Source organism: Puma concolor, chromosome A3 (genome assembly GCF_028749965.1).
Source record: "Puma concolor isolate L17-30 chromosome A3, mPumCon1.1.hap2, whole genome shotgun sequence".
NCBI lineage: Eukaryota > Metazoa > Chordata > Mammalia > Carnivora > Felidae > Puma > Puma concolor.
Genome location: NC_141669.1, coordinates 117,605,722 through 118,071,452, shown reverse-complemented (window position 1 = coordinate 118,071,452; position 465,731 = coordinate 117,605,722). Strand labels below are relative to the sequence as shown.

General features: G+C 42.7%; 13 protein-coding genes, 5 non-coding genes and 2 pseudogenes across 43 annotated transcripts; 12 read left to right on the top strand and 8 right to left on the bottom strand.

Moving 5' to 3' along the window:
- Nucleotides 1-13,174: 13,174 nt before the first annotated feature.
- On the bottom strand, nt 13,175-39,523 carry LOC147582717 (uncharacterized; annotated as a pseudogene).
- Nucleotides 39,524-40,263: 740 nt separating this feature from the next.
- Nucleotides 40,264-105,999, bottom strand: CNBD2 (cyclic nucleotide binding domain containing 2). Of its 7 annotated transcripts, none has more exons than XM_025932390.2 (13): nt 105,739-105,999; nt 103,154-103,207; nt 87,294-87,431; nt 84,787-84,840; nt 80,434-80,597; nt 74,890-75,046; nt 74,244-74,395; nt 71,295-71,433; nt 62,526-62,637; nt 56,384-56,561; nt 54,025-54,145; nt 47,575-47,738; nt 40,264-40,606 (listed from the first exon to the last, which is right to left on the bottom strand). In XM_025932390.2, the coding sequence occupies exons 1-13, from the start codon at nt 105,997-105,999 to the stop codon at nt 40,288-40,290; spliced, it is 2,013 nt and encodes a 670-aa protein (XP_025788175.2). In that variant the 3' UTR covers nt 40,264-40,287. The 7 variants fall into 7 exon arrangements, with proteins under 7 accessions (XP_025788175.2, XP_086558214.1, XP_086558215.1 ...); XM_086702088.1 differs by having other exon boundaries at nt 80,434-80,504; XM_086702089.1 differs by having other exon boundaries at nt 87,390-87,431.
- A 216-nt stretch (nt 106,000-106,215) lies between these two features.
- On the top strand, nt 106,216-107,012 carry SCAND1 (SCAN domain containing 1). The gene has a single exon (XM_025931911.2). The coding sequence runs from the start codon at nt 106,216-106,218 to the stop codon at nt 106,756-106,758; it is 543 nt and encodes a 180-aa protein (XP_025787696.1). The 3' UTR covers nt 106,759-107,012.
- Nucleotides 107,013-108,009: 997 nt separating this feature from the next.
- Nucleotides 108,010-280,760, bottom strand: PHF20 (PHD finger protein 20). 6 transcript variants are annotated; one of them, XM_086702082.1, is made up of 18 exons: nt 280,647-280,760; nt 232,363-232,477; nt 201,880-202,051; nt 199,598-199,682; nt 190,032-190,111; nt 185,779-186,166; nt 181,239-181,352; nt 179,915-180,103; nt 179,209-179,388; nt 154,896-155,174; nt 138,144-138,242; nt 136,647-136,811; nt 135,503-135,681; nt 127,554-127,653; nt 124,429-124,624; nt 118,138-118,543; nt 115,972-116,155; nt 108,010-110,574 (listed from the first exon to the last, which is right to left on the bottom strand). In XM_086702082.1, exons 2-18 carry the CDS (start codon nt 232,443-232,445, stop codon nt 110,432-110,434), a joined length of 3,042 nt encoding a protein of 1,013 aa, XP_086558208.1. In that variant the 5' UTR covers nt 232,446-232,477; nt 280,647-280,760; the 3' UTR covers nt 108,010-110,431. The 6 variants fall into 6 exon arrangements, with proteins under 6 accessions (XP_086558208.1, XP_086558210.1, XP_025787500.1 ...); XM_086702084.1 differs by having other exon boundaries at nt 280,651-280,737; XM_025931715.2 differs by lacking the exon at nt 280,647-280,760 and adding an exon at nt 255,365-255,490.
- Nucleotides 119,582-119,688, bottom strand: LOC112869725 (U6 spliceosomal RNA). The gene has a single exon (XR_003224389.1). It is a non-coding gene; the product is annotated as a U6 spliceosomal RNA (small nuclear RNA).
- Nucleotides 127,086-127,192, top strand: LOC112869794 (U6 spliceosomal RNA). Its single transcript, XR_003224440.1, has one exon. It is a non-coding gene; the product is annotated as a U6 spliceosomal RNA (small nuclear RNA).
- Nucleotides 186,834-188,189, top strand: LOC112868996 (transmembrane protein 256 pseudogene; annotated as a pseudogene).
- On the top strand, nt 225,107-225,237 carry LOC112869761 (small Cajal body-specific RNA 20). Its single transcript, XR_003224417.1, has one exon.
- On the top strand, nt 248,789-248,892 carry LOC112869792 (U6 spliceosomal RNA). The gene has a single exon (XR_003224438.1). It is a non-coding gene; the product is annotated as a U6 spliceosomal RNA (small nuclear RNA).
- LOC112869727 (U6 spliceosomal RNA) lies at nt 256,877-256,980 on the top strand. The gene has a single exon (XR_015249628.1). It is a non-coding gene; the product is annotated as a U6 spliceosomal RNA (small nuclear RNA).
- A 132-nt stretch (nt 280,761-280,892) lies between the features above and the next one.
- RBM39 (RNA binding motif protein 39) lies at nt 280,893-312,246 on the top strand. 4 transcript variants are annotated; one of them, XM_086702095.1, is made up of 17 exons: nt 280,894-281,207; nt 281,826-281,889; nt 283,665-283,714; nt 288,283-288,477; nt 290,828-290,893; nt 290,990-291,043; nt 293,041-293,158; nt 294,760-294,912; nt 297,370-297,507; nt 298,612-298,677; nt 301,148-301,352; nt 302,369-302,446; nt 306,168-306,200; nt 308,507-308,588; nt 310,481-310,586; nt 311,101-311,179; nt 311,269-312,246. In XM_086702095.1, the coding sequence occupies exons 2-17, from the start codon at nt 281,839-281,841 to the stop codon at nt 311,367-311,369; spliced, it is 1,575 nt and encodes a 524-aa protein (XP_086558221.1). In that variant the 5' UTR covers nt 280,894-281,207; nt 281,826-281,838; the 3' UTR covers nt 311,370-312,246. The 4 variants fall into 4 exon arrangements, with proteins under 4 accessions (XP_086558223.1, XP_086558221.1, XP_086558220.1 ...); XM_086702094.1 differs by having other exon boundaries at nt 306,150-306,200; XM_086702097.1 differs by lacking the exon at nt 290,828-290,893 and having other exon boundaries at nt 280,893-281,207.
- A 2,035-nt stretch (nt 312,247-314,281) lies between these two features.
- ROMO1 (reactive oxygen species modulator 1) lies at nt 314,282-315,914 on the bottom strand. The gene is made up of 3 exons (XM_025932107.2): nt 315,777-315,914; nt 315,459-315,589; nt 314,282-314,474 (listed from the first exon to the last, which is right to left on the bottom strand). The coding sequence occupies exons 2-3, from the start codon at nt 315,587-315,589 to the stop codon at nt 314,366-314,368; spliced, it is 240 nt and encodes a 79-aa protein (XP_025787892.1). The 5' UTR covers nt 315,777-315,914; the 3' UTR covers nt 314,282-314,365.
- On the top strand, nt 315,902-338,252 carry NFS1 (NFS1 cysteine desulfurase). Of its 2 annotated transcripts, XM_025931994.2 has the most exons (13): nt 315,902-316,036; nt 316,680-316,789; nt 317,512-317,628; nt 318,442-318,525; nt 323,926-324,078; nt 327,726-327,819; nt 328,494-328,628; nt 332,501-332,658; nt 333,084-333,189; nt 333,269-333,350; nt 333,979-334,062; nt 334,594-334,683; nt 337,585-338,252. In XM_025931994.2, exons 1-13 carry the CDS (start codon nt 315,940-315,942, stop codon nt 337,646-337,648), a joined length of 1,374 nt encoding a protein of 457 aa, XP_025787779.1. In that variant the 5' UTR covers nt 315,902-315,939; the 3' UTR covers nt 337,649-338,252. The 2 variants fall into 2 exon arrangements, with proteins under 2 accessions (XP_025787779.1, XP_025787780.1); XM_025931995.2 differs by lacking the exon at nt 323,926-324,078.
- A 2,205-nt stretch (nt 338,253-340,457) lies between these two features.
- Nucleotides 340,458-341,888, bottom strand: LOC147582716 (serine/arginine repetitive matrix protein 1). The gene is given in 6 exon segments (XM_086702081.1): nt 340,458-340,736; nt 340,739-340,828; nt 340,831-341,034; nt 341,037-341,156; nt 341,159-341,210; nt 341,213-341,888. Coding segments are annotated over 6 exon segments (810 nt in total). The 5' UTR covers nt 341,519-341,888; the 3' UTR covers nt 340,458-340,698.
- On the top strand, nt 340,877-375,722 carry CPNE1 (copine 1). 5 transcript variants are annotated; one of them, XM_086702075.1, is made up of 17 exons: nt 340,939-341,020; nt 346,741-346,793; nt 370,561-370,689; nt 370,789-370,968; nt 371,125-371,199; nt 371,281-371,352; nt 371,487-371,567; nt 371,737-371,826; nt 371,934-372,020; nt 372,162-372,248; nt 372,342-372,401; nt 372,481-372,614; nt 372,719-372,773; nt 373,020-373,071; nt 374,669-374,802; nt 374,955-375,191; nt 375,391-375,722. In XM_086702075.1, the coding sequence occupies exons 3-17, from the start codon at nt 370,561-370,563 to the stop codon at nt 375,529-375,531; spliced, it is 1,614 nt and encodes a 537-aa protein (XP_086558201.1). In that variant the 5' UTR covers nt 340,939-341,020; nt 346,741-346,793; the 3' UTR covers nt 375,532-375,722. The 5 variants fall into 5 exon arrangements, with proteins under 5 accessions (XP_086558200.1, XP_086558199.1, XP_086558201.1 ...); XM_025932058.2 differs by having other exon boundaries at nt 340,976-341,020; nt 346,709-346,793; XM_086702074.1 differs by lacking the exon at nt 346,741-346,793 and having other exon boundaries at nt 340,877-340,979.
- On the top strand, nt 349,705-354,849 carry RBM12 (RNA binding motif protein 12). Its single transcript, XM_086702072.1, has one exon. The coding sequence runs from the start codon at nt 349,705-349,707 to the stop codon at nt 352,534-352,536; it is 2,832 nt and encodes a 943-aa protein (XP_086558198.1). The 3' UTR covers nt 352,537-354,849.
- A 3,301-nt stretch (nt 375,723-379,023) lies between the features above and the next one.
- SPAG4 (sperm associated antigen 4) lies at nt 379,024-384,264 on the bottom strand. Of its 5 annotated transcripts, none has more exons than XM_025932310.2 (12): nt 383,109-384,264; nt 382,497-382,601; nt 382,143-382,209; nt 381,864-381,925; nt 381,607-381,650; nt 381,264-381,289; nt 381,033-381,141; nt 380,704-380,779; nt 380,417-380,532; nt 379,909-380,076; nt 379,303-379,392; nt 379,024-379,190 (listed from the first exon to the last, which is right to left on the bottom strand). In XM_025932310.2, the coding sequence occupies exons 1-12, from the start codon at nt 383,416-383,418 to the stop codon at nt 379,041-379,043; spliced, it is 1,323 nt and encodes a 440-aa protein (XP_025788095.1). In that variant the 5' UTR covers nt 383,419-384,264; the 3' UTR covers nt 379,024-379,040. The 5 variants fall into 5 exon arrangements, with proteins under 5 accessions (XP_025788095.1, XP_025788096.1, XP_086558203.1 ...); XM_025932311.2 differs by having other exon boundaries at nt 383,128-383,333; XM_086702077.1 differs by having other exon boundaries at nt 381,607-381,925.
- Nucleotides 384,265-386,252: 1,988 nt separating this feature from the next.
- LOC112869521 (fer-1-like protein 4) lies at nt 386,253-420,937 on the top strand. The gene is made up of 45 exons (XM_086702069.1): nt 386,253-386,760; nt 387,023-387,078; nt 387,445-387,533; nt 387,634-387,733; nt 388,869-388,960; nt 389,156-389,197; nt 389,494-389,658; nt 390,162-390,222; nt 390,349-390,480; nt 390,743-390,805; nt 390,886-390,970; nt 391,198-391,357; nt 391,478-391,661; nt 391,739-391,925; nt 392,532-392,890; nt 393,201-393,309; nt 393,501-393,675; nt 393,794-393,914; nt 394,340-394,440; nt 399,259-399,346; nt 399,420-399,536; nt 399,902-400,054; nt 400,933-401,086; nt 401,212-401,336; nt 401,752-401,886; nt 402,013-402,186; nt 402,638-402,754; nt 402,865-403,026; nt 409,827-410,025; nt 410,168-410,226; nt 410,303-410,434; nt 411,038-411,080; nt 411,174-411,280; nt 411,357-411,494; nt 411,590-411,706; nt 415,774-415,901; nt 416,101-416,271; nt 416,692-416,846; nt 417,426-417,586; nt 418,147-418,232; nt 419,032-419,130; nt 419,370-419,611; nt 420,053-420,330; nt 420,427-420,527; nt 420,624-420,937. The coding sequence occupies exons 1-45, from the start codon at nt 386,682-386,684 to the stop codon at nt 420,826-420,828; spliced, it is 6,006 nt and encodes a 2,001-aa protein (XP_086558195.1). The 5' UTR covers nt 386,253-386,681; the 3' UTR covers nt 420,829-420,937.
- Nucleotides 420,938-421,159: 222 nt separating this feature from the next.
- On the bottom strand, nt 421,160-436,710 carry ERGIC3 (ERGIC and golgi 3). Of its 3 annotated transcripts, XM_086702068.1 has the most exons (14): nt 436,559-436,709; nt 436,352-436,422; nt 436,156-436,243; nt 435,826-435,945; nt 430,820-430,913; nt 429,831-429,996; nt 429,652-429,709; nt 425,515-425,529; nt 424,861-424,892; nt 423,955-424,051; nt 423,813-423,877; nt 423,075-423,211; nt 422,939-422,994; nt 421,160-422,738 (listed from the first exon to the last, which is right to left on the bottom strand). In XM_086702068.1, the coding sequence occupies exons 1-14, from the start codon at nt 436,644-436,646 to the stop codon at nt 422,659-422,661; spliced, it is 1,167 nt and encodes a 388-aa protein (XP_086558194.1). In that variant the 5' UTR covers nt 436,647-436,709; the 3' UTR covers nt 421,160-422,658. The 3 variants fall into 3 exon arrangements, with proteins under 3 accessions (XP_086558194.1, XP_086558192.1, XP_086558193.1); XM_086702066.1 differs by lacking the exon at nt 425,515-425,529 and having other exon boundaries at nt 436,559-436,710; XM_086702067.1 differs by lacking the exon at nt 436,352-436,422 and having other exon boundaries at nt 436,559-436,710.
- A 3,934-nt stretch (nt 436,711-440,644) lies between these two features.
- CA3H20orf173 (chromosome A3 C20orf173 homolog) lies at nt 440,645-460,437 on the top strand. Its single transcript, XM_086702070.1, is given in 6 exon segments — nt 440,645-441,130; nt 441,579-441,757; nt 459,019-459,159; nt 459,365-459,413; nt 460,135-460,152; nt 460,155-460,437. Coding segments are annotated over 6 exon segments (1,011 nt in total). The 3' UTR covers nt 460,293-460,437.
- The last annotated feature ends 5,294 nt before the right edge of the window (nt 460,438-465,731 follow it).

Sequence of the window (465,731 nt, the reverse complement as noted above, 5' to 3'; positions counted from 1 at the left end):
CGCCCCCACCTCCTCCCTGGGCCCCGGCAGCGCCGGCCTGGGTTTTCCGTAGCTAAGACGCCTCGGCTCCCGGCCCGGTGCCCCGGGCTAACCCCACCGCCCGGCGTCCCGCTCGCCGGCCTCACCCCACGGCCCGGCGTCCCGCTCGCCGGCCTCCTCTACCTCCAGCCGGGACCTGGCCGACGCCCACCAGCCTCCCCACCACCCGTCCATTGTTCCCGCCGCCGGAGCTTGCGGAAGATCGCGCAGCGCCTTCCAGCCCTCTCCCAGGTGGCATTACCTCTGGACTCTCTGGGGCCCTCCCAAGAACTGGCCCCTGACCCCAACGCTCACCCTCCACAGGCTCTGGCACGACCAGAGTAAGGAGCTTTTCTAAATTAGGGTTATAACCTCTAGCCCTTATAGGCGCTCCTTCAGGTCCTACTTGGAGTATAGACTGAGGTTTGGGGAGGGAGGAATTAACGCAAGTTCAGCAAGATAGCAGCGGGGAGAAGATGGGGGTCCATTCCACAGATGAAGAAACTGAGGGCTCCTGGGACAAGGCCAGGCCCTCCAGAAGTACAAGGAGTAATGAGCCTGCCCTCCTTTGTTAGATACTAAATAAAGCAGAGCCAGGGGGAAAAAGCAAGTGTTATGTATTTCGTGGGTTTGACTGAAAGTCAAAACGAAGGTAAAGGCCTATTATGTGCAGAAGCTTTCACCTCCTTTGTCTCCCTTAGCCTATAGTCCTATGTGGCAGCTGTGATTATCCCCATTTTGCAGATGAGCGGCCTGTCCTAGGTCTCTCCACCAGGCAGCACAGCTAAGATAAAGCCCAACTATTATTCAAGTTCTTCACTATGGTCCTTTCCTCCAGCATAGGAAACTAAATGCCAAACAAGCAGCTGAGAACCTAAAAAATCAAGGAGGGGGGCTTAGTTTGCACTCCAAAGAATTTCCACAAACTAAGAGCAGAACTGAGGGAGCCAAGGCCCCAAAGCAAGACCAAGCACGTCTTGTCCAGGAGGAAAAAATTATAATTAATAATAAGAACTAATGATAACCGGCATGTTTGGAGCACTTACTACGTTCCAGGCACTGTTTTAAGAGCTTTGCTTGCACTAACTCATTTAATCACGCAATAACACTGTGAGAAAGAGGCTCTTCTTATCCCCTCTTTCTACAGTAGGAAACTGAAACACAAAGACAGTACATAGTTTGATGAAGTGGCAGAGCCGGGATTCAAATCCAGGAAGCTGATTCCCAAGCCTGCGTTTTTAACCACCGTACACCAGACAGAAGCAGTCCCAGTTGTGAGACAAAGGCATGTGAACTAGAGCGCCCACCACAGCAGAACCCTCTTTAACTTGCTGCCGTCCGTCTCCCTGTGTGTACTCAGGGCACAGCACGCAAAGCCTGGTATGGAGGCCTCATCTGTTAAACTGCTGCACGACTGCCACATGGGGCCAGAGTGCTGAGTGCCACGTGCGGGGCTCACTTGCAGCCCTCTCTGCTCTGCTGGCATTTTTATCAGTGGTTTCAGATGAAGCAAAGGAAGGGATGAAATGCTTATCAGATCTGCTGCTGGCATGAAGCTGGAAGGGCAAACACTCTGTAAACCAAAATTAGTTTCCAGAAGATCTCAGCAGCCTTGGGGCTGTGCTGGAACCAACAAGATGAGGTGCCGCACAGAACAAATGTAAATTCCTGCCCTTTGGTTCAAGCCAAAGCAGTCCCACAGAACTTTCTGCGATGATGGAAATGTCCTAAATCTGTAGCCACCAGTGGCTGTAGAGCACTTGAAATATGGCTAGTACAACTGAGAAACTGAAATTTTAACATTTAATTTTTAGTACTTAAAATTTAACTAGCCACATGGGGTTAGTGACTGCCATATTGGACTGTACAGTTCCAAATGATCAAGTGCCCAAAGTACAAGATATAAAGAATCTAGATTAAGAAGAGTTCCAGTGAGTGGCACCTGGGTGGTTCAGTCAGTGGAGAGACCGACTCTTGATTTCAACTCAGGGCATGATCTCACAGTTTGTGAGACTGAGCCTCACGTAGGGCTCTGCTCTGAGAGCTCAAAGCCTGCTTGAGAATCTCTCTCTCCCTCTATCTCTGCCCTCCCCCACTCTGTGCTCTCTCCCCCCTCTCTCTGTCTCTCTCTCTCTCAAAATAAATAAACATTAAAAAAACAAAAGAAGAGTTCCAGTGAAAATGACGTAAAGGTTTGAGTTGACCTCAAGTTCAACAGTGCAATGTGGCTGTAAAAAAGAAAGGAAGGGAGGGAGGGAGAGAAGGAGGGAAGAAAAGAAGGAAGAAGGGGAAAGTGAACATGATAATACTGTATCAGCAGAAACCAGAGGTCAGACCAGCCAGGTGCTGCCCTGGGCAGATCACATCTGGGCCATGGGGCTCAGCTCTGGGACCCACATTCTGAGGGCAACACTGTCACATGAGAACATGTCTAGAGGAGGAGACCAGAATGCTGAGGACCTGGATCCCATGTTGTGTGATGACTGACTTACAATAGCCTGGAGAAGGGAAAGCATAGGGTGGATATAGTGGCTATCTCCAAGCCTCTGAAGGGTTGTCACACAGAAAGGGGAATAATAATTTCCTATTATTCAGGTCTAATAAACAAAAAAAATTCTGCAAACCCCTAGGCCACATTATCTGAGGGAAGGATCTATGTCTAATTTCTCTTTCTGTTCCTCTGGGCATCCAGTCTACCGAGAACCTGGCCCATATTACACACTGACTACAAACTTGCTGACTGAATGGATGTGAAAGAATCCCACTCAGCTCTAGTGGGTAGACATCGGGGAGGACAATTTCAGCTCACTATAAAGAATGCACTAACCATCACAGCTATACGAGAATGAAACAATGACCTTGGGAGTCACTGGGACCCAATGACCTTGGGAGTCATTTATTGACTCCCTAACAATAAATGTATTAAAAGAGATTGGGTCTTCACATCCATGCGGCCAACAGACACATGAAAAGATGCTCAATATCACTTATCAGGGAAAGGCAAATCAAAAGTACAATGAGCTATCACCTCACAGCTGTCAGAATGGTTAAAATCAATGACACAAAAAACAGCAGGTGCTGGCTAGGATGTGGAGAAAACGGAGTCCTCTTTCTTGCACTGTTGGTGGGAATGCAAACTGGTGTAGCCACTGTGAAAAACAGTATGGAGTTTCCTCAAAAAGTTAAAAATAAAACTACCCCCATGAGCCAGAAATCACACAACTAGGTATTTACCCAAAGAATACAAAAATACTAGTTTGAAGGATACATGCACCCCAGTGTTTATAGCCGCACTACCTACAATAGCCAAATTATGGAAGCAGCCCAAGTGTCCATCAATAGAATGAATGGATAGAAGATGTGGCATATATACACAATGGAATATCACTCAGCCATAAAAATGAATGAAATCTTGTCATCTGCAACGACACAGATGGAGCTATAGACAGTATTACACTAAGAGAAATAAATCAGTCAGAGAAAGATAAATACCATGTGATTTCACTCATAGGTGGAATTTAAGAAACAAAATAAACGAGCAAAGTGGAAAAAAGAGAGGGAGAGAGAAGCAAAACAAGAAACAGACTCATAACTATAGAGAACAAAAAGTAATGGTTACCAGAGGGGAGGTGGGTGACGGGATGAGTAAAACAGGTGATGGCGATTAAGGAGAGCACTTGTGATGAGCACCAGGTTATGTACAGAGGTGTTGCATTACTATATTGTACACCCGAAACTAATATTACACAATATGCTAACCAACTGGAATTTAAATACTTTTTTGAAATTTTTTTAATGTTTATTTTTGAGAAAGAGAGAGAAAGAGGGAGACAGAGCGCAAGTGGGGGAGGGGCGGAGAGCGAGAGGGAGACACAGAACCCGAAGCAGGCTCTAGGCTCTGAGCTGTCAGCACAGAGCCCGACACGGGGCTCAAACCCATGAACCCCGAGACCCTGACCTGAGCCGAAGTCAGATGCTTAACCGACTGAGCCACCCAGGTGCCCCATAAATAAAAACTTTTTAAAAAAGAGATCTGTGTATTTTGTTTAATGTTTATTTATTTTGAAAGAGAGAGAGAGAGGGGCGCCTGGGTGGCGCAGTCGGTTAAGCGTCCGACTTCAGCCAGGTCACGATCTCGCGGTCCGTGAGTTCGAGCCCCGCGTCAGGCTCTGGGCTGATGGCTCAGAGCCTGGAGCCTGTTTCCGATTCTGTGTCTCCCTCTCTCTCTGCCCCTCCCCCGTTCATGCTCTGTCTCTCTCTGTCCCAAAAATAAATAAACGTTGAAAAAAAAATTTTTTTAAAGAAAGAGAGAGAGAGAGAGAGCATGCAAGCATGACCAGGAGAAGGGGCAGAGAGAGAGAGGGAGAGAGAGAATCCAAAGCAGGCTTTACACTCAGCATGGAACCTGATTCGGGGTTCCATCTCACAATCTTGAGACCATGACCTAAGCTGAAATCCAGAATCAGATGCTTAACCGACTGAACCACCCAGGCACCCCTAAATAAAAACTTTTTGGAAAAGAAGAGAAAATGCCAACACATAATGTAAGTAGCAAAGCCAGCCCTCATTCTCAATCTAATCAGCAAAAATTTATTTACTTTCTGTCAGAAAAGAGACTGGGTCTTCATTTGGAAGCTGAACTAGGAACCAGGTGACCGACCACTCAAGCTGAAAAATGGGCAAGTTCTATTAGGAGGGAAAAAACAAGATCAAGGCTGTGCTTCCAGACAGCTATTGGGCCGTATGTACAGAACAAACCAACATGGAGGGACCAGGGGCTGGGAGGACCAGTTAGGAACCACTGCAGTGGTCCAGGAGATATGAGAGGAGACAAGGGGGCTGTCAGAACGGAAAACCAAGGACAGCTATGTCACGAAAGGAGCATTGACCCTCTACTGGGAGTCAGGCACTGCAGGTTCTAGTCCTCCCTCTGCCTTTAACTTATTGTGTGCTCTGGGGTAAATCCCTTCCCTTCTCTGGATTTGTTTTCCTATCTCTGAAATGCAGAAAAATCCCCAAGTCCCTTCTAATTCTGGATTCTTTTTATGGGAGAGAGATTACGAAAGATAACTGGGATAATGTATCAGCCTTTACAAGCTTCAAAGTAACAATACCGTTGTTCTCATTACTATTGTTATTATTATTACAAAGGCAGCTTCCCCAGTGAAGAGATTGGTAGGAGAGGACAAGAAGTCAAAGGACTGCATCTGTAGGGGTGGGAGTTGGAGACAAGGTCCTCCAGTCTTTGGGGAGGGCCAGCTAACAACTCTACCCCTCCCCTAAGTTCTGTGAAGACAAACAGGTCTCTGTGTTGTCACCTTATGAACTATTTCCTCATTCCTTTGAGCCACACCCCATACTTGGCTAAAGGAAGCAGCCAGTTCTAGGAAAAGTTAGACTCTGTCTCCCTTCTTTTAATGTTTGCAAACACCTGATGTGGTCTTTTCCTTAAATCATCTCTTATGAAAACAGCCAGTAATATTGGGCACTATATGCCGAGCATGTTACAGAATTTTCTCACCTTGGAAGGAAGCTATAATTATTATTCCCATTTTATACGCAGGGATACTATGGCTCGTGGAAAGAAATGATTTCCCCACAGTCGCATAGCTTATGAGGAGGATTCCAATACAAGTGTGTGCATCCAAGGCTGCGTTCTCAAAAGCTTCCAGCATTTTACTATATAATTTTGTAACAACCTGGGGAGGAGGGCAAAATCAGTATGGTCTCCAGTTTAGGGCAGGGAAAACTGAAGCTCAGAGAGGTTAAGTTAAATCACTCTGACAAGTTAGTAAAATCTTTCAATGTGCAGTTCAACGTTCTTTCCACTTCTCTGTTCCTCTCCTCTGACCCAGCAGCACTTCCCTCCTTCTTCTGTACCTTGCAGGGCCTCCCCAATCTTCCTAGGTCTGATGGGCAGGGACTTGCCCAGCCCACTTAAGAGAAGGACTTTTACTGGTCCTTTTTCTGGGGCAGGGAAAGGGAAGCATTTCTGAAAGGCAAAAGTTAATTCCACCTCCTCCCTCCACACACACACCACCAGCACACACACCCCAGCCCAGGGCCTTGAGGTGACAGGGTGAAGGCTTACAGGGTGAGTCACACGGAGCTGAATTGCCAGTCACCGGAGCACCAGGTGCTAAGCTTAGTTTACAGGGGTGGAAAAGTAGGCCAAGCGCTCTCATCCCCAGGAGGACAGCCCAGTTGCAGGCTGTGCCCCCAACTCATCTCCTCTCTGAATGCTGCAAACATTTAGGAAACACCGCACAAGCCCCAGGGGGCAGAGGGGGTAAGGCTCTGCCCCCAGGGGGCAGAGGGGGCAGAGGGGACACGGGACAAATAAGAGTGCATCCCCATGCTTCAGAGTGAGTACAAATGTTGAGTACAAAGTAATATATACTTATAAAGAGTGATGGGGGCACATGGTGATTAATTCCAAGGAGAGAAACTAGCGAAGGAGTTGAGGTTAGAGTGGAGTCTTAAAGAGTGAGTTGAACATGCAGAAGTGGCAGAGGGGAACTCCAGGCTGCAGGAATGCATATGCAGAAGCCCTAATGCTTAGATACATTTGGACTCCATCTAGCAGGCAATAGGGAGCCACAGAAGTGCACTATGGCTTTGGAGAAAGACAATCTTAGTTTGAATCTGCCTTTGTCCCTTCTCAGCTGTTTGACCTTGGACAAGTTTACTTAATACCTTTGGTAGAGATATTATTATTCCCATTATTTGCTTTCCCCCTTCTTGTAAGATTATGCATTCTAGCCAGTTGCTTTGTGACTTGAGTACCCTCCAGAGGAAGGAGTACATTTCCACGCCAGGCTTGACCACATGACCTACTTTGGCCAGTGAAATATGGGTGGGAGAGATTATATGCCAGTTCTAAGCAGAAATTTGAAGAGCCATCGGATGTTTCATTCTAAAATCATACTATTTTATCTCTGCCATTGGAATGGCATGTCCTGGATAGGGTCTGTGCCCTCAGCCCAAATTTGAAAGTGAAAAGACCCACAGGACAAAGTTCCAACCACCTTACAGCCACACTACAGCTACTGATGTTTAATGCGAGGGAAGAAACTTTGTTGTTGTGTAAGACACTGAGATTTGGGGACTGTTTGCTATCACAGCATGATGTAGCAAGTGCTACCTAGTACGCTCCCTACAACATGGGTGATTTTAGTAGTATCTACCTTATGGACTATTGTGAGGATTATTTCAGGCAAAGTGTATAACCATTTCATCAAGGACTTGAAATGGCATTATAAAATGATCACTCTGCCCACACAGATATAGAAATTTGATAGAGACGGACATGACATTTACAAAAGAAGAGCAGAGGATGTTGTGGTGGGTTGAAAAGTGTTCCCCCTCCCCAAATTCATGCACCCAGAACCTCAGAATATGACCTTTTTTTTTTTTTTTTTGGATATAGGGTATTTGTAGATGTGATTAGTTAGGGATCTAAAGATTAACTCATCCTGGATTTATAATGGGCCCCAAATCCAATGACTGGTGTCCTTATAAGAAGAGAAGATATACAGACACACAGAGGGGGTGGCAACGTGCAGGTGGACGCAGAGAATACAGTGATATGTCTATAAGTCAGAGAACCTCCGAGGACTGCAGGCAATCGCCAGAAGCTAGGATAAAGGCATGGGGTGTTTGCTCCCTTAGAGTCTCCAGCAGAAAGATGGATGCCCACCCTGCTGACATCTTGATTTGGACTCCAGCCTCCCAAACTGCGAGAGAATAAATTCCTGTTGTTTTAAGCCACCGGTTTGTGGTAATTTGTTATGACAGCCCTAGGAAACTAATACAGATGGATTACTTTAAAAATGATACTGAACAATTGGTTATTCATTTGGAAAAAAATAAAATTGGATTCCTACCTCATGGCATACACAAAAATAACTATCTGTTGGATTAAAGACCTAAATTTGAAAAGCAAAACTTTTAAATCTTTAGAAGTAACAAAAGACCATTCTTAGGACCTCAGGGTGGGGAAGGCTTTCTTAAACAAGACACAAAAACCACAAATTATATTAGTCTGTGTTCTCACAGAAACAGAACCAATAGGGGATAGATAGATAGATAGATAGATAGATAGATAGATAGATAGATAATAAGAAATTCGTTCACGTGGTTGGGCTGAGAAGTCCCAAGATCTGCAGGTGGCAAGCTGGAAACCCACGAGAGCCAGTGGTGTTAAGTTCCAGTCTGGAGAAGAACAGTGTCCCAGCCAGAAGACATCCAGGCAGAGAGAACAAATTCTCCCTCACTCTGCCTTTTCGTTCATTCAGGTCTTCAATGGACTGGATGAAGCCTGCTCACACTGGGGAAGGCAATCTGCTTTACTCAGTCTACTGATTCAAATGTTAATCTCATCCAGAAACATTCTCATAGACACACCTAGAATAATATTTAACTAAATATCTGGGCACTCTGTGGCCCAGTCAAATTGACACATAAAATTAATATGGATAATTCTCAAACACATAATGTTGGTAGAAAAAAAAGCATATTGTAAAGGATACAACTTATATAAAGCTTTAAAATATACAAAGCAATGATATATATTGTTTAGGGATACTTGTAGTAAAACTTTTAAAGATGTCTATTGGGGCGCCTGGGTGGCTCAGTTGGTTGAGCGACCGACTTCAGCTCAGGTCACGAGCTCACAGTTTGTGAGTTCGAGCCCCGTGTCGGACTCTGTGCTGACAGCTCGGAGCCTGGAGTCTGCGTCGGATTCTGTGTCTTCTTCTCTCTCTGCCCCTCCCCCACTCGTGCTCTGTCTCTCTCTGTCTCAGCAATAAACATTAAAAAAAAATTTTTTTAAATAAAGGTGTTTATTACCATGATAAACACCAGGATAAACTGTAGGACAGTGGACACCTCCGGGTAGAAAGGGAGGGGAATGGGCTCTAGGAGAGGTACACAGGAAGCTGCAATTTTGTCTGTAACAGTTCATTTCTTTCTTTATTTTTTTTTTTTAATTTTTTTTTCAATGTTTTTTATTTATTTTTGGGACAGAGAGAGACAGAGCATGAACAGGGGAGGGGCAGAGAGAGAGGGAGACACAGAATCGGAAACAGGCTCCAGGCTCTGAGCCATCAGCCCAGAGCCTGACGCGGGGCTCGAACTCCCGGACCGCGAGATCGTGACCTGGCTGAAGTCGGACGCTTAACCGACTGCACCACCCAGGCGCCCCTGTAACAGTTCATTTCTTAAGCTGGGTAGTATGCACATGAGTGTACACTACCATGCACTATAATTTGTCTCAAGATATAATTAACATACCATAAAATTCATCATTTTTAAGTGTATAATTTACTGGGCTTTTGTTTATTCACAAGATTATGCAACAATCACTCCTGTAATTCCAGTACATTTTCATCACTCCAAAGAAACCTCATATCCATTAGCAGTCACTCCCCATTCCCCCCTCCTACTAGCCTGGCAACTATTAATCCACTTTCTCTTTTTATGCATTCATATAAATGGATCATTCAGCATGTGGTCTTTTGTGGCTGGCTTCTTTCACTTAGCATAATGTTTTCAAGATTTACCCATGTTGTAGCATGAACCAGTATGTTATTCCTTTTATGGCTGAATTATAGTCCATTGTATGTAGATACTACATTTTTGTTTATTGATTTATCAGGTGATGTACATTTGGGTTGTTTCCACTTGGCTGTTATGAATAATGATACTATGAACTTTTATGTGCAAGTTTGTGTATGAACTTACGCTTTCATTTCTCTTGGATATATAGCTGGGAGTGCAATTGCTGGGTCATGTGGTAACTATACTTAACTTATTGAAGAACTTCCAAAGCAGCTTCATGATTTTACAACCTACCAGCAATATTTGAAGGTTCAATTTCTCCACATCCTCACCAACACTTGTTATTGTCTTTCTTTTTTATTATAGCCAACTTAATGGGTATGAAATGATATGCACCATGCTTTTTGGTGTATCTGAATTATTTTGTAACAATTGTTAAATTTAGTATTTAATAAAGAAAGACCATTTAATGCCTTGTGTGGAGGATGGACTGGTAGGAGTAGAAACAGAAGACCAGTAGGGGTGTGCTGCAGATGTTTCCCGGAAAGATTAGACCTGTCTTAGAGGGTCATGGCAGAGGTCATGGAGGACAGGCTCGGGTCCCACTTAGAGGCCAACACAAATCTCAGAGTGGACTCAATCAGTTCATGGTGTCAGCCCAAAGCAGCTCTGAAATATGGAAGGTTTTCAGTGGACTTCCAAATCTTCTCCCTCACACAAAAGCCAAATTGCTATTGAGAAGCTGTCAGAAATTGACATTGGAGGGAGGAGCTTGATAGTTGAAGGGAAAATCTTATTTGCTACATGATTTTAGACCATCCTTTGTTTTTCTGACCTACGTTTCCTAGGATGTGAAATGATTCTACTCAAGAGCCATCTCTAGAGTTTCTCGCCTCTAGGACATGCTAGATCCTATAACCATAGGCCCACCTTAACATGGAAGAAATATTCTGGCTTTTATTTTCTGAAAATCAGTCAAGCTCAGAGATATGAGGAAAAGGAACATAAAATATTTTGACCCCAAGGATGTTTGACTCTATTTATGAATACAAACATTGTATTTAGGATTATATCAACATCAATGAATGTTCAAGGCAATTTTGTTCTCCTGAGGTAAATTCCATTAAGCCAATTTAATTCCTTGACCGATTGTGGCACAAACTGTTTCCAACATTTTCCCGTTTTTATTTTAATGAAATTATTTTCACTGAGATCATTTATTTTCCATCAAAACTTGACTAGAGAGCTAAATTGGTCAATTCTTCATCCATATGAAATATTTCTTGGTTATGGTTTCTGCCACTTTGAGACTCTAATTTTCTCAGGTTAGATCCCACAGATCTAAATTCTGTCCAAAAAACGTTTGATTCTTCTGACAATTTTTAGCCTTGTGATATTTTAGTATATACCCATTATTTCTATCAGTTCTTGTATCAGTTTCCTATGGCTGTTGTAACAAATCACCACAATCTTAGTGGCTTAAAACAACACATATTTATTCTCCCACATTTCTGGAAGCCTGAAATCCTAAATCAGTAGCATTGGGCCCAGCTCCATCAGAGGATACAGAGAAGGATCTGTCCCTGCCTCTGTCAGTTCCTGGTGGCTGTGAGCACTCCTTGGCTTGTGACTGCATCATTGAAAACTCTGCCTCTGTGGTCACATTTCCTTTTCCTTTGCAGTGACAGTCAAGTCTCCCTGTGTCTATCCCTTATAAGGATTTCATTCAGGGCCCACCCTCATAACTCAGGACAATCTCCCCATCTCAAGACCCTTAACTTAATCACATCTGCAAAATCTTTGCCATGTAAATAAACAGGTTCCAGAGATTAGAAGCTGATATCTTGGAGGGAGGAGACTGGGGGTGGGGGGGCATGATCCAGCCTACTACAGTTCCATTCATTATAGATTGGATAAAATACTGATAGTTACTTGTGGGGTTTGTTTGTTTATTTATTTATTTATTTATTTATTTATTTATTTATTTATTTATAGAGAAGAGAGAGAGAGCACAAGAGGAGAGGGGCAGAGAGAAAGGGAAAGAGAGAATCCCAAGCAGGCTCTGCACTGTCAGTACAGAGCCCAATGCAGGGCTTGAACTCACGAACTGTGAGATCATGACCTGAGCTGAAATCCAGAGTCAGGCACTTAACCAACTGAGCCACCAAGGCACCCCACGGATAGTTACTTGTAAGCTAATGTTCTTGCAGCATTACTCACAGTAGGCAAAAGTGGAAACAACCCAAGTGACCATCAATAGACAAATGGACAAACAACATGCGGTGTATCCATACAAGGGATTATTATTCAGCCATTAAAAAGAATGAAATTCTGATACATGTTACAACATGGATGACCCCAGAAAACATTGTGCTAAGAGAAAGAAGCCAGGTACGTACGACAGGATAAATATTACGTGATTCCACTTATATGAAATATCTAGAATGGGCAAATTAACAGAGACAAAAAGTATAATAGAGGTTACCAGGGACTGAGAGGGAAGTAGTTATTGTTTAATGGGTACAGAATTTCTGTTTGGGTTGATGAAAAAGTTCTGGAAATAGTGGTGATGGTTATACAACATTGTGAATGTACTTAAATGTCACGGAACAGTGTCCTAAATCAGTTAAAATAGTAAATTTTAGGGTCCACATATTTTGTCACAATAAAAATAACAATCTGTATTCCAAAAAAATAATAAAAAGCAGAGTAAAAAAATATGGATAACTGTATTTATTTTTTTAACTTATCCAGTAACAATTATGATCAATTTTCTTCAGATATTCCAGGATTGCTGGATTTGTTTAGGATTTGCCTACCGTGTTGCTAATATAATCCTCCCACATATTTCTATCACTTTGAGTAAGGTACACTAATTGATCATACCTTTGGCAGATCAAGAAGCAAACGATGGGTAAATGTTCTTGGAAAAAAATGCAGGAGTCAAAATATCATTTTATGGGCAGGTATAGAACTCATAAAGGATTTATGTAGTGAAGGGCAGGGAGGGATGTCAGTTCCTGCTTCTAATGAAGAAAGAATCAGCAGACATTGCAACAGGACAGACCTAGATTAAAAATCAGGAATTCTCTCACCACTGTGAGGTAAGAGGATGGGACCAGTAATTTCTGAGACCCCTCCAGCTCTAACAGTACCTAGCTCTGTTACTAAAAAAATGAACAGGAATTCACACTTGCCCAGTGCGTGTGGCTTGTATGGCATTGTGCCGAGTACTTTTTTAGTGACTCTGTATGGGTGGTATTACTACCCCCATTTTACATACAAGGAAAGAAGGGTCCAGGTCACTTACATAATTCACTCAAAGTTCTAGAGCTAAGACGTGGCACAGCCGAGACCCAAGGCCAAGGATGTCTGACTCCAAAGTCATATGCTCCACATTAGGCCATGTAATGGCATCCTCTTTTGTAGAGATACTTGGGAAAGATATTTCACTCTGGGCTACAGGCATGGGCCACCCCCAGCTCAAAAACAGGAGCCTGAAGCCACTTGTTAAGATTGCTTGGAGCTGCTACTCTCAAAAAATGCCAGGTCCGAAGACAGGGGCTACAGGTCCCACCATACTACAGGAATCTGGCTAGAAACTGTCCACCGATTTGCAAAGATTGAACATGTTACAAATGTTCACCTGCCTTTGTAAATCTCTGGAGCATCTTTCCCCCAGGTGAACTGGTTGTGGCCCTGGGAGAAGGAAAGGACAGTCCCTTTTGGCAGAGGTATGACTTCTGGCTTTTGCAGTTCTCTGACTTAAAATGGGCAGAACAAAAACCTGAAACCAAGTTACAATGTATAGCACACCAATGTGAGTGAAGGATCTTGCACATGGGTTTTATCAGAGAATGTACTGTAATAATTTCCCATTAGTGGCTGTTCTCCTGGCCTCCAGTCCATTCTATACCTCAGTGGTCTGGTTAATTCTCCCAAAGCACAGTTCCAGCAAGGGCCCTCTCCAGCTCAAGAGACAAGTCCAAACCCCTCAGCTTGGTATCTGAGGCCCTCCGTGGTATGCCTCTATTTCTACTTCCAGCTCCTGCCAATCTTACGGCAAACTTTACCCTACTCACTGCTCCCTGTTCATGCCTCACCTTTCCCCACAACATCGGACTGTGGCAGCTGTGCCCAGTTCTAAATTCCTTTCATCGGGTAATAATCACTCCCCACCCCACCCCCCACCCCCCGCCCACCTTCCTTTGGAGAATTCTGCTTTTCCCCTCATTCATAGAACCCTGTATCCTCCAATAGAATCTATCTACCTGGCCACATGGATTAATTCCAGGCTAGGTATGTGACCAAAACTGAGCCCCCAAACAATCTTCTCTGGGATTCTTTTGCTGTGGATAGCAGGCAGGCTGTCTCACTCTCCTCTGATCTGTCATAACTCTTATCTGAACTCTTCTGGGCTGCCTAGCACTTTCTAGCTTGTACTATGGTTATTCTTATATTCTCTGCAAGATTGCCTCAGCCCCGCTTTCTCCAAGTACTCCACTTCTTTTCAAGTGCTCAATTTTAACAGGCATTCCCTGACTACCTCTCCTATGCAGACATAGTTCTATGCTCTGGGGATATAGAGCTGGATAAGACATCGTCCCTTATTGAGTGGACGGATGAATGAAAAACATCCTTGAGCCTCACCTAGTTTATCACAGGGGATTTGGGCAACAGAAAATAGTAAATATAAAGACAAAAGTCATTAGCCTGGCATTCAAGACCTTCTCAATCCAGTTCTAATGTTGTGCCCCTGCTACCCACACACTCTTAGCTCCAGCCAGACTGAACTGTTTGTTGTCCGGAGATGTCCCCATGTGTGTGTGTTGGCCCAGGCTGTGGTCTTCTCTCATGGTCTCTTCCTGTTTTTCTCTTCCATTCATATCTTCCCTTTCCCCATCTCACATCAGCCTCCTTTCTCTCTCTCTCTTTTATCTCTTTCCTTTCTACTCCCCCTCTTTCACCATCTCTCCCTTCCCTTTTTCTTCCACTCAGCAATTGCTGAGCTCTCTTCTGATACTTCCCTCCATCCCACTCTTACCTTTTCTTTTTTTTTTTTTTTAGTAGGCTTCACACTCAGCGTGGCGTGCAACATGGGCTTGAACTCACGAATCTGAAATCAAGACCAGAGCTGAGATCAAGAATTGGACACTCAATCAACTGAGCCACTCAGGTACCCCCTACTCTTACCTCTTAATTCTCCTCTCCCTTTTGTTTCCTGACCCCCTTCCTGCTCTGTGCACAGTCCCCTCCTCTGGGGATAAGATGGAATAAGACAAATTTAAATCAAACAGTTTCTAGATCTCATTACAAGAAGGCCTCAAAGTCAGGTGGAAAGGAGAGAGGGGAAACAGGGTGGAGGGGTTCCTGGAGGCAGAGAAAAGGCTGCCTAGCGACTGCTGGTGAATCAATGGAGAGCATTGTGTCAGTTACCCACCTCCAACCCACCCCCAGATCTTCCCTTTCCTCCCTGTGATTACAGAATTATGAAAAGTCAGAACTACAAAAACTCTTGACATCCATCTACTCTGCCTCCATAATTTTGCAGCTGGGAAAATGAGGCACAGCTAGGGAAACAGAGGCACAGAAAAGGGAAGCACTAACCAATTTCATCCAACAAGTTAGTGGCTCAGCAGGAACTGGAGTCCTAGGCCTTCCCATCCCACACCCCCAGAATGGTGGGGACCCTTTCACACATACTACACTACCTTCCTCCCTGTAGTCACGAGTCCCTCCCACCCAACTCTACCCCACCAGGTTTGGGATTACATCTAAGGATTCCCAATCTCCCCTTCCCACTCTGCCCCCAACCAGAGACCCCTAAAAGACCACATCAGAGGGTCCAGCCCTAATTCTACTAGGAGCATATTTGGCGGTGGCAGGATGTTGAAAGTGTCAATCTGGCCTGTAGTGTGACCAGTCTCCTCTTTGGGGAGCTCCATTATAAGCAGCCTCTAGTGAGTTAAGAGATGTTCCCTTAGACAAGACCCTTTCTCACCCTCCCAGCCTAGCTGGCCTCCTAGAGACTCTACCTCACTCTGCCAGCTGCCAGCCATGGATTTCAAACAGAGGCCACCCAGACACAGGATGGTCCATGGCTGCCAGTGGAGGTGGCTGGAGGTGGGGGGATGGGGAGGGTGTGTTCCAGAGGCTCCACTTTCAGTCCTGCTCCTCTGCTCCACAAAGGGCCACTGTCTGAGCACAGAGGGACCCTGGAGGGAAGGCCTCCCAAGGTGCTCGGCAACAGGGCCGTGTTTCATCATGCTGGGCCTCTAGGCCAAGTAAACATCAGGGTAGAAACAGGCCTAGCAGTTCATTCCTGCAGACAGGATTCTGGTTTCATGAGGGCTCAGTGGTGTCCTCACCCAGTGCTTCCCTGAGACAATGAGGGTCAAGGTCATTTGCCCAATTTTCTCCAGAAATGGAGAGTCAGGATGAGAAACTGGCTCTATCCTAGTCCACTTCCCATTGCTCAAGGAGCATCCTATTCCCCCTCTTAAGAAGCCCAAGTTTGGGGCGCCTGGGTGGCTCAGTCAGTTAAATGTCCATTTTCGGCTCGGGTCATGATTTCAAGGTTTGTGGGTTCAAGCCCCACATCAGGCTCTGTGCTGACAGCTCAGAGCCTGGAGCCTGCTTTGGATTCTGTGTCTCCCTCTGTCTCCATCCCTCTCCCATTCACACTTGGTCTCTTTCTCTCTCTCTCTCTCTCTCTCTCTCTCTCTCTCTCCCTCTCTCAAAAATAAATATACATTAAATTTTTTTTAATAAAAAAAAAAAAGAAGCACAAGTTTTACAAGAAATTTTTAAATTAGTCCAGGAGAAGGTGAGAGCTCTTTGAGCTTGGGTAATCAGGGAAGACTTCCTAAAGGAAGTGCAATTTAGGTGGGATTCTGCCTTCATGCGTAGGTAGGATCTCCACAAACAGGAAGGAGAAATGCATTTCAGGCAGGCAGCACAGCACTGACAAGTTGTGGTGTCTGGAAATCAGGAGCATTTGGGGTCTATGAAGAGACCTATCCAGCAAAGGGAGAGAATTCACATAGGAGAAGGTGGGAAATAAAGTCGGAAAGTTTGGTTGAAAGTTAAACCACAATGAATCTTAACAGCCAGGTGAGGAGTCATGGAAGTTTCTGAGCAGAGCAGGGATGGGGTGAAAGCAGAGTATCAGAAAGCTTAGGCTTATGGTATTATTAAAGAGTCCCTACATCGAGCTCCAGTCCTCTAGATGACCTTGGGCTGGTTATGGCCTCTCTCTGGGCCTTGGTTTCCTCATCTTAAAATAAAAGGGTTACACCAGAGAATCCTGAAGACGCTTTGCATCTCTAAATGCAAAGATTCCCTGACAGGGAGACAGGGGCTACATACAATTAAAGGAGAGGGGAGGGGAGGGGAGGGGAGGGGAGGGGAGGGGAGGGGAGGGGAGGGGAGGGGAGGGGAGGGGAGGGGAGGGGAGGGGAGGGGAGGGGAGGGGAGGGGAGGGGAGGGGAGGGGAGAGGAGGGGAGAGGAGAGGAGAGGAGAGGAGAGGAGAGGAGAGGAGAGGAGAGGAGAGGAGAGAGGAGAGGCTGTGGCCACATGCCAGCTATCTCTGGGCTGCATTTCCGCAATGAATCATCTGCACAGAGCTGTGGAATGGCCATCATCACTACCGCCGCTGCCAGGCACTATGCTGAGTACACCCCACTCTTTTTTAAACTTCATTTTTGTGAATAGGACGTGCATATACATACTGCAAATTTTAAGTCATAAAAAGATACATGCATAGTAAAAATAAATTTCCCTCCTTCCCCTATTTTCAGCCATCCATCTCTTTTCCCACTGTCACCAGTTTCCTGAGTCTTCTTTCAGAAATAATCTATACATAGATAAAGATTCTGTGAAGATTCTTTTTTTTTACACAGATGGGAGCATACTGGACATACTTCTGTACCTTGTTTTTTTTAACTTGGAAATTCTGAAGATCTTTTCATACGAGTATATCAAGAGCTGCCTCATTCTTTGTATGGCAGATCATGATTTACTAAATTAGCCCCCTATGGATATGTGTTTCTTTTCTATTCTAAACAATGCATCAGTGAATATCCTGAATATACATTATGTGCTAAGCTCTTTATATGACTTTATACTCACAACAATAATTTAAAGCCATTATAATTATATTGATCATGCAAATGAGAAAAGCGAGGCACAGAAAGATTCATTGACTTGCTCAAAATCACACAGCTCTTATGCAGGAGAATTGAGATTCCAACATGGTCAGTTTGACACCAGAGCCAATAAGCTCAATTGTCCCATTAGTGCTTCTCAAACTTTATCACACATTACCATCACCTGGGGGTTTGCTAAAACATAGATCACAGATCACTGTACCTCACCATGAGAGTTTCTGATTCAGTTCATCTATGGTGGGACCCAGGAATTTGCATTTCTAACAAGTTCCAGGGGGATCACTCTTTAAGAACCACCACACTATACCAGCTCTCTCACCTTCAGCTGTTCAGGTTGTCCAAAAAGAAAGCAGTTGGAACCCAGCACTTGGCCTTGACAGGACCAGAGTTGAGAGGCATAAATCTAAGTTCCATGAGAGGAGGGTGAGAGCCCAGCACAATGTCTGGCACTCACTTGTACCCAATAAATACTTGTCGAATGAACGAGTAAATAAATGACGTACAAATGCTCCATGCCACTTGTTGCAGCCCCTGCCTGGGGAAGCCCCACTGCCCACACTGGCTGAGAGCCAACTTCATGTTGTGAGAGTCTGCAAGGAACTGAATGTCCTCCCCAAATTCATATATTGGGGTCAATGAAGAGACCTATCCAGCAAGGGTAGAGAATTCACATAGGAGAAGGTGGGAAATAAAGTCAGGAAGTTTGGTTGAAAGCTAAACCACAATGAGTCTTAACAGCCAGGTTGAGAAGTCATGACATTTTCTGAGCAGAGCAGGGATGGGGTGAAAGCAGAATATCAGAAAGCTTAGGCCTATGGTATTATGAAAGAGTCCCTACACAGAGCCCCAGTCCTCTAGATGACCTAACTAGCAAGGTGACAGTATTTGGAGGTGGAGCCTTTGGGAGGTAATTAGGTTTGAAGGACGTTATGAGGGTGGAGCCCCCCATGATAGGATTGGTGTCCTTATAAGAAGAGAATTCAGGGGCGCCTGGGTGGCGCAGTCGGTTAAGCGTCCGACTTCAGCCAGGTCATATCTCGCGGTCCGTGAGTTCGAGCCCCGCGTCAGGCTCTGGGCTGATGGCTCAGAGCCTGGAGCCTGTTTCCGATTCTGTGTCTCCCTCTCTCTCTGCCCCTCCCCCGTTCATGCTCTGTCTCTCTCTGTCCCAAAAATAAATAAACGTTGAAAAAAAAAATTTTTTTAAAAAAAAAGAAGAGAATTCACATAGAAGAGACCATAGCTCTCTTTTTCTCTACTATGTGATGACAATGCAAAAAGACAGCTGTCTGCAGGCCAGGAAAAGGGCCTCACCAGGAGCAAAGTCAGCCTGTACTTGATCTTGGACTTTCCAGCTTCCAAAACTTTGAGAAATAAGTTTTTTAACCCCCAGTCTATGGCATTTTGCTATAGCAGCCCAAGCTGACTAAGACAGAGCCCTTGGGAATGGCGCCGTTTATTTCCTCCCATTCCTCATTTTGCTTATAATGAAATCAATGAGGCAGCCAGGCCTTTGTTATTAATGGAAAGGCAGCATCTTAGAATGCTAGAGCTCCATCAAGATAAGCTAGCCCAATGCTCTCATTTATTATTATTAATAACAATAACTATAAATCATAGCACACCCATGCAATTAACATGCTTACTTTTTTAAAAAAATATATCACTCCCTCTAATCTAATCCCCTATGTTTCCTTCCCCTTTATTCTGGTACACAGCCTCTCTTTCCATCCCATGTGGTTGATGTGGCTGGTCCATACACACACACACACACACACACACACACACAAACTATGAGAAAGATTTAAAGTCAGGAGGAAGTCTAAGGTCTGCGAGAGGCCCCTTCTGCAGAGCAGTGAAGCACGGACAGAGATACCTCACAAACACAGACAAAGTTTTCAGGGTCACGTGTTGTTGCCCGGAGACACCCAAACACCAGAAGGACTCCTCAAGGTGCTGACTCTGTTACAGAATTAGATGCCTGAGCTCAGGGGCCTTGAGGACCCCCATAGTTTCTTCCACCTTCCTCTCTACCTGGCCTTGAGTCCTGTTTCTGCTGCCTGGCTCCCCCACCGGGCCTCTGTCCTGGGATCCAACGCCCCAGCAGTGCCCCTGCTTTAGACCTTCCCACCCATCCCCAAAGCCCAGACTTGTGGCTGAAAATGTCTAGGTCCCAGGCCCCTTGACAAGCAACACATCCGAAGCCACTGATTGGACAGCTGGAGTGAAGGTGGCCATTAGGGACAGCATCTCAGGGGCCAAGGCAGTCAGAGTGGGCTGGTCAGTTGCACAGCGGGCAGGCCGTGTAACTCAACTCCTGTTGAATGCCAAGGAGGTCAGCCAGCCCGGCAGCGGGCAGGTGGAGTCAGACACAGCCGCTCTCAGTCAAGCCAAGTCAGACAGACGGACAGGGAGGGACAGTCTGGCAGACTCCGTCACCCAGAGCCCCAGCCCCTGAGGCACAGACGGTCAGCCAGAGCCAGCCAGCCAGCCATGCAAACTCAGCCGCACAGCCTGACAGATGCGGTCAGCCCACACATCAGGCGGACTGAACCAACCTTCCCGGTGTCCAGCCAGGCGGGCTCTGCCACACACAAGGCTGTAGTGAGGCCCCACGCGGTCAGGGTGGTCAGCGAGTCTCCTGCAGCCAGCCAGGGAAGGGGCCCCCGCAGGAGCGTCAGGCCCAGGCCTAGTCACACTCGGCCGGCCGCTCTCAGGAGGCTTAGCAGAGATGTGGTCAAACCACCGGGCAGACAGATCAGTCGGAAAGCGGGTCAGTCAGACATAGAGGGCCTCGGTCAGTCAGATACAGCTTGTCGAGCACAGATGGGGGCTGGGCAGCCAGACGCAGTTAGATGGACTCAGTGAGACACGCCCTGTCGGGCCCGGATGCCATCAGCCAGGTAGGGGCAGTCAGTCAGTCAGCTGTGGTCGGGCGGACAGATCACACGGCCTCGGTCCGTCAGGCACCCACGGAATCTGCGTTCAGTCAGACACAGCCAGACAGACGGATTATCAGGCAGTGATGGCGTCTGTGGTTAGTGTGACACAGTCGGTCAGTCCAATGCGGCTTGTCAGGCTGTTGGAATCAACCAGGACGCCACAACTGCCGCGGAATCACCGGACCCGAAGCCCCGAGCCCTGTTCAGGGTGGGGGCGGGGCCTCGTTCCCGGCCGGGCCGTGGACCCGCCCCTCCTCCACCTCTCAGCCTCCAGGCGTTGCCATGGCAGCCGCGGACCAGCTGCGGCTCTCTGCCCCAGCCCCCGGAGCCCCTGTGCCCCTGAGGTGGAGCTACCAGGCCGGTTGGGGGCAGCGAGTGCGTTTGGTGACCAGGGTAAGCAGGCTGTGGCGGAACCAGGTGGGGGAACCAGGATAGAAACCCAGGCAGTCTTAGCTCCTAGACCCTCAACACATCCTCTGGCCCCCTCTGTGTGATCTCGCATGGCAGAGCATGAGTTCCCTTCAGCAGGCCCCCCTGGTCCGCTACAGGACACCCAACCCTATGCTGGGCCCTGCAGCATGAAGGTCCTGCTTGAGTCTCTGCTTCAAGGACTCAGAATAAGGAGCTATCAAAACCAGGAACCTGGCCAAACCAGGGGACAAACTCTGAGTCTGTCTCATCCAGTCCGGAGAAGAGAAAGCCTTTTAGTCAGAGAAGTCCAGACCAAGGGGCTGTGAGCATCGCTTCAAAGCTTCAAGTCCATAGATTTTATCAAATTCCAGCAGCGTGGGCCAGGAGTTAGAAACACATCATGGGTCATAAATTCAAATGCATACCAGGGCTAGAAAGGTAATGAAAGTCATGAAAACAAGTCAAGTGAACAAGTTGGCAAATCAGCCCCATCTAAAAGGGGCACTGCCTCTTGGCTCCTGCCCTTTGTGTTCTCAGACACCTGCTGTCTCTAGTCTTCTAGTTGGGTGCCATTGGCTAAGTCATTTAACATCAAGTCTCAGTTTCTCCATCTGTATAACAGGAAGGAAATTTTGGCTTTATTTCACAGGGTGAAATTTTGTGGAGATCAAACACATTGTATGTAGAAAGTATTTTGTGAGCTGTAACATTATAAGGTGGAGGGAGAACAAACAGGAGGTTGACTGAACATCTAAGGTACATCTGCTCCATGATCTATGAATTCTGACAGCATTCCTCTGACGCAGGGCTTAGCATCCCTCTTGTACAGGAGATGAGAATGCCCTTCAAGGAGTGTGCTGACTTACCCGAGGTCACAAGCTTGTACATGATGGAGCCAGATTTAGAATTTAGGTCTCTCTGACTTCTGAGACCAGTCTCTTGCACCAATTTGACAAAGTGTGGCTTGGGTCCCAAGCCAACCATCACTAAGATGATTTCAGGTGGATCCCAGATGAACATTTTAAAAATAATTATATAGTTTGTTATTTTACATTTTTGAGGAGGCTTATTGATACTACAGAAGTTCTAAATTTCACACAGCCAGGCTGTAGTAGGCTGAATAATGGCCACCCAAAGATATAGGGACCTAATCCCTAGAACCTATAGATGTTACCTTATTTGGGAAAAGGATCTTTGCAGATGTGATTAAGGATGTTGAGATGAGGAGGTCATCCAAGATTATCCTAGTGGGTACTAGATACCATCACAAATAGCAGAAGGAGATTAGACAGACACACAGAGAACATGACAAGCCAGTGCAACTGTGGAGGCAGAGACTGAAGTGATACAGCCACCAGAAGGTAGAAGAGCCTATGGAGGGAGCATGGCCCTCTCAACGCCTTAATTTTAGCCCAGTAAGACTAATGTTGAACTTCTGGCCTCTAGAATGATGAGAGAATACATTTCTATTGTTTTAAGCTACTTGCTTGGTGAAATTAGTTCTAGCAGACACAGGAAAAAAAAAATACACAGACCTGCATGACTTAAAATTCATGCTCCAAACTAGTTCACCCATCTCTTTTGTTAAAGAAACTTATTATTTTAAACAAACCTTTATATTTACAGAAAATAAATGTAAATCTTTGATTTACAGACTACAGAGATTTCCCAGAGCACAGAGTTTCCATATACCCCTCCCTCAGTCTCCCATATTGTTAACATCTTAAATGACTGTGGTGCATTTGTCACAGCTAAGAAACCAACCTTGGTACCTTCCTATTAACTAAACTCTACACTTTCCTTGGATGTCACTAGCTTTTCCACTAACATCCATGTTTGTTCCAGGGTCCCATCCAAGATATTACATTTAGTCGATATGTCTTCTGGGTCTTCTCTGACCTAGAACAGTTTCTCAGACTTTCCTTCTTTTTGATGACCTTGTCAGTTTTGTCAGAGGAGTACTGGTGAGGTGTTTTATAGAGTACCCCTCAATTTGGACTTCTCTGATTCACCTGGGGTTATAGGTTTTGGTGAAGGATACCACCGAGGTAATGTACTTCTCGTGACATGTCAGGGGTACATGCTGTCAACATGACTTGATCACCTTTAGTACCTGGCCAAGGTAGTGTTTAGCAAATTTCTCCCTTGTGAAGTTACTTGGTTTTCCTCTCTTTCTACTCTTTGGGAGCAAGTCACTAAGTGCAGCCCACACTCAAGGGAGGAATTAAAGTCCACAGCCTGGAAGGGATAAATTATTTGGAATTCTTCTATAAGGAAGATTTATCTATTCTCCCCAATTTATTTATTTATTCAGTCATTTATTTACATCAGTATGGACTCGTGGATATTTAGTTTATATTTTGGGCTATAATCCAGTACTATGTTATTTCTTTTCTTCCTCAAATTGTTCTAGCTTTGGCCATTGGGGGTTCTTTCAGGTTGTCTCTTGAGTCTCTTTGAAACTAATTGTCTTGCATCTTGGCTGTACCGAGATGATTTCAAGTGGAACCCAGATGAACATTTTTTGAAGAGTTGTATGTTTACATTATCAGACTTTGGAAAACATATAACCAGCATGTCAAATTGGTGATTTCACAAATAGCACTGAGGACAAGGCTAATGTAGTGATGATTGTATTAAGTGCGTCAATTCACAGAGAGGTATTAAGTCAAAACTGGTATTGATGGTACAGGGGTATGGAGGAAGTTGTTAAGTTGATTAGGGAATGACTCAAGTTCGAGAACTCTGTACTAGGGCAGAAGCAAACCTCAAATGCAAGCAAAGGATGGTAACTATGAGGATTATGAGCAGCCTCTCTGGGACACACCTACACACAATCCATTTCCTGGGGCCCTGCGGCCAACCCGACCTTCAGTGCAGATGTGTGCTGATGTTGATAATGGTGGAACTGTGCATGCCCAGGCCCGGGAGGGATGGGTGCTGCACTGTGTTTGTTTCCTGAGCGAGTTGTGTGGGTGGCTTGCTGCTCAGCACCATTCCCCGCTAATGAGCTTGGAGCCTTTGGCCTAACAAACATGTTCCGTGTCACAGGCCTGACATGTGATGTTTCCCAAGGAGAAGTGCCAGGAAGGCTCATTATTTTTACTTTTTCTCCTTGTCTCATCCTTGATTTGAGAAAGGTAGAAGACATGATGGAGTCAGCGGTCAGAATGCGGTCTAGCTCAGAGTCTTGTCTGGGGTCTCCGGGCCAGTCCCCCGGCCCCACCGAGGATGCTCAGAATGAAATTGGAGCATTTGGCTTGCCCCACTCTGCATAATCCTGAGTCCTGACCCATGTCCTGAATCTGCCACCTGGCTGAGCAGTGAAAACCTAGAAACTCTGGTCTGATCTGAAATAGGAAGCCCTTCAAAAAAGAAGTCTTTTCATTTCCCACCTTCTAGTCTAAACTGTGGGTGGCTGTAGGCTGGTGTGTGCTCAGGCCTCTAAATCCTCTATAGTGCCTTCCCAGGGAGCTCTAAAGTCAGATGAAGTGGGTTAGAATCCTAATTCTTCCTGATAACAGACAAGTGGCATAGCCTCTCATCTATAAAAGGAAGATCGTAATAGTACCCCTATGTCACAGACTTAATTAATGCAAATTAAATGAGACAATGTATGTAAAGTGCTTTAGCACAGTGCCTGGCCCAGAGTAAGTGCTCAATTAACGTGTTCATTTGTTTAACAATTATTAATGTCTACTGTATGCCAGGCACTGTACTGGGTGCCAGGGACATCAGGGAAAACAAGAAACTAGAAAATAAATAAGGTGAAGTATATAAAGCCAAGTCCTTTGTACAGTACTTGCACATAAGAAGTACAGAGAAATGTTCATAATTATTATTTTTTTTAAATAGGCTTCACCCAGCGCAGAGTCCAATGTGGGACTTGAACTCACAACTCTGAGATAAAGAGTTGGATGCTTAACTGACTGAGCCACCCAGGCACCCCAAAATGTTCATTATTAATCATAAAATAATGATATATTATGATGAATGAGTAAAGGAAATAAGCAGGGTAATGTAACAATAACTGAAAGAAAGCCCCTGAGACAGGTAGGTCAGGAAAGGTCCTCTAAAGAAATGATATTGGAACTGAGACTTATGAGATGAACAGATACTCAGTCTTTCCAAGAGTCAGCTGCAGACCCTTCCAGTTAGCAGGAACAGCTTGTATAAAGACCCTGAGCTTGAGAAGAGCTTGGAGAGTAGAAGGAAAAGCAAGGAGGCCAGTGTGGATAGGGCATAATGACAGGGCAGTAGGCTATGCTCAGAAGTTAGGATTTTATTCAGTGTGATGAAAAGCCACTGACAGCTTAAACAAGACAGTAACAAAATCTGATTTCTGATTAAAAGTTAACTCTGGCTTCTGTAGAGAGAATAGATGAAAGGGGAAGAGTAGGAGAAACAGTCAGAACAACAATTAAGAGGCTGTGAGAGTCATCCAGACCAGAGATGCTGCTGCTTTGAACTAGGTTATATATCAGCAGTGTCCTGTGACTTCCTGGGATGATGGAAATGTTCTACATCTATGCTCATACGGTAGCCACTAACAACCTATGGCTCTTGGAATGTAGCTAGTGCAGCTGAGGAACTGAACTTTTAATTTCATGTTATTTTAATTAAAATGTACATAGCCTTGTGCAGCTGGTGGCTACATATTGGATAGTACAGGAAATGAACAGTATGTTAAATATATTTAGGAGCAAGAAAGGACTTGTGATGGTTGGGGGATGGAGAGTGAAAGAAAGAGTTGAATTAAGGAAGATGCCCTACAGTACTATTTGGGAACTGGGTGGAACTACCATTTACTGATTTGGAGAAGAGAAGGCTCTGGGGAGATGTCAAGAGTTTTGTTTTGCACAAGAGGAATTTGTTGGAACTACTGTTGGAACATTCAAGAAGAGATATCAAGTAGAAAGCGGGATGTACAAATGTTTGTCGTCGTCGTTATCATCATCATCATCATCATCTTTAGGTTCCAGGGATACTAGCCTGTTGGCTACTTAGGAGGTAGGGAGCTCAGAAAGAGGGCTAGGAACTCTACACTGAGAATTTCCTTCACCTTGTCTTGGTCAATGTGTCAACCATCCACCTAGCCAGACTTCCCTAGAGTTTGAAACCCCTATGTGATCTCTAGCTCCTCCTCCTCCTCCCTCTTCTCTCCAGATATTGAGCCCAGTGGCTTCTTTCTTTCTCTCATGCAGCCTCATATCTTTAAAGACATCTATATACTGATAACTCCCAAATGCATATGTCCAGCCCAGACTCTCCCCTAAATGCCAGACTCCTAAATCCAACTTTCCACCTGACATCTCCACTTGAATGTCAAACAGGCATCTCAAATTTGCCATGTCTAAATGTGAATTCCTGAAATTCTCCCCAAAACTTGCTCCTCCTATGGCCTCTCCCATCACAACTAATGGCAATTCCTTCCTTCATTTGCTCAGGCCAAAAGTTTTGGAGTCTTCCTTAATTCCTCTCTTTCATACTTCTTATCTGGTCTATCAGCAAATCCTGCAGGTTCGATTATATTTATCTTAAATTCAACGCTTTTTTTTTTCTTTACCACCTTTGCTGCCATCATCCTGGGACAAGCACTAGCCTATTTCACGTGGTTGACGGCAATAGCCTGCTAGGACTCCCTGCTTCTACCTCTGGCTCCACTTCAGCTCTCCCCCATGCTGCAGTTCAAACCCCCCAATGGCTCCCATTTCATTCAGAAAGAAAGCACCAAATTACTTTTTGCCTCCTTCACAATACATGACTTGGCCTAACCTCTACATTCCTGCCTGCTCACTCTGCTCCAGCATCTTTGCTGTTCCTGGGCCAGGCCCCTATGCTTCAGCTGTAGGGTCCGTGCAATGGCTGCGCACTGACTGTGCACCCCTGCCCCCGCTGCCAGGAAAGATCTTCCCCGTATGACTCATTCCTTCACCTCTCTCAAAAGTCACCTGACCACCACCAAAAACATTCCACACTCACATTTCATATGCCCCTTCTCACCTTTTTATTTCTCCACAGCACTTTCGTTATCTTTTTCACGCATTTTAAGGATTATCTGTTTCCCCTACTAGAATGCACATTTCAAGAGGGCAGACATTTTCGTGGTTTTTTTTCCTTCACTGCAACATTCCCAGTGTTTATGTGACACACAGTAGGTGCTCAATAAATAGATGGCAAATGACTGAAAAATCGTAAAGAGCCTCCTTACCCAACAGTGGGGATATGAGGGAATCGAGAAATACGCATGCTCGCCAGCCCACAGAATTCTGAGGCGGGTAACCGTTACCGTTGCCGAAGGTAAGCCAGGAGGGCGGCCCGACCCCACGTGACACCTTCCTCGCCCTTCCCCACACCGGAACGTTTCAGTCCCGGAACCTCGGTTCGCGGGTCCCGGCGCGAGGGCACTTCCGGTGCCGCTCTTCTCTCGCCAGTGAAGAGAACTGCCAAGTCAGTTCCGGCAGAGAGCGAGGTGAGAAACGCCGCGAGGCCGTCTGTCCCGGGGCCCTCCAGGCCCTCCGGCCTCGGGCCGGCAGGTGAACTGGGGGGCCCAGGGACAGGTCGCTGTCTCTGACCTGCAGAGACCCAGCGCCGTCGCCGCGGCTGTCCACTGGCTGGGCCCAGGCCTTGAAGCAGCCGCGAACCTCTCCCCACCCCCACCGCCAGTTCGGCGCCGATGGCGGCGGCCTCTTGGAGGAGCCCAGACCTCGCCGGCCGCCCACTTTCCTGGCCCAACTCTGCGGGGCCTACGCGAAACACCCGCCCAGCCAGCGGGGACGCGGCGCCTTTGGACGTCGGGCGTGGCGGGGCGAGAAGAATGGAGGCCACTCGGATGCCGCGCGGGAGGGCCGTTGGGGCCTTCGAGGGCCCGAGAAGGCGGGTCTACGTGGACGCGAGCTCTGCCACCCTTGGGTCTCGGAGCCCCACAGATGCGGGCCGTGGGATGACCGCTTCGTCCCAGTTGGACGAAACCTCACCTCCGGACAATGGACAGAGGCCCTAACGGGCCCGGAAGGTGAGCGAAGCCCCAGTCCACGACGGGTGGAACGGTTAACGGGCCCTAAGGCGGTTGGTCTTCGTTCTACCAGACGTTGATATTGGAAGATTGAAATGGGAGAATTCCGCACCGCATTTGACCAATAGGAAGGCCACCCTTTGGGAAGATTTTACTGGCCGTTTATAGAAGGCCTGTGTATATAATATGAAAAAGCTGCTCTCAACTTACCCCCCAACCTTTCAAAAGAAAACTGTTGCTAAGTCTGGGCTTTCTACATGTAAAGAGGTTGCCGACATATGATAAAGTAGAGTTAGAAAATCACATGTCTTGTAAATGCCTATTTGGTTTTTTAAAAATCGTAGACAAGAAATGTCTTTTGGAAATGACTTTTTTGAAATGGAATTGTCAGACCACCTCTAGAAGCGGAATTGTCAGACCACCTCTAGAAGCGACATCAGGAGCGAGCGACATCAGGAGCGAGCGACACACGTCCACGTCTGTTCAGTGGGTAAGAGGACATGAAGTAGAAGACCTTGAGGAAGAAAAGAAGGTTCTGTGCCAGACTGGTCATATTTAGAAGACATTTTCATATTATAACCATTTTTTGTGTGTGTGCTTTTTATTCCTCAGCTACTGTATAGTTAACAATGCTAAGTACTTTTTTGAAATCTCTAGTCTTTCTAGATGTTCTTAAGTGCCTGGTATGTTAAAAATAGAGGTAGTAAAAAGACATTCTGTAAATACCTTTTTGTTAAAATTCATAATGAAATACTGTTTAATTTTGGGGAATGGCCAAACCACCTCATTGAGCAGTAGGCATTGTGTTTGTGCACTGGTTCAGAGGAGGAGAGAGGAGAAGGAAGTACCAAGAGCTCTGCCAGTGTGTTCATTGTGAGGCAAGATTCACCATTGTCCTTTGTGTTCCTGCATTTTGTATTACTTAAGTGTATATAGTGTACATACTGGACAAGTGAGTCCTAATTTTCAGCATCTAGTCTTTCTAGATGTTAAAGAGGTTGCCAGTGTATGACAAAAATAGAGTTAGTAAACTAATACATTTTGTATATTTTGTGTTAAAATTCCTAGAAAGATTGTCTTCTGAAAATTTGAGCATTATAGCCCATTGAGTTGATGGAGGGAGAGAAGAGAAGGGTTTGTCTTTGGCTAGAATGTTCCTATTTTGAAGACACTTTCACGTTATAACTGTTACATGTATGCAGTTTATTCAAGACTGCTATGTATATAGTGGACAAATTAAGTCCTTATTTGAAACATCTAGTCCTGTCTAGATGTTTAGAAGTGCCCAACGTATGTTAAATGTAGAGGTAGTAAAATGTCACTTTGTAAATATCTTTTTGCTAAAATTCATAGGAGATTGTATCGGGAATGGAATTGTTAAACCACTTCTGAGCACTCTTCAGTGGCTGGAGGAAGTGGAAGGGAAAGAATTGCAAAAGGTAATATGCTGGTGTGTTAATACTTGGACATTTTCAGACAAAATCATTTTTTTGTATGTTAACATGCATTTTGTTTTGCTGTGTATATAGTGTATATAATGGACAAATGAGTCCTAGTTTTGCAACTTCTAGTCTCTAAATGTTAAAGAAGTTGCTAGTGTATGACAAAGTAGTAAAATTAGCACATTTTGTACACGTGTTGAAACTCAAAGGAAAGCTTTTCTTCTGTAAATGATTTTTGAATATGAATTTGTTCAACCACCTCTAAGCATTACACATGCCTATACTTGTCCACTGGATTAGTGGTGGAGAGAAGGAAGTGAGGGAGGGAATAGTTTAGGCCAGAATGGTCAGATTTAGAAGATACCTCAGATTATACCCATTGTTAGGTGTGTGCAATTTTAACAGTGCTTTGTACATAGTGAACAACTAAGTCCTTATATGAAATATCTAGTCTTTCTAGATGTTTAGAAATGCTTGATGTACTTAAAAGTAGAAGTAGAGTAATGCTTCTTGTAAATAGCTTTTAAAAACTGATGGGAAATACTATTTTTGGAAATGGAATTGCTAACTCACCTCTCTGAACAGTATGCTTACTTGTTCATTGGTTTGTGGGAGGTGGGAGGGAAGAAATTGCAAAAGATGTTTTGCTAGTGTGTGCTAGGAAATTTCAGCTTATTCATTGCCCTATATGTTATGTGCATTTAACTTGACTGTATATATTGTAAATATACTGGACAAATGGGTCCTAATTTTATAATATCTAGTCTCTAGATATTAAAGAGGTTGCCAATGTATGACAAAAGTAGAGTTAGTAAACTAACACATTTTGTACACTTTGTGTTAAAATTCATTGAAAGGCTGTCTTCTGAAAAGAACTTTTAGAGATGACATTGTAGTCACATCTAAGTGACACATGTGCCTATCTGTACCCACCCAGTGGGTTGGTGGTGGAGAGGAGCTGTGAGAAATAAAGGGTTCTAGACTAGAATGTTCCTACGCAGAAGACACTTTCAGATATAACCCATTGTTACATGTGTGTAGTTTATTCAACACTACTGTGTATATAGTGGACAAACTTAAGTCCTTATTTGAAACATCTAGCCTTTCTAGATGTTTAGAAGTGCACAAAGTATGTTAAAAGTAGAGGTAGAAAAATAACACATTTTGTAGATATCCTTTTGTTAAAATTCATGTGAAATATTGTCTTTTTGAAAATGGAATGATCAAAATGATCAAACCACCTCTCAGCAGTACACATTATATAATAGTTGTGCTGGTTCAGGGAGGAAGAAGAAAGCGCAAAGGGCTGTATACCAGTATGTTTATAGTTAGGCAGGATTAAACCATTGTCCCCTATGTCTGCATTCGCATTGGGTTTTACTTAGCTATGTATGTATATAGTGTATATAAAGGACAAAGGAGTCCTAATTTACAACATCTAGTCTTCCTAGATGTTAAAAGAGGTTGCCAGTGTATGACAAAAGTAGTTAGTAAACAAATACATTGTATACACTTTGTGTTTAAATTAATAGGAAAGACTTCTGAAAACAACTAGAGGAAGTGAAATTGTTAAAATCCCCTCTAAGCATTACAGATGCTTATACTTTCCACTGGGTTGATAAGAGGTGAAAAGAGGAAGGTCTAGGCCAGAATGTTCCTTCAGTCCTACTATGTATGTAGTGGGCAAATTTTGAAACATCTAGTCTTCTAGATGTTTGAAAGTGAACAATATGTTAGAAGTAGAGAATTAAAGTAACAACACCCTTTAAGTTCTGTTAATTTACAGGAATGGTTGTATTTGGGGAATGGAAGTGTTAAACTTGATGTCTTGGAGAGTATTCACTGTGGGGAGTGGGGGGGTGGGGGGAAATGAGAGAAGGGTTCTGTGCCCACGAGTCTTTAAGACAAATTCAGATTGTCTAACCATTATTATGTATGTGCATTTTAGTTAATATTGCTGTGTGTTAAAGGATAAAACAAGTCCTAATGCCCAAAGTGTATTAAAAGTAGAAGTAGTAAAATAATCCCTTTATAAGTGCCCTTTTGTTAGTTTTTAGGAAGGACTGTTCTGGGAGTGTCTGTTAATCTGCCTCTTGGAGCTAGATGTAGTCCTATACTTAGTCATTGAAATGGTGGAGGGAGCAGAGGAGGGGTGAAGGGAAGGGCTTTTTGCTAGTGTCTCCACATCTAGAAGACAGTTTTAGGTTATAAACATAAGTCTATATGTGCGTTTTTATAAAGTACCTGTGTTTGTTGTGGACAAGTTCATTATTTTGTAACATCTAAGCTTTTGGGATGTCCTGAGATGACAGTGTATGATACAATGTACAGCTACTGAATTAGCCAATTTCTAAGTTTTTGTTGTTGTAATTGATAGGAAGGAAGCATCTTGGGCATGGAAGTGTTAGGCTGTCTCTGAGAAATGTATGTCAGGACTTACTCATTAGACTGGCAGCAGAGGGGCAGAAGGAAGTATAGTGGGAGAGATGCATGTGGATGTGTTCATATCTATATTCTAGTGATAACTGTTAATGTGTGTGCATCTCTTTGGCTGTACTATAGGAATACATTAAGTGATTCAGTGGAAACATACCTCCTTGCTAATATTTGAATAGTATAGATTGGATAATGAATTCTTTTAGAAGCATTATACTTTGTGTACTCTGTTACTTTATGTCTCATTTTTAATTGAACATTAAGGGAATGCAGTATTTTAATTGTAGCTCTGCCAATATCTTTATCTAGAGGCCTGTTAACATTTTTGTCGCCAAGAAAGGCAGGATTACATTTTTTTCTTTCAGATGGTGTTGGTGTAGTGTATTCTTGGTTATCAAAATACTCATAGTTTTGGGACTTTGAAATGGTAAAATTCATGGTGTGTAAAAAAAGCATGATACATAACTACGATCTTAATTACATTAAAATGCTTAGTTGTGTAGATACGTGGGACCTAGAAGTCAAACTGTAAACTGCTTGTGATTATGGATGACTTTGTTCTTTGCTTCTTGTGTTATTCAGTTTCCTTTTATGCACATGTTAACTTTAAAAAAATAAAAATTTTTAAAACCTACATGGAGTCTCCATTGCTTGTAAAGTCAGCACACTGCCGGAAGGTATAGTGTTTGCACCTTTCAGGCCTAGGCTCTGAGGTAACTGAAGTTTCATGTCTTATGACAACTTCCTCCATCACTCAGACAGTAGCCCACCTCGGTGCCCTGCTGTTCTTCCAGGTAACCTCACACTTCGGTGGTTCCAACTTTGCTCAAACTGTTTATTCTGCCTGTAGTAAGTACCCTTTCCACATTTTTCACTTAGCAGAATCATTCATTGCCCAACCCAATATTTTTTAACAACTAAGCAATTATTTTATTTTAGAGTGTGTGAGTGGAGGAGAGGGACAGAGGGAGAGAGAAAATCTTAAGCAGGCTTCATGCTCAACGCGGAGCTCGATGCTGGGCTTGATCCCGTGACCCTGGGATCATGACCTGTGCCAATATCAAGAGTCAGACGCTCAACCAACTGAGCCAGCCAATTGAGTTGGGCCCCCAAACTCAATTTTTAATTTATATGCTCAGTCTTTCTACAAGGACCTGACACCCCAGAATTAAAGTGCGAGAACCAAATGTCAGAAGTTAGGCCATTTCCCTTGCAGCCGCTACTTGTGCCTCATATGTGGAACCCACTTGTACCTTCACTATTACATGAAAGTCCACTGGATTGAGCTTACATAATGCCTGACACATGGTGGGGGCTTAGGAAATGACTGCTGAATATAAAGGGGACCAAAGCTCAGCTTTTCAGACTAGCGTGGTCTCACTGCTAATAGGCACTGGTTGAGTAGTCGGGCCTCCCCAGGCCATAGCTGACCAAACCGGACAGTGCTGGTCAGATGTAGCACCACCCCCAAATCAGGCACAGAAAACATTCCTAATGGAATACCCGAAGGAATCTTACTCCCAACTTTGAAGTGGGGCTCAAGAGATGGGTCTCCAAATGTGGGAAGGAGTGTTTCTAGTGTTTCCTTGTTGGTATAACCCAAGTGGGCTTGGAACCAGAAGGAGGCAGGTAGAGGAGACCCTTCCCGTTGCTTTCTCAGGATCAGGCCTGGACCCCATCCTCTGTTGATGTCCCTGTGAGACAGGTGTTAGCTGACTGAGATGGGATTCAGGAAGACACATGTCTCAAATGCCTGGCCTGGCCTGGCCTAGGAGACCCAGGGGCACTTGGACTAATCCAAGTCTGCCAGCCCCAAATCCACCAGAGCTAACGCTAAAAGCTGAGGCTTTCCTCTGCCATTTAATGTGGATTCACCCATAAAGGTTTCCAGACAGGGAAGTCTCATAAAAAGCTGAGACAAGGTTAGGTCGCAGGCAGTCCTGAACCTCCAGGGTGAAGCTACCCTCAGTGGACAGAAAAAGGAAAGTCCAGAGGGGACAAGCCCCACTCACACCTCATAGCTAGCAATATGTATTGCCAGGGGAGGAGCACTACATAGGGAGTCAGAGGCCTCTGTTCTTTTCCAAGCTCTCTCACTAACTGGGGGATACTGGCCAGTTGATCCCATTTAGGTCTCAGTCTCCTCATCTGTAAATGAGGGTTCTGGCTGGTTGAGGAGGTATGCCTCTCCAGATCAATTACTGGGCCTTCCAAAACCATAGATTTATTCAGTGCCAGAGTCAGGGCCATTCTCTACCAAATACTATTCTCTACTAAAAGGAACCAGGGTCCTTCGAGAAATGGCTAATTCCAGGATTACATTGAGGGAAGTACAAGATCATCCTGGAATATCCTATTGTGGCAAAAATAAGTGTTCAGAGAATGTGTCAAAAAGATTGTATCAAAACACAGAATGATATAGTAACAGGTTTTAACACATTGCATAATATAGGAAGCCATGAGTCCAATACTGATATAAATAAATGAGTGAATAAATGAAAAGTATAATAAGGAAGGGGATATTTACATAGTTCCATATGTCCTCACAAAATCCCTATCAAAACAATATGACATAATCAACAGAATGAAAAGGCAATCTGTGGAATGAAGAACATATTTGCAAATCATGTATCTGAAAAGGGGTTAATATCTAGAATATATCAGAAACTCTAACAACAAAAAATCAACCCGATTAAAAAATGGACAAAGGGGGAGCACCTGGGTGGCTCAGTCGGTTGAGCATCCAACTTCAGCTCAGGTCATGATCTCATGGTTCTTGAGATCAAGCCCCACATGAGCTCACTGCTGTCACTGCAGAGCCTGCTTCAGACCCTCTGTCCCCCCATCTCTCTGCCCCTCCCCAGCTCGTGCTCTCTCTCTCTCAAAAATAATTTAAAAAAACATTTTTAAAAATGGACAAAGGACTTGAATAGACATTTTTCCAAAGATGATGTACAAAAGGCACATGAAAAATGCTCAGCTTCATTTATCGTTAGGGAAATGCAAATCAAAACCACAATGAGATATCACCTCACAGCCATTAGGATGGCTATTAACAAAAAACAGTAACAAACATTGACGTGCAGAAATTGGAGCCCTTGTGTACTATTGGTGGAACTGTGAAATGGTGCAGCTGCTATGCAAGACAGGATGACAGTGTCTCAAAAAATCAAAACTAGGACCACCACGTGAGTCCAGCAATCCCACTTCCGGGTATATATCCAAGAACATTGAGAGCAAGATCTTAAAGAGCTATCTGCACAGTCATGTTCATAGCTGCATTATTCACAAAAGTCAAGAGGTGAAAGCAACTCAAATTTCCATGAATAGATGAATGGATAAGTAAAATGTGGAATATGCATGCTATGAATGTTTTTCAGCCTTAAAAGAGAAGGACATCTTATCACAATATGGATGAGCCTTGAGGACATTGTGCTAAGTGAAATAAGGCAGTTGCAAAATGACAAATACTGTACAATTCCACTCATATGGGGTATATCTAAATAGATTCAGAGACAGAAAGTAGAATGGTGGGAAGTGGCAAGAGGAAGTTTAATGGGTATTCAGTTCAAATTTGCAAGATGATATGGATCTGAAGATCTGTTTCACAACAATGTAAATATGTTTAACACTACTGAACTACTCACCTAAAAACAAGATGGTAAATTTTACTTTTTTTTTTACCACAACATACATACATATACAGTATATATGATTTTCGAAATAAAAAGGGAATATGTGTCAAAAGTGATTTTACAGTAGAGACATCATTTCAATCCAATAATCAAAGTTATCACCAGTAATGGGACACACTGAAATCTCACACCACTTGATAGCATCCAATGAAAAGGAGACAGAGCCACTTCTGTGGTTCCTGCCAAAGATGTATAACCTAGATCTAATCATGAGAAAATATAAAACCAACCCAAATCAGAAGACATTCCATAAAGTAACTGGTCTATATAATCTTCCAAAGTGTCTTAATAATCCACTTTCTTCTTGATTCTGAATTTTCTCTTGGGGGTGGGGAGGTTTTAGAAGTTGAAGGATAGGTAGGGCAAGACAATAGTGTATGAAGAACACACACCAGACCCCAACAATTTTACAAATGATAGCAGTGAGGCTCCAGAAAGAGAAGGAGCCTGGCTGAAGGCTACACAGCACACGTCCAGATGCACCACTTTTCCACAGCTATGTCAACAGGGCTAAAGCCCACAGCCTCCAGCAGCCATGAAAAACCCTTGTTCTAGCTTTGATGCTGCTTCCCAACCACCTAGAAACTACTCACCCTCATTGTCAGCTCTGAACCAGTGGTTCCAAATTCTGCAACACAGCATCCCTGTGGTTAAGCCCCTTAAATCCCCAAATAAAAAGGCCTCATGGCAAAACGGCCTCTGGTGGTATCATGGGAGTTGTCAAGTGACCTGTCTCACCCCTGAGACTTTCCACAACTGGAAGGTACAATTTTTCCAGGAGTTGTATAAAAGGAATGAAGAATTTAAAGAATGTTTTTGCTTCCAATCCCAAGATGTGATCTTAAACACTTCCTATAACAAACTCTGGCAATATCTCCTTGTGTTTATTTTTCAAATGGGTTTTTTTCATTTTCCCCCAAACAGTGGAAGCTGTTCATGCTAGGGCTATATTTTTGGCTCAAGTGGCCTGGGTGTGCCTCTCCAAGTATGACTATGCTTATTTACATATGGAAAATCATTCCAGAGGGTGATTATATTCTCTCAGACACAGTTGCAGGGTTGTGTGTACTGAATGGTGAAAACAGGTGGCTCATTTGGGATAGATGAGTAACGATGGTGTGGCAGCACACGCTGCAACTCTGCCTGGAAGGGCACTGGGTGCAGAGAGAGCACATGCATTTCCTGGAACAACGACCTGGTAGCTGAGTGAGGTTTGACAAGGCTTTTGCCAATCTAGGCCTCAGGCTCCTCATCTGTCAAATGAGGATAATGCCAGAAAATGCTTTCAGGACAAGCCATAGCCTCTCTAGAGTGCCTCATGCAGTGCCTGGCACACAGCGGGTGCTCAATACCTGGGCCCAGGCCCTTCTACCTGGTGGCAGGTCACTGTGGGTTTCCTGAACCTTGGATCTGGGCCCAGGTGGGCAGTAAGGACCTCTGTGGCACTGAAAGCAGTTTGTTGCTAACACTATACCAAGGGGTGTCATGTTTGCTCCTTTTGCACGAGCTTCTCTCCCAAATCATAATTTGTCCTCCCCTGCCTGATTCTGATCCCTGTTCCATGTTGCAGAGTGTATGTGAGGCAGCCTTAAGAACCACTGCTCATTCTGAAGCTCACGGCCTAGAAGCTGGGAGGCTCTCACACACTTAGAAGCAGCCACAAGCCTCCCCATACTGCCCCCACTCATTCTTCCAAACAGCACCCTCACCCACAGCACATGTTAGTGCTTTTGTTGACCTGCTCTGCTCTCTCCCTCCAACCTGCCCTTACATGTTGACATTAACCATTTCAGAAGAGTGTAGAGTTTGGGCAGGATGTCAACCAGGATGCCCCCCCCCCCACACACACACATCACTCAGGATGGCCTTTTGCACTGATTATGAAGACTTAGACTTCCAAAGATTCGGTTTCCTATTTCACTCTAAGGGAAAGAGAGTCTCTGGATGGCCAAATTGATCTCGGTCAAAAAGGTGCTAATAACATCTAACATGTATTGATCACTTACTGTGTACCAGGGACTTCACAAGTGTAACCCAAAAATAACTGGAGACCCATTCTCTGCTTGGTTACTGAATTCAAAGAAACAGCAGTACCACATAAAACCATAACTAAGAGCTACACAAATGTTTACTTGGCTTCTTCAAGAAAATACCAAAGGAGAAACATATTCTCAATGCACAGAAAAAGTCTTTGGAAACCTCTTTAGACATTTCTCGTTCTCAAACTCTTCTGTCTGCTAAATGATGGCTTCAGAAAAAGCTCTGCTTTTGCTCTGCTCCCCTCAAGATTTCGCGAAGCCCAGCCCCCATGTTCTCCCTCCAGCACCCTCACTCCAGGGTTGCCCTTCTAGTCCATTTTCTCACCTGCCACTCCCCTGGAAAACATGTTCTACCTCCTATTCTGCAAGTTTTTTTCTCTCACTTCCCAGGAAGCAGGGCCCTGGGGTCTGGGTGAATAAAATCCTACATCTTGCTACACATGTACCACCTCTTTTTTCTTTTTCTTTTTCTTTTTTTTAACCATTTGTCTAGTTCATGCACCACTTCTTTTAATCCTCAACAGCCATTAAATGGCAGAGCTGGGATCTTAACCCAAGGTCATCAGACTCTGTAGTCAGATGCTTAGCAAGATGGCTGTCACAGAATAAGCACTCAATAATAAGTTTCTCACTCCTTCTCTGGTCATGTCATGTCATGTCTGGTCAAGAACCTTCAAGGGCTGTAGGGATCAGCAAACTATGGCCCGCAGGCCATTTATTTTTATAAATAGTTTTATTGGAACACTAAAGAAACTGTATGGCCTAAAAATCTAAAATAGTTATTATTTAGCCCTTTATAGAGCTTGCTGACTCCTAGCCTGGAGAATAAGAGAGGACAGAGACTGCCTCTTAATCTCTTTTGGATCTGCTATATAAACAAAGTATAGTATAGTATACTATATATTTGTATAGTATACAAAGTATAGTATAACAAAGCAAGTATAAACAAAAGTAAATAAACTTCAAATGAATGAATAAGATGTCCATACCTACATCTTGGAGCCACAGCCCTAAATGCAAAGACAGCCCTAAATATAGTCAGACACCCCAATTTACCTGGTCCCCAAACAGTGCCACCTCATCCTTGTAGGTCACAGACAGCCTTTTCAGAAATGCTGCAGGCATCACAGTCTCCTTGACCATCTGAAGCTATCAGAGAAGCCAGAGATGATGAGTCCACTACTTCTCTATTCTTTTACATCCACACCCTCTTCTGAAAGAAAAATTCCATACCCCTTCTTCTTTGCTGTGCAACATGAGAAGTTTTCTTTTAAATACAACAAACAAAATTATAATGTTGAATATGCTTTTCAAACTATACTCACCTCTTGTGAAAATCATTGATCTTGTCCAACTCGCTCACTTTGCCACTAGGGAAACAGGCGCAGGTGAAGGACTCAAGGTGCTCAAAGGGGTCCAGTGACACAGAAACAGAGCCAGGCTCTGTTCTCAGGTGTTCTTCCCAACCTGCTCCTTGCCACATGGAGTAGGTGAGTGTGTGGGGTGGGGAGGGATGGGTGGAAGAGGGCTCCTGTCTCTCCCTGTGGCCCCAGGTCAGGCTCATGTGCTGCCGTGACCTCTACCAGGCCCCCAGTGCTCTCACAGCTAAACTATGGAGCTTCCCAAGGGAGAGAGGTGATTTGACCCAGTGTTACCAACAAAGAGAGTCGGCCCAGGTCACTAACAGGTAGCCACAGGTTTGGGACCCCTCAGAGGGGCCAAGGAGCCCTCTGTAAGTCCGACCTACCACCTTCTTATCTCTGGCTGCCTCTTCTCTCTCAGGCTGCTGGCTCCCCATCCTCAACACCCAGAATGCCTGCTCTTGTCATGCTGCCCATCTATCTCTCTCGCTCCTTATACCTCCCACCCCCACCCCACCCCCAGTCACGCCTCCTCCAGTCTCTGGCAACGCCCTGTCAGAGGGGCTTGATGAGCACTGGCAAACCAGCAGCTTGTAGGTCCAACACAGCCCACGTATGTGTTTTGTTTGCCTAACATGGTATTTTAAAAACAATTTGAATTAGTTGCTCACATTTAAAAACCAGTAGGAATCATCTAAAATATTGGGTTTCTTGGTTCTCTTAAAAAATCTAAAGACTGTCAGTCAGGGGCCTGCATTATTTCCTGGCATGGCATCAATTGAGGAGAGGGAGCAGCTGTTCCATCTGGATGGGGAATGTGCACACCAGTCCCCACCGTTGCCTGTTGCCTGCCCAGTCCTTCTGCTGCGCTCCTTTAGATGACCTGTGTGGCCTCTGCAAGGCATTTGAGTTTGCAAATGGTCTGGTCTTGCTCACTTTGATCTGAGCCCCTCTGTGCCTCCCGTCCATCTCACCCAGTAAGACCCTCCCACCCTGAGACCATCCCCAGTGCTTACCCCATCCACACCCAGCCTCCTGACCATCCACTAAGCCCCAAAAGTGTCAAGGGAGACAGTGCCTGAGCTGCTGCCCCCACACATCTCTCTGGACCCACAGCCCCCAGGAGGCCCCCACTCTAAGCCCCACAAGTCCCATGGTGGTCACTCAGGAAACATGGTGACCAACCCATCTTTTATTGGGTCTAAACAAGGACTCCTACATTCTTATACTGAGGCAGGAGTTCTTGGATTTTGTACCGGGGGGCTGTGATGGCTTGGACAATCCTCAATGGGGGGAGGTATTTCTGGGGTGCCATAAAAATGGGATAACAAGGTTTAGTCTCCTTGTCGAGGCCACACAAATCCAGCACCAAACTCGTGGGGTTGTAGATCCCTTTCTTCTTGGGCCGGATTGGAATGAATGATGGACGCTGGCGAGGCTTCAGCAGCAGCCGCATCAGGTCCTTCCGAAAGATATTCCAGCTGTTCTCCTGGAGGAACTTCTGGCACATATCTTCATCACTGAAGGTAAGACACAGATGCTGACATTCCCACACCTGCTCCTCCTGTCCCCCCTGCCCCTCCAGCCTTGCCTCCTGCCATTCTTTCAATTCCTAAACATAGTGTGCTCCATCCCACCTGTGTGCCTCTTCCAGACTCCTCTCTGCCTTCTCTACCTTTCCACACTTTCTTCCCCTAGACCTGCATTGTCCCGTGCAGTGGCCATGAGCCACATGTGGCTACTAAGTATGTGATATGTGGCCAATCTGAATGAGGGATGTGTTGTGAGTGTAAACTACACACCAGATTTCAAAGACTTAGAACAAAAACAAATGTAGAGAATCTCATTAAAAATGTTTATGTTGATTACGTGTTGAAATGGTAATATTTGAGATACACTGAATTCAATAAAATATATCTTAAAAGTTAATTAAACTTCTTATAAAGTGGCTACTAAAAATTTAAATTATATAGGTAACCATTTTCCATCAAAGAAATGTAAATCAAAGCCACAATGAGATACCACTTATGCCCACTAGGATGGCTATAATTTAAAAAACAAAACAAACAAACAAACAAACAAACAAAAACCGGATAGGGGTGCCTGGGTGGCCCAGTCAGTTAAGCATCCAACTCTTGATTTTGGCTCTTGTCACGATCTCTCAGTTCATGAGATGGAGCCCCACACTGGTCTCTGCACTGACAGTGTGGAGCCTGCTTGGGATTCTCTCTCTCCCTCTCTCTCAGTCCCTCTCCTGCTCGTGCATGCATGCATACACATGCATATATACTCTGTCTCTCTCTCAAAATAAATAAACTTAAAAAATAGATAAAAATGTGTAATAAAGTAGAGATATCAAAACAAGGGTTCTGGTACATTGCTGATGGGAAGGTAAACTGGTGCAGCCACTTTGGATAAGAGTCTGGCAGTTCCTCAAAGGTTAAACAGAGTTAACTTACCCAGCAATTTCATCTGGTATAAACCCAAGAAAAATGAAAACCTTTGTCCATGTAAAACCTTGCACAAGAACGTTCACAGCAGCATTATTCATCATGGCCAAAAAGTGGAAACAACCCAACATCCATCCACTGAGGAGTGGATAAAGTGTGATAGGTACATGCTATGGAATATTATTTGACAACAAAAAGGAATGACAATAAACAGTATATGCTACAACATGGATGAAACCTGAAAACATAATGCTAAGAAGCTAGTCACAAAAGACCATACATTGAATGACCCCATTTACACAAAATGTCCTGAACAGGCAAATCTATAGAGACAGAAAGTAGATTGGTAGCTGCCTTGGACTGGTCTTGGTGCCCTGGCTCTACTCCATCGCCTTCCCTCATAGCATGGGAGGGGGAAAAGAGTGGGGGAAGGGGAGTGGGCTCAGCACTCATTGGTTTATTTCCTTCTGAGACCACAGCAAGGCAAGGGCATGTTCTATTTCTGTTGACTTGCCTACACTCTCACCTAGGAAGCAAGCCTAATAAGTCACTAACAAATTAGAACATTCTTCCAGCTACATTATATTGACCAGAAGAGAGTCAACTTTGATCCATAGACACCAACTCAATAAAAAACCCAGAGGTCAGAATGGGCTACTAGCTAGGCCTGTTGGTCTCAGTGGTGTGCCAAAGTCAGCCCCTCTCAGCTCAGAGTGCTAATGACATGCAACTCTCCTCAAGCCCATGTTCAGTGACACAGGGTTAGGAGCTCAAAATTGGCCATAGTGGGAGTATACACACCACAGAAATCAGTAAACACTTCAAATCAGGCTTACTTCCCACCCACCTCCCAGAGAGTCAGTTGTTAAACATTCACCAGCACAGCACTGGATAGTCTCCACTTAAAAAGTTCCACTAACTCCTGATTTCTTCCATAATAAAAACAATATCCAACTCTGACTTAGCACGTCTCACGGGCCAAGCACTTTACTCGCTAACTCGTGTAATCCTCACAACCACCACATTTCAGAAACATGGAAACTGGGGTTCAAAGATGCTACAGGACTCACCAAAACCTATGAGGGGCAAGCATGTGATTATAGATTCTTAGGGGGAGGGGTCTCTTTTTTTGCGGGGGCGGGGGGACACCCAGAGTCCAAGTTAAGACAGACAAGATTCCTTGATGCTGATGGGTCATGTTGATTTCTAGTTTAGTTTTTCACAAAACAGTGTAGCTCTTCTAAAAGCCTCAGCTTTGTGCAGGGGATTTAATTTCATGTGTCCCTGCAGGTGTAAAATTCCAGCCCCTGATGCCCTTAACCCCGAGTCCAGCCCACTCCCGCCAGGCAATCCCACACTAGATCACACTCTGTGCTTTGGCTTTTAGGCTCTACTTCCTTTTGGCCCTTGGAGATTTCCCTTCTGTCTTGGGAACTCAGCTATATACTCATTACATTCCCCACAGCCCTCCCTACGCCTTGCAGGGGGAGATGTGTCAGGTTATCTAGCCTGTGGCATTCACAGGACAGGCATCCCACGGGCACTGACTGTCATCTTCAGGATGTCACGTCCCCTTTCCGGGGCTTCACAGTCCTCAGTTACAACATGGAGGATTTGAGCTAGATAATGGATATGTTTTCTGCCTGCTTTAGCAGTCTAGAAACCAGGAGTTCAAACACTGAATGAATAAGCCAGAATTCCGTCTGTCAGCATTGCGGATCACTGCAGCGGAGTGCTGACTGGACAGCACAGATGCTGAGTGCTCAAACATCTGCCACCCTCTTCAAGTCCACGGAAACCTTTTCTGAATTTCAATTCTATAGGCATTAACTGATACCCATCATATGCCAAGCATCACTTGAGGATCTAGTTCTCCTAAAATCCTTTTTTTTGAGTAGGTGGCTCTAACTATTGTGTATTGGTTGTACACAGGAATTGGAGAATTGTGGCATCTTTGAACTGCAAGGGACAACCAGTGCTTCTCAACTTGTTTTTCACACAAAACTGCCCCAATTTGGGCCATATCTACATATCACCTGTTCTTTAATTTATTAATAACTTTTCTTAAATCTGCCATGTTTCTTTTACTTAAATATTTACTTTGGCCTTATTCTCAGCAACAAGATCTGTCAAACCATGAGTTTAGTGAACTAGTCATGTTGTTTTTCTTTTTCTTTTTAAAAAATTTTTGTTTATTTATTTATTTTGAGAGAGACACAGTACAAGTTGGGGAGGGACAGACAGAGAGGGAGACAGAGAATCCCAAGCAGGCTCCATACCATCAGCACGGAGCCCGACATGGAGCTTGAACCCATGAAATTGTGAGGTCATGACCTGAGCCGAAATCAAGAGTTGGACACCCAACCAACTGAGCCACCCAGGTGACCCATCATGTTGTTTTTCTAATTCATACTAGAATAAGTACATAGCTGTGAAAGCTAAAAATGTCAATTAGTATACCAGCTAAAATCGTCTTGTAAATCTTCTGTGTATACGTTCCATACTTGGGAAGAGACACTGGTCTAGTCTCATTTTCTTCTTTTGCAGAATGAAGTCTGACTCTGAGGAGAGGAGAAATGACCTATCCAAAATCATACAGATCCCACATCGAATTCTTTCACATGCTTATTGGACATGGCTGCAGTAACTCTACAGATCTGCTTGCCTTCACACCTCCTTTTTCCTTACCACTAGGAACCACCTGCTTCCACACCTGTCAGCAAAACCATGTCTGACCGCAAGAAAAGAGAAAAGGGGGAGGATGTTAAATTGCATAATCGGTATAATCTCCATTATGAAACTTTGTGCACCTGAATGATAAATGCATACTTAGCACATATCCATGTAGCAAAAAAAAAAAAAAAAAAAATACATACAGTAAAAGGAAATACACAAAATGCTAACATGGGGTTGTTGGAGGATTGCAAATGGTTCTACTTTTCACTTTTTAAAACACTCAGCATTTTCCAGTTTTCTGCAGTGAGAATGCTTTATTCATACACTCATTCATTCATTCATTCATTCATTTATTGTATACCTACCCTGTACTGGGTACTGCATAGGTAGATGTCAGACATGAAGGGCAGGGAAAGCCCAGTCCACGCCTTCATGAAGCAATTAATCAAGTGATGGGGAAAGAACTGTACAAACTACCCAGCTCTAAACAGTTATAGTTCAATACAATGGTCAATGGCAGAGCCCTGTAGAGAGTATCAGGAAGGGATATTTACACCAACCTGGGTTAGTCAGGGAAGCCTTCCTGGAGGAGATGAGTCTTAAAGAATGAGCAGGAATTTATCAGAAAAAAAAAAAAAGAGTGGCAAGACTAGGGGATGGAATTTCAGGCAGAAGGGGCAGCATTGGCAAAGTCAAATATATACAGGGTCCAGGAGGCAATCTACCTGAGCTGCCAGAGTGGGTTACAGGCGGCCAGAAGTGTTGCAGGGGAGGTGAAGGGTCACACCATGAAGGGTCACATACCCGGCACTGAGTCTGCATTTTATCCATAAGCAGTGAGATGCCACTGAAAGGTTTTAAGGAGTTTAACACGGCCAGATTTGGGTTTTCGCAAGAGCACAGTATGCAGAAAGGATCTAGTGGGGAGGAGGTGGAGGAAGGTGGCCCAGTGGTAAGACCAGGAGTCTAAGCTGGGGGCCCCAAAGTGGGGATACAGAGCATGTCACCCAGGGAGGTGAACAAGATCTACTGGGTTGTGTGAAAAAAATAGTAGGACCTCATTCATATTTACTTTTGTCTTATTTCTTAAAGATCTATTTCGGTATGTCAATAATGTATATATTAATACAGCAATATATGTATATAACAATAATAATTAATTAATACATGTTATTCATATTCACATATATATCCTAGGGGGTATATAGTCAAACACTTTTTAGTAATAACAGTGTGAGATCAAAATAGTTTTGCAGGGCGCCTGGGTGGCTTGGTCGGTTAAGCGTCCGACTTCGGCTCAGGTCATGATCTCACGGTCCGTGAGTTCGAGCCCCGCGTCGGGCTCTGTGCTGACAGCTCAGAGCCTGGAGCCTGTTTCAGATTCTGTGTCTCTCTCTCTCTCTGCCTCTCCCCTGTTCATGCTCTGTCTCTCTCTGTCTCAAAAATAAATAAACGTTAAAAAAAAATTCAAAATTGTTTTGCAACTACTGGTCCAGTTAATTTTTACATAAAAAAATAAAGGGTTTTTTTCATGTTATATAAGTGTTCACTCTGGAAAATTTGAAAACAAAGGAAAAGTAAAAAATAAATCTTTTTATCAAATCTTTCAAGATAGATATTATTTTTTTTAATTTTAAAAGTAATATATCATCATTACCAAACATTTGGAGAATAAAGAGAAAAACCTCACTTGGCATGCCAGTATCCTGACAACAACTTTTTTTTTCAACGTTTTTTATTTATTTTTTGGGACAGAGAGAGACAGAGCATGAACAGGGGAGGGGCAGAGAGAGAGGGAGACACAGAATCGGAAGCAGGCTCCAGGCTCTGAGCCATCAGCCCAGAGCCTGACACGGGGCTCGAACTCACATCAGCCCAGAGCCTGACACGGGGCTCGAACTCACGTACTGCGAGATCGTGACCTGGCTGAAGTCGGACACTTAACCGACTGCGCCACCCAGGCGCCCCATGACAACAACTTTTAAAAAATATTTCTTTTCTTCCCTCATTATAAAAGCAATGCATATGCATTGCAAAAACAAGTATGAGAAGAATATGTAACGATAACTGGGAAGTACCTTTTAGTCTCACCTTCCAGACAGAATGACTCTTACAAATTTGGCAATATTACAGAGGTTACCATTTTTGCTATTTCCTTCTAGATTTTTCTCTTGTGTTTTACAAAGACATAGCCATAGTATATATACAAGTTTGCACCTTGTCCTTTTCATGTATCATTATATCATCTATTTACCTTCCTGCTACAGAGCCATTAAATTTACAAATAAAAACATTTTTTTAAAGTTTATTTATTTTTGGGGCGCCTGGGTGGCGCAGTCGGTTAAGCGTCCGACTTCAGCCAGGTCACGATCTCGCGGTCCGTGAGTTCGAGCCCCGCGTCGGGCTCTGGGCTGATGGCTCAGAGCCTGGACCCTGTTTCCGATTCTGTGTCTCCCTCTCTCTCTGCCCCCTCCCCCATTCATGCTCTGTCTCTCTCTGTCCCAAAAATAAATAAACGTTGAAAAAAAAAATTAAAAAAAAAAAAAGTTTATTTATTTTTGAGAGAGCACAAGCGGGGGAGGGGCAGAGAGAGGGAGACTGAGGATCCAAAGTGGGTTCTGGGCTGACAGCAATGAGCCCAATGTAGGGCTTGAACCCACGAATCACAAGATCATGACCTGAGCCGAAGTTAGATGCTCAACTGACTGAGCCACCCAGGCAACCTAAACTTACATTTAAAAAAAAATTTCTAAGCATTTATTTATTTTTGAGAGACAGAGAGAGACAGAGCATGAGCAGGGAAGGGTCAGAGAGACAGGGAAACACAGAATCTGAAGCAGGCTCCAGGCTCCCAGCTGTCAGCACAGAGCCCAACGCAAGGCTCGAATCCACAAACCATGAGATCATGACCTGAGCTGAAGTCTGACACTAAATTGACTGAGTCACTTAGGTGCCCCTAAACTTAACAATTTTTTCAATAAAATGGTTATGCTGTATAAAAGAAATGCACCACAATTTCTAAACTATCCCCATAGTATGACATGTGTGGTGGTGGTAGTGGTTTTTCTATTATGAATATGCCTGCCATAAACATGTTAGCACAGGTAGCTTTTCACATAATTTAATTATATGAAGATAAATTCACAGGTAGACCTTTACTTCAAAGGGTATGGTCCTGGAAACATAATGCTAAAATTATTATCAAAAGGATTGAGACAATTTAGGGGGTACTAACAACTACTGGTCTCATTCCTCCCTTTTCAGCACTAGATATTAGCACTTTTTTTTTACTTTTACTAAAATAATAGGCAAAAACTTGTTTATTCAATCTAATGGGATGTATGCACATTTCCAGCACTGACCTGGGGTACTTGATCTGGAATCTGTACAACTTCTCTTTTACCTCGCTGTCAATCAGTTCCCAAAATTTTTCTCTCCTTATCCGTATCACCTCGGCTCCCAGGCTCACAAGGACCAGGGGCCGCATGTCACGCTGGTTCTCCGGGAGGAGGATCTGGTGAAGGCCCTGGAGAACAGAAGTCCCAGAAAGCTCAACCTCAGAGACCGTCCACTTCTACCAGCAGATTTTCTAGATGGGAAAAACGAGGCCCCACAAAGCAGACGAATCCATCTGGGGACCATTCTGCAAGTGATAGGGGAAAGTCCAGGGTTCCTTTTGCTACATGACATCAAAGTCCGCTGGCTGATCAGGTTAGAAGAGTCTGTAGGTGCTTTGTCAGTGTCCTACCTCCATGCAGTCTTTCTAAGAATCACACTCAGGCAGTCCCTCTTCAGGGCATAGCATTTCACAAGGTTTCCCCAATGTCCAATCTCAACTCTTGTGTCAAGTGAAGGCATTTTCTCTTCCTTGGGACAATGACAGAATTCAAACAGCAAGTCTTCCCCTTCTAAATCTTGCCTTTTGCAGCCACCACACCCTCCCCTGTCTTTTCTGCAGGCCTCCATGTGTAGTAACTCATATGAAACTCTCACAATCACCCCATGAGGTGGGTCCTATTGTTATCCTCATTTTACAGAGGATGCTGTGAGGTTAAGAAACATGTCCAACATCCCACAGCATGGAGGCAATAAAGCTAGGATTGGAACTCAAGGGGTCTGTCTTCAGAGTCCATGCTTCTAACTACTATACTCTGAGGAAACTGAGGCACAAAGAGGCTAAGTAACTTGCCCAAGGACAGAAAGACGTGGAGGCAGGATTTGAACCCAGTGATCTGTTCAGGGACCTACTGAAGGCAGCATTGTCAGCGAGTACTCTCATCCACCCTCAACCCATCCCACACACACCAGCCAGTTAGGTTTCTTTTCTGCCTACACCTTTCAAATATCTTCCCAGGGCACCCAGGATAAAGTAAAACTCCTCATTGTGACCCCCAAGACCTGGCCTATCTCACCCTTGCCCCGCTCTCCAGCTTGGCCTCATGCCACCCTGCCTTGTTTACTCTGTTCCAGCTGTGCTGCCCTCCCTTCTGGTCCCCTTGAGACACCAAACTCCTTCTGGCCTCAGGCTTTGAGCTTACTATTCTCATTCTGGAACATTCTTACCCCAGGCTGTCTACAGCTTGTCCTTTTCACCATTCAGGTCTCAGCTTACACATCACTTCGTCAGAGTGGGCTTCCTTGATCGCTCCATTTAAGAAACCCCCCCCCCCACCAGCCCAACTTTCTATTCCATTCCTAGCAGCAATTTACAACATTTTATGTTTGCTAATTTATCTGTTTATTGTCTGTCCCCAGACTAGATCATGAGCCCCATGAGGGCAGGAAGGATGTCAGTTTACTTGCCCACACCAGCACTTTGGGCCATGGTTAGTGTACGGTAGATGCTTAAGAACTATCTGCTGAATGGGGCGCCTGGGTGGCGCAGTCGGTTAAGCGTCCGACTTCAGCCAGGTCACGATCTCGCGGTCTGTGAGTTCGAGCCCCGCGTCAGGCTCTGGGCTGATGGCTCAGAGCCTGGAGCTTGTTTCCGATTCTGTGTCTCCCTCTCTCTGCCCCTCCCCCGTTCATGCTCTGTCTCTCTCTGTCCCAAAAATAAATAAACGTTGAAAAAAAAAATATTTAAGAACTATCTGCTGAATTAATGCTCAAATGGGGTCACAGAACATTTCAGTTAGCAGCTCACCCAGGTAAGTTTCCTCATTTTCTGATGAGGACACACATTCAGAGAGGTAAAGTGATTTGCTTAAGCTGGCTAATTAGAAGCAAAATGAAGATAAGGACCCCCTGCCCTTCACCCCAATCTGGCATATCCTTTCTGCCCAATCTGAGGCCTCAGTCTGTCTGTTCTGTCTGTTCTGGAGAATCTGGCTCCCCTATACTTCTTGGCTCAAAACAGAGCAGGCCCCAACTTCCACTGTTTCCAGGACTGAACCAGCTTTATATTCCTGCTTCCCAGCTTAGACAACGTGATCTCCTAGGTGAATACACAGGCACAGCTATCACTATTCATTCTCCTACAAATGAAGCCAGGGCCTTGAAAGCAGGGAGAACAGAGTCTTACCGAAGACACATCCGGCATTTTCACCACAAGAGTCATGTAACACATATGTGGGGAGGCTTCTATGTGCTGAGCCCTGTGTTGGGTCTTTGCTCGGAGTCCCACCCAAAGCCTTCTAGGACTTCCAAGAGAATCAAAGCCAAGGTCCCTATTACAGCATTGCAGGCCCTTGACAACACAGACCGTGCCCTTCTTGTTCCATCTTACATAGCCTCCACTGCTGTCACCATCTACCCAACCGGGCACCCCCTTTCTGCCCTTTGGTGCCTCCATTAGGCTCAGGGTGACCAGCATCCTCAGCTGCTCTGCCTGGAGATATGCAAGGCTGCACTCACAGGCCAGGTGCTGGCCTCAGGAGCCCGGTGTTCAGTCCTCAGTGCCTTATTCAGAAACGTGAATGCACCACAGTGTAGTAAACCACAAGAGGGCTGGAAACCACATCACATGAAAACTGTCTGAAGGGATGGAGGATGTTTTGACTGAATAAGAAAATAATTAATGGGGCATTGGTACTGTGCCTGGCTCCAGAAATGTTGAATGAAAAACAAAATGGCATTCTTTAAATATCTAAGGGGACATCATGTGGCAAGGAAGCTGATTTCTTCTGTTTGTTCTTGGGGTTGTAGGGGGTGGGGAAAGGTTGGGGGAGGAGCTAGTTAAAAACTGCACAAGGCAGAGTTTTGCAGAACAAAAGGAGGAGCTTGGAAATATTCCATCAGCCTTGAGGGTGGGCCATGTTAGGGACTAGGGCTCCCACCCAGCAGTGGCTGGCCTTCCTGCATCCAAAGACTCACAGTCCAGTGGGCAGGAGCATTAAGAGCCTACTACAACATGGGGTGACAAGGGCATGAAGAGGACCCTGGAGATACTGTTAACTGAGGAACAGCAGCAAGGGCATGTCGAGAGAGCAGCTCTCTAGACTATGATGACCACACACAGGATGATGACCACACATGGGGCTTCAGAAGACAGCCCCTCCCCCAGCACACGGAGGCCCATTACTACTCACCAGAAAGCCCTCGTGCCCTCTCTTGGCTGTTCACCTGCTGCCCAGCTCCCACAATGATTAACTCATGGCCAAACGTGTTTCATCCATATGCTCCCCACTCCCTCAATTATTGGATAGTTATATTTTTAATAGACTTTATTTTTTAGAACAATTTAGACTTAGAAGAATTGAGAAGATAGTACAGAGTTCCCATATACCCTCTACCCAGTTTCCTCTATTATTAATGTCTTACATTAGTAAAATACCTTTGTTATGGTTAATGAACCAATATCGCTGCATTATTATTAATTCAGGTCAAGGAGTTATTTGGATTTCATTTTTTTACCCAATCCTTTTCCTGTTCCAGGATCCTATGCAAGACACATACTCCATTTATTCTCTTCTCCTTAGGCTCCTCTTGGCTGGGGCAGTTTCTCAGACTTATCTGATTTATGATGACCTTGACAGCTATTGAGGAGTACCGGTCAAATATTTTGTATGATAGCCAGCTTTTTGAATTTGTCTGATTAGTTCCCATTATTAGATGGGGATTGTGGCTTGTTGGGAAGAGGACCATGGACATAAAGTGCCATCCTCATCACATCACATTCCCGTTTCATCATATTAAGGGACATACTATCAACACAATTTAACTGTGGAGGTTGGCTAAGGTTGTGTTTCTCAGGTTCCTCCACTGTAAAGTTACTCTTCCCCCTCTCCCTTTCCATACTGTACTCCTTAGAAGGAAGTCACTATGTGCAGCCCACACCCAAGGAATGGGGAGTTATGCATCCTCTGCTTTACAGCCAAGTATCTATGTAAATCATTTGGAATTCTTCTGAATGGGAGATTGGGTAAAAAAAGGAAATCCAAATAACTCCTTGACCTGAGTTAATAATAATAATGCAGCGATATTGGTTCATTAACTATAACAAAGATATTTTACTAGTGTAAGACATTAATAATAGAGGAAACTGGGTAGAGGGCATATGGGAACTCTGTATTATCTTCTCAATTCTTCTAAGTCTAAAGTCTAAGTCTAAGTCTTTATTAATTTATTCATTATACCAGTATGTACTCAGGGATATTTACTGTATACTTTGGGTTATAACCCAATACTATTTTATTTTGTTGCTCAAATCGTTCCAGCTTTGACCACTGGGAGCTCTTTCAGTTGATACCTGTGTCCCTTTGATAGGCCTGCCACAATCAATGTAGTGTTTTTGCCCGATACTTCCTTACTCCCTGGCACTACAAAATGCTCCAGGCCCATCTAGTCTATTTCCTGCCCTAGTCCTAGAATCAATCATTTTCCAAGAAGCCTTGTTCCTCTTTTTTATTTATCTATTTATTTACTTATAATTTTTTTTAAGAGAGAGAGGGGGTTGGGTGGGGTGGGGTGTTGGGGAGGGAGGGAGACACAGAATCCAAAGCAGGCTCTGCACTATTGCCCTATGCTGGGCTCAAATCCTCAAACCATGAGATCATGACCTGAGCCGAAGTCAGATGCTTAACTGACTGAGTCACCCAGGTGCCCCAAAACTTTGTTCCTCTTAATAAAGAATGGTATTAGAAACCAAGATCAGGGTGCTAGGAGTGCTCACTGCTACTGGAGTGTCATTTCTTTTAGGCCCTGTCAGCTGACAAACCAAAAGATACATATTGATACACATATCTATAAATATTTCCACGTGGAACCATCTGTATTTATATTAAGCTACATAGGAGTTCATACTAATGTCTTCAACTAATCCATTACCACATGGATCATTCTAGCCTCCTCCTTGTTTATCTGTAAATTTCTACTCCAGTGGTGAGAAATCTGGCTGCCATGATCTGCCATTAACTTACTGAATTGATCCATTTCAGTACACAGTATCAGAACTGTTAAGCATCCACCCATGGGTAATAACTTTATCAACTAGAGTATAGTGCTCATGTGCAATTTCTTCAGCTTTCCATCTCACAGAACCCAGTCACCTCCAACATTACATAGGTCAGCACCTTTTTCTCCCACCCTCTTCCTGAGGTTTTTTCCACATGTTTGTAATACCATTAGATTCTCTGGTCATAGTCTGCATTCCCTCATGGGATCCTCTGCCTCCTAAATAACTTTTTTGTTGTTGTTTTCACAAACTGTATACATTAAGGTTCACTCTCTGTGCTGTAAATTTCTATGGATCTTGTCAAATGCTTAAGGTTTTGTACCCAGCATTATGGTTTCATACAGAATAATTTTACTGTCCTAACAATCCTCTGTGCTTTACCTGTTCATCCCTCTCCCTGAACTCCAAACCTCTGGCAACCACTGATCACTATCTCTATAGTTATCCCTTTTCCAGCATGTCATACAATTGGAATATAGAATATTTAATCTTTTCATACAGGCTTCTTTCACTTAAAATAGCCATTTAGATTTCCTCCATGTCTTTTCATAGCTTGATAGTTCATTTATTTTTATTTATGAACGATATTTCATTGTATGGACCTACCAGTTTGCTTATATTAACTTGTATATTAACATACAAATTTTATAATGAGTTTGTCAATGTCCACAAAATAACTTGCTGTGGTTTTGACCTGGATTGTATTGAATCTATACATCAAGTTGGGAAGAACTGACATGTTAACAATAGAATCTTCCAATCCATGAACATAGAATATTCCTCCATTTATTTAAATCTTCTTTGAATTTTTTCATTATAATCAATAAAGGGTTTTTTTTTTTGCATATGGACCCTGAACATATTTTGTTAGATTTATACCTAAGTATTTCATTTTTGGTGTTACTATAAATGGTATTGTGTTTTTAATTTCAAATTTCAATGTTCATTGACTTATACCTTGTGATCTTGCTATAATCATTTATTCACTTCAGGAGGATTTTTTTCATTTTGTTTTTTGATTCTTTGGAATTGTCTACATAGACAATCAAACACCTGCAAACAAAGACAGTTTTATTTCTTCCTCCCCAAATATGTTTGATTTCCTTTTCTTGTCTTAATGCTCTAGCTAGAACTTCCAGTACAATGTTGAACAGGAGTGGTAAGAGAATACTACTTGCCTTGTTCCTGGATTATTTTAAAACAAGTCACAGATGTCATATCATTTTATCTGTAAGTATTTTGGTGCATATCTCCTAAAAACAAGGAGTCTTAAAAAAACATAACCATAATACCATTATCATATCTAAAAAAGTCAAAAATACTCCTTAACATCACCAAATATAGAGTGGAATGTTTTTAAACCTTTACTGCTATTACTTAACACTCCAGCCCACACGAATGAGGCTCTCTGCACACTTACCACAGTTTCTCCTTCCTCTACAGTGTGGATCTTGATGTAGGCGCCCACTGCAGCCTCCTCAGGGAGTTCACCATACTCAGTATTGATCATGGGACATTCGAGGGAATGTGGATGCCTAGATCTGAAATTTGACAACTTGTTAAAGAGGATTCATTTGTAACACAGCCAGTTCATGAGGTCCTGGACAGTGAGCTCCCACTCTGCTGCATTTTAAGAACCTCCCCTTCCTGGAGAATTCACACCACCTCAGAAAGTGAGAAAACTCAAAATCAAGCCCTGGAAGAGTTTATGTCAAGAACCGGAGAAGCTGAATAGTGGGGAGACTTAGATGAAGAAATAGAACCCCTTTAAACACTTGAAAGCTGTTATGTGGAAGAAGGGGCTGCTGATCTTATACAGCTGAGCCAGACCTGATGGGTGAGAATTACAGGCTGGCTGATGTGTGCTCAACATGAGGAAGACATTTCTAAGTCAGAGGTGTCCAATATAGAATAGACTGCTTTGACACAGGGTAAACTCTATGTCCCTGGGGACACAGCACAGGTTGGGGCTGTCCTTCTTGGCAGAAAAGCAAAGAAGAGATGGCTTTGTTTGTTTGTTTATTTAACAGGTTTCCTTGGGAAGCCTGTAGATACTGTATTTTGTTCATGCTGGAATTAATTTTACACAGGCAATCCTGTTGTGCTTTCTTTGGTCTTGGGCAAGGTAGAAGGAAGAGACAGGCTATGCTATCTGGATTAGAGGCAGGGAAAAATAATTATTTATCGGCTGAGAATATAGCCGATATAGTCACCCAACTCATAAACTCACCCAACACATAAACAAGGCAGCCTACAGTTCTCCCCCCGCCCCCCCCCCCCCCAGGATGCATACATGAGTAGCACATGCCCAGCATGGCCTTTATTTTTCACTTCTGGGTCCAACCTGTCTGTTCTCCCTTACTGATTTACAGCAGAGGAACTGGGTCGTTCAATCCCTACTTTCCAAAGAATTAAGATTGGGACTCCCTCAGAAAGAATATCCGTCAGAGGGAATAACAACTCAGAAGTTATGGGATGCTCCTTATGGAGATAGATGGGCTGGAAATGCTAACAGGCAAAGGACTTGAGTGAAGTGGTACTGGGACAACATGGAGGTTGTGATGTTCCTATTAGTTTAATTGTGATAGTTTAATTTTATATTTAATGAAGGAGAAGAGGTATGATATTGCTCTGGGTCCAGCACTGAGCTGCTTCTAGGCAGGTACCACTGAGTGTCCTTTCCTGTTCCTCAGCCTCTCTGGGTTAAGGCATAAGTGCAGCCCTCATCGTGCATCCTCATTCCAGCCATGATAGTTGTACCAAAAAACAAGGCTGAGCACTAATAAGCTGCTCAGGTTTGAATACTGGCTCTGCCACTTCCTACCTGTATGACCTGAAACCAAGTAGCTTAATCTCTCCCTGTAGCTTGGTTTTCTCACCTGACAAATGAGATGGATAACAGCACTTAATTCATAGAACTATTGTCAGGATTAAATTAGATAATCCAGTACCAGGCACAGAGTATTCCACAAGTGTCAGCTATAATTATCATTATCTCATTTAATTGTTGGCTTACAACAATGCCTAGACTTGAATCCTATTATCTACAGAAAAGGAAACTATGGCTTAGAGAGGTCAAGTCCCTTGCCCAAGTACACAGAGATAAAATAAGTGGCCAAGCCAGGACTTGAGCCTGAGTTGAACTGACTCCAAAGCCCAGGCTCTTATCTACCGCCTCCCTTAGATGGGTAGAATTTTCTGAAGAGGCTCAGAGTCAAAAAGAGCCAATAAGGGGTGCCTGGTTGGCTCAGTTGGTTAAGCATCCAACTCTTGATATCGGTTCAGGTCATGATCTCACAGTTTGTGAGACTGAGCCCTGAGTCAGGCTGTCAGTGCAGAGCCTGCTTGGGATTCTCTCTCTCCCTCTCTCCCTCCCCATCTTGCGTGCACACGCCCACACTCACTCTGGAGCATTCTCTCTCTCAAAAACAAAACCAAACCAAACAAAAACACAATAAAACAAAAAGATCCAGTGACACGCAGACAGAATATCAGAGCCAGATCTGTCCTGCCCCTTCTTCCTCAAATAGGTTCCCCGAGAAAGGAAGTAGCTGACCACCTAAAATGGCCCTATGGGTTACAGGCAGAGAATGCAGCTCCTGGGTCTCCAATCAAGCACTTCTATAGGCTTCCTTCTGTATATACCCCAATCTTTGTGCTCAAGCTATGCCTGCTACCGCCAGCCCCTCTTCAGTATCCCTGACATTCTGTCCTTTCAAGTTCTATCTTCCTTTGCAACCAGAATCTGGATCCTTCTATCTGCCAAGCGCTAAGCTTACTTGATCTTCGGGCCCAAGGTCTTTGGAAGAGTATTTCCTGAGGTTTTAATCCTCCTACTGAAGCTGGACCCCTGTTGCTCCCAGGCTTTCTGGAGGTGCTTAAGTTTCAGAGTACTAAAGTCCTGTACAGGATATGATTTTATCTGGAATTCCTTAAATCTCTCCACAGGAGAAGGTTCTGTTAGAGAAAGCACAGAAAAACACATTAATGGGTCTTTGCATATAGGAGGGCTTTGCTGATGATGGTGAAAGGTATACCATCCTCACCTGCCTGGCTCGCCTGGTGCATGGGGAAATTAAGGAAAATAGAACATACTGTGGTCTCCATGTATTGTCCCTTTGTGCCAGGCCCTTAGCAGAGCCTGCACATACATTACATCCAGACAACTGTCACTGGCTCCATTTAAGAAACAAAATTATCAGCAGAGATGGGGCACCTGGGTGGCTCAGTCGGTTGAGCATCTGACTCTTGATTTTTGGCTCAGGTCATGATCTCACACTTCATGGGATCGAGCTCCACATCTGCCTCCATGCTACCAGCAGAGCTTGCGTGGGATTCTTGCCCTCTCTCTGCTCCTTCCCTGCTCACTCATGCACGTGCACACTCTCCCTCAAAAATAAATAAATGAACTTAAAAAAAAAAAAAGAACAGCAGAGAGTTGAGGTCACCCAGGAAAGGGCTGAAGCTTAGAACTGAACTCAAATCTACCTGATTTAAATCTCATGTCTTTACAAGGGGGCCTGGGTGGCTCGGTCTATTAAGCATCTGACTTTGGCTGAGGTCATGATCTCAGGGTTCAAGAGTTGGAGCTCCACATCAGGTGAACATGAGCTCCACATTGGGTAAATGTAAGCCCTTCTTCTCCTTCTCTTTCTCTCTCCCACTCTGCCTCTTGTGGGACTGATTCTCTCTTCCCCTTGCTCACTTGTGCTCTCTCTCTCTTAAAAAAAAAAAAGAAGAAGAACAGCTTCTGTCTTTCCACTAACAGATCATATGATCGTATTTATCTGGGACTGGGGACAGAGGCAGCAATAAAAGATAAATAAATGACGAGCCATAGAATCTTGGATGAGGTAATTTTCCAGCACCCTCATAGGATTATTATAAGAATTACAGATAGGAGCGCCTGGGTGGCTCAGTCGGTGAAGCATCCAACTTCAGTTCAGGTCATGGTCTTATGGTCATGTGATTCAAGCCCAATGTCAGGCTCTGTGCTGACAACTCAGAGCCTGGAGCCTGCTTCAGATTCTGTCTCTGTCTCTCTGCCCCTCCCCACTCACACTCTGTCTCTCTCGCTCTCAAAAATAAATAAACATTTAAAAAAATTTAAAAAAAAAGAATTACAGATAAAGTATGTGCTACACCCTGCACAGTGCACTTAATATCCCCTCTATGAGAGTTAACAAGATCACCAAGAGAATACTACTCAGAAATAAAAAGGAGGAAACCAACTACTCAGAACACAATGCTGAATGAAAAGAAGCTAGGCACAAAAGAGTACATATTGTATGGTTCCATTTATATGAAACCCTAGGAAAGACAGATCTAACCTATTGCAATAGAAAGCAGATCAGTGGTCACCTAGGGTCGAGATGAAGGGTAGGAATTTACTGGGAAAGGACACAAGGGAAATTTTAGGGGGATGGAAATGTTCTGTAACTTGACTGTTGCAATTACCACAGATATAAATTTGTCAAAATTCATTGAACTACAAATTTAAAATGTGTGCATTTTATTGTTTGAAAATTAAATATCTGTAACTTTGATTTTAAAGACAGATCTCCTGGGGCACCTGAGTGGCTCAGTCGATTAAGCCTCTGACTTTGGATCAGGTCATAATCTCACAGCTGGTGAGTTCGAGTCCCACATCAGGTTCTCTGCTGTCAGCATGACCCACTTGGGATCCTCTGTCCCCCTCTCTCCCTGCCCCTCCCCAACTTGCACACATGTGCACTCGCATGTGTGTGCACTCTATCCCTCTCTCAAAAATAAATAAACGTGAGGAGCGCCTGGGTGGCTCAGTCATTTAAGCATCTGACTTGAGCTTAGGTCATGATCTCGCAGTCTGTGAGTTCAAGCCCCACGTCAGGGTCTCTGGTGACAGCTCAGAGTCTGGAGCCTGCTTTGGATTCTGTGTCTCCCTCCCTCTCTCTCTGCCCCTCCCCTGCTTGGGCTCTGCCCCTCCCCCCCACCCACCTCTCTCTCTCTCTCTCTCTCAAAAATAAAATAAAAATAAACATTAAAAACTTTTTAAACAAATAAACATATATATATATTAAGGGTGCCTAGGTGGCTCAGTCAGTTAAGCAGCTGACTTTCAGCTCAGGTCATGACCTCACGGTTGGTTTATGGGTTCAACCCCGGCATGGGGCTCTCTGCTGTCAGTACAGAGCCCACTTCAGATCCTCTGTCTCCCTCTCTGTATGCTCTCGAATGGGTGCTCTCTCAAAAGTAAATAAACATTTTAAAAAATTTTAATAAAAAAATAAAAACAGATCTTCAGTGTTAGAGTCAACTATTAAAATTAATGTTAATAGAAATAATTCCAAAATCTATAAAGAATAGGCCTAGATTAGCAGAGAACATACAAAAAGCCCTGAATAAACCTTTTTACAAGGCTTTTTTGTCAATATCTATCAATATTTTAGGTGTGCATGGCCAGCATGCACTGGATCAATTACTCGATTCAGTAATTCTAAGATTTTATACAATGTTGCCTTGTACACATATGCAAAGATAAATACAGGATGAAATTCACCACATTAGGGTAATAGTGAAAAATTGGAAATAACTCAAAATATCTGTAAAAGGTCATTGCTTTAATAATTGTGGTATATACATACAGTAGGATAAAACTCAGCTATTAAGAAACACAGATCTAAAAAAAAAAAGAGAGAGAGAAAGAAAGAAACACAGATCTAGACTTCTGCTTCCAGCCAAATGAATTAACAAGGACTAGACTTACTGTCCCACCTGAAACTACTTTAAAAAACCGGCATAAATGTATGAAAAAAATGGCTTTCAAGATATTGGGCATCAGGCCATGAAGAACAATCATCCCTGTAAGATAGAAAACAAATGGGGTGAGCCCTACTATTGCCCTAGCTTACTGCCTAGAGCTTTTGGAGGTTTTCTGGGCCATGTTGCAGGGAGGGGGAACCCAGGTGGATCCCATAAGTTTCCCTGATGAGACAGAACTGAGAATCTAGGGAGGACAAGACAGCAAGAGTTCACAAAGCAGAGTACCAGAGAGCACAGAGATGCACAAAGAAAGAACTCTGAAGATCAAGGTATAATAAATGGAAACACAATGCATGTTTATGGATTGGAAGACTGAGTACTGTTAAGATTTCAATACCACTCAGATGGAGGTACAGATTCAATGTAATCCCTATTAAAACCCCAATGACCCAAATGACAGGGCACCTGGGTGGCTCAGTTGGTTAAGCATCCAACTTTGGTTCAGGTCATGATCTCATGGTTCATGAGTTCGAGCCCTGCATCAGGCTTTCTGCTGTCAGCACAGAGCCCACTTCAGATCCTCTGTCCCCCTCTTTCTCTGCACCTCTCCTGCTTGTGCTTTCTCTCTCTCTCTCTCTCTCTCTCTCTCTCTCTCTCTCTCAATATTTTTTTAAAAAATCCCAATGACTTTTTTGCAGAAATAAAAAACTCATCCTAAAATTCATATGAAATCTCAAGGGACCCCAGATAGCCAAAACTATTTTGAAAAAGAACAAAGTAGAAGGGCTCACACTTCCTGATTTCAAAACTTACTACAAAACTACAGTAATCAAAGCAGTGTAGTATTGGCATAAAGACAGACATATAAGCCAAAAGAATGAAATAAAGGCCCAGAGATAAACCCTCAGATATATGGTCAAATGATTTTAGCCAAGGGTGCCAAGACTATTCAATGGGGGAAAGAACAGTCTTTTCAATAAATGGTGCTGGGAAAATTGAATATCCACATGCACAAGAATGAATTTAGACCCTTACCTCATACCACATATAAAAATTAACTCAAAATGGATCAAAAACCTAAATGTAAGGCCTAAAACTATAAAACTCTTAAAAGAAAACATAGGGCAAAAGCATCACAACATTGGATTTGGCAGTGATTTCTTGGATACATACTAAAGGCACTGGCAGTAAAAGAAAAAAATGGACAAATTGGACTTTATGAAAATGTAAAAAATTTGTGCAAAAGACAATATCAGCAGAGTAAAAAAGCAGTCCATGGAATGAGATAAAATATTTGTAAACCACATAACTGATAAGGGATTGACATCCAGAATATACAGGAAATTCCTAAAACTTAACAAAAAAACAGATAAGCAGATTTTAAAATGGGCAGAGAACTTGCATAGACTTTTCTACAAAGAAGATATATGAATGGACAATAAACACATAAAAAATGATAATAATAATTAGTAAGGAAATATAAATCAAAACTACAAGATACTATCTCATACCCATTAGGATCAATATCATTTAAAAAAACAACAACAACAAAGAGGGGCACCTGGGTGGCTCAGTTAGTTAAGCATTCAACTCTCGATTTCAGTTCAGGTCATGATCTCATGGTTTGTGAGTTCCAACCCTGTGTAGGGCTCTGTGCTGACAGTACAGAGCCTGCTTGGAATTCTCTCTCTCCTTCTTTCTCTGCCCCTTCCCTGTGTGCATGCATGTGCACTCTCTCTCTCTCTCAAAAATAAACATTAAAAAAACCCAGAAAATAACAAGTGCTGCTGAAGATGTGGAGAAATTGGAACCCTTGTGCATTGTTGGCAGGAATGTAAAATGGTGCAGCCACTATGGAACACAGTATGGAGATTCCTTAAAAAGATTAAAAATGGAATTACCATATGACCCAGCAATTCCACTTCCGGATGTATATTCAAAAGAAAACGGTCTCAGATAACTGTACACTCATGCTCAGTATTCACTATCGCTAAAATGTGGATGTAACTCAAGTGTCCATCGATGGATGAATGGATAAACAAAATGTGATAGATATATATATATATATACAATGGAATATTATTCAGGCTTAAAAAGGAAGGAAATTCTGACACACTACAATATAGATGAAGCTTGAGGGCATTATGCTAAGTGAAATAAGCTAATCACAAAAAGACAAACACTGTATGCTTCCACTTATATGAGGCACTTAGAGTAGTCAAAAGCATAAAGGTAGACAGTAGAATGGTGGTTGCCAGAGGCTAGGGGGAGGAGGAAATGATCAGTTATTGTTTAATAGGTATAGTTTCAGTTTTACAAAATGAAAAAAGTTAAAGAAATGGATGGTGGTGGTGGCTGTACAATATTATGAAGATATTTAACACCATTGAATTGTATGTTTAAAAATGGTTCAGAAAATTTTATGCTATGTGTATTTTGCCACAAAAAATAAATTTTGGGTAAAAAATGTTATGGGATGCAGCTTTTTCTCTGGTGGACTGGCAGTGGAAAAGAGAGGGAAAAAAACTGACATGAGAAGAGAAATGACATTTCCTGAGCACTAACAGGCCCTGTCCATACACAATCTGATTCAGCTTCCCTAGTAACCCCTGTGATAAAGATAACAAACATCTACTATACACTAATGCAGGCAGTGTTCTAAGAGCTTTATATATCCATTTGCTTAATTTCATAACAAGCCTATGAACTTGTTTTATGGAGTCTGAGGGAACTGATCCACAGGGACACAGCCACTTGCCCAGTATCACACAGCCCATAAGAGGAGGACCCTGGATTCAAACACAAGCAGTTTGGCTCCCGGGTCTATGCTCCTAACCATGACATTACCATGACAGATATGAAGAAACCAGGCCTAGACCCTTTAAGTACTCATCAGAGTCACTCAGCTAATCAGTGAGATTCAAACCCAGCTCAGTCAAGCTCCAGGCTCCTTTCCACCCCTCTCCCTCAAAGGGAAAGCCTAAAAAGGAGGAGCTGGAGGGGGGGCAGGAGCCTCTCCTGGCAGGGCCATGTGGGCCACGTTTGCACAGCTGGGAGAAGAGGGGATCAAACCAGACATCCTGCAGGGCCTTTCTAGCTCTAGAGGTCTAAGATTCTATGGGCTGAGAAGTGGAAGCAGAAGGGCCCAGGCGCCCCCTGCTGTGCGCAGCTGCCAGTTACCATTGAGGTGGGTCTTCAGAGATGTGTCTATCAGCTCCAGATGCTGCCAGATCCACTTGTAGTAGAAAGGCGAGGTCCCAAGGTCTATCAGACGCAGGACTTCACAGCTGCCCTGGAAACATCAAGGGACACAAACAATGGGGCTAACTCCTGAGGCTCCAGGCAGGCCAGGCTTTGAAGATAAGCTCTCTCTATTGCATCTTACCCCAGTTTACTTGGCTTAATGCAAGTGGTTTCGGGTTCCTTTTTCTTTTTTTCTTTCCTTCTTTTTTTTTAATGAAAATGTTATGTACTCATCACAAGTTCAAATAGCTAAATAGGCATAAGAACTAAATAAATGTAGGCATTGGGAGAAAAATCACCATAGAGAATATGATTGGGACAATTGGTGAAAATAATCACTTAAGGGGTGGTTTAGTCGGTTGAGTGTCCGACTTCGGCTCAGATCATGATCTCATAGTTTGTGATTTCGAGCCCCATGTCAGGCTCTGTGCTGACAGCTCAGAGCCTGGAGCCTGTTTCAGATTCTATGTCCCCCTCTCTCTGACTGTCTCCCACTCATGCTCTGTCACTCTCTCTCAAAAATCAATAAACATTAAAAAAAATTTTTAAAGAAAATAATCCCTTAAGTATATAGGGGTAAGTGAGTATAACAAATGATATTTAACTCTCAAATGATTCAGGCAGAGAAAGAGAGAGAGAGAGAGAGAAGCAAATGTGGCAAAGTGTTAGCCATTGGTGAATCTGGATGAAGTTTATACAGGAATTCTTTGCACTGTTCCTGCAAATTTTCTATAAATTTAAAACCATTCCAAAATTAAAAGTTTTAAAAATATTCAAACCAAACAGAAGAGCATAAAGAAAGTCAAAACTATTTTCATCCTAACACCCAGAAATAACAAGTAGCATTTTGGTGAATGTTGTTTCAAACTTTTCTCTGTAAACATAATACATTAATATTTTTTTTCATAAATGAGTCTCTTTATGTAAAGAGATCATTGTAACGTTTTTAAAGAACTCAATAATATATCAAGGACATCATTTCATGCCAAGTAATATGGTAAAATTATTTTTTTTAGTGATTGCATATTATTCTATGTATGCCATAACTTACATACAATTTACAATAGGAAATAGTTGAGCAAAAGAAGTCAGACACAAAGAACACATTCTGTATGATTTCATTTATATGAAGTTCAAGAATAGGTAAAAGGGCGCCTGGGTGGCTCAGTCAATTAAGTGTCCGACTTCGACTCAGGTCATGATCTTGCAGTTTGTGGGTTTGAGCCCCGCGTTGGGCTCTGTGCTGACAGCTCAGAGCCTGGAGCCTGCTTTAGATTCTGTGCCTCTCTCTCTCTGCCCCTCCCTTGCTCATGCTCTGTCTCTGTCTCTCAAAAATAAATAAATGTTAAAAAAATTTTTTTAAAAAGAACAGTCAAAAGTAATCTTCCGACTTTGTGGTTATCTTTGGTTGGGGGGGTGGGAGTTTGCCTGGGAAAGTGTACAAGGGAGCTTTCTAGGGTACTAGAAATGATCTCTATCTTGATTTGGGTGATGCTTACACAGATATATACATATATAACAATTCACTAAGCTGTAAAGTTTAGATTTCTTTATCGCACACATGTTACACCTCAAGGAAATATTTTTGAAGATTAATATTCAATTCTTTCTGTCAGTATTATATATATAATTCTGATCTTGTTCAGGACAGTAAAATCCTGTTTACAAAACTCACCGCCTTTCCAAACTCTCCTGCACTGGGGGTAGCAGTGACCCCGTTCTGGCTACTGACATATAAGTGGAAGGCTGATGGATAAAACTCCCTGGAAACCTGTGGTTGTCCTTCCCCCTTACCTCTGCATAAAACTCATATGTGATGGCTGGAGGTGAAATAGTCACATCGTGACCATTAGGATGAAAGCTATATGCTGTGGACGATGAGGGGAGATGCTAGAAGGGAACTGGGGTCTTGAAGATTTCCCCAAACAGCTGTTCTAGCCCTGGATTGCTTAATTCTAGCCTCTCTACTGCAAGACAAAAGGAAATTACTATTCACTAAGCCACTGCAGTTGGGTTTCTGTGACAGCAACTTTAACTGATAATCTTGTACACACATCTTAATGCCTAGAGTGGTCATTTAGTTCACAAATCTCAAGTTCTCCCCCTAAGCATAAGTCAGGATTGTTTTTTTACTTTTAATCAGATATGGCCTTCTTACTTGCATTGGCCACTTTCCTAAGCAAAGTGACTCTGACAATGTGAGTGGAAACGTTACCAGCCCATGCTTGATTCTCAACATTACCTTCCCCTGTCCTATGGACCATGGAAGCATAGGTGAAGATAGTCTCCAGTGGCCTGGGTCCCTGAGTGACCATAGAAAGCAAGGCCTCCTGCTGATCAAGTAGTGGGGATGAAGGAATGCGTCTTTGTTAGTTAATCCACTGAGATTTGAGGATTGCTTAGAATTGCAACATAACCTTGTTCATCCTAATATAATGCGCATGTTTGATTATCCCTTGGGATTGTTTCCTACAAGCATGTATGTTTTAAATGTTGACACACATTGCCAAACTGCCTTGCAGAAATGTTAGTTTACACTCTCTCCAACAGTGTATAACAGAGCCTGTTTTATCTTTGTATTACATTGAAAGCTGGGCTTTCACAATCTTTTTTATTTTTTCTAATCTGGTAGGAAAGATATGTCATTTTCTTTTTTATTTCATATCTTTATAAAACATTACCTTTTTTTAGTAGGAACTGTAAGAGACCCATTATACTTAAGGTTCAAGCCCAACTACTGTTGAAGAGGAAAGAGAAGGGATAGACATTTATTAAGCCCTTATGATATGGCAGGTGTTGGTCTTGGAGGCTTAGTGAACATTTACTCAACATTTATCAACAAGGACTGCAGGTGCCAGAGAAACACAGGTGAACATTTTCTTCTCAGGCTCTCGTGGGTGTTTAACCCCATCTGTACCTGTGTAGAAAACAATTTCACCATGTGTCCCCAAATGATAAATTGTTCCAAATGAATTGGTTATGGGCATTAACTATGTTTTCTAAGCCAATAGGAAATCACCTTCCCTAACTTTCCCAGGTCCAGGACACCCAGGCCCCTCCCTGCTATCACCCTCCAGTGGCCATATTTGTGAACTACAGGGGTCGGGACCTCCCAGTCTCAGATGAATGAATGTTCTAGCAGCTGGCCTGGCAGGAAATGAAAATGGGACAAAAGAGCAGTCCCTTTAGAAAGGTCAGGTGCTTTTCAACTCCAGCCAGAGGGGGCCACATCACAATACAGCCTGGTGTTGCCTGATCTTCTGAATATTCAAAAGAAGCCAGAAATCCGAAATTTTATTTACAATCTTCACAATAACGATTAAATCAACTTTCAATAAAACACTGTAAAGGACAGATCAAACTCACCTACCAGCCAGGATGCTCCCTCCTTGCTGTCACTTTGTAACATCTGCATTATTTTTCTCAGAATGAAGTTCAAGAGCGCCTGCATTAGATTCACCCTCTACGCTTATTCAAATGCAGATGGCCAGGTTAATGAATAAGAATCTCTGGGGTCTGGCAGAAATTTGCCTTTTTAGGAAGTCCCCTAAATGTTCTTCATGCTTACTCAAATCTGGAAAAACTCTTTCCTTAAGTCAGAGTTCTCCACGTTTAATGTGCATCCGAATCACCTGGAAGGCTTGTCAAGACAGATTACTGAGCCACCACCTCTGAGTTTTGGATTGAACAGCTCTTGGGTAGTCCTGAGAATCTGCATTGTTAGTAACTTCCCAGGTGATACAGATGCTGCTGATTCAGTGACAATACTTAGAACCACTGAACTCGAGGATGAATGTGAACCGAGTAAATCTGGGCTAGACTCTTTCATCCTTATAACAGACTTTATGAGGTAAGTAGTTCATTCTGTCTTATGGACAAAGAAATGGAGGCTAACACAGACTAAGAACTTTCTGCCGGTCAAGATGTAATCATTTGATTAGAGCAAGTCTTGCAGATGTCAGGGAGGAGAAGGAATTGCAAAATACTCAGGCTGGCCTTCAGGGTTTGGCACTACCATTCTCTCTTCTAGGTTCTCCCTGCTCTCCTCACATGACCATCCTTTGGGTCAGATCCTGTGCGTCCAATCCCTTATAGTGTAGAGGCTGCAAGCCAAACACTCCCAAACATCTCCGAAGCCCCCTCGCACCTAAGAAGTGATTTGGGTTCCACTGCCCAGATGCACTTGGGCAAGGCTTGGTTTTGGACTGCAGGATATCTACTGTGTTTGTGGAGGCAGTGGCTACGGACGTGGCTTCCTGAATGTGGCAGGAGCAGCAGCACCTGTGACTGTCCAGTTCTGGACTCTGACTTGGGGTCACGTGGGGGTCATGTTCAGTTGAAGTTCTGTTCCTTCAGGCCTCCCCCTCACCAGTAAATCTGTTAGCCATTCAACATCCGGCAGTAACTCCCCTTCTGCTTATGTTAAGCTAGTCTTGACTCCCTACTCTAGGACTGAACCCAGAATTAACAACACAAACACACCCCTAGTGATAAGTTTAATAATCGGCTCTCTGGGAAAATGTATGCATGTCTATAAACCTTACTCTTATAAAGGGTGTGTTACACACAATATAGAAATAATAAAATATACTGTACTCTTATTGAAAGTTCCTATATATAAGGGTGCCTGACTGGCTCAGTTGGTAGAGCATGAGGCTCTAGATCTCAGGGTCCTGAGTTCGAGCCCCACATTGGGTGTGGAGCCTGCTTAAAATAAAAATTTTTTAAAGAGGTTGCATATAGCCAATGGATTCTCACAGAAGACTGTTGTGGGCTCTGGCTGAATTCTTGTAACCATGGCCAATCTATAGTCACAAGTCAACTGTGATTTGACAAATTAAGTTGCATCCAATCCATACTTCTCCCAATACATTTTTTAAAAGTCTTTTTTAGTGTCTATTTTTGAGAGACAGAGAGAGACAGAGTGCAAGTGGGGGAGGGGCACAGAGAGAGAGGGAGACACAGAATCCGAAGCAGGCTCCAGGCTCTGAGCTGTCAGCACAGAGTCTGATGCAGGGCTGGAACGCACAAACCACAAGATCATGACCTGAGCAGAAGTCAGATGCTTAACCAACTGAACCAGCCCCCCGATATATTTAATATTATTAAGAATAGTTTGTAATCTACTGGCAAACTACTTCTCACCTTTGTATAAATTATGTTCATTAAATGGAAACCTTCTTTAGTTTTAGTGCTACGCATACCAGAATGTTGCTTGTTCATCAACAATGTAACTTCTCTGATGAATCTATGATGAATAGTTTATTTTAATTTTTTAAAGTTTATTTATTTATTCTGAGAGAGAGAGAGTGTGTGTGAGTAGAGGAGGGTAGAGATAGGGAAGGAGAGAATCCCATGTAGGCTCCACTGTCTGTGCAGAGCCCACCGTGGGGCTCACTCTCACAAACCGTAAGATCATGACCTCAGCCAAAACCAAGAGTCAGATGTTTAACTGACTAAACCACCCAGGCACCCCTATGTAATTTCATTTTTAATAACTATTGTATTTATTACCTTGGAAAATTCCTGAAACTTAATCAGCTCTCACAGCCCAGTAAGAGCCAGCTCCAGCACACAACCAATCTTGCCCCCTTCTTTTGTTTAATTGTCCAATACTTCAAGGCTCAACTCCTGCCTCACCTCCTTCAGGAAGTCTTCCTTACAACCTCCAGCCTTAAGAGAGATTCCCCCTCTTGAGTCCCGAGAACTCAAAAAGTTTGTGCTAATCACTTGGTAGTTGGCAAAGACAATTTTGTCTCTGCTCAGAACCTAATGGAAGAGACATATAAACAGAGAGAAACAGTCTTTTCCATCTTCATATCCCTCCAGAGCATGAATCAACCTTCGCACAAACTCAACAAATGTCTGCTAGCTTAATATGAGCAACAGATATATGGGAGATACTAAAAGTTTGGATGGCCTTTCTTAAGGTATCTTAACTTCAACTGCCTCATTTGTAAACTTGGAATAATAATATCTTCCTCAGGAGCGCCTGGGGGGGCTTAGTCGATTGAGCATCCAACTCTTGATTTTGGCTCAGGCCATGATCCCAGGGTCGTGGAATCAAGCCCTGCATTGGGCTCCACACTGAGCATGGACCCGCTTAACATCCCTCCCTCTCTCTCTCTCTCTCTGCCCCTCTCCCCTACTTGTGGACTCTCTCTCCCAAATTAATAATAATAATTATTATTATAATAAATATCTTCCTGATAGAGCTATAGTGAAATGGTACTATGTACACAGTTATTCATCAAAACACTGTTTGAAATAGCAAAAGATTGGGGCAACCTAAATATCCATCAATAAGGAACTGGTTAGATAAATTCAAGTATAAGCATACAGTGAAACCCTGCACAAGTGGTAAAAAAGAACAAGTGGGTTCTTTATGTACTGATATGGAACAATCTACAGAAACACTCTTGAAACAGCAAAGTGAAGAACAGCCTGCATAATATGACGTCATTTATGAAAACAAGGAAAAAATATACACATGCATTTGCCTCTATACACAAAGAATAGATGCAGGACAGACACATGAGAAAGCAGTGACAATGACTGTCTCTGGGGAGGAATACTGGGTGGCAGGGGGAAAGAGGTGAGAGGGAAACATTACTCTTTTAAACCTTTTGAATTTCAAACCATGTGCATGTATTACCTGTTCCAAAATAAACAAACAAAAATTAACAATACTAGTAGAACCCGTGGCACAGGAGCAAAGGGCCTCAAAAAAATGGTAGTTCTCATGGTGATCATGAAAACTACTGAGGGGTTGAGCAGAGTCAACAACTGACAGAAAGATCGACTCAAATTGCAAATCCCAGCTCCTGAGAAGAGCTTTGGATAGTCAGACAGATCTGTATTGAACCTGGCTTCTGCCCCTCATCGACTATGTGATCTTGGAGGAGCCACTTCACCTTCCTATGCCTCAGTTTCCACCTCTGTACGATGGGAATAGCAACACTACCAACCTCCATTGGGCTGCTGTGAGGCCAAAATGAAATAAAGCATTTGAAGCACACAACCTGGGACATAGTATGCACTCAATAAATGTTAGATTTTCTTTTTATTATCAACCAACACAGAAGTTGACACAAGACAAAAAGCAATTCACAAAAGACAAAATTCAGACAGTAAACAAACATGAGTAATCTCACTAGGAATCAGGAAAAATGTAAATTAAATCCTCAATAAGGTGGCATTATAAAATTGATGGGGCGCGTAGGTGGCTCTGTCGGTTAAGCATCCAACTTTGGCTCAGGTCATGATCTCATGGTTCGGTTCATGAGTTTGAGCCCTGCATCGGGCTCTGTGCCGACAGCTTGGAGCCTGGAACCTGCTTCAGATTCTGTGACTCCCTCTCTCTCTGCCCCTCCCCCGCTCGCACTCTGTCTCTGTCTCTCTCAAAAATAAATAAAACGTTAAAAAAAATGTAAAAGAGAATTGTTGAGGGGCACCTGGGTGGCTCAGTCATTTAAGTGTCCAACTCTTGATCTAGGCCCAGGTCTTGATCTCAGAGTCGTGAGTTCAAGTTCCACACTGGGCTCCACGCTGGGCATACTTTAAAAAAAAAAAAAAGACTTTTGAAAGAATGCCTGGCAAGTTTGGCAGAGGTGTGTGGCACTGGCAAAGGTGTGCACAGCTGGAAGTTAGATAAAGTGGATCTTTTTGGAGAGTAACTTGTTCCAAGATTCATAAAAATGATGATACCATGCAATTCTGCTTCTGAAAATCTACTCTGAGGTGATGAGCTCATGCGTGATTTCTTCCCTCTTTCCAGAACTCTGTTTTATGCTGTGGTAATATCACTTCTATAATTTAAAAATTATGATTTTATGTATTTATTTTTTTATTCTCAAGTTAGTCAACATACAGTGTAGTCTTGGCTTCAGGAGTAGAACCCAGTAATTCATCTCTTACATGTGACACCTAGTGGTCATCCCAAAGAGTGCCCTGCTTAATGCCTGTCACCCATTTAACCCACCCCCTCACTCCCAGCAATCCTCAGTTTGTTGTCTGTATTTAAGAGTCTCTTATGGTTTACCTCCCTCTCTGTTTATATCTTATTTTTCCTTCCCTTCCCCTATGTTCATCTGTTAAGTTTCTCAAAATTTAGTGAAATCGTATATTTGTCTTTCTCTGACTGACTAATTTCACTTAGCATAATACCCTCCAATTTCATTCACATTGTTGCAAATGGCAAGATTTCATTCTTTTTCATTGCTGAGTAGTATTCCATTGTGTATATATACCACATCTTCTTTATCCATTCATCAGTGGATGGACAGCTGGGCTCTTCCCATAATTTAGCAATTGTTGATAGCACTGCTATAAACATTGGGGTACATGTGCCCCTTCAAATCAGTAAAAATTATAATTTTTAAAACTCGCCTGGTGTCACTAAGATTCAAGGGCCAAAATGCATAATTTAAGTATGTATCTGTATATACATAAGCATGTATATGAACTTAAGGAGCAGGTACCCCTGTGGCCCTCTTTCTAATATAACAGCTGTGTGTCCCAAAGTTCACAGCAACCCTCGGAAGGAGGGAGGCCAAACGGTGTGGTATGCCTTTTGCAGCTAACACACAGAAGCTCAGAGAAGGAGGTGTTGCAGAACAGGGGTCAGACCCTGCCTGTGTGGCCACAGGACATTATACTAGGCATGCCTTCCCAGATTCCACCCCTCCCCCATCCTAGACCTCTCACCTTGCAGACAAACATGATGGAGGGTGATTCTATGAAGTCTTTTAAGACCAGCTGGCCATACGAGAACTTCTCCACCTTCCCCAGGGTTACGAGCTTCCAGAGCTTTTCATCAGACCACGACTCAAACAGATCCATCTTCCTGAGGGGAAAATCCTGTTAGAATTCATTGGCCCTCATCACAGAATGTGCCCTGCTCTCAGCAGTTTCCAGAAAGGGAACAAGTTGTCTTGCTCTCTTGCAAGTGCCCGAGGTGGAGGATTTTACTTGCCCTCCTGTTGCCTCCCCTGGCCTGTGGCAGCGCCCTGGGGTTCTCTCCTCTGCTCTGCTTCTCTTCCTTCCACTCTTCCCTCCAGGGGCTTCTTCCTGGCTCCATCGCCTAACCTTGTACTCACTAGGCTAGTCTCATTCCAAGCAACTGAGAGTTCCTCACTCCAGCTCACCTACTATTCTGCCCCCAGCCCAGCAGTCCTGCCTTACCTTTGGTTTGGGCAGCTCACTCCAGCTTCCTCCAGCCTATTAGCTTCAAATATTCCAGGCTGTGGCCAGTGAATGGGAAACGTCTGGACTCCCCTCTTTTTTTTTTTTCCTATGACTGAAGGCCCACTCCACAGTGCCCCACCTTTCCCTGAGCTCCTACACCACCAGTCAGGGGCTGCCTTCCCTCACACACAGCCCCACAGGGGCTGCTAACAATCATCTCATATTTTCTCAGCTCCAACAAATTATGAGGCCAGAACTTGGATGACTCAGGCCTCATCAAGGGCACTGAGTTCCATCCACAACACCAAGGGGGAACAGGGACAGTGCCATGTCCAAAGAGGAAGGGTCTGGAGACACAGGAAGGAAAGCAGGGTCGCCACAGAGGGAACACCTATGGGGCCACACACTTCCCATAATCATCTCATTCAATCCTTATGATGATGTGGGAGAGATGAATCATTATCCTCACTTTACAGAGCAGGAGACTAAACTCAGAGAAGGGAGGTGACCCATCTTGGGTTACATGGTTAATAAGCCCAAGAGCTGAGATTGCAACTCAGCCCTATTCTTCAACTGTGTGAAGACAGGAAATGTTCCTCTCTGCAGGACCAAGTCCTCCCTTCGCAGGCCCCAGCCCCTCTTACAGCCCCTGCTCTCCCACTCCACTCCACCCCACGGGGCAGCCCTCTGCTCACCGCACTGCTCTAGAGGCGCACAACCCTACAGACTGTATTTTCAGGGCCAGTGCAGATACTTCATTTGATTTTCAGTCTTCTCCTAAAGACAAGTAACTAGAAATGATTAAGTGAGCACCTGCCTGTGCTTGGCACAATGACAACACGAGGGTTACCATGGTAAAGGTGCCAATCTGCCCTCACTGCCATAGTGCTTCCTGAGGGGTATATAAACTGTAAAGGTGGTACTATATGATCAAGGAGTACAGTTTGAGGGTGCCTGGGTGGCTCAGTCGGTTAAGCGTCTAACTTCAGCTCAGGTCATGATCGCACGGTTCATGAGTTTGAGCCTCACATCGGGCTCCATGCGGACAGCTAAAGCCTGGAGCCTACTTTGGATTCTGTGTCTCCCTCTCTCTCTGCCCTTCCCCCATTTGTGCTCTTCTCTCTCTCTCTCTCAAAAATAATAAACATTTTTAAAAGATTACAAAGAAATACAGTTTGAGGGCTCCTGGGTTGCTCAGTCGGTTAAGCATCTGACTCTTGATTTGGGCTCAGGTCATGGTCTCACTATCGGTTGTGAGATTGCGCTCCATGTTGGGCTCTGCGCTAAGCATGAAGGAACCCCAAGGAACCTCAGGCTTGCTGAAGGCACACAGTGAGTCACACTTGAGTCAGGGCTAGAACCCAAGTCTCCAGAAGCAGACATCTATTGCTTTTGCAGCCAAGCATCAGGTCACCTTTTCCCCCAACTGTACCGATTTTATTTTGGGGGAAACTTCTTCTTGACTCTCAGACAATCAGAATGTCACTGACCCACGGATGATTCAAATGAAGCCAATCTGGTTCAGAAAGAACAAATCAGGGCATCTGGGTGGCTCAATTGGTTAAGTGTCCAACTCTTGATCTTGGCTCGGGTCATGATCTCATGGTTCATGAGTTCAAGCCCTACATCAGGATCTGCGATAGTGCAGAATCTGTTTGAGATTCTCTCTCTCCTTCTCTCTGCCCCTCCCCCCAAGTGTGCTCGCTTGCAAGCTCTCTCTCTCTCTAAAAAAAAAAAAAAAAAGAATTACAGTTTGGCTGGGGCTTTAAAGAAACACAGGGTGGGGCGCCTGGGTGGCGCAGTCGGTTAAGCGTCCGACTTCAGCCAGGTCACGATCTCACGGTCCGTGAGTTCGAGCCCCGCGTTGGGCTCTGGGCTGATGGCTCAGAGCCTGGAGCCTGTTTCCGATTCTGTGTCTCCCTCTCTCTCTGCCCCTCGCCCATTCATGCTCTGTCTCTCTCTGACCCAAAAATAAATAAACGTTGAAAAAAAAAATAAAAAAAAATAAAGAAACACAGGGTGTGATAGAAGCACTGTGGGGCACTCTCTCTATTCTTGGGTGAGCGTAGATGGGGTTGGTTAGTGAGGTGGGGCAGTGAAGCCCAGGGACTTGTGAATTGAACATCCGGAGCCTTGGTTTTCTTAGCTATAAACCAGAGAGAACAAGAGAAACAATGTCACAGGTAAAAAGCCTTGATACAAGGGGCTTAGCACCCTGCCTGGCCGAGCAAGTGCTCCCTACATGTTAGCTATTCTATTAGTACCATCCCACAAGGAAGGGATGTTTGAGCTGAGACCTGAAGGTATAGTAGCAGTTTGCTAGATGGAGAAGTTGGGTGGGAGGTGTCTCCTGTCTCAAGAGCATTCCAGACACAAAGAAAAGCACCCACTATTTCCCACTGGGCCTAGGGCAAAGTCAGGCACCTAATAAACACCCAGGGGGAAGATGTTGGCTGATGATGGGAGTACCTAAAAAATTCAAACCGATGCTGAGCATCCTTTTGGAATTCCTGATCCAGCTTATTAGCAAAGAAATCTTCTCTGTCGACAACCAGGAACTCTGTTTCTTCCATACAGACCACGGTGGCCCTCCTTACTGAAGGACTCATAAGGCCCAATTCCTGTTGGGTGAACACAAGCAAAGGCAACTGAGAGGCTACCTCTGGCTTTCTACTCACAGCGTTGCCCACCACTTTCCTGCTTCCATCAGCCCCCAGAAATCTCTATTCCCCAGACTGCAGATTCCTGGCTGGCCCTGTGCTCACTCCCCACCTCTAGAGGCCCATCCCCTCCCTCTTAATATGCTGCCTGTGGAAAAAGAAGCAACAGGCTTGACCAGACCAGAGAGAGGAAGCTGGAGGAGCCTAAGGGGTCACTGCATCCTTGTGTTGTTATACAGGAAACATATTCCTTTTTAAACATCACAGACGAAGGAGCCAGGCTTGGACATCACCTGGTCTAGTCAATGGGCAGGTGACAGGTTAAGGGCGCTGGGACCCACAACAGGGCATGACTCACACAGGGGAGAGGGCAGGACTGGGCCTGGCTGTTCTACCAAGAGTCCCGTCAAGCCCCCAACCCTGCCCCAGGAAAACAGACTTTTCCCTGTACTCACCCCAAAACAGTCGCCCTTGTGCAACAACGTTGGGTGGGGGTCCAGGAAGGCACTGCTGCCATCCTCATCCTCAGTCACTGCGACTGTGCCCATGTAGATGAAATAAAAGCTGTTGCCCCTCTGCCCCTTCTTGACCATCACACGTCTGCGACCAAACCTGAGAAAAGCCCAAAGCCAGTAGATCTAGTAGCAGCAGGGAGCCTGGTCCCCTGGGAGGAGCTCTGGCCTGCTTGTGCTCTTTGCTTTGGAGCATGAAGGCACAGTCTGGACTAGAAGGGACCTCATAGCAGCCCAGGCCCAGCCCCATCAACCTTGACCTCTTCACTAATGCTCACCTAGTCGCCCGCCTCCATCAGACCGTAGCTTCCTGAGAGCAGAGCCTTTGTCAGACTGCTTAGACATACAGTAAATGCTCAGTGAACAGCAGTTGAATGAATAAATGAGCAAGTACTGAAAGTAATGAGTGAGTAGCTAAATGCTGAAGAGCAATGGCTTTCAAGTCAGACCTGGATCCAAGTCCTGATTCTGCCACTAGCTGTGTGACGCTGGGCACTCATATTCTCTCTCTGAGCCTCAGTTTCTCATCTGTAAAATACAGCTGAACATACCTAGAAAAGGATAGACAGATGGGTCTTGTTATAACCCCTAAGAGCTCACTACACAATTGGAAACCATTAGGGTAGAGGTGCCCAGGTCCAGAGCAAACTGGGAGTTTTCTCCTAAGCTTAGAGGAGGAAATTTTCTGTATTTCAAATGTAAGTTCAAATTTGACTTCTTTCAAGATTCATTCATTTCCTTCATTCATTCAATAAATTAAATAAATACCAGCTGTGTCTATCAGGCACAGTGAAAAAGGACAGATTTTGTTCTGAAAATTATGGTCATGTACAGGGACTAAAGTTTAAAAATGCTTTAAGAGAAGTAAGCACAGACTAATTCAGAAGCATGGAGAAAGGGCATTTAACCCAGCTTAGGAAAGCCACGGCAGGCTCGAGGACAGTGTCTAGAGTCTTCCAGGTAGACAGAGAGATGAGAGAGTGTTCCAGGCAGAGGGACGACCATGTCCAAAGGCACAGAGGTGGCTGGAAGCAAGGCGTGTTCAAAGGAATAACAGTAAGCTCCATTAGAAAGGACAGTGGAAAACAGGGAGGTCAGGGGAATAGTGGGAGAGAAATTTGGCTGGGTCCAACCATAAGAGAGTACAAAAATTAGGCTAACTTTGGATTTTACCCAGAAGGTAATGGGGAACATTAAAGAGGAGGTGGCCCAGACAACAAAGACTAGATGGGAGAAGGCAGGCACATTCAGCTAGGAAATGACTTTGGGGACGAGAGAGCATGGCAGTGTTCTGCCAAGAACAGACTCCTGGAGCCAGAGCAGAAAAACCCTCAGAAACTGTCTAGCTCAACCTACATTATGTGGATGAGGGAAGTGGGGCCCAAGGAACCCCAGACTTGCTGAAGGCACACAGTGAGTCACGCTTGAGTCAGCGCTAGAACCCAAGTCTCCAGAAGCAGACATCTATTGCTTTTGCAGCCAAGCATCAGGTCACCTTTTCCCCCAACTGTACCCTGATTTTATTTTGGGGAAAACTTCTTCTTGACTCTCAGACAATCAGAATGTCACTGACCCACGGATGATTCAAATGAAGCCAATCTGGTTCAGAAAGAACAAATCAGGGCATCTGGGTGGCTCAATTGGTTAAGTGTCCAACTCTTGATCTTGGCTCGGGTCATGATCTCATGGTTCACGAGTTCAAGCCCTACATCAGGCTCTGCGATAGTGCAGAACCTGTTTGAGATTCTCTCTCTCCTTCTCTCTGCCCCTCTCCCACTCATCCTTTTTCTGTCTCTCTCATTCCTTCCCTCCCTCCCTCAAAATAAATAAATAAACTTAAAAAAAAAAAAGAAAGAATGAATGAACAAACCCCAAGGCTGTGACTTGAAAGACCAGGAAGAAATATTCTCTTTCCCAAAGGACTGAGACTGGAAAGAGGAAAATTTGGAGCCATGGTAATAGTAGCCATCTTGCTGCTGTAAAGGAGAGTCTAGCTGAGAAAGTGGTTTATGAGAATGCCGTGTGAGGTGGAGAGAGATAGACAGACACTGGGTCCTGGTGACACTAGGCCCCTGGATTCAGCTGAGTCGGAAGCTAGAGAGCTATCCCAGCACTTTTCAGATACATGAGTCACCGATGCATTCCCTAGGGCTGGGTTTTCTGTGACTTGCAACTGAAAGAATTCTGTCTGATCTGCTAATTTCCAGTCCTGAAAATAATCATTGGGGTGCATGTGCCCCTTCGAATCAGCATTTTTGTATCCTTTGAATAAATTCCCAGTAGTGCAATTGCTGGGTCATAAGGTAGTTCTATTTTTGATTTTTTGAGGAACCTCCACACTGTTTTCCAGAGTGGCTGCACGAGTTTGCATTCCCACCAACAATGCAGTGGGGTTCCCCCTTCACATCCTTGCCAACATCTGTTGTTTCCTGAGTTGTTAATTTTAGCCATTCTGACAGGTGTGAGGTGGTATCTCATTGGTTTTGATTCATATTTCCCTGATGATGAGTGATGTTGAGCATCATTTCATGTATCAGTTGGCCATCTGGATGTCTTCTCTGGAAAAGTGTCTATTCATGTCTTCTCCCCATTTCTTTACTGGATTATTTGTTTTCTGGGTGTTGAGTTTGGTAAGTTCTTATAGATTTTGGATACTAACCCTTTATCTAACATGCCATTTGCAAATATCTTCTCCCATTCTGTTGGTTGCCTTTTAGTTTTGTTGATTGTTTCCTCTGCTGTGCAGCAGCTTTATATCTTGATGAGGTCCCAATAGTTCATTTTTTATTTCCCTTGCCTCCAGAGACATATCAAGTAAGAAGCTGCTGTGGCCGAGGTCAAAAAGGTTGCTGCCTGTTTTCTCCTGTAGGATTTTGATGGTTTCCTGTCTTATACCTATGTCTTTCATCCATTTTGAATTTATTTTTGTGTATGGTATAAGAAAGTGGTCCAGTTTCATTCTTCTGCATGTTCCAGTTCTCCCAGCACCATTTGCTAAAGAGACTGTGTTTTTTCCATTCGATACTCTTTCCTGCTTTGTTGAAGATTAGTTGGCCATATATATTTGTGGGTCCATTTCTGGGTTCTCTATTCTGTTCCATTGATCTATGTGTCTGTTTTTGTGCCAATACCATACCGTCTTGATGATTACAGTTTTGTAATATAGGCTAAAGTCCGGGACTGTGATGCCCAAGTTTTGTTTTTCTTTTTCAACATCACTTTGGCTATTTGGAATCTTTTGTGGTCCCATACAAATTTTAGGATTGTTTGTTCTAGCTCTGTGAAGAATGCTGGTGTTATTTTGAAATGGATTGCACTGAATGTGTCGATTGCTTTGGGTAGTATTGACATTTTAAAGATATTTCTTCCTCCAATCTATGAGCATGGAATATTTTTCCATTTCTTTGTGTCTTCTTCAATTTATTTCCTAAGCTTTCTATAGTTTTCAGTGTATAGGTCTTTTACCTCGTTGGTTAGGTTTACTCCTAGGTATTTTATAGTTTTTGGTGCAATTGTAAATGGGATTGATTCCTTGATATCTCTCTCTGTTGCTTCAATTATTGGTATATAGAAATGCAGCCAATTTCTGTGCATTGATTTTACCTCCTATGAATTCATGTATCAGCTCTAGCAGTTTTTTGATGGACTCTTTCGGGTTTCCATGTGGGGTGTCATGTCATCTGCAAAGAGTGAAAGTTTGACATCTTCTTTGCCAATTGATTTCACTCATATGTGGAATTTGAGAAACTTAACAGATGAACATAGGGGAAGGGAAGGAAAAATAAGATAAAAACAGAGAGGGAGGCAAACCGTAAGAGACAAATACAGAGAAAAAAATGAGGGTTGATTGGGGGGGTTAAATGGTTGATGGGCATTAAGGAGGGCACTTTTCAGGATGAGCACTGGGTGTCATATGTAAGAGATGAATCACTGGGTTCTACTCCTGAAGCTAAGACTACACTGTATGTTAACTAACTTGAGAATAAAAAAAAAAAAAAAAAAAGAAAGAAAAGAAAAGAAAATATCAAGTAGCCAAAGATGACCTTAACATTGCACTGATCATTGCACTGATGAGGATACTGAGGCTCAGAAAGGTTAAGCAGCTCGCCTGAGGTCGCACCTCAGAGTGGCAGCTGCAGCATTAAATTACAGAGCTTCTACCTCCACCTCCATGATTCCTTTTCTTTGCATGACATGTTCTGCCTGCTATGGAATCTTACTTTAAGACAGTGGTGACTTGCTCTTCTTCACTGAGCTAGAACAAAGCAGATGGTTCCTTCTGCCTGAACGTTCTTGTCTTACACCTCTACTTGTCAAATATACCTACTCAAATGACACCTCTTCTCTGAATCTGCTTTGGCCAAGCCAGCTGGAGCGTTCCCTCCTCTCCTGGGCTTATTACCTGTGAAACAAATCCTGCGTGGGTCATAGTCACATGTGATTATGTGACTGTGACCTCCACGAAGGAAGATACCAGTGCAAAGACCTCAAGTGTCTTCACATCCTAGATTTTTAAGACAGGCCTTACCTCAAATATTCTGCTGTGCTTCCCCTCTTAAGCCATTGAAATGCCTGAGAAAGACAATGTTTCCACACACACACCTCTTAGACTTTTCTAGTACCGGATATTTACATGGTGCTTTTTTGTGCCATGCATCCTTTGACAATCTGGTGAAGCCTTCACAGAATAATGTTTTAAATATATAAAATAAAATACAGCAGAATTACAATTAAAAATTACCTTTTAAAATCCAAATTGTGGAATGGTATAGCAACCATTCCACATATTCAGTGCCATATTAAGGCACTGAACAACCAGATCTAGCAGCAGATCTAATTACTACCGTAATTTCAAAGAGGTGAGGAATATAAATTATTTTTTGAGAAACCTGCAGTAACATGAACGTGTAATATTGGTGATTTCTTTTGGAGAAAAAGTCATGGGAATAGGTAATACTGTAGTGGTTCATTACATACATCCATGACTGAAGGAAATGATACATTTTAGTTAGGGATTAATGAAAACAGATACAAGTCTTTTTCTTATCCAAGTTCACACACTCTTACCCTAGGTTCCTATCTGGACATAAGACAATCACCTGTGATCCATTGTGGCTTTTAGGGCTTGGATTTGAGTCTCAGCTCTACTCCCTAATACGTGGGTGACAGAGCATGAGTCATTCTTACTACCTGAACCTGTTTCCTCATCTGAAAAAGGAGGGAATTGGACCAGATCCTTTCTGAGGTTCGTATCAAAGCCTTGCCAGATTCAGTGGCTCCTTAATTCTGGTAGACTCTCAGTAAATGAAGGAGATCAACTGTGCCACAAGAGTACCAAGGAGCACAAAGGTGAACTGACAGACAGCACTGAACTGACAGACACGGCTGAAATGCCATGGAGACGCTAAGAGACCTGCCATGGCCTTGTCAGGAAGGCTCTTCCTGCCCAGCTCGGCACAGGTGCCAAGGAGTGTGCCCCTCACTAACCGTTCAAAGCGCATGACTCTGGCCAGGAGCAGCTGCAGGGGCTCTGAGTAGTTGCGGTAGCTGTTCAGAACCTGCAGGAAGTTATAGAGGGCCTGGATCTCAGGCTCTGTCCTCCAGGAAGGCAGCTTCTGCATGATCTGAATGGCCCTTGGAGGAAGGTGACCCTGGGAAGAGAGGGCCAGAGTGACACACAACACCTAGCAGAATGCCCCAGGGGCCAGTGGGCAACTCCCCACACTCCTGCTTTTTATGCTTTCCCACTCCCGATACAATAGTGGCTGACACGTAATGAGTGCTTACTGTGTGCCCAGCATCAGGGTATGCATCTTACATGCACCATCTAACTGCACCTTTGCCCAGCCCAAGAAATGAGGCACAATTACTATTCCCATTTGACAGATAAAGACACTCAGGCAGGATCATAAGCTAGATCTGCTACATGCCCATGCCCGTATCTGCAACTCCAACTATACTGCCTGTGCCGTTCAGTGACCACTCCAAGTCAATATGGGGCTCTTGGGCTCCAGAGGCCTCTAGCATATGCATACTGCAGTCAGGGGAGACCTCCCTCGCCTCAGCCTATATCCTAGCATGCTATAGGAGACTAAGGAATAAAGAGAACCCACAGAAACTAACCCTGGTGAACCAGGACTCATGGACCAGAGGCGGACAGATCTACCCATTCACCCACCACTCCCACCTGCTGGGAAAGTGGTACTTGAGTTGTTAACACCCCTTCTGGTTGTCCATTGCACTTAGCATAAAATCTCAACTCCATACCGTAGCCGAGGGGCTCCACATGGTCTGACTCCCTACCCTCCCTACTCCTCACAAACTCACCTCCTGCCTCTCTCCTGTGTTCTCCAGTCTCTAGCTTTCTACCCATCTCCTGCAGGTGCCAAGCTCACTTATGTCCTGTGGTCCTTGCTTGGGTTGTCTCCTCTGTCTGGAATGTCCTTCTCCCAGATTTTCACATGGCTGCTTCCTCCTTTTTATTCAGTTCTCAGCTCCTATGTTACCACATCCTCAGGGAGTCCCTAATGGATCATTTGACCTAGAATAGTAGGCCCCCTTCCCAGCAGTCTGTAGTCTCTGAATCATTTCTTTCAAAGCAATTAATACTTTGTGAAATGACCTTATTCCTTTTTGTTAATGTGTTTATTATCTGTCATTTCCCCTTCCTACACACACACACACACACACACACACACACACACCCTGCCTCACTCACTCTAGAACTGCACTATCCAATATGGTGGCCATTAGCCACATGTGTGGCTATTTAAATTTAAACTAAATTAGATTAAAAAAATAAGTTCCTCAGGGGACACCTGAATGGCTCAGTTTATTAACCGTCCAACTCTTGGTTTCAGCTCAGGTCATGGTCTTGTGGTTTAGTGGGTTCAAGCCCCATGTCGAGCTCTGCACTAGCAGCACAGAGCCTGCTTGGGATTCTCTATCTCCGTCTCTCTCTGCCCCGCCTCCACTCACATTGTCTCTGTCTCTCTAAAAATAAACTTAAAAAAAAAATAAACTTAAAAAAAAAAAGTTCCTCAGTCACACTAGCCACAAGGGCTATATGTGTCTGCTAGCTACTATACAGGACAACACAGACAACTGAATGCTTCCATTATCTCAGAAAGTTCCATTGGATATAGGTGTTCTAGAATACAAGCCCCAATATAAACACAATAGTGGCTTCATCTATCTTATTTACCACACTCTAGAATAATGCCTCACAGGTAGTAGGCACTCAACAAAATAAAAATAAAAATTTATGGAAAGAATGAATGTAAGAAGACTTACATAAATGTAGTTGTCACAGAAGCCAAAAGAAAGTGGGACATGATGAGTTCTGGACCATAGATCTGAAGCCTTGCATGTTCACACACAAGGGCAGTGTTTCTCAGTGATTAATAATGCACAGGCTCTGGCGCCAGGTACCTGGGTTTGAACCTTGGCCTGCTCCTTCCTAGCTGTGTGTCCTGGGACAAGTCACTTCTCTCTGAGCCTTCCCTATCTGAGAACAGCAGAACCTAACTGTATAAATAGCAGAGCTAATACATGTAAAGGGTTTACAATAGGCCCAGCTCCCAGTGAGGACTATGGAAGTGTTGGCCATTTTTAAGGTCTGAATCCAATCTTCTTCCTTCCTAACCCTCTTTTGCTATCAATAACCCACTGAGATTTCTCTACAGGGTTCATTTATGACAAAACACAGATCCCTCTGCCTTCTCTGAACAGAACTGATTCTTTGGGCCCACGAGGGGCCCTGATTCTTTTAGGAAATCTCTCTTGCCACACCCAGTCTTCAGAGACTCCCTTCTCTGGATTCCTATAAAACTGATTCTGTTATTTAACTTGCCAGGTAAGTTACCTCACCTTAATTTCTACTTAGCTCCTTGAGGATCAGTGGGGATGTTATACCGCCTAGTATCCCCACAACCAAACACAGATCTAAGCTTAGACCTCAAAAAAAAAAAAAAAAAGAAAAAGAAAAGAACAGAAAAGAGAAGAGAAGAGAAGAGAAGAGAAGAGAAGAGAAGAGAAGAGAAGAGAAGAGAAGAGAAGAGAAGAAAAAAAGTCTGGGGAAAAGGGAGTATAATTCAAACAGGGCTGGGGAGACTTGGGTCCTACCTGCTTCTAGGGGTTCACAGCCTCCCTTGCTTCAGGCCAGCTACACCTCATTGTGTTCCTCTAGCATACAGGAAGGATTAAGGAAAAAAAAGAGGGACTGCCCATAATCCCACCACCCAGATTTAGCCACTAACATCTGGCATACTCATTTCTGGCCTTTTTCTTATGTATAAATAAAAATTTTGAAAATAATACTAGTTTTCCATTAAAAATCAGAACAATATACATGCTTACAATCTCCTTTTACCATACCACCTCCAATCCAAATGGGCTCTCCACCACCAGGGTTTGCCCTTTTTATGTATTAATATATACTTATGCATATACATACAGCCACAGTATAGAGGGTTACAGTATAGAGGGTTGCTTTATTTTTTATTTACATAAATGTCAGACTTCAGATATGGTTTCTGCAACTTGCTTTTTCCCCCAATTTTTTTCACTATGTTTTTGAAATGTACCCATTGTTTCCAATGTCTCACAACCGCTATAATAAACAAGGCTATGATTTTAAGGCTCTATGAGTTATGTAACCATCACCACAATTGATTTCAGAACCAGTTCATCACTCCATAAAGAAAACAAGTGCCCATTAGCAGTCAGTCACTCAAAGGGCAGGTTTATGTAATCAGAGCCAGAGTTAAATAACTCCTAGAGGAAGCTGAGAGGCCCTGCCTATACAATGGATGTTTTCCTTTGTGCCCTCTTCTCTCTCTCTACTGCCCTGCACAGAACTGCCTCCATCTTTGGAATTTTGTGGCTCTCAGAGTTTCTTCTGCCTCAAGAGTAAAGCTTGGATAACCGTCAATGTCCAGTGTCAGACACTGGCCAGTCTGGAAAGTTGGAAAAAAACAAACAAACCCAGAATTTGGTTGACTTAACATCATGGGGCATGAGAAAGTAGATCATGCCCAGGAGAAACAGGCAACAGAAGCCGTACCCTGGCTCCAAGGAGGGAGAGGGGGAGAGAGTGGCCCAGGTGGTCCTGATACCAGTTACAAAACTATTGTCCTCCCATCCCTGAGAGAAAAACCAACATGGCTACCCCAGGCCAGGGTCAAGTCAGGTCTCACTGGTAAGAACTTCAAATCCTTCCTATAAATAGGTAGACCCCTTTAAAATTTAAATTAAATTAAAAATTTTAATTTAATATCCAAGATTTGGTGGGAAGAAACTGGGAAGATAACAGTTCTTGAAATTCAGAGAACAAGTCACATGTCCAAAGCCTCACCCAGATATGAGTCATTCACTCCCCAGAATGGCCATCTGATACCCATGTGGGAGACAGGTGTACCCAGTGTCTCTCAGAAAACTTGAAAGAGTCAGAATTCACACATAAGCCTGGGCTTTTCCCACCACCCTGATTATTTCTCCTCTGCCTGGAGCTCTCACAGCCTCTGCTTTGCCTTTGGCTGTGTGTCCACAGGTCCAAGTACAGGAGCTCTTCCCTGCTGGTTCTGCTCAGCTTCTAAGGCAACAACAGGTTCAGGGGAGGGGCAGGATTCACAGCCTTGGAAAGTCAGGACTGGGATCTTGGGATCACTGAGATCAGCTAGTTTATAGATGAGGAAACTAAGAGGCTAGCTCAGGATGACACACTGGCTTGGTGGCAGAACCTGGACTAAATCCAGCTGTCCTGATACTCAGCCCAATGCTACTTCCAGGCCATCATGCAGAAAGAAAATTCCCAGCCAGCAAGGTCAGAGTTATACATACCTCCTCTGCAACAAAGTCCATGGTATCAAATGTAATTCGGCCTTGCTTCCTTTTCTGGGGGGGCGGGGGGGGGGGAGAGAGAAAAAGGAATGAAGAAGAAGAAAGAGAATCAGCAAGAGTGCTCCTAAAATCTTGCACTTAAACCCTCCTGCGTCCCCATCCCCATGGTAGTCAGGAAGCCACAGGAACCCTTCTACCAGCTGGCCCTCTCATGTCTACCTCAAAGGCCCAAATTCAGACCCAGACTTAGGCCCAGAATTGACAATATGTCATTGTAAATATGGGCTGGGGGAGGATAAAGAAAGGAAGGATGGAAAGAGAAAAGAAAGAGGGGAAAAGAAGCAAATGGGAAAGTGGAGAGGGACAAAAAGGGATAAAACGGAGGCACCGATGAAGCCAATCTTCACCAAGTGCCTATAAGGAGCCAAGCATGTGCTTCTTCCTTATTTATTCCATTTCATCATCAGGACAAAGCAGGTATTACTGAGCTCCATTTTGAACTCGAGGTGAGTGAAGGAACCTTCCCAAGGATCACACACTGAGTATACAGTCTTCTTCTAGAATATGGCCAGGAGGAGGAGGTGTAAGAGATCTTAAGCATGAACCAACCCAACTCTATCTCCTAATGGATGCAGGGGAGCTGTGGAAAGGTAGAGGAAGAGGCAGAGAGAAGGGGAAGGATATGTTAGGAGCAGCTGGGGAGAAGGAAAGGGACAAACAAGGCCCTGACCACCATCTGAGCCAAACCAGGACCCCCACGCATCTGTCTAGGTAGGCATACCTCAGGTCCTCCCCACCCAACTGCCCCATATATAGCTTGTGTACCTGTATGGTGCTTCTCAAGAAGGCCAGTGAAGGAAAGCAGTGGTACTTAGAAAGATATGAATTCACATGCTCTGATGAAAACTGGTCTCTCTACCCAACCCTACACTCCGGCCCCCCAGCTCTCTGCCCATTGCACATATGACTCCCATAGGCTGCCGTTGAGAGGCTTCTGCTCTGCTCAAGGCCACCCTGCCTAGGCAATGTTGTTTGGCCTCACACTCCCCCAATGACAAGACTGATTTGAGTCTTCAACTTCCAAATGCCCAGGCACCAGCTCAAGTCTTCTGGTAAACAGACTCCTGTTACCACTGCATGATGACACCCTGAGTCAGAATGTCCTTCCTGACAGCAAACCTGTCTCTCAGGTTCCAATTCTTCCACTCCATCCCCTCCCAACTTATGGCCCAACCACAGGGCAGAATCTGGCTGCAGACTCCGTTGGTTTGGCCAGAATAATGTCTTTAAAATATATGAATTTGAGGGGCACCTGGGTGGCTCAGTTGGTTGAGCTTCCAACTGCAGCTCAGGTCATGATCTCACAGTTTGTGGGTTGTCCCTCCCCTCCCCGCCCTCAAAAATAAATATTAAAAAAAATTAATATATGAATTTGAATGTCTTTAGATAGGGCATTCTCTTCCTTTCTGCAGACCCAGAGGCCCCAACTCCCTGCTACATCTTAAACTCAGCCCCACATACCTGCTGGCCCCTTCAAGACCAATCTAAGACTGCATTTCTTTCACTCATCAGCACTGCCCATACCCCTCTCCTTCAGAAACCATTTGGGGCAAATTCTTGGACTGAATCACTGGGTGGAGTTAGGAAGCAGGGCTGAATCTAGTCACTCTAGGCACAAAAGGAAAATGGGCAGAGTTCATCCAGGGATTGGGAAAAACTTTGGAGTCCTGGATGGTAATGAAGACACCTTTGGGAATCCAGAACAGGTTAACAGAAGGTGATCAACTTTTCTGAGCTAAATAGGACACATGAGATATCACTGGCATAAACTGCAACCTTCTAGAAAATCTAGACGGCATGGTCTCCAGAGTGAGCAGGGCCATGCATGTGTTCCCTTGTTTAAATGGGGGGGACAGGAAAGAAGATAGAGAAGATGAACAGTGGTGGGCATTCAGAAAACCCAGACTCTAATGAGACTTCTGGATTTCTCTGGCTCCTTTGATTCCCGCTGATATGGAGATAGCTTCTTCCCCACTCCCGATGTTTCTTTCTACATGGAGGTAGTTGCACTGGTAGAACACTACCGGCCCCTTTCTTGCACATTGAGAAGGAGTGACTTAAACTCCTTGGTGAATTTTGGAAAGAAAAACTGGGTGTGATCATTCCTTCTCTGTCCCTCTGAGCCCACATTCTACTCTGTCCTCCTCTGTTGTGAATGTGGGGCAGGAAGTCCTGGTCCCACAGTGGAGGCCTGCCTTGGTCCAGCACTGTCTCTGGGCACATAAGGTTGTCTAATTTGGGGATGTAGTTCTAGGTCATCTTCTCACTTGATGATATAAGTCACTTCTCCAATAGAAGTCCCATTGTTAACAAAAGTGACAGTTGGGTCTTCTATCTGTTTTTCCCTTTGTCTTTTGTTGGTTCAGAATATGGACTAGGAAGTGAGGTGCTATTTATTGGACCCCTCCCCTTAAGCCCTCATAATCCTGCCAAGGCCAGCTGCTTACATCCCAGAAGGAAAAGATAGGGTGCTTTCTGTGAGGAGTCTCAATGATCTGATATTCCCGAAATCCCCCAAGGCCTTGGCGGAACATTTTACACACTTGGATCATCACAATGATATCCTTGGTGAGCCGGTACAGCCCCTGTGGAAACAAAACAAACAAGATCGTAGAAACCATTTGTTTTTAACAGCCACCAGCACGCTGGACATTGCTAACAAGGTGAGATGGAAGAGTGGTGTGCCAGAGTCATGGTTATGTTTTCGGAAAGTTTTCAAGCCTGTTCAAATCATGTTGGTAGCCCAAAAATGGCCACAGCGGGGAGTATTTATGCCGCAGAAACAGATAACTACTACAAATGGGGGCACCTCCCTCCCCAAGAGCTGGTCATGTAAAATATTCACCAACCCAGCTCTAGTTATATACTAAGTCCTTCACTTTGGTCCAGAAAACAGCACAAATAACAGTAGGGTACAGTGATGCAAAGAGCTTGTATTTTGGAATTAGATGGATCTGAGGAAAGAACAGTCAAGCAGATGCAACACTGCTGGCTTTGAAGACAGAGGAAGGGGGCCGTGAGCCAAGGGATGTAAGTAGTCTCTAGAAGTTAGGAAGTCCAGGAAATGCATTCTTCCCTAGACTCTCAAGAAAGGAATGCATCTCTGTTGATACATGGATTTTAGCCCAGGGAGACCCATGCCAGACTTCCAGCCAATGTAAGATAATATAATCTGTATTAAGCCACTAAACTGTGCGATATGTTTTTTTTTAAGTTTATTTATTTATTTTGAAAAAGACAAAGACAGCCCAAGTGGAGGAGGGGCAGAGAGAGAGAGAAAGAGAGAGAATCCCAAGCAGGCTTTGTGCTGCTGGTATAGAGCCCAACTCAGGGTTCAAACTCATGAAACCGTGAGATCATGATGTGACCCAAAACCAAGAGTTGGACGCTTAACTGACGGAGCCGCCCAGGCACCCCTAAATTGTGTGATATTTTAGTTAACAGAAGCGATAGGAAACTAATATAATCACTCATCCAAGCTGGGCCATCGATTCCACGCATTCCTTGAACCTGGGAATTTGGAATTGGAACTGAGAACAAATCAGACTCTTTATCCCAGTATGAATTTGGGAGTAAGGGCAGTCACCCTCTGCCTGCCAAGTAAAAATACAGGGCATAGGGAAACAAGTTCAACACCACAGAGACAAATCCAGAATGTGAGGCAATCTACAAGTCAACTAACCCAGTTTCTTAAGAGACATACAAATAAATGTAAAGCATGAACCTTGATTGGACCCTGATTCATAATAACAAGCTGTAAAAGCCATTATTTAGGGACAAATAAGGAAATTGAATATGACTAGAGATTAGATGATATTAGGGAATTAGTGTTAATTTTCTTAGTATTATAGTGACATTGTAATTATGTCTTTATTTTTAAGAAGTGTCATAAAAAATGCATCTTCCTCTCAAATGATTCAGCAAACACACACCTATGCACAAACACACACACAAATATGTACAGTCAATGTGGCAAAATGCTGACTGTTAGATCTAAGGGGTGATCATTACATACTGCAACTTCTGTGCTTGAAAATTTCTATAATTAAATTCAAAAGCTAAAAACTTTTATTAACTTCTGTTAATAAGGACATAATAAATAAAATGAAAAGACAAACTGAAGACTGGAATATATTGGCCATGCACATAATCAACAAAGGATTACTATCCAAAATTACAAAGAATAGCTATTACAAAAAATTACTATCCCAAACTGTTTTTTAAAGAATTCTATAAATCAAAGGAAAAATACATATAACCCAAAAGAAAAATGAACAAAGGATATGAATAGGTAATGCAAAAGGAAAACTCAGATTACCTGTAAGTAATGAAAAGAGAGGGCACCTGGGGGCGCCTGGGTGGCTCAGTTGGTTAAGCGTCTCACTTCAGCTCAGGTCATGATCTCGCTGCTTGTGGGCCCTGCGTCAGGCTCTGTGCTGACAGCATGGAGCCTGGAGCCTGCTTTAGATTCTGTCTCCCTCTCTCTCTCCCCATCCCCTGCTTCATGCTCTGTCTCTCTCTCTTTCAAAAATAAATATGCATTAAAAAAATTTTTTTTTAAAGAAAAGAGGGGCACCTGGCAGGTTCAGTTGGAGCAGCATGCTAGTCTTAATCTCTAGACTGTGAATTTGAGCCCCACATTGGCTGTGGAGATTACTTAGATAAAAATTTAAAAAAAAAAGAAGATTAAGAAGAAGAAAGAAAGAAAGGAGGGAAGAAGGGAAGGGGGGGGAAGAAACGGGTGCCTGGATGGCTCAATCAGTTAAGCATCCAACTCTTGATTTTGGCTCAGATTCATGAGATTGAGCCCCACATTGGGCTCCATGCTCAAAGTGTGAAGCTTGCTTGGGATCCTCTCTCCCTCTCTCTCTGCCCCTCTCACGCTTGCTCACTCTCTCTCTCTAAAAATAAATAAACTTTAAAAAATATACATGGAAGGAAGGAAGGAAGGAGGGAAGGAAGGAAGGAAGGAAGGAAGGAAGGAAGGAAGGAAGGAAGGAAGGAAGGGAGGGAGGGAAGGAAAGGGGTGCCTGAATGGCTCAGCTGGTTAAGCATCTGACTTCAGCTCAGATCATGATCTCACCACTTGTAAGTTCGAGCCCCACATTGGCTTCTCTGTCTCCTTCTCTCCCTGCCTCCCACCTCAAAATAAATACACTTAAAAATTAAAAAAAAAAAAAAAAAAAAAGAAAGAAGGAAAGATTCTGGGGGCACCTGACTGGCTCAGTCAGTGGAGCATGCAAATCTTGATCTCAGGGTTGTGAGTTTGAGCCCTATGTTGAGTGTAGAGAGTACTTAAAAATAAAACCTTAAATTAGAAAGAAAGAAAAGGAAGGAAGGAAGGAAGGAAGGAAGGAAGGAAGGAAGGAAGGAAGGAAGGGGGGGAGGGAAGGAAGGGGGGTGGGAAGGGAGGGGAGGAACATTACTAGAGATAACAGAAAGTAAGTTAAAGTGACAATGATACCATTTTATGCTTACCAGATTTGGGGAATGGAAGGCATTTCCCATGGGAAAAGCTGAAAACAACTGAATGTATCAACACATTATAAGACAGTAAGAGGAGTGAACATAGCACTAGAGTTGTTTGTACATGTATGTCTATGTGGGTAAAGCTCACACAAAATTTTGAGTGAAAAAAAGGTTGAAAAATGATGCCATTTTTGATACCATTTTAAAAAATGTGCTACATGCTATGTTGCTTACAAATACATACAAATGTAATAAAATTTTTTAATCTAGATAGGAAGGGTACACATCCTGAGGAAAGTGGTCACCAGTGAGGAGGAACAGAATGGGATGGTAAGAAGGTTCACCTGTAACTGTAATGTTTTCTTTGAAAAATATATATCTGCAGGAAATATGGAGAAAGTTTTTATAAATAAAATTAATACTCATCACATACCAATTTTCCATTGTCAGGCACTATTCTAAGCCCTCTATATGTATTGGCTCATTTAGCCCTCAACAATAAATCAATTCAGTAGATACTATCATCACCTTTACAGAGGCAAAAACAGGCACAGCAAATCAAGTAACTTGCCTAATACTAATATTAGTCATAGGACTAACAGGTGATAGGGATTTGAACCCAGCAGTCTGGCTCCAGGGTCCATAAATTTAACCTATCACTCTGTCCTGCTGCCAGGCCTTATTCTCTCTGGATTTCACAATAGCAGGAAAGGTGGATACAGAGCCGTTCTTGGGGCTTGGAGTAGCCTGTGGTAAGCCCATTGTCAAGAGGATAGTAGTCTAAAGGGAAGGGGTCAGGATTCAGTCTTTCTGAAGCCTAACATGGAAGTCTACCCTTTGTGCCATGCTGTGACCCCAAAAGGTGCAGGGTGGGCCCCCTCCTACACCTGCCTCTCCCTTCCTCAAAATACCTGTCTGTGCAACCTTCCACTCTCCCCTCCCAGGACCCCTGACACTCCTCACCAGTTCCTTCTTCAGGATCTGCCATGAATAAGACACTCTATATCTCCTCATGGTTCCTGAGCTGGCAAATGGCATAACGAGCCCCTTTGCCTTTCAAGGGTAGGACCTCAAATCCTTCCCAAAGAATCCACTTATATTAGAAACAAATAGCTTCCCGCAGTGGCAAGGTAGAAGCTCCTCTCCACTCCTCATACCCTACCAACAGCTTCTGAAAGCCTTGAGTTCTGAGAAAATCTCATTCTCAGAATCTCCTTACGTCACAATGGAAGAGAAGGCAGTGGGAAGGAATTGGAACCTGGGAGTCTAATATTTATTCAGCACCAACAGGCATTATCTTATTTATCCTCACAACAACCACAAGGTGAGGGGCCTCCTACCCAGTCCCTACATAAGACTGAGGCTCCAAGTAGCTAACTGACTGCCAATCATGGGGCCATCTTAAAGGAAGTAGGAGGTTTCTGGGCTGGGAGCAGGAGCACCCAACACCTCAGCCTAGGGGGCACTCCGAGGCTTAGAACTTGGGAGACCCTGAAGTGTTGGTGTATGGCACTGTCCTACAAATCTTGTTAAATCAGCAAATCAGGAACACTCAGAAAATCAGAAGTCCTCCAGAGACGCCTAGGTGGCTCAGTCGGTTAAACGTCTGACCAGTTCAGGTCATGATCTTATGTTTCATGAGTTCGAGCCCCACATCGGGCTCTGTGCTGACAGCTCAGAGCCTGGAGCCTTCTTCAGATTCTGTGTCTCCTTCTCTCTCTCTGCCCCTCCCCCACTCACACTCTGTCTCTTTCTCTCTCAAAAATAAATAAACATTAAAAAGAAAAAAATAAAATCAGAAGTCCTTGGCTAAATGAGGTTAAAATGTTGAAAGGAATTTGGTGGCTAGAACTCAATGACTCTGAGGTCCTTCCAAAGGTAGAGAAGAATATAGGATCTAAAGTACTGCCATCTACTAGATTAAAGATGGCAGTTGATCATCCCAATTTGCTCTCATACAAGAATCTTCAATAAAAAACGACAACTCTGGGTGCTGCATGGCAGTTAAGCGTCTGACTCTTGATTTCGGCTCAGGTCATGATCTTGCAGTTCGTGGGTTTAAGTCCAGTGTCGAGCTTCACGCTGACAGCATGGAGCCTGCTTGGGATTCTCTCTATCCCTCTCTCTCTGCCCCTTCCCTGTCCTCTCTCTCTCTCTCTCTCTCAATAAATACATAAACTTGAAACAAAACGAACAAAAAACCCTGATGACTTCAAGTACTGCATGATTTGCCATTCCTAACCAGCTACACCTATCTGCCAACCCTCTCCCCATTGACTGCCAAATGGAAGGACACAACATGGTGAAGACAGTCTGATGGTGAATATGACCCAAGCTCTGAATTACTCAATTCAAAGGTCACCACTCCTAGGGTGAGCCACTAACCACTTACAAAGATGAGAAGAGATCGAATTGGTTTTTTTCCCCCCTTACCTGGAGAAAAGATGCAAAGTACTCAGGGAAAACAGAGTACGTGAAAGTTTCAGACAAAAAGAGAGCAGTGTGGGGCTTTTGCCTCCCCTTCCACAGACCTGGTCTTAAGGAAGGAAATACAAAAGTTTAGGGGATTTCTCAAACAAACCACTGGGGATGGGGAAGGCAAGAGAAATGGTGGGAGGTGGCTCTGGACAGGGAGGTACCTGATGGGTCCTGGGAGCTGCCTGACAGGCAAGTGATGTGGCGAGGACAGACTCACAAAGGGGGCATTGGAGGATACTGGTAAGTAGGACCAAGAACCTGATGAGACCCTGAAAGTAGACATTCCCTACTTCACCTCTTGCCAGCAGTGGTTGTATAATTTCCCTGGGAATTGGATCAGTATTGGGGAGAAAGAGGCAGGAAGTTTGGAGAACCTTGAACTGGCCTAAGATGAATCAATCAGCATGAAATTACATTCCCTCAAAATTACTGGACTGGATCTCAATTTACCTGAAGATATCTAAATTAAGTTGTCCATGAGGAGGCAGGCTGGAGACTCAGACATTAAAGTCAGCTCTAGAAATTTAAAAAAGGGTCATTTTTGTCCAAGTTTCTAATCTTATAATTGAACTGTTGCAGAATAGAATGTCAGAAAGGGCATTGGTCCTATTCTACTGTGATCTTGGGTAAATCACTTAACCACATTGGGCTCACTTTCCTCCTTTTATTTAAAAAAATTTTTTGTAAGTTTATTTATTTTGAGAGAGAGAGAACACGCATGCAAGTGGGGTAGGGGCAGAGAGAGAAGGGAGAGAGAATCCCAAGCAGGTTCTGCACTGTCAGCACAGAGCCTGATGTGGCACTTGAACTCACAAATCTGAGATCATGACCTGAGCTGAAACCAAGAGTCCGGCACTTGACAGACTGAGCCACCCAGGCACCCCATCCTCCTTTTTTTTTTTAATTTTTTAATTTTTTAATTTTTTAAAAATGTTTTTATTTATTTTTGAGACACAGAGACAGAGCATGAACAGGGGAGGGTCAGAGAGAGAGGGAGACACAGAATCGGAAACAGGCTCCAGGCTCTGAGCTGTCAGCAGAGAGCCCAACGCGGGGCTTGAACTCACGGACCGTGAGATCATGACCTGAGCCGAAGTCAGACACTTAACTGACTGAGCCACCCAGGCGCCCCACCCCATCCTCCTTTTAAAACTGAGTCAGAGGGCCCCCTGGGTGGCTCAATTGGTTAAGTGTCCAACTTTGGCTCAGGTCATGATCTCACAGCTCAAGAGTTCGAGCCTCACGTCGGGTTCTGTGCTGACAGCTCAGAGCCTGGAGCCTGCTTTGGATTCTGTGTCTCTCTCTTCCCTTCTCCCATTTGTACTGTCTCTCTCTCAAAAATAAATAAACATTTAAAAAATTTTTTCAAAAACTGAGAGTCAATTCTACAAATAATTTCTTTTTAAGATCCTTGTTTTGCTAATTGTAAGAATTATGCAACAAACATTTATAGAGCCCCAACTACATACAAAGCATGAAAAGGTGAATAAGACATGGTCTCTGTTCACAAGGAGTTCACAATATGGTGGAAATGGAAACCATAAGAGAAAGCCACAAGAGAAAGCTGGACTACAATAAAGCTATAAAGATAAATTGAAGAAAGGGCAGGGTCTGATCAGGGAGCATGAGATGTAGCTGGAATGTGAGATGCCCCAGAGTCCTGGCAGGAAGTAAGGCTGAGCAGGCAGAGGTCACAAACCGGCCACCCATGGGCCAAATTGGGCTTGCAGACTGCTTTATTTGACTCACATGGTGTTCTGGTTAAAATATCGTTAAAACTTAACCTGGTTATCTTTAGTTGGGGAATGGGCTCTCTAATTCACCAAAGTCCTCACCTCACAAAATCGTGTTAACTGCCAGGCACGTTACCTATTTGCAACCCCCAATATAGGATCTATACGGCCTCTTTCAGGCCTAAAGTCCTTTGACTATATAACCAGTGGTTGCAAAATTGTGGTCCACAGGCCATAACTAGCCTGCTGGCTTGTTTTGATAGTTTTGAAAAATTTTGAATTAGTTTGGGTGCCTGGCTGGCTCTGTCAGTAGAACATGCAACTCTTGATCTCAAGGTCATGAGTTCAAGCCCCATATTGGGTGTAGAGATTACTAAAAATAACATCATTCAGAAATGCAAAGATGGTCAATAGAGAATCCATAATCTGTTAACGTGGCTAAGGAGAAAAATCATCTTATCTTCTTCATATATTTAAAAACTTTTTGAAGAGGTGTCTGACTGGCTCAGTGGGTGGAGTCTGCAACTCTTAATCTCGGAGTTCAAGCCCCATGTTGGCTGTAGAGATTACTTAAAAATAAAAGAAAAAATATTTTTTTAAAAAAGAAAGAATTTTGGGGTGCCTGGCTGGCTCATTGGGAAAAGTATGGGACTCTTGATATCAGGGTGGTGAGTTTGAGCCCCACACTGGGTGTAGAGATTACTTAAACAAACAAACTTAAAAAAAAATTTTTTTTTTAATTTTTGAGAGGGCCACACTAATGAACAGGTCACTCTTGTAGACAAATAGGGCTCCAATGTGCCAGGACCTTAGTAACACTGCACAGAGCATGCTTCAGAGCTGTCCCATTGGTTAAGGGCTACCCCTGGTGGCATTCACTCGCTAGCTTTTCTGGACCGAGCAACCCGTGGCCAGAGAAAGCCCTCAGCGAAGCTGCTTAGAGTAGAAAGCTATCTTGTTGGCCTGTGCAAAAATGGCAAGTCAGGGGGTTAGAGCCAACAGAAAATGCCTGGGGCTGCAGGCCCCTGGGAGAGCTGGCAGAGTTCCAAATTCTCCCCAAAAGGTCAGAACACTTGAAGACAGACCCAACAGCATCTTCTGTAGAACGCTGGTATGGTGAGGGCTGGGCTCTGTGAGCTTCCCTGGTGCCACTGGCATGTGGCAAGGAGAGCAGGGCATGTGGGCTGACAGGGAAATGCACACAGGCCATTTTGCAGCCCTGCAGCTGCCAAGCTCTATCTGCCGGAAGAGGAAAGAACTAAACCCATTCACTCACACAAAACCTCTGTCAGAAGGAGCTTTGCTAATGACCCTAAGACACTTCCTGCCAGTCTGGAATTCTACTTCAGTCCCTTCTCCACACTTACCTCCAGCAAATGGCTGGTTCAGAAAGAACGCACTTCATTTAAAGGGGATTTATAATTAAAATAAATAAATAGCACAAGACCTATATATTACAGAAAAGTGGGAGAAGAAGACAGGGAGCAAGAAAAACAAATGGCAGATAAAAGGCATGCATCAGAAAAAAAATTAACATGAAACAGATGATAATCATGAACAACAAAGAACTCAAAGGGCTTAATACATTTTAAAAACAAGAGTTTAAAGCAAAGGTGCAGAGAGTTCAAAGAGATGAAGCTACTGGAGGAGATGGCATTGGCAAAGGTCAGGAAAGAAGTGTTTTCTTTTGTTTTGTTTTTTAAAAAAACCCACCTCAGAACTGAAGATAATTTCAGAAACATCAAAAAAGGACGCTAGCCTTGCAGAGGTCAGGATTGCATAAAGCAAGTGAAGGAGTTGTCAATGAACAATTAAAATGGAACCAAGAAATAGCAGAGCTAACAGGTATGGAGATACACAGAGAGAGTGGGAGGATTAAGTACATGGGTTTCTTCTACTTTTATAGCTGTAAATCTCTGTTTTTTAAGATTTTAAGTAATCTCTACACACCAACATGAGGCTCAAACCTACAACCTCGAGATCAAGAGTGCACCGACTGAGCCAGCCAGGCGCCCCTATAGCTGTAAATCTTAAGACGCCTTTTAAACCAAATAGACCACGAAACAGATGTATAAGAATATTTAAAGATATAAAGGGAACTAACAACGATAATTAAAAGTGGATGGGAAAGAATGAGAAAAAGAAGTATAACAATTATTCTTTTTTGACTTGAATTTTACACTGGGTGTATATATATCTCACCTATTAAAATGAATGCATCAATTTAAAATTTTTTTAATTTATTTATTTTGAGAGAGAGAGAGACAGAGACAGAGAGAGAAGGAGAGAGAATCCCAAGCAGGCTCCATGCTGTCCGCGCAGAGCCCAGTGTGAGGCTTGAACCCACGAACTGTAAGATCATGACCTGAGCTGAAACCAAGAATCTGATGCTTAACTGAGACACCCAGGCTTCCCCCCCTCAAATTTTTTTATTAAGTAAACTCTAGCCCCAATGTGGGGCTGGAACTCATGGCCCCAAGATCAAGAGTCGCATGCTCTACTGACTGAGCCAGCCAGGCACCTGTGAATATATCAATTTTTAAGTAATAAAACAAAATCAATGCAGTACAACACAGCTCCTAGTAAAGCACCACACTATAAACAGGTTCACTGAAAACTAGAAACTGGGAGGGTTGCAATTGAATAAAAATAAATGAAAGGAGAAGATAGGGAAAGGATTATAAAGTATCCAGGCTTCTCAATTTACATTGGTTTATCACGAACAATAATTACTAATAACTGAGTTAAGTGCAAACATAATCCAGCCAGATTAAGCACCCTAGACCAGTTACCTCCAGTTCATCAAAACATCAAAAGATCTTTATCCGAAGATCAAACACATTTGATAAAAAAGGTTATCAAAAAGAAATTAATAAAGTCAGTAGAGAGATTAGGGCAAGCTTCCTAGACTTCATAATAAAAAATAAAACACACACACACACAGGAACATCCTGGGGGCCTTTTATCCAAACCACCTCATTAGCTGAACCTGCTTTCTCTTCACCATGATCACAGCTGGCCTTCTGAAATGATGTATGTAGTGTGTGGTGAGTGTAAATGAAATGATTAGATTACTAAATCTTTTGAAAATATGAATGTCCTGTCTACTTGTAACTTACCTTAAAAATTTCTATTTAACACCTCACATTAAGAAAATAATGCAAAATAACAACTGTTGGCAAGGATGGGGAAAAACTAGAACCCAAGTGCACTGATGGTGGGAATGTACAACGGTAGAGCCACTGTGGAAAACAGTACGGCAGCTGCTCAAAATTAACCATAGCATTACCATGATTCAACAATTCTACTTCTGGGTATATACTCAGAGGACTTAACAGCAGAGACTCAAAAAGATATCTGCATACCAATGTTCATAGCAGCATTATTTACAATAGTGAAAAGGTAGAAAAACCCAATGTCTGTTGACAAATGAATAGCAAAATGCACAACATATATATAATGGAATAAAGGAAGGAAATTTTGATACATGCTATAACTTTGATGAACCTTGAAAACATTATGCTAAGAAGCCAGACACAAAAGGACAAATATTGTAGGATTTCATTTATATGAGGTTCCTACAAGAGTCAAATTCACAGAGACAGAAAATAGAATGGTGGTCTCGGGGGCTAGGAGGGGTGAATGGGGAGTTATTATTTAATGGGTATAGAATTTCAGCTGGGGAAGAAGAAAATTTGCTGAAGACAGATGGTAGTGATGGCTACATGACAATGTCAATGTACTTAATGCCACTGAACTATACACTTAAAGACAGTTAAAATGGTAAATTTTGTTTTGTAGATTATACCACAATTTTTCTTTAAGTTAAAAATAATAATGTTCCCCTTCTCTCTCCATTCCTAAATGATTGTCTAGAAGCCATAGGTGGGGCCAGCCATGGCGGGCATTTGCCTGGGGGGTGAGGGGAGGCTGTGGTGGGATAGCAAGTAGCACTGAAGCCTTGAGCAGGGTTGGGGGAATGGAAGCAACTACAGGAGACTAGCTACTTTTAAGAGGATAGGTCAAAGAAGACCTTGAGAGCCAAGTTTCTCTCTGTTGAAGAAGGGAATTAAGTGTATGGAAAGGGAGAAAACTGGAATAAACCCCCTGGCGTTAAACTTGAGGTAAAGTTGTTGGTGTGAACTCATGGATTTCCAGAGAGAGAGAGAGACAGATGCGGAAATAGAGATACAAATATACATATATATATATATACACACACACACTGGTAAAAACACAAAAATTCAACTGAGTAAATTTGAAGATCTAATTGGCTTTATCAAACAATTCATAAATCATGCGGTACCTCCTCTAGCAAACAGAGATGCTTTGAAGAGTTATGCAAAATGGAAGGGTTTCACAGAGAAGAGGTGGGGGCAAGGAAGTCAGCAAAGGAAACATGAGAGTTCCTGGGAGGAAAGTAAGAGTTCAGGATGATCGCTTCTCACTGGCTGAGCCACAGCACTTCCCATTGGCTGGGTTTGTTGCTGGGCCAGAATTATCTTTCCTTTTGCCCAGGTAGTGAAGTAGTAACACCTTCCCATTGGGAGATGGAAGATACTTGTCCTCCAGTTTGGGGTAACTGGCCACAAGTGGTTGGGTGAGAGCTCCCCCTACTGGCCTTTCCAACTGCAATTTTAGTTGAGGTTTCCTTTACTAACTTTCGGGGTATATACATGCATGCGTACATATATACACACATACACCCTAGCTCTGTTCATGAGGGAGTCATACATACACGCATGCATGCATACATACATACACCTTAGCTTTGTTCCTGAGGGAGCCTGGGAGCAGCAATTATTCCAACAGCAACGAACAAACCCAGTGTCCAAATCCTGGTTTCTAAACACCATTCTCCACTAAAAGAATAAAGGTTTCTTGGAGAAATGGCTGATTCCAGAGCTGTGATGGGGAAGGTACAATGTACTTAAAACCAAGGAAAATTTCAAAAAATGATGGCACATGTCAAAAGGATACAAAAGGACATGAGCAGGTTCCCACTGGTCAAATCCAGGATAATTTGAGCATCAGAATGAATAATGAATTCCAGTGGTAAGCAAGATGCAGTAATCCCATTACAGCCTCTCTCCCTCGTCTCTTACAACTAAAAACTTTGGACAAAACACAAACAGCAACTAACTTGGGACTCTTACAAGTAAATAATGGTAAGTGTACTGGGGGGTTGGTAGTAAAAAAGAAGAAACAGGGGCTCCTGGGTAGCTTAGTTGGTTGAAAGTCCAACTTCGGCTCAGGTCATGATCTCACAGTTCAAGGGTTTGAGCCCCATATTGGGCTCGCTACTGCCAGCACAGAGCCTGCTTCGGATCTTCTGTCCCCCTCTCTCTGCCCCTCCCTTGCTTGCACTCTCTCTCTCTCTCTCTCAAAAATAAATTTTAAAAAACAAAACAAACAAACAAAAAACCCAAACAAACAAACAAACAAACAAATCCCATTGGGGGTGAGTTTCCAAGTTTAATGAAGTAACAGGATATAAGTAACTAGACAAAAATCAATTGTATTTTTACATACTATCAAACAATTAGAAACTAAAAATTTTTAAACAATACCATTTGTAGTAGCACTAAAAACACAAAATACTTAGGTATAAATATAACATAATATGTGCAGATTCTGTATGATGAAAACAATGAAACATTGATGTAAGAAATTAAAGAACACCTAAATAATACCAAACCTGGTACCAGTTCCTTTGCATATATTTCCTCATTGATTCTTCAGAGCCATTCTGTGAGGTAGTTACTACCCCCAAGCTCAGAAAGAGTCTGATTTATCTAAGCCATATTATAAAATAATTCATAGCAGCTTTATTTGGAATAGCCCCAAATTGGAAATAATGCAAATGTCTTTCAACCAGTGCCAGGATAAGCAAGCCATGGTGTACATCCCCACTATGGATTATTACTCAGCAATAAAAATGAACAAACTACTGACATACGAAACAACCTAGATGAATTAGATGAATCTCCAGGGATTTATTCTGAATGAAAAAAGCCAGTCCCAAATGGCTACTTATTGTATGATTCCATTTACATAACATTTTTTGAAGTGACAAAATCATAGAGATGGAGAACAGATTAGTGGTTGCCTGCAGCTAAGGATAGGGGGGCTGTTAGCGGAGAGGAATGGGTATAACTATAAAGTGGTAGCAATTATAAAGGGATTGTCAGAGCCAGACCCGAAGACCTGACTTTTACTGCCTACCTGCTTGTACTCACCAACCTTTGTCCCACATTTTTCCTTAAGTTCTTCTTTCCAGCTTATCTTTAATTCAGGCAAAAGACCCCAAGGGGCATAACATCCCTGTGGTGGGAACAAAAACTAACCCTCAAGCAATAACAACTTCCTGGACAAAGAGTTGCAGCAGGCCCAGATCACCCAGACCAGTCTGAACACAATCCCTGACTCACACTTGTGCAGATGGACCATGGGGTGACCAACTGTTACCTTCATCTCACTATAATACTAAAATCTTGGGGCACCTGGATGGCTCAGCTGGTTAAGCGTCTGATGTTGGCTCAAATCGTGACCTCACAGTTCATAAGTTCCAGCCCCGCATGAAGCTCTGTGCTGACAGTTCAGAGCCTGAAGCCTGCTTCAGATTCTCTATCTCCCTCTCTCTCTCTGCCCCTCCCCGGCTCACACTCTGTGTCTCTCTCTCTCAAAAAATAAATAAACAGGAAACAATCAGCAAAACTAAAAGGCAAGCCAACATAATGGGAGAAGATATTTGCAAATGACATATCAGATAAAGGGTTAGTATCCAAAATCTATAAAGAACTTATCAAACTCAACACCCAAAAAACAAATAATCCAGTGAAGAAATGGGCAAAAGACATGAATAGACACTTCTCCAAAGAAGACATGCAGATGGCCAACTGACACATGAAAAAATGCTTAACATCACTCATCATCAGGGAAATACAAATCAAAACCACAATGAGATACCACCTTACACCTGTCAGAATGGCTAACATTAACAACTCAGGCAACAACAGATGTTGGCAAGGATGCGGAAAAAGAGGATCTCTTTTGCATTGTTGGTGGGAATGCAAGCTGGTGCATGGTGTATGGAAAACAGTATGGAGGTTCCTCAAAAGACTAAAAATAGAACTACCCTACGACCCAGCAATTGCACTACTAGGCATTTATCCATGGGATACAGGTGTGCTGTTTCAAAGGGACACATGCAACCCCATGTTTATAGCAGCACTATCAACAATAGCCAAAGTATGGAAAGGGCCCAAATGTCCATCAATGGATAAATGCATAAAGAAGATGTGGTATATATATACAATGGGGTATTACTCAGCAATCAAAAAGGATGAAATCTTGCCATTTGCAACTACATGGATGGAACTGGAGGGTATTGTGCTAAGTGAAATTAGTCAATCAGAGAAAGACAAAAATCATATGACTTCACTCATATGAAGACTTTAAGAGACAAAACAGATGAACATAAGGGAAGGGAAACAAAAATAATATAAAAACAGGGAGGGGACAAAACAGAAGAGACTCACAAATATGGAGAACAAACTGAGGGTTACTGGAGGGGTTGTGGGAAGGGGGATGGGCTAAATGGGTAAGGGGCACTAAGGAATCTACTCCTGAAATCATTGTTGCACTATATGCTAATTTGAATGTAAATTTTAAAAAATAAAAAGTAAAATTAAAAAAAAAAATAAACGAACATGATAATACTAAAATCTCCACTCAAGGAGGAGCACAAGCCTCATTTACATAATATACACTGCATGTATAGGCATGGATCCTTAAGGTGCATGCACAACCTTATGCCCACCTCTAACATGTGATGACAAGGCCCTCCTTATCTAAATATTCATCCTAACCCCAAATAAAAGGAATCCATTCATCTTTGCTTAGGGAGTCACAGCTTCAGAAGTTATTACCCATGATCTCCTTAGTTGCTGCAAATAAAGTTTACTTTGTGAGCTCTACGTGGTGTGGTCTCTATCTGTGATTCATTAAAAATCAAACTCACTTTAGTTTGGTTACAGGATCTTAGTGCTCATCAAATGTTTCTAGATATTGATTGTGGTACAGCTGCATGATAAAACTGCATAAGCCTGCATACATATACAAATGAGTACTTCTAAAACTGGTGAAATCTGAATAAACTCTGTGGCTTCTATCATTGTCAATTTCCTGGTTTTGACATTGTATTATGGTTATGTAGGGCATTACCACTGGGGGAAATTGGATGAAGCGTGCATGAGACCTCTCTGTTCTATTTTTGCAACTTTCTATGAATCTATGGTTATTTCCATATAAAAAAAAATGTATCCAGGCTTCTTTACCACAACCGTCAACAGTACGCCATCAAAAGACACCAGTGTCTGAAAGAGTATGGGAGTCATATTAGAGCTCCCCTGCAGAGATGAAACCAACTGCCTCTTTCCTTGATTCAACATTTCCTGAGAGTCAACTGGGAATTCGGCCTTGTGTTGAAAGCTAAGTGATAGGAGATGCATCATTTAGGATCCCTTCCCAAGTGAGCTTCCAAACTAGTGCTAATGAAAAGGCCTAATATGGTAAGAACATTGTACTACAAGTCAAAAGAATTCTGTTCTCATGGAACCACTTACTAGTTTTTTTAGTTTGGACCAATCCATTTCCTTGTGGTGCACTGAGTTCTTAACCTGGAAAATTCAGGAGAATGGAACACATATAAATATATTTTAAACTTAACCTGGGCCCTGTGGGTGGGTTCAAGGATATCTGGAAACCACCTGAAATTATATGCAGATGTACGAAAATTCCAGAAGAGATACTGTAACTTTTTTTTTTCAGATTCTGGGGGCTTACTCACCCATACAGTTCAGAATAACTGAATCTAATTTTTGGATTTGATGTCTAAGGTCCTTTCCATTCTAACATTCCATAATTCTAGCAGATCTCCAAGATCTCTCCATTTCTAATATCTCATTATTCAATAGGGATGCAAGGAATGGACTAGAGATCTAACATTCTGTGATTTCATGGACCACAGAGTTCACTCCCTTTCCTGAGAGTTCAAGGATTCAGTTTTTCAACATGGAACTCTAGGCTCTCTATGATTTAACTTACAAATGACCTTCCAACCTCAGCTTTTATCCCTTTCCCAGACCCTGGCCACTCCCTCCTGTAGTCTAAAGTTTCCACAAAGTTTTGCTCCCATTCACTCTGTGCCTCAGCACTGGCAATGCCTTCTACCTAGAATGCCCCTAAATCCACCCTTTTTCTTGAATCTCAATTTAAAGTTCTCCTCCCCAGTAAAGTCTTCCATGACTCTTCATCCTTGCAGCAAGGTTCGATGTGCTCTCTTAGCCCTGGACACTGACTGCCTGTTACCACCCAGAGAATAGGACTGTTGGTTGGTTCACTCAGGGCAGTGAATCAAAATGCCAAGGGACGAGGCAGAAGTAAAGGTTTGAAGCTAGTAGGCCTAACAAACTCTACGTCTCTGTTTTCCCACCTCTGGAAATAAAGAAAAATATCACCTTTAAGGAAAACAACATGAAAGCAATAGTAAATGTAAACAGCATTCTGTTTCAGAGACAAAAAGGAGTGGTGGGGATTGAGGCCATCCAGGACAGGACTGAGCATCTTTGTCTAAAAGAATGCTACTCAGCTCTAGGTAATTGTCGATTGGCAGGAATGTGGGTGGGACCAATGTGTTCAGTTCATCCACTTTCTCACAAAAGCCAGAAATCAGATTTGCATGTGAAATCTCCCAATTTTAAACGTCAATAACTAAAAAATATTCAAGACCCACTACATGACTTTCAAGGTTTTTAGGCTGTGAAAACTGTTCTGTGAGGATCCACTTCTACCTATCCAGGAGAGCACATCCTATGGGGGAGGCCAATTTTATATCAGGGCTGCTGGTGTATTGCAAGTTACAGTAAACAGGCCCACTCCTGCACAAAGCAGATACAAAACCCTTCACAGGAGGCTTCTCTCTCTGGGCCTTAGTTTCCCTACCTGTGAAATGGCAATACAAAACATAATTGTGAGTCAGCTGTCAAATAGAATATATCACTTACTGAAGGGCTGTCAGAGCTAGATGCTTTTATATGCACTGTCTCGCTGAATTCTCATGATTTCTGAGGTAAATTTTATTACCTCCACATTTTACAGATAAAAGAACTGTAGCTCAGAAATAGCAATTTACCTAATGAAGTCGGTAACAAACATTTAAAAAGCCCTTACTTTCCAAGAGCTTTAATGATTTAATCCTCTCAACAAGTCTCAAATGGGGGACACCACCAAGGCAGCCGCAGTGCAAACCATACACATAATTTAAAATTTTCTAGGGGCGCCTGGGTGGCGCAGTCGGTTAAGCGTCCGACTTCAGCCAGGTCACGATCTCGCGGTCCGTGAGTTCGAGCCCCGCGTCAGGCTCTGGGCTGATGGCTTGGAGCCTGGAGCCTGTTTCCGATTCTGTGTCTCCCTCTCTCTCTGCCCCTCACCTGTTCATGCTCTGTCTCTCTCTGTCCCAAAAATAAATTAAAAAAACGTTGAAAAAAAATTAAAAAAAAAATAAAATAAAATTTTCTAGTAGTCACATTTAAAAAGTAAAATGACACAGGTTAATTTTAATAATACACTTTATTTGACCCAACATACGCAAAATATTATCAATCTAACATGTTATCAATGTAAAAAATACTGAAATATTTTACCTTTTTTTTTTGGTACTACATCTTGTGTGTATTTTACATTACAACACATCTCAACTCCGACTAGCCACATTTCAAGGACTCAGTAAGCCCATGCGGCTAGTGGCCACCATATGGGGCAAGGCATCTACAGTCTATTTACTAATCTTAATGTTAAAAGCAGAACAGAGGCACTTGTCCCTTGGTTTCAAAGGACACGCAAAAAATAATTATGGCACAGTTCTTGAGCATACATTTCGTACCATGGCAGGGGCAAGTCTTACTATGTGTGTTGGGGATCTTCACACACCCTTGTATTTTGTCATCCTGTCAACAAGGCAAGTGCCTACCCTCCTCTTTTCAGGGAGAGAGGACTTCCCCGGGTCGAGACCTTCCCTACTGCCCGACCTCCGTCCCGCCATCCCGCTCCCGCCACCGGTCGGACGCCGGCCCCAGCGAAACCGTGGCTCGCTATCATCCTAGTCAGGGTCAAGTAAGGAGGCGTGCAAGCAGCGGTAGGTGCGGATCACCTGCGGGCCGAAGTGGATAAAGACCCCTCGGAGCTCCTCCTCCTCCTCCGGCTCGTCTTCCTCCCTCTCCTCCTCAGACTCCGACTCCTTTAACTGGTGCTGGGAGGAGCCATCGTGAAGAGAAGCCCAGCGCACGCCTAGCTGGGAACGCCGCCGCTCCCCCGTCACATCCACCTCCTGACTCCACTCGCTAACGCTAGGGGGCGCCGCTTCCGGGAGGTGGGACTCGGCTTCCGGGCTCTCTGGCGCCGAACTCATCATAGAAGCCAATGGAGACTTCCGCTTCCGGCAGCCTCGAGTCTTTTTGGGGAGTTGATGAGCTGGGCGCGCTGTCGGCCCTCCCCCGCCCGCCTGCCTGGAGGCCTTGTGGGATGGGCCTTGGCGCGCGAAACGTCTCCCTCCTCAGCCAGCGCCCGCGCAGACGCAGTGCTGAGCCCACGCCTGCGGAACAAAGGGTGAGGTCCGGAGCTAGGAGTCATGGCTGCGACGGAGCCGAGCTTGGCGGCTGCTGCGGGCCTCACGTCGCCGCCAGAGAAGGAGGAAGAAGGAGCCGGCCTGAGCTCAGGGCCGGAGCGTAACTTTGCGGCCTCCTCGTCGACCCCTAAGGCCCTACCGTCTGCCCCCGAACCCTCCAGTCCCAGCGCCGCGGTGTCTGAAGGGATTCCTACGCCTCCCGCGGCTGCCTCCGCGGCCCTGGAGCTGCCTCTGAGGCCCGCAGCCTTGGACTCCCCGCCGCTTGCCGAAGCCGCTCCGCGCTCCCCTCCGCAGCCTGGCGGCTCCCGACCCGGCCCCGAGACGTTCCGCCAGCGTTTCCGGCAGTTCCGCTACCAGGATGCCGCAGGCCCGCGGGAGGCGTTCCGGCAGCTGCGGGAGCTCTCGCGCCAATGGCTGCGACCCGACATTCGCACGAAGGAGCAGATCGTGGAGATGCTGGTGCAGGAGCAGCTGCTCGCCATCCTGCCCGAGGCGGCGCGGGCTCGGCGGCTTCGCCGCCGCTCCGATGTGCGCATCACGGGCTGAGCGGCGGAGCTTCGGGCGGCCGGGCTCGGGAGTTCTCTGGACTGGGGCCACTATCGAGTCCGGGGCTGAACCTGGCTCTCCATTACACGTTCCTGAGAAATGACTTTTGGGCAGCTCCAGTCGTCGGATATGTCCCTTTCGTTCGTCCTTTACTAGGTTTGTTTTCCCGAGCCTATTTACTTGCGACCTCCTTTTTGGCTGGTGGCGAGGCCAAGTTGGGAGCCCATGAGAATAAAGCCTTTGTTTTCTGTCCACTTGGCATTTGCTCGTTTTGTGGGATCATTAACGTGTTGGCTAGGCCTGGGCCTCCGCATCTGGAAAATTTTTCTCCTCGCCTCACAGGACCCCACTTGGGATTCCTTTGTTTAGTTGGGAGTCTACGGAAAGAGGGTTTTAACATTCTGGGTTCCGTATTCGCCCCGATGTCTCACTAGAATATGAAATTTGTTTTCCTACCTAAAAAGGTAGTGGAAAGTGGTTGTGGCAGGCAAATAGCAATTCGGCCATCAACCTGCCCTTGGGGCACGGGCTTCCCAAAAGACCCAAGCCAGAGGGCTATTTTAGTGTTTAATGCAGGTCCTTTTGGAGAGCTCCTTGCGAGCTTTGGTTTAAGTCTCCAAAGTGATTCTTGCCATATTTTAGGCCCCTAAGATTTAACAACTGGTGTGAACTAAAGAATTCTTTTATTGCCGGTTCTACTCATTTTAATGTCTCTCCCAACTGCCTCCCTTTATTATTTTTTTTAATGAGCAATTGCTTAGAGAAGAATTTGGCAACATTGTAATTCACAAGCTCTGTTGTGAAATCTTAAAGCCTCCTCTTCCTTAAGTCTTGTACCCACCCAGGAAGGAACTAATTGGGGTCTGTAGGCAGTTTGGATTGGCCTCAGAAAGATCCCAATTGCAATGGGTGCCATCTCTTAATATGAGGAAGGCCAGACCTATCTTCCCTTCACTGCTCTCAACAATTGTAATTTAATAAGTCTGCAGCTCACACCACAAAGCATGAGCCAGACTGGGTTAGAGGCTGGTGTAGGGGCATTTTACTTTTGAAATTATTAAAGACCCTTAGATGAATTCAAAATTCTTTTGCATACTTTCTTGGAATTTAGGATCTTAAGCTTGCATTTGCCTCCCTGCAGAAGATAAATCCGTTTACAGTGTAAAAGCAGATTTCCTTTAAAAAGTAAGGTTTATAGAAAATTATGTAATGCACATTAAAAGTAGGGTACAGAACTTTATAGTAACATGATTGAAACATAGCAACAAAAACCTGTTTTATTTTTTTCCAAATACAGATACAGAAGTTTGCATGTTTTGCAAATATTGCTTCAAAGCAACATTTCTATATACAGCGCCTTCTGTTCTAATAGCGCGTAAACATAGATATGTATCCACAGTGCAATGTTGGCTCATCAAGGGTCCACCTTGCATAACACCATTAAAGAAACAAAATGATTAGTCAAACCAGAACTGTTTTTGTCAAGGCAATTTTTTATAGGTGGATAGTTTTTCTCAAAAGAAAACTTAGGTAGTGTACATATTTCTAAACGGTAACAGTAATCTTTGCAAATAACAGTTTCCAGTGCTCCAACTTGGGGTTAATTCAACTTGACCCAGGAATTGGGGATGGAGCCCCTCAACATGGCTTTAAGTTAGAGAAGCACATTGAGGTTATCAGAACTTTGGGAGTAATCCCTGCTTTCCTAAGGACAAAAGTCATGATGAGTGAAATGGGATTATTTCCTTTACAAAATTTAAACAATAGACCCAGTAACAGCCACTTGGCAAAATTAGGGTAATTCAGTTTCTGCTTCCATTTTTGAGAAAGACATGAGATTGACTCCCTTAAAGTTGTAGCTTCTCCAGATGTGATGCTCAAATGTATTTTCAGAAAACAAAAATCAGTAATCTAATAATACAACAGTCATCATACCTCACAGTTGTGGCTACAGAAAATCATCCTGTTTCATCCCTTTTCAGACACACAATTCTATAATGTGGCTGTCTGATAAATTATGCAAAATATAGATGTCATGCACACTCCTTGAACATTTCTTCCCCCACCAGAAACGCCAATGTTAGCAATGGGAAAGAGCCTCTTGTAGAGGAATCACGTCAGCTTTACTACAGATGTCACAGCCACACGTATTCCCTCTGATGGATAAGCTACAGCAGGTCAACTGGTCCTAAATTCATTTTATATCAAATGGTGAAGAAATCACTGGACAGAGCATTCCCTGAAACAGATTTTGGTACAGAGGCCTTCAAGACCACAATGACCTATGTGCCTTAAAGGCCTAATCATTCCGAAGGTCGCTGGAGATACTGTCATTGCTATAGAGATAATGGCTACTTCACGTTTACATAGTAAATATTTGCAGCATATAACATTACAGATTCATAAACCCATAATTAACTTGTGAGTGTTAATGGACAACTGTGCTTTGATTTTTGCCTTTAGTGATAAGTAAACGGTGAAAGGGGTCATTTCCTCAAAGCATGGAACGTTTTCTTTAACTTTGTCTAGCAAGGAAAAACAAAACAATATAGCAATTACAGGTGGAACAGTAACCTGCAAAACTAACAAATATTGTCTCAAAAGGTACAAACTGTACCTGGACCTTAAGCAGCATAATCACCTTGACCTCACAAAAAAATATAAACAGGAAATCTAAAGTGTTAAAGTATATTAAAACAATTCTGAAAACGTCAACTACTGAACATATACCCTTCTGGGAAGGAGAAAAGCGGCACATGTAGAATCTGAAGTTTGTTTACAACAATATAAAATAAGGTAATTCCCCAAACCACATCCTTTGTAACAAATCTTTACAGTGAAAAGTGTTCAAAATTTTGGGAACCATTTTTTGGACATTAAATAGAACTGGGAAGCTGTCAATATTAAGAAGTGGGTAGAAAACACTGTCCTTCGGGTTCCAGACCCTGCCTGCTTCAGTTTGGAATTCCTCCTAGATTATTACAGCGAGATTCTAGTTCCTCCACAGGCTGTATGGGCTCTGCTACAAAAGACACAACCCAGCCAACTCTGGGGTAAAAGCATACAAAACTTGTCCCCGGTACCATGAAGTCATGCAAGACATGTGGTGAGAAAAGTGAAGAAGAGTCCTAAGGAGAAGGCAGGGCAGCCAAGGCCTCCGCTCCCTCCCAACCTCCACAGAATGTGAAGTCACGACATTCTCATGAAGCTGGAACAATGTAAATGATGCCTGCTGCCTAAATCCATGCCAGGTAGAAACCAGAAGGTTTGGCATGTGCCCCACCCTGACAAAAAAGTCAATTAAATAAGCTGCAAGTTGAATTTACAACTGTTTCCGACTAAACTTTTTTGGCTCTCATTCCATTTATCAGTGGCACGATTTCAAGTGAAGTTTGTGCAAAAAGACTCACTCACTCTCCATTCAACGATGTGCACAGAAGGGAATCCCAAGAGTCTATTTGCCACCTTCTTGGTAGGCTTCAAGATCAGAGTGCCCTGCCCTCCAGCAGCCAAAATGGCCCCTTTGTCCAATGTCCATCACACCCCTGCCCAGATCCCTGAAGTCAGTCGGTGTCACGTGCATTCGGCATGCTAGGTTTATTTATTTAAATATGCAAAGCTCCTCCTGCAGGTGCCCCAGGACTGTGCCCCCACTAGTTCTGGGTGCCCAGTTTCATGTTGAGCAGCAGAGTGCGATCTGCTGCACCTTGCCCAGGTCCATCAGCAGCTGCTTGATGCAATGTTTGAGCTGTGGAAGCCTGGCCAGCGGCTCTGGGGGCTCCAATTCCCCAGTGTAGTCCAGCCAGCTCTCCAACACTGTAGGCAGAAGAGAGAGAAGACCCAGTGAGTTCCCAACACTTCATCTGTAAGAACATCAGCAAGAATCTCAGCACCCTCTCCCATCTACTACTCACAGGGGGCAAGGAGGGAGGACCACTCAGGTGACACTGACTCTACACCCTCTCTACAAAGTATTACCCCTAGGACAAGGTTCAAATGCTTCAGAGCAGCACAGTCTAATAGAACTTTCTGCAGTGGAAATGGTTGATGTCTGTGTTGTCTATACAGTAACCACTAGCCACATGTAGCTAACTGAGCACTTAAAACCTGGCTGGTACAACTGTGTAACTAAATTCAAATTTTATTCAATTTTAATTAATTCAATAGCCACATATAACTAGTGACTACCGTATTAGTGTAGCTCTGGAGTCTAGAAGGCTTTAAAGAACCCACCTTTCTCAGTGTTACTCCCCATTATTTATAAGGCTTTCCCTCATTGGACATCAGAGATCCTAATGTTTTAGCCTCCTGTTAAGAAAAATAAGAATCTAGGGGACGTCTGGGTGGCTCAGTTAAGCATTCTACTCGGTTTTGGCTCAGGTCACGATCTTGAGGTTTGGGAGATCAAGCCCCACGTCAGGTTCTGTGCTAAACAACATGGAGCCTCCTTGGGATCCTCTCTCCCTCTCTCTCTGTCCTTCCTCTGCTTGTGTGTACTAGCACATGTGCTCTCTCTCTAAATACATAAACTTTAAAAGAAAATTTAAAGAAAAAAGAAAAATGAAGATCTAAAGGGATTTGAAAAGGTCTATTTTTATCACTGTAAGCTCTGATTTGCTTCATATTCTTATCATCAGTAGCACAGAATACTCTGATTTTATTTTCTAAGTATTTAATGTAATACGTCCAATTACTAATGATCTTGATTGTATTGGTTCAATACCTAAAAAGCTGCCTTGCCTCTGAGAGCAGGGATTTCTCTATAGAAGACGTTTATTCTTCCCCAAGCCATTCCCTGAAGCTCAGGCATTTGGGGGAGAGACCACATTGGAACCATACATCTTTGACATGAAGCCAGCCCCTCCAAGGAGGCCCTGTGCTCACCCTAGCTTGCCTGGAGCCTTTCTAGTTCATAAATCAACTTGTACTGAGCATTTTCTGGACCCTTGAGCCAAAGGTACAGAAAGAGCAAGATGCACCCAGTGCCTGTTCCTCATGTAGCTTACAGTCTCACACATAATCCTTGTCCATCCTCAGATTTGGCCCTCCTTCTTTCTTCGCACCTTTCAAAATTCTTTGTTCCCTATAAGTTACTTCTCAAAGAAATCTTCCCCAACTCTACCCCCTGAATCTGGTCGCTGGGTTAAGAACGCTGTGCGATCACATGTTCTCCTCCTCTGGAGTACTTACCATGGTTTATAATTATATGTAATGGGATAATTTAATTAATACCTAGCTCTACCACAAGATCAAGCTCCATGAGGGCAGAGGCCAAGTCTGCCTTGCTCACCACGATATCTCTAACACTCAATTATGCCTGAAACATAGTAGGCACTCAACAAAGGCAGTGGGAACGGCCTAGCAAAGCGCCCCACTGACTGCTCGGGCTTCACAGAGCTCACCTACCACCCTCTGCTTTCTTGTTGGTATTTGGGGATTCCAAGAAGGAGAAACGGTCCCTCCCCTTCATCCCAACAAGTACAAGGACTTGAAAATAAGAAAAATAAGACTGCCTTCTCAGACATGAACTTGAAAGCCAAGAGTAAAGGATCAAAGTCATGTGAGAGTACTAGTGACCTGCTGAGCAAGAAAAACTCCATGGTGACCAATTTCAATACATCAGTAAGTCTTTAAGGAAAAAAACTAGAAGGGGGCACCTGGATGGCTCAATCAGTTGAGTGTCCAACTTCAGCTCAGATCATGAATCTTATGGTTTGTGGGTTTAAAACCCACACTGGGCTTATTTGCTGTCAGCATCTGAGCCTGCTTCGGATCCTCTGTTCCCCCTGCACCTCCCTTGCTTGTGTTCTCTCTCTGCATCCCTCAAACATAAACAACAACAACAACAAACAAACAAAAAAAAAAACTAGGAGACAGGGGACTGCTTAGCAAAAGGGCATGAGAATAAACAGAATAAATGGAGAAAAAGGCCAAAAGTCAATGCCGGAAGAGCCCATCTAGATGAGTGTAGAAAAAAGGCAGTCAGGATTCGCTGCATCAATTCCGACAGAATGTCAGTCAGTCCATCTTTCCTTGACAAGATGATCCTACAACTGCTGAGAGACCCCTCTTATGGTCTTGTAACTACTTCAGATTTGGTACCAGGTTCACCAAAGACATACCCCAACACTATGGTGACCTGGGAGGCATGCACAGGGAGAAAGAACACCAGACTAGAAGACTCTAGGCTACTCAGTATTCTCTGAGCTTGGTGAAGAGGAGGGTTTAGAGACCCTAAGGTGGAAGCCTTCTCTCTAGATCTGCAGGACTGAAGACCAGACCCAGAACTGTATGTATTAGTAGCCACTAGTATCTTCTCTGGAGCCCAACATCCAGCAGGCCAGTCTTCTTTCTGTACTGTGTTCTGGACCATCACCCCATTTCTCTTTTAAGGAAGCTCAATAGCTTCTCAGCAATGTAATGATTCTAAGCAATGCAGGAGGTCACACAGGTAAAGTTTCATTTCAAATACACTCTCTCAGACCATCCAGATAGAGGCCAATGCTCCTTAAGGTAACATTTTTTTCTTAAAATAGTATTGCTCATGCTGGGGTGCCTGGGTGGCTTGGTCGGTTGAGCGTCCGACTCTGGCTCAGGTCATGATCTCGTGGTTTGTGGGTTCGTGCCCTGCATCAGGCTCCGTGCTGACAGCTTGGAGCCTGGAGCCTGCTTTGGATTCTGGGTCTCCCTCTCTCTCTGCCCCTCCCCCACTCATGTTCTGTCTCTCTCTCAGAAATAAACAAACATTAAAAAAAAATTTAAAAAAAAGTATTGCTCATCCTAAAAGATTCAATATTTTCATGATCATTAAAAATCTTTTGTTTACAACTGTTTACACTACTAAATTATTAAGCTATGGTTAATACTAAAACAATAACTTTTTTTTTTTAAATGTTTTTATTTATTTTTGAGACAGAGAGAGACAGAGCATGAGCAGGGGAGGGGCAGAGAGACAGCAAAACACAGAATCTGAAGCAGCCTCCAGGCTCTGAGGTGTCAGCACAGAGCCCGGACGCGGGGCTCAAACTCACGGACTGTGAGATCATGACCTGAGCTGAAGTCGGACGTTTAACTGACTGAGCCACCCAGGAGCCACAATAACTTTTTAAAAGTATAAATTAGTCAATATAATAGCTTACGAGGCTACTTCTTAAAAGGAATACTGTATCCAAATTCTTATAAAAGCTCAGTTTATCTTAATGGTATTTGGATGAAGAGTTGTCTCTACTGTAGCTGAAATAAAATAGGATTCTGATAAAAATACAATAGAAAAGTCTGTCTGAATAAAGTCTTTAAGAATTATAATTGATTTTCACACTTCAGAGCCTGGAGTTTCAGAACAAGAACAGAGTATGTGACCCCAGATCAGCAGGACACATAAGAGGCCCTCAAGCAGGTCAGAGAAGGGAGTCCAGGCTTATCCTTCTCACCACAGTGGCCATGAGACTGGGTGGGAACAGCAAGTCAGTGAGTAAGAAGTGGGTAAACTCTGGGACACCTGGGTAGCTCCATCAGTTGAGCGTCCGACTTTGGATCAGGTCATCTTGCTACTCACGGGTTGGAGCCCCACATCAGGCTCTGTGTTGACAGCTCAGAGCCTGGAGCTTGCTTTGGATTCTGTGTCTTCCTCTCTCTCTCCCCATCCCTGATCATACTCTCTCTCAAAAATAAACAAATCTTAAAAAAATTTTTTTAAAAAGAAAAAAAAAAAGAAGTGGGTAAACTCTGATGTCTGCTCTAAGGCCAGGCTCCTCTGGCAACAGAATATTCTCCCTGTTTCCACAGTGCTAATCCAGGGACCCAGAACCACTCCTACTGCCATTCTCTCAAAACCCATAATTTCTAGTCTGGCATTTAATCCTCTTTTAACTAGCAAATAGCAAGGTTTTCAGACAGTGGCATCAGTTACAATTCTAAGGAACCCAAGAAAACCTTTTAGGAGTAAAAGAGACAGAAACACTCCCCCTTCAGAAATGCCCTCAGAAGGGACCCTGAATTAGTCTCCCATTCCTAGTTCCTCAGGAGTGCCTCAGAGGCAGGAAAGAAGCATAAAGGCATAGAGTTCTCACTTTCCTCCAACAGGGTAACCCTTTCCCAGTCAAGCCAGTCCTTTCATTACCCACCGAGTCACCCCCTCTCTAGCAGAAAACCTCACTCTCTTCAAGGCTCCACTTCACACCCAAGACTTCCAGAAAGCATTCCTGTTTCCCCTCACACACTTCTTTGGCAGGGCCTCAGCCATACACGTGCCCTGACCTATGGGCCCTCATGACTCTAGCTCGCATAACATATGGTATTTTTCTGAGTTATTTCATGAAAGTAGTTTTATGTCCCCAATATAGTAACAGTAGACAATATATTCAGAATCCTCAAACGGAATATTTATTTATTTTTAAAATTTTTTTAACATTTATTTATTTTTGAGACAGAGAGAGACAGAGCATGAACAGGGGAGGGTCAGAGAGAGGGAGACACAGAATCCGAAACAGGCTCCAGGCTCCGAGCTGTCAGCACAGAGCCTGACGCGGGGCTCGAACTCACGGACCGCGAGATCATGACCTGAGCCGAAGTCGGCCGCCTAACCGACTGAGCCACCCAGGCGCCCCGGGAATATTTATTTTTAAATTTGGCTCCATTTTAAGATTGAAACAAAAAAATTAAAAAATAAGTGAACTATCAAGAAGGAATTCTATCTTCAAAAACCAAGCTGGTGACATTCTAGGGATCAAAAGTCTGAACTTGATCAAGTTTATCATGACAAGGCCCATCTGTTACCACTAACACCTGGGAGAAATACCCAGAGGCTACCCAAATGACTGAGTCAAGTTCTTAAATCTCTACTGATAAAGAAGAAAGGCCTCATTTTAGATTTTTATGAAAGGCTGAAATAAAAGGTTTCTTCAGATTAATCCTCAAAGACATCCAAAACCTCTACTAAGTCAAAGTTGAAATTCCTCACAGAACTTGGTTGGCAAAGGTTTGCTCAGATCGCACACAGCCTGCAGAGAGTCCAGGCACTCTTTCGCACTCTGCTTTGCAGAAGGCACTGGGTAAGTGAAGGAGGCCTCCTGATATCACACAGACCTTAGCAGTGCTTGGTAAATACTAAAAGTAAAGCTTGCCCATCTTGAGAGAAGGATGGGGGTGGATGAGACTGAAAAGAAAGGAGGCAAGAATACAGCTGTCTGTGGAGAGCCAGAGAAGGAGTCCTACCATCCAGCTCCTTCTCGATGGAGTCCATCCTATGTGTGACTTCATCCTGAAGAGATTCCACATGGGTCAGCAAGTTAAACTGCCACTGGTGCTGGGAGCTCAGCAGCCCCTCTCCTCCTCTGTCCAACAGCTTCCGAGCCGGGGCTTCCTCAGGTAGGACCTTTTTGGAGACATATTCCCTCACCTAGGAATGCAATGGCATTTAAGTTACTGAGTGGAGACAGTTCCCAGTCCCTTCTCAAACAGCCAGTGTTTGCAACCATCTGAAAAACCAGTTACAGCTTGAATATTCCAAATCTCTATCTCCTTCTCCTCCTGTCTTGCACACCAGGCAGAAGCATGTACCAATCGCAAACACCACAAGGCAGCACGGGCCTCAAGGCCTCATAGCTGCTTCCCAGTGACTGGCCCAATGCCCCAGTCTGAAATAGGCCTCATGGAATGGCTCTAGAGCCCTGAGGTTAGAGTAGAGCAGGGTGGGTGCAGACAGGGGTTAGTATGTTAGTTGGCAGGAATCAAAGCAGTGTTAAGTCCTCGTTCCATGTCCTGCTGAATGTGTGAGCCTGGATTAGTTCTTCTGCCTCTCTGAGACTCTGTTACCTTACAGGAAAGATGGAAGTAGTAAAACCTATTTTAAAGGTTCATGAGAATGAAACAGGATAAGGTTTATAAAACACAGTGCTGGCTTAAGGTCAGCTTGCCATCAACGAAAGAGATTTTTAATCATAGTTGTCTTGCTTAGGCCCAGTATTTTCTCATTTTTTTATTATGGGGCAGCTATCTCTAGGAAATCTGCCTAGTCTTCAGGATCACACTTTCTCTGGGGTTTGTGATCTCAACCATTCATTCATTCATTCATTCATACATTCATTCATTTGAAATGAAATACAGCCTAGCTAATATTTATTTAGAGCTGACTATGCAAAGCTTTGTGCTGAGAGCTTTTCACAGATACACTGCACAATAATGGAGAGGACACAGTCACTGGCCTCTCCCACAGGAGACATATCCAAGGAGGTAAAGTGACCTGCTCATGTATCACACAGTACATGTCTAAGCTCAGACTTGAAACTGGGTCTCACGAGCCTTGCCCAGCACTGTTTAGACACTGGCAAGGGCACAGGCTGAATGAGGTACAATGCCCACCTTTGAGGGGCTTATAATCTAGGATGCCCCACCTGGCAGTATGTACTAACACATCTAAAGCTGGTGACGCCAACCACAGGGTAAAGTCTGAAAGGAAGGATAACAAGGATGGAGAAACTCTCCAATTACACAAAGCCCTACTGACCAACTGAGGACAGGACAGAATAACACCAGTGAATAGTTAAAGATGATAACATGAGCAGGACAACACAAAAGGCTCTAGAAGAGCATGACTTAAATAACAAAAAATTGAGAGGTATTCTTGGGAAAGGTGATGAAAGCAGCAAATATTCTGACGAAATGGACTCTTCTTATGTCAAGGCTACAAAGTTAAATGTCAAAGTAAAGCTATCACAAAATTGTACTGAAAACCTTATTCTTAACAAAACACTTGGCTCATCCTTTGCTCATGCTAAGAATCAGCAGCAAGTTGGAATTACAATGTAAACCCTGTTAAGGAAAAAACTCATTTTCCTAACTTACTTCCATTTATCAAGTGCCAGTCAACCCTTTTCTCCTTGCTTCTTCCCACCTCCACCCCCAAACCCTAATGATTATGTGGTTTTGTGGACATTTCCTGCAATCAATGATCTCTGGTTTACCTGGTCTCTCCTGCCTTTGCACCCATTTTTACAGACCAAAAACATACCTACGATAAGCACATTTAAATACAATCTTAGACTAAAAACAATTTTACAACAAACTTCTCCCAAAGAACCCTAAGGAGGGGAACTCAAGCATTCATACACTAAATTAAGAACAAATAATACATGTGGGGGCACCTGGGTGGCTCATTCGGTTAAATGTCCAACTTCGGCTCAGATCACGATCTCATGGCTTGTGAGTTTGAGCCCCGCGTCGGGCTCTGTGCTGACAGCTTGGAGCCTGGAGCCTGCTTCAGATTCTGTGTCTCCCTCTCTCTCTGTCCCTAATCCATTCACATTCTGTCTCTGTCTCTCTCAAAAATAAATAAACATTAAAAAAAAAAAAAAAAAGAACAAATACATGTGAACCACATACCTTTAGGGAGCTAGATTTGGAGTCACTGTCCCCCCTACTCCTGTCTTGGTCTAGAGGCCAGCCCAGACGCGGAGAAAGAGAATCATCACCGTTCTCACGGAGGGGGTTGACTGCATCGTCGAGGGCAGAGCCCCGTGTTTCCACCACCAGCTTCTGCTCCACAGCAGGGTAATAGGCGCGGGGCTTCTGATAGCAGTGCTCGCTGGTGATATAGGACTCCTCCACAGACCGGGGTAGGGGCAGGGGCAAGGGCTTCTCCACTGCCCCATTCAAAGTTCTATAGCTTGGGACTTCCTCCTTGCTCCTGGCTTCAGTAACGTGGATGTGTTTGGAATGAGGTCTCCCCTCCCCTGAGTGCTGTTTCCAAGGCTGACACCACAGCTGCAGATCAGGATGCTGTCTGCTTCTGTTGGGAGGGAAACATAGAAAGGGCTCTAGAGTACCTGGGACCACTACAGGGGTTTCTCCCAATAGGAAGAGGAGTTCCCACTTGGGCCATTTGGCCACAAGCCACCATTTGCCAAGCAAAAAGGAACATAAATCCATGGTCTCTGAGGAGACCACTTGCAGGCAAGCTCCCACTGTGGACTCACTCACAGTGAGTAAGACTGGACTTGGAGTCAGAAGACCTGACTAGATTTCAGTTCAACCACTGATTAGCAGTGCAGCTGGGATGAGTCACTCAGCCAGACTCATTCCCATTCCTTCCTCTGCAGAACTAGACTAACCCTCTATCTGCCATTAGCCACTGAATTTGACACAGATTAAGTGAATTAATTCAAATAAAAGTACTCTGTTGGCAGCAAAGTACTCTTCAAATGTAAGTTACTAAAAATAACCTTAACTTATTAATAAGTAGGCATGATAACCCTGGTGTGCAATAGCACTCGGTTACAAAAATACACTGATGACGGGGCAAGGGGGTAGGAATCAAAGTCATCTACATAAAAGCTGTTAATAATTTTTTTTTAATTTTTCTAAAATCTTTTATTCTCACCATCCCAAGGAGCAAACCTTATTGTTAAAGAACAGAGATTCTGGGGTGCCTGGGTGGCTCAGTCGGTTAAGCGTCCAACTTCAGCTCAGGTCACGATCTTGCGGTTTATGGGTTCAAGCCCTACATCAGGCTCTGTACTGACAGCTCAGAGCCTGGAGGCTGCTTCGGGTTCTGTGTCTCCCTCTCTCTCTAACCCCTCCCCCACTTGCACTCTGTCTCTCTCTCTCTCAAAAATAAGTAAATGTTTTAAAAAAATAAGAAAGAAAGAACAAACGAACAGGGGATTCTGATCCTTTTTTGAACCACAAGTCCCTTTGAGAATCTGTTTGAAAGCCCTACCTACATGTATGTGCACCTAAAACTGTGTTATCACTTTAGTCTTCCAGAATCATTCACTGTTTTAGTTTTGAACCAATAGAGGGTCATTAAATTAATCTATTGGATCATAATCAGTTGTAGCGCTTCACGAATTTATGCATTATCCTTGTGTAGGGGCCAGACTAATCTTCTCCATATGGTTCCAATTTTAGTCTACGTACTGCCGAAGCGAGCATCATAATCAATCGTAGAAAAAAGAAAAACAGAATATAAAATATTAGAGTGTACCATTCTAAGAAAGAGTAGCTGTCCTGTGAAATTTTAGTTTCAATTCTATACATGTGAGTAATTTAAAATGTATTTCTTACTGCGGGATACACATTTTAAGTTTAAAAGCCACTACCCTAGATAAACTTCACCTTTTACCTCTTCTTTACTACCCAAAACTTCTATTATTACCTTTGATCATTAAATGAAAAGAAGGAAAAAAGGAAGGAAGGGAGGGAGGGAGAGAAGGAAAACACAACAGTGGATTTCTTGAATAAGACCCATCAGTTCCCAGAGTTCCTGGCTGGGAAGGCAGTGCCCTCTAGGGAGCGTTTGGAAACAAAGACACAGACAGGTGCTACCTACTCCTATTTGGTTCAGAGATGGACAGATATGTGAAGTGACCTTTCTAATTGCCACAATGACTGACAGGTACTACTGACATTTAGTTCATTGAATCCGAGAATGCCTGACATTCTATAATGCTTCGAACAATCCTACATGATTGGGATAAAGAAGAATCATCCCACGATATAGTCAACAGTGTCTTCCCAGCCCCCAACTGAAAAACACTGAAACCAGATCAGCAGAAAATCACAAACTTAACTCATCAGCAACTCCATATATGGGTACCCCTCCACACCTACTTGACTGAAGCCTTCCTGCACAAATGGAATAGACCAGAGTGATCTTACAGAACCTAACATTCTGTTCCCAAGGAGCTACAACTAACCTCTCTCACTTCTCCCACTCCAGCAATCACCAACACCCCTTCTATCCACTGGGGAAGGAGAGGAAATGAGGAGAGTATCAAGGCAGCCTAGGTCCCTGGATCGCCCCCAAGGGGGTATCACAGCCTGTACCAGGAATCCAAGACACCAGACACACCTCTGAAATCCTAACTGCATCAGGAAAAATGAGGATCACTGTTAACTTTCAAGTGTACTTAGTCTGAAATCTGTTAACTGGAGCATATAAGCCACAATATAGACCTTCTCTTGCATGAAAATCACAAGTCTTTGCTTCCTCCTCCCTAGAATTTTTGCCCTCCCAGGTAAGACCTAAAACCCCAGCTACTACTCCACACAAAGATAACCCTGGCCTTTCTTTGTGCACCCTGTCAATCATGAAGATGGTACGTATAGCCACGTGTCACTTTTTAAATGACAACAAATGCTCTGAAGTTACTGAGTTTTGCATTTGAAAATAATAAACCTGCCAAGCCACTTAGGAACAGTATTTCTGAGAATGAAGACCTAGAGCTTGTGACAACAGAGACTATCCATGTGTACACATACTGGGATCACCTCCCTCCCCGCCCCCAGGATCTTTTCTCCACATATAATGATGAACAAGATCACCCTATACCCTCTTCTGAATTGCTAGGAGAAGTCAGATTTAATTCCAGTACAAAGTCACTGCTATAAAGATGAAGGATCTAGGGGGCGCCTGGCTGGTTCAGTCAGTGGAACATGCGACTCCTTATCTCAGGGGTGAGTTCAAACCCCATGTTGTGTATAGAGATTACTTAAATTTTTTTTTAAAAAGATGATTCAGGGATCAGAGATTCGGAAGGGAGAAAGTTCCGGGATATGGGTTAGGGTAAGGAGCAATGGCATTTAGTAAGAAGAAAGAGAACACCATCTGATTGAAACCTCAAATGAAAAGAAATATGACAAAGTTTATAATCATGAACATAACCTGAGGCTTTCCAGGACCGCACATGGACCACCTTCTACCTGCCTCGATTTCTGGCATCTCATTAAGAAGAAATTAATTTGGTATACATGGGGTAAAGCTTTCTGGTTTTATAAAATGTGAGGGAAAAGCTTGTCGCTGACATCTTAATCCAGGGCTGTCACTTGATTCAGTTCACCTCAACAGATACTATCACAGTGACAGCTAACTTCCCCCAGCAACTACCTCCCCATTCTCTTAACCCCACCTCCATCCTCACTCCAGGGTTCAAACAGAGCACATAGCTAGCCTTCCCCGCAGTTAGGTGCGTCCATGAAAACTGCCTGCTCTCTCCTGTCTTTCTTTTCCCCTGGGGGCTGAACAGTTGAGGTACAGGTGAGGCTGTTTCAAACATGCAGATGAGAAGAACCCCAATGGAATGCCAGAGCAATAAGACAGAAGGAACCCAAGTCCCCAGGCCCACAGATGGAATCCTGGAAAAAGGCCATCTACCTGATCTGGAACCTTGCCTACTCTTGGACCGTTCATTATGGAAAAAGAAGATTCCATTTTGTTTTAGCCTCTATTTGGGGGATTCCTGTTATAGAACCTTTGCTTTTACCCAAATCAATATATATCAGGTCTGAATGTGCCCTTGCTCACCCGCTCATCTGTCATTCCAGTTCTTGAAGCTAGGCCTCTGTGCACCAGAATCACCAGAATACAAGAGAAAGTTCTACCATCCCAGGGCTCTGACACTCTGCCTGATGCTGAGGGCCTCTAGGACTAATCTGCACAAAGGAAACCTTGTTGGGGAGTGGCCTGTCATGTCTAACTCATGGCACTAGCTTGTCATTGTTGATGGTCCCCTGTGGAAAGGCTCATGGGAGAACCTGAGAAAGTTCTTGACAAGAGAATCAATCCCTTACACAGACTGTGCTGATACTGGAAGAAAATGCATGAAACCACTGAGAGACAGTTAGAAAGGTTAGGACAAGTACTTGACAGGAGCTAGGCCTGGAGTTCTAGACGGGACTCTACCCCTGGAAGTCATGGGAGAGCAGCTGTGCCATGCAAGGCCCCAGATGACCTATTTGGTAAAGTGGGGGTAAGTTATAAAAGCCAACAGACCGAGTAAGAGTGATATGTCTTTCTCAGAGCTTACATGAACTTGGGTCATCTAACACATAGAGTGCAACCACAGAAGGGAATTCACACTTAGTTTAGCTCCTCAAAAGCCAGAAGCATAGTACCAGAACACCTAAAACTTCTTTGCATGAGCAAACCATGAAGAGAAAATACTTACTGAGCAACCACTATGCTGGAGAGCAGGCCTGCCAACATGGTCTTTTCCAGCAGCTTTCAATTTTACTTTGTTTACCAGTCAAGGGTGTTTAGGATGACTGGATAAACAAAATGCAGTATTACATACAATAGAGTATCATTCAGCCTTTAAAAAGGAAGGAAATTCTGATACAGGCTGTAATACAGATGAACTTTTCTTTTTTAAATTTTTTTTAATGTTTATTTATTTTTGACAGAGAGAAAGAGAAAGACAGAGTGCGAGTGGGGGAGGGCAGAGAGAGGGAGACACAGAATCTGAAGGAGGCTCCAGGCTCTGAGCTGTCAGCACAGAACCCAATGAGGGGCTCGAACTCACAAACCGCGAGATCATGACCTGAGCTAAAGTCGGACACCTAACTGAGCCACCCAGGCACCCCCAGATGAACTTTTGAAGACACTGTGCAAAGTGAAATGAGCTACTCACAAAGGACAAATACTATAGGATCCTATTTATATGAAGTACCTAGTCATATTCAGAGACACACAAAGTAGAATGACAGTCATCAGGGGCTGGGAGGAGGGAAAATGGTAAGAAGTTGTTTAACAGATACAAAGTTTCATTTTTGCAAAATGAAGAGTTATGGAGATTGGTTTCAACAGGTGAATGTACTTAACACTACTGAACGGTATATTAAAAAGTTAAGATGGTAAATTTTATATTATGTATATTTTACCACAATAAAAAAAATTCAGGGGGCGCCTGGTGGCTCAGTCGGTTGAGTGTTCAACTTCAGCTCAGGTCATGATCTCACAGTTCATGAGTTCAAGCCCCACATCAGGCTCTGTGCTGACAGCTCGGAGCCGGAGCCTGCTTCAGATTCTGTGTCTCCCTCTCTCTCTGCCCCTCTCCTGCTCATGCTCTCTCTCTCTCTCAAAAACAAACATTAAAAAAAAAAACTAAAAAAGAAAATTCAGAACTGTATAGCAAAATAGTAAACAAACTAAACTATATATACATACACCATATTTTGATAATGGTGGTGGTTACAAGGGTCTATACATTTGTCAAAACTCAATGAACCCTTGGGGTGCCTGAGTGGCTCAATCGGTTACTTCGGCTCAGGTCACAATCTCATGGTTCATGAGTTCAAGTCTGACTTGGGCTCTCTGCTGTCAGCACATAGCCCACTTTGGATCCTCTGTCCCCCTCTCTCCCTGCTCCTGCCCCACAGGCATGCAGGCACACACACACTCTCTCTCTCAAAAATGAATAAACATTAAAAAAAAAAACCTAGGGCTGCCTGGGTGGCTCAGTTAAGCATCCAACTTCAGCTCAGGTCATGATCCCACAGTTTGTGGGTTTGAGCCCTGTGTCCGGCTCTGTGCTGACGGTTCAGAGCCTGGAGCCTGCTTCAGATTCTGTGTCTCCCTCTCTCTCTGCCGCTCCCCTGTTCCCACTCTGTCTCTTTCTCTCAAAAATAAACAAACATCAAAACATAATTAAAAAAAGAACCCTAAATGAACCTTTAAGATTAGCAAACTTAATTATATGTAAATTATACCTGTATATGGTTGATTTTTTTTTCAAAAAAATGTTTATCGTGTAACTGAGAATTTTTAGTAAAGGTCTCAAACTCATTTGTCTTATCACTGATTTTGTGTCTTTCCAATTTTTCAAATTTATCCTGCCCTCCCCCGCCACGATGTCAGATGTGACTCCTCCCCAAAGCTGCAGGTGCCGCACTTACTGTAAGATGCTCATCTTGAGCTGCAGGCCATGCAGAACCTCGATCACTCTCTGCACATCTCCAAGAAGCTGGTGGGTGGCCACAATCTTCTTGGCATTCTGGTGGGAGTAGTTCTCTTCTAAGAATGCCAGGCCATGCATATGTCCCCTGCTCAACCACTCCTTGTCATACCAGTACTTGAAGCCAGGCCTCTGACCTAAAGCAGTGACAATAAGAGAGTTAATACATGGCCTGATGGAAACCACTGCATCATTGTACAATCATCACATAAATTATTGGAAGGATGGATTGGTGTGTTCATTTTATTCATTCATCCAATATACATTTACTTGGCACCAATATACATTTACTACATGCCAGGCTCCCTAATAGGGGTTGGGGATAAAGCAGTAAGATGTAAATTTCCTGAACTCCTAGAACTGGCCAGAGGTGGAGTGGGAACCTGGGTACCTCTTTAAATTTAAATCACATCATTACCTCTCCTATTTAAAACCTTCAATGACTTCCTACTACATACAAAAGAAAAGCCAAAGCCCTAACACTGGCCTAATGAGGCCAACAGCACCCAGCTCCTTCCTGCCCTCCTTGCCTTACCCTTACAGTGGCCTCCTTTCAGTTTCTGGAACATATCCCACTTTTCAGTCTTAGGATCTCTATCCTAACATCCTCTCTGTCTGGAGTACCATTCCCCAAGCCACAGAACTGGCATCTTTCCACCTCCTCAGAGAGGCCTTTTGTTATCTTCCAAAGTAAGAAAGCCTCTTCAAAAGCCTCCTACTCATTCCCTATCTGGTTGCTTCCTTCTCCCCGCCCCCCGCCCCCCCCCACCCCAAAGCATTCATCCCTATCTAACATCTTCTTGCTTATTTTACTTATTCTGACATCTGTTTCTGGCGCCAACTCCACTAAGAGCAAGAATAATAGGAAGCACCTTATTTATAGTTGTAACCCCAGCATTTAGCAAAATACATCTGAAATGGATTTATCAAATGAAAACAAGGTTCAAATCCTCCTTCCAACTGTCACATACCACCTTACTAAATAGTCAGGCACTCTCCCTTCTCTGAACCTCCATTTCCCATCTGTTAAAGTGACATATGAATTGGATGGTTTCAGTGAGCTTATTCATTACAGGGATCCTTAGGAAGAACTGAAAACACAACCATACATGACTTGGTGGTGTTTCCTGCTCCAAAAGCCTAGAGAACAGATTTCAACCAGACAGGCATTTTTACCTCCCGCTATCTATAAAAACCGTTAAATAACCCATGTAATATCTATCAAGGTCCTTGGGCTCTTTCTGGCTTTACTAAAACACATGGTAGGGATGCACCTCGATTCTGTTAAAAACATCTATAAGTAACCTTTAAAGAATAAGTGTTAGGTTAAATTCCTGGCCCAAGACACTGCAGAGTCAAACACTGCAGAGTCAAACACTGCCTTTAAATGTAAAAGACAGCACTCAATTCAAGGAGGAGTCTATTTGCAGTGTTGGCAATTAGAGTTGTAAAAGTTCAAAGGAGTGCAGAGGAGTTGATGAAGATGGTGTGTATGATTTGTAAAAAGGGGGAAACGGAGGGAAGGAGTGAGAGAAAATAAAGTAAACAGATATGTAAACAGTGCCAAGGAGCCCCAGGGATTATGTGTGGCCTCTCAGAGGCAGCTGCTGCAGGAGGGGCCTGAGCAGCAGGATTCAGAGCAGTAACACCTGTTTTACAAGACAAAGGTCAAGGCAGTGGTTCTCCTCTCCTATCTAGCATTATCTGGCTGACTGACCTTGGCCCCTTCATGTTCCTTCTGGGCCTATATTTGCTCACCTATCAAATATCAGGGCTAAACTGAGTGGTCTCTGAGATCCTGCCCATGGATAGTATTCTATGATTCACAGACTAATCTTCTGACCATATTCTTTCCTCGGGAAAAAGCAGCAAGTGGGCAGATTCCTCTCCATCTATAGACTCATCCAGCACAAGGAGATACAGTACCATGACTGAGGTCATCAGGTCCCAAAGGGACACACTTGCTAGAAAACAAACTATAGTGACTAGACCCTCCCTACACAACCAACAAAATCAAGATTTGGCCCCACAAGCCAGTTTTAATTCCAATTTTCTTTATGAGATTGGGAAAGTCATTCATGTCCCTAGGCACCAATTTCTTCCTCATAAGTAAAAACAGGAATAGGAGCTCCTACCAGACCCACCTCATAGGACTCAAAGAATCAACAGAAGTAGAGGCTCTTGAACACTGTCTAGCCTTGTAAGGGGATCATGGGACTGGAGCCAAGGGGAGAAACTTTACCAGTGGTGAAGGGAGAAGATGTAACCACTCCACTGACAGCAAGACAAGAACCACAGATTTAAGACTTCTGGAAAGGGGCACCTAAGAGCCACAGGCCAGCCATGAGGCCATGAACAATGAAACTCAACTGATTCTGCTAAGGAATTAATTCACTGCTTTGGGTAGCAGTCAAGCTCTACCAACTATATATATATATATACCTTTCCCCTTCCCCTCAAGGGCAGATCTCTCTTCCAGGTGATGCAATGGAGGGCAGGTGCCACCAGAGGGAGCAGAGGCATATTCCTAACCTCCAACAGCCCCAAAAAGCCAAAGACAGAGCCCACCTCTTCATGAACCCTCAATAAAAGGAAAAGGTGCTTGCTCCAGCAGCACATATTCTAAAACTGGCACAATACAGACAAGACTGGCATGGCCCCTAAGCAAGGATGACACGCATATCTGTAAGGCATTACACAATTTTTAGAGTTTCAGTCACGCAAGATGAAAAAGTTCTAGAGACCTGCTGTACAATGCTGTGTTTACAGTTTATAAACAATAGTGTATTGTATACTTAAAAATTTGTTAAGAGGATAGATCTTATACCATTTTCATAACAATAAAAAAATAATTCTAGCTCCAGGCCAGGCCTTCCACAGGCTTCACACATACTCTCTCACTGCTAAGTTCAGGACAGCAGGCCAAGTGAGCTAGCAGCAGGGGCAAGGAGGAGTCAGTCTAGCCAATGTCGAAGAAATGAGTCTCAAGACCACAGACAGGCTGCTTCAGGGCCAGCTGTGGAAAAGGCTACATTTGTTAACATCCCTGACTCCAGAAATCTCTACCTGGAGGGTCTTGGCAAACATAACAGGTGTATTTCTCTGGCACATTTTCTTCCAGTAATCCCATGCAGACCCCATGCTGCCAGCACTGGCACTCTTCACACTGTTAGAATTAAAGAAGCAATAAAAATTAAACTCAGAAGGTATCCTCTATCCAAAAATAAGACCCACTATAAGGGGAGGGGCAGGAGAAGGATCAGGGAGGGAGAGCACTCCCAATTGACCTACTCAGGAGCTGAGCTGCAACCCCTCATCTACAACTGTGCCTGCCACTATGGCAGCCACTGGCCACCTGTGGCTCTTTACATTTAAATTAACAAATTAAGTTAAAATTCAGTTCCTCGGTCCTATTAGCCACATCCTAAGCGCTCAACAGCCACATGAGGTTGGTGGCTTTTGCACCAGACAGCACAGATGAAGATCATTTTTAGATCTATAAAATAGTGTGATCTTACAAAAACGACTGTTTTCTCTCCATTTCTAGAGGCTTCACTTTTCTGATCGCTTTATGAGAACAGAGGAAAAACTGTTCAAGTCCTCAGAGGAAGATTTAACTTGGAATGACAAAACCCAAGTTTGAATTCTAGCTCAGACATTCATTAGCTGTATGACCTTGCATAGGTCACTTCTCCTCCTGGGGCTTCAGTTTTCTCCATTTACAAAATCAGGTACTATTCCTACTGACCATGTGGGGCTGTTTGTGAGGAATCACCAGTCATATATATAAAAGTTCCCATCACAGAGCCCAGCACATAGCCTTTATGTATTAGGCACCTATTACTACTACTAATGGACAACCTAATTTACTTTGCTAGCTCCTGGAGTAATCACATATTAGCACTTCAAGTTTATTCTCTCTAAATCTTACCAAAGGTCACACAGCTGAAGAGAAGCAATGGTGAAGAGAAGCCTGTCAGAACACAGGCCTGGCTAATGGCAAAGCTAGTTCTTTTTCCCGGAGGCTCCACTGCCTTACTTGGGTAAGGGGCTATAGGGAAAGTGGGGAGAAGAAGGGGGAGGAGCCAAAGGGGGAAAGAAAGAAGCAGACAATGAATGAGGGCAGCACTGGGAGTTATGTGGATGGCCTGAGGATAGTAAGCCTGAGGGCTAAGGGTCCAGAGGAGGGAATGGAAAGGAAAAGTGATACCAAATCAGATACTAGGACACTTCATACAATCTCAAATCAGGACCCTAAGCCTTTAACTACCCAACCAAGTGGACAGCTCTGGAAGGTGGACAATGAGCTTCCTTCCTTCCCAGCATGGCCTTGAGGGTGGGCCACCAGCCTAGCCACAAGGAACTAAAGTCCTCATCTATTTGGAGTCAGACAGGCCCTGGCATCAAGAGGGCTTTTGTGGGCAAATATGAATCCTCTAGAAGGCTAACTGCATCAGAATCAATAGCTGGAAGCAAAGCTGGAAGACAGATTCAGAACCGATCCAAATTCTTCAACTGACAGATGAGGGAACTAGGGCTGAGAGGGAAAGTAAAGAGTGCACAATAACACAGGGAGTTAGTAGCAGAAAACAGAATTAAGAATGAAAGTCTGTCTCACCAATGAGTTTTTAAGTGTCTTGAGAACTAGGGTTCACTAAAATTCAATCAAATATAGTTAAGTTGAAAACTTCAAAATAACTTTTTACATATGGGTTTGGCATTCATTTTCAGAAGTTTAAATTTAGAAATGAACAAGAATAATAACAGAAAGGGTAAAATATCTAAGAATAAACCTAAGACTATCTAAGAACAGAATATCTAAGATAAGATATCCAAGAATATCTAAGAATAAAACATGCAAAATCTCTATGAAGAAAATTCTAAAATACTATTTAAAGGACACAAAGACTTAATTCAACGGTAAGGTATATCTTATTCCTGGATAGCAAGAGTCATCATAATGATGTCTTTTGTCCTTAGGTTAAATTTATGAAAATAATAAAAATTTAAAAAATAATAAAAATAAGCAATAAATGAATAGCTGTGGAACTGGATAGAAGCTGATCCTAAAATTAACAGCCAGGAAATTTGTTAAAAAAAGAATAAAAGGGGGTACTAGCCCTATCAGATATTTAAAAAATATTACAAAGATAAAATAAGTAAAATAGAATTGTCCAAGCAATATATAAACAGATGGATCAATGGAAAAGGAGAATCCAAAAAAGCAATCCAAATACATATGGAAATAAAGTAAGAAAAGGTAACATCTCAATAATGAGGCATGTGTTGGGACAACTGGGTAGCCATAGCTCTCACACCTTATACCAAGAAAAATTCCAGGTGGTTCAAATATTTATACAGCTTTAAGAAAAATAAGTGAAACTTCAAAAGTATCAGAATCAACCATGAGAGAATTCTGTTATAAATTTTTATGAACTTCTAATGAGGAAACAATTGTTACTCAAATCTCAGAAGCCATCAAAGAAAAGTTTGATATAGTTGATTCAAAAAATCTGGAAGTTAAAAGATGACAAAGCACGTACAAATATTCAAATATTTTTAACTCTTCTCACAACTGATACAAGAATGTGTCTACAAAAAGGCTATACAAACAAGTAGGAAAACAACCAACCATACACAGAAAGATGGATAAAGGACATGAACAGACAAGTCAAAGGAAAAAAATCTTTTTCTTAAAATGTCTATTTATTTTTGAGAGAGAGAGAAAGACAATGTGCGAGTGGGGGAGGGACAGAGAGAGAGGGAGACACAGAATCCAAAGCAGACTCTAGGCTCTGAGCTGTCAGCACAAAGCCCGATGCAGGGCATGAACACACAAGTGGTAAGATCATGACCTGAGCTGAAGTCAGATGCTCAACCAACTGAGCTACCCAGGCGCCCCAAGAATTAGATTCTTTGGGGGCACCTGGGTGGCTCATTCGGTTAAGTGTCTGACTTTGGCTTAAATCATAATCTCGCAGTTCGTGGGTTTGAGCCCCACATTGGGCTGTCTGCTGTCTGTGAACAGCTATCTTCAGATCTTCTGTCTACCTCCGTGCCCCTGCCCCACTTGTACTCTCTCTCTCAAAACTAAATGAACATTAAAAAAAAAATCTAATTCTTAAATAAAAAGATGTTCAAATAAACCCAACTAATAATATGCAATACACATTAGCATTTCCAGGTTTGGGGATTACATAAAAATATCAAGTAATCCTTTTTTTTTTAGTTTATTTCAGTGATATCTATACCCAACATGGGGCTCGAACTCATGACCCCAAGATCAAGAGTCAAATGCTCTACTGACTGAGCCAGTCAGATGCCCCTATAAATATCAACTAATTCTGTATACATTTATGCACTGTCTGAAATTTTTATAATAAACATTTGCTACTTTTATAAATGTGTTAGTCTCATAAAAAACTATTTATAGAGCATAATTTTCATTTATATGCACATGTATATGTGTGTTCCAAAATATTAACAGCAGTTATCCCTGGGGTAAAAATAATACAGGTAATTGTTTTCTTCTTCGTGATTTTCTGCATTTTCCAAATGCTACAAGTACGAAACTTTTTTTTAAGTGTATTTAAAAATAAATTACAAAATGGTTATACCAATAAGACTATTTTTTCACTTATCTGAAAAGCAAAGATAAAGTCTGATAATACTCTGTACTGAACAAGGTGCTCCTAAGACTGTTCTTTGGTACAACCTTCAGGGAGGGTTTATATAATATTGCTATGAGAAAAAATAACATTTGTCAAATTTAGACATGCACATAACCTGTGGCCCAGGAATTCTACTTCCAAAACTTGGTCTCATAGATACACCTACAAAAAATTATTCATTACATTACTGTTAAGGTTAGAAACAATCTATATGTCATCAACAGGGGAAGGGTTAAATAAATGATGATCTATCCATTCATTATGCAGCCTTAAAAAAAAAAAAAAAAAAAAAAAAAAAAAGAAGGGGCTCCTGGGTGGCTCAGTCAGTTAAGCGTCCAACTTCGGCTCAGGCCATGATCTCACAGTTCATGGGTTTGAGCCCTGCATCGGGCTCACTGCTGTAAGCCTGTCAGCGTAGAACCTGCTTCGGATCATCTGTCCTCCTCTCTCTCTGTGCCCCTCCCCCACCTGTACTCTCTCTCAAAAAATAAAACATTAAAAAAAATGAAAAAGCTTTTTTATGTTTGAAAATGGAATAGTCTTCAACTATTGTTAAATGAGAATATACTGAAAATACTACATATAAAACAACATCTGTGTTTAAAAAAAAAAAAGATAGTTGCACAGCAATGTGAATGTACTCAATGCCAATTCACCTAATGCCACATACACTTAAAAATGGTTTAAAATGGTAAATTTTGTTATTTTACACCAAAAAAAAAGGAAAAAAATGTAGAGAATATATTTGTTATTGCTTGATTAGTCACAGAGTGTTTCCAGAATGCTACATGAGAAGTTGATAAGGGCTGCTTTGAGGGAAGGAGAAGTGGGGGGTCAGATTTCCTCTGTATATCCATGTATATACCTTTTGGACTTTGAACTATGTGAATGCATTAGCCAGCAACAAATAAACAATATAAATTTTAAAACAAACAAAGCTTTTAAAATGGGCTTCTGTTTAAAACTGCTACACAATTTTTACTGGGTTTGGCACATAACCTAACAAATATTGTTAGTCTAGGGCAAACTACTGTCCAGAGGCTAAATTCAGTTCAAGTCCTGTTTTTGTAAATAAAGTCTCATAGGAACACAGCCATGTTCATTCATTACATAATGCCTACGCATGACTGAGGCAGAGCTGAGTAGTTGCAACAAAGACCACATGGCCCTCAAAGCCTACAAAATTTATCACCTAGCCCTTTAAGAAAAAGTTTGCCCAAACCTGCCCTAAAGCAATTAAAATAATTTGAGTATCAAATGGATTTCCTGATGTTCATTTTTTATGTGGCACAAAGATTTCTCAAATATTCATGATTATTAACCTCCCAATGATATAAATTATTAGCACTGGCAAATAAAATCTAATACCAATAAAGTAATTAAAATGATTAGAGAAAATTATTCCTTTAAAGTAAGGTAGGCCTCTTCTACATAACTAACTCTAAATGTATTCTAGGGTGGTGCAAATTATCAATGTAAGTTAAAAATTTATTTAAAAAATAATTATTGCATCTTCCTAGGTGATGAACACATGTAAATGAATACATTTATGAAGTTTAAATTATATTTGTTCCAGTTAGCTCCTTCCTAATGTATGCCTTTTGCTAAACTTACTGAGTAGAAAAGGTATATTGCTCATGACAGGAAGTCAAAACTGTCCTTCTATGCCATAAAACCAGCTGGACAGCAAGCAGACAGCACAGAAAAGTCTTCCACAGCAAAATCCAAGGTGTTCCGAAGTGAGCTCATCATCACAATACCAGACAGGAAGTCACAAGCATTGAGCTGAGCTGAGCTGAGCTAGGAGATGACCATGTAGAGCCTAGGAAGTTGGAGATGGAAGTCACTTCCAGACTCTGCCTTGTAACAGCTGGCATGGCCTCAACAGCTCCAAACCTAAGTAAGTTTCTTCCTTTAGCACATAATGACACACAAAGTTCTCCCCCTGCCCAAACCCCCTCTAATCCTTGCTACTTATAGGAAAATCAATGGAAAAAGTACAGTGAATCAGAAGCAGGTCTCTTATACTGATTAACTAGAATAGTCTTGCCAGGAAGACCCTTCACTACTCACCCACTAAAGATTCCTATGGACAAATGAAGACCAAACCAGGCTTCCAAAGCCCAGAACTGAGCACACGCCCACAGAGTAAAGATAAAAACTAACAATCAACATCCTTTTTTTTTTTTAATTTTTTTTAATGTTTGTTTATTTTTGAAGGAGAGAGTGAGTGAGAGAGAGAGACAGAGCATGAGTGGGGGAGGAGCAGAGAGAGGGGGAGACACAGAATCCAAAGTGGGCTCCAGGCTCTGAGCTGTCAGCACAGAGCTCGACGTGGGGCTTGAACTCATGAGCTGGTGAGATCATGACCTGAGCCGAAGTCAGACGCTTAACCAACTGAGCCACCCAGGTTCCCCAATCAACATCCTTTTATTATTTTTTTTTTAATTTATTATTTTTTTTAACGTTTATTTATTTTTGAGACAGAGAGAGACAGAGCATGAACAGGGGAGGGGCAGAGAGAGGGAGACACAGAATCTGAAACAGGCTCCAGGCTCTAAGCTGTCAGCACAGAGCCCGACGCGGGGCTCGAACTCACGGACCGTGAGATCATGACCTGAGCCGAAGTCGGACGCTTAACCGACCGAGCCACCCAGGCGCCCCTCGACATCCTTTTAAAAACCAAACTTAAAAAAATATTCTACTAAAACAATAGTTTCCATGTTGTATTAGTTTTCAAGTTCTAGTCTACTGAGCTTCTGCAAATGGGTGTCTTTTTAAAAATAGGTCTATTTGGGGCGCCTGGGTGGCTCAGTCGGTTAAGCGTCCGACTTCAGCTCAGGTCACGATCTCGCGGTCCGCGAGTTTGAGCCCCGCGTCGGGCTCTGGGCTGATGGCTCAGAGCCTGGAGCCTGCTTCCAATTCTGTGTCTCCCTCTCTCTCTGCCCCTCCCCCATTCATGCTGTGTCTCTCTCTGTCTCAAAAATAAATAAATGTTAAAAAAAAATTAAAAAAAAAATAGGTCTATTTTTCAAAACTAAAACACAAAATGCACATTCAAATGTATTCCAAACTTAAAGTCAAGACTAAGACAACACAACCCACCAGTACATATAATTCTGTACTGCTAGGCTCGCTCACTATTGTGCTATACTCGGAACAAAGCTTTCCCTCCCATCTCTGTTTAACCAAAATGACCACACAGCCTGCTGTTTAGGAAGAGTCACCTATACAAATGGCCATGTCACAAAAAGAGAAAACCTACTGAATCACTGAAATGCTCCAAGTTGGCAACTGTCACTCAGAACCCTGATGGCATAGGCGACTTCATAGGAAAAAGCATGCCATTAAAAAAAAAAGGAAAAACATGACATTCAAATTTCTGAACTCAAAAGTGAAGATGACTTATTCTGAATTTTCAAAACTACTGCATTTAACTTGTTAGACATTTTGTGATACTATGAAAGAATTCATAGGAAAAGGGGTTCTGATGTTGAAAAGGTCTGAAAACCACTGACCTGAGGCTTACTAAAGGTCATAAATACGAGGTACTATTTGAAACCATTCATGTACTCTGAATTCCCAGAGATTACCATGAAGGCTATTCAAAAACAAATACCCAAAGAATCCTAACCAATATAACCATGACTTACTTTAAAAACTCAGGTTCCTTGGACAGTCCAGGCAGCTGCCAAGACACGCAGGGTATTTATAACAGCCTTTAGAGTCAGCCAGACAGCAGCCACCTTCACCAGAACTGTCATTAAGAGCAAAAGAAGGGCCAGAGGCAAGCAGGCTCTGGCCAGTGATGGTCTCCCCAAGCAGCGGAGGAGGCCTACCCCATAGGCAAATCCAGGGATGGAGATGACAGATACAAATGTTAGGAAAATAAAGAATAAGAAACAGACAAGTTATAAAACTGGCCTCCATTTCTTTAGGCCATAGAGAAATTTTATATCAGAGAGAAAGTAAGGGACCATAGGAAGATTCAGCTGCCACTCCAGAGATTTGGATCCCTGTTATTCAACTCCTTACTGTGTGACCACAGGCAAGCCTCATCCCATTGGTGGGTCCCAGCTGCCCCAAGCAGAGCAGGAGACTTTCAGACTCAGTGGTATCTCAAGTCTTCTCTTAGTCTACTAATGGGCTATTTACACCAGTCTGAGATTCAGAGGAAGCTGCACTACAAAGTAAAGCTCAAGTGCTTCTACTATTACTGCCTATCTGGCTGAGGCTTCTAACATGACCTATTGTGTTTATTGGCCTCAAACTGCAGTCGCTCAAAATTCCCTCTAAGGACTAGTTTGTGTTTCTCAACGTCTGTCTCCTGGAAGCTCTACCTACCTGAATCATGAAGTCATTTTCTTCCTGAACCTCACAGATGCAGCGGACCACTTCAAAATCATAGCGGTCGTCCCCATCGAGTTCCTCGTCTGGGTTGGTAGTCACATCAACATCTTGGCCATACTCCTCGTCACTCCAAAGAAAGCTCTCAGAAGAGGACTCACTCAGATTATCCTCCTCTGAGAGGAAAAGGAAAACAACAGTCACTATTTTAAATTATAGTTATAATCTTTCTAAAAACCTAGGATGTCAAGAGTGGAAATGACCTTACAGCCCCACTCCTCTATGAACTTTCACAGAACTCAGAAATGGGAACTCCAATCTATTCCTTGGGCCTGTCATCTAATGACAGCTAAATGATGTATGCTACCTGGCAATGAACTGAACTCCACTTCCTCATTTTACTGAGTGAGGCCCAAGGTAAGTGGCTACTCAAGGTCACAGAGCACAACAGCAGAGAAGGTCCAACTCCCCATCAACTACACAGATCATCCTAATGACTCAAATATGTTCCTCCATCTCATCCCATCCAGCCAGGAACTGACTTACCATCAAGTCTATATCCAGATCCACCTTAAAAACTCTGTAGACAGTGGGAAATGAAGTGGGTAGATTCCAGGGATGATCAGAACTAGAATCACTAGATCTTGGTGCCTCATAAGTTATAATTACAGCTAACCTTTACTGACCACTTATTTTGTACCAGATACTGTTCGAAGTAGTTTCCATATACTTATTAATCCCCTCCAAACTCACAATCACCCTCTAAATTGCTACAGAAGAGGAGGTTTCAAGGTTGACTCAGATTTCCACAAGCAACCAGGTTAAATGCAGAGTCCATCAATAAGAAATGAAGGATTGAGAAGGGCAAGTGTGCAAGAGGATGGGGTATAATGGATTTGGTTATAGACACACTGGAATGGCATTCAACCAAGACCAAAGTAGACCAAAGTTAGAGAAAAGGGAAGTTTAGGAAAGGCACAGCTAATAGCCTTTCTTTTATTTGATGTAGTTTTTTATTTTGAAAATATAACCCACTGTAGTTGCAGAGGACCTGGGAAGTAAGTTACAGTGTCAATATAAATCCAGCCTTCTCAGACTGTGGTCCTATTCAAATGATGAAGCCAGCAGACAGCCTCCTTACCAGTTACTTTCACTTTCCCTTTATGGTTTCCAGATTCTGAGCTATGGAGCTGCGGGCTCATATGGACCCCAGGCTTATGTGAGGACCCACACCTGGTGACAGCAAATGCCTTGGGTGGAGAAGGTTCCTGAGATGTATCACTGATTTCCTCACTGCAAGGGCATTCTGAAAGAACAGGATCAGGAAGGAATTAGTACCCCAACACATCATCAAGGCATTCCAGAATCAATCCCATCCAACCAACAGCACTGCTGTTCAAACAACTCAAAGTCTGAGGAGCAAGTCAACGACAAAGGGGTGTGGAGGATAGATTTAGGGATTAATACTTCCAGCTACCTTGAAAAACCTCAAAACCAAAAGCTTCCTCCTCACCATCACCCTTCTCCCTCTTTTCCTGATAAGACTGGTTTTCTAAGCCAGAAGATAACACTGAGAATAAAACATGGCATCCCTTTAGCTCCCAAGGTTGGAACCCTGATTTTCTTAATCAACATTTTTGTGGGAGCTAGACACACAATTTTCAAGAAGTAATCCTTTCTTGAAAGATTTAGAGGTATGTGTTTAAGAGTTGTATATGTAAGGGGTGCCTGCCTGGCTTAGTCGCTAGAACCTGTGATTCTTGATCTCGGGGTTGTGAGTTCAAGCCCCATGTTGTGCTGGGTATAGAGATTATTTAAACAAAAACAAAAACAAAACAAACAAAACAAATTTTAAAAGGGGGGCCTGGCTGGTTGAGTCAGTGGAGCATGCGACTCAATCTCAGAATCATGAGTTCAAGCCCCATGTTAGGTGTAGATTACTTAAAAACAAAATCTTTATGGGCACCTAGTTGATTCAATTGGTTAAGTGTCCAACTTCGGCTCAGGTCACGATCTCACGGCTTGTGAGTTCAAGCCCTGAGTAGGGCTCTGTGCTGACAGGTCAGAGCCTGGAGCCCGCTTTGGATTCTGTGTCTCCCTTTCTCTGCCCTTCCCTGACTTGGGCTCTCTCTTTCTCAAAAATAAATAAACATTAAAAAATAAATAAAAATAAATAAAATCTTTAAGGGTGCATGGCTGGCTCAGTTGGTGAAGCATGCAAATCTTGATCTCAGGGTCATGAGTTCATGCCCTGCATTGGGCATGGAGCCTACTTAAAAAATAAAAATAAAATAAAATAAAATCTTTAAAAAACAACAAAAAAGAGTTGCGTATGCAAATAGCCATTAATCTGCATATCCTCTCCTATTATAATGCTTTCATGTGCACTATCCTATGACAGGGCACGGTGGCCAACGCAGCCAAGAAAGAAGGCCTTCCTAAATGTCAATGTGGCCTTGTAACACCCAGGTTGAGCAGACTCCTGCCCTGCCAGGGTTCATGCTAAGCTGATCCCACAAGCTCCAGTAAAGGCCCACTGGCCCCTCCTCTCCTCAGTGCAGGCTCAGAGGCCAGGAATGGGGAGAAAGTAACCCCTCCTAATCCCATGGTAGGAAACCCAAGTGAAGGGGAAAATTACCAGGTTTGGTTTTCTTTTTCTTTTTCTTTTTTTTCTTTGGCTTCACTCTCACAAATTCTTTGAATTTCTTCTCTTTATTCTTTTCCTTGTCTTTTGCAGCTGGAATTAAATACAAGTATTGGCTTAACATTTTGTTTTTAACACTGAGATGTTTATTCTCAAGTGTATGTCCAATGTGAAGAATTAAAATTGGCAACAAAACAGAGTTCTGGATCTGGTTCTGCCTAGGTCACCTTCCAACCCCTCAAGGCTCTAGAAACCCTTCTCCCATCATCTAGCCTTTAGATCAATGGTGGGCAAACTCTGGCCCATTGCCTGTTATTTTAAGTTTTATTGAAACACACTATGCTCATTTGTTGATGATGGGTGCTTTCATGCTTCAACAGCAGAGGTAAAGAGTGAAGATGGAGACTTTATGGCTCTCAATGCTGAAAATATTTATCTGGCCCTTTACAGATTAAGTTTGCCAACCCTACTTAGATCACGGATCCTCAGTGGCTACGTATGCAATCACTGGGAGAGGTTTTTAAAAAATGAATGCTCAGGAATGCCAGGGTGGCTCAGCTGGTTAAGCATCCAACTCTTGATTTCAGTTTAGGTCATGATCTCACGGTTCATGGGTTTGAGCTCCAAGTGGGGATTCTCTCTCTCTGCCCCTCCCCTGCTCACACTCATGCATGTGCACTTTCCCTCTCTCAGGATAAACAAACTTAAAAAAAAAAAAAAAGTGAAAGCCCAGGTCCCACCCCCAGAGATTCAGATTTAATTAGCTTGAGGCGTGACCAGCATGTCAGGAATTTGTTCTTTCTTTCTTTCTTTTTTTTTTTTTTTTTTAAATAATTGCAGTACAATTCACATAACATGAAATAACCCATTTAAAAATGAACAATTCACAGGGCACCTGGGTGGCTCAGTCAGTTAAGCGTCCAACTTCAGCTCAGGTCATGATCTCATGGGTTTGTGAGTTCAAGCTCCACATGGGGCTCGCAGCTGTCAGTTCAGAACCCGCTTCACATCCTCTGTCCCCCACCCTATCCCTCTCCCCTGCTTGTGTGAACTTGCTCTCTCAAAAATAAACAAACATTTTTTAAAATCTTAGGAAAAAAATGAACAATTTGCACCTTCCAAATACCACAACTTCATTCTCTGCTAATCTTCACAGTAAGTAAACTCAAGTCATCAACACTCCCTTGTCCAAACTTCTCACTTCACAATTTTTCCTAATTCCATTCTAAAAACTTCCCACCTACCACTCTACTGAGACTGTTTTCAGTTTTCAAAGTTAACAACAGCCTTACTATTTCAAAAATCCAGTTGTTTAGCTTATCCAATGTATAAGCTAATAATTGATCACGCCTTACTCTGTAGATATTAAGAAGTGTTTAAGCACACATATTCTGTGACCTAACCACTCTACCCCTAGATATTTACTCAAGAGAAGGGATAATGTGTCCATACTAAGACTTGTACATGAAAGCCCACTGAAGCTGTAGTTGTAATCCCCCAAAGTGGAAACTACCCAAACCTCCATCAGCAGGTGAATGAATCATTTGTGCTGTGTCCATACAATGGAATACTTATCAGCAGGTTCATCTAGCTCTTCAGCACCATGTCAGCACCGCAACCCAGGCCTCTCTCCCAAAGGGGCACCCAAGAACCATCAGAGAGGATAGCAGGCTGTCGTACTAGCTGTTAAGCCTGGGCTCTCCAGGCAGAAGTTAATCTACTGGCTAAAGAACACAGGAATTAAGGGTCTCTAAGTTCCCTCCTTGTTAAAATACTCTGCAACTGAGAAACTAAGTTCAACAAACAAGAACTTTAGAAAAGACCTTAAATCTAATTTACAAAAATACAATTTAAGATTAAGAAACCAAGGCCCAGGAGCGCCTGGATGGCTCAGTTGGTTAAGCCTCCGACTTCAGCTCAGGTCATGATCTCACAGTTTGTGAGTTTGGTTTGTGAGTTTGAGCCCTGCATCGGGCTCTGCGCTGACAGCTCAGAGCCTGGAGCCTGCTTCAAATTCTGTGTCTCCCTCAGTCTCTGCTCCTCCCCCACTCATGCTCTGTCTCTTTCTCAAAAATAAATAAACATTTAAAAAATAAAAAATAGGGGCGCCTGGGTGGCTCAGTTGGTTAAGCAGCTGACTTCAGCCCAGGTTGTGATCTCGCGGTCCGTGAGTTCGAGCCCTGCGTCGGGCTCTGTGCTGACAGCTCAGAGCCTGGAGTCTGTTTCAGATTCTGTGTCTCTCTCTCTCTGACCCTCCCCCGTTCATGCTTTGTCTCTCTCTGTCTCAAAAATAAATAAACGTTAAAAAAATTTTTTTAAATAAATAAATAAATAAATAAATAAATAAATAAATAAATAAATATAAATAAATAAATAAATAATAAAAAGAAGAAGAAACCAAAGCCCAGAGAAATAAGTTGACTTGGCCAAGTTGATACAGTTGATTAGCAAAACATAGTCAAATGCCTCCCAAATTTTATAAAAGCTATCAACAATATTTACTTTCCTCTGATCCTGGGAACATTCCTCCTCAGATATAAACACATAACTCATTTTTGCAGATCCTCTTGGCTATAACTACATTATTAGTCATGGCTTAAATCCATTTACTCAACAAATATTTGAGCATCTACTATGCTCCAGGCGGTATTCTAGGGAGGAGGAATACAACAATGAACAACAACAAAAAAGACAAAACCTCTACCCTCACAGAGCTATACTTAGTGGGTGGCAGCAGAAAACAAGTAAGTTATATAGTATTTTAGAAGATGATTAGTGCTATGGAAAAAATAAAGGAGGGAAGGGGAATAGTAGAGATGAGAGAAGAGGAGATTTGCAATTTTAATAGTATGTAATCAGAGATCGCCTCACTGAGAAAAGGATATCTGAGCACAGACTTGAAAGGAGAGCATGAAACATATGGAAATCTGGGGAGAAGACTTTTCCAGGCAGGGGGCCAGCAAGTGGAAGACTCAAAGGGTTGGCTTTCGGTGTTGAAGAAACAGGCACAGGGACTACTTCCTAAGTCTTTTTATGCAGCCAGCATTACTCTAATCAGACAAAGACATTACGAGAAAGGAAAACTGCAGACCAGTATCTCTCATGAACCCAGATGCAAAAATATTGGCAAACTGAACCCACCAATGTATGAAAAAATGATATACTATGACCAAGTGGAATTTATTCCAGGTACACAAGGCTGGCTCAACATTCAAAAATCAATTAATGTAATCCACTATACCAGGCTAAAGAATAAAAATCCTGTCACAAAGATGCAGAAAAAGCATTTGACAAAATCCAACACTCCTCATGATAAAAGCCTCAGAAAATTAAGAAGAGGGAATCTTCCTTAACAAAGGACATCTACAAAAAGTCTATGGCTAACTTTATGTTTAACGGTAAGAACTGAATGCTTTCTCCTTAAGATCAGGAACAAGGCAAGGATGTCCTCTCTCAACATTTCCATTCAGCATTGTGCTAGACATCCTAAGTAGTACAATAAGATAAGAAAATATTACACAGGTTGGAAAAGAAGAAATAAAACTACCTTTGTTTGCATAGACATGACTATGTAGAAAATCTCAAAGAACTGACCAAGAACAAAAAACAAAAAACAAAAACGCTGGAACTAATAGTGATTATAGCAAGGTCGTAAAGAAACCAGGTTAATATACAAAAGCCCACTGCTTTCTCATATGAACAATTTTAGCAATAAACATATAAACAATGTTTAGCAATGAACAATTGGAATTTGAAGTCAATAAATAGCAAGGAAGCTTGTATGTCTTCGCTGGAAGTGAAATTAGAATTAGGTTGAGGGAGAGAAGATGATGTGGCTAGAAGCAGATTGTATAAGGCCTTATAAAAAAGTTGGCCACTGGAAACATCTGAGCAAAGGTGTGATTTAAGCTGATGTATCTTCACCCACACACATATAGAAACTGTTGCCCGATCCAGTTTTTTATTTGTAAATTCAAGTTTTAATGACCTCCAAACTAAAGTAACTATAGCCATTAATTTATTGGAAAGCTAACAGCATTAATCCCATCAGTAGCAGAAGCAGCTGAAGAGGAGACCACCTTGGTCCTGCATCCTCGAGAAAGATCTGAATATTGGGTATAAACTGCCAAATGCCAGGGCATACCTGGTTATCATCTAAGTATGGGAGTTCCTTTGGGCTTCTCTAACAACAGTATTTTCTCATTTCACATTTCATAAAACAGAATCACATCCTCTAGGGAACCCAATAAGCAATAAGAGAAGGATGGGGCACTTCATTCCATACCAGGGATTCCTGAAGTTCCCACGTTACTCAAACTCAGGTAATTCATGACTAACATTCCCAAAAAATGAAGACATAATGAACACTCTCACTGGCCTACCAACTGTGACATCACGTGATTAATGAATTTTCCCAACTTTTTAGGATTTGCTTTAATTCAAATTTTGCGTATAAGATTTTCTAGCATATAACTTCAAACTGGTAATTGTGCATAAAATGTAGCTATACCTTAATAACATTACCCTTCAACAGAGGAGGAAGTGAAATTCAGAGAAGCTACAAGATCACATACGTTACTAAACAGAAAGAGTGAACTCAAACCTGTGAGAGGACTTGGGCCTCCAAGTCTTGGGTACTGAGCATTGTCCTTGAAACAGGAAACCAGCCCAAGACACAGATCTGCTCTGCAGTTCAACAGCACCACCACTCACTCGCTCCCAGGTTATGCTGTTTTCTTTTCTCACTTTGTATCTGCTGCACATAGGAGACATTGTGGGTATCTCCCAGTGTTTCTTCTATCCCTCCTTCACTGTGCAGCATGTAAGGGCTTTGAACAGGACTAACTCCACATTCAGTTAACCAGTAATTCCCTGGTTGCAGTCTTAGGCTTAGATAACCTGAGCCTGACCAGTTGGTTCAAGGCAGGGATTGGAATGGACTGATGTGACCCAAATGTAGGACTCTGGTCCAACATTCATAAAAAGGATATATGCTCTTATTCTCGTTAGATTTGAATGAAGCAGTATGGAGGCTTAAATGATACTTGGCTATCCAAATGATACAAGGGTATCCAACCTGAAAATAGCACTGACAGGCAACATGATAAGATAGTCCCAGAGCCATACATCCCCTGGACTTCCCCACTATGTGAACCAACACACCCTCTTTATTGTAGAGTCAATTCAAACAGAGTTTCCTGTTACTTGTAACTAAAAGGATCCCAAGTGTTGCAGCTGGTCAGAAATATGGTCACTTTAAGCTTTAAAGAGTCCTTCCTGAGGCTTCAATTAGAGGGGTAAACAATGAAGATACAAAGAAGAGATACCGTAGGAAGTTGTTCTATAAAGAGGCCCGTGTTCTCTGAGAGCAGGGGGAAGAGAGAAAGCCTTCAGAGGCTCACGCTGACTTCCAGCTGAAAACTGGGAAGTCAAATGTGGCGTAAAATGGCAGAGCTCACAGAGAGAACTGTCCAGCAGGTACTAAGCTAATGCTGGTGATTCCCTGAGGTAAAGGGGCTGTCAAGGAGACCAGAGGCCGAACTAATTCAGATTACCCATGTGCACAGAGGTCTCCTGTAGAGAGGCACTCCCACTGCCCACTCCAGGACCCAGGAGCAGGGCATCCTTCCCTGGAATCCTAAAAGACAGCAGACACAGAGCCTAGAGTGAGGGTATAGGCTCTGCAACTAGATTCAAATTGTGGCTCCACCACCTGCTAGATGTATAGGTATCAGTTCAAGTTAATTCATCTCACCTGCATCCCAGTTTATAATTAATCAACTGGGCACAACAGTACCCCCACCTCATAGGATTTGTTTTGAGGATTAAATAAAACAATACAAGAAAGAACTTGGAACAGTGCCTAGCACATGGCAAGTTCTCACATGTTAGCTGTTGTTATCTTGCTTGCGATACTCTCTCCCTGGAGGGTGATGGTGGTCTGCTGTTGAGCTCTCTTAGACAGCTTGGCCAATTGTTCCATGAGCCACACAGTATGGCCTGACTACAGAGCTACTTCCCAAATGCTCAGGCTTGGCTGCACAAAGAGCAACTTCCTGCAAGGCTCTGGATCAGAGAGCAGCTTGTCACCTGAGGAGGGTGAGGCTCTTCTAGGACGGCCACTTGTCGTCTCCTCAGGCTGCATGTGTCCATAAGTATTAGAGCATTTGATGCCCACATCTTCCACCAAAAAAAAGTACTACAGCCCTTCTTTTTTCCCTCTGAACAGGCTGCTCCCTATTTCTCCACCAGATCATCACTAAGCTATGAGAGCAGAAGGACGTCAGACAACTGCTTCCAGTTTGACCTGAGAGGGAAATAAACCTCTGTCTCGTTGAAGCAGGCCACCTTGGTTCTCTCTTTCAGACACCATAATCTAATTAAGCTCAGAGGGCTCTCTTCCCTTTAAGGAGAGAGAGAGCATGCCCTTGTAAGAAGGCCAGTCTAAAGCCACAAGGTATAGATGGCAACAAAGAAGGGCCCACTCCAGTGCCCCAAGACTCATTTCGGCCTACAGACAAGGGTTACCCAGAGTGAGAACCAAATGGATGTAACAACAGGTAGTAAGCACAAGTGAGGTCCCCTTTGATTCTAGAGTATTCTTTCTGGTACGAACCGCTACTCACAACTGAACTCATTTATGTAGAAACAAATCCAGATACCAAAGAAGCCTGAACTTGCCACTGGAAGAGAATTCATTAAATGGATTCTGGTATTCTGAGAAACCTAATTTGGAAATGCAAACCTAAACTGACCTCCCAAATTCACTTATGTGATGAAAGGCCTGGCCGAGGGAAAGGGAAACATGTGGAGACCAGAGTCAGAAGAGGCATCTCAGGGACAGACGATCATAGCCATTTATTCTCCTCGATGCCTTTGAACCTCTACCCTGCTTGGTCCCAGCATGGGAATAACTTTCCTATTCCCTGGCCTTGGTCCAAACCCTCTACCCTCACACTTTAAGGTTTAACTCAAATGTCACCTTGTCCTCTTAACGTCCCAGCTCCTGCTCTACAAACAAAATCTGAATCTTTGTTTCCACAGCACTTTATATGTTCCTAATATAAAACTTAGCTCTTTTCCCTGCATTATGGGCTTTTCTCCTCATGTGAAAGGGCCTTGTCTCATTCATACCTGATCGTACATCATCACTTTAAAAATGAGGAAATCACATCTGTAAAGAGCTCAGATCACAAGTGAACACTAGCAGGGCTGCTACTAAGATTCAGTCTATGGACTCTCAGACCAGAACTGTTTCTTCTGGTCAACCAACCCAGCAGGGAAATTGAGAGGATTGAAAAATAATCTCTGCAGAGCATTTTCTGGTTCTCATGGAACATAAGCACCAGGAATCTCCACGTGAGAACTCCATTAGATCTCAAGGTCCCATTTGCCACAACCAGAGCACTCAGCATAAAGAGAGTACTTCTTTACAACAATTTTCACCAAACAGCATAATTTCTGTAATATTCTATGTGTTTTCACTTATGCATAATGTCAAGTTCACAATGCCTATGAACTAGAACACAGGTTGCCTGGTGTCAGAGTCTCACCTTGAAACATCTCTCCACCTGAACCCACCCCGTCTGAAATGCCACCCCTGAATACCAGAATTTCTTAGAAGTCTGAGTGAAACCTAGGTATGTTGAGAATAGGTGACCTATTATGCTGGTTTTAATCTTTCAAATCTTGAGAAATTTAGTTACTGGATTAGTCAAGTAACCAGCAAAACCATGAGGAAACAGAAGGAGACTTTGATGGGAGACAGTGAGGGGAGATGCCTGGTACAGGGGGTGCCTTCTGGAGGCCTGGGGTCTATGGAATCTTCTAAATACCTTCCTATGTTTGCTCTCATTGACAGCCAGTGTCATGGTGAAGGATGAACATGTCTCCTGACCCCAGTTCACTGATGATGATAACTTAGGGTCCTTCTGGTTACTGGCACAGGCAGGACTAGGGGCCAGGGTTTTCATTTCCCACCTAGAATATAGCAAGGTAAACCAGCTGGTTTCTTTCAGCCTGATAACTGCTGGCCATCTCAGCAACCACGCACATGAGAACTGTGAAATCATCCATAAGGTCTGTGTCCACTTGACAGGAGGACAGAGTTGTGTGTTCCTTCCTGGCTGCGCAAAACCGCTCTACCATCTAAGAGGGTACGGGAATGACCAGGCTATACCCCAGACAGTGGGTGAGTGGCCTATGTGGCCCATTCTGCCACCAAACTGACCAGTTTTACAAAGGACCAGCAGGGGAGTAACAAGATAAAACATAGTGATTTAAAACACCCATCTGTTCACCCTAAAGCTTTTATTTTATTTTTATTTTTTATTATCTTATTTATTTTATTTTTAGTAACCTCTACACCCAACATAGGGCTCAGACTCATGACCCTAAGACCAAGAGTTGCACACTCTCCCGATGGTGCCAGCCAGGCACCCCCTAAAGCATTTTATATCGTCCACCCGTCAGTCTTGTGTTTTTTTGTTTTTTGTTTTCTAAATGTTTAATTATTTATTTTGTGAGAGAGAGAGTACACGTGCACAAGTGGGAAAGGGGTAAACAGGGAGGGAGAGAGAGAATCCCAAGCAGGCTCTGCACTCTCAGTGCAGAGCCTGACACAGAGCTCAATCCCACGAAATCAAGTTGGACCCTTAACTGACTGAGCCACCCAGGCACCCCTGTTTGTTTAAGTAGGTAGTATTCATGCCCAGCGCAGAGCCCGATGCAAGGCTTGAACTCATGACCCTGAGATCAAGACCTGACCTGAGATCAAGAATCAGACGGTTTAACAGACTGAGCCACCCAGGCACCTCAGCAGATCATGTTATTAAAAAGAAAACTGGCAGGCAAAAATTTCCAAGTTCATCAAATTTCCAAATCACAATGAAAGGGATCTTTTAGTTAAGAGAGAGAATCAAATCCCAGGTGGCTATACTGGTATGAGATCCAAAAGCAGTACACAAAAGTAGAAAATCAATCACTGAGGTTTCTTATACCAAAATGGCAACAACCTATTGATTTTGCAGCTCATTAGTGGTCAGCTGAATTTAGAACTAGATCTCTGACTACCTGGGATAATGTTTTCACTGAAACAAAGAGCTACTGCTTATTAAGAGTTTACTGTAGGCCAGATATTGTGTTAAGCATTTTACATTACATTATATTTAATGTAACAAAGCTCCAAGGTAAGTAGTAGTATTATTTCCATTTCACAGATGGGAAAACTGAAGTTCAGCAAGTTCTTTGCCCAAAGTCACATAGCAAAGCAAGTAGGGAAGCCTGGGGGGGAGGGGGGGTTCAAATTCAGATGGGCTGACTCTGAGCCTGCACATATTACTCAACACAAATCACGAACCTCAAGTATAGTTAATCAGGAATCGCCAAACCAGACAAGCAATCTACACATGGCCAGGAATGCCCATCCTGAACTCAGGTGTGTTATACTGGGCAAGGTCCCTCCTCAGACAATTACCATGACCAGGGACAAGGAGAACTATGCCCTAGCTCAGAGGGCACACACCATGGTAGCCAAGCAAACACATCTTTCCTCAGTCCCCTTATGGCCTCCTGTCTGTCAAGACTCAGCCTCTGGAATAACTTCGTTCTAGACACTCTGTGTCACTGTGATAGGCTGAATCCACCTCCAGTTGCTCCCTAGTTCTGCCTGCCCAGATGTCACTCCATCACCGGATCCATTTCTACTAGGTCCCAACAATCACCAATCCCTGAGCGCCGGCTGTGTTCACAGCTCTGAGCCCACGGGATACTGCAGCAACAACATTCATTCCTCTCCAACAGTAGTTACAGTCCAGCTGAAAAGCTCATATCAATGCACTAACTTCAGTCATACATGGCTGGATGAGACAAATAAAATCATAGTCAAGGGGAAGAAGGAAATGCACCTCCCACATATGGGACCCTATATAACAGGCTCATTAAATACATTAGCTCACAGACTCATCCCAAGAACTCATCCAGTTTACACAGAGACAGAGAAGTGGGGAAACCTACAATAAGTCCAACAACAGTTATAAGAATGGGATAGGATTCCCAGCCCACATGCCCAGCACCAACATTATGCTCTGCAAAAACCATCATTCCATCCTTAAATATTTCTTAGCAGATGAGTGATATGATCAGGTTTGTATTCTCCAAGTTCCCTTACAGCAAAATAAAAGATAAACCATAGTGGGTAAAGGACGGAGAGAAGAAAACTGGTTGAGAAACTATTACGACAATCAAGGCAAGACAGGAAAACCTGGATTACTGCTGGGGGACAGAGAAAAAAGGGATCCATTTGGGGATAAAGCAGATGTAAATAAACAAAAAATTAAAAGCTCCTCAGTTACCATTATTTCAAGTGAAAAGCCTGATCTTTTATCTCAGCATCTCCTTGTACTTTATTTTCTTACATTCTTATAGCAATTTTAATATTTTTGAAGTGTCTGTTTTATGTAGGCCTTTTATTGAGGCCTAAAACATATAGAGAAAACTACACACATAATAAATGTATGATTGATACAAGCAGGCCAAAAGTCTCCCTCCTGCCCCCACCATTCATTCATCCACCTACCACCCCACAAGGGTAACTAACCACTGTCATACCCTCAAACAGCACAGATTCATTTTTATCTGGTTTTGAACTTTATATAAAACCATAGCACATAGGTTATGAGTTTACACTAGCTCAACACTGTATTTGTGACATGTACCAAAGTTGGTGGGAGGGCTGTGGTCCACTCACTCACTGCTGTGCGGTATTCCACTGGATCAAGATATCACAATTTATTTACTCTATTCACACATTTACAGATATACCTCAGAGATACTGCAGGCGTGGTTCCAGATTACCACAACAAAACAAAGTCGCAATAAAGTGAGTTGAATGTATTTTTTGGTTTCCCAGCGCATATAAAAGTTATGTTTACACTATACTATAGTCTATTAAGTATGCAATAGCATTATGTCTTTAAAAGAAAAAAAAACAAAGTATACACCTAAATTAAAAAAATACTCAATTGGGGGCACCTGGGTGGCTCAGTCTGTTAAGTGTTGGACTCTTAATTTCAGTTCAGGTCATGATGTCACAATTTGTAAGTTCAAGCCCCATATTGGGCTCTGTGCTGGCCACTCAGAGCCTGCTTGGGATTCTCTACCTCCTCTCTCTCTGCCCCTCCTCTGCTCTCTCTCTGAAAATAAATAAACATTCAAACAAGAAACACTTTATTGGAGCCTCCAAATTAGGCTCAGGTCATGAGCTCATGGTTTGTGAGTTCGAGCCCCACACTGAACTCTCTGCTGTCAGCACAGAGCCCACACTGGAGCCTCTGTACCCCCCTCTCTGTGTGCCCCTCCCATACTCGCGCTCTCTCAAAAATAAATGAATATTGTAAAAAAAGTTTTTTAATATTTTATTCGTAAAAAAAATGCTAACCATCATCTGAGTTTTCAGTGAGTCATAATCACTGATCACAGATCACCATAACAGATACAATAATATTGAAAAAAGTTTGAATAGACACATAGGTCAATGGAACAGAACAGATAACTCAGAAATACACCCACAATTATATGGTCAATTAATCTTCAACAAAGGAGGCAAGAATATGCAATGGGAAAAAGGCTCTTCAACAAATGGTACTGGGAAAACTGGACAGCAACATGTAAAAGAATGAAAAAGGACCACTTTCTTTCACCATACACAAAAATAAACTCAGGCGCGCCTGGGTGGCTCAGTTGGCTAAGAGTCTGATCTGACTGCTGATTTCAGCTAAGGTCATGATCTCCCAGGTCATGAATTCAAGCCCTACATCATGCTACAAGATGGGCATGGAGCCTGCTTGGGATTCTCTCACTCTCCCCCATGCCTGTCCCATTTGCATGCACTCTCCTCACATCCCCCCCCCGCCAAAAAAAAAACTCAAAATGGATTACAGGCCTAAATGTGAGACCTGAAACCGTAAAAATCCTAGAATAAAGAACAGGAAGTAGGATCTCTGACATCAGCCATAGCAACATTTTTCTACATATATCTCCTCAGGCAAGGCAAATAAAAGAAAAATAAACTATTGAGACTAGATCAAAATAAAAAGCTTCTGAGCAGCAAAGGAAACAATCAACAGAACTAAAAAGTAACCTATTGAATGGGAGAAAGTATTTGCAAATGACATGCAAATGACAGGGGAGGGATCTGATAAAGGGTTAGTATCCAAAATATGTAAAGAACTTCTAAACCTCAAAATTCAAAAAAACCCCAAATAATCCAATTTAAAAATGGGCATAAGTTATGAACTGTATATTTTAAATATTTCAGAATTTTAATTTTTTTAATGTTTGTTTATTTTTAAGAGAGAGACACACACACAGAGTGTGAGCAGGGGAGGGGCACAGAGGGAAACACAGAATGCAAAGCAGGATCCAGGCTCTGAGCTGTTAGCATAGAGCCCAACTTGTGGCTCAAACTCACAAGCAGTGATATCATGACCTGAGCAAAAGTCAGACGCTTAACCGACTGAGCCACCCAGGCGCCCCAAAAATACTTCAGAAATTTAAAAATAAAATACTAAAATCACTGAAATATGTTTACCTATCAGACTTACAATAATTTAAAATTTGGTAATATTGATAATATTAAAAAACTGACACACATGACTAGTTGGAGAGAGATTATAAACTGAAACAAAGTTTTCAAAAGGTGATTTGGTATCATCTATCAGAAGTTTAGATATGCACATACCCTTTGCTGAAGCCAACCACCTCCAGGAATTTATCCCATGGGTTTATTTGTACACAAGGGTATATTAATCTTTGGGAGGTTTGCTTTATTTTAGCACTTGATAGAGTGAAAAAAAATGGCAAAATATAAACTTTTTATAGGAAGAATGTTTACAGTACAGTACACTCATACAATGAAAAATGACAACTGTCAAAATCGGTAGAACCACATATCAACACTGATATGAAATGATGCCCAAGATATCTTTAATGAAAAAAAAAAAAAAAACAAGTGGCAGGTGATACTGTGTAAAAGATATTTTCTATGTAGACGTGTTTGGATATGCACAGAAAATATCTGAAAAGAGTTTGTTAAATAAAAATAGTTACATTTGCAAAGAGGGTGGGAATGCCTAGGGGAGGGATACCTTTTCCCAACTCTGTTGTACTGATTTATACAGCAATCATATGTCACTTTTGTACGTGGGGATGGGTTGTAAAAATGTTACAGATTCTAAACTTAGAACCACTGAATTGGAATGTGTCTGGAAAGCAGGGCCCAATAAATCCATATTTTAACAAGTCACCAAGTGTGACTCCCAGGCAGCTGGGTTAGTTAGCCACTGCTCTAGGTGAGACGTGGGCCAGGTGGCATTTTGGGGAAGCAGAAGATCTCAGTGACAGGTATCTTATGTCCTAGGAAATAAGCTTGCCCCCATAATTAACCATGTATTCAATGACAGAGAGATATACTCACCTGAAAGATACAGAGTGGCCACCAAAGCCAGTAGGACTGGCCAGGAATAGACATTAACATCCCTAAGGAATCAATGTTTGGCCCTAAATGAAACAAGCAATGCCCAGGCAAAAGAATGCTCTGGTCTGAGGACTGAGCCAGTCTTTTCTTCCTTGTGCCAGGAATATTCACAACCAAGATCTCAAGCAAAACAGGACTCAGGTCTCTTCTGAAATGCCCAGAACAGAGCCTGGCACTTAATAAGCACTCAATAAAGAGGTACTGAATGGACAAGTCAATCTATTTTAGTATGAAGCACTTCTAACTCCAGTGCTCTGATCCAATGCTCAATAAGCAAACTGTTCCTACACAGGAAAGGAGTTTTGACAGCTGTGGGTTTCGTCTCAAATAAATAACTGGCACGTGGCCTTGAGCATCAGTCTACTGCCATTTGGTTCATACGAGCCTGCTCTGAGAGACATCTAACCACTGATGGGTACCCGAGCAACACTCTGGTGAAGTCACTAAGGTGGTGAGTGCTGCCATGCCCTGCGGCCCTCATGGGGAGTCTCCTCCTGGGTGACTACTGGCCAGCCGGCCTTCCTCAGGCAGCTCCTGTTAGCTCAGTGCTCAGGCTCGCCAAGTGCACAGCTAGACTACCTACAACAGAGGGTAACAGAGCCCAATACAGAGGCTACTAGCCATATGCAGCTACTGAGCACCTGAAATGTGGCTAGTCTGAAGTGAAATGTTCAGTAAACATAAAATACACACTAAACTGTAAAGGCTTAGTATAAGAAAAAGAATATAAAACAGCTCACTATATATACTGGGGTGCCTCAGTCAGTTAAGCCTCTAACTCTTGATTTGGGCTCAGGTCATGATCTCATGGTTCATGAGATCGATCCCCACAGCAGACTCTGTGGTGAGACTGCACAGCCTGCTTGGGATTCTCTCTCCTTCTCTCGCTGCCCCTCCCCACCTCAAATAAAGAAATTAAAAAAAAAAAAAAACAAACTTCAAAAAAAAAGACATTTCTATACCAACTTAATGCTGAAATGATAGCATTTTGGATATAGTAAATTAATAAAATACATTAAGAATGATTTCATCTGTTTCCTTTGACATTTTAAAATGTGGCTATTAGGAGCACCTGGGTGGCTCAGTCAGTTGAGCATTTGATCTTGCAGTCTGAGAGTTCGACCCCCACATGGGCTCATTGCTGTCAGTGTGGAGCCCATTTCAGATCCTCTGTCCCCCTGTCTCTCTGCCCCTCCCCCATGCTCTCTCTCTCAAAAATAAACATTTAAAAAAAATAAAAAATAATAAAATTAAATGTGGCTATTAGAAAAAGTTACATGTGGTTCACATTATACTTTTAATAAATAATGCATCATATATGACTAAAAGATTCTACCTTGACCTTCCCTCACTAAATCTTCAAAACATGGCTGAGGACTGATCTCTCACAGGGTCAGAGATCACCTTAGTTGACACAGCCCTGCCCCATTGTCCTGAAACCTGATTTCATACTTTCTTGGGGATACTGTCACATGTCCTAGGAGTTCCACATATCATTTAATACCTAGGTATTATATCAGCCAGCAATATATAATGATGTTACAATTTCAGGTAAAAAGAAGCTGGAGGGCTTGTAGAATTTACTGGAAATTCATTAAAAAGGCTTCTGCGGGCATGTGGCTCAGTCAGTAGAGCGTGTGACTATTGATCTTGGGGTCATGAGTTTGAGCCCCACGTTGGGCATACAGATTACTTTAAAAAGAATGGGGCGCCTGGGTGGCTCAGTCGGTTAAGCACCTGACTTCGGCACAGGTCATAATCTTGCAGTTTGTGAGTTCAAGCCCCACATCGGGTTCTGTGCTGACAGCTCAGAGCCTGGAGCCTGCTTTGGATTCTGTGTCTCCCTCTCTCTCTGCCCCTCCCCACCTCCTCTCTCAAAAATAAATAAAAAACATAAAAAAAAAATTTTTTTAATAAATAAAAGGTGAGGGGGGTGGTGCTGGCTGGCTCAGTCGGTTAACCGTCCGACTTCGGCTCAGGTCATGACCTCGCGGTTAGTGAGTTCGAGCCCCACATTGGGCTGTGCTGACAGCTCAGAGCCTAGAGCCTACTTCGGATTCTGTGTCTCCTCTCTCTCTGCCCACCCCCCCGCCCCCACTCGCACTCTGTCTCTCAAAAATAAACATTAAACAAAATTTAAAAATTTTAAAAAGTCTTCTGAAATTCCCCCAGAAATTTGTAATTTTTCAATCTCTTAAGTTTTAGAAAAAATCTCCAGGGGCACCTGGTTGGCATATGGTGGAGCATGCAACTGTCAATCTCAGGGTTGTGAGTTTGAAACCCATACTGGCTAGAGATTACTTAGATGAAAGGGAGGGAGGGAGGGAGGGAGGGAGGGAGGGAGGGAAGGAAGGAAGGAAGGAAGGAAGGAAGGAAGGAAGGAAGGAAGGAAGGAAGGAAGGAGGAAGGGAGGGAGGGAGGGGAAGAGAGGAGGAAGGGAGGGAGGAAGGAGGAAGGAAAGAAAGGAAGGAAAGGAAGGAAGGGAAGGGAAGGGAAGGGAAGGGAAGGGAAGGGAAGGGAAGGGAAGGGAAGGAAGGAAGGAAGGAAGGAAGGAAGGAAGGAAGGAAGGAAGGAAGGAAGGAAAGGAGGGAGGGAAAGGAAGGAGGGAGGGAGGGAGGAAGGTAGAAGGAAGGAAAGGAAGGAAGGGAAGAAGGGAGGAAGGCAGGAAGGAAGGAAAGGCCACCAAAAAGGTTTTTTGTACTAAGACATGAAGACGAGACTTTGTGGTAATCCTTACTACCTCCATTACAATTTTTTTGTTTTGGGGTTTTTTTTTGTTTTTTTTTTTTGTTTTTTTTTTGAGAAAGAGCACGCACGTGCAAGTGAGCGAGGCGCAGAGAGAGAGAGAGAGAGAGAGAGAGAATCCCACAAGGGGCAGAGAGAGAGAGAAGAGGGCCTCACCTGAAGCAGGGCACAAGCTCACCCAATGTGGGACTCAAACTCACGAACCGTGAGATCATGACCTGAGTCCAAGTCAGGTGCTCGATGACCGAGCCCCCCAGGTGCCCCCACTACTGTAGTTCTCGTTCCTCCAGGAGGGTCACAGCCCTTCGATGTAATTCCTGAGGATCACTTGTCAGTTTTCATCTTTTAAGATTCAATTGGACCAAACCAACTTAACACCTTCTTCTGTGTCAGAAATGCAAGCAGTGTGACCTGAGCAACAGAGAGTACTCTATAATATAGATACAACATAGAACCAAAATACTTACTTGGGGAACTGGCAGAGACCCGCTTCCTGGTCAGGCTCTCCTGGCTGGCCTTGTCTGAAGCTGAAGAGCCCCTCGTTTGGACCTGCCTCTTTCCTGGGTTCTCATCTGGCTCTGGTGACTTCTCCATCCCGTGGAAATACTTCATGTGATAGTGCAACAGTTTGGCCTTGCGGAAAAATTTTAAACAATCCACAACCTTGCACCTGAACTTGTGATCTAGGTCGACAGCTGGGGCTTTACATGTCACAAAATCATCTGTTTTCTTAAAAGTATTTGTTACTGAAAAACAGAACAGAAACAAAAACAAAGATTCCTCGTGCTTATCCTACTTATGACAATACATGCATTACACACGGCAACAAAAAGTGAAAGAGCAGAAAGCATATGGAGACAGAGACATCAGGCAGCCATCACCTCCCCAGATTACTGTTTGGAAAGAAAGGATACAACTTCAGGATAAATAACAGACACTCAACCAAGATTCATCTTCTGAATGAGAAGATCAACATGTTTTTGTTTGCTTATTAGATCGCTTCTCGGCCTTTTGGCTAAGATCAAGTGTTTGCTTATTAGGCAGCCACACAAGTTCTCAAGGTTGTAGACTGTAGGGAAAGAACAGGAAAAATCCTTAAAAAAAAAAAAATCAGAAACCCAACCCACCAGTACTTAATACTCTTGACTTAGAACAGATTCAAACTTACTACGATCCTAATACTTGTGTGTGTGGACAAAACTAGGGAATATTCTGGTGGGATCTTTAGGGATCTCACAATGATTTTTGTACAAAGAGAGTGTAACTGTTACAAAAGTTTTTGATATTTTGCTACTATGTACTTTGTTTGAACAAAGGGACTCAGTAAGAAAAAAAAAAAAAGATAACCAAATGAGTGGAGCTGAAAGGCATGAGGAGAACTCAGGACTCCATGATCAAATTTAAAGAGGCAAAAACAGTTTGAAATGCGCCCTCTGCCCCAAAAAACAAACAGAAGGCAACAATTTGCCATGTATCAATGACAAAAAATAAAGCTGTAACAAGAAATTCATGTGTGTTGGAAACAGTTTATTGAAGACTCCTTTCATAATGCCTTCACCCCAATGAGAGTAATCCCCTTAAATTCAAATTTTCCTACACTCTTGATTAGGTCACCCAAGAATATCCTAAAAAGACTTTTCTTGGGTGAATCAAATATTTCCCAAATACAATGATACAATTTCCATTAGAAGCAGATAGTATACTGAACCTTTGGTAAATATTAGGATTACATTTTCAAATACCATTCCACAATCAGAAGAAATAAAATTCTTAAACTCAATCTAAATCAAGTCAACATTTCCAAATCAGCACTAGGGTAAGATTACAAAACTGGTACGTTTGATGATCTGATGGATGCCACTATACAGGCATTTTAAACAAGTTAAAAAAAAAAAAATACACATACACACACACATCCTAAAGCAGAATGCCTTAAAATCACTTTCTATCTATGACAAGAGATAAAACAAAGAGGTTCAAATCAATAAGATGCAGTTAAGAGAAGAAAACTAACATGAAACCAAATGGAATACATACTTAGAAACATGGGTGTACTGAAAAAGCATGTCAGTGGAGAAATTCAAAACTCAAACCTCCAGGGGCACCTGAGTAGCTCAGTTGGTTAAGCGTCTGACTCTTGATTTCAGCTCAGGTCATGATCTCAGGGTGGTGAGATTGAGCCCCACATTGGGCTCCACACTAAGCAAGGAGCCTAAGATTCTCTCTCCCTCTCCTTCTGCCCCTCCCACCGCTCACACACACTCATTCTAAAAACAACAACAAAAACCACCTCAAACCTCCAATACATCCTAAAATTATTTCTTAAATTACAAGTGGTTTCTCTGGAATTTCCTCCTCTTGAGCCTATTAAGCTGAACCATATGAATTTGCCATTTTTATAGATTAATAAAATTAAATATTGGCTATTTCATATGGTTCAGCCTAATAATTCCTTTTCCATTTTGACGGTCTCCAAAATCACTGCAGACAACCCCACTAACCATCATATGAATAAGGTAAGGTCCAACGTCAGAGAGCATCAACACCACCTGCCATCTGAGAACTACAGCAGTCAAGCTCAGCTATAGTTAAACTCATGCATCCTTTGGCTTGTGTTTGTAAGCTGTGGTTATTGTGATAAGTTGACTTATAATGGAAAAGAACAATGCCAAAATACAAACATCTTTGAGTTTAAAAAAATATATTAAGGGTTGAAAATAATGAGAACTCCAAACCAATTCCATGAAAAATTACCATTCTCTCTATTCAAACACACTGGACCTTTGTGTACACACCACTGGACATTTGCATAAGGAAAAGACAGGACAGTGGCTAAAAGTGTGGGCTCTGCAGCTGGACAGCCTGGTTCAAATCCTGACTCCTTTACTTACTCCTCCTGCTTCTGCTTCTTCTAGTGCAGGGTGGCGAGATTAAGGGTAACTCCTTCACAGAGCTGTGAGACTTAAATGAATTACATGCAAAGATCCTAGAAAAATGTCTGGCATATACTAAGTGCTCAATAAATATTGGTCCTTACTATTATATAGTATAATTTTAGACTTATAAACAAATGGGACTTATGAACAGCTTTTCAGGAATTAATCTGCTCATAAGCAGGATAGAAGTCCACACCATTCTCAGCCTCACTGAACACTCATGCTAGCGGCAATATGGCATAATGGAATCAGCTCAACTTTAAATTCCAGCTCTTTCATTAGCTGTATAAATAAATTGTACATATTTTTCAAACTATTTCGGATTTGGTTTCTCATCTATGAAAGGGAATATATACCACCTATTTCAAAGAGATGAGAGAAGGCTGTAACATATATATATATATGTGCTTGGCACAAAGCAGTTCATTTCAAATATTAAATACATCTTGGTAAACAAGCTTATGTCATTTATGGAATGAGGCTGGAGACAGCAATTATAATTACCAACCAAAGTGAAAACAGCCCTCATAAGCTCTGGCTGAGGACATATCACTCTGTAAGCACTCCCATTTTTCTGCATCCTTCTACAAATGTGAAATCCAAATGAACCACAAGAATCCTAGTCTGGCCACTCAGTAGGATTATTACCCCCACCTTTCAGAACATCTTACTTTTACAAACATAGACAAAGGGTTTTTGGTTTTGTTTTTTTAAATAGTCACATTACATGGTACTGGAAAGTACCAGCTTAGTCCACCAAAATCCTGAACTATGTGCTGTCTGCCTTTTTTTTTTTTTTTTTTTTTAAGTTTATTTTGAGAGAGAAAGAGTACACTAATGGGGAAGGAGCAGAGAGAGAGAGGGAGAGCGAGAATCCCAACCAGGCTCCACTGCCAGCACAAAGCCCAACATGGGGCTCAATCCCACGAACCATGAAATCATGACCTGAGCCGAGACGAAGAGTCAGCCACTTAACCAACTGAGCTATCAGGCATCCCTGTTTTGTCTGCCTTTTTAAAACACTAATTGAAGTGCATTTCCATTTTCCTCAAATAGTTTTGTCAAACTACATATTGGAAGTTACACACTTATCCCGAACAAACTCCATCAGATTATTTTAATCCAAGAATTGTGTAACTCTTGATGCTGTAATTCTATACATTTAGGTCTTTTTTTTTTTTTTAAAGAGAGAGAGAGAGAGAGAGAGAGAGAGAGCGAGCGAGCATGAGTGGAAGTGAGGGGCAGAGGGAGAGAGAGACAGTATCTTACTCAGGCTCCATGCTCAGAATGGAGTCCAACATGGGGCTCAATCTCACTACCCCAGGATCATGACCTGAGCAAAAGTCAGGAGTCGGATGCTCAACTGACTGAACGATCCAGGTGCCATATATCCTAGTTTTTGCATAGGACAGGAAACACAAGCCCTCTGTATGCACAATGAAAGTTGCCAGTTCAGCCAGGATAGGTCACATGGTTCTCTGTTTGGCACACCTCTCTCCCATGCAAATCAAGCCCTGCTCATCCTTCAATTGCCACCTACTTACATAAAGCTTTTGCCTTGGCCTCTCAGCAGAAAAGATTTTATCCTGCTTTCTCTGAATTCCCATAAGTACTTTATGGAAAATAAATCTTGTGTTATCTATCCCTTTCTATCTCTATTACAGGTGGTTCTGCCTTCTTTATTCTAAAATGTTGAAATGGGGGACAGGTTCCATTCTTTACTTCTCCTATGATACTTACCTTAGTGTATCACAACATTAAACAAGAGAGCTGGCCTCTCTTAAGACCATTTCCTCACCAAATGGGAAGAAAAATACTTATTTCACAAGGCCCCTACATGTTTCCCTGAAAACCCATTATTAACTACAGCAAGTTACTTGAACATTAGTTGTCATCATGGTTATCACTGACCTTATAGCTGTCTGTTTAAAACAATCAAAGTTACCAGTGGTGTGTACACAAGGATCCCAGCCAGGAAGCCATGTATCAGTGGCACAACCTGAGAAATTTTAACATCCAACTGCCCTTTATTAATCAAACACTGAAGTGTTAATGTTAATAAAAGCACAAAAGAAATAGTAAAATGATACACCCAGCAAAATGTTTTACATTTTCAAAGAATTTAATATTAGAATATGCACAGTATGACTATGCTAAAGAAAACCCACAAGAGAAATATGATCAAAACAAAACATTATGCACAGAAATATTATATACAATATTATAAGTAATGGCAACCTTTTGGTTATGAGACTTCAAGTAAAAAGAACTGTTTTCTACTTTTCCATGCTTGCTAATAAGGTATAATAGCCATTACTGTCCTCACAATAGAAAGAATAACACAATGTTTTCATATTTCTGTATTATACTACTCCCCAGAACAGTGTTCCTGTAACCAAAGAAACATGGTGCTGGAAGCATGGTCAAGAACCAGGAGAGCAGCTGGCTGCCCTTAGGGCCCACTGGGCCACAATCTGCATGGATCCCACGTCTCACAGAGGTGTGTAACCTGGGTCCCAATAGGACTTTATTTGGAACATATGTCACTGATGGCACCAGCCAGCTAAGTGACATCATCCACTCTGGGAAACTAGAGTTTTTTGTCAACATTGGGAGCAGTTACCAGGAGACAAAAAGCAGAGAATATGTAAATTAAATCCTCCAGGGAGCCGGATTCAAAAGCTACCCTCTGGGGGCGCCTGGGTGGCTCAGTCAGTTAAGCGTCGGACTTCAGCTCAGGTCACAATCTCGCGGTCCGTGAGTTCGAGCCCCGTGTCGGGCTCTGGGCTGATGGCTCAGAGCCTGGAGCCTGCTTCAGATTCTGTGTCTCCCTCTCTCTCTGCCCTCCCCCGTTCATGCTCTGTCTCTCTCTGTCTCAAAAATAAATAAACTTAAAAAAAAAAAGCTGCTGAGGATTCAACTCAGTTTAAAAAAAAAAAAAAAAAAAAAAGCTACCCTCTGGGTAGTGGGTAAATCACTGGAACCAAGTTACTCCAGTTTTTTAAGGAAATGGTATGGAAATCAGTATTTCCAAGTAGTTACCGGTATTATCGTTTAAATGGTCTGTACTCTTCCTCATGTTTAATAGATTTCTGTTTGAAGAAATCAAGGCAAAGCACAGAACTCTCCCCTGGGCTCCCAGCCTCAAAAATCTCAAGAGTCACTCTTGGCTCTTGCCTCTTGCCTCTCTCAAAATTACTTCTATACATTGCTATGCAGAGAAAAATGGTCCACAGAATTTGAATTTGCTTTTAAGAATGGTAACTCTTAAGGACTATTTCCTTTACTTTTGGGAGGAAAATAAATTACAAAATTTATCCTAATAATCCCTGCCTCCAAGTATTCACATCCAAGTGTAATCCTTTTCCCTTGAGTGTGGGCAGAACCTGTAACTTGCCTCTAATAGAATAAGCAAAGTCACTTTTGTGATTATATTATGTAATATTTAACATGTACTTTACTAGCAGGTATTCTCCTTTGAAGTCCTGATGAAACAAGCTGCTATGTTGTGAGCTACTCTCCAGAGAAGACAAGTAACTTGTAACTGAGAGTGCCAGCAAGAACGTGGCCTTGAATGACAGCCCACAACGACAGCCCACAACGAATTGAATGCTGCCAACAACCATGTAAGCCTGGAAGCAAATCTTTCTCCAGTAGAGTTTTCAGATGAGAATGCAGCCCTGGTCAACCCCTTGACCGCAGTCTTGCAGAGGACCCAGGTAAATTCTGCCTGGACTCCTCATCCACAGAAACTATGAGAAAATAAATGTGTTGTTTTAAACCACTACGTATGTGGTAACATGGTTACACAGTTGACAGATAATCCAGAATAGGATCAGAAGCCCTCTCATTTTCTATATAATACTTGAGTAAAGCTTTATACTTTCCCTTTTATGATAAGCATACATTAATCTTAAACTTAAAAAAGTTTTTAAACTATGTTTTCTGAAACATGGCTTAGAAATAATATCCTGTTTAACCCTTTTTTAAACACCCCCATTGCTAGTTCCTCAATCCTCACATTTAGAAGATTATGATGGTGATATTTAGTCTTGTTGACCATACTCAATCTGGCATTCCAAGCCCATGTCAATCTAAATACCATCTTGCTTTCCAAATTCATCTCCCATTAATAATCCACCATGAGGCCTTAGTAGCTGCCCAGCCAACTGCTGGCCCCAACAACTGCTTCATGCTCTCATGGCTCATACCTCCACTCAGGCTTTGCCCTCTCCCTGCCATCCCTCGCAGGCTTGGCCAAGTACTCAATTCTATCCAAACTCAGCTCACTCCATGAGCAGGAAGGTGTCCAGATGGCCCTGGCTCTCAGGGACCACATGCCATCAACTCCTGGCACAAATGACTACCTGATGCACCCCATCTTTGGCACTTCAGATCTGTTCCCATATCCTATCCTTTATGACTTCTCCGGCCAAAGAATAAGGGCCATTTCTCATTGTCTTGTCCATGTACCCTCAGCACCATGCCCCAATACAGTTGGTATTTTTACTAGCAATGACACCATGTGATCCCAATAGTTTAATAATTTTTTGACATGTACTTCAAATACTATAATGGGTAAAACATTTTTCAGGTCTGTGAAGGAATAATTTTATCAGCTCTGAAGCAACAAAAGGCAATCAAAAAGAAACATGAACAGATGCAAATATTCACAGCAAGTCCAGTCAAATGCATCAAATAAAAAAACAAAAATGTCCTTAATTAGAAAAACAGTTAAATAAATTATGGGAAGTCTGCATTATGTAATTCTGATCAGCTATTTAAAAGAATGAGGCAGCTCTGTATTTACTGATATAGATAATTTCAAGATATACTAAGTGAAAACAGAAAGTTGCCTAGTCCAGGGGCACCTGGGTGGCTCAGTCGGTTAAGGGTCTGATTTGGCTCAGGTCATAATCTCATAGCTCGTGAATTTGAGCCCTGAATCAGGCTCTGTGCTGATAGCTCAGAGCCTGAAGCCTGCTTCAGATTCTGTGTGTCTCTGTCTTTCTTTGTCCCTCCCCCACTCACACTCTGTCTCTCTCAAAACTAAACATTAAAAAAAAAAAAAAAAAAAAATTTATCCCTAAGGATTAAAAAAAAAAAAAAGTTGCCCAGTCCATACCATAGTGTATGACCCTACGTATGGTGACAAGTGGGGGAAAAAGATATTATAAAAATGCATATATAAAAATGCAGGGGGTTGCCTGGCTGGCTCAATCGGGGGGAGCATGCAACTCTTGATATCAAGGTTCTGAGTTTGAGCCCCACATGGGGTATAGAGATTACTTAAAAATAAAATATTTTAAAAAAATAAAAATAAAAATAAAATCATTTTTTAAAAAGTGCTCACAGAATGAAGAAGATACAGGAACCAGTTTGAAAGGCTCCCACTGGCCAAATCTGGAACAGTGGTGGGTATTAAAATAATGACAGACACAGATTATAACCCACAGAAGAAAGTAAGAATCCATGAGTCCATGTAGATACAAATAAAGAAAGAGGGAAAAGCTCTTCATAATAAAAAAATACAACCAGTAAAATGTAGAAGAAATTATTAAAATTAGAAATCACCAGTTGGCAGCCATTACAGTAAAAATTGTTTCAGACAGGGGCACCTGGGTGGCTCAAGTCATGATCATGGTTCGTGGGTTCCAGCCCCCACGTCAGGTTCTGTGCTAACAGCTCGGAGCCTGGGGCCTGCTTCAGATTCTGTCTCTCTCTGCCCCTCCCCCACTCACACTCTGTCTCTCTCTCTCCAAAAATAAATAAACATTATAAAAAAATTTTTTTTTTAATTTGTTTCAGACAAGAAATACCAGGATGCCTGGGTGGCTCAGTAGGTTAAGCATCTGACTTCAGGTCATGATCTCGCAGTCCGTGAGTTCAAGCTCTGCATCAGGCTTTGTGCTGACAGCTCGGAGCCTGGAGCCTGCTTCAGATTCTGTGTCTCCCTCTCTCTCTGCCCCTCCCCTGCTTGTACTCTGTCTCTCTCTCTCTCTTTCTCTCTCAAAAATTTAAAAAAAAAAAAAAAAAAAAAAAAAACATTAAAAAAATTAAGAAAATAAAAAATAATAACAGATGCTAAAATAATAGGTGAATGTTTCATGGAGAAACAAAATATTTATATAGCCTCAAAATAACCTCTCACAAGAAACTTATTAATTATAAAGGGAAAAATAATAGCTTTATAGAACAGATAAAACCCTAGCCAAGTGATCAAAGTTAACATCACCAATAAATGGGACAAACAGGTATCATGTGCCTCTTGATAGAATGCACTTAAAAAGAACATATGGTATTTCTTTTATGGTATTAAAAAAAACTTACATGGTATTTCTTCTAAAAGTCAATAACCTAAAGCTAATCCTGAGGATAGAACAGAAAACACCAAATTAAGGGACATCATATCCTTTAGAAATGTCAAGTTCATGAAAGACAAAGAAAGACTGAAGAATTGGGCTCAGGTCATGATCTCACAGCTCGTTGAGTTCGAGCCCCACATCGGGCTCTGTGCGGACAGCTCAGAGCCTGGAGCCTGATTCAATTCTGTGTCTCCCTCTCTCTCTGCCCCTAACCCACTCGCATACTGTCTCTGTCTCTCTCAAAAATAAATAAACATTAAAAAAAAATAAGAAGAAGAAAGACTGAAGAATTATTTCAGATGAAAGGGGACTAAAGAAACATGATGATGAAATCCAATGTATCATCCTGGATTGGATCCTGGTCAGAAAAAAGTTTTTCCCACTTTTGCCATAATGGACATTATTGGAACTGAGGAAGTTTGAATAAGGTCCTTATTTTGATAACCACACTGCAGTAATATAGGAGAATGTCCTTGTTTTTAGGAAATATGCACTGGAGTATTTAGGGGTAGAATTCTGCAACTTATGGCAAGACAACTCAGAAAAAAATACTTTTAAAAAATAATAAAGCAAACACAGCAAATTGCTAACTAGTGGGGAATCAGGTTGAAGACATATAGGAATTTTTTGTCCTAATTTTCCAACTTTTTTTTAAGTTTCTTTATTTATTTTGAGAGAGAGAGTTGGGGAGGGACAGAGAGAAGGAGAGAGAGAGAATCCCAAGCAGGCTCACCGCTGTCAGTGAAGAGCCTGATACGGGGCTCAACCACACAAACAGTGAGATCATGACCTGAGCCGAAATCAAGAGTTGGACGCTTAACCAACTGAACCACCCAGGTGCCCCTCCAACTTTTTTACAAGTTGAAATAATTTGAAATTATTTCAAAGTAAAAACTTGCGGGGCGCCTGGGTGGCGCAGTTGGTTAAGCGTCCGACTTCAGCCAGGTCACGATCTCGCGGTCCGTGAGTTCGAGCCCCGCGTCGGGCTCTGGGCTGATGGCTCAGAGCCTGGAGCCTGTTTCCGATTCTGTGTCTCCCTCTCTCTCTGCCCCTCCCCCGTTCATGCTCTGTCTCTCTGTCCCAAAAATAAATAAACGTTGAAAAAAAAAAATTCAAAGTAAAAACTTGCTAAAAATATATGCAGAGGGGCGCCTGAGTGGCTCAATCAGCTAAGCATCCAACTTCAGCTCAGGTCATAACCTCACAGTTCATCAGTTCGAGCCCCACATTGGGCTCTCTGCTGTCAGCACAAAAAGCCTGCTTTGGATCTTCCTTCTCCCTCTCTCTCTGTTCCTCCCCCACTTGCTCTCTCTGTTTCTAATTCTCTTTCAAAAATAGACAAATATTGGGGCGCCTGGGTGGCGCAGTCGGTTAAGCGTCCGACTTCAGCCAGGTCACGATCTTGCGGTCCGTGAGTTCAAGCCCCGCGTCGGGCTCTGGGCTGATGGCTCAGAGCCTGGAGCCTGTTTCCGATTCTGTGTCTCCCTCTCTCTCTGCCCCTCCCCCGTTCATGCTCTGTCTCTCTCTGTCCCAAAAATAAAATAAACGTTGGAAAAAAAAACAAAAAAAAACAAAAATAGACAAATATATATACCTACAGACGGGCACCTGGCTGGCTCAGTTGGAGCTCTCGATCTTGGAGTTGTGAGTTCAAGCCCCATGTTAGAGACAGAGTTTATTTAATTAAAAAAAAAATTAATATATGCAGAAAAAATCTATATACACAGGAAAACTACTCTGAGGACACAGAATAGCTAAGTGTGGGAGGAAAACCACCCCACCAAGGCTATCCCCTAGGTGCAAACCTCTGCACTCAGTGCTCACAAAAATCACTGAGCATTTATTCCACAAGATGGCAGAGTTGCCCCAAATGCCAGAGCTGTGTCTGGAGCTGATAATGCCTCTCTGGACTAGAGGTGTGCTGCCTTCCTTGGCTCCTCCTCCTGCTGTTCAAGAGCTTCCTTCACACAGATTTCCTAGATTGTGACTCCGTCCCAGGCTAGAAATTCTAAGATTGGCACCAGCTCAGGACACGATCACTAAATAGTGACTAATGTGACAGCATCCTGACCTCAAGGGACCCTGTTGGATGTTTCTGACGATGATACCGCCCTCCTTCCTGCTTACTTACATAATACATTCCTGATGAATGAGTCCTCAACAAAACTCTCTCTCTCCCAGCCATCTTTCTAGATCATCCTGTACTCACCACTAAATCCATGTTCCAAAAGAAACACCAGAAACATCATTCCATTTCCAGATCAACACATCTTCCTCCCTCAAATTAAAGAATTCCAAAAGCACCATCCTGTCTGGAGTACTGTCATCACTTGTACCACACACTCTTCTTCAAACCTGGCCACCCTACTACGCCTCTTAAAGTATACACACTACTTTAACAAGTACCTTCAAGAGCTGTGGGAATCTTGTGTCACATACTACGCAACTTCTCTAAAGACAGGGACTATGTTCACTTCTCAATTTATATAGCACCCAACATCTCATCAGAGGGCTTTAGGCACTCAGTTGGAAAATGGGAGTCACAGACTGTATCACCAGCAAGTAGGAAATGTGCAACTGTGGCTAAGTCACTCCTTTTGCCAAGTATTAGGCTCTTTGCCCATAAGACAGAATTAGTAGTGAAAAATTAGAAAGAGTTTAAATATTTTTCAGGAGGAGATAGTTAAATAAATCATGGAATACCCATACAATAAAATAAATTATATGTAATTGTGAAAGGAGATAAGAACTGATGTGGAAAAATACCATAAATGAAAATGGCAAGCCATCAAATAGTATAAGAATATGATTCCATTATTGTGTTTTTTAAAACTTATCCCTATACATGTATGTTTGTATATGCACCAGAACCATGTCTGGAAGGATGGCAGGCCGGCCATACACCAAATTGTACCATGGCTCCTTCAAGAGTGAGAATGTTATCCATATAAAGGAGGACATTTCACTTGTTTTCTTTTTTCTTTTTTCTTTTTTTTTTGAGAGAGAGAGAGAGAGAGAGAGAGAGAGAGCGCGCGCGCGCGCGAGCGGGGGAGGCAGGGGGAGGAGACAGAGGATCTCTTCTGTCAGCACAGAGCCCGATGCAGGGCTTGAACTCACAAGCCGTGAGATCATGACCTGAGCCAAAGTTGGACACGCAACCAACTGAGCCACCCAGGCGCCCCTACTGAATACCTTTTATACTTGACCAGAGCAAACAGATCCATTGGAAGGCTTATTTCTTCAGTTAAGTAGTAATATTTAATTAATTGGATCATTCATTCCATTACCTCAAGTAATTCAAGTCAATTTCTTGAGCATTTCTTAGGTACCAAAACTTTGAGAGGAAGAAAGGAAAGCTGGAGGAGGTTAGGAAAACACAGAAAGTTATATAACAGATTTCTTTGAGCTCAGGGAGGCACTTCTAGGAACGGATTGTCCTCGATACTCCCAATTGATAAATGATGAATAGCATTATTGATTGATTGTCCAGCTTAAATATTTCTAGATCTGCCATAATGTTGAAAACTCTTTTCAAAACAAAATTTCAAGTAAGTCTTCTTTTTTTTAAAGATTCTTTTCTCTTGTGCACATGAGTGGGGGAGGGGCAGGGAGAGAGAGCCTGAAGCAGGCTCTGTGCTGACAGCAGAGAGCCCGACACGGGGCTCAAACTCACGAACTGCGAAATCATTACTGAACCGAAACTGGATGCTTAACTGACTGGGTCACCCAAATGCCCCCAAGTAAGTCCTAATTTTTGATGCAGTGGTTCTTTTTTTAAAGATTCCTGTTGGATACAGGGATGAAAAAAATCAACATATATGAACAGATAAAAAATCTGTTTTGAAAATTAATGTGAAAAGGCATTTTATTTTGTTTTCTAATGTATTTAACTAAATCACTTCAGTTATTTATTAATTTTTTTATTGAAAAACATAACATAGCAAGAACAAAAGGTCATCCCAGACTGTGTGGACTTAGTATAACCATCACTTTTGAGTAATGAGGAGACAGCAAGTTTTTCTTAATGTTGATTTTTAAAATGAAATGTGATTTCTTACAATCAGAACACTAATTCTTTATGAGTACTAGTTCTTGATGAATTTTTATAACTACTCTGAATTAAGGCAGCTGGGACTCTTTTAAAAAATTATTTTAGGGGTGCCTGGGTGACTCAGTCGGTTGAGTGTCTAACTCTTGGTCTTGGCTCAGGTCGTGACCCCAGGGTCATGGGATCGAGCCCCATGTCAGGCACCATGCTTAGCGTGGAGCCTGCTTGGGATTTTCTCTCTCTCTCTCTCTCTCTCTCTCTCTCTCTCTCTTCCCCTCTCCTTCTCTCTCTCCTTCTCTCTCTATATCCCTCTTTCTCCCCGCCTCCTCTCCTTCCCTCTGTCTCCCTCCCCCATGTGTACATGCTCTTACTCTCTAAAATAAAAATTTTTTTAATAAAAAATTATTTTATAAAGAGTCATTTTGCAGATTTTCCCCCCATAAGTGTCAAAAATAATACATGCCAGGAGAAATTAAAACCAAGTAAAAGAAAACAAAAGTGAGGGGTGCCTAGGTGGCTCAGTCGGTTAAGCGTCCAAATCTTGGTTTCAGCCCAGGTCATGATCTCACGGTTGGGGTTCGAGCCCCGCATCTAGCTCTCTTCTGTCAGCACAGAGCCTGCTTTGGATTCTGTGTCTCCTTCTCTCTCTGCCCCTCCCCCAGTTTGCACTCTGTCTCTGTCTCCCTCTCAAAAATAAACATTTAAAAAAACTTAAAAAAAAAGATGTTCACTAAAAGTGTGCAAAACGAAAGCCGACAGATAAGAGCATACCTGCTGTGCTTGCAGGACAGCGAGAAGGCCATGTGGCTGCAGCAAAGTCAGCAGAAAGGAGAGAGTGAAGAGAGGTAACAGGTGACCAGAAGAAGCAGGGTCACTACAGGCCAATGTAAGGACTTGTGGCATGCATGAACAAATACCAACATTTCTGGACAGTGCAAGACATGAATGCTAGCTTTATTATTCTTATTCTCTTCTGGATTTCTTTTCTAATTTATGAATATAAAAAAACCAAGTTCCCAAAAAGAGTATACTGAATGAAGACAAGATCACTTCCATAAATAAGGTAAAAGGTACCAACAAAATCCTTGGTGAAGTTCGAATAAGGTCCTGATTTTGAGAATTGTATCATGGTATTGTAAGAAATACACACCAAAGTATTTAGAAGCAGAATTCTGCAACTTATTTGCAAACAATTCAGAAAAAAATCTTGGAAATAAGATAAGGCCAAAGAATACTAGCTAAGTAGGAGGAAAGCAACCTTACCAATACAGAAATCCAGGTGAACACTTGAGGGCTAGCCCCCTCTCTGAGAACAAGGCACTGTCAGTAGTTCCATCAACTCCTCAAAGCAACTGACCTCACTTTAGCAGCAACTAATCAGCTCAGCCTTAACCCAGTTCAGGAAGCCTGCAATTAAGTCAGAAAGCACACCTAACAGTTTCAGAAAAGGCTCTATGATTACACTGTTGATGTTGCTCTGCCTCCATCTCCAAATGCCTAATTGCTACTCATCCTTCAAGGCCCTGTGAAAGTACCACCTTCTTCCACCCCTGCCCCCAAACCACCAACCTAAATTTCACCTCTCCCCCAGAGTCAGATCCAAATAACATTTAATGAACACTAAGACCACAAGTGCCCCATTCATCTCTGTATACTCAACAGTTAGCAGAGCTCCTTGGGCATACAGTAAGGACTCAAGTTGAGTCCTGAGTTCAATTTTCATGTGGCAAGCACACATTATTACTGCCAGTCTTCTCTCCCATAGTTTTAGGTATTTCTTATGATGCCACCTTACTTCCTGTATTACAGGCACCTGGAGCCTTATCAATGCCCCTGCACAGAAAGACCTAGGGCACTGACCAGATGTCTCATTCATTTCTCTAACCTCAAAACAATGAATTCTCAACCAATTCTCCACCAAAACATGCCTGATGGCAAACCACAGACACAACTTCCCAAACTACAATGGCTATTACCCTATGACTCTTTTACTCAAGAAAACATAAGAGAACACAAGTGCACAAAAGCTAAACTATTGTAGGCATTAACTAAATTAAACCTGGTTAATTTAAAAATAAATCATCTGCAAAAACTACTATAGGCATTACTCTAAAACTTACCTGGTTAACTTACAAGTAAATCATTTGTAAACATTCAGTATTTTAGTGACAAATAACTTCCTACTCATTTTATAACTGACAACATATCAAGACTCCGGGGGTTAGAATCACTGACCTAAACCATGCAGCAAATATCCCATTTCTAACAGGTACATAGTTTAAAAAAAAAAAAGCTGAATAAGCCTATAACTTCTATTAGGTCTTCTCCCCTATTTACTTTGTGGTTCATGTACAATATTCACAAATGAGAGAGCTTAGAATAGTCTGGCACTTCATAGACAATAAAACTCTTGACTAAAACGAATGGACCGCAGCCCATTTTCAAAAGGCTCTGGTAACCTGAGTATGACCAAATAGGCTAGGCCCAGATTTAGAGAATAATCTGAGATCTCTGAACTTCTAAGGGCATCTATTCTATTCTATTTTACAACTTAAACAAATGCCTACCCAAGTAGCAGAATTTCAACTTCATTTTCCTCTGACTTCTAAGTCATCAAAGCAAATAGCTCAGAGCACTTATTCCTCCTAGCTCAAACTCAAGGTAATCTGACCTCTACCATTACTATAAACGCTTAGAAAATGGGCAAGTGCTTCAGTTATTTACACTGGTTGCAAAACTATTCCCCAGAAAATGCCCTATGCAACCTGAGGCAGAAGAAGACATCAAATCTTACCATCATCGATTCCCAAAGCTCATCTGTCCTACTCTCACTTGATCTTATTTCCATCCCCCCACAAACCAGAAACACAGCTAAATTAACTGACACAACAGAAACTGTACATGTGTGTGTTTTGGAACGAGCCCCAAACCCCACCAAATGAATTAACCTTAAAACAGGCATTGAATTTAGCCTCTAACCTAACCTCCTCACTCCTCTCCTCTGCACAGCATATTTCTTGGTGATGTAGAAACAATTCATTACTAATTTCCAGTGATGTCTAATATAACCCCACCTTCAAGACAATATAATTTAAGAGCTTAGTCTGCTGAATTATAAGGAACATGGCTGTCATCTAGAGCTCTCCACACCAAGTTCTGAGATTAAATTTCCACCTCATTTGTACATCAAGTCCCTTTCCCCCACATGACAGAAAAGTAGCTTGGGGGGAGAGAAGCCCTGCCACTGACAGAAGGCTCGGCCAGAAAAGGGAGATCGCTTACACCCAAGAGCCCACAAGGCTGAAGCATAACACTCTGGACCCAGCAGGACAAAAGACCAACCTAAAGGCACCATGGATGAGCCAGGAGTGAATATGTGAGTACTCTCGCTTTACTATTTTCAGAAAGCTCCTCTGCTATAACATTTATGTTAACCACACGGCATGCTATCAAGACCCCTGTACAATACAGCAAGACCCACCTCAATTGAAATTATCCAAATAAAAGTATGCAATTCTGAAGACATACAGTCATTGTGGTGTCAGTTTTATAAACAGCCCCACTAAAAACAAAACTATTTAAACGTCCGTCACTCACCTTTTAACAAAGTAAAATTTTTCTATTTGTAATTTATACTACTCCTAATATTTGGAATATGCCCTTCTAAAGAAAAGCAAAGAATTTCAAATCTTATATTCATTGTTAAACATATAAATTATAGACATATTTAGTGTAACACAAATGAGGATACAGATGTACAGATTTCATGACAGCTAAAACTAAATGAAGTCACAAGTATGTAGCGTCAAAATACAGAATCACCAAATATTCAACTACCCTCCTTCTCTCCAGTAAAATAACACACTAGGAAATGGGCTATACCTTTGCTCATACTGTTTACTCTGCTGGAATACCTAGCCCCCATCTATTTCTCACAGGACAGTACTATTTACCCATCGAGATTCAGGTTAAATGTAGTATCTCCCAGGTTGAGATGGTCTTCAGGCAGGCACTAAGTCATACTAATCTTGTGTCAGTGTTACTTATTTCAGCACAGTGCCTGGTATCTAGCAGGTTCACAGGATATTCCAACTGAGCAAGAAAAGATGTGCAACCGGAGCTTCCACACCCATGTCTGCAGAATCTCTTCTCACCTTTTCTGCCCTAAGTGCAGGAAGACCACTTCATTTAACATTTACCATTTCCCCAAGGCTCTCACTAAAAGAACTTCTCAGCATATTCTTCTCCAAGGAACAATGGGCAACCCGCAAACCTCCACAAGCTTCTTCATTCTTCCTCTGGGCTCATACATACATAAGCTCTGCTCTGGGAACTATAGAGCCCATACTCTCCACACACTGGAAAGGGAGAAGGTTATAGACCATCTATATTTGCCAAAAGAACACTTTCCAGGTCCAGAACCATGTCATCAATCAAAACTCACAAGATTTGATTCCACAGCTCATTTCTGGCTAAATTCACCAAAGGGCCATGTCTTCCCCTCATTAAGTCTGCCCTAGTTCAGGATACAGTTGAGTCTAGAAGAGAGCTACCCCATTATTACTTAGACCTTCACAGACATCTAGGAAATGCCAAATTTTACCTACACTTAATTCCCTTCTCCCTTCCTCTACCCATTTCAATTCATGATTAAGTCAAATTTTACAAAATAAACAAATTTTTAAAATTTATTTATTTAGAGAGAAAGAGAATGGAGGGGAGGGAAAGAATAGACAGGGGCAGAAAGAGAGCAAGAGAGAATCCCAAGCAGGCTCCACACTGTCAGCACAGAGCCAAACGCAGGACTCAAACCCAGAAACCATGAGATCATGACCTGCACCGAAGCTGGACACTTAACCAACATGCGCCCCCAAAATAAAGAATTTTTTTTTAATATGAAATTTATTGTCAAATTGGTTTCCATACAACACCCAGTGCTCATCCCAAAAGATGCCCTCTTCAATACCCATCACCCACCCTCCCCACCCTCCCACCCCTCATCAACCCTCAGGTTGTTCTCAGTTTTTAAGAGTCTCTTATGCTTTGGCTCCCTCCCTCTCTAACTTCTTTTTTTTTGAGAAACTTAACAGAAGTCCATGGGGGAGGGGAAGAAAAAAAAAAAGACGTTAGAGAAGAATTTTTTAAAGATGAATGCTGATCAAGAACTTTGGGGTATGAGCTATGGGTAGGAAACATTTTTTATTTCATAAAAATTTTTAAATGGTGACTTACGCAATAATTAAAGTGACCTTTTTAATGTCTTTATTCATTTACCTTGAGAGAGAGAGCACAAGCAGGGGAGGGGCAGAGAGAGAGGGGAAAAGAGAATCACAAGCAGGCTTTGTCCTGTCAGCAGAGAGCCTAACACAGGGTTTGATCCTAAGCCAAGATCAAGAGTAAGATGCTTGGAGGGCACCTGGGTGGCTCAGTCAGTTAAGTGTCCGACTCCGGTTCAGGTCATGATCTTGCGGTTCGTGAGTTCGAACCCCGTGTCGGGCTCTGTGCTGACAGTTCAGACCCTGGAGCCTGCTTCAGATTCTGTATCTCCCTCTCTCTCTGCCCCTCTTCCACTCACACTCTCTCTCACTCTCTCTCAAAAATAAACAAACATTAAAAAAATTAAAAAAAAAAAAGAAAAAGAAAAAAGAGTAGGGTATTTGGGGCACCTGGTGGCTCAGATGGTTAAACATCCGACTTCAGCTCAGATCATGATCTCACAGTTTATGAGTTCAAGCCCCGTGTCCAGCTCTGCGCTGACAGGTCAGAGCCTGGAGCCTGCTTTGGATTCTGCGTCTCCCTCTCTCTCTGCCCCACCTCAGCTTGTGCTTTCTCTCTCTCTCTCAAAAATAAATAAATAAGGGGCGCCTGGGTGGCTCAGTAGGTTGAGCATCCTCCTTCAGCTCAGGTCATGATCTCGCAGTCTGTGGGTTCGAGCCCCGCATCGGGCTCTGTGCTGACAGCTCAGAGCCTGGAACCTGCTCCGGATTCTGTGTCTCCCTCTCTCTGCCCCTCCCCCACTCGTGCTCGGTCTCTGTCAAAAATAAATAAACATCAAAAAATTTTTTTAATAAATAAATAAATAAATAAAGAGTAGGGGCACCTGGGTGGCTCAGTCGGTTGAGAATCCAACTTCAGCTCAGGTCATGATCTCACAGTCCGTGGGTTTGAGTCCCCCACATCGGGCTCTGTGCTCACAGCTCAGAGCCTGGAGCCTGCTTCGGATTCTGTCTCCCTCTCTCACTGCCCCTCCTCTCTATCTCCTTCAAAAAATAAATAAACGTTAAAAAAAAAAAAAAAAAAAAAAAGAGTAGGACGCTTAACTGACTGAACCACCCAGGTGCTCCAGTGATTTTTTTTTTTAATATGATAAAATACATATGTAATAATATTTATTATATACATATTATGATCATAACTATTTTTTCTAAATACTGAAGGAAAATACAGTACATTTAAAATTTTAATTTCAGGGGCACCTGGGTCGCTTAGTAGGTTAAGCATTTGACTCTTGATTTTGGCTCAGGTCATGATCTCATGGTTCAGGAAACTGAGCCCCACATCCAGCTCTGCGCTGGCAGCACAGAGCCTGGTTGCGATTCTCTCTCCCCCTGTCTCTCTGCCCTTCCCCTGCTCACACACACGTTCTCTCTCTCTTTCAAAATAAATAAACATTTAAATTTTTTTTTAATTTCAGTGTTGTAAGTTACAATATATAAAAGACAAATGACCAAGAGAAATTAAAGTATAATGTATAGAATACATTATAGTATAATGTAAAGAATAATGTATAGAAAAGACAAAATATCAACATCAAAACTATACAAAGGAAACCTGGCAAATCCATAATAAAAACAAACAACCCAACAGGAAATGGGCAAATAAAATGCAATAAAGACAATTTACAGAAGATTAAAATATTCAATAAACCCATGAAAAACTGTTTACTCCCATTTAAAAAAAACACAGAGCTTAAAAGACAAAGTCTTATTTCCAATATTAACATAAAGAAAATTTAAAAGATGTATAATATCCATAGAAAGCAATGATGTAAGGGAAAATGTACTCTATCATACTCTTGGTCAAAATATTAAGTAGAATGGTCTTTGGAGGGTAATTTGTTAATGCAACTGAAAATGTACATTCTCTCAAACCCAGCAATTACACTCACAGCAAGTTATCCTTAAAGGCTATTCACCAAGTGGTCAAAAATACATGTTCAAGGTGGGGCACCTCAGTGGCTCAGTCGGTTAGGCATCCAACTCTTGATTTCGGCTCAGGTCACGTTCTCATGATTCCTGAGTTCGAGCCTCAGATGGGGCTCTGTGTTGGCAACGCAGAACCTGTATGGTATTCTCTCTCTCCTTCTCCCTCTGCCCCTCTCCTACTTGTGCACTCTCTCTCTCTCAAAATAAATTTAAAATATATGTGTATATACAGTGCAGATATATATTTATGTATGTTCAAGGAATACCATTGCCATCATTGTTTGAAATATCAACTGCTCAGAAACACTCTAAATGTCTGTCAAAAGGGAAATGGCTAAATATATGATGGAACATTCTTACAAGACACCATTACTCTATCATTAAAAAGAATGAAACAAGTGTACTTACAAAGATAGATCTCAAGAAAACTGAAAATAAGTCAGAAAACAATAAGCCTAGAATTAACCCAATTACATCTAAATTAAATTTAATTTAAATTAAATAATAAAATCTTAATTGCCTCCCTACCTATAAACATATAGAAAAGGATCTAGAAAAATAACAAACTAATAATAAGAGGGTTATCCAAGGAGAAAAGGAGCAAGATAGAAGACACTTCTCACTTTAACTCCTAATACCTCTATATTGACATTTTTATGAACAGTATATATTATTTTTTTACTGCTTTTTTAAAAGGAAAATAAAAAATAAATACACATACACACAAGAAAGTGGTTTAGATGTTCTTCACTTTAAAAGGCAAAGATCAAGATTTATTCATGGTCAGCACCATCCCGGACTCTGAACATTTACCACAAACATAACATTATAGAAATGTAACATCCAAGTAGCTATTAATGCAACAAGCAATCACTACTTTAAAAAAAAAAAAAAAAAAATCTCTGTAGACATAAACGTGTACAACTTCCTAAGCTGTCTATTACCATAACGTAAAGTTTTCTCTTTCAGTAATGATAGAATAGCTCATACTAGAACATCCCTTTTGCATGCAACCATTATAAACTGGAAAAAATATTTAAAAACAAATATGAAAAGGCAATAAAGAGCAACAAAAAGCAGGCAGAAACAGGAGTTGTATATTTGGAATAAGAGAAGGGCGCTAGGTAACTTTCCCATCTCTTAAGTCTTTTCACCTAAAGGCAGGCTCCAGTCAGTAACACTGGGCAGCTAAAACTCAAGTAAGACATCTTTAGACTTACTGGTTCAAGAAACAAAAGGCAAACTTCAGTACAACTACAACAGCTGGCAAAGGAGGGAGAAAGTCCTAAAAAAGAAGAGAGTCACAAAAGGGTGGCTTCAATTTCTACACATAAACTCTGCCTAAATCTCTGGCTGATCTTTGAATGAACAGTTTCAAGCAGCCCAATTAAAGCTAAAAGAACTGAGCAAAAGTTTCGGCTACTGTCCCCTGCAGAGAAAAAGAATTTGGAATGTGAGTTCAGCCAAATTAATTGCCCTTTCAAACAAAGAGATCAGCATTCTTCAGAGGAAAAAACATAAGCCAGGCTCTACAACATATCAGACACCATGTGCAGGATGCAATCCAAAACATTAGACACATGAAGAAAAGGGAAAATGTGACCTATAGTCAAGAGAAAGATCAATGGAGATTAGCTTCAAGATAATCTAGGTGGTAGATTATCAGGGACTTTAATGCAACTATAAAAACTACACTCATAATGAATAGACTCCCAACATCTCAGCAGAGAGTCTAGTGAGAAAAAAGGGAATTCTAGAACTAAAAAAGCATAAAAAATAAAAAAATTCACAGGATGGGGTTAAGAGCAGATTGGAATCAAGAGAAGAAAGAATTTGAAAACAGAAATTATTCAATCTGAAAAAGAGGGGAAAAAGAGGAGGAAAAGAGTGAAAAAGAAAAGAAAAAATCAACAAATCCCAAGGACCTGTGGCACAATATCAAAAGGTCTAACATAAGCATAATGTGAATCACCAAAGAAGACAGAGAGAATGGGACACAATATTCACAGAAATAATGGTTGAAACTTGACAAAAACCACTAATTTTCAAATTCAAACTCACTCTCAAGTAGGTTTAAAAAAAAAACACAAAAGCTAAATACATTATAGTCAAACTGCTAAAAAGCAAAGAGAGAGAAATCTTAAAAGAAACCAAAAAGAAAATAACACATTACAAACAGAAACAATGATATGAATGATTACTAACTTCTCTTCAGAAACAACAGAGGCCAGGGGCACCTGGGTGGCTGAGTCGGTTAAGCGTCCGACTTCAGCTCAGGTCATGATCTCACAGTCTGTGAGTTTGAGCCCCGCGTTGAGCTCTGTGCTGACAGCTCAGAGACTGGAGCCTGCTTCAGATTCTGTGTCTCCCTCTCTCTCTGCCCCTCCCCTGCTCATACTCTGTCTCTGTCTCAAAAAAAAAAAAAAAGAAAAGAAAAGAAAAGAAAAAGAAACAAACAACAGAGGCCAGAGGACCATGAACAACACCTTTACAGTACTTAAAAAGAAAAACAAAACAAAATTGTAAACCCCAAATTCTATACCCAGTGAAGAAAATATCCTTCAAGAATGAAAGTTAAATAAAGTCATGTCCAGATAAACAAAAACCAAAAGAATCTGTCACCAGGAAACCTACGCTACAAGAAAAAAGTACAGGAAAGTTTTCAGGCTGAAATGTAATCTTCAGGAAGATATGAAGAAGTGGGAATGGTAAATATGTGCGTAAATAAGACTCTTGTGTCTTCATCACCTTTGTAATACAGAATTATTAAGAGCAAAAATTATAATACTGTTCTGTGGCTTTTACAGCTTCCAAGAGGCAACCAGAGCACAAAAGAGGGAAGGATTCAATGACTACACGTTTTAGATAAAGTGGTTCAATATTAAAAGTAAACTGCAAAAAGCTTAGGATATATATCATAATTCCTACACTAACCTCTAAAACAAATTCTAAGAAGTATACCTAGAAGCTAATAGAAAAAATTAAAATGAAATTTGAAAAAATTCAATTAACCTAAAAAAACAGGAAGGGAGGAAAAGAACAAAACACAGGATAAACAGGAAACAAAAAGCAAAATGGTAGTAAACCTAAAAGCAATAATATCAATACTCATATTTAATGTAAACAGACTCCACACTGCAGTTAAAATCAAAATAGGTATATGCCACCTATAAAAGACACAATTTGAATTTAAAGACACTGTTACGTAGAAAGAAAAGTGATAGAAATATACACCGTGCATACAGAAAGCATAAGTACCTGTACTAATAGCAGGTAAAGTAGACTTTAAGTCAAAGATTATTACCAAAAATAGCATGATATTTCACATTACAAAGAGGACAATTCATCATGAGGACATAACAATTATAAATACATATGCACCTAATAACAAAACTCCAAAATACATGAAGCAAAACTGACAGAATTCTTTGGAGAAATAGACAAATCCACAATCATGGTTAGAGATTTTTAACACCCCTCTCTTGGTAACTGATAGAACAGATATAAAATGGCAGCACACACATTTTTTTTTTTCAAATATATATGGAACATTCACCAAGACAGATCATATGCTTGGCCATAAAATAAATCCCAACAAATATTAGAAGACTGAAATCCTACAAAGTATGTTCTCTGACTACAATGGAATTACATTAGAAATCAGTACCAATAAGGTATCTCTAAAAAGTCCAATATTAGGAAATGAAACAACATGCTTCAAAGTAAGCCATTATCAGCAAATAAATCACAAGATATCTTAAATTGAAAGAAACTGAAAATACAACAACGTATCAAAATCTGTAAGATGTAGCTAAAGTAGTGCTTAATGGGAAATTTGTAATTTTATTTTGTTTGTAATTTTAAATGTTAATACTGGAAAAGAAGATCTAAAATCAATGACCTAAGTTTCTAGAAAAATGTAAGGGAAGAAAATAAGATCGCAATAGAAATCAATGACCATTTAAAAGACAAATAGAGAAAATTAAGATAAAAGTTTGGTTCTTTGAAACTATCAACAAAATTGATAAATCCCTAACTATACTAATCAAAAGAGATGGAACACAAATTAGCAATATCAGAAATGAAAAGGATATAGCATTAAAATAAGGAAAGGTTATTAATAAAAGGTGAAAAAACATCATTAGAAAAGTCTTCTTTTTTTTTAGTTCACAAAGCAGAAGCAAAAGCATATAGAGAAGAGAATTATCTTAACACTAAATAGGAACCTGCCACAGTAGAAATCTCTTGTAACTCAGCAAGAGGAGAAGCCGATTCTGTCTTCATGCTGTTTTCTCCCATTGACTTGCAGTTCAACTCCAAGCCTGCAGCCCCCAATCCATCACCAAAGGAGTGGCAAGTCAATGCAGATGAGACCTGGTCAGCTTCCAAAGGAGATTTCAACTGACCTAGAAGAAAAAAAAGAAAGCCTAGGGAACATACACATTTATATAATCAACCAAAAGTCCCACAACAGACTAAGAAATCCAGGGACTTTTGATAGGAAGCCATGCACCTCGCAGCATACAAGAATTCATTCACAGGTTCCAGCACATAGAGCCAGAGTTGTGAGCATCTCAAAGAAAAAGGCTAATAAGAGACCAAAGTGAATATATTTTTCTCGAAGTGTTAACAAAAAGGCAGAAGCACTGGAGAGAGAGAGCACCAGAAAGACAGACAGAGGGACAGGACTCTTCAAGCACTGTACCTCCAACGAAACATTCAGACATATACAAGCAAAACCAATCACAAACGTGTACAGAAAGTTCGTCTACTGAATCATCAGTGAAGAATAGTATAATAAACACTGCAACTCATTCAAAAATTTGATTTCAACACCATCTAAAACTTGTGGAAGGTAGTATACAATGATTTAGATGGGTTCTCCTAGACAGGCAAGCTGGTAAGACAATTCCAGAACAGATTCTGACTCACCTTCTTCAGATTCCTTGTTAATGGATGATGTGTTTTGCAAAGGATCAGTATTAACCGTATCAACCAAATCTGATACAACCAAGTCAGGATCTAGGATTTCATGCGTCCCATTAGTGGACAGCCTGGAGGACCGTCTCCTCGATAAGTCTTTGTCAGTGGTTTCCGAGTAGGTTTTTGACTTTTCCTGGGCTATAAACCATTAAGAGAGGCATAGTCAAGAACCCAAGAAGAAGAAATAACTCTGCTATTCCAAATTTCTGGGCTGGTTACCCCTACAAGGGCTTAAAGAGACTTCTGAAATATTAGGCCAGTAATAAAAGGAAATATCCTTTCTTAATTTGTAGTTTTAAGTAAAGGCACAGTCTCTCTGCCAGGATAGAATTATCCTTGTTCATGGTTTGAAAATTTGTTTTGAGATCACGCCCTATCTTTTAATCCATTTTTTTTCAATTTTTTTTTTAGCATTTATTTATTTTCAAGAGACACAGCACAAGCTGGGGATGGGCAGAGAGAGAGGGAGACACAGAATCTGAAGCAGGCTCCAGGCTCTGAGCTGTCAGCACAGAGTCCGATGCAGGGCTTGAACTCACGAACTGTGAGATCATGACCTGAGCTGAAGTCGGATGCTTAACCAACTAAGCCACCCAGGTGCTCCAAGGTCACACCCTATCTTGACAACTAAGTTCTATTTTAGGGCATCCCAACTTAAAAGTTTGTGTACTAATTTTCAAAGTCAATAAAGTTTATAAAGCCTTAGAACCATTACAAATCCTTTTCAGAGCCAAAGCACTTTTTAATCAATAAATAAGATTTTTTAATGTTTATTTTTGAGAGAGAAAGAGACAGCATGCATGTAAAGGGGAGGGGCAGAGAGAGAGGGGTACAGAGGATCTGAAGTGGGCTCCATGCTGACAAGACAGTCCAATATGGGGCTCAAACTCACGAACCACGAGATCATGACCTGAGCCGAGGTAGGATGTTTAACCAACGGAGCCACTCAGGTGCCCCATAAATAGCATTTTTAAAGTTTCACTTAGCATATGAAATCCGTCCCTTCCTAAACCATTAAATTTCCAATGGAAATGTAGTTTATGGGCATGAAGATGACACCACTAAGCCCAACATTAATATAGTTTGTGCTTTGGGATTTATTTTTCTTCAAGCAAAACTCCTTCTGATCCAACCCAAATCATCCACATCAGCTCCTGTGATCAAAAACAGCATTAGAGTCTATATATTGAAAATAGGAAACAACAGGAGTACAGGGGAAACTAACCCAATCAACATCAAGTTCTAGCCGCACATACACAAACTGGAGACTCACATGAATTTTTGTCAAGCCGAGAACGTTTTAATGGGACGTCACTTCCTTTTGATATTTTCCGTCTTCTCAATTCCAATGTTATTGGTTGCAAAGTTTGAGAGTTTGAATCCACAGCTACAGTGTATATAAAACACACAAAAAAATTATGCAATTTCTTAGTGCTCAGTCCTTATGATTATATATAAATAAAACACATGCACACACACACTCACATAATAAACAGACCCTCAAAGGGCTAATAAAAAAACAAAAGTGTAATGGGTAAGACACTACTTCCTTAACATGAGATGCTGATACCTGTAGACTGACATCCTTCATCTTTCTCTTTTTTAAAGATTTATTTCTTCATTTAAGTAATCTCTACACCCAGTGTGGGGTTCAAACACAAGGCCCCGAAATCAAGAGTCGCATGCTCCACCGACTGAGCCAGCCAAACGCCCCTTCCTTCATCTCTTTTTTTGGTTTCTCCTATGACTCAGCTCTACATACACTTCTCTCCTAAAATCCTCTCTTTAAAACCCTACACCCCAACATGACTACTTTAAAACATGACAGTGCAGGGGCACCTGGGTGGCTCGGTCGGTTAAGCATCCGACTTCGGCTCAGGTCATGATCTCACAGTCCGTGAGTTTGAGCCCCGCGTCGGGCTCTGTGCTGACTGCTCAGAGCCTGGAGCCTGTTTCAGATTCTGTGTCTCCCTCTCTCTCTGCCCTTCCCCTGTTCATGTTCTGTCCCTCTCTGTCTCAAAAATAAATAAACGTTAAAAAAATTAAAAATAAAAAAAAAAACATGACAGTGCAAGGGCAATAAAAAAGTCATTTTTACCACCATCAAATCTCCTCACCAAAACTTGACTTATCTCTGGCACCTGGATGGCTCAGTCAGTTGAACATCCAACTTTGGCTCAGGTCATGATCTCATGGTTCGTGAGTTCAAGACCCACATCAGGCTCGCTGCCGTTAGCACAGTGCCCATTTTGGATCCTCTGTCCCCCTCTATCTGCCCCTCCCCCCCCTTGCACTCTCTCAAAAATAAATAAACATTAAAATAAAACAAAACTTGATTTATCCAATACTCAGGAAATTCACCATGCAGGCTAATTCCTAAGATGTATACCTGGGACTATAGCCTGAGTATTGTTTTCAATCTCTACTTGCTAAATTAGTTAGGTTGGCATTGGTCCTAGTTGTGAGGGACCAAAAAGAATGTCAACATTTATAACCTCTTAAAAACAATTCCAGAAAAATCTCAGGAGACTACGCTATTTGATAGTCAGTGTTCCAGGCAAGGCTGCTGATCCCCAACAAATCCAGCTCTGACACAATTTAGCAGTGCAGACTCTAAACCCTTGGATAGTACTCACTCTTTATTTTTAAACCCAACACTTAAGAAGCTCTCCCCAATCACAAAAGATGAGAATCCAAAACAGGCAGAAGAAAAAACAAAAATAAATGAAACCAGGAAGCTTGTGGGGAAGATAGAGCTTGGGGGGGGGGGGGGGGGGAGGGCGGGGCGCAGTGTCTGATGAAGGCTGAAAGGAGAAAAGAAGAAAGGGAAAAGGAGTAAGGGGGGGGGGGGGCGCGAGAAGAAGACTCCTTGAAGACCAGTAGCTTCAGATTGGCCGTGTCGAAAAACCGAACAAGAGACAGGGCTGAGGTCTGAGGAGGCAAACCTGAAGAGTGTGCTAAACTTCTTGGCTCTTCCTGTGTTCAATCTTCCCAATATGCCAACATTATTTTGTTCCAAGTGGTTAGAACTTGGAAATCACAAACATTCCAAATTAAACACAACTACAAACAACCCTCCTTAAATAGCTCAGATCCTGTTCCAATTAAGTCTGTAAAATTTAGAGAGCTCAATGCTTCACTGGGTCAATGAACTTGTGCTAATTAATTTTTAAAGGAGATTTGGGGGCGCCTGGGTGGCGCAGTCGGTTAAGCGTCCAACTTCAGCCAGGTCACGATCTCGCGGTCCGTGAGTTCGAGCCCCGCGTCAGGCTCTGGGCTGATGGCTCAGAGCCTGGAGCCTGTTTCCGATTCTGTGTCTCCCTCTCTCTCTGCCCCTCCCCCGTTCATGCTCTGTCTCTCTCTGTCCCAAAAATAAATAAACGTTGAAAATAAATAAATAAATAAATAAATAAATAAATAAATAAATAAAAAATAAAGGAGATTTGAACTACATAGGACATATTTGACAAACATTTTTACTTTGATACCACATACAATCCAGGGCTGACTACATAGAACAGTAGTGTTTTCCAAACTCTTCTTACAATAAGAATCCTCTGGGAAGGCTATTAACAATTTCAGAGATTCTGACTGGAGAGAAATGCCTGAGGCAAACTTGGAAAACACCATTTCTCTATCAAATCGATCCTATTTGATATGAGATCTTACACTTACAAAATAAAAGCAATAAACTGAATGCCTCCCCACCTTTTTTAATCTGAGTGAAGCCAAGTGGCTTCAAAGCGGCAGTCAGCAACGTTGAGTGCAACCACCCCAGGATATACTTTCGGGAGGGTATAAGCCAGAGCATGAACAGCTGAACGGGAATCAGTTTCAGAGCACTCACTTCTCATAGACATGCTTTCCTAAGCTGAGATGAGGACACATTAGATTTCCACTAGTTCTCATTTTCCACCTCTTCTTGCACAAGTGCCCTTCTCCTACTTAAATAAAAAGGCCTGCATAACACACATCCTACATCTTAACATGGTACACTGCACAGAGGTTTAAAACCTCCAGACTTTCTCAACTGGGATTCCTCATCTGAACACAGAACACAGAGATAATTTTCTCAATTCTCCCAAGGATGGTTTATAACTAGTAGCATTCTCAATGCATGGAGATGTCAATTCATTACGGATGCCTTGGGCAGTGGGGTTTAATTCTCTCCCAGAACCCTGTAGAGGAAGTAGTGAATTTATACGCGTACTAATAGAAATAGGAGAGCCACAAATGCAAGCTATACGTGTAATTTTCAATTTTTTAGTTCAAAAAAAGTGAATTTATAATTTTACTTAACCCAACACATCCAAAAACATCATTTTAACATAAAAAAAATGATTAATGAGATATTTTACATTCCTTTTGTTTTTTTGCACCCAGTATTTGAATTCCAGAGTATATTTTACACTCACAGTACATCTCAATTCAGACTAGCCACATTTCAAGTGCTCAATAGCCACCTGTGGCCAGTGGCTACCATACTGGACAGTACAGGTCTAGGCCATCATTAGGCCTAGGGACAATGCCAGCATGCTTTAGCTTTTGAGAGCAAAACTCAGTTAAACATCCACTGAAGGAGGTGGTGCCTTCATTCATCTGGGAAGAAATCCTTTTATATCTAATTTCCTATCTTAGAATTAGAACTCAGATATGAAAAGGTTGTCTACTGGGAATGAGTATTAATACATTTATTTGAAGTAAATTCAGACAGACTTTTTTTTCCCACAGAAATGAAGTCTGATGTAGCTGCCTGGATCAACAGGACTGGCTTTGCATTCCACATCACGCAGGACCAATGAATAAGCTAACTCTATAGTTGCGCAGTTGTGATGAAAATACATTTTATGTCATATTTTATATTTTAAATATATCATTTGCACCTATTTAAACTTGTCCAATGAATGAGCTAACTCTATAGTTGTGCAGTTATGATGAAAATACATTTTGTGTCTTATTTTGTATTTTAAATATATCATTTGCACCTATTTAAACTTGTGATAAAAACAGATACCCTCTAAAACATACTAGGGGATTCATAATTTTTCAATATTCATGTAGGAAATATGCAAGCAAGAATGTCTGAAGACCACTGCCAGATTATCACAGCCAGCATTTAGTCTAGACATTCTAAGTGTTCTTCATGCCACTGCATTGACTAGAGAAAGAGTGTTTGGCCTAGGAAGAAATTCAGGATGTGCTTCATTCTTGGTTATTCTAAAGAATTCCAAATTTCAACTTTTTAGAATAACTATACATTCTTCCCTAAATCTGTACCTTTAACCTTAACTCTTACCAAGTACCCAACTCAGCTTTTTACTTAGACTGTGAAAATGTCCAATCAATAATCACTCTCCAGAGAGCTCAACTTCAAAATGTACCTATGCCTTCCTAGGTCCAGTGTTCTTTGGCCCTGCCTCTATCTGATGCCCACATGTATTTACTTCTCCTTTCCTCCTTCATGTCTCTCAGGAAAACTATTATTTCCTAATCCCAGGTTCTATTAAGCTTGCTTAAACTGAGATCAGTTGAATAGGCACAGGCAAAAGGCCTTAGCTTGTTAGGTTTTACCACATAAGCTGAAGCATCTAGTGGACAGTTACACACCACTCCAGAAGCTCAGTAAAGGACACGTGTCCCAACTTACATTCATCTGGCTACACACCTCCCTTAAATTCTGCTCCGCAGATCACAGAACGATTCAAAGTCAGGCACAAAAATTAAGGATTGAAGTATGGAAGTGACAGAGAACCACAAAGGCCACAGAACAACACTCTGGCATTGCCACTGCAGACCCCACATGGGAAACTCACCAGCAGGAGCTATGGAAGGGGGCCTGCCTCGTTTTCTTTTTGGCTCCCTCAAGTTTTCTTGTGGACTCTTCACAATGTCATTTTCAGGTTTCTTATCCACTTGAGCATCTCCAGAGTACTCCCTGTCATTTTCTGAAATGTTCTCCTTATCTTCCTTCTCGTTCTTGGGGAGGCCTTTCTCTGACACCTTCCCCTTTTCAGAACAGATTAACTTTCCTTCTTTATCAGGCTGCTTGGGTCGCTTTTCTGTCTTTAAGGCTTTGTCCTCTTTGTCTTTCTTCACGTTGACAGTGGCTTTTCTTTGTTCTTTAAACTTCTCTCGTTTATCAGGAGATGATGGAAGACTTTTGTGGTCTGTTTCTTTAGGCCTAGCATTACCCACAATATTCTAAAATGAGCAAAATAGCGATGAAACACACTTTGTAATTACTTGCAAATATAAAATCAGGTGGGTTTTTTTTTTTGCAAACATATGAAGACAAACAAATTAAAACAGGACATATGCTATGTCACATAATGGAAAGAACCACTGAAAATACCCTTCCATACTCTGAGGCTTGAGAACCAATCCTAAATTAAAAAAAAAAAAAAAAGTCGTGTTCAATTCCTTCTGAGACCGAATGATCTATATTTTGATTAAGTCACTGGATAATTAAAGGGAAAAATACCCCAGGGACCTCTTCTGCAAAGCAATCTTTCTGACAGAGGTATTCTAAGAAAATGTCTCCAAGCTACATCCTTCTCGTCCCAAGCATGACTACACAGACCCAGGGCCTTTCAGAGGCCTGGCTCAGTTTGCCAGTGGATGCTGATGCCCTGTGCAGAGAAGAACACAAACTGATAAATGGAAGCTGAACAGGAAAGCTGTAAAGACTGTCTAACCCAGAAGCAGGGTCTTTGCTTCCTTAATCAGATAAAGGCTATGCCCAAGCCAATATATCACCTACTGTGCTCCTGAGCTACTGAGTTTTTGTCCACTGGACAGAAGTATTACTTCTTGGTTACTTTCCTCCTAAATGACTTTTTAAAGCATCCTAAAAATCGTGTGTCCTAATATGACTGCTCCTAATAAAGTCAGCTCTGAAAGCTCTAGAGTTTGCAAAACTACAATTAAATTTGTATGTGTATCTCTCTTCCAAGACCTCAAGAGAACAGCAGGGACCACCATATCAAGTGCGTATGGAATCCCCAGCACCAAGCACGCACTAGGCATGCAGATCTCGCACAAAAGCTGGAAGGAGTACCTAAATATTCAGTAAGTGAAAGTTTAATTTGTCCCATAAGGATAAATAATAAACAAGGTTAGACCCTGGAAGAAAATTTTTCAGATCCCCAAAATTTTCTGAAAGCAGTCAGGTTTGAGAGCAAGCACTCCTCAGTAACTGCTGGCAGAATCATAAATGACAACCACCTTAGGGGGAGGGGCAGCATGTTGGCAATCTGTGTCAAGGAATTAGAACTAGAATGAATTCCTAGAAATGAAATTTTCTGACAGAATAATCAGACTTATATATTCAAATTTACAAATATCCTTATAAATGACCATTAGGGAATTAATTACACAAAGCAGAGTTATATATATATTACACAATACTAAATAGCCAGGAAAAGCCATATTATCATATACTATTAAGAACTTAAGAAAATGTTATTTTGTTAAAAGAGCAAGATATAACCCCCATATTAAAAAAAGAGCAAGATATAGAATACTAATATAACCATATGACCCCAATTTTGAAAATATATATTAATATTTACAAAAAACACAGAAGGATATATGCCAATCTGTTAAGAGCAATTGTATTTAGATAATAGAATTACATCATTTTTACTTCCATTGTGCTTTTCTATAGTTTCCAAATTTTCTACAGTTAATGTGTCATTGTTATAACTTCAAAAAAGATAAATATCCCTAATATATAAATTATCAAAACATTTAGAACAGTATGGTCATACAGAAAAAAACCTCAATCTATTCTAGTAATATATGAAAATACCTTTAGAAATTGTCTGTGACAGATACTTTTAATGAGTTAAGCTTTGGAGGTACATAACCATCCACTGCCATGGCTGCAGGCCAGGGGCTGCTCTCCAACGCTTGGGTGCCTTGTCTGAAGCTAGGGCCTTAGGGCTGGTCTCCTATGAGGGTGCAGGGCACTCAGTTTCCAGATGCCTAAGGGAAGAAGCTTTTTAACAAGGCCAACAAACACCGCTTCTTACCCAGCCTGGCCCTGTTAGGTGTGCTCCACTGCAGAAAGGCCCTTGGAGCCAAGTTACTGCTAGCCTTTGAAACCACCTTATTCTGTACCAGCTTTTAATACCAGGTTGTGAGTAGAAACCCCAGCGTCCAGACTTTGGTCCCTATGGGAGGGAGCCTGATAATCTTGGGCTGGCTTGCCTTAGCTCTTTGAGCTTCCTTGTATTTAATTTCTGGGTACTTTTTTGAGAGTTGGAGCAGGGAGAGGATTAAAAGAGAAAGGCAAATTGAAAGTTAAGCTCTGTATACAGCCTTATGGAACCCTAGATTCTTAGGGCTGAAGAGACCTGAGAAGTCTTTTAACCAAATATGATGCCCTCGTTGAAAAAACAAATACAAGCAGGAGCCATGGGCCTGCACCTGACTACCCACCAGGTCTGAGATGAAGTGAGACACTCGGGGACAGCTGGGAATCGGGAAATGAAGCACCCACAAATCCACAGTGGGTAAGGTGCTCATCTCCAACCCAAAGCATCTCAAGTGCTATCAATCAATTTATTGAGTACAGCAAAGTAAACAGTTGAATGTTTGTTATCTGGAGCCCTACATTTCCATTTGGGGAGATTCTGTGTACAATCTGACAATTCTGAACAAATTCTTAATACGGTCCTCTATTATTAACTTACTCCACAAACTCAACACAAAAACTGCCGAAGGGGCGCCTGGGTGGCTCAGTTGGTTAAGAGTCCAGCCAACTCTTGTTTTGAGCTCAGGTTATGATCTCACGGTTTCATGAGTTCGCGCCCTGCATCAGGCTCTGTGCTGACAGCGCGGAGCTTGCTTGGGATTCTCTTTCTCTCTCTCTGTCCCTCCCCCACTCACTCTGTCTCTGTCTCTCTCAAAAGAAATAAATAAAAACTTTTAAACTAAAAAAAGTTGCCAAATTTAAGGCCAAAATCACTTTTTAAATTTTAAAGAAACTCTACGCCACACATGGGGCTCAAATTCACAACCCTGTGATCAAGAGTCACATGCTCTGACTGAGCCATCCAAGCACCACACAAAATTCGATTTTAGTGTACTATATAGCACTTCCTTAGATGCCTAAGCAGCAAACGATGGAAGAGAAAAAAACCTCTTCAAGGCTAAAGCTTTATAACTGTTTCAATTTTCTGAAAAGGAAAACCAGCAAAAGGCAAAAACATTCTTAAGGCTACCTTTAAAGATACCAAGTATCATAATCCTTTGAAAATGTTAAATATAGGTACAGAAGTAAATATAGGTACAAGTAAAACTTGTGATAAGCATTTGATCATAAGAAAAGACAGGTCCCAGCATCACCAAATACTGTCACATCAAAAACTACCCAAAGAGGTGAGTAACAATTATTAACGATCAGAATTGTTAAAACATTAATATCCAAATTTTGATCTTGCTTTCCCCTCAACTATTTCATTAGGGCATAAACATGAAAAAAAGACTAAAGGGGAAAAATGAAAAGAGTAGGCAACAATTTCTAGATGGTCATGTCTAGATGGACCACATTTCTAGTATCAAAACTCTTGTCCCATGCTCAAGCAAACACGTGCATGGTGACCAGGACAAAAGGAAACAAAATTTTCAAACCAGGCACATGTAGCACAAATGATTGCCAAATACACACCAAACTGCAGTTTTGAAACCACCAAGTCATGATCCTGAGCTGAAGGGACTAAGTTAGATGAGGAGAAAATACACTCTAGGTTTCCTCAAGCATTTCAGCACGTTCCCTATGATGAGTAACAGCTCTGGGGACAGGGCACAGGGAGAGAGAAAAAAAAAGAGTAATAAGGAGACACTTTTGAGAAAAGATGAGGCAAACAGATAACAGGAAATGGCAGAGAGGGAAAAATATTAACAATTTCCGAAAACCTGCATATTGCTTTCTAGTGAAATTGTGTCAGGTAAAGGAAATAAAGACTTTGCCATCATAAACAAATATAATGCCTTTATTTGAGAAACAAAATTACAATGTCAGTATTATTCATACCACAAAACACAAAACCACATTTCTCACCTGATCTTTGGAAAAAGCTTTGACATGAATATGTTTGACAGTCTGAACTACTCCATCATAAAATTTCACAGTGTAAGTACCTAAAATTCAAGGAGATATCATGATTTAAGTTGCAGTTTCATGAAAGCAACAAAACTTTTCAAAGCATAAATACAAGGGAGCTCCAACCACAACAATAAATATATGAGAATTACAATATTAGGAATCAGTCTTATTTATGTCCAAGATAATAACTAATATGCATGCCTTCATTTCTTAGTTAACATTACATAGTAAGTTTTCTCTTAATCTATACAAATCAAAATCCATCAAAAACAGCTCATTTTCAGGATGGCTGGGTGGCTCAGTTGGTTGGGCATCTTGACTCTTGGTTTTGGTTCAGGTCATGATCTCTCAGTTCGTGGGTTTGAGCCTCACGTTGGGCTCCACACTGACCAGAGCCTGCTTAGGGATTCTCTCTCTCTGCCCCTCCCTCTCTGCTCATGTTCTCTCTCTCTCTCTCTCTTTCTCAAAATAAATAAACTTAAGAAAAAAAACAGCTCATTTTTATGATGTTTCATTAAAAGAAAAAAAATGCACTGAATTTAGGCCAAGAACAAAGAGCAATAAAACAATTAAGAATGTGAGGAAAATGCAGATTTATTTATTGTTTGGTGAATTATTAATTTTTATCAATATGTTCTAGGCTTCAGAGTGGTAGTAACTGTTAAACTTCAAAAGAAACATGACTGCTAACTAAACGTATCATGTTTTTGGAGGTCACATTAATCTCATAATCTATATGAATGACCTTCATGTTACAATATTTAAAAATAGAGACTTGGCCAAAACACTTAATGGGGCCACTACATTGTCAGTTATTCCATTAGGAAAAAAAAAATCTAACAAAAATCACTGCTATAAGACTGAAGCTGAAAATCCAAATAATCTTCTCCCCAAATGAGGCATCCAACTATAATACAAAACTTCTCATTAGTTGCACTCAAACCAACATTTTCAAACTTTTACATCTTAGAACCCACCTCCCCCCCCCTTTTTTTTTGCCCCAGAGATAAAAAAAATAATAATCCGTTAACCTTGTCAAGATTATCGGTGAACTTCTGGTAATCATGTAATGGTTTACTACCGGTAGACATGACCAGTCAGCTTTCAGGATCAATTTCCCACCAAAGAGGAAGGGGTGGGGGGGGGGGGGGGGGGGAATCCCAAGGGCTGGGAGCAAAAGAATGCAACAAGGAAGTCTAAGATCTTCTGGCTAGTTACTTTCTTCTTACACATTCTCTCTCCACCCCACCCCACCTCTCCTCCAGTCCTAAACAGGGCCCTGTCAATGGCTAGCCACCTCTAATGAAAGCCTCATTCTGTAGTGTTCAAAGTCCAACGCAATCTGAGCCCAATTATTTTCCAAACTTTGTTTCTCATTACCACCATACAAAAAACCACCAACTCAAAGTAATGAGCTACTTGCCACCCAATGAAACTGCCTTGTGATATTTTCACCTCCACATCTTTATGAAAGTATTTTCTGCCTGGAATGTGCTCAGTTCATATGACCACAATATGTTCTGTAAAAGCTTCCTGACTTCCTACTTAAGAGAGACTTTTCCCTGCTCTGAACTTCTCAAAGGCTCATTTTGTCCCCTTGCCTGCAGAGTCTCAACTTAGGCCTACCTTCATGTAGAAGGCAGATCCCAAATCAAAGGCAGGCTCTCCAAGGCCAGGGACCACATCCCACACCAGTCTCTCTCACACAATACCTGGTTAACTGTAGACCAGGGCTTCTCAAAGTATGGTGCCCAGACCAGGAATACCAGCAACTCTTGAGAACTTGTTAGAAATGTAAGTTACCAGCACCACACTTGATAAACTGAATCAAAAACTCTGAGAGTGCGTCACAGAAATAAATTTTAACAAGTGTCTCTGGTAATTCTGGTACACACTAAAGTCTGAGAACCACTGCTATAGACAATTAGTAATTACGTACTAAACTGTATTCCCAGTAATTACAAAATAAAGTTGATTATTTGTCACAAGTGTCACCAAACAGAACAAAGTGGCTAGAAAACTAGATACAAGGATATATCGTTATGCTGGGTTGGTTAAAGGATTCTACATAAGACAGCTCACCAATGATTGATGAGTTCTTACAACAAAGGCCTGGGATCCTGTCTTCCTGCCTCTATTGTGAGAGCACTGGCAAGCCAAGAAGCAATGCTAAGTAATGCTATGGACTCTAAACATACCCTTTCCAAGCAACCATGACACAGTTCTGGCCAGCCTGGGGATGGGGGCATTAAGAACCCACCTCTCATGAAATCTTAAAAGATCAAGTATGCCAACAAGACACCCAAGCCTACACCCCTTCATCTATCTTACCAAGAAAGTTAGCACCAATTACATCAAAATGAAAACTGTCCATTTTTACAGACATTTCAAACATCCAGAAGGATAACATTTAGTAATGTTACCCAACAGTCCAACATTTTCAGCTATTTGAGGTCAATTCTGAAGCTTACTCTTGATGGCAGGCTCAAAAAGGAGGCCTTAAATGAAGAGGTGTGCACTGAGTTCCAAAAAGAGCTAAAACAGAGCTAAATAGAGGTAGGATTAGAACCTAAGCCTCTCTAAAAACAATAACAACAACAACAAACACCTAAGCCTCTCTGCTGACCTCTGACCAATTCTTCTTCCACCACCCCAAACTGCCTATTTCCCAAGTCCCTCAGCCTTTAGTCCAAAATACCGACCCAGAGCATCAATGACCACTCTGAAATGACTTGCACTATGGTAAGGTACTCATGGATCACCATCCTTACTTAGACAGCAATATCCTGGCCCTGACCCTTTTTACTTCCAAAGAACTACAAGGGATCATCTCAAAACTTGTTTCCTTGATCATGTACACAGCCTAACCTGGGCTTCAATAAATCAGAAGGAAAAGAACAATACATCCCATAGACCATAGTGGCCTAGGCCCACTTCTGGAGAGAGGCCCCAAATCTACTTTAACGGTTCCTGTACAACTAAAAGAATGTCTTCCCCTGGAATCCTCCCGCGGGTGGCTGACAATAGAGTTCTCCCACAGCCACAAATAATATCTAACAAATAACATGTAAATTACAGAAAAAATAAGTGCATCCCCCTGCTTCAGTCTCCTTTAAGAAGCCCCTGTCCTGGGGCACCTAGGTTGCTCAGTCAGTTAAGCGTCCAACTCTTGATTTCGGCTCAGGTCATGATCTCATAGTTAGTGAGTTCGAGCCCCAAGCTGGGCCACACTGACAGTACGGAGCCTGCTTGGGATTCTCTCCCTCTCTCTCTCTGCCCCTACCCACTCATGCCTCGAGCTCTCTCTCTCTCCCCCCCCCCCTCAAAATAAATAAATAAACATGGGCCTCTGGGGGTTAAAAACTCAGTATACTGGACAACCTTATAGCAGTCGGTTAAGTACAGAAGGGATGTAAGAAAAAAAACTAGAGATGCATAGCAAACTGATCTTCTCTAGGGCCAAGGAAATGGGATGGCACAAGTGACTCTGGATAGACTTCTGTTGCTCTTGAAATCTACCGTAACTATGACTTGAAGGCCTTTTCTCTATCCCACTCATTCTCCGAGAGTCAGAGAATTCCAGAATGCCAAGGATAGGAAACTCAAAGTTTTCAAACATGGATTCTCAAAGTCCTGATGTGCTCACAGATGTGCCTTCTGGGGTGGGCAGAGAAATACACACAAGTTTGCAAGTATATCTTCCCCTCCCCCATCGTTTCTTCTTAGCCAATTTTACATAATGGGCTTAGGTTCTGTAGCCAACAGTTTCTAAAAATGCTCATCTGTTCCAATTCCTTCTTTGAGTTCTAACTGCACAAGCGTCCAGAGAAAGGGTAGTAAACTGCCAGTAATCAAGGAGCAGGGACTGGGACCAGATCCAGAGTCCTAGTCAGGGCCCTCAAGATACCACCATGCTCCAGAAAATACTGACCATCTACACCCACCCTACCATCGTATCAGGCATGTGTGTACACACTCCCACTGACAACTTTTGCCATTTTAGGAAAACTCTGCCTCAGAGAGACAGTCTAGGACTTTAGGAACTGCAGTTCAGGAACTTTGGACCTACATCCAGGTTGCAGTTCTGTCATTTATGTACCTGCTCTGTAACCTCAAGCAGCTTCTGCTGTTAGCTTAGCTGCTCATCTGTAAAATGATAGGGTTGATGGCAACAACCTTTCCATGTCTGTCTGAATACTACTAAATCAGATCAGATATGGAAACTGCTTAGCAAAGTAACCCTTACAGAGCAAGGGATCAATAAGTGGTTCCAATTACTACTATCCACCAATTACTTTAAAAGGGAAGCACCAACCCCTTCCCCACTTAGAAGGTAAGAGCCAAGCTAGCACCTGCGTGTGTGGGCCTAAATCTTCCTTTTATCTCTGTGCAAAGCTCTTCACACAGTCCCAACATCCCCACATTTCAAATATAGGATCAGTTACAGCATGAAGACAAAAAATAGTAACTGCTTCAACAAGAGACTCTAGAAATAAAAGCATTTCCAAAGAATCTCCTCTTACAAATGCAGACTTCAGGCACTAGACCAAAGACTGAACTGAGGGAACAGAGAACACATAACCTAAGAATACGTATAATTTTAAGGAAGAGGGACCTGATTTGCCTGTTCACTCAAGTTGAAGAACCACAGATCAACAGGAAGGAACAATTCCTCATTTTGTTGTAAATGCAAACCTACTTTCAGTTTCTCCCAGAGAACGCCTTGCAGAGCAGCGTGGTCTTAGTCCATGACGGGGACACAAAGCCATGACACTTGTGGCTCTGCCATACCCAGTGTGAAAAAGGGAAGCTGAGCAGCCGCAGCAAAGAGCTGAGGTCAACTCACCAGAGATGGCTTCTGAACAAAGATTCCCTGGAAGCAGAATCCTGTCCTTTACTCCAAACACAGACAAAGGGGCTAACAAAGCTAACCAGGTGTGGCTACCTTCACATGAAATGATGCTTAATTACCACTGCCAAAGAACTATTCCAGGTGAAAAGGGCTAAATAACATTGCACTGCCCTCCCCAGTTTCCAAGTGCTAAATAACTCCCTTAAGAAACTCTAGGGTGGCGCAGTCGGTTAAGCGTCCGACTTCAGCCAGGTCACGATCTCGCGATCCGTGAGTTCGAGCCCCGCGTCGGGCTCTGGGCTGATGGCTCGGAGCCTGGAGCCTGTTTCCGATTCTGTGTCTCCCTCTCTCTCTGCCCCTCCCCCGTTCATGCTCTGTCTCTCTCTGTCCCACAAATAAAATAAACGTTAAAAAAAAAAAAAAAAAACTCTAAAGTTACCATTTAGTTGTGTTTCACACCAGACTCCCAATGCCAGCAACCTCAATGCTCAGCCTCAGGAAAACCACCAAGGAGGTTGAGAGTGGCAAGAAAATGAGACCAAACCTCCCAAAGATGAATCTACAAGGTGTGATTTCACTATATGCCCAGCTTCTAGCAGCACCAACAAGACAAAATGACTTTTACAGGAAATAAAGGGGGCACCTTGCCAGCAGAGCTCCTCCTCACAGAGCCATGAAACTGTGATAGCCTCTGCTGCCGATGGAAATGAGGCAGAGCAAGCAGAAAATACCAGGGAAAGAATGAAAAAAGAGTCCAGCATTGTCCTCCCCACATCCTGCAAGGACTACAGTCACACTGAACTAGAAACTGCCCACCAGCTCCCATGGATAAAATCTAACCCAAAGGCAGTACCAAAGAGTCATTATCTCTTCAAAATCAGGCACAGATCTGAACTCCCACAAAGGCTAGCTTTCCTTCACAATCCACAATGTGACCATAATACCACCCAGCCGATTCCACTACCTTTCAGGATTTCCCCTGCCCTGTGACCTTCCTCTCCTCTCCCTTCCAATTAGTCTCAAGAACCAGTAAGGACTTCAGACCAAAGAACTCCAGGAAAAACTGGTTCTGGCAGAAATCTCCACTCATTTTTTTTTTCTTTCAAGTTTATTATTTTGAGAGAGAGAGAGAGAGAGAACACGAACCAGCAGTGGAGGGGCAGAGAGAAAGGGAGACAGAGGATCCAAAACAGGATCCGAAGTAGGCACTGTGCTGACAACAGAGAGCCCCATTCAGGGCTCAAACTCACAAATCAGGAGATCATGACCTGAGCCAAAGTTGGACACTTAACCAACTGAGCCACCCAGGTGCCCCTCCACTCATTTTCAATGTCTTTCAAATAACTAAAATTTACTGGACAGAATTCAGAGCTTACAGAACCAATATTATTAGGGTGGCAAATGGCTATTTTAGGGACAATCATTATCTGAAGACTCCCCCTCCTATAATTTTAGCACATAGAGGAAATAAACAGAAAATATTTTTTAAAACAACCTGCAAAGCTCTGGTTGCCCAGTTCAAAAGAGTTTAAGAGACATTTAAAAATCTTAACTATGCCTAATAATGTGGCAAATGAGTTTTAGTCCTTAAATGATTATTTCAAAATATTCCAGACTCATCCACACATAAAAAAACAAAAACAAAAACAACAGTAACTACAGACAGGGGTCCTTCCCCGCTCCCCTCATGATTTATCTGCACCATTCTATTCCTGTACTGCCTCCTCCTGGTTGCTCTATATCAACACCCACTTCATGCAGCCTTGAACTAGGTCTTTTCTCTTTTTTTCTTTTTTTAAATCCATGATGCCCAGCTCTAGGATCTGCATAGATGCAAACAGCCTCCTTCCACCAAGACCCCATCCTACCCCTCTAAGAGACTGCTCCCGGGCTCCCCAAACCGTTCTTCTTCAATCTGCCTTTTCTCCTTTGATACTCCCTCATCCAACCCCCTTGGCCCCATTTCTGTGCTCCATGTGTCTCTGGGACATCACTGGATCAAAAGACAAACGTTGCTTCCTTTCTACAACCTCCTTTATATACAGAGTTACCCATGTTACTACTCACAACTTTTATGTGATCTAAGGGACAGCCATTTCCCCAAGGGAGCACACCTCCAATGGATATTATTCAGGGGGAATACACTCAATTGATCAGCATAAATCAACCTAATAGACCTTCAGGAACACATCTATGTACACATAGAACACCTAATTTCTATCATATGATTTAAATGTAGTAAGAGCAGAAAAAATTTTTAATCCTGAAAATAAGACTTAAAAAGTAAACTGTCCTTTACTAAAAAGCAGTTTAATAACATGTGAGCTCTCCTTTAAAATACATTTTTAGATTAAAGTGATACATATGAAAAATAATAACAGGATTCTATTTTGAACACAAACTTATAAAAGAAATTTAGAAAAACTAGAGGGTATTATGCCAAGCGAAATTAGTCAGAGGAAGACAGATATCATAAGACTTCACTCATATGAGGACTTTAGGATAAAACAGATGCACATAAGGGAAGCAAAAGTAATATAAAAACGGGGGGGGGCGGGGGAGGGGACAAAACATAAGAGACTCTTAAATATAGAGAACAGAGGGTTGCCGGAGGGGTTGTGGGAGAGTGATGGGCTAAATGGGTAAGGGGCTTAAGGAATCTACTCCTGAAATCATTGTTGCACTGTGTGCTAACTTCGATGTAAATTATAAAAAATGAATAAATTATGGGGCGCCTGGGTGGCTCAGTCGGTTGAGCGGCCGACTTCGGCACAGGTCATGATCTCGCGGTCTGTGGGTTTGAGCCCCGCGTCGGGCTCTGTGCTGACGGCTCAGAGCCTGGAGCCTGTTTCAGATTCTGTGTCTCCCTCTCTCTGACCCTCCCCTGTTCATGCTCTGTCTCTCTCTGTCTCAAAAAAAATAAACGTTAAAAAAAAAAAAAAAATTTTTTTTTTTAATTTTTTTTTTTAACGTTTATTTATTTTTTGGGGGACAGAGAGAGACAGAGCATGAACGGGGGAGGGGCAGAGAGAGAGGGAGACACAGAATCGGAAACAGGCTCCAGGCTCTGAGCCATCCGCCCAGAGCCTGACGCGGGGCTCGAACTCACCGACCGCGAGATCGTGACCTGGCTGAAGTCGGCCGCTTAACCGACTGCGCCACCCACGCGCCCCAAAAATTCTTTTTTTTAAATAAAAAAAAATTTTTTTTTAATGAATAAATTATAGAAAAAAAAGAAATTTAGGAAACGGGTGCCTGGGTGGCTCAGTTGGTTAAGCATCAGACTTTGGGCTCAGGTCATCACCTCGCCATCTGCAGCCTGCTTCAGATTCTGTCTCCCTCTCTCTCTCTGCTCCTCCCCTGCCTGTGCTCTCTCTCTCTCTCTCTCCCTCTCTCTCTCTCTCCCAAAAATAAACAAACATTAAAAAAAGAAAGAAAGAAATTTAGGGAAACAAGGACTATTCAAAAAGGCTGAATCAACCATGAACTGGAGTAGTCAGTAACTGCTCAGACATCTTAAAAGATACAACCTTGTTTTGGAAGCCTGAGGCAAGAGGACTGTGCTTTCAGGATAACCTACATCTGGTAGCAGAATTAACCCACACTGGCCTAACAGCTGGGGGACGGGGGGGGGGGGGGGGGGGGGGGGAGTGAATAGAGCAAAAGAGAAACAGAAATTTCTGCTATATGCAAATATATGTTCGTTTTTTTACCATTTCAACCCATTCTCAAACAAAACTTGATCAGCCCCAGGTCCAGCATTTAACAAGAGTGCTGAATGAATACCTGAAAAACTTCACTGAATAAAAAGTCAATCTGGCCATATAGCCACCACAAACAGCGGTACTAAGAGGTCATGGACATACCACAAACAACCTGATAGAAAATACTACAAAAAAAATGTATCACTCAGATCCAGAGTCTGTTCTCTCAGTGTCAGGATGCTGACCATACATATTATTTTCTTAACCATCCTCCTGCCTTTGTACTAGCAAAAACAGCCTCTCTGGGTCATGTTCCCAGTCTTGACTCCTCACGGGTTATAAACTTGGCAAAGGCATCCCAACTCGGTGCTCTAAATCCCAGGGCCCCAGTTTCAACTAGCAACTTTGATACTACAGACCACCTTCAATCACCTTGCATCCACAAAGCATTTTTTTTTAAGTAGGCTCCATGCCCAATGTGGGGCTTGAACTCATGACTGAGTTGAAGAGTCGCACGCTCTACTGACTGAGCCAGCCAGGTGCCCCTCACAAAGCATATTTTTAAGAAATGTTTATTAATGTTCACTTCATTTCTAGGCTATTTACAAATAAGTAAAAGGCATATTAAAGCTTATTTTTCATCTCTTAGGAACTCCTGGACAAGAACCTGCACACTTACCAGCAGAGGGACGGATGACCCATAATAATTATTTTACTGTTTTTTTAGAACCATAACTGTTTTAGAAAACAATTACTAGAATTTAGGAGGCAAAGAATCAAATTCCTCTTTTTAACCCCGATTTGTCTCCATTTATAATTTCTTCCTAATTCCTGACATAGTGGTTAACTTGAAGAGAAAGGATTCCTAGGCAATAAATACATACTCAAAATATACTATCAGACTCTAATATTACAAACTCCCCCCTACTTCATGAGTAAAAATAATTACAACTCAAATGCCTTACCATCCTTGTTAACAGCAGTGACTTTGGCTGGGTAAAAACGACAATCAGACCAGCAAGCAAGGACCTGCTCGTTTATTTGAAATTCCTACAAAACATTAAAAAAGACAAAAAAAAAACCTGTTACCAATCCAATTTCATAGGACACACACAGTACCAGATTTCATAAGAGAAGCTGGATTGACAATAGTGGGAAGGGGAGATGGCTACTGAGACAGAGGCACTGGGAGTCAAAACAAAAGGGCTAGACACAAGACTTTTCCTATCCTAGGAGGTCTGGGCAAGCATAGCACAGCACTGATGATAGTCCCTGCTCTGTCCCTGAGCCCAGGACCACTAAAAACACACCCAGTATACAAGTTAGAAGGAGGGAAGCTACCTCATCTTTAGGGAAGCAGCATTCATGCCAACCACACTTTTAAAGGATCTTTTGCCAAAGGAAGCACCCATTCAACTTTAATATTTCATACTGTTTTTCCAGCAAACAGTTTGCATTAATACAGTTTATAGAATGAATATCGAGCAATCAAACTGAACAACATAAAACAATAAATGGCAGGGGCAGGGAGGAAGGGAGAGGAGTGGTAGAACAACACACACAGAAAACAAGAGTTCAAGTTTCCCGGCCAGGGCTAAAATGAAAAACAGAATCCAGGGCTGAGGCAGATCCAAAGGCAGCATGAGTTCTACAGATGTCTCAATGCTTGTTTAAAAAACTCAAAACTGGGGCGCCTGGGTGGCGCAGTCAGTTAAGCGTCCGACTTCAGCCAGGTCACAATCTCGCGGTCCGTGAGTTCGAGCCCCGCGTCGGGCTCTGGGCTGATGGCTCAGAGCCTGGAGCCTGTTTCCGATTCTGTGTCTCCCTCTCTCTCTGCCCCTCCCCCGTTCATGCTCTGTCTCTCTCTGTCCCAAAAATAAACGTTGAAAAAAAAAAAAATTTAAAAAAAAAAAAAAAAGAAAAAACTCAAAACTTAGGGCGCCTGGCTGGCTTAGTCGGTGGAAGATGTGACTCCTGATCTCAGGGTTGTGAGTTCAAGCCCCATATTGGGTAGAGGGATTACTTAAAAAACTAAAAATCTTTAAAAAATTCTTATAAATATTTAAAAAATTAAAACCTCAAAACTAATACTTCATCCTTCATTCTGAAATCAGTAAAAGCTCCAGGTATAGTGATAATAGGAAAAAGGAATATAGTCCAATTCCAAGTGTTTAAGACCTTTAAAAGACCTTGAAATGAGGCTTCACAGGGAATGATTGCTTAATAAATGGTCATACAACAAACCAGTTTAATAAATGACCTAAAATGGGGGGGACGCCTGGGTGGCTCGGCTAAGCGTCTGACTCTTGATTTCAGCTCAGGTTATGATCTCCATTTCATGAGACTGAGCCCCCCACTGGGCTCCGCACTGATAGCACGGAGCCGCTTGGGATTCTCTCCTTTCCTCTCTGCCTCTCTCCTGCTCACACCTCTCTTAGAAATAAACAAACATTTAAAAAAGGATATTTATGGGGCACCTGGGTGGCTCAGTCGGTTAAGCGTCCAACTTCAACTGAGGTCATAATCTCGCAGTTCGTGGGTTGGAGCTCTGTGTCGAGCTCTGTGCTGACAGCTCAGAACCTGGAGCCTGCTTCAGATTCTGTGTCTCCCTCTCTCTCTGCCCCTCCCCGACTTGCACATGTGTGGGGGGGGGGTGCACGCGCGCTCTGTCTCTCTCTCTCTCTCTCTCTCTCTCAAAAATAAACATTAAAATATAATAATAATTTTAAAAAATAAATAAAAAATAAAAGATATTTATAAGGGCACCTGGGTGACTCAGTCAGTTAAGCATCCAACTTTAGCTCAGGTCATGATCTCACAGTCCATGAGGTCAAGCCGCGCATTGGGCTCTGTGCTGACAGCTCAGAGCCTGGAGCCTGCTTTGGATTCTGTGTCTCCCTCCCTCTCTCTCTCTCTCTCAAAAATAAATAAACATTAAAAAAAAATTTAGAGATATTTATAAATAAATAATCAATCTAAAGGGATACAGTGGTGTAAAAGAAAGAGATAAGGTCCCCATGCATCCTCAATGTTTCTCTCAATGACCTGTCACATCAATCACATCATGGAGACAATTGACAACTAGGATTCTTCAAGAACCCCAGGTGCCATGGAGATCTCAGAGTTGTAACTACAGACCTAAATAAGGATTGGTCCCCAGCTGCTACTGACTTTCACACTGAACATCAAAGGCTGGAACATAAAATACCCAATGGCTGACCCAGCTCATTACAGATCTGATACTCACAGAAGATCCTTCTTCTTCATGTAAGCCCTCTTTCCTCAGCTGTATTTTCTCTAAAGGGCGTAAATAAGGACTGTCCCAGCAGAACCACTCATCATAACGATGGTTCCAACGCTTGAAATGGATGAGTACTTTCCCTTCTTCGTAGTCAATGTCTTCTATGTGAGCTGGATACCTGAGTCAGAAAAAAAAGTTAAATGCCTTTAATACCCACCCAAAATATCCAAAACAGTACTCTTCCAAACCTCTTCCCAAAGGACTAGATTACCAAAGCCTACCATGTAAAGGCTCGTGCAATTGTGTTAAATCACAAATTATGGAGGCTAACAGACTTGGGGTTCAAATCCCAATCTGGATATTCCTTAGTTTATGAACTATTAACCTGACCTTTCAGACCTGAGTTCTGTCATGTAGAGTGGAGGAAGGATACCCAGCACAGTGGGTTATAAGGCAAGTTAAACAAGATGACATACAAAACACAAAGGAGGCAGGAAGCAAACATTTAAGTTGATTACACTTTACATATGCCAATAAATTAGAATGACCATGCAACCCAGATTGTATTAGATAGCTTCAATTTAAGAATTCTGTAATCCATATAGTAGCATACCATGCAGCTGTTAAAAAAAAAAATTCTATGTTATGATATGGAAAGCTCTCTCAAGATGAACTATTTTAAATGAAAAGAACAAGGTGCAGGACATTGTGTATAGTAAACAACTGTTTATTTTCTTTAAGATGAAAAAGTATATTCATATATGTTTAACTATGCATAAAAATATCTTACATAAGAAACTAACAATGGTTACATAAAGAAGTACGGTCACTTCAAAAGATGGGCTCTTTCAATCTCCATTTCTTCTAGACTGAGAGTTGGAAAAACCAACTGCATTTCCCTGACTCCCCAACAATTGGCAGTCAAGGTCATGGAGACCTATGGGTTTAGAGGCAACTGTAGTGGCCAAACCCCAGGGCTCCAGTGAAGGACCTCTCAAACTTTCATGGAATGCAAATCATCAGAGGATCCTGTTGAAATGTAGATTTTGATTCAGCAGATGAAGTTAGGGCCTAAGAGCTTTAAACAATCTGGTGATACTGATGTACTGGTCTGCATAAGCAAGGATCTAATGTCTAGTTACCAGCTTCTTAAGTATCAAGCAGCAGTGTTGAGGGTGGTGGTGGCAGTGGGCCAGTGGCAGCAGTAACTTCCTGACCTCCAGAACACAGCTCCGGGGTGGGTCCTTCAAATTGATACTTAAGGGCAGCAACCTTGAGTCCCACTCCTCGAACCCTTCCAACAATTTTCTAAGTACCCAATTTCTTGTGTTAAATCCTTTTGTGGTTAAAGTACCCAAAGTGGTTTTGTTTCCAGCACTGAAACCTAACTGACACAACAGGGGAACTGAGTATTGGGGGAGGGGAGGGACAAAAGTGGGAGAGAGAATTTTTGTAGCATGCCTTTTAATATTTTTTTTTATTTTTCAACCATATTATTATACTGCTCATTCCAAAAATAAATGGTTAAAAATAAATAATATTGTTCCTTAAATACACTTGTATTAATCAGATTGCTATTCTAGATTGAGAAAGTTTAGATTCTACCTGCCTGCCTTATATCCAGCACCTAGTACCCCGCTATCCTAACAAACATGTGCTACCTAAATAAACAGGCCTGCTTCCTTCTGTCTGAATACTATGTCCTCTTCAATCCTACACCAGTAACCTCTAAGGCAGTTTGTTTGCCGTTAACCTATCACAGTAGGTTGCAGACACTGGGCATTCAATAAATGTTCAGCAAATGAATTCTGCTCTCCCTAGTCTTCCCAAAGGTCAAGTGTCCTGTCAATTCTTCAGTCCCAAAGCTCCAGACTCCAGCTACCCATTCCAATTTCAGTCACTCTCCAAGTTCAGGCTCCCATCACTTCATGTGGGTATTTTTCACACAGGACTGATAAAATTCTGAATGGTACTAAACATACATCAATTCCCCCAAAAATGTTAACAGAATAAACAGCCCTGAACCTAGTCTCCCTACTCTGATACAACTGACATACAGCTACTACAAACAGAAGATATCTTGACAGCAGACTAGCTAACTATACAATGTGATGAACTGTGTAATACAACTGTAGAAAACAAAAGCATTCCCTAAATCTATTCCTCTCCATAAAGCAGAGAGAAGGACATGGACATCTCAATCACATTCCTTTTGCCCTCTCATCTGTACAGCCTACCAGAGACTAGCGAGCCTCCCTAAAATAACACAAGCTGGCCTAACGCACTCCTATTCAAAAGCTCTTGCTTTAATGGTTTACTATCTCTAGCAGTAGTTTTCAAACACAAGGCTTTGGACCAATGCATGGAATTAATTTCTCACAGAACTAAATTTATTTAATTTGCAGAACTTTTCTTTATACTAAAATCACATTCTTTCTAAATTTTTGATGTGTAAATATACTTTTTACATTAAAACAGTGGTAACTGTTGGTCTCTTACTAATATTATGTAGCCATTAAAAAGAGTATGTCAGCCTTCTATGTACTGATTTTAAGAGATCTCTAAGAAAAGTGGGGAAAAAACCCAACAACTAAAGGTGCAAAGTGTACTGAATGCACTACCATTTATTTGGGAGAGGAGAGAGAGCCAATACATTCATACCTGTTTTTAAATGCGTGGGCTATCTCTGGAAGGATGATCAAGCAACCCGGTTTGCCTCTTGGGAAGGGAACTGGATAGTTAAGGAACTGGAGAGGAAGTATGAGACTTATTTTATTCAATATATATCTTTTTGTATGTTTTGAATGTTGTACCATGAGCATGTACCAACTATAAAGAGTATATAACTAGATACTTATTTTAAATATCCTTATTTGGCAAAATAAAAAGTGCAACCTCAGGACAAATCCCAAATTATTTTGAATTTGGTCAGTACCTTCTAAAAGTCTGGTAAGTCCAGATCCACAGATTAACTCCAAATTCCTAGGCTAGCAACTCCAATGCACATGCTCAGGAGCCTGAAGAAGGTCTTCTAGGCCCTTGGCTACTCTAAAGCCCTTCCTTGCTCAAAAAACTTTACAGGGCACAGGCATCCTACTGTCTGCAGTACATAAACTACATAAACCTCACCAAGAGGATCAATAGTAACAACGGGGTCAACAAGGTTTCCTAAGGAGAAGGCAGTTTCCCCTACTTTTCTAAAGTGTGACAAGGATGAGAGGCACTCACTGAGAATGGGGAAACCCAACTGCATTTCAAAGAACAGAGAAGACTTGGTGGATCAAAATTGCTGGTTGCCTTGGAAACAGCTCAGCTTCATCAGTCAACAGAACTTTATTAAGTGACTCTGACCCGCCCAGTCAATTCCAGGTCTTGAAAGGGATTATAAGACGTAAGTGTTCTGGCTCCTGTCCTTGAGGAGAATCAGACATATGAACCAATTAAGTTTTAACACTATTAAGTGAAACTACATGAAATTACTGATAATCAACTACTTTTTACCTACAAAACAGTAATTGTACTAGTGCAACCTAAATATCTGGATAACCACAGGGGGAGCTAGAGAAGATGTGACAAGGTTAACAAAAGAGAAGTTGTGAACAGACTATGTATAGACAGGAAAGAGGAGCAAGAATTTCCTGCTTCAACATGTAACTAACAGTCACTGATGAGACTCTAGTTTACAAAGTAACACTGTAGCTGGGAGTCACATTTCTAATGGAAATATTAGCCAGAAAGGAACAGATATTGAACACTAAACTGATAACAAAAGTTAGCTCTAGGGAGGGTCGAACAGGTATTAGAAATGGTCAAGAGACTTTGCTTGTAGTTTGAATTTTTACAAAGATTTAGTTACATAATACTTGTGCATATAAAAATAAATACTTTAAATTAAAAGTTTTGAGTATTTAATGGGCAGATTATCAACCAACAGCTTTGTGGTTATTGGATTTATATGTATGCTGCTTGGCACATCCACAAAATAGAATATAATGCAGCTATAAAACAAAAGACAGAAAGTGAGAAAACATACCCTATGAACTGATACAGAAAGATTTCCAAGACGTATTAACTTTAAAAAAGGCAAGCTACAGGGGGACCTGGGTGGCTCAATCGGTTAAGCCTCCAACTCTTGATTTCAGCCCAGGTCGTGATTTCATGGCTCATGGGATCTAGCCCCACAGAGCCTGCATGCTGATGGCACACTGCATGCTGATGGCAGCACAGAGCCTGCTTGGGATTCTCTCTCTTCCCCTCTATCTGTCCCTCTCCTGCTCAAATGTACATGCACTCTCTGGCTCTCAAAATCAAATTAAAAAAAAAAAAAGGCAAGCTACTGAATAGTGCATATCTTATAATACTTTCTGTGTTACGTTGTGTATTTAAATAAAGAAACACTGGTAGGATGGACAGAAACTAATAAACTGGTTACCTATAGAGAACAGAGCAGGTATAGGATGAAGAAGTAGAAGCAGCACTCTCACTGTATACTTTCTTATTCTGTTTTGATTTCTGAACCTACTCAAACTCTCGCTAATGGATTATCAATTAATTGCCTTGCATTTCACAGGTAGACTACCATATCCTATCCAAATTATGATTATAATAATTTGTATATCAGTATAATACTGATACTACCATTTATTTTTCTTGCATTATGACACTGATTAGTGCTTCTAAGATGATGTTGAAAATTAGCAGATAGTTGGCATCCTTCTCTTTTAATGAAAATATCTCCAATGTTTCATCATTAAGTGTGAAGTCTGTAGAGTTTTCTAATTAATGCCTTTAATGTGAAGTTTTCCTCATACTTACTTACCAAGGATTCAAGAATAAATTTTGACCAAATGTCCATCAATGGATGAATGGATAAAGAAGATATGGTATGTATGTATGTGTACACACACACACACACACACAAAACGCAGTATTACTCGGCAATCAAAAAGAATGAAATCTTGCCATTTGCAACTGCATTGATGAAACTAGAGTATTACGCTAAGAGAAATTAGTCAGAGGAAGACAAATATCATATGACTTCACTCATAAGAGGACTTTAAGATACAAAACAGATGAACATAAGAGAAGTGAAGCAAAAATAATATAAAAACAGGGAGGCGGACAAAACATAAGAGACTCTTAAATATGGAGAACAGAAGGTTACTGGAGGGGTTGTGGGAAGGGGGTGGGCTAAATGCGTAAGGGGCATTAAGGAATCTACTCCTGAAATCACTGTTGCACTATATGCTCACTAACTTGGATGTAAATTTAAAAAATAAATTTTTAAAAAAAGAATAAATTTTGAGACTTCTCAGTCTTTGTCAAGATGATTGTACAACTTTCCTCTTTTACTCTATGAATAAAATGAAATAACAGATTTCCTAAGTTTAAGTTATCATTACCCTATAAAATAAATCTTATTTGGTTGTGTGTGCCATTCATTTAGTAAGTGTCTATTGGGAGTTCTAGTATTTTACTGACAAGTTTTGTGTCTCTTTTATAAGTAGGACTTGTCCAAGTTTCCTTGTATTATGTCCTTCCTGCCCAATTTCAGGATTAGGCTATGCTAAGCTCAAAGAAAGGACTTGAAAGCTTGATTTCATTTTCTATGAAACTGCCTAGTCTGAGACTTTTTCACAAGACAATTCTTTATCAACCTTTTCCATCACTTCTATGGTTATTAATCCGGTCGTGCTTTCTACCTCTTCTTGAGTTAATTTTGCCTAAGTAAGAGAGTTTGAAATGATCATTGGATATAATTGTTCAATAGTTTTCCTTTAAAGAAAAGGCTCAGAAGACTCAATAAAAACATTTCAGACTCAAGTCACAAACAGGATTTTTAATTTTTTTTTTTTAATGTTTATTTACTTTTGAGACAATGCAAGAGACAGAGTGCAAGCAGCAGAGGGGCAGACACAGAATCTGAAGCGGGCTCCAGGCTCTGAGCTATCAGCCCAGAGCCCGACGTGGGGCTCGAACTCACGAACCATGAGACCATGACCTGAGCCGAAGTCGGACGCTTAACTGACTGAGCCACTCAGGCGCCCCACAAACAGGATTTTTAAATGGCAAATACGAACACTAGATGCTAAGCACTTTATAAGGCAGAAATTATGCCCTATCAATTCCATTATTCAACGTACATTCCTAAATTTGTATTCTGAGACAAACAGCTAGGTTGTGGAGATACAAAATAGATGACCAAGCATTAGGGCTTCTATAGTGCCAAGGGCTCAAAAAGAGGTGTGGTGGGCTCCTCTGCCTCCCTACAAAGAGACCAAGAATATTCTTGATCTCTGGAAGGAAAAGAGTAAAGTAGTAATAAGCCTAGAATTATCTGGCCTACCTATACCTATACCCTATAACCAGAACCAGACAGTATTTCTTACAGCATACTTGAGCTGGAGACTGAGTTTCTACATGCTCTCCCCTACCCCTCTTCTAAAGCACCTGAGTGGACCCTTTTTTTATTTTTCTTTTTTTGTAAGGATATTTTATTTTTGGGGCGCCTGGGTGGCGCAGTCGGTTAAGCGTCTGACTTCAGCCAGGTCACGATCTCGCGGTCCGTGAGTTCGAGCCCCGCGTCAGGCTCTGGGCTGATGGCTCAGAGCCTGGAGCCTGTTTCCGATTCTGTGTCTTCCTCTCTCTCTGCCCCTCCCCCGTTCATGCTCTGTCTCTCTCTGTCCCAAAAATAAAATAAAAACGTTGAAAAAAAAAAAAAAATTAAAAAAATATTTTTATGTAATCTACACCCAATGCCTATGCATTCAATAAATGTTCATCAAATGTACTTTTTAAAAATATTTTATTTTTAAACAATCCACACTCAACACAGGGCTCGAACTCACAGCCCCAAGATCAAAAGTCACATGCTCCACCAACTGAGCCAGCCAGGTGCCCCCAAATGTACTTTTTAAAAAGATTTGACATGAATACCTAGAGCCACAAAACAGCAATAGGAATATATACACAGGGGCACCTGGGTGACTCAGTCAGTTGGACATCCGACTTCTGCACAGGTCATGATCTTCCAGTCCGTGGGTTTGAGCCCTGCATGGGGCTCTGTTGACAGCTCCGCCTGGAGCCTGCTTTGGATTCTGTGTCTCCCTTCCCCTGCTCTCTCTCTCTCTCTCTCTCTCTGTCTCTCTCTGTTTCTGACTCTGTCTCTCTCTCAAAAATTAATAAACATTTTTTAAAAAAGGAATATATACACAAAGCAAGGTGAATCATCAAAATAAACCAATGATATCCATGTTGCAAATGTCAAAAAGACAAACAGACCCCAGCATAACAACTGTCAAATTGGAGGGGATTTATGCACAAGTGCTATGATCACCATGACAAAATTAGTTACAAAATAGCTCTCTACCAAAGCCAAACAAATACTGAAAACTCATACTTATCTAGAATTCAACTTAGAAAAGACAGATAACACAAGTTTCATAGTAAATTAGGTTACTATGGTGACCTTATTTTAGGCAAGGGACATAACTATTCAGTAAGTCAACCAAGCCACAGAACACCAGTGTAGCCAAACAAATATAAAGGGACAAGGAAAATTGACCAAAAAAAAGGGGAGGGAGGGACGGAAATTCATCAATTAAACAGACATTTTCTGAATACCTACTCTGGGCCAGGAAGTATGCCAGGGTTTGGAAATACAGTGTCAAATATATGAAGATGTGTGATCATAGCAGCTGGCAGAGGAAGACAGACTCTATGTTATAAAACACACTGGGCCTTTCATTTCCTCAGACATACCACATACCTTCCCATACCCAGTGTGCTCCTTTTACTTGAAACATTTCTCCCTGCCTACTCTTCCTAGGCAACAGCCTAACATTCCTACAGCATTGGAATCCCTAACTACCATATCTCAAGTAGCTCCCATCTCCTTCCAGTCTATGTCAGTTTCCCATTTGCTTCCTTCATAGCATTTACCCCAATGTATAATTATTTCATGTGTTTCTCCATTTACTTGCTTATGTTCATGGTCTAATTCCCTAAGAGACTACAGAAAACCATAAAGTATCTGTTTCGTAGTCACCACAGTATCCTCAGGGGAATAAACCTGTCTATACGCCGAAGTAATTATAATGAAGTGCAACAACAGAAGACTACTTAAGGTTAAGCATGGTGCAGAGGAGCAAAAGACCAGTTCTAGGACCAGAGGGAAATTAAGAGGCCAAGGAAGAAGGAGACAGGTCAAGACAATGCTAGTGAAGAGGAGACACTCGATTTCAATTCTGAAAGATGAAGAGGCATTTTCCAGGTGATCAAGGAGGCAGTGAGGCTAGCGAGTATTTCTGGGTATAGTATGAGTAAATCAGCATAGGTACAGAGGAATGGAAGCACAAAAGAGGACAAAGTAGTGCAGAAAACTGAAAGTGACAAAGGAAACAGAAAACTATGCAGAGAGCTGCACAGCAACCATATGGATTCCATAGCTCTTGAAAGGACGGGCAGCTGGGCCGTAAGTGACTGTTTCCCAATAGCAGCCCATAGACCACAGGGTGCTGGTGAACAGAGTTAGTGGTCCACAAAGTCTCCATGAAGAATGTTTTGCTGTGCTTTTCCATAATCTAGACCATCTTTATCAGAGCTAATGTAGTAGCATTTTGCTCCAATGCTACCAAAAGTGGGATCCATAAATAGTATACAGGTCAGAGGCACCAGTCCTATTTTTGAGTTTGAGAAACACTGCACTAAGCTAACAGATAAGTCAACCTACCCTAGAGCTCCACCAAGGTAAGGACTCTGGGAGAGTGAAGCTCACACCAAATGAGAGAGAATAATGCCATGTACATGTCCAGAAAGGCAGAGAACAGTGCAGATCTAACACAGGGAGACAATATTTGGTTTGTCCACAGTAAATGACTTCAAATCCCGGAAGGCCTGCTGCTCAGTCCTATGAGTGAAATTAAGCTGCCCAACCCTACACACTGTGCACATGCTTAAATTAGAGCAGCTAGACAGTGCTTGGCAGGAATCTATTTGGTCCCCCCACACACACACCAGAAATACAAACTGAAGAAACATTACAGGGGAGAGGACCAGAAAGGATAAAAATTTCCCTCTGAGTTCCCACTCCAACTGGTCAGCACTCACTAACATGGCTATTAATAACAGATGTGTGTCACTTACTGTGGGGGTTATAACTGCTATTACATAAGGTCTCTCACTGGATCTTTACCACAATTTCATGAGCACTTAAGCAGTTGTCATTATCACTGCACGCATTTTACATATGTGGAAATTAAGATTCAAAACAGTGACTAGGAGGGGCGCCTAGGTGGCTTAGTTGGTTAAGCCAATAAATGTTTATTTATTTTTGAGAGAGAGAGAGAGAGAGAGAGAGAGAGCGCGAGCGAGCATGAATGGGGGAGGGGCAGAGAGAGAGGGAAACACAGAATCCAAGGCAGGCTCCAGGCTTTGAGCTGTCAGCACAGAGCCCAACATGACGCTTCAACTCACAAACTGAGAGATCATGACCTGAGCTGAGGTCAGATGTTTAACCACCTGAGCCACCCAGGCGCCCCAGCATCCCCCTCTTGATCTCAGCTCAGGTCATGATGTCACAGTTTGTGAGTTCAAGCCCCAAGTTGGTCTGTGCTGACAGTGCAGAGCCTGCTTGGAATTCTGTCTCTCCCTCTCTCTTCCCCTCCCCTGCTCGCTCACTCTCTCCCTCTCTTTCAAAATAAGTAAGTAAACTTTTAAAAAAAGGAAAAAAAAAGAGGGACTAGGAAGAGGTGTAACCAAGATCAGTATCCAGATCTTCCGACTAAGTCAGTGAGGACTTCTCTTAATTTGACTTCACGTGTAAATATCCTTGCAGTGACACAGGTCTATAAAAATGTCTTTTGTCTTGGCCATCCAATAATCTACCTGATGGTTGGCTCAAAATTTGCCTAAACTTTCCTGCAGGGGTTGGGCATTCAGGCTGCTTCCAGATTCTTACTATATATATAAACAGCTTTCTGAGGTGCTTTAGATGGCTCAGTTAGTTAAGCATCCAACTTTGGCTCAGGTCATGATCTCGTGGTTTGTGAGTTCAAGCCTCCCATAGGGCTCCCTACTGTCAGCACAGAGCCCACTTCATATGCTCTGTCCCCCTCCCTCCCTGCCCCTCCCCCACTGGCATGCATGTGCACTTTCTCCCAAAAATAAATAAGCATTTAAAAATAAATAAATAATCACCCTTTCTGCAAATATACAGCACGCATTTACTTCAAGAATCAGAGTGTGCCTTTATTCTTGGCTCCGTGCACAACACCAGAAGCAAAAGAGTTCTATGCACAAAAGTAACATTCTAAGCCATCCCCAGCCTTTGCTGGAGAGAGGATGGAAATGGAAGTTGTATTTAGTGAAAAACAAAAGGCTGACTATTAAGCTGCAGAAAAACTGTACTGTTTTGGATGCCTTAACTCTTTCCCTACTTCTTCATCACTTCCATTAATCAACATCTGACACTTCTAACTCCGGAAGTGTCTTGAATTCATCTGCCCTCTCCATCCGAATCATTCCTCACCAGCAACAGTTGAACAGTCATTGCATCCAGGCAACCTATTCCCCTCTATCAGCACTGGCAAAGGGCCTGATACAATGACACTCAGTAAATATTTAGTAACTGAATAAACATCACTATTTTTCTGTTCCCAAGAAGAATCTATGTCTCTCTCTCTTGCTTAACATTTTCCTTTCTTCGCCCAATCTCCGAGCACTCCTGATGTGTTCCCTGGCCAGATTCTGAGAACACATATTTCTTGAGCCCTGAATACTTTTGCTCACATTGTTCCTTCTGCCTGCTCTCACCTTCACTCTCATCCTGGAAATCCTATCCTTTGATGTCACTTCCTTCCAACTCCCTGGCCCCTTCTCCCCCTCCATCAGACCTGCCTGGATAAACCCTAACCCTAGGTAAATCAGATTCTCCACATTCTCCACCCAGGCAGCTGATTAGGGCTAGAGAACTTACTCAACATGCTAATGGGTCTCATTTGAAATGCAACACCACCAAAGGTGGTCTCCTTGGATGCGGAGTAGGCAGTATGACTCAGTGTGGGGAAAAAGGGTCTTCTAAGGTGCCCAACATATCTGTATCTTGATCTGGGTGGTGGTTATACACGTGTATCCATGTATAAAAGTTCATCAAGCTACACACTTAAGATCTGTGCACTCTAATATAAATTATACCTCAATAAAAAGTTTTTTTAAATGGAGTGCCTAGTTGGCTCAGTCAGTTGAGTGTGCAACTCTTTTTTTTTTTTAATGTTTATTTATTTATTTTGAGACAGAGAGAACACAGGGGAGTGGCAGAGAGAGAGGGAGAGAGAGAATCCCAAGCAGGCTCCATGCGGACAGTGCAGAGCCCGATGTGGGGCTCGAACCCATGAACCACGGGGCTCGGACGCACAAACTGTGAGATCAATCCTGAGCTGAAATCTAGAGTCAGACACTTAACCGACTTGAGCCACCCAGGTGCCTCTGGAGTGTGCAACTCTTGATTTCGGGGTTGTGAGTTTGAGCCCCATGTTGGGTACAGAGATTACTTAAAAAAATAAAATTTTTAAAAATTTTAAAAAGAGTAGCATCTTTGCTCTTTTATTAATTCAATCAAAGTCTTACAACTGTAAACGACCATGAAAATTAGTATCAAAAGTTTTTTGGGGGCGCCTGGGTGGTTCAGTCAGTTAAGCGTCCAACTTCAGCACAGGTTATGATCTCACTGTTTGTGGGTTCAAGCCCCGTATCAGGCTGTGCTGACAGCTCAGAGCCTGGAACCTGCTTCAGATTCTGTGTTTCCCTCTCTCTCTCTGCCTCTCCCCCACTTGTGCTCTCTCTGTCTCTCAAAAATAAATAAACGTTGAGAAGCTTTTTTTTTTTCCAAAGTGTTGTTTTTTTTAATTCAGGAGTTGGGCACTTGGATGGCTCAGTCAGTTAAGCATCCGACTTTGGCTTAGGTCATGGTCTCACAGTTTGTGACTGCAAGCCCCACACTGGGTGAGCTCAAGCCCCACTTCAGGATTCTCATTCTCTCTCTCTCTCCCTCTCCCTCTCTCTCTGCCCCTTGTGGGATTCTGTTTCTCCCTCTCTCTCTGTGCCTAGCTCACTCATGCTCTCTCTCTCAAAAAAAATAAAAAATAAAAATAAATAGAAATTCAGGGTTGAAGGGAAGAAAAAAATTGAAGTAAAAATAAAAGGAGGGAGTGGGAAAGAAAAAAAATTAAAAAATAAAAATCCAGGGCCTACCACTGGCTGCTGAGTGGAAAAGAGCCTCAGGAGGAAGCTCAGTACAGAAGGATGCAGGAGACCTGTTAGGTGGCTAGTGCCAAGGTCTAGAAGATCCATGATGGAAGCTTGAGGCCAGAGCAGGAGGGTGGAGGTGGCAGCCAGTGTAAAAGTCAGGACAGATTCTGCAGGTGAATCTGACAGGATTAGCTGATGGAGTAGATGATGGGGTGAAGAAAAGAGCCAGGGAAACTCCAAGGGGATTCTAGACATTCTAGCTTGTTGAGCTGTTTAAAACTTGTTTAAAACTGTTTGAACTTGACTGTTTAAAAAAGGGAGTGGGCATCTGGGTGGCCCAGTGAGTTAAGCATCCAACTCGATCTCAGCTCAAGTCTTGATCTCACGGTTGTGGGATCGAGCCCTATACAGGGTTCCACACTGAGCATGGAACCTGCTTAAGATCCTCATTCTCTCTCTCTCTCTCTCTCTCTCTCTCTCCCCCCCCCCTCGCCCCTCTCCCCTACTTGAGCTCTCTCTCTCAAAAATAAAAAAATACAGATATTGTCTCTTACTCTAAGAATAATAATAATCCAGAGACTAGAACCAACAATTCCTCAGTAGCAATGAGCATACCTAGCACCCAAATCTCTGTGTCTAATACCATTTTCCAATAAAAGGTACCAGAGGTCTTAGCTGATTCTAGGATTGAGACAGGAAATATACAAGATGAGCCTAGAATATTTTGTAGTGACAGAAATAAGGAAGTGTTACACACACACACACACACACACACACACACACACACACACACAGTGATCATTGGAGTGTGTCAAAAGAATACAAGAGGGGCACCTGGATGGCTCAGTCCATAGAGCATGCCACTCTTGATCTCAGGGTTGTAAAGTTCAAGCTCCACATTACGTACAGAGATTACTTCAAAATAAAATCTTAAAAAAAAAAAACAAAAAAAGGACACAAGAGCCAACTGAAAGAGCTCCCAATACAACAAGAGCAACAAAATAAAGCAGTATTGGATTACAACACAAAGTGTAAAAGAAGTAGGAGTCCACACTGATATAAATAAAAGGTCATCAAAAACAAGTAAAATCTAGAAACTGACACAGCCAAAAGCAGCCTAAGGAGACAGGACTACTAAATGCAATGTTGTATCCAGGATGAGTTCTTGGAACAGAAAAAGGACATTAAGGGAAAACTAAGGAAGTATGAATAAAGTATGGACTTTAGTCAATAATAATATACCAATATTGGTTCATAAATTGTAACAAATGTACCTTACATTTCTGTATTATTAATGTACAAAGTTAAGAGTGGGGAATACTGGGTGTGTCATATATGGGAACACTCTGTATTATCTTCGGAATTTTTCTGTAAATCTAAAACTATTCTAAAATAAAAAGCTGGGACGCTGACTGGCTGACTCGGTGGAGCATACAACTCTAGATCTCAGGGTTGAGTGTGGGCTCCATGTTAGGCATGGAGACTGCTTAAAAATAAAGTCTTAAAAAAATAAAATAACATAAAAAGCTTACTGAAAAACTCCATGACCACCAACCTCCAGTGGGACTTTAGTGGCATTTGATGGCATCAGCAATCCTACCACATTTCTCATATCCAATCCCTCTTCACTCTCCTAAATGACATTTCATACCTAATATCTTCTTTCCTCAAACCCAAGCCCTCCTCCTTTTGATTTTCAACCTTAGCTGAGGATTTCCTTATTTCATTTAAAAAATAAAATCAATCAAAAAAAGGATCCCACTGCTGGTGGGAATGTAAAACAGCGCAACTGCTGTAGGGGAAAATTTGGCAATTCCTCAAAAGATTAAACAGGATAATAGGCATATGACCCAGCCATTCTATTCTTAGGTAGATACACAAGAAATATGAAAATATATGTCTACATACAAACTCATACACAAATGTTCATAGCAGCATTATTCCTAATAACCAAATAGTGAAAACAACACAAACACTCATCAACTGATAAATGGATAAACAAAATATAGCATATCCCTATAATGGAATAGTGTTACTCGCCCATCAAAAAGAATGTTTATTGGGGCGCCTGGGTGGCTCAGTGTGTTAACCATCCAACTCTTAATTTCAGCTCAGGTCATGATCTCACAATTCGTGAGTTCGAGCCCTGCATAAGGCTCTGCACTGACACCTCAGACCTCAGAGTCTCCCTCTCTCTCTGCCCCCACCCCCATCTGCTCTCCTATCTCTCTCTCAAATAAACTTTAAAAAAATGTTGATATATTCTACGACAAAAATGATTCTTGAAAAAAAAATTTAATTTTAAAAAAAGAAAGTATATTAAGTGAAAGAAGCCAGTCACAAAGAAAAACACTGTATGATTCAGTTTCTGAGCAAATGCCCAGAATAGACAAATCTATAGAGACAGCAAGTATATTAGTAATTGCCTAGGGCTGGGGCAAGCTGAGGGGAAAAAGGAATGACTGCTAATGCATACAGGGTTTGTTTTCGGGGTGACAAAAATATTCTGAAATTAGAGTAGCAACAATTGTACAACTTTGTGAATATACTACAAACCACTGATTTGTATGGTTTAAAAGAGTAAATTTATGGCATATAAATTATAACTCAATTTAGAAAAATAAAAAAGGAGGGAAACAAAAGAATCCCACCAAGTGCTGGCAAAGACATAGAGCAACTGGGACTCACACGCATTGCCAGTGGAAATGCAAACATGGAATAGCCACACTGGAAAACAGTTTGGCAGTTTTTCAACAAGTTAAACATACATTTAACCTATAACCCAGCAATCACACTCCTTGGCATTTGCCCAAGACAATGAGAACTTATGTTCTCACAAAATCTGTAAGCAAAAGTGTATTCCTATTTAGTAAAACCTGGAAACAATTCATATCTTTGAACAGGTAAATGGATAAATTGTGGTACATCCATATAATGGAATTCTACTCAGCAATAAAATGAAGAAATTACTGATTCATGCAAAGGTGTGGATGAATTTCAAATGCATTATGATAAATGAATATGATAACACAAATTTAAAAGGCTACACCCTGTCCAATTCCATTTATATGACATTCTGGAGAAAGTAAAACTACATGGACAAGGACAGGATCAGTGGGTAACAGATGCTGGAAATGGCAGAAGTAGTAGAAAGGCATGCAAGGAAATTTTGTGGGGTAATAAAAGCGCTCTACATTTTGTGGTGGTGCATGCATGACTGTGAATTTGGCAAGACTCATATAACTGTACAGTATATAAATTATAACTCAATTTTAAAACAGAAAACACACACAAGAAAAAGAAAAAACACATGCTCCCATCATCAATCCCACAAGTCAACCTTCATTTCCATCTGTACACCCAGTCTTCCTCTTCCCCTTATAATAAATGAACTATCTGCTCCTATAAATGACCAATTCCTCCATTTGTGCACCACACCAGCTCTCTCTCCCATTTTTCTTGAACTCATGCCCATCAGGATTTTGTCCCCAGTGCTCCACTAAAACAACTCGTCTAAAATTAACAACACAACAAACAACAGGTGTTGGCGAAGATGCGGAGAAAGGGAACCTTCTTGCACTGTTGGTGGGAATGCAAACTGGTGCAGCCACTCTGGAAAACAGTGTGGAGGTTCCTCAAAAAGTTAAAAATAGAATTACCATGGGACGCCTGGGTGGCTCGGTTGGTTAAGCAACTGACTCTTTCGGCTCAGGTCATGATCTCATGGTTCCAGAGTTCAAACCCTGCCATTGGGCTTTCTGCTGACAGTGTGGAGCCTGCTTGGGATTCACTCTCTCTCCTCTCTCTCTGCCCTTCCCCTGCATGTGCCTCTCTCTCAAAATTAATAAACATTTAAAAAAAGGATGTACCAAAAAAAAAAAAAAAGATGGTACAAGAAGTGAAGAGATAAGAACCAGAAACTCAGACTTGATCAGTGCAAATAATTCTAATATAATCTTTTTTATTTATTTATTTTGAAAGAGAGCAGGGGAGAGGCAGAGAAGAGAGGAAGACAGAAAATTTCAAATGCGATCTGTGCTGATGTGGGGCTCGATCCCACAAACTGTAAGATCATGACCTGAGCCAAAATCAAGAGTCAGATGCTTAACCAAGTGAGCCAAGCCACCCAAGCACCCCAGTGCTTAAATATAATTTAAAAAAAAAAAAAAAAAAAAAAGTGAGACAAGAGCTAAGGACACAATGAAACTCAGATTTTAAAATCCTTTGTACAAAAAAATGGAAAGAGACCATGATCAACTTAAATGGAAACAAAGCAGTGGAAATGTGCCAAAGAGTTAGGAAAGCAACAGACAGAGGAGTTTTTCACCATGTTCTGGGTAGAACAGAGAAGGCGAGGCCTACTGTTCAAGGCAGATGGTGTGCTCCTGACAGATGATAGGAAAAAGGCGGAGGGTGGCAGAACTAGTAGTTTCTGTCCTATCCACCAAACAGCACTGCTAGGAGACTGAAGCCTCTCACATCTTAAGTCAGTTCATCTGCACAAGGTAAAGAGGCAGGCAGGATTATGCCATCCAGAGTAGGAAATGGATATCTGGAAAGTGTGTCCCAAAGTGGTAGGTCCAAAATTAGAAGATGAATTCTTATCAGTACTCCACAGCCTGTTTGGTGAGATAAACTTTTTTAAGAAGTAACAACCTCCATGGAAAATCTAAATCTTTATTTTACAAATTCCCCTCCCAAATAATAAAAATCCTAAATCTATGATTTCTTTGGGACCCTAGAATTTAAGAAAAACTGGCTTAGATGATTTACAAATGATTTCTGGTAAGATACATAAAACAGTTGTCTAACACAACCAAGTTAGGGGTGCTTGGGTAGCTCAGTAGGTTGAGTATCCAACTCTTGATTTAGGCTCAGGTCATAATCTCACAGTTTGTGGGATCAAGCCCCGCGTCCGGCTCTGTGCTGACAGTGTGGAGCCTGCTTGGGATTTTTTCTCTCCCTCTCTCTGCCCCTCTACCTCTCTCTCTCTCTCTCTTACTTATTTTTGAGAGAGAGAGAGAGAGAGAGAGAGAGAGAGCGCGCGCGCAAGTGGCAGAGGGGCAGAGAGAGATGGAGACAGAATCCGAACCAGGCTCTAGGCTCTGAGCTGTCAGCACAGAGCCGGACATGTGGCTCAAACCCACAGACTGTGAGATCCTGACCTGAGCCAAAGTCAGACACTTAAACTGAGCCACCCAGGCACCCCAATAAATAAACATTTTTTTAAAAAACAGGTTAAGTCTCAGATTCATCAGTGATTAATCTGTGATCTTGGGCAAGTCATTTTACTTCTGAGCTTCAGTTCTAAATGGGCTTGCCTAAGCAATTAAGGCAATTAGCATCATACCTGACACAAAGCAAATCTCTGACAAATGTTAGCTGCCATTACTACTGTTGTTTAACAGAAGTATAATATGTGTAGTAGACAAGAGAGAAACTAGGCTTCTGTATAAGCATTTCAGACAAAATAAATCAAAGATACAGACCTATTAAAAATATCACAGCATTAATCAAGAAAGACCTCTCACCCACTCTGGATCACATTTGTATCTCCCTACACATCTACTGTCACATGAGGTTCGAAAAATACTTTAACCCTTTTCATGTCTTTTTTGTTTTTTGGCAACCTAGCAGCAAATTCAGAAAACATGGAAGAGCACTCAGGAAAATATCACTAGGGAAAGGAATCACCTAGGAGGCATAGCCAGCCTTTGGAGTCAGATCAACAGGGGTTCAATCCTAGCTCCACCAGTCACCAGCTGTGAAATTAGGAACAAAGGACTTACCTCTGTGAGCCTTGGTTTCTTCCTTCATTTATAAAATTGAAACAATAAACAACATAACAACATAGCTTCCTGAGATTTAATGGAGAAGCTGCATATGGAGAGCCTGCATGGTCAGTCCTTCACATAACTATCTAATTTTACAATATTAAAAAAATTTCTCGGGGTGCCCGGGGTTCCCTCTCTCTTTCCCCCCATCACCCATTCATGCTGTCTCTCTCTCTCTCAAAACTAATTAAACATAAAAAAAGTTGGGGGCACCTGGGTGGCTCAGTCAGTTAAGCGTCCAACTTTGGCTCAGGTCATGATCTCACGGTCTGTGGGTTCAAGCCCTGCATTGGGCTCTGTGCTGACAGCTCAGAGCCTGGAGCCTGTTTCAGCTTCTGTGTCTCCCTCTCTCTGCTCCTCCCCGACTCACGCTCAGTCTCTCTCTCTCTCTCTCTCAAAAATAAACATTAAAAAAACAATTTTTTTAATTAAATAAATAATTTCTCTGAGGCGCCTGGGTGGCTCAGCCAGTTAAGCATCCAACTCTTGGTTTGGGCTCAGGTCATAATCTCACAGTTCATGAGATTGAGCCCCATATTAGGCTCCGTGCTATCAGTGAGGAACCTGCTTGGGATTCTCTCTCTCCTTTCTCTCTGCCACTCACCCACTCGCATGTGTGCATACATTTTCTCTCTCTCAAAATAAATAAATATTAAAGTTTTTTTTTAATAAATAAGTAAAAACAAAATAAAGTCTTAAAGAAGGGTGCCTGGGTGGCTCAACTGGTTGAGCATCCAGCTCTTGATTTCAGCTCAGGTCATGATCTCATGGTTTCATGGGTTTGAGCCCCCAGTTGGGCTCTGCACACTGGCCATGGTACAGACCCTGCTTGGGATTCTCCCTCTCTCCCTCCTTCTCTCTGCCCCTCCCCTCCTCAAAATAAATTTGTAAAAAACTTTTAAAAAAACAAAAATAAGAAATAAAAAATAATCAAATCAAATAATTATAGACTGGCAAAAGCGTAGCATAAGAGAATTTGTCAGGTGTTCCTTATGAGCATGTGACTTCTGATCTCAGGCTTGTGAGTTCAAGCCCCACATTGGGCACAGAGATTACTTAAAAAATAAAACCTTAAAAAAGAAGAAATAAAAATTTTCAATGTAAGAGAAAAAAGGCAAAAAGAAAAATCAAAATATAAATTACCAAATATTAAATTTAAATTGGAAATACCAAAATGAACTCACAATTTTTCAAAAATTTTATTTCTTAGCTTTATCCACTGAAAAGGCCAAAAAGCAGTAACATTGTAGCAGGAATAAACACACCCAATGTCCAAAGCTTAATTTCTAAATACTACCTCCAACTGAAAGGAATTAGGACTCCTTGGAGAAATGACGGAGTCCAGGGTCTGGATCGGGGCATGTGGAAGATAAATCTGGGGCTTCTAGCAGTACCAGAAAATAAGAAAATACTTCGAGGACTAATAGGAGTGTGTTGAAAGTACAAAGAACCAGTTAAAAGGCCTCCCACTGGCTAACTCTGGGATAATTTTAGCACCAAAGAGAATAATGAATATAACTGACTACAACACCACACTAAATAATCTCAGTCTTGGTGATTCTTAATAATGAAAAAAGAAAAAAGAAAAGTTCTTCTTGCAGGAGAATGGCAACTAATAAAACACAAAACATAAAGGGAATGACAGAGGTAGAAAATCATTATTCTTCCACTGCCAGTGTAATAACTTACTCAGGTAAGGATTATCAATGGATGCTGAAATCATTAGGTAAAGGGTGTGGGGTAACAGGATATTGAAACATACCAAAGCATTCCCACAAATTGCTTACTACTTTCACAGAGAAACATGTACCTTTAAAATGGTGAGGGATGGCAGTCACCACATGGAACAGTGGGACAACCCAGTTTTGTGTGTCCCCTGATGTGATACAATATGAAACACACATCATTACCACTGAAACACTGCAAAAAAATGTTTACTCTTCTGTCTAGATCTAACTTCCAGTTTACAGGAAGTATAAGAGAATACATGAATCAAGCTGAATTCACCATGAGAAAACAATGTGACCAACCCCACATATGGAATATTCTACAAAACTGTTCAGGTCTCTTAAAAATAAATAAATAATGCCATGGTGAGGGAGGGATTAGGAAAGGGGTGAAGGATTATTATGGAATAAAAGCAACTAAAGACATAAAACCAAAAACATAGGGGTGCCTGGCTAGCTCGGTCGGAAGAGCATGCAACTCTTGATCTCAGGGTGTAAGTTTGAGCCCCACATTGGGTACAGAGATTACTTAAAAATAAAATCTTTAAAAAAAAAATGGGGTACCTGGATGGCTCAGTCTGTTAAAGGTTCAACTCCTGACTTCAGCTCAGGTCATGATCTCACAGTTCATGAGGTCAAGCCCCACATCAGGCTCTGCACTGACAATACAGATCCTGCTTGGGATTCTCCCTCTCTCTCTCTGCTTCGCCCCACCACACACACACACACACACACACACACACACACACACACACACACTCTCTCTCTCTCTCTCTCTCTCTCTCTCTCTCTCCTAAAATAAACTTTTTTTAAAATGTTAAAAAAATGTAATGTGCCAATCTTGGTTGAGTAAACCTCGATTTCTAAAAACAACATTCTTGGGGTGCCTGGGTGGCTCGGTCGGTTAAGCGTCCGACTTCAGCTCAGGTCATGATCTCACGGTCTGTGAGTTCGAGCCCCGTGTCGGGCTCTGTGCTGACAGCTCAGAGCCTGGAGCCTGTTTCAGATTCTGTGTCTCCCTCTCTCTCTGCCCCTCCTCTGTTCACGCTCTGTCAATCTCTGTCTCAAAAATAAGTAAACATTAAAAAAAATTAAAAAAAAAAAAATTCTTGGTGTCTGGGTGGCTCAGTCAGTTGAGCATCCAACTCGATTTCGGCTCAGGTTCTGACTCCAGGGTTGTGGGATTGAGCCTTGTGTCAGGCTCTAAGCTGAGCTTGGAGCCTGCTTGGGATTCTCTCTCTCTCTGCCCCCCCTGCCCCTTTCCCCAGCTCATGCTCTCTTTCTCTAAAATAAAGAAAAGAAACCTTGAAAAATGACATTCTTGGGAAAACAGGAAAATCTGAATATGGTCTAGACACTAAATATTATGGAATTACTACCAATCATGATTAATAAAATTATAAAAAGTGTATGAATCAAATTGGCTACATGTTAACAATTAGTAAATACAAGTGGAAGGTATAGTGCTTATCTCACTGTTCTTTCAATTTTTCATTATGTTTGAAAATTTTCATTATAAAAAAGCTGACACTCACTTACTTTAGTCTCTTCAAAATAAGAACAAAAAATCCAAGGATTCAGAAGTTAAAAAATCAAAAGGAAGTAAGTGATGAAGAGTGAGACCCTAATCCCATTACCGCATCTTATCCCAATGTACTAAAAACACACATTCAACATGTGGCTCTGCCCTGCAGATATACTACTTATTGTAATATAAGCAAATCATTTATTAGGGTAAAAACACCACCACTTCTAAAGATAAATAAATAACAAAGATAATAAATAATAAAGATAATAAAACAAATCCTCCATTATTATTTTTTAAGTCACTGCCTCTTTATTTCTTTTTAAATGATCTCTACACCCATAATGGGGGTCAAACAATCCCAAGATGAAGAAAAATCGCATGCTCTACCAACTGAACCAGCCACCAGGGGCCACAAATCCTCTGTTATTTTTTTTTTTTTAAGGTTTATTTATTCATTTGGAGAGAAAGAGAGACAGTGTGAGCAGGGGAGGGACAGAGAGATAGGGAGAGAGAGAATCCAAGCAGGTGCTGCACTGTCAGCACTGAGCCCAACTCAGGGCTCAATCTCAGGAACCCTGAGATCATGACCTGAGCAGAAATCAAGAGTCGGACATTTTAACCACTGAGCCATCCAGGCGCCCCTCCTCCATTATTTCTCAAAGCATTCAGAGTCAAACAAATGTCCAGTCCTCTGCATTAGGAATTCAAATGAACATTATCAGAATTTGTTTCTGATAATGGAAACAGGAGTCAGGAGAATGAATGAATGAATGAATGAATGAATAAATAAATAAATAAATAAATAAAATTTAGGAGTCAAACATTAAACACTCTGGAGAATTTGGGTTTTTCAGAGAAGCCATGAACTCAGTCTATCTGGGTTCAAATCCCAGTCCTAATCCTGTGTGACCTTAAGCAAATAACATTACCTCTCTGAGCCCCCTTTGTCTTACTTTTAAAATGAGGTAAATAACAGCACCCATACCTCATGGTACTGTTAACTGGAAAATTAAACTAGATAATCCATGAAGTGGATACAGGACTATAAATGTTAACTTTATATACTTTTGGTCCTAAACTTCTTACAAACTGGCCATAATGTTTTCATTTTTATAGTAGACATGATTAAGAAGAAAACTAGTAGCTGTATTTTCCTGGTAATGAATACAAAATGCTCCCACAGGAATAATCCTATCTAATCCACATAATCCAATTATAATTCCCCATTTTGCCTACATGGAAACTGAGACTCGGAGAGGTAAAGTAACTTGACCAAGTAAACCCAAGTAATTAGAGTATATGAGACTCTAATCCACAACTCTTCACCCTCAGTTATAATCATTTGTCAGTACACCAGATAAGAGCTTAAAAACATTTGTAGAAATGCTTACAACTTTAAGTCCACAGGCTGGGCTGTTGATTTGCTATATTTGTTTGAAAAAGGCATTCGAAGTAGCAAATTTACCTGAATGTGACTCAAGGACAACTGGATTTCTTGGTACAGTCACCTGCACTCAAAGGGACCTAACCATTCAATCCTTAGAACTGATTCTATGACCGGATATCCTACCCCTCTGAAAAAACTCCGCTTTTGCCCAAATGTTCACTGCAGCTTTATTTATGGCTCCACTTTCACCTTTTCCAAGAAGGCTTTCCCAACTCCCCAGGCAGAGCATAGCTCATCCTCCCCTGGGCCTATACACATCCCTTCCCTTAGCCCCATCCACATTCCACTCTAAAACCAGACCACTCTAGCCACAAGGAGGTCCCTCTATCCCCTTGACAAGATCCTGTTCCCCTAACTAGAATAAAAGTGGGTAGGACAGCATTCTATTCACTGCCTGAGATAGTTTGCTAAATTACCACAGAAGCGAGTAAATAAGTAAAAAAAATTGGAGGGCCTCTCTCCTATGGGACAATGGGTGGTCCCTTTTCTCCTCAGTCAGGGTTGGAGGCCAAGATCAGCCCTTGAGGATCACTGTTGGGGCTGCCACAAGCTGGCAGCCTTGTTTTCCTACTTCAGACATCTGTAGTTGCTGGGAGCCCCCCACCTGCTCTATACCAGGCATGGTGGCCCCACAGCCAGACGAAGGTTTGAAGTGGCAGCACTGGCAGTGGGGCCTCTGGCTCTCCTTGGATAGTGCCAGGCTCTCAGGAGCTGATCCTGGCCGCTGTTGCCCCAAAAGTAGCCTGGCCCCCTGCCTGCCCCATAGGCAACACCTAACAAACATACCTCAACAGGGTCCTATACAGGGCTGCAAGGCAGGGGGTGATGAGGAAGAGCTGTGAGTGGGTGCTGGAGAAAAAGTACTGCTGGTGTCAAGGCCAAGGAGGTCAGACGGGATAGCTGGTACTCTGGCCACAAGCGCAAGCCACACTTCTAAGCAGTTAGCTGTATCTAATCGGACAGCTTGGGCTCCACACAGTTGCAGGCAGTAAGTTTGCTAACTTAAAGGGCCTACTTGATCAGCTGCCAAATAATATTTTAGAAAAGTTTTCAATTTCTAACGGTTTTTCTTCACTAACAAAAGTTTTTTTTTATTTTTTTTAATGTTTATTTATTATTGAGAGACAGAGAGAGACAGAGCATGAGCATGGGAGGGGCAGAGAGACAGGGAGACACAGAATCTGAAGCAGGCTCCAGGCTGTGAGCTGTCAGCACAGAGCCCGACGCGGGGCTCAACCTCACAAACCGCGAGATCATGACCTGAGCTGAAGTCGGACACTCAACCAACTAAGCCACCCAGGTGCCCCCACTAACAAAAGTTCTGAAAGTATCTTATTTTGTTCTAAAGGCAATACACCACTTTCTGTGGAAATGTGAAGAAAAATTGGAAGCAAAAACTTCTACACAGGTAGAATAACAATCTGAAATATTGTTTACCCACTTAAGAGAACAAGTATCTACTGTATTATGCTTTCATAATGACTAAAAAAGTAAAAGTACAGAAGTCCTATGTACACACTGATCATGCCTATTTTATTTTAACAGAATTTTTTTTAAGTAATCACTACACCCACCATGGGACTTGAACTCATGACCACGAGATCAAGAGTTGTATGCTCTACCAACTAAGCCAGCCAGGCACCCCGTGGTCATACCTATTTCATACATAAGCAATTACAGAAAAGACTAAGTAGTTAGGTTGGTAGATTTACAAGTAACTTTCTCCTATGTTACTTACTATTTATTATATAAATAGTGTTAATATTGCTAACATACTTGAAAAAGATATGACATAAGCATAAATAAAATTGACATAATTTACTCAAGAAAAAGAACACAGCAGAACAGTAACTATTAAAGTATTTGATTTGAGAGTCTAAAATTTATTTTCAAGGGCACCTGTAAAGCTCACTCAGTTGGTTAAGTGTCTGACTCCTGATTTCGGATCAGGTCATAATCTCAAGATCATGAGATTGAGCTGCGTGCTGAGCGTGGAACCCACTTAAGATTCAATCTCTCCCTCTCCCTCTGCCCTTTCCCTGCACTCTTGCCCACTCTTTCTCTCTCTCAAAAAAAATTTTTTTTTTATTTTTGCAAAAAAGGGTATTAGCAAGATTTAGCAGAGCTTCAAGAGACTTTTCCAGAGGAAATAAAGAAAAAACTACCTCATTTTCTAAGATTTCTATAACACACTGAAACCAGACAAGGATAGGGGAAGAAAAGAGTGAACGTGGATATGAAAATCTCAAATAAAATATTAGCAAACGTTTATATAATTTATTATATAAATGATCTAATAGGATTTATCCAGGAACATAGTCAAGACTTATTCAACATTACACTATCAACAATAGCTAAATTATGGAAAGAGCCCAAATGTCCATCAACTGATGAACAGATAATGAAGATGTGGTGTGTATGTATATAGATTATACACACACATAATATATACATGTATATATATTTACACACATACATGTATACAATGGAATATTACTCAGCCATCAAAAAGAATGAAATTTTGTCATTTGCAACGACATGGATGAAACTAGAGTATATCATACTAAGCAAAAAAAGTCAGTCAGAGAAAGATAAATATATGATTTCACTCATGTGGAATTTAAGAAACAAAATAGATGAACATATGAGAAGGGAAGGAAAAATAAAGTAAGATAAAAACAGAGAAGGGAGACAAACCTAACAGACTCTTAACTATAGAGAACAAACTGAGGGTTGCTGGAGGGGAGGTGGGTGGGGGAATGAGCTAAATGCAATGGACATTAAGGAGGGCACTTGTGATGAGCACTGGGTATTATATGTAAGTGATGAATCACTAAATTCTACTCCTAAAACTATTCGTTAACTACCTTGAATTTAAATAAAATCTTGGAAGGAAAAAAAAAGAATTGTTCAAGCTTAGAAACTCTACTAATGTCATATACCATACTAACAGACTGAAGAGACAAAAATGCATATGGTCAAGGGGCGCCTGGGTGGCCCAGTTGGTTAAGCATCTGACTCTTGATTTCAGCTCAGGTCATAAGATCACGACCTCTCAGGTACCTGAGATTGAGCCCCATGTCAGACTCAGCACTGACAGCGCAGAACCTGCTTGGGAATGTCTCTCTCTTTCTCTCTCTCAAAATAAGTATTTTTTAAATAATAATAAAATTTAAAAGAACTAGTAGGACAAATACGAAAATACAGCAAGGTTTCTAGATACAAGATTAGTAAATAAAACTCAACAGCAATAAACCCTCACATACCCATCACTCACTGCCACTTTTGCTTTCGCTATTCTCCATCTTTTCCTCATTTCCTATTTCCTTTGAAGCAAGTCCCAGACAACACCTCATTGTAGTCATTAATATGCCAGTATATAATCTCTAAAAAATGAGGACTTTTTAAAAACATAGCTATATCATTTCCATACCTACAAAAGTTAACAATGATCCTTTAATATCATTAATCAATGTTCAAATATCCAACAATATCATAAATGTCATAAATCTTTTTTTAGCAATTGTTTTTGAGCTATGATCTCAGTAAAGTCCACACACTGAATTTGGTCAACAACAATAAAAACTCAACAGCATTACTACACACCACCAATAACCAAAGAAAAGATATAATGTAAAAAGATCCATTCACAGAACCAACAAAAACTAGAAGGTACTTAGGAATAAGTCTAACAGATAATATGCAAAATGGAGGTTATAAAACAAGTTCATAAAAGAAAATGTGAATAAATACAAAAAAATAATATTTTCATAAGTAAAAACTCTATCATAAAGATGTTAATTCCCCCAAATTAATTATAAATCCAATGCAATTTATTGTGAAACTACAACAGTTTTTAAGAAACTACACAAATACAGCTATTCATGTTAAAAGCAAATGTCTACACCTGAAACTAATGTAACACTGACTGTCAATTATACTTCAACTGTTTAAAAAATAAGAGTAAAGGTCTAAGAATACAACAAAGAAAATAAACCACAAAAAGGCAAAACCTGTCTTAACAGATATCAAGACTTATTTTAGGGGCGCCTGGGTGGCTCAGTCGGTTGAACATCCAACTCTTGATTTTGGCTCAGGATATAATCTCACAGTTCAGTTCATAGGTTTGAGCCCTGCATCGGGCTCCACACTGGCAATGTTGAGCTTGGTTGGAATTCTCTCTTTCCCCCTCTCTCTCTGCCCCTTCCCCATTCGTGCTCGCTCACTCACTCTCTCTCTCACAATTAATTAATTTAAAAAGATTTATTTTAAAACAATATCTATTAGATTATGTGTTGCTAGTAGCACCGGAGTAAATACAAATTAATAAAATAAAGAGCTAAGAAGAGACCCATGTTATGGGATTTGATATATAGAAGTAGTATTGCAGATCAGTGGGGAAAGGACAGACTATCCTATAAAAGATGCTGGGGCAACTGATTATTTATATGGTGAATAAAAACGAGTATTAGACCAAGTTCATCACATACATAAAATTAATTCTAGGTAGATAAAGATCAAAATGTAAAAAGCAAACCTTTAAAACTTTTAGAAGAATTTCAGAGAATATTACATCCCATGAAAGATATCAGAAGTAAGCTGAAAAGACAAGCTACAGACTGGAAGATTTCTGCAATACAAACTAACAAAGCATTGGAATCAATAACATATTAGTAAAATACTGATAAATCACTAAGAAAAGACAAACAATCCAATAGAAAAATAGTCAAGAGCAAGCCACAAAACACAGATATTGGAAAATGCTCAACTTCACCAGAAGTACAGGGAACAAAGAATAAAAGTTTTATAACCAACAGACTGACAAACCAGAAAGTCTATCAAAGGCAAAAATTGATAAGGATGTAGAAAAACAAGAAGTTTTATGTACTACTGGTGGCAGCAATTTAGTAGAAGCATTTTGGAGATAAATTTTGCAAGTTCCAATAAAACTGAAAATGTGTATATTACTCAACGAATTCACTGGAGTAGGACTTATCAAACAGTAGTTCATGACCCATTCAATTATAAAATGAAATTAATGATTCTAGACCAGCATTTGTGCATATGGTCAGGAAACACACAACATAGAAGAAAAACATCAAAGTATAATGCATGTACTAAGGTTAAGAAAGGTTACTAAAGAATTTTGCTTCACTGAAATTTATGTGTGTATATACGGATGGTTACTACCCTGGATTTAAAATATATTTCTTACTATAAATTGCCATAAAACAAGTTTGAAAAGTCACTGCCCAATAAATATTCTTGCAAATGGACACAAAAAGGCATTTACAGAGATGTTCACAGTAGCACTGTGTTTATTTTTTTTATTTATTCTTTTTAGTAATCTCTACACCCAATGTAGGGCTCAAACTCATGGCCCCAAGGTCAAGAACTGCATGCTGTACCAACTGAGCCAGGGAGGCATCCAGTTTTTCACTTTAAACACAGTGCTGCTGAGGTGCCTGGCTGGCTCAGTCAGAAGAGTGTGAGACTCTTGATCTCAGGGTCATGAGCTCAAGCCCCAAGATGGGCCTAGAGCTTACTTGAAATAAATAAATAAAAATAAAATAACATAAAATGAGGGGTGCCTGGGTGGCTCAGTTGGTTAAGCGTCCAACTTCAGCTCAGGTCATGGTCTCCCAGTTCGTGAGTTTGAGTCCCACATCAGGCTCTGTGCTGACAGCTCAGAGCCTGGTCTGCTTCAGATTCTATGTCTCCCTCTCTCTCTGCCCCTCCCCCGCTCACACTCCATCTCTCTCTCAAAAGTAAACATTAAAAAAAATGTTTTAATAAAGTACAAAAAAATTAAATATAAATAAATATAGGATAAGTACCTTATGTATCAGTATAGCTAAATCACAAAAACATAAAGAAACAAATGATATACTACTACTTATATTAATTTTTAATACCTAAAATATTTCTATTATTTATGCATACATATACATAGTAAAAATTTAAAAACGTGGACAGAAAGGATACAACTGGGATAAGGATAAGTCTGGGATGCTGGTTGCCTCCATGGAATACAGAAGGAGAATTGAACTGGTAAGGGTATAAAATATACTTCTATTATATAAGAAATGTTTTATGTCTTTTATTTTTTAAAACATAAATATAATAAAAATGTTTTATTTATTCTGAGTGATATTTACTAATTTGTTAAATTTTATTATTAAATTTTATATATTAGTGTATTTTATTGATATTTATCCTGAGTGACAAGTACACAGATTATTTTACAGCTAGATGTACTTTTTACTTTTTCTATATTTTACTTTTTTTCCACATTTTTTTTTTTTATTTTTTTTTCAACGTTTTTATTTATTTATGGGACAGACAGAGACAGAGCATGAACGGGGGAGGGGCAGAGAGAGAGGGAGACACAGAATCGGAAACAGGCTCCAGGCTCCGAGCCATCCGCCCAGAGCCTGACGCGGGGCTCGAACTCCCGGACCGCGAGATCGTGACCTGGCTGAAGTCGGACGCTTAACCGACTGCGCCACCCAGGCGCCCCATACTTTTTTTTCACATTTAAAAAGAATTCCCTCCCTTGATTAAGCTGCCTTAAAAAGTGCTAAGAGAAACCAAAAAGGGAAATAATTATAGATGATACAAACAGCCTACAACAACTAGGTGTTCAAAGTGTTTGTAATTCATATATCAATTCTTCCAGCCCCAAAAAGCAGCAGAGACATTTCTGCCCCAGCCACTTCCTCGCTTCTCTTTCCCCTGTCTTCTCTACCTACACCCCAAGAACTGGTCAGCTTATTTTCAGAAAACTCCCCAAAAGAGCTACATTCTTCCTTATAAAAACTCAGAAAGGGGAGCATGTGACTGGTTCAGCTGGTGGAGCATGTGACTCTTGATCTCAGGGTCATGAGTTTGAGTCCCATTTTGGGTGTAGATTATAAATAAATAAACTTTAAAAACAACAACAACAACAACAACAACTAAGAAACGTTTGAGTTCTGAAACTCCCACCTTTCCCTTAAGCATTAACAAATGGCCAGATTCTAGGATGTCCTCAACAACAACCATCATTTTATAGTTGATAAGGAAGGTCTTTCCCCACATTCTACTACGTGATTCTCAGAAAAACTTGGAGGTTGATACTACTAGTACCCACACATTTATAGATAAAGCTGATGCTCAAAGAGGCTAATTACAAGTCAGAGGTCATAAACCAATGACAAGTCAGGACTACAAGCCCTCAGTCTCTAAATTTAATCACCTCTTCAGAGTGATGTTAAATTTCAACCATACCACATACTCAGAAAACAGGATGGGGTGTTCACAACACACAAGTTATTCCAATCTAATCCCTTTCCTTCATTCTTCCATCCCTGATTTTTCTCTCCTCTCTTCTTCCAGACAGGTACCCAAGATCAAGAGAGCTGCCACTATTAATTCGTCCCTTCCTTATAGCCATCTATGCTTCTTTTTCCCGTAACTCCTTCACACAAACACACAGAAAGGGGAAACAAGTATTAACAAATAGTCACTGGATGCTCTCCATGACAGATGGATCCCAGCACCAAAGAGAAAGGACATTCCCCCGGCTCTAGGCTTAAGTCTCCTTCCACCTTCCAAGAGTCAGGGAGCAGGAAAAAACTACAGAACACTTAAGAAAAGCCCTCTTTATCAGTGCTAGCAAAAATCCTTTACTGAAGGAATTTAATTAACAGAAAAATGTAAAAGTACCAGTTTTTTAATCGGTCCCGGGCTTCCAACTGGGCTCCCACTTCAAAGCTGATTCCTCTTCTGTTAGGTGGATGCTTTGTCATTTTCAGTCATCAGCGGGGCTGCCTTTATTCTCCTGAAAAAGCCAATTAAATATTTATGAAACTTAGGGAAAGTCTGCCCAGAATGTAGCATCACTCACTACACATAAAAGACAAACAGGAATTATTCAAAACACAAAGCTCCAGGAAACCCTGTCAGTGACTTCTTTCATGCCTGCTCTCATTCCAACATAGAAGTGTCCTCCACTGGTTCCTCCTCTATTATGCAGCATCCTGTAGTTCCAGGACTGTGAGGAGACCCCCACTCAACACTGCTTACCAAGGACTCACCTATAAGGGGCACCTCTCAGAACTCCAAAACAACAATTACTCTCCAGGTTAAATTCAATCATTTGCTAATGCATTCAACAAGTATCTGCTGAGAGACTATTAAAAAAAAACAGCCAAGACCAAAAGGGACATAAGCCCACATGAAGTCTCTGTCCACTAGGGAAAGACAAAAATATAGCCACTAAACAGATAAACAGAAGCACCTGGCTGGCTCAGTTGGTTAAATGTTCAGATTTTCAAGCCCCGAGTTGGACTCCACACTGTCAGTGTGGAGCCTGCTTGGGATTCTGTTTCTCTCCTCTCTCTGCCCCTCCCCCGCTCACGTTCGTTTTCTCTCTTGCTCTCTCTCAAAATACACTTAAAAAAAAAAAAGTCGTGTTATTAAAAAAATAGATTAATGGAATAACTGCAATCTGCAACTTCTACGAATTTTAAGTACTACATAAGAAGTAAACAAAAGCTGAGACATTGACTTCTGGCCCTATCTGGAAGGCTAGACAAGATCTATTTGTACTTTCTTTGATATATTTATATTTTCTGCCTGTTCTTGAGTTCATTCTGACAATTTATATTTTTCCTAAGTAACTCTTTATCAAACCTTTGGGTGTGGATTGGTGGTCATTTTCTATATGAATAAAATTTATCTTTAGGGGCCAATGATGGTTCTAATGGAGATGAGATGTAGCCACTCTGAGCTCTCGGGGCACTTAAGCAGGCCACCTCCATACAGCAGGCTATCTCGCTACATCTTCTCCCACTAAACTTTGGGTCTCAAAAGCCTACACTGCCCAAGCAACATAAGAGTACTGCCAAGGGCAACATCTGCCTCATACCAGAAGCAAAATCTTTGCCATGGACTGACTGTGGAAAAATAACAGAAGTGGATCCTCATATCTGATGTGTAATGCCACCACATCCTAGGAAGAATTTGTTTGCAATACATTACATGAAAAGACAGAATCCTAAATTACAGCACGTTGAGCTCACATTAAAACTCGTGTGTTGGGGTGGGCGCCTGGGTGGCTGTCAGTTGAGCATCCAACTCTTGATTTTTGCTCAGGTCATGATCCCAGGGTCATGTTGGGGGCACTTGGGCTCTGCACTGAGCGTGAAGCCTGCTTAGAATTCTTATTCTCTCTCTCTCTCTCTCTCTCTCTCTTTCTTTTGGCCCTCTCCCACACTCACAATCTCTCTCTAAAAAACAAACAAACAAACAAACAAAACTCATGTGTGTACAGGGGAGCCTAGCTGGCTCAGTCAGTAGAGCATACAACCCTTGATCTCCAGGTCATGAGTTCAAGCCCCAAATTGGGCGTAGAGCCTGCTTTAAAAAAAAGGGGGGGGGGGGCTATAGGTGATTGTTTTCTTTTTATTTTTTTTTTAAGTAAGCTCTACCCAACATAGGACTGGAACTAACAACCCTGAGATCAAGAGGCATATGCTCTACCAACTGAACCAACTAGGTGTCCCTGTTCTTTTCCTTTCAAACAGTTTCATAAATTTAAAATTTTTCACAATGGAAATACTCCAAGAAAAAAACAAAAACATGTAATTTGAAGGATGAGTTAAGCATTAAACAACCAATTCTGATAAGCTGATACTGGGGAAAGCTGCAAACCAAGTCAAACGAAGGCAGAAATGGTTGACAGTTTAAGGAAGCTGAAACATTCTAATAAACTGAAAAGTTATTATGTTAAGGAGTGTTTCCACTATAAGGACCCTAGGAAAGGGAGAGTCAGAGGTTTGACTGGCTTTACCTAACATTCTCCAGGAAAATATCAAATCTGATATAAGTAAATCCAATCAGTATAAAAGTCTTCATTTTGGCTTGGCCCAAATACCACTCAAATCATCTTTTTACCTCTGACTTCATGCACAATAGGTAATATACAGATTAACAGTTTGGCCTCCCAGATTATATGAAAATGTGATACTGGCTGGCTCAGTAGGTAAAGCAAACAACTTTTTTTTTTTTTTTTTTAGAGAGAGAGCGAGCATACGCACAAGTGAGTGAGGGGCAGACAAAGAGAGAATCCCAGGAGGGGCAGAAAGATAGAAGAGGGGCTCACCTGAAGCAGGGCCATGAGCTCACCTGATGTGGGACTGGAACTCACAAACTGTGAGATCATGACTTGAACCGAAGTCAGATGCTTAACAACTGAGCCACCCAGGTGCCTGAGCATGCAACTCCTGATCTGGGGATCCTTTCTCCTTCCTCTGCCCCTCCCTCACACACTCCAGGGTGCAAGTATGAGCGCGCACTCTCCCTCTCTCTAAATAAATAAATAAATAAACTTATAAAAGAAATTTTAAAAAAAGTGATGCCAAACAAAAAGGCAGAGTGGCACTGAACACTCACTGAGCTACTAGCATTTGTCAGACTTTATGCAGGGGGACAGCTCCCTTTTACAGACACCATGTATGTAACATAATGTAATGGGATTAAATGCTTGGGCTTGAATCCCCAGATCCATCCTTTACTAGCTGAATGAATTTGGGTAAATTACCCCTCTGAATTTGTTTCCTCTCCTTAAAAGGGGTTAGTGGTGGTAATAGTACCTATCTCCAGGCAGCAGGTGTGAGGATTAAATGAGATAATCCATGTAAGGGGCACAGGGCTGGTACAAAGTAAGGACTATAAAAGAGTTATTAGCTGTTAATAATTCTTCTTTTAAAGATTTTTTTTTTTTAACGTTTATTTACTTTGAGACAGAACACAGGCGTGCGAGCTAAGAAGGGAGAGAGAGGAAGAGAGAGAATCCCAACCAGGCTCCATGCTGTTAATGAAGAGCTGGATGCAGGGCTCGATCCCACAAACCATGAGATCACAACCTAAGCTGAGATAAAGAGTCAGACACCTAACCGACTTAGTCACCCAGGCACCCCAAAGATTTTATTTTTTAAGCAATCTCTCCCAATGCGGAGCTCAAATTCACAACCTCGAGATCAAGAGTTGCATGCTCCACCAACTGAGCCAGCCAGGCACCCCTAGATAATAGATAATTCTATTATCACAAATGAGAAAATTAGGCTTAGCATAATTTGGCTAAGGTTCAGGTGCCAAGTGACAAGCCCCAGAACAAAAAGCTCAAGTCTGCTTGATTTCTAAATTAATTCTTTCACCACACAAATTCTCCTCAGGTACCCAAGGAGGCTTCCTACTAAAATACAGGAGGACTGTGGGAACGAGGCAGTAAATGAATGAAGATGAGCAAACTATTCCCAGTGGCTGAAAAGAAAAGAAGGAAACAATTACTCTTGAGGCTGAATTGTCAGAAGGTCTTCCCTACAAATGAACTAAAAACCTGTTTCTAACTCTGACCCACTTGTTTGAGGTTTCACTCCCTGGTATCACAAAGAATAAGACTAAGGACTAACTTGACTTTTGTGTCCCATCTCCAATCTTCCTACCACTGTTCTGGGGTGGCAGCATTTGTTTTTCGATTTCACATTAAATCATTCAATAAATGATTAGTTAGTACTATCGGTAAGGCATTGTGCTGGAAATTAGGAGTAAGAAATCCAACTCAGTCCCCGCTCCAGTCCACCCAGAAAGACAAACATAAACACTGGAAGAGATGAACAAGCTCTAACAAAGGGCAAGGGAAGTGCCACCCAAGAAATCATCTGAAAGCCTCAATTTAATTTTGTTGTTGTTGTTAAGTAAGCTCTACGCCTAACATGGGGCTAGAACTCACAACCCTGAGATCGTGAATCATATGTTCTACAGACTGAGCCACCCAGGTACCCCAAAATTCCAATTTAATTTGGCAACAGGGTGCCTGGGTGGCTCAGTCAGTTAAGCATCCAACTCTTGAAACTGGCTCAGGTGATGATCTCAGGTGAGAGATCGAGCCGAGATTGGACTCTGGGCTGACACCGCAGAGCCTGCTTGGGATTCTCTCTTTCTCTGCCCCTCCCCTACATGCGTACACTGTCTCTTTCTCTCTCTCTCAATAAATAAATAAACGAACATAAAAAAAAAAATAATTTGACAACTACTAACAAAAAAGTCCAGACAGAAGCAGGAAATTAAAAAAAAAAAAAAAAAAATTGGGGCGCCTGGGTGGCGCAGTCGGTTGGGCGTCCGACTTCAGCCAGGTCACGCTCTCGCGGTCCGTGAGTTCGAGCCCCGCATCAGGCTCTGGGCTGATGGCTCAGAGCCTGGAGCCTGTTTCCGATTCTGTGTCTCCCTCTCTCTCTGCCCCTCCCCTGTTCATGCTCTGTCTCTCTCTGTCCCAAAAATAAATAAAAAAAAAAAAAAACGTTGAAAAAAAAAAAAAAAAATTGCATGTCTTTTTTTTTTTACCTCTCACATTTAGTTTCAAACACAAATTATTTTCCAAAAGGCTAAGATTCTAAGGTTTTTAACTTATCCATTCTTCAGGCCCTTAGCTTTTTCTTCCAAAAAGCTCCAGCTTCCAAGTTAAGAGTTAAAGGGAATATGTTCAATAAGGACACTGAGAAAAACTAAGAGAGAAAAAAAACCTAACGCAATCTGTATTTATATAGGATTCCATACTTTTTTAATTGTTTTAGTATTTATTTTTGAAAGAGAGAGAGACACACAGAGAGTGAGCAGGGGAGGGGCAGAGACAGAGGGAGACACAGAATCTGAAGCAGACTCCAGACTCTGAGCTGTCAGCACAGAGCCTGACGTGGGGCTCAAACTCAGGAACCATAAGTTGAGCATCTGACTGAGCCACCCAGGTGCCCCTAGGATTCCATTTTAAAGACCTTGTCAGGTCTTCAAATTACTCCTTTACATTCAAATTTCCCTACAATGGGAACCCACTGCCACAAAGGAGATAGAAAGACTTATTTCCTTAAATACAGTATTTGCAGTCAATGCTCCTGTATCAATAAAATGAAAGCTTTAATTGTGTGCCTTGTAATACTATTTACAGGGCACTTTCTCAAAATGGGGGAAAATAACTGCAGAGTATGTGACAAGGAGCTAACTTCCCATATTAACAAAGACTGCATACAAACCAGAACAAAAATGCCAAACAACTAACTTATTAAAGGAAATGCAAATCAAAATAACAATTTTTCACTTCTAAGGCAAAAAATGTAAAGGTAGGATAACTAGTATTTGCAGGGATGAGGCGAATAAAGCATGCTTATACACTGTTGTTAGAAGCATAAATTGGAAAAGCTTTTCTAAAGGCAACTTGGCACTATCTACAAAAATACATATACTTGCAACCCAGCTGTCCCACTGCCAGTAACTTACCCTACAGATATATCCCCCAAAGTCTGCCCAATTACCTGTAACGATGATTAATATAGCTTTGAAATTTCTACAGCTAGTATATCCATCAAAAGAGGCTTCATTAAGTGAATTATGGTTCATCCAGACAACAGAATATTGTACAGCCATTAAAAGGAAAAATGGCAATCTGTAGATGCTGATATGAACCATCTGCAAGACATACTGTCAAGTAAAAAGGACATGATGTAGAGGCATGTGTATGGTACTATCCCTTTAATGTAAACAAACAGACATATGGACACAACTATTTTTTTATGTTTATTTATTTTTTAGACAGACAGAGTGCAAATGGGGGAGGGGCAGAGAGAGAGAGGGAGACACAGAATCTGAAACAAGCTCCAGGCTCTGAGCTGTCAGCACAGAGCCCAATGTGGGGCTCAAACTCACAAATGGTGAGATCATGACCTGAGCTGAAGTTGGACACCCAACCGAGCCACCCAGGCGTCCCTAGACACAACTATCACAGCATATGTATAAAATTATTTCTTAGAAGGAACCAAGAAACTATTTAAGGACATTCCCTTAATGAGAGGAACGGAGCATGAAAATTTAACCTTTCATTTTTTATCTTACTATTTTGGTAGAATTTTCTAACCTTAAGAATGTATTTGCAAGGGTAGGGGGCCTGGGTGGCTCAGTCGGTTAAGCATCAGGACATTAGATCTCAGCTCAGGTCATGATCTCATGGTTTGTGAGATGGAGCCCAGCACTGGACTCCACACTGACAGCTTGGAACCTGCTTGGGATTCTCTCTCTGCACATCCTCTGCTGGTGTGCACATGCACGCACACTCTCTCTCAAAGTAAAAAAATGAAAAATAACTTTAAAAAATTAAGGGGCAGGGCGCCTGGGTGGCGCAGTCGGTTAAGCGTCCGACTTCAACCAGGTCACGATCTCGCGGTCCGTGAGTTCGAGCCCCGCGTCAGGCTCTGGGCTGATGGCTCAGAGCCTGGAGCCTGTTTCCGATTCTGTGTCTCCCTCTCTCTCTGCCCCTCCCCCATTCATGCTCTGTCTCTCTCTGTCCCAAAAATAAATAAACGTTGAAAAAAAAATTTTTTTTAATTAAGGGGCAACTGGATGGCTCAGTCAGTTAAGCATCTGACTTTTTTTTTTTAATGTTTATTTATTTATTATGAGAAAGAACACACAGGAGAGGGGCAAATAAAGACAAAGAATCTTAAGAAGGCTCAATGCTCAGCACAGAGCCCTATGCAGGGCTCGATCCCATGAACCGAACCGTGAGATCATGACCTGAGCCAAAGTCAAGAGTCAGAAGTTCAACCAACTGAGCCACCCAGGCACCCCAAGCATCCAACTCTAGATCTCAATTCAGGTCTTGATCTCAGGGTCACAAGTTCAAGCCTCACATTGGGCTCCACTCAGGGTATGGAGCCAAATAAATAAATAAATAAATAAATAAATAAATAGAAATAAAAAGTAATTTTTTAAATGTATTTTTTGAAAGAGAAAGAAAAAGCACACATGAGAGATGGGGGGTGGGGGGAACATGAGCAGGGGAGGAACAGAGAGAGAGAGAGAGAGGGAGAGAGAGAATCCCAAGCAGGCTCTGTGCTGTCAGGACAGAGCCTGACAAGGGGCTGAATCTCACGAACCATGAGATTATGACCCAAGCTGAAATCAAGAGTTGGATGCTTAACCAACTGAGCCACCTAGGCGTCCCAAGAATTTACTTTTTCTTTCATTGTCAACAGGGATTGTCTAGTTGGTAAGATTTTAATTTTGGGTTCCTTCTTTGTTATTTCTTCATATTTCTTCCTAACATTTAAATATACAAAAGTCCTTTCATTCTTATACTGTCTTACCAGACCTTCACAACTGCCATGTGATCTAGTTAAGACTACATGTGATAGTGCTGTGGCACAGACAGAAAACCGAGGTGCAGAGCAGCCAGCAGCTTCGCAGGTCCTCCAAAGCAGGAGATACCTCTTACAACAGGTAACAAGATTTTCCCAGAGATACACCAACCACTTCTCAAAGGCTATTCCTCTAGGGGCTCCTGTGTGGCTCAATCAGTTAAGCATCGGACTCCTGATTTTAGCTCAGGTCATGATCTCACAGTTCATGAGTTTGAGCCCCACAACAGGCTCTGCACTGTCACCTTGGGATTCTCTCTCCCTCTCTCTCTGTACCTTCCCCTGCCTGTGAACATGCTCTCTATCAAAATAAAGAAACATTTAAGGAAAAAAGAAAAAAGAAAAAGGGCCTTCCTCTCTCCTTTACCAAAGTTGTTGCTATGCTTATATTCATGCCTTTAGATACAAACACAATTTGAATACAGGCAGGAAGATCAAGTAATTGGCTGCTTTCCAGATGTTGTGTCAGAATTATCACACCATTATATAACAAGCAAGAATATTTAATTTTTCAGAAAGGCCAAAACCTAAGACTGGCCCGGCTGTGAGGAAACTGAACATCTGAACTATTGCCTAGGGCCCTCACCATGGCTGTCTTTTTACACCGCAATCTGCAAGCAAGGAACATGCTGTAAAACTGCTTATACACTTGGACTCAGTAACCTTAATGTGAAGAATACAGCCCAGGATAAAAATAAATCATTTGTGAAAATGAAAAAAAAAAAATAGCTCTTTAGATAAAACTCTGGGGAAAGTAGATTTAGTTCACATATTTAAGGGGCACCTGGGTGGCTCAATCAGTTGAGCGTCCGACTTTGGCTCAGGTCATGATCTCATGGTCCATGAGTTCGAGCGCCACATTGGGCTCTGTGCTGACAGCTCTGAGCCTGGAGCTACTTCAGATTCTGTGTCTCCCTCTCTCTCTGCCTCTCCCCTGCTCATGCTCTGTCTCTCTCTCTCTCTCTCTCTCCCAAAAATAAAAAAATAATCAACGTTAAAATCAAATCAACATTAAAAAACAATTTAAAAACAAGAGGTGGGGGAAGGGGCAGTGAGAGAGGGAGATCCAATCCCAAGCAAGCTCCACGCTGGCAGCATGGAGCCCAACATGGGGCTCGAACTCATGAACTATGAGATCATGACCTGAGCTGAAACCATCGGGAGCTTAACCAACTGAGCCACCTAGATGCCCCTAAAAACAAGAGTATGTTTAAATAAAACCTAATGTAGGAGCGCCCAGATGGCTCAGTCAGTTAAGCGTCAACTTTGGCTCAGGTCATGATCTCACAGCTCCTGAGTTCAAGCACCACGTGGGGCTCTGTGCTGAAAGCTCAGAACCCGGAGCCTGCTTCAGATTCAGTCTCAGTCGCTCTCTGCCCCTCCCCCACTCATGCTCTGTCTCTGTCTCTCTCTCTCAAATATAAATAAACATTAAAAAAAAATTTTAAATAAACCTAATGTAGTAGGACTACACTATAAGTTCCATTAGGGAAAGGAAGGACTAATGCTCACAGATGCCAAATAAATGAATTAAAAAAGAAAATGATGGTGATGTGAGCTAACCTTACCAAAGGATAGAAAATACCCTTAGGCAGACTGACAAGACCTACTTGAAAAACATCTATAATAACAATAGCTAATTAACTCTACATATATTAACTCATGTAATCTTTAAAACAATTGCAGAGGTAGGTGGCATTAATTCTCATTGTAAAGATGAGAAAACAGGAACAAAGTTAGGGATATCCTAGGACACCCATTTGGTAAGAGGCTGAGCCAGGATTTGAACCTTAGACCCTGCAGCTCCAGATTCTTAACCACCACATATGCTTATTTATGAGCTACATCTTTGAGTTCTCTTTACTCATCAAATGAGGTTTAATAATGGCCTCTGTCTTGGGTGCTATAAGGATTGAGAAAAGGTCTGCAAAGTCCTTACTTGTCTAACTCAAAGTAGGTACTCAAAAAATGGCAGCAGAATTTTCCAAACTTAGAATACATTTACAGTTAATGTTGTACTGACAAAAGCTCTGGGTTTCATTTTGGGAGAGGTGAAAGAGTACTGCAGCCATGGTAAACGGAGGTCATGCCCTCAGCAACCCCATTATGCTCAAGAAGGAACCAAGGACTTAAAGTAATAAATAATTAAAGTGATAGATGGGTATGGAACAAGACCTTTCAACAAGTCAGCTGAGATATAGGGGAAAATAAACCCTGGGACACTCAAGGGAAGAATGTCAATCACCAGAAACTATAGAACAAGCTTTGTGATAACCCAACAGTGCTTACCACCAGGCTTGCATTCAACCTCCATTTAGTGGTGATGGTGCCTCTGAAACTTAATTCAACCCCCTTTCAATGGAGGGACACTTCAAGTGAAAGACCAGCTTAAATCTTCATGCCTCCTTCACTCAATAAATATTTACTGAATGCCTATGTGCCAGGTTCTGGAGATAGATACTGGGAAGGGAAGACTACCCCAACCCTGTTCTCTAATGGAGAAGGCAGGCAATAAACAAGTTACACAAAGAAAATAACTTCTGTCAGGATAAGCACTGTGGGGAAAAACCCAACAAAATAATGTGAACCAGTGACATGGGAGGACCACTTTAGATAAGTGTTACAAAGTACTCTGAGAAGCTGAGGTCTTAGCAGAGTTCTAAATGACCAGGAGACAACCATGAGAAGATCCAAGGGAAAATTTTCAGCAAAGGGAAGTCCTAGAGGCAAGGTGCCTCGGGTGGGAATGAGCTCCCCTCTCCTTCACATCCCTAGGAGGTGGAAACTGACTACCCTGCAGCCCACCGTGCTGTCCCATAAAAGCATAAACAGTATCAGCAGGTCCAGTGACATGGCAATCTCACAGGAGGAAGTTTCCAAGGGGACTCTTTGCCAAAGTTCTGTCTTGGAGGACAGTCAGGAGTGATTAAGGATGGGAGCACAGTCAGGTTTCAGACTCACATTCTGACCAATCCTGGCTCCACTTATTGTTGGCTGAGTTAAGATGAGAAAAATCACTGAATCTCTCTCTACTTGCCCATCTACAAAATGGAATTGATAACCCAACCCCTACCTCCTGGGGTTGTTGTGAGAAATAAGTGAGTTAATAGATGTCTAATACTGAGCACAGTAAACACTAAATATCCAGTACTAGCGATATAATGGTTGGTGTAATAGTAGTACTAGCAAAAAGGACATCAGACACAAAGGATTACAGTCAATATTATCATGGAATATTAACAAAAAATATCCAATATACTAAGGAACGTAAGAAGTATGTCTTTAGCCTGGGGAGACGACAAGTTGGTTGAAGTAGGGGCAAGGGCCCCTCTACCACTACCCTCATTTCCTCAAGGACACAGAAGGAAGACTGAGTCTAAAGTAAAGACCAGTTCCATTCCTCAGGCCCTTCCCCAGGTCACACTGTTAAGAGCTGAATTAACCTCTTTTATTTGAAGGAGGAAGGAAGGAAGCAAAGGACAGGGGGGAAATCAGGAAAGGTGGAAGGGAAAAAAAGAAATAAGCCAAAAATTCTCTACCCTCTTTACAGATATTAGAAATGCTTTCTCCAAAAGCCAAGCTTTTCCTTCCACAATTAAAATTCAGAGAGCAAACACAAGTTGAGTTTACTCATTCCAAATTACTGAGAATGAGCTGGTCAAATCAGTGGATCTTCCCAGAAGCAGTGTAAAGAGCCTCACGCCCAGGACTGGCTCCAGAATATATTTGTTCAATGACCTTTGGCACCTTACTCAACCTCACTGAACTAACCATCCTACCCTCACAAGTTCCTTCTTTTTTCATCACAGTTTAAGGATGGAGACTGGCCAACATGCCAAGGAGGCATTACCCTTGCCTCCAACTCACAGTCACCACTTTGTAACACCTACTTCTAAGTCTCTTCCAATTCTGGCCCCCACCAGTTCTAATCCAATTACTACAACAGCTTTCAGTGGAGCTCAAAGCCCCTAGCCACAACCTTCCCAGATCCAAATCAATATTGTCTTATAAACTGACATCTTCCGACTGCCTATTTTATTACAGACCCTCTTCTATGTGCTGTGTATAACCATCATTCCATTTAGTGTCTTTTAGGTTTATAATGATGATGATGATGATTCTCGGTTTTTATTTTTTTTAATTTTTATTTATTTTTGAAAGAGACAGAAGGTGAGAGGTGAGGGGTATAGAAAGAGGGAGACACAAAATCTGAAGCAGGCTCCAGGCTCTGAGCTGTCAGCACAGAGACCAATGCAGGGTTTTTGAACTCAAAGACCACGAAATCATGACCTAAACCAAAGTCAGATACTCACCCGACTGGGCCACCCAGGTGCCCCAATTCTCATTTTTTAAATAAAAAAACTAAGCTGTTGGGGCATCTGGGTGACTCAATCAGTTGAGCATCTAACTCCCAATCTCGGCTCAAGCCATGACCTCACAGTTCATGGGTTTGAACCCCACTAACAGTGCAAACAGCGTGAAGCCTGTTTGGGATTCTCTCTCTGCCCCTCCCCCACACACAGGTTCACACTCTCCCTCCCTCAAAATATATAAACTTTTTTTTTTAAAAAGCTTTAAAAAACACAGGAAAGTAGGCTGAGACTCTTGATCTTGGGGTTGTGAATTCAAGTCCTATGTGGCGTGTAGAGATTACTTAAATAAATAAAACTTTTTAAAATTTTTCTTAGGGCACCTAGATGGCAATCAGTTAAGGATCCAACTCTTTATTTCGGCTCAGGTCACGATCTCACAATTCGTGAGTTTGAACCTCAAGCAGGGCTCCATGTTGCCAGTGCAGAGCTGGCTTGGACTTCTCTTCTCTCTGCCCCTCCCCTGCTCATGCTTTCGTGTGCTCTCTCTCTCTCTCTCTCTCTCTCTCTCTCTCTCAAAATAAGTAAACTTTTAAAAATAAATAAATAAAATACTGTTTTTTCATAGGAAAGTAGGCAAGCTTAACAGAGGGGCAGTAGCACACAATGGCTAGATGTCAGAATTCTTGGGAGTGGGACAGCCTGGGTTTCGATCCCAGCTCCAACATTTTCCAGATAACTTGCACAAGTTTTCTCTCTGAGCATCCGGCTCCTCATCTGTAAAACAGGAACAGTACAGTACCAACTTCATGCCTTCATACAGGTGCTGGGAAGAGAGAAATTACTTAGCACACAGCCTGGCTCTCAAAGTACTGCTCTTGCAGCCACACAGCCAGAATCCTTGTAGTTCCAACCTCCAGGACCTTTGCTCAAACAAGCTGATTCCTCTGCCCAGTCCTTCCACACCTCCTTGAAGGGCTTGCTGGGCCAGCAGCCCACTCTGGTATTCTCCCACGGCAGTCTGGCCCACTCTCTGGGCCACAGCACTCAACATGCTACACTGAAACTGCAGGTCTCTGAATGATCTCTCACAAGGCCCTAAACACCCTCATTGGAACCCTCAGCATTCAACAAGCAGTGTCCTTATGTGGTGGTCAGGTGCTTGTTAAATGTCAACTTCCTCACTGACACAATAGTATCAAAAACAAGAAAAAAGACAAGTATCATTCCCCTAGACGGAGGTAGGGATTCAAGACAGCCATCACTCGGAGGCTCCACGGGCAAATGTACGAACCATTACCACTCTTTAGGGGCAGGGGGAGGAAGGCAAGGCACAGGGAATGAGGCACCTGAAGACAAGACTACAATTTTGCTCCCTGGGCCTAAGAAAAGTTATATTCAGTGACAGGAAGCTCCAGTCTATCTATAAATGTTGGTAACTGTGGAGTGGCTTCCTTTCAGATAAGGGAGTCTTTAAAAACATACCCAACTAAGCTGTTCTTACACAACTCCTTAATTGAGGTATCACTATATCATAAAACTTTGTTTTAATTTTTTTAATGTTTTTATTTTTGAGAGAGAGACAAAGACAGAGCATGAGTTGGGGAGAAGCAGAGAGAGAGGGGAACACAAAATCCAAAGCAGGCTCCAAGCTCCAAGCTGTCAGCACAGAGCCTGATGCGGGGCTCAAACTCGTGAACCAGGAGATCATAACATGAGCAAAAGTTGGACGCTTAAACGGCTAAGCCACTCAGGTACCCCAAGCAAACAATGTAGATATGGAGCCATTACTCCATGGGGGATACAAAGACATTTTCCTGAATTACAACTGTTTGGCTGCGTATGGGGTTTTAAAGACAAACACATCATTGGAGCACCTGGGTGGCTCAGCCGGCTAAGTGTCAGTCTGCAGCTCAGTTCATGATCTCAAGCCCCACATCAGGCTCTGTGCTGTCAGCTCAGAGCCTGGAGCCTGCTTCAGGTTCTGTGTCTCCCTCTCTCCCTGCCCCTCCCCTGCTCATGCTGTCTGTCTCTCTTTCTCAAAAATAAATAAACATTAAAAAAAAAATTTAAAGACAAACACATTATTGAACAGTCAACTAATTAACCTTATTCTTTATTTTTATTTTTTTTTTTAATTTTTTTTTTTCAACGTTTATTTATTTTTGGGACAGAGAGAGACAGAGCATGAACGGGGGAGGGGCAGAGAGAGAGGGAGACACAGAATCAGAAACAGGCTCCAGGCTCTGAGCCATCAGCCCAGAGCCTGACGCGGGGCTCGAACTCACGGACTGCGAGATCGTGACCTGGCTGAAGTCGGACGCTTAACCGACTGCGCCACCCAGGCGCCCCTAACCTTATTCTTTAAATATTAACTTATATTCATGGAATATATAAACATATACATAATGTTTTTTAAAAAATTTTTAAGCAAGCTCCACACCCAATATGGGGTTCAAACTCACAACCCTGAGACAAGAGTCACATGCTCTACCAACTGAGCTAGCCAGGTGCCCCGTGGCCTTCATTAATAGCAGGAAATGGCTAACATTTACTTCACAGGCTAAATCCTTGACAAATATCTTATTCTCAACAATGCAGATTATTTGGCAGTATTATCCCATTTTACAGAAGAATAGGAGAATGAGAGCAAATAACTTGCCCATGGTCTCCTAGCCAGGCAGAAGAGCTGGGCTTTGAGAGCCAGGACCTCCTCTAAGACCCCCTATACTTATACTACTTCTAAAAGTAAGACCTTTGGTGGGGCACCTGGGTAGCTCAGTCAGTTAAGCATCCAACTCCTGATTTCAATTCAGGTCATGATCTCACAGTTCATGAGCTCAAGCCCCACGTTGGACTCTGTCCTGACAGCAGAGAGCTTGCTTAGGATTCTCTCTCTCCCTCACTCTGCCCCTACCCCACTCGTGCACACACGTGTGTGTATGTGCTTGCACTCTCTCTCAAAATAAATAAACTTAAAATAATAATAATAGTGGGGCGCCTGGGTGGCTCAGTCGGTTGAGCGACAGACTTTCAGCTCAGGTCATTATCTCACGGTTCGTGGGTTTGAGCCCCGCATAGGGGTCTGTGCTGACAGCTCAGAGCCTGGAGCCTGCTTCAGATTCTGTGTCTCCCTCTCTCTGCCCCTCCCCTGCTCACGCTCTGTCTCTCTCGCGAAAAAATAAATAAATAAACATTAAAAAAAATTAATAATAATAATAATAGTAAGGCCTTTGGAAATAAAAATGAGGCCTTGGGATATCTGCATACTAATGACAGTAAGGGATTACTATTAACATGTTTTGTGTAAAAATGAAAAAAAAATTAAGTATCTTTCCCTCTTATAGATACTACTGATATAGTTACAGATAAAATACAACTAACAAACATGAAAAGATTTTAAAAATAATTTGTGAGAAATAAAACAGAATAACAATAACATACACTCAACTCTTCACAGTTTACCAAATTTTGATAACCCTATACATTAGGTTTTCTTACTCCCATTTTTAAAGATTAGGGAATGGAAGGAAAGGGTAACATTTACTGATACCTCCAATGATCAATGTGAGGCAGTTATGATGATACTTGAATAAGGAACCAGAGGTCCAGGGAGGTTAAGTAACTACTTATGCTGGAAGTCTGCCTCCACTGCCCATGCCATGGTGAGAAGCCCAAGAGGTTTAAGCCACATGCCCAAGTTATGTGTAGTCCCAAGATAATGGCAGGTGATAGAACTGAAACTCAGGCATTTTGCCTCCAAATCCTGGTCCTTCCCACCACATCCCATACAGCCATACAGATAGGTGTCTCTTTAACTATCTTGCCTTTCTGAATTACAGAGGTACAATTCTTATATAGATCACAACACAACCAATGTCCTACTCATCCAAGCACATTGGGGGCACCAGGGTGACTCAGTCGGTTGAGCAGCCAACTCTTAATTTCAGTTCAGGTCTTGATCTCAGGGTCGTGAGCTCAAGCCCCATGTTGGGCTCCACGATGGGCATGGAGACTACTTTAAAAAAAAAAAAAAAAAAAGACAGGGGCGCCTGGGTGGCTCAGTTGGTTAAGCGTCCAACTTCAGCTCAGGTCACAATCTCGCGGTCCGTGAGTTCGAGCGCCACGTCGGGCTCTGGGCTGATGGCTCAGAGCCTGGAGCCTGCTTCCGATTCTGTGTCTCCCTCTCTCTCTCTGCCCCTCCCCCATTCATGCTCTGTCTCTCTCTGTCTCAAAAATAAATAAACGTTAAAAAAATTTTTTTCTTTAAATAAAAAATAAAAATAAAAAATTAAAAAAAGACATTGGACAGCATTCACCACTCCATGGGACCAAGGGACAATCAAACAGCACAACTCAGCCATGCCCAGGAGCCTCAAGAAAGGGAAAGAGGCAGCCTGAGCTAGAAGAGTTTGGCTTCTACAACTGAGGCATGTTTGCATGGTCAGGAACAAAATCTGGGATGAAATGGCAAGGCCACCTCTTCTCTCAGTAGTACTTAAGTTCTGGGTTCCAGACTGACACCTGTTTGATATTATAATTAAAGTTTAATCAAACCTCTGGGTAGAAAAGTAAGGCATTTAAATAAGGATGTAAGAGCACTGGGATCATGCTTATACACAAAAATTGGAACAATATAGAGATTAGCATGGCCCCTGTGCAAGGATGACACTCAAATTTGTGAACTGTTCCATATTTAAAAAAAAAAAAAGAGCACTAGGATTGCAGGCAAAGAAACTTGGACTCCATTAGCCAAATGACCTTGGACAAGTTATTTAATCTCAGTTTCCACATCTACTAGGTGAGGATAATAGATAAATTGTAAAGATTCAATAAGCTCCAACAGAGTGCTCAAAAAAACACTGACTATGTTTATTATTATTGTAAAATATCCCTATTTCCAAGCCAGGTTTCCACAATCTAGAAATCCCAACATCTGTCCACCTGTAGAAGCAACAAAGGTATGTCAATCCACCATGCTGTGCAATTTTTCCATGTGGGAAAGAGACCTTTAAAAAATCAGGTCTCTATTGGGGCACCTGGGTGGCTCAGTCAGGTGAGTGTCCAACTTCGGCTCAGGCCATGATCTCGCAGTTCACGAGTTCGAGCCCTGCATCGGGCTCTGTGCTGACAACTCAGAGCCTGGAGCCTGCTTCAGATTCTGTGTCTCCCTCTCCCTCTGCCCCTCCCCTGCTCGTGCTCTGTCCTTCTCTGTCTCTTAAAAAATAAAGTAAAACGTTAAAAAAATTTTTTTTAAAAATCAGGTCTCTACTAAGACAAAAAGAGCTTGAAATTGTCACCTTAGATGCCTGGGAGTCAGCCTTTAAAATCCTAGAATTATGTTCCTGACATGGGATAAGTTCTCATCAAATCAAATCTTTTTTTTTTTTTAAGTTTATTTATTTTGACACATAGTGTGAGCAAGGAAGGGGCAGAGAGAGAGAGAAAGATAGAAAATCCCAAGCAGGCTCCACATTGCCAGCACACAGCCCAACTTAGGGTTCAAAACCATAAGCCTCAAGATCATGACCAAAGCCAAAACCAAGAGTCAGACGCTTAACTGAGCCACCCAGGCGCCCTCATTTTTTTCTTTTTTAATGTAAGGTCTATGCCTAGTGTGGGGCTAGAACTCACGACCCCGAGGTTAAGAGTCACATGCTCTACAAACTGAGCCAGCCAGGCATCCACAAACCACCATTTTAAATCCTTCCCCAAAGTCCATGGATCCACCACCTCCCTTTCATACAAACTGCCCTATTTATGCTCAGTGACTCACACCAGGCTCCTAAAATTTTATGGGATTTCTGCAAGCTTGTTACTTCCATTATTTGGTCAAAGAAAGCAAAGAACAGCTGGATACCTAGCCTAAGACCTAGCAAAGCTGTCACAGCATTATAAATTGGGGTTTCAATTTTCAGTAGGTTACCCTAAGTTAAGGTTAGTCAGTTAACAACCTATAAGGGGCAATTGCTGAGAGAGATGAATAAAACAGGAACATCCTCCCTTTCTCTGAGCTTACAATCCAACCAAGGAGGCTCTAACTAAGCACACATTTTGGTTAAAGAATGTTTATCACGAAAACTGTAAACTTCCCCCCAGTAGCTCCTAAAAAGGAATGGAGACTGGGGAGTTAGAGACAACCTTGAGCCCTGATTTCTAGGCAGTGTCAGCAACTGCCTTTGAAGATAATCAGGTGTTCTCAAAGAACTATTAGTTTTACTCACTGATGAAATTATTTGAAATCTAGATTACTTGTCATCCCCCTTAGCAAACTCTTGTCTGAGGTTTTATGGCTGAGTGTGTCATTAGGAAGAAAAGCACTTAGAAGTCATTTTTAAATAGTGTTTGGACTCAGGATACACTTTCAAATTACAGACAGGGAGTCTGAGCACCTTTCAAGTCCCGGAAGAAGTACCAGGTAGCTGATTCCCCACTGATATGCAAGACCTTTGGGAGAAGAGGACTAAAAGCATTACATCTCACTTTCCTCATACTCCAGCCAAAAGCAAACCGCCTGCTTCCCTTTTAAATTTCATTCTGCCTAGCCTGGTAATTGAAAGCAAAAAAGAAAGTTGGGGTGGGGAGGAGAAGAAAACACTTTTTAAATATATATCAGATAAGAGATATAAACATGGTTGTATGTAAACTACAAGACTCCCTCTTAGTGATTCAGGGACGTACCTAACGTTGAATGAACACTGAAGAACACTGAGAAGGTTAGGCAATTTTGAATGAAGTAAAGCATAGAACTGGCAGAGGACATGGAGGCAGAAGTATGCTGAAGTTGGGTGTGAGGACAAGCTGGCTGCCTAGGCTAGCAAAGAGGCAGTGGCAGGAGTGACTCGGACGAGGGAAGGATTGGCAGCCTGCCCAACAGAGCACGTGAAGGAAATCAGATCTAACAACATGCTCCCACAGACACTGGGTTTCTAAGCAAGGTACTAACAAAGACTCAGAGCAGGGTAAACCTTGGAGATAATCAGCCCCTCATTTTGCAAACGGGGAAAATGAGGCCCACTAGCATTAAGTGACTTGCCTCGGGTCTCACAGTGAGTGGAAGAGCTGGGACTAGAGCCAAATCCAGATCAAATCCGTTACTGAAGAGGATCTGACATTCATGTGAGGGATGAGAGGGAGGGGGAGGCACAGGACACAAAATAGTCTAGTCATTCAGGTTTGTCCTGATTAGGGCCCAGAACAGGATCATGCTGGAAAAGGCCATGACAGATGACAGCCAGGGAAATAGGTACAGATGACTTAAGACATTTAGGGAGGAAAAACCCACTAAAACTCAGAAATAGAGATGTTGGTACAAAAACAGAGAGAGCATCCCAAGCATAGAATCCCCATCAAAGAATGTCACCTTTCCACCAGCATTCCCCTTTGTGAAGTTCTCATACAGAGATAAGCCAGGAGCTTCTATCCAAGGTCCAGGCACCTGCCTTTCCCAGGCCAATTTCCAGAACCTAGAAAACCAAAAAGGACTCCTTGGAAATTCCAACACCTATCAGCCTGATAACCTGGGGTATCTCAGACTTCCTTCCAACCCATAGTAGGATGACAAGTGAGGAATTAGAGACACAAGATGGCTAACTACTATATAAGCTCTGAAGTATTTATTTACTAGAAGACTTCATGTCAAGAATGATGTTGACAACTAGAGCACCTGGCTGGGTCAGTCAGTAGAGCACTCACCCCTTGATCTCAGGGTTGTATATTTGAGCCTCACGTTGGGCACAAAGTTTACTTAAAAAAAAAAAAAAAATTAGAGGTGGCTGGGTGGCTCAGTTGGCTAATTGTCCGACTCTTGATTTTGGCTCAAGTCACAATCTCACGGTTCTCAAGATCGAGCCCCACAGACAGTGCAGAGCCTACTTGGGATTCTGTGTCTACCCCTCTCTCTGCCCCTCCCCTGCTTATTCTCTCTCTCTCAAAATAAATAAATAAACTTAAAAAAAAAAAAGAATTATGTTCACAATTAAGCAACAAATATTTAAGCATTTAAATTTGACAAAATACATAGAAATTCAAACTCCCAAAGAAATTTTAACCATGGTTTTAAAAGCTAAATGCTAGAATAACTGTAATTAAGTATAACTCCCTAGTCTTCAGAAGGGGACCATGGCCTTGTACAAACTTGAAGGGATGTGTCTGGATAAAGAGAAAGTGGAAAATAATACCCCAGCAAAAGGCTAACCACCACCTTTTTGTTCCCAGAGATCTCCATGGCTTTGTGTATAGAACCCCACTACTCCAAGTGTAGTTCAGTAACATTAGCATCACCTGGGAATTAGAAATGCAGATACTAAGGTCCCACCCTAACCTACTAGATAAAAATAAGCATGTTAGTAAGACCCTCCCCCCTAGACAATTTATGTGCACGTTCAAGTTTGAGAAGCACTGACGCAGAATACTTTAAAAATGCACCATATATAGCAGTACCAAAGTACCAAACAGGCATATAAAGAGACAAAATACCTGCTCACTTTCTGTAATCATATTTTATTGGGTACTGCTGAGACAGACCTCCAATGTTTTTTAATCAATTTGGTACTTACTAACGACCATATGATCTAAATGTGGCATACATTTCACTTCCTGAAATAAAACACCTTAGCTCTAGGGCCTTCATGAACATGAAATATGAAACAGCTTAGTTGTTCTGAAATACAATAATGGTTAATTTTATTCAAGTTCCAACATTGAGTTCAGAGCACTTCTCCACAAGCCCCATTAATTCCACAGGTTCCTGGGAGTATCATTAAATCCCCCAGCATCCCTAAGAAGCAGGTGCTTGGCAAACATCCAATCTCCAAATGAGATTCAGAAGGACCTGGTCCTGAAAATGCAGTACCTTCATTGCCTGACAGTGTAGCTTCTCAGGCCCAAACTCTCTCCCCCACTGAGGCCTCATACAGCTGCACACTCAAGTACTTCCCAAAAGGGAGAAAGGTCAGATGTATCATTATCCCATAAGCACTTGGGATTCCAGCTGTGGAGAAATTAATCCGGTTAGGGGTGCAGGCAGAGAAGCCCTGAATAAGATCTGGAAAGGCAGAGGGTAATACAAAAGAAAGAACCTACTGAGAGGCTTTTAAGAGACAAGAGGTCCCAGATACTTAGAGATTTTAAGGTAGGGACTGGGAACAAGGCTTGGCAGACATGTGAGAAAATGATGGGGGGAGATAAGTATCCATCCCCCACCTGCACCTCAGAGACAAGAACAAAAAGAGTGACGAAGAGATTCCTCCAAATGACCTCTTTTCTTGATAAAAGGAAGGAAGAAAGCCAAAGTCGGGAGGAAGCTTAATGAGCTGGAAGCAAGACTAGAAGAATCTCTTCAGATTTTTTTCCCAATATGGGGAAAAAAGCAAAGAAGAAAACAGTACCCATCTAACCAGAATCTTATAGGAAGCAAACTACCCAGATAATAAAGAGTCCTGTGAACAACCAAAGAAATGCGAAGGGATTCCTTTCCAGTTTAAACCCATGCTGGGGGGTAAGGCAGTCCTGGACCTGAGGCCACACCTCCCATATGAGTAGAAAAGGGAAAACCTCTAAAGACACCAGTAAGCAGAGCGGCGTCCAAAGAGAGTTAGGATTCAGAAAAATGCAGAAAATGGGATAAGGCGAACCAAGACAGAAGAGTTTCTGTTAGTAGAAAACAGAAAGATAAAAGATAAAGTAGACACACATGCAGGCACCCTTTAGGAGGGGGAATCTTCCCCTTAGGGGAGGGGAATTCAGGAGGTGTGACTATAGGAAGTGTGCTTAGAAAAAAGGCCACAGAAGCAGAGAAAGTGCTGTGCTGAAGAAAGATACGCATTCACCAAAGGAAGAGGAAATGGGTGCCTTGACCAACAGGGAGAGCACCTAAAAGGGAAATGGGGTTCCAAAGAGGAAAGGAAACTGAGGAATGAGAATGTCTTGGATAGCAGAAAAGCTAAAAGAACAGGAGGCATGCTCAAGAACCAAGGATCATGGCCGGGAAATGAGAGGACAGAAAAAATGTGTGCCCTCTGAGATTTAATAAGCATCAGGAAGGTGGCTGCACCCTGAGAACCGTGTAACCAAAAAGGGTGGACTCTGTACATCTTGAAGGCACAGGAAATAAATACACTTTCAGAATGAAAACCAATCTCTCCAGGAAATAAGGTAGTTCAATTTGAGGAACTCATGAAAATGGGTGCAACCCCAAGAATACAGTGACTAGAAAAAGCAGTGAATTCCTTTATTTGTGCAACTGCAAATATCTATCTTTAAACTTCAGGATTTGGATCGCAGACTCTGGAAATGAGGTGCACCCCCCACTTTTGAAGGGCTGGGGAAATGAAGTGGCCCCCAAATTTAAGAAATCTTGGAAAGCATATTGCAAGATCTGGGGCCTGGAGAACGGGATTCTTCCTTGGATTTATGGGAATATAGATATCCCCAAAACGTTGGTTGTTGGACCTCAGATCTGAGACTCAATCATGGGGCAAACCCCAAAATTTGAAATGGAGTGCGTATTCAGAATTGAGGCTCGGAGAAGGGAGTGTCCTCCCAGTTTGGGGGTGGGTGCTTGGGAAATGGGGTACATCCTCAGTTTGAGGGGCTTTGGAAATTAAGATAAAACCCCAGGGCTGGAGTTTAAGAAAGGGGGTGCACCACATTTTCTAAACTATAGAGAAAGGGGACACTCCCATAGTCAGGGGCTTGAGAAAGGGGTGTGCTCCCCAGAATAGGGTAAAAGATTCAATAAAAGAAAACGCGTTCCCAAAGCACAAGGCAACAGCAGAGGCTGGTGGTGGAGCTCTTGGGGGCCACAACAGCACAGGTTCCAGCCCTAGCCCTTACCCCCCACCCCCAACACGGCCCGCTCCGCGCCCCAAGCCCGCACCCCGCGGCCCAGCCCCCTCGGGCGGCGCTGATTGGCCGCGGCCGCCGTCATTCCCTAGGGCAGCCCTGGGGATTGGGCGCCGCTCGCACGCCCGCCACGCTCTCAACAGCGGTCCCGGGGCCTCCCTCCGGGCTGGGCAAGCGGGGCCGGGACGGGAGCGAGGCCGGGCAGGGAACCCGAGCAGCGGTGGAGGCCGTCACCGCTCCCGCTAGCACCGCGCGTACGGCGTGGGCCCGGCCCAACCCGGCCCCGGCCAGCCGGCTTCTCCTCGCCGCGCCTCGCCGCGAGCTCACCTCACAGCCCCGCTCCGGCTGCGCCGCTCCAGGACCAACCGACAGAAGGACTCTGCGTGCTGCGCACCACGTGACCCCCGGGACGCGCCCAGCGTATCCCCCGCCCCCCACACACTCGCACCATCGCCACCACCGAGTGACGCAGCGCCCCAGCTGCCCCGCCCTCGGCCCCGCCCCGCCCGATCCCCGTGGCGACGGCTCCGGCGGGCCACGCCCCCTGCCCTGACGCGCGGGAACCACGCTGGCGCCCGGATCCACAGCACGAAGTCCCCACTCACCCATAACCACTGAGGTTACACGAAGCCTGGGACTGGACGCTATGTATCACCTGTGAATAATGTCTCCTAAATGCGTCTCGAAGCTTCCCACTTTTCTCCATCCCATTGCCAACACTGCAGTCTAAACCACCTCTCTCTTAGATAATGGTGGTCCCCTCCATCGCATCACCCTTTTCCTTTACAATCTGTTCTTCACATACAGAGGTGGAAGCTTTTCAAAACTCAAGTATAATCACAGCCATCCCCGGCTCAAAGCCCGTTGCTCACTGTTCTTCGGATTGAAATCTTAATCTTCATGGTAGCCTATCAACCAGGCTTTTCAAAGTCTGAACCTAACCTACCTGTCTCACATTTTCTCACATCCCGCTTTCCAAACGTTCTCTGCTCAAGCCAGGTTGCTTGCCGCCTCGGGGTCTTTGCACTAATACCTTCTCTACTTCGCCTCATTAACTCCTAGGAAAGGATTCCAACTGCTGGTGTGGAGAGGACCTGTAGTTTGCCTCTGGGGAGCGAGATCAGAGTTGCAACCACACCAAAAGAGTATGAAATGTTTTCCCAAAGGAATTTGGGAAGTCCCAAGGAGAGGTGCTAAACAATTGTTATTTATGAGCCAATGAGGACTTTATTTTACATTGGAAAGACCAAGCAGCCAGATTGCACTTTGTAAAATGTAAGTCCGATTATGTCACTGTACTGCTTAAAACAACCAATCTGTCTATTCATCTGCATCCTTCATCCTTGCTCATCCTCTGGCCACACTGACTTTCTGTCAGTTTCTATGGCTCTTTCTAAGTTCTTTTCCAGCTCCTGGGTCATTGGATAAGCTGTTGCTTTTTGCAAAGCTGACTATTCATCATGCACGTCTCAGTTTATCATCTCCTCAATGAAACTCTCTTCGGCTACATTATCTAGAAGAGCTTCCCTCCATCACATGCCTGCCCCATGACAATTACTCTCTGCCTTATCACTGTTCATTTTCAACAAAGCACTTAACACAGTTTTAATTATTTCATTTGTTCTCTTGATTGTATTTGTCTATTTCGTAAATTAGAATTAGGGGCTGTCTTATATCAACTGAATTGTCAAACCTGACGAATAATAGATATTCAATGTGTATCTGTGGAAAGAATGAAAGGGAAAGAGAAGCCTATCAGGCTTGAAGAGGGCATTACTTTGGGGCAGAGGGCAGTGCTTAGGAAGAGGTTCTGGGAAACCAGGGACAAAAGCTTCAGTTGTGTTCACTTTGGCAGCACATATACAAAAATTATAACAATACTGAGATTAGTGTGGCCCCTGCCCAAGGATAGCATGCAAATTAGTGAAATATTCCATTGTAAACAAATTTTTTTCAGGAATCTGAGGACCAGAACCACCTGCATAAACTCAGCTAAGTGCTCCAATACAGCTAAGAAAGGACCTTCCCAGGATCTTCTTGGTTTAACATGAAATCATTCAAATGTTAGTGGCTGTTGTGGCATATGGAGAATTTATTGTCGCACAACCATAGTAATGTCAAGAATCCCAGACTCAATACTCCTGCATAAATACAACATGTTTCTTCACTTATTCAATATGTATGCATTGAGATCCACGCTTGAACTGGGCACCAAAGACACAGGGCAGAATGACATTTGGGCCCTACTCTCAAGGATCTCAAAGCCTGGAAAAGAAATCATCACAGTTTGGGGGCACCTGGGTGGCTCAGTCGGTTGAGTGTCCGACTCTCAGTTTCAGCTCAGGTCATGATCTCGCGGTTCATGGGTTTGAGCCCCACATCAGGCTCTGCACTGAGAGTGAGGAGCCTGCTTGGGATTCTCTCTCTCTGTCTCTCTCTTAGCCCTCCCCTGCTCACGCTCTCTGTCTTGAAATAAATACATAAACTTAAAAAAAAGTTTAAAAAAATCTTCACAATTTGTAAGTTAAAATTCTTAAAAAAAATTTTTTTAATGTTTATTTTTGAGAGACAGATTGACAGAGCGTGAGCGGGGAAGGGGCAGAGAGGGAGACACAGAATCTGAAGCAGGCTCCAGGCTCCCAGCTGTCAGCACAGAGTCCGACACAGGGCTCAAACTCACAAACTGTGAGATCATAATATGAGCCAAAGTCGGATGTTTGCCCGGCTGAGCCACCCAGGCACCCCTGTAAGTTAAAATTCTCTTTGACTGTTGCAAGTACAATCACTGACACTGTTGCCAACACAAGCAGAAGAGAACTATATTACAGAAATATTGAGGACAGGGCACCTGGGTGGCTCAGTACATTAAGCAGCTGGACTCTTGATTTTGGCTCAGGTCATGACCTCACAATCGTGAGATCAAACCCCACCTGGGGTTCTACACTGACAGCACGGAGCCTGGTTGGGATTCTCTCTCTACCCCTCCCCTGCTCACACATGCGCTCTCGCTCTCTCTAAATAAATAAATAAACTTAAAAAAAAAAGGATATCAAGGGCCTAGAGCATGGAGGAGGGGCAGGCTTGGAAAATCAGCAGACAGAAAAGGAGCTTCACCAAGAAGCAGCTGCTTCTGCCAGCAGCACTACACACCACAGCTGGGATTGAATCCTAACATCCTTTTGTCTTTGAGTCACTCACTTAAAAGGCAAAAAAAAAAAAAAAAAAAAATCTTGGCCAAGAGCCGCTGTTGATTGGTCAATCTCAGGTCACATGAATTAGTTCAAGCTGCCAGGGAAAGAGGAGAGGCCAATCTGCCCCTAAGGATATTCCCGCAAATTGGGGAGGGAGGGGAGAACTGATGCTGGCCAGGCAAAAATAACTTGATGCAGATATGAATAAAGTATCTTGAGAGTTAAACTCTTTCTGATTCCTGCAAAACCTGGTTTGCCAGCTTCTTCTAAACTGGATGTTCACTGGCTGCTAGTCACAGAACTCCATTTGCCAAATTCTGATCAAAAGCCTGGTCTTACCACTGCCTCCCTGGCAGCATCCATCTTTGGGCCTTAAGAACCTCTTCAGCATCTCACTAGTAGTTGGTCTCAACCTCCCAATTATTTCTTAGATCCTTTCTTCATACAAAATAGGCATTCAACTAATAGTTGTAATTAGTGAATAAGTGAATGAATGTAAAGCAGCCTCAATTCCACAGAGTAGAATCTCTCCTGCTAAGTATCTAACCAATTTAGAACCCCGACTTCAGCCTGTAAAATGACAGCTCCACAACAAAATTGTGCATACACCCAAAGTATACAGCAGCACAAGAGGCATTCAGTAGCTACACGGAAAGTCCTCTCACTCCGTAAGCATCTCTTCATTACTCTTCATTACTCTTCATTACTTTTCTTCTTAAATTGTCACATTTAGGTTAAATAGCATATGAGAAAATGTATTATAAACTGCAAAGCTCTATATAAATGATTTTCTGATTGCTTCCTTCCTAGATTCGTCATCACCTGGAGTATTCAAAATGTCCTTGACTAAAGAGAAGCAGAACTAAAGGCCTTAAGTGAGATAGGATATTCAATTAGAGAAAACTAATCTTTCTCAGCCTCTAGCTAGCAAACCTTTACACTCTGTCCTTATGCAACCCCAAGGTATTTACAATGAGTCTGTCTAGAGTAAAGGGGAAAACTAAAATAGAAATCAAGCCCCTTAGCTGTGACTCATACTGAACAGACCCCATATACTCAGAGCATCACCAAGCTTGAGCCTGTCAGTCTCCAGAGCAGGAACTGGGGCATGATATCTGCAGCACCCAGCTGAGTGTGAGAACTCAGGAAGCCGGAAACCACAGTCACAGCAGCATCTGAGAGGTCCAAGAACCTTCACAAGGCGCCAGGGGCCCAAGGGAAGCAAGTTGAGTCTTGGCCCTGGCCTGAGGTCTTCCAGTCTGGACCTGATGGAAAGTTCTTGAGCCTTAGTGCTCTCCAGGTGAGGGGGAGGAGAATTAAGTAGGAATTTCCAGCATTTTGCAAGATTATAAGAAGGGAGGGAGAAGAGGAAAAGGAGAGAACATTTTTTATTCTTGTCCTAGCTACTAAAAAGAGTGATAAAAATTCCCCTGGACCACTTCAAGGGACTATGTCCTGTTCAGCTCTGTACCTTGGGGACCCCAATACCTAGCACTGTTCCCTGTACTTTAAGCATACTTAATGCATATTTCTTGTGAGTTGAAACTCATGCCAATCAGAGATAAAGAGAAAGGGGGGAGGAGTTTAGCCCTAGGGACTAAAAGAATGGAATGGAGGTTTAAAAAGTTGATGAAATGAACAGTCTCTAAATCTGCTGGTGCTCCACTCCCCAAAAGTCTTATAATTTAATTTTAAATAGTTAATGGTTTGTCATATGGTTCAAATGCCAGAAACTATATAAAAGGTATACAATACAAAGTTCCCTCAAATTCCTGTCATTGGTCCTATTTCCACTGGTTAATCACTATTCTTACTTTCTTAGGAAGACTTTAAGGATTTCTTTTTTTTTTTTAATGCCACACAGGTTTTTTTTTTTTAAGTTTATTTAATTATTCTGAGAGAGAGAGAGAAAGCACAAGCAAGGGAGGTCAGAGAGAGAAGAAGAGAGAGTCCCAAACAGGCTGTCGGACACTTAACTGACTGAGCCACCCAGGTGCCCCCTTTCAGGATTTCTCTCTCTATATATATATGTATATAAATTCAAATATATTCTGACTCTTTTATTCAAAAGGAAGCATTTTTTTAAGATTTTTTTTTCTAAGTAATCTCTACACCAATGTGGGGCTTCAACTCACAATCCCAAGATCAAGAGACGTGATCTACTCACTGAGCTAGTCAGGGGCCCCCAAAAGGAAGCATTTATATATGTTGTCCTCCATCTTACTTTTTTTTTGCTAAACAAGGTTAGACACCCTAGAATACATTTTGTACAATGGCATAAAAATAATTTCCTCATTATCTTGTTTTACTTTATTGCTGCATAGTATTCCTTGTGTGGATGTACTATAATTTGCTTCATCAGTCCCTTATTGAAGGAAATTTGGGTTGCTTTCAATCTTGTGCAATTTATTTCTTTTTAAATGTTTATTTATTTTGAGAGAGAAAGCATGCACGTGTGAGTGGGAGAGGGGCAAAGAGAAAGGGAGAGACAGAATCCCAAGCAGGTTCTGAGCTGTCAGTGCAGAGCCTGATGCAGGGCTCAATCTCATGAACCATGAGATCATGACCTGAGCAGAAATCAAGAATCAGATGCTTAACTGACTGAGCCATCCAGGTACTTCCAATCTTTTGCAGTTTAAAAACAATGTTCCGGGGCGCCTGGGTGGCGCAGTCGGTTAAGCGTCCGACTTCAGCCAGGTCACGATCTTGCCGTCCTTGAGTTCGAGCCCTGCGTCGGGCTCTGGGCTGATGGCTCAGAGCCTGGAGCCTGTTTCCGATTCTGTGTCTCCCTCTCTCTCTGCCCCTCCCCCGTTCATGCTCTGTCTCTCTCTGTCCCAAAAATAAATAAACATTGAAAAAAAAATAAAATAAAAAATAAAAACAATGTTCCATTTACAAATTGTAAAGCACATGTGCACAGACAGAACTGTACTCTAAATTCTCAGAAATGGAACCTATGAGCCACAGCAATATATGCATTTATAACTTTGTTAGAGATTGCAATTTGCCCTCTATAGATTCCACAAAGATACATAACTCCACAGTTGCAAAATGTGTCACAAGTAATCTGTTACTTGCAATAATTAAAATCCAGCAATTTATTTATAGTTTAAGTGAAAGAAGCAGTTTTGAAATTATTCCCATTATCTTAGTCTCATTTACTTTCATTCCCGGTAAGGAAAGAAATGAGTAATGTTCTAGTTTCTACTTACAAATGTGTATAACACACTGCACAATTGTGTGTATCATATATGTCAATGTCACCCCCCCATGTGTCTTTAAAAGAGATATATCAGAAATTATCTTGATGATTTTGATGTAGAATAAAATATCCTTAAGCATGAAAGGACAAGCCATTAAGGAAAATATTATATATTGAACAACATTTAAAAATTCTATTCTGTCCACAAGTATAACATACATAAACAGATAGTTTCAGGTATGTAGGGAAATGAGACTGGGAATGGAGGCTAAGGAAGTGTAACTCAAACAAAGAGGGGCCATTCACTTTGTTTCCAATGTTCATAAACGATGCTGCATTAAGAAAAAGTGAAAAGGGGGTAAAAAAGAAAACCTACTTAAGATAGAACGTGGTTTTGGCTAAAATGAAGCCCAGTCTCGGGAGGATTAAAAAATTGATGATGAGGGTGCCTGGGTGGGTCAGTCGGTTGAGCGTCTAACTTTGGCTCAGATCATGATCTTGAGGTTCATGGGTTTGAGCCCCACGTTGGGCTCTGTCCTGACAGCTCAGAGCCTGGAACCTACTTCATATTCTGTGTCTCCCTCTCTCTCCGCCCTTCCCCCCATCATGCTCTGTCTCTCTGTCAAAAATAAATAAATATTTAAAAAAATTAATTCATGCTCTGTCTCTTTCTGTCTCAAAAATAAATAAACGTTAAATTTTTTTTTTTTTTTTTTTTAAAGGGGCGCCTGGATGGCTCAGTCGGCTGAGCGTCCGACTTCAGCTCAGGTCATGATCTCGCGGTCCATGAGTTCGAGCCCCGCGTCGGGCTCTGTGCTGACAGCTCAGAGCCTGGAGCCTGTTTCAGATTCTGTGTCTCCCTCTCTTTGACCCTCCCCCATTCATGCTCTCTGTCTCAAAAATAAATAAACGTTAAAAAAAATTTTTTTTTAATTATTTAAATGATGGTTTGGGGAGATATTTTATTTTTAAAAAGGGGGGGAGAGAAACAATGTTGCAACAAATAATTCTCTTAGTGGGGTGCCTGGGTGGCTCAATCAGTTGAGTTTCTGACTTTGGCTCAGGTCATAATCTCACAGCTTGTGAGTTTGAGTCCGAGTTGGGCTCTGTGCTGACAGCTCAAAGCCTGGTGACTACTTCAGACTCTGTCTCCCTCTCTCTGCCCCTCCCCTGCTCGCACTCTGTCTCTGTCTCTCTCTCCCAAAAACAAATAATAAAACATTAAAAATTTTTTTTAATTCTTAGTGATGATCATTCATTTCCAATTGTTTTAATTGCTATTTAAATTTCCAATTGTTTCCAATTGTTATAAACAATGTTTCATTAAACAGCCTTGTATATTCAATACAGGAGAAAAAGAGAAAAAGTGGAGTTGGGCTGGCTTAATGAAAATAGTGAACCAAGAATATGAGTATATCCTGAGTATATCCGTGTAATTATATGTATTTGAAGTTTAAAAAAAAAGTGATGAGGGGCGCCTGGGTGGCGCAGTCGGTTGAGCGTCCGACTTCAGCCAGGTCGCGATCTCGCGGTCCGTGAGTTCGAGCCCCGCATCAGGCTCTGGGCTGATGGCTCAGAGCCTGGAGCCTGTTTCCGATTCTGTGTCTCCCTCTCTCTCTGCTCCTCCCCCGTTCATGCTCTGTCTCTCTCTGTCCCAAAAATAAATAAACGTTGAAAAAAAAAATTAAAAAAAAAAAAAATAAATAAAAAAAAAGTGATGATGATGGTGGTGATGGTGAAGAACGTTAATAACTGACATTCTGCTGCCCAAATCCCACTGGATTTCTTCTTGCCTGCTTATTGACTCACTAAGACCCAAAAGCTCTCTTCACCTTCTTGTTGCCCCACACTTGTGCGTTTGAAATCTCACCTCTGTGACTTCACCCAACCCAGCACAGGCCATGGTTCCCTTGGGCCTAAAACCATATCTCACATCCAATCTTAATTCCAAATTCCAGGCTCTAAATAGCACTCTAAAAGTCACTGGGTGATAATTATGGAGAAACAGGTAGTTCCAGGTACTCTCACACCTTATTCCACTTTTTCTGCTCTTTGACTATATCATTGTCTTTTTTTTTTCCTTGCTTCTTCATAAACCCTTTTCAGGTCTTTATGCTTTTTTTAAAAGTTTACTTATTTGTTTAAGCAATCTCTACACCCAAAGTGGGGCTCAAACTCATGATCCCAAGATCAAGAGTCACATGCTCTTCTGACTAAGCCAGCCAGGCGCCTCTGGGTCTCTATACTTTTCAAAGGTTTATTTATCCTAGTTGCTAAATCATCATCCCTCCTCCTCCTTTTATTTTCAGGGGAGGCTTTTCATTGCAAGAGATAAAATAGAGGCAGAAACCTCTGCATACTTGGCTAAAGTAGAGACGAAAATTGCCATAAAAACCCAAATGACAAAACCTGACAATTACAAGAGAGTTGGATCCTGCCCACATTTAACTCTCCCTGCCCCAGAAGGCCTCTGTCCTCCCACCAGATGCCTTGGGGTAGGACCTCTGACTTTTCAAAGGCCAGATAGGGAAATAAAATTTATATTTATATTCCCTATAGATTTCCAATTTTTTCTTTCACTCCTACACACTCACCTTTGCCTATCTCTCCTTCCTATTGTACTTCAAATCTTTATCTTACCCCCTTTTTTTAATATGTATTTATTTAGGGTGCCTGGCTGGTTCAGTCAGAAGAGCATGCAACTCTTCATCTCAGGGTCTTGAGTTCCAGCCCCATGTTGGGGGAAGAGATTACTTAAACAAATAAAACTTCTTTTTTTTTTTTTTTTTTTTTAAGGGGCGCTGGGTGGCTCAGTCGGTTAAGTGTCTGACTTCGGCTCAGGTCATGATCTCACAGTTCCTGAGTTCAAGCCCAGTGTCAGGCTCTGCGATGACAGCTCAGAGACTGGAGTCTGCTTAGGATTCTGTGTCTCCCTCTCTGTGTTCCTCTCCTGCTCACGCACACACTCTCTCTCTCTCTCTTTAAAATAAATAAAAATTTTTAAAAATTAAAAAAAAAATTAAGATCTGTTTCAGGTGTGCCTGGATGGTTCAGTCGGTTTAGCACCCAACTCCAGCTCAGGTCATGATCTCACAGTTTGTGACTTCAAGGCCCACATTGGGCTCTCTGCTGTCAGCAGAGCTGGCTTCAGATCTTCTGTATCCCTTTCTCCCTGTCCCTCCCCTGCTCATGCACTCTCTCTCTCTGTAAAATAAATAAACATTAAAATAAATGAATAAAAATAAATGAATAAATAATAATCTTTCATATCCTCAGAATTTAAAATTGATAAGGGTGGGGACTTTGTTTTGTTTACTGCTATATCCCCAGTGCATGGAATAATGTCTAGCATGAAAGAGGTACTTAAAATTTCTCATGGATGGCAATATCAAACAATATTTTTGAAGTACTTCCATTATGCCCTCTATTCTAAGTTTCTTTACACATTTATTTTCTCACCTAATCTTTATAACAACCTTATAAGATTTAACAACTCTTTAAATGTGATGTCCCAAACTTTTCAGTGGCCTGTGAACAACTGAGAAAAAAATAACAGGTCGATTTTAAGCATGTGCAGATCTTTCTGTAGTGTAAATATTCACACTGGGGCTGATTTCAAACTACCAGTGTGAGATCAACTGGCTCCACAAATTCCTGGACATTTAATAATTGGTTCATGAGCTGGTACAAACCCTCCAGCACATCACTGGCTAGCAGAGCATGGAAGACCTTTCACAAATTAGTACTTATGTATCTTTCCAAAGAAATCGTCTCTGACTTTTCAACTCACCCACGCAATCGAATTGTACAGAATTCCTGTCTGTGTGAGAACATGCCCTGCTTGTCTATACTTAATTGTCATTGGGCAACGTGCTCTATATCTGAGAAGATCTTTCATCTTTCCTTTTTATATCCCAGCTTTACATTGACGCATCTCCAAAGCAACCCCAACCAATTCAACAAATATTTGTTAAACAACCAGTACATTCCAGGCAGGATGCTAGGAGCTGGGGGAGAGGGGAAGGATAGAGATAAAGGAGAAGCAGTCCATGTTCTCAGAGTAGCTCACAATCTTGTAGTAAAGGCAAGTGTGTAAGCTGGATTACAATCCAATAAGAGCAATAATGAGAGATTGATGGAGTCTAACAAGTGTAGGCAGGATAATGGCCAACTTCCTAGAGGATAAAACACGAACGTATTTAAGGACAGATATTTTCTAGGCATGGAGATACAGGCCATCTGAGACTTTACAAACAGATTAAAAAGTGGGGTAAGACAGATGATAGGGCATTCTGGATTCCTCTGTGCTCCCCAAACTGTCAGTGGGAAACCACTGCACTACATTATGGGAGAATCTCCAATAGGAAAATGATCAAAATCAATGAATAGATTATGAACACAGGACTTCAAAATAAAATCTTTTTTTTAAGTTTATTTTGAGAAAGAGAGAGAGAGCACAAGCAGGGGAATGGCAGAGAGAGAGGGAGAAAGAATCCCAAGCAGTTCCTGAACTATCAATGCAGAGACTCATGCAGGGCTCAAACCCACGACCTGTGAGATCATGACCTAAGCTGAAACCAAGAGCCAAAATTAAGATTCAGACGCTTAACTGACTGAGCGACCCAGGTGCCCCAAAATCCTTTTAAAAAATGGGGTGAGGGGCGCCTGGGTGGCGCAGTCGGTTAAGCGTCCGACTTCAACCAGGTCACGATCTCACAGTCCGTGAGTTCGAGCCCCGCGTCGGGCTCTGGGCTGATGGCTCAGAGCCTGGAGCCTGTTTCCGATTCTGTGTCTCCCTCTCTCTCTGCCCCTCGCCCATTCATGCTCTGTCTCTCTCTGTCCCAAAAATAAATAAACGTTGAAAAAAAAAATTTAAAAAAAAAAAAATGGGGTGCCTGGCTGGCTCATTCAGTAGAGCATGCAACTCTTGATCTCTGGGCTGTGATTCAAGTCTCATGTTGGGTGTAGAAAATACTTAAAAACAAAATCTTAAAGGGGTACCTGGGTGGCTCAGTTGGTTAAGTGTCTGACTTCAGCACAGGTTATGATCTCATGGTTTATGGGTTTGAGTCCTGCATCAGGCCCTATGCTGTGTGGAGCCTACTAAGGATTTTCTCTCTCCCTCTCTCTCTGCCCCTCCCCTATTCTCTCTTTCTCTCTCTCAGTAAGTAAATAAAAACTTAAAAAAAATTTTTAATAATAAAATATTTTAAAAAATCATGAACACAAGGAGAAATATGATAATAAGTCACCATCTTGAGGGGCACCTGGGTGGCTCAGTTGGTTAAGCATCCAAGTCTTGATTTCAGCTCAGATCATGATCTCACGGTTTCTGAGTGTGAGCCCCACATGAGGCTTCCTGCTGTCAGTGCAGAGCCTGCTTAGGATTCTCTTTCTACCCCATTTGCACCCTCTCTTTCTCTTTCTCAAAATAGATAAAAATAAACTTTAAGAAATAAGTCAACATCTTGAGAAATGTTTGCCAAAATTTTGTACCTGTTGCTTATCATCAAATCCATGGCCAGCAAACTAGGTATTCTGTTGATGGATCAAAGAACACCATAGAACTTGATAGCCCTGTTTCAATCAATACAAGCATTGGAAAATGTAGCAAAAAAAAATATCAGAAATGACAAGTAAATGTTGGTGGCATATAGAGAAGAGTAAATGTGATAAATATATAAATAATAAAAGATAATGAAACTAACACTATGTTACAGCTACTGATTTATGTGCCTTACTTGTATTAAATTATTTAACTTTTGTCTCAATTTGATAAAGTAGGTATTATTATTATCCCAGATATTTCACAGATGGGAAAACTGAGACTTAAGACAAGTTAAATGAGTCCCTCAGTGTTATGGACATATAGTGGCATGCTGGAGCCAGCCTCTTCTGGCTTGCAAGAGCTGATAAATATTCAGTTGGAGCTTAAAATAGGCAATAGTGGGAATATTTACATTATGGCAAATATTACACATCAGGCTTTCTTGTTTTTGTTTTTGTTTTTGTTTTTTTTAGAGAGACAACTTATCAGCATACCATTGGTAGTCTTGGGTATTATTCAAGGCCCTGGAGACAAAATAATGAACAAAATGAACAAAAGTACCTGCCTTCATGGAGTTTATAGACTAATGGTAAGAGATGGGCAATGAACAAATAAGTAAAATATATGGTACGTTAGACGATGACAAATGTTACGAAGAAAAATAAAGCAGGAAAGGGGAATAAGTAGTTAGAGAGAGTTAGAGGATGGTCAGGGAAAGCCTCACAGAGAAGGTAACATCTAGGCGTGCTTGGATGGCTTAGTCAGTTGAGATTTCAACTCTTGATCATGATCCAGGGTCATGGAATTGAGCCCCACATTTAAGCTCCGTGCTGAACATGGAGCCTGCTTAAGAGTCTTTCTCTCTCAGGTGCCTAGGTGGCTCACTTGGTTAAGCATCTGACTTGGTTTCAACTCAGGTCATGATCTTGCAGTTTGTGAGATCGAGCCCTGCAGCAATCCCTGTGCAAGCCTGCTTGAGATTCTTTGCCTCCCTCTCTCTCTGCCCCTCCCCATTTGCACTCTCTCTCCAAATAAATAAACATTAAAAAATCTCTCTCTCTTCTCCTCCCCATTTGCACTATCTCTCTCCAAATAAATATTAAAAAGAATATTCTCTCTCTCCCTCTGCCCTTCTCCCGCACTCATGCTCTTTCTCTCTAAGAGAAAAAGAATTTAAAAAAGAGGGGCCCTTGGGTGGCTCAGTCAGTTGAGCACCTGACTCTTGATTTCAGCTCCTTGGGTCATGATCCTGGGGTTATAGGATCAAGCCCAGAGGCAGGCTCCTAGCTGAGTGTGGAGCCTGCTTGGGATTCTGTCTCTCTTTTTGTCTCTGTCTCTCTTTCTTTCTCCAATCCCCTCTGCCCCTTTCCCCTGTTCACACTTTCTCTCTCAAATTAAAAAAAAATTTTTTTTAATAAGTTAACATCTGATTAGTGACTTTAAGGAAATAGTAAGGAGGCAGAATTGCATCTGTCTTGAAGAATGTCCTAAGCAAAACTTCATAAATGCAAGGTTCTTATAGGTACAAATGTAGGTTGGGTATTTAAGGAACAAGGAAGCCAGTTGCCTGGAACAGAGAGAGTAAAGGGGAATCTGTAAGGAAGAGTGTGATAAATATACATAGGCATTGTTTTTTTTTTTTATCTAAACAAAAATTTTATCTTGGTATTCATAGCTGGATAAATCAGAAACTTTAGCAAAAATAATAGCTAATGTTTTGGGGGTTTTTTGAATAATATAGCTCATGTTTTTGAATGTTTACTGTGAGTTGAACACTGTGCTAAGTTATTCACATACATTATCTTACTTAGTCTTCTTCATATCATTTTACTTAATCCTCATAGCCGTCTGTGAGGCTGGGAAAAGTGAAACCTAACTAAAAGATTAAATAAATTATACAGAATTACAATATGTAGGAGAATGGATGAGAAGCCATGCCTGTTCCTGTCTGCTCTACACCTACCCTTCTCTACTAGATTGAATTGGTAGGTGAATTTCTTAGATCCACAGAGTTAATTTGAGTGAAGAGGTCTTAATGTAATTGTAGGGCAGCTGAAGGATGTTATTAGGTATGTGGGTGTGATTTGGCTTATGATTAGAAAAACAAAAACCTATAGCCCTTAAGAAACGCATTAAGAATTAACTGAAGGGAGGGCACCTGGGTGTGGCTCAGTCGGTTAAGCGTCCTACTTTCAGCTCAGGTCATGATCTCACAGTTTGTGAGTTTGAGCCCCACATTGGGCTCTCTGCTGTCAGAGAGCCACTTCAGATCCCCTGTCCCTCTCTCTCTACGCCTCCCCCCACCCCGCGCGTGCTCTCTCTCTCTTTCAAAAATAAATAAACATTAAAAAAAGTAAAAAAAAAAAAAAACTGAAGGGAAGAAAAATGAATTAACTAAAAGAGTAATTTTAATTGAGGGTGATGGGGAAAGACACACATAGAAGGTAGCATTTGAACTGGACCTTGAAGACTAAATATCAGATCCTTACATACCGGTCAATGTCATTCATGTTAAGGAGGCAGAAACCACATTTTACCAAAGAGAATTTAATATAATGGATTGTTAACTATATAACTGAGGAAGTAAAATGAGAAATCTAAGGTATCACATTGGTAGTAATTGCAGGAACAGCTACCACTCCTAGGGCTTAGGAAACAAAGGGAAGAGGTTGGAATTATTAAAACACAAAACTTAAAAATAAACAAATAAATAAATAAACAAACAAACGAAGGAAGGGCCAAACAGAGCTGAAATTCAGATGTCTGAAGAGAAGGTGCTGCTTGGCAGGTGCTTGTGTCTGTGAATTCAGAGGAAGGGCCCCATGGGGTTCGGACCCAGACCGGCCAGTAGAAGACACTGGGCAGTCAGTGCCAGTGTCTCTGAAGAGAGAATAATGAGACTGGTTCTATGAGTGTTGTAAAAACTGCAAACTGATTGAGCTGCTGTAATGGGAAGGAGCGGCCACTGCTAGAATTGAAGCTTTGCTGGATGCCACAGAGGGCAACAGAAAGCAAGCAGGAAGGTTTCCATCGTTCCTTGTGAGCCTTGCAGTGTTCTTCTAGTAGTCTCTATTAGGAGAGCTTAACAGAGAGCCAGTAGGTAAAGGCAAAGTATTTGCAGAGTCCCAACCCCAAAATCATAAAGCAGAGGGTAGATTTGGAGCTGAAAAAATATCTAATAACTGACTCATCTGATAGGCAGGCTTTGCATGGTCTGGTTTTTCATAAGCTTCTTTGTTACAGTCACATAACCTTCTGCCAGATCCTTAAAGACAGCATACTTCCTCCTGCTACCAGGCCTTTTGCATATTCTATTCTTTGACTGAACTGTTCTTTACCTATTAAATGCTATTCCTTGCACTAAATCTTCCTTTAAAATGTTTTCATAACACCTTAGACTTCTCTTGTAGCATTTGTCACAGTTGTACATCTTTTTACTCGTTACAGTCTTTTGATTAACTCCTGCCTCCTCCAACTAGATTGTAAGTTCCAGGAGGGCAGGGGCCATGACTGTTTTTGTCCTCCTTTGTTTTCCCAGTGCCTGGGACTGCCACATAGTAAAAATTCAGTATATATTTGTTAAAGGAAATATTTCAATATCCTGAAAATGGAGAATGAAGCCATTACACGATAAGATATATGTATTAGAAAGCAGAGGTTTGGGGCCTTTTTATTTCCATTTTCTCCCTCCAGCATATTGTTCTAGAGGATCTTTTTCTTTTTCTTTTTTTCCCTTCTTTTTTACTGAGGTAAAATTCATATAACATAAAATTAATCATTAACCATGCTAATATGTCTAATTTTTGGCATTTAGTACATTCACAATGTTATGCAACCATAACCACTAGCTAGTTCCAGAACATTTTCATCATACCAAAAGGAAATCTCATACCCATTAAATAGTCACTCCCCATACTTCCCTCCCCACACTCCCTGGCAACCACTGGTCAGCTTTCCATCTTTATGGAATTACATATTCTGAATGTTTCTTTCCTTTTCTTTTTTCCTTTCTTTTTTCCCTTTCTTTCTTTTTATTTATGTTGATGTTGGGGGAGAGAGAATCCCAAGCAGGTTGTCAGCACGAAAAATGATGCAGGGCTCAATCTCACAAACTGTGAGTTCATGACCTGAGCCCAAATCAAGAGTTGGATGCTTAAATGACTGAGCAACCCAGGTGTCCCTGAATGTTTCCTATGATAATACATGACCTTTTGTGTCTGGCTTCTTTCATTTAGCATAATGTTTTTGAGGTTCATTTACTTTGTAGCATGTATCAATACTTCCTTTTTATGGCTGAATAATATTCCATTATTTGGATATAAACACAGTTTATGCATTCATCAGTTGATAGACATTTGGATTGTGTCCATTTTTTCGGTTATAACAAATAGTAGTGCTATGAAAATTTGTGTATAGTATTTGTTTGAAAACATATTATGTATTTTTGAAACAACATCAAGAGTCACATGGTCTACCAACTGAGTCAGACAGGTCCCCTGAAAATACATCTTCAGTGCTCAGGTCTATACCTAAGAGTGAAATTACTGGGTCACATGGTAATTCTATATTTCACCTTTAGAGAAACTTGCCAAACTGTTTTCCACAGGAGTTGCACCATTTTACATTTCTACCAGTGATGTCTGAGTGTTCTACTTTTTCCACATTCTTGCTAACATCTCTATTTTCTTTTGCAACCACTGCATACAAGTCATGTTCATGCTGCATAGATTCCAACTCAGATGTTTCACTTATATAAGGATGTAGGACTTGGTTATTTAGAGATATTTAGACGTATAATGTCTCTTTGGGCTTCCTCCAGAAAATAATTGCTAAGGACTTATTTTTTTCCGGCTCCAAAAAAGAATGAATGAGCCTACTAAATACATCCTTTTTTTTCTGGGCTGTTCATTGTACAGGACCATTCACTCATATCATGTAATCACATGCTTTCATTCAAAATCATTGTGTGTTGATGCTTCTTTTGTTTTTCATCCATGATTTTCAAGGTATATCTCCATCTTGTGATGCCTCGTCAGCAGGATCCTCCTATTGCTAGATTTGCTTAAATCCCAAATCTTTTGCAGTGTTATGCTTGATTGCATTTCTTTTTGCTTCCGTTAACAGATTTTTTTTTTCCACTTGACTACTGTTTATTGAGGATCCATCATGAGCCTGTTTCAACCCCACAACATCCTTACACTGGGCCCTACAGAGGAGGGACAGGAGGGGGCTAGACAGCGACTGCAGCTTGAGGCCCTGTTCTGCCGCAGGACCGACATCAAGTGTCCATATATGTCTGCCAGCCAAATGAATGGGTCATTGGAGCATCAAACCCATTTCCCAGAAAATAGTGAGGTTCAGGAGAGAAGTTATCTGGGCCCAAGGGCTGCTGTGGGGGAGGTTCTGGCCTGCTGTACTTTCCTTTCCTCCCTTCAGGGTGACCTGTTAGCAGATACTTTTTTAAGATTTATTATTATCATTGTTTCTTCATTTTTGAGAGAGAGAAAGAGAGACAGAGTGTGAGCAGGAGAGGGGCAAAGAGAGAAGGAGATGCAGAATCTGAAGCAGGCTCCAGGCTCTGAGCTGTCAGCACAGAGCCTGACACGGGGCAGGGCCTGAACCCATGAACTGTGAGATCATAACCTGAGCCAAAGTCAGTCACTCAACTGATGGAGTCCCAAGATTTTTTATTATTTTTAAGTAATCTCTATACCCAATGTGGGGCTCGACCTTATAACCCCGGGATCAAGAATTTCATGCTCTACCAGGTGCCCCCCTATTAACAAATACATTTTTAAAAAATGTTTATTTATTTAAACTGATTTATTTATTTATTTAGAGAGTACGGGGAGGAACAGGGAGAGAGAGGGGGAAATACAGAATCTGAAGCAGGTACCATGCTGTCAGCACAGAGCCCGATGTGGGGCTTGAACCTACAAATTGTGAGATCATGACCTGAGCCAAAATCAAGAGTCTGATGCTCAGCCAACTGAGCCATTTTTAGCCTCATTAGCAGACATTTTTAAACAATACACTGCCTCCTAAATTGCAATGTTTTATTCAGTTCTCTGGTAGTCACATCAGGATATTTTAGGATAAATATATATTGCTTTGTCTGGTTCTCTATTCCTGCTTCTACCATTCCTTCACTTTAAATATTACTTGCTGGGGCGCCTGGGTGGCGCAGTCGGTTAAGTGTCCGACTTCAGCCAGGTCACGATCTCGCGGTCCGTGAGTTCGAGCCCCGCGTCAGGCTCTGGGCTGATGGCTCAGAGCCTGGAGCCTGTTTCCGATTCTGTGTCTCCCTCTCTCTCTGCCCCTCCCCCATTCATGCTCTGTCTCTCTCTGTCCCAAAAATAAATAAACGTTGAAAAAAAATTTAAATATTACTTGATTTGTATGCATTTGTCAAACTCATCTATTAGTAAAGATTTGTGCATATCACTGTAAAATTTACCTCATTAAAAAAATCATAACTACTAAATTCTAGCTAAGAATAGGCAATGCTGGAGCGCCAGGGTGGCTCAGTCTGTTAAGTTTCCGACTTCGGCTTAGGTCATGATCTCACAGTCTGTGAGTTCGAGCCCAGGATCGGGCTCTGTGTTGACAGCTCAGAGCCTGGAGCCTGCTTCAGATGTTTCTCCCTCTCTCTCTGCCCCTCCCCCCTGCAAAAGTAAATAATAAACATTAAAAAAATAAAAAATAAAAGAATATGCAATGCTGAAGTGTTTAGTGATAAATGTACTGATGTGTATAATTTATTCAAAAAGTATTAAAGAGGTGCTTGGCTGGCTCAGTCGGTGGAGTACTCAACTCTTGATCTCGGGGTTGTGAGTTTGACCTCCACATTGGGTGTAGAGATCACTTAAAGATAAAATGTTTTTAAGACTTTTTTTCTTAAAATATATACTTTTTAATATTTATTTTTGAGAGAGAGAGAGAGGGAGGGAGGAGGAGGGGGAGGGGCAGAGTGAGTGAGAGGGAGACACAGAATCTGAAGCAGGATCCAGGCTCTGAACTGTCAGCACAGAGCCCAAGGAACCCACGAACCCAGTGATCATGATCTGAGCTGAAGTCAGTCGCTTAACCGACTGAGCCACCCAGGCGCCCCATTAAGATTTTTTTCAGTGTTTATTTTTGAAAGGCAGGGAGGGGCAGAGAGAGAGGCGGACAGAAGATCTCAAGTGGGTTCTGAAGAGCCCAATACAGGGCTCAAATTCATGAACTTTGAGATCATGACCTCAGCTGAAGTTGGATGCTTAACCAACTGAGCTGCCCAGGTGCCCCAAAGATAAAATCTTAAAAATAAAAAATAAAAAAAATTGAAAATTAAGCTGGATGAAGGGATAGACAGAGGGTTGGTACATAGTTATGTGGTAAAGCAAACATTACAAAATATTAAATGTAAAATAGGTGAGGGCACCAGGAGGGCTCAGTTGGTTAAGCATTCAACATTTGATTTCGGCTCAGGTCATTATCTCATGGTTCATAAGAAGGAGCTCTATGTCGGGTTTCATGCAAACAGCACAGAGCCTGCTTGGAATTCTCTTTCTCTCTCTCTCTGTCTCTCTGCCCCTTCCCTGTATGAGTTCTCTCTCTCAAAATAAATAAATAAACTTTAAAAAATGAAAATAGGTGGTAGGCACATATACAATGATCTCAACTGATAATTTTCATAATAAAATGTTGAAAAAATACTCCTTAACTCTATAATGATCTACATCAATCAGCTCCTTCCAGAAGATTCTGTGACCACTTGCATCATAGTCTGATCCCGTCAATTAATTTCATTTGATATAAATAAATAGATTTAGAGGAATAAATGGGATAATGTATAGAAAATAGGTAATAAACTATTGTCATTTAAATATGCTATTATTAATAGTATGATGTTCAAGGTATTGAGTTCATGCAAAATTTTAATACAAAACACTATGTTGAACATGATTTTTGTTCCTTCAGGTGTTTCCTAACTAAACTGGAAACTGATTTTAAAGAGAGAGGGAGAGAATCTTTTTTTTTTTTTTTTTTTTTGAGAGATAGAGAGAGAGGGAGAGAGAGGGAGAGCACGGGGAGGGCAGAGAGGAGGGATAGAGGATCCAAAGCAGACTCCAAGCTGACAGCAGAGAGCCTAACTCAGGGCTTGAACCCACAAACTATGAGATCATGACCTGAGCCAAAGTCAGAAGCTTCACTGACTGAGCCATCCATGTGCCCCAGGGAGACAGAATCTTAAGCAGGCTCCATGCTCAGGGTGGAGGCCTATTCGAGACTCAATCTCAGGACCCTGAGATTGTGACCTGAGCTGAAATCAAGAGTTGGGCGTTTCACCAACTAAACTACCCAGCGATGCCTTGAGACTGTGCTTTATTTTGTACCTACAAATCAGCCTGCAGAGTGCTGAAAATACTGAAGCCTCTAAATTTTTATTTTTTATATATATTAAAAAAATTTTTTAAGGTTTATTTATTTTTGAGACAGAGACAGAGACAGAGACAGAGACAGAGACAGAGACAGAGTGTGAGTGGGGGAGGGGCAGAGAGCAGGAAGGAGACACAGAATCTGAAACAGGCTCCAGGCTCTGAAGTGTCAGCACAGAGCCTGATGCAGGGCTCGAAATCATCAACAGTGAGATCATGACTTGAGCTGAAGTTGGACACTTAACTGAGTGAGCCACCCAGGCACTGGAGTTCTAAGTATTTATTGAATCAATCAGTAAATGGCATATTTCACTGATAAAACTCCAAAAGAATGTTCTAAATTCTATTTTGTTATAGTGTATTGAATATTTTCATTTTTATTTTCAAGGTAAAATAGTGTTTTGGGAAATCCTGTTGCCCATGGGATGGACAGATGGGCTGTATTATCATTTTATTCATGAGTGCCTCTTAATGTTCTTGATTTCCTTAACTATGGGAGTTTAAAACACTGTATTTTTGTGACCAAATATTAAACTCTGGCAAAAACATTGATTGTTGCTTCCTTATCTAGTTTACACAGGATCTTAAGAAACTGTATCTTAAGTTTGAGGAACAGGATTCTTTGTTGGTGATACCAAGCAAAATTATTATGAGAGTACATGGCATCAACCTGAAATACATGGTTAGTAATGTACCCCTGAAAAATCTCTTCTTTGAAGGACTAATCATTCTCAAGCTGATGAACATTCCTTTAGGATATGTCACTAAAATGTTCCTGACATTATGGCCAGTAGACAGACAAATCTTTGAAACAAATGCCAAATTCAATCAGTAAATTGATTAGATAACAAAGTACTAAGGGGAAGGATTGATAGTTTCATATACCCAAATCAGGCAAAATCATAGGGGTGGCAAAATTATTTCTATCTATATGAAGAGCCTTGAGATTCTTGATGTCATAATGACTTGGCAAAGAAAACAAAAAGGTTCATTATGCCTGTCAGTGGCTCAAGAATATTGCCGGAATCTATCAGGCAGGTTATGCAACCACAGTCTTTGGTCCAGGTCAAAAACTCTGGCCAAAAAGGAACCTTGGTCTTCTGAGATAGTGTATGAATTCTTTTGGGATGTCAATCTCAAGTTTTTTGATAATAAAATCTTCTCTTATGGGTGTGTTTTTACAAAAAGAGGTTTAAATTTAAATATATATATAATGTCTTAAAACATTTATGTTGTTTTGAGATACTTTGAACCATTTCTTAAAAATTTTAAGTTTATTTATTTATTTAGAAAGAGTGTATGTGTGGATGGGGGTGGGGCAGAGAGGGGAGAGAGAGAATCCCAAGCAGGCTGTGTTTTCAGCTCGGAGCCGGATTTGGGGCTCAACATGGGGCTTGATCCCACGAACAGTGAGATCATGACCTGAGCCAAAATCAAATGCTGAACAGACTGAGCCACCCAGGCACCCCAGGGATACTTTGTATGTATAATTAAGTTGTAATGTTTAAGAGAATTTTGCATATTTAAGATTCTAATTAAATATGTGTAATTGAGTAATTGAGATGAGATTTATTATTTTAATTGGAAAGGTATAGGAGACTACATTAGAAAATTTTAAGAAAAAAAATTTTTCTTGGATACTATTTTTAATCTTATTTTTTAAATTTACATCCAAATTAGTTAGCACATAGTGCAACAATGATTTCAGGTGTAGATTCCCTAATGCCAGAAAATTTTAAGAAACTAAGACTGACTATACTTGTTATAAAAAAAAAATTTTTTTTAATCTTTATTTATTTTTGAGAGAGAGACAGAGTGCAAGCGGGGGAGGAACAGAGAGAGAGAGAGAGGGAGACATGGAATCCAAAGCAGGCTCTAGGCTCTGAGCTGTCATCACAGAGCCCAATGCGGGGCTTGAACTCACGAACCTTGAGATCATGATCTGAGCTAAAGTCAGATGCTTAGCTGACTGAGCCACCCAGGCGCCCTTATACTTGTTATTTTTTTAAAAAGATTTTATTTACAAAAAAAAAAGATTTTATTTACTTAAAAAATGCAAATATCAAAAATAGCATTAAAAATTTATTTATTTATTTTTTAGAAAGAGAAAGACAGAGTGTGAGTTGGGGAGGGGCAGAGAGAGAAGGAGACACAGAGTCTGAAGCATGGTTCCAGGCTCTGAGCTGTCAGCACAGAGCTGGACGTGGGGCTTGCACCCACAAACTGTGAGATTATGCCCTGAGCTGAAGTTGGACACTTAACTGACTGAGCCACCCAGGCACCCTAAAAATAGCATTTTCTGTCCATAAAAGTCATACACTGACATCAAAAAACTCACATTGGCAAAATATATATACTTTTTTTTTTTTTTTTAACGTTTATTTTTTTGGGACAGAGAGAGACAGAGCATGAACGGGGGAGGGGCAGAGAGAGAGGGAGACACAGAATCAGAAACAGGCTCCAGGCTCTGAGCCATCAGCCCAGAGCCCGACGCGGGGCTCGAACTCACGGACCGCGAGATCGTGACCTGGCTGAAGTCGGACGCTTAACCGACTGCGCCACCCAGGCGCCCCAAAATATATATACTTTTAATGTTTATTTACTTTTGAGAGAGGGAGAGAGACTGCGCTGCTCAGGCACATGCATGTGGGAGGGGCAGAGAAAGAGGGAGAGAGAGAATCCCAAGTGGCACCTGCCCTGTCATCATGGAGCCTGACTTGGAGCTAGAACTCACAAACCATGAGATCATTACCTGAGCTGAAACCAAGAGTCAAATGCTTAACTGCCAGGTGTCCAGGCAAAATATATTTTTTAAAAGATGTTATGTAATACAAAAATATTTTAGTATTCATTTATTTATTTAAATTTTGGTTAACATATAGTGCAATATTGGTTTTAGGAGTAGAATTCAATGATTCATCCCTTATATTCAACGCTCAGTGCTCATCATAAAAAGTGCTCTCTTTAGTTACCCCTCACCCATCTAGCCTATCTCCCACGCACCCAAAAGATTTTACTTTCAAGTAATCTCTATATCCAATATGGGGCTTGATCTCACAATCCTGAGATCAAGAGTCGCATGGTCAGTCGAGGGAGCCTAGGTGGCTGTTGGTTAAGCATCCGACTAAGGCTCAGGTCATGATTTTGCTAGTCCCAAGTTCGGGCCCCGAGTTGGGCTGTGTGCTGACAGCTAAGAGCCTGGAGCCTGTTTCAAATTCTATGTCTCTTTCCTGCTCTCTGCCCCTTCCCCACTCATGCTCTGTCTCTCTTTCTCTCTTTCTCAAATATAAATAAACATTAAAAAAAAAAAAAAAAAAAAAAAAAAGAGTCGCATGCTCCACAGACTGAGCCAGCCAGGCACCCTGACATCTGACATCAGCAAAATAATTTTTTGAATTTTAAAATTCTCTAAGATTAGTATCTATTACATCCTGTATCCCAAGCTTTTGGCTATTGTGTACTCCTCTCTATACATTATAGAACATAATAATATTCTCGATGGTGGTGATGATTTAAACCAATGACCTTCTGCTTCAAATGACTCGAGAATAAAATGATGAAAGGGGGAAAAATGATGAAAGGGGAATTAATTTACACAGAAAGTCAGTGAGCCAGACAGAGAAAGGTTTTGCAAAATGCATGAAAAGCACATTTTGTTTCGAATATCTTCTTTTAAAACATAAAAAATATGTTTGTTTTAGAGACTGAGTTTTCCAGCTGGTGTTTGTGCTCTAAATTTCCAGGTTCTCTCTGGTCATCCTTGAACAGAAAACAATTTAAGAAATATTCAATAATCAAGAAGCTTACAGCCTTCCTATTCCCAAGTAAGTCTAGAGGTTCAAGTCAAATTTTGTGCTGTCATGTTCCTAAACGAACAAACAAATTAATAAGGGGCCAGCCACCTTTATACTTTGATATTTGCACAATTAACAAGTCACAATAATGAAAACCAAACGGGAAAAGAGAAAGCAAAAGTTAACTTTTTTGTTAGCTTGAACATATTATGATTCAGTGTTTTCGGATTTTCAACACAAAAAATTAAGAGGATATGAATTATCAGGAAAAGGAGTAAGGGAATATTACTATGTAAAATCTATTAATCCTCTAAGAGAAACACCTGTGTGGGAGGTTAACCAGAAATGTAAAGCCCCTTTACACCTACATTTCGTTCAAATAATTGTTTAGCAGTAACAGAAGTTCACTTTTCTGAGGATGAAATATTTGCCAGGCACATTATAGACATTATCTCATGTAATCCTCACTATAGCCCCACTAGGTCTGCACTCATTTATCGAGGGTCCCCCTGGGGGAATTCAGTTAGTGAGCATTATCAGCCTAGGGCAGTCTCAAGAAGCTTAGCCTAGTTATTATTACTACCCCCTTCTTCACAAGAGGAGATGGGAGGATAGGCTCTAAGAGATTAATTTACTTGTCCATGTCCAAGGTCACACAGTGTTGGAGCAGCTACACGAACCAAATTATCTCATGTCAAATCTTACCCTTGATTATTAAGCTATTAATAGACTTATCTGTAAGATTTTTTGCTTCTAATGCCTCGATTTTTTTCAAACATTTTTATCTTGGAGGAGGAAGCCTTATAGCCAACGACCTCTCTGCTGCCTTCTTTTTCACAGCGTTGACCAAAGAGCAAGTGGTGATTTTACACTGTAACTGCCAGGTATCTGGGGAGCTTGAGGGGCGAGGAGTCGAGTCCCAGGGGAATGGGGGACATTATTATTTTTTTTTTTTTTGAAGAAATAGCAACCCCGACACAAGGCCAGACTGTAAAATCCTGAGCAGAAAGCTGATTCATTGCCAAAGGAAGCAGTTTATTTTTTTCACCTCCTCATTGCCTTTCTCCACTATTTCCAAGCGTGTTTTGTTAGCAGTGTCTAGCCCACTGACTCCAAAATGCCGGAAAAACCTAGTTTTTATTCTACACCCGTATCTCTCTAGCCCCTACCCCTGTACGGTCTCTTCTTGCCTTTCTTCTCACGTGCCTTTCACTTCTTCACCTTTGGCGGATGATCTATACATGACGCTTTTTGTTTTATTCTATCGCCATATGGAGTAGATTGCCTTATGGCGACCTTGACAGACACCAGGGTGGGAAGCCCGGGGGAGGGGAGAGGCAGTCAGCTCTGAGAGAAAAACCTTCAGATAACTGTTGAGGAGACGCCACCGGGAGGAGGCAACCACAGAGCTCCACTTAGCGTTCAATTTTTAAAAAGATTGACAGGAAGTGTACCAACTGTCTTTGCTCTAGCTACTTGCGCGGTCTCGCGAGATACGGACGTCCATGTAGAGGGGGTGTCAAAGGCTCCTCTCTGAGTGGGGGATGGGAATATCTGTGGCGCAATCATTGCGCGAGATTGGGCCATGGTCGCTCGGGCCATGCTTACATCTCGCGATATTTCGGCCTGTACGGTCTGGAACTACGGGCAACTTCTCGCGAGAGCCCGTGCTGAGGGCTCTGTGAGACCCCGTGTGTTTGTGTGTGTGTATGTGTGTTGGTGGATGTGAGTACGAGGAAGCAGCGGCCGCCATTTCAGAGAGCTTGTCGAAGCTGTCGCAGGGGTGGATCCTGAGCTGCCGAAGCCGCCGTCCTGCACTTCCGCGCGGGCTCCTCTAATCCCATTGTTTCTTTTAGATTCGCTCGGGCCTATCCACCCTCGGAGCCCGAAATTCGGGCTGGGCGGTACCGCGGCCTGGGCCTAGCGGCTTAACAGTAGCTACAGCGGCGGCAGCAACAGCAGCAGCCCCCGTTTTTCCGAATACAAGCACCCCAGGGGCCCGAAAGCCCGCACAGGTAAGGAGGTGTCGCGGGCCTGAGTATTGTCAGAGCTTTTCAGAGGTTTAGTTTTCGTCTGGGTTGAGGGGCATTCCTTAGTCGGTGTTTAACGACTTGGGGGGGGGGGGCAGGTTCTCGAGAAATCGGCTCCATTTCGGCGACCGCGCCCTTATTTTCCGGTCGTGTAGATTTCAGGTTTTTTGGGTGGCAGGGACCCCAGAGAGGCCTAGGGCGGATAGAGACTGGTCCCTTAGAGGCCTGGGGCGGCCGCGACCTCCCAACATGGCGCCAGCCGAACGCTACCATGGCACACAACCCCTCCCAACCGAGGGAGTTTCCCTTTGCCCCTAAAATGGCAGCGCGGGTTTTGCGCGGAAAGAGGCGCTCTCGCTCGAGTCGCGCGCGTTGTTTTTGGAGTTAATTGTAGGCTGCTTTTTGAATGTACGTTTAACGTATTTCTGTCTGTTCAGTCTTGGAGGTATTTCAGATTTAGTTACCAAGACTGGTAAAGTGCATCCCCTTTGGTTATTCCAGGGTTTTTGAAGTATTTTCTGAAGTTTTCGGAGTTTGTCGTGTAAGAAGGAAATAGGGCAGAATTGAAAAATGTTTACTCACTGAATTACCTTTATTTTCTAGGCGTTTAGAGAAAATGGCAGACGATATTGATATTGAAGCAATGCTTGAGGCTCCTTACAAGAAGGTGAGAAAAAACATGTCGGTGAGGTTTATTTATTTCTTAATTTAGCATTATCACGAAACTACTGCTGAAATGTAAACTAACCTCCCCGGAGCCCTCTTGATTTACCTTATCAGAGATGCATTACGTGTAACTTACAAAAGTAAATATATGCTATTGATGTAATAATATTGTGCAGTAGTTTCACTTCAGCGTGATGAATAAATGCCCATCTATCTCTCTTTGTAGACTTGCCTAACGATATCTCACCTCTACTCCCATGAATTCACCTTTGATTCCAGTGTGAACTGTCAATCATAAGGTAGTAATTGAGTGACTTATCGCTGTACCGTGGTCCCCTAGGTAAAATGACTCAACTAAGAATTACCAGCTCCAGTTTGGTATAGCAAAAAGGTGAATGTAGTGGTTTGGGAAAATAGCAGGGGTCCAAGAATAACAAAGCATAACCAGTCTGTGGCAAGCAAATCTTTAAATAAGTTTTACAAGAAGAAATGGGTGAGATTTAAATTTTCTTCTATATATATACATATATATATGACTGGTGATAGTAAATATTGAAACAGGCAGGTGATGATCTGCTGCTCAGTTACAAATTACTAAAATTCTTGGATCCCTGAATAGAAATTTTTTTTTAAAGCAAAGGAGGCAGTATCACAACTTAAAGTCACTTGATGACTGTTTTTACTGTTCTCCATATTTTATTTTTAATTAGTCCCTGCCATAATATTTCACACTAAAAGCTACAGAGGAATTATTTTGGCTAATAGTATAGTCTTTGACCCATTTCAGTATCACAGTAAAAGTAAAGTGTCTTTTCATTCTTTCACCAGTTGGTGGTGAAAATAGCAGTATGCATGCATTATCACTGGTGTCACAAACTGTAAGCTTTGTAAGTTAGGACTTATACTTCTATAACTGATGTGATCAAACTTTAAAAATAAACATTGCACTAAACCTTTTAAAAATAATACAGCTGTTTTGGATTGTATAGCACGACCATGTGGTACCAATATGGATGAATTCTTTCTAGCTTTAAATGGTGTATGTAGTTTTATAATGCTTAGACTCTTGAAGAACTACTTTCTATTTTAATGTTAAGATTCTTGTGTCTTAGTTTAACATGGATGTAGTTCCATGTAAACAGGTATGGAAGTAGGAAATGTTTAGGCTGGACTGGTGGATTATTAATTGACTTTCTTGGGTTCTTGGGAGTCAACATTACTAAAGCAGTGTGAATCCCTGTTTGCTTCAGGGCGAGATGTGTGACAGAGGTGGCATCAAGCTCTTACAGTCCCAACCCTCCAACGGAAATGGGCGAAGATCTCAGGAATGGCATCGGTCACAGGAAATCGATAGTGGCTGGCTGCTAGCATGGCCACTTGGGGCTTAGGCAGAAATAGAGCCATGGTACTGACCAAAGGGACCATAGCACATGGAATAAAACTCAAAACAGGACTTCATTCATGTTTTATAGAAATTCTATTTAACCACTTGAACACTGTAAATCTGGATAACTTAATATCTAACTATATAAGAAAGTAAAATTTAACATGTTAATATGCATTTTTATTTTTGTATCACGATGACTTAATTGTAAGCAACAAAGTGGTTAAACACATACCCATCTAAATTTTTTTATAGCCTTCCATGTTAAATTATAAGCAAGTAATTAGTTTTAAAATTGTTTTGTATTTTCTTATTCCTATTCCCTTTACCCTTTGACAACTTGAAATGTTACCACTTCGTCCTCATGATGTTCTTCTATCAACCCTGCTTAGGATGAGAACAAGTTGAGCAGTGCTAACGGCCATGAAGAACGTAGCAAAAAGTAAGTTATAACAAGGGACCTGGGGTGGGGGGGGGGGACCTTTATGTGATTGAGATCTTAAGTTGTGTTCCTGTGGCTATAGCATCAAACTAAAAGTTCTCTTCAAAGCTTTTGTCTCTTTTAGAAAAGTTGTTCTTTACCTTCTGGGACAAGAAACTATTTGAGGATATGAAACTATGGACTCTTTCCCTAGATTTCAGGATATAGTGTCAGGGACCTTTTGGACACCTTCCCTTCCAAGTCTGTCCATGACAATCTGGATAAGAGTTCCTGTATTAGAGCTTGTCTTCTGTCTTAAATTTATTAACTTTGGCTTAATATTTTGGTTTGTGTTATCAATAAAACTGTTATAATCTACTGAAGATGGGTTAGGAAGAAGAAAAGGTAATAAATAACCAGGCCATGGAAAATATTATTTGCTCTAAATCACCACTGAAGGAATCAGAGCTGTGAATTATTTATGCTCCTGGCTGCTTAAAGGCCCTTTTTATAGTAACGTTATAGCATAGTTAAGTACTTCTTAGGTGCTTCTTACATGGTTTTTGTTATCTTAAGCTTTTTAAACTTTAAGCCTTAAATAGAATGGAGTTTTTTTAAAGTTGTATTTGTTTATACAAGTTACTAGGTTAAATGAGTAACCCATAACAGGAACTCAGTGCTCCATAGTGCAGAATATAGTATAGGATAAGTTTCAATAAAATTGTAAGCAGAACCAGTTTATAAGGTTTGATCCTGTTTTTGGAGTTTTCTTTCAGCTTTAAAATTAATCATTCTTAACATCACTTGGTCATGTTACAAGCATTAAATTGTTTTAGTAGCCTATTTTGTGAACGTACATGACCTGATAATATGTAAAGAAAAAGTGATAACATAGCTGCTTATTTGATTTTTTTGGCTCTTATCCTAGTAAGAGCTCAGAGTGCTTCATAGTACACTACCTTAACATCCTCACAACAATTCTTATTTGGTAGGTTGATAGAGTCTCACAAAATAAATGAGAAAATTCTTAGTTTGGATTATGCAGGCTTTGTTCTTTTTTTTTTTTTTTTTTTTTTTTTTTACACTTCCTCTAAAGTAATATAGTAATGCATTGAATTAAAATGATGCAATTTGTGGAAAATGTCTTATATTTTATTTTGGTACAAAGTCAGGTGGAGGATCTGTTATAGTTCCTCACTAATCACAACAGATTTTGGTAATTAATCATACTGGGTTTAGTCTTGAATTTTTATAGTTTGAGGCAATCAACCAATCTTTGCGTGGTTTAATGTTGCCTACTTTTAGACCTTTTACTAAAGTCAGTTTCCTAATTAATGGTTCTAATTCACAGTTCTTCAATTCATAATGAAAACTAGGAAGGAGTATCCATGTAAATTTAAATTATCTAATCTAGGTGTGGGTAAGGATCTCATCCTGAGTGCCAGTAGGATGAGAACAATGCACTTTAGGGCACAGACTTTCTTTGTTCAACCATTCTCAGCTGTCACTCCTTGCTTCTAACTCAGTCTGCAGTTTATACTTATTTTTATCCTGCATCTAAGCTCATTAAGGCTACCAAGCTTACCCAGGACATTTAGCATTAAGCTCTCCATGACTAATGGTTTATGACCTTTATCTAAAGAGTTTTCTGACACTGAATAGAAGAATGGGTAATTTTCTTTCATTGGCTATAGGATAGCCAATTTAAGGGAGTGTCTTCTTAAAATATCCCAACTACCATCTAGTACTTTTTTTAAATGTAGAAGTTATTTCTGTCAGACTTCTCAGTCTCAGTTTAAGCTGCTTAAATAAATGGCTTTTTTGTTGTCAGAAACTTTGCACCCATTTTTCTAAAGGGAATTAATCTTCCAAATTAATTTGGAAGTTATTTAGAAAAAAATTTTTATATGTAAGGTTAGATGAGATATAGAACAAGTACAATGTTCTGTGCTTTAGTGTTATGTGTAAGTTCTGTTAATCAAAGGAAAGTGCCATGTTGCATTTTTCATCCTAAAACTTCATTGTCTTAAAAGCAATTGAGTATTGGGATACATTTTTAAGGTAGTAAGAAAATGCACATTTTGAGAAATTGAGACTTGACTAATAACTAGTAAATGTTTTCTTTTAAAAAGTAATTCTGATTTTCAGTCTGTACACTCAGTTGTATTCTGGTAGTAGTAAAAAGAACTAAGTTTAACACAAACTGGTTATCAATTAGCCTACCTTCTGAAGAACTATACCCCTGAGTTTGGCAAGACCTCAAAGTATGCCTGAGCTTGCCTTCGTGGGAATATTACTAGTGTAATCATTTTTGGAAAGTCTGAACCAGTGTCCATTCAGTTAAGCTCTTAGGAATTACTCAAAGGATAACAATAAAATGACACAGTTGAAATATATTGGCTACTGTGTGTGGATTATCTATAAATTTTGGAATAAATGACTTTTCTATTTTTTTTCTTATTTTCCAGAGTACTTTGCATTTAAATTTTAGATCTTCTTACATGGAAGAGGTCAAATCCAGTTATAGCAAAACACCTTTACAGCAGAGGCCATATAACCAAAAAGTCCAAAGGCCCAGCCCAGTGGACCATTTACTTCAATGATGTTCAGTACAAAATTCCACTGCCACTAAAGACTTTGGAAAGTCCCTTTTAAGTTGTAACAGGATTTGACTATTAGTGTGGATCATGATAATCCTTCTTTAGTTAACTTAATGTTCTTTCAAGCTGCAGTTTGTTATGGAGAAGTATACTGCTTTCTTAAATTTTTGTTTGGGCTTTTATGAAGAGGATCGTGCTTCTGAATGTCTTAGTATGTTGTTGTCTTTTTACCTGTCTGGGGTTGCCTTCAGATGTGGGTGGGAACTCATCTGTAAAAAGTTCTAGGAAGACTTTTAGTTGAAGTTAGCTCTCCAATTTACCAGTCCTTTCCTTTGGCAGAGGAAGTTTTGGGCCTAAAAAAAAAGGTAGATTGGGAGGTTGGCTGCCTCTCTGTTATGGGCCATCTAGGAGCAGAGCAAAACTTTATTTGTCCTTTTTGTGGGGGATGGAGTTACTTTTTACTTTGTCCCCTGATGGATTATATGTAGGACTTCTGATTATAGCTGTCTCACAGAATTCTTAAGGCTAAGACATAGGGTCAGGTGTTTCAGGCAACAGTTGGAATGTTATCTGTTGCCCTTCTGGGCATTGCTTTGATGACTTCTATATAAATAATGAGTGTAGCCTAATTTTCTGTCATGTGCTACCTAGCATATACATTTCTGACAGTCAGGTGGATTATCTTGAAATTTTAGACAAAGTTTCTGCCTCCTTGGAAAGCTCTACATCTCCTTGTGATTGGAGTGTGGGTTTCAAGATTCCAGAAGGTGGGTGTCTTCATTTTCTATTTTCAATGCACTCTAAGATGACCTGCTTACAGGTTCTCTGAGGCAGACTTCAATTGCTCTTGTGCTAACTTTGCTTTGATAAGGACTAAACAGTTTAATTAAATTTTCCAAATGATGTAGAGTTGTCAAAATGTTTTAATGATCTTTTAGCCACTACAAATTGACATTTTAGCGGAATAAGTTTATTTTGAAATGTCTTTCGGTTTGTATTGAAATATCTGAAGGCACCTCTAAAATTTGGGTGATGACACAGAGGTACAGATGGTAAGATTTAATTATGAAACGAATGGGTGGTATACTGTGAAGAATACAGAAATGACAGATATGACTGACTGGCTTTTTTACCTTTCAGAGTTTGAGATTTTATAAAGACTGATAAAGGTGTTGATCCTTGTTTTTGATTGCACCCCACAGGCTTGTGTAAAACGGCATCCTCCCCATTTTCTGGTGTACTCATTATAACTTTTAATAGAAAATATCCGAAAAACAGGGAGGAGGGCACTTGTCGGGATGAGCACTGGGTGTTGTATGAAAACCAATTTGACAATAAATTATATTTTTTAAAAAAATCCGGGAAAGATCACATTAAAGTCTAGATGTATCAGAATGCGTTTTATTGCATTAGTTTTATCGTCCTTTGTCATTACTTGTAATTTTCCCAGGAAAACCAAAATATTGATGCTTGTATGGCCCTTTGAGAGTATAAAATACTCGTATTCATACATGTAAATTGGGTCAAATTTGGCTCATGTAAGGGAAATTAAGTTTATTTTTATGTAAATTTTTGTGTATGACCCACTGTTTCTTCAATGTTAACATTCTATTGCAAATTTGATTTTATTACTGTATCTTGTAGATTACAGTAAATCTCTTTGTTGGCCAGTTATGTTGGTCACACTTTAAGAGTTCGAGTTTTTATCTTCTACCTCCCAATAAATCATTTCCTTGTTAAAGCTGTAACTGACTCAAGAGAGATCATTAATAGTCCCTGGTCTCTCAAATGATTGTCACTGTCTGCTGATTTTAAGTAGTAGAAAGAAGGCAAAGGTGGGGTGCTATTTACCTTACCTAGGAATTATTTTTCCATAAGTATGATTATCATAGTAGTAAAAATAGCAAGATAAATTTTTAAAAAGATTTCTGACCATAAAAGGCAGTAATCTTAAGCTAGCAAGATAATAGTAATTTTTTTTCTTCTCAGGAGGAAAAAAAGCAAGAGCAGAAGTCGTAGTCATGAACGTAAAAGAAGCAAAAGTAAGGAACGGAAACGAAGTAGAGATAGAGAAAGGAAAAAGAGTAAAAGCCGTGAAAGGAAGCGAAGTAGAAGCAAAGAAAGGAGACGAAGCCGCTCAAGAAGTCGAGATCGCAGATTCAGAGGCCGCTACAGAAGTCCTTAGTATGTAACCATAGTTACAGTGATTTTGGTTTTAGAGTCATTCTCTGGGTGTACATAAAACAATTTAACCTGGAAAATTTGCATTGTAAAATTTTGTTTTTCATTACGACTAGTTAAAAAGCATTAGATGAGGTATTGGCATTGAAAAGTCTAGCAAAAGTAGAAATACAGCATGTGGACTAGTACATAACATTTGTATTACTAAGCATACAGATTTTCTGTTACTCCATCTAAAATATTTTAACTGTATGCCATGTAAACTAGACCAAAGCACTGCAGTGCTTAAAAAACTTGATATTGTAGTGCCAAATATTTGAAAGCTTAAAGGTGTGTGAGCTATTCAAATTTTCTTTACTGAACATAAATTAAAAATTTTAAAGCTCAAATAGATAAGTTATAAATGTAATTAGTTAAATATGTAGTTAGTTAATCTTGTCTGGCTGTTTTCAGCTGAAATGACAGACCATTTGTGAATTTGGTGTATGCTCCTTGATAATGATCAATTTGGGGCTCATCACATTTATATTTAAGGTTTTTAAAAATAGTAAGACGCTAATAAAAATGCTTTGAAATCACTCTGGAAATTTGAATGTGGTTATGTAACAAGTTGGAAATATATTTTATTATGGTCATTTTAAAAACTATATTAATAAAGTTTGGAAGGAACCTACCTACAACTCTTAAGGATTGCTTCTAGCTAGCAATTCTTAGTGCTTTAAGATGTTCTTTCCTCTTAATGAACATACTGTTGTAAACTGTGGGAGTTATTTTAAAATTAACACTCTTGAATGGTTGGAGATGGAATTCAAAGACAAACAGACCTTAATAAGACATTTGGCTCTTTCACTTGTGCAAGTTAACACTCCAAGCTTGAGCTTTCTCATCTTTTAAGAAGGAGGTAATAACTGACAGATAAATTTAATGAGTTGAATTGAGAAGAGAATGAAAATAAAGCACCCACATTAACTGCTATTCATGAAATGTTTTAGTATTATTTGAAGCCATTAAAGTTAGTAACACTTTGGATCCTGATTCTGGGTCTTTAACCTTTAAAATAAAAAGGATTGAACTCTTGTTTTCTACTTTCTTCCTAGCTGCATGTCTCCTAAATAATTTAAGAGCTGAAAGAGGACACAATGTTGCTTTAATTCCAGATGCTGTATTAAAAAGTACTTTGTTTTTTTGTCCAATTTATCAAAAATTACCATACTCATTTTTACCAGAATGAATTAAATGGGGGAGGTTTACTTTAATAAATTCTGAATATGGTTTATCTAGAGTAATGAAAACTTGAAGTCAGCCTATAATCCTAGTCTGACTTCAAAGTGATTTAGTTCTCACATTTGTTTTCATGTGATCTTTAATTTATCCAGTAAATGTATACTCTTAATTCTGGTTATTAGTCTGAATGGCAAAGGACCCATTTAACATATAACTTTATTTGGAACTGCTTGGATGTTGCAGGTATGCATAGAGTCCATGAAAACGAGTCCAAATGTGGATCACATACCACTGTTTTGTTTTCTTACCCTTCCTGAAAAGGATAGTAGGATGAGCACTAAAGGACATCTGACCTGTCCCTTTAAGTTAGTTTGGTCTTTCAGAATAAAAGATCCAGAAACTATTGGGCCTTTTTAAGATTCAGAATGAAATTGTGTTATAATAGTTACCTTTATAATATTTTCGAAAACATGCTTTTATTATGTCAAGTTCATAAAACATTTTTTGAAATAATAATGAACTTTCTTCACATCTTTACTATGGAATATTTTGCCACAAAGAAAAGTATGACACATAAACTTCTTTCATGCAGTCTCTGAGACTTAACTGTTACATGGAAAAGAAGTTTTCATGATGTTAAAGAATTCCTTGTTTTTAAACATTCCTCAAACAAGAAAACACGTATGAATGTTGTATATGTACGTGCATACAAATGTATTCCTGAGAAAGGATCTGCAAAAATACACACCAAATTGTTAACTGCAATTATTCTGGTGTGAGGGAAGTTCAGGGTGACTTATTTTCACTTCTGCTTTTTTTTTTTTTCTTCTCAGGAATGTATTCATAGTGTAAAAAGAATTATAGACTGAAAATGAGGGTGAGATTTTTTAGATTCTTAACAATCTTGAGGCTGTAACCTTTGGTCTCGGCACCTCTCAGTGGTCCAGGATGGATAACTATAAGAGCAGTTTGCCTGGGATAGTTAAGAGAAAAAGTCTCTATTTCCTCTTCATAATTGAGGTGGAAAAGAATCAGCCTGAACAATGTTAAACTTGCTGGAGAGCGCATGAACGCGATCTTAGCAAGACCCTAACCCTGTAACTAGTGTAATTTTGTGTTTCCTTTTTAGCTCCGGACCAAAATTTAACAGTGCCATCCGAGGAAAGATTGGGTTGCCTCATAGCATCAAATTAAGGTTTTTAAACATACTTCTGAATTGTTTAAATTGTTTTTCAAGGAACTGATGTGGTGTACTTGTTTGGGTAATTTCTGAAACTTTTTAACTTTGCAGCAGACGACGCTCCCGAAGCAAAAGTCCATTCAGAAAAGACAAGAGCCCTGTGAGGTAGCTGTTGTCCCTATTTTTTTTTTTTTCTTTAGCACTTTAATCGTTTATAAAGCTTTTACAGTGTATGTTACTATTAATTAACATTTTGTAATTTGGACAGTATTTGTACTGTATCTTCTGTGTGTAGTACTGGGATACTGTTAAATCAGTGTGGATTTGTAAGTTTTCATTTTAATTTCGTATTACTAAGAATGGAGCAGTAATTAATGTGTAGATCTTACATGTGTTCTTAAATTACTTTTAAGTAAATTTTTTTAATGGTAGCTATAGAAAATTTTAAATAGATTCTGTTTATCTTTGGAATTAATAAATTTTACTAAAGTAGCTTCATGGGAAAGTGGTTGTAACTATCACAAGTTTTATCATTTGGCTGTCTTTACTGAGATAAAGTACTTCCATTTCCAAAGTTTTAGCCAGGTTGGTTTGTTTCTAAGTAGTAATCTTAATGTTCTCGAATCTTTGAGTTAATTTTCCTCTTAAATATAAGATCTCTCTATCACACCTTCTATTTATTTTGGCTCAAGGAACACTTTGGTATATGGTAGCATTATTCTTTACTGATATTCTGGCTTCCCTTAAAGGGCACCTTTTAACTTAGAGGTTATTATTTGTTATATTTGTTGTTTGATATATTGTAATCCTAAGATTTGATGAAAACCTTAATATTTTTAAAAGCTCTTTTTTGTAACACTGAGCTTTTCACTCTTTAATATTTACTTTCCTAAGAAAATCCCCTTTAGTTCTCATTTTATGGATGCAGTCTAGCTTTGTACCTCTTGTTTTATATGTTTAAAATTAGCTGATTCCTCAAGGAAATGTGCCAGAATTTTGTAGGTAGAATACTTCCAAAGTACTTCCTGAGAATGCTTAGAATGCGGATAAGAGCATATTTGTGCTTATGTCTTTAAGGATTCACTTAGAACCTTAACCTTTTTTTTAAAAAAAAATTTTTTTTTTTTAACGTTTATTTATTTTTGAGACAGAGCATGAATGGGGGAGGGGCAGAGAGAGAGGGAGACACAGAATCAGAAGCAGGCTCCAGGCTCTGAGCCATCAGCCCAGAACCCGACGCGGGGCTCGAACTCACGTACCGTGAGATCGTGACCTGAGCTGAAGTCGGAGGCTTAACCGACTGAGCCACCCAGGCGCCCCTGAACCTTAACCTTAGTGATGTTTTCTAATAAATAATGTTAATAGACGCTTGTGTTTCTTCCTCAAAATTCATGAAATTAAGTTTCATCTCTTGTGCTCTTTTACTTAACTCAGGCACTTTAGTTCCCTCCATATAATCAGAAGTGCTGTCAGTTATTAAGGTTATATGTAAAAATAATTAAGTTGAATTCCACTGCTGATAATTTGTCTATATAATTTCCTGCTTTTCATTTTTGATTTGCTTATGGGTACTGTTTCTGTATTTTATAACCGTCAAGAAACATTCTTTTGGATACTAAATTTGTAGAGTCTTACAAGACGGATCTAATAAACAACCAGCTCGTTATTCCATATATTTATCTCAGTTTGTTAAATAAAAAATCAGGAAAAAATTTCAGAATAAAATAGTTCTCATAACTTGGAGTTCAGCATTTGTGATTGTCAGAATATTTCACTGTATGATTTTGTTTTGGGAAATCATTCCTTCCACTAGTCTGATACTTGTAGTTAGTTATTTTTAGTGACTCTTATTAAACTCGGGCTTCTGATAGTTTTTTTTATTATTCTGTATAAATTGCTGTTTGTAAAATTGCCAGGCCAATGGACTTTTGTCCTGGTACCATGTGAGGTATTATCCGAAGAAACATTTAGTAACTGTCTTGTTGAAGGAATTGAGTCACAGTGAATTATTTTTTGGATGTTTTGTATAAATCTTAGTGAAATATTCATTTTGTGAATAGTGACAAACTACTTTTGTCAAAGTTTATTCTATTTATTGAAAATGAGTTTTAAAAAGTAAAAATAAGAGCGTAAGTTATAAAATTAATTTTTATTCCTGTTAGGGAACCTATTGATAATCTAACTCCTGAGGAAAGAGATGCAAGGACAGTTTTCTGCATGCAGCTGGCAGCAAGAATTCGCCCAAGGGATTTGGAAGAGTTTTTCTCTACAGTAGGAAAGGTAAGTTTTTAGTTTATTCGGGGAGATCAAGTATGTGAGAAGTGCAAACAATATTTTTATTACTTCTTATTTTTTTAGAGAGCACTGGTGAGGGAGAGAGAATCTTACATAGGGTGCACACTCAGTTCTGATCTCCAGTGCAAGGCTCGATCCCACAACCCTGGGATCATGTCCTGAGCCAAAATCAAGAGTCAGACACAACCAACTGAGCCACCCAGGTGTCCCAACAAAAAAACATTTTTTTAAAATTTTATTTATTTATTAAAAAAAAATTTTTTTTTTAAACGTTTATTTATTGAGACAGAGACAGAGCACGAACGGGGGAGAGTCAGAGAGAGAGGGAGACACAGAATCTGAAACAGGCTCCAGGCTCCGAGCTGTCAGCACAGAACCCGACACGGGGCTTGAACTGACGGACCGCGAGATCATGACCTGAGCCGAAGTCGGACGCTTAACCAACTGTGCCACCCAGGCGCCCCCCAAGTTTTTTTTTTAACGTTTATTTATTTTTGAGACAGCATGAACAGGGAAGGGTCAGAGAAAGAGGGAGACACAGAATCCGAAACAGGCTCCAGGCTCCGAGCTGTCAGCACAGAGCCCGACGCGGGGCTTGAACCCAGGACCATGAGATCATGACCTGAGCCGAAGTCGGATGCTTAACCGACTGAGCCACCCAGGCGCCCCAAAAAAACATTTTAATAATAACGTTACTATGTTAGGTTGAACTAGAGAATATTTAAACATCAAATCTTTTGATTTGTTTGAAATTCAGTTAGGGAATTTTTTTGCGCAGCATTTCTGTTTTACTTCACTTGGAAGTTAATAGTATTGGAATTAATAACCATTATCACACATTCATGAGAAGTAGAAGTGGACTGACAATTTTACTTATTTTATTTATTTATTTATTTATTTATTTATTTTTCCAACGTTTTTATTTATTTTTGGGACAGAGATAGAGCATGAACGGGGGAGGGGCAGAGAGAGAGGGAGACACAGAATCGGAAACAGGCTCCAGGCTCTGAGCCATCAGCCCAGAGCCCGACGCGGGGCTCGAACTCACGGACTGCGAGATCGTGACCTGGCTGAAATCGGACGCTTAACCGACTGCGCCACCCAGGCGCCCCAATTTTACTATTTTAAACCATTGTTGGAGGGGGGAGGGTGCCTGGCTGACTTAGTCTAGAAGATATATGACTCTTAATTGCAGGGTCATCAATTCTTGCCCCACTTGGGCGTAGAGATTATTTAAAAGTAAGCAAATAAAACCACATTGTCGGGGCGCCTGGGTGGCGCAGTCGGTTAAGCGTCCGACTTCAGCCAGGTCACGATCTCACGGTTCGTGAGTTCGAGCCCCGCATCAGGCGCTGGGCTGATGGCTCGGAGCCTGGAGCCTGTTTCCGATTCTGTGTCTCCCTCTCTCTCTGCCCCTCCCCCGTTCATGCTCTGTCTCTCTCTGTCCCAAAAATAAATAAATGTTGAAAAAAAAAAAAAAAGAAAATTAAAAAAAAAACCACATTGTCAGTAAAATAAAAAATAATGGTTTATAGTGGACGGTTGCATAAAGAGAACCTTGTATTAAGTGTTTGTTTTCTTTTTAGGTTCGAGATGTGAGAATGATTTCTGATAGAAATTCAAGACGTTCCAAAGGAATTGCATATGTGGAGTTTGTTGATGTTAGCTCGGTGCCTCTAGCAATAGGATTAACTGGCCAACGTGTTTTAGGAGTGCCAATCATAGTACAAGCATCACAGGTAATTTTTTTCTTGGTTAGGAATTTGATTAGCGATAGTACAAGAAACCTGCTCTTGCTTAATGTTAATGCTGTAGTACCTTATATAATCATGAATTATTGAGTTAGATGTTCTCAGAACAGGTTTGTTTCTTTTTTGTCTTCGTTACTTTGATAAAAGTATAATTTTAACAATATTCTGTTCGTGTTTTTTTTGTTTATGTAATTTTGAGAGAAGGGCAGAGAGAGATTCCCAAGCAGACTCTGCTCTGTCAGCACAGTGCCCAGTGTGGGGCTTGAACTCACAAACCGTGAAATCATGACCTGAGCCGAGTCAGATGCTTAACTTACTGAGCTATCCAGGCACCCCCATCCTGTTCTAATATAAGTCTTGAATATCTATTTCATGGAAAAGACTTGAGACCGTGGTCTATAATTTTTTTGATTTGTGGTGATTCATTGAGTATAGAAGTGGTGAAGAGCATGTTTACCGCTGCTTTTTTAAATGGAGTGATTTTGACCCTTCTAATTTTAATATTTTTATTTTATAATGCATCTTACGATGTATAATGTAGAAGATTTTATAAAATGTTAAGAGTAGTTTGAATAACTATCAGTTATTAGCATTTCTTGAAGGTAAGATGTTTCAAACTAACTTTCAGAAAGTCTTCTGGTTAAAATGTCTTCTGTTCCTTTTTGCTGGTGCTTTATAGTGAATGAGTATTGCATTTGGGAAATGAAATTAGCATTAGCAATACAGAAAATGAAAAAATTGGTATGTATCATTCTATTAAAGTATTTTTAGGATTCTGTATCCATATTTTATTAAGAAACATATCTGTCACTGATAGCTCAGTTTTTTCTTTTTAACGGAGAATATAGAATTCAAAGAGTATTTTTGAGGGGCATCTGGATTGTTCAAGTCATGATCTCACGGTTCGTGAGTTCGAGCCCTGTGTTGGGCTCTGTGCTGACAGCTCAGAACGTAGAGCCTGCTTCAGATTCTGTCTCCCTCTTTCTCTGCCCCTCCCCTGCTCACTCTCTGTCCCTGTCTCTCAAAAATAAACACTGAAAAAAAAATTAAATATTTTGAGCAATATAAAAGTTGTGTTAAAAAAAATAAGTCCTGTTGGTTGCTTTTCGAACCACTGAAGTTAATACTCTGGAACTCCCAAATAATATAGTTACTTCATCAACTTCAATGATTTTATTTATAAAATAAGTAAAAAAGGCACCAGCCTTGGAACCAGATCTGACATGAAATTCCATCCAGTTTCACTGCTAATAAGTTGTATGTAACTAAGTTATTCACTTATGTCATCTCTAAAAGGCAATAATAGATCCTATTTAATATTTTAGAAGTAACTTGATAGTGGGTATTTATCACTTGAATGTCTGTTTAAGGAAATAGGCAATTATTGGGAAATGGGTAAAAGTAATTCCTTGATTTCCCGTAATGAAGGACAAACTTAATAGCATGTAGACAGAGGGCTGAGAATCCTCAAATTAAATGAGGTTTTGAATTCATTTAACTTTTAAGTTTCCTTTGGGATATTTACTGCTCATGGTGCCCCAGTTTATTAATAAGAAAAGGAACATGTGTTAGAATAAATTGATAATCATTACCTTTGAGAAAGACTTCTTTAGAAAAAATGACAGCTAAACTGAATGGTTTGCTTGATTGGATTTTATATTGACAAATGCTCTTTATGACAGCCAGCCAGTTGGTGTACTGTACTTTGAGTAATAGTGATTTTGAGAGTGCATCAATTTTAATGAATAATGAATGTATTTACCTAAATTCTAGGAAAGTCTTATTTCCCACATTTAGCATGTTTGGTGTCAGCATGCATCTAATTTAGATGATAGAGTGTACTTTTAGAACTGATTTCAGGGGCGCCTGGGTGGCGCAGTCGGTTAAGCGTCCGACTTCAGCCAGGTCACGATCTCGCAGTCCGTGAGTTCGAGCCCCGCGTCAGGCTCTGGGCTGATGGCTCAGAGCCTGGAGCCTGTTTCCGATTCTGTGTCTCCCTCTCTCTCTGCCCCTCCCCCGTTCATGCTCTGTCTCTCTCTGTCCCAAAAATAAATAAACGTTGGAAAAAAAAAAAATTAAAAAAAAAAAAGAACTGATTTCAAGTTACATAGGAAATACAGTATATAGTTGGTTTGTATATGTCTTGTATAGGGGCTTAAAACTTGTTTTAAAACTTTTTGAATATTACAGTTTTTGTTTAGAAATTGGGCATTTAAACCATATTCTTAAAATTAATTTGAACTCTGCGCCGTTAATCACAGTAGCATGTAAATGGAATCATACGATATTTATACTTCTGTGTATGACTCACCTTAGCATGATGTCATCACTATCCTTTGACATCACTTGTCATTAAGCAAATCTAAAGTGAATGGGATTTTACTTTGATTGAAATGATTTGAATTAGTGCTGCGTGATGTGCATTTTGTCCTGTCCAACTTGTAGGCAGAAAAAAACAGAGCTGCAGCAATGGCAAACAATCTACAAAAGGGAAGTGCTGGACCTATGAGGCTTTATGTGGGCTCATTACACTTTAACATAACTGAAGATATGCTTCGGGGGATCTTTGAGCCTTTTGGAAGGGTAAGTCCCAGTATCTTCATACAATTCATTGCCTTTTCATGTATTCACAGTTGTGCAGTGATCAACTACATTCAGTGTTGAGTTTAGTTATTCCAGCATCTTGGGCAATTTATCATGTGTGGTGTTACTGAGAATTAATGTTTGGTGTTTTTAGCATAATGGTGGAAAGGAAGCAAACTGTTAATTATTTCTAATACCTGATTGTAGGTTTACAAAGGAACTTTGGTTTTTAGTGGTTTGTTTTTGAGGCAAAAGAATAAGATCATATTTTTTCCCCCCCTGTTCCACAGTGCATAACTTCTTGTTTGGGACGTTTCTAGGCTTTTAGAAGATATTTTGGTGGAAATGAGGGGTTGTGATGTATTTTCAAAAAAAATTTTTTTCTTTCCTAAATCTGAGAGAGCACAAACAGAACAGGGAGAGAGAGAAAATCTTAAGCAGGCTTCACACCCAGCTTTGAGCCTGACACAGGGCTCAATCCCTTGACCTGGGATGACGGCCTAAGGCAAAATCAATAGTTGTTCAACAGACTGAGCCACCCAGGAGCCCCTCAGTTCGGGGGTGGGGATGACTTTTTTTTTTTTTTTTAAGTTTATTTAATTTGAGAGAGTGAGGGAGGGAGAGACAGAGAAGGAGAAGGAGAGAGTGAGTCTCAAAGCAGGCTCTCCACTACTAGTGCAGAGCCTGATGGGCTCAAACTCATGAAACTGCGAGGTCATAACCTGAGCTGAAACCAAGAGTCGAATGATTAACTGAATGAGCCATCCATGCGCCCCTGGATGAGTTTTTTTTTTATTAAAGAGGAATTTTTTTTTAACATTTGTTTAGTTTTGAAGTAGAGACAGAGCGTGAGTGTGGGAGGGGCAGAGAGGGAGACACAGAATCCTAAATGGGCTCCCGGCTCTGTGCTGTCAGCATAAAGCCTGACGCGGGACTTGAACCCACACACTGCGAGATCATGATATGAGCTGAAGTCAGACACTTAACCGACTGAGCCACCCAGGCGCCCCGGATGAGATTTTTTTAAAAAATCATGTTTCAAGGAATAAAATGCTTTTGTTTCCTCCTTTTTGCTTCAATAATAATCATGATTTTCATTTTTAGATTGAAAGTATCCAACTCATGATGGATAGTGAAACAGGTCGATCTAAGGGATATGGTTTTATTACGGTAAGCAATTACCATGATTAACATCATGTTTACCAAATGTTGATGTTTAGCCAGTTTCCTATTCTGTATATGGTCATTAATTTCCATAGCTAAATCTCTGTGTCATTGAAGTTCATGATTCCATTATGAGTTCAATTTCTTAGTACGTTTTATTACGTGTTTTTGTGAGTTGAATGAAAGTCTCTTGAAATTCTGCTTTACTTAAAATTCTTTTTGTGTGTCATCACCTCAAAACCATGATCAGAATTGTTTTATTATAAGGGTTTGTGGTTAACCAGCATAGCCCATTCCCTGATGAGAATAGAGTTTTGATGTGGCACTTGGGATAATTGAATGGAGGGGCCCCTTTAAAAGTAAATTCTCTTTTGTATTTCCCAATGTAATTCAATTACATCATCATATATCTTCAGGAGGTTCTGGAAACTATTTGTAGAGCAAATGTGAATTGGCACCATAGCTGCTATTGCAAAAAAAAGAAAACGAAAAAGTTTTTTTAAAGTTTATTTGTTTTTGAAAGAGAGACAGAGCTTGAGCACAGGGGAGGGGCAGAGAGAGAGAGGGAGGCACAGAGCCTGATGCAGGGCTCAAACACATGGACTATGAGTGAGATCAAGACTGGAGCTGAGGTTGGATGCTTAACCGACTGAGCCACCCAGGCACCCTGAAAAAAATTTTTAAAATACAAATAGGTCTGAATTCTAATCAAATTATAATTGTATTGTGTTCAAATTTCAGTAAAATTTAAATGTTTTTTAGTGATAAAGTTTTGGTAAGTGGGATTTTATCTTTCTCAATATGTATTAGTGAAAGGAGAAAAGTTTACTTATAAATTATAGCTGTTCAGTCACTTAAAAAAAAATTTTTTTTTTAACGTTTATTTATTTTTGAGACAGCATGAACAGGGGAGGGGCAGAGAGAGGGGGAAACACAGAATCTGAAACAGGCTCTAGGCTCTGAGCTGTCCGCACAGAGCCCGACGCGGGGCTCAAACTCACGGACCGTGAGATCATGACCTGAGCCGAAGTTGGACGCTTAACCTACCGAGCCACCCAGGCGCCCCAAGTCACTTTTTTTAAACTAATTTTTTATTTTGCTTCTAATAACATTAGTGTGGTTATTTTCCTCTGTGTGTGGTCAAGACATTTTATGTGTCACTTCTACTAAATTGAGTATTTCATCATGTGTTCCCTAAAATATTTTTTTTTATGGGATAGGTTTGGTGCTTGAATATTCGGTTAGTGGCCAGGCACAATTTTCATAGAAATCTTACTAAATGTCAGATAAAACATGCAGGCCTATTATTATTAAAAAAATTTGTTTTAATGTTTATATTTGAGACAGAGACCAAATGCCAGTTGTGGGGTGGTGGGCAGAGAGAGAGAGGGAGACACAGAGTCTGAGGCAGCTCCAGGCTCTGAGCTGTCCACACAGCCCAATGCAGGGCTCAAATTTCAAGCCATGATATCTTGACCTGAGCTGAAGTCTGATGCTTAACCAACTGAGCCCCACCCAGGTGCTCCTCAAAAAATTTTTAATTATCAACTATACATATGCCATTTACTAAGATCTGGTACAAAGCTAGATTACGTAAATTTATATGGTGCTGTGTATTGGTAAATGTTTTCTGTTTTGTGACTCTCCATTATTTCTTCCTATCTTGATAAAAGAGAAAAAAAAATTATTTTGCAACATACTGGTAAAATATTAAGGTACGGAATTCATGAGAGTATATTTTTCTTCCATTAAGTGAAATACGGAGTGCAAATCAGTTTGTGTTTGCATCCTGGGAATTAAGAGTTTTCATGATGTTATTGGCAATAAAATGACCCAGGATTTTTTTTTTAAAAATAACATTTGAGTGATGTTTTAATTTTTCTAAATAGTTCTTTTTTTTTTTTTTTTTTTTTTAATTTTTTTTTTTCAACGTTTATTTATTTTTGGGACAGAGAGAGACAGAGCATGAATGGGGGAGGGGTAGAGAGAGAGGGAGACACAGAATCGGAAACAGGCTCCAGGCTCTGAGCCATCAGCCCAGAGCCTGACGCGGGGCTCGAACTCACAGACCGCGAGATCGTGACCTGGCTGAAGCTTAACCGACTGCGCCACCCAGGCGCCCCTAAATAGTTCTTTTTATAAAGAGAAGATAGCACCGTGTTTATCTCGGCACATTAAAATTTGAAGTTTGAAAAATAACTTCACATGTTTTGTTACTAAGATTCCTTATTTCCAAGGATAGGTGCCGTTACATGGTAATTTCTTGGAGTTGAAACCATCATATCAACAAAACTGATTTGCATGAGCTTGTGGTTTGATCATATAGATTATGTTACTTAAAGTTAGAAATTTATACTTTATTGCCTATTCAGTTGTGTGATTATTAAATATACTAGAGTTAATAAGCATTTCTTTACCTTTGGTATATATGCGAACTTACATACAGGACTTTTTAATCCCCCTCTCAATTATACAGTTTTCCGATTCAGAATGTGCCAAGAAGGCTTTGGAACAACTTAATGGATTTGAACTAGCAGGGAGGCCAATGAAAGTTGGTCATGTTACTGAACGTACTGATGCTTCCAGTGCTAGCTCATTTTTGGACAGTGATGAACTGGAAAGGACTGGAATTGACTTGGGAACAACTGGTCGTCTCCAATTAATGGCAAGACTCGCAGAGGGTAAGTTTTTCCTAGTGTTGTGAATGATTTATTGTTGGGATAATGAAAAAGGTAACCCACACAGACTGATAAGTGAAAAAATATTTTTCTTATTTTGGAGTCAAGCTTATTATCTATTCTTGAGTGGTGTATATAGTTCTATAGGTGAAGTTATTGCCTTAAAATTTCTAATGGAATCTACTTTATGGTGGTGCCTTTTGAGAACCATAGCATACATTATATGATTTTTTTTGCTTGCTGCTGCTTTTTTTTTTTTTTTTTTTGAGAGAGTACACATAGGGGAAGGGCAGAGAGAGAGAGAGAGACACAGAATCAGAAGCAGGCTCCAGGCTCTGAGCTATCAGCACAGAGCTCAACACAGGGCCCAAACCCATAAGCTGTGAGATATGACCTAACCAAAGTCAGATGTTCAACCATCTGAGCCACCCAGGCACCCCATCCTTTTGCTTTTATATGATTATCATATCCTCATACTTAATAAATGTAGTGGCAGCTATCATACTATGTTTTTCTTGTAAATGCTTTTTTTTTTAATTAAAAATATTTTTTAATGTTGGTTTATTTTTGAGACAGAGAGAGGGAGACACAATCAGGCAGGCTCCAGGCTCTGAGCTGTCAGCACAGAGCCCAGTGCAGGGCTTGAACTCCCAAGCTGTGAGATCATGACCTGAGTCAAACTTAGACGCTTAACCGACTGAGCCACCCAGGCTTTCCCCCACCCCTTCCAAATTTTGCTTTTGAAGGAGCAAAAAAAGCATGAGCAGGGAAGGGACAGAGAGAGGAGAGAGCAAGAATCCTAAGCAGGGTTGCACACTGCCAGTGTGGAGCCAGATGTAGGGCTTGAACTCAAGAACCTTGAGATCGTGAATTGAGTCCAGTCACTTACCCACTGAGCCACCCAGTTACCCCTGCTTGTAAATACTTCTAGTGAAGTGATTTTGGTAGTAGTGAGCACCTGGAAAACTGTGTTTTTCTTCCCTTAACATAAAGACTTCAAGATCTGTTCTTTTACACAGGTACAGGTTTGCAGATCCCACCAGCAGCACAGCAGGCTCTACAAATGAGTGGCTCTTTGGCATTTGGTGCTGTGGCAGGTAGGAATTGAATCTTTTCTAATTTGAAATCATTGTTTTTTTCACCTAATTCGAAAATTTGCCAAATTTTCGCATTTAAAAGGACTTACTGAGAATTCAATTCATCAAGTACTTTTAGCCTATAAATTTCAAGGAAATGGAGAGAATTATTCAGTAATCATAACAGGCTGTTAGGGCATTTTTTTGTACCCTACCTACCAATTTTTAGTTTGAAATTGCCTAGAAATTACACTTTTTAAAATGTGACTTTTCTTGAACACCAGCAAGTTTATATTGTTTCAAAAAAGTTTCTTTATAATGTTTGAGTTTAGAAAACTATCAGAGGCCTTTAAATCAAGCTGTATGTAAAATAATTTCAGTATCAAGAGTGCAAAGAAAACTGCTTTCCTTTAAAAAGTACATACAATTTTGAGATAATGAGTTAGGGTAATAGCTTCCGAAGGGGGCAAGAAAAGAAGAGTGGTTTTATTACAGTTATGTGACAAAGAGTTCAGGTTATAAAACCTTCTTTTTCTTTCTTTATGGCTTAAGTACCTCAGATTTGCTTTTATAAACCTTGATGCTAACCCAAATCCATGGGCTAGGATAGCATTTAATTTTGAAGTGTTGGAAGACCTTGCTATCTTAGGGCATCTAAAAAGAACAAATTTATATCCTAAGAAAGTATAGCACTTTGTATTATGAATTGGTCCTTTGATCTCCCCTGTAAAGTAAGAGGTAAGAGTAAGACCACAGTACTGCATATAAATACACTTTAAAAGGCCATGTAGTTGATTCATGATTTCCGTTTAAATCAAAAGATCATTAATTAAAGGAGAGGATTATTTTTGCTTTTCTATTATACTTGGTATTAAGAGAGAAGGCATTTTTCAGTGTTTTCCTGTTTAGTAGATGTCCACAAGTTTAAGTACCTTTAGAAAGTCTGCCTTTTGTGTATCTCCTGCCAGATTGTTATTTATTTTGAAATCTGATAGGTGCTCTATAAAATTTCTGACAAAACCCTACCAACGTTGTCCTTACGTGAAGAAAAATTACAACCATTAACGCATTTCTGTATTTTGAGTCACTGGTTAACTCCCTCGGGGATCACTAAGTTGTTTAGACTTTATAAACAAGTATTAGACTTTAAATTTCTTGAGTGATGAAAGAGGCCTAGCATGCCACTTGGTGTAATCAGAGACATTAAAGGAGAACCCATCCCTTCCAGAAATGTAACCCAGTCTATGGTTTGAAAATTACTATTTAATCTGAAAACTATTTTTATATTGTTTCTCATTGTTCAGGTCATTTAATAATTTAGAAAATGCTTGATTGTTTACCATATTCTAAGTGTTTCATTAGAGGCTAGTGAAGGTTTATACGTTGTCTTCCGGGATTTAATGCATATGATTCATTTCTAAACATTCTTACGTAATAACCTGGATGCAGTATCAAATATGTTGATTCTATGTTCTTCATAAATAATATCGTAACCTAATTGAAGATTTTCAAAAGTTAGACATCATTGCTATTCCTTGCCATTATTTCTCGATACATGGAATTATGAGCACACTTACTATGCGATTTATATTAAGGTGGGCTGATTGTGATCAATTAAAACTATAAATGTCCATATGGATTGGTTAAAAAGGCCACTTAGCTGTATTTGTTACCCTCCCCCTTTTTTGTTGATTGAGATGATTATCAAGTTTGATTCTGTCTTTAACTACATATAAAATGCTATTGCTACCAAATTAGTAATTAACACTGAAGTTTTAGGTAAATATTTACATAACTTGGTATTTTTCTCCAGATAGTCATCATTAAAACCTTACACATTTCTTGTTGAAATGAAATAAATTGCTGAGTGTTAATGTGTCTAAAGCCCTTTCCCCTAAGCTCTTTAGACTGCTCTTTGAAACCAAGGGTGAGTCAGCACTCTATCCAGGATCTTATTTGAAAGTTTAACAATTAGTTGTTTCTAAGATGGGAATCCTTAACTTTATGAAACCCATGCCTTGTTTACTAACTTATCACAAATGATCTTAAAAGTGATTTTTGACATTTTGATAGGGATTTACATACACTTAAAATAGCATGGGCTTCTTTGTGTATGTGTGTGTATGTATGTATTTATCTTTTAACCTTTGCTTATTTTTGAGAGAGAGGCAGAGACAGAATCCTAAGCAGCCTCCAGGCTCTGAGCTGTCAGCACAAAGGCCTGTGCAGGGTCAGACTCATGAACTGGGAGATCATTACCTGAGCTGAAGTCGGATGCTCAACCAACTGAGCCACCCAGGCTCCCCTCTTTTTCAAATACTTAAGTAATCTCTATACCCAACGTGGGCCTTGAACTCACGTCTCAGAGATCAAGAGTTACATGGTCTTCTGACAGAGCAGCCAGGCACCCCATAGCATGGATTTGTGATTACATATTTTTTCCCATTTTAGGGGGGATAAAAGACATTGTGTGTTCTGTTTGACACTGTTCCTATGGTCATGCCTTCAAGTTCCTTCAGTATAAACCAGATACTTAAACTCCTTGAGGTCCCAATTTTGAGCACCTAGGACCCAGGTATTTTTAAGATCCCAGTATAACTTGGGCTGCAGATTCTATCTTATCCCTCCCGCCCCAGCTTTTTAAATTTTTACTTCTAAGTAATCATTATACCCAGTGTGGGCCACAAACTCAACCCTGAGTTCAAGAGTCACCCACTCCACTGATGGAGCCAGCTAGGCCCCCCCATTTTTGCCCATTTTCCCCCTATTTTGAGGGAGAGTGCAAGTGGGGAGGAGCATAGAGAGAGAATCCCAAGCAGGTTCCCTGCTGCCAGTTCAGAGGCTAATTGGGGGCTTGAACTCCTGAAACCACAGGATCATGATCTGAGCTGAATCCAAAAGTCGGATGCTTAACCGACTGAGCCTCCCAACCCCCCCCCATTTTTGTCCATTTTTAAGTTTTTCTGTACTCAGCAAGAAACCCAGATGAAGTGTTGGAATTGAATCACATGTTAATGAAAATTAGGTTGCTGTATCTGAACAGTTCTTATGTTGTGTATTAAAACTTTTAAGCTTCAAGATAGCTTTACAACACAATGCCATTTTCTTTGTTATTTAGATCAGATTTACTGTCTAGCAGCTTTCTAATAACTTGCCTTCCGATGGACAATTTAATGATTATATGAGAAAATACACTGGTAAAAATCCCCAATCTGTTTATTTTTAATAGTGACTAGATGATTAAATTTGTCTTGTATTTCACAGATGATAGTAAACTTGGTTAGAATTTATTCCTGCTTCATTAAGTTTGCAGACTAAGCCAGAAAACCAGACATAATTAAACTGTCACCTTCTGGGCTAAATATCCCAAGTACTTGGAATTGAATTCTCAAGATCAGGGTTTTCATGTATTTTCTGACTGGTGTGCTTCCCTTTCCCCATTTCCCATTATTCCCATATGAAGAGTAGTATAGTGGAATTCATTGGAGATTTGGTAGAGTAGTAGGAGTAGGAAGAAAGAGGCATAAGTAAGTTTCCCAGCATAGGAGGAAAGAAAAAGGCCCCAAAGCCTTGTCAATGAGGAATGGGGAAGGAGGTTTGGCTGCCAGGTTTTACTATAAGTTTATTTTGATAAACCCTGCTACTGTAGTCCTCTTTTATTAATACTTTCCTGACATTTACCCTGTTAGTTGAGGCTCTTCATTGTTCCTGCACTGAGCTGTAGAATTCTCTTTTGTTATAGATTTGCAAACAAGACTTTCTCAACAGACTGAAGGTGAGTTGAGCTTTTTATTTGTCTTTGAAATAGATGTTAATGTAGTAGCCAGACATAGTTGTTTGTTTATATTTAATATATCATTTGTTACACTTTGTATTTTGGGTTCAGTTTTTAGAGAAAGACATAAAATTCCCATCTGTTTAATGTGTATTTCAGTTGGGCTAATCCAAATCATTACAATTCCATGGATAAAGAAAATGAAAATGTCTGTATTTTTTGCTTTAGTCTGCTTAGAATTATTTTTAGCCTTATATGCTTATCTTTGTGTTCCTGTTACTAGTTTTGTATAATTAAAAGTTGGAAAACAGAATTTATTGTTTCAGTACACAAATCTTTAAGGAGTCTGAACTTAACATAAGGTCAAGGACTCTAATGTTAATGATTTGTATTAATAGTGCCAAGCAATGAGACAATTATCCAGAACTAAATTGCATGCATATTTCAAAGAGCTGAAATTATTTCTAAAGTAGGGTATTTTTTCTTGTTTCGATTACCAAGTAAATCTCTGCTATTTGTTAGAGCATTTCACTTCTGAGCAAAATCGGAATCCATCTTTCATAGGTTGTATTTACGAGTTATTTTGGAGAATGATTCTTTATGGAAAAAGGTCTACCATGTTCCTTGATAGGAATTAAATGTATATTTTAATTCTTTTCCAGCAAGTGAGACATTTGCACTCACCCTTTTTTTTAAACAGATTTTATTACTATTTTTAAATTTAAATACTATTTAATATACAGTGCAATATTGGTTTCAGGAGTGTACAGATTTTAAAAAGTAGAACTAGTGAATTTTTCTATTAGATTTCTATGCTGAATTCATTGTGTTTGCATTCATCTAGATTGAACTGGAATGTTCCTATCATATATTTTCTAAATATTTTTCAGTATTCATAATATACTTCATTTGAGAAAATGGAAAACAAAGTACTCTTCAGTTTTATAAATGACCTAGTGTTTATTTCCAAGAGTACTTCCATTTGTTTATGGTACAGGTACACAGTGGGCCTCATTTCTATCTTCATTGTCACATAAGCATGGTTACATCTGTAACTTTTCTGAATAGAGTTTGACATTTGTGAGCTGTTTTAGCTTATTTATTTTAATATGAAGTTTCTTGAAAGAAAAATAAGTAATAAAGGAGCAAAGAGCACTTGTAATTATCAAAAATAATAATCTTTAATGATGCATTTCATGCATGGCCCTAAGTTCTAGTCAGTGAAATAATTTCTCATACTTCTCAGGTGATTGTTCGTTTTAATTACCCTAATTTCTAATGCGCTGTTTTATCCTTAGCTTTGTTTGTTGTTATATATTGGAATGAAATTTGGTCAAATATAATGATTACGGTGAGTTCTGTAACAGCTACTGGTAATGTTTGTGAATATCATAAAAGCAATGGGGCACCTGTTTTGACAGTGCTCACTTGAAACTTCAAACCAGTGTGAGTTTTAAATGTTCTTCCTGGATATTAGTGTCCAGTAGTTTTTCTTTTTTAATAGTGAATATTATAGATAATATGCTACTTTTAGTGTTTATTGTGCTATAACAGACCTAATCATTAAAAAATTCTCATTTGAGGGGTGACTGGGTGGCTCAGTTGGTGAAGTTGTACGACTCTTGATCTCTGGCCTTGAGCTAAGGGTTGTGAGTTTAAGCCCCACATTGGGCATGGAGCCTACTAAAACCCTCATTTGATTTAGTAATAGGGTTTATATTTCTGGGATATTAGATTTTAAATGGTTGGATTGTTTTGTGCCTCTTATTTTTAAACAATCCTTTTATAATGTTTTATTTGAAAGAAAATATATAACTATTTTGGGCAGAAACCTAAGGAATACAAAAGGGTATAGATTTATTTGGCATTTTAAAGGCTGCATTTTCATCATCCCCTGCTTCTTGGGGAATAAACTCCAGCAGTTCTACAGAATCAATCTGTTTTATCCTTTACCTTTCTGGATTGGTTTCTATGGATATTCATCTAAGTGAACGGATTTTGATTACACCTAAGGTTTCCGTTCTAAAAATAAAAAATTTTCAACTCAAGATTGGGTATTTCAAATGTTAGGTTGCCCCCGATTCTGGCAACTCAAATTGGGTACTGTTCCACAGTTTGATAGTATTATTAAGTAAATTAGTGAAGTGACTGACTATCCTAGTTTCAAAGTTGGCGTTTCTTGGTTTTGTTTTATTCATTAGGGATATTCTCATGCATTTTCCAAGAAACTAATTTATTTCTCTCTCTCTCTTTTTTTTTTTTTTTTTGTTTTTTTTTTTTTGTTTTTTTTTTTTTTTTGTTTTTAGCTTCAGCTTTAGCTGCAGCTGCCTCTGTCCAGCCTCTTGCAACACAGTGTTTTCAACTCTCTAACATGTTTAACCCTCAAACGTAAGTAATACACTTTGGTCAAGTTGAAAATGGTATATACAATTGACAACTCAACAGTTGCAAGGATTAGAAGGCACTGATAACTGCCCGCACAGTCGAAATCCAGGTGTAACTTCTGATTCTGCCAAAAGTTTACTAACAGCCTAATGTTGACTAAAAGCCTTATAGTAACCCCAAGTTGATAACACATGTTTTGTATAAGTCTTATATAGTGCATTCTTACAATAAGCTAAAGAAAAGAAAAGCCTAAGAAAGAGAAACTACATTTATAGTACTGTATTGTATTTTCTCAGAAAAATTCATGTATAAGTGGACCCATGCAGTTCAAACCTATGTTGTTCGGTGGTCAGCTGTACTGTGAAATGTTTAGTATTCAGCTTTTAAAAAAAGTTTTTATTTTGAGAGACCAAACAGTGCGTACCCAGGAGAGGGGCAGAGAGAGGAGAAAGAGAATCCCAAGCAGGCTTCTTGCTGTAGACGCAGAGCCCGACGTGGGGCTCAAAACCATAAAGTGCAAGATCATGACTTAAGCCAAAACCAAGAGTCAGATGTTTAACCAACTGAGCCTCCAAGGTTCCCCAATATTCCGTTTTCCTAAGTTAACTTTTATGATGTTTCAGTATATTTCATAGTTGAAATAATAAAACGATTTTGATCCTTTTGGGGTATTTTAATGCTAACTTTTATATTGTTAATTCCTTTGGGTGTGTTTGTAAGATTGGAATTGAATTGAAAGGTATGTAGGTTTTGTTTTCCAATTACATCTAAGTAATTTTATATGATATTTTGTATCAGTGTTTATTTTTTAATTGTAGTTTATACATAATGTGTTACATTAGTTACAGGCTCATAAGATAGTTGTTCTTCAGCTCTGTACCTTATGTTCACCAAAGGTGTAGATCTGTCAACATACACTTCTATTACAGTACCGTTGACTATATTTCCTATCCCGTACTTTTCGTCTCTGTTGACTTATTCCATAACTGAAAACCTGTATTTCCCACTCCCCTTCATTTGTTTTACCCATCCCCGGACCCTGCTCACCTCTGTCAATCACTGTTTTGTTCTCTGTATTTATCGGTCTGTTTGTACTTTTTTTTGGTTGTTCATATTTAATTTGTGTTTATTTCTATTGCTAGTTTACTCTTATCAGTTACTGGTTTTGAAATTTTAATCTTACATAGGAGAAGAGGATCTTCAAAAATTTTCTTCCTAAAGATAAGTGCAGGCTGGAAATTAGAAATTTCTCTTTCCTGAGGTGCCTTGGTGGCTCAGTTGGTAGAGCATGTGACTCTTGATCTTGGGGCGGGGAAATAGAAAAAGGGAATTTCTCTTTCCTAATGCCTAGGTAATGATTAGAATTCCATTTATCAGTCCAAACTCTTGTTTGTTTTATAAATCATTTATAATACACTCCAAGGTAAATGTAGATATCTTGTTCAATTGATTTAATAACCATATTTTATGAAGCATTGGTTTATACAATAGTAATTTGTATCATGCTATTTGCATTGTTTATAATCATGGTTTACCATAGAAGGAGCCCTTCATTCTTGTGTTCTTTTGGTAACATCAAATTCTTTATTTTGGCTTTATCTGTGAAATGATTATAGACATTTGGTATAAGTGTATTCTATTTTTGGTATATATTTGGTATAAGTATAAATTGATATATATCAATAAATAATGTAAAAGATAGAGTTAAATTCATAAGCTTTGTTTCAAACAGTTCTTTATATCTTGGTTTTTATTTCCTCCAGTGTACTACACTGCTAAAGATGAATGATTTTTAAATAAAAGAATTCATATTTCAAATATTTTTATACAGGTGAGCCTACATATGTAACATTTTACAAGGTTGGTGTCTGATAGAGCTTAATAATTTCTTACAGAGAAGAAGAAGTTGGATGGGATACAGAGATTAAGGATGATGTGATTGAAGAATGTAATAAACATGGAGGAGTTATTCATATTTACGTTGACAAAAATTCAGCTCAGGTATTTTTTTCTTTATTCCCTAGAGCAAGAGAAGTTTAATCTGCCTTTTAAGTGCCTCCGGTATTTTGATCTTAATAAATATAAGATGTTGTTAGTATTTTGTGACTTAGCCTTCACATATACTCGGGGCATATTCCCAGTCTTAAGTTTTTGTTTAATTCTGAAAGAAACTTTAACATACTAAATATATACCCTTCAAAAGAAGGGTGTATTTGTAATAATTGAAGAGTAGACTAGGCCATTTTATAGCTGTGTTGCTGGTTAGTGTTGAAAGCTTGCCATGAAATCCTGGCCTCTTGATTCATTGTTTAATTGCTTTGAAATGATAGAGAAAAAGTGTAGAACAAGTCTTTTGGAGGATAAAATGATTTCAATGCAACTCTAGGTGTACATACTAGCTAATGAAACAATTATTTGGTTGAAGAGCAGTTAGTTATTTTTACAGGCAACTTGAGTAAACCTATTCAAATTGATGTTATTTCCTACGTGCCCTTAACTTTTTTTGTTGTTTCAGGGCAATGTGTATGTGAAGTGCCCATCAATTGCTGCAGCCATTGCTGCTGTCAATGCATTGCATGGCAGGTGGTTTGCTGGTGAGTTTGATGTGTTTTTTTCTGCTTGATTATTATGAAGGATGTAATTTAAGTGAACATGCTTAAACCCTATCTGTTTCTTTCAACAGGTAAAATGATAACAGCAGCATATGTACCTCTTCCAACTTATCACAACCTCTTCCCTGATTCTATGACAGCAACGCAGCTACTGGTTCCAAGTAGACGATGAAGGAAGATATAGTCCCTTATGTACATAGCTTTTTTTCTTTCTTGAGAATTCATCTTGAGTTATCTTTTATTTAGATAAAAATAAAGAGGCAAGGGTCTACTGTCATTTGTATACAATTCCTGTTACCTTGAAAAAATAAAAATGTTAACAGGAATGCAGTGTGCTCATTATCCCTAACTAGCAAATCCCACTGTATACAAAGCTGTTCTCTTGTTCTGCCTTTTAAATGTACATGTAGAAAATTACATTAAGGATCTATAGGAATAGCTCTAGGGGGGAACAAATGTGCTTAATGTAAAAAGGCAGACAGGGATGTAATTATGTTTTTAATGTTTCAGAAGCCTAACTTTTTACACAGCAGTTACATTTCACGTTTCACTAATGTTGATATTTGGCTAATGGTTTGGCAGAGGTTTCTGGAGTACACTTTTAGTGTATGGGAATTCAAGACAGCTAAAGGGCTGTATGATTAACATCTCATCTTGCATCATGATCAATTGGCAAGAAAAGGAGATTTCAAGATTACATTTCCAGATGGTATCTTTTCAATTTAATGTATCTGTAAAAGTTTCTTTGTAAATATTATGTGTTCTGGTGTGTCTTAAGATTCCAAACAAAATGATCCCTGCATTTCCTCAAAATGTTTAGTGGCAGTCTGGTAAGCAAAGCAGTCTGAGCAAGAAATAGGAAATGCAGAAATAGGTTTTGTCTGGTTGCATATAATCTTTGCTCTTTTTAAGCTCTGTGAGCTCTGAAATATATTTTTGGGTTACTTCAGTGTGTTTGACAAGACAGCTTGATATTTCTATCAAACAAATGACTTTCATATTGCAACAACCTTTGTAAGAACCACTCAAATAAAATTCTCTTAAAAAGGCCACAAGAAATCTTCATTTTTGAAATGTTTTAAAGTCATAGAAACTTCAAAATAGCATACTAGTTTCTTTGACTTTTGGTAGTTAATGAAGACTTGCTTCTTTGGGAAAATAGTGTGCAGAGTCTGGGGAAACTGTTGTCCTCAAGTTGTCTCTACATTGCTCCGTATCTCCATCTTAGCACTGTACTTCCTTAGGGTAATGCATCAAAACTTTAGGGATTTTCCATCAAGAAAACCAAACAAATCTGCCCACACCTTAAACCTGGGTAGTCTTAATTCTTTCTTGTGTCTGGGCGTCTTTGTGAGAAATGTTTCTGTATTTAAACACTGAACAAAATGGTGTAAGTTCAAACAGATTTAAGTGATTTCCCAGTTTAACTGCATGTTACTTTATAAAGGAATTTGAACTTGGAATGAGCCATCACCATTATATTCTGAACTCTGTTTCAAGTTTATCTACCTTGAACCTTTGAGTTGTTGCCCCAAATGGAATGATTACTTTCCAGTACCAATTTCTTCACCTGCTTATTTCTTTCTACTATATTGATTCGTTAGTGTTAAGGCCCAAGTTTTAATAGGTTTAGTTGGATATCCAAGTAATAAGTTTGGAGGTATGATTTTCTACCAGTCCTTTTGATGGATACTTAGAATTTCTTCCCTTAATTGCTTCAGTTACTTAACCCAAAGGAAATTTTCAAGATTCAATTATTTTTCAACTCTAGGCAGCACTGTTCCTTGGGGCAGACTTCTGTCAATGTTCTTTTGAAATCTAGTATCTTCATAATTTTCTATTCTAGATTCATGTCCTGTCAGGTTTGTTCTATCATTCCTTTCTGGGAGCTGGGCCAACTTAGGCATTTAATTAACCTCATAGGTGGTAGAGGTGGCAAAAATTTGCCCACTGCTGCAGAATGAGATGTAAACGATGTTAAGGGAAATGTACAAGTAATTGGAATAGTGTGAGGGACAGAAAGTAGTCAAATGAATTTGAGATCCTTCAGGTAATCCATTCCTGAGACCGCATCCCACTCTGGGAAATGTAGCTGCTGTAGTTACCCTGGTTAGTGTAGTGTCTTGGTTGCACCTGCAGGAGTGTCCTTAGGACACCCAAATATTCCCAAAATAATTTATGTCTGTCATAACATTACCGTTTTCGTTGAGGGGTAATGATTCTTTTTTAAAGTAGATTCCATGTTCAGAGTTGAGCCCAATGCAGGATTTGAACTTGAGATCAAGACATTTAACCGACTGAGCCGCTCAGGTGCCCCAAGGGGCAGTACGGTTTTAAAGCACAGTTTGTCAAGGGTTGTGTGGCAGGAGTAGGTGAAGGACACTTGGCCTTATTACAAGGAACCTATCTTATGAAACCAATTCCCAGTGTTGGGGGCAGGGGTCAGTGTTACACAATTGATATCCTCACAGATGGCTGGTTAGGAAATTATGTGAATTTTGTGCTGTTAAGCTACAGAAATGTCTGATAGTTTGAGTTTGTTTCCCCATGGATGATTTATTCTTTTCCTGATTTAGTCAAACCTTGAAGGACAAATTTTTTTTTTTAAGGTTTATTTTTGAGAGAGACAGAGACAATGCAAGTGGGTTAGGGGCAGAGAGGGAGACACAGAATCCGAAGCAAGCTCCAGGCTCTGAGCTGTCAGCACAGAGCCCAACGCGGGGCTCGAACTCACAAGCTGTGAGATCATGACCTGAGCTGAAGTCGGGACACTCAGACTGAGCCACCCAGGTGCCCCAAAGGACAATTTTTGAGTGAACATAGCTTTGGAAATGAGACTTGGGTTAACACTACCTTTTGCAGTGTGACCTTGAGGAAATCTGGACTTAGTTTTTAACCTTTAAAATGGTGACCGTAACATCAACCTTATGAGGCTGAATAACAAGAGTTTACTAGAATCTATGGACAGTTCATGTATGGAAAATTTTTGTAATTTTGGGTTAACAGGATTTGAAAAACATGCAACCTACTCATTGGCCCACCTTAGAAGCTCTAAGCTGAATATAGGCAAGTCAGAAGAAAAAACACTACTCAAAGATTTCTTTTATTATAGTACATGAGCTGGCACTGATGGGAAGGAGTAGCTGTAGTGGACAACCATTGCCCTGATTAACATCGGATGCCCATCCCAATGGCCATGAACGTGCCAAAGGTGCCTCCACTCTGCATCATGGTTTTCCCGATGCCGCCCATCAGCTCCCGGCCCCGCATTCCAATCCTAAGAGAAGAGGAAACCAAGATGCAGCAAACCAGGAACAAAAAATACAAGAAATGGCATTAACTGCCCTTTCCCAAATTACTTGAGTAGTAAATCAAGCCCTTTTGAAGTCTGGCAGGACGTTATCTCTTTCCACCTGAGATGGGTAATGACTAGCAAAAAAAGCATGCATCTTGGTCTCTGGGGCTTTTCTGATGAATAGTATTATGACCAGACTTCGGTTTTGGGGAGGCAGCTGAGGCAAAGTACCTAGAGAAACTAGTTTTTTTTTCTGGTATATATAAAGACATTTGACTCTCTGATGGTTTCCTGGCATTAAAGCAATCATTGTGGGGTCAGACGTGTTTATGTCCCAGCTCTGCAATTTACAGGCTATGTCAACTGTAAGATGGGGATCAAAAGGTTCATAGGATTGTTGATAACACATTCAACATTTAGAACAGTGCTCAGTAAATGGTAATTTACAATGTGGAAAAATGGAAATAATAGTCTCTATTACATGTGAAAATGACATTCAGGGTGTAGAGTTTATCTGCTTCCTATCTATATCCTGTTTCCAGTACAGTAAAATTGCTCTCAATAAGATTCACTATGCAGAACTAGAAATAACGGCAGCAACAGTAGTAACAACCATTTATTGAGCACTTAATATGTGCTACATTCTGTGCGAAGTGTGCTCTGATTTGATCCTTACAACTCCATGAAGTAGATGTTACTGACCTCATTCTACACTTAAGTAACCCAGACTCCAATTTGCTTAAGGTTACAGAAGGAGTAAAGAGACTTTCAGTTTGAGAGCTCATATTCTCTAGCGCCAAGGCTTCCAACCTTTCCATCCAGACTGAAGGTGGATAGGAAATCAGTCTCACTCATTAAAAGCGAGGGAACTGAAACGAAGTAGGTTCTATCCAGGCTGCAGGCCAAGTGGCGCGGGACGAAAAGGTCCGGTAGTTCCGCCCATAGATCACCGCCCTCGCCCCTCACCTGAGACAGGAAAAGGTGCCGAAGAGCGCCCCAGCCGCCATGCCCACTGCGCAGCCCATCACAAAGCCCATCTTCACGCGGTCGAAGCAGCTCGGCTGGGACTGTCCGTAGGGCCCCACGGCCACCGGCATCTGCGGGGTTCGAGGGTTAAGGGAGTGTGGGCCTAGCCGCCAGCCCGAGTCAAGCGGGGGCTGGAGGAGGCGGGGTGGGGAGCGGATCCAAGGGTTCGGGGAAGTCCAGGGAGGAAAATAAGCGCGTAACCCGACTCCATCACCCTCTTAGCGTTCGGGTCCCCGCGCCGCTGTGCCCCCACCTCACCTCGTTCGCGGCTTTGGTCGCTCAGTTCTACGTCTCACACCAAACGCGAGGCGGAGCACGCCCGCGGCCTGAGGAATTGCTTCCGGGGCGCGAGGCAGAACTTCCGGGAGCGTGTAGCAGAGTAGTGCCGCTGCTTCGGGCGGGGGGCTCTGCTAGCGGGACCATGCTGCTGCGAACCGCTTGGAGGCGGGCGGCCGCGGCTGTGCGGGCCGCTCCGGGACCCAGGTCCGAGGCGCCCGCTCGGGGGCTGCGCCTGCGCGGTACGCTCCGGGCCCCACTCACCGCCACCCTCCCTACCAGCGCGGACCTTCCCCCTTGGCGTGGCGACGCACCGGAATATTACCGAATCTCCGTCTTCCGTCCGCTGCCCGGACCCCCTGACCCTGCTTCCTCGCTGCACCCCTCAAACTTTCTCAGGCCGGTCCTCAGTACGGTTGACTTCTCCGCGTTACCCTTCAGATTCTGCCCCACAGGCCCTCGGAGGCTTGGAGGCTCGGTCGGCCTTCAGATCTCTCCTGCACTTTTGGAGATGCTAGTCGTCCAGCCAGTTATCTTTGAAGGGGATCGTAGCTACTCCGTCTCCACACCCCTTCTAAATGGCTTTGCCCTTTTCGAACCCTCCCCCCTCCCAACCAGGCAATTCGAATATTGACCCAGCATCCCCTTCCAAAAACATGGTCTCTCTCCCTTACCTCCTTTTACAGTTTGTTTAAGGTCGCTGATGTTTTGTTTCCTTTTCCATTGAGATTCAACCCCAGCATCCTTTTAGCTTATCTCACCTACATCCAACGTTCACCTGCTGTTTTGGATACCCTGTGGCCATAGTTGCGTTCTTCCACGCTTGGCCACTTCATACCTTTTTTTCTTTTTCTTTTCTTTTTTTTTTTTTTTTTTTTTGGTCAGTTGTAGATAATGCCCCCCAGTCCGCTGTTCCCTCAGATACAGCCACTGCTCCGGAGGTGGAGTCAGTGCTGCGACCTCTGTATATGGACGTCCAAGCTACAACTCCTCTGGTAAGGATAGAGGGGCAGCTTTCCCCAAGGCTATTTATAACATGTTGCAGAAGTGACAATGCACATAAATGACTGGATCCTGCAGAAGTGAGAGACATTGAGAAGTGTGTGTTGGGAAAAGCAATGAGCCAGGAGTCAGGAGGCTTAATTTGTAATCCACTAAAAATGGCTCTGCTACTTACCAGCTATTGACCTTGGTGAGATCACTTCAATGTAGGCACTTTGGTAGTAGTTAAATGCATAGCCTCTGGAATTAGCTGGATTGCCACTTACTAATAACTGTGTGAATTTGGGCAAGTATTACGTGGGTTAAAAGACATAAAGCAGCCCTTTAAACAGCCTGGCACATGATAAGCACTTCGATATTAATGGAAGGTTTCATCAACATGTGGACTCTTGTCATGTCCTGGCCCTTGTAGATCACATTGCCTGGCAGGAATGGAAACATGCAGAAACATCTATCAGGACAAGGCAATGTTTGTAGATTACCTGAGGAGATGGTAGAAGAATCATCTGGTAGAATGATTTAAGATGGGTTGAGAGTGGGAGTATGTTAGGCTGATGTTTGTTTAGTACCTAAGGGGATAGAAGAATGAGGCTTTGTCTAAGCAGTGTCTGAAGGGTTGGGAGTGTGTTGAGGTAGTTGGGCAAGTCTGAGGGGATGGAGTGGGGCTTGAGTTACCTATGGACTCAAGGACACTGATATATTCTGTTGTGCTCAGGACCCTCGGGTGTTGGATGCCATGCTCCCTTACCTGGTCAACTACTATGGAAACCCACACTCCCGGACACATGCTTATGGCTGGGAGAGTGAGGCAGCCATGGAACGTGCTCGCCAGGTTGGTATAGAAGACTCTAAGAGATTCTGATGTCAGAGGTTCAGTGGACTGTGGGAGGCATTTCCTTCGTAACTCTGGGTGGAGGTGGAAGTGGTTTGGGGCTCTTTCTGGAGGAGATGTAGCGAGCAGGCCCTTGGAGTCCCTCTGAAAGCATTTTATTAGTTTTTATTTTTCCTAACTAAATGATCTTTGGAATTTTATCTAATTTCTCTAAACCTCAATTTCCTCACGTCAAAGTGGAGATTGTAATAGTTCCTGCTTGTTAGGATTATTGTGTGGTTAAATGAGATCTTGCTGGTGATGTGTTTATTAACACAATGCCACAATGCTTATACATACTAGGAGCTCAACAAGTTATTTTAAAGAAATCAATATTATTATTATTTTGTGTTTTTTAAAGTTTATTTATCTATCTTTGAGAGAGAGAAAGAGAGCCTGTGCATGAGTGGAGGAGGGGCAGAGAAAGAGACAGAGAATCCAAAGCAGGCTCCCTGCTCAGTGTGGAGCCCAACTCGGGCCTTGATCCCACAACCACAAGATCAGGATCTGAGCTGAAGTCAAGAGTTGGAAGCTTAACCCACTAAGCCACCCAGGCACCCCTATTATCATTTTTTATCAGATGTGAAAAGAGCCTCAGATCTGGGATGTAACTGAATCTACCCCTTTTCTGACCCTAGAGGGTGCAGAGCTTTTTGGACAGTTGATAGAATGTAGTGGCATACTTTTTGATCCAGAGCTCTGTCCCAGCTGTGTCTGCAGTTGCATTCTTGCCTGGGAAGCTGGTGTTATTTATCTCTGTTTCTTGGTTTGCAGCAAGTAGCATCTCTGATTGGGGCTGATCCTCGTGAGATCATTTTCACCAGTGGCGCTACTGAATCTAACAACATAGCAGTTAAGGTAAGAGAACCAGAGGGCATATCTGGGCTTTCCTGACTTGGGAGATGGTGTCCCTCCATCATCTGGACTCGTATATGTATTTCCCAGCCACCCATGCCTACCTTATTGTGAATAAAAGACACAGACAAACATGTGCTCTTTCTGATTTGTTGCTTCCTTCAACCCCTTTGTGATCTACTCCATCTAAGTCTTTGCTTCTGTTGAACTGAGTTCATTGAGATAGTTGGGCATGAAAGGAGGTGGCTCTTTAGCCATTGACCACTGGTGTTTTGGATGGCAGCTACTTCAGGGAGTAGATAATGGTGACTCAGACTTTTTCCCCATCCTTCTGATTTAGTCACAGAGAAGTCCAGCATCCACTTGCAGTTGGGAGTGCTTCTCTGCTTCTGGTTACCAGCTACACCCTTACATATGTGATTTGAGGGCTGCCTTCCTCTCAGCCTTCCCTTTTTTTTCTAATGAGATCTGTTTGCAACAGTTCTCTTCCCTCCCTCCCTTCCTACCTTTCTTAGATTTTATTTTTAAATAATCTCTACACCCAATGTGGGGCTTGAATTTACAACCCTGAGATCAAAAATTGCATGCCTCACTGACTGAGCCAGCCAGGTGTCCCTCCTGTTTATGTAGATGCTCCCATCTTGAAGTACTGGTTGCTATGCCTTTGCAGGCATTCACTTCATTGTGGTGTCTCTCCCAATCAGATGGGTCCCCCAATATGTGGTGATGGGGAACCAATCCATGGAAGCTGGTGGCATAGGCAGTGAAAGGATTCACTCAAGTCAGAACAAAGGAGATAGAAGGAGGCAGTGGGTGGGGGCTGTTTTTAAAGGGGGAAGGTGAGGAGCTAGGGGCGCTTATGCAATTTTCCCTTTTTTGGTAACTATGCGTTGTTGGAAGTAGCCCTTTTGTTAGTTAGGGCCTATGGATATTTCAAGGTGGGTCGCCTAATGGGCCTGTCTGTATTCAGCCAGGTGGTCACGATGGGTCCTTTTGCCTGGATCAGGTTTCTTTTTTTTTTTTTAATTTTTTTTTTTTTTTTAACGTTTTATTTTTATTTTTGAGACAGAGAGAGACAGAGCATGAACGGGGGAGGGGCAGAGAGAGAGGGAGACACAGAACCGGAAGCAGGCTCCAGGCTCTGAGCCATCAGCCCAGAGCCCGATGCGGGGCCCGAACTCACAGACCGCGAGATCATGACCTGAGCTGAAGTCGGACGCTAACCGACTGAGCCACCCAGGCGCCCCTGGATCAGGTTTCTATTGCTCAAGCCTGTTGTCTAAAAGAGGTCTCTTCATTCATCACCCATTCTGCGATCAGTCACTCTATCCTTGGGTTTGTGGTGCTAACAAAAGTAAAATTCAACTCTCAGTAGTGTTGCTGGTGTTTCATATAACTTAATCATATTGGACTGGACTTGGTTGCCAGGACCACTTGTGTAAATACCAAGGCTCTGAGAAAGTGTGGGCTACTGTAGGTTCAACTGTCTCCCCCACTTCTCACCTTTATCTCTCAACTGTGCTGCCAGTATTGGTTTTTCTGAGCTTAGATTGGGTGTAGGAGGCCTGGGACAGGCTCCAGAGTCATCAGTACTCTGCCTGATTCTGTTAGCAGGAAGGTGTCCTTCCTTTGGAATAGAGAAACCAGACCCAAAGTGGAGATCCTTCCAAAAATGGGGATGATTTCTGGAATGGGGAATATTTTTTAAAACTTTGAAAATGTTTGCTTTGAAAGTCTCTGCTGTTCCCAAACCTAGAGGTGAGGGATTGCTAAGAATAGTTGTGAGTTTTCCCCTTAGTCTCCTGAATAGGAGACTATTCTGTCTGTCTGTTTAGACAGAGGATTTGACACTGTAGGTAACAGATAGGAGAGAGTGGAAGGAGGTGGGGAACTTTTAAATGTTTTCCTTTTTATGTTCCTTATCCTCAAGAACGTAGTTTTCATGTAGTTATAATTTTGGCCTAATTAGTTTTATATTCTGCTTTTAAGGTAGTATTCTATAAGCTTGTGGGGGTAATGGGGTTGCACATTTTATTTCCTTTAACTCCTTTTTAAAAATTTTTAAGTGTTTTTTAATTTATTTTTGAGAGAGAGAGAGAGACAGAGTGCGAGCAGGGGAGGGGCCGAGAGAGAGACACACACACACACAGAATCCAAAGCAGGCTCCCGGCTCTGGGCTGTCTGCACAGAGCCCAATGCGGGATTTGAACTCATGAAATGTGAGATCATGACCTGAGCCAAAGTCGGACGCTTAACCGACTGAGCCACTAGGCACCCTTCCTTTCACTTTTTTTTTAATGTTTGTTTATTTATTTTTGAGAGAGAGCACAAGCCGGGGAGGGACAGAGAGAGGGAGAGGGAGACCCAGAATCTGAAGCAGGCTCCAGGCTCCAAACTGTCAGCATAGAGCCTGACACAGAGCTCGAATCCATGACCTGTGAAATCATGACCTGAGCCAAAGTCAGATGGACACTCAACTGACTGAACCACCCACGGGCCTCTCCTTAACTTTTAAAGGTAATCTGTGCAGGGATGCCCCTGGCTGGCTCAGTCCTTAGAGCATGCAACTCTTGATCGTGGGGTCATGAGTTCAAGCCCCACATTGGATGTGGAGGTAAAATAAGTAAATAAATACATCTTAAAAAAATAAAAATAAAAAAATAAAGGTAATCAGTGTATATGTGATGAGATTTTTTAACCCTATAGAAAAGTTTAACATAAAGTATCTAGAGCCTGGGCGGCTCAGTCACTTAAGCATCTGCAACTCTTGATTTCAGCTTAGGTTGGGATTGAGCGCCTGTTGGGTTCTGTGCTGAGCATGGAGCCTGCTTAGGATTCTCTCTCTCTGTGTCTGAAAAATAAATAAACATTAGAAAATAATTTACAAAGAAATAATAATTAAAAAAAAGTGTAAGTCTTCCTCTTCTTTCCCTCTTATTCTGGCCCTGAATCCTGTTCTGCAAAGTTAATTCTAAACTAATTCTGTTTGGGGCACCTGGGTGGCGCAGTCGGTTAAGCGTCCGACTTCAGCCAGGTCACGATCTCGCGGTCCGTGAGTTCGAGCCCCGTGTCGGGCTCTGGGCTGATGGCTCAGAGCCTGGAGCCTGTTTCTGATTCTGTGTCTCCCTCTCTCTCTGCCCCTCCCCCGTTCATGCTCTGTCTCTCTCTGTCCCAAAAATAAATAAACGTTGAAAAAAAATTAAAAAAAAAAAATAAACTAATTCTGTTTAGTATTGTTCCAAGAAAAAGAATTATACATACATATATTGTATTTTAATATTTAATAATTTAATCATTATCCATACATATGTAATTTTAATATTTTCACAAACTGTAGCATGCCATATTTATTCTTCTGTAACCATTTTTTTAAACAAATTGAGCTTTTTTTTTTTTTTTTTTTTTTACAAATTGAGCTTTTATGCTCTTTTAAAAATTTATTTTTGAAAGACAGAGTGCAAGCGGGGGAGGGGCAGAGAGAGAGGGAGACACAGAATTTGAAGCAGGCTCCAGGCCCCAAGCTGTCAGCATAGAGCCTGATGTGGGGCGTGAACTCATGGACTGTGAGATCATGACCTGAGCCAAAATCAGATGCTTAACCGACTAAGCCACTTCTGTAACCATTTTTAAAAAAGATTTAGTTTGTGAGAGAGAGTGAGCATGTGCAAGTGAGTCAGGGGCAGAGAGAGAGAAAGAGGGAGAGAGAATCTCAGCACAGAGCCCGATGTGGGGCTCCATCTAATGAACCATGAGATCATGACCTGAACCAAAGTCAAGAGTCTGACACTCAACCAACTGAGCCTCCCAAGCACCCCTATTCTTTTGTAACTATTGATAACATACCCTATGTTCTTCCATTTCAAACTCCATAATTTTTGATATAACTACATTCTTTTTCATGGAGTTGTGTTATCATAGTTTACTATTCACTACTTTATTGTTGGATGTGTTTAATTTTTCCATTTTTTTAAAGATTGTAAATATGAGAACATATTTCATCTTTATGGCTTGATCTGTCTTTTGAAATATTCCCTTAAGGTAAATTTCCAAAAGAGGAATCACAGTTAAAGAGTGTGAATACAGCTTTTAAGACATCTTTCTAAATGATTTTCTGAAAAGATTGTAGCATAAATACTGCCATTAGCAAGGAATGAGTTCATGAGTTTCACTTTTACACTGACAGCTTTGGGTATCAGTATCAACATATTTGCATGTTTTGCTATTTAAGTAGAAATAAAAAGAGGGGATTTTTCCTGGGATGCGAGGAAATCTACCAGGGGTATATTTTCTTTTTTTAATTTTTTTTAACACTTATTCATTTTTTGATAGAGCATGAGTGGGGGAGGGGCAGAGAGAGAGGGAGACACATAATCCGAAGCAAGCTCCAGGCTCTGAACTGACAGCACAGAGCCCAACACGGGGCTCGAACTCACGGACCATGAGATCATGACCTGAGCTGAAGTTGGACGCTTAACTGACTGAGCCACCCAGGTGCCCCAACCTGTGGTATATTTTCTACCTGTGGTATAATAAATATATTTGGTCTTTGTTCTGTTCCTGGCACAGAGCCTCAAAAATCCTTGGAGTTTCCTGAATAATAGAAATGTCTTTTGTTATTTATTACAAACCCCTTTGGACCATAATCTAACGTTATAGTAACGAAGTGACTCATGGTGGCCCCTTAGTTGCAAAGGACAGGCTGCCACTCCAGAAGGACAAAGCATGTGATTAGAGGATTGGAACTTTCAGCTCTACTTCCCTCAGGGCAAGAGAGGGGGACTGGAGATTGAGTTCAGTCCTGTGGCCAGTGATTTAATCAGTCATGTCTCTGTAACAAAACCCCCATAAAAACTCTGGACAATAAGGCTCGGAGGATCTTCCAGGTTGGTGAACTCATGGATGTGCTGGGCAGGTGGCATGCCTGGATTTACAAAGACAGGGCATGGAAACTTTGTGCCCTTCCCCTCCTCAGACCTCGCCTATGCATCTCTTCCATTTGTCTGTTCCTGAATTATATCCTTTATAATAAAACTCTAATAGTGTAGTGCTTTCAGTGAGTTCTGGGAGTCATTCTGGTGAATTATTGAACCTTAGGGGGCTGTGGGAACTCCTGAATTTGTAGCCAGCTAGGCAAAAGTCCTGGGGAGTGGCTTGTGACACCTGGGCCTTGTGGCTGACATCTGAAGTGGGGTTAGTCTTGTGGACGTGAGTCCCTTCATCTGTGGGGTTTGCACTAACTTAGGGTAGTGTCAGAATTAAGTTGAATTGTAGGATATATACTTGGTGTCACAGAGTTAATGTTGGAGCACAGAACCCTTGCCTACTTTTTCTTTCAAGTGGGATTGAAGTGCTTGCTGTCTCTCTGAGCATATTCTCCTTCGTTTCACCACCACCAATCTCTAGGGGGTGGCCAGGTTCTATAGGTCACGGAAAAAACACTTGATCACCACTCAGACAGAGCACAAATGTGTCTTGGACTCCTGCCGTTCACTGGAAGCTGAGGGCTTTCAGGTCACATACCTCCCGGTGAAGAAGAGTGGGATCATCGACCTGAAGGTAGGAGTGGCTACTGGCAGAAGGGACAACATAGGAGGGGCTTGGTTTCAGCCTGTAAATTTGTGTTTTTAGCCTCAGTCAGAGCTTGAAGGACTAGACCTAATGGTGAGGGGGAACTTAGAGAAATAGGCCTGGGAGAGAAACTGAGCATATGTTTCCCCTTGAGTGTGTATTGTCTTCCTTTTCTCTGGAGGATTTGTTTCTCAGCTTTGTCAGTGCTTCCTGGTTTATATGAGGACCACTGGGTGTCTGTGCAGGATGCCAGGGACTCAACACTCACCATGGCAAAGCTCTGGCCTCCTCCTTCCCTGTACTTAGTTTCTCATCCCTCTAAAGAAGAGCTGTAGTTTTTGTGAAGAATATTTCCCTTTGTGGCCCATATCCTTATATGTACATTTTGGGTAGTGAGTTCATGCATCTTGTCCACCAGATTTTGGATACCAGCATCCCTAGTCAAATCCTAAGATACAGTTTGTAGACAGAGTCTTGTCATATGCAAGTAGAGATAATTTCATTTCTTTGTTGCCAACCTGGATGCCTTTTTTTCTTCGTGCCCAGTTGCCCTGGCAAAACCTACTAGTACAAAGTTGAATAGAAGTGGTGAGAACAGACACCCTGTTTTGCTCCTGATCTTGGATGAAAGCTTTGCCCATAAATATGATGTTAACTTTGGATTTTTCATAGTTGCTCTTGCATAAATGTCCTTTGTTAGACTGAAGAAGTTCTCTTCCAAGTTTTTTGATTTTTTTATTGTTGGTGTTGTTATCATGAAAGCATTTTGGTTTTATGAGTTTTTTTTGGTGCTTATTGAGGTAGTCATATGTTTTTTTTCTCTATTAATATGGTGTATACATTGATAGGTTGCTGGATTTGGTTTCCTAGTATTTTGTTAAAGATTTTTGTATGTCTATATTCATTAGGGATATTGATCTGTAGTTGTGTGATATCTTTGTCTGGTTTTGATATCAGGGTAATACTGGTCTCAGAATAGACATGTTGGTTCTAACCTACTGTTTCAGTATTGATGACCACTGCACCCTTCATACAACCCTCCACTTCAGCCACACTGCCTGCACAACTCCCTGATATGCCCTGGTCAGTCCTGCTGTGGGCCTGTTCTCACATATCCCCTCACCTTTGATCTGTTGTCCTTTTCTTTGCACATACCTTTTCTCCCTCTTTTAAAAAAGTTAACTCAAGCTCACTTCTTTGCTGAAGTCTTTTTGGATGCTCCAACCCCTTTAAATATTTTTTTTTTTTTTTCCAAATTCCTTAAATTCCTTAATGGCTTTTTACTTTTGTGCTCTGTTGTATGTTTATGCCTATCTCTCCACTAGATTAAGTCTCTTGAATGCTAGGAGCACTTTTTTTCTGCCTTTTTATTTCTCATAATACTTCACATGTGTCTTTTTCCACCTCATAGTATTTATTATGCCTTAGCGTCTGGCACTAGGGACACAAGGATTAACAAGACAAGCTCAGTCCCTGCCTTCAGGGAGCTTACATTCTAGTGAAGAGTACAGTTAACATAGAAACAAATGAAATAATTACAAATTGGGATAACTGCTATGAAGGAAGCAAACAAGAAACTGAGAGAAACATGACATTGAGAACTTCTATTAGACCAGTGTCAGGGAAAGCAGGATGTTGGTAGGCTGATTAATAATTCCTTTAAGATAACATTTTAGTCAGATGAGGTCCCTGCCTCAGTGCTGTTACCAGTAACCTTGTTTTTTGCTACTTACTTTAGTTGTTTGCAGCTTACTCTGACCACCTTACATAGGAAAGGCTGTCCCTTTTTTAATTAAACTTGTAATTTTTAATAAAGATAGTTTTTATTATTATTTTTTTTTTATTTTAGAGAGAGAGAGCACAAATGGGGGAGAGGGGCAAAGGGAGAGAGAGAATCTCAAGTAGGTTCCACCCTCAGCACAGAGTCTGATGTGGGGCTTGATCCCACAATTCTGGGATCATGACCTCAGCTGAAATACAGAGCCAGATGCTCAGCTGGCTGAGCCACCCAGGCTATTTTTATTTATTTATTTATTTATTTATTTATTTATTTATTTACTTACTTACTTACTTACTTACTTACTTACTTACTTACTTATTTGAGAGAGAGAGAGGGGTGGAAGGTAATGACAGAAGGAAAGGGAGAGAGAGAATCTTAAGCAGGCTCCACTCCCGGGGTAGAGGAGGACACGGGTATTGCCCCTAAACTTTTTAAATAATTGTAGATTCACATGTGGTTTTAAGAAATAATACAATGAGATCTCATGTACCCTTTACCCAGTTTCCCCCATGATAATATCTTGCAAAAGTGTAATCCAGTATCCAACCAGGTGTTAAAAATAAGCCCATCGACTCTATCAAAGGAGGGATGCAGAGACTCAGAGCACAGTGATGTGAGTCTTTTATCAGTGTTCTTCCAAGAGCGGGTATCTGATGGACAGTCATACTTAGGGCAGTTACAGCAGACAATTTATCTCCTAGCATGCAAGTCCCTCCCCTGGTTCCTCATTGGCTGAATACTACAGAGGTTACTGCCTTATCTGGACATTGCCTATGCACACGTAAGGCAAAAAGTAGTCTGGTTGCAACAAATGTACATTCCCTGAGGTGACGCAGAGACTTTCAGTCCCTCCTCCCTTTGTTCTTTGGTGCATACTCATCGCAAAGCCCGCAAAAATAAGCCCACGAAGCAGAGAGGGGAAGAAGAACCAGAAAGTGAAGTGTCTAAAGGTTTGGGACTCCATTGTGGAGGGGTGGGTTTCGTATATTTCCAGTGTGTTGTAATCCTATTGTTAATTAGATAGCAGAACTTTTATTTGGTATTTCTGAAAATGAATCATCTCCCTTATTTCTCACACAGGGTAATGACTTGGATAGAGTCTGCCAATCTTGTTCTCATTTCCCCAGTTTCACTTGTGCTTATTCGTCATGTGTAGGTTTGTGTAACTACCATCACTGTCAAATTATAGTTTCCTCACTGCAGTGATGCTTCATGTTCTGTTAAAACCACTAATTTGATCTCCATTTCTTTAATTTGTCATTTCAATAATGTTACATAAATGGAATCATAAAGTATGTAACCTTTCGGGACTGGCTTTTTTCACTTAGGGTAAGTCTCGCAAGCCATTTAGTTTGTTACGTGTCTCAGTAGTTTGTTCCTTTCTATCAGTTAGTCGTATTCCGTGGTATGGAGGCACCAGTTTGTTTAGCCAGTCACCCATTGAAGGACATCTGGGTTGTTTCTGGGTTTTGGCTGTTATGCCGAAAGCTGGTATGAACATTTATGTATAGGTTTTTCGTGTGAATCTGTTTTCATTTCCCTGAGATAAATGCGCAACAGTGCAATTACTACATCATAGGTAATCTCATGTTTAGTTTTATAAGAGGCAAAAACTGCCAGACTCTTTTCCGGTATGGCTGTATCATTTTACGTTTGTATTAGTAGTAATAACCAAGTGTTTCAATGATGTAGTTTCTTTGAATCCTTGCCAGCATTGTGTTGTCACTATTTTTTTTTTAACCACTCTGATAGGTATTTAGTAAAAGGCCCCATTTTAAGACTGAGCTTGCCTGTGTTCTGAGTTAGGGAGGATTTTGTTGGTACTATATAGTCTTCTTGCTCCTGATACTCTTAGGAACTAGAGGCTGCCATCCAGCCAGATACCAGCCTGGTCTCAGTCATGACTGTGAACAATGAGATTGGAGTGAAGCAGCCCATTGCAGAAATAGGTGAGTATCTTGGGTGGACCTTGATGCTTGCCCACCACTGGGATCCATCTGAGGAGCAGGAGTGGTCTCCTGGGAGTGGGAGGGAGATCAAGGGAAAGGGAGTTTCAGTTCCTTGTTTAAAGACCTATTGTATATGGCATAGCCAGTATTTGAATCCAGGTCTAGTATCCTTTATGTTCTTTTCATTTAACTGCAGTCGGTGCCGAAACAAAACACTACCGTTTTTTTCTCTTCCTCTTTCACCTTTGTTACTTTAGAACATCTTGTTATTGTGCTCACTTAGAGTCAGAGACTCACTGTAACTCCTAGGACACATTAGGAAAAGATCTGCTAATCTTTGCTTCCTGGAAATTAAAAAGGATGTAAAAGTCAATTTGATGTATTGAAAGACCAGTGTTAACAAGGTAGGAAGAGTTTTATGCATCAGGATATCAGGCATGTTTTGATTTGGTGATTTGTACTTGCCCTTATTTAATCAAGGAAGCTAGCTGAGAATGACAGAGTGAGAGGGAGAGAGGGACAGAGAGAGGAAGAGAAAGAGAGAAGTTATTTACTATATGGCTAGAGGCTAATGCCAGATGCAGTTTTGCTTTAGAACTCATGGTACATTGTTGGATCACTGCCAGGTGACTTCCCAGCATTGTGCTATGATTTCCCCTTTGTTGTCTCCTCAGGACAGATTTGCAGTTCCAGAAGGGTATATTTCCATACCGATGCAGCCCAGGCTGTTGGAAAAATCCCACTTGACGTCAATGACATGAAAATTGATCTCATGAGCATCAGTGGTCATAAAATCTATGGTCCCAAAGGTACCAGCCCCTCCTTGAGTTCCTTTGCTCAGACCTCCTATTAAAACCCTAGATAGATGTTCCTTGGACTCCTTTGGAATTACCATTGCTGTCAGAGGAAGTTGTACATTCATAGTGCTTTGCAGAATGCAGAATGCAGAATTGCTAATGCAAGTGTCCTTTAACAACAACCAAGAATGCTTGCCTATTTGTAGACTCTTGCAGCTAACTGTGTATAGCAGTCTGTTGTTGCATGGTCTCTTTAGAAAATCCTTAGAAGGCAAGTACTTTAATTTGGTTGAGGAACAAAGGGTTTTGTCATATCAAATTAAGCTAAATAAGTCCAGCTGTCTTGTCTTCCCCACTGTGATAGCAATGTTCTTTGAGTCCTTTATTCCCTATGTGTTTCTGTAGCCTGAGGAAGATTGCACTTTTATATCTCTTGGTATATATTACTTTTTTTATTTTTTATTTTTTTTTAATGTTTGTTTATTTTTAAGAGAGAGAGGGAGAGAGAGAGCCGGGGAGGGGCAGAGAGAGAGGGAGACACAAAATCTGAAGTAGACTCCAGGCTCTGAGCTGTCAGCACAGAGCCTGACGCTGGGCTCAAACTTACAAATCACAAGATCATGACCTGAGCCAAAGTCGGACACTCAGCTGACTGAGCCACCCAGGCGCCCCTCTTGGTGTTTATTCCTAGATTTAATAGTCTGTATTCCTGTTAGCCTCTCAAGAGTGTGTTTCCTTTGGTCCTATTGGCCTAGGAATGTTTCCTAGCTAGAATTCTGTCTTGTCACTCCAATCTTTGGGAAGAGACTTTTGTTTTCTATTTTATGGAGGTAGCCATAAAAACAAACAACAACTCCTCTGTCTCTGGGGTGAGGGCCTATGGGGGTTGATAATGCTGGTACACATTCTGTGTACACCCTGAGCTGCACACCCTGAGGAAAAAGCTGTGATAGCTCCTGGAAGTATGTAAGATACCTTCTTTTCAAGGTTCCCGGAGGTTATAAAGAGTGTTTTTGTGAGCTATTATTGAAAGAAAAAATTTTTTTAACGTTTATTTATTTTTTGAGAGAGAGCATGAGCGGGGGAGGGGCAGAGCGAGAGGGAGACACAGAATCCGAAGCAGGCTCCAGGCTCTGAGTTGTCAGCACAGAGCCTGACGTGGGGCTCAAACTCACAAACTGAGATCATGACCTAAGCCGAAGTCGGACACTTAACCAACTGAGCCACCCGGGCGTCCCTTGTGAGCTATTATTTATTTATTTTTTAAGTTTATTTATTTTGAGAGAGAGAGAGAGAGAGAGAGAGAGAGCGCTTGTGAATGAGCTTGCACAGGAGTGGGAGAGGGGCAGATAGAGAATCCCAAGCAGGCTCCCTTCTGTCAGCACCCAGCCTTAGTGGGCTCCTGAGATCATGACCTCATGAGGTCATGACTTGTGAGGAAATCAAGAGTTAGTTGGGCGCTCAACCGACTGAGCCACCCAGTCGCCTTATGAGCTATTATTTTAAAAGCACAACAGGTTGGGGCACATTGAGCATCCAGCTTTGGCTCAGGCTGTGATTTCACGATTTGTGAGTTCTAGCCCTGCATGGGGCTCACTGCTGTCAGCGCAGAGCCTGCTTCAGACCCTGTGTCCACTTCCCCTTTCTCTGCCCCTCCCCTGCTTGTGCATATGTGCACACTCACTCTCTCTCTCTCTCTCTCTCTCTCTCTCTCAAAAAGAAATAAACATTATAAAAAGTAATAAAAAGTATAACAGGCATTCTATCTTTTATTAAAATAGATAGATAGCCAATAGTTGCCTTTATTGGCTTTTATTGTAGATGTATCTATTTTGACAAAACCAATTGAGCAGAAGCTCTGATCAGCAATTAAATGTGTAGAGGTCTCTCACTACCCAAACTTATGCTTTCAGAAAGAAGGGGACTCAGTTGATTTAGATAACATTATGTCCTTCACTATGCAGACAGGGGTCTGTGCATATGCTCTCTGAACTTGGGAACCACAGAGATTCACATAGTCAGGATATTTGAATTTGATGAGGAAATGAAATATTTCTTGATTAAGTATCATTTGTTACATAAGTTATTTCAAAACTAGGGTCCTTGGTAATAAATTAGGGAAGTACTGCCTTAGTTTTGATAGTACCTACAATCTCTGCCTAAGGAATTGTTCTTTGTGGAAGAAGATGAACTTTACCAAGTGGCCACTCTGTTTAAAACCTTTGACTACTTTGTGAGTATCTTTGCACATTCATGCTCATATTTGGCATGAAATTCCTGTAAGTGGGTTTGATGGCTATTAAGTTATATACATTTTTTTAATGTCTATTTATTTTTGAGATAGCATGCACGTGCAGGGGAGGGGCAGAGAGAGAGGGGAACAGGAGATCCAAAGTGGGCTCTATGCTGACAGCAGAGAGCCTGATGCAGGGCTCAAACCCACGAACCAGGAGATCATGACTTGAGCCGAAGTTGGATGTTTAACCAACTGAGCTACCCAGGTGCCCCTTAAGTTACATAAATTTTTAAGCTTTGATACACTGGGAGATTGTACTAATTTTTAATTCTAGTCTGATCTATCCCTGTATTTTCCTCAAAGTTTTTTTCTTTTTTTTAAGATTTTATTTTTAAGTACTCTGTATACCCAGCATGGGCTCAAATTTGAACATCCCCTAGATCGAGACTCGCATGCTCCACTGACTGAGCCAGCCATGCCCCCACCCGCTTTTTAACAATTTTATTCTATTTAGACAAGGTAGTATATTTACAAAGTTCTAAATTCAAAAGCTACAAAAAAGTACAAAGCCAGAAAGTCTCTCACTTCTGTTTACCACTCATGTAGTTCTCCTCTGGGGAAGCTATTTTTTGAATATTTTTCTAGGATTATTCTATGCATTACATTACATATATATATATATGTATGTATGTATTTTATGTACATACATTTTATGTATATATGTATATGTATATGTATATACATTTTATGTATATATGTATATGTATATGTATATACATTTTATGTATATATGTATATGTATATGTATATACATTTTATGTATATATGTATATATGTATGTATTTTCCCCCTCCTCCTCCTCTGTTTTTACTCAGAAAATAGCTTATTATACTCATTGTTCTATTTCTTCCTTTTTTTCCACCTAATTATTTTTTAAATGTTTATTTACTTATTTGTTTTGAAAGAGAGTGAGAGAGCGAACGAGCAAGCATGCTAGGGAGGGGCAGAGAGAGGGAGAGAGAGAATTCCAAGCAGGCTCTGTGCTGTCAGTGTGGAGCCCAACATGGGGCACGAACTCATGAACCCTGAGATCATGACCTGAGCCAAAATCATGAGTCAGACGCTTAACCAACTGAGCCACCCAGGCACCAACCCCCCCCCCCCTTTTTTTAAGTAAAGTACAAATTTTATTCAGATTTCACCAGTTTTCCAACAGTGTATCTTGGAGATTTTAAAGTGGCAATACAAAAGGAGCTTCCTTTTTGTTTTATATACCAACTTTGTAATCCATTGTGTTGACGGTATCATAATTTATTTACCCATTGCCTTGATGATGAATATGTGAGTTGTTTCTGGTATTTTGCTATTATGACTAATGCTGTATTTCATGATGTTATTTCAGACATGCATAGGGAGCTACTTGAAACCATTCGGTCATGACTCCTGGTAGTTATCTCATGATGTTAAATAATTTTGATAAATATCATGCTTTTACTTCTATTTCTCCTTTTCCTCCAACTTTTTTTATTTTGAAAAATTTCAAGCTTACGGAAAAGTTGAAAGAATATTTTGACCGCTTTTGAAAGTGAGATTTTGTTTCATCTGCCTTTTTCTTTTTTTCTCTTTTGTAACAAACTTTGTTTCCCAGGGGTTGGTGCCATCTACATTCGCCGCCGACCCCGTGTACGTGTGGAGGCCCTGCAGAGTGGAGGGGGGCAGGAGCGGGGTATGCGGTCTGGGACAGTGCCCACACCCTTGGTGGTGGGGCTGGGGGCCGCGTGTGAGGTGGCACAGCAAGAGATGGAGGTATGGGGAGAGCAGTTCCCTTCCTCAACTTCTTCCCCTGTGCTGGGTCTCCACTTAGAGGGTTCTCAGCACAACTGAGTCAGACTTCTGCCGGAAGAGGAGGTTTAAGAAATCCATCCTTGTCCCAGTGCTGCTGACATTTTGTTTGGAGGGAGGTGTTATGGGCTCCAAAATCCAGGCCTTTTCAGAAATTATTGGCTCACTTATTGGTAGCTTATTGGAACCATGTGTCCAGTTATTGAGCACCTTTGCATGCCAGGTGCTGTGCTCAGTGCTGGGGATACAGTGGTCTCCATGAGTAACACAGGATGATAGGTGGGTCTGATGCATAGTCACTTCTGGGCACGGGAATAGGACTCCTTGTCTTGTGTATTTCTGAGCTGCTAAGGGTCACTATGCTTAGTCCTCCCTTGCCTGCTCCTCAGTATGACCATAAGTGGATCTCAAAGTTAGCAGAGCGACTGACAAAGAAAATAATGAATAGCCTTCCCGATGTGGTGATGAATGGGGACCCTGAGCACCATTACCCAGGTATGGACATGCCCTTTCTATCTTCATTCTGGAAGAGCCTGAGACTTTGCAACTCCTCTCACAGTGATTCTCTCTCCAGGCTGTATCAACCTCTCCTTTGCATATGTGGAAGGGGAGAGTCTGCTGATGGCACTCAAGGATGTTGCCTTATCCTCGGGGAGGTGAGTTGGACTGGATAGACAGGAAGGGTTCATCAGCCTGGCCTCTAAGTGGTATAAGACATTATTAGGCTTCCTAGTGTGGAGATGTCAGGCACAAGAGCTCCTGGTCATCTTGTAAGTGCCTGTTTTTTAGCTGGCTTGGCACTCGCTGAAGTTTGTGATCTTAGGAGGGCTTCCTGGGGTAGGACTTTGTGCCTTTTGTGGTCCCAGGAGATGCATGCATCTGATCTAATGTTATACTAGCAGTTCTGTTGCAGAACCCCAGAATTGAAGGATGTTCCAAAGGCCACCAAGGGTTTAGCTGCCATCTAGGCTGGTACTGATGGTGTGTTCAACCATAGGAGAGTGAGCACCTGGTTCTCTGCTGCCTGTGGTTGTCAGTCCCAGTTTATGTGGTATCATGCTCTGTCATGCTTTGGGAGTGTCCATGCTGAAGGGTCAGAGGAGCTAGGGTCACATCCCAGAAAATGCAGGCAGCATTGGGCCCTTTAGCTCTACCAGATTAGAATGTCTCTTGTATCTCCATATAATGACTTCAGGGACCTGGGGTGGGAGCAAGATGAGAGATTTGTGGCTAAAAGCAGATGCTGATGATGAATTGAGCAAGACTCCTTGTCTTTCTTCTCAGTGCCTGCACATCTGCATCCCTGGAGCCCTCTTATGTCCTTCGAGCAATTGGCACTGATGAGGATTTAGCTCACTCTTCTATCAGGTCAGTCGGTTGAGCTGCAACATTTATGAAACCATCCTCTTTTGTATTCTTCACTTCCTGTTATAGTCTCCTCATACTTGTTTTTCTTATCCCTTCTTGATTCTTCTTGAAAGTTCCTAGTGCAGCAATTCTCAGAGCTCATTGAGTATCCTCTGGAAGTTTGTGAAAGTTGAAGATTTCTTTTATTTATTTATTTTTTTTTTTTTCAGTTTGTAATAATTTATTTTTATTTATTTATTTTTTGACTTTTATTTATTTTTTTAATTTACATCCAAGTTAGTTAGCATATAGGAAAGTTGAAGATTTCTGAGTCTCACACTCAGAGATTCTGACTCACTAGGACTGAAGAGAAATAGGAAACGTCTTGGTGACTCTAATATGGGTGATCCACAAACCCTGTTCTGAGAAACTCTGACCATGTTCTTTTCCCATGTTTTTTTGTGGAATAGATTTTCATTGAGTATTTGCTGAATGAATTTACCCTGGTGCCAGAGTTCAGATGTGGAGCTCTTCTCTTATGCTTTTTTTCAGGTTTGGCATTGGCCGTTTCACTACAGAGGAGGAAGTAGACTATACAGTGGAAAAGTGCATTCACCATGTGAAGCGTCTTCGAGAAATGAGGTATGCACTATGCCCCAGAGACCCTGTGGAAGAAATTGAAGTCCTGACCCTTCTCTTGCTCTCAGGCTATGTGTTCACACTGACAGAAACCAGCCTTTGAGAACACATGGATCTTAGGATTTAGAAGTTCCACAAAATTGGGGCTGCTGGCTGGCTCAGTTGGTAGAACATGTGACTCTTGATCTTGGGGTTGTGAGTTCAAGCCCCACGTTGGGTGTAGAGCTTACTTAAAAAAAAAAAAAAAGTTCCACAAAGCAAGAAGTTGAATCTCCTTGGCTACTTGTTTTCAGAATATGACAAAGTACTTTTAAAAACTAAAGAACTGGGGTGCCTGCATGGCTCAGTTGGTTAAGCATCCGAATCTTGATTGAGGCTCAGGTCATGATCTTGTGGTTCATGAGAATCGAGCCCTGCATCAGGCTTTGCACTATTAGTGTGGAGCCTCCTTGGGATTCTCTCTCTCCCTCTCTTTCTGCCCCTACTCCTGTGTGTGCCTTTCTCTATCAAAATAAATAAACATTAAAAAAAAACCTAGGGGCGCCTGGGTGGCGCAGTCGGTTAAGCGTCCGACTTCAGCCAGGTCGCGATCTCGCGGTCCGTGAGTTCGAGCCCCGCATCGGGCTCTGGGCTGATGGCTCAGAGCCTGGAGCCTGTTTCTGATTCTGTGTCTCCCTCTCTCTCTGCCCCTCGCCCGTTCATGCTCTGTCTCTCTCTGTCCCAAAAATAAATAAACGTTGAAAAAAAAAAAATTAAAAAAAAAAAATAAATAAATAAAAATAAAAAAAAAAATAAAAAAAAAAAACCTAAACAACTACATAAATTCAGATGTTTTTTCATTATTACAGTATTAATAGTTGTCATTGCAGCAATATCAATACAAAATTAGGGATTTGTAGACTAACTAGAAAAAAATCTCCCTTTAAGATAGAGATTCTTACTTTGGGTTCTGCGACTAGACTTCAGGAGGTATATGATAGCCCTGAAATTGTATGCTAAGTGTTGTTTTGTTGTGCATTTTCTTTGAAAGAAAGTCCATAGTTTTCATCAAATTCTCAAAGATTAAGAACTACTACTCAGAGTGTTCTTTGTAGAAGTCTTTATAAGTAAGGTCAAGAGATGCTTTGTCAGCCAGCTGCCACTAGGGCTTCCCTTAGTAGCCATAGAGCTCCACTTCTTCCTGGAGACATTGAGGCCTCTGGATTTTTTCAGAGCTCTGTCCTGGTTAAATTCAACTTTCAAGATTCTCTTGGTCTAGTTATTGAGAGTGAGAAAGTTCAGATATATACTCTTCTTCCTTTGACAAACTTTCTGAGGCCTTTCTGGGCTCTCGATTTCCATTCCCAGGGTCTAGTTGTATTGCTTAAATATCTACTGCTTCCTTAATTTTCTTAGGCTCAAGATTCCTTCTTGGCTTGATTTTTTGGTACTCTGGCACACTCAAAGGGCATTTCTACTAGACCATGCCGCAAAGCCTTATTCTTCTTATCTGTGTGGCTTTAGCATCTTCCCCCTATTCCTTGTGACCTTTACAAACTGAATTGAACCTAGTTTCATTAGCCCTCAGCTAAAGTTTTATTTTGTTTTAATTTATTTTATTTTAGAGATAGAGAGCACGAGGAGGGGAGAGGGGCAAAGGGAGAGAGGGAGAGAATCTCAAGCAGCTCCGTGCTCAGTGCGGAGCCTATGTAGGGCTCAGTCTCACGACTGTGAGATCATGACCTGAACCAAAATCAAGTCGGACACTTAACTAGCTGAGACACCCAAGCACCCCTAAAGCTTTATTTTGTGAGTCTATGACAATAAGAGACCTCTAAAAACAAAAGACAGGGGCATTTGGGTGGCTCAGTTGGTTAAGTGTTGGACTTTGGCTCAGGTCATGATCTCATGGTTCATGAGTTCAAGCCCCACGTTGGACTCTGTGCTGACAGCTCAGAGCCTGGAGCCTGCTTCAGATTCTGTGTCTCCTTCTCTCTCTGCCCTTCCCCCACTTGTGCGCGCTCTCTCTCTCTCTCTCTCTCTCTCTCTCTCTCTCTCAAAAATAAATAAACATTAAAAAAAAAAGACAGGAAGGAGGTGGCTAACTTTAAGGAGCCATGAAAAATGTCATACATAGAAAGGCATGCTGGGAATGCATGGTGTAAAGGAGAGGGATAAATCAAGAACAGAATGAAATTGCATAGAAAAAAAGTAACTGGGGAAATACAAACCACACATTGCATGGTCAAAATACATTGAAGTAATATCTGGTCTGGGAATATTGTCTAAGGCATTCAAGCTGAAGGGAATCAGGGCTTAGTAGTTATTTCTCAGCAGTAGTTCTTGTATGAGATGGATTGCTCAGGTCTAAGATCCAAGAGTTACTTTTCAATTGGAATCACAGTCAAACTCTGGGAAGATGAGGCTGGTAGGAATTGGATAAGAGTGCTATATACCCAGATAAATTAAGGCTAAGCTCTAGCCCCACCTGAGAAATAGAGTAAAACCCAGAAAGAAGTATTGAAAAGTGGTCCATGTGTGGTGGGGATGAATAGAGAGGCTGAAACTTGCTTACACAGGTCCTAAGGGTCTTGGTTCCACCAGAGAGACTGTGTCCATAGTCTCTCATGAATGGGATGAGAGCTTCTTGAATGTGGCCACAACCTGATGCCATTGGCTTGGCCCCACTGGAGCTGAGCCTAGGGTACCCAGTTATTGTTTGCTGGCAGCTGTGGAGATGTTAGAGCTGACAAGGATTTAGAGAGAGCTGGGAAAGACTTGCTAACCACTATGTTGGGTCTGTCAGGGCAAGGAAGTGGAGAGACAAGAAGAGATGGAGACAAGTCAGGGCTCAGGGGTCAGAGACCAATGTTGGCTATTTCCTATCTAAGCCCTAACTCACTCAGTTTCTCTTTTCTTTGGCAGCCCTCTCTGGGAGATGGTACAGGATGGCATTGACCTCAAGAGCATCAAGTGGACACAACACTAGAAGAGTAGGCCTCTGACTTTGTGCTGACCTGGCTTCTGCCTCATCAACCCATGCTAACCTGGGTATCTTGTTACACCCAGTGGACGCTTCATGTTCAAACCACAATTGGTGTAGCCCAGTTGACTTCAGCATTTGTCCACCTCCAAGATAGAAACAACAAGAAAACTATCTTTCCTGAGCCTCAGCTCCTTTGTTGGAGAACACTCAACATTTCTCTTCAGGAGTCCTTCTCTGGTCTTACAGTGAATGGATATTCTTGGTGGGGAGAGCCAGAGGAACTGGAAGAAGTTTCTTTGTTCAGGGGCCTCAGTGATCTGTGTGGACTTTTGAATGTTGCTTACTACTGCTCAGCAAGACTGACTCCTTCAGGAGCAAGCATAATCAACTATTTAATTTCTTTTTTGGTCCCAAACGCCACCTCTTCATGTTGTAGACGGAACAGCAAGTTTCTTAGAAGGCTTGTCTCCTGTTCTTGTCCTTCATTTCTTTTGACCTAATGAAGCTAAAAATATCTATATGCCTCCATCTACTCTTCTAATAATTTATGTTTCTTTTTTAAAAATTGTTAATTTGCAGATTAGAGAAATAAAATAACCTTCCTCTATTTAATTTGTGACTTTATGAAAGTCTCAGGGAAAATTCAATGCTGTGCTTGGGAATCATGGAGCAGACTACCACTCCACTTGATTTCCATAGATGACTGTCTGCTTGTATAGCTCTTCATTCATCAGTTATGTGAGTGGCTGTCAGGAGCCTAACATTCTTCTGAGTATTGGACCAAAAGACCCTGCCCTCATTGAGCTTTCATTCTAGTAGAGAAACAAAAAATAAATAAACAAATAAAGCTATTATTGATTGTGATGGGTGCTATAGAAGAAATATAATGGTAAGAGGAAATAACAGGGAGAAACTACTATGCTAGGTATGCTAGGAAACCTTTTTTAAGGAGTGTTACTTAAGCAAAAACCTGATTTCCAGCCATGAAAGAGCTAGAGATGAATGAGAAATTAGAAGCAACTGGAAGAGCAAAGGGCCTGAGGTATGAAAAAGCATGATGTGTTTGAGAAACCTGTAGAGGGCAAATGCAGTTTCCATCTGTGGGTCTGACACTGTAGGTGGATAGTTACCAGCACTAAAAAATCAAGAGAAAAAATAGATTACATTGGCATATTTTAAGTATTTTTTTGTTTTTTACTTTTTAAAAAAAGTTTATTTATTTTTAAGTAATCTCTACACCCATGTGGGGCTAGAAATACAACCCGGAGATCAATAGTCTCATGCTCATGACTGAGCCAGCCTGGTAACCCTTAAGTATTTTATTTATATTATATATTTGAATGTGTATACCTGGTTGCAAATGTATTATGTGAGTGATGGTCAAAAAAGTTTGAAAGCTACTAGCTAGAAGTATGGTAAATACAGGTAGACAGGAGGAGGAAAATTTTAAATAAATTTTTCACTATGAATAATTTCTTTAAAGTTTATTTATTTTGAGAGAGAGCACTCAAACGAAGGAGAGGCAGAGAGAGAGAGAATCCCAAGCAGGCTTCACACTGTCAGCACAAAGCCTGACACATGGCTCAATCTCACAAACTCTGAGATCTTGACCCAGGCCAAAATGAAGAGTCTGGTGCTTACGTGATTGAGCTACCCAGGAGACACTATTTTGAATAGTTTTAGATTTAGAGAAAGTTTGCAAAGATAGTACAGTTAGATGTCCATTACCCAATATCCTCTAATTTTAACATCTAGTATAAAACTTGGCATATTTGTCAAAACTAAGGGATTATTAACATCTGTACATTAGTATTAACTAAACTTCAGATTTTATTCAGATTTCACCAACTTTCCCACTAATGCCCTATTTCTATTCCAGAAACCAATTCTGGATACCATATTGCATTTAGTAGGTTTCATTTTTAATGCACTATATTATAGCTACAAAGAGGATATATAATGAAAAATAGGTTTGGTTTAAAAGTGAGACAGAGTTTTCTAATTTGTGTTTTTGGCATACTGAGCTAGCACCAGGCAAGTTTGCCACGCAAATCTTCCCAAAAGCTTGTTGGAGCTGTGGAAATACAGTCCCTGATTTTTTTACTCAGTTGACTTCTCACTTGCTGATTTGGAAGATTAGTTCAATTTTGGTAATAGTCATCATGTTGAAAACTAGCCTCTGTACTCCAGAGCTGTAATATAACAGGAAGACAGAGTTTGGGGATAAAGAGGAAAGGTAGTTTTATTACTTCCAGGCAAAGGAGGCTGCAGCAGACTTAATGCCTTCAAAACTGCAGACCCACTCTGGATAAAAGGCTAAGGAGTTTTATAGGAAAATACAGGATCTGGGTGGTTTGGATAGGAACCTGGTAGCACTTGAGCCGTATTGGTTAGGTCTTCATCGTGGTCTCATGACTAGCGCTGGCAATGGCCATCTGAGTCTCATTACTAGACATACATTGAGGTAAGCGAGAGGTCAACATTGATGCGGAGTTCCTGGAACAAATGATTCTACCAAAACAAAAAAACAAAAAACAAACAAAAAACCAAAACAAAACAAAAAGAGGGTAGGCAGAAGCTTTAAGAATGAGGAAGAGAGGGAAAATATTGTTCAAAGTCAAATCTTGCTGAAGCATGAATGTATCCATCTTAATTTCTATCCATCTTTACATTTCTATAATGGTTTCAATCACGATAATTGAGTATAGGCAGGGGGAGTGCACAGCATGAGAATAATTTTTTCTATAATATAGTAATACTAAATACTAAATACAATACTTAATACTAAGATGCAGTCCGTTAATGAACACTAGTGGGTAAGGCTCCCTGGATTTACATTTTTAACTGGGAAAAAAAAATTAGGTTTTGGTTCTTTTGTTAGGGCATCGCCAACAGAACCGGGCACTACTTTGTGGTCCATTTCATCCTCGACACACTGCGCGAAGAAGGCATTATTTCTTCTCTTAATAAGAAGTGAAGCAATTTGCACAACGTTCCGCAGTGAACGGACCACCCAGGTACTCTTCCCCATCTCACCGAGCAGCGCCTTTCTCCTAAGGCGGGGCTAGTGCGCAAACGTCGTACGTACGTCCTCAAAGCTCCTCTCGCCACAAATACCCGCAACTTCCGGGAGATTGCTCAAGAACCTCCCGGCGCTTGCGCCGCGCCGCCCCGTGATGTCACCACTCCGTCCCGCCCCTGCTGGAACGCGGAGCTGCCGAGCGGGCTGTCGGCCATTTTGTGAAGCGGCGAAAGAGGTGGTGGCTGCTGTGGGCTCCGGGAAGCCGTTCGGGCTGGGGCTGTCGGCCGCGGGGCGGAGGCACTCGCGCGGGGGGTAACTCGGGTCTGGGTTCGGGTGCCGCGCAGCTCTCCCCGGTAAGACTCCCGCAGCCCGGAACGGGCGGGGCTGTGCGGGGCTCGAGCCGCCCCTTGGTGGCCCGGGGCGGGGCCTTCGGAGGCCTCCGAGCCCGCCGCAGCGAGCGCCCCACACAAAAGGGTCGCGGCATGGCTGCGGGGGCTTGGGGCGCCGTGTGCGCCTTTGAAGCCTGAGAGGATGCAGGAAGGACGCAAGAGAGGATAAGCCTGCATACCGAAGTGGGGACGAGGCCATAGTGAGGACGCCCCCGTGGTCTGAGGGAGGAGGCCACAGCTGGGTGGCCCAGCGGCCTGAGAACTAACGGGGATTGCAGTGAAAACACACCTACATCCCGAATGAGCCAGATTTTCTGCGCCTCCCAAAAGAGACAGAGATTGTAACTCCATCTCTGTGTCCCGAACTGAGGAGATAAACGTAGTGAGGACACTCCCTTCTTCCGAAGTGGAAAGGAGGCCCCGGTGGCCTAACAGGAAAAGGGGACTACAGTCAGGACACATCTATGGGGAGGAAGCTGTAGTCGTTACACTCCTCTGAGTCTAGGAAGGAAGTCAAAACTGGTCGCCTTCGTGGCCTGAAGGTGGAGGGGGTTGCAGGGAAATGCTTCCCAGGTTCAGCGCTGGGCGGGGCTTACCCTCGAGGGTGTCGGCGATTTGAGAAGCCGGCCTCTGTAGCGAGAAAAGTGGGGGTGAGTACGCCTCCCAGGCCTCTGAGAATTGTAGTGAGGTACCAGATCTTTGGTCCCCAAGTAGGGAAGGGGCTGCAGTGAGGACCACCTTTACATATCCCTTGGGAGAGAGCCTCCCGCTCTGAAAGAGGAGGAGGTGCAATAGAATGTGGAGGTTGGGTGCTTTTGATGAGTGAGTTGAGTTTGTCTAGCGGAAGCTGGAGGTGCTAGTTGGCAGCCACGTGAAATAGATGGGAGGGGCTTTGAGGATCTACAGGTTAGTGTTGGGGTTGGATACCAGTGCAGGAGGCTTAGCTGCCAGATTGCAAATGCATGGACTTTATGTGTGCCTGTAATGTGTGCTTTATAGTGAAAAATCTAAGCGGCTACGGTGAAGGTTACTTTCGGTTATTCAGCACAAAACATGCTGGGAGTTTTGTATACTGTGTTGCAGGCTCAGTAGGAGAGGTTTCTGGACCCTAGAACCGTCCTATAAAACCCTGGATTTCCAGAGGTGACCTAATGTAAATTGTGGTAGTTGTTCGGAACCATTCTGTATTATTCAAGAATAGTGTAATTCCGCTTAATATAACCCGAGAGAAAAAGTAATTGCAACTGAAGGACTGTTGAAGGAGAGACTTATGACTGGAGTATTTCTCTTACAGCTTCTTGATTGAATGGTTTAAAATGGTGTGATTTTTGTAAAATGCAGTGTTAGTAACATGTATTGCCTTGGACTTTGTAATCTAGTTTGTATTGTTAATGTATTTCAGAGCGTTTGCAGTTGAAAAGTGTCCTACAAGTCTGCACATACAGGCTTATTGTTTCGTGTTTGTTTGTTTGTTTAATTACAGAAATATACAAGACTGGGTTGTACTTGTTTTTGAAATTTGGTGGTTTTGAACGAAAGGAGGATTTCTGGACTTTGTGGGAAGTAATTGTGTTCAGGCATCTTCCAAGATTATAAAAAGTTGAAAGAACTGTTACAGGTGGTTATAATAATTTTATGGTAATTTTTTAAGAAAATGAAATGTTTGCCCTGTTTGTATAAAGGTTGAGGGATGTGCTCAGTATTATTACTGGAAATTTTTTTTAACGTAACAGGGAATGCATTTATATTATCTTTATATGCTCAATTAAGTATTTTATGGATTGTAACGCATCATTTGTATTTTTCTTATGATATCTGTTAGGTGAAAAATGTGAAGGTTGAGAAACCATTGTGGTGATTACTTGGGACATATTGTTATGTGCTAATATCAGTATACTTCTGGCTTCTTTCACTTTCTTGTGACATGCCAAATGTTTCAGTGTTTGCATATTGCGAGTTTGGGGGTTATTGGTACAATTTTTAGATGTGAAACTTGATTTTGTCAGCCAGTGTGTTCCTGGAATTCGGTGACCATGTTCATACTGTTTTCATTCCATTTTGTAGAGAGCCACTTCATCTTTCAGCTTGAATGAATGTTTTCCTCCGTAGATGTTGTAGAAAGAACTTCTAAGAGTCAGTAATGGTTGCACAAAAGATGCTTTTTAGATATCTATCCCTAAAATCTAGAGACTGTCGTCCATTTCTGTATTCTGCCCCAGCCACAAGTGCTTAATAAATGTTCGTGATATAAATGAATGTTAAATATTTTAGGTCAGCTAAACAGAAAAATAACTTCACCTAATTGATAGTTTAACACACTTTACTACCACCGCTCATATACCTTCTGGTTTGCAAAGAGTTTATTTTATTAAATTTCAAGCCACCTTTCAAGTCTTAAGACCGATAGGGAGGGTTTACATGGTTGGCTAGGTTAGAAGTAATATTGTTGCTTTTAAGTTTAAATCAAGTAAGATGATGGACATATTTATTGGCATGGGGGGGGGGATTGAAAAATAATATAGTCGTTTTGGCAGGAGGAATATATCTCTTATTTAGAAATGTCTTTTGGTTTGCTGCTTTTGATAACTGACTGCAGGCTAATGGGAAAGTTGAGTAACAAGCTATCTAAAGGATTCATGTCCCTCAGTGTGAGAAGAATTGTTTCATTAAGAATGATTCCAGAATCTGAAGTGTGATCCATTTGGGGTTGGGAACACAATCAAGTGGATGAAGCTGTTGGTTTTTTGTTTTTGTTTTTGTTTTTTTTCTGTAATGCCTACCATACTGTGATTATTCGGCTTATGGCATTGTACCCATTATGATTGGTTCTCTGTTGCTCATGTCTGAGGTGACATTTGAGGGGTGCTGCTTTTTGTATTTTTTGAATCTAAAGAACTTTGGCTCTTCTGTATCTGATTACTGAACAAAGTTAAAATTCACTTTTTGATGTTTATCACCAGATGAAGAGTGGAAATGGTTAAGTTCTGGTTTGTACCTTGACTTCCTGATAAAGAGGATTGTTGTCATTTTATTCTGAAATCTCAAATGGTTGAAATGGCTAGTAAATAAGAAAATATGTCGTGTCATAATATGCTAAATGTTCATAGCAAGTATTTGTAATTTATTCATGTTTCTGGTATTTGTAAAGCTGAAGTAAAGCCACTATGTTAGGATTAATTCCTAACATAAAGCAGAAAAATATACTAGAGCAATCTTCTTGTTTTAGATCTTCTGATACAAGTGAATTTAATGGCACTTTGGGCCCATTTTCTCCTTCCTATCTTTATGCTTTATGAATAGGTTAAAAAAATATGTGCTTTAGATGTTTTGTTTCATAGAATTGTTTTCAGTCTTACCCTTCTAAAATTCACGAAAGCTTAAGCTGGTTGGAGTGGATTTTTCATGTTGGGATCCTTCATTCCATTGCTAGCTGATAATTTAGAACCCAGGGATGAGTAGGTTCTTGGAAAACAGTGGTGCCTCTTAAATTGTTGTGCTCTTTACAAAGTGAGGTGTTGAAAACAAAAGCACTCAGTTCTCAGTTTTGATTTACTTTGTCCATTTGAAGGAAGAGGTGGAACACCAAGAGTTGTGAGCTTCTAGCTTCTAGCCTGAACTTTTCTGCATATTTTTCCTTGGTATGGATTGATATGGATATGGGCCTTCCCCTTTGCTCAAATAGAAAAGATTCACAAATTTATGCCTAGATTGATTTTGTATTTTATTTTATTATTTATTTTTAAATGTTTATTTATTTTGAGAGAGAGAGCTCAAGCAAGGGAGGGGCAGAGAGAGGGGGGTACAGAGGATCCAAACGGGGCTCAAACCCACAAGCCTTGAACCCACAAGCCATGAGATCGTGACCTGAGCTGGAGTTGGACGCTTAATCAGCTGAGCCACCCAGGCGCCCCCCTGATTTTGGAATTTAAATTTAACAATGTAAAATTTGAACGAGGCATCTGCCAAATTCACCTGGGCCTTTCAACTTTTTCTTGTGGAATGAGACATTTCCTTGTTATAGTAATTTCTGGCAACCCTTTAGAAATTTTTTGAATGTAGGCCTGGTGTGTTCCTTTGGGCTTAACTGGCTGACTCTGATCTTGTTCCTCTCCAGATGGACATATGGAACCTTGTTGGGTCTGGAAGGGAAGAAGCTGGGGAACCTGTTTCCCTTATTATCTTCAGGGCACATGTCCTGGCCCCATACCAGACATTTTGAATTGGAATCTCCAGTAGGAGATCATCTGTTAATCACAAATGCTTAACTAGAAAATTACTCTGGTTCTGTTGGTCATAGAGTCCAACTAGTACATTTAGAAAATAATATTGCAGAAATTCTTGCTCTTCTCATTGGGCACAGCCTTTACCTAAAGCAGGCTTTTTTCTATTTCATGCTTCCCTTTGTGACCTGTTAGATAAACTTTTAGGTGTGGCTTTTAAATAAAGAGTTTTAAAACTCTTTAAACATAATTAGAACTGATTTGTACAACATATAAAAGAATGGTACAGTGCTCTGGGCTTTTGAAAGCATTGTTAATGACATTTGCATAGCTTTTGTGACAAAAAAAATCTCATTCTTAAGTAATTTGAGTAATTGTTTACAAGATGTTTAGCTCGTCCTTTAGAAAAAGTTTAGAGTAACACTAAAAGTTTTTAAAATTTTACTTTTTGGTGATGAATATTAAGCACTGGTGGTATCTTGAAAGATAGTTAAAAATGTGCATCATTCTAAGTAGTGTTCTATTGGTAATCTTAGTACTTAACAGTGACATTTTTTTTCTCTGTTTCTCTAAATTAAAAAATGGTCTTTTGAAAGTAATTGTCTGATCATTTGGTTTTCTGTGTTGCTTGTGAATTGTTTATAACTTCATGGTTTGGGAGAAATTCCAGTAAGACATGAGTGACTCGTTTTTACTTTGGGAGGTATTCTTAATATGCCAGACATTTTTAGTTTAGTTTTTTTGTTTGTTTTTTGTTTTTATGAGTTTCTTGGAACAGTTTTGGTGTTAGAAGGAAAAAGTACTTTTCCTTAAGATTTTGAACCCCACTGGTTTTAAATAGGAATTAGTCCTTAGAGCCTGAACTTTCTCTTCATTTATATTTCTTGGTTCTTGATGCTATCTTGGTGCAAAGGAAAATATTTTGAAAGTAATTCCAAGAATTTCTATAAGTACACTTGAATTGATGACTGTCATTTGTCTTGGAACTGTTATTGTGCAAACTTGTGCTTCTTCATCAAACATTTGGTGGGACCTAAGGAAATAGGTCATAGTTGGACTTGTGTTGATGGAATTTTCTGGACTGGTTTAATCATCAAGTAATAAAAGTAATTATCAACTGTGAAGCTGAGCTTTATGATTGTTTTCGTTTTTAATTGATTCATTCTTGGACTAATTTATGGCACATTCTTTATGTAAATATATTATGTTTTGAGAGATACTCAAATTTGAAAGCAATACCAAGTAAGAAGCATGTGTGGGATTTTGGTACATGTGTTTCTTTCTTTCTTCTTCTTTTTTTTTTTATATGCATTCTAATGAAGTACTCTGGTGGTTTCAGACTCGCCTTCATAATGTACAGTTCAGTGTGGCCTGTGCGTGTTGTTTTGTGTTTCCTGCATTGATTTTTGCCTCCATTTATTCTCTATTGCAGTCTAAAAGTTGGTTTTAATTGGTTGCCCACAGGATTGACTTGGCCTCTACTTCTTGTTAAGAAAATACATCTCTTGTTTGATCAGGTAAGAGATTTTGAATAGAGGGTTTGTTTTTATACAAATTAAAATGAGATAGCTTATTTAGTAACATGAAAATATGTGAAGCAGCTGAATTGTGGGGGATTTTCTTTTGCTTTTTTTTAACAGTCTTATCTGAGGGATGGGGGTGGGGTGGACTGGGTGCTTTGAACAGTTGTTGCTTTCTTTGGGGGTCAGTCTTATTTAGATGCATTTCTCCTGCTGAATTCCTGATTATTAGGCAGTAAGTAGCTGTTTTTTTCCCTCATTGTAGCATTCTAGACTAATTACAAATATAGGTGCTTGTTATTGGTATGGTTTTTTAATATTCCTTTGAGGTATAGGTATAGATAATGGGTCATATGTTTTAGAATACATATTTTGACTTTAGATGGAACTTTAGTGATTGGAATCTAACCCTCTTGTTAAATAACAAAGGTAGGCTCAAGGTAGTTGAAGTGACTTACCTGTCAAACAGGCGCTTAGTAGCAGAATAGCAGATCTTAACTTCATATTTTTTTGGAACCTGAAAACTGTTTTTCACTTTAGATGGCTTTATGAATAAGTCTTATGCTCTACTTTGGTTTAATCCTCAGCCCTTTTTCTAGCTGGTAATCTGGGCAGATTTTCAGCGTCATGTTTTCGTATGTACTTTGCGCAGACTTTCACTACATCCCTTCTCTTAGTAGCAGATGGTTTTTGAAGAGTTGCTGTGTGTGTCACTTTAGCCCTGTGTTTAATTTTTCTGTTCTTGGGACCATATCAAATTCCCATTTTACTGTCCCAGTGTAAACTAACATATCTATCTCTCAAGTCTTTTTGGGTGCCTAGACTACTTATCCATGATGTTTCCCCCATATAGTGAATAAATGATTAAGCATTTTTTAAAGTTGAACGGGAATACTGTCTTAATTTTGCATATAGCTAATATGCTAGAGATAGTAAGGAAAGAGAATTTAATGACTTGGAGTTGTCTTGATGAGCTTTCATATAGATTGCTAAGTAGTAAATAAGCGAAAAGAGTTTGTTGGTGTGATTAATTTTTTTAGTATTAATTTTTCTTGCTGACTCTTGCAAACCAAAGACGAAAGGCTTCCCTCCTCACCCAGATTTCTAGTGTTTTATAATGGTCTCATAAGAGCATTTTCTGTTTGCCAATCCATCTTTCTGGATTAAATTTGAAAGTAGCTTTTATTTTTGTGTATGTGTGTGAGAAAACTGTCAAAGCCAAACAGTATATTTCTGTTTTGTGTACAGCAATCATAATGGTTGAGATATAATTACAGATTTTATTTCATCAAATTGATATTCACATAATATTTGACATGAAAAACTATTTTCATGAGGTTTACAGGATTCTTAGAGCTTGCAGCAGGAAACTTTGGTCTTTTAATGTTCCTGTTTGAAAGGTGTTAAAACCAAACTCAAGTCATTTATAATTTTCCTGAGGTCCCAGAGCTAGTTATATATGTATATGTTTTTTAAAGTTTATTTATTTTGAGAGAGAGTCGGGGAGGACCAGAGAGAGAGAATCCTAAACAGGCTCCATGTTATCAGCGTGAAGCCTGATCATGGGGCTCAAATTTACAAACTGTGAGATCATGACCTGAGTAAAAGTCAGACCCTTAACCAATCGACAGAGCCACCCAGGTGCCTCTAATAGGTTTATATTTAAAAGTTGATATTTAAGATGGATTGGAAAATACCCTAAGTTATTGACCACATAAATTTCAAATTAATATTTTTTCTAGTCCCAAGAATTTGTTTTGTATCAGTTTACAAAGGGCTGCCCTTGCATTTACACTTGAAAGCCGTAAGAACTGAAATAGTGAAATTTTACTTAAATCTGGGAGAAACTTTTCTTTTTGACTAGTTAAACTGAGACATCTAAGGAGATCAGTGAGTTCCCAGAAATTCCACAGGAATTACATTGGGTAGGAGACTATAACAATCACTGAATAAAGTTTATATACCCTAGTTCTTTTTAAAACAAAAAAATACCTTTTTTTTTTTTTTTATTATCAGCCTTCTGTGAGAAAAATGAATGTGTGTGTGTGTGTATTGGTAGGTTTGGGAATGAGTCATTGGATCTGAGTTTTAATTAAAATAGCTTTGGTGAATGGCACTGTAACCAGGTTCTATTTTTTGGAGTGACGACTATGGATAACTAAGATTTTGGCTATTTTATTCAGTAGTTCTTTGGATTCTTCGTATGTATTAATCTTGTTTGTAGTAACTAATTCCATATGTAGTTTTCTTTAATAATAGAGCTGTAATGCAGATTGAAGAGTTTTAGGATGAAATATGGAATCGGTTCTCATTTGAGACTTGAATCTACTTTAGTGTTAATTATTTGTAATTCATTAGTATTCCAGTTTCCTGTTTCTCTTTTGCATTTTGAGATTGAGTCATATAAAATGACTGATAATTCTACAAAGTTGTCAAGTTTATAAAGGAAAATGCTAAGTCACTTTTAAATATTAACTTTGATACATCCTTTGCATGCTTTCCTCCTGCAGACTGTTAAACTTTGTGTCCTGATCTGACTTACACATTTCTTTTAAATCTTACTGAATAATTAGTGGTCTGAGTGATATAATTGGTGATTTTACTTTCATTATGGTGGTTTTTTTTCCTGAAACTTTTGAGTCATAGGACTGAACTTCTAACTGTTTACAGAATTAATGCCTTTTGGAAGTTGAAATTGTCTAGGTTTTACATTGTAAACGGCACATAATATTCAGTTTTTAGAATATTCAAATTAAAAAAAAAAACAAACCCTACATTGCTTGAGATAGTTTGAGGGCCTAATAAGGTAGCTGGTCATTCTTGTAGCTAAAAACTTGGTGTGATGAACAGGAGTCTGACCTGGCCGTTGCCTTTTCTCATCTGCAGGTGTGTGTGGTTTCAGCGCAGCATGGCTGTGGTCATCCGTTTGCAAGGTCTCCCAATTGTGGCGGGGACCATGGACATTCGCCACTTCTTCTCTGGATTGACCATCCCTGATGGGGGCGTGCATATTGTAGGGGGTGAACTGGGTGAGGCTTTCATCGTTTTTGCCACTGATGAAGATGCAAGGCTTGGTATGATGCGCACAGGTGGTACAATTAAAGGGTCAAAAGTAACACTTTTGTTGAGTAGTAAAACGGAAATGCAGAATATGATTGAACTGAGTCGTAGGCGTTTTGAAACTGCCAACTTAGATATACCACCAGCAAATGCTAGTAGATCAGGACCGCCACCTAGCTCAGGAATGGGTGGCAGGGTAAACTTGCCTACAACAGTACCTAACTTTAATAATCCTTCACCCAGTGTAGTTACTGCCGCTACATCGGTTCATGAAAGCAACAAAAACATACAGACATTTTCCACAGCCAGCATAGGAACGGCTCCTCCAAATATGGGGGCTTCTTTTGGGAGCCCAACGTTTAGCTCAACCATTCCAAGCACAGCGTCTCCAATGAACACAGTCCCACCACCACCAATTCCTCCAATCCCAGCGATGCCATCTTTGCCACCAATGCCGTCCATTCCCCCAATACCAGTTCCTCCTCCGGTACCTACATTGCCTCCTGTGCCTCCTGTGCCCCCAATCCCCCCAGTCCCTTCTGTGCCACCCATGACCCCACTGCCACCCATGTCAGGCATGCCACCCTTGAACCCGCCACCTGTGGCCCCTCTACCTGCTGGAATGAATGGCTCTGGAGCACCTATGAATCTGAACAATAACCTGAACCCTGTGTTTCTGGGTCCATTGAATCCTGTTAACCCTATCCAGATGAACTCTCAAAGCAGTGTGAAACCACTTCCCATCAACCCCGATGATCTGTATGTCAGTGTACATGGTATGCCCTTTTCTGCAATGGAAAATGATGTCAGAGATTTTTTCCATGGGCTCCGTGTTGATGCAGTGCATTTGTTGAAAGATCATGTAGGTCGAAATAATGGGAACGGATTGGTTAAATTTCTCTCCCCTCAAGATACATTTGAAGCTTTGAAAAGAAACAGAATGCTGATGATTCAACGCTATGTGGAAGTTAGTCCTGCCACAGAGAGACAGTGGGTAGCTGCTGGAGGCCATATCACTTTTAAGCAAAGTATAGGACCTTCTGGACAAACCCATCCCCCACCTCAGACACTTCCCAGGTCAAAATCGCCCAGTGGGCAGAAAAGGTCGAGGTCAAGATCACCACATGAGGCTGGTTTTTGTGTTTACTTGAAAGGGCTACCATTTGAAGCAGAAAACAAACATGTCATTGATTTTTTTAAAAAGTTGGATATTGTGGAAGATAGTATTTATATCGCTTATGGACCCAATGGGAAAGCAACTGGTGAAGGCTTCGTAGAATTCAGAAATGAGGCTGACTATAAGGCTGCTCTGTGTCGTCATAAACAATACATGGGCAATCGCTTTATTCAAGTTCATCCAATTACTAAGAAAGGTATGCTAGAAAAGATAGATATGATTCGTAAAAGACTGCAGAACTTCAGCTATGACCAGAGGGAAATGATGTTAAATCCGGAGGGGGATGTCAGCTCTGCCAAAGTCTGTGCTCACATAACAAATATTCCATTCAGCATTACCAAGATGGATGTTCTTCAGTTCCTAGAAGGAATCCCAGTGGATGAAAATGCTGTACATGTTCTTGTTGATAACAATGGGCAAGGTCTAGGACAGGCATTGGTTCAGTTTAAAAATGAAGATGATGCACGTAAGTCTGAACGCTTACACCGTAAAAAACTTAACGGGAGAGAAGCTTTTGTTCATGTAGTTACTCTAGAAGATATGAGAGAAATTGAGAAAAATCCCCCTGCCCAAGGAAAAAAAGGGTTAAAGATACCTGTGCCAGGTAATCCTGCAGTTCCAGGAGTGCCCAGTGTGGGAATGCCCAATGCGGGAATGCCTAATGCGGGAATGCCCAGTACAGGAATGCCCGGTACAGGAATGCCCGGTGCGGGAATGCCTGGTACAGGAATGCCCGGTGCTGGAATGCCTGGTGCCGGAATGCCCGGTGCCGGAATGCCTGGTGCGGGAATGCCCGGTGGAGGAATGCCTGGTGCAGGAGGTGAAGAACATGCCTTCCTGACTGTAGGATCTAAGGAGGCCAACAATGGGCCTCCATTTAACTTTCCTGGTAATTTTGGCGGGTCGAATGCCTTTGGGCCACCACTCCCTCCTCCAGGATTAGGAGGGGCCTTTGGTGATGCTAGGCCTGGTATGCCTTCAGTTGGAAATAGTGGTTTGCCTGGTCTAGGACTGGATGTTCCAGGTTTTGGAGGTGGACCAAATAATTTAAGTGGGCCAGGATTTGCAGGAGGCCCTCAGAATTTTGGAAATGGCCCTGGTAGTTTAGGTGGCCCCCCAGGTTTTGGAAGTGGCCCTCCTGGTCTTGGAAGTGCACCTGGGCATTTGAGTGGGCCGCCAGCCTTTGGGCCTGGCCCTGGGCCTGGGCCTGGCCCAATTCACATTGGTGGACCCCCTGGCTTTGGATCTAGTTCTGGAAAACCAGGACCAACAGTAATTAAAGTGCAGAATATGCCCTTTACTGTGTCTATTGATGAGATTTTAGATTTCTTTTATGGCTATCAAGTGATCCCAGGCTCAGTGTGTTTAAAATACAATGAAAAAGGTATGCCCACAGGCGAAGCCATGGTGGCCTTTGAATCTCGGGATGAAGCCACAGCTGCTGTCATTGACTTAAATGACAGACCTATAGGCTCAAGGAAAGTAAAACTTGTCTTAGGGTAGCTGTTCACATCAATTCTTTATAGGGTAGATCTTCATAGTGCTGTGATTAATGCATCCAGATTGTTTTCCTAGTATTTCCAGGTTAGAACCTGTGGATTGTTTCAATTGCATATAGATTGGTTTCTATAACATAGAGCATTGGTTGACTGTTTACAGAAGATTCACTACCAGTATAAATATTGCTGTATGTTACAGTAAAGCTGTCTGGAGAGAACACAAAAATGATTTTGGCATACCATTAGAGAAACCATTTGTAAAACACAAATGACCATATAAAGCTTATCAAGGAGTCTCTAGATTGGTTTTGTTTTATATCTTATGAGATGAAGAAAATAGAAATGTCAATAGAGCTCATTAAGGGTGCTCTTGCCAGCTGCTGAAAAATAGAAGTTGGCTACTCTTGGAATTTGGTTTAAAGCTGGACAGATTTGCTTTGTTATAGGGTCAAAGCTTTGTCTAAAGTCCTCATTTTCTTTTAAAATTGAATAAAATCTCTGTATACAGATTCACTGTATGTACCTTTATTGCTTCTTGAGGGTTCTTGCTGTATAGACAGTCCTGCTTCTGAAGTTGCTGCTTTTTTGTTTGCCTAATTGACTCATTTGTAAATGAGCAGAACTGTTCTTGTTGTTGTTGTTTTAATATAAAACTCCACACTTGGTTTGTGCTATAACCTTGAACTTTGATTTCTAATGTCACACTTAAAACTGTGTGAAATAAGTACTTTTGCCACAAAAATAAAATATGGAGTCCTCTACCTACCAGAGCCTTTTTGGTTTGACCGCCACGTTTTAGTTTAGTCAGTTTAAAAATTGTTCATGTTGTTTGGATGGCATCAAAAACCCGAAACCACTTGTAATAATCATTGCTTAAGATGCTGGATTTGAAGTCCTCTCCATGATGGACTGATATTCTGGCAATTTTGTTCTGTCCCAAATTTGTGTGAAATTTTGGCCTGTAACTAAACAAAAAGGGTCCATTTATAAGAAAGAGCATTATTATATCTAGTTTTGTTTTTTTTTTAACTGAAGTTGAAATTGTTAGCTTTGTTAGCAATAGTGTTATAGAATAAAAGATCCATAAGCGGTGCCATAGATGTGCATTTAATCCTGTTACTTTGGGGGCTTTTTGGTCTAGTTGTTTGATCAGGAGCCTGTTTATAAAAATTCTTCATAAGGAGTACAAGTGCAGCTGCCAGAGGGGAGAGAATTGAGACTCTTTGCCCTTTTCATACTCTTTTCTTTGGCATTCAGGACACTAAGGCAGGAGGACCACATGGGTTCTGGTTGGTAAGTGTCCTTGTCATGAAAACATTTGCCTTACAACATCCTGCTCACTGATACAAAAGGCTCTACTTATGGTTACTTTCCTTCTTAGTTAAAATGTTCTAAAGATGTGTCACATTATATTATAAACATATGGAATGGGAGATTGGTGAGATATCATGAAAAACAAATTTTGTCTTACTTGGGCCTCTGTCTTGGTTTGAAACATTCCCAACATTTCCTGCAAATCAATGTACTTACAAAGGGGTCAGCCTTTTAAAAGAAGTATTTCCTGTTTAAAAAAAAAAAAAAAATAGTGCCTTTTTGGTGTTGCAAGTCAGTGGAACACTGAAATACAGAGTCTCGTATAATTTAGAGTTAAGAGTGGTAACAGTTTCATTTGTGTGATAAGATTTGGAGAGACTTTTCATCACTACAATCTTAGAGGATTGACAGTACAGGATTTTTTGTTTAGGGAGAGGATTATTTAGACTTTCAAAGAAGACATGGCTGTGTTGTGGGTCTTTTGACAATTCATGAATGCATATTCGCTTTGACAGATCACTAGATATTGCCTCCTCAACTAAAAAAGCAATATGATGTTTATATATGCTGTTCAATTTAAGTTTTCTATTAAGTAATCATTTCTCATTCCAAAGACCAAGTGCAGAAAACTTCAGCGCTGCTTGGGAGTCTTATTTCAACTGCAGTTTATTTTCCCCATTGGAGAGCTGACTATTTTCATTTTAGAAAAATGGGTTGTTTGAAGATGAAAGCCTTTTATCTTTTTTCCACAGTTTATTTTGGTTATATGTTCGTACAATCTTATTAAATATTTCATATACTTTATTGCAACTACTTTGTTATTTCTACATCTTAGATAAATGCTGAAAAGGAAAACTTGATTTCATTGTTCATCAAATTAAATAAATTAAGAAAATAGTGGTTTGTGTAGAAATTGGAGAGAACTGTGTTTCATATTTGGTTGAGTCACAACAGTGCTTCTCGTTGTGAAATGTAATTAAATGCTTTGCCCTCTGGAACTTGATTTTTGTGTATCTGAGACTTATTAATAGAGTGCTAACTGCTAAGCATACTGTTCATCTTGTTCTGGGCATTGGAGTTTGAGTTTTAAAAAATTCTTGAAAATATGCTCTGTGAAATTATTCATACCTCTCTTCCTGCAAATTTTCTCATAACTAGGTTTGGGGTAAAAATGAATTTCTTTCTCATTTGCTTTGTATGGTATGAAGGATTTGTAAAGCTTTGCTTAAAGTTGTGTGCATTTGTAAACACTATCATGATATTTTCAATTTTCTGTGTAAATTTTGTCTGTTTTTGGTGACATGAACGGAAGAGAATCTTTTCCTTTAGGATTAATTCCCTCCTCACCCCCTTGCTGGGTGTTTTGGTTTTTTTAGTTTAAAGGATTAGAGAAATCTACAAAATGTATTTTATAAATAAGCAATTTTGTAAACTTTTTCTGAACTCGGGTGAAACGTTTAGTTCACAAGCAAAATTTGGAGGTGTATTCTGTGTTTAATACTGTAGTTTGGATGTATAATTATTAGTGGGGTTTTTTTTTTGGTTTTTTTTTTTTTTTAACGCAACACTGTTCAGTGAAATGTAGTTCCTAGCTTTGTGCTCCAAGTTGTCAAAGCATCAACCGTGAAAATTGCATTAGGAAACTTTTTATTCACAATTTCAGAGAGTAATGTTCAGTGTAATTAGGTCAGTCTTAACACACTGGATGAAAATCTAGGGCCATGTATGTACGTAAGCAAATATACCTTGGATAAAATAAGGATCCATGAAAGCCTTAATCAAACTCAAAGTCCTTTTTATTGGATTCTGTCATTGTGTACAGGCGTGGGTCAAGTGTTTAAAAATAAATCCACTCATCAATTTCAAGAACATTTAAAAATGAGTAAAGAAACTGTAAAGTTGCTGCTAGTTAAATCTTCTGTAAGAATTCCTGGCAGTGATCACTTTTAAAACTTTCCCACTCTTGCAAAATTACCACATTTAAGTAGTTTTACCGGCAGTTCTACAGTAGTCCAAGCGTTAGAAACCAAACACAATAAAACGATTCATTGCCAGTATGGCCACAACATTGCCAGCAAATACTGCCTTGGCATCATTCAGCAGAGGTTTTTGTTTATAAAGATGAAGTCTTGAATACTGTTCAATAAACTTGTCACAAAATAAAAGAGGCTGATGCTTTTAATGCTTTACACAAGAGTACTCTATTGAGCTATACCATCAGGGTTTTTTGTTTATTTGTTTTGTTTTGTTTTTAACTCCTACAAATACTTTGTGCCTTTGGAAAGATGGATTTGGTGATCTTGGAGGTAACCATTGTTGCTTATCCTTGTCTGCTAATGCTGAAGTGTGGAAAGAAGATACCTGGAACGGCAGGGAGGAAACTTGATTCTAGGTCAAATCTGTGGTATCCACCTTTTCAGACTTTTATCTTATGTGCTTTGCTAGCAAGCCACTTCGTTATGTGGACTCAGAAAGTATGAGAAACCAGATCTTCTTTTTACAGAGGGAGTCTTAAAGGGGGCTGTGAATTGTCTTTTTAAAAAACTGATTAAGAAATGGAAAAAGAAATCTTCAGAATGCATTGTCAGTTGCACATACTTCTAAAGCTTTTTCTTTTTTGTTTACTTATTCTTGTATTAGTATGTGAGGTGTTTTGAGGTGTGGGAGAGGAATCAAAAATACTGCTGCTTTCTGACATTGATGCTCTGGTTTTGTCCCTTCCACATTTTGTTCAACTGCTAAAAAAAATTAGCAAATGAAAAGTTTCCATAAACTCCAGAGGCCTTAAAAAAATCTGAATTGGAGTTGCAGATAAACTAGTGGGCTATTCCTTTTAACCAAGGCTCTTGAATAATATAACTTTTACCTTTATCACGAAAGTTTTTAGTCTGTTTTGAGTTTCAATACTGAAGTTGTTTTAGAGGGGTTTAGACTTAAACATACTTAATTCCAGGTGGTTGCTGAACTGTTCTAAAATTATGAAGGTTTGACTAAGCATTTGAAAAATCACAGGGTGAAATCAGCTGCCTACAGATACCCAGAATGGCCCTTACCATCTTAAAGGGATAGACCGTATGCTAATAATACATGTCGTTTTCTTGTTCAGGAGAGAACCCTCATTTTGACTCATTGTTGTCTGCTTTCCAGTGTTTTACAGCAAGAAGTGGTTTAGCAGTTTGTGCATCACCACCATTCTCCTTACCCCCCAAAAGTAGAGCTTTTATGGGATATGAGAATCCGAATCTAAGAATACGCTTTTTAATTAAAAAATTGCTTGGTGTCAGTTTTGTCTTTTTAGTATAAAATCTGATAGATTGCATTGACTTATCTAAAATGTTCTGGAAAGAGTATACTCTGGTGGTGGCACAATTCTTTGATGCTATAGTGACTTTTCTGGAAAAACCCTTCTGTTTGTACCTGTTCATGTAAATGTTAATTCTTTACTGTGCTTCCTGGATTTATTCTTGTTGCCTTGAGCTACTTTATGCCAGATGATCTCAGAAGCTTCTTAGAATATGGCTCCTTTTCTGGATCAACGTAACTAACAATGAGCAACTAAGGTGGCACTGCTTTTCTACATATTGCTCTACTACTGAAGAGTACAGAAGGGGCAAAAAAATAAAGCCACTTGATGAAAGCATTCTAGCCCCAGGGGCAGAAATCTGGTGGCAGGAAATAGTGCTGAGGCAAATCTCATTAGCTGTTATCTTTGAATTCTTTTAAGAGGCCCAGGAACCTTTCCCTAGTGAAAATGTTGATAGTTAAATCATAGATACTAAGAAAAGTTGTAGAGAAGTGGCTAAATGACACAACAGACATTGGAATTGGCATCCCAGCTGAACCAGACATCTGGATTCTGATTTTAGTAACTTAATATTTCAAGTCATTTTTCCCAGTCAGCCAAAGGCTGTTTCATGTTGAGAGAAGGAAGAGGTGACTCTTTGGGGAAAATAGAGGTATGACCAGCAGTGGAACATAATTCAATATGGACAGAGTCAGATGTCGAAGAATTGTAACACTCCCAGGAGTAAGCTGTGCTATATTCAAACAGGCTGCCCTTAGTGTTTGATTCTCTCTACATTCTGATACTGCCCGTTTCCTGCCTTTTACCTGCTTACAATACTAAGTCTGCTGGTAACCAGGGCCATGAGTTTCTCACTGCTATCTCTGTAGTCTAGACTCTTAATGGTGGGGGGTTGGGGGGGGAGATGTGACCTCACTCACCATCTTCATAAATAAGATTTGTCATTTAAGCATTTGTGCTACATACCAAATGTAACAACCACATGTGCTACCATAAGTCACCTGTTAGTCCTTGCAGAGTGGGGAAAGCTTAAGGGTAAAGAAATTCAGCTACTTTATTAAGGGGTCTTAAATCATACTAACTGGTGCTGTTGCTGATTTCATTTTCCTTTTGTTCCACTTGGAAGTGAGTTAATGCCATCCTCCACTACACTCCCCCACATAGAGTGTTGCTGTACAGAGATGGTCATGTCCTTTATACAGAACTCTTTCTGTGGTGTGGGCCTATGGGACCATCAGGGTCCCTCTGCTATAAATCTGGCTAAAGTGGAAAGACTAATGCAGCTCTTTCTGAAGTAGATGCTTCCAGTTACCTTGCTTTGATGATCATTGAATTGACAGGTTGGAATTGGAAATGTCTTTTGCCTCTAAGCTTTTAAGACCGTTTCACATGGATAATCAGCTTAGCCCTAGCAGTAACCCATGCTGACTAAATTTTTTGAGCAGTCTTATGCGCCCAGTACTTCCATGCTGTGGTAGAAAAGGAAGCAAAATAAAATGCCTGTTCTTAAAGACCTAAGGTCTTAAATTATACAAGTAAGTGCTCCATTGTACTTGTGCATGTACAGGGTACACTCATGTCCCACAGGAAATGGATAAAGGGTTTCCTGGCCAGTTGCTAAATGGTCAGACAGAACAAGTGTAATGGAAGCCTTGTGTGTAAGCTGAGGGAAGGCATGATCTCTAACCAAGGTTCTTGGGGACGTAACATTAATTTAGTAAAATGAAATGATTAATTGTGTGCGGGAACACAGTGGCACTACCTAAAATGGTATTTGTTCTGGAGGCTCTTAAAATTGTTCCATAACAGTGTAGCCTGAGTGGTGTGACTGAGCTGAATGGTGAGTAAGGCAGGCAGGTAAAGGGTTGGTTCTAGGAGTGTCCTGACCTAGCAGAGGGATAGAATCTTTTGTCTTTTTAATGACCTTTTGACTAGCTGCCGTATACCACTTCTTATAAACAAATGGCCTAATAAGACATTCATAAATGGTCCAGAATTAAGTGAATTCCTCCATTAATTTAACCAGTTGTATATAGTTGACTATCTGAAATTCATTTGGTAGTTTTAGCTTTTCTGAATGAGATGTCCACTACTTTGTTCTTGTTATTCCAGATCAGCACTGTCCAGTAGAGTTTTGTCCAGTGGAAATGTTCTCATCTGCATTCATATGCTGATTATTAGCCACTGTAGTAGCTACTATTTTTTTTTTAAAGTTTATTTATTTTGAGAGAGAGGGAGAGTGAATTCCAAGTAGGCTCCACTGACAGTGCAGAGCCAGACATGGGGCTCCATCCCACCAACCATGAGATTATGACCTGAGCTGAAATCAAGAGTTGGACCTTTTAACTGACTGAGCCACCCAGGTGCCCCTGTAGTAGCTACTATTAAATTTAATAAGCCACATGTGGCTAGTGGCTACTGTATCAAACAGCACAATTCTAGGTTCACAGAACAACAGAAAATTTGCTTTTCCATGTCTGATCTTTGGAGATTCCCCATGTTAGGCAACACTGTCCAATAGAAATAAGAGTCACTTATGCTATTTAAATTTTTCTAGTAGCCACGAAAAAGAAAAAAACAAAAACAAGTTAATAATACATTTTATTTAACTCAGTATATCCTGAAATGTTACCATTTCAGTATATACTCTATAAAAATTATTGAGTTTTTTTACCAAATTTTTAATGTGTATTTTATAGCACATTGTGATTTGAACTAAGCATATTTCAGGTGCTCAATATCCGCTTGTGGCTAGGAGGCCATCCTTTTGGACAGTACAGATTTAGAATATAAGAAAAGTTATCCCCTGTCATTATGTCTCTTAGCTGTGCTGCCTCTTTCAGCTGTGTGTTTACTTTTGAGTATTTGAATTTTGTTGTGTCCCTCCTAACCTTTCCCCTTCCTCTTATGTTGGCATGTTTTTTTGAGGCAGTTTATTTGCCTCAGTTAAGATTTTTATGGGCTACAGTTACCTTTTTCACTGACTAACTAGGTCTTACATTATAAACTTATTAATCCTGCATCAGAATCCAGCAGCAGAACTACAATCTTTTCCCTTCTCCCCACCCCACCCCATCCTGCACCCCATCTACAGTGGCAAGTGGGCAGATCAGTGTGTGTCTGTAATGTGGTTTCCTTATTGTTCAAGTCCTCTCTTTTATTTCCCAACTTCTCTAACATACAAATTCTGAAGAATAACCCATTTTAAGACCTCCTGTGTATCCCAAGTGGATTTATTCCAGTAAGGGGTGCTTGCATTATGAACAGTAGGTAGGTTTCTTTTTCTAAGGCTCTGGTCTGCTGCTGTTCACTCGGCTTCTTTATACCATACCTCACATTGCACACTGGAAATGCACTCGCTCTTGTCAATGCCCTTTTCCTGGAGTTGCTCAGGAAGGTGGTCCAGTACGGTTATCTTCTACACTCTGCAGGCAATAGGCAGGAGTCTCGTTAAAAGAAGGTAGATTAAAAGAATGTAGATTCCAGCAGGGCAGGCTGGTGGGCAGAATTGGCGGCCTAGTAGGCGTTCTATGTAAATTTTGGTATAAATCACATTTTCCTGAGAATGTGAATGCAGAATTTGTGCTTGTTATTTAAAGTTTATTTCTTTGATAAGTCCTACAAACGTGGAGTCCAGCAGTTCCTGTATTCCTGCCCTGACGGACAAATAGAACGTGTGGTAGATGCAGAATTATTTTCCATCAGTGTATAAGTCTAGTTGGTACAGGTCATGGGAAGAGACCACATGAGGCTCACTGCTCATGTGGAGTGGCCAGGTGGATTTCAGATTGGACTGGATTGCAAGGTGTGAGCTGTTGCTAAAATGGATGGAAAAGAACACATTTTTAGGCAGTTTGGTTGTGGTTCATTAGTTATCGTGTGTCCCAGGGCTAATCATTTCCTTTCTCTGGTCTTAGTGTTTTAGAAAATTAGATTAAGCTAGATAATCTGATTATACCCAGTTTCAAGCTTCTGTGAGCCTGTATACCCAGCCTTTCTGTTTCTGGAAGTTTGTAGGTAATTTGAACCTTAAAACTAAAGAAAGGCCAGTGGAACTCAAAATTTTGGTCTGGTGATGGCTCTTCTGCTTTTTCTGAGTGTGACAGCAGTCTCACACTGCAGCTTGAGAATTTCATTAGGAGAGAAAAGTAAGGAGGGCCTTCATTCCTGCCAGTTAGGTCCTCTGGGGCAGGTGGACCAGCAACATTTTTCTTGGTTGTCCCATGAACCGACAAGTTTGATGATGATACCACAAAAGGATCCATTTATGAGTACTGAGAATAGGATCAGTTAACACATTATTGGGCACTTACTGTATTAGTGTCAGGCAGGGCATACTTTCCATCGTTGGCCTCATTTAATCCTCAAAATAACCCTGTAAAGTTGGCACTATGGTTATTATCCCCACCTTACAATTGGGGGAAATCCAGGGGAAAAGAAGCAAAGTGACTTGCTCAGTTTCATTAATAGTAAGGGTAAGCAGATAATATTCAATCATAAGCTGTCTGCATGACTCCAGAGGCAGAGCTCCTCCTTTAACTAGTGCCTGTCCCTTACTTTTGGGAGATGTGAAGGGCCACTGGCAGCACCGTTCTGTCAGGGGTCTTGAGCTTGCTGGGGAAGGGACTCTGACCTTGCTCCAATACTCTGTTTATTTTGAGGTAGGCAGTTGGAGGCTTTGTGTAAACACATCAGAGTCCTAGGGCACAGAACTCCCACCAGTACAGTCCTATTTTGCTTGAAGGCTACGTGTTCTTCCTCAGTTTGCTTCTTTTCCCCCTATCAAATTCACTCCTCAAGCTAGGTTCTTTTTGAAGAGTTGGACACCAGTTGTATTTGTTCAACTTTGGATAAGTCTTTTGGGGATATTGATGTAGTTTGACTTTCAAACTTTTTTGACTGCCACAGAATATAGTCACAGGAGAAACCCTGTGACTGTTTACTGTACCATATTTTCCCCCTTTTCACTTTTTGTGTGACAGTCACATTTTAAGCTTTATAATATTGCCAAATACAGTGGCAACCAGACTTCTAAGTATCATATGGATCTAAACCAAATTATTGCTTAACATTTTAGTTTTAAACACAATTTGAGTAGCCTATGGTCATATGTATTAATAAAGACTGTGTAGTTTTATAGTAAGGATTTTTAAGTAAGGATTTACATATTTTGTTCAGTTTGTGACTTGTGAGGCTGTCTTTGGGGCTGCTAATTAAATTTGGGAAATCTTTGTTATACAGAAGGAGAAGCAGGGGTTAAAGAAAAACTTGTCTACTGTATCCATGTCTCTTGATGAGGCAGAGAAGGGAAGGAACAGTGGTGGTGGGCATAGTTTGTCTTTTTAATCTGAAGGGAAAGGAGTATTCCATCTGTGGTGTTCTGCCCATTGGGACCCTGTGGAGAATTTCCTGATTGGCTTTCAGGACTTGATCTAGCATCTGAGCTGCTCCAGCATTCCAAGGTAGGCAACAGGAGTGTGAGCATGGCTTTGGTTTGTTGGAGTGATCCTGCCACCCAGACATTTTGGTGCTCTAGTCTCCTCTTCGAAGCCCGAAAATGGGATTAAAATCTGTTTTTTTTTTTCTCTGTTAGGACTTTGGGAAGGGAAGAGGGCAGTGTAGTTCCTAAACATGAAGGAGTGCTCAACTGGCGCTGAATGGATCCAGGTGGATCCGGGAGAACAGATCTGTTCTTAGATTTTTGAAGGGCAGCGTTAGAATCTCCAAGGCAGGGGAGGGGATGCCATAGAAAACAAAGGACAAGTTACTCCCTATTGGCAAAGTGGGATTCCCTATCAACAATGATAAACTGACTAGCTGTGGGAAGGGAAGCCCTGATTTTTAGGATTTGCCCCATCTCTGTGGCTTAAACCTTTACCAAATTCACTTATAAAATTATGTGATATGTACCACTCATCTCTTGCAAACCATACAGGCCTGCTCCAGCACACTGCTACAAGCCTCCCTCAAGGTGTTTTGAATTGCTGTCCTGTGCTTAGGTCTGTGCTGTGTGAAATAGGAGATCCTGAAGCAGTGTTTGTTCTACAGATGTTTGTTATTTTATGGACAGTCAAGGAGCTGGAAACATTGACAGTTATGGTGTAGATTGAGTATAGTAGTCCAGGGTGAGAAGTTGTTGAGTGATCGAAATATTGTGAAAAAGAGAACATATAAGAGGTAGACTTGAAGGATAAATAATAGCTAATAGTTATTGGTAATAATAGTTGCAGGATGTGTAAGCACCTTGCATACATTATATACAGCTTTAGAAAAAGATTATACCCCCCCACTTTACTCTCGAAGAACCTGAGCCTTAGAGAGTATTTTGCCCAAATTATATAGGTAGGACATCGTTCTGGTGGGTGCATTAGTAGTACCTCATTGTGGCCAGGGAGAGGAGTAAGGCCAGTATTTGGAGCCTGGTCTCTTGACTGCAGAACCCATACTCTTGCCCACTACATCATGTTGCTGTTGGATACAAGAAGGAAAGTTCTTCAGAAGAGAAGGATATGACTATAGTCCAAAGTTCTAGAGGAGAGGAGCACCGGGGTGGCTCAGTTGGTTAAGCATCCTACTTCGGCTCACGTCATGATCTCATGATCTGTGGGTTTGCGCCCTGCATCCGGCTCTGTGCTGACAGCTCAGAGCCTGGAGCCTGCTTCAGATTCTATGTCTCCCTCTCTGCACCTCCCCCGCTCGCACTCTGTCTCAAAAATAAATAAATGTTAAAAAAAAAAATCAAAGTTCTAGACGATGTAGAAGTCAGAATATTTGAGTTTCGTCCTCATTTTGTTGAACCTGATGTGTGTGGCCTTATCTAAATCACATTTTACCTCTCCGCCTTGAATTGAGGGACTTGGATTAGATGCTCACTCAGTTCTTTTTTATTTCCGTCAATAGAGGAAAGCAGCCTACAGGGGAGAGCACAAGGGAAGGAGGCTTCAAGTGGTAGAAGACAAAGGAAGAAAAGATTGGTGTTATATATACTTAGTTGTTTCTGTTTGCAGTTCCTGACTAGCACAGAATGGAAGGCTTGGGGGTGCTGGGGGCACATAGAAATAAGCTAGTCTTGTGTTGAGTGTTCTAGAAAGCTCATTTCTTCTTGATGGTTTCAAGCAGTAGGCTAGGACTAGATTTGGGTCGTTTCTGAGGATCCCTGGATTATCACTCCTTTCCCAGTATTAATTCAACAGATATTTACAAAGTACCTGCTATGTGTGAGTCACTAGAATAGGAACAAGACAGATTTGGTTTCTTCCCATGTTGAATTTATAGTCTACTAGAGGTAATAGATAATAAGCAAGTAAATAAACAAGTTACACATTTTGATAGGTTTATGAGAAGCTGGGTATTGTTGGGTTGGAGTCAGGGAAGGTCTCTGACTTTGTTGAACTGAGAGTGGAAATGAGACCAGTTAAGAAATGCAGAGACTCTTATAGACATCCAGGCAAGATATACTGGCTCAGAATATTGGCAAATATTAGACCTCTTTTACAAAAATAAATGAGAAAGTTTTAGAGGCTTTTATTGACTCACTTAAATGTGATATTTAATATGGTTTCATAAAATTTCAGTCCTATAAAGGATGCTGAAAGTCCTTTATAATTATTATATTAAAGCCCATTAATTATAATGGCACCAGATGAAAAGTAAAGGAGTCTGGCTTAAGGACGTAGCTGTTCAAAGGATATGGAATAGAAGAGTGACGTGAACTAGGAGTTTTAATTATGTAAGATTTCCAAACAGGTAGGCTTGGAGCTAGATTTTAAAGGAGATCAACAGGATTTGGGAGAGAATAATACTCCCAGGCATTAGATAATGTAAAGGGAATATGATTCAAAGGATAGAAAACTGCACATTATAAGGATTTGCTTATAAAGAATTGCTAATTCCAATGAGAAGCCAAGGGGGCAGATTTGTGAAAAACAACTGTGGTAGCACAGGAAGCTCTGACTCTCAGAAATGGAATCCCATCCCATTTGCACATGTAGGTCCACAGAATTCTGATTGGGGTTTTAGTCTGGTCAGAGAAGAAACTAAGAAAAGATAGAACAGGACTAGCTGTGGGGAAGGGGTGCAAATGGTAATAGACTAGGAAAGAATGCTCTAATCTGCCAGAAATTGAGGCCTAGCACAAGAAGAAGCGCCTGTCCCACTGCCAAAGTGTCTTCCCCAAAGCCTCTTTGTCTCTGGGATCTTAGAGGAGCCCTGGAGGGAGGGAAAAGGCCGCAGCTCCAGTTGCCTGTAACTTCACCACCACAGATAATTACTGCTAATACTTTGTAGTTCTCAACAAAGTATCAGGGATAAACCCGTAGTTCTCCAATATAAGTCCTCCGCTTAAACTTTTCCTCAACATTTTATTGTGAAAACTTTGAGTATACAGATAAACAGTAAATATCCATATATCTACTATTTAAGTTCTACAATTTAAATGTTTCTATATTTGTTTTACCACATATCCATTCAACATGCCATTTACTTATTTATTTATTTATTTATTTATTGTGGATTTAAAAGAAATTGCAAGTATCAGCACACTTCATAAATATTTCAACATGTCTTGAGTTCATCATTTCTTACAGGTTTTTTTGGGGGGGTGGTAACATTTACATACAGTGAGATGTATACATCTTAAGTGTATCATTAGATGGCAATGAAAAATGCATTTGTGGTTCACATTCCTATCAAGATGAGGAACTTTTCCATTCCCTCTAGAGTTCTCTCTTCAGTTAATACCTGCCCCTCCCCTGGGGGACATGGGAAGAATAACCACTATTCTGAATTTTTTCATTATAGATTAGTTTCGCTTGCCTTAAAACTTTGTAAGTGGAGTCTATTTTATGCTTCAGATTCATCCATGTTACAGATATTAATAGTTTCTTTTTGTTATTGCGTAGTTTTCTCTTACATGTATAAATATTAAGGTTTATTCATTCTCATATTGATGGACACTTGGGCTGTTTCAAAATTTTGGCTATTATAAATAAAGCAGCTATGAACATTCTTGTATAAATCTTTTTGTGGACATAACGTTTTCTTTTGGATAAAAATCTGGGAGTGGAATTGCTGTTTGACTAGATGCGTATTTGGTTTTCTAATAAGGTGCCAAACTGTTTCCAAAGTGGTATATTTAATGCTTTCACTAGCGATGTATGAGATCTCCACATCCTTGACAACATTTGGTATTGTCAGTTTTTCTACTTTTAACTGTTGTGGTGGATATGTGATAGTATCTCATTGTGGTTTTAATTTGCATTCCCCTGATGACTAGTGCTGTCGATCACTCTTCCTTTGTATATTTCCAATCCATATATTTTCTTTTACGAAATATCTGATCAAATTCTTTGCCCATTTTTAAATTGTCACTTAGTTTTGAGTTCCAGGGGTCCTGCATTTAAATTTTAAAGCTCAGTTGTACAAGATAAGAATAGAGAAGATTTACTGCTGGACAGTAGTTCAAATGGAAAAGGCCTGAAAGTTTGAGTTGAGCAAAAGCATGTTACCATTTATTCAACAAATGGTTATAAGTACCATGTACTAAGCCACTGATATTAGGGATACAGAAATAATACCCAGTCCTAGTTCCAAGGAGCCCATAGATTATGAGGGTAGACAGACAAAAATCGAAATTTTGGTGGCAGTTTCAGTGTTAAATCACTAATATTTAATTTACTGAATACCCACCATAGGGTAGGTCCTGTTGTAGGTACTGGAGATAGGCAAACCAGATGTGGTTCCTACTCTAATACAGCTTACTTTCTTATTTTCCGTATATGGATGAAGACCATGCAAAAGCTTTGATACAGGGAATGAGATTGATGTGTGTATGTGTGTCAGAAGTGAAACCTGGTTGGAACATACTTATGTGGCTAGATGATTAGTTAGATAAGGGTCAGGTCTTGCAGGGAGGGCCTTGTACACCATTGTAAGAACTTTGGACTTTGAGTGTTTTGTGATGCCAATCCAGAGTTTTGAGCAGAGAAGTGGTATGACCTAGTTTCTGTTTGGTTAATAAAACACTCGTGTGTGTGTGTGTGTGTGTGTGTGTGTGTGTGTGTGTTTGCTTGCTTGCAGGAAGATGATGAGGAAGCCATGTAATCATCCAGAGGAGAGATGATAAATTTTACTTTGGGATTGTGGGTGAGGCTTCATAAAGCAATGATGTCATAGCAGAACTTTGGATGACAATACATTTTTTTAGGCAGAAACTGAGAGGTATCAGCTTGTGCGTGTGTTTGAGGAACCAGAAATAGCTTTGGATTACTACTTGGTTGGGTGGTAGAATGGTAGGAGGTAGAGCAGACTGGGAAGGGGTTTGAAGGTTGAATTTTTAGGGATGCAGGGACACCATATTGTTACAACTACTGCATTCTGTGTAGATGTGCCCTCTGGAGTTGTGCCTTAAGGTGACCTTGCTAGGGATTTTGGCTCTGAATCTAAGGGCCGTGGGCAGCTATGCAAGGCTTCTAATTAAGGTGGAGACTCTGGAAGCTGACATCAAGGAAGACTAGCTGAGACAGTGCTTAAGGAGAAGCCAGAGAGGAGGCAAGAGAACTCTGGATTTAGGTAGAGGTTGTTGAACCAGAGGTAGAGGCTTTGGGCTTTGAATAGGGAAGAGGACTTGAGTTGTGGTTTGGGGAAAAAAAATAATGAAGCCCTTTAAAAATTACAAAATAAACTAAAATATGGAAACAATACAGAAGTGTATTACAGAAGTGTAAGGATCATGTAAAATCCTTACCTTCATCCCACTTCTCTGAGGTACACCTAAAAGTTGCATTTCTTTGGTGTGTTGTCCACTTTTCTGTGTGTGTGTGTGTGTGTGTGTGTGTGTGTGTGTGTGTATTTATTTTGTCAACATATTCAAATCTATTGTATATACACATACAATTGAAGTTTAACATGGAGTCCTACTTTTCTTACCATTTTTTCATATAATACCAATATAATATAGTTCTGCCTTATATTTTACCTGCTGCTGCTCAACATTCCATTGTTTTAATGTATCATAGTTTACTTAGTACATAATAGACCTTTAAGCTGTCTCAGGTGTTTTACTATTCTCAGCAATAGTGAAATGAACATCCTTCATTTGTTTCTGCTCTGCAGAGAACATGTAAAGTGAGAAGCATGGAGTCAGACTTGGGGAAGTTGTGGTCCCACTCCTTTGGGAGAATGTGTTCTCTGTGTCTTCTCCTTGGGGAACTTTCAAAGGGAAGATCAGGTTGCTCAGAGTCTACAAGCCACATTCTAGGGGCAACATTCAAAAGAACTGGGGCTCTTTTTCCAGATATTAGCTGGGGGTTTCACTGCTTCCAGGTCAGATGGGTTCTCAGAGAGAGATGGAATAAGGCTTTCCTGTGGAAATTTAGACTGGGGAGTTACAGGACAAATATGTAGAAATGAGGATTCAGCAGACTTGAGTTGGTTTGGGTGGGACTTTATGGAACAGGCCTATCTAAATGGATTAAGAGAGGAGCGCCTGGGTGGCTCAGTCAGTTGAGCATATGAGTCTTGAGTTCAGCTCAGGTCATGATACCAGGGTCGTGGGATTGAGCTCCACACTGGGCTCTGCACTGAGCCTAGAGCCTACTTAAGATTTTCTCCCCCCCCCCCCACCCCCCGCCCCTGCCTCTTTCTCTAAAATGTTTTTTAAAAATAGATTAGGAGAGTGGTGGGTTTTCCATCATTGGATGCTTTCAAGTAGGGACTGAGATGATATGAATAGGCAGGCAGTTTGTGACGCAAGCTAAAGTGTAATAATTGTTCCAACATCGGTTGATAATAGCACTCCAGATGGAGAACACAGGGCACCAAGATGGGAACAGCACTATCTGTGAACTAGGTTGGGGGAAGAATTGACTGAGGGTCAGTTTAGGGGAGGCCAAGGCTGGAGGCATCCTGGGGTATAGTGCTGGTACAGATGGTCTGCAGGTGTATGGGTCAGCAAGGACACAGAGGTAGTAACAAGTCTGAGGGTAATTATTATGGGGACTGTAGGAGGAGGGGTTCCTTGGGAGTCATGGTGATCCATGCAAGAAGATAATGTTTCAGCTGAGGAAATGGATGGATTGGAGAAACTTGGTCCTTGATTGCCAGTCAGTTTGGAGGTGGCTGGGCTGGGAGCTGAGTCTGGAGATAGCCTTTTGGATTTCATTCAGCAAATATTTATTATCTAGGTGCTTGGGATACAGCAGTGAACAGAACAAACAAATATCCCTTCCCTCATGTTTATATTCCTTCAGTTTCCATTCTAGTCGGGAAAACATTATATATAGTATATTAGACACTGATAAATGCTAAAGAGAAAAAGCAGGAAAAGGGTATGCAATGTCAGTATTAGTAGGGTTAAAATTTTAAGTACCTAGAAGAGGAGAGCCTTTTTCCTCATAATGGAGATGATGATTTTGAATGAAGACCTAGAGGGAGTGAGGAAACAAGTCATGTGGATAATATGAGGGAAGAAACAAGCTTATTTGAGGAATAGCAGGCAAGCAGACCTGTGTGAACAGAATGGAATGAGCAAGAGAGATGTTAGGAAATTAGGTTAGAGAGATCTAGATCTTTCAAGACCTTGTAGACCATGGTAGAGTTTGGATGTTTTCTAAATAATATGAAATCATTAGAGGGTTTGGGCAGAGGTGTGACATGACCTGACTTAACATTTTAACAGAATCACCCTGGTTGCCGTATTGGGAATAGTCTGTTAGCGTGAGGATGGAGGTGGAGGTGGGGATGGCATAGGATAAGTAAGGGAGACAAGTTAAAGAGGCTAATGGGATAAGCCTGGTGACAAATGATGGCTTGGACTGGGTAGTGGCAGTGAGAGTAGTGAGGAGTTGGATATGAGCAGCTGATTTTAGGCTAGAAGATTGAGTTGGGGGCGATCCTAACACCATCTCAAGATGCAGGGCCCCACAGTTCGTGAGAAATCATTGGAGGAAGAAACTTTTTGGGGAGTAGTATCTGGATCATGGTCATGTTTGAGACAATGTTGGGACTGGAACTTGGATTAGGATCTGATCTGGGGCCAGTAAGAGGGTCAGAGTGAGATTCATTGGTCTCTGAGAAGATCAGGGTTGGATTCTGGGTCTTAGGAGCATTATAGCGATTTTAGGGTGAAGACTAGTTTGGGGTCAAAGTTGTTGATGGAGGCCAGTATACTTTTTCTGCATCTTCCCATCATACCAGGGTTGGTTGTACCCACCATTTCCTGTCCCATGGAGTTCACCTAAGGAATTAGAGGAGTATGGAGGCTCTAGGATCTTCTCTTCCTTGGGTGTCATGGAGCTGGATACAGGCTCAGCCCTGCCTGGGTGAAGCCTGCTGGCCTTCCTAAGCTGGGACCTGTAGTCAGGGAAGGGTGGAAAGGGTCCTCAGTGCTTGACTTAGGTCCTTTCTTCCCAGATGGCCCACTGTGTGACCTTGGTTCAGCTGTCCATTTCCTGTGACCATCTCATTGACAAGGACATCGGCTCTAAGTCTGACCCACTCTGCGTCCTTTTACAGGATGTGGGAGGGGGCAACTGGGCTGAGGTGAGAAGGACTGTAGGTTTAAGGTTGTGGAGGGAGGCTAGAACTATTTTGGGGGTTGAAGAGTGTATAACTGTTACGCTAATTGGCCTCTGCCCACAGCTTGGCCGAACTGAACGAGTACGGAACTGCTCGAGCCCCGAGTTCTCCAAGACTCTGCAGCTTGAGTACCACTTTGAAACAGTTCAGAAGCTCCGATTTGGCATCTATGACATAGACAACAAGACACCTGAGCTGGGGGATGATGACTTCCTAGGAGGGGCTGAGTGTTCCCTAGGACAGGTATGTAGGGCTAGGGATTAAAATCTTTCAGACACATGTTCAGTAAGAGCCCTAACAGACCACCCAGACTGTCTGGAACATGGAGGAGGTGGGGGTCAAGCAAGACCTAACCCTGTCTGAGATTTTGCTTTCCCACCTACCCCTGCTCTGCCCCAGATTGTGTCCAGCCAGATAATAACTCTGCCCTTGATGCTGAAGCCTGGAAAACCTGCTGGACGGGGGACCATCACGGTAAGGAAGAACTCTGGGGGAAGGGGGTTACGTCAAAGAGGAATTCATGAGGTGATACAGTCTCCTGCCTCCCTTTCCTAGGTATCAGCTCAGGAGATGAAGGATAGTCGCGTAGTGACCATGGAGGTGGAGGCCAGAAACCTAGATAAGAAGGTGTGTCTGGAAGGAGGAGGCCTTGGGGATTTAAGAATTAAGGGGACAGGGATGGTATGTTGGGGGGCAGGGGTGAGGACTGGTATAGTTGTCTCTCCCTTAGTCTTACACTGGGGTCTCTGTGGCATTGACAGGACTTCCTGGGAAAATCGGATCCATTCTTGGAGTTCTTCCGTCAGAGTGATGGGAAATGGCACCTGGTATACAGATCTGAGGTGTGAGACCCCTGGGGTTGGGCTGAGTGGGTTATGAGAGAATCCCTGGGGCTTGTGATTATCAAGGTTTGGAACATAGGGAGAGCAAGACTGTACATGGATAGGGAAGGATGACAGCTCCCCATATGCCAGCCCAGAACTTACTAGAGGCCTTGCCCTCCACCTTCAGGTAATCAAGAACAACTTGAACCCTACATGGAAGCGCTTCTCTGTTCCCCTTCAGCATTTCTGTGGGGGAGACCCCAGCACACCCATCCAGGTGAGGAGTTTGCCTCCTGAATGGACCGACCAGGGGCAGAGAGCCTGGGGAGGGATTTATTCTCACTATATACACATACTCACCTCCCCCTCTTCCCCCTGCCTCAGGTGCGATGCTCAGACTATGACAGTGATGGTTCACATGATCTCATTGGTACCTTCTACACCAGCTTGGCCCAGCTGCAAGCAGTCCCGGTGAGTGCCAGCCCAGCTCAAGGGTGTTGAGGTGGGCCTAAAGGACTGCAGCCCCAGGGAGGGAGGGAGGGAGGGCAGAGCAGCTCTAGTTCTGGCTGATGCTCTGGGAGTTTCCTACCCTAGTTTTTCTTTCCTCACCAGGCCAATTTTGAATGCATCCACCCTGAGAAACAGCAGAAAAAGAAAAGCTACAAGAACTCTGGGACTGTCTGTGTCAAAATTTGCCAGGTGAGACGCTAACCCATGTGACCCAGGCTCTGACCCCTGTGCTCCATGGCCCCAATTTCTTCACCTCAGCTGTGATCCTGGTTTCATCTACAGGTTGAAACACAGTATTCGTTCCTGGACTATGTGATGGGAGGCTGTCAAATCAACTTCACTGTAAGTTGCTTTATCAGGGGCAAGAGAACAGATCTGGAGCTCAAAGTGGCCTTCAGCTCCCCTCCTCCCTTCCTCCCAGGTTGGTATAGACTTCACAGGCTCCAATGGAGACCCTTCCTCCCCGGACTCCCTGCACTACCTGAGCCCAACAGGGGTCAACGAGTACCTGACAGCACTGTGGAGTGTGGGCAGCGTGATTCAGGACTATGATTCGTGAGTAACTTGTTCTCTTGCCCGCCCTCCTCCCTGCAGATGTTTCAGCCTCTAGGGTCACAGTCCCCTCTCTGCCTCTTCTCCAACTCACTGTCTTCCCACAGGGACAAGCTTTTCCCAGCATTTGGATTTGGGGCCCAGGTGCCCCCTGATTGGCAGGTGAGCACTCCTCCCCAACTCCTCTGTTTTCAGTGTCAGGGTCCTGATTTGGGGGGATGACGTAGATTTGCTGTCTGGCACCCAGCTTTATGTGGAGATGCAGGGATGTATCCCTATAGGCATATGCACAACAAGTACTCAGGACTAAATAGTTCCTATACAATGCTTGGCATATACCATAATGTCCTGTTTCTTTACACAAATATGACCATGGAGAAAGAACCTCATTTTCATTCTTGCCTTCAGGTCTCCCATGAATTTGCCTTGAACTTCAACCCCAATAACCCCTACTGCACAGGTAAGTTCCTCCAACCTCCAACATAAGGCAGATCTGTCCACACCTAGAGGGCCAAGCCTGTGCAGACAAGGGAGTGTGGGGTAATAGGGGCAGGTATCTGATCCTGTTGTGCAGAGGAGTGGATTTTAGAGCTAAGTCTCTAAGAGACTCAAATCTAGGTCTCAAATCTTTATCTTGCGTCTTGCTAAAACCATGTGACTTGGGGCCAGTGTGCTTTGGCTTCATAAAAAGGATAAATACTATAAGATATTGAATATTTAAGGAGAAGATATATGTAAAGTTTGAAGAAGTAAGCCTCGGCAAATACCAAGTGCTCTCTATTATCATCTTTGCCTGGAAGCTCACTGGTACTTATCTGGGCATCAGTGGAAGCCTTCGTTCAGCTCTTTTTAGGGTACTTTTACCCAAACTCTTTTGTCTAGAGAGGTTCCAAATCTCGTGGCTCCCCCAACATGGACAGCAAACTAAAGTGGTCTGTATATATAGACACACACATATTTTTTTTCCTGAAATGTTTGAGAATTATAGTGAATAAGTCCTATCCCAAGTTTGCCTCCGAGACCCCACCAACTTTGCTCCCTTTATCCCTAAATAGTTAAGTGTGTGTTTCCTAAAGTCAAAGATATTCTCTTATGTAACTACAGTACAGTTCCCAAAATCAGCAAGTTAACATCAATACTATTATCCAGTCTAGAATTTATTCATGTTTTGCCAGTTGTCTTTTACAGCATAAAGAAAATCTCAGATCGTGTAATGCATTCACTTGTTTTGTCTTCCAGAATTCTTCATGTCTGTCATGATAATTGAAATTTTTTAAGATTATAGGCTAGGTAATTTGTAGAATGTCTCACAGTTTGGGTTTACCTGGTATTTCCTTATGATAGATCCAAATTATGTACTTGTGGTGGGCGTTCTTCTCAGTGCACCATGTCAGGAGGCCCATGATGTAGATATATCCTACTACCAGTCATGTTAACTTTGATCACTTGGTTAAGGTAGAGTCTACTACCAGGTTTCTCCACTATTTGTAATTAATAAATATCTTTTGGGAAGATACTTTGAGGCTATATAAATATCCAGTTACTCATTAACTAGGATTCTCTGGTTTTAGCTCATATTGATCTTTGCGTGAATCAGTTATCTCTAAGATTGCCAAATGATTTTGTAATTCCTCCTACATTTATTAAGAGCTTCTTAGACTGAGTTATGGGGGGAAGAGGGAGGTTGGAAAAAAAAATTAAGAGCTTCTTCCTTTCCGGGAATTATTTAATATCTATAGATTCTTATTTTAGTAATTAGATTATAATTCATTATTAAGTGGGTTGTAATCTGATGCTCAACTATCCTAGATTTGTTTATGAGACTCCTTAATTAGTGTTAACTCAAGTTGTGATTTAGGGCAAGTGCTCTTCTTCTCTTTGGTCTTAATTTTTCCATCTGTAGGATAAGGTTAAGTACCTTGGGTTATAGGGGTGACCAAACGAAATGCACCCAGGTTCTCAAATCTCCTTGGCCAGGATGGGGTGATGTCAGGACTGACTCAACCCTGAAGAGGCTCAGTATTTTAGTGTGGTTTTTTTTTGCCCTCCTTTTCTAGGCATCCAGGGCATTGTGGATGCCTATCGCCAAGCCCTGCCTCAAGTTCGCCTCTATGGCCCCACCAACTTTGCACCCATTATCAACCATGTGGCCAGGTTTGCAGCCCAGGCTGCACATCAGAGGACTGCCTCGGTGAGGATCATGAGAGGTAGAGGTAGTGGTGGGCAGTCTTGGTCAAGGGCTCCCTTTAGGACTATGTAACAAGGGACTTCTTGTCAATGTGGGGATGTGTAGCTGGGGTGTTTGGAGGGTCTGCCTCAGTTTATGAATGGGCTTATCCCCAGCAATACTTTGTGCTGCTGCTGCTGACCGACGGTGCTGTGACAGATGTGGAGGCTACACGTGAGGCTGTGGTGCGTGCCTCACACCTTCCCATGTCAGTGATCATCGTGGGTGTGGGTGGTGCTGACTTTGAGGCCATGGAGCAGCTGGATGCTGATGGTGGACCCCTGCATACGCGCTCCGGGGAGGCAGCTGCCCGTGATATAGTGCAGTTTGTGCCCTACCGTCGCTTCCAGAATGTGAGTGGGGGCAAGTTTGGGGGCTGATCAGATCTGGGAGCTTACCCCTCCACCTCTGTCTGAGTGGGGATACTTACCCTTTCATCTAAGTCTGGACAAGTTTGGGTGTTGGGATTTGTATCCTTTCTTTGCTATGAAATGTAAACTATGGGATGCTTTTAGGGGGCCACCACTGACCTTGCCCTTCTTCTCCTGGCAGGCCCCTCGGGAGGCACTGGCACAGACTGTGCTCGCAGAGGTACCTATACAACTGGTCTCCTACTTCAAGGCCCAAGGTTGGGCCCCATTCAAGCCACTTCCACCCCCAGCCAAGGGCCCTGCACAGGCCGCTCAGACCTAGATTCCTTTAGGGGGTAGGCTGTGGCTAGTCCTCAGCCTTGTGTCCCCCAAGGACACAACTCAACCCTGCACACATTCCCCAGTGCTTGCACTTTACATTTTATATTTTTATATTTGTTCCTGCTATTGTTGCTTTTGATCTCTCCTGCTTGCCCCTGGAGTCCTTTATTCAATAAAAATCAATGAAGATCACTGCTTTGGCACCACTCTGTGTTTCTAAGTGGAAATTTGCTGTTAACCATGTTTATTTCTCCTCAGCCTCAGTTTGTCCACCTTAGGAGTTGTTGAATGAAGGATACCTCTGACAGCATAGCCCCAATCAAAGAAATTGGATATTCCTGGCTAGATGTGTAGAGACACTGACTCTGTTTTTAAAAAATACAAGGATCAAGTGTAAGCCAAACACCCAGCCTGCACTGCCTTAGGACAGAGCTGAGCTGGGAACGAAGACAAGGTGGAAAGTGCGAGGGGAGGGAGGAGTTTTATGATGGTGCATGGATCATGCTAGACTTCCTGCAGGAGAGAGCAGTGGTGGTTCTAATCCTAAAGATAGGCCACAAGCCTGAAATTTTTAACAGCTATTTTTTTCTTACTAGAAAATTAATATGTGTATTCATTGTAAGAGAAAAAATACACAAAAAATATTATCATCTAAACTCCAATGTGCCAATAAAGTATTTGGTACAGATTTTTTAGTCCATAATGCAGATTTATAATGTATACATGTTTTTTATTTTACAAAAATGGGATCATATTGTGTATACTATTTTAACATGCTTTAAAATGTATGCTAGTTACTACAAAATTATTTGAAATATAAAAATAGATAATGAGAGGTGAAGGTTCATGTGTTTCCTAAGTCTGACATTTTTTTTCTAAGTAGGATATTACATACTCTTTGTACCTTGTTTTTGTTATATTGGGTGTCTTGCCCATTAGAACTTTTGGTGACCTTATTCTTTTTAATGCCTATGTATTCTGTGTATGAGCGTATTGTAGCTTATTTAGCCAGTCCATTATTGAGATTTGGGTCCCATCCGATTTTGTTCTGCTACAAAGTGCTGTAATGAATATCCTATGCAGCAATATTTCTGAAGGATTGGTTCCTGGAAGTAGAAATGCTAGATCAAAGGATAAGAATATTTAAAATTTTAGTAGATATTGTAAAATGCTCTCCATAACAGGTTTTTTTTCTTTTTTTTAATTTTTTTACCCCTTTTCTGTTAATCTGACAGGCAAAAAAAAATTTGTCATTTTTAGCTTGGATCTATTTAATTTTGAAGGCTAGATGTCATTCATGTGTTTATGGTTATATTTCTTCTGAATAGCCTGTTTATAGGTTTTTGCTGTTGTTCTAGCCCTTATTCTCATCCATGTTGAAAATACTTCCTCCCAAGTTATTGCCTTTTCATGCGTAGTATCTGTTAATCTGTAGAACTCTTTTGGTATGGAAATTAATTATGTATACCAGTCTAGCTTGCTTTTTAGGAAATTATCCATATATCTATCATTAATAACTTTCCATGACATTACACATTCCCTTAAATACTAACATTTCTGTTGGCTTCATATTATTTTTGTAGCATAATTTATCTTCTTACATACTGTTTGGTTTTGTCTTTATAAACAACAGTGTGATAAATATCCTTAAAAGTATTATCCTCAATTACATTGATGTATCCTTTGGCTCCATGGAATTATGGTGATTAAAGCATATAAAAAAATTTAAGGGGCGCCTGGGTGGCTTGGTCGGTTAAGCGTTGGACTTCGGCTCAGGTCATGATCTCACGGTCCGTGAGTTCAAGCCCCACGTCGGGCTCTGTGCTGACAGCTCAGAGCCTGGAGCCTGTTTCAGATTCTGTGTCTCCCTCTCTTTCTGCCCCTCCCCTGTTCATGCTCTGTCTCTCTCTGTCTCAAAAATAAATAAACGTTAAAAAAAAATAAAAAAAAATTAAGGCTTTTGGTTCCTATTGTCAAAATGCGCTCCAGAAAAGCTGTATTAGTCCATATTTCTAACCTTAGGCTTTGAGAGCACTCAGAGTAATTTAAATTACAAAAGTAACAAATACCCTGAGGGGCGCTGACTCTTGATTTAGGCTCAGGTGGTGATCTCACGGTTCATGAGTTCACCCCATGTGGGGCTTCAGGCTGACCATGTGGAGCCTGCCTGGAATTCTCTCTCTCTCCCTTTCTCTCCCCCGCCTCTCTCTCTCTCTCTCTCTCTCTCTCTCTCTCCCTCTCCTTCTCCCTCTGCCCCTCCCAAGTGTGCTGTCTCCCTCTCTCTCAAAATAAATAAAATTTTTAATACCCTGAAAATTTAAACAAATGGATATATGGGGTGCCTGGGTGGCTCAGTCGGTTAAGCAGCCGACTTCGGCTCAGGTCATGATCTCGCGGTCCGTGAGTTCGAGCCCCACGTCGGGCTCTGTGCTGACAGCTCAGAGCCTGGAGCCTGCTTCAGATTCTGTGTCTCCCTCTCTCTCTGCCCCTCCCCTGTTCATGCTCTGTCTCTCTCTGTCTCAAAAAATAAACGTTAAACAAATGGATATGTGCTTCACCCTCACACATACTCATGCATTCCACTTGCATGCATTCCACTTGCATGCATTCCACATGCATTACACCTAGAGGTGTAACCAGTGTTCATAGTCTGTGTGTATATTCTTCCAAAACATGAACACACTGGGAAGGATCCTAGCAACCAAGGTGTTGCATGTTCCTTTGCTCATGCTGGTCCCCCTTTTTTAATCTAGCCAGGCATAACTCATTAATCTTTTGAAGACTGTCTCCTCCCATCTTTTATTCTTCCAATTCTGATTGGACTCCTAGTATAAAGAATTCTTGAATCAATAAATGAATTGTCCTGTTTCCTGGAGCACTCTCCCCTACCGGGCTCCCTGAGGGCAGGGACAGATTGAACACTAGACTGCCTGTGCCTAGCAGTAAAGACAACCTGAGTAGGGGTACCAAGCCTGCATCTACTCTCAGATGCTTCCTAGAGGTTCTCAAGTCTCCTTAGTTTTTGAGTGTTAACCTAAAAAAAGTAGTTAACCTCTCCACCTGCACCTGGCAGGAGTTGAGGGGACTTTCCCAGAGGTTGGGGGTAGGAATTGAGCTGTACAAACATGGCTTCAGGCTGACTGGCAGCTCTGAGTTAAAGAGGGTGGCCTCTGGGGGAAGGTAGATTTGAATCCTGTGCCACTGTTCCTCACTAACTGTATGTTCTTGAGCATTCCCTGACCCGAGTGGTTTCCCCTTCCACGGTTGTGAGGATTAGTTAGACGATGTGTAAAATATCCAGAGCACCATCTCTTGCATGTGGTAAGCACTCCATAAACATGAGCTGCTGCTACTGTATTGATCTGAACTTCTCCAATAAGAGGGCGCATTGGAAAGTAGACTCCCCCAACTAATAGGCCAAAGGCAACCAGATTTCCCCCAAGAAACACCTCAGTATGATTCCAGCTTCTTTCAGCACAGACCTGCACTCTACTCCAACAATGAGCATGTTTAATGGGGTTCCCCGGTGGCACTGTCCCCTGCTCCCTCTGAAGTTCGCATGCCATGGGCTCGGACTCGATACAAGCATGTGAAACGGGGGTGGCCCCAGTTGCTTAGAATCTGGATCTTCACCTTGGGAAAGGCAGTTGGGGGGTCATTCTGGGGAGACAAATGGATCATGCCAAGGCCTGCTGTCCCAAGGGCTGCCTTCCTCCCCAATCTTCCCTCACTGTCCTATTCCTTAAGCACCCTCACCCCCAGTGACACACACCTGTAGGTGGAAAGTCTGAATCTCTGATTTCTCCACATCGAAGGTGAATTTCCCCAAGAAAACTTCAGTCTCATCATCAACCTGGAGGCCCTGGTAGGTGAAGAGTGAGCGGGGGGGGGGGGGGAACAGTGAGGCACAGGTGGAAGAGGAGAAAGCAACTTTATTGAGGACCTACTATGGTGTGCAATAGCTGTACTCTCTCCTTTATTTTTTGATTTTAGGATAGTGTAGTGTGGAATGTGGGCTCCAAGAAACCAGGTTGCAAAGTTTAGTCTGGCCAATTGTTAGCTGTGTGACCTTGGCAAATAAGATTGCCTTTCTGATCATTACTTTTCTCATCAGTGATGGAGATGAGGGCACTTCATAGGTTGTTGAGTGGGTGCAAGATGATCCATGTAAAGTACTCAGTACAGAATAAGGGCTCAATAAAGCCATAACTAAAGTTTGGATATGGTTATAATTATTTATAACCTGTAGGCCTGAGAGGCGAGTGGTAGTATCTCCATTATGTAGATGAGCAAGCGAAGACTCAGTGACACCAATTTTCATGACTGGTGCTTACTAGGCAAAATCCGCCCCACCTCCCGTAGCCCTAGCCTCACTCACATAGACTGCAAAGTCGCGGGGGGCGCTGTTGGCTCCCTCGGTGTGTGCCACACTGGGCGGTGGGTGCTGCAGGGTGATGTCGCTCAGTTGCACGCGACCCGGTAGCCGGATTACCACCTGACCCTGGTCGCCCTCAAAAGCCCAGCAATTCCCAGGGAACACATCTGGCTGCAGGCGAGCAGGTAGATCTTGAGAACCCACGGACTGAGCGACTGCGACCCTTCCCAGCCTGGGCATTGGTTCTGATAGGCCCCGCCCTCAGCTCAACCCCTCCATCGGCCCCGCCCAGACCTCCACCCGGGTCTATACGCAGCCAGATCCTGTCCGGTGTCCCAGTCCCTGGCACGGCCAGGCCTCGCCTCCAGCCGGGCCCATCCTCCCTCAGGCAGGGCCCCGCCCATCGCCACGCCCTCAGCTCAGCCGGGTCCCACCTCCAGCGAGCTGTTGAGTCTCCTTTCTCCAGCAACCCGTCCCTTGCCCCGTTCTGGGATCCAAGTTCCAGGCCCACCTCCAGGATAACTGTTGGCGGCCGAGCGTAGTTCCAGAAGCTGAAGCGATTCCAGAAGTAGGCAGTGTTCGCATCCTCATAGTCGTGTGATGTCTTCTCTAGGTCGATGGAGGCCCCTGGAGCAGGGAGAAGCAATCATTCAGACTCCCAGGCCTGACCGACAGCTGGGGCAGGGTCTCTGAGGTCGGTCTCTTCGGACCGGTCATGTGCGTAGGTCTGTCTGTGTCAAGGTCTCCGTCTCTTCCCGTGTCTCTGAGTCTCAGTCTCGCAGTGTCTCTGGGTCTTACCCACAGAGCTCAGCGCATAGTCAGGTTTCCTCACAAAGTCTTCATTCAACCTCTGGAATACGAGCTTGGCCACTCTCTGAAAAGAGGGAGGGCAGGGCCTGGAGGGACGGAGCTAGCGGGCAGGTTTACAGGGAGGCAAAGTTCTGGGGCTAGGTTCTCTGCTATAGACTTTGTGGGTCCTGGGAGAAACTCCGAAGTAGGGACTCCGGGACGGGGTTTACGGCTCGCGACCCAGGGGGCGGCGCTCCGCAGGGGGCTTCCGAGGTGGACTGAGCGGCGGGCCGAGACACGGGGCGGTGCGCTGGACAGCCGCGGGCTGCGGGGCTCACCTCGCTGTTGGCTGCGCGAACGCTGGACACCTCCTTGTGTAGTTTATCGAGCTGGGCCTGGAGCTGCTGCAGCTGCTGCCCCTGGGAGCGCACGCGCTCGTGGTACTCGCTGCAGGCGGGAGGTCGGCACGGGTGGGGTTGGCTCCCGGTCCCCCTGGGCGCTTCCCGTAAGGCCCCGCACAGAAGCACCTTTGAGCCCCCTAATTCCCCACCCCAGGTGCCCACTTTCACCTTAGAGTCAGCATCTCCTTAGGTTCCTATGGAGGGAGGGAGGCACAAAAGACAGCACAGCTCAGTCCCACCCACTCCCTTCTCCCACTTCAGCCTGGGAGCAGCCGGACTCAAAGGGCCTTCTTTTTGAGGACTGTCCCCACCCCCGACCTGCCAGGACCTCTCAGAGACCCCCAGCCGCCTCTGGGCACAATCCCTCAAGGATCTGTCTATATCCAGCCCTTCCTTAGGATTAGACCCTCCAGCACTTGTCCCCCTCCCACCAGGCCAGGGGACCCACAAAACCTCCAGGTTCACGCACCCTGCCACGCACCCACCCTAGGATACAGACGCCCTGACTCACATTCTCCAAAGGAGGGACCAGATACAGCAGCCCCCAACAGAGTGCTGGGGAAAGAGGGGTAGTCTCAGGGGGAGCCAAGGGAGAGGGTTTCCTTGGCATAAAGGGACAGTGAGGAGAGAAAAGCCTTGAGGGGGCTCTGAAGGGGACCGTGAGCAGTTGAAGGTGCTCAGGGTGCTGAGGGATACAGGAGAAAATGTGCCGGGTTTGGCTCCAAAACATCCAGGGCGGGGGCCCCAGGGGATTCGCCACCCCCTCACCTGCCAGAAAGAGGCTCAGCAGTGACAGGGCCGTGAGCAGGAAGCGGATGGAACAGACCTCCCTGAAGAACCGGAGGGAAGCTGAGAACCCAGACCCTCGTGAACCCCACAGCCCCCACGCCAAGGTACTAGACCCAGCTCCCGCCGACAGGACTCAGCCAGATCTGAGTCAGACTCAACAGCCAGATCTGAGTCAGGGTCAAGCTTTTGCTGGCCCGGCTCTGCTCCCTATCCCCTCCAAAAAGCAGTCCCTGTAGCTCCCCATTCCCTCCCTCTGACCTGTACACAATGACCAGCACGTCTCCTACCAAGGACAACAACACGCTCAGCACCCGAAGCAGCAGGCCTGGGGAGAGGAGAGGGGCCTCAGAGGGGGAAGAGGTGAAGAAGGGCTCGGTAAGTGTGGGGTTAGAGGTTCAGAAGAGGCTCAGGAAGAGGGGAGTGGGCTAGGAGCATTAGATGGGGGCACGGAGAATGAGTTCAGGCTCAGAGAAGGTGGATCGGGCTCAGAGAAGGGGCTGGAGACTGACATGGGCCAAGGACTCAAAACGAACAGGGTCTCAGAAATGAGAACCGGAGTTCAGAGAGGGGAGCTGGAAGGTCAGAGGGTTTCCGGGCTGATCTGGCCCGTACTCAAGAAGCTCTTGGACACGCGCGGTGGAGGCATCTCCTGCCTCAGATCCAGGGTCGGGAGAAGGTCGAACTGCTCCTCAGAGACTACGGGAGAGCCAGCCGGTTCTGCGGGAGCCCAAGGGCGCCATTGGGGCCTTGCGCAAGGCAGGTCCACTCTTTCCGCGGGACCAGGCCGCAGGTTCCCCAGCCCAGAAGCGGGGCAGTACCCCCCAACCGGCATTGGTTCCACTGCATGCACACCCCAGGTGTGCTCAGCACTCTGAGCCCGCCCCTCTGGGATGCTCCGTCGAGACATCGGTCCCCCTGCCAAACGGAGGCCCCGCCCCCAGACAAGTGTTGGTGCTGCCCCATTTCTCTGGTAGCCACTTATGTTTACACCAAAGCCGCGCTTTCTCAGTGTTGTCCAATCAAAACTTTCCCCGCCCCTTCCCAGGGCCGTCCATCACACCTAGATCCCGCCCCTTAGGGAATTTTATTTGGTGTCTCCCCTCTTCACCCCATAGGCCCCGCCCCTTAGGAGGTGCCCAGATATTTATCCCCATTCCGTTCCAAGCCCCGCCCCTTATGCCCTGCCCCCTCCCTCAGCTCTCCCGGATTCGACCCCGCCCGCACCCGAGGCCCCGCCCCTCACGGTTGCCGCGCCACAGGCGGTCGGCCCTTTGTGGCTCCGAGGCGCAGGCTTCTGCCGAGGGCTTCCAGCGCATGTGGTTCCTCCGGGCACTCCTGCGCTCAAGATGGGCTCACCGCAGCTCGAGCCCCGGGCTCTTCTGCCCTCGGGCTCCCCGGGCCCCGGCCCAGCTGACCGGTGCCCGCTGCTGTCCCCCGAGGTGACGCTCACTGAGCTGTTGCTGTTGTCGCTGTAGAAGTTGGGCGTGCGCTTATGCGGGGACGCCGCCGAGCCCGGGCGGGGGCTCCGCCGCATCCTGACCCCGGGGCACCCTGTCACGGACACCAAAGTCGCCGCCGCAGCTGCCAAGGCTCTCGGCCCTCCTTCAGCCAATGTGCGCCGCGGAGACCTCACGGACCCTGCGTGCAGCCGGCGGGCCCCCCGGCGGGATCTAACCTCCTCTGTTATCTGGGCCCGGCTGCTGACGTCATAAAGGAGCCCGTGATCTCTACGGAACTCCCTGACGATGCGTCACAGAGCTAGTCGTGACGTCCCTGGGAGCCTGGCAGTCTCATTCTTTCCCATGTTAAAGCAAGTGATGACATCACATCACTTCCCAGAACTTCCTATCTTCTGCACTTGGTGTGAAAGAATTTCTATCCCCCTTCCTGCTTTGTTTTTCTCCTCAGCTCATATCACCAACATGCTATATATTTTACTTATATATTTCTTCATTGCCTATCACACCCACTAGAACATAAAAATTTATGAAGGCAGGTATTTTTGTTTTGTTCACTAGTGTATACCCAGGACCTAGATAGGCCTAATGAATGAATGTCACCCAGGGCACATCTAAGAAAATACTCAGTTTCTTTTGCTCTGCAAACCCTTCAGGCCCCTCTTTTCATCCTTGTCATCAGGCTAGGAAACTCTGACCTTAGGATCCGTGGTTCCCTCTCCCAGACCCATATTCACCAAAGGTCTGTGGGCTAAGACTTCATTCAGTATGCACCAAACACCATACCCACACTCAAACCAACCATCTGAGATATTGAAAATGCAATGAGGAATCACAGAAAGTCACAGACAGGAGACCAGAGTTCCCAGAACTCCTGCAATAGAATAGAAATTCAAGTTTCCAGGTACAATTTAAGAATCTACTTTAGCATTTCTTGAGTGGGTGCAGGAATGTGCATTTTTAACAACCACATGTGTGATCCTCATTAGGACCACACTTTGAAAAGCAATGCAGAAATAAAGAGAGAGAAAGGAAGGAAGGAAGGAAGGAAGGAGGGAGGGAGGGAGGGAGGGAGGGAGGGAGGGAGGGAGGGAGGGAAGGAAGGAAGGAAGGAAGGAAGGAAGGAAGGAAGGAAGGAAGGAAGTAGGGGGGGGGGGGGAAGTAATACAGTGCATATGCACATTACATAGCTAGGCAAATAGGTCCAGAAAGGGGAAAGGACTTTCCAGAGACCACACAGTGCATGATAGAGATTAGAATTCCAAAATCCTGCCCTAGAGCCTAGTACTCTTTCTGCCACATCCCATCTTCTTTGGAATGTTAGGAAGTGAAGTGTCAGTTCTTGGGGGGGGGGGGGGTGGAGGGTGAGCGAGAACTTGCCAGGTTGTGTTCCTGCCCAGAAGGGGAGGTGCCTGCATTAGTTTCCAGAAGGGGTGGCTTCAATACCTTGCTTGATTAGATGTCACAGAGTTCAGGGGTAAAGGGAGGGAAAGGCCAGGGCACTGTGAACTAAGAATTCTGGTCCCCCTTTTGGCTTCCTTTGGATCTCAGTGCCCCCATACATCAGCGGAGGAGGGGAAGCCCTCCCCCAACATCTGGAATCTTGAGGTCTAACCTGAACCTTGCTTAGAAACAGAACAACCTATGCCTGTTTGTCTGGTGTTTTATAGACCTCAAAACTCAATTGAGCAGCCTACACCTGGGACACAGAACAAGGCTTTCCAACCCCACTATTGAGTTGAAGAAGCTGAAGCACAAGGAGGCATCATGTCTGGCTTAAGGCCACACAGCAAGACCTAGCTCCTCTGATGGTCTAAATTTTATGTCTGCTGCCACCTAATACATTCCTCGTACACAGGTCAAAATGACAGATCACAGGTCTCAAAACACACCCTGCATTCCTTCCCACTGCCTGGATGTCCTTCTCTGCTCAACTCCTGTCCTTAAAGTCCATTTTATTTCTTTTATTATTTCTTTTTTAAAGTAGGCTCCATGCCCAGTATGGGGCTTGAACTCATCACCCTGGATCAAGAGTCGTATGCTGTACTGACTGAGCCAGACAGGTGCCCCCTCAAAGCCCATTTTAAGCACCTCTGGCCTCCCTCTTCTTGAGCTCCTGAGTCCTGACCCTTTCCTGCTCTGATGGGAATTACAGTCTTTCTAGGCCTTGTTTGATGTTGGAGTCCATGAAGCTACTGGAAGACAGAGAACATGTCCAATTCACCGCTGTGGCTGCACCCCTTCCCCCACAGGGTAGCATAGCACAAGTCCTACATATAGGAGGTGTCATTAACTAGAATAACTAAATAGATGGCCAGGATACACACTCAACACATAGTTACAATCACACATGGGTTCAAACTACCAGATACATTCATTCCTTCATTCAGTAAAAATACTGCACATCTGTTTAAGGATATGGGAGGAGCTTAATGTGCAGCATGCACAATTACTCAATATTTTATAGGCAAGTTCAAGAGTTTGCAGACTCCCTGCAGCCTATCTATGTAAGACCCCAAGTTAAGGACCTCTGTTTTCTGGTTAGGAAGTGTTTTGAATACCTGCTATGTGCAAGCTAGGGACACACATTCAACCACTCATTATTTCAAATGTGTTGAATGCCTGTAGTACTAGTGCTGAGGGCTCGGGGGATTCATTTATCAATCCGCCCATTTATTTAAAAAGTTTTTTGGGGCGCCTGGGTGGCGCAGTCGGTTAAGCGTCCGGCTTCAGCCAGGTCACGATCTCGCGGTCCGTGAGTTCGAGCCCCGCGTCAGGCTCTGGGCTGATGGCTCAGAGCCTGGAGCCTGTTTCCGATTCTGTGTCTCCCTCTCTCTCTGCCCCTCCCCCGTTCATGCTCTGTCTCTCTCTATCCCAAAAATAAATAAAAAAATGTTGAAAAAAAAAAAAGTTTTTTGAGGGTCTACCATGCACCAGACCCTGAGCTTGGCATTGAGGACAGAAAGATGAAAAAGGAGCACCATGAGACCCGTGCCCTTGAGGCCTCATTGGCTAACGGGGACAAACTAGGGTCCTGTCTTTCCCCTTGGCTCCATCCCCACCCTATCCCAGCTCCCACTTCACAAGGGTGGATGCAGGGTGGAGGCTGAAGCTGGAAGAGGCAGGGAGGACAGAGCAGACCACAGCGACCTTACCTCCTTCTCTCAGTCCTTCAGCTCTCTCTTCACCCATGACCCCCCAAGCCTGCCTGTGTGTTTGACTAAAGGGCAGGGATTGCTGAACTTGCTGGGTGAGTCCAGTGAGTCAGAGGCGATTCAGGTGAACAGGCAGGTTGGCAGGAGGGCAGACGGGCAGAGGGAGAGCCAGTGGCCCTGGGACAATGGCTCTGATCGTGCGTGTGCAGCGACTGACGGGGCTGCCAGGCAGCCATGACCGACAAGTGAGGCTCAGCTTCCGGGGTGAGGCTTGTAGGGGTGCTCTAGGGATTTTTGCAACTGGGGCGCTCCCATTCCTCCTCCTTAGGCCCCCCAATCCAGTGCCTAGGCATCTCTCCAGTCTGTCTCTTCTCTCCTCTAGCCCATTTCTCTGCCTCTTTCCCCTCCATCTACTACCTTTCTCCATGGGTAAGCCCAGCCCAGGGGGACTGGACCCTGTTCTGGGTGTGTATGTGTGTGATTTATGGGAAGGGGCTGATAACTGACTAGTTTTGATTCTGAGCAGGCTTCACCCAGAAAACAAGGAAAATTCACTGTGGTCAAGAAGCAGATATTGGTGAGGTGAGTGGGGTTGGGTCCTGGATAGGGAGACATTGATCTGTGCTCATGTAAGTCCCTTCTCAGATGAGTTGGGGGGCATATTCCTGGTTTTGGGGGGCTGTGTTCTCAGGAAGTGGGGTTAGTCTCTCAGGCTTGAGAAGACAAGACTGGGGGGGATTAGTTCTTGATTGGTAGTTACCCTCAGATCAGCCCTAGTTTGCAGTCAATCCTGTGTTGGGGGAGGGGTTGTTCCAGGTTTGGGACATTGGTCATCAAGTTAGCTCCAACTTTGGAGGGTTGGATCCTATCTCCTGGCTAGGATAGGCTCTAGATTGGGGGTCAGGGTAAGTCCAGCATTGTGTGTCACAAGATTCCTCTTATCTCCAGCTGTTCCACTGGCCACACTACGGGGCTCCGCTGGCTGCGGAATGTCTGTCTGTGCAGGTGGTTAACTGCAGCCGTGTGTTCAGCCCCAGGTGAGTAGGCCTGGGGAAGCCAAGGATGCAGGTGGGGCTGGACATGGTAAGAGGGGATATTCCCCTAGGTCATTCTTTTACCCCCATGCCACATCCCCAGGTCTCTGGGGACCCTGGTGATCTCCCTGCAGCAGCTACAGCGTACTGGGCATTTGGTGCTACGGGAGGCCCTAGTGGATGAGAATCTGCGGGTATCCCCGGTGAGTCTCACCAGTCCTCAGCCTGCCACCCTCATGCCTGAGTGTCCTTCTAGATAAGAGAGTTCCATTTTTCAGAGAGGAAAACCCAGATCCAGACAGGAGTGGTAACAAGGCCTCCCAGCCAGGGCTTCTTTCATTGTAGCCCCTGCCTTAGTCCCACATGAGCCAAGAGCCATTCTGTGCTGCTCCCTACCCAGTACAGACTCAGTTCTTGTGAGAGGCAGAGATGAACCTGACTGAATTTTCCTGGTGTTTCATGGAGGGTCATCTAACCTGGTAGGAATGGACCTGGGTTCAAATCTCAGATCCACCATTTCCCTACTGATAACCTGAACAAGTTATTTAGCTTCACCAAACTGTTTCCTCATTTACCTTATATGGAGTCATAGGAAATGTTGAACTTTTCCATCAGTCTGTTGTTTGCTGAGCTCTGATTATAAGCTGTGCCGTGTGTGTTGTGCTGGGCAATAAGGATTGAGTGGTGAGCAAAACCAGATAAGGATTTGCCCTCTTAGAGTTCTGTATCTAAAGAGAGAGGCAAATATTAAACAAATATTCACACAAATAAATGCAAAATTGTCACAGATGTGTGTTACAAAAGAGCTGGTAGGACCCTGGGAAAGGGTATAACCAAGGGATGTAACCTATATGGGGGTCAGCAAAAATTCCCTGAGGAAGTACTGGTTGAACTTGGAATGGAAGGATGACAGGAGTTAACTAAGTGGGAGGGGAGAAGGTTTCAGGCAGAAGAACTGGCATATGCAAAATCCCAGTGCTCTGAGAGAGCATAACTGGGGTGCAGGGCAGGAGCAGACCCCATATTAGATAGGATGGAAAGGTTGGCAGGAGTCAGACCATGCAGAGCTATGAGGGCCACAGTAATGAATTTCCAAGAGCAACGAGAGAATTTTAGAGTCATGTTTGGCCTCTTCAAGAGGTAACATGCTCATGCTAAGTTTTTCATAGGCGGTAGTTAGTCAATATTATTAATGACCAGAGAGGAACCACAAAGTCACCACGGATGCAGGCCAGGAGGGTCTCTGTTTATAGGTGGAGTAAAAGGCATTGTCCTTGGACTTCTCTTAGCCCGAGACAGTTTGGGGGGCTCTAGGGCACATTGTGTGTCTGTTTTCAGATCCAGGTGGAACTTGACCTGAAGTATCAGCCCCCAGAGGGTGCAGCTGGAGCCTGGGCAGAGGAGGACTTTGGAGCATCCATCCGGGACAGGTACCCCACCTCTTGCCCCCTGCAATCTAAGCAAGGCCTGATTGTCCCAGCCCAGGTAGGCCTTGGGAAGGCAGAAGTGGTACCTAATTCCTCTCTGGATCTGCTGGATGTGGTGACCCTTGGCCCTGTGCTGCCTGGGTTGCAGCTCTGTAGTCAAGCCTGGCCCCTCACTCCTTTCATTTATCCTCCTTCTAGCTCAGAGCTGATCATCCCCAACGTGGGCTTCCAGGAGCTGGAGTAAGTATGTGGGGATGGTCTGGGGTTACCAAGTCAGTCTTGGTTGGGATTTAGGAGTCAGTGATATGGGGTCAGTCCCACCGTCTGGGATCAGTATTGGATCAATTCCAGGGTGAGAAGTCAGTCCTAGAATCAGGGGTCAATTCCGGAATTAGGGATCCCAGATTAGGGGTCAGTCCTGGAAATAGTGGGGTCAGCCTAAGGGTCAGAGGTCAGTCCTAGGGTCAGGGAAATCAAGGGTGCCCAGAGAGGAGGGACAGGTTCCAGACATGTCCCTTGAAGGCCTTTCCTATCAGGCCTGGGGAGGCCCGGCTGGAGCGGCAGGCAGTGGCATTGGGCCACAGGCTAGTTCGAGGCCTAGCTCAGCAGGACAATGAAGATGGTGAGCTGGAGCTGGAGCTGGATCTGGAGGATGAGCCTGATGTGGAGCTTTCTGGAGTTGTGTTCAGCCACCTCAGAAGGTAACTTGTACCCACACCTGCTCCCATACCCACCAGTGTGTCAACCTCAGGCGCTTATTCGTGTAGGCCCATGCTCATCCACACTCACAAACAGCCCCAGGGTATGGGTGAGGAGTGGATGTCCTGGAGTTAAGGCATAGACACTGCCACATTCACACACACAGTTACACTGGCACACATAGAGCTTCTGGAGCCCATGTAGGGGACGAAAGCTTGAGGAGGGTAGGGAATTTTGTCTCTTTTGTTCACTGCAGTGTCCCAGGACCTAGAATAGTGTTTGTTGGTACATAGTAGGTGCCCAACAAATCTTTGTTGAATGAATGAATGGTTTCAGGGCTCCAGGAATGAGTCACATTCTGGGTGTAGGGTTGAGATGGATGCAAGACAGACTGGAAGGATTCAGAATCCAGAAGAGAGGAGATCTTATCCCTAGCACTGAGCAAAAGTACGTAGGTGATAGGGGAGAGGAAGTGAAGTGAGAGCTGACCTTGTACTTCTGGCAGTCGCACCCGGGGCCTGGCTCGAGGGGATCCTTTCCAGATGTCCAGAGCTCAGGACTTCCAGGTACCACTCTTCCTCTAGACCCTAGCCGTTGGTGAATACCACCCACTCTCCACACACGTGGTTCCCCTGCCCTCCTCCTTACTTGGCAGGGATGGCTTCCTTTTCTCCTCCTTCTGCACCCTTCAGGTAGGGGTTACAGTGCTGGAGGCCCAGAAGCTGGTTGGAGTCAACATCAACCCCTATGTGGCAGTGCGTGTGGGGGAGCAGCGCCGAGTGACCGCCACGCAACGCGGGACTAATTGCCCCTTCTACAACGAGGTGTGTGCAACCAAGGAAGAATGGGGCTTGACAAGAGAATAGGAAAGACCCAGCATGTACCCAGTCCGCAGAGGGGACGTGGCCTAGGTGGAATTGAGCAAGTGCCTGCGGTCAAGAGGGGCTTGATGAAGGAGAGGGTACAAAGAGGCGCCAGCAGGGGAAGGAGAGCGTTCTTTTTGCAAGAGGCAGGGGCCAGCTGGCGTGAACCCTTCGCATATTACCAATGTTCTTTCGCCTCTCTTGTTTCCCCACTTCAACCTAGTACTTCTTGTTCGAATTTCATGAGACCCGGCTTCACCTCCAAGACTTGCTGCTGGAGATCACGGTAAGGCGGGTAGGGATGAGGGGTTTCCGCCAGAGAACAGAGGATACCGAAGCTCCAAAACTAACACCATTTTCCCCCAGGCTTTCCATTCGCAGGCCCTCCCCTTTATGGCCTCCCAGATAGGCACCTTCAGGATGGACCTGGGCATTATCTTCGACCAGCCAGGTAGCGAACCCTCTCCTGCTTTAGACTCATCTGCACCAAGGGGAACTGACCCTCCGGGCACTGATCCCTAGATACTAACTTCGGAGAGAGAAGCCTCTTGGGAAGGTGGACTTCCATGTACTGCCTCTCCTCCCTACCGAGTCCGACACGAATGCGGGTCAGTGCAGCCCGCCGGTCTCCTCTGACCCGTGGCCTGCCCCTCCGCCCCTCCGCCCCTCCGCCCCCAGATGGCCACTTCTACCAGAAATGGGCTCCGCTGCACGACCCTCGGGACACCCGCGCTGGGACCAAAGGCTTCGTCAAAGTCACTTTGTCCGTGCGGGCGCGCGGGGATCTGCCTCCTCCGCTACCAGCCCCGGGCCCAGGTCACAGTTCGGACATCGAGAAGTGAGCTGGGGTGAGGGTGGGGGTAAGAATAAGACCGGGCGTGGCCTCCGGGACGCCGTAGCGGGGGTGGTGAAGCCCGACACCGCGGCGTTCCGCGGCCTCAGCGCCCCACTCCCTTAGGAACCTGCTCCTGCCACGCGGGGTGCCGGCCGCGAGGCCGTGGGCGCGGCTGCGCGTGCGCGTGTACCGGGCCGAGGGGCTGCCCGCGCTGCGCCCGGGGCTGCTAGGCAGTCTGGCCCGCGCCCTGCAGGACCAGCGCGTCCTCATGGACCCCTACGTGCGCGTGTCTTTCCTGGGGCAGCAGGTAAGTCCCTCCCGTCCCCACTCGGCCGAGGCGCGGGCCCCGGTGCCGTGCTGACCCCACTCCGCCGCGGCCCCCAGGGCGAGACGTCTGTGCGCGGCGAGGCGGCGGCGCCCGAGTGGAACGAGCAGCTGAGCTTCGTGGAGCTCTTCCCGCCGCTGACGCGCGGCCTCCGTCTGCAGCTGCGGGACGACGCACCCTTGGTCGATATGGCCGTCGCCACGCACGTGCTAGACCTGAGGCAGATCTCACACCCGGGCCGCGCGGGTGAGCGCCTGCGGCCAGCGCTTGCTGCCTCCGCCTGGTCCTGCCAGCCCTGGGTCCCTCCCCTGGCCGCAAACTCCAGCCCTGCTATCCCGCTCCGCCCCTCCACCCAGCACCAAGCCGTCCCCGCCCTTCGGGGCCTCACCTGTCGTCCCCAGACTACAAACCCCACTCTCGGTTTGCCTCTGTTGACAAAATCCTACGGACAGCCGCATATCCAGTAGCCGCGCCAGCTGTGCTCTCCCTGAAGATTTGCACGCAGAGAAAATAAACCCACTCACATCTTGCGTTCACCCCGCCCCTCACGGGATCACCTATAGCTCCGCCCCAATCGTGACTCCACCCCCAGAACTGGGGCTTCTGCAGTAGAGCTACGGGTTGTTTGTCCCAAGGGCCTTTGGGAGCTGGGGTAGATTAGATGTGCTCTCGGGTTTTGGTCCGTAGCTGTCGGTCCGCAGCCGTTCTCAGACTTCCCTCTCAGAGCTGCCAAAGCCCAATCCGACTCCCTGCCCCCTTGGACTTGCAGGAGATAAGAGTATGCTGCATAGACTGACCTAGTACCCATCTGCCCCGTGCTTCCCTCCAAAACGCTGTTCTTGTCCCCCACAGCGGGGTTTAACCCCACTTTCGGCCCGGCATGGGTGCCTCTCTATGGCTCTCCCCCCAGTGGGGGACTCCGGGATGGTCTTCAAAGTCTCAATGAAGGACTTGGCCAAGGCATTTGGTTCCGCGGCCGCCTGCTGGTTGCTGTGTCCATGGAAGTATCGGAAGGGAGAGCTGAACCTGAGCCTCCCCAGGCCCCACAGGGGCCCAGATTGCCCAGGCTCATGAGAAAGAAGAAGAAAGCCAGGGGGGGCCAGACCCCAACCGGGATCCCACAGCACCTGGATGCCAGTCCCAGTGGTGATGGTCCTGAGATTCCTGGTGCCATGGAGGTGGAGGTGGAGGACTTGCTGCCTCTGCCAGAGGTGGGAGCTGGGGTTTTAGCAAAGGGAGGGGGTCACTCTCAGCTCTGGAGTAACTGGCTCCCTGGCGTTAAACACAGGGGTGGAGCCTGAATTTCTGGGCCTGGATAAAGAATGCAGTGTGTGTATACATGTGCTCTTGTGTATATACATATGTGGGGGGGGGGGGGGGCTGAGCGCTGAGAGGTAGGATACTTGTAGTGGTATTTCTAGGTCTTGGTTGCAGTCTTTCTATCAGCATTGTGGCCAAGCAAAGTTCGGATTGCAACCTGGGTGGGTGGGGGCTGACTGCCGTCTGACCCTCCTTCCTCAGAATGCCCTGGCGCCCTTGCAAGATTTCCTGCTCTTCGGTGTGCTTTTTGAGGCCACCATGATTGACCCTGCCTTGGCCTCCCAGCCCATCAGCTTTGAGATCTCTATCGGTGTGTGGCCTAGCTGAACCCCTGAGGGTCATGGGTTTAAGGGTGGGGATTCTTGTTCCAGACTTAGGCCCCTGGAAGGGAAATTGACCTTCAGTAAGGGGTGGGCTCTGGCTTTTATTGAGGCAGAGTTAGTTTGAAGGAGGGGTCAGACCCTAAGCTGGGTTCCCCCTGACCCTTGCTGCTCTGGGCAGGTCCTGCAGGCCGCCTGGAGGAGCAATTGGGCCCAAGGGCCAGGGCTGGGGAGGGAGCGGAGGGCAAGGCCGAGGAGGCACAGCCTCTGCTGGAGACGGAAATGGGAGCCGGGCATGTGTTGGAGGAGGAGCTAGGGACCCCTGCTCAGCGGCCTGAGCCCATGGATGGCAATGGGTGAGTACTCCTGGTGTCTGGAAGGAGGGTGTTGGGAGATCCTCAGTGGCCCAGGACTGCCCCTCGCAGCCTCTGCTCTTCTACCCTCCCCACCCCACCCCCCGCCCCTCTGGTACAGGCCGTATTTCTGCTTGCCCCTGCGTCACCAAAAGCCATGTGTGCACGTGTGGAGCCGCTGGGAAGATCACACGTGGCGCCTGCAGAGCACTAACTGTGTGCGGAAAGTGGCCGAGAGGCTGGTGAGAGCGAGGCGGGTGCCCACAGGGAGAGGCTGGGATGTCGGGAAGACTGTGGCCTTTGAAAGGAGCTCTGGAGTGAGGCTAATAGGTAGAGCACCTGGGAGCCAGCATGTCCTAGGTGCAGGGCTAAAGAGCCAAAGAGCTCCGGTGGAACAGAGGAGACCAGAAATTGTGGGAAGACAGGGCTTCAGAATTGATACACCCAGAAAGGGGCCAGGTGAAGGCCATGGGTAGAGCTACTGGGGGCCCAGCCCCACTGCCATGGAGCTGGTAGAGAAAAAGATGGAACCATGACCTGGATGGAGCTGAAGAAGCCCTGGGCATGGAAGTGCAGCAGTGAGTGGGAGAGGCTCTGGAGTGGGGATGTGGTCTAAAGGAGGGAGTCTGCAACCCTTTGACTCTGACCCTCTGGCCCTGTCGCGCAGGACCAGGGGCTGCAGGAGGTTGAGACTCTGCAGCGCAGGCTGGGGCCTGTTGCCTGCACACGGCTCAAGCAGGCGCTGGAAGAGTTGGTGGCAGGGAGCAGGTGAGCTGGGAGCCTCAGCCTCACTGCTGTGGGGCTTCGTGTCAAACTCCAGGGTGAGGGAAACTCGTGGTGGCTGTTTGGAGCCAGGGTGGCTGGAGGCTGCGTTTGCTCCACTCTTCACAGGAGAATAAGGAGATGACGATCCCCATCAAGGGAGCATCATAGAAACTATTGGGAGTTAGGCCACTCCCCTCCAGTAAACTCCCTTCCAGCTAATCTCCCCTCCTACTTCATGGAGAACATAGAAGCTTCACCTTCCTCCAGCACGTCTACCACCTTGCCAGCTTCTGCACCCATCTGCTCACCTTCCCTCTTGCTATAGTGGAGGAAGGGTCCCTGCTTCCACAGTCATAGCTGTGATCTTGATTTCATCTCTCATCTATGGAGGAACTAGCTCTGCAATTGTCCACTTTCTCTCCTGCAGCATCAACTGGTCCCTAGTTACCAGGTCATTACTGTAACCATGTAAACTTGTTCTAATGACTTTCATCTTTGACCTTCACTGCCCTGAATTCCATAACCTGCTCCCTGCTCCAAGTACTTGGGTCTTTTTCTTTTTTCTTTCTTTCTTTCTTTCTTTCTTTCTTTCTTTCTTTCTTTCTTTCTTTCTTTCTTTCTTTCTTTCTTCTTTCTTTCTTTCTTTCTTCTTTCTTTCTTTCTCTTTCTTTCCTTCTTTCTTTCATGTTTATTTATTTATTCTGAGAGAGAGAGAGAGCAAGAGATCATGCGAGTGCTCTGGGGAGGGGCAGAGAGAAAGGGAGAGAGAGAGAGAATTCCAAGTAGGCTCCATGCTGTCAGCACAGAGCCCCACGCAGGGCTTGATCCCACAAACTGTGAGATCATGACCTGAGCCGAAACCAAGACTTGGGCGCTTAACCGAGTCACCCAGGCACCCCATAAGTGTTTTTCTGATCCTTTTCTCAAAAGAGTTATTAATCCATTTATTCAATAATATTTATGGCACTTACTATGCCAGACACTGTTTTAGGTGCAGAAATAACAGTGAAAAAGCATTCTTTTTTTTTTTAAGTTTGTTTATTTATTTTGACAGAGACAGAGCAAGCAAAGGAGGGGCAGAGAAAGTGGGGGAGAGAGAATCCCAAGCAGGCTCCACGCTGTCAGCACAGAGCCCAATGCAGGGCTCAAATAACAAACTGTGAGATCGTGACCTGATCTGAAACCAAGAGCCAGACGCTTAATTGACTGAGCCCCCAGGTGCCCAGTGAAAAAGCATTCTTGCCCACAAAAATTCCTGAAACTTATATTCTGGTGGGGGGTAGTGTGGAGGTTGGATAGAAATAAGTAATTAACATAATAAGGAAGAAATATAAGAATTATGATAAGGATAGTGTTAGGGAGAAAATAAAGCTAGGAAATATTAGAGAGAGGTGTTGCAATTTTAGAAAGGGTGGCAAAGAGGGGCCACTATGAAGTTGATATGAAGAAGTTGAAGGAGCAAGCTGTATCTGTAAGGGTGTTCCAGACAGAAGGGATAGCATGTGCAAAGGCACTGTGGTGAAATATGCCTGGTGTGTTTGAGGAGGAGGAAGGGAACCAGTGTGACTCTAGCACAGTGAGGAGAGTAGATGAGGCTGCAGTGTGTGTGGGGAAAGGAAGATAATGGTGGGGAGAGGCATGTGGAAACCTCAATCGCCATTGTAATGACTGTCCGTGGCTTCTTCTCTGATTTACTTGAAGAGCCACTGAAGGTTTTGAAGGAGAAGGGAAGGGATGTGCTCTGACTTATCCTTTAAAAAGGTCAGTGGGGAAGGGATGATATAAGAGAGGAAGCAAAGAGATTACTAAATAGGACATTGTAATAATCCAGGTGACCAATATTGATGAATCTAATTTAGGGTGGTTGCAGTGGACATAGAATGACATGAATGGATTCAAGAGCAATTTGGACTTTGAAGGTGACAACTCAGGACTTGTGAATAGAAGGTATAGGGAATGAGGAAAAATGTACAAGAAGGAGTCATGAATGACCCTCAAGATCTTGGCTTGCACAACTGTGTAGATGGTGCTATTTACTGAGCTATGGAAAGCAAGAGAAGGAGGAGGTCTGATGGCAGCGAAGGGAATATCAGAAGCTCATTTTGGGGTATGTTAACTTTGAGATTTCTATTAGACTTATAAGCAGATGTGTCTGTTAGGCTGTTAGCTGTATGAGTTGAGGTCTGGGGAGATTTCTAGGCTGGAAATGAAAAACTGGGAGCTGTAAATACATAGATGGAGCTGGATATGACTGTCTAGGAAGCAGAGAAAAGAGAAACTGAGGGGAGCCTGAGTGGCTCAGTCGGTTAAGCATCCAACTTTGGCTCAGGTCATGATTTCATGGTTCATGGGTTCCAGCCCTGTGTTCGGCTCTGTGCTGACAGCTCAGAGCCTGGAGCCTGTTTCGGATTCTGTGTCTCCTTCTCTCTCTGCCCCTCCCCTGCTCGTTTTCTGTTTCCCTCTCTGTCTATCAAAAATAAATAAACGTTAAAAATATATATATTAAAAAAAAAGAGAGAGAAACCGAGGATCTGGAGAGCTCCAGCATGTGGAGGTCGGATGAGAGGAGGACTCAGGCAAGGGACTGCTTGTAGGTGGTCACTTTTCTGTCCCCATATTTCAGCCTCTCAGTGTGAGCAGATGCACTTGACCCCACACTCCTTCTTGAAAGACTCTGCTGTTGACTTCTATGCCCCTGGTTTTCCTTCTGCTTCCCTTGCTGTTCTTTCTCTTTCACTTGCTCCTTGTCTCTTCTTGACCTCTACATATTCTAAAGGTTCATGTGATTATGTTCCAGCGCTTTATTCTAAAGCTCTTTTCTCTGTCTACGTTCTCTACATTTGTTCCACAAGAGCTACCACCCTTAATCCAGTTTAATTCATTGTTTGACTTTCTATATAGTGCCATTAAACTGTTTTTCTTTTCACTTTACTGAAATGATTTTATGACTGAAATTATCCTTTGGCAGGGAAATTTCAATGGAAGATTTGTCTGTGTCACATTTTGCTATGTATAGTTTTGGCCAGTATGGTTTTCTTTTTTGGCTATTATTCTACCAGATCCAATTTCCCTAAATCTCATCTTGTGGACCTAAATCTTATCAAGAAGATTTGATTCAGTTTTATTTTATGTTGGTTATTTCTACCCATAGAAGCCTTGGAGCAAAGAGCAATTACTAAGCCAAAAGTGTAACCTCTGGAAGCAGTATTGGATGAAAAATCCTTGGAGTCATTTATTTTCTATCTTTTTGAAAATTTCCATAATAAAAACTTAAGAAATAACCATAGGTCATAAAGGGCCCAAAATATTATGTCTCAAACATCATTTTAATTTACCCAGAAAATATTTTTTCAGCATCGATTAGGTGCCAGGGCCTGGGGGTACAAGTGGTAATCAAAATGAAGTCCCTGCCTTAGGGACTTTCTATTACTTTTTATTTTGAGACACAGATAAAGCAGAATATGAGAATGGAGAAAGTGGCAGGGGCTGTTTAGAAGGGATGACCAGGGAAGATCTGAGAGGAGGTAACATTTGAGTAGAGACCTGAATGAAGAAGGGAAGTGAGCCATGCGAAGATCTAGGGACCGAACATTCTAGCAGAGGGAGCAGCTAATACAAAGGCCTCGAGGTGGTGATGGGCTGAGTGTATTCACGGAGGAGCAGAAAGGCCAGTGTGATGTGATGGTTGGATTGTGCATGAGGGGAGAGGAATGTTTGATGAGGATAGGGGAGATAAAGGGAGCCTGATTATGTAGGGCTTTCTTTCTAAATTTTTTTTTTCAACGTTTATTTATTTTTGGGACAGAGAGAGACAGAGCATGAACGGGGGAGGGGCAGAGAGAGAGGGAGACACAGAATCGGAAACAGGCTCCAGGCTCTGAGCCATCAGCCCAGAGCCTGACGCGGGGCTCGAACTCACGGACCGCGAGATCGTGACCTGGCTGAAGTCGGACGCTTAACCGACTGCGCCACCCAGGCGCCCCATGTAGGGCTTTCTTAAAAATGCTGTTGTTTGAGATGAGAAACCTCTGGAGAGGAGTGAAATGGTCTGGAAAAGCATTGAAAATATCTCTCTGGATGCCATATTGAGAATATTCATGGGGAGAGTAGGAAGGGAGCATAGTAAGACCAGCTAGGAAGCTGCTGCAATAGTTCTAGGCTTGGACTAGGATGGTCCTGGAAAAGGAGAAAAGTGGTCAGATGCTGAACATATTTTGAAGATGGAGCCTGAACAATATGCTGGTGGATTGATGTGGAATAGGAAGGAAAGAAAGAGTAGTGAAGGATGTCTCTGAAGTTTTAAAGTAAAACAGATTTTGGCAGGGGAGAGGTGTGTGTGGGGGCGGTAATTGGAAATTATGCCCTTGGTTTGGGCATGTAATGTTTGAGCTACCATTAGTTAATGTTGGGACTATAAAGCCCATCTGAGCCTTTAGTGTTCATTGGAATCCCCCAGAACCAGCATGCAGATTCTAGCAGCAGGTCTGGGGCAGGGCGGAGATTCTGCATTTCTAACTAGGTGATACCACTGCTGTTGGTCCTGGGCCAGCTTTGAGTAGCCAGGGCAGTAGATAGTTACATAGTAACTATCTATGCCTTCTGGGGCTCCAAAGTGAGGCTGGCCTCTATGAAGTTGGGAGTGGTCCATGTACAGAAGCCATCCTTGGCTTAGGAAAGGGACGTCTTTGAGAACATGACTGACAAGAGCTGTGAGGGAGTCTGGGAGGTGGTGGGAGGCCTGCTCTGAGGGAGGTGGTCCCCTAGGGGTCAGCGTTCCCTCCTGTGACTCCCACCTGCCATGCCCGCTCCTGCTCACTGCAGACAGTTTTGCCATGGCGCTGAGCGCAGGACAATGACCCGGCCCAATGCCCTGGATCGATGCCGAAGGAAACTGCTCGTGCACAGCCTGGTACGGTCTGGGGAAGGGGGATCAGGGGCACCTAGCTGGGGCCCTTCACTCATGTTTCTTCCTGCCCTTCCAGAACCTGTTGGCAAAGCAAGGACTGCGGCTTCTACGGGGTCTGAGACAGGGCAACGTGCAAGAGAAGGTGGCCTTGTCCAAGAAGCTCTTGGCCAAACTGCGCTTCCTGGCCCAGGAGGTAACACCTGGCCACCTATTTCCCTACCCTGCACACCCTGGTGGTGATGGTTGCACAACACTGGTTGATGCACAGCAATGTACTACTGAACTGTACACTTAAAAATGGTTGCAGAGGTAAGTTTTATACAATGTGTATTTTACCACAATTAAAAAAAAAACAGGAAAAAAAAAATAAGTCAGGTTGGACTTTGAGGTTGCCTGTGGGGCATCCAAGAGAGATATGTCTAGGAGGCAGGTGGCTCTATGGATCTGGGGTTTAAGGGTATGTGTCAGGGCTAAGATGGATGCTTTGTCCATCCGACCAGTGGAAGCTGCAGCACAGGTGGTCTCAGCTCCATCCATGACCCAGTTCTCTGCCCGCAGCCCCAGCCACCCCTCCCAGATGTGCTAGTCTGGATGCTCAGTGGGCGGCGCCGAGTGGCCTGGGCCCGGATCCCTGCCCAGGATGTGCTGTTCTCTGTGGTCGAGGAGGAGCGAGGCCGGGACTGCGGGAAGATCCAGAGTCTGCTGCTCTCGGTGAGGGGTGTGGGTTGCTAGAGACTGGAGTGGGGTGAGGCTCCTAGGGTGGGGGCAGGGGGCATGAGGTGGAAGGCTGTGGTTCCCATCAGGGTGTCCCCAAACTCTTTGTTGTATTTAAAAAAACTTAAAATTTTCTTATTTAAAACTTTTTTTTCAATTAAAAAAATTTTAAGTTATAAAATGTCTTATTTTAATTTTTAAATTTTTTACATTTAATATTTACTTAAAGATTATTATTCTTTTTAAAAGTATACGTGAACTCTTTTCAATTATCCTAAAAACCAAAAGGAGATTGTACCTTTACCTAGGTCCACTTTGGTGTGAGAAAAACACCAAGTTTTGTCAGCTCTGGGCCTGCACTGGCCCTTTTGCTGACCAGGCTCTGATAGACCGTCAGGTGACCAGAATGGGAGAGTGATGAGTCTGTTCCTTATAAGTACAGCTGGTTTGGGGGCAAAATGCTTCTAATCAAGGTGTCCCTGGAATAGATGCCAGCAAAGGTCCCTAGTGCTAAGAAGCAGTGACTGTTGGGGTAGGGAACAGGGCATCTAAATGGGTTGGGGCTCAGAGGACAGAGGGGGTAAGCGTGGGGTGTGGCAGTGAAGAGCTTAGAGTGCATTTTGGGGGAATGGAGTTTGGTACAGGAAGTGACGGTGTTGGGGCCAGAGGACTAGGTTATGGGAGTGTTCAGGGTAATGGGTACTGGATAGATGGCATGGAGTGGGTGTAGGGATAGGGTACAGGGAGTACTCTTTGGCTTCGGCACTGGGAAGTGGTCTAGTGATACAGAGAGTATGGGCACACCCTGGGGGTGCAGGGACAGGTCTAGGGGGGTGGTAAGAGGTGGGCCCTAACATGCCACCTCCCTGCAATAGGCACCTGGGGCAGCTCCAGGCGAAGTCTGTGCCAAGCTGGAGCTCTTCCTGTGGCTAGGGCTGGGCAAACAAGCCAAGGCCTGCACCTCAGAGCTCCCCCAGGACCTGCTGCCCGAGCCCTCTGCGGGGCTGCCCCACCACCTGTGCCGGGATGGTGAGTACAGCTCAACACTTGCCTCACGTGTGGGGCTAGATGCTCAGCTGGGGGTTTGGAGGGGTCTGGGGTCAGGGACTCCGGTGGTCCCCTGAACAAACATCTCTTTCTTGCCCCCACCGCAGACTTCAGCTACTTCCAGCTCCGGGCCCACTTGTACCAGGCGCGAGGGGTGTTGGCAGCAGATGACAGTGGGCTTTCGGACCCATTTGCTCGAGTCCTCATCTCTACCCAGTGCCAGACCACACGGGTGAGGGCTGCACTGGGATGTTGTGGGAAGCGGGGGGCTCTGGGAGACAGAGTGGGGTGAGGGCTGAGCTTTTCCTCAGGCCCTAAGTCTCTTTTCCTGCTCTGGATTTTCAGGACAGGATACTGGATTGAGCCGCCCTGGTTTAGAGGGTGGCGTAGACCTAGAGGGCCTTCCGGATGAGGAATTGTTTTGAGGGGTTGACTGTAGGGTTAGCCCCAAGGGTGGCAGTTTACAGTTAGGGGGACCAGGCTCCAACCCCACTCTGGCAGGCTGTTTCATCTTCACCACACTCTCCCTCCTTTTGTGATAAACAGCTGCTTAAAGTATCACTTCAGGGCAAGAGTGCTCATGTGGGATGTATGTTGGAGATTCCTTTGATGCCTGCCTTTGACTCCCTCTCTGCATGGCCCCCAAGGTCCTGGAGCAGACGCTGAGTCCCCTGTGGGATGAGCTCTTGGTGTTTGATCAGCTGATTGTAGACGGGAGGAGGGAGCATCTGCAGGAGGAGCCTCCATTAGTGGTCGTCAATGTCTTTGACCACAATAAGTTTGTGAGTGTGGCCTGGGCCCCATCTGTGTTCCCACCCCCGAGTGCCCCCCACTCCTCATCTTGATGCTCCCTTCCCCTGGCTCTGGAGCATCTTCTAGTTTTGTCTTAACTGCCCTGCTCTCTGCAGGGCCCCCCTGTGTTCCTGGGAAGGACACTGGCCACCCCGAGGGTGAAGCTGACAGAGGACCCTTACCAACGCCCTGAGCTACAGTTCTTCCCCCTAAGAAAGGGGCCCCGGGCAGCTGGAGAGCTCATTGCCACCTTTGAACTCATTGAACTGGACTACAGTGGCCGGTTTGAGGTCAGAATACCCTGGCCTAGCCGGCACAGGCTGTGGACTCTTATATTCTATCAGGTTGTCTGCCTCCAGAGAATATGGAATATGGGCATGTCCTGGGATTACCCCTCCAAGTATTTTACCCCCAGAAAATGCAGGCTGCAGATCTGTCTTGCAGTCACCTCATTGGACTTCCCAACTTCAGGGAACATTAGAAGTACACATATCGTGGGTTCCTTTTGCCAGGCCTTCCACCCTAGAGACAGACCCTAGGCTGCAGCTTGATCCTCATGCCTCAGACACCCACCTTCCTGTGCATGACTGCTTCCTGAGATATGCCCCTCCTGCCCATCCAGCCTTTTTAGTTCCTCTGGATTTATATTTCACTGGCACTTCTCAATATCCCTTCCCCAAGCCCACATTTCCCTCCTTTGGCCTGATTCCTCCTTGACCTCTGATCTCTTGCCCCCTGCAGCCCTCAGTGCCCAGTGACGTAGAGCCCCAGGATCTGACACCACTGGCCGAGCCCCTCTCCGGGCGCCTGTCCCTGCCACCTAACGTGCGTCCAGTACTCAGGGAGTTCCGTGTTGAGGTATCGTCAGTCACACATCCCTCCCACCCCCACCACACACACACACACACACACACCTGGGTGCCTTCTGTCAAGTGCAGGCCCCTGAATTTCTCACTTCCTGACCCCAGGTGCTGTTCTGGGGTCTGAGGGGTCTCGGCCGTGTGCATCTGTTTGAAGTGGAGCAGCCCCAGGTTGTGCTGGAGGTGGCTGGGCGACGTGTGGAGTCAGAGGTCCTGGCCAGTTACCGTGAGAACCCCAATTTCACTGAGCTTGTCAGGCATCTGACAGTGGTGAGGACATGGGCTGGGAGCAAGAAATGCTGGGTTAACAAGTGAAAGGGCAGTGGGATGGTGAATTCCTAGCCAGTCATCTTAGGTTAATCAAGGGATCAGCAAATATTTTTAAATTTATTTTTAAATTAATATTATTATTATTTTTAATTTACATCCAAATTAGTTAACATATAGTATAATGATAACTTCAGGAATAGAATTTAGTGATTCATCATTACATATAACACCCAGTGCTCATCCCAACAAATGTCCTCCTTAATGTCCCTTGCCCATTTAGCCCATCCCCCCACCCCAAACCCCTCCAGCAGCCCTCAGTTCGCTCTCTGTATTTAAGTCTCTTATGGTTTGTCTCCCTTCCTGTTTTTATACTGTTTTTGCTTCCCTTCCCTTATGTCCATCTATTTTATATCTTAAATTCCACATAAGACTGAAATCATATTTGTCTCTCTCTGACTGACTTATTTCACTTATTGCTAGAGTAATATACTCTAGTTCCATCCATGTTGTTGCAAATGGCAAGATTGCATTCTTTTTGATTTCCAAGTAATACTCCATTGTATATGTATACCACATCTTCTTCTTCTTTTTTAATGCTTATTTTTGAGAGAGAGAGAGAGAGAGAGACAGAACATGAGTGGGAGAGAGGCAGAAAGAGAGAGGAAGACACAGAATCCGAAGCAGGCTCCGGACTCCAAGCTGTGAGCCCAGAGCCTGATGCAGGGCTCAAACTCATGAACTGTGAGATCATGACCTGAGCCAAAGTCGGACACTTAACCAACTGAGCCACCCAGGCGCCATTCATCTTTATTCATTCATTATTCGATGGACATTTGGGCTCTTTCCATACTTTGACTATTGTTGATAGTGCTACTATAAACATTGGGGTGCATGTGCCCCTTTGAATCAGCTCTTCTGTATCCTTTGGATAAATACTTAGTAGTGCAGTTGCTGGGTCGTAGGGTAGTTCTATTTTTAACTTTTTGAGGAACCTCCATACTATTTTCCAGAATGGCTGTACCAGTTTGCATTCCCACCAGCAGTGCAAAAGGGTTCCTCTTTCTCTGCAGCCTTGTCAACATCTGTTGTTGCCTGAGCTGTTAATGTTGCCATTCTGACAGGTATGAGGTGGTATCTCATTGTGGTTTGGATTTGTATTTCCCTGATGATGAGTGATGTTGAGCATTTTTTCATGTGTCTGTTAGCCATCTGGATGTCTTCTTTGGAAAAGTATCTATTCATGTCTTCTGCCTGTTTCTTCACTGGATTATTTGTTTTTTGGGTGTTGAGTTTGATCAGTTCTTTATAAAGATATAACCCTTTATCTGATATGTCATTTGCAAATATCTTCTCCCATTCTGTCAGTTGCCTTTTAGTTTTGCTGATTGTTTCCTTCGCTGTGCAGAAGGTTTTTATTTTGATGAGGTCCCTATAGTTCATTTTTGCTTTTGTTTCCCTTGCCTCTGGAGACATGTCAAGTAAGAAGTTGCTGCAGCCCAGGTCACAGAGGTTGTTGACTGTTTTCTCCTCTAGGATTTTGATGGCTTCTTGTCTTACATTTAGGTTTTTCATCCATTTTGAGTTTATTTTTGTGTATGGTATAAGCAAGTGGTCCAGGTTCATTCTTCTGCATGTTGTTGTCCAGGTTTCCCAACACCATTTGCTGAAGAGACTGTCTTTTTTCCATTGCATTCTTTCCTGCTTTGTCAAAGATTAGTTGGCCGTATATTTATGGGTCTATTTCTGGTTCTCTATTCTGTTCTATTGATCTATGTGTCTTTTTTTTTTAAATAAAAAATTTTTTTAATGTTTATTTTTTGAGAGAGAGAGTGTGAGTCAGAGCACAAGCAGAGGAGGGGCAGAGAGGGAGGGAGACACAGAATCCAAAGCAGGCTCCAGGCTCTAAGCTGTCAGCACAGAGCCCGATGTAGAGCTTAAACCCAAGAACCACGAGATAACGACCTGAGCTGAAGCCGAACGCTCAACTGACTGAGCCACCCAGGTACCCCTATGTGTCTGTTTTTGTGCCAGTACCATACTGTCTTGATGATTACAGCTTTGTAATACAGCTTGAAGTCTGGAGCAAATTTTCTATAAAAAGACAGATAGTAAATATTTTAGGCTTTGTGGGCCAAACAGTTTCAGTTGCAATTACTCAACTCTGTAATAGTAGCATGAAAACAGACATAAACAGCAAGTAAATGAATAAGTATGACTGTGTTCCAATAGAACTTTATTTATAAAAACAGGCAGTGGGCCAGATTTGGCTTACAGGTTATAGTTTGCTGATCTCTGGATTAATCCATGAACTGGTGGTACTCTCTTGGCTCTGTTGAATGAGTGGCTTAGGTAAGTGTCATGCAATATAGGTCACAAAGAATCTATCTAGTGTCTGAGACACCAGGGGCAAAGAAATGCATTCTTTGTATAATTTGTAATTTCTGTAGTATGGACTTTGGATTCAAATTCTGGCAGTGCCACTTAGGAGCTTGTCAAATCACTTGTCTTAGTTGAGCTTTAGTGTTTTGTTTGTTTAATGATGTTTTTAAAGCTTATTTATTTATTTTGAGAGAGAGAGTGCTAGCACAGTGGGGGAGAGGCAGAGGAGAAAGAGAGAGAGAATCTCAAGCAGGCTCGGTGCTGACAGTGCAGAGCCTGATGATGCAGGGCTCAAACTCATGAACCATGAGATCATGACCTGAGCTGAAACCCAGAGTCAGACACTTAACTGATTGAGCCACCCAGGCGTCCCTATTTGTTTGTATAAAATAAAAACCTATTTCTGATTTGAAGAAATGTTGAAGATTGAAGGAAATACATCAAATGCTTCTTGCAGGAGTGCTATAGGGAGCCAGTGAGAGAAAGGATCTTGGTGAAAGGGCTTTGTAAACTGAAAAGTGCTGTGCCTATGTGAGGGGAGACCGGGACAAAGCGTAGTGGTTCCAGACTGCAAGGGGGTAAAACCCCACAAGAACAAACAAACAAAAAACAAAAACAACAAAAACCCTAACACATTCTTGACTCTGTTTCACCTGCAGGAGTTTTCAGTTTGGAAACTTCATTGTGCTATAAGATGGTGAAGCTGGAAGCAGTTTGCTCATTGAACTTCTAGGGAGTGTTTCCTTTCATTTCTTATTTCACAGTGCAAATTGAGGAAATCCTATCCCTGTCTCCACCTCTCTCCATTGTGCACTTGAAAAGAATGACTAAGTATTCTTCTGTTGTTTAGGTAGAGTGACCTATAGATGTCAGTTAGGTCAGGCTCAGTTAATAGTGTTATGCAAGCCTTCTTAAAAAAAGCCTTCTTGGGGCGCCTGGGTGGCGCAGTCGGTTAAGCGTCCGACTTCAGCCAGGTCACGATCTTGCGGTCCGTGAGTTCGAGCCCCGCGTCGGGCTCTGGGCTGATGGCTCAGAGCCTGGAGCCTGTTTCCGATTCTGTGTCTCCCTCTCTCTCTGCCCCTCCCCCGTTCATGCTCTGTCTCTCTCTGTCCCAAAAATAAAAAAAACAAAACGTTGAAAAAAAAAAAGCCTTCTTTAGGGGCGCCTGTGTGGCTCAGTCAGTTGAGCATCTGACTTCAGTTCAGGTCATGATCTCACAGTTCGTGGGTTTGAACCCCACATCAGGCTCTGTGCTGACAGCTGAGAGCCTGAAGCCTACTTCAGATTCTGTGGCTCCCTCTCTCTGCCCCTCCCCTGCTCACACTCTCTCTCTCTCAAAAATAAACAAACACTTAAAAAAATTAAAAAAAAAAAAAAAAAGCCTTCTTGAAGTGCCTGAGTGGTTCAGTCAGTTGGGCATTGGGTCTTGATTTTGACTCAAGGTCATGATCTCATGGTTAGTGAGACTGAGCGAGTCGGACTCCATGCTGACAACATGGGACCTGCTTGGGCTTCATTCCCTCTCCCAATCTCACTCTCTCTCTCTCTCTCAAAATAAATAAATAAACAATGAAAAAAAAAGCCTTCTTGGTGATTTTCTAACTAGTTGTTCCATCCGTTATTGAGAATATGATACTGAAGTCTCCAGCTATTATTGTTGAATCGTTTTTTTTCCCTTCAATTTTGTCGCAGTCTACTTGTATTTTGAGGTTCTGTTGTTAGGTACATATATGTTTACAATTGTTATAGCTTCCTACGAGTTGATCTGTTTATCATCACAAAATGTCCGCCTTTGCCTCTAGTAAAATTTTGTGTCTTAAAGTCCATTTTGTCTGATAGTAAAGCCATTACAGCTCTCTATGATTACTGGATGCATGATGTATCTTTCCCCATCCTTTTCCTCTCAACCCATATGTGTCTTTTTTTTTTTTTAATTTTTTTTTTTTTACGTTTATTTATTTTTGAGACAGAGAGAGACACAGCATGAATGGGGGAGGGGCAGAGAGAGAGGGAGACACAGAATCTGAAGCAGGCTCCAGGCTCTGAGCCATCAGCCCAGAGCCCGACGCGGGGCTCGAACTCACGGACCGCGAGATCGTGACCTGAGCTGAAGTCGGATGCTCAACCGACTGAGCCACCCAGGCGCTCCCATATGTGTCTTTTTAAAGAGTATCTTTTAGCACGTAGTTGCATATTAAAAAAAAAAATCCAGTGGCAATCTCTGCCTTTTGCTTAAAGTGTTTAATAAAGTCAATGTGAAGTGTTGGGGTCCGGGAGCTAACGGTTAAGAAAGAATTCTTGAGACATCTTTGGTGCAAAACAGGTGGTTTTATTAAAGCACAGGGACAGGAATTGTGGGCAGAAAGGGCTGCACTGGGGTTGTGAGGAGTGACTGATTATATACCTTCAGGTTGGAAGAGGGTTAGGAATAGTGTAAATCTCTGAGGAATTTGGAAGCCAAGTTTCCAGGACCTTGAGGGGCTAGCTGCTGTTAGGATAAGGTCACTTACTACTGCTGGTAAAACCTTAGTCATGATATCAGATGGCCATTTGCTTGGAGGATGACTGCTAACATGTATCTTTAGGGGTGGGGTAGAATAAAGGAAGTTTCCAAAGGGATTTTTACAGGTAAGGCTAATGTCAAGCTAAGGTTGCCTTTTGCCTTTAGCAATAGAGGCAGTTGAGTTCCTGAAGAAAGGTCACCCTGCCTGTCTTAAGCACTTTGCCAAGGCAAAGGAAATTTAATTTTTTTCTGCATTTCTTTTGTCTTTGTTTTACAAATCAAAGTCACATTTGATGTTATTATTGACATGGTTGGGATTTACATCTGCCATTTTGCTATTTGTTTTCTTTTTCTTTTTTCTTTTTTTTTAATGTTTATTTATATTGAGAGAGAGAGATACAGAGCACTTGCAGGTGTAGCCACACACTGAAGAAAAAGTTCTCAGACTCTTAGACGGAGCAGACATGCAGGGCTGCCTCTGCCAGTGAAACAGCAGCAAACTGCACTTGGTCTTTATTTCATGTTCGCCAGATATAAACATCAAAGAATGTCAAAGCATGGGAGGAAAACACAAAGAGCCTCCACACATAGACCAAAGACACATCTGGTGTTTACGTGAAAGCATGCAGAGAAGATGTGCAGTTTCAAGGACTGCTAGGCAATTGCAGTGGGTCTGTTTCCTAACTGGCTCCTGGGAGATCGTGGGGGCTCTGGATCTTGTAGTGCTATCGCATTCGACAGCCTTGAGACCAGAACATTGCTGACATTTCAGCAATTACCCCATTTACTTTCCCAGGGCTTACGATACACTCTCTAAAAATAACTCCACAAGCAGGGGAGGGGCAGAGAGAGAGAGGGAGAAAGAGAATCCCAAGTAGACTCCATGCCAGCCAGCGCAGAGCCTGACAGTGGGGCTTGATCCTACAAACTGTGAGATCATGACCTGAGCCTAAACCAGGAGTCAGACTTTCAACTGACTGAGCCGCCTAGGCCCCCCTGGTATTTGTTTTCTATATGTCTCATGTATTTTTTTGTTCCTCCGTTACCGCTTTCTTTTGTATTAAATAGATATTTATTAGTGTACTACTTTAATTCCTTTGTTGATCTTTGCTTAGTAGTTGCTCTAGGGATCGCAGTATGTGTGCTGATTTTTCACAATCTACTTCAGATTAATACTAATTCAATTACAGTAAAATTTTTCTCTTTTTTTTTTTTCAACGTTTTTTTATTTATTTTTGGGACAGAGAGAGACAGAGCATGAATGGGGGAGGGGCAGAGAGAGAGGGAGGCACAGAATCGGAAACAGGCTCCAGGCTCCGAGCCATCAGCCCAGAGCCTGACGCGGGGCTCGAACTCACGGACCGCGAGATCGTGACCTGGCTGAAGTCGGACGCTTAACCGACTGCGCCACCCAGGCGCCCCAGTAAAATTTTTCTCATAGGGCCATTCCTTCTTCCCTCCTTTGTGTGATAATTGTCACATATGTATAAAATAAACCCAACAATACAGTATTTTAATTTTTCCCTCCCCCTTAGGATCCATTGATAGATATTGAATTCCCATATTAAAGGGCATACATATTGCTACGGCTTTAAATCTACATTAGCAAACTGAGCATTGATCCTTCATATAATAACAACCACCACCACCACATGTTTCTGATAGCACTTTGTTGGCTCCAAAGTAGTTTTGTATCTATTATGTCTTTTGATATTTACAACAGTCTTTTGAGTGCAGGATCGTATCCCTTTTTGGCCAGGGAAACAGACTTGGTGACTTACCAGACATGACACAATGGGGCTGTGGCAGAGCTGAGCTGGGAAAGCAGCTTTAGCTCCACTGTTCTGTCTGCCTGTGCTGCTGCCTCTCCCTCCTCCCCAGGTCTTCAGAGACCCAGTTTCTCTCTCCCCACCCCCAGGACCTGCCTGAGCAGCCTTACCTACAGCCCCCACTCAGCATCCTGGTGATCGAGCGCCGGGCCTTTGGCCGCACCGTGCTTGTGGGTTCCCATGTTGTCTCCCACATGCTGCGATTCATACTCCGGGCTCATGAGGATCCCCCCAAGGAGGAAGGAGAAGAGGAAGAGACAGTGGACCTAGTGCCTAAGGGACCAAAAGGTAAGGGGCTTTCCTTCCCCTTAAGGGCCACCAGACAGAAGCCCCTCAGTTCCCCGGTTGAGATGGCTCCAGGGGACCCTCCCGTGGGGCATGGAGTCTGACTTCACCTGACCTCCTCCTGGTGTCATTTCCTCTTTCCCAGGACAGAGGTCTCTGGATCCCTCCTTGGCTGAAGTGGGGATGCCCAGACGGCTTCTCAAGGTGATGGGGTATGGAAATGGGTGGAGAAGGAACTGGGTGATGCTGGGTTAGGGGCGCTCAGTTCTCTCTTCCTCAGGCTCCTCTGAAGAAGTTCCCTTTGAGAAGCCTCCTGAACCAAGGCCCCGAGCTGGAGGAAGACATCCCAGATCCTGAAGAGCTTGACTGGTGGTCCAAGTACTATGCCTCTCTGCAGGAGCTCCAGGGGCAGGTGGGTGCAGAGGCGGGTCCCAGACTGCAGCTGGAGGCCCAGGGGTATAAATGGCAAGAAGGATCTCATCAGATGTGGAGCTCCACAACTTTTCAGAGCTCTTCATTGCATGTCTTTTCTTACCTTCATAATAGTTCTGGAATCTGAGAATTACTGACAGCTGTGCTGTCAGAAATATCATGTGAACTACATATGTAGTTTTAACTTTTAAAGTGGACAAATTAAAAAAAAAAAAGTAAAAGGAAAGAGGTGAAATGGACTTTAATAATATATTTTATTTAACCTAATATATCTAAAATATTCCAACAAGTAACCTTTATAAAAAACAATGGAACATTTGACATTCTTATTTTATACTAAGTCTTTAAAATTTGGTATTTTACACCTACGGCACATCTCAATTTTCAATTTCAAGTGCTCACTAGACACACGGAGCTGGGGTTACTGTCTTGGGCAGTGCAGGACTAGCCAAACTGCTAGCCAAATACAAGTGGTTCACATGGCTGAACTGGGACTAAGGTTTCCCAACTCCCTATCCTGGAAAAGGGGTAGATTAAGGAGGTGAAGGTAGGGAGGAATCTCTGACTTGCCCTTTGATTTCAGACCAACTTTGATGAGGATGAGATGGATGATCCTGGGGAGTCAGGTAGGAGATTTGGCTTTCTTGTCCCTACTCTGTGTGTCTCTCTCCCTCCCGTGACACGAGTATTTCAAATTGTGGCATTTCTGCTGTTCCCAGATGGGGTCAACCTCATTTCTGTGGATGGGGAGGTCCAAGACCAGGGTCAGGGTGAGGCTGAAGTTAAAGGCTCTGTGTCCCAGAAGAAAGCAATAGCCACCCTGAAGGTGAGTGGGGGTCAGAGAAAGGGGATTCTGCTAGGATTCTTGACATTGGTCTATCACTGAGGCCCTCGCCTTTCAGATCTACAACAGCACCCTGGAAGAAGAGTTTAACAACTTTGAAGACTGGCTGAATGTATTTCCCCTGTACCGAGGGCAAGGGGGCCAGGATGGAGATGCAGAGGAAGAACGGTCTGGACACCTTGTGGGCAAGTTCAAGGTATGTTTGGGGAAGGAAGGGTGGCCAAGGAGTACAGGTGGGGAGGCAGGAGGAAGACTCTCTTCCCAGAGACTTTTCTGTCTTCCCCAAACCAGGGCTCGTTCCTTATTTACCCTGAATCAGAGGCAGTGTCGTTCTCTGAGCCCCAGATCTCCCGAGGGGTCCCACAGAACCGGCCCATTAAGCTCCTGGTCAGAGTATATGTGGTAAAGGTGAGCATCCGTCGCCCCAGCATGCCTCCAATTCCAGTGAAGGTAATGTACATGAAAGCTACAGACTGAGGATTTGGAAGGAATCTCAGGGATTAGAGTCCACCTTCTTCATTTTTCAGGTGGGAAATCTTAGGCACAAGTTAAAAGACTCCCCAGGGTTACAAAGCTCACACATGGTAGAACCAGACTTTAGAGCTTAGGTCTTCTGACTCCTTATTCATAGTTCTAAACCCTTAGTTTATAGAACGTGGAATATAACTCCAGGAAGAGCAGAGCTCTTAACCTCAAGTTTCACAACGGCTAGTCATCAAATACCTTCACACAGGGGAGAGGGGTAAAAAAAACAAAACAAAATAAAAAACAAACCTTCACACAGGTTCTTGCCTTGCTGTGGTTTTCACACAGCACTCAGCAGGGTCCTGAAGTTTCCCAAAAGGCATCTCAGGGAATAAGAGAAATGAGTGGGTTTCTCTGCCTACTTCGATCTCAGCACCGGAATAGATTCTGTGTTTCTATCTGGTTTAAATATAAGGATTATGACTAAGACATAATTTAAATAAATGTTTTGTGGCACATCCTAGTGCATAATTCGATAGTAGGAGTCATCTTGATCTTCTGCTTCTCGCAGTATCACAGACTAGATGGTTGGAAATAACTTCCTGATGTAATTCATCTAGAAATGCTAGATAAACAATCTTAAATGAATGCTAAGCTCATAAGAAAGGGAATCCCCAGTGGATCTAAGATGAAGAGGCAGAAGGAATCCCACGTGGAAGCCCTGAAACACAGGTTGTCTTGAGAGGTTTGTCTATACCTGGACCCAGAGGCTTAGGTTCTAATAGCCTGTCTAAGATGGGAGCCACAGCCAAGACCCTCGCATGAAGCAGCATCCAGTGAGGGCTCTGCTCTTAGTGAAAGGTGGGCAAGAGGAATTCTACTCACTGGAAAAGAAGCTTGTTAGGTAAATGGTCTGTTTCAGCCTCTTCTCCAACTGGGGGAAGTAGAAAACAATGTCTTCCCTGAGAATTTATAATTAGAGTTTTGCTCTCACATTGATTTAAGACTTGAATTTATATTATCTGCTCACTCCAGAAAACTCAAAGCTGAGAAATTGGCTTAAAATGGTCCCAAGTTTTCCCTGGTTTCATAGATTTAGACAGCTAAGTTTGGGCTCACAATCCCAAGTTAAAAAAGAAAAAAAGAAAAAAAAACTATGAGAAAAAAATGCCAAAAAAAACAACACAAAGGAGAATGAAACTTTTAAGGGTTTTGGATGTTAGAATTTTCAAATATTAAAATGTAAAACAACCATCTAATATATTTCACAAATGGAGAACGAGAGGCTTTCAAGAATGACTGGAAGTTTTGAAAATAATAAAATTAGGGGCACCTGGGTGACTCAGTCGGTTGGGCATCCAACTCTTGATTTTGGCTCAGGTCATGATGCTTCAGTTGTGAGATCGAGCACTTCATGTGCTCTGCACTGAGCATGGAGCCTGCTTGGGATTTATTCTCTTTCTCTCTGCCCCTCCCCCACTTGTGTGTGCACGTGTGCTCTCTCTCTCTCTCAAAATAAATAAACATTAAAAAATAATAATAAAGTGGCTGCAGGTTGGTAGTTTGCCCAGGAAACTGTTAAAAGTAAAAGCAAGCCGTCTCTGGCAGAGAGCACGTGCAATTTGGGCCCTCAGGATGAGTTAAACCAAACATGAGTCATGGTAAAAAGTGCCAATATACAAAGAAACAAGCCACAATGAATAAGAATAGCAAAAATAACAACAGATTCAGACTCCCGGGGTCAGTGATATTGGAATGACCAGATAGAAAATATAAATAACTATTAGAGAATGTTTAAAGAAATAAAGAATATGTTAAAATACATAAGGAACAAGAGATTAAATTAAAAATAAACAGCCAATTTGAAGGAGTAGATAGAACTTTTAGAAATTAGATTTTTTAATATTTATTTATTTTTTTTATTTATTTTAAAAAAAATTTTTTTTTTCAACGTTTATTTATTTTTGGGACAGAGAGAGACAGAGCATGAACGGGGGAGGGGCAGAGAGAGAGGGAGACACAGAATCGGAAACAGGCTCCAGGCTCTGAGCCATCAGCCCAGAGCCCGACGCGGGGCTCGAACTCACGGACCGCGAGATCGTGACCTGGCTGAAGTCGGACGCTTAACCGACTGCGCCACCCAGGCGCCCCTAATATTTATTTTTGAGAGAGAGCGAGCATGAGCAGGGGAGGGGCAGAGAGAGAGGGAGACACAGAATCCAAAGCAGGCTCCAGACTCTGAACTGTCAGCACAGAGCCTGATGTGGGAGCTCGAACCCACAAACCATGAGATCATGACCTGAGCCCAAGTTGGTTGCTTAACCACCTGAGCCACCCAGGCGCCCCAAGAATTTTTAGAAATTAAAAGTATAATTTAAAAAATTGGGGGGGGGGAGGGGCGCCAGGATGGTTCAGTCAGTTGGTCATCCAACTTCAGCTCAGGTCATGATCTATCTGTTCATGAGTTCAAGCCCCGCATCGGGCTCTGTGCTGACAGCTCAGAGTCTGGAGCCTGTTTCAGATTCCGTGTCTCCCTCTCTCTGCCCCTCCCCCACTTGTACTCTGTCTCTCTCTCCCTCAAAACATAAACACTTAAAATTTTTTTCTTAATTAAAAAAAACCAGACACATTTTTCTTTTAATTTTTATTTATTTTTGAAAGAGAGAGAGAGAAAAAAAAAGAATGAGCAGGGGAGGGGCAGAGAAAGAAGGAGTCAGAATCTGAAGCAGGCTCCAGGCTCTGAACTGTCAGCACAGAGCTGGATGCAGGGCTCGAACTCATGAACCGTGAGATCATGACCTGAGCTGAAGTCGGACGCCCAACCGACTGAGCCACCTAGGCGCCCCAAAAGTCTAATATTTAAAATTAAAAACTCAGTGGTGGAGCAAAAGATATGAACAGACACCTCACCAAAGAAAATACACAAGGTGAATAAGCACATCCAAAGATGCTCAACACGCCTAGTTATCAGGGAAATGCAAATTAAAACCACGATGAGCTACAGTTTTGCCTATGCTAGAATGGCTAAAATAAAAAAGATTGACAATACCAAGTGTTTATAAAGATGTGGAGCAACCGGAATGCTCATTCACTGTAGACAGGAGGGTAAAAAAACACTAAAAATATATTCGTGTACATAAATTATACTTCAATAATTTATGCATAGGTTATATATTTACTACATTATGTAGTTACCAAAACAGAAAAGTAAGTTTAATACATACAGTTAAAAAACATGCAAAATGGTGCTATATATTGCTTCAGGATGCATGCATATGTAGTAAAAGTATTTTTACTTTTTTTGTGTGAGTCATAAACCTCAAGTAAAGGGTTCTGGCAACTTCAGTGATGAAAAGGAAATTAAATCAGGTAAGGGGATTCAGGGAGTTTCCATTTGTTGGTAGTGTTTTATTTATTAAGCTGGGCATACACATGTTCATTGTACTATTCTTTTTATATTACTTAAAATATCTTTATCATTGTAAAAAATAAAAGTGAACATAGAAAGTTATGATTTGAACATCAAAGTCCTATACATCTTTCCACATATTTTGTTTCATTTTATATTAAAAACTTTTTTTTAACATTTATTTTTGAGAGACAGAGTGAGACAGAGCATGAGTGGGACAAGGGCAGAGAGAGGGAGACACAGAATCTCAAACAGGCTCCAGGCTCTGAGCTGTCAGCACAGAGCCTGATGCAGGGCCTGAACCCACAGACTGCAAGATCATGACCTGAGCCAAAGTCTGACGCTTAACCGACTGAGCCACCCAGGCTCCCCTCATTATATTTTTCATTATACCTATTTGCATGTCTTAAATATTTCATAATTAACTTAAAAGAAGAAAAAAGTCATCTTGTGCAACCTTTCATTTGATTCCTCGTGGTGCGAGATACCTCCTCGGTAACTTCTTGCTTACTTACACATAACCTGAGATTTGGTCCAGCAAGGGTAACCTCGGGTTATGACAGTGACACTTCTCTCAGCCCCACCCACATTGTCCCCCTAGGCTACCAACCTGGCTCCTGCGGACCCCAATGGCAAGGCAGACCCTTACGTGGTGGTGAGTGCTGGCCGGGAGCGGCAGGACACCAAGGAGCGCTACATCCCCAAGCAGCTGAACCCCATCTTTGGAGAGTGAGGCTGGGCCCTGGGCTTGGGAATGGGAGCACCTTTACCATCTGACCCTGTGGCCCAAGGCATCCCATTCAGGCAGCTGGCATGGTGATGGTGAGGGAATGGACAGAGGCTGCTGAGCCCCCTGGAACCCCTGTCCCCCAACCAGACCATCTCCTAGGGCATGGAGGTGTCCTCAGCCATTCTCTCTCCTGGCCAGGGTGCTGGAGCTCAGCATCTCTCTTCCTGCCGAGCCAGAGCTGACTGTGGCCGTGTTTGATCACGACCTTGTGGGTTCTGACGACCTCATCGGGGAGACCCACATTGATCTGGAAAACCGATTCTATAGCCATCACAGGGCGAACTGTGGGCTGGCCTCCCAATATGACACGTGAGTCCCACAGACCCTCAGGAGCCATTCTGAGTCTGACCAAAGACATTTAAGGTCACATTCTTGTTGATGTCCCCAGATCCTTTGATTTCATAGAAGGGGACCTCCCTATGACCAGGACCTTATAGCATAGTGGTCAATACCTGGGCTTGGGATTTGGTATCCTATAATAAGTTATTTGATCTCTCTGAGCCTCAGTTTTCTCATCTGCAAAATGGAGATAATATCAGTTATCTCCTCCATTGGAGCATGGGCAATACATCTTTGATTTTCTTGGTTACCATAAGCAAGGACTAATCTGTCTTGTACTGGAGTTATGAACCTGGATCCTATGTCTTCAAGGGTCCCCATCCCTGCCCCTGTGCCCACCTGTGTCCATATGCTGACTCCAACTGAAGCATTTTCCCTTTCTGCCCGCAGGGATGGGTACAATGCCTGGCGTGATGCGCTCCAGCCTTCCCAGATCCTGGCGGGGCTGTGCCAACGCTGTGGCCTCCCTGGCCCTGAATACCGAGCCGGGGCTGTCAAGGTGGGCAGCAAAGTCTTTCTGACATCGCCTGAGACCCTGCCCCCAGGTACCAGCCCCTCTCTGACGGACACTCCATAGGGAGCAAGATTGTTAAGGTACAGGGGTCCCTTGGTGCCCACTCTAGTGTGTCCCCCAAAAGAACTTGCCTCCTTTTGCAAGCAGAGGTGGTGAGTTTGGCTAAGGATGAGATTCTTGGATGGTGGGGAGAAAATGGTCTTTGTTGGTGAGCATGATCCCCAAAGAGTCAAAGTGGACCCCTCAGAGCCATAGCTAATCAAGTTTCCAGAACATAGGGTGGCCCACATAGGGGTCCCACATGACAAAATGTAGCTGCAGAATTGAGCTCACACCTCATAAGTGGCTGGTGGTCTTTCTCTAAACAGAGTCTGTGCAAAGTCACAGCCCCCCCAATCCCACTGTCCTTCCACTGCTGGATTTTTACAGGCAAAAGTTGTTAGAGAAGCATCTCCCCACTTTCTGTGCCTTGTGGACTTGACCTCCCGGACCATGGGCTTTGTCCAACAAAGCAGCTGCCTCAGCTTTGCACTTCTGTTGAGGGGTGGGAGTGGAAAGTGGGAGATTCGGGACCTGTGAGGGACCCAAGCTCATACACCTCTCCTCGCAGGTAGGGGGGGCCCCAAAGTGGCAAGCGAGGTCCCCGAGGAGGTACAGGCATTGCTGGTGCTGCGGCGCTGGCAAGAGATGCCGGAGCTTGGGATCCAGCTGGTGCCCGAGCACGTAGAAACTCGGCCCCTCTACCATCCCCGCAGCCCAGGGCTGCTGCAGGTGAGGGAGGGCTCAGCACCCAACCCCAGAACCCCCGGGGTTCCCAGAATCCCAGGACTCCCACCTGCTCCTGGACCCTGGGCCCTCAGGATGCACCTTCCCCAACACCTTTAACTGGGCACTGCACTCCCACTTCTGATTCTGGCTCCTGATCCTGATTCCCAGCATCCCCACTCCAGTCTTAGACCCCCATCCTGGACTCAATACCTCCACCTTGACTTTGGTCCTGCAGGATCCCCACCCCTGGCCACCAAGGGGTCAGACCTGGCACTCTGGATCTGACCTCAACCCCAGGTCCCTAGGCTCTGGACTTTGGGAACACCAGATCTTACTTTTGATCCCAGCCTTCCACTCCCAGGGCCTTATCCTTAACCTAACCTTAGACCTGGAACCCCCCACTTCAAACCCCACCTTCGACCTCATCCTCCAGGATCTGCCTGACTGTGCCCTCTTGACTCCAGCTCCTCTCCACCTGGGGCAAGGCACAGCCTCTGGCCACAAGGCTATCACGGGAGGTGGGGACCTCAGCAAACCCCTTCAGCCTGGTCCTGTGTTCCCAGGGATCCCTTCACATGTGGATTGACATCTTCCCCCGTGATGTGCCTGCCCCACCCCCAGTTGACATCAAGCCTCGGCAGCCCATCAGGTGAGTTCTGGCCCTGCCTCCCCTGGGGCAGGCACATTTGGACTGCCAGTACCAGGGCTCTCTGAAAACCTGGGCCTCCAGTGAAGCAGCCAGAGGCTGCTGAGCCAGCCTTTTCAACTAGGTGAGCTATTAAGTTCCCTTTCTTTTCTTAAGCCGTTGTGAGTTGGGTGTCTGCCCCCTTCCAACTGGAGCTGGTCTGAGTGGAGTTCTGCATAGGCTCTATGTACTTCAGATATTGTCAGCAATCTACACTTTCCACCTCTGGGCTCTGCTTCCCTTGGGTTCACTCTCAGGGAGGCTTCTGCAGTCTGGGGGCAAGATGGCTGCTAATGGTACAAGGCTTATATCTCATCAACTGGACTACTTGAGCAGAAAAACAAACACCTGTTTGCCAGTAAAAGCAGAAGTCTCAGGGCTGACTCTCATTGGATCAGCATGCGTCAAATCCTGGTCTCTTAACCAACCCTTGTGGGTAGGGGGCTGTAATCCGCTCATTGGCTAACCCTGGGTGATGTTCTAGGTGATGTACCCACCTCTGGAGCCAGGTAGAGGTGAGTCTTCCCCACCAGAATCACACAGATTGACAGCATAGGGGTGAGGGTAGTGGGTGCTCAGTGGGTGAGGGTAGTGGGTGGTCAGTGATAGCTGGGACTGCCCATGTAAGTACCACAGACATCCTGATCACCCAGCTGGGCACATGGAGGTGCTCAATGAATGTCATGGCCATGGCCTAGGTGCTTCCTGCAGCCCCTCTCAAGACCCCAAGAGTCTGAAAACTCTCTTCTGATACTTCCCCCAGCTATGAGCTCAGAGTCATCATCTGGAACACAGAGGATGTGGTTCTGGATGATGTGAACCCACTCACTGGAGAGATGTCAAGTGACATCTATGTGAAAAGGTAAGCCTGTAGGCTAGGCCAGGCAAATGGCTGAGAACCAAGGTGAGACTGCAGTCAGGGGCATGGGCTTCAGGCTGAGCCACAGCCCTGTCTTCTGGGCCCTCTCTGGCACCTGAAGTTGGTGGAGGCCCCCCCCCCCCCAGTGGTCAGGGGTTGGGGGGGGGTTGGCGAGCTGGGTTCTGGGTTTGGCCCCAGTGCTGAAGCCTACTCTTCCGCCTGTACCTCTCTCCTGGCTCCAGCTGGGTGAAGGGACTGGAGCATGACAAGCAGGAGACAGACGTTCACTTCAACTCTCTGACTGGGGAGGGGAATTTTAACTGGCGCTTCGTGTTCCGCTTCGACTACCTGCCCACGGAACGGGAGGTGAGCGTCCGGCGCCGGCCTGGACCCTTCGCCCTGGAGGAGGCCGAGTTCCGGCAGCCAGCCGTGCTGGTCCTGCAGGTCTGGGACTATGACCGCATCTCTGCCAACGACTTCCTTGGTAGGGCTTTGCCTCCCTCCTACCTCAAACCCTGGCCCTACTTTCTGTCCTCATTGCCAGTGCCCCTGGCCCTTGGTTCCCTATTGTAACCCAACCCTGAGTCCTGGGTTTCAGACCCTAGGTCACTAACCTTTCTGGCCTCATTACTGACCTCCGTTCCCACCCAAAGTCCCTGACTCAATCTTCTGACATAACCTGAACTCAGGTCACTTTGGACTCTGAAACCATGGCCCCACTTTGGCAGTCTGGTCCTATCCTTGGTCGTTTCACCAGGGTCTGACAACCTGCTGACGTGTGGCTGCGCTTGTGTGGCCCCCAGCTGTGGCGCACCACGTCTTAGTTCCTGATGCCCTGAGGCACAGTCCTGCTGTGGCTCCCCACCACCCCAGGCCCAGATAGACCTTGATCTCCTACCTAACCCAGAGAGCTCTGCACTCGCAGGATCCTTGGAGCTGCAGCTGCCAGATATGGTGCGGGGGGCCCGGGGCCCCGAGCTCTGCTCCGTGCGCCTGGCCCGTGATGGGGCAGGGCCGAGGTGCAACCTGTTTCGCTGCCGCCGCCTGCGGGGCTGGTGGCCCGTAGTGAAGCTGCGGGAGCCAGAGGATGAGGATCGGGAGCAGAGGGAGGTGCGAGCTGGCAAGAGGCAGAAGAAGAAGAGGAAGGGCCGGCCGGAAGACCTAGCGTTCACAGACCCTGGAGGCAGCGTCCACATCCTCACGGTGGGTGTGGCCGGGGCAGGGCCCCGGGTGGGTGGGGGTATGAGGTGGGGTCTGAGCCCACCTAAGAGCTCAGCCTCTGTTCCCTCCTTTCTCTAGGGGAAGGTGGAGGCAGAGTTTGAGCTGCTGACCGTGGAGGAGGCAGAGAAGCGGCCAGTGGGGAAGGGGCGGAAGGAGCCTGAGCCCTTGGAGAAGCCCAAGTGAGGGGCGACACAGGAGGCTGGGCCAGAGCCCGAGGTAGGTGGGGGCAGCCCAGGAGCTTCCTCGTCATTCTGACACCACCTCTGTCCCCACAGCCGCCCTAAAACCTCCTTCAACTGGTTTGTGAACCCGCTGAAGACCTTTGTCTTCTTCATCTGGCGCCGGTACTGGCGCATCCTGGTGCTGCTGCTGCTGCTGGCATTGGTCACCATCTTCCTTCTCCTGGTCTTCTACACCATGCCCGGCCAGATCAGCCAGGTCATCTTCCGCCCCCTCCACCAGCCCCCTGACCCTAATTGACCCCGCACACTCTTCCCCTACCAACCGTATAACCTCTGGGGGTCCTTCTCACCAACACGACTGAGTTCACTGCTTTCTTCGAATGAACTTGACTGTGCCTCCACTCTGACACCTGAACATAGGCTGTGCATGATAATACAAGGGGCAGAAAACAGAGCTGCCCTTGGGTAACAGGTGCTGGGGATGGGTGGCTGCCACTAGGAAGAATGGGACCTGGCAGGAAGCTCAGGGCTCAGGCTGAGGACCTTGGCCACCAAGCTGTCATGCCGAGTAGTCCACCTGTTGCTCCTGCTCCTGATAATGGCAGGGTCACTTAGTGACAGCTAAGCACTTTACATACTTCATTAGCTTGTTTATTCTTCAACCCCGAGAGTAGGCATATCAGCCAGAACATTTTTGGTTGCAAGTAACAGAAATCCCAACCCTATTGGATTAAACAAAAAGGGCTTGGCGGGGGGCGGGGGTGGGGTGTGTGTGTGTCTTGCATAGCTGCAATTCCCAGTGTTTAGCTGGCAGCTTGTCACAGGGCTCAAATGATGTCACTGGGACCGGTTCTCTGCCTCTGGACTCAGTTCTGCTGTCCTCTGGGGCCAGCTCATTTGCACATAGAGTTCCCCCTGGGAGCTGCAGGATGGCACCACCAGCCTTGTGTCTCCCCATGTTCATACCTAGAAGAAAGCTTTCCTAGTCCTGGGAGGTCAAACCTTCTCCCAAACACATATGCTGAGAAAGTAGGGAGGTTCCTAGAGGAAATTCAGGATACTATTAACAAGCAGGAATGGTTTCTGGCTGACCTTTAAAAAAAAAAGGCTCACTACAGCCAGCAGTATCATCTGCAACTTATAAATGAGACATGTCCAAGGTCACACAGCTTGTGGGTGATCACATCAGAGCTGGGTCTCAGGTCTGCCTCTAGAGATTTTGCTATCATCACCCTAGTTGGCTTCCTGTCCTTTCTACTTGAACCCCTACTACTGTCTTACCCGGACACTCCCTGAGAAACAATCGGATGAACTGACCAGCTGTCAATGTCCCTGCTTCCCTGGGCTGCAGCATGGTGTGGTGTTGGGCCTGGTCCTCCACACTTATTAAGGGCTATACTGGGAAGCCCTGATGAGGTCCAGAGCTGGGGGTCTGAAGCCAGCCTTGCTCCAGAATGGCCACTGCTACCTTCCCTCCATTTTTCAGTTCTGCCTCCTCCTAGAAGACTGTACAGGACGTGCCTGGACTCCTCTTAGTGCTAGGAGTCACCAGGGGCTTGGCATAGACCATGGTCAGTGAGGATGAGGGATCAGGTGATTGAACCCAGGGTGGCAGGGAGAAGCCCTAGCTTTAGCCATCACTGAAGAGGTGGCAATCCCCAGCCTGCACCCACGGCCCTAGCACCATGGGGGTCAGACACTCATGAGCCTGTGGGCCATGGTGGCCCCAGGAAGCTCATACTGGAAAGGTCCATCTCAACCCTGGAGCTGAACCCAAAAGGCCCAAAGACCACAGCAGAGGAGGGACTGAGGATGGGGCACTGGGGTGGATTTCAGTTTTGTTTGAATAAAGCCCAATTAGCCAGGGGATGTCCACATGGGGCTCCCAGAGGGCATCTGGTCCGATCTGTCAGTTCTGATTGCCTTCAGTTCATGGCTGTGCAAAGGGTTTGTTTCCAGGCCCTGGCCACACAAGAAGCACATGAAGACCAGCAAGTACTATCACAATCAATAGATTTATCAACCTGTGCTGAGACCGACGCTCTGAGGGGGTCGGAGGGGTGGGGAGAAGGCTGGGAAATGACCACAAGGCCAAAGAGAAAGGGAACAACAGAGGGGAAGGAGACAGCTACGTTGTTTTCCCGAGATCAATTTTCTTCTGGATGGCTCGAGCCGAGTGGTAGATGAGTGAATCGATGAGTCCAGCCACTGGGGACAGAGACAAGGGCTGACACGGGCCTAGTTGGGCCCTTGGCTGAACCCCAGAGCCTTGTCACCTGACTGGCTAGGCCAGCAAGTCCCCTTCACCATGGAGGTGCTCCTCCTCCCCCAACCCAAAATCCGCAGGGAGCCCAGGCTTTACATTCCCTGCCATGCCCCAACCCCAAACACACCCTCGAGCTTCTAACCTGTGAACATGCCCCCAATGATAGCGCACACACCAGTCAGGAAGTGGGTGAAGGACCTGGTAGAGGGACAGGGCAGGGGATCAGCAGGTACCCCTGCTCGCTGCAGGCCCAGGCCCCTCCCTTTCCCCACCCTCACCTGTGCTTCTCCGTCAGCTTCACCATCATGGGCGAGAGCTCATAGAGCACAAAGACTCCGGGAAGTCCCTGGTCACCCATCAGCCCATTGGCAACCTTCTCGTGTCTGGTCACAGAGAACTGATTTGTCCTCAGCACCTGGGACAGGAAGGGAGTCTGGGCCAGGGCCGACTCTATAACCTGGCTTGCAATCCCCCTCAGCCCTACCCCTGCTCCCACCCCTTGTCCATAGTGCCTTGACTGTGCAGAGGAGAAAACAAGGCCCCAGCTCGCTTATGAACACTACAAGGCCCGGGGACCACCTAGGCACCCTCCCTTGGCCTCACCACCCCAGCTGCCCCTCAGTCACTAGCTCTTTACAGTTCACCATTCCCAACTACATCTGGTGGATTCTCTCAGTGGGGGTTTAGGGATGGGAAGGAACTCTCCAAGGCTGCATCATGAGCTCCTGGCAAGGCCGGGCCGGACTTCCTATCTGCCGAGATGTTGCTCCACTGGTGACAGCAGAAAGGGGAGGAGGGGGCCCAGGAAGGGTTAGCCCCCAACCCAGGGGAGACCCTGGGGACAGTGAGCACCCATGGAATGGATGGAGGCAGTTTGGACAAGTAGAAAGTGCAAGTGCTTTGAAGTCTGACAGTGTGGGCCCTGCACTCTCGCTGTGAGAGTAAATCACCTACCCTCTCTGAGCCTCTGCTTGTCACCAAGAGGGACCCTGACACCTGAGCTCCTGCCGACTTACCTCCCCGTCTACCTTCATGTACACTGTAGGTACCACCTTCACAAAGTACTGGAACATCATGGAGGCTGCAGGGGGAAGAGAGCACTGGGCATGGGTGCTGGGTAGGGCTCTCCTAACTGGGGGCTACCTCCCAGGCTGGTACCTTGGGGTGCGGTGACATTGGTGCGGTCTAGGGGGTTCACAATGCCTGGGTAGTCTTCCCCGAATGACAGGTGCCGGATGTAGTGGGTCATGTTGATCTGCAAGCAATACCAGCACCTGAGCCTCGAGCGCTCAAGGCCCCAACAGGCCTCACCCCATCAAAGGTTCCGCGGTACAGTGGCAGACAGGGATACCTGGGCTTGGGGAATGGATGTGTGGTGAGGCAGGAGGGAGGGCAGGGTCCTGCCTGGGAGAATCTGATCAAGACAGGCAGAACCCCCATGCCCCACCAGGGAACAGAGTCTATGGCCTCTGGACCTCCACAGTCTGAGGTTCTGGCTGCATCCAAACATACGGCAAATAAAGACTGGGCATGGACCTGCTGTGGCAGGTGCCAGATGTGCCTGCAAGTCTTGAGCCAGGGAAGCCTAGGCTGGAGGGGCCCCAGATTTCCTAGCTCCGACTCCTGTCCTGATTCGGTCTTTATCAACCTCAGCTATTAGAGGGATTTTTAAAAACGTGCAAACTTGATTACATCATGACACTGGTTAAAGGGCCAAGAGCCTCCAGGAGGCTCTCAGGAGGAAGACCAGACTGCAGCTCTGCCTGAGTCCTATGTGGTCTGGTCCCCACCAACCTCTCCAGCCACACCAGCCCCTACAGTTGCTGAGAAGTGCCCCGCTCCCTCCTGACCTTGCTGGAGGCTCCCTCTGCCCAGGATGCTCCTGTCCAACCCCATCCCCTATCTCCAGCCTGCGCAGATCTCAGTTCTTGACCCTCAGACTGATTCCCTGGCCGAATATGGTGTATTTTTATCTGCTCCCCCATCCCAGGACATCCCTGTGGAGAAATGAAGGCAGCATCCATCTCCCACCCTCATCCGCCCTGCATGGTCTCTGGTACTTACATTGTCCAGGCCAAAGCTCTGCAAGTCATGGACTAGGAGAGAAGGGAGAAGGTGTCACCAGGTGGAGTAGGACTGGCCTCCTGGCTCCCTCAGCATCCTTGCTCAGGCCTCCTCACCCCTCCTTCTGGAGTGCGACTGCCTGGCTCCTCTTTGACCCTTCATTCCCCTCAGCCTGGCTCTGCTGGAGCCTGTGTGCAAGTACACACCCTCCTGGGCCTAAGAACAGACCCCATTTCTTCCCTGACATATACAGGGAGCCCTTTACAGGCATCACACCAGGTTTTCATTCCCACCAAGTCCCTGCTTGCACCTCAGGAAACAAACCCCACTGACTCTATCTCCCACTAAATAGAGCTGATGGACAACTGCTGAACCCCAAGGTGAGGCGAGACCAGAGAATGCCATCCAAGCACTTTCCCTGCCCCCCTGCCCCTACCCCCCTACAGCCCCCAAAGGAAATGCCATGGGTAGTCTATACCATCTATTCCAGAACAAGTACTTTCTGCCCTCTGGCCCTGATCCCTCCTGCTTCAAGAAACCCTACCTGAAAAATAAGACCCCTATTCCAGGCCCATCCAAACCTCCCCCCTTCCTGGGAGGGTAGGCTGCCCCAGAAGTGGGGGCTTGGCCTCCCTGGGGGGCAGGGCCACTTACTCTCCACAGCATGTACTGCAGCATGGGGGAGGGAAGGAGAGAGAAGGGAGGAAGAGAAAAAAGATTGAGAGCTTCACAATGAGAACCATGGAGCAAAATAACGTGGTAGAAAGGAAGACTGGAATATTCCTGCCTTGGCAGTAGGGTCTGGACCTAGCTAACAAGTCTCCTCCTGCACTAGTCTCCAGGGTAACTCCTCCCCAGCCAGGGAAAAATACGAGGGGTCTTGGGGCAGAAGTATGGTGGCCTAGGAAGAACAAAAGACCTAGAGCCCAATAAGCCACTTTCCTAGCTGTGTGACCTTGGGCAAGTCACTTGCCCTCTCTGGACCTCAGTGATCTTTACAAAGGGCTGTCCTGAGGACCAGGTAGGATCTAAGATGGAAAAGCACTAAGTGAACTTTATAATCTTCCCCCCTCCCCCACCCAAAGCAACAAGGGTGTCAGAAACTAGCTTCCTGACCTTCAATTCGGTCAGATCTCTGGCCTCAGGCAATTGTAGCTTTGTGTTTTAAATATCCTCCCAGGATATGGAATACCCTTTGCCCTGGGTTCCCTGACTCTAAGGCAGCCTAGGTGGAGAAGAGAGGCTGCTGCCTGCCAGACTGCCTCCTACTGAATGCCTCCAGACCCTGTGCCAACAGCTCGACACTGGTGGTCTTCCCACCATCCCAGTGAGACCACCTTTCCCCCAACCCCCTCCAGAATAGAGAGGGGGCTTCAGACCCACTTCCTGCCCCTCCCCAACACTCAGCCGCCCCGCTGCACCCCCCCCCCCCCCTTCAAGACCAGCAGGGCTATCTCCAGCAGGCCCTTTACTCCTGCTTCCCTTAGTGACGAGGCATCTCAGGACCGCCAACTCATCTCTCATCCCCTGGACTTCTGTCACACCGTGGCTCTGTACATCCCTCAATATGACCCCGACTCCCATCCCTCCCAGGGGGCTCCATCACTCATCAGCGAAACCCCTACATCTTCAACCTCTACACATTCCACTCACCTTCTTGCTCCAACCGCAGCCTGGCTCTCCCTCGAAAGCGCCCTGTAGCCCTCTTAGTGGCGACAGTTTCTTCCCCACATTTATCCTCCTTTGTGGCATGAAGTGAGGCCCTCCTTGCTCCTTAATGCCACTTCCAGATCACTGACCCTCGAGCTGCCCTAAAATTCCCAGCTTTGCAGCTCGTGGCAAGCTATCCCAACTATCCCTACTTATTTTAATCACTATCAGATCCACCCAGAACAGCAAGTCAGCCCTTCCATGCCTCTTCTCAGTGGTTCTAGCCTCTGGCCACAACTCACTCCTCACAACCCTGTCACACTGCCTGATGGTGTCCCCATCACCCGGCTGCCATCCTACCTGTCCAGACATAGTCTGCCTTTCCTCCTGTTGCCGAATTTGGGCTTTATTCTACACTTCTGAGGTACTAGATTCTGTCTTTTTCCTTCTCAAGGACTTCACTCTGACAACTGTCCCTCCCACCCATGGAGCATGACTTTTGCTAACTATTCAGCAGACTATTTCCCACAGCATGTTAACCTACGTCACATGTCGCACCTCTGGCAAAACCATGCCGTTGAGCCCACATTTCCCTCCAGCATCAGCACATTCTCCTTCCTTTACAGCAAACTCTACAAAAGAGCTGTCCTTACTCACCGGCTCAACTCCTCTCCCATTCTCTCCAGAGCCCATGCAATGGGTGCTCCCTATCACTCCACAAAAACTACTGTCAAGGTCACAATGACTACCACCATGTCATACACCCAATGGGCAACTCGTACTTGATGTCCGGAAGCATCTGATACAGTTTTGGAAACACCTCCATCCCCAAGCTTTCAGGACACCACCTCCTGGCGGGCATTCTCCTCTCACAAGTGTTTCTTACTGGTCTTCTTGCTGTGTCTTCCCCCGCTCCCCCCCCCTCCAACGTATACCCCACCTCTCCACGTTCCCCCCCCTGCCCCCCGTTCTCCCCCTGCCCGCACTCTGATAGTGGAGGTGCCATGCTCAGTCCTTTGAGTCCTCCTCTCCACCTACCCTCACCTGCAGGGGGCCCTCACCCAGTTCCATGGTTTTACATGCCTGAGGACTCCCACATCTGTATCTCTGTGCCAGACCTCTCCCCTGACCTCCACATTGAACAGCCAACTGCTTACTTGCATCTGGGTGGTCTAAAAGGATGCCCAAATCCCACTGCTCTGAACCCGTACAAAGCTGAATTTCACTTTACTCGCCCAGCCATCTAAACTTGTTCCTCTGAATTTTCCCCTCCCCCTAAATGGCAACTTCATCCTCACTACTCAGGCACAAAACTTCAGAGTCATCCTTGACTGCTCCCCTTCCCTCACCCTTCACACCCATCAGCCACTCCTCTTGGCATTACCCTCAAACGTAAGTAATTACTGCTTGGCCCTCCACTACCAGCCTGGCCTGGCCCCCATCATCCTGTGCTGGGATGGACCATCGCAATGGCCTCCCATTGGCCTCTCTGGTTCTGTCCTGCCCCTCTTCCCCATATTATCCACACAGCAGAGTGCCGCCTACTTCTGAAAGTCAAGTCACATCATGAAGCATCTCCTCAGATCCCTTGGATGGACTTGTATCTCATGGAGAGTAAGAGCCCTTGTCCCTGTGGTGTCCTTCCACGCCCTGCCTGCCATGGCCCTGTTACCTGGTTCACCTTATCACTAACCACACCAGCCTGCTCCAGCCCCCAGCTTTCTTACTGCACCTTGAACTTGCCAAGCATACTCTCTCCTCAGAGATTTGCATTTGCTCTTCTCTCTGCTTCAAATCCTTCACCCAGACATCCTTATGGCCAGCTCCTTCACTTTCTTCAGGTCTTTACTCAAATGCCACCCCGTTAGAGTCTCTCTGCCCCCAATACATAGCAGCGCACACACACCATCTCACCAGAGCCCCTCGCCTCTGTCATCTTTGTCCTGCTTTTCTTTGCTTCATGGTACTTAATAGCATCTGATAGTCCATATATTTTACAACTTGTTCATGGTGTTTCTTTACTATATAATGTTCTGAGGACAGGGACTTTGCTTTGTTTGTTGCTGTATTGTTAGCACCCAGACTACAATGGGGCACACGGTAGGTGACTACTAAGTATCTAGTGAATGTACGGGTGAATAAATGAATGAAAATAAATCCCATTTATTCATCCCTGTGAACAACCCTGTGAGGGTGGTATCAGTATCTTCAGCCCCATTTTACAGGAGGAAAAACTGAGTTGGGGTGCCTGGGTGGCGCAGTCGGTTAAGCATCCGACTTCAGCCAGGTCACGATCTTGCGGTCCGTGAGTTCGAGCCCCGCGTCAGGCTCTGGGCTGATGGCTCAGAGCCTGGAGCCTGTTTCCGATTCTGTGTCTCCCTCTCTCTCTGCCCCTCCCCCGTTCATGCTCTGTCTCTCTCTGTCCCAAAAATAAATAAATGTTGAAAAAAAAAATTAAAAAAAATAAAAAATAAATTAAAAAAAAATAAAAAAAACTGAGTAGGGCTCAGTATTTCCCAAATCTGATATAACTCAGGAGTGGCAGAACCAGTGTTCCAACCCAGGTCTGCTGATCCCAAAGCCTCACACATGGATCATCCGATATTGGGGTCTACATTTTGAACAAGTGCCTACCACAAGCTGGGCTCTGTGCTGCAGTCTTTTTTTTTTTTTTTTTTAAGTTTATTTATTTTGAGAGAGAGAGAGAGAGAAAGAAGAGAGAGAGAGAGAGTGGGGGAGGGGCAGAGAGTGAAGGGGAGAGAGAGAATCCCAAACCTACGAACTGAGAGATCATGACCTGAGCTGAAGTCAGATGCTTAAGTGACTGAGCCACCCAGGAGCCCCATGTGCTGCAATCTTTAACCTGCACAAACACCCTAGGAAATAAGTACTATCGTCTCCATTTTATACAGTAGGAAACAAGCTCAAAAAGGTTAAGGAAGTTCCTCAAAGTTCCACACAGCCGTTAGTGTGAGACTGATGTCTGAACCCAGGCAGTCTTGCTCCTCAGCCTGTGCTCTTAACTGTGTGCCAAACTGCTGCCCGAGATGAGGGTCTCTTCTGGGCCAAAGACACAGAACATCAGGCAAGTGCAGGGGTATCCAGGGTCTAAAACTCCCCAGTGGAGGTGGTGTCACTCACCGTGCACATGGGACTGCTGGAAGCTTTTCCCAGGAGCAAAGTGGAAGTTTCCAGCCACCTGTAGGGGATATTCCCTCTCATTCTCCAGCCATTTTCCCCCTTCTCTTGGTCTCCTGAGGGCCCGAGTGGGGCCAACCCGAAGCTCGGCTGGCCCTTTCCCGCCTGAGTCCCTCCTGTACCTTGTTGACCTCTAAGAAGCCATACACCTGGCAGCCTTCATTCTTCTGCTCCTGCATCTTCTGGCTGAAGCCTTCTCGCCGGCACTGCTCGATAGTGTCTGGGTTCTTGAAGGCCCAGCCCCGACGGCGATAAGCCTCCCGCACATCCTCACAGGTGTTACAGCACCTGCAGGAGAGGGGGTGCAGGGTGAGTGTCAAAGAGGCACGAAAACAGAGCTGATACCTTGGGAAATAAAGCAGTTCTGTCCACTAACAAAGCCTCTGCCAGCCTCATCCTTTGACCACTGATATTCTCAAAGTATGTTTCCTCAGAGGCATCAGGACTGTTAAAAATGTATATTCCCATTCTGTTTGGGGTGATGAAAAGTTTTACAACAGAGTGGTGCTGGCTGCACGACACTATTAATGTAGTTAATACCACTGAATTGTACACGTGAATGTGGTAAGTTTTATAAGTCATATATTTTACAATACAAAAAATTTTAAATACATATTCCCAGCCCCTACCCTAGACCCTCTGAATCAGCTTCTCAGGGGCCAGGGCCTGAGGAATATAACAGCAGTTGCCACATATCAAGGGCCTAATTACCTGGGTTGGGCCTTCAACCTCAGTGCTTTACATACAGTATACATTTAATCTTCATGTGACTATTATGGGAAAGGTTATCATCACCCCTCCTTCACAAGAGAGGTTACGTGGCTTTGCCCAAGGATGCAAGGGTGGAACCCAGGCAGTTGGATTCTGAGACCACTTCTGAACCAGAGCAGGGGCCGCTTCAGCCTCGTGCGCAGCTGTGGCCCAGGCAGGGCCTGGCCACAGAGCCTCAGTCACTTGCACCAGGATGAGTGACTGAGGCACCCACCCCATCTCTGCTAAATTCTTGGTCCAACTTCCTCCACCTGTGGGAGTCTGACACAGGCTGAGGATGGCCGGCACACAGCACCTGGTGGGAGCTCCCACAACCCTGGGTCCCCGGGGTCCAGCTCACTTGATGTCTTCAGTCTCGGCACCATAGCAGCTCTCACAGCGATCAGGGTCCAGGGAGTCAGGGTCAAACACCTTTACCTCGACTTTCCCAAGCTCTACGGGAAGGGCAGAGGCAGGGGCATCAGCTGGGAGCAGACATCATGAAATCTCCACCCCTGACCCCTGCACAGGCCCTCTGACCTGTGGCTTAGGAATAATAAAAATTATACTAATAGCTAATATTTATATGGCACACACTATGTGCCAGGCACTAAACACTTCCACACGTATTTCTTTAAATAAAAGTAACAGTAATAAAAATAATAACAGCAAATACTAAATGTTAGCTGAGTACAGGTCGCCATACACAGAATGTCTCTTGTCACCCCCACAAGGACTTCATGAAGGTGGGGGTTATTATCCCCATTGTACCTGCAAAGGCGCTGAGGCTCAGAGACGAGGAGTGACTTTGCCCAACGCAACACAGTAAGTGGTAGACTTCAGCCCCAGTTCCCAAGCCTTTAACCACTTCACCGTGGTGCTTCTCCTCAGGCCTCTCTCCCTGCACCTGACTCCCTGCCTCATCATAACTGGTGATTTCAATAGTTAATACCTTGACCTCCTATCTTCCAACAATCTTTTTATTTTGTCATCTCATCTCAGCCTGATCCCACTTCATTTCCACACACATACCTACACCTTGTTATGACCAATTACCGCAAACCTTCCAAAATTCAATTTCAAGTATCCCAATCTTCAACTACTTATCCTTATTTTCCCAGTTCACTATCTCTGGTACCCAGAATCCACCAATTTTTTGACACCACTAACACCATGACCCCTTCATGCCCTCACTTCCCTCCTTATCTAAATTCCATGGTCCAAATGGGGAATGGACAGTGTCTTTAATAAACGCTGCTGGGAAAACTGCATATTCACATGCCAAAAATGAAACTAGACCCCTATCTTACACAACTCACAAAAATCAACTTGAAATAAAGACTTAAATGTAAGACTTCATACTGTAAAACTCCTCAAAGAAAATAGGTAAAGAACTCCCTGATACTGGTCTTGGCAATAATTTTTTGGTTATGATACCAAAAGTAGAGATAACAGCAGCAAAAATAAACACGTGGGATTACATCAAAATAAAAATCTGCACAGAAGAAACAATTAACAGAATGGAGTAAAATAAAATAGTCACAAAAGATATATCTGATAAGGTATTAATATCCAAAATATATAAGGAACTTATACAACTCAACAGCAAAACAAACATACGATACAATTAAAAATGGGCAAAGAACCTGAATAGACATTATTTCAAAAGAAAACATACAAATGGCCAATAGATACATGGAAAAGAGCTCAACATCATTAATCATCAGGGAAGGCAGAATAAAACCATAAGATACACCTCACACCTGTTTGAATCCAAAAAATAAAAAAATAAATGAAAACAAGAAAAACCAGTATTGGCGAAGATGTGGAGAAAAGGGAACACTTGTGCACTGTTGGCAGGAATGTAAATTGGTACAACTATTATGGAAAACAGTATGGAAGTTCCTTGAAAAATTAAAAAGAGAACTACCATATGTTTTAGCAATCCCACTTCTGGGTATATCCAAAAAAAAAAAAAAAAAAAAAGGAAAGAAAAGAAAAGAGAAAAGAATAACTTGAAGAGTTATCTGCAGTCCCATGTTCATTGCAGCATTATTTTCAACAGCCAAGACATGGAAACAATCTAAGTATCTGTTAACAGAGGAATGGATAAAGAAAATGTGGTAAATACATATAATGGAGTATTATTCAGCCATTAAAAGGGAATTCTATTATTTGCAACAACATGGATAAACCAAGAGGACATTACACTAAGTAAAGTAAGTCAGATAAAGAAAGACAACTTCATGATCTCACAAGTGCAATCTAAAAAAGCCTAACTATAGAAACAGAGTAGAATGGTGGTTGCCAGCAGCTGGGGTGGGAGAAATGGGGAAATGTTGGTCAAAGGGTACAAACTTCCAGTTAGAAGGTGAATAAATTCTGGGATCTAATGTACAGAATGGTGACTACAGTTAACAATACTATATTGTATACTTGAAATCTGCTAAGAGAGTAGATCTTAAATGTTCTCACCACACACACACACACACACACACACACAATGTAACTATGTGAAGTGATGGATAATTAGCTAACCATATTGTGTTAACTGTCTCATATATGCAATCAAATCATCACACTGTACACCCTAATTTTACACAATGTATTTCAATTATATCTTGACAAAGGTGGGAAATAAATGCCATGGTTCACTGTTGTAATTATGGTCTTGCACATAGCCAGAACCCATCTGTTCCTCTCTCTCTTTGTTGTACCAGCCTCACAAAACCCAAACCCTACTTAAATTCAACCCTCTGTGCCTACCTCTTGCCTGTGCCTCCTTTAAGACTGCCTGACAGGGGCACCTGGGTGGCTCAGTCAGTTAAGTCTGACTTCGGCTCAGGTCATGATCTCACGGTTCGTGAGTTTGACCCCATGTCTGGCTCGTTCTGACAGCTCAGAGCCTGAAGCCTGCTTCGGATTCTGTGTCTTCCTCTCTCTCTGCCCCTCCCTTGCTTGTGCTCTCTCTCTCAAAAATAAATAAACATTAAAAAAAAAAAAAAATAGGCTGCCTGGCAATCCTGCCCCATTTCACTAATCAGCTCACTTTCCATTATCTGAGATGACTAAATTTATTTCTGCCTCTCATCTTTGGCTTCCATAATTCCTTTCCCTTTCTTCACTCTTAATGACCTTGCTTTCGATTTCCACGAAGAACAGAGAAGCAACAGAATCCACTTAATCTCACCACCAAATCCACCATGTCACCTGCATTCTCCGCCAGCCTCCCCTACTTCTCTGCTTTCTCTTCTGGCAAAACTCCTGCAAGTGTTGTTTTTAGTCAATGTCTCTATTTCCTTTTCTGTCCTTTGGTCAGATTTTCATCCTCAACACTATCGAAACTATTCTTTTTAAAGCCTCCAGTGGCCTCCATGTTGCCAATTGCAATGGTCAGCTCTTACATTTTACTGGACTCTCAGGGGCTTTTGACAGTTGTTCACTCTCCTTAAAACTCTTCTTCCACTTGGCTTTTGCAACATCTTTGGTTCTCTTCTACTTTAATGGCTTAATCTTCCTTCCTAGATCCTCATTTCCTGACTTCTAAATATTGGCGGGGCTCAGGGTACAGTCCCTAGACCTCTCCTCTACCTATATTTACTCCCTAGGTTTTCTTCTCTAGTCCAATAGCTTTGAATGCTGATAACTACATTTGTTTCTCCATCCCTTCTCTAACATCTATACTGGTATATCTAACTTGGCATAAAACTAGGGTATAAAATGGACATTCCAGGTGGTGCCTGGGTGGCTCAGTCAGTTGAGCATCAGACTCTTGATTGTGGCTCAGGTCATGAGATCCCAGGTCATGGCCTCTGTGCTCAGTGTGGAGCCTGCTTAAGATTTTCTCTCTCCCTCTGCTCTCCCCCACTCATGCTCTCTCTCTCAAATTAAAAAAAAAAAAGGCATTTCCCAAATTTAACATGACTCAAACCTGAAATCTACTCCCAAATCCTCATCCTTTCCTGGGGGACCAGTCCCCAAGAAGTCTCCAACAATCATCACCTCCTGGTATTCACATCTTTATGTAGCCTCCACCTACCACAGTGAATAAGGCTGATCTGGGTAGCCACTTGCATATTGCAGAAATGATGGTGTGTAACTTCTGAGGTTTGGTTATAAAAGAAGTTGTGATGATTTCCACCTTGTGTTCTCCCAGATCACATGCACAGGGAGAAGCCAGATGCCATGCTATGAGGATATTCACTGAGAGGCCTATGTGGTGAAAGCCCTGAGGCATCTTGCCAACAGCCATACATGTGAGCCCTCTTAGAAGCAGATCCTCCAACCCCAGTCAAGCCTTCAGATGACTGCAGCCCCAGCCAACAGCTTGACTGCAATCTCCTAAGAGACTGTAAGCCAACCACACCCCTCTTGAATTCCTAACCCATAGCAACTGATAAAAACAAATGTTTTTGCTCTAAGCCACTAATTTTGGGAGTAATTTGTTACATAATAGCAGATATAGAATATTCCCCCACCTCTCTCACACACCCACACAAAATCCTCCTCCTCCTCCCTGGTCATCCCTATTTCAAGTCATTCATTTGCTCAGGCCACAAACCTTGGAATGAACCTTGACTCTGCTGTCTTATACCCTACATCCAATCCTACAGCAAATTCTCTGGTTTTACTGGTGTTCAACATATATCTGTTGAATGAACAACTGATAAAACTCACAACACAGCCATCCCTAAGGTGTGAGAAATCACAGCTTTGAGGAGGGTTTTGTTATGGTGGGAAACTGAGTTAATGTAGGCACTGGGAGGCTGCCTAGAGACAGGAAAGGAAGCTAGGGTGAACAGCTACTTTGTGCCAGGCATCATACACATGACTTCATTTGATCCTATAATTCCATGTGGTGGGTACTACCACTTTATAGCTGAGGTCACAGACTGCAAGAGACAAAGTTACATCTGAATTTAGGCAATCTAAGTCAAGAACGTAAACTCTTAACCGTAAGCCACCCTGCATTCCAAAGGGGAAGAGCATTAAGGGCTGAATTCAGCTAACGGGATGGGGAAGCAAACACCTAGAGAAGCTTGGATCCATCTAGAGGAGTTCTGCCACGACGAGAGCACATAAGACCCATCCTCAAACTTTTGTTACTCAACAGTGATAGGCAGAGATTGGAGACCTCTGAGAGTGATAGCCAGGTAGAGTACTCTACTCAATGTACAGAGGCTAGAAGCCTGGATTTCAGTCCACTCTGATCCTTAATAGCTGGGGGACCCTAAGCAAGCCACTTGACTTCTCTGGGTCTTAGTTGCTTCATCTGTCACTTGGCCAACCACATCCCACTTGTCAGAAGGAAGGGGCTGGGCATGTCCAGCTCAGGGATCTGAGATCTGGCCTCCTCCTCACAGTTACCATGACGCTCTGCCTCTGAGCTCACGGGGATGCCATCCTTATCCAGCCGTTGCTTGAACAGGTTGTGTTCCACATCCAGCTGCTGCTCCCCAGCCACATCCATGGCATCAATGCTCAGATCTGGAAGCAGGAAGTCAGGGTAAGGTACTTGGATCCTAGGAGCAAAGGAATCTGGGTTTTGGAGGGAAAGGGGATGCTGGGGCTATCTTGGGGCTGCAGCGGTTAGGGAAAGAAGGTTGTCCTGGGGTCCCGTCCAGAATCTAAGGCTGGAGGTGTGAATCTGGAAGCCCACCTCAGAACTTGTAACTCCCACGCCTGGTGGGTACTCACAGGCACAAGGCATGTGCGGAAAAAATACGTCGATGTTGATCTTCAGTTTGTCTCCCCGTGACTTGTCCACGTAGAGTTCAGGATGCACCTGGAGCAGCACTACCTCAGTAAGATTCGACCCCCTGCCTCTCCTTCCCACTCCCATCCCTAGAATACAGAGCCCCGCCCACGTAGTAGCCCCCCCCCCCCCCCTTACCTCAGTGGTGAGGTAATACTGCAGCTCGGACAGAAACAGTAGCAGCATGAGAAGGCCACTGACAATGGTCACTGCGGGGAAGGGAGCGAGGGTCAGAATGGCCTCTGCTCCACTCTCAAGCCCCCCCATAGGCCAGGCAGGGTCCAGGCGCCCGGCCAAGCTCTTCGCAAGCCCTGTCCCCGCAACCCCGGCCCCGCTGCGGCCTACCCGTGGCTCCCCCGCAGGTCTTGACCCGGAAGTCCTCCAGAGTCTTGGGGTAGGCATCGAACTGCTTGAGCTTCCCTAGCGCCTCCATGGGGACCAGCCGGAAAGGGGACGCCAGCCGGCCCGCCCCTGCAGCCTCCTGCTTCCGGCCCGGAGCTTGAGCCACGCCCCCTCTCTTTTCGCACGCAGGCGCAGCAACGCGCACGCTTGGCCCCACCTCTCGCCGGTGTTCTCCCTCAGGTCCCACCCTCCCCTCCAGCGGTCGGGTGCTGAGGGCTGCGGAGTTTAAACGCAGTTGTCGGGGGTGAGAGCCACTCCCACCCTGTGGGCGGTCTTCCGTGGACCAGGTACCTGGAGGCGTGGTTGCCCCGCAGAAACAGTAAGAGCCCCATTTGCTTATGTTGACCGAAGAACTGCGCCAAGAACCTCACATGAGATTCTTGGAACAACTTGGAACCTCCTAGAACAGTGACTTTCAAAGCGTCCCCAACCAGCAACCTCATCACCTGGGCACTGGTTAAAAATGCGTGTTATGGGGCCCCACCACAGACTTGCTGAATCAGAAACTCTAGGAGTGGCTCCCAGGTGATTTCCTGCAGTTAAGTTTGAGAATCACCGCTACAGAAAGTAGGTGTGGAGGCGCCTGGGTGGCTCAGTTGGTTAACCCTCTTGATTTTTGGCTCAGGTCATGGTCTCACAGTTTAGATCCAGCCTCGCGTGGGATTCTCTCTCTCCTCTCTCTCTGCTCCTCTCTTGTTCTCTCTCTCTCTCTCTCAAAAAAAAAAAAAAAAAAAAGAGAGGAAGGAAGAAAAAAAGGGAGAGAGGGAGAGAGAAAAAGAGAAAGAAAAGAAAAAAAAAAAAGTGTGATGTTTATATCCATTTTCTGAAAGAGAAACTGCCCTGGAGAAGGTGAGTAATTTGCCCTATATCACAGCTCATTCTTTTGGACCTCGAAGTACCCTGGGAGCCAGGACCTATTGGGTTGATTTTACTCAAACAGCCTCTCCGTGCTTCTGAACATGGCGTATGAAGGTGCTTGGCTCAGGTCATTTTAGTGATGTAAGACCAGAACTTTGATAAAACGTGGCACAGGAGACTGTGGTAGTCTGTAGGAGAAACTGACTGACGCACTGGGTTAGGGAAGGCTTCCAGGAAGAGGAGAAGGGACACCAGAGCTGGTTGCTTTTTGGCAGCCTGACTCAGGAGAAGCTGAGCAATGTCAGAGTCCCCCTTCTGCCCTCAGGCTGCAGTTTTCTAGGGAAGGGGGGAAAGAACGAACTAGCTCATGGGAACTGGAAACTGACAGTATGCCAACCGCTCTAATCTATTTTACCCTCAGAACAACCCTGGGAGGTAGGCACTGTTTCAAACCCCATTTATAGATGAGGAAGCCAAGAAGTGAGTTGACTTTACCTAAAGTTAACGGGACAGCTGGGGTTCAAGGCCTGTTTTTTCTGGCTCCAGAGTCTGGGTCCTTTCCACACATTAGTTACCACCACCAAGTGCGAGTGGCATCTATTCTTGGATGAATGACCAAGGATGTTAGCAGAAATTGTCCTTTACTCTCTGGCTTGTGCCCATTTGGTGCTCTTCCACGTTTAACTTCCTAACCCTCTCTCCTCAGTGAGGCTCCAGGCTTAATGACCCTCATTCACTTCTTCAACACATATTTATTGAGCTCTTCCTATTTCCCAGATCTCCCCTGGGTTATGGAAATACCATGGTAAATAAGATAGGGCTCATGTCTCCCTCAAGAAACTTTCAGTATGGGGTAGAAAGAGGCAGACAAAAAAAATGTGTATACACACCACTTAGAAATGATTAAGATGGTAAATTTTGTTATGTGTATTTTACCACATAAACAATTGGAAAATAAATAATAATTAAAGAGCATAATGTGCCTTGTACTCTGAAGCAAATAAACAGGGCACTGTAACAGGGACAACAGGGGTGGGGGACCTTCTGTTTTAGGAATTCCAGAATTAGATGGTCCTTCCCTTTTTGGAATTCTTTTAGGTGGCCAAGGAGACCAAGACACTGACTAGTTAGAGACTTCACTATTCATAATGTCAGGCTTTATACTGATGCTTCAACCTTCTCTGTCAAGTGGGATCCTTCAACCTTTGGAGCAAGTGGGGCCTATACTGGACTCATTCACTGCACATGGGGCTGCACTGGTCCCCTGCAGCTACAGCCTACAAACCCAGCCAGAGAAGAGGAAGTTTTCAGCCCCTTTCGTTAGTTCCTTCTGCCCTGTCACAGTCTTCTTTTACCTTATATCCACACTGATAAACTTTCCCTAATTGTTAAAGAAATAAATATATTTGCAGATGTTACATGTTCTTCTTTCCCGGTGCAGATGGACCAATTTTCTCTTGGGAGAAATACGGGGACCTTGGTGTATCTGGATTGAAAATAATAATCACAGTGTAGAAATCCCACTACTTACCCTGAGAAGGAAGAATCATAATATAGCTGTGTCAGTGGGTCTCAGAGTCCAATTAGTAGAGGTTCTTACAGACTTTAATAATACTGAGGTCAGGGAATGAACCCTAAGATGAATGCCATTTAAAATGAGACTTGGAAGAAACCAGACAGGTGAAGTACTGAGTGGGAGGGAGCAATGTGTTCCAGGAAGAGGAATTGCAAGTGCAAAGGTCCTGGGGTGAGATAGAACTTGGAAAGTTCTAGAAACAAGAAAAAGCCAGAATGGCTGAAAACTGTGAGATGAGTGAGAATTTTGGATTTTATTCTGTATGGATTTTATTCTGATACCATTTTAAGGATTTAAGCAGGAAATTAATTTAAGATCATGTCAGTTGCTAGCTGAAGAATGGGTGAGGGATGGATAGAACAGAAGCAGATATACCAGTTAGGATGCTATTGCAGGTTGTAGGAGGAAAACACAAGCTTTTCTTTAGAAAACAAAAATATAATTAGAAAATGATCTTCCATTTTAATAAAGGAATTGGGGTTTTTTTTTTCCTGTAAAATACTTTTCTGGCTAGATCGATCTATTAAGCTAAGACAGTGGTTCTTAAAGTGTGGTCCCTGTACCAGCAGCATTGTCATTACCTGAGAATTTGTTAGAAATGCAAATTCTCAGGCACACCCCAGAAAAACCAAATGAGAGACTGTGGGGATGAGGCTCAGCATTCTGTGTTTTTATGAAGCTCTCCAGGTGATTCTGATGCATACTCTTGTTTGAGAAGCACTGGGCTAAGAGTCCCAAGCAAATATTTTTTATTTGCATTCTGGTGCAACCCACATAAGGAAGGCTCTTCTTTCGATATTTGTAAAACATTATTTATATAATTACATAAGTCACAAAACAATAACCAGTGTGAAAGCTAATTATAAAGGTTCTAGTTCAGAGCACCTGGTTGGCACAGTTGGTTAAGTGTCCAACTCTTGATTTCAGCTCAGGTCATGATCTCACAGTTCGTGAGATCTGCACTGACAGAGCAAAACCTGCTTGGGATCCTCCCTCTCCCTCTTTTACTGTCCCTCCCCCTCCCGTGTTCTCTGTCTCTCTAAAAATAAATCAATAAACATTTTTCAAAAAATGCAAAAATAAAGGTTATAGTTTCAGTAATATGTAGACTTAATCCTGGAAACCTTCCTGGTGAAAAACATCTTGAAATGCTAAATAACAATGATCTCTTTGAACATATAGCTGACTCATGAAAAAGTAAGGGAAATTCCCAGGGGCTAAAATTGAAAGAGTTAAAGAAAGCAGGGTCACCTGGGTGGCTCAGTATTTTAGTTCCCTCTCAACTCCGTTCATGTATCCCATAAATATTTTTTAAATGATTTTAAGTCCCCATTCTCATAGGTCTTATGTTTAGTGTAGGTCGCTGGTGTATTCCAGACAGGATAGAGTGGCAGCTTTGCCCAGGTAGGCGACAAGAGGGAGGTCACAATGTGTACGTTGTGATGACATCTATGGAGTAACTGGTGGCATGGAGAACCCCACTGAGAGCTAAGCCTTCCTCCTGTGGGGAGGATACGGGACCCGCCATAAGTTATCTCTCTGTCCCTGCATCTGCCATCCTAGGGCCAGCCAGAGTCCTCTTTGGAGGTGAGCAAATGGATATGGAGGCGGGAGATGATAGACTGGGAGGAGGTGTGGTGTGGAGGGTTGAGGAGCCACGGGGGCCAATGGAACAGAGAGATGCTGGAGCCTCAGTTCCTACTTCTTCTCAGTCCCGGGTAGAGAAGTCAGTCTGCTGCCTGCCACGAGACTCGTCATCTGGGCTGAACATGAAGCACTTGTGGCAGATTTTTGTCCTGTGGGGCTTCTGGGTGCTCATCTTGTGGCTGATGGCCCCCTGCCTGGATCCAAAACCTGAATCGGCACCCCAGGGAAAACTGATGGTCTTGGGACTGGGGCACTGCAACTGCCCTTGGTTCAAATTTAGGAAGAGTGGCTGCCCATCTGAAACACTAAACTCCTCCCTCTGCTACCACAGAGTTGGAGAACGGGGCTGGTATGCTGAATGCTATGAGAAGATGATAGAGTACCTGAAGAGGGCAACAGAGTCCAGGACTCCTCATGCTGTGCTCTGGTGGCTGGCTAGTGGTCAACCCTGGGCCTGGTCCCTTGCCTTGTCCTTCCAAAGCCTAGCCTATATCCCACATTCCCACCAAACCCCTGCCCTCCTTAGTGCACCTCTAACCTTTTTTTTTGTTAAGTTTATTTATTTATTTTGAGAGAGAGCACAAGCTTGAGTGGGTGAGGGGTAGAGAGAGAGGAGAGAAAAAATCCCAAGAAGGCTCTGCACTGACAGTACAGAGTCTGATGTGGGGCTCAAACCTACGAACCATGAGATCATGACCTGAGCCAAAATCAAGAGCCAGACGCTTAACTGACCGAGCCACCCAGATGCCCCACACTTCTCATCTTCACAACCTCAACCCCTGGCCGCCAGTTCTGGGATCTCACCCTCCGGATCTGCTTTCTTTCCACTAGAGCTGATACCCAGGTCCCAACCCCCAATCTCCTCCCTTCTGCTGTTTCTAGGACATGAACTCAGCAAGTGGTTTTGGCAAAATGTGGAAAAAGGTGTTCAAGGGGATTCCCAGACTCTCAGTGAGCCATTTCCATTTCTACTGTGGGACTTGTACTTTGGTGGAGAACTCCAAGATCCTGCGGGCCTCCGGCCTTGGCAACAATATCAACCAGTGGACCCTAGCCTTCGGGTGTGTGCTGGGGAGAGGGCAGGACGTGGGAAGGTCAAGGGTGTCCTCAGAGTTCTGGCAGTTCCTGCTCTCTTTTCCAGAATGAACCAGGGCCCTGTCCAGAGCATTGAAAAGGTGGGGAACCAAACCATAGGATGCTTCATCTATCCTGGGAATGCCAGCAGCCAGGGCTCTTGGAGACAGCTGCTGCTTCTGCTGCTGCTGCTGCTGAAGCTTTCTGGTCTGGTGTGGGCTTCAGATGCTCCAAGTGAGGAGGTGATGGTCTGGGACTCCAAATGTTCTTAGTTTGGGGATGAGGGGAGGTCATTGCAGGGGAGGACAGAGGAGCTCCAGGGACACCCTCTGCTGGCTAATTAGGGACATCTGCAGAATCTCCCCAGGTCTCAGCCTGCTGAACCTCCCCCCACTTCCTAATTCTCTTAGATTTTGGAAGGTGGTCCAGTTCCCTAGTGGAATGGAAGACAGCAAAGACCCAGTAAGGGTATGGGAGGGAGTAAGATGTGGCTGTGGGGTGCTGTGGGAAGGGGTCCAGTTCAGCCCCCTCTCCCTTTTTTCCCCACCTCCTGGTGATCAGCCCCACCTTCCTTAGGTATAACAAAGGCAGCTGGCTGGATGACCAGGGCCAGTATGCCTTCCTGGGGGTCATGGCTCTGTCTGTGCCTTGCGCATCTGTGACCAGGTTAGGAAAGCGTCTTGTCCATTTCTCACACAAGACTTCTCTCCTCCATACCTTCAGCATAGAGTCTAAAAATTTCTACCTGGCTTTCAAGATTGTGTATAATCTGACCCCTCCCCTCCCTTCTTCTCTCCCAGGCTCACACAATGGGCTTCTTGGTGTTCCCTGAATACCAGCTGCCTTCTGCCTTTTCACACACTGCTGCCTTTTCCTGGGATACCCTTCTCTTGTGTCCCTGGGGAATCCTCTCTTCCTCCAATATGATGAGGAGCAGCTAGTTGATACTCTGTTTTCTGGACTCAGGGGACCCCTCTGTGTGTTCAGAGTGTGTCTTCCCTGGAGAATATGAGCTCTGTTCTCCCAGCTCCAGGAGGCAGTCTTTCACACTTGATGTTGAATGAGGGGAGCTGGGACAAAGACAGGATTCAGCTTACTGACACATACATTCCTCTCTCATTCACCAGGATGCCTACTTTGGATTTGGATCAGAAAAGCAAAGAAAGGGGTGCAATGACTGTTAATCAGACCAATGATTACAAGGAGATTTTGTCCATACAGAGCATGGAAGCAGAAATGGAAGTCAGGTACAGTGTGTTGGGCAAGCTCACTGTCCACACGTGACACCCTGCAGAGTTCATGCAAGTCCTAGTCCTTTGGACCTCAACAAAGCAGGTTGTTGGGATGACAGCAGCAGCAGCGGGGGTAACAGGCAAAAAGAAATTATATGGAGACCAGTCTGGTGCTGAATAAAATTCTGGTCGTGTCTGTTGCCTACGAGGACAATGTCAGGGAAGGATATCTTGATATCCAGATCTCAGGGGCAATATTTTCCTTAATTTTTGTCTGATCCCATGTCATGCGAGGTGGTGTACATTTAGACCCAAGCTCACACAAAGTGCAAGGCCAGACTGAGTTCTTGGGGGAAGCTCTTTTCCTACCTGATGAAGAGATAAGGCTTAGTGTTTCATCCTATGCTGGGGGTGGGTTTTTTCTTTTTTAATTTTCTTTTTTCTTTTTTAAAATTTATATCCAAATTAGTTAGCATATAGTGCAACAATGATTTCAGGAGTAGATTCCTTAGTGACCCTTACCCATTTAGCCCATCCCCCCTCCCACAACCCTTCCAGTAACCCATCATATTTATGAGTCTCTTCTGTTTTGTCCCCCTCCCTGTTTTTATATTATTTTTGTTTCCCTTCCCTTATGTTCATCTGTTTTGTCTTTTAAAGTCCTCATATGAGTGAAGTCATATGATACTTGTCTTTCTCTAATTCCACTTAGCATAATACCCTCCAGTTCCATCCACGTAGTTGCAAATGGCAAGATTTCATTCTTTTTGATTGCCGAGTAATACTCCATTGTGTGTGTGTGTGTGTGTGTGTGTGTGTGTGTGTGTGTGTGTGTGTGTGTGTATACCACATCTTCTTTATGCATTCATCCATCGATGGACATTTGGGCTCTTTCCATACTTTGGCTATTGTTGATAGTGCTGCTATAAACATGGGGGTGCATGTGTCCCTTTGAAACAGCACACCTGTATCCCGTGGATAAATGCCTAGTAGTGCAATTGCTGGGTTGTAGGGTAGTTCTATTTTTAGTTTTTTGAGGAACCTCCATACTGTTTTCCAGAGTGGCTGCATTCTCACCAACAATGCAAAAGAGATCCTTTTTCTCCGCATCCTCACCAACATCTGTTGTTGCCTGAGTTGTTAATGTGAGCCATTCTGACAGGTGTAAGGTGGTATCTCATTGTGGTTTTGATTTGTATTTCCCTGATGATGAGTGATGTTGAGCATTTTTTCATGTGTCGGTTGGCCATCTGGATGTCTTCTTTGGAGAAGTGTCTATTCATGTCTTTTGCCCATTTCTTCACTGGATTATTTGTTTTTTTGGGTGTTGAGTTTGATAAGTTCTTTATAGATTTTGGATACTAACCCTTTATCTGATATGTCATTTGCAAATATCTTCTCCCATTCTGTCGGTTGCCTTTTAGTTTTGCTGATTGTTTCCTTCACCGTGCAGAAGTTTTTCTTTTGATGAGGTCCCAGTAGTTCATTTTTGCTTTTGTTTCCCTTGCCTCCGGAGACGTGTTGAGTAAGTTGCTGCGGCCAAGATCAAAGAGGTTTTTGCCTGCTTTCTCCTCGAGGATTTTGATGGCTTCCTGTATTACATTTAGGTCTTTCATCCATTTTGAGTTTATTTTTGTGTATGGTATAAGAAAGTGGTCCAGGTTCATTCTTCTGCATGTTGCTGTCCAGTTTTCCCAGCACTACTTGCTGAAGAGACTGTCTTTATTTAATTGGATATTCTTTCCTGCTTTGTCAAAGATTAGTTGGCCATACATTTTTGGGTCCATTTCTGGGTTCTCTATTCTGTTCCATTGATCTGAGTGTCTGTTCTTGTGCCAGTACCATACTGTCTTGATGATTACAGCTTTGTAGTATGGCTTGAAGTCTGGGATTGTGATGCTTCCTGCTTTGGTTTTCTTTTTCAAGATCGCTTTGGCTATTCGGGGTCTTTTCTGGTTCCATACAAATTTTAGGATTATTTGTTCTAGCTCTGTGAAGAATGCTGGTGTTACTTTCATAGGGATTGCATTGAATATGTAGATTGCTTTGGGTAGTATCAAAATTTTAACAATATTAGTTCTTCCTATCCAGAAGCATGGAATCTTTTTCCATTTTTTTCTTCAATTTCTTTCATAAGCTTTCTATAGTTTTCAGTGTATAGATTTTTCACCTCTTTGGTTAGATTTATTCCCAGGTATTTTAATTTTTTTTGTGCAACTGTAAATGGGATCGATTCCTTGATTTCTCTTTCTGTCACTTCATTGTTGGTGTATAGGAATGCAACCGATTTCTGTGCATTGATTTTATATCCTACAACTTTGCTGAATTCATGAATCAATTCTAGCAGTTTTTTGGTGTAATTTTTTGGATTTTCCATGTAGAGTATCATGTCACGTGTGAAGAGTGAAAGTTTGACTTCCTCCTGGCTGATTTGGATGCCTTTTATTTCTTTGTGTTGTCTGATTACAGAGGCTAAGACTTCCAATACTATGTTGAGTAGCAGTGGCAAGAGTGGACATCCCTGTCTTGTTCCTGACCTTAGGGGGAAAGCTCTCAGTTTTTCCCCATTGAGGGTGATATTAGCATTGGGTTGTTCATATATGGCTTTTATATTCTCGAGGTATGCTCCTTCTATCCCTACTTTCTTGAGGTTTTTTTTTTTTTTATCAAGAAAGGATGCTGTATTTTGTCAAATGCTTTCTCTGCATCTATTGAGAGGATGATATAGCTCTTGTCCTTTCTTTTATTGATGTGATGAATCACGTTAATTGTTTTGCAGATATTGAACTAGCCCTGCATCCCAGGTATAAATCCCGCTTTGTCGTGGTGAATAATTTTTTTAATGTATTGTTGGATCCGGTTGGCTAATATCTTGTTGAGGATTTTTGCATCCATGTTCATCAGGGAAATTGGTCTATAGTTCTCCTTTTTAGTGGGATCTCTGTCTGGTTTTGGAATCAAGGTAGTGCTGGCTTCATAGAAAGAGTTTGGAAGTTTTCCTTCTGTTTCTATTTTTTGGAACAGTTTTAAGAGAATAGGTGTTAACTCTTCCTTAAATGTTTGGTAGAATTCCCCTGGAAAGCCATCTGACCCTGGACTCTTGTTTTTTGGCAGATTTTTGATTACTAATTCAATTTCCTTACTGGTTATGGGTCTGTTCAAATTTTCTATTTCTTTCTGTTTCAGTTTTGGTAGTGTATATGTTTCTAGAAATTTGTCCATTTCTTCCAGATTACCCATTTTATTGGCATATAATTGCTCATAATATTCTCTTATTATTGTTTTTATTTCTATTGTGTTGGTTGTGACCTCTCCTCTTTCATTCTTGATTTTATTTACTTGGGTTCTTTCCTTTTTCTTTTTGATCAAACTGGCTAGTGGCTTATCAATTTGGTTAATTCTTTCAAAGAACCAGCTTCTGGTTTCATTGATCTCTTCTACTGTTTTTTTTTTTTTTTTTTGGTTTTGATAGCATTAATTTCTGCTCTAATCTTTATTATTTCCTGTCTTCTGCTGGTTTTGGGTTTTATTTGCTGTTCTTTTTCTAGCTCCTTAAGGTGTCAGGTTAGGCTGTATATCTGAGATCTTTCTTCCTTCTTTAGGAAGGCCTGGATTGCTATATACTTTCCTCTTATAACTGCCTTTGCTGCGTCCCAGAGGTTTTGGGTGGTGGTGGTATCATTTTCATTGACTTCCATATACTTTTTAATTTCCTCTTTAACTGCTTGGTTAGCCCAATCATTCTTTAGTAGGATGTTCTTCAGTCTCCAAGTATTTGTTACCTTTCCACAATTTTTCTTGTGGCTGATTTCGAGTTTCATAGCGTTGTGGTCTGAAAATATGCACGTTATGATCTCGATCTTTTTGTATTTACTTAGGGCTTTGTGTCCTAGTATATGGTCTATTCTGGAGAATGGTCCATGTGCCCTGGACACCCATCCTCTGTGTTCAGCTATCGTCCACTCCCTGCTTTTTCACTCTCCGTGACCAGGCCCCAGGCAGTACTTCTCTAACGAGTTTTGTCTCAGATGTGGCTGTTTTTCCTGGCCCCTTATTTCCGAAGGACTGCGGCTTTGACCCATTCCACCCCTCTGTGGGAGGGTCTCACCGAGCAATGGCCGAATGAGCAATGGCGGAATGTCGGCTGCATCCAGGAACGCTTGCTGGACCCTGCTGCTGCCGGTGCCTGGAGACTGCAGCCAGGTGCCAGCCCGCCCCAGAAAAAGCTTGTGAGACAGTGTAGCAGCAGCATTTCAGGGATTATGGAAAATCACAGCACACATCTGGTACCTGGCTTCACCCTTGCCAACCTTGCCCGAGCACCAGCAAATGTGGCCGTCTTCTGGGGTCTGCTGGGACCAGGTGGCTTCAACAGTCTTTATCAAATGTCCTTCCAGCAGTGGAACCACTTTTCCCCGTGTGGCTCAAGAACCTCCCGGACCCCACTCTGCTCCTGGGGATTTGCCCTTCCCACCGCCAGGTATCGAGCTGCGGGGTTGCAGCCTTTGTGCTCCCCTTGTTTACAGTCTTAATGGAATTTAAACCCTCCCCTTTCTCCTTTATCCCTTTTTGGTTTAGTCCCTGTGGCTATTTCCAATTTTCCACTTTGTCTCCAGCTGCTTTTGGGGAGGGGTGCTTTCCCGTATTCTCCACCCTGCTCCCCAGTCTCAGTCGTCTCTCCGCCCACAAAAGTGGTTCCCTACCCTCCGCTGCTTCTTGCTCTCCAAATTTACCATTCCGCGCCGCATACCTGCTGAATTCTGTGGCTCAGGTTGTGCAGATTGTTGTGTTAATCCTCCAATCAGTTTTCTAGGTGTGTAGGATGGTTTAGTGTTGGTCTGGCTGTATTTCATGGACGTGAGACACACAAAAAATTTCCATGCTGTTCCACCATCTTGGCTCCTCCTCTTTCTATACCACATCTTCTTTACCCATTTATCCATCGATGAACATTTGGGCTCTTTCCATACTTTGGCCATTGTTGATAGTGCTGCTGTAAACATGGGGGTGCATGTGTCCCTTTGAAACAGCACACCTGTATCCCGTGGATAAATGCCTAGTAGTACAATTGCTGGGTCGTAGGGTAGCTCTATTTTTAGTTTTTTGAGGAACCTCCATACTGTTTTCCAGAGTGGCTGCACCAGCTTGCATTCCCAAGTTGGGGGGGAGGGTGGTGGTTTCTAGCTTAGCTTTTTGCTGAAGGTTCAGCTCCATGTGGCTCCCAATGTTTTGTAGGGGCCCCCATTCCTTCTCTGCCTCCCCTGGGCTCAAGGTCCTCTGCCCACACAGGCATTTACCTCCTAAATTCCTGGGCCCCTCAGGCAGCGCAAGAACTCTCTGTACTGTTTTTCAGTTCTTTTTTCATCTGGAGACTTCCAAATATTTTTTGTTTGACCTCTGCTCTGCATTTAAAATAGTTTTTACTAGGGGCATCTGGGTGGCCTAGTCGGTTAAGCACCCAACTTCGGCCCAGGTCATGATCTTGTGGTTCATGAGTTTGAGCCCAGCGTCTGGCTCTGTGCTGAGAGCTCAGAGCTTGGAGCCTGCTTCAGTTTCTATCTCCTTCTCTCTCTGCCCCTCTCCAACTTGTACTCTGTCTCTGTCTCTCTCTCCAAAATAAATAAAACATAAAAAATTTAGAAAACAAAAAAGTTTTTATTAAAACGATATGTATGTTCATAAAATTTTCAATGAATTCACGAAGGATACACAAGACTAATTAGGAATGGTGGTTGTGTCTGGGGATAGAAGTTATCTCTGGAGAATAAGCGGGGAATAAGGTGGGGATGGATTCTTTCCTTTCACTTACTTTCTGTACCTTTTGGACTGTATACCACAGACCCATCTTATACATTAAAAAATGAATACAACTAAAAAAATGTAATACTGTATTTTGACCGGCAATTCTGGATTTCTGTAGCAGGAGAGCTTTCAGGTTATGTTTTGCTAGAACTGGAGCCCAAACTAAGTCTTCATCGCTGTCCTGCAGTGACATGAGCGTGGTGAGTATGTGATAAGGCCAGCGAGCTCCTGTGCAGCAGCTCATTGCCTTCCTGCTGTGGAAAACAGTTTGGCAGTTCCCCAGAAAGTTGAACATAGAATTACCATATTCACCAGCAGTTCTACTTTTCCACGGATACCCAAGAGAAACAGAAACATATGTTCACACAGACACGTGTACACAAATGTTTATCAGCAGCATTATTTACAATAGTTGAAAAAGGTGGAAACAACCCAAATGACTATTGGTGGGTGAATGGATAAACGAATGTATGTGCATACAATGTGATATTTATTATTCAGCCATCAAAAGGAGCCAAGTACTGGGGCTCCTGGGTGGCTTAGTCAGTTAAGCGTCTGACTCTTGATTTCAGCTCAGGTCATGATCTCACGGTTCATGGGACTGAGCCCCACGTTGGACTCCACGCTGTCAGTTTGGGATTCTCTCTCTCCCTTTGTCTCTGCCCCTCTCTGATGTGTATGCGCACACTCACTCTCTTTCAAAATAAATAAACTTAAAAAGAGGTAAAGTATTAATACGTGCTACATCTTAGAAGAACCTCAAAAACATTAAGCTAAGTGAAAGAAGCCATACGCAAAAGATCACATTTTGTATGATCCCTTTTATATGATATATCTGGAACAGGAAAATCCATAGAAACAGAAAAATCAATGGTAACCAGAGGCTGGGGACAGGAGAGAGTAGTAAGTGATTATTTAATGGGTACAGAGTGTTTGTATGGGGTGTTGAAAAAGTCTTGTAAGTAGAGAGAGCTGGTGGCTACGTAACATTGTGAATAACTAAATGCCACTGAATTGTACTCTTAAATGGTTCATTGTGTTATGTATGTTCATTGTATGTTATGTGACTTTCACCTCAACAAAAAAAGCAGTTGCACAAAAGTGCATATAGTGTGATTGCATATACGATGTTCGAAAACATACAAAATTAAATAATGTTTAGATACACATAAATATTGTAAAAAGAAAAAGCCAAGGGAATGATAAATACAAAATTCTCCATAGTGTTAACATCTGGCAAGGAAGAAGGAACACCAAGGGCCTTCAATGATATTTATGATGTTATATTCATTAAGATAGGTACGTGGGAGGGGCGTAGCTTAGTCGGTTAAGGGTCTGACTTCAGCTCAGGTCATGATTTTGGGGTCTATGAGTTCAAGCTCCGCCTCAGGCCTCAGGGCCTGGAGCTTGCTTAGATTTCTGTGTCTCCCTCTTTGCCTCTCTGCCCCTTGCCCAGATGCTCTGTCTCTCTCCATCTCTCAAAAATGAAAAACGCTAAAAAATATAAAAATTAAAAAAAAGATAGGTATATGGGTATTTTTCTTGTTATATTCTTTTATATGTATTTAATATTTTAATACAATTTGAAGACATACTAAGTGAAATAAAGCACACACAAAAAGACAAATACTGTATGATTCCTCTTACACGAAGTATCTAGAGTAGTTAAATTCATAGGAACAGAAAGTATAATGGTGGTTTCCAGGGGCTGGTGGGGGAGGTGGGAATGGGAAATTATTGTTCAATTTTGAAAGATGAAAAAGTTCTGGAGATCTCTTTCAAAATGTAAATATACTGAACTGCACACTTAAAAATGGTTTAGACGGTAAATTTTATGTTACATAGTTTTTACCATAACAAAAAAATTATAGTAATTAGAATTTTTTTTAATGTTTATTTTTGAGAGAGACAGAGACAGAATGTGAGTGGGTTGGGGCAGAGAGAGAGCAAAGCACAGAATCTGAAGCAGGCCCCAGGCTCTGAGCTGTCAGCACAAAGCCTGACGCAGGGCTTGATCTCACGAGCTGTGAGATCATGACCTGAGCCGAAGTCAGGCGCTCAACCAACTGAGCCACCCAGGTGCCCCAGTAATTAGAATTTAATTTTAGATGTGTGGAAGAACTGCTGACAAGTTCAGATATGCATGAACTCACTAAGGAAAGTTGCATGCGAGGCTAATAGCTTTCTAGCTATAATACTAGCCTTTTGTCAAAGGCAATACAGGCAAATACAAACAAGCGGGACCACATCAAACTAAAAAGCTTCTGCACAGCAAAGGAAATCAACAAAATGAAAAGGGAAACTACAGAATAGGAGAAAATATTTGCAAATCATGTATCTGATAAGGTGTTAATATCCAAAATATATAAAGAACTCCTACAACTCAATAGCAAAAAAATGAACAATCCAATTGAAAAATGGGCATAGAAACTAAATAGACAGTTTTCTAAAGAAGACCTACAAAGTGCCAACAGGTACATAAAAATGCTCAGCATCACTCATCATCAGGGAAATGCAAATCAAAACTATAGTTAACAGGGTGCCTGACTGACTCAGTCAGTAGAGCATGGGACTCTTGATCTCAGGCTGTGAGTATGATTTCCACGATGGGCATAGAGCCTACTTAAAAATTAAATAAATAAAATCTTAAAAAATACACACACAGAAAGATATCACCTCACACCTGTCAGAATAACTCTTTGGGGCGCCCAGGTGGCTCAGTCAGTTGGGCGTCTGACTCTTGATTTTGGCTCAGGTCATGATCCCAGGGTCATGGAATCCAGCCTCATGTTGGGCTCCATGCTGGGCATGGAGAGGTTCTCTCTCTCTCGCTCTCTGCCCTCTGCCCCTCTCTCCTGCTTCCGCTCTGTCAAATAAAAAAAAAAAAATTAAATGAAAGGGAGGAGGACTTAAAGAGAATGGTTATCATAAAAAAGACAAGCTAACAAGTGTTGGCAAGGCTACAGAGAAAAGAGAACTCTTGTACTCTGTTGGTAGCAATGTAAATTGGTGCAGCTGCTGTGGAAAACAGTATGGGGTTTCCTCAAAAGTTGAAAATAGAACTACCTTATAATCTAGAAATTCCACTATGGGTATATATCCAGAGGAAAAACAGGACCTCAAAGAGATATCTGCACCTCCACATTTACTGCAGCATTATTTACAATTGCCAAGACATTGAGACAACCTAAGAGTCCATCAATGGATGAATAAAGAAAATATTATATATATATATGATATATATATATTATATATATCATATATATAACATATATATATGTATATCTGTACATATCTGTATATCTGTATATCTATATCTAACTATATCTATCTAACTATATCTAACTATCTATCTAAAATTTAGCCACAAAAGAAGGAAATCCTGCCATTTGCAACAACATGGATAGACTTTGAGGGCATTATCCTAAGTGAAATAATTCAGACAGAGAAAGATAAATATCGCATGATCTCACTTATACGTGGAGACTAAAAACACCAAACTCATAGAAATAGAGAGCAGATTGGTGGTTATCAGAAGTGAGTGATGGGGGTGGGGGAAATGGGTAAAGGTGGTCAAAAGGCACAAACTTCCAGTTATAAATTCTGGGGATGTAATGTACAACATGGTAACTATAGTTAACAGTATGATATTGTATATTTGAATCTAAGAAAGTAGATCTTGAAAGTCTTCATCCCAAGAAAAAAAAATTCTAACTATGTGAGGTGATGGATGTTAACTAAACTTATTGTGGCAACTATTTCACAATATAAACATATTAAATCATTTTGTTGAATACCTTAAGCTAATACAACGTTATATGACAATTATATCAATGAAACTGGAAAAAAATGAAATAGAAAAAATTTCATTGAGATAAAAAGCAGAATATATTCATATACAGAGTAGGGTCTTTTTATAGATTTTTAAATTTTTTAACTAATCTCTACACGCAATGTAGGACTTGAACTCACACCCCCAAGATCGAGTCACATGCTTCACTGACTGAGCCAGCAGGGCACCCTCAAAGTAGTTTTAATCTTACAGATAAGCATTAAGATTTTAAAAAGCAGCCTAATGTTTTTGAAGGAAAATCAGGCAGAGACTGAAAAAAACAACCCTTAGAATGGTTAATTTTTCAGAAAAATGTAACAATATCCTCACGTGTCAAAAGCTTAAATTTGAGGGCTCCTGGGTGGTTCATTCAGTTAGGCACCTGACTCTTGATCTCTGCTCAGGTCTTGATCTCAGGGTCATGAGTTTGGGCCCTGCATCGGGACCTGTGTCAGGACGCACACCAGGCCCCTGTGCTGGGGCCTTAAAAAATAAAAATAAAAACCTTAAATTTGGTGAAACTAATTCAACTGGAGGTTAAAAAACAAATAAATCTTGGAGAAACACTCAGAAGTCACCAGCTAGCAAGTTTGATCTGGTATTCTGAACAAGAACTGATGCTGAGAGTAGACATACAGTAAGGTGAATGTGGAAACAGAGATAGTAATGCAGCAGAGACAGGCTTGATGTTAAGCAAACTCATCTGTTATTCCCGAGAAAACACAAGACTATGTTTTCCCTGTTGTCTTGTACTTAGTATGGCAATGTAATTGATTTCTGTTCAGTGTATGCATACATATATCTTGTGTGCTACTTCTGTGCCTGATCTAAATAGTCTCCCTTCCACTTACCATTTTCTTCCTCTTCTCCTAACACCCAGCTGTGTGTGGATGCCCATGAAAATCTCAGAATCACTGTGTTGAAGATGATGGAGACTTGGTTACTGTTTTATTGAGTGCCTGGATACTTCATGAAATAGAGGCACTACCCTATTCCTATCTATTTTGAATTTGTATGAATAAGAAATAAATTTCTGTTTAGCCATTTGTAACTTGCTATCCATGACAGAAAAGTACTCTTGTCATACTATCAACAAAAAGAGGGGAGAAAAAATTAGAGGCGGAAGGATAGCTATTCCAACACACACTATGATGAGAGAGAGAGAAACAATGCCTCTTTCTACTGGAGACTAACCCAAGATAAGTGGAGTCAGGGTTCTTCCTCCCACTAATGAATGCAAAATGGGTCCTGTAGTTCCCCTTCCTGCCTCATTGAAGTGAGAGCATGGGCATGTGACCTACGTGTGTTCAATCATATGGTTCTTTCATGAACTTTGAAACTTGATGTCATGATGTGAAAGTGCAGAGTAAGAGATTATTCTCTATAGCTAGTCTGAACTGGGCAGAATGTCTGTATCCATTATGTATTATTTCATAGGAAACTTCCCTGAAGATGTAGTGACTTAAAACAACAATAATTATTTATTGCAATGATGTGGATCAATAGGGCAGTTTTTCTAGTGGTCCCTTATGCAGGTGCTGATAGCTTGTGGTTTGGTTGAGGCTGCATGGTCTCCGATGGCCTCACTTGCATGTCTGTGCCCTAGCCGGGATGGCTGGGATTGCTAGGTTGCTAGGCTTCCCTCTCAACCTAATTTTTGATCCTGGACTTCTTGGTGGAGGCATTACCAGAGAATGAGATTAGGAGATGCAAGGCCTGTTAAGGCTGAGGCTATGAAGTCACACAATGTCACTTCTGCAGCATGGTATTAGTTAGATGAAATCATAACATGACCTCAGGTTCAAGAAATGGAGAAATGGACTCCTCTTCCTCATGGAAAGACCTGAAAAGAATTTGTCGCCATGTTGAAACTACCATAGTGTCCCACAGCATCGAGAATCTGGTTGTGGTGGCAATAGTTGTGACATTCCAGGTTGGGTCATTCCTGGGGTCGTCTTTGGCTATGTCTTGCCTCAGACTGATTCTCTAGATTTCATAACTATTCTGTAAACTGTTAGATGTTTAACCAATGAGTTGTTTTTCTGCTTAAATTTTTAGCAGTTTGTTTCTGTTTCTGAGACCAAGAATTCCAACTAACACAGATAACAAGGATCAAACATCACACTTCTGCCAACAGCACTGGAGTCTGGAAGATGATGGAATATGCCATCAGGCTCTGGAGCTACTTTTGCAACCTAGGATCTTTTACACCCAGCCAAACTATCAATCAAGCCTAAGGACATTGTGGTCTCCATGGCTCCCATAACAAATTAGCACAAAATAGGTAACTTTGTTTTTAAGTTCATTTATTTATTTTGAGAGGTAGGGGGGAAGAAAGAGAGAGAGAGAGAGAGAGAGAGAGAGAGAGAGAGAGAGAATCCCAAGTAGGCTCTGCACTGAGCCCAGTGTGGGGCTTGAACTCACGAACAGCAAGATCATGACCTGAACCGAAACCAACACTTGATGCCTAATTGACTGAGCCACCTAGGTCCCCACGAATCCTCTCTTTTATCCTTTATTTTATTTTATTTTAATTAATTTTGAGAGAGAGAGCATGTGTGAGCTTAATCAGGGGAGGGGTAGAGAGAGGGAAGAGAAAGTATCCCAAGCAGGCTCCAAGTTGTCAATGCAGAGCCTTATACGGGGCTTGAACTCACAGTGAGTTCGTGACCTGAGCTGAAGTCGGATGCTTAACCGACTGAGCCACCCCAGGCACCCCTAGGTAGCTTAAAACAACAGAAATTTATATTCTCTCATAGTTCTGGAAGCTAGAAGTCCAAAATTCAGGTTGGTCCCTTCTGGAGGTTCTGAGGGGGAATCTGTTCTATGGAACTCTCCCCTGTGTCTTTGGTTCCCAAATTTTCCTCATTTTATAAGGACACCAGTCATTGGATTAAGGCCAATCCTAATCCAGCATGAATTTTTTTCTAGCTCAATTACATTTGCAAATACCCTATTTCCAAATAAGGTCACATTTACAGGTACCAGGGGCCAGGACCTGAACATATTTTTTTCAGGGACACAATTCTACCCACTGTAAGCAGAATAATGGCTTTTCTAGACATGCAAGGATTCAAAACGTTTATCTTCTATATAGCCTTTCTTAGGAAATTATAATGAACAGTAAAAGGAAAGTAGTCCTAGTTCACTACTAGACTCTATAGGAAACAATATTTGTCTAGTCACAATAATGTGAACATGATAATAGAATTTGGACTTTTAGAATCTATAGTTATGGACTATATAGTTCTATATAGTTATGGACTATAGTTCTCTGCCATCCAATATGGTGGATGAGCATGTGAAATGTAGCTAGTGCAAGTAAGAAATAAAAATTTTCATTAGTCTGAATTTAAAAGTGAACACAATTCAGTTATTGGAAAACCTTTAAGTATACTGGTTATAACTTGGATATGTAAATCTACTTTTTATATTATCAAATTTTATAAAATGTATAGATCATGTATTTGATGAAAACTGAGTACTCAAATTTAGATATATCGTGAGTGTAAAATACAATTTGGATTTAGAAGACTTTGTTTCAGAGTGCCTGGGTGGCTCAGTCGGTTGAGTGTCCGACTTCAGATTAGGTCATGATCTTGCAGTTCACGAATTCAAGCCTCACTTCGGGCTCGCTGCTGTCAGCCTGTCAGTGCAGAGCCTGCTTGGGATTCTCTGTCCCCCTCTCTCTGCCTCTTGCCCCGCTTGCACTCTCCCAAAAATAAATATATTTTTTAAAAAAGGAGACTTAAGTTTCAAGCAAGGAGAATGCAAAATATCTCAATAATATTTTTATATTGCATACATGTTGAAATGACAATATTTAGACATTAAATATTGGTTCACATATTTCTTTGGGATAGCACCGCTAGAGACAAAGCACATGAAGCTTAATGACACAACAGAATGTAAATATTATCCTTGATGTAGAAGTTCAAAATACCAATGTTGAGATGTGTAAAGGGAAGATAATTGACAAATAGAAGTGTATGGCACAACATTCTCAGAGAGAAGGGATTCAAGAAATCTTGTCTTGTAGCTACAGAATGAGAAATAGATGTTAGGGTCCATTATATAAAATTACAAAGTAACCAAGAGGGTACTACTAAACATAATGATATGATGTATATAGCGGGTAGAGTACACATAGTATCATGATACAGTGGTATGAGCATATCGGTTTTTTTTACATTTATTTATTTTTGAGAGACAGAGAGAGACAGATCACAAGTGGGGGAGGGGCAGAGAGAGGAGGAGACACAGAATCCGAAGCAGGCTCCAGGCTCTGAGCTGACAGCACAGAGACCGACGCAGGGCTCGAACTCACAAACCTTGAGATCATGACCTGAGTCGAAGTCAGACACTCAACCGACTGAACCACCCAGGTGCCCTCCCCCAATTTTTTTTTTTTTTTTTAATCATTTAGAAATACAGAAGCAAATGTTGAAGAACAGAAGAGGATGTCTCTGGGGCGCCTGAGTGGCTCAGTCAGTTAAACGTCCGACTTCAGCTCAGGTCATGATCTCACTGTCTGTGAGTTGGAGTTCGAGCCCTGCATCCGGCTCTGTGCTGACAGCTCAGAGCCTGGAGCCTGCTTTGGATTCTGTGTCTCACTTTCTCTCTGCCCCTCCCCTGCTTACGCTCTGTCTCTCTCTGTCTCAAAAATAAATAAAACATTAAAAAAAATTAAAAAAAAAAAAAAGAGGACGCCTCTGAGGAGAGGCCTCAGGTAAAGAGGAATGAGGGCAGTTGCTTCATGTTAAAAGCCTTTGTGGACAATGTGATTTGTTTTGGTTTTGTTTTGAAAAAATTGGGGCGCCTGGGTGGCGCAGTCGGTTAAGCCTCCGACTTCAGCCAGGTCACGATCTCGCGGTCCGTGGGTTCGAGCCCCTCATCAGGCTCTGGGCTGATGGCTCAGAGCCTGGAGCCTGTTTCCGATTCTGTGTCTCCCTCCCCCGTTCATGCTCTGTCTCTCTCTGTCCCAAAAATAAATAAACATTGAAAAAAAAATAAAAAATAAAAAAATAAAAAATTAAAAAAAAAGGGTTAAATAGACCAAGTATTCATCTATCATGAATTTGTCAATATGATAAATTTTCTCTGACCCAGATGGTTCCAAATGGCCCTTCCTTTCCCTTCTGTGTCTCCTGCTCGTCTACATCAGACTTGGCACATACCCATTCCCTCCTCACCCTCTTGTTCCCTTGACACTTGACTTCCAAGCCTCCCTTGTCAGCTGGGCTCTGGGCTGAATGCCAAAGTGAAGAAGGGGGACTTGCCAATAAGCCTTCATAGTGGAGGTCACAATGTGGTGTCTGTGATGAGGTCCCTGTTATAACTGGACTGGCATGAAAGACCTCACTGGGTATCAATCCCCTCTGGGAGACCACAGAACACAGGTGTCACCTCTCCCTTCTTCTCAACCTCCACCCCAGGCCTTAGCAGATTTCCTTTTAGCATTTAGCAGGTGGCTGAGGAAGCAAGAGGTGAGGTGTTGGGACTGAGATGTGGTGTGAAGGGTTAGGGGAGGAACGGAAGCCATCAGGACAGGGGGCACTGGTCTGTTGGCCCCAGCCCCTCCTCCTTCCCAGTACCAGGTGTCAGAGCTAAACTACTGTCTGCTGGGGCACCATCGTGGATGCCAGAGATGAGGGTTCGATACTTGAAGTGGAGTCTGGTAGCTGCCTGTATGCTTACATTGTGTCTGATAGCCTCCTTCCTGAGCCAGGAATCCAGCCAGAATGACCTCCATGAAAAGGCCAGAATACAGTCAAGGCCAGAATCCTGCCAATGCTTCAGATCTTTCAGAAAGTGTATGTGTTCATCTGAGATCTTCGAGTGCCCTGCCTGCCTCCACACACCTGGAGGATCTGACTGGTTTGATGAATGCTTCGAAAGGGCCGTTGAGCCTGTGCAGAAGTCAAAAGAGCCCATGTCCTCTGATGCTCTGATATTGTGGTTGGTCAGTACACAGTCTTGGTCTCTGTCCAGTCCCTGCTCCCAACACCATGCTCTGCCCATCTTTCCCTTCACGGTCCCAAGCTCTAATCTTCTTCCAAAGATAGTGAGTCTGAGATGAGCCCCTATTCCTCCCTCCTATGCTTTTCTGAACTTCAGGGTGTCAAGTCAAAGAAAGAGTTTGAGGATCAGGACCAGCAGCCAGTAGAAAAGTCTCCCAGACATGCATAGGGCTATGCAGGGCCCAGCTGCCGGACCTGTGCAGTGGTTGGAAACTCAAGGTTCCTACGGGGCTCTGGCCATGGATTTAGGATTAACCAACATGGCATGGTCCTCAGGTGGGTGCAGAGTAGGAGGTGGAGACCAGGAAAGTCAGACCAAATCCCCTTCTTCCCCCAAATCTCTACTCTGCTCTCCTTTCTAGGATGAACCAGGCCCCTGTCCAAGGCTTTGAGATGGATGTGGGGAACAAAACCACCATGCGCATTATGTACCCTGAGATGGCTAGCACACAGGATCCTGGCACCCCACTGCTGCTGCTTCCTCTGAATTCATCTGGTCTAAAGTGGTTTATGGAAGTGCTGCGGGAACAGAGCTTCAGAAGCCCGGTAAACCCTGGGTATGGCAGTGAGTGGAGCCATTGCAGAGGGTGACAGTGGGGACTCCAGAGGGACCCTTGCTGAATTTTGGGGCACCCTCAAGGCTTACCTAAGCTTGGGGGCTTCTGTGTCAAATGACTCTAAAATTCCCACATCCCAATCCCTTTTTAGATTTCAGATCGTCCAGGTCCCCAGTGGAAGTAACAAGAGCAAAGACAAGGTGAGGGATCCAGGAGGGTAAAGGGGGAGGAGCAGGATGATGTGGCTGTGGGCAGCCACTGGATGCCCTTCAGGTCAGCACTCTCCCTTATATTCTCTAGGTCTTAGTGATCAGCCTCAACTTTCTCCAGTATGTCCAGCATTGTTGGCTGGGGAAACACAGTTGGTTTCCATCCTTGGGGTTCGTGGGTTTGTTGTATGCCCTGCACACATGTGACCAGGTAAGACAACTTCTTCAACTCACTGACCTTCATCCTTCTGCCAAAAATGTCCATTTTCCCAGGGACTTCAGGTTGAGTCTAAAGTTCTTTGCCTGGCTTTTAAGACCCTTCATGATCTAACCACCACTACCTTCTCTCCCTAAACACACACTGTGCTTCTTGGCATTCCCCAAACACATTAGATCCCTCCTGCCTTCTCACACACTGCTGCCTCTGCCTGGAATGCCCTTCTCTTGTTTCCCTGGGGAATCCTCTTTTCCTCCAATATAATCAGGAACAACTCATTGACACTCTCTTTACTGGGCTCCGGGGTCATACTGTGTGTTCAGAGTGTGTCTTCCCTGGAGAAGGTGAGCTCTGTTCTCCTCTGAGGTCCAAAAGGAAGGCTATCACACTAGATGTTAAATGAATATTTGCTAAAGGATGATTGGTGGGCATGGAGGCAGGACAGGATCCAGCCTGTGACCCTGTGCCCCTCTCCTGTCTTATCCTATTTCCCAGGTATCCTTATTTGGTTTTTGGGACAGACAAAGCTCATGAGGTTGTTCCATTACTGGGATGATAAATATTGGCTCAAGAGTAACATGCACTGTTTCAAAGAAGAGCGAAAGGTCATCTTTAAGCTGGAGTGTGAGGGGAAAGTTGTTGTCTACAACTGAGATGTTTTCCAGCCTGTTCAGCCCATTGGAAGCCCCAGGAGGCTGACAGGTAGTCAAGGGGACCAAGGAGTATCAGAGAGGAACTAGGGTTTCAGGTGACCCTGGATATAAATCACTCTGCTGCTAAATAAAACTGTAGCTTATTCCTCCCAATGGATTCCTGGTGGTATTAAAGGCTGCATTCTAACAGCAAATATGTCCCCATATGACATTTATATGCATATGTCACATTATATGTGTGTGTGTGTGTGTATATGTGTGTGTGTGTATATATATACATATACATATATATATATATATATATATATATATATATATATACAGCAAACATGTCCCCATATGACATCTATATACATATGTCACATTATATGTGTATATGTGTGTGTGTGTATAACCAAAAAATATAATCAAATGAAAAAGAGGAAAAAGCAAACCCTAAAGTTGAGAACAAATCAAATGGACCTAACTGCCTATCAGATTGGTAATATAAGCACCAGGGAAAAGAATTATTTCAAGTTCCTTTGGAACTCAATACACTATGCATCCTTTACAGGATATATTCTGTAGACAAAAAGAACTATAAAGAAAATTTAAACTTCACTTAGAGGGGCACCTGGGTGGCTCAGTCGGTTGGGTGTCCAACTTCAGCTTAGGTCATGATCTCATGGCTGGTGAGTTTGAGCCCCATGTCGGGCTCTGTGCTGACAACTCAGAGACTGGAGCCGCTTCAGATTCTGTGTCTCCCTCTCTCTCTGCTCCTCCCCCACTCGTGCTCTGTCTCTCTCTCTCCCAAAAATAAGCATTGAAAAAAATTTTCACTTCACTTAGCAGATTTATTATAATATTAGTATTATTTTTGAAACTATATAATGGGTATCATGGAATAAAGTAAATAAGTAATTATATTAATATTATTAGGAACCAAATACAAAGTCAAACAGGTATAGTAAAAACTCTGTGACATTAAATTCAAACGAAATATTATAAACTCAATTTTCAAATTATTTTTTATTGTGGCAAAATATACGTAAGATTTACATTTTAACCATTCTAAAGTGTATAGTTCAGTGGCGTTAAGTACATTCACATTGCTGTGCAACCCACATCACCATAAACTAACGATTTTCCAAATACATTTTCTGCTCTGTTATCTGAATGGTCTAAAAGCCATAACATATCCGTAGAAATGATCAATCCTGGAACTCAGATTTTGTTTTCTAAATACTTCTTTCCCATGAAACGATTCCAGATCTGTAGAGGAAAAGTACCAGGAAAATCTAGACATCATAGTTGGGAAGATTTCAACATTAAAAACAGCCATTGTTATGATGGAATCACAGTGAATATACAAAGAATCCTTGAGTCCATAATGATACTCAGAAATAAAAACAATTTGTTAGAGGAAACTATCAACTCGGGGGAGAGGGAGCATTTATCCTGCTGTTTTTATAGAAACAGTAGTTCAGGGTAACCAAATAGCCTCCGCTAATGAGGGTGTTTGGTTGCTGGGTATACAAAGCAAATATCCACTATGTTCTACCTCCTTGGCTGCCCTCAAAGCACATACACACACTAAAATAATGCAAATATCCCTCATACAGCCAAGAGCACACGTACCCACCTCCCCAAGGGCACTGAGGTGTATGGGATGTCTAGTTTGGAGCCAGAGCCCAAGAATCCCCAAAGGTGTGAGCAGTGCTACTACCTATTACCATGTTATTCTGGATACTGGACCTATTATGACATCATAAAACATATTACAGGTATTTAGAGGAATAAAGTTGCCCGCTCTAAAAATAGAGTCTTTATCGCTTCTCAGCCTTTTGGATGAGATCAAGTGTAAAAATAGAGTCTTTAAAATTTTTTTATTTTAGAGAGAGAGTGAGAGAGTGTTTGGGAGAGGGGCAGAGGGAGAAAGAGAGAGAATCTCAAGCAGGCTCCAAGCTCACCATGGAGCCCGATGTGGGCTTGATCCTGTGACCCTGGGATCATGACCTGAGCCAAAATCAAGAGTCAGATGCTCATCTGGCTGAGCCACCCAGGCACCCTATAAATAGAGTCTTAAAAAATTGGTTGCCCCTGGAGAGAGGTTGGAAAAGAACTGGATGGGAAACTGCTACCTTCTTTTCTACTTCATTTTATAACCATGTACATGCATTGGTTTCATTTTAAATAAAAGAAAAAAAGTTTGGTTAGATAAAAATTTACTTTTAACCACATCAAAAAGTTTTCCTGTGGATTCTTTCCTCAAGAGGGGTCAAAAAGGGACACCTGGGTGGCGCAGTCAGTCAAGTGTTCAACTTGGGTTCAGGTCATGATCTCACAGTTTGTGGGTTTGAGCTCTTCATCGGGCTCTGCGCCGACAGTGCAGAGCCTGCTTCAGATCCTGGCTTCTTCTCTCTCTCTGCCTCTCCCCAGCTTGTTCTCTCTCTCAAAAAATAAACATTAGAAAAAAAATTTTTTTTAAAAAGAGGGGCCAAAGTCTTTTCCTTTACCTTTTCTGCCTTATGCTTAACAACCCGACACTGGCCATAGATGGCGTCCATCTCTGAGAGATGCGCCACATTAGTCTTGGCACATATTCTCACTCTTTATTCCTGTCCCCATTATGCTTGATTGCCAAGCCCACCCTTACCAGCTGGACCCTGAGGTGAATGCCAAGGTGAAGGCAGTTACCCACAAGGCCTCCATGCAGGAATTCACAATGTGACTTGTGTGGTGGGGTCCTGATACTGGGCTGGCATGAAGAACCCCATTGAGCATCAACCCCTTCTCCTCCAGGAGGCCACAGGATACACTAAATGTTGCCTCTCCCCTCCCTCCACTCAGCCTCTAGTGGAGCACCCTGTAGGGCTTAGCAGGTGACTATGGAGCTGTGATGGAGGCCACCAGGGCTATGTGGTGCTGAAGTCTGTGACTATAGCTTCCTACTTTTCCCAGTGTTTGGTGTCTGCGTCAGCCAGCCATTCGTCCTATGCACTGCCCCACGGGAAAAGAATGAGGCCTTAATGGTGGGTTTTAGGCTTGTGGGCTGAACATCAAGTTCACCTGTGGCTGATGCTTCAGCTCTAGTAGGAAAGATCTAAACTGAACAGGCTAGCTGGTATAGCTCCAAGAGCCTGCCATCGCTCTTGGGACCCACAGGCACACCTCTGGACCCCATAAACGCAGTGTATCTATCCGATCAGCTTAAAAACACTTTGAAAAGGCTCTCCAGGCCTCTCTGCCTCCAGGATATTCTGTGACACTTCCTCTGGCTTCATTTGAGTGGCCAGTGAGTCTCTTCTGGACATCCAGGTCATTCTGCAAGTGTTTGTCTAGGTGCAGACTCTGTCCCCCCTGGAGAAGAGCTCCTCTTTACGGTGCTTGGTGACACACAGGTTTAATGAGTATTTCCAAGTGAATGGACAGTTGGATTCAGGGCAAGGGGCAGCAACCAGCCATTTTATCCGTAAGGTTTCTGTATCTGGAGTTGGGCAGACAAGAGGTGGGCCCTTATACAGGGAAGGCAGTTACTTCTAAAGGCTGCAGCCTGACATGTCGAGCCACAATGCAACAGCAGAAGGCAAGGGAATTGGCCAGCTCGAATGTGAGGCTATTCTTGGCCAGCAACAAGCCTTAGACCCTTGGATCTGACTGGTAGGGCTGGAATCTTCAGATCTAGGAGACATGACAGGAAACTAAGATAGGAAGTCCAGGAGAGATGTGTGGATTATCAGGCACTGGTATAAGCCTTCCCAGATTCCCTCACCTCAAGGACTTGCCGTCATTAAAAATTAGAACCAGATTTGAATGCTTATTCTTCTCTCCCTCCCTGCGTCCACACACATGGCCATGTGCTGGGAACAGAGAGCACCCACTCTGAGGAGCACATTGCACAGCCCTAGTAGAGAGGCACATTTCTCTTCTGATCACTGACCCATTCACCTTTTTACCTCCAAGCCATCCCACCTGTGTCAGGTTTCAGGGCCTATGGAGGCTATAAAGAGCTAGTAGCATTGGTTAACAAAGGACCAAGAGAAAAGAGGTCAAAATGTGCATACTGTGACAGGTGACTGATGTAAATGAAGTGGGAGCACAGCCCTACCTTCTCTGGAGGAGCCTCTCTTCTCATCCTCACCTCCATCGGGGTCTGGACAACCCCTGGTCTCAGCAGGGTAGAGGGAGTAAATTCTAGGGCCCCAAGTTGAGACCCCATGTTCTTGGACTTCCTCCTCCCTTGCCTACTTTCTAAGTGTGGTGAGCAGAGCCGAGTCTGCATGTCTTCCCCACTGCGCCTGAGGGATCACTGCTTGCAGCACACCGACAGCCCCTGCTTCTTTCTGCTCCCTGCCTCCGCACACCACTGCCCCCGCTCTGCAGGGCCTAGTGTTTGCACAGAGCTGGGCTGCTCCATCCTCAGCCCTGGGGAGTGAATAGGTGTTTAGTGGGCCAGAGGGAGGAGGTGAGGTATTGCAGGGGTGGGGGGCAGGCAGCTGAAGGTGTCATCTGTCCTAAGACCAGACAACTAACCAACCATCTGGCTGAAAAGGGACCTGTTCCATGGGCTGAGATGAGGCCTGCATGCCAAGTCTTAGGCTGCAGATTGCTTTGCTGCTTTTGTAGGTGAGGTATCCCCCCCTCCACAGGTACTTCTGGAAGTTCTGCTGCTGGCCCCAGAGCTGCAGAGGCCCTGAAGTTGCTCGTCTGGATAGCCTGATTCCACCAGCAGTGTCTGCCTAGTTTGACCAGCGCTTCCAGATGAGCCCCGAGGCTCCTTGTGGAGTTGGAGACCACGATTTCCAGAGTTCCTGGGCTCTGGGCTGTATCCCCTCCCTGACTCCTTTCTCTACTCTGATGGGGCCCAGCCTCCTCTGTGTTAAAACATGGGGATGAAGTGGTAACTGGTCTGTGCTCTTCTTTGTAGGCACTGATGCTAGGAGACCTAACCCCATTCCAGCTGGCCAAGGAGGAACTTTTCAGCTGATCCCCACAGCAAAGCCCTGAGACCCACCCATGCCAGTCCTGTGCTATGCAACGTGGAACTCGGGGAATCTGAAGTCTTCACAATATGGAGTATCCACTGAGGAGCACCACCTGTGCTCAGTGGGGGCAAGAGGGTGAGGGTGGTGAGCAGTGCCAGCCTGTGAGCCCCAAAGCCTTCCTGACTTCCTTTCCTATCTCTGCAGAATGAATCAGGCCCCAGTTTTAGGTCCAGAGAACAACAAAGGCAACAAACAGAATCTACCTGCACATAATGCACCTGAGAATGCCCATGACCTGGAGAGAATATCCACACACTGCTGGTGTTGTCGCAGCCACCAGATATAGGGTGGACTGTAGTGGTCTTGAGCCAAGGTGGAAAAGGGCATCTTTTACCAGGTGGTGTGAGGGTGGAGGCCCCAGGCCTGGAGCAGACAGCCCTGGCTTTTTGGTGTAAATGTTGATCTTGTCGTCACT

Bases quoted from the DNA above. Each gene is read 5' to 3' on its own strand.
- CNBD2 (XM_025932390.2), bottom strand. From the start codon at position 105,999: ATGATGAGTTCGGCGCCAGAGAGCCCGGAAGCCGAGTCCCACCTCCCG. The intron at 103,208-105,738 runs GTGATCCGCACC...TGAATTTTCCAG, and splicing joins TTATCCACTTCGGCCCGCAG to GTTAAGAACTCAGTGCACCA. The intron at 84,841-87,293 runs GTAAGCAGCTGG...CCGCCCCCCCAG, and splicing joins CTATCTTTTCCTTCTGGGAT to AAAAGGAAGCAAGGCCGAAT.
- SCAND1 (XM_025931911.2), top strand. From the start codon at position 106,216: ATGGCTGCGACGGAGCCGAGCTTGGCGGCTGCTGCGGGCCTCACGTCG.
- PHF20 (XM_086702082.1), bottom strand. From the start codon at position 232,445: ATGACAAAGCATCCACCTAACAGAAGAGGAATCAGCTTTGAAGTGGGA. The intron at 179,389-179,914 runs GTGAGTCAGAAT...TTTTTCTTCTAG, and splicing joins TAACAAGGAATCTGAAGAAG to GTCAGTTGAAATCTCCTTTG. The intron at 135,682-136,646 runs GTAAGGAGGCTG...TTTTCCTCTCAG, and splicing joins AGGGAAAGTGAAAGTAACTG to AGGAGGATAATCTGAGTGAG.
- RBM39 (XM_086702094.1), top strand. From the start codon at position 281,839: ATGGCAGACGATATTGATATTGAAGCAATGCTTGAGGCTCCTTACAAG. The intron at 302,447-306,149 runs GTAGGAATTGAA...ACTGAGCTGTAG, and splicing joins GGCATTTGGTGCTGTGGCAG to AATTCTCTTTTGTTATAGAT. The intron at 310,587-311,100 runs GTATTTTTTTCT...TTGTTGTTTCAG, and splicing joins TTGACAAAAATTCAGCTCAG to GGCAATGTGTATGTGAAGTG.
- ROMO1 (XM_025932107.2), bottom strand. From the start codon at position 315,589: ATGCCGGTGGCCGTGGGGCCCTACGGACAGTCCCAGCCGAGCTGCTTC. The intron at 314,475-315,458 runs GTGAGGGGCGAG...CTCTTCTCTTAG, and splicing joins GGCACCTTTTCCTGTCTCAG to GATTGGAATGCGGGGCCGGG.
- NFS1 (XM_025931994.2), top strand. From the start codon at position 315,940: ATGCTGCTGCGAACCGCTTGGAGGCGGGCGGCCGCGGCTGTGCGGGCC. The intron at 316,790-317,511 runs GTAAGGATAGAG...TGTTGTGCTCAG, and splicing joins TCCAAGCTACAACTCCTCTG to GACCCTCGGGTGTTGGATGC. The intron at 332,659-333,083 runs GTATGGGGAGAG...CCTGCTCCTCAG, and splicing joins TGGCACAGCAAGAGATGGAG to TATGACCATAAGTGGATCTC.
- RBM12 (XM_086702072.1), top strand. From the start codon at position 349,705: ATGGCTGTGGTCATCCGTTTGCAAGGTCTCCCAATTGTGGCGGGGACC.
- CPNE1 (XM_086702074.1), top strand. From the start codon at position 370,561: ATGGCCCACTGTGTGACCTTGGTTCAGCTGTCCATTTCCTGTGACCAT. The intron at 370,690-370,788 runs GTGAGAAGGACT...CTCTGCCCACAG, and splicing joins GAGGGGGCAACTGGGCTGAG to CTTGGCCGAACTGAACGAGT. The intron at 372,774-373,019 runs GTGAGCACTCCT...TCTTGCCTTCAG, and splicing joins AGGTGCCCCCTGATTGGCAG to GTCTCCCATGAATTTGCCTT.
- SPAG4 (XM_086702077.1), bottom strand. From the start codon at position 383,418: ATGCGGCGGAGCCCCCGCCCGGGCTCGGCGGCGTCCCCGCATAAGCGC. The intron at 381,926-382,142 runs GTCAGAGGGAGG...CCGGTTCTTCAG, and splicing joins GTGCTGGTCATTGTGTACAG to GGAGGTCTGTTCCATCCGCT. The intron at 380,780-381,032 runs GTGAGCCCCGCA...CCCTCTTTTCAG, and splicing joins TTCGCGCAGCCAACAGCGAG to AGAGTGGCCAAGCTCGTATT.
- LOC112869521 (XM_086702069.1), top strand. From the start codon at position 386,682: ATGGCTCTGATCGTGCGTGTGCAGCGACTGACGGGGCTGCCAGGCAGC. The intron at 401,337-401,751 runs GTGAGGGCTGCA...ATGGCCCCCAAG, and splicing joins CCCAGTGCCAGACCACACGG to GTCCTGGAGCAGACGCTGAG. The intron at 411,495-411,589 runs GTATGTTTGGGG...TCCCCAAACCAG, and splicing joins ACCTTGTGGGCAAGTTCAAG to GGCTCGTTCCTTATTTACCC.
- ERGIC3 (XM_086702068.1), bottom strand. From the start codon at position 436,646: ATGGAGGCGCTAGGGAAGCTCAAGCAGTTCGATGCCTACCCCAAGACT. The intron at 424,052-424,860 runs GTAAGTACCAGA...TATTGCTTGCAG, and splicing joins AGAGCTTTGGCCTGGACAAT to ATCAACATGACCCACTACAT. The intron at 423,878-423,954 runs GTACCAGCCTGG...TTCCCCCTGCAG, and splicing joins CAATGTCACCGCACCCCAAG to CCTCCATGATGTTCCAGTAC.